The 576,716-nt window shown below is 39.3% G+C and overlaps 2 protein-coding genes across 6 annotated transcripts; both read left to right on the top strand.

Moving 5' to 3' along the window:
- The first annotated feature begins 109,102 nt into the window (after positions 1–109,102).
- Positions 109,103–471,242, top strand: LOC149228174 (autophagy protein 5-like). Of its 5 annotated transcripts, none has more exons than XM_089378081.1 (8): positions 109,103–109,406; positions 169,380–169,504; positions 170,134–170,200; positions 220,854–220,943; positions 297,214–297,301; positions 403,337–403,420; positions 470,207–470,338; positions 470,765–471,242. In XM_089378081.1, the coding sequence occupies exons 1-8, from the start codon at positions 109,281–109,283 to the stop codon at positions 471,202–471,204; spliced, it is 1,152 nt and encodes a 383-aa protein (XP_089234207.1). In that variant the 5' UTR covers positions 109,103–109,280; the 3' UTR covers positions 471,205–471,242. The 5 variants fall into 5 exon arrangements, with proteins under 5 accessions (XP_089234207.1, XP_089234205.1, XP_089234206.1 ...); XM_089378079.1 differs by having other exon boundaries at positions 403,337–403,483; XM_089378080.1 differs by having other exon boundaries at positions 403,334–403,420.
- LOC149228175 (uncharacterized) lies at positions 436,682–438,504 on the top strand. The gene has a single exon (XM_089378076.1). The coding sequence runs from the start codon at positions 436,780–436,782 to the stop codon at positions 438,370–438,372; it is 1,593 nt and encodes a 530-aa protein (XP_089234202.1). The 5' UTR covers positions 436,682–436,779; the 3' UTR covers positions 438,373–438,504.
- Positions 471,243–576,716: the final 105,474 nt, after the last annotated feature.

The raw sequence follows: 576,716 nt of genomic DNA, 5'->3' as shown, positions 1-576,716 counted from the left end.
TTCCTAAACATTGGATATGATAGTGAGCCTTATAGTTATTAAGCTTTTAATAAAGTGGTTACGGGATCAAGAAGTCACAACATCACCACTTTGGAGATTTGTGATATTTTATTCGAACACACAATTTGCAATGATATTATCAATCTTCAAGGGAAAATCAAACTCAATGATGGAACTTACATGGTAAGACATTGAACTTGTATGTTTGATTAATGTTAAAAAAATATTTATGTACAAGTTAATTAAATTTTTACTATTTCATGATATAGACAAAAATAAAATCTTATTGGTTGCAGAGATCAACCAATTATCAGTAATTGTGATTTCAGTGATGTTGAATCTTGAACAAAAGATGATAACTATAAGCCTTTTCTTCTTAAGATAGTAGATGGAAAGAGTCATAGCCAAGTACTAGTTCATGATGTTGTTGTAAGAAAACTAACATATGAGGATAAATATGCAAAAGGAGAGATAGTTAACATTTATAAAAAATCACACGCATTGATTAATTATCATATAAATTTATGTTCAAATAAAGGAGATTGGGTTTTGGATTAGTTCTCAACTTTAGGTAAGTTTTATTATATAAAGTTGAATTACAATATTTTCTTTTTTAAATTTTATGTGTTTATATTAATTTACTTAATTATTTCTTTTGTACTTGATGATTACGTGCAACACTGGCATATTGCCTATAAAAAGGAAGAAATTGCATAGCCATTGAAAAAGACTCACTACAATGTAGTTTTATTCAGTAAAGAATTAATGCTATTCAATTTCTTCCAGATACAATGCAAGAAGTTGGGTTGGGGAAAGGACATTTTAATGAATAATGTGTGGCAAAAAAGACAAAAGAACCTCAACCATCGTTAGATGAAATAATTGGAAAGGGATACTTTGGGAGATTTGCAGACATCAAAGATCCATCAGAAGAGAAAATTGGCCAATCTGAAGCACATAATACTATGGAAGAACACAATAATGAAGTTCTAAAAGATGATAAGCGTGGATTATAAGATATTGTTGATTAAATTTAAGTTATACTTGCAAATCAAGCTCAATTTTGAAAACTATTCATTAGTTGTACTTGTAATGTTTTGATTTTGATATTTTATAAAAAGAATAAGTATTCAATTATTGTTTTTATATGTTTAATATTTGCATTATGTAATTTTCACTTTAATTTTTATGTAAACCGTTGTTTTTTGAGAAAATTTATGAATACTATTTTTTTTGGACATAAAATTCATAAAAAAATATTTTTTTTTAACTTTTTTTGTTAAACTTTTACCATAAAAAAAAAATAAAAATAAAAATAAAATAAAATAAAATAAATAAATAAAATTAAAAATAAAAATAAAAATAAAAATAAAATAAAAAATTATTTAACATCTCATTTTTAGCAAAAAAAAAAAAAAAATCTCAAAATGTGTATTTTTTGTATTACATCTATAATCAAACTATGTATTTTTTTGTCAAATGTTTAAAATTATTACCTTTTTAGTGACAATTATTTGATGTACATTAAAATATTAATTAACGATACATAAATATATAGAAAATCCTAACTTTAAAATATCGGCTTTTTTTCACTATGGCAAAAAGAACAAAGATTTCATTACACAAAAATTTGAAAAGAAAAAGAAAAAAACACAAACCTGAAAACCACTTTAAAAAAAAAATCTCAAGGAAGAAGAAGAAGAAGAAAACGACTACTTCAAAAATATTTAAATTTAAAAAGTAAATATCCATACTTAATACATTAGAAAATTTAAACTGTCAACAATAAGCCCCTCAAAAAAAGGCGTTGATATTGCATCAATGCTTTTCGAAATTCTCTTGAAAAGAACTAACATTTAAAAAAAATGTTCATTAAGAAAATTTAAAGTGTCAAAAATATGCTCCAAAAAAAAGGTGTATTCTGAACCAACACTTTTCAAAATCGGATGTTTTTTTGCTACCTACACCATATTGGTGTATGATACCCCCTTGTTTGTGGGACAAGGGACCCACCTCCGTGCAGCGATTTGACTGCTAAGCCTATGAAGGCATACATACTCTACCCCTTACAAACAAACAAACAAAAAATCCTGACCACCAATCTTTCATTTCTAAATGTATTAAATGGTTAAATGTTTGCAAGGAATTTGATAGTGATGTTAAATATAGTCATCAATGGACCAGTAGTAAGTGTTCATCAAAGTTTTAGAAGATAATAAATATTTAGTTAATTTTATAAATAGAGAGAAAAATAAGTTATTGATTTATTTTGCTTTATTTTGTTATTAAACTTACCATCTATTTTATCAAATTTATATATTTTAATGTGAGCAAAAACATTTGTAAGAGTTAATACATTAATTTATACAGTTTTATTATAAATAAAATACAAATTTATAGCAAAAAGACATATATATTAAATAGATATATACATGATAGTTAAATATTACATGTGATATTTAGTTATGGTTATTGTTAATGGTCATGGTTGTTATAGGTCTCTATCAACTAAGGTGTTATGGCTAGGAAGGCAGGGGAGGTTAACCGGTCAACTCCTTGGACACAAATGCATCAATAAAGCGTTGATTGTGAAGTGAGGAGTCATAATATAGAATCTTTACAAAACATTTGATGTCAAGTATTGTCAATTCATAGAAGAACTATTGAACAAGTGGAAATTTTGTTAAAGGACTTGAGGGGTCGACGTTAACCCCTTATTTGAAGGAAAATTCTCTTTGCAGAAGGTAGTGAACTCTCGATATGTAGGGGCTTGATCTAGAAACAAAATAAATGAAAGACTTGTTCTTTCCTTAGAGAAATGAAAATATGAAGGAAAGACTTACCTTGAGTCCAACACAAGTTTCTCCTCTTTGCCCTGCTTGTGAACTTTGGCTCCATCTCCAGATGCTATAAATGGAACCTACAAAACAATTATAACAAGCATGAGAACTACAAGATACAAATATCATAAATTAAAATCTCTAATCAATGGGTCAAGAAGGAATTGAAATACATATGCATCGAATAGACATAAGTATAGGAAAACAAATCTTCTTGTATTAATGAAATGTAAGAGAAGATTACAACCCTTTTACAATTCTTGACCATGTAGATATCTCCCACCTAACTTGTCCTTCCTTAGCCACAAACAAAGCCTTCAATCACATCTCAAGGATGGTAATGGATCCTTGGGTAAAAAGCAACAACATCAAGGCATAGCTAAGAGTCTCCAAAAGTGAACCCAGACTCTATGGGAGGTAGTGAATTTATAGGGAAAATAGGGTGGTTTAGGATTTACCAATCTAGGACCTGGATCCACAAATGAAGGAGGATAAGCTCTAGGGATAAGAGATAAGACCTAAAGATAATGAGTTTGAGATCTCAATCAATAGTAAATGGTTAAAACCACCTTAGAAGCTTCTGAAAAGAGAAGATTTGAAATTATTTTAATTTTTACTGAAATTCAAGAGCCATCGCACCCTCAGGGAAGCAAACATGCACTGGTTAGTGAAGTTGCTCAATTATGCAACAAGCAACAATGTATGTTGCTAGAAGGGAAAGTGTGATGGGTCCAAAAACTAGGGTTTTGAGTTGATTAACTAAGAAAACTTAGACCTTTTGGAGAGATAATACTTAATGCTTTGCAAAGGGATGATTGCAAGGTGTCAAGGATTTTGATTGATCCAGTTTCTAGGCCATTTGAGCAAATGTGACAAAATGACATGTAATAGATTGCCCCTAAAGTATAGAGTTAGAAGCAGTGACTAAGGACTGAAGTGCTTTACTTTGTAACGAGTCTGGATCAAGAAAAGGTTGGTTGAGATATTCATATATTATAATACATAATCATCATGATATCATTGTTGAGGTATACATACCCATACCCAACCTATAATCCAATTTACATGTACAATAATTAGTCACGTCCATTGATGACAAATGGTGGACCCATGCTTGGATGACTTTTTGAACGATCATAGCCATCATACTCTGTGATCTGGTATGAATCTTAAAAGCACAACCTAGATGGATGGAACTAGATATGGGGTCTTCTACCTTTTCACTCGACAGTAGAGTCTAACCATGTGAATAAATGAGTTGGAGTTGAACATGGTAGACATCATCTGATTACCTCCCAATGATGTAAGACGTTAGCAGACCTGAGAGGAATGATCAGTAATGATAATGGTCCTCAAGGTACTATATTACAATCCATGAGGTGTGAATGAAGAAACTGAAGTCAAACATTACACAAAATCTCTCGGTCGAAGGCCAATGATGTCGCTAAAATAGAGGAAAATTTCCATTGAGGTATGTAAGCTCCAAGCCACTAAAGGGAATTTATAAGTCAAACTTTCTAGACAATGGGTTGATGTCGACAGGAAGCGACATGTTGCAAGAGGTCCTTGATGTATACCACGTCAACAACATGAAACAGGTATCAAGATTTGAGAGAGAATGATGATGATACAAAGTTGGTTCAGGAGAGGCAGAAATGAAGTAAGGTTTAAGGTATTATATCATATGTCAATTGAGGGACTTCTATTGAACATATTGACAACACTTAATGGATTTGGAAGCATTTACTCAAAACTGATTATGGAGGCTTTTAATAAGGTGTAATTAACCAAAGAGGCAAGCAAATTTCCCAACCCAATACAGTCACGGTGATGAAGTGAAAGAGTGTCATGTTCAAGAGCGACTCGATACCATTAATAGGTATGATTCCCTATGTTCCCAATTTCCCAACCATTTTTGGCCAGTACATTTTTATTTTTGACAAGCTTGAGAAGGATAACAAATGCTTGATCTATAAGTTCATCCTTTGGATGAAACCTTCTGAGTATTTTTAATGAACCCTGAGAAAGAGTGGTTCAGTCTCATCATGTTGGACGAGTCTAATGTTATTAAACATTTTTATGAGTCCAGCAAAGGTGTAACTTGACTTATTTTTCATGTTTAGAGAGTTTGAAAAATAGTCGAAAAATAAACTCCAAGATGTTCCTTTTCGTAAATTTAGTCTCTTGGGCCCAAAAAGGCTAAAACAATGCCCAGGAGAACCTTTTAGTCATGTTCAACTAAAGTATTCATTTTTCGTAAATAGTCCATCCCAGTCCAGAAAAGGGTTAAACTTATACTAGGCAGAATTCTTTTCATTTACTTTAACGAGTTCGTCAAAGACAAGTGCTCGGCAATCTTTTCATGTTTTGGGAGTCGGAAAATAGCTCAAAGAAAAATCATTCTAGAGGAATGAGTGGTATAAAGGATAGAAACTAGTTTCGGTCATGATGGAACTGCTCAAAATACATAAAGGTCAAGAGGTAGGCTAATAAAACCACTCATTGCAGTGGTTCCTCAGGAAAGGGTGAAAAAACAAGTGAGAGTTAATGATCGGCCAAGTATATGGTGACGATGGAATAAAAAACCAAGGCTCATCTAGAAAAAAAAATAGCTTGATAAATGAAAATCATAAGAATAGGTTTCATTTTTACACAAGCTTGAAATAAAGGAAAAATTATGCTTGAGAGTGGTTTCATTTTTACACAAGCTTGAAAGAGAGAAAAATTATGTTTGAGATAAGTATATTGCCCCCAAAATAATGGCAAAGGCATGCCCCTTCCCAGCTTTGTTTCATTCAACTAAGTAGACTATTGGTTACTAATACGTAGATAGAATGAAGGTTCATTTACAATATCAAGTGAAAGACTTGACTCAACATTTATGAGATCTAATCAAAGACTCAAATTGGAGGGAGATCTATTTCATTTTTTAATGAGCTTGACACAAGACAAGGAACTCTTCTTCGGGACCTTGTTTCTATTTTTAATGAGCTTGACACAAGAAAAGGAACTTTTCTCCAGTTTTGGTAGAAATATTGAGGGGTATGGTCTCCTCAATATTTACTAAATTCTTCTGGTAATTCACCTCATGAATAGAGATAGAACCCCAAAGTGTCTCAGTAAATTTGGTTGAATAAAAGAATTTCAGGCAAACATGATCGAGATGACTATCGTCCCATGGTGTTTCGATTGACATCCTGATCTCCATGATTCTTTCATCGATGGAAAATATATCTTCGAAAGGCTCAGAATTCGAACCTAAACCTTGGGAATGATCAACCTAATTTACTAAGGTATCAATATCATAATTTTTCAAATAGAACAAGTAAATAGCTTCATATTCTAGCTTGACATGGTTGAGCGACATATGGTTGCCAAATGAGTCAATGTCAGAGCTTCTAGGTACTATCTAGGGATCAGATGGAATAGTACAAGACAAAATCATACTGATAGAGGCAACTAAATTGGGAATGTCAGGAGGAGGGAGCATAAAATTTCCCAATAAGGATTAATCTTTAAGAAATCTTAACCCAACATGTTGATAAGGGTGTGGGGATTCACCCATAAGTGGAATACTCCCAGTAGTTTGAGAATCAGCTGAAAAAAGGTAAGTTGATCTATGGCCACAATTCCCCCCTGGTGAGGGTAAGCAATCATCCTAAAATAGGTTGATACCATGGCTGCCATGGCATAAATCCACATTTGGCCTAGTAAGAGGTTATAATATAAAGGTTAGTCAATGACTTTGACCTCTATCAAATCTTTTTTGCCAACTAATTCTACTTGTAATGAATTTAGGATATCGTAAGGTTTAAATCCTCTCCCATCAAAGGCTTTAAGGATTGTTGATGATTGATTAAGTTGTGGAGAACCAATGGCTTTCCAACATGAAAGTGACATGATGCAAGTTGAAGCACCTTCATCTAAGATTATGCAGTGGAGTAATGTTCTTATGATTAAATACAATGTGGTTTGAATCTGAAAGATCTACTCCTGTGTTTACTGCAAGTAAATATTTATTTTGGGCAAGATAACACTGCAACACCTTGAGAGCTAACATAGCTAAAGGAGTTTGAGTTAAATCCTCAACTATTTTGTAATTTTGTAAAACTCTCACATGAGTATTAAATGTTGACTTATGAATCATTCCTTTAGGAGGTTTGATAGTCAATTCAGTAATCAGTATTATTCCTTTCGGAATATCCAAAGTACATTGAGAAGAGATGGAAGGTTGATTATTAGCCTTTCCAGTCAAAGGATTTGGGTTTCCATCATCCTTATTCCTTATAGACAACAAGACATCATCCTTATTTCGGGTAGCATTTAACATCATTACCTCAGAAGAGGAGGATGGATTTTTTGCAACCAGATTTTTCTCCTGGTTTGGAAAAAAATTTGTCAAAACAATAGGTGCAATAGATGTAGCTTTCAAAATCTATTGATCTTTGCATTATATGGACGGTCCTTGGTAAAATTTTCGTCGTTACAAATAAGGCATGGGTAATGAGGCTTTCGCATATCATCAAGCGACAGATTCTTCTACTTTTCTTGTGGAGGGTTCTCTTGTTTATTCTTTCCTTCACCCTTCTTCATACCTCCAAGTTGTTGAGGTTTTCCTTTATTGGATTGAACAATGTTTATCTCAAAAGTACCCATAAGAGCAGGATTAGGAGGGTTTTGATTGGTCACAGTGGGAGAATATTTCTAGTTAATTTGATTAGAAGACTTGCTCACTAATTATTGACCGATGGAACAAACCACGCTATCAAAAACATGTTATATTCCTTAGAGGGAGCAGGTGGAATAGTATGTTGAGGTCGCGGAGCATTGAGTAACTTGTCATAGAGCATGCCAAACTGAGTGTAAATCAAATTTGAATATTGAGCATGAGCAATGACCTTCTCTTAAGTAACAAATCCACTTTGGAAAAATCCTCATTTATAGTAGACAGGAGGGATTTGACGAACCACTCTACCAACAATTGCTCACAAATATAAGTTTTGACCATATATTGTCTACACCTCCACTCATGTATATGATCGAATATATGAGTAGCGTCACATTGTTTTAAGGAGGTCAAAAGCTCAGTTCTAGTTTCATAACAAATAGGTAATTGGAAATGGGTCAACAACATGGTTTCCAAGTAATTAAAGTTGTTATATGAAGCTATAGATAATTCAACATACCACTTAGTTGTCGAACCAGTAAGAGTTTGTTGGAAAAGTCGTAAATGAATGGAGTCATCATTCAAGGAGTTTGATGAACACCACAAATAATAATTCATAACATGATTGGACGGATATTCTCTAGGGTTTCCATTAAATTTCAAAATTTCACTCGACAATTTTGCAGGAATAGTCAGCGACGAGGGAGAATGACAAATCGTATCATTCGTTAGTCACAATAAATCTGTTAACTCAAGTGCCACAATGAATGGAAATTATTTGTTAAGTTCCATCTAGGGAGGTTAACCATGTGGATAAAGGTTAACCGGTGGTGGAGGATATCTTGGATATGATGGAATGGGTTGAGCAACGGGTATTTGCATTCCAGGATAAGGAGGGTTTTGATAACCTGGATAACCAAAACTAGGTTGTCCAATTCCATTAATACCTTGGTAAGGTTGGAACGATTGATTTTGGATCTATTGGCCTTGATAAGGCTTTGTGGGATGGTTGGTTGGCCAGTAGGAATTTGTGGAATGCCTTGGAATGGTTGCCTAGATGGATTTTGCATCATCCAATATGGGGTTGACTAGTTGGTAAATGCAACATGGTATGCACAGGTTGGTTAAATCACATCTGTGGAATAGATTGAACAAGTGGTGGAGTTTGCAACACACCCTGAAGAGGTTGGGTAAATGGGATTTGAGAAATACTATTGGAGTAGTTTGTATTTGGGATACAGTTTGGACGGGTTAACTCACTTGGGGTGGAACTTGGGCAGGTTGGGGTATGGATTGAACAAATTAGCAAGTAAGAACTTGGGGTGTAGCTAGGACAGGTTTAGAGGTTGGCATTTGATTTAAGACCAAACTAGGTTGAATGAGCAAGGTAGGATTCCAAGCATTAGCATCCATTCCTATAAATGGAGGACTAGTAACAGACATAGCACCAACCTGTAACATTTGATAAAGAGAAGAGAACATTCTAGAAATAGGTTGGCCCCCTGCTGAAGGGTAAGTGTATGGAGGAAACTGCCCACAAGCAGGAGGGTATCCTGGATAATATGGATGAGTTTGTTTTGGATGTCCCAATCCTCTAAGAAAAGCACAAAATTATTGCTCCAAAGGAGATTGAGGCGCAATATCTTAGCTAGGTTTGAGGTGCTCCTTAAGGAGGGAATAGATGGTATACTAGATGAGGATGATAAAGGAAAAGTCCATGAACTAATCGACGCACCAAGAAAGGTTCGAGCTAAATGACTGGTAGTCGATTAGCACTAATGGACCACCATACAAATGAGTTTCTGGTGAAGTTACAAACATAGAATTTGTTGCAAATTCAATCAATTCACTCATGATAGTAGACACAGGTTGAGAGACCATCGTTGACTTAGTCATGGTTAAAATTCTCGAAGGAGTTTACCAAGGAAAGTTCAAAGGTGAATTAAAACAAGGAGTTCTATGTAAAGGACCTTTTGTTTGAGTATTAGAGGTAAGGACTTGATATAAAGGAGGAAAATTTGGTCGTATGGTATGTTAATAGGAGTTTGAAGGTTGGAAGAATCATCTTCAATAATTTCCTATATGCTCAAAAAATATCCATACGGAATTTTTTCTCCATAAAGACCGAAATATACTGGTTGTGGTTGAGATGAAGGTAGAGGAAGAGAAGAAGTCCATGAAGTAACTAGTTCAGTTATTTGTGGTTCCTCAAGTTGTATAACCTTAGGTTGTAAAGTTTTTGAATATACAAATTCAGGTTCAATGACTTCATGTTCTAATGTTTCAATAGCTTCAGTTTCAACTACCTTAGACTCGTCGATTCGTAAGGATGTAATTTTGGGTTTGGCATTTAAGGGAAGGGACAATTCTGGTTCATTAACTTCAGAAGTGGTTCTAGAAGGGGGAGATTATGAAGCACCAAGTTCGGTGTTTTATGTTTTCTTATTCTTACGACAACCAGATGTTATCTCTGGAGGTAAAGGAGGAAATATTTGTATTCTACGCGAACAATGGGGGTGTTCAGGGTTTTCTTCCATGATGGATCAATTAATTTTAGAAAAAACAAAAACAAAAACAAAAGATATAACTAGTAAAAAGGGTTTATCAAGTCATTGTGAACTACAATATATCATTTACAGTTCATGCAGGCAACCTCCCTGAATTTTGTGTTCAGTGTATCACAGTAAACAAGGTGGTCGACTCGATTACCTATGGCAGGATAGAAACCTAATGAGGACTTCCAAAATATACCTGGAGGTACATGGAAGCGCAGTCCATAGTAGTGTTGTCTAATGTGTCTGGTACGATAGGAAGTATTCTGATATACTTTTCATATGTGGAGCACCATCTAATATACCTGAGGGTACATGGAGAATGATAGGATATACTTACGTACATGGAATATCGATTACCCCCATAATGTAACACATACAAGTAACAACATCTCCTATGTTTAATGACGTTGGGACACGTCTTCAGCCTAGAACACTATGTGTGCTTTTAATGTTCCAAATGTTTCTTAGGTTAATTGAATAATTTTTAAATTTGACCTTAAATTAAGTTTCAATTTCAAGGCTCACGGTACGAACTCACCTGAACTCCTATGATGCAACTAGCATGATGAAAAGAACTCTTTCGTTTCGATGAATATCTATCTATGGGAAGGAATAAATAAACAATGATGCATCAACCAAGATCTTCCGAATCAGATTTTTCAATGTACTATCCCAAATCAATTCAAAACACTATATGCAATGCAAGAAATGGAATTTTTATTCTCTTTTGTTTTCAAGTTTCAAATGCAATGAAAATGAAAATGAAGCTAGATCATTCACCAAGATAACTCACACAGACTGGAACTGTAATATGAAAATTATTTGTATCTGATCAACAATCAAGCCAAGTGTTCACAAACCCTAACTGACAAGAAGAAAGAAAAAATCAAACAAACTGTCATCAAAGGCAATCAAACTCAAATGTAAACAAACTGATGGATTTATAGAGACAATTACTAGTTCAGAGGCTCGGGAAAATCCATTGGACTAAATTAGAACTCAAATCAAGGTATAAAAAATCAAATTTCGTATCCTATAGGAATCATCACAATCTAGGGAAGAGAACCAGTGTTATGCATCACACAGACAGAGAGAGACAAGTGTGTTGGTTCACTCTATCTCAGATCAGAAAGTGCATTGGGGCTAATTTTGTTCAAACAATGAAACAAAAACCCTATCAATCTTTGGATTATGTTTTCCTAAGACTAATTATTGTCTAAACAAGTGAAATTGAGTCAGAATGAAAGGTATAAAATGACTAGTCAAAAAAAACCACTATAGGAACATCTCATTCCCTAGTGGAGTCGCCAAGTTGTTTGACAGAAAATTCTCTTCTGCGGACGAAAGTGAACTCCCTAGATCTAGTGGCTTGATCTAGAAACAACAGAAACAAAATATTGTGCTTTCCTTAGAGACATTAGAATATGGAGGAAAGATTTATCTTGAGTCCAACACAAGTTTCTCCTCTTTTCCCTACTTGTGAACTTTAGATCCAGCTCCAAATGCTATAAATGGAACCTGCAAAAAAATTATAACAATCATGATAACTACAAGATATAAATAGCATAGAATAATATCTCTAATCAATGGGTCAATAAGGCATTGAAATACATATGCATCGAATAAACATAAGTATAGGAAAACAAAGCTTTTTTAATTAATGAAATGTAGGAGAATATTACAACGCTTTTATAGATCTTGACCATGTAGATGTCTCCCACCTAACTTGTACTTCCTTAGCCACAAATCAAAACTTCAATCAAAACTCAAGGATGGTAATGGATACTTAGGTGAAAATAAACAACATCAGGGCATAGCTAAGACTCTCCAAAATCTTATCCAGACTCTATGAGAGGCAGTGAATTTATAGGGTAAATAGGGTGGTTTAGGATTTACCAATCTAGGACTTGGATCCACAAATGAAAGAGGATAAGCTATAGGGATAAGAGATAAGACCTCAAAATAAGAAGTTTGAGATCTCTATCAATAGTAAATGGTTAAAACCACCTTAGAAGCTTCTAGAAAGAGAATATTTGAAATTATTCTTAATTTTTACCAAAATTGAAGAGCCATCCCACCCTCAGTGAAGGCAACATGCGCTAGTCAATGTAGTTGCTCATTTTTTCAACATGCAATAGTGCAACTTACTATAAGGGAAAGTGAAATGGATCCAAAAACTAGGGTTTTGAGTTGATTAACCTAGAAAACTTGGACTTTTTGAGAGATAATGCTTAAGACTTTGCAAAGGATTGATTGCAAGGTGTCAATTGATCCGGTTTCTAGACCATTTGATTAAATGTGACAAAATGACATGTAACACCCCTTAACCCCCCCACCATTAACACACTAACCACGTAACTTCTAATTATTGATCCACTAACTCACAATCCCTTTAACCATTGATCAACGAACCAACTGATGTGCCTAATCACTAACCCATTAAATCCCTAACTATTATGGTTAACTATAATCTAACATGGTAAACTGTGGTCGAATATGGTTATCCATGATTGATGCTACTAACCCACTAACTTACAAATCTTTTAAACATTGTCCAACTAACCCCTTAAGAGGTAGGGTCTAAGCAACTTTGCTACATTGCAATTCATTGAATATGTTTTTATACTAAATTCCATTCTAAATTATAAGTATATCAAAACTAATGTACAAAGGTAAAGCTACTAAGAATACCATATCCAATGAGACTTATATTATACATGTTTAAATGAATAATAAACACAAGTGCAAGAAGACTAATCCAATACGACTTCCTTTCAACATAAAAATTACTCTAAGACTAATATTTATCAGTCAAATTTGAAGGGCTTGATACTTCTACTCTTAAAAAAATAGTATAAAGGAATTGCAACTACGAATATGATTAGTTTTGTTTTGGTGTTATATCTATGGACATCACATGTACTAATAAATATCATGCATATATCAACTTTTTATATATACTTATTGCTATAATATTTGCATTTTTTTTATATTATGTTTAAAGTTTGATGAGCGACAAAATGCATTTTGTATACTAACTCATTTTTTTTTTTACAATAACTGGAAAATATATATATTATAAAAAAGGTTGTGGCAAATGACAAAGTAGAGATCTAGAGAATGTCTTCTTCGTAAGTTCAAAGCATCGATGGATTAAAAAACAAAAAACAAGCCTTCCCCCATCAAAATGAAACAAACAAGGGATCCAACTTTCTACCTACCAAAATTTAATCAAACTACTTCTTGATTACAAGAGTAAATTCTAACAAATTATTTACATAAAATGATATAAAAACATAGCATAATGAAGCATTGACCAACACACACCCTCCACTAAAACCAAGGGAGTCTAAAGATTGATGGGAACTAAAGTTTCTTTCTTTCCGGTATTTTTTTCCTCTTGTTAGAGGAGGAGATGAATGCAATTTTTTCTTTAAAACATCTGAAAAAGAGGGAGAGGAGGGGGAATTGTTTCCATCCTTCTTTGTCCCCTTTTTGCATGTAAATATTCTTTTTCTAGAACTAAATCCTTATATTTTGAAGCTTCCAAATAATTTAGAATAGGGATCACATATGCTCTTGGTGAATTTTTGTTTTCTAATTGCACTTAGGATGATGACATCCTATCACCATTGGGATTCTCAATTTCTTGTACTTCCTCCTCAGATCGTTGATCTTCAAATCTATTATTGGAGTGATATTTTGGCTTAGAGGGAGGTTGAGTATTGATGGGAGACTGAAACAAAATGAGGACTGGGCCATAGCCCTATAAAGTTACCTATTAATCATCTCTCCTCTAATACATTGATGTTCCAAGGAGCCATCGAAGTTCCTAAGTCCAATTTGGGAATGGATTCTGCCCATTTGACACATTTGCATTTTTCAAAATCAATTTTATTCCCAAAATAAAAGGGAGCATCTGCATTAAATCTGAGACAAATGCCTATTATGAAGCTATCCAACCACATATGATCATAGATTCCCCCACAACGCATATGATGGGTTAATTTTCCATAGCATGCGATGAAAAGATCATGGCATCAAGCATGTCCTTCTAAAAAAACTCATTTAACAATCATAGCTACTTCGTTTACATGTTAAAACCAAATAAAGGAGCACACTTTGTGCGCTAACTCTTAGAAATGTTTTCATTCACATTAAAAATATATAAATTTGATAAGATAGATGGTAAATTTAAAAAATGTAAATCAAACTAAATCATTAACTTGTTTTTTCTCTTTATTTATAAGATTATTATTACATTAAAACATATTTCATGGATGCTTAGTAATACATTAAAACATAAAAGGCTTCGTAGAATTTTACAAGATCTTAGCACTATTTAGACAATAGAGTACTTTATCAATTGATTATTAGTAAAGAATAAATATGGGTAAGAATCTAGTCTTCCATTCCAAGTCCAAGCATAATGACACAAAGTATCACTTCATTGAAATGTTAATCAACAACAAATGTATCAAGTCAAACTTCAAAATATTTTCATCAAACTTCAAATATTTTCACCAAGCCACTACACAAAATAAAATTCACCAAGTTTAGAGATGAACTTTGCATTTGTAAAAGATAAACTTTAGGGTTAAAGGGGTGAATGTTAACCTAATAATTTTAAAATTTATTTGGATAGGTATCTTTCCTAGAATAATAAAATTATTATAGAAGTTATGTATTTCTTAGGAGGTAGGTTGTCCTTGTCACATCCTTGCCATAGTGATTATATTTGAGTTGTTAGTGAAGGACACATGCATATTGAGATAAGGTTATAGAGGTTACATATGTTATTTCTCTCACCTATTATGTAATATTTTTTCTTAATTAATATAATTGTGTCTTAGGACACCTAGTCAAATTAACAGACTGTGCATTAAAAATTTCAAGGCAAATGTAAGTTTTTGTGTGTTATATTTTAAAAGATATAAAATTTACATTTTCATTAACAAAAAAGAAATGGAAAAGGTGGCACTCAATCATGGGAACTTATTTCATTTTTTAATGAGCTTGATAGAAGACAAGGAACTCTTCTCTGGGACCTTGTTTCATTTTTTAACGAGCTTTACACAAGAAACAGAAGTTTTCTCCAATTTAGATAGAAATATTGAGGGGTATGGTCTCCTCAATATTCACTAAATTCTTCTGGTAATTCACCTCAAGAATAGAGATAGAACCCCAAAGTGTCTCAGTAACGTTGGGTGAATAAAAGTCTTAAAGATTCTTCTCAAGAATTTCAGGCAAACAGGATCGATGATGACTATCATCCCATGGTGTTTCCTTTGACATCATGATCTCCATGATGCTTTCATCGATGGAAAATATATCTTCGAAAGGCTCAGAATTCGAACCTAAACCTTGGGAATGATCAACCTAATTTACTAAGGTATCAATATCATAATTTGTTAAATAGACCGAGTAAATAACTTCATATTCTAGCTTGACAGGGTTGAGCGACATATGGTTGCAAAAAGAGTCAATGTTAGAGCTTCCAGGTACTATCTAGGGATCAGATGGAATAATCTAGGGATAAGATGGAATAGTACAAGACAAAATCATATTGATAGAGGCAACTAGATTGGGAATGTCAGGAGGAGGGAGCATAAAATTTGACATTAAGGATTAATCTTTAAGCAATCTTAACCCAACATGTTGATAAGGGTGTGGGGATTCATCCATAAGTGGAATACTCCCAGTAGTTTGAGAATCAGCGGAAAAAAGGTAAGTTGATCTATGGCCACAATCCCCCTTGGTGAGGGTAAGCAATCATCCTAAAATAGGTTGATACCATGGCTACCATGGCATAAATCCACGTTTGGCCTAGTAAGAGGTTATAATCTAAAGGTTAGTCAATGACTTTGACCTCTACCGAAACTTTTTTGCCAACTAATTCTACTTGTAATGAATTAAGGATCTCGTAAGGTTTAAATCCTCTCCCATTAAAGGCCTTAAGGATTCTCGATGACTGATTAAGTTGTGTAGAACCAATGACTTTCCAACATGAAAGTGACATGATGCAAGTTGAAGCACCTTCATCTACGATTGTGCAGTGGATATTTTTACTTCTAACGATAACTTGAATCATGAATTCCATTTGGGGCATAAGTTTAGGAGTATTGTTTTTATCATTAAATACAACAGGATTCGAATATGAAGGATCTACTCCTGCTATTGTTGCTAGTAAATATTTCTTTTAGGAAAGACAACATTGCAACTGCTTGAGAGTTAACATAGCTAAAGGAGTTTGAGTTAAATCCTCAACTATGTTGTAATTTTGTAAAACTCTCACATGAGGATTAAATGTTGACTTATGAATCATTCCTTTAGGAGGTTTGATAGTCAATTCAGTAATCAGTATTATTCCTTTCGATAAATCCAAAGTACATTGAGTAGAGATGGAAGGTTGATGATTAGCCTTTCCAGTTGAAGGATTCTGGTTTCCATAGTCCTTATTCCTTGTAGACACCAAGACATCATCCTTATTTTGGGTAGCATTTAACATCATTACCTGGGAAGAGGAGGATGGATTTTTTGCAACCACATTTGTCTCCTAGTTTGGAAAAGAATTGTCAAAACAGCAGGTGTAGTATATGTAGCTTTCAAAAATCTATTGATCTCTGCATTATATGGACAGTCTTAGGTAAAATTTTCATCGTTACAAATAAGGCATGGGTAATGAGGCTTTCGCATATCGTCAAGAGACTAATTCTTCTGTTTTTCTTGTGGAGGTTTCTCTTGTTTATTCTTTCCTTCACCCTTCTTCATACCTCCAGGTTGTTGAGGTTTTCCCTTATTGGATTGAACAATGTTTTTCTCAAAAGTACCCATAAGAGCAGGATTGGGAGGGTTTTGATTGGTCACAGTGGGAGCATATTTCAAATTAGTTTGATTAGAAGACTTGCTCACTAATTGTTGATCGATGGAACAAACCATGCTATCAAAAACATGTTTTTATTCCTTAGAGGGAGCAAGTGGAATAGTATGTTGAGGTTGCGAAGCATTGAGTATCTTGTCATAGAGCATGCCAAATTGAGTGTAAATCAAATTTGAATATTGAGCACGAGCAATGACTTTATCTTAAGTAACAACTCCACTTTGGAAACATCCTCAGTTATAGTAGACGGGAGGGATTTGACGAACCACTCTGCCAACAATTGATCACAAATATAAGTTTTGACCATATATTGTCTACGCCTCCACTCATGTATATGATCGAATATATGAGTAGCGTCACATTGTTTTAAGGAGGTCAAAAGCTCAGTTCTAGTTTCATAACAAATTGGTAATTGGAAATGGGTCAACAACATGGTTTCCAAGTAATTAAAGTTGTTATATGAAGCTATAGATAATTCAACATACCACTTAGTTGTCGAACCAGTAAGAGTTCGTTGGAAAAGTCGTAAATGAATGGAGTCTTCATTCAAGGAGTTTGATGAACACCACAAATGATAATTCATAACATGATTGGATGGATATTCTCCAGGATTTCCATTAAATTTCAAAATGTAACTTGACAATTTTACAAGAATAGTCAGCCACCAGGGAGAATGACAAATCGAATCATTCGTTAGTTGCAATAAATCTAGTAACTCAAGTGCCACACGGAATGGAAATTATTTGTTAAGTTCCATCTGGGGAGGTTGACCATGTGGATAAAGGTTAACTGGTGGTGGAGGATATCTTGGATATGATGGAATGGGTTGAGCAACTAGTATTTGCATTCCAGGATAAGAAGGGTTTTGATAACAAGGATAACCATAAACAGGTTGTCCAGTTCCATTAATACCTTGGTAAGGTTGGAAAGATTGAGTTTGGATCTATTGGCCTTGATAAGGATTTGTGGGATGCTTGGTTGGCCAACAGGAATTTGTGGAATGCCTTGGAATGGTTGCCCAGATGGATTTTGCATCATCCAAGATGGGGTTGACTAGTCGGTACATGCAGCATGGTATGCACAGGTTGGTTAAATTGCATCTGTGGAATAGATTGAACAAGTGGTGGAGTTTGTAACACACCCTGAAGAGGTTGGGTATATGGGATTTGAGAAATACTATTGTAGTTTGTATTTGGGATACAGTTTGGACGGGTTAACTCACTTGGGGTGGAACTTGGGTAGGTTGGGTTATGGATTGAAAAGATTAGGAAGTAAGAACTTGGGGTGTAGCTGGGACAGGTTGAGAGGTTGGAATTTGATTTAAGACCAAACCAAGTTGAATGAGCAAGGTAGGATTAGCATCCATTCCTAGAACTAGAGGACCAGTAGGAAGAGGACTAGTGACAGACAGAGCACCAACCTATAACATTTGGTCAAGAGAAGAGAACATTCTAGCAACAGGTTGGCCCCCTGCTGAAGGGTAAGTATATGGAGGCAACTGCCCCGAAGCAGGAGGGTATCCTGGATAATATGGATGAGCTTGTTTTGGACGTCTTGGTCCTCTAAGAAAAGCACAAAATTGTTGCTCCAAAGGAGATTGAGGCGCAATAGGTTAGGTAGGTTGTGAGGTGCTCATTAAGGAGGGACCAGATGGTATACCAATTGAGGATGATAAAGGAGAAGTCCATGAACTAATCGACACACCAAGAAAGGTTCCAGATAATGATTGGTAGTTGATTAGCATTGATGGACCACCATACAAATGAGTTTCTGGTGTTACAAACATAGAATTTGTTGCAAATTCAATCAATTCACTCATGATAGCAGACACATGTTGAGAGACCATCGTTGACTCAGTCATGGTTAAACTTCTCAAAGGAGTTTACCAAGGAAAGTTCAAAGGTGAATTAAAACAAGGAGTTCTATGTAAAGGACCTTTTGTTTAAGTATTAGAGGTAAGTACTTGATATAAAGGAGGGAAATTTGGTCGTATGTTATGTTAATAGGAGTTTGAAGGCTGGAAGAATCATCTTCAGTAATTTCCTCTATGCTCAAAAAAGATCCATACAGAAGTTGTTCTCCATAAAAAATGAAATATACAAGTTGTGGTTGAGATGAAGGCAGAGGAAGAGAAGAAGAAGTCCATGAAGTAACTAGTTCAGTTATTTGTGGTTCCTCAAGTTGTATAACCTTAGGTTGTAAAGTGTTTGAATATACAAATTCAGGTTCAATGACTTCAGGTTCTAATGTTTCAATAGCTTCAGTTTCAACTACCGTAGACTCGTCGATTGGTAAGGATGTAATTTTGGGTTTGGTATTTAATGGAAGGGACAATTCTGGTTGATTAACTTCAAATGTGGTTCCAGAAGGGGGAGCTTTTGAAGCACCAAGTTCGGTATTTTACGTTTTCTTATTCTTACGACGACCTGATGTTATCTCTAGAGGTAAAGGAGGAAATATTTGTATTTTACATGAATCATGGGGGTGTTCAAGGTTTTATTCCATGATGCATCAATTAATTTTAGAAAAAACAAAAAAACAAAAACAAAAAACAAAAACAAAACAAAAAAACAAAAAAAACAAAAACAAAAACAAAACAAAAAAACAAAAAAGCAAAAACAAAAACAAAAGATATAACTAGTCAAAAGGGTTTATCAAGTCATTGTGAACTACAATATATCATTTACAATACGTGCAGGCAACCTCCCTGAATGTTGTGTTTGGTGTATCATAGTAAACAAGGTGGTCGACTCGATTACCTATGGCAGGATAGAAACCTAATGGGGACTTCCAAAATATACCCAGAGGTATGTGGAAGCACAGTCCATAGTAGTGTTGTCTAATGTGTCTTGTACGATAGGAAGTATTCTGATATACTTTTCATATGTGGAGAACCATCTCACATACCAGAGGTTACATGGAGAACGATAGGATATACATACGTACGTGGAATATCGATTACCCCAATAATGTAACACATACAAGTAACGACATCTCCTACGTTTAACGACGTCAAGACACATCTTCGGCCTAGAACACTATGTGTGCTTTTAATGTTCCAAATGTTGCTTAGGTTAATTGAATAATTTTTAAAGTTGACCTTCAATTAAGTTTCAATTTCAAGGCTCACAGTACGAACTCACCTGAACTCCTATGATGCAACTAGCATGATGAAAAGAACTCTTTCATTTCGATGGGAAGGAAGAAACAAGCAATGATGCATCAAACAAGATCGCCCTAATCAGATCTTTCAATGTACTATCCCAAATCAATTCAAAACCCTATATGCAATGCAAGAAATGGAATTTTTATTTTCTTTTGTTTTCAAGTTTCAAATGCAATGAAAATGAAAATGAATCTAGATCATTCACCAAAATAACTCACACAGACTGGAACTGTAATATGAAAATTATTTGTATCCGATCAACAATCAAGCCAAGTGTTCACAAACCCTAACTGACAAGAAGAAAGAAAAAATCAAACAAACTCTCGTCAAAGGCAATCAAACTCAAATGTAAACACACTGATGGATTTATAGAGACAATTACTAGTTCAGAGGCTCAGGAAAATCCATTGGAATAAATTAGAACTCATATCAAGGTATAAAAATTCAATTTTTGAATCCTATAGGAATCATCATAATCTAGGGAAGAGAACCAATGTTGTGCATCACACAAACAGAGAGAGACAAGTGTGTTGGTTCGCTCTGTCTCAAATCAGAAAGTGCATTGGGGCTAATTTTTTTCAAACAATGAAACAAAAACCCTACCAATATTTGGATAATGTTTTCTTAAGACTAATTATTGTCTAAACAAGTGAAATTGAGTCAGAATGAAAGGTATAAAATGACTAGGAAAAAAAAATCACTATAGGAACATCTCATTCCCCAGTGGTGTCACCAAGTTGTTTGACAGAAAATTCTCTTCTGCAGATGAAAGTGAACTCCCTAGATCTTGTGGCTTTATCTAGAAACAACAGAAACAAAAGACTTGTGCTTTTCTTAGAGAAATTAGAATATGGAGGAAAGCTTTACCTTGAGTCCAACACAAGTTTCTCCTCTTCTCCCTGCTTGTGAACTTTAGCTCCAGCTCAAAATGCTATAAATGGAACCTGCAAAAAAATTATAACAATCACGAGAACTACAAGATATAAATAGCATAGAATAATATCTCTAATCAATGGGTCAAGAAGGCATTGAAATACATATGCATCGAATAAACATAAGTATAGGAAAACAAATCTTTTTGTATTAATGAAATGTAGGAGAATATTACAACCCTTTTACAAATCTTGACCATGTAGATGTCTCCCACCTAACTTGTCCTTCCTTAGCCACAAATCAAACCTTCAATCAAAACTCAAGGATGGTAATGGATCCTTAGGAAAAAAGTAACAACATCAGGGCATAGCTAAGACTCTCCAAAATCCAATCCAGACTCTATGAGAGGCAGTGAATTTATAGGGTAAATAGGGTGGTTTAGGATTTACCAATATAGGACTTGGATCCATAAATGAAAGAGGATAAGCTATAGGGATAAGAGATAAGACCTCAAGATAAGAAGTTTGAGATATCTATGAATAGTAAATGGTTAAAACCACCTTAGAAGCTTCTAGAAAGAGAATATTTGAAATTATTCATAATTTTTACTGAAATTCAAGAGCCATCCCACCCTTGGTGAAGGCAACATGCATTTTTTTTTTTTTTAACAAAGCCGGTTGCTGTATTAATAGCTGAAAAAAGGAGGGGTGTCAAGACTCCTGAAGTACATTGAGTGTTGAGGGCAGCCTGGATCAACGGAGTTACAAAACAGATATCTCTCCTTGATCCTACTCCTACTTGTTCTACCTTGAAGGACTACTAAACTACTGTAAACTCTTACATATTGGAGCAACAAATATTGACATTTGCAGAGCATTTCTAATCTATGTTTATATGACTAATGTTCCTTGCAGTAGATTCCTCTAGCTTTTCATCCCTTTCTACTTGCTTGGCGCTTGAGGAGCTTGGAGCTGCATTGTTGCGTTTGTCCATCGTGTATTTCAAGATCGTTATGGACATTTCCACATGGCTGCACCTGTTTGACAAATGATTGAACTATTCATGAAGTGAAGAGACCCTGTGCAAGAAGAGATCAATTTCTGCTCAGTATTTGTCATTAATGATGTGGTTCTGATCACTAATTATGGCTTCCAAAATCCTCTGCTGGTTCTCTAAAATATGCTGCTGGGCTCTGATTTCTTCCATCTCAACTTGCAGGTCCGCACAGTGCAAGCAATCCTCATTTTGGGCCATAACTGATGTTGTGGATGGGGAGATTAAAGGGCGGATGGGAATGAAGAGAGGCTGCCAGAAGATTCGATTAACAAGGCGGGAAGCAAAGACCTTCCAGGAAACAAAGGCGAAAGAGGAGAGTCGGCTTGCGACGCAGCACAAATAGGACTTCCTGAGGACCTGGTAGTTCCACTTGTTGTCGGAGGCGGGGATGAGAGGGTCGCAGAGGGGAGCAGTCGGGAGACAGAACCACCTGGAGACAGGGGAGAAAGAATCGCAGAGAGGGAACCACCTGGAAACAGAGACGGGGATGAGTGAATCGCAGATAGGAGAAATCAGGGGATGGAGCGCTGGAGTAAGGAGGAGGGAGTGAAGATATAGGGGGAGGCGAGAAAGGAGGGAGCCGATCACGGGAAAAGAGAGGGAATCCTGAGAGAGGCACGGGAAGATCAGAGAACTGTCCTGGATAGCCCGAGAGACTGGACTGAAAAGATAGAAACCGGCAGAGCTATTGAGATTGATAAGAGTTTTAAGAGGAGCGAATCTATGCCATATCCCTATGCGGATTGCGATCTTGCTGAAGGTCTGGTAGGGCTGATTCCAATCGTTGTTGTCAGTGTTGTCCGATCTGATGCAGATTAGCTTGTTTCGGATCATGGCAGGGGATGATGGACCTCCTTAGAGTTGCAATGCATGCTACCTATTGACCTTTCACACACTCTGTTGGTGTATCCGTCGGCCTGCTTGTTGAGATTTCGCAGGATATGGTGGTACTGCAGATCGTCCATTGTCTGATGCAACAGTTGATTGCGCCTGATCACTTGCTGGAGGAGGGTATTGGGCGATTCCTTCTGGTGAACCATGAGGCGGATGACAACAGAGGAATCCCCAAAGATCTTTGCCGATTTTATCCCCAGTTTACTTAACTGAGTTAGTCCCTGAAACAGAGCTAACGCTTCAGCTCTGTTATTCGAGACTTTTCCTAGACCCCATTCGTAATGAAGGATGCGCTCCCCATTAGCGTTGATGATCAATCCCCCTGCTCCGGCTGTACCTGGGTTCGATTTTGATGCCCCATCAAAAAATAGACAGAAGCAGTTGCAATTTTGAATCCAGTTGGCGAACTCCTCCTCTTTTAATCTGACTTTCCAGGAGTTGGTTTCCAGCCTGCGTTGTTCATTCGCCATGCTGCCTTTCTGTGCATTGTAATTTTTTTCCAGAATGTAACTTATAAAATCTCGCTCTTCCACACTATACGTTGCTGCATCTACCCTACCTGTGGTTTTGATTGAAATAGTTTCCAGGGCGAGATTTGTGGCCTTGTTATAGATTATTCTTGTAGCTGAGCTCTTGTTTTGGAATATCCTCTGATTTCTTGCCAGCCAGATTCGCCATAGCAAGGTATAAGGGAGAGTGTTCCATACTCTCTTCGCCAGGTTGCTTCTTTTTTCTTTCCAGGGGCAGCTTTTTCTCCAGATGTGAATTGCTTCAACTATAGAATGCTGAGGATTCCAGGGTAAGTTACCAGTGAAAGACAGTCTTTTCCAACATTCAACTGCAAAGGGGCATTCTACAAAGAGATGGTGCATCGTTTCTTCAGCGTTGCAGCAGTTGGGGCATCTTGATGGGTCGTTGATGCCTCTCTTTTTCAAGTTCTCTACTGTTAAAATCTTTCCTTTCAGCAGAATCCATATGAAAAATTTTATTTTTGGGAGCGCCTCGGACCTCCAAACTATTTTCCAATGGTTCCATACAGTCATGGGAAAGGTGTTGTTGCAGAGAAATTGGTGGCCTTCTTTGACTGTGTAATTTGTTCCAGTTGAATCCCAACGAAACCCATCCCTCTCATTCTTTTTGATGGGAGCTTTACTGTGGAGGAGAGTCTGAAGATAGCATAGGCTAGGCTTTAATTCACTGGGTATTTCCGGAAAGGACCACCCTGTCCAGATATGGGAGTGGGGATCCCAACTGGAGATTTGATCCAGATGGTGTATACCCCTGTTGTTGAAGAAATTAATGATGGGTATGGCTTCTTCCTGCATGTTTATAGGTTGTTGACCCAAGATTTTATCAGTTCCAATGTTGATGCTAGCTCCCCCCCCCGGAACTTTAGAAGTATTCTGAATCATGAGAGGGATGGCTTTTTGCAAAGTTGCCAGATTTTAGAGGAGTCTCTGTTGGGGATATTGGAGTCAAGGAGTTGCTGCCTGGGGAAGTTTAGGTATTTGATCTCCAGCACCCTTTTCCACCACGATGAGGGACCTGTTATGAGCCTCCAAACAATTTTCCCACCAAAGGCAAGATTTAAGAACTTAGGCGACCTTATACCGAGACCTCCTCTATCTTGGGTTTGGATGACATGTTTCCAGCTGACTAAGTTGAACTTGCTTTTATCGTTCTTCCCTCCTTGCCAAAGGAAGTGGCGTAGAACAACTTCCATTTTGTGGTGAAAAGTAGCAGGAGCTTGATGAAGAGAGAAACGATAAAGGGGGAGAGAGGTGATACCGGACTTGAGAAGAATAAGACGGCCTGCTGGGTTGAGCCACAGTGATCCCCATTGCAGCACCTTCCTCTTCACCTTGTCAATGATTCCATCCCAGGTTCCAGCCTTCAATGGGCCAAGGCTCACAGGCATGCCCAGATAAGAGAAATGAGTCCACTCCAGATTGCATGAGACACCAAATATATTTGCGATACTATGAATAACCTGATTTGAGGTGTTCCATCCGTATATACAGCTTTTATGCTGGTTGACCAAGCCTCCAGAGTACCCCATAAATTGGTCAAGGAGTTTCTTGAACCTCCTTGCTATTGTGGTGGAAGCTCCTCCAATTAACAGAGTATCATCAACAAATTGTGAATGATTGATGCTCTTGGCTCCATTCCCGAATTTGATTCCAATTATGAGACCCACTCTCCTGTTGTGATCTAGAGCTTGGCTGAAGGATTCTACCATGAGGATAAAGAGATAGGGGGAGAGGGGGCAGCCCTATCTAAGACCCCGGGAAGATTGGAATGCTTCACCTGGTCTGCCATTGATCAGGGGGGAAATCCAGGGCCCAGAGATGCAAGCAGCTATGAGGTTAATGAAGGGCAACTCGAATCCCATGTTTTTAAGGACAGCTATAAGGAACGAGTGCCTAACTCTGTCAAAGGCATTGGCCAGGTTGAGCTTGAGGATGAACCCTTTTTCCTTCCTGGAGAGGCTCAATTGTATGGCTTCTTGAACCAGAAGAATGGAGTCAGTGATTTGCCTATTAGGCAAGAAACCTCCTTGATTTTCAGAGATCAAAGAGGGGAGGAGGGGTTTAAGGCGAGAGGCTAGAATTTTGGACAGAATTTTATAGGAAGAGTTACAGAGGGAGATGGGTCGGAATCTGAAAAAGGAGGTACGTCGATTTTCTTTGGGGATGAGGACAAGAAAGGTGGCATTGGTGAACCCACCTATTTTACCCTTTCTTTGCATCCATCGGATCATCTTGATCAAGTCCTTTTTTATAAGACCCCAGAACACCCTATAGAAGCAAATGGGGAATCCATCAGGCCTAGGCGCCTTATCAGGTTGTAGATTCCAAATCGCTCTTATGACTTCCTCTTCTTCAATCTCCTTGTTTAGACTGTCGTTCATCTGCTTAGTGATTCCTTTAGGCAGGTATTGGAGCAAATCGGAATAGTCCTCTTCACCTATGGTTTCAATTAAGAGGTCTTTATAATGCTCGGAGGTGGCCTTTCTAATAGTTTCTTGAGTGTTGTGCAGATTTCCTTCATTATCCAAGATTGAGCTTACATTGTTCCTGAGCTTTCGAGCAGTGGCCTGTTTGTGAAAATAGGCTGTGTTTTTGTCTCCTCCTTGGAGCCATAGTTGTCTGGATTTTAAGCGCCATTTGGTTTCTTCCTCCCTATTTATGTGGCTCAGCTGTGTATAGAGTGCGCATTCTTGCTCCTTGTATTGCTGAGATAAACCTTGTTCTTCGATCCTTAATTGGATAGTCTCTAAATCACTCTTGATTTTCTTTTTAGCCTCCTCTGGCTCCTGGTAATTTTCTTTGGCCCATTCCTTTATCAGCTGTTTGGTTCTTTTTAATTTGGTTTCCCATATGAAGCCTGGCGAACCTTCTACATGCTGGCTCCAAGCCTTCTAGACAATTTCTCTGACTACTGGGATCCAATTCCAAAGAGGGCTGTATTTGAAAGGGATAGGTCCAAGGGAGCAATGGGTTCCTAGAGTGAGGGATATAGGGTAGTGATCGGAAGCTGAGGTATTGAGGACATTGGCGTATCCAACAGAAAAGGAAGACAGGAACGAGATATTGACCAAGAATCTGTCAAGCCTCTCCATTATGTTACCGTTGCTGATCCTACGATTACTCCAAGTGTACCTGTGATTTTTGGGAACAACATCAACTAATTCATGTTCCTGAGTGATAGCCTCCAGTCGATCTCTAAAGGGATCTGGGGTGAATCTTCCTCCCCTTTTTTCATTGGCATGCAAGACCAAGTTGAAGTCGCCTGCTACTATGATGTTTGAGTTTGGCTCCCCATCGATGCTTGTCTGCAGGTCATCCCAGCAGATTTCATTTTCTCTATAATGGTTGGGAACATAAACATTGTAAATAATTACTGTGTGGCTGCCTGTTCTGCTGTCCAAAGCGGTTCTGATCCAATTCTAGTGGAGGCTTGTTGAAGTGCAATTCCATTTACTGTTGTTCCAGAAGGTGGCAATTCCTCCGGAGGCTCCTCTTGAGTCACTGATGCATCCTATGTATTGTTTTTGCTGATCTATTATTCTTCTCATTTCATGCTGATCTTGTTTTGTCTCCTGTATTAACATCATATCTGGCTTTTCATTGTGAATTAGGTCTCTGAGGGCAGCAACTTTGGAGGGGTGCCCTAAACCCCTGCTATTCCAAGATGTGATTTTCATCATTGGGTGTTGGGCATGCGGAGAGGTGCTCACCTCTCTTGGTCTTTGTAGCTTGTCTCTTTCTCTTGATGCCCCAGAATGAAAGATTCTATAGGAGTTTGCGTTCCCATGGCTATGTCCTTCTGGGCATTCTCATCCCTGTGTTGCTTAGCTGATTTCCTGCCAGGTCCCGGTTTTTTGTAAATATCACTGGATGTTCCATGATCTTTCGAAGAGCTTCTGGTTATTCTCGATAGAGAGGGCTCAAGAGGGGCCTGTGTTGAGATGGTCTGGGAAGGGTGGGGATCAGAAGGCTCGGAGGGGGGATCTTCTAGGGGAGACTCAAGGGTGGAGAGGACAAGAAAGGGGTTGGAAGAGGGTGGGAGGGACAGATCAGGCGGGAAGGGGACAGATGGAGAAGGGGCAGAAGAAGAAGGGCGCAGAACAGAGGGTCCGGAGGTATCAGTCCCCGAGGAGGCTTGGGTGGAGGAGCAGTCTTCTTCTTTTTAACTGTTTCCCACTGACCTTCTTGCTCGTCGCTCTCTGCATTAACAAGTTTAGTACATCTATTAGCAAAGTGTCCGTATTCGTGACATACCTTACATTTAAATGGTATCTGCTCGTAGTCCAGTTGCTGGACATGACTCCATTCGTCCACTTTCAGCTTTATTGCTTCAGGCAGTCCTTTGCCTAGATCCACTTCGACACAGATCCTTGCACAAGCTTGCATGTTGTCCTTCGGCTCGCTGGGTCGATATATTTGCCTACAGCGTTCCCTATGGCCCGAACTGACTCATCTCCCCAACAATGGAGAGGGAGGTGAGGGAGACGGACCCAAACCGGAACAGCACTGGGAACATCCAGCTCAGGGTCAAAATCAGGGGTCCATTTGTTGAGGTAGAGGCCCCTAGAGTCCATGAAGTATGGCCCATTCCTGAAGATTAGGTCCTTATCCTCTTTGGATTCGAAATGGAATGTATAATACCCTTTTCCACAAAACCTAATTGATATTTTCCTTTGTATTTTGTCTGACCAGTTTCGTTCAACCCATCTTTGAACTGTTCTTGGGGAGGGCCAAAGGCCTGTAAATTGTCCTATGAGACCTTTTTCGGCAAGAGATAATGCTGCCATGTGAGGCAGGGTTGGAGGCAGTTGAACTTCTTGAAGAACATCTAATTTCTTGACAAATTTCGAAAGTGCAGGTCTGGAGTGTTGAGGAGGTAGGGATTTCACTAGATCTGAAAAAGCCTTTTGTGGATCGATTTCCTCCCGAGGTGATTACAGGAGGGCCATGGCTGGAGGCCAAGGCCCTGGCCGCCGCGATGCCGGATGAATGTTGTCAGGGCGCGCGCAGGCTGAGAGGGCGCACGCAGAGCTCCGTTCTCCTGTGAAGGCAACATGCATTGGTGAGTGTAGTTGCTCATTTTTTCAACATGCAACAGTGCAACTTACTATAAGGGAAAGTGCAATGGATCCAAAAACTATGGTTTTGAGCTGATTAACCCAGAAAACTCGGACTTTTTGAAGAGATAATGCTTAAGACTTTGCAAAGGGATGATCACAAGGTGTCAAGGATGTTGATTGATCCAGTTTCCAGGCCATTTGCGTAAATGTGACAAAATGACCTGTAACACCCCTTAACCCCCAACCATTAACACACTAACCACGTAACTTCTAATTATTGATCCACTAACTCACAATCCCTTTAACCATTGATCAACAAAACAACTAATGTGCCTAATATGGTTATCCATGATTGACGCTACTAACCCACTAACTTACAAATCTTTTAAACATTGTCCAACTAACCCCGTAAGAGGTAGGGTCTAAGCAACTTTGCTACATTGCAATTCATTGAATATGTTTTTATACTAAATTCCATTCTAAATTACAAGTATATCAAAACTAATGTACCAAGGTAAAGCTACTAAGAATACCATATCCAATGAGATTTATATTATACATGTTTAAATGAATAATAAGCACAAGTGCAAGAAGACTAATCCAATACAACTTCCTTTCAACATATAAATTACTTTAAGACTAATATTTATCAGTCAAATTTGAAGGGTTTGATACTTCTACTCTTAAAAAAATAGTATAAAGGAATTGCAACTACGAATATGATTAGTTTTTTTTTGGTGTTATTTCTATAGACATCACATGTACATATATTTATATCATGCATATATCAAATTTGTATATATACTTATTGCTATAATATTCGCATTTTTTTTATTATGTTTAAACTTTGATGAGCGACAAAATGCATTTTGTGTACTAACTCTTTTTTTTTTTTTTACAATAACTGGAAAATATATATATTATAAAAAAGGTTGTGGCAAATGACAAATTAGAGATCTAGAGAATGTCTTCTTCATAAGTTCAAAGCATCGATGGATTAAAAAACAAAAAACAAGCCTTCCCCCATCAAAATGAAACAAACAAGGGCAACTTTCTACCTACCAAAATTTAATCAAACTACTTCTTGATTACAAGAGTAAATTCTAACAAATTATTTACATAAAATGATACAAAAACATAGCATAACGAAGCATTGACCAACACACAGCCTCCACTAAAACCAAGGGATTCTAAAGATTGATGGGAACTAAAGTTTCTTTCTTTCCGGTATTTTTTTCCTCTTGTTAGAGGAGGAGATGAATATGATTTTTTCTTTAAAACATCTGAAAAAGAGGGAGAGGAGGGGGCATTGTTTCCATCCTTCTTTGTCCCCTTTTTGCTGGTAAATATTCTTTTTCTAGAACTACATCCTTATATTTTGAAGCTTCCAAATAATTTAAAATAGGGATCACATATGCTCTTGGTGAATTTTTGTTTTCTAATTGCACTTAGGATGATGACATCCTATCACCATTGGGATTCTCAATTTCTTGTACTTCCTCCTAAGATCACAGACCTTCAAATCTATTATTGGAGTGATATTTTGGCTTAGAGGGAGGTTTAGTATTGATGGGAGACTAAAACGGAATGAGGACTGAGCCATAGCCCTATAAAGTTACCTATTAATCATCTCTCCTTTAATACATTGATATTCCAAGGAGCCATCGAAGTTCCTAAGTCCAATTTGGGAATGGATTCTGCCCATTTGACACATTTGCATTTTTCAAAATCAATTTTATTCCCAAAATAAAAGGGAGCATCTGCATTAGATTTTAGACAAATGCCTATTATGAAGCTAGCCAGCCACATATGATCACAGATTCCCCCACAACACATATGAGGGTTTAATTTTCCATAAGATGAGATGAAAGATCATGGCATCAAGCATGTCCTTCTAAAAAAAACTCATTTAACAATTATAGATCTACTTCGTGTACATGTTAAAACCAAATAAAGGAGCACACTTTGTGCGCTAACTCTTAGAAATGTTTTCACTCACATTAAAAATATATAAATTTGATAAGATAGATGGTAAATTTAAAAAATTTAAATCAAACTAAATCATTAACTTGTTTTTTCTCTTTATTTATAAGATTATTATTACATTAAAACATGTTTCATGGATGCTTAGTAATACATTAAAACATAAAAGGCTTCATAGAATTTTACAAGATCCTAGCACTATTTAGACAACAGATTACTTTATCGATTGACTATTAGTAATGAATAAATATGGGTAAGAATCTAGTCTTCCATTCCAATTCCAAGCATAATGACACAAAGTATCACTTCATTGAAATGTTCATCAACAACAAATGTATCAAGTCAAACTTCAAAATATTTTCATCAAACTTCAAATATTTTCACCAGGCCACTACACAAAATAAAATTCACCAAGTTTAGAGATGAACTTGGCGTTTGTAAGAAATAAACTTTAGGGTTAAAGGGGTGAATGTTAACCTAATAAATTTAAAATTTATTTGGATATGTATCTTTCCTAGAATAGTAAAACTATTCTAGAAGTTATGTATTTCCTAGGAGATAGCTTGGCCTTGTCACATCCTTGCCATAGTGATTATATTTGAGTGGTTAGTGAAGGACACATGCATATTGAGATAAGGTTATAGAGGTTACATATGTTATTTCTCTCGCCTATTATGTAATATTTTTTCTTAATTAATATAATTGTGTCTTAGGACACCTAGTCAAATTAGCAGACTGTGCATTAAAAATTTCAAGACAAATGCAAGTATTTGTGTGTTATATTTTAAAAGCTATAAATTTTACATTTTCATTACCAAAAAAGAAACGGAAAAGGTGGCACATAATCATGGGAATACTAAAGTGGAAGACCTTATTCTCTAGGAGGCACAACCAAGTTGATCCTAGAACCTATGAAAACATTACTTATCTTGATTTTTATAATTGGAGGCTTAATGTTGAGGAAAATACTATCATACATGTGAGTTCTAGACCTATAATATCCTTAATGTGGGTATCGTTGGACTTTGAAACATATATTCAAGTTCTTATCTTTAGCCATGTGTACTTACACATGGGCAGAGATTCTTCCAATTATACCTGCCAAACTTCCTTTCTTGGATAGAAACTATTTTGGCGGATAAATGACCACAAGCTAAAAACATTTTCTCTACCTTACTACATGGGACTAAAGTTTTTTTTTAAGAAATAATGAAATGATGTGATATTTAACAAGTATGAGATTTCTTATTCTTTTTCATGTTACGATGGGGCATTCATTCTTGCTAGTCTGCACATGCAAATTATTGTAAAATTGCTTAGATGAAAATGGAGATGAGCAACTTGCATTAGTTGCTAGATTACTAAGGAGATTCTCATTCATGATTAGTCTAGGCTTGCCTCAACATAATAATGATAGAACAACTATTGTAAAATCTATAAATTAATTACAAAATGACGAAATCAAGTTTATAGTCTATTGACTCATACCTCATGAAATTGCCAATAAATCATTTTAATTTCTAACTTAAAATACTTTAATCAATATTCAAAACGTAATCACATTATTGTTATCTCAATTATTTCTAACAAAATCATTGTTGTAAAATCATCTTACCTTGAAAATGAATCCCAAAGTGGTGTTATCTAATTTAAAAAGGAATAGAAACCCTTTTATAAGTTACTATACTAAATCTTAAATATTTTATTTCAAAAGAATTGATTGTCACATAGGCTTTGAAAAAATCCAATGAACAATAGCAAACATATCATTGCATTGAGAGGTGCTCTACAACCTAGTGTGGGGGAGATATTAGTGGAGCATCATATAAATGAGGCATTAGGTCAAAAAATAATAATGAAAAAACATAATGTCTGCTCAATTAAAAAGGAGATGTAGTGGACTGTTAGATCAATGAGACTCTATATCATAAAATAGTAATGAAAAAACATAATGTTCATTCAATTAAAAAATTAATTAAAATAATAAGTCAGCTTAATTTTGTTGAAAATGCAACAAGAAAACCCTAATTTAATTTGTCCTTGAATTAAATTAGGAATTAAATTGTAATTCCATATCTTATGGCAACTTGTAATAGTTAACTAAGTTGATTTGACTTAGTTAACTCAGTTAAATTCGAGTTGGGGGTCTAACTAGAGTCATGTAGAGTGTCTCCTACACTTAGGAGCACTAGTTGATTTTATTTTGAGTTGTAATTATTTAATTCAGTCTAACTGAGTTAAATTCAGTTAAACTAGTTCCAACCGATGGAGGAATCAGTGGGAGATCAGAAACAGTGGGGTGTAACTAGTAGCAGTGGGGTGTAACCAGCATCAGTGGGGTGTAACTTACTATATTGGGGTGTGCCCTGCGGTAATGGGGTGTAACCAACACTGATCAATAAACTGAATATTCACTCATAATTAACTGATGCATGTCAGATCAAATAAAGACCCAATTGAGATTGGAGTTTAGGGACAGTGTATTATCAGTTGTATAATCATCTGAAATGTACATGTGGTGCATAAATCAGAGGAAGGCCTATGAGGATTGCGGAATTCATAATTGTGGAATTTCCCAATTAAATATGGGCTAATTCCCAAGGGAACAACGTAGGGAAATAAGATCTTGGAAGGTAGCGAAATCGGCTAAGTATTAGCTTGATCTTGTCTGGGAAGCAGTGAGATAGATAGAGATAGTGCAGAAAATGCTTAGGCTTTGGCAAAGTATTCTAATCTTCTCGTATTTTTTTATTAATGCAATATACAAATAGCAGGGGTTTTTAGTTGTGGCTTTCCCCAGAAAATCATCGTGTTATGTATGATTAAATTATTTCTCTTATATGCTTTGTGATTTCTTCGATCTTTTATTGTTTCCGCTGATGAGTAGAGTAGATTCAAGTCAATTATTTTAGCATATTACAATCTGCAGTTTGAATCTACAGGGAATTTCTACAAATTCAAATTCTTATATTGCAATTTTGTTTTTATTAGTAAAATTATGAACAGTTTTTTTGGAAAATAAATTCATAATATGCATATAACAATTAAAATAAATTTAAATAATGACAATACACACTCATAACCATGATACCTCAAAAAATCATGTTTAAATTTAGTTAATAATTATATAAAACTTAATACTTACAATAAACTTTTTTCTAGGCTTATATATAATATATGTTATGCATATCACATTAAAATTTATATTTAAAAATTTATAAAACATCTTAAAGAAAATTTCCATATGAATGTGTATGTAGTCATATGGATTTTTAGGGTTTTAATAGAATTAAAAATAAGAAATTTTTTGTATATAGATATGTGAAACGTATGAATTTTGTTTGCGAGTATGTTGGTCTCACATTGACCGAGGATGATGTGGAAGAGCAAGTAAATTTGGAGTCGGAAGGTGGTGGCAAGTGCATGGGAAATCATGAATGGGATTCGCATCTTTTCGTCTCATCTAGACATGTAACCACGAAAGAGGTTCGGGGACCTCTCTTTGGTTCGGAAACCCCTTTTCTAGTTATTTTCAAAGTTTTTTCCCATGTTTTGAACCCTTCAACTATGGATTAGGAGCAGATCTCTCATGGGATTTTTGGGGTTTGGCATTTTCTTCTCTCTCATCATTTTCATATATAATACATCATTTTTCTAGTTGTACATCGATGGGTTTGAGTGGTCAAGGTTTTCTAGTGTTTTCAAGGGGTTTTTCGACAATCAAAGGAGATACCAACGGTTTTATTTTACAAAATCGTGTATCCCTCCCGGTATTTGGAAGGTCTTGTTGTTGTGGACAGTCTTCAACTGACCATTAGCAGCTTCCTAAATGGGATTTTAGAAGTGAACAAAAACGATGGTCAATTTTCGGTTTCTGGTGGAGGCAAGGGTTTAGAGAGAGAGGCTTCAAGAGGAGAGGCTAGTGCATCTATTGTTCAAAGGAGACAGATTATGGAGCAAAAAGAAAGAAAAGAAAAAAGTTCTAAAAAACAAACAAATTTAGATAACGCTTAAGCTTGTTCTTGGGGAAGAAGTTTTGATGATGAAAGAAGTAGAGTTGGGGGGGAAACCCTTGTGGGTAGAGCAAGGGGAAGAAATTTCAACATCAAAATGGTAATATATTTGGTAGAGGAGAGCATCAACCACATGGTCGAAAACCCTCCTGGGGTCTCAATGTTGGCCTGTGGATGGATCCAAATCAACTTCTCAAATCATGACAAAGCGGAAAAGGTCTATAAAAAAGTATGGATGATAGATTCAATTCTAATCTTATTTAAATTTTGGTCTCCTCTCTTTGATGTTAATAGAGAGAGAATGGGTATTATCCTTATCTGGGTACATTTCCCAAGCCTACCTTCTAACCGGGTTTTCGAAGACTTGGGGAATTATTTAGGCACCTACTTGGATCATTATTCATCTTATAAAGAAACATGGGATATGTCCATAGGTCATGTTTTAGTCAATAGTCTCTCGGAAACAATTGATTTAGGAAAAAACAAGATTTGATTATAACTTTGGATTATGAAGTAGTCCCTTTCAGATATAAGAGATGCCACAAGTATGTTCATCTAGCAAAGGAGTGCAATCTGCCCCTTCTCAAGAAGCCTCAGATTGAAAGCACAATCAAGAGGAAAAAGCAAGCAATTTTGATCTCTTCTCCTATCGGGGAGACAATGCAAGTGGAAAAACAAGTAGAGAATAATTAACATGAGGACATTTTTAGGCCAACATTCTCTCATATTCTATACTCGAACCCTTAGCAAGGAGATTTTTTCAAGGCCAGATGTAGTGGATATAGTACAAGAGTTGAGAGAAGGATCCAATAGATGATTTGTTGCAATAACTCTTTTATTTCCCCTCCCAATTCTTTTATTGATATTTCATTATCTAAGATTGGAAAGGATCGAGTGAAGATATCTCTAGAACCATCCTCAAAATATTCTATGGTTTCATCTCTTTCCCCCACTATGGCTACATGTCTCTATTCCCAGGTGGTCAATGGTCATTCCTCTCTAATAGTTTTGGCAATAAGAGGACTTTCAATGGAGGTACAAGAAGGGGATATTTTGTACAATTTATGCTCTCTCTTGAATTTTCCTAATCCAAAAGTTTTGGTGGGGGTCTTGGGTAAGCTGTCTCTTTCCACCCAGGTAAGGAAATGGATAGGAAGAAAATCCAGTATGACAAAGGCTAAGGAAAAATCCCATGAGGAACTTGTTGCAGGCACTCAAAAATCCATTGAGGGGTAAATTAGATTAGTAAAAGCCCTAATCCTTCAATTTTCGAGGTTTACCAAGTCCCTCTAAAAAACTTTCTCTAAGAAGATTAGTAAAAGTAAACAATCTAAATGTAATTTTGCTTCTAGAGACTGTGGGGGATGAGGATGTCTCCTCAAAATTACTGGAATCTTTATTTGGTGGTTGGAATTTCATGGGTTTAGATGTGAGGGCTAGATAAGGAAGTCTGGAATTGGGATGGAATACCAATAATATATAATAAAAAAATCCACAATTCATGGAGTATTGAATCAGATTAGGGCATTGAACCTTTTTATGAAGATATGGGTTCCTCCATCACTATTATCAATGTTTATGGTCCATACATGGACAAACAAGATTTTTGGGATAGATTCCTTAAAAACACTTTGTTGAATTATAATTCTTTGATCATTGGAGGGGATTTGAATGTAAATTTGGAAGCATCAAAAGTTTGGTGGCCAGGAAGAGAATTGACCCCTTAGTAGATTATTTCTCCTGCAAATTGGAAAGTTGTAAGCTGGTGCATCTTGAGCCCAAAAAGTTAAAAGCAACATGGAGAAATTGTCGAGTAGGAGAAGAAAGGATTACAAAAATACTAGATAGGTTTATGGTTTCAAAATTTGTTATTGAGAGGAATTGTTTAATAAGGAAATGGGTTGGCAATGGACGAGAACCAAACCATTCCCTGATCTTATTGGAAATTAAAAGGAATGAGGCTATGCTTTCTAGTCGTTTTAAAATGAACTCCTCATGGTTAAAATAAGAGGAATTCTTCACATTAGTTAAAAGTAATTGGAAGGAATTTGATTCACATGTGGGTGTTTTTGCAGCAGGTCAGTTTGAGGAAAACTTAAAACTTGTCAAAAAGACTCTCTCTGGATTGTGCCTTCAAGAAAAGGAAGTTGGATGAACATGAATTGTCTTATATCATGACGAATCTTCAACAATATTCAAACAAGAGTGGTGAAGGTTTTACAAATGATGAATCCAGAGAATCCCTTTTTCAAATGGAAGCTAAAAGAAAATCTATCCTAGAGGCAAGGGAAGTGACCTCAAGGTTGAAGAGCAAGACCATCTAGTTGGAGTGTGATGATGAAAATACAAAGTTTTTTTAAGATTATGCCAAAGGACAGAAAATTTTCAACACCATATGGAAACTTTAGGACCCGAAAGGAAGAGAAGTATCAAGCTTTAAAGATCTTGCAGATCTAGGGAAGAATCACTTTCAAGTCCTTTTCAAGGAAGCAGAAGGAGCCACCATTGCAAAAGCCATCAGAGTTTCTCAATACTTCCCAATATTTGTAGAGGAAGAAAAAAATTGCACTCATGGGGGAAGTTTTAGAAGAAGAATTGAAAGCAGTGCTCACCAACTTCCAAATGAACCAAAGTCTAGGTCCTTGATGGATAGGCAGTGGAATTTTTATCGAGGCCTTTATGATCCAATAAGGACATATTTGCTAAAGATAGTAGAGGAATCCAAAAGGAGTGGCATAATCCTTCTTGCATATAATTCCACTTTAATTTCCCTTGTTCCAAAAGTGGATAATCTACAGTCTTTTAAATATTTTCATCTAATCTCCCTATGCAATTGTATCTATAAGGTGATATGAAAAGTCATTGCAAGGAGGCTCAAACCCATTCTCTCCAAGTCTATCTCAAAGGAACAATGTGGGTTTTTGGAAGGGAGACAGATTCATGAAGTAATAGAGGTGGCTCAAGAAGGGCTTCATAACATTAAGACTCAAAAACTAAAAGGGGCAATCCTTAAGATTGACTTATATAAAACATATGACTCGGTCAGATGGCACTACATCAAATTGCTTCTTATTGATGTGGGGTTTTTCCTAACGTTCATCATTTGCGTCATGAGTTATCTTCAATCTGTGTCTTCTATAGTTATCATCAATTTGAGCAATCCCCCTATTTTCATGCACAAAGGGGCCTGCATCATGATTGTCCACTATTGCCACTACTCTTTCTCCTAGTAGTCAAACTCCTAAGTTGAATTATCTAAGAGGCTAAAAGGAGAGGTGAGTTCCAAGGAGTGCTAATAACTCATGCCCTATCTATCACACATTTACTCTGTGTTGATGATATTTTCATTTTTTGTAATGGAACTCAAAGAGATGTAGATAAACTTCATGAAATTATATCTCTTTCTGTTAAAGTTATTGGTATGTTCATAAATGAAAGGAAATCCACTATCTCCTTTCAAAACCAAGAGGAAAGAGATACTCATCATTTAAGAACTATTTTCAATTTTGAATCAAATACCTTAGATGAGAGCCTAAAGTATTTGGGATTTCATCTCAAATCAAAATGCTACTCAAAGGAAGATTTGTTTTGGTTATTATCAAAGCTTGAGAAGGGACTAAAGGTCTGAAGTCTGTAATACCCCACCCCACATTCACCCACTTTTACAAGCTCTACAAGGTAAACATTAGCTAAGAGTTACTATGCATGACCCAAAAACCAAGTTCTAGTTACAGAAATGGGGTCTACCATACTAAAACTCACTGCAACTTCCCAGGGACACTAGATCACCCAGATGATAGACGAAATCCACTGATGATCTTACCCTGAGCTACAACTAACTTTTCACCTGACCTCACAACCCAGTCTCACGCAGGCCAAGTTGTGCATGCAGTCAAAAGGATCCAACTGCACGCACAGGGCTTCCTCCATGCAACTATAGTTGAGATTTCTCAGTTAAGAGAATATGGTTGCAAAATCAGTGCCACATTTTCAGGGCTAGCCTAAAATCCACCACCCATAACTCTCTATAATCAAGTCTAAGATAACCACAAGTATGCATAACCTATACTTAGGCTCAGATATTGTCTGAAAATGCCAGCCACATGAAACATTTTTACAAACATATGGTAAACATAGTAGCTACAGGTAATGAATTCATATTTGTACATTATTTCCTTAGTTTCATTAGAAATTCATCATGAAGGCTCATTGCCCTCTCAAGCTAGTGGAAACAACACTTGTTAGTCCATGCATTAATATAACCACTCAATAACTTATCAAATCCTGAACAAGATCCATAACAATGTCAAATAATTTAACTATGTCTATAACATGCATTCAACCATAATGAAACCATGACAAACCAATCATAAAATCAACACAATAACCAATACATGTGCTCATTGATCTCAATAAAAAATAACACATAATAACATATGCATAAATCCAACCAAGTCAAGGACTTCCACATACCACCCAACCTAGATTAGCTTAACCAAGTCTCTCTTTCAGCTAATCACCCCCATGCCATATTCCAAACATGAATGTGGGATCACATTGGATAAACCAAAACATAACCAACCAGGGCTTCCAAAGGCTAAACCACCTCAACCCTTAACCATAGTGATTTCACCTAAACCGGTCTAAAAATTACCAAATCCAACAAGCTTGGATGCCTTCGACTTTATTAACCATACCCACAGGAACTTTCTTGTCTCCACCCATCCGTCAAGAGTTCCACGAGAATGCCCATCTCCACTTTTGACCATTGGGAATTTTCCTGAGACCACCTCACTAGGATTCGAAATCTACCGGCCATCCAAATCTTAACTAATCCAAGTGGAAATTGGTGGCCACCCACCAATTCCATTTAGACCCCCACCATTGTTTCTTTCAGTTTTTCAGTTTCCTTAAATGTAGCATAGTTTACAATTTTTAGCAATTTTTCGAGTCCTGAACTTCCAGAGCCATTTTGAGGCCCTAAACAAATTTTTTTGGGAAAATTGGGAGCAACATGGGTCCATGGGCCGATGTTGCTCTTCCCAAAGTTGTAGTCCTCAGATATATATTTCTAACGAGGTATTGTGCGCGTCAAACGGAAATCGTATGCCAAAGTTACGACCCCGGGAAGTTGATGTACCAATTTACCCAAATGGGGCCCACAGTTTGGCGTTTCATTTCCTAGGGTTAGGTTTTTGGATGTTTAGGGTTTTCTATTGTTTCTCAACAATAAATAGGCCTTCAAGCCTCATTGTAACACAGTTCAGAGGCATGTAGCCGCCACATCTCTTCTCAGAGATAAGCTACCATCGCCCTAGCTAGTTTATTTCCATTTTTGTTTGTAAGCATATTTCAGTATTTTACAGTAATGAAATGAAGTATTATTTCTGCTGCATCTCTGTATGTATGGTTATATTTGTAATTTGTTGCGTTCTTGTTTAAATCCAGATCAGTGGTATCAGAGCAGTCTACTCTTTCTCTGTCTTTCTTTGCATGTCCCCAACGAGGTCGGGATATAAGGAGTTAGGGCTTGAACTGGTCGAACCTTTGCAAGACCAGCCTCGCAAATCCCAACGGCCTCCCATGGAGGATGAAAAGAAAGATGAGGGGGTAGGAGATCCTATCAAAATCTTGCTCGAATAGGCCCTCGAGCGACAAAGGAACGCGATGATGGACAACTTTCCCTAGATCCTTCAACGGCCATCGAGGGGCGACACATCTACTTCCAGCAGCTACTCTGGAAGAACCACACTCTTCAAGGTACAAGTTAACTTTGACATTCCCATATTTGAGGGTCAGATAGATGCAGACGCGGTAGATAAATGGTTAAATCTGCTAGAAGGGTATTTTTTTATTCATGATTTTTCTGGCCGGGAAAAGATTACTTTCGCTCTTCTCAAAGCTGCCTCCGGGAAACCTACTACGAGCAGAAGGATGAAAGTATGGCCTCACTATTTTCATCCGCACCCACTTGGAATTCATTTCGGGCTGTCATCAAGGAGCAGTACTACCCTGTCGGAAGCTATGAGGATCAATACATAAAGTGGACCATGTTGTGGCAGGGAAGGGACTAAGACGTGCCAGAGTTTACCAATATTTTCCATACCCTTCACACAAAGTTGGGTATCAAGGATCCGGAGCAGCATTTGGTACTCAGATATCGCGGCTGCCTGCACAGGTACATCCAGGATGAAATAGAATTCCTGAACATCTCCTCGCTCGGCACGGCATACCGATATGCCGTTAAGATTGAGAAAAAAGTTTAAACAGAAGAAGCGAGACTTTGGATCTGTGATTCCGAAGCAAGGGAAAGGTGACCCCAAACTACAGAACAAAGGACAAAGCCAAGGCAAAGTGGCCCAAGACAACCCGCCAAAGCTGCAAGCAAAGAATAGCGCCACGAAGCAGAAAAAGGACACGGGAAAGTGGTGTGCGTTCCATAAGAGCTCCACTCACAACACAAGTGAGTTTCGGGCCAAGCAGTCATTGGTGGCCGAGCTAAAGGTTTCAGAATTAGATGCATGTTCCGACTCTGAGTCAGAACCTGACAAGGGAAATGACAGAGGGAAGCAGATTATCGATGCGGAGCCCAACGCCACCTTTGCCCCCACGAAGATCCAGAAGGAGGAACCCGAAGATCCAGAAGAGGAGGAGCACCTCTTCCACTCCCAAATGTGGCTAAAGGGCTCCCTGCTACAGTTCATTGTCGACAGCGGGAGCCAAAAGAACCTCATTTCGGAAGAGGTCATGAAGTGGTTGGGCTTACCGACCACAGCACATCCACAACTGTACACCATCGAGTGGCTTCACCAAGGACAGGATCTTCAAGCGAGCCAGCAGTGTCGCCTTCCATACAACATCAAGCCCTTCACGGATGAGGTATTGTGTGACGTTTCTCCCCTTGATGTTTGTGATGTATTATTAGGCCAACCATACTTGTGGGAGCGACATGCTATGTATGAATTAAGGCCTCATGTTGTTATTGTTACTTTGGGAAATAAGTTGTATAGGATACCAGAGGTAGCACCCCCTACCGCCATCTCTTTGGTTGCTGCAAAACAATGCAGTAAGCTCATTTCCAAAATCGAAAAATTTGTTTTCCTGATGATACGCCCTCAAGGAAAGAAGAAGACGGTGGCCACGACCTCCAAACAGGGCCCCTCCGCACGACAACTACAAATGGAAAAGGTCATGGATAAGTACAAGGACATATTCACCTCCCCTGCAGGGGTTCCTCCGCATTGTCAGGTCAAGCACTCCATCGATCTGACCCCAGGTGCGCCGCTACCCAATGGACCAATCTATCAGGCTCCATTCTGGAGAATGATGAATCAAGAGGCAGATTCAAGAGCTGCTGTAGAAAGGTCACATCCGTCTAAGTTCATCGCCCTGTGGGAGCCCGATCGTGTTGGTACAGAAGAAGGATGGGACTTGGAGACTTTGTATTGACTATCGGGCGCTAAAGATGAACTTGCGTACAGATCTGCAAATATTGACTCAAAACTTTGCTGCAATTCCAAACTTCAGACAAACCTAGATCATGGTAGATAACAAATAGAACAGGCATAAAACATCAGATGTAGTCTCAACCAATATTGAATCATCTAAGAATAAGTCATTTCAAGTCTCATGATTCCTTATCCAATATTGAACTTAAGGTGCACATGAATATTTCAAATCCAATCCCAAACACAACCTTGCAACATAAAATATACTTCAGATGGAAGTATTCCTTAGAATCTTATTGCTTGCACACTTGGCCTAATGATCTTCTCCTCCTTATATACTCTTACGCCTTTCTCAATACCTTGGACCAAAACCACTTAGGACCAAATACCTTGGATCAAAAACTTGGTTTTCCAACATGTACGCGCTTTTCTTCCTGTGAAAGTGTGTGTATACATTATACGCTACTTTTTTTCTGTTAACCCGCATGTATATGCTTCTTGGACAAAGTGAACCAGCATATACTTCTCTTTCTTCATTCTTTGGAGTCTGATCTGTAATCCTTTTTTGTTGACCTGCTGCACTATGAACTGTCATCTGAGTGAGTTGTCATCAAGGACAAAAATTCTTATCTGTAATCCTTTGTTGTTGACCTACTGTACTGTGAACTGTCATCTGAGTGAGTTGCCATCAAGGACAACACCTGTATCATAATGCCAACAATCTCCCCCTTTGGACTTGATGGCAACAACAACACCAAGACACTCTCCCCCTTTGACATCAAGGGCAAAGGGCGGACCAAGATATTCTCTCCCTTTGACATGCATTATGTTTTCCATGCTCCCCCTGAGTACATGTTGAATTCTCTGATTGAGCTCCCCTTTGTATATGATGAGATGCACTAAAACCATCCATGCTCCCCCTGAGCACATGCAAAGTCTGTAAAAATATTCTCCAAAAGAATAGCATGACTCTATAACTCAACTATGTGAGTATGACATTCCTATCACCAATGACCCATACATACATCCATCTCCCAAACAAGTGGGGATATACCAAATTTGACTCATCCACCCAACCAAAGTGTGGATATACCAATTGTTTATACATGACAGAAATAATACATATTACATCATCCATCCCATGCAAAGTGGGGATACAAATTACATCATTTGTCCAAGAGGACTCATTCAAATGTATGAGAAGACATATCACACCCTAGACTTTTACATGACTTAAGCAACAAATGGTATAAATATCTAAAGCCATAGTTGGACTCAGCAACCATAATGCCAACAATGTTGAATGTACGTGAAGGCTAATTCTCCCCCTGAACTTGTGCTACCTGTGCATTGTTAACAAGTCAATGATCAAGGCATCTTTGTCAGTCAAATAAAAATTAATGAACAAAGCATATCGATAGACAGTAATCATCAACATCAGACACAAAACCCATATCAGAGCCTGCACCACTATTTTTCTTGTTGGAAAAAAAAACATATACACTCCTTGACCTAGAGAAACCCGCATGTGTACGCGACTATACTTCATGAAACACGTGTATAATAACCTTTCTCTGAAAAAGTTGGATTTAACAGCAAGATGATGCAGCAACTACTCCCAACTTTTGTTTGAGATATTCAAATGTTTCTCTGGGCAGTGGTTTAGTGAATATATCAGCAAATTGTTCTTTGGAGGGAACATACTCCAATTTGACCTTTTGTTCAAGCACTTGTTCACGTAGAAAATGGTACTTGATGGGTATGTGCTTGGTCTTGGGGTGCATGGCTAGATTCTTTGAAATAATGATGGAACTTGTATTATCACATAGAATGGAGATAGGTGGAGTACATGTGATCTGAATGTCTTGCAAAGTTTGCATCATCCAAAGTAGTTGTGTGCGGCAAGATGCAGCAGCCACATATTCTGCTTCAACTGTAGATTAAGCAATTGAACTTTGTTTCTTGCTAAACCAAGACACTAACCTGGAACCCATATATAATGCATCACCACTAGTGCTTTTTCTATCATCAACACTTCCTGCCCAATATGCATCTGTATATGCATGAAGAGTAAGATTTGTATCTCTAGGATACCATAAACCAAAGTCCTCAGTTCCTTGAAGATATTTGAAAAAAAAATTGACTGCCTGAAGGTGTGATTCCTTTGGATTTGCTTGGAATCTTCCAACTATTCCTATTGCATGCATGATGTCAGGTCGGGTACTTGTTAGATAAACATACTGCCAATCATGGATCTATAAGTTGGTTGATGTACTGTTGTTGATTCATCATTTGAGCTGAGACTACATCCTATTACCATTGGGGTACATACAGGTTTAGAATCTTCCATTCCATACCTTTTCAAGATCTATTTGATATATTTAGTTTGTGACAGGAAAATACCATCTTTAGTTTGTTGAACTTGTAGACCAAGAAAATAGGTAAGTTCACCAAGCAAGGACATTTCAAATTCTTGCTGCATTACTGAAGCTAAATTCTGACTGATGGATTCTTCATTGCTACCAAAAATGATATCATCAACATAAACAATAATAATTAGCAATTTATCAGTTTCAATCTTTGTATATAGATTGTTATCTGCATAACCTTTTGTAAAACCTTGTTGGTGTAGATAGTTGTCAAGGTGGTAATACCAGGCCCTTGGAGCCTGTTTCGAACCATAGAGAACCTTTTTGAGTCTGCATACAAGTTTTGCATAATTTCCAAGAATTAATCCTTCTGGTTGTTCAATATAAACTTCTTCTTCTAAATCTCCATTAAGGAAGGTTGATTTTACATCCATTTGGTATACTTTGAATTTCCGAAAGCTAGAAAGAGCAAGAAACATCCTTATGGCTTCAAGTCTGGCAACAAGTGCAAAGGTTTCTTCAAAATCTATCCCTTCTTGTTGAGCATACCCTTTACAAACAAGTCTGGTCGTGTTTCTAATGACTTCTCCATTTTCATTCAGCTTGTTTTTGAATATCCATTTAGTTCCTATAATATTTTTATCATGAGGTCTACGAACTAATTCCCAAGTATCATTCTTTTCAATTTGCTCAAGTTCTTCATCCGTGGCCTTGACCCAACATTCATCTTTGCATGCTTCATTTACATCTTGAGGTTCGGTGGAGGATAGTAATGCTAGATAGTTTGAGGTCCCTGTAATAGTTCTTCTTATCTGTACACCTCCCTCTTTTTCCCCTAAAATTTGAGTTTCTGGATGATTTTTTTGAACTTACCTGGACGGAGTCTTTTCTTCTACCATTATCTCTTCTTCTGGTGCTTCATTGGTTTCTTCTTCAATATCATTTTGATTTGATGTGGGAAAATAATCCCCATCTTCTTCATTGTCATAATATTCTATTGATTTTATCTGTTTTGGATTTTTGCATGCTTCATCAACTATAACATTAATGCTTTCAACAATTTTCCCAAGCCTTTTATTATAACATTTATATCCTTTACTTCTGGAAGAATAACCAAGAAGAATACCTTCATCTGCTTTGGGTTCAAACTTACTAAGTTTTTCATCAGTCCTTTTGATTAAACATTTGCTTCCAAAAACTTTAAAGTATTTTATAGTAGGAGTCTTGCCATACCAAAGTTCATGTGGAATTTGAGTGCTATTTACCCGAACATTTGCTGTGTTGAGAATAGTTACGGTAGCGAATGCAACTTCACCCCAGAAGGTTGCAGGAGTTCCAGATTCATCTAGCATAGCTCGAGCCAATTGTTGAACTATTCTATTCATTCTTTCTACCACACCATTTTGTTGAGGAGTCCTTGCAGTGGAGAATTGCCTTTTTATTCCATGTTGTTCACAAAAGTCAAAGAATTCATTCGATGTAAATTCCCCTCCTCAATTAGATCTTAGGAATTTTATTTTTTGATTTGATTAATTTTCAACCAAAGCTTTGAAGGCTTGGAATTTTTCAAATGCTTCATATTTATGCTTTAGAAGACCTATCCAACACATCCTGGAAAAATCATCAATGAACAAAATAAAGTATTCTTCTCCATGAGGTGAATTTTTCCTTGATGGTCCACATAAATCAGTATGGACAAGTTCAAGAGGCTTACTAACTGACCCTTCTTTTTCCATGAAGTGGACTCTAGTTTGCTTACCGATTTGACATGGTTTGCATATTGTATTTTATGGGATGTTGATATATGAAAGATCACAAACAGCCTTGAGTTTGCATGCTTTTCTTATTTGAGAAAAGCTTAGATGTCCCAATATTTTATGCCACGGCCAGTTTTCATCATTTTTGCTTAGATAGCATTGTTGTTGTCCTCCCTTGAGTATGTATAAGTTGTTTGGAGTTCATGTACCTTTGATCATGGTCTCTCCTGTATCAAGCTCACGAACAACACATCTGTTTGATCGAAACACCATTTCATTTCCTTGATCACACATTTGACTGGCACTCAATAGGTTATGCTTTAAATCGTCTACATACATAACATTTCCAGCTTTAACCTTTTCTTTCAAGAAAACAGAGCCTTTACCTTTTATGACAGCAGGAGTGTCATTTCCAAATGATACATTCTTTTCCTTTTCTAAGGCATTATACGAGTGAGTTTTTTCTTTGTCACCTGTCATGTGTTTTGAGCATCCACTGTCGATGTACCACTGATTTTCTTGTCCTTCTGCATACAAGGCTATACCACATCTTTTTGTTTGAGATTCTTTCCTTCTCCATATCTTGGGATTTAATGGTGTTTGCTTCTTTTGAGATGTTTGCCGAAATTTGCTCCTGCATTTAGATTCTTCATGACCAAAGTTGTTACATATTGAGCATTCTATTTCATTTTCAAGAGGAGAAAAGTTATTATAGGAACTTCTCTTGATCCCTATTACATTCCTTTGATTTCGTGCTTCTCTATTCATGATGGTTTTATAAGCAACGCATTGAGCAGCTTTGTGCCCAAAATTATGACATGAAAAACATTTCCCATTAAATAAGTTCCTGCGACTATCGAATCTATTAACCTGCTGATTGTAGTTTCTATTGATATTCTTCTTTGGAGAAAATTGAGTATGATTTGCCTGAGGTTGGTTGTGGCTTCTATTCATCCTTGGAGTAAATTGAGTATGATTTACCTGGTGATCTACTTTATACCTTTACTGACTATTGTCATATTGTTCACTAATTTTGTTGCATCATGATAGCTTTTGGTGGAGGTTGACGACTTCTGTGATTGAGATGCTTCTTCTGTATATCCAAGACCTTTCTTTATCAGAGGAGAACGCTAAACTTTGATAATTTCATTTAAAGTTTCTAATCCTTTAGCAAATCTAAGATTGAGAGATTTCGTTTTCTCAAGATCCTTTCTTAGACCCATAATTTCACATTCTAGTTTTTCATTGTGTTTTTCCTTTTCACAAGTTGGTATGTCAAGGTATCTATAATCATATTCTTTTCTTCCAAACAGATTTTGAGTTTAGATATTTCTTCATGAAGGTCTTCCTCTTCTAAAGCATCCCAAAAATTATTATCGTCATAAGCCATGAGAAGTCTATAATGATCACTATTAGATAAACCATCACTATCCTCTTCTAAACTATCCCAAAAATCATTGCTATCATAAGCCATGAGAAGTCTATAATCTTGTCCAGTTTCATCTTCATCATTATTAGATAAACCATTGGTATCTTCATGAGTATAGTAACTCCTTTTATTCACAACTTGATTTATATTCCCTTTTGCATATTCCTTTCCTTTTTTGATATTTATCTTTATGAGGACATCTAGCAGCATAATGACCGACTCTGCCACAAGCAAAGCATTTGCAAGGTAGCTTACCTCTAAACCTTCCAGAACCCCGTTGAAGCTTCTTGACAAATTTTACCTCATCTTCTTCTTCTGAAATATGTCCTGATTCATTGTACTCTTCCTTTCCTTTTGCTGAAGCTTTAAATGCGGCTTCTCTCATATCTGATGGTCCTCCTTGTCTCATCTCGAAGGCAGTTAAGATTTTGTGAAGCTGTGTCATAGTGATATTCTGCAGATCCTATTTTTCTTCTATGGAAAACACTTTGGATTCAAATTTAGCAGACAAGTATCTCGAAACTTTCTCAACTAAGGTAACTTCCTTTATTTCTTCACCCAGATTCTTCATACAATTAACAACCTCATCTATACGTAAGAAGTAACTAGCTATACTTGCATCACTATGCATCTTAATAGTTCCATACTAAATTCTGAGAGTTTGAAGCTTAACACGTTTTACCTGAGAGTCTCCTTCGTAGCTCAGAACGATTTTGTCCCATATTTCTTTAGTTGATTTGAGCTGCATGACTTTGACAAACTCTGATTGTGACAGACTTCTCAATAAAGTATTGACAGCTTTGGCATTGGTTTCATATTGCTTTTTACCTGTCGCATTTGTAGGAATTGTTGTTGGAAATGTATATCCTCCTTCCACAGTTTCCCAGACATCCTTAGCAAGCGATTGTAGATAGGTTGTGGTTCTTATTTTCTAATAAACAAAGTTACTCCCATCGAAGATTGGCAGTCTGATGGATCCCATGCTTTCTTGAGTATTCATGTTTGATGGATCTCCCTTCAAGCGATCAAGCTTCTTCTGAAGGACCTGTTGTGATACCAATTGTTGGAAATAATACTGAGAGGGGGGTGAATCAGTGTTATCAGATCAATACTTTTATTTCTCAAACGGATTTATATAAGCTACTTCAATGAATTGAACTAGCGTGTACACGTGATTGTGCTTAAAGAAACTAGCGTATATGCAGAGAACTTGTGATTTAGACAATTTATCATGTGTTGAGCTTAAACCAGTATATCAGAGATTTATTAGACAGTGCAGTAAAAGCAAAATAAAGCAACACACATGAACACCAAGATTTAAGGTGGAAACCCAATGTGGGTAAAAACTACCTGTTGTTGTCGTCTCTGTCTCATTTTAATAATAAGAAAATCTGTTTACAATCTTGTACTGGTGTAGATTCATACCAGTACGCATGCTTCTACCTGCAAAAGTTTACAACCTTCTCTCGTTCTCCAGCTTCTACTGGAAGGGAGCTACAACCCTTAGCTCTTGTACTAGCCAATATGTTTACTAGTACGTAGGTGCCAGCCTACTGAAAACTCCACTCTTCCACCACGGACCATGTTTCATGAATTTTCAGACTGGATACTCCTGGATCACAACACCACAATCTGAAGGCCACATTTCATCAAATTTTCACACTGGACCCATCAAAGCTTTTAAACTTAAACTGCATCAACCAGTATTCAGTTGATCTGAACAATCATATCACTAACACCAAAACACTGTGTTGAACCAGAACCCTACATTATCATTCAGAACCAGTTGTAACCTCAAAAATCATGCATTAGAGTGTATACGCTACTTAGCTAAACCCCACTTGCGTGTATACACTACTTATGTGAATTAAACCTGTGTATACCTTCAAAACTACTGCAAACATAAACTTTTGAATCAAATATGTACCAACCATCAATATACTGAATATCTATAGAGCTTTACACAGGTAGGGACAAAGATCACTTCTTCTCACTTATACAATCAATCAATCAAATGCTAGCCTCCTTATGCATTCAGTTTTACATTCATATCTAAGAAGACTTCATTGACAGACAGTAGTAAAACAATAGAATTTGATCAGATAGATCAGTCAGATCTAAAAAGAATCTTTTCTTTTGTATACGCTACTTAAAAGAACCAAACCTACATGTACATGCTCTTTGGTTGAGACAAACCTACGTACAGATCTACAAATATTGACTCAGAACTTTGCTGCAATTCCAGACTTCAGACAAACCTAGATCATGATAGATAACAAATAGAACAAGCATAAAACATTAGATCTAGTCTCAACCAATATCAGATCATTTAAGAATAAGTCATTTCAAGTCTCATGATTCCTGATCCAATATTGAACTCAATGTGCACATGAATATTTCAGATCCAGTCCCAAACACAACCCTGCAACATAAAATATACTTCAGATGGAAGTATTCCTTAGAATCTTATTGCTTGCACACTTGGCCTAATGATCTTCTCCTCCTTATATATTCTTAGGCCTTTCTCAATATCTTGGACCAAAACCACTTAGGACCAATACGTTGGACCAAATACCTAGGGTCAATACCTTGGACCAAATACCTCGGACCAAATACCTTGGATCAAAAACTTGGTTTTCCAACATGTACGTGCTTTTCTTCCTGTGAAAGTGCGTGTATACGTTATACGCTACTTTTCTTCTGTTAACCCGCGTGTATACGCTTCTTGGACAAAGTGAACCAGCATATACTTCTCTTTCTTCATTCTTTGGAGTCTGATCTATAATCCTTTGTTGTTGACCTGCTGCTCTGTGAACTGTCATCTAAGTGAGTTGTCATCAAGGATAATACCTCTGATCTGTAATCCTTTGTTGTTGACCTGTTGTACTGTGAACTGTCATCTGAGTGAGTTGCCATCAAGGACAACACCTCTATCATAATTCCAACACTCACTATCTCCCTGATGAAAAGCTGAGCCACCTCACTAGCTGAATTAGTAGACTTCAGTGCAATGAAGTGAGACAGCTTGCTCAGTCTGTTAACCAAAACCATGATGGAGTCATGTTGTCTTGATGTCCTAGGAAAACCTATAATGAAGTCCATGGAAATGACCTCTCATTTCCATTATGGAATCAAAATAGGTTGCAATAGACCAACTAGATGCTTTCATTCAACTTTCACCTATTGACACTCCAAGCACCTTGCAACAAACTCAGCCACCTCTTTCTTCAAATTTGGCCAATAACAAAACTTCTTGATAGGTGTTAAAGTCTTTTGGTATCCTAGGAGGCCTGAATATGGCTTGAAATTAAACTCTCTCAAAAGAAGATTCTTCAATTCACCACTGTCAAGAACATAGATCCTCCTCTTAAATCTAACCAAGCCATATGTCGTGAGGTGACACACCTCATCCCTGTAATCTTCACCTTGTTGCCGCAATCTCTACTTTAGCCCTTGGTACTTCTCATCATGTTTCCTTGCATGTAAGATCCGCTCCTGTAAATCTGTCCCATAAGAGCTCACAACTGAAATATAATTCACCTGTGCTCTCCTACTGAGAGTATTCGCAACCCAATTCTTCTTGGCTTTAATGTATCTAATCTCAAAATCAAACTTGCTGAAAAAGAGTATCCAACCATCTTTCTTGCCTTGCATTCAAATTGGGTTGGTTAAACAAGTACCTCAATCCACTATGATCACTCATCAAAATGAACCTTCTGCCAAGGAGATAATGTCTCTATATCTTCAATGCATGAATGATAGTTCCCAACTCAAAATCACAAGTCACATAATTCTAATTATTCTCAGTCATCTTTCATGATTCATAGCAAACCACCTACCCTTCCTGCATCATGACTCCACCAAGTCCTTCCTTACATGCATTTGTACAAACCACAAACTCCTTATTAGGATTTACAATATTCAAAACTAGGGCATTGGTAGTCAACTGCTTCAACTTATCAAAACTAGTTTCACACTCCTCAATCCATTCAGACTTCTTCCCTTTCATCTACAAAGATGTGATAGGATAGTTAATCTTAGAGAATTTCTTGATGAACCTCTTGTAATAACCTACTAGTCCCATGAATGATCTGACCTCATCCATATTCTTCGTTGTTGGCCACTCCATGATAGGCTTAATCTTATCTGGATCCATTGTTATCCCTTCCTTCGAAATAACATGTCCCAAGAAATGAATATGAGTCTTAAAGAAGCTACACTTGTTGATCTTGGCATACAATTGATGCTCTCTCAACAAACTCAACACTGCTACCAGGTGATCTGCATGATCCTCCTCATTCTTTGAATATACCAATATATCATCAACAAAGACTGTCACGAACTTATCTAGATAAGGGAACAACTTACTACTCGTCAAATACATGAAGGCGGATGGAGCATTGGTAAGACCATAAGGAACCACCATGAACTCATAGTTGCCATACCTTGTACAAAATCTAGTCTTGTAGATGTCTTCTTATTTTATGTGCACCTAATGATATCCTGATCTCAAATCAATCTTTGAAAATATTGCTACTCCCTTCAACTAATCAAATAAATCATCAATATGTGGCAATGGATACCTGTTCTTGATAGTCACCTTGTTCAACTACATGTAATTAATGCACAATTTGAGAGTATTGTTCTTCTTCCTTACAAACAACATTGGTGCACCCCAAGGAGACACACATGGATTTATGTATCCCTTATCAATCATCTCTTTAAGTTGCAACTTCAATTCCACCAACTTCGAGGTGTTCATTGTAGAAATTCCCACTGTAGATCAACAGATTATGCAATATACTAAAACATAATACAAGATCTACTTCTACAACACTTTGTGGAAGCTTAATCAAATTGAGCACAATCAATGAGAACACATATAACTGAGAATGAGAAGTAATCACACATAACACAGAAGATATAACCCGGGCAAAGCCTCAGCCTAAAACCCCAACTCTGTATTATCATACAAGTGGAAATATAGCCAGTATTACAAAAAGAATAAGCTCAAAATCTATCTTGCTCTCTCTGTAATACCTCTGCTTCTCATAGATAGTCAAAGGCCTCTATCTAACCTCTGGTCTACCCTCCAATCCTCCTATTTCTTTGTGCAATTCTGATTGGGGTCCAGTGCAACCACTTGTGTGAATTGGCCTCTTCACACACTCACCAACCTCTGATCCAACTGCGCAGTCCTGAAGGAGATAAATCCTTATCATGGATGAGCTTCCTTTATAGGAAAAATATTCATCCAACTGATAGTACACTGTCCCTTCTCTAATCTCAACTGGGTCTCTGTCTGAACTGACATGCATGAGTTATTCATGAGAGAATCTTCAGTTATCTGAAGTGCAACAGTTATATGCAAGCATGCATTAACTAACTGAACTCACATTAATTTAAACAAATTGTTTAAATCAATCTAACTGGACTTGACTCTGTTAACTGAGCCAACTAATTACAACTCAAATTAGAACTCATCTTTATCTCTTTAACTGATGGATAAATTCCTCAATTAATAGAGAAATTGTTGCATGTCCTCACATAGACTTCATGTTTGATTTTTCTTAACTAATTAACTCAAGATGAATTAATTAATTAATTTACAAACTACTGTTAATATCAAATTCGAATTTTACTTCCTATTTTTAGTCCAGGGACTGACTAAAATAGGAATCCATCCTGAAATGCTAAAAATAACAATGTTATTTTTAGCACTTCCATTTTTCATTCGTTGTTGCTCAATCCACCACTGGTACCCAAACTGCTATTTTTAGCAGTGCTATTTTTAGCACTTCTATTTTAGAATTTCTTGTTGCCATTTTTCAACATTCATCATGTACCGTGCCTTAGATGTTGGTTATACTCTTGGCATCAAGTCTATAGAGAAATCCACCTCTCTATGAGGAGTCAACTCTGGAATCTCTGCTGCAAACGCATCCTGAAATTGTCGTAAGACATGATACCTCCTCAGGACTTCATCATCCTCATCTTCCTTCCCTTTACGACTAGAAACATGAGCTATGAAAAATAAACATCCTTTCATGTGGTTGTGCTTAACTCGAATAGTCGTAACCATTCTCACTAATGTAGGATTCTTCTTTCCCTCCAAGACTCTTTTTTCTCCCTCATCACCCAAGCACTCAATAGCCTTGTCGTAGCAATCCACTTTGGCCATGTGAATGAATAATCAGTCCATGCCCAAAAGCATGTTATATGAACCCAAAGGAAGAACATCTATATGATTATATGTAGACATGCCATTCAGCTCAAATGCACAAGATCTCACCTGGTGATGAACTCTTCTCTTGGTCCCTATAGCCAACTATACCAGCGAAGATTTTGCATGCACTTCCTTATTTAACCGACATTGGTCCACCAAGTCATCACTATTATGGCTATAATTAGATCCAGGATCAATCAAAATAGAAACAACTTGATCACAAAGCTTACCCTCCATCTCTATAATGGATGCTTGATGGTTTGTCTTCCTATTATCCACTGCTGCATAAATCCAGTGAATGCTCTAACCTAAATCCCCAACTATGTGTGCCTCCTGAGCGCTATATATCTGAGGCCTTAAGCCCTGGTGCGATGGAAAATCCCTCCTGTGGTGGTCTCCACCACAGGTCCAACACCTCAAAGGTTTTCTTCCATTTCCTTTATTTTGTTGCTCCTCAGGCTGAGACCCATGTCCTCTCTTAGTTGCATTGAACTTCTTATGAGGTGCCACATTTTCCTTGTCACCTGCATCCTGAGATCTTCCTTGCTTCTTGAGCCATTTTCCTTTAGTATTATCATTACCTTTCCAATCACGCTTGAACTCAGACTTGCACTTTGACTGCTCATAGCAATGCTTCAGCGTTCTAATGGCTTCCTCCAGTGACTGAGGGCCATCAAACTCAATCTGATCTTTGAATGCTAATAGCAATCTGTTGATGAACCTTTGGATCTTTTCTTTCTCATCCTTGAGATAGGACACATATCTCAACAACTCTAGAAATATGGTTGTGTACTCTTCATTTGTCATGAAACCCATGTTGAGATCATCGAAGTTATTGGCCTTTTTATCATAATATCTCTGAGAAATGTACTTCTTCCTGAAGAGGCTTTCAAATTCATCCCAAACCAATGCCTCTTCTCTGATGCCTCTGACATGCTTAACATTTTCCCATCAAATATATGCTTTTCCCTTGAGATTAAAGGTATCTATCTTGGCTTTCATGTTCTATGAGTAATCATGCAACCTCAAGAATTTCTTCATCCAAAGCAGTCATTGTAACAGCCCCGGTTAAAAATTCATGTAAAAAAAATATAAGACCAAGGTCATGGGACATGTATTCCAAGTTGAATGGTGGGCAAAAAATTCCTAGTGGGTGTTCATTTGGTTTATTATGGCTAAGGAAATTGGCACAGGAAATGGCAAAGGCGAGAGGCATTATTTGTCATTTATTTATGAAAATAATGGAAATTAAGAGAAAAAGAAGGTGAAAGGTCACAGGTTGCAGTGAGGAGGAAAGTGAAGGAAAATAATGGAAATTGAAGAAAATAGAGGCCTAGATGATAAAAAGGCTTTTGAGGATTAGTTCATGGCTATTGTCAATGTTAGTTTTTGTCGGTTTAGTTTTGGAGTTCTCTTTTTCTACTCTCTCTCTCTCTCTCTCATACTCTTAGACACTTAGATTTTTCTTGGAGCACTCTTGGAGGAGTGTGACATACTTTGGCTTTGGAGCAAGAAGGAAAAATAAGAGCAGGAAATCACAAGAGGACATTGGGATCATCAGCTACAACAGGTTTTTCTTGCAGGTATCAAGTTGCATGTATGGTTTCCTTGCTAGTTTTGGCATGCATGGAACATGCATGTGGTTTCTTGGTTATGATTTTTCATTGGCATGGAGGATTGCCTCGATTGACAATGGTTTTTCCTAGCCTTTCCATTTCCTATATATTCATGGTGTTGTGGGTTTTATCTTTTAATTTCTGGTTGTTTCTCATGTTCCTTTGGTTGTGGGTTGAGTTACTAGTTCCTTGAGCCTTGGCTGGAAAAACGCTTTGGAAGCCCTGTAATAGCTTGGGTTGAGTTACTAGTCTTGGAAGCCTTGGTTGGATAAACACTCTGGAGCCCTTGGTGGGTTGAGTTACTATTCCTAGAAGCCATGGTTGGACAAACGCTCTAGATCCTGGAAGCCTTGGTTGGAACAAACGCTCTGTAGCCTTGGACAACTTGGGTAGAGACCGATCTGGTGATGGTTAGTGATGTCCAGCCGTGAGGTGGAACCATTGGTTGAGGGTTGAGGTGGTTTGGCCTCTAGAAGCCCTGGTTTGGTTTTGTTTGATCTTTTTCATGAGATCCCACAATCATGCTTGGAATATGGCGTGCGGGTAATTGGTTGAAAGATAGATTTGGTTCAACCCAATCTATGGTCAAGTGGTACGTGGAAGTCCCTGACTTGGAATTTTCATATGTTAATAAGAAGTACTTTCTATTGTAATCTATAAGTATATGTATTGGTTATGATGGTGATATTATGGGTGAGTTGCCATGGTTTATATGTTGGTTATTGTTGGTTTATATGTTGGTTATATGATGTATATTGTTTATGGCTTTTGACATGTTTGATGAATATGTGATTGGTTATCAAATGCATGACCTAATAGATGTTATTGTAGCTAATATGAGAGGGAATTAGACCTTCTTGATGATTTTCAGATAAGTATGAGACCCCTATGTTCATATGTGTATTTATGACCTATAGATTTCATGTTTATTATATGTTTGACAGAATGACTGTCATCGCTAGGCCCTGATAGGTCAAGTTCTTGTCTAAGATTTGTATGGAAGGCTTTGTACTTATGTCATTCATGGTTCTAGAAAGTTTCATTAAGTTCTGGTAGAGGTCTGGATCCTAGCCTGAAAAAGTGGCTTAAATCTCACAGTCGCAGGCACAAAACTGGGTGAAAAATACTGTAGTCGCTCCCTTGTAGGAATCATGCATGTGACTGGAGGGTTTCAGTCAAGATCAGACATTGTTGTGCCAACATTTGGGAGATCAGTGCACTAAAAAAAGAGGTTTAACTTAGGGTCTGGGCACCTAGAAGGGTGGTTTAGCCCTTGGGGGTCCTGTAGCACCTGATAGGGAAGTCATTAAGGTGTTTGGTTTGTTGATTCCACTTCCTTAAGGTGATCTAGGAGGTTGAATCATATCATAGTAACTCTTTGTCGCATGTTCACCCGATAGGCAAGTAACTTGGGTAAATGTGGAAGGAGGGTGTTACAAAGTGGCATTAGAGTGGGTTTCATTCTCTTTGGGTGATATCTAATACCACGGAGTGGTATCAGAGCATGGTTCGACACCTGGACTTGATGGGCAGAATTTGTTTGTCGTGAAAGCATGAAGAATGTATATGTGCTTTTTATGTATGCATGGTGATGGTCATTGTTACATATATGTTGTCATGTAGAAGTTGATGAGGTTGTTGATGGGATGTGTTTGTCATGAATGCATATCAGTTGTATATACATTTGTTATGCATGTCAATTTCTATATGTTATTATGCATGCATTTTTCATGGTCATGGTTATGCATGTATAGTAGGTAAGAGATGTATTATGATGGTCATTGTTGTGGTCTTGTGTCATCATCATGCTATTGACATGCTATGATGTTGATGTGTTCGTTGAGATAGAACAGGAGATGTCGATCACCAGAGAGAGATTGTGGCTAGACCTCGAGGTAAGAGTAGATCGTCGTACAGGTTAATGGCTGTTATACACATTAGGTTTATGTACATGCATGTCATTCTATTTTTCTTATGGTTACATGCATGATAGATGGTAGTTAATCAGTGTGGCTATATGCACATGCGTCGGTTAGTCATGAAGGATAGTAACTTGTTGTTGTATGCACTGTGGTCATATGGATGATGAGTATGCTCATTGAATTTGAGATCTTGATATTATATATATCGTGTTAATCTGGATTTGTATATGCAGATGATTGTGGTCATGATATTTTGGTATGGGTTGATATACTTGTGATATTGTGTCATGCTAATCTGGACTGATTATGTAGATGTGATAGACTCCCCTGAGATACCTTGAGGTATGAGTTTGATTATGTCATCTAATTGGTTACCTAACATGGTATGTTTATAGGTCATTTGAATATTTGAATAATTGCATGATATGAGTATGTGTCTATGAGATTGCATGAAGAAATAATATTGTTTTAAGATGATTGTACTAACACATTATGGGCCAAGATAGTTGATATATACTTGAGTGCAAGTGGATGATAGTTGTAATATTATGATTAATGATTATTTGTTGATTATGACATGGTTGTTAGTCTTGGTAAAGCTTGATTTCAGATTAATAGACATGATGTCTTGATTTTTGAAACATGTGACTCACATGTGTAAATAGTTGCAGGGAAACATGCTTGGCATTAGCATGACAAGGTAACAGTTGATTTGTCTATATAACTAACAACTGGACAATGTGATAGCATATAATAAGACTCAATTGCAGCAAGGTAAAAGGTAAAAGAAAGGAATTGGGTGAGAATTCCTTTGGCTATGTTTGGAAACCGCAGTTCCAAATGAATGAGTTCTTTTCATACATGAAGTCTTCTTAACCTTGATTTTGTCTGACATTATGTGGATATGTGCTATATTCATGAACATGTATTTTACAAGTATATTAGCTAGTTTATAATTGTAATTGCATTCATCAAAGGATTGGAGTTCCTTGAGAGATGGCATGGATGTGCTCAGTTACAAGGCAGTGTGCTTGTCATGACAAGGTAAGGTAACTGGTATATTGTATATTTATTTATGCACTAATAGTTATGTGTTTATGGCAGTATGATGCAGGGAATTTCATGGCAAAGAGACTTCCATGAAATCTTGAAGAAGGCTCAGGTTGAGCTTTCCCTTGGAAGCATTGGGAACCCATGGGTATTAAGTCATGGTATTGTTACTAGTTTTTGCTTCAGTCTTTGTGATTTGGTTGTGCTTGGTTTGAAGTTTTGTTTATGTCTGGTGCATGATCATGCCACTTTGTTTGTGGTGTCATATTGTTATTGGTTTTTCATGGTCTTCTTCTTGTCCTTTCCTTTTGTGTTTTGAGGGTCATAGGAATTAGTTGGGAAGGAGGAAGTTAATGGAGCTTAGGGAGATATGGATGAAACCCAACATGTAATGTAAGACCTGAATGAAGTCAGTGCATATATAACTGCAGTTGAAGGAAAGAGTATGATATTCAGTTGGATTGGTTAGGTCCATTAGGGTAAATTGACTATGGTAGGACAATCATGAGAAGGGTAACATAAAGGTGAAGTAAATGGATTTGAGGCGTCATATGCCTTGGCTATGTTGGGGACTGTTGTTCTTGGTCTTGTGCATGCGTTTCACAGATAAAGGGAGTTTTATTAACCTTGACCTTATGATATTTGGCAATTATGTTGTGATCATGATTATGTTGATGTCTCTATATGTATACATGTGTGTATGTATGTCGTTGCCTGGCAATGTAGTCATAGATCATGATTGTCTTATGCTAATGTTTATATGTATGTATGTATGTATGTATGTATGTCATTGTCTGACGGGGTCATCAGGGATCATGCTTGTGGAGGAATGATTGCTTATGCGGGTGAATGGCATGAAGAGGTTCCTGGTCTTATGTGGAATCAGGTGGAAACTGTAGCCCTCACAAAAATATGAGGTTAGTATCATGTGGATATGAATTGATATTATGTGATTATAATATGTATATGTTATGGAAGATAATGTTGAGGGATACATCAATGGAATGAAAGCAGTGTGATCTGCGACAGGCTGGGGAAAGAATGGATGGTGGAAAGACACTAGAAGCAATTAGGTTGCTTGGTAGAAACAGTGTGATCTCAGGATGTGCAGTATTGGTGTAGTGTACATGTAGCATATGTAGTATTGTGTACATATGATTTTGTTTTCCCGTTGTATATATGGTGTTGTGTGTATATTGCATATGCAGTGATGGGTATAGATGGTTTTATGTACATGTTAGATATGCGGTGTTGTGTACATATCGTACTGTCCACATGTTGGATATGCGGTGTTGTGTACATATCGTACTGTCCACATGTTGGATATGCGGTGTTGTGTGCATATGGTGTTGTTCCCGTGTTGAATATGTGGTGTTGTGTACATATGGTGTTGTTATGAAACCAGCTCACAAATAGATAGATCAATGACTTAAAAATTATCCTCTTCGAGGGGGAAACCTCTTTTACAATACATAAATGAAAAATTATTGGATGATACAAATGGCAATACCTCCTTTGTATATATAGGGGTCTAAGGGGTGTTTAGTCTTGAAAATGTCATTCATTTCCATTACACTTTCACTATTATGTCCATTATATCACCTCCATTTCACTACTATGTCACCACATTCATCCCACTTTCATTATCATTAGGCCACATTTATGTTTTTCCAAACTTTATTAATTCTAAGCCTTTTAAGTGAATTTGTGATTAAAAATTAGAAAATAATGTGCATATGCTTATACCTAACAAATGGGTTGAGATTGTTGACATGTGTAGGTTGAAAGGAGGCTTCTAGAAGACCCTTATGTGGCACTCTAAGGCCAAATTCGAATTTGAGTGGAAAGACTCATCATGAGGATATGTGTCACATCTCCTAATTATATTGTAACTCTAAGAAGAAATGTGTCTTATCTGTTCCTATTTTGATTAGGACTCTAGAGGTAGAGGGAGAGATTCATGGACTCCCATTAATGAGATGGCTTCTCATCTTTTTGTATGAATAGGAGATATCTCTCCTTCATTTGTTATTTCTTAAGTCTTAGTTTAGAGTTCTTTAGCTTGGAGTTTGTAGTTCTTCTTTGATGGCTTTTGAAAGCTTTGGAGAGCTTTGTTGTACTTTGTAATTTTTAAGAATTTGAATAAAGCTTTGATGTTCTCAACATGGAAGGAGATGTGAAGTAGATGTCATGGAGCATATAGTAGATTTCATTTTGTAATTTTGCTTTGATTTCATTATGTCATTTGAATGCTTTCAAGTTTGATAGATTAGATTTTCCATTCATGCAAGTGTGTTCAACCGGTTGATTGTAGATTAGTTTTTCTTTACATGTTTTTTTTTGCATCAAATAGTGACATGAGATTTGCCTCTCTGCTGACTTTGTTTTTTTAGCTTTTCAATTTCAGTTATGTTTTGATTTCAGTCTTATTCATTTGCTTTGTTAGTTAGTTTAGATATTAAATTGCTCATGTCATTTTCAGTTACCTCCGAAAGCCATAGCGAGACTAATGGCGAGGGATTGAAGTATGAGTGTGTAATTTGATATTAGTTTACCTTTCTGCAAATTAGATATTAAATTTCTCATGTCATTTTCAGTTACCTCCGAAAGCCATAGCGAGACTAATGGCGAGGGATTGAAGTATGAGTGTGTAATTTGATATTAGTTTACCTTTCTGCAAATTAGATATTAAATTGCTCATGTCATTTTCAGTTACCTCCGAAAGCCATAGCGAGACTAATGGCGAGGGATTGAAGTATGAGTGTGTAATTTGATATTAGTTTACCTTTCTGCAAATTAGATATCAGATTGCTCAAGTTGTTTATGATTACCTCCGAAAGCCATAGCGAGACTAATGGCGAGGGGTCAGAATATGAGTTGATGTAATTTGATTTTAGCTTTACTTTACTTGCAATTTTTGGATTTCTTTGAGTGCAGTAGCTTAATTCATTTCTCTTGTATTTAGACAGCAGCAGGGATAGTGATTTCATGATCAGTATTTCATCTTTTGCTTGATTAAAGTAGCTGCATACTTACACTTTTGTTTAAGTACTAATTCCATCAATAACATGTTTTAAGATCTTTCAAAGTGCTAAGTTTTGGAAGTTACCATTAGGGACATAGACCTTGTCTTGAAATCTACATCCATACTTGACCTTTAAAAGTATTCTTAAGACCTTAGAATAGGATTTCCATTTGCATTAGATACTTTAGGAGATCAACAAGAACAAAACCCCAAAACAAAACCAAAAAAAAAAAAACTATAAAACAACGAAGTAAGAAAAAGGTTAACTAAGCACATATGGTGCACCACACTTCATCAGTTTACGATACCCGGATTGATAATTTATGTAGAGAAATTTAAGACATTAAATTGACTAGACAAGGGGTCAGAATATAATCAGAGCCTACATAACAATAATAATGTAAGGGCACAACAATAGCAATAGTGGTCTTTTATGGGGTACAACAATAACAATATGGGGCTACATGGGCACAACAATAACAATAAGGGGCGTACACTAGTATTATAGCAACCTAACATGCCCCTCTCCTTCAAAAAAGTGTTTTCCTCAATGCTTGAGTATTTCTCGATGCTTTTGTATAAAATTCTCATCCTCCCATGTGGAATCTTGACTGAGTAAGTTCTTCCACTTAATGAGATACTTTGAAATTGATTGATTCCATAGTTTTCGGGTTCTTGTTTCCGTGATTGCTTCAGGCTCAAATATGATTTTTCGTTCTTCATCAAGTTCAGGCAACACTATTTGAACTAGAAGCTTGTCACCTATAACCTTCTTTAAGCATGAAACATGGAAAACTAGGTGTACTCAGGAAGATGTAGACAGCTCCAATTTGTATGCCATAGTACCAATATTTTGCAACACCTTGTAAGGACTGTAGTACTTGGGTGATAATTTATTATCCTTATTAGCTTGCTTGAGAGACATTTATGTGTATGGTTGTAGCCGTAAAAATACCAGTCACCTACATCAAAACTTCTTTCACTGTGATGTTGATATTCCTGTTGTTTCATTTAATTCTGTGCCAGAGTGAGGTTATCCTTTAAGAGTTGGAGAACTTGTTGTTGATGCTCGATGTGATCTTCCACTGCTTGAACCTTAGAATTTTCTCTTAAAGATGATGTGATGGATGGTGGATGATATCCATAAAGCGCCATAAATGGGGTCGTTTCTGCTGTCATATGGAAGGAAGTGTTATACCACCATTTAGCTAGACGTAACCACTTGACCCGTTGTGTTTGTTTGTCATATACAAATCAAAAAAGATATCCTTCCAAACATTTGTTCACTATCTTAGTTTGCCTATCAAATTGAGGATGATAAGATGAGTTATGAGCTAATTGAGTACCAAGACAAGAAAATAATTCCGTCCAAAAATTTCCAATGAAAATTGGATCTTTGTCACTTCCTATAATCTCTGGATTTCCATGAAGCTTTTGAATTGTTTCAATAAATGCAGTAGCAACTGTGTTGGCTTTAAAAGGAAAAGATAATGCACAAAAGTGTGCATACTTGGTAATTCTATCAATTACCACCATGATGACACTCTTTCCTTTAGACTTGGGTAAACCTATGATAAAATCCATTGATACCTCTTCCCAATGCTAACTTGGAATGGCTAAAGGTTGTAGCAAACCCAAGGAATTAATTGTCTCAAATTTATTTTTTTGGCAAACCAAACATTATGCCACAAATTTTTGAACATCAAATTTAAGTCCATCCCAAAAAAATTCCTTCTTGACCCTATGGTAAGTTTTTAAAAATCCTAAGTGCCCTCCTAAATGAGAGGTGTGCAATTCCAAAACAATCTTTTGTTTGAGTTGGGAATTCTTACAACGATATAAGCGATCTTTGTACCATAATGAATTATTTCCCCAACTAAATGTATTACATGTACTTGGATCTTGATGCAACTTTTGAATGAGTGACAACACCTCTTCATCATTCTTCCATTCATCCCTTGCTTTGGTTATCCACTCAACTTGGATAATAGAAATGGCACAAAGCAATGCTTCCACATCCTCATCCTTTCTTAAGAGTGCATCTGCAACAACATTGTGCTTCCCTTTTTTGTAGATTATTTCAAAGTCATAACCCAACATCTTTGTCACCCATTTTTGTTTCTCTTCTAAAGATAATATTTCTTCCAAAAAGTATTTAAGACTATCATGATCTGTGTTTACTTTGAAGTATCTTCCCATAAAGTAAGGTTGACATTGCTTTAATGCATGTAGTATTTCCAACATTTCCTTCTCATAAATAGGTTTGTTTAAATACTTTCATTTGATTGGACAACTTTCAAAAGAAATGGGTCTTCCTTCTTGCATTAAACAACACCAATTCCATTTCTTGAAGCATCACATTCCACAATAAAAGTTTCGATGAACTCTGGCTTACATAAGACCGATGCTTGGCACATTACTCTTTAATATGTTCAAAGGCCTTCATTTCTTGTGGAGTTCAGGAAAATGCATCTTTCTTCAGTAACGATGTTAGAGGTGCCACTATTCTCACATAATTCTTAACAAACTTGCGATAATACCTTGTCAACCTCAGAAATCCTCGAAGATGTTTTATGGTTGTGGGGATTTTCCATTCCTTAATGGTTGTAATTTTATTAGGGTCTACCTTAACACCCTCATGGGATTCAATATGACCCAAATATTCCACCTCTTGTACTCCAAAGAAACATTTGGAGGTTTTTGTGTTAGGCCCCTATAATACTAGTTATTACCCCATTACTATTGTAGTTATATCTCTTATTAATATTGTTGTGCCCCTATTGTCCCCATATTGTTATTACTGTGCCCCATAGAATCCCTCTATTGTTATTTTTGTGCCTTTATATTATTATTGTTAGGTCGGCTGGGTTATATTGTGACTCCTTAGACTTCTATATATAGAAAGGAGGTTTTGTCATTTGAATCATCAAAGAATCATTCATTTGTGTAATGTAAAGGAGGTCGCCACCTCGAAGAGGCTGAATTCTAAGGTGTTGATCTATATTTTCTGTCTTTTTGTGAGCTGGTTTCATAACATTTGGTATCAGAGCTTTGGATTCTAGGGTTTCGCTGCTCCAAATAGGTCATCGTGGCATTTTCGCTATAAAAATTTTTCTGCGACATTTCAGAAGTAAAAAAAAAACCCATTTGAGACGAACCTTGAGTCCGAATTTCAGAGATTTTCGCACTATATTTATGGAGATATGATCCAAGGAAGTTGGTCTTTTTGCAGACTCTTGAATTACATTCCAAACAGGAGACCTAGGGAAAATTGTCATAACTTTCTCTCTGAGCATCGGATTGAAGTTTCGTAAGAAAGTAAAGAAAGAGGACAGACTGTAGTTTCTTGTATATATTTTTTAGAGCCAAATGTCGAAACAGGGACACGTGGCATGTCGTACAAGTTCACTCTACTGAACTAGTCTATAATCAGGTCACTGTGGGAGAACTGGCATAACTCTTCCTTGGAGAATCCAATTTGGATCAGAATGGTGGCATTGGAAAGAGGACACAGAGGGCTACTGTATTTTGCAATTTTAGAACTGGATGATCCGAAATTACAGAGATACATCAAAGGCAATATCGAGCTCCTACAAAGTGAAAAAAGGTGTGTAGATTTTTTTTAAATTTTTGCTTAATCTTGGTTTGAAAAATTATTTTAAAGGAATTCAAAGGGCATAGTAGAGCATTATTATTGGTAAATGATGCCCCGAGGAAAGAAAATGCAAACACCTAGTAAGCAACCTAAAAGCTCTAGCATGACTCATGAAGAAGAGGAAGAAATGCTACATGATATATCAAAATTACAAGACCAAGTGCAACAAATGTCACTCTCACAAAAGCTAACAGAAGCTAAGATAAATGGCGTGGAATCTAAGATAAAGGGCATGGAAGATAAGATGAGTGGCGTGGAAGCTAAGATGGATGATTTGAAGATAGATTTGAAGACAAATTTGAAGAGAGACATGGCAGATTTGAAGATAGATTTGACAAATTTTCTACAAGAAATACTTACAAATGGTGAAAGGGTAGTAAAGGAAACTCATGATGCGAACAAAATAAATGTTAATCATGATTTCATAGACTCTAATGTTGGATCGAAGACCCACCATATTCCAAAAATCGATATGAGGAAGTTTGATGGCAAGGATCCCGCAACATGGATATTACAGATGGAGCAATTTTTTGATCTCAATAATGTGCAAAACACACAAAAGGTATGTATTGCAACTTTATATTTGGAACCAAATCAGTTTGTATGGTATCAATGGCTTTGCTCTCGTAAACAAATTATCACTTGGGCAATTTTTACGGAATAATTGACAACACATTATGAGGATACAAAAAGCAACACTTTTTTTAGCCGATTGATAAGTCTCAAACAAACGGGTTCAATAATGGAGCACATTGAAGAGTTCCAAAAATTGAACATAAGGTAAAAAATATTCCAGAGGAGCATAGGATTGATGTGTTCATAGAGACTTTAAAGGATAATATCCAAAATGATGTTCGCCTTTGGGAACTTGATTCATTAGAGAAGGCATTCAGGTTAGCAAGAAAAATGGAAAGCAAAATTATGGCAACCAAGAAGCATACCACTCACAACTATAAATATGGAAGTGTTGTTGCCCCTAGTCTTCCACAACCTATAAGGTTGACACCACAAAAACTGGAAGAAAAAAGAGCAAAAGGGCTTTGTTACAGTTGTGATAGCAAATACACTAAAGGTCGTAAGTGTGCTGAGAAGAAATTATTCTACATAGATTGTGAAGAGGAAGAAGAAAAGGAGCAAGAAAGGTTAAAAGAAGAGGATATACTCCAGGAACAAAGCCTAGATAAAGAAGAAATGAATCCGACCATATCTTGTAATGCATTGGCAAGAATTACCATTCCTCAAACCATCAAGATAGAAGGACAAATCAAGAAGAAAAAGGTAATAGTGTTGATTGATTTAGAAAGTACCCACAATTTTATTCATTGTAAGGTAGCAAAAGAATTGAATTGCTTCCTATATCCAGCACCAGAGTGTCAAGTGATGGTTGCAAATGGAGGAACAATAAATTTCTTTGGAAAGTGCCATAATATCAAGCTATCCATGGGAGAGTATGTATTGACTAGCCCAATGCTTTCCATTCCAATCAGAGGTGTTGATGTTGTACTAGGAGTCCAATGGCTACAATCCTTGTTTACGATAGCTTTTAATTTTCAAGAACTTTTCATGAAATTTTCTGCGGAAGGAAAGGAAGTTGAATTAAGGGGTATTGCAGGGAAACTGGGAAAGATAATCAGTTCTAACGGTATGACAAAGCTTCTAAAAAAGGAACAAAGAGGTGTAATTGCACAATTATGTTCACTAGATGTTTCCACATCAAAATCATCTATTTCTCCAAATCTCCAAAAAGTCTTGGACAATCATTCCAAGGTATTTGAGACTCCCAAAGGTCTCCCACCTATTCGTGATCATGATCATGATATTCATCTGATTCCCGGAAGTGTTCCTCCAAACATCAAGCCGTATAGATATCCCTATGCCCAAAAGAGTGAAATTGAACGTATGGTTGCAGAAATGTTAGAGGCTAGTATAATTCAACCTAGTCAAAGTTCTTTCTCTACTCCAGTAGTATTGGTGCACAGGAAGGATGGATCATGGCGCATGTGTCCAGATTATAGGGAGCTCAACAAGCTCACTATTAAAGATAAGTTTCCCATTCTTGTCATTGATGAATTACTGGATGAATTGCATGGATCAATTTACTTCACCAAGTTGGATCTTCGTTCAGGATATCATCAAATCAGAATGAAGACTGAAGACATTCCAAAAACAACATTTAGAACTCATGAGGGTCATTAAGAATTTTTGGTCATGCCTTTTGGCCTTACCAATGCACCTTCTACATTTCAAGGTTTGATGAATTCCATTTTCAAACCCTTCCTTAGAAAATTTGTGTTAGTATTTTTTGATGATATACTAATCTACAGCAAGCCTCGGAAGGATCATGTCGAACATGTTGACAGGGTGCTACAACTATTGGAGGAGAAACAATTATATGCAAAAAGATCCAAATGTTTCTTTGGAATACAAGAGGTGGAATATCTAGGTCATATTGTATCTCATGAAGGATTTAAGGTAGACCCTAGCAAAATTAAAGCCATTAAGGAATGGAAAATCCCCACATCCATAAAGCATCTGTGAGGATTTCTTGGGTTGACAGGGTATTATCGCAAGTTTGTTAAAAATTATGGGAGAATAGCAGCACCTCTAACAACATTATTGAAGAAAGATGCATTTTCATGGACTCCATAAGCAACAAAGGCCTTCGAACATCTTAAAGAGGCAATGTGCCAAGCACCGGTCTTAGCTACACTGGACTTCACAAAACCTTTATTGTGGAATGCGATGCTTCAGGAAATGGAATTAGTGTTGTTTTAATGCAAGATGAAAGACCCATTGCTTTTGAAAGTCGTCCAATCAAGGGAAAGTTTTTACACAAAGCTATTTATCAGAAGGAAATGTTGGCAATACTACATGCACTTAAGAAATGGCGACCCCACCTAATGGGAAGACACTTCAAGGTAAAAACTGATTATGATAGCCTTAAATACTTTTTAGAACAAAGATTATCCTCTGAACAGCAACAAAAGTGGGTCGCAAAGATGTTGGGTTATGAATTTGAAATCATCTACAAAAAAGGGAAGCAAAATGTGGTGGCAGATGCACTCTCAAGAAAGGATGAGGATGTGGAAGCATTGTTGTGCGCCATTTCTATTATCCAACCAGATTGGATAAATGAAGCAAGGGAGGAATGGAAGAATGATGAAGAAGTGTGGGCACTTATTCAAAAGTTACAACAATATTCCAATACATCTGATACATTTAGCTGACAAAATGATTCGTTATGGTACAAAGATCGCTTATACCTCTGTAAGAATTCCCAACTCAAACCAAAATATTCTTACGGAATTGCACACTTCTCCCTTAGGAGGGCACTCAGGATTTTTAAAAACTTACCATAGGGTTAAGGAATTTTTTTGGGATGGCCTTAAATCGGGTATTCAAAAGTTTGTGGCAGAATGTTTGGTTTGCCAACAAAATAAAGTTGAAACAATTAAGACCCAGGGTCTATTACAACCTTTATCCATTCCAAGCCAACGTTGGGAGGAGGTTTCAATGGATTTTATCACAGGTTTACCCAAGTCTAAGGGAAAGAGTGTCATCGTGGTGGTAGTTGACATACTTACACACTTTTGTGCATTATCACATCCATTTAAAGCCAGTACAGTTTCTACTGCATTTATGGAAACAATTCAAAAGCTACATGGAAACCCAAAGATTATTATAAGTGACAGAGATCCCATTTTCACTGGAAATTTTTGGACAAAATTATTTTCTTGTCTTGGTACTCAGTTAGCTCATAGCTCATCTTATCATCCTCAATCTGATGGGCAAACTGAGATAGTAAACAAATGTTTCGAATGATATCTTCGTTGTTTTGTATCTGATAAACAGACACAATGGGTCAAATGGTTACCTCTAGCTAAATGGTGGTATAACACTTCCTTCCATGCAGCAACAAAAATGACCCCATTTATGGCACTTTATGGATATTAGCCACCATCTATCACATCATATTTAAGAGAAAATTCTAAGGTTCAAGCAGTGGAACATCACATCGAGCATCAACAACAAGTCCTCCAACTCTTAAAGGATAACCTCGTGTTGGTGCAGAATAGAATGAAACAACAGGCAGATCAACATCACAGCGAAAGAAGTTTTGATGTAGGTGATTGGGTATTCCTACGGCTACAACCATATAAACAAATGTCCCTCAAGCAAGCTAAGAAGGATAATAAATTATCACCAAAGTATTACAGTTCGTACAAGGTGTTGCAAAAGATTAGTACTATGGCATACAAATTGGAGCTTCCTGCAGCTTCTCGAGTGCACCCAGTTTTCCATGTTTCGTGTTTAAAGAAGGTTATAGGCGACAAGCTCCCAGTTCAAACAATATTGCAGAACTTGACGAGGAAGGAAAAATTATATTGGAACCAGAAGCAGTCACATAAACAAGAACTCGACAGCTACGAAATCGATCAATTTCAGAGTATCTCATCAAGTGGAAGAACTTATCCATTGAATATTCCACATGGGAGGATGAAAATTTTATACAAAAACATCCAGAACTACTCAAGCGTTGAGGACAACACTTTTTTGAAGGAGAGGGGCATGTTATGTCCCTATAATACTAGTGATTACCCCATTACTATTGTCGTTATATCCCTTATTAATATTGTTGTGCCCCTATTGTCCCCATATTGTTATTACTGTGCCCCATAGAATCCCTCTATTGTTATTTTTGTGCCTTTATATTATTATTGTTAGGTCGGCTGGGTTATATTGTGACTCCTTAGACTCCTATATATAGAAATGAGGTTTTGTCATTTGAATCATCAAAGAATCATTCATTTGTGTAATGTAAAGGAGGTTGCCCCCTCGAAGAGGCTGAATTCTAAGGCGTTGATCTATCTTTTCTATCTTTTTGTGAGCTGGTTTCATAATATTTTGCATATAATTGTTTCTTCATCAATAGTTTGAACACCTTTTCAACATGTTGAACATGATCCTTCCAAGACTTGTTGTAGATTAGTATATCATCAAAAACTACTAACACAAATTTTCTAAGGAAGGGTCTAAAAATGAAATTCATCAAACCTTGAAATGTGGAAGATGCATTAGTAAGGCCAAAAGGCATGACCAAAAATTAATAATGACCCTCATGTGTTCTGAATGTTGTTTTCAGAATGTCTTTAGTATTAATTCTAATTTGATGATATCCTGAACGAAGATCCAGCTTGGTGAAGTAAATTGCTCCATGTAATTCATCCAACAATTCATTAATGACAGGAATGGGAAATTTATCTTTAATAGTGAGCTTGTTGAGCTCCCTATAATCTGGACACATATGCCATGATCCATCATTCTTGTGCACCAATACTACTGGAGCAGAGAAAGAACTTTGACTAGGTTGAATTATACCAACCTCTAGCATTTTTGCAACCATACATTCAATTTCACTCTTTTGGGCATAAGGATATCTGTAAGATCTGATGTTTGGAGGAACACTTCTTGGAATCAAGTGAATCACATGATCCTGATCACGAATAGGTGGGAGGCCTTTGGGAGTCTCAAACACCTTGGAATGATTATCCAATACTTTTTGGAGATCTGGAGAAATAGATGATTTCGATGTTTGAACCCCTAGTGAGAATAATTTTGCAATTACACCCCATTGTTCTTTCTTCAGAAGCTTTTTCATGCCATTAGAGTTGATTATATTTCCTAGTTTCCCTATGATACCCCTTAATTCAACTTCCTTTCCTTCCCAAAAAAATTTCAAGAAAAGTTCTTGAAAATTGGAAGCTATTGTCCCTAAAGATTTTAACCATTGGACTCCTAGTACAACATCAACACCACCCGAGAAGTCAGTTGTCTCTTATTAATTAAATTAATAAGAGACAGCCGACTTCTCATCAAAAATTGAGAGCCGACATTCATCTTTTCTCTCCTCGTTACTATTTAACCCTAAAATAAGCTCTTCTTCTATCAAGCATTCAAGTTGTCCTGGTGATGGATCCCGGTTGGGATTTGAAACGTTGGCATAAAATGGTTCTTACTGTGGATTCTCCGGTGACTAAGTCGAAAATAATAAACCACAGAGGTATTAAATCCAGAATCAACACCACCCATTGGAATGGAAAGCATTGGACTATTCAAGACATATTCCCCCATGGTTAGCTTGATATTATGGTACTTTCCAGATAAATTTATAGTTCCTCCATTTGCAACCATCACTTGACACTTTGGTGTTGGATATAGGAAGCAATTCAATTCCTTAGCTATCTTACAATGAATAAAATTATGGGTACTACCTGAATCAATAAGCACTATTACCTTTTTCTTCTTGATATATCCTTCTATCTTGAGATTTTGAGGAGTGGTAATTCCTTCCAATGCATTAAAAGATATGGTCAGATTCATTTCTTCTTTCTCTGGGGTTGGTTCCTGGTGTATATCCTCCTCTTTTAATGTTTCTTGTTCCTTTTATTCCTCCTCTTCACAATCTATGTAGAATAATTTCTTATCAGCACACTTATGAACTTTAGTGTATTTTCTATCACAACTATAAAAAATACCTTTTTCTCTTTTTTCCTCCAATTTTTGTGGTGTCAACCTTGTAGGTTGTGGAAGACTAGGAGCAGCAACACTTCCATCTTTATAGTTGTGAGTGGTAGACTTCCTTGTTGCCATAATTTTTCTTTCAACTTTTCTTGCCACCCTAAATGCCTTCTCCAATGAATCAAGTTCCCAAAGGTGAACCTCATTTTGGATGTTATCTTTTAAAGTCCCTATGAAGACATCAATCTTATGCTCCTCTGGAATATCAGTTACCCTAATATTCAATTTTTGGAAGTCTTCAATGTGCTTCGCCATTGAACCCTTTTGTTTGAGATTTATCAATTGGATAAATAAGGTATTTCTCTTTGTATCTTCATAATGTTCTATCATTTCCTCCATAAAGATTGATCAGGTGACAAGTGGTTTACGATAACAAAGCCATCTATACCATACAAACTGATTTGGTTCTAAATATAAAGATGCAATACGTACCTTTTGTGAGGGTTGCACATCATCTAGATCAAAATATTGTTCCATCTGTAGTATTCAAGTTACTGGATCCTTTCCATCAAACCCCACAATGGAGTCTCTAAAATCATAATTGATATTCATTTTGTCTTCATCATGATTTTCATGGATTGCCTTATCACCACTAGGATTCCTTTCTTCTAGTAACTTTTCCAAACCTTCCTTCAACCCCTCTATCTTGACATTCATCATTGCTTCCATGTCTGCTTTTAAACCATCATTAAAAAATGCCACATCCTTTTTTATACCATCTATATTAGCTTCCATTCCATTCTTCAAACCATCCATCTTAGCCTCTGTTACTTTTTGTGAGATCGAAATTTGTTGCACTTGGTCGAGTAATTTTGATATATCATGTTGCATTTCTTCCTCTTCTTCATGCGTCATAGTAGAGATTTCGGGTTTCTTACTAGCTGTTCCCATTTTATTTCTTCGGGGCACAAACTAATGATATTTATGCTTCACTATTCCCTTTGAATCACTTCAAACTAATTTTTCAAGCAAAACATATGCAAATATTTAAAAAATACACACCTTTTTCTTGCTTTGTAGGAGCTTTATATTGAATCTGTTGTATCTCTGTAATTTCAGATCTCCAAGGAATGAAATTTTGTCATGTGGTAGCCCTATGAGTCCTCTTTCCAACCCCACAATCCTGATCAAGACTGGATTCTTCAAGAAAGAGTTATGCCCAATCTCCCACAATGACCTGATTATAGATCAAACTTTTACAGATTGCCACGTGTCATTGTTTCGACCTTTGGACCTAAAAATGATACCCAAAAAACCGTAGTCCGTCCTCTTTCTGTCACTTTTTACAAAATTTAAATTTGATGCTTAGAGAGAAAGTTATGACAATTTTCCAAAGGTCACCTATTTGAGATGGAATTTTGGAGCCTTCAAAAACCCTAACTTCCTCGGATCATATTTCTGAAACTATAGTGAGACAAAATCTGAAATTCATACATGAGGTTCACCAAGATTTCGTCTCCATGTCGTTTCAATTTAAGCTTCTGAAGCTTCGTACAAAAAAAGTTATAGTGAAAATTCCACGATGACATGTTTGAAGCAATGAAACCCTATAATCCAAAGCTATGATACCAAATGTTATGCAACCAACTCACAAATAGATAGATCAACACTTAACATTTATCCTCTTTGAGGGGTAAGCCTCCTTTACAATACATAAATGAACAATTCTTGGATGATACAAATGACAAGATCCTTTGTATATATAGGGGTCTAAGGGGTCACAATATAATCAGAGCCTACATAATAATAATAATGTAAGGGCACAATAATAACAGTAGTGGGCTTCTATGGGGTACAACAATAACAATATGGGGGCTACATGGGCACAACAATAACAATAAGGGGGATACACTAATATTATAAGGACCTAACATGTGCTATGTGCATGTTGTAAAAGCAGTGTTATGTACATATGGTGTTGTGTGCATGTTGTACATGTGGTGCTATGTACATATGGTGTTGTGTGCATGTGGTGTTATGTACATGTTGTACATGTGGTGTCGTGTACATGTCGTGCATGTGGTGTTGTGTACACATTGTACAACTGGTGCGATGTACATGTGGCGTTGTGTAGGTGGTTTCGTGTACATGTGATGTTGTGTACATGTTGTGCAGGTGGTGCTATGTACAGGTGGTATTGTGTACATGTTGTACATGTGGTATCAGTGTACATGTCGTGCATGATGTGTTGTGTACATACGGTACTGTGTATGTGCATTATGTAGTCGTGGCATCATGACATGTGTATTCATCGTGTTGTACTATGTGTATTGTGTTGTACACCGGATGTAGGAGTATGTATTATGTTGTGTTGTGCATTGGGTGTAGGTGTACGTGTCATGATGTATATCAGGTGTACATGTATGTATTGTGTGGTGTCATACGTTGTGTGTGGATGTATGTGTTGTGATGTACATTGTGTATGTGTACGTGATTGAAGAAAATAAAAAGGCACTGGTGATTGTCGAGTGTGGCAACCAATCTGATGTGTGTACAAAAGGACAAAGGACAAAGATAGAAACAAAGGACCAATTAAATGATAAGTATCAGTATTTTATTTTAGTTTTATCATGCATGTGATCTATGATTCTGATTTATGATTGTTACATGTGATCTACAATTTTGGTTTATGATGATTGCATGCGATTAATGATTTTGATCTATGATGGCTGTGTTTTGAGCTCATCGGATGTGATACATTTATACATGATGATTTGGTCAAGAGCTAATTGTTACACAATATTTTGTCACACCTCCTGCACTTCCTTGTGACATACCTCAAAGTGCCCAAAACATGACCATTATGCAGTGTACTCATTCATATATGCAGCTCCTATCCTCCTTAAGACATTGATTGGAAAATGCCTTGAGCTTCCCCTAAAGGAAATAGCTCTTAAACCCTAATTTTAGAATCATCACTCTTATGAGACTAAAAACCACAATGGTGGCCTATTGTATTATACCCGACTTGGGATGGCATCACTTTGTTTACTTGTATACTCACGATGATCCCAAAAAAGCAATTTTCCCAAAAAGGATGAGAAGCTTTGTGATCTAGAAGCTTCCAGAGCGATGAGTTGGAGTTGTTCGGCGTAGATGAGGTCAAGTTCTCCCAACTTGGACTCTTGATCTTATCCCTATGAGCTACCTCCTTAAGATGAGGGCCTACTCCTATCTTTGGAGAGATCCTAACTCCCTTTCCCAGCCTATATATTCATCCTCTCCCATTCCCAAATGGTTGGTCTATGTCTATTTGCACCCTTATGCTAAGATTGTGCCTATATGCTACTCATTTGGCTTAGAGAAGGAGTTCTTAGAGAGCTTAGTTTGGACTTGGACATTCATTTAAGGAGAGCCCATCAACATCAAGGCTTGGTTGTATGCTTCCCCTTCTTTTCTATTAATATACAACTGCTGGTTCATTTTCCATTGATGTGTATGCTCATATATCATCTATCTTAACATTTCTTGATCAGTTAAGTAGGTTGCTTTTGAATATGATATTTCTATTTGCATGCCTTATTGTGTCTTGATCTCTTATGCAGGTGCATAAACACTGTGAGCAGCAGGAACGAGCCCGTGACGGAAGTGATTCAAGGTCTTCAACAAAGGAGATCGAGATAGCATAAGAACGAGGTAGGCCATCTTCTTCGTCACTCATTTCAATTATAACATAGGAAAGTGTCTAGTAGATTGTCATTTAGGTTGCTAGTCCCATTCATTGGGCTAGAGGGATCGTCTCTATTTGCAGAGAGGATTTACTTAAACAACACTAGTCTAACTTGTTGTGACAGGAAGTGAACAGAATTGCAAGTGTACCTTATTAACGAGCTACCGATGAGGTATGATGTGAATTTATTTCAATTTATTTTAAATCTAATGGTAGTTATGTGCTTGGTATAAAAAAGCATGAAAATTCCTGGTTGGGAGGTTGAAACTGACTTCAAGAATTAGTAGCGTCAATGAAAGAGATTGGAACATGAAACAGTATGCTGGAAGAGCACTTCAAGAGTAGGGCCATTGTGGGACACTGGTACCCAATAATGTCCATTGACTTCTGTGACCATGCTATGGTCGGTATGATGGTTTTGAGGCAGGGATATGCATTGGTTTTTGGACTTCTTATGCGAGGAAACCTTGCCGAGGGAGGGGTCACCCGAGGGACTGTGTAGCAGAGAAGGGGATGCCTGCAGAACTTGGAAGGTGTGTGACTGCATGGAAGGGGAAGAACAAATTGCCAAAGGGACTATGTAGTAGAGAAGGGAAGTTTGGGGATGGATTTTTTTTGGTCATTAGCATTGCCAAATGGAATCATATGCACATTGGGAGTGTGCCCTGGAACAATGAGTCAGTAACTGTTCACTGAGAGGACAAGTGGTGCGAGGATTGTAATGCTAGACATTGGATGCATATTTGACTTTGGAAGTGGATTTTGGACTTCCTGGGAAGGAGGTGAATCCTAGAATTACTTTGGGGGTGGAGGTGTGATCCTGTGGTTTCCCTCGTTGCTGATATGGGTATCATATCCTTTTATTTGTTGGTTGAGAAAATGTGCATGTGTGTATGTTATTGTAAATATTATATCGAGCTAGATTTATAAATCTCCATAGAGATTTTGATTTTTTTTGGTTGAAGCAAATGTGTATGAGTGTATATGTGGTTATTATTGTAAATATCGTAATGAGTTGTGTTAGGTGAATCCTGGAATTACTTTGAGGGTGGAGGTGTGATCCTACGGATTCCCTTGTTGCTGATATGGGTATCATATCCTTTTATTTGTTAGTTGAGCAAATGTGCATGTGTGTATGTTATTGTAAATATTGTATCGAGCTAGATTTATAAAGCTCCATAGAAATTGTGATTTTTTTTGGTTGAAGCAAATGTGTATGAGTGTATATGTGGTTATTATTGTAAATATAGTAATGAGTTGTGTTATAAATCTCCATAGGTAGTATGTTTTGTTTTCAGTAGTTGTTGGTTTATAGGTGTCATTGAGCATCGAGGACGGTGTTCCCCCAAGGGGGAGGGTTCTGTGACAGCCTCGGTTAAAAATTCATGTAAAAAAATATAAGACCAAGGTCATGGGACACGTATTCCAAGATGAATGGTGGGAAACACATCCTAGTGGATGTTCATTTGGTTTATTATGGCTAAGGAAATTGTCAAAGGCTTTGGAAAGGCGAGAGACATTATTTTGCATTTATATATGAAAATAATGGAAATTAGGAGAAAAGGAAGGTGAAAGATCATAGGTTGCATGTGAGGAGGAAAATGAAGGGAAAATAATGGAAATTGAAGAAAATATAGGCATCGATGATAAAAATGCTTTTGAGGATGAGTTCATGGCTTTCGTCAATGTTAGCTTTTGTCAATTCAGTTTTGGAGCTCTCATTTTCTACTCTCTCTCTCTCATACTCTTGGACACTTAGAGTTTTCTTGGAGCACTCTTGGAGGAGTGTGGCATACTTGGGATTTGGATCAAGAAGGAAAAATAAGAGTAGGAAAGTGTAAGAGGACATAAGGATCAATGACTACAATAGGTTTTTCTTGCAGGTACCAAGTTGCATGTATGGTTTCCTTGCTAGTTTTGGAATCCATGGCAGATGCATGTGGTTTCATGATTATGATTATTCAATGGCATGGAGGATTGCTTGGATTGGCAGTGGTTTTTCCTAGCCTTTCCATTTCCTGAATAGCCATGGCTTTGTGGGTTTTATCTTTTATTTTCTAGTTGTTGCTCATGTTCCTTTGGTTAATGGTTGAATTAATAGTTCCTGGAGCCTTGGTTAGACAAATGCTCTGGAAGCCTTGTAACAGCTTGGGTTGAGTTACTAGTCATGGAAGCCTTGGTTGGACAAACGCTCTAGAGCCCTTGGTGAGTTGAGTTACTAGTCCTAGAAGCCCTGGTTGGACAAATGCTCTGGAGCTCGATAACAGCTATGGGTTGAGTTACTAGTCCTAGAAGCCTTGGTTGGAACAAAAGCTCTACAGCCATAGACAACTTGGGTAGAGACTGATCTGGTGATGGTTAGTGACGTCCCAATGTGAGGTGGAACCACTATTGAGGGTTGAGGTGGTTTGGCTTCTGGAAGCCCTGGTTTGGTTTTGTTTGATTTGTTTCATGAGATCCTACATTCATGCTTGGAATATGGCGCGAAGGTGAATGGATGAAAGAGAGATTTGGTTCAGCGCAATCTATGGTCGAGTGGTACATGGAAGTCCCTAACTTAGTTGACATTTTCATATGTTAATAAAATGTACTTTCTATTGTGATATATGAGTATATGTATTGGTTATGATGGTGATATTATGGGTGGGTTTCCATTATTCATATGTTGGTTATTGTTGGTTTATATGTTGGTTATTAGCTGGTTATATGATGTATATTGTTTATGGATGTTGACATGTTTGATGAATATGTGATTAGTTATCGAATGCATGACCTAATAGATGTAGTTGCAACTAATATGAGAGGGCATTAGACCTTCTTGATAATTCTTAGATAAATATGAGACCCCTATGTTCATATGTGTATTTATGACCTGTAGATTTCATTTTCATTATATGTTTGACGGAATGATTTTCATGGATAGGCCTTGATAGGTCAAGTTCTTATATAAGATTTGTATGGAAGGCTTTGTCCTTGTGTCATTCATGGTTCTGGAAAGTTTTATAAAGTTTTAGGCAGAGGTCTTGATCTTAGATTTTAAAAATGGCTTAAATCTCATAGTCGTAGGCACAGAACTCAGTGAAAAATATTGCAGTTGCTCCCTTGTAGGTATCCTGCATGCAACTAGAGGGTTTCAGTCGAAATTAGGCAGTGTTGTGTCAATGTTTGGGAGACCAGGGCACTAAAAAAAGAGGTTTAACTCAGGGTTTGGGTAGCTGGAAGGGTGGTTTAGCCCTTGGAGGTCCTATAACACATCATAGGAAAGTCATTAAGGTGTTTGGTTTGTTGATTCCACTTCCTTAAGGTGATCTAGGAGGTTGAATCATATCATAGTAAATCTTCATCACATGTTTACCCCAGTAGGCCGGTAACTTGGGTAAATGTGGGAGGAGGGTGTTACATCCGTGCTTCTGCATCTTCTTATTTCTTCATTTCTCCATAAAAATTAGGAGGCTTAGATTTCTTAAACTCCTCTAGCAAGCACCCCCTCTCACTCTTGTTATAAGGATGTTGGCGGTGATGATGATGATGTCGCTTGAAACCAGAGCTACAATAAAATCCACGAGTGTTAACCCTCCTCTCAGGGGTATCCAAGGATTTTACACTCTTCACTAAATCATCCATGTCCATCCTGTACTCTTTCTAAGACCTACTTCCATCTACATCATTAGTATTTTGTTCCTATCTATCCTAAAGATTGATCCCGAATAGTCCCTTCCTCTGCAAATCTAAAAGGCTCTGGAGGATGACTGCATTAACCTCGGCTTGCTTTTCTTGAGCTTTGGCAAGCCTTTCCTATGCCTCAATCAATCGCTCATTGTTTGTCTTGTAACTCACAATTTATGCCTTCAAACTTCTCAATGTATCTTCCAAACTAGGATAATATCCCTCTCCCTACTGATAAAATTAATCTCTCCCATCATACCAATGTCTCTTTCGGTCTGTAAGGAGAGTCATATGAACTATACACAACTATTATACTCTTCATCTCTTAGCCTTCTATTTCCTGCAATATGCCATTGTTAGCTAAGTAAAAACATAATCAAAATCATACCTCAATGTATCTTAGGGGAGGCAATGGCATATACACAAGCCAATACAAATTAGCATGGTACAACTTCACAAGCATACCAACTCATACATGCATATCATAACCATATCAATAAATACCTAACATGCATGCATGACAAACATATAGACAACTGACATGCATGCATAACAATCTGCATTTAAATCGAGGTCCAATGTTGCAACCTCACTCTGATACCACGTTGTAACACCCCAACCCACATTTACCTGCTTTTAAAAGCTCTCTAGGGTAAACATGAGCTAAGATTTACTATGCATGACCCAACAACCAAGTTCCAGTTTTTGGAGTGGGGTCTATCATACTAAAACTCACTACAACTTCCCAGGGACACCAAAGCACCCAAATGTCAGACAACATCCAGTGATGATCTTACCCTGAGTTGGAACTAACTTTTCACCTGATCTCACATCTCAACTGCATGCATGCTAAGTTATGCATGCGGCTAAAAGGCTCCAACCACATGCACAAGTATTCCTCCGTGTATCTATAACCGAGGTTTCTCAGTTAAGAGACTTCAGCTGTGGAATTAATGCCACATTTTCAAGGCTATCTCACAGGCCACTACCCATAACTCTCTAGAATCAAGTCTAAGATAACCACAAGTATGTATAACCTATACTTAGTCTCATATATTGTTCGACCATGCTAATCACATCATAAACATTTAGACAAACATATGGTAAACATAGTAGCTACATGTCATGAATGCATATTTGGACATTATTTCCTTAATTTCATTAGAGATACATCAAGAAGGCTCACTTCCCTCTCAAGCTAGCTGCAACAACACTTGTTAGCCCATGCATTCATATAACCACTCAATAAGAAATAACACATAATAACATATGCATAAAGCCAACCAAGTCAGGGACTTCCACATACCACCCAACCATAGATTGGGTTGAACCAAGTTTCTCTCTCATCTAATCACCCCCGTGCCATATTCCAAACATGAATGTGGGATCACATTGGATAAACCAAAACATAACCAACTAGGGCTTCCAGAGGCTAAACCACCTCAGCTCTCAACCATAGTGATTTCACCTAAATCGGTCTAGAAATCACCAAAGCCAACAAGCTTGGATGCTTCCGACTTTATTCACCATACACAAAGGAATTTTCATGTCTCCACCCATTCGTCAAGAGTTCCAAGAGAATGCCCATCTCCACCTTTGACCCTTGTGAATTTTCCTGAGACCACCTCACCAGGATCTGAAATATACCGGCCATCCAAAGCTTAACCAAAACAAGGAACCCACTATATCATGGTTATCCAGGAAATGGAAAGGCAAGGATAAAACCGATGTCAATCCAAGAAAATACCATGCCAATGACAACAAAGTGACAAAATACCCAAATGCATGTATCATGCATTCAAATCTCAGCAAACAAATCACATATGCAACCTATTACCTACAATGTTCTCCTCTTATACGTTCTTTTCCAACCTTCTTCTTCATTGCCCCGATTTCATTTGCTTTCTTTTGTCCACGATCAATCCCTCTCCAAGTCCAAGTAAGAATTCCTTAATGTCCAAGTGAACGCTAGAATGCTCCAAGAGTAACCAAGAAGTGATCAAGAGTAAATAAGAGTTACTAAGAGAGGCATAGAATTTTCTCCCTCTCCTTTTGTTTCCTTTTCCTTTTTTTTCCCTTAAATTTCCTTCATTTTACCTTGCATGCATATTCTTGTCTCTTCATCTTCCTTTTCTCTTATTTTCCTTTATTTCTTTTATTAATTTCCATTTATTTCCTTTTTCCTTTGCCAATGCCAATGCCAATTTCCATAGCCAATAATAAACCACAAGTGATGCCCACTATAATGTTTTTCCCCTCCATTCAACTTGGAATATGTGTCTCATGACCTTGGTTTAATTTATTTACATAGAAAATCAACCTAGGGTTGTCGCAGAGTCATAGATGTCTATCTAAATCAAGTCATTTAGTTTTGGTAAAACCAATGCTGAAATCCATCCCTGCATATTGGGATGTCCTCAGCATGGATACCCAAAAGCATGTTGGAGAAAGTCCAAAGAATATATTTCAAAATTTTATGGGTAGGAACAAATGACTAGTTTGTGCTCTCATGGGTCAAATGGAAAAAAATTGCAGCTCCAAAACTGCCTGGTGGATGGGGGTTAAAAACATATTTATCTTCTCAAAATCTTTGGCAACCAAGTGCGGATGGAGGCTTCTTTCTATTACCAGTCTCTAAACTATGGTGGTGTATCAAAAATATGTAGCTCCAAGCTCGATAGAGGAGTGGATCAGAAGGAAGGAAAACTATATATGAAATATGTCCATCATATGGAAAGAAATTTTAAATTATTTTGATCTCATTGCAGTAGGGCTTGTTTGGCAGGTAGGAAACAAATTTAAGGTAAGAATCAATGTGGATCATTGGTCCATAAGTGGTATTAGACATATCCTCCCTTAGCCTCTAATATATTTTTTAAGGGATAGAGGAGTATCTTGACTCATTCATATAGACAATCCTGCTCAAACTAATATTTGGAGACAAGGATGGAAATCACTTGAAGACCTAGGGTTGGAGGTGGAATTTCATGAGGTTTAAAATAATTACCTGAAATAATTGAAGGAGGGACATATTAGGCTGATAGACTTGGAATATGAAATCATTTGTTCTTTCCCCCATTTTGGTTGATACACTCTAAGGTTAGGCTACATACACCTAAACATGCTTAGAATGAAGGAAGAGGCAGAGTGGTCATGGAGGGCGCTTTGGCAGTCCAAGTGTCCTACAAGGGTGAAAATTATCATGTGGCATTTAATAGAAAATCAAGCCACCATGTGGGATATCATGCAAAGGAGATATAGAATTGGGTTGGGTGGTGCTCACTCTATAAACAATCTAGGGAAACAATCACTCGTTTCTTCATAAATTACCTTTTTAGTATCGAATGTGTATCATTCTATCATGGGGTAGTCTTGTACCTGGGATGGGTTTGATGTGAAGGTTCTATGGAGGGGTTGTTATTCATCTCCTTCTACTCGCGTATTCAAGGCTCTCCCTTTAATTTTATGATGGGGAGTATGGCTTGCTAGGAACAAGGCCATCTTTCAGGACAAATCAACCTTCCCAGACTAGGTGTTTGCAAAAAGCTTGTCCTTACTATCTCAATTCTCATAGATAAAAGATTAAGCCACCTCGAGGTGTGTGATAGCATAAGATATTGATATTAATAAACCGTTGACTTTTTTTTACGATTCTTCTCAAGGGGAAGACAAGAGATGCAGAGGAGGGGAAATCCCATATATGAGAGAAACACAATTTTTTAAAACCAAAATGGGTTTGTGCAGGGTCACTAACAACCAAGATGAACTCTTAGCCTAAAAAAATCTTTCAGCCTTTGTAAAGGAAAAAGGATGTAACCATACTTAAGCTTTTTGGGACTCCTTGCTTGTTGTTAATTGGGTGAATGAAGTTCAAAAATGTAGAAATATTCTTTTGTAGCTTATTTTGGAGGAGATTCTTCGCCTAAAGTTTTCATTTGACAATTTTTTTTGTTCGCACATCTACAGGGAGTAGAATAACTTAGTTGAACAACTTTCTAAAGATGGTGTGCTTCTGAATCCAAGTACTGGAGAATCTTTGAGCATATGGATCACAAGTTTTTTTAGTACTACCATAGGGCCTTCCTAAATATATAAGGGCCTTCAGCAACACAATGATGATATACTTCTCTATTCTTTTTTTTTCTTATATTTGAACTCATATATACTAGATATACTCTACATGCTATTATGGTATATATGTTTAGTCTTTGTTGTATATTTATGACACAGGAGTATTCACCAATTTTGTCAAGGCATGCATATTGGTCCTCATCTATAGGACAATTTTGGACTTTTCTTTTTAACCACGGATGGGTTTGAGTAGATCCACCAGAATTCACACATTGACGCGTATATGAAGAATGAAATAAAATTATGGGTTTTTTTACAAAAAAAAAAAGATATGTGAACCATATAAAAAATGCAAAAGTAATTATAAATTAAAAAATAATTTTACCATATAAATTAGAATAATAATGATTTATATTTGTAATCACATTATTTTAAAATTTCATATTTATATTTAGTTTATAGACATATAAACTTTTTTTCTAAGACGTGTGTGTGTGAGAGAGAGAGAAATAAAGAGAGATTATAACTAAAAAAGGTTATTAAACATGTCCAAAAAATCCCATGCACATATGTTTTTATTTATATGTATTATGAGGGTTTTAATAGAATTAAATAAGAATATTTCTATATCTATATAACCAACATGGATCCATCTTGACTCTTAATCTATGAAGTTTCGAGAGGGATGAAACATTTTCAGGTACAAATCTTTCCTTAAGTTTTGAACTAATTGCATCTCGAGAGATTTGATCCCTCTCAATACTTAGTAGATCTAGAGTGTGTTTAGAGTTAAGATGGATCTATGTTGAATAAATGAAAATTGTTTATCATATCCATTCTAAATTTGTCAACTCACCCAACAAATTTAATTTAGTCAACTTAAGATATAATGAAAAATACTAATATAGCTATACAATATTATTATTATCTTAAATAAAGTTGTGTGACAACTTTGTCTCCCCTTTAATAAAATAAATAAACTCTACAAATAATTTGAAAAACAACTTATCCCTCCTCTAGTAGTAACAATAATATTGTCCAATATCTAGTATAGTATATTTAGAGCAATAACTTCAATTATCTATTATGGTGCTTAATGCAACATGTAGATAATATACATTTGTAAAAAAAAATAGTCATGAATTATGCATATAATAGTATAAAATAAATAAAACATAAATTTAAGTCTTATAGAGATTTTAATTGTAATTGTCGTGATAACATTAAAATTTAAATAAAATTACAAAGAATCCCTTGTGGACTAGTTGTTCACATATTGCAATTATAAGTTGTATAGTCTCAGATAGAAAGAACGAGTATACTAAAATGAAATAGGAAAACATTAACGACTTGGGAAGAAGACGTAAAATAAAAATAGAGATTTTAGAGAAATAAATAGACATCAACATTATGCTAGAAAACTGAATAAGTTTTTCCGCTGAGAGAGCTGCGCGAGCTGGCTGCTGCGCCTCGACCCCGCCTCTGCGAGATCCGCATCCGGCGGATCTTGGCCCCTGAGCTCGTGCCCGCCTCGGCTCCCCTCGGCTCCTTGCAGTCAGACCCGCTACTGCATCCCTCCGCCTCCTGCGAGCTGGATCGCAGTCTTTTTCTTCCTCAGGCTGCGGGATTTATTGACATTCGCTTGGTACCTGGCTGCAATCGGCTAGGTTTGGATCTGCTTCATCATGGAGGATCCGGACCCCCCTCATGGGCCTTCCTCCCCTCCCCCTCCATCTGCCGCTGAGGCCTTCAAAGCCTTGCTGGCTTCTCTGCCCAAGAAGAAAGCCGTGGAAGCCGCCAAGTTCGTGAAAAGACTGGAGGACATTCCCGAGATCGCTCTACCTCCTGAAGGGCCGATTCAAGTAGCCTTGTCGCTGGCAGATCGTGCACTGGTCGGGCAGTTTACAGGTCTCTGGCCCTCCCCAAAAACAACAGAGAGCTGGGTTGCTAGAAACTGGGCTCCCCTGATCAAGAATAAGGTAACGTCTTACTTCCTCGGAAGAGGATACTTCCTATTTGAGTTCTTAGATAAAGAAGATAAGGACCTAATCTTCAGAAACGGCCCGTACTTCATGGGACCTCAAGGGCTATACCTGAATAAATGGACACCGGATTTCGATCCGGCGGTAGACGTGCCTTCAACGGTCCCGGTTTGGGTAAGGCTCCCCAACCTCCCGGTCCATTGCTGGAACTGGGATTCTCTAAAGCACATCGGAAACACCCTTGGGAAGTTCATAGACAAGGCCAACAGCAAGGACCAGTACGACTGCACTAGAATCTGTGTGGAGGTTGATCTGGAGGTCAGACTACCAGAAGCCATCAAAATAAGGGTTGGTCCCTGGACGCATGTACAGAAATTGGACTACGAGCAGCTGCCGTTCAAATGTCGGAAGTGTCAAGTATATGGACACTTCGCTAGAGATTGCCCGTCCAAAGGGGTAGAGGAAAAAGGGAAAGAAGAAGGATGGAATCAGGCTAAAAGATCCAAAACGGCGTACAGGAAAACTGCAAATACTAACCCCAGAGTCACTCAACTGGGCCCTGCTCAGCGCACACCCTTAGAGAGCCAAGGAAATAAATTTGAGATACTGGGATCCGAAAACATGACCACCCAGGAGACCGAAGCTGAGAAAGAAGTCTCCCCGCCCAAATCTAAAAGTGAACCAGAGAGATCTAAAGGGAAGGCATCGGAAGATGAGGAGGAAACCCAAGAGTCCGAGGACTCAGAGGAAGAAGGGGAAATAGGAGAGTCCCAGTCCACCCCCAGAAGGTCTACAAGAGGTCGAATGTCATCCAAAGAAAAAAGGGAGCAAGAAACATACAAGGAAAAGCTCCAGGGCAGCCAGCCAACGCTAGAGAAACTCCTAGCTAAAACCCCGAAGACGAAGAAGAACCATACCCAGAGCTCCAAAGGAGCTCACCACAGCGAAAGTAAATGATGAAGATAGTCTCCTGGAATTGTAGGGGAATGGGCTCCAAAGCTAAAGAAGAAGCAATGAATAGCCTAATAAGGCTGGAAGCCTTGGACATTCTTCTCATCCAGGAGACAAAGCTGGAGGATACAGCCTTCCTCCAAGCAAGCAGAAAGTTTTGGAAAAAAGATGGAGCGCATGCAACCTCCGCCCGTGGAGCATCTGGAGGACTTGGATCGCTCTGGAATTCAAATAAGTTCTCCCTTATCTCTGAATCCCTGAATACTCATTGGATTCTTTTAAAGCTGCAGCATCTAGAAACTAAGGAAATTATTAGTCTGGTCAATGTATATGCCCCTAACAATGCAGGTGAAAAGCAAACATGTTGGGACTCCATCAAAGGCCTGGCAGAGCAGGAAAATTTGGAAAACGTTATCATAGCCGGGGACCTCAACCTTACCCTCCTTTCGTCAGAAAAAAGAGGAGGCAGTATAGTCAGAGATCCGGCAAGAGAAACAGTAGAAGACCTCATGCAAAACTGGGACCTGATAGATATCAAGCCAACAGTCGGCAAATACACATGGACAAACAAGAGGGTTGGGCCGGGGCATATAGCAGCAAGATTGGACAGATTCCTAGTGCAAAGCTCCTTTCTTCTCCTTGGTCTAGAAGCCAGATCGCGTATCCTCCACAGCAGCATATCAGACCATAAACCCATCAGCCTTGAACTAATGACTACTAAGGACTTGGGACCTATCCCCTTCAAATTCAGCTCCCTATGGATCAAAGAAAAAGACTTTATGGAAAAAATCAGAGAGTGCTGGAAGAAGCCGGTCAATGGATCGTCGTTTTTTGTATGGGAGGAAAAACTCAGGAGAGTTAAAATCATGCTAAAAGCTTGGGCCAAAACCCTGCCTAATCCGGCAGAGGAAAGGAAAAAAATCCAAAGTGAGCTAGAAATACAACATCTGCACTTTGAAACAGCAGAAATTACTAAGGCTGATCTGGAAAAGGAGGCCAAACTTCAGCAAAGTCTTCATAAGGCCTGTTTGGCAGAGGAAGAATTCTGGAGGCTCAAATCTAGGAGCCTCTGGCTCAAATCTGGAGATAGAAATTCCTCATTCTTCCATAAGCAAGCCCAAGCGAGGAAAGGCCGCAACTCCATCAGCGAGATAAAGGAAGCCAATCAAGTACTGAAGGATTTTATCAGCATAAAAAAGGCAGCAACAGCCCACTTTGAGCAGCTGTACAGAGAAGATGCTGGAGCCAATGTCAACGTTGCCTGGTTGGATGTTGTCCCCCCCATGATCTCCTCCAAAATGAACAAGTCTCTAGAAGAAAAAATCACTCTAAAGGAAGTTAAAGAAGCCCTGCTCTCAATGGACCCGGACAAAGCTCCAGGTCCTGATGGTTTCACGCCCAGGTTCCTCCAGGTTTGTTGGCAGATCGTTGAAAAAGATTTGTTTAAAATGATACAGAAATCTCAGGATTGTCAAAAGATAGGTGGCAGTACAAACTCAGCCTTTCTCGCTCTCATCCCCAAAGAGAAAGGAGCAAATACATTCAGCAGATTTCGCCCAATTTCTCTGTGTAACATTGGATATAAAGTCATAACTAAAGTGATAGCCAACAGGCTGAAAAAGATCCTCCCCAAAATCATCCCCGATAATCAAGGCGGGTTTATCCAAGGCAGGCAATTGGTGGACAACTTCGTGCTGGTCCAAGAGGCGATCCACTCCAGCCTCCACCGCAAGGAGAAAGGTATGGTTGTCAAACTCGATCTTGCAAATGCTTTTGACCGAGTTAGACACAGTTTTTTGTTTGATGTTATGCAAAAGATGGGGTTCGGTCCAAGCTTTATCAAATGGATTAGAGCCTGCATATCGGAGCCATGGATTGCCCCTCTGGTAAATGGAAGGGCAGCTGACTTCTTCAAAGCCTCTAGAGGGCTGAGGCAGGGGTGCCCCCTGTCCCCTCTCCTTTTTGTACTTCAAGCCTCTGTTCTCAGCTTCTATCTTCAACGCAAACAACAGGATCATGAATTAGCTGGCCTATGCATAGCTAGAGGGGCCAAAAACATCAACCATGCGCTTTTTGCGGATGACACCATTTTACTGGGGGCAGCAACAATGCATTCAGCGTCCAAGTTCAAAGAAGTCCTGGATGAATACTGTAAGATTTCAGGCAGTGCTCTAAACGACTCCAAATGTCACATATACAGCTGGAACATTCCCGCCTCTACTGCAAGATATATTGCTCGCTGCCTGGGATTTGCAATCTCTGTTTCATGGTCCTCTTTCAAGTACCTGGGCTTGCCCATCTTTCACTCAAGGGCATTGGGCAAGGACTGGCTGCCTCTGTTAGATAAATTTAAACAAAAATTACAGGCTTGGGGGTCCTCCTGGCTAAATTTAGCAGGGAAGACGGTTCTCATAAAATCCGTCCTCAGCAGTTTACCTCTTTTCAACTTTTCAGTCCTATTGGCACCCGCAGGAATTATAAATAAGATGGAGGACTTAATCAAAACATTTTTATGGAAGGGAGGGAAGCAAAACGAGAAAAGATTTTCGCTGATAAATTGGGAGACTGTCTCCAGATCATTCCAGGAGGGAGGTTTGAAATTAAAAGACCTCAATGCACAGAACATAGCCATGGGCGCCAAAGTAATTTGGAGGATCATAGCTCCAAATCCTGGCTGGGTTCAAATTGCACTATGGAGAAAATATTACAGAGGACCAAGAACGCGATGCTTAGACCAGCCCAAGAATAAATTTAACACTCCTTTCAGCAAATTCATATACAAAACCAGCTCTCTGATCCGTGATCACGCTTTCTGGGTTCCAGGCAACGGAAAGCGTATCCAAATATGGAACGATAGCATCCTTAACAATCCTCCGCTGGCTGAAGTTCTGCGCAAACCTGCGTTACAGCGTTGGATGGCAGAATCCAATTTAATAACACTGTGGGATCTTTCGGTTTGGGAGGAAAACGCGTGGGCTGGTTGGAAACAACCCGTTGTTCCTATCCAACTCCGCCCAGACCTCAACGCTCTATACACGCACCTGCATGGGCTTGCTCCCACTCTAAAAAACAAGCACGATGTGAGAGGCTGGGGAGTAAAGCGTTCAGGTTATTCTGTTTCTCAGGGCTATGCTAAATACCTAGAGAAGCCTCATGTGCCACCCAATCCGGCTCCCTGGAATGGTATCTGGAGAATTCCTTCAATCCCAAAGGTGGACCACTTCTGCTGGCTCCTTTGCCACCAGAAAATATTGACTGAAGACAGGCTGCAGATAAGGGGCTTTCATGGGCCGTCTAGATGCTCCTTATGTAAGGAAAATCCTGAAACTGCCCTTCATATCATGATTGATTGCAGATTCGTTTCCTCTGTCTGGCAGGAGCTCCTAGCCCCGTGGAAACATAAGTTCAACTTTCCCTCTTCAGTCCCTGAACTATTTGCAAATTGGATGAACAATTACCCCGGTCACCCTCCAAAAAATAAAACAGTCAGATTTGCATGGAGCGCTTTGCCAAAATTTGTCAGCTGGCAAGTATGGCTGGAGAGGAACCGAAGGATCTTTAGAAATAAAGAGCAGGATTTCAGATTAGTGGCCAATGCAGCAAAAGGACAGCTAGCAGAGTGGCTGGAAGACAAAGGGGATGATGCCAACTTAAGCCAACAAGACATAGAGCTTGGTTTGGTTCTTAACTTCAAATTCCCAAAAGTAAACAGTTCTCCCCCTCCCCCCAAGGATTGGCAAATTAGGAAAAATGAACAAGAATTCCAATCCTGGCTGTCCAACCAAATTCTACCATCGCTCTTCTTTGATGGGGCTGCTAAAGGGAACCCAGGTATTGCGGGAGCCGGAGGTATCATTATAAATCCAGAAGGAGCTGCTGTCCACCGATTTGCCTGGGGATTAGGCCACACTACAAGCATCCAAGCAGAAGCGATGGCCCTTTACCAAGGATCCAAATTCCTCAAAGAGCTGGGCTATAAGGAGGCTAATGTTTTCGGAGACTCCCAGGTAATTATCCAAGCACTGGTGAACAATTCCATCTCAACGGATCTACAACTTGCAAGAATAATCTCAAGGATCAAAGGCTTGACAAAAACTATGAATCTGAATTTTTTTCATGTCTTGAGAACAAACAATAGAGAAGCAGACAGCGAGGCAAATAAGGCAGCCCTACTGGACATTGGCTCCCTTCTCAGAGATAACACAGTCCTTTGGGACCCAATTCCCTAAAGTGAAATGTTTTTCCGTCTCCTTCTTCACCAGTTTGTATGTATCTTCCATCTGGGGAAATTAGCAGCAGAAGCACACTTTGCTAAGTGTAAAAAGAAGAAACTGATTAGAGTAGAGGGCAGGGTCTGCTGGCTGAAAAGCCAAGCAGAAAATACACCAGCCTATTGTAACAGATTTCATGGCTTCAGGCCGCCCAGTCAATGAAAGAACATATCCGTTTCTGTTAAAAAAAAAAACATTATGCTAGAAAATTGTAATTTGTTTCACTTATAAGACTTTCCATATATTGTGGGAGATCGTCTATTTAATGCATTAGAAGTACTACTTCATTTTACACATCAATAGAAATTAGAGAGGGCACAATAGAATACTTCGGGACATGTTTGCAAAAACAAGATAAAGAGGCAATTACATCTTACCAACTTGAGTTAGATAAATCTTTGTTGATGGAATTGCATAAAGTTAGCAACCCATAAGAGTATTTGAATGAGATTTCTAGATCAACATCAATTGATATAACACAAGGATTGAGGGCTATGGGGTGATATTTTTTGCATACATTAGGCATCAATTTAGCTAAAAATACCAATACAAGTTTGGTCAAAAAGTCGACTAAAGGGTTGCTTGCATTTTAACTCAAAATTGTGTGTAGACATGTATGGCATATTGTTCCGTGATGGGAATCTACTTGCTAGACATTTTGAACCATTGTCATGCGAAAGAACAGTTCATAATTCTTTTATTCTACAAAAAAATAAAGCTAATGACATTTAAATGTCTAGTGTAAGTATGGTGAGAGTTGTTTTCAAGCATTATGCCAATAACAAATACATTGTGTCTTATTTGTGACAAATTATATCACAAACTTTTTACAATTCATTTATGCAAAATGACTCCTTTATTATTAGATGCTTTAAAAAATATCTTAATAATAATGCAATAAATAAAGTACCAATTAATTGGCAAGGTTACCTGATATAATGAACATTTCCATATCAAGAACGTTACATTGAGGGTGGTTATTTGTCTGTAAATGGATAGGTAGGATATTAAACATAGATATCCACTTGTGATCTTGTGAAATAGGGAAGATTATAACTTCAATAACTTCTTCAATAAGAGAAAAAATGTTTTACATAATTGAAATTCAAAAAATTGAGACACATACAATTTAGTGTTATCTATTGAGACCATAATTTCACCCTGACGACAAATTTCCTGCCGGTATTGGATGAGAAAAGATTCAAAAAATATGACTACTGGAGTGCTTGAACCGCCTTTTTGATGATGGAAATGGATTCAACACCATCAAGAACCCCTGAGGCACCCAAAATCCTTAAGCTTGATAGCTATAACCCAGATTTCTAAAAAATTCAGCCGGATTTTGTCATAATCTTTACGGAATTTCCATTATTTTCTAAGAAAAATTATGGCCTCATTAGATTACTCTCATACAATATATGCGGCATTGAAAAACTTGCAAATTATTGAGAATATAAATTCCAAGCTATTTCCCATAACAAATAAAAGTCAAACAAATTTATCATTATGTAATTTGAAAAATCTACTTAGGAACAAATGCTTCCATCAATAATTGCACAACACACTTAATGAAGACATAAGTAGCATGAGCAATAGTTAGCATAAAGGAAAGGAAAAAAACAAAAAAAGAATTCCATTACTCCTGGACAATAATTGAAATATGTGGAGAAGAAGGTGAAAAACAATACCGAAGGAAAAATAAGATGCCTCCAACAATGAAGGCATAGAAAAAAGGAACCTTTTACAATTTCCAAAAAGGAATATTATAAACAAATCACAAACGTGTTAGTTTTTTATTGTAAAAGGTATGAGTAAACTTCGTTTCAAAAAGTCGATGTTATAGCAATCAAACAAGAGTACAAATAGGATAGAAAAGATAAGATACAACATGTCTCACCAAATGTTGTTAATGACAACTACATTTGTGAAGCTTGCAAAAAAGCATCAGAAAATGACATAGACCCTCATTTTGTTGTGCCAAAACAAATTAGATGAAACATAAGCATAAAAATATATAATAATAAAAAAGATTGGATGAACTAGAAGAAAGATTAATAACATTACGATTGCACTTCTTATAAATAAGAGAACTTCGAAAAATATATAAAGAACCACGGCTAGGACTGATTGGTGGAGTTATCAATTGTACAATTGACATTTTTAGATTCAACATGCATTGCCTCTCATGAAATGAATGAGATGATTGTGTCAAACGACACTTTACAATTTATAAAAAAGTAACAATAAGTGAAAAATGGAAGAAAGTATTCAAAGAAATAATGACAATTCTTCATGTTGTTAATAATTGGTGGTTATATCTCATTAGGTAGCAATTCTAGATCAAGAAGGACCATGATAACTTGAAGTATTTCTTGGAACACTAATTATCATTTCTGTAGTAGCACAATTGGTAATTGTAATATTGGCTTCAAAAGGATTTATAAGAATAGTTGTCTAATGACATAGTGGTTGAAGTCATTCTAACACTTCATGAGGACCACAAGCACCCTATGAGTTACACTTTGCCATATAAAAGGCATTTTTTTGGAACACAATTTTATTTCAAAAGAAGAGATGTTATAGGAGTTGTATTTGTAACATGCATGATCCCTTAATGGTTGACTAAGCTTATGGGGCATCCAGACTTGACCTCCAAGGTTAGATTATGGAGGCATCAAAATTCCTCTTTCATCAACCTCCTTAAAATTGATTTCTCATATCGCTATTGTCTTTTGCTTCTAGAGAGCTTTCCAATGATATAAATTTCATTGCATTTTGAACTTCAGGCACAAATTCATGCTCATTAGAAGGTTTTCCTTTCAATTCCACATCAAGATCCTACAATACCATGTCGTTGATACGTGGTAGACCTTGCCCATGTGTCACTTTGTATCTTGACATGTAATTTTCCATGTCGAGTATCCACGCTTGTTGGTTGTCATGTTAGCTACTTGGGCCCTTGGAAAACCCAACATTTCTTCACTTTGGTTCAAATGATACTTGACCCCTGACACACCAATAGTCCAATACACCCCCATCATCTGATGATAGTCAATTTTCTGATAGTGGATAGACTAGTTAGGCTATGTTGCTATCAAGGATACTTGTTGATAACCCTGTTGTGGATCTCTTTCCTGATGCCCCAATAGTCCGATACTTTGACATCTGTTCTCTTAGGTTAAGAACTTTTTATCTAAGCTTTCAGTCACAAACCCCTTGTTAGCCATATGACCAGGGGCTAGGACCAATGACCTAAATCCCCAATTTTTTCGAGCTTCATATTACGTTGATGAATCCTTCAACGTCATGTCAACAGGAAACATCAACTTGCCACATTGGTTTCCATGTCATCAAGACCCGTATTGAAGCCACGTCATCATATGACATCACCTTGTCACGTCAGTTACCACGTGGTCAATGTCTAACAACCCTCTTCTACATGAACGTGCCATATTAATACCATGTGAACCTGTCATGTCACCAATCCTACCATGTTTGCATAGTATGAGGTTTTGTCAATATTGAGAGGAAATCCTAATAGATAGGTCTTCTTCTCTCAAAATCCAACCTCTTAAATCTCGACACTCAATAGTTGATATCCATCATTTGATGTCTCAAACCTTCAGTCTCCATTAACCATAAAATTGTTGGGTTCCTTAATGTTAGGGAATTGGTGTTGACTGCTACCTATTGAACTTTTTACAGTTGATCACCCGATAGTTAATAGTTGATATTTCAAGGGCTAACCTTTCAATTAACGACCCTCCCTTGATAAAAACTCCTTCGTTAACTAATATACATTGCCAAATATGTTAGTATTAGGGCTACATGTTGCTAGTGTTAAATTATTTCCCGATACCAATTATCCAATACCCCAAGGTTTAAGCCTCCACTAACTAAGCTCTTGGTATTGACCCTTTTATTGACCATGTGACAAGGGGCTAGGGCTAAGGACCCCCAAACCCAAAATTTTCAAAAGCTCCCAACCAAAGGAATTCCATCCTCAAATTTATAAACGACCCGAAACCAAGGAAACTATGGCTTACAAACATTATTTTTTAACGTTGCAATTCATTAACATTATAAAGATAAGTTTTTCTTAAATATTCTTAAATATATAAATAAAAATTTGAAACAAATCAATTAATTTGTGATCTTTTCATTGTCAACAATACTTTATATACAAAAGAATGTAAAATATTTATTTCAGTTTTTTTAATATTTTTTTAATTAAATCTTAAGAGTAAACAATAAAGTTTTGATATTAAAAAAAGTTAAGTTGTTTATCTAATATTTATATTATACAGTGGAAAAAACCTATAATAACTTAGTTGTCAAACCAACAGTGGGGACTACCATCATTGGTTGTTATCCATGAATGCAGGCTGACTCGTGACCATTATTCAAGGAAAATCAAGCCACTTGGAATTACCCGATGGTGGTCTGTAAGGGGGCAAGCTTTCACTCTTGCCAAATACCTTTGGGTCTTGGGTTGTCCTATTTCCTTACGTCCAATGAAGACGAGTTATTAGCTAAGCATAAGCAATTTTAGGGCATAATCTAGGCCCATAGTTTTCTATCTTATCTTTATAAATAAAAGTAAAATTTAAAATTAATACAAATAAAAACGTCAAATTAAACGTCACTAACAAATGTAAAAATCAAACACTAAATCATGTTAAAACATACTATCAATATATAAAAGACAGTCACATATAATTGTAAATGATCTATACATAAAGACAAAAACAGTAATCTATAACCATATTATTTGTAGGAGAAAATTGACTAAATTAAAAAATATTTCTCAAATATATTATATGTTTTTTTTTGTAAGTTAATTATGTATTACCTTTGAATTTCAAGTTACATCACATATAATACCATAGTCCAAAATATTACTAGCCTCAATCCTCCTCAGGAGAAATCATATTTGTTGAATGATCATTTAAGAGAAAGAGTTTCAAAAAAATGTAACTGTATTTGAACACAATGGTACCTAGCCAAAAATGGGCTACACAATAAATAAAAAATAACTACATAAAAACATAATTAGTAATCAAGTGTCAAAAGAAGTCATAGGAGCAGGATCCTATGCACTTGTACTCGTTGGAGCAGAGGTCTTGAGCTCACATTGGAGATAGCTTTGCAGGTGAGCCAGGCAAGCATCTAATCTCTCCAAATAAGATCGTTGATAATGTTGCACCCTCTACATCTCGTGTAAGTCACCGCGTCCGACGAACTTTATTGATCAAGTTCAAAGTTCACCGAACTTCATCCCATGCCAAATTTGTTCCATTAAGTTTGGTGAAAAAAATTGTTTATATTCTGGCGTGGGAGATTCTAGAGTTTCATATGTAAAAAAAAAAAACAAAAAGCAAAAAAAAAAAAAAACAAACAAACAAACAAACAAACAAATAAACAAAAACAAAACAAAACAAAACAAAAACAAAAAAACAAAAAACAAAACAAAACAAAACAAAAAAACTACTCTAGCCGCTTGATCTAGCTCTGAAACCTCATGCACCACTGACCATATTTATTACAACTCACAGTCACAAGCTATGCCTCTACAACACAATGAGCAGCCACGAGTCGACCCTTGACGATGCAAACATAGTTGCATAAGTCATGCACCTCCGCCCTCATCCACTCTTTTGGTGGTTTCACATTGACAAGATACAAATCTCTCCCATTCATTAATCAAACACACAAGTTTGTAAATTATTCCCACTCATGAATAAATAAAGAACTACCACCCTTACACTTAGATTAATCTATCTCTCATTTCATTAGTCAAACACACATAACCCATAACATGTAGATTGTGATCATGCCAGAATAAATAAAGGAAGAGCTTGTAGAATTACTTCAATGCAATTTTAAAAGATAATGGACTGTGGTGGTTGTCAAAGTTTTTAGCAAGAATCCTTTTGAAAGGATGAATAACAAAATGATTCACATTCAAAAAGTTAAATTTTAAAATTGTAGTATTACTTCCATCCTCTAGGTTTTGATTCTCAATAAATACAATTGTGAAAGCGTTTCCAATAGCATTAGAGGAGGGTTCAACCTAGGACATCAAATTTTATTGACAATAAATATATGAGTGGACGAAAATATTAAATTATATATATATATATATTCAATTTTTTAGTATGTCGAATTTAATGTCAAATTATGAAAATGAACGTGGTGACTTAAGATCTCATTCAAGGAATAAATAATGTCGTTATGATCTTCATGCTTCTCTTTCATGAGTCTACCCAAAATAGTCTTCATCTACCAGTGGAAGGCAATGGAATGCATATATAGGTTCCATCTTCACCTAGTGTGACCAGGGTCAAGGACCCAATTAGATACCTCCTCTAGAATTTCTGAGTCTAAGTATGCTTATTGATTATTAATGGCATAAGTTTCCACTTGACAGATCTCTTCTCAAACACGATGACAAGTTATTGAATGAAATATAGTAGTTGCTTCCTGAGCTTGGGCACGCAATCGACATTGCTGATAGTGATTACCAACTTCCCTCCAACTGCACATTTGTTAATGTTCCATTGAGGTCCAATAAGGCATAAACCAAATGAGAAACTAGATCCCCAACCTACCGTAACCACCCCTCCCATATCTACCCAGTTTCACTAACATGCCCAAGTAAACAGAAGAGGAAGAGCTGCTATGACATGACCTGACCTCCTAGGTCCCATTAAAGAAGTGGGTTCGACAACTGACGACAAATTGACCTTTCACAACATCCTACAGATACTACAAGACCCTCAGAGGCTGAGTAACCACCCCAGGTGGCCAAAACCTGAGCTGGATGGACACCCTTTTTTCTAGCATGGGTCCCCAACCGCACCCACAACAAGCCCTCCATGCAGTTGGAAGCCTCCAATCACATGTACAAGCTTGCGTCCATGCGATTCCAACCAAATTTTTTTAGTTCAAAGGTAGCGATCCTAGATTTAAAGTCACCATTTAAGGCTAGCCTCCAAACCACTGCCCAAAGCTTAGTGAGACTTTCCATAATGATAAAAGACATTAGGACAAAGCTATTCATAAAAAAATTGCTTAAGGACTTGACCTAACCAAGCCTAACCACGACAGTCATTTTGTCAAACATGTGTTAAACATGTAATCTACATGTCATGAATGCATATTTAAACATAGGGGTCTAATACTTATTTGAAAATCATCAAGAAGGTCTAAGTCCCTCTCCTAATAGTTGTAATAGCCCTGGTTGATTTTCCATGTAAAAAAAAGTAAGACCAAGGTTATGGGACACGTATTCCAAGCTGAATGTTGGGCAAAACATCCTAGTGAGTGTTCATTTTGGTTATTATGGCTAAGGGGAAATTGACAAAGGCATTGGAAAAGGCAAAGAGGCATTAATTAACATTTTATTTATGAAAATAAAGGAAAATAGGAGAAATGGAAAATGAAAGGTCACAAAATTGCATGAGAGGAAGATTGAAGTACAAATAAGGAAATTAGAGAAAATAGAGGCATCAATGATAAAAAGGCTTATGAGGATGAGTTCACAGACCTTTGTCAGTTTTAGCTTTGAGCTATCTCTATATTCTCTCTCTCTCTCCCATACTCTTGCACACTTAGAGTATCCTTGGAGCACTATAGCATTGGAGAAAGGAAGGCAAAGGAAGGGCAAGAAAGCAAAGGAAAGCAAATATCAAGAAAGGAAGAGTTGGATCAAGCAGTTACAACAGGATTGCTTTGTATGTATCGAGTCACATGGATGATTTCCTTGCTAGCTTTGGTATGCATGATACATGCATGTGTGTATTTGGTTCTATTGTTGTCATTGGCATGGGTTTTGCTAGGCATAATAGTGGTTTTAGCCTTGCCTTGCCATTTTCGGATAGTCATGGTGTGATGGGGTTCTTTCATTTGGTTGAGCTTTGGATTGATAGATGGTTTTGGAATCAGGTGAGGTGGTCTCATGAAAATTCCCAAGGGCCCAGGAATCCCTTGACCGGTAATGGCAGGATTACGGTAAAGCCTAATGGTGGAGATAGGCAAATTCCTGAAGGTATGGCATCCAAGATTGTTTAGGTCCTAGTGATCCCTTTACCACTTTTGGTGGGATTGCAGTAAATCCTGGTAGTGTATGTTTTTTGTTTGGGCCTAGGAATCCCTTAACCAGTAATGACGAGATTACGGTAAAGCGTGGTTGTGTAGGTGCTTGTTTCGGGCCTAGGAATCCCTTTACTAGTTTTGGCGAGATTACGGTAAAGCCTGAGGAAGCTTGGTTGTTTTGTTATGAGTCCCACATTCATGCTTGGAGTATGGCACAGAGGTGATTGGTTGAAATAAATATTTGGTTTAGGCCAATCTATGGTCGGGTGGTGCGTGGAAGTCCCTAACTTGGTTGGTTTTTTCATATGTTAATAAGAGCTCTATCCTCTTGTATTTCACAATTATTCATACTTGCTAATATGTGGCTTTGATGATTGTTCTATCGTTGTTATTATTCTAGTTATATGCTACTTATAAGAATGGTTTTATTACCAATTCTAGTTATGTATCTTAACATGTTTTGTTTGGTAAATAATGAGTTAATGAATGCATGAGCTAATAGATGTTATTGCAACTATTGTGAGAGGGCATTAAACCTTCTCGATGATTTTCAGATAAGTATCAGATCCCTATGTTTAGATATGCATTCATGACCTGTAGATTACATGTTCAATATATGTTTGACGAAATTACTATCATGTTTAGGCCTGGTTAGGTAAATTCTTTGATCATGTTTTGGGTTAGAGGCTATGTCCTTGTGTAATTTATTATTTTGGAAAGTTTCATTAAGTTTTGAGGAGTGGTTTGGAGACAAGCCCTGAAAAGGTGGCACTGATTCTGGGGTCGCATGCTCAGAACTAGGAAATCTAGACTGCAGTCGCTCGGAGGTAGGGTTATCCATGCAACTGGAGGATTACATTCATTGGATTTCCTTGTTATGCAATCGACTCGGAGTACAAATCATGAAAAGGTAAGTTAACTCAGGGTTTGGGCACCTGGAGTGGTTGTTTAGCTCATATGGGTCATGTGGCTCTCGAGGAAGGCCAGTAAGTTTTCTTTTTGTCGACTCCATTTTCATAATGTGATCTAGGAGGTTAAGTCATGTCATAGTTGCCCTTAGATCATGTTTACCCTGCCAGGGTGGTGAAAGTGGGTAGATATGGGAGGGGTGGTTGCAGGGTGATATCAGATCATGGTTCAACACTTAGACTAGATGGGCAGAATGAGTTTTTCATGCATGCATGTTAGTTGTCTACATGTTTGTTGTGCATGCATCATGGTGGTCATTATGTAGTTTATGATGTTGTTGGTATGTTATGAGACTGATGTTTTTGTCGAGATAGAGTAGGAGATGCAGATCATTAGAGCTATGTTGCGACATTGGACCTCGGGTTAAGAGCATATCGTCATGCAGGTTTGTATGTTGGCCATGCATGTATGTTGGTTAATGGTTGTTATAAGTATTATGGTTATGTGCATGTTTTTCATTCTATTGTTGTTGTGGTTACATGCATGATAGATGCTAGTTGATCAATGTGGTCATATGCACATGTGTCAGATAGCCATGAACGATAGTAATTTGTTGTTATATGCATGGTGATTTTGGTCATTGCAGCTAAGATATTGATATTATATGTATCGTGTTAATCTGGATTGGCCTGTGCATATGGTTATGGTTATGATATTCAGGTATGAGTTGATATACTTGTGATATTGTGTCGTACTAATCTGGATTGACTTGTGCATATGTGATAGCCTCCCCTGAGATACATTGAGGTATGAGTTTGATTATGTTGTCTATTTGGTTTATATAACATGGTATGTTTACAGGTTGTTTGAATGTTTGATTAATTGCATGATATGAGTATGTGTCTATAAGATTGCATGAAGGAATGATCTTGTTTTAAGACGGTTGTACTAACATAATAAGTGTTGAGAGAGTTGATATGCACCTGAATGCTAGTTGTAGTATTATAATTAATGTATGTGAGTTGATTATGACATGACTGTTAGTCTTCGTAAAAGTTGATTTCATATTATTAGACACGATGTCTTGATCTTTGGAACATGTGATTGACACGTGTGAACAGTTGCAGGGAAACATGCCCGGTATTAGCATGATAGGGTAACAATTGATTTGTCTATAGAGCTAAAAGTTGGGTGATGTGATAGCAACTAAAAAGACTCAATTACAATAAGATAAAAGTTTAAAGAAAGGAATTGGGTGATAATTCCTTTGGCTATGTTTGGAAAGTATACCTCCAAACGAATGAGTGCTTTGCATGAATACAGAAAGTCTTCTTAACCTTGATTTTTTTTACATTATGTGGATATGTGCTAGATTCATGAACATGTATTTGACATGTATAATAGTTGGTTTCTAGTTATAGTTGGATCCATTAAGAGAATTAGAGTCCCTTAAGAGATGGCATGGTTGTGTTCAGTTACAAGGCAATGTGCTTGGCACATCAAGGTAAGATAATTGGTATATTGTTATATTTATTTATACATTGACAATTATGTGTTTATGGCAGTATGATGAAGGGATTGCATGGAAAAAAAAACTCCCATGAAATATTGAAGAAGTCTTGGGTTGAGCTTTCCCTTGGAAGCATTGGGAACCCATGGGGTTGATTCATGGTGTTTGTTGCTGCTTTCGTGCTTTCAATGCTTTGTGATTTATTTGTGTTTGATTTGTAGTTTGTTTATGTCTGGTGCATGGCCATGTCACTTTGTTTGTGGTGTCGTATTGTTATTGGTTTTTCATGGTTTTCTTCTTATTTGATTCTTGTTCTTGAATTTTAAGTTTGGAGGATCTTGGGAATTGGTTTGGGAAAGAGGAAAGTTAATGGAGCTCGAGGAGATTTGAATGAAACTCGACATGTAATGCAAGACCCGAATGAAGGCCAGTGCATGAGTAAAGGGAAACTGAAGGTAAGAATGTTACATCTAGTTGGATTGGTTGGGTCCATTGGGGTAAATGGATGGTGGCAAGATAATCATGAGAAAGGTAAAGTAAATGGGCTTAAGGTAACATATGCCTTGGCTAAATTGGGAATTGTTGTTCTCAATGTTGTGCATGTTGTGCACAGATAAAAGGAGTTCCCTTAAACTTGACCTTATGATATTTGTTAGTTATGTCGTAATCATGATTGTGCCGATATCTTTATATATATATATATATATATGCATGTATGTATGTACTTGTTTGATAGGGTCGTCAGGAATCATGACTATTTTATGCTAACGTTTATATGTATATATGCATGTATGTATGTTGTTCCCTGACAGGGTCATCAAGGATCATTCTTGTGGAGGAAAGATTTCTTATGCAGATGAATGGCATGAAGAGGTTACTGGTCTTATGAGGAATCAAGTGGGAAGAGTAGCCCTAATAAATCTACGAGGTTAGTATCATGTGGATGTGAATTGATATTATGTGCTTATACTATGCCTATGTTTATGCTATAATAGATAATGTTGAGGGATACATTAGCAGAATGAAAGTAATGTGATATGCGACATGCTGGAATAAGCATGGATAGTGGAAAGAAACTAGAAGTAAGGTTTCCTAGTAGAGACAGTGTGGTCTCTAGATGTGCAATACTAATGTTGTGTATATGTTGTGCATGTTGTACCTATGGTGTTGCGTACATGTGGTACGGTGTTGTGCACATATGGTGTTGTGTACATGTTGTACATGCAGTATTGTGTACATGTGGTGTTATGTACATGTTGTATATGTGGTGTTGTGTGCGTGAGGTGTTGTGTACATGTTGTACATGTGGTGTTGTGTACATGCTATGCAGGTGGTGTTGTGTACACATTATGTAGGTGGTACCGTGTACTTGTGATGTTGTGTAAACGTTGTGAAGGTAGTGCTATGTACATGTGGTGTTGTGTACACATTGTGCAAGTGGTGTCCTGTATATGTGGTGTTGTGTACACATTATGCAAGTGGTGATGTGTACATGTGGTATTGTGTACATGTCGTACATGTGGTAATGTTGTACATGTGATATTGTGTATGTGTATTATGTAGTCATGGTATTGTGACATGTGTATTTGTTGTGTTGTACTTTGTGTACGTATATGTATTATGTTGTACACTGAGTGTAGGTGTATGTGTTGTGTTGTACACTAAGTGTAGGTGTATGTATCATGATGTATATCGGGTGTAGGTGTATGTGTCATGATGTATATCGGGTGTAGGTGTATGTATTGTGCGGTGTTGTACTCCATGTGTGGATGTATGTGTTGTGATGTACATTGTGTATGCGTATGTGATTGAAGAGAAGAGAAGTATTGGGTGCTTCTCGGGTGTGGCAATCGATTTAGTGTGTGTGCGGAAAGGACAAAGAATAAAGGTAGGAGAAAAGAACCGATTGAAGGATAATTATCATTATTTTGTTTTAGTTTTAATTATACATGTGATCTAGGACTTTGATTTATGATGGTTATATGTGATCTATGATTATGATTTATGATGGTTGCATTTTGAGCTAATTGGATATGATATGTTTATACATTATGATTTGATCAAAGAGCTAGTTTGACCTGTTGTGACAGGAAGTAAACAGAGTTGCATGTGTGCCTTATTGACGGGCTACCAATGAGGTATGATTTGAATTTATTTGAATTTATTTTGACTCTAATGGGAATTATGTGATTGGTATAGGAAATCAAGGAAATGCTCGATTTGGATGGTTGAAACTGACTGCAAGAATTAGCATCAACAACAAAAAGGAATTGGAACAAGCAACAGTACGCTAGTAAAAAGCATTCAAGAGCAGGGCCATTGTGGGACAATGGTACCCAAAAGTGTCCATTGATTTCCATGTGCATGCTAAGACCAATATGATGGTTATGAGGCAGGGATATGCATGGTTTTTGGATCTTCCGATGCAAGGAAAAAATTCCAAGGGATGAATCTCCCAGGAAGGGGATAGCGGGGAACTTGGAAGGTAAGTGACTGCATGGAAGGGGATGACCAGATTTCTTGAGGGATTGTGTAGCAGAGAAGGGAAGGTCGAGGGATGGATTTGTATTGGTCATTAGCATTGCCATATGGAAGTGGGTGCACATTAAGAGTGTGCCTTGGAACAATGAGTCGGTAATTGTTCAAAGAGGGAACAAATAGCACAAGGATCGTAGCATTGGATATTGGATGCGGACATTGACTTTGGCAGTCGATTCCAGACTTCTTGGGAAGGGGGTGAATCTTGGTATTACTTTGAGGGTGGAGGTGTGAGCCTATGGATTCCCTTGTTGCTGATGTAGCCTATATATCCTTCATTGTTTGCTAGTTGAGGCAAAGGAGTTTTGATATATGTACATATTTATGTATGGTTGTTTTTGTAAATATCATAATGAGTTGTGTTATAAAGCTCCAGTAAATGGTATGATTGTCATGTTTTCAACAATGGTCATTGTAAATACTACAACTAGCTGTGTTATAAAGCTCCATAGGTAGCATGTTTTGTTTTCAGTGGTTTACTAGTCATATGTGTCATTGAACATCAAGGACGGTGTTCCCCCGAGGGGGAGGGGTTTGTAACATCCCTGGTTGATTTTACATGTAAAAAAAAGGGTTTCAAGGTCTTGGGACACATATTCCAAGCTGAATGTTGGGCAAAACATCCTAGTGGGTGTTCATTTTAGTTATTATGGCTAAGTGGAAATTGACAAAGGCAAAGAGGCATTACTTGGCATTTTATTTATGAAAATAAAGGAAAATAGGATAAAAGGAAGACAAAAGGTCATAGAATTGCATCAGAGGAAAATTAAAGGAAAAATAGAGGAAATTAGAGAAAGTTGAGGCCTCAACGATAGAAATGCTTATGAGGATTAGTTCGCAGATTTTTGTCAGTTTTAGTTTGGAGGTCTCTCTCTATTCTCTCCCTCCCATACTCTTGCACACTTAGAGTATTCGTGGAGCACTATAGCATTAGAGAAAGGAAGGAACATGAAGGACAAGAAAGCAAAGGAAAGCAAAGATCAGGCAAGGAAGAGTTGGATCAAGCGGCTACAATGGGATTGCTTTGCAGGTATCGAGTTGCATGGATGATTTCCTTGCTAGTTTTGGCATGCATGGTACATGCATGTGTGTATTTGGTTCTCTTGTTTTCATTGGCATGGGTTTTTCTAGGTGTGATAGTGGTTTCAACCTTGCTTGTCCATTTCCAAATAACCATGGTGTGATGGGGTTCTTTCATTTAGTTGAGCTTTGGATTGTCGAATGGTTTTGTAACGAAGTGAGGTGGTCTCAGGTAAATTCCCAAGGGCCTAGGAATCCCTTGACCGGTAATGGTGGGATTGCGGTAAATCCTAGGGGTGGAGACAAGAAAATTCCTCAAGGTATTGGTGAAGAAATCCAGAGGCATCCAAGCTTTTTTTGGAGGGATTGCGGTAAAGCTTAGTAGTGTATGTTTTCTGTTTGGGCCAAAGAATCCCTTGACCGATAATGGTGATATTGCGATCTAGCTCGATTGTGTAAGTCCTTGTTTCAGGCCTAGGAATCCCTTGATCGGTTTTGGTGGGACTGCGGTAAAGCCTAAGAAGCCTAGTTGCTTTGTTGTGAGTCCCACATTCATGCTTGGAATATGGCATGAGGGTGATTGGTTGAAAGAAAGATTTCGTTCATTCGAATCTATGGTCGGGTGGTACGTGGAAGTCCCTGACTTAGTTTCCTTTTGCATATGTTAATAAGAGATCTATCCCCTTGTATTTCATGAGTATTTATACTTTCTAACATGTGGTTTTGATGCTTGCTCTATCATTGCTATTATTTTGGTTATATGCTAGTTATAAGCATGGTTTTATGAAAAAATCTAGTTAGGGCTCTTAATATGTTTTATTTGGTAAATGATTGGTTAATGAATACATGAGCTAATAGATGTTATTGCAACTCTTATGAGAGGGCATTAAACCTTCTTGATGATTTTCAGATAAGTATTAGATCCCTATGTTCAGATATGCATTCATGACCTGTAGATTACATGTTCACTATATGTTTGGCGAAATGAATGTCATGGTTAGGCTTGGTTAGGTCAAGTCCTTAATCAAGTTTTGTGTTAGAGCCTTTGTCCTTGTGTCATTTATTGTTCTAGAAAGTATCATTAAGTTATGGGTAGTGGTTTGGAGATAAGCCCTGAAAAGGTGGCACTTATTCTGGGGTCGCATGCTCAGAACTGGGAAATCTAGACTACAGTCGGTGAGAGGCAGGGTTATCCATGCAACTGGAGGGTTACAGTCGCTGGATTGCCTTGTAATGTAAGTGACTGGGAGTCAAAATCACTGAAAAGGCAAGTTAACTCAGCATTTGGGCACCTGGAGTGGTTGCTTATCTCATGTGGATCTTGCAGCTCCTTAGGAAGGTCAATAAGGTTTATTTTTGCCGACTCCATTTCCTCAATGTGATCTAGGAGGTCGAGTCATGTCATAGTAGCCCTTAGCTCATGTTTACCTTGGAAGCTCAGTGAAAGTGGTTATATGTGGGAGGGGTGGTTACAATAGTTGCAATAATATCTATTAGCTCATGCATTCATTAATCATTCATCAACCAGCAAAACATATCAAGATCCATAGCTAGAACCTGTTATGAAACCATCATTATAACCAGGATATAACGTTAATAATAACCATGATAAAACAACCATCAAAGCCACATAATAACAAGTACAATTACTCATGAAAATACAAGAGGAAAAGAGCTCTTATTAACATATGCCAAAACCAACCAAGTCAAGGACTTCCACATACCACCCCAACATAGATTTGGTTGAGCCAAATATCACTTTCAACCAATCACTCCCGCGCCATATTCCAAGCAGTAATGTGGAATCTTATGGAATAAACCAAACTAGGGCTTCTAGAGGCCAAACCACCTCAACCATCAACTAGTGATTCCACCTCACTATCAGACATCACTAACAACAACCAAATCGAACTCTACCCAAGCTGTCCAGGGCTCCAAAACATTTGTTCGAACCACGGCTCCAAGAACTGATAACTCAACTCACAACCTTACAGGGCTCCGAAGTGTTTGTCCAACCCAGCTCCATGACTAGTAATTTAACCCACAAAGGGCTCCAAAGCGTTTGTCCAACCTCGGCTCCTGGACTAGTAACTCAACCCACATCCATAAGGAACCTGAGCGCCAATAAGAAACAACAAGTAGAAAAACCCACAACACCGTGGCTATCCAGGAAATGGAAAAGTTAGGTAAAGCCACTGTCAATCCAGGCAATCCTCCATGCCAATGACAAATCATAACCAGGTAATAACATGCATATACCATGCATCAATAATCAACAAGGAAAATCACACATGCAACCTGTTACCTGCGAATCAATCCAGTTGTAGCTGCTGATCCACTTGTTCCCTTGCACTTTCCTTCTTTCCTTTGCCTTATTTCTCCAAATCCAATGAAAACTAGAGTGCTTCAAGCATGCTCCAAGATTTCTTTAAGTGTGCCAGAGTATCAGAGAGAGAGAATAGAAGAGAGCTCTAAGCTAAACTGGCAAAATGTTAAATTGACAAAAGCTAACCAGCCAAAAGTTGTGAACTGATCCTCATAAGCCTTTTTATAATTGAGGCCTTTATTTTCTTCATTTTTCCTTAATTTTCATTCCATTTCCTCCTCTTGCAATTCTGTGACCTTTCACCTTCCTTTTCTCTTACTCTCCATTATTTTCATAAATAAATGTCAATTAATGCCACTTTGCTTTTGCCAATGCCTTTGCCAATTTCCATAACCATTTATTAATCACTAGTGATCCCCATCGCTATGTTTTGCCCAACATTCAACTTGGAATACATGTCTCATGACCTTGGTTATTATTTTTATTTACGTAGGAAATCAACGAGGGGTTGTTACACCTACCCACCCAAAGATAATTATATCAAACCAAGTCACAATTGCTAAATAGCAAGACACTACAAGTGAAACCCCCTAAGCCACCTCATGGACAAATACATCCCCAATTCAGATACCCACCACCATGCATGAACCCTGGAGAACCAGAAAACCACCAAATGTAGGGTGCATGAAATGTCTGAGCCAAAGACCAAGACGAAAACAAACTTCAGCCATACTAATGAAGAAAGAGAGGAAAATTACAGGAAGTATGGGAAACACGAGAACCACTAAGAAACAATAAGACTCGAGATACAAAAGATAGAGAATCTTTGAGTAATAATAGACTAAAAAGAATTGAACCCCACATATACACATAGAACAAGAGGGGAATCGATACCTTGAGATCATTGCCCCAATTTGTTGGAGACAATAGTGTCAAACACAAACAACTAAGAGATGACGCCGACAATCTCCTTTTTTAGTTTTTGCAGTGTCTAGGAAGTCCCAACATGAAAAAACACAAAAGTTGCATGTCTTGGCTTTGAACCACCTCCCAAAACCCCAAGTAGACAGATTGAGCACACATGTCCATAAGGCAAATTAGTTTTCAAGTAGTCGTGAGTCACTGCCACTACAACACCATAAGCACATGACCCCTGCAGGGTAACAGGGAAAAAAACACTCCATGCCTCTATCACCTTACCACTAGTTACAGACTCCATAATGTTAAGCAACTGAAAGGATAATCCCACCAACGATGAGGGAGGAAACTAAACCAGGCATAAATTCCAAAGAATTTCCAAAAACATAGCAATATAAAGGCCTTGCGTGAGATGAACAATCACAATAAATGAAAGATTACTTCTCATGCTTAATACATGGGGGGCTCTTAATTGTAGTGGGAGGTGGCAGGGTAGCGAACGCCCCTATCAACCTTCGCAGGCACATCTTTGTTCAGCTCGATGAAAGGTTAAATATATAATATGTTAAACAATGACTGCCTAATGATTTATGACAAATTAACTTATCAAAATGGTTTTCCAATAAGGACGTGAAAATATTTGACTAATGGACATTCACCATTCAAATGAGTTCACATCCATAGCAAAAAGTATAATTATTCAATATTTTATTTTTTATTCAATTCCTCTTTTTATAAAAAATAATACCCCTTTAGAATTTATTTAGACTTCTCTATAAATATTAAAATATCCTTATTAATTTAAAAAATTGGAATTTTTTGTCACACTATTATATTAAATTCTAATGTTATTTTAGTAATTCTCTTAATTAATATAAAAATTAAATTTTGACATAGTAACTTTAATGTGGTTTTCTATTATATTAATCCCACAGATTTAACAAAACATAACTAATATATAACCTAATAGCATATAGGTACTTAAAGCATTAGCCAACTAACACTTTAAATTTATAGGTACTTAAAAGCATTAGCCAACTAACCCTTTAAAAATAATTTTAAAATATAAAAAAAAAAAAAAAAAACCAATAACCTATAAATCCTTAAGACATTACCCAACTCGCCCCTTAAAAAATAGATAGATTTAAAGTATAAGAAAAAAACTAAATCCAATGAAATTTTTATTACACATTTTAAATAAAAACTTATTACTCTTTCTTTTCCCAAAAAAACTTAATTTTCACTAAATAAATTAAGAAAATTACATATGTTCAAAAAACTTAGTACTCTTATTCTCACCAATTTTATTATAAAAATAATGCAAATAATAAAATAAATCATAAATTTTTAAAAAATGAAATAAATTACATCATATTAATTAAAAAATATTATTTTTTAACACTTTTATTAGTATTTTTTATTATATAAAATATAAAGTAAGGTATAAGCAATTTTGCTTCTAATTTTATTTGTTTAGTTAAAAAAATAAAAAATAAAATTCATAACTAATCCATGGATAATACATTATTTTTTTGATATATAAATGTTTCCCTGATTTTCTTGAAACTATGGTTATGGCCATGTCTGAGAGCAACCTTACAAAAGTTCGTTATGCTACCGGGAAACCACAAAGAACCTCCACGTTGGTGTAAATTGAAGCGTGCGGAAAAATGCTCGCGGTAGTCATTGTCTGATTCTCGTCTTCACCATATTGACATTGGCATTTCAGATTATATATCACAAGAATCACAGGGACAGAATGGAGGAGGCAGTGCAAGATTTGGATTTGGATTCTCGCAAGTATGTGTGGATGGGCAACATTCCACTGCAAGTTCATTTGCACGATTCCGAAGTTACAACAGTTCCTGCCCCCCCACCGCTTCTGGTAAGAAACAACCCATCCTATTCCAAATCCAACCTCCGTTACAGAATAATTGCATTCTCCTAATCACTCCCATCTCATCAGGAATTAAAAGCAATTGGATACGGTCTGTCTTTTTTCCATTTAATTGTGTCACTATATCTCCCAGATCTTCCTTAAATAAATAAATCAATTATAGGTTGCAAACGAATTTCCAAAGTTTGACACTTCTTTATTGTTCATTGTATCAGTATACTGTATCTTCTTCAAACCACGAACCCAAAATTCCACCTTTTTTAATCGAATATTCTTTTGCTTCCATGGATGAGATGGCCGACAAGGAGAGTGTCACGAGCCCATTTAACCACGGGACCAAGATCCCGTTGACAAATTCAAAGAAATGTAACATCATAATCATAATTTATTTGATCCCTTATCTGTCTGTTCTAAAGTAAAATTTCCATTGCGAATTGTTTGGAGCTGAAGAAGGTTTGTATATTGGTAATTAGCATAGTGGACATCTAAAATTAGTTTATTACATCCTGCCGTTATAGCACGTGGGATTCCATTGATTTCCCTGCTTCCCCATTTGCCAGGAATTCGATAAATCCTACCAATCCCTGATGATGGGTGATGTCGTTCCCACTATAGATGTTGGAACAAATGAAACACAGATGCGGTTATAAAATCCCCAAACCAAGCCAATAATTTGAAAAGCTGAGAAAGATTTCACAATTCAAATCTATATTTGTCAAATTTCGCATTTGACTGCAGGTCTGCAATTATCAAGCAATCTTTTCTAGATTAAGGAGGTCTATAACTTATCACATAATTTATGGACCCACAACCAGGATCAGAAATAAACAAAATTAAGGTCAACTAGGTCAATGTTCAGATGAAAGTATAGAAGCACCAGTTCTCTGGACACGTAACACACACACATACTCACTTAACATTGACATAATTTCTAGGTTTTCTATCATGCTGAAATTTAAACTAAAGCTTCTAGGGTGATAGCTGAAACAAAGGATTTTGGATCGTAAGCCAGTACTGCATTTCGAGCTTGAATTTTCCCTCTAATATCACTAGTAGAGGTTACTGAGGAGCTGCTTTTGTCAAAGTTATGAACAAGTGTGTTTTGGAACAGCAGTGGGTTATACCAAAACGTTTGGGAAAGTTTCCAAAATTTGAAACCAACAACCTCCGCTTGGAGGGTCAACAAATGTCTGGACTTAAAGAAAGGGTTCTAGAGCACTGCTAAGTGTTGTGCTAATGACTGGAAACAAATGTCTGGTCTTAAAGAAAGGGTTCTAGAGCACTGCTAAGTGTTGTGCTAATGACTGGAAGAGCACGATACAGTGGCACGGTGAATGGAGATCTTTATGTATGATCTTTACAGCGATTCAGAGTTGTGTTAGAATTTGTAACGACAATTAATTAAAGAAATTGTAAAAGACTAAAATATACTTAAGGAAATAGTTGGTGGTCTGTTTAACGGTGTTGGTTTATGAAACCAGTGGTAGTTTGTATAATGAATGTAACGGACTTTGATATATCGATCTAGCCTGAGAGATTGAAGTGAGTTGTAAGCCTGCTTTTCTTCTTGATAAATAAAATACCTTACCTTGCCTCGTGGATGTTTCCTTGACACACTATCAGGGTTTTACCATGTACAATTATGTTGTGTGAGTTATTCATCATCTTGTGTCATTAACACAGGCTGCATGTAGCAAGAAGTGGTATTGGAGCAGGTTAAAGGAGGGCTTGAGAGGTTGTATGTCTACGTAGAAGGAGCCGCACGGAGACTGAGTTGTGCAGAGAGGAGATTGAGCTGACTATATAATAAAAGTTATAGTCAATCTGCGGGAGGAGGGTGAGAGAGTCAAAACCCTAGCTGCTAAAACCCCAACCATCAAAGAGAGGCTCGTGGAGGTGGAGCCAAGCGGCCCTAAAGCTGTTCGTTCAGCGATTGGAGGAGGTCCAATTGGAGTTTATTCCAGCTGCAAAACCATAAGGGTCAAGCCAGAGGATATTTGAGCTGCAGGTAGGGGTTAGTGAACTCTCTTCAATGAGGTTGCATAGAGATTAATCTTAACCACGATTGTACAAGCACAACTGTGCTTGCTGGTGAAGGTTGTAGAGGTCACTGAGTAGTCTAGAAAAGGGGCTTGTGAGGTAAAAACCACTGAAGCATTTCCATTGATAGACCACCCGTAGGCCACCCACTTTGTCTCGAGGAGAAGAAGCCTTGGAGCCTTGTGTCATGAAGAGGTAAACCCTAGCCAATAGAGCCATTTTTATCTAGAGATAACAATTAAAAAAAAGAAAAGAAATCGGTGGAGTTTTTTTTTTAAAGGTGGAGATAGATATCATTTATTTTGATTTGGTAGACATCTAATTTTTTTGGTGGAGTTTTTTTTTTAAAGGTGGAGATAGATATCATTTATTTTGATTCGGTAGACATCTAATTTTTCCTTAAGAAGTCCAGTCTGGTGAAGGCCACAAGATTTGCTTTTCTTGGTGAAAGTGTGTGTGTGTGTATGTATATATATATATATGTTTTATTTCTTGATAGATAAATAGCCATATATTCCATATGAGGAATATATATATTCTTGTCCATTACATGAAAGTGCATCATGTCACTTACAAGGATTGAACCTGGGTGGGGAGGATCCCAATCATTCCTCCTAACCACTCGAGATAAACCCAATTGACAAGTGGAAGTGTGTATATACGTATATTTTTTAAATTCCAAGATTTCCAAATTAACATTTTAAAAAATAATTTTGATCTAGAGAGAGAGTCCGTGTGTAGAGAATTAATGGTGAAGATGTTGAATGCCAAATTCGAGGCAAAAAAGTTTAATGGTAAAAATAACTTCAAATTATGGAAAACTCAAAATGCGAGATTTGTTAGTATAGCAAGGATTGCGTAAGGCATTAAATGACAAGAGGAAGAAACCTGCAAATATGATCGATAAAGAACAGGAAGGCCTCGATACCAGAGATCTCAATACCATTTGGTTTTTTCACAACAAGAGGCTTATGGAGCAGGATATCAAGTCTACTTGAAGAGGCAACTATATAGTCTAAAAATGAAAGATGGTACAAAAATTGCATATCATTTGAATGCTCTTAATACTATCATATACCAGTCAACAAATATGGGTGTTAAAATTTATGACGAAGATAGGGCAGTTACATTGTTGTGTTCATTACCTAAATCAAGGAATCGTTTAGTCACTTCCATTAGCTTTAGTAAAATTGATATTGTTGACTATGATTGTGTTGTTGGAGCATTGTTGTCTGAGGAGGTGTGGAGGAAATCTAGTATTTAAACCTCCACACCAGAAGCAATGGTGTCTAGAAGTCAGTCCAGAGAAAAAGGAGAGAATCGAGAGGTACATCCAGATTGAAGTTAAAAGGCAAGAAGAGTAAACTTAAGCGTTGGTATTGCAACAAGCTAGGGCATCTCAATAAGCATTGTTGGAAGAGGCAGGAATCCAAGGAAGACTCCAAAAAGGAGTCAAATTTGGTTGATTTAGGTCCATGTATGATTTATGAAGTTTTGTATATTTGTAATGTCCCTTAATACTAAGAAAAGGGGCTTGCACATTTGTGCTCCTCGGTGAAGGTAGTAGAGGTCACCAAGTGTTGAGAAATCTAGGGCATCAAGGTTAAGTGATTTTTCTTGTGAAATCAAGAAGTGCGAAGATCTTTTAGTAACTGTTTGTGAATTCATTTTACTTCTTAGATTATGATCTTCCTTTACTTATATTATTAGTGTTATTCTTCATCAAACAACTGCTAATGCATAAACCATAAAGAGACAAGAGAGACAGAATATAGGCTATTAGGGCCAAAACCTCTCCCACTTGAGAGGAAAACTTGAACAAATTCTTCTTCTTATAGAGACTTCAATTGAAAATTCCAAGACCAAGACCCTTGACCTATTTGCCACTCCAAGACCAAGACACAAAGCTTCCTCTTCTTCCTTGAGTCAAGGATAGTCAAACCCTTTGCTTCTTCTTCTTTCTTAGCTATCCTTCAAAATTTTGGCCCCTTGATTTAGGTCTGCAACTTGTGGTTCTAAATCAGAAAGCCTAGCTCATATAGTTGACCAACTTTGACCCTTAACTATCTTCACTTTAGAAGGAGACTTCTTCTTGATAACTCAACTTCCCTTTGACTTGTCCTTCTCCCAATTCGGTTACCTTGGATGATTGTAACCTTCTCGGCCTTCTTGCAGTAGATGATCCTCTTCTTCTTCGCACGTGTGACAGAAGAACAACCCTAAAACAGACCCAAAACAAATCCTAAAATGATGCTAAGGACTTCGATCTTCTTCCTCTTCTCTTCACTGACAATTAGGCTCTTTCCTAAGTGATCTTCGCACTTCTTGATTTCAGACTTGCTTACCGAAAATTCTCTACTCCCAAGTGAAATTTGAACTGCCCTATTTATAGTTGTTTCCTCATTAATTAGGCAGACTTGTTGGAGGGTGAGCCGACATGTCATTTGGTGAAGATCTTTTATTCCATCTTGTAGCCGACTTGAAGGAGGTGCCTTTGCTTGGTCTTGGAGGGCCTTCTTATATATTTAATGACTCATACAAAAATGTAACATGCCCAAGAAGGGTCCTTCATACATGACATTGACTCAAATTGACTTTTATGACTAGATGACAAAACCTAAAGGTTCACAATGAGAACGTTGACTAAAATAAAATTCCTTGATCATGAAACCCATGATTCAAGTACTTACAAAAATAATTTTATTTTCTTCTTTTCATCAATTACATAAAATCACAATTTACACATGTCATTATGAAGACCGAACCTAGTTACACTTTTCAACACTCCCTCTTAACTAGGGAGGTATTCATAATGGTACTTGGTCATTCTCAATCTGAAGAATTTCTCATAAGAAGAGTCGGATTGGTAACCCATCTGTTTAGCATCATATCAACCAACATTGTCACATAGCAAGGCCTTGACTAACAGCTCTATCTCTCCACGAGATCTGAGCACAATGCTGGCGAGACCAATGATGTATAAACACCCTCATCATTGTCTCTCTTGGAACATACCCCACCCGAGTTCTTAGGGTGTGTTCCACTATGACTATTCTTATCTTGGATTCACAATCCTCAAAGAATATCGGTCCTCAATGACTACTCTTATCTTGGATGCTTTAACTCATCCTCAAAGAGTATTAGATGCTAGATGTTTACCCAATCCTCCATTCTGTCTTCCTAAGTGAAGACAAGAATGATGTGTCTATCTCTCCCTCTTAATTAGGGAGGGCATATCTATTCCAATAAAGGAATGTACTCATTCCTACGAAAGGAATGTACCTAAGCTCCCTCTTGGCTTAGGAATTTTGCTTCCAAGTTTCTACCAAGTAAGAAACTTGTTTCCGGGCTCCATCTTAATTAGGGACCTACGACAGCTCCTCAGGTGGAGATGATGGGACAATCTACTGCTTGAAGAACTCCTCCTCACAATGTCATGAACTTCTTTTCGTTATTTAGGAGTCTTCATGTTTGGGACTTCTTCATAGGGCACATACCATCTATCACTTTCATCCATGAGTCAGTCATGTCATCATCAAGACGTGATCCATTAGTCCATAGCTGGCCGTCCTTCATGTCACGCTGTCTTCTTTCATCCCATGTTTCCTTAAGGGTCTTTCATCCTACTGCATGGGTATCAGTGGTGGAAGATATCTATAGATCTTCCCTCGGCAGCCCTGCATAAGCCCATCCAAATATTTGTTCAAAAATAAGAAATGAACACTCATATCAAAATAACCTTTGTGATGGTCTTTCATCATGACATCTAGTTTGCATCAACGTTTTGCATACATATCGACACATCTCCCAAAGATACATATTGTCAAGGGTCTCTTTCTTTTTCAGACTTTATTAGAGTCTACATGTCTTTCTTGGAGATATCCTAGTTAGATATTTTGGCTTCTCGGATGTTGATTGCCTTTTCCATGGTTGCATATTCCACGATCTCTTCCTTCCTTTTTTACACATTCCATTCCCAGAAACTTCCAATCAGAGTTCTTCCAATTAATGTCAACCACTTCATATTACATATGAGGCCATATTATGTTGATTTCATCTATTGAATGTGTGACCTATGCATTCCTACATCCCTTCGAAGGAGGAGATCCTTTATTTTGATTATGCTCTTATGACAGAGGATTGATGCATGTTACCTGCACTCATATGACATGAATTTACAATATTTAATACAAGCATACATACCTTATTTTTCTTTGTGTCATCCAGACTTCCTTTAGTAGCTTCCTTGATTCAAAAGAGCTTCAATCCCTTGATCTGGTTCACCTCTGATGTCATCATACCATCATCCCATGAATTCCACAACTTTGGAATTCTTGATGAAACACTTGCTTCCCCTCTTGATCGATGAATATTTCGATGAAGATTCCTTCAAAGAATCTTGAGGATTTAGAGTATCCCCATCCAACAAATGTTTACTTTTGACTGATGTATGATGAGCTTTGTCATGGATGATTTTTTCCTTTCCATAAGTGCCACTTATGTTTCCAATGAGGTTCTCAAGAGATATATCCTTCATAGTTGACTTTCATAGATTTCAATTTCAACCATCTTTCATGCTTCTCTATGATGATGTCACGAGCTCTTGCTTTCAATGCTTCTATGATGCCATGATGCATCGTCATATTACTTAGTGAATCATGATAGCCATATCTTACCATAGAAGACTTAAGAATAGGAACTTTGAAAAGAACTTAGGTGAGGAAGACTATCTCAGTTACAGTAGAGATCTCTTACTTCCTCTTTCTTGGACTTCTTCTTTTCAACTTCCTCCACTTCTTCGTGATATGGGCTTCTTCTCTTCCTCTTTTGATATTGTCCTTCTTGATCTTAGGACAATCTCTCTTGTAATGCCCATATTCTTGACATCCATAACATTGAATCTTAGCCATGTTTTCTTGAGAACTATGCTTCTTGAACTTCCCTTTCCTTTTAGTAAATGTTTGACCTCTTTCACTTGGTCCTTCATCACTTTTTGCCTTCAACCTGTCTTCTTCTATCTTGCATAGAAACCACAAGTTGTTGAATGGGATAACATTCTTCTCCTTACAGGCATTTGATACAAGGTTACCTTGTTCATCAGTTAATGCATTTAGAACAATGGAGACCATTTCTTTATCAAATATCATCTCTCCTAGATCTTGCAGTTGAGTTCTTATTTGAGATGCTTTTGAGAGATATGTAGATATCCCTTCATCCTTTGACACCTTCAATTTGAATAGATTAGATCTAAGTGATATGACCTTTCTTATCGCACCTTTAGAGAATAGTTCTACTAGCTTATCATATATCTCTTTTGATGTCTCTAGCTCTGCTATATAGGGAATGAGGGGATCTTTGACAAACTCCATAAGAATCCCTTGAGCCCTTAGATCCTTTTCCATGTATTCAGATCAGTGTTGAAAATATCGGTATCGGCAAAATATCGGCGAGGTCCAAAAAACATCTTATCGTCAATATCGGCGAAAATATCGGCAAAATATTGGCAAATATCGGCAAGCATAAAAAATGCATAATATATTCATTTTTTTTTAGATTTCTAAACATATAAAGCAATAACAACATGAACTAAACACATTGACACATAAATATGAAGAAAGCATTGATATATATGATGTCAAATAGAAATGATACATCAAACTTCAAAGGCGATACCAAATCCTGCTGATCCCTGATAATTGTCCAATGAAGGACTCAAACAAAATAACATCACATATCCTGCTGATCCCTGATAATTGTCCAATCAAGGACTCAAACAAAATAACATCACATATATAAAACTTAAAAAGTATTTCATCATCATGAGTTATAAACTTATATGTAGCAAAAGTTGCAAAACAAATAAAACTAGCAGCTATCTATTTGAGACCATTGGCCTCTCCCTAGTAGCTTTCTTTCTGCCTTGTTCAACAATTGCTTCAAGAGCTTTTTGTATAACCTCTGCACTAGAAACCATACAAGGCATTACATCTGCATCATGTGCAGAGAGTCTAGCCAGATGGTATTTCAATCGTGTAACCCCTCCTGACATCTTGGTCCCACACAATTTGCATGATATATATGCCCGATTTGCCCCACCAACAGCCTCCCCATACTCCCAAAATGGGTCCAAGGCTTTTGGCATATTTGACATTTGTAGTGAACTAATTCAAACCTAGGGCACAAAAAAAAAAAATTGGCATTAAACTCCCCAACACAAAAAATAATAAGTAATAACCACCTCATTTAAAAAAATTACTACATTATTTGCATTTTGCAATGTGAATGAAAAATGGCAATAAGAGGGTGCATAAGAAAGTTGAAAAAAAAATGAAGCTTGCTGTCCAAATATGGAGAAAACCCTTGCATTGGCTCATGGGCATGAAAATCATAGCAAATGGAAGAAAACAAGGAAACAAAATGTTGGTAGGCAAAGAGGCAAGCAAGAATAACCCTAAATCTATGAAAAAATCATTAACATAAGGGTTTTTAAGAACATACCTGTTAATGGCAGAAATGAAGCTTGTCTCACTATTCTTCAATCTTTGATCCACAAAAAAATCTTAGTTGGTGGTGATGATCGTTGTTTGATTCTCAAACCCTCCTTGACAACCACCATGAAACTCTTCCCCTTCATTCTCCAACACTCAGAAACAAAAATGAAGAAAAAAAACGATTTTCCCTTTTTCTAGCCACGGCAAAACACACCCGGTGATATTTTATGCCGTCTCGCGATATTTTGCCGAGATATTAGCGATACCTCTGATATATCGCGATATTTTCTCGGCGATATTTCGGCTCGCCGAAAATATCGCGATATTTTCAATATTCGGCGATATATTGCCGATATTATCATCACTGATTCAGATAGTGCTTGCCCTTCAGATGGTTTGGAGACCTTTCCATTGACATTATCATTAACTTCATTTTCTTTGAGGACTATGTCTATCCTCCTTTTCCATGCAAGGAACTTCAATGACCCAACAAACTTATAGATTTCCTTGCAAAACGAAGTCATTTCACTATGTTAGATTATAAAAGAAAAGATACTTACTTGTCAACTGAAGATGAAATCTTCAACTTGATCCCTTTGATGATGATGATTTATGAAGATGTATTGATGCCTTTTGAATGATCTTCTTCCAAATGAAATCCTTCCTTTGATAAAAAGGAGATTTCCCTTTTGATGATGACAACACCTTTGATCTAGCTTCCTTTGGATGAATAGTCTTCAAGATACTTCAACTTCAAAATGATTGAGAGTGGATCCCAGGAATGCTTCTTTGATTGAGCTAGGGTTTTTACTTTCTTCAAGATGATGATTTGATCTTGATCTTGAAGTGCTTCTCTTGGATGAATAAACTTCAAGCTACCTTGATTCGTAGATCTCTTCAACTTGAGTAGATGTAGGGTCTTTGAGGTCTCTTGAGATGACTTGAGGATTCCAAGACTTCTTGTTGGTGTAGACTTTCTTTGATCTAGGGTTATGATGCTTCCTTTGTAGATCTTGACTTCAAGATGATCTTCGCTTTGATGCCTTCCTCAAGATTTGATGCTTGAGTGTCCCTTGATAAGATGCCCTTCCTTGACTTTGTCACCTTCCCATGTTGAGAAATTTAGGGCATCAAGGTTAAGTGATTTCTCTTCTTTTAATAACTGCTTGTGAATGCTTTTTACTTCTTAGATTAGGATCTCCTTTTACTTATATTATTATAATGTTATTCTTCATCAAACAACTACCAATGCATAAACCATAAAGAGACAAGAGACACAGAATATAGGCTATCAGCCAGGGCCAAAACCTCACCCATTTGAGAGGAAAACCCGAACAAATTCTTCTTCTTATAGAGACTTCAATTAACGAATACCAAGATCAAGACCTTTACCTATTTGCCACTCCAAGACCAAGACACAAAGCTTCCTCTTCTTCCTTGAGTCAACGATGGTCAAACCCTTTACTTCTTCTTCTTTCTTGGCTATCCTTCAAAATTTCGGCCCCTTGATTTAGGTCTGCAACTTTCGGTTCTAAATCAGAAACCTTAGCTCATATAGTTGACCAACTTTTACCCTTAACTATCTTCACTTTATAAGGAGACTTCTTCTTGATAACTCGACTTCCCTTTGAATTGTCCTCTTAATTCTACCTTGGATGATTGTAACCTTCTCGACCTTCCTGCAGTAGATGATCCTCTTCTTCTTCGCACGTGTGACAGAAGAACAACCCTAAAATAGACCCAAAACAAATCTGAAAATGATGCTAAGGACTTCACTCTTCTTCCTCTTCTCTTTGCTGATGATTAGGCTCTTTCCCAAGTGATCTTCGCACTTCTTGATTTCAGACTTGCTTGACCGAAAATTCTCTACTCCAAATGAAATCTGAACTGCCCTATTTATAGTTGTTTCCTCATCAATTAGGCCGACTTGTTGGAGGGTGAGCCGACATGTCATTTGGTGAAGATCTTTTATTCCATCTTGTAGGGTGTCTTTGCTTGGTCTTGGAGGGCCTTCTTATATATTTAATGACTCATACAAAAATGTAACATGCCCAAGAAGGGTCCTTCATACATGACATTGACTCAAATTGACTTTTATGACTAGATGACAAAACCTAAAGGTTCACAATGGGAACCTTGACTAAAACAAAATTCCTTGATCATGAAACCCATGATTCAAGTACTTACAAAAATAATTTTATTTTCTTCTTTTCATCAATTACATAAAATCACAATTTACACATGTCATTGTGAAGACTGAACCTAGTTACACTTTTCAACACCAAGCAGTCCAGAAAAGGGGAAAGGACCCTCTCCTTAGACCAATTAAGCAAATTAGAGGGTTGTTATAACTTAAGGTTTTACAAATTTTCAATAATAGGGAATGCAATGTCATATAGCAGCCAAAAGAAAGTCTCACAATGATAGATCAGTAAAGGATCAAGACTATCAATTATATATGCATACTATATGGTTTGCAATGTAGTTTTTGTGGTTGAAACATGCATATGCCATAAAACAATAATAAAATGATGAGGTCATCCCTAGAAACAGGGTTTGAACCTACAATAAATACTAGATTTTGTATTTAGACAATTATTCAATGCTATTCCTACTTTAAGGGTAACAACACATCAAATAAAATTACTTTTTTCAGGCAACAATGTTTCATATAAACCCTAACCCTAACCCTAGATATCTAGAATCAAAAAGAGAAAAGAGAGAAATTAAGAAAAGTAGAGAGTTTGATCACCACCACCTAGACTAGTGCCTTGATCTAAATGGACAATGGAGTCATCTCGACAAATGCAATGAGGATGACTTTGTTGAAGAGGGTGAGATGGCAAGGGCGTCTACTTAGAAACCCTAGTGGCTTCTTGTTTAGGTAGATTTCAAATTTAAGAGATGCACAGCTGGGAGTTATCTTATAGGATTCAAGGGAAATAATTTTGCGTACCATAGGGGAGCAATATTTCTAGATAAATTTAGCAATTTTAAACTTGGCACATGTAGAAATCCTACTTCAAACAATATAACATGCAAGATATAGAAAATATGTGGTAAACTTATAAAATTTTGACAAGAAGCTCTTTAGTCAATCCCAAGAAACCATCTTCAAGCAAAAGATCCACGTCCAATAGAAATTTACACCATAGAATTACATTTTGTATAAGTAGAAAGAGGTTAAAGCTAATGCACACTTCCAAAAGAGAGAGAAGTGTGATGATGAATGATCCAATAGAAATGAGACCCCCCTCTATTTATATGAGGGCAACCAAGTCTCATTTTCATAATTTTGCAAGCAAAACCCCTAAAAAATTCACTTTACTATTCAACAAGATCAAATGGTCACAAGTTGATCTTAAAATAGCTCTAAAACATCACAAAATGCCAAAAATAGCCCACATGTATGGTAAATAAATGTCTTCACCATGACATCATTCTCTAGAAATGATGAAGATCCATCAAGCAAGTGACGAATAGGTCCATGAGTGCTCCTCACTCCAAGGAATCCTCAAAATGGATGGCTACATTTCAGAAAAGCACCTCCTCAACCATGATGTCGTCCATAAACATGTCTTTGTCACCCTTCTAGGGTTTGTGGGAGTGTCGTCATCATGTAAGGCAAGCATTTGGGTCCAAGGAGAATGTGCAAGTGCTCCCATGTCATCTTAATGACAATCATCGTCATTTGGGCTTTGGAACAAACAACGTCCATCAAACAGGGTCAAGGCCAATTTGGATGCATCTTGGGTCCATCTGGGCACATCATCAAGTAGTCAAATGCCTGAGAACTATGGCTTAGTGTTTCAGCATCTGGAAGTACATGAGGGGATGTAGCACCATGTGAAATCATCTCAAAACCCAATGCTTATCTCTGGTGGGGCAACTTTGAAGCATCAAGGTCATATCTACTCTTAGAGTGGGGCAAAACATTCTTTGGAGTGGTGCTGAGTGTTGAATATTTGTAGCTATGTTCGATCTTCATAATTTATATTTTAGCCCTTGCATTATATAAAGAATTTGTAGGGCATGTTCTTTATGTCATTTTGATTATTTAGCCCTTAAAAGAATTTGTATAAGACATGTTCTTCATGTTGGATTTAAAAGAGAAACTTTTGAAATTTGAAATTTGAATCTTTGGCTCCAAGATAGTCAAGTCAGCCCTCCCTCAAGTCAAGTTGGCCCCAATGAAGAGACACATCCATTTGCGAAGGAAAAAATGTAATATCCCTGGTTTTGATTTTTCATTGGAGGAGATTAACGAAGTTTATTGGGGAGGTGCTAGGCATAGCACAATTTTGTAGTTTGAGTTTTGGAGATCATTTCAGCTTGAGGAGCTTGGGTGAAAAGGAAACATTGCAACACATTTGCAGGTGGGGGCCACAAGAGAGAGAAAAAGAAAGGGGGTGAAATAGTGGAAAGTGGGGGCCACCAAGGGGGAGAGAGGCCAACAATTATAAATAGAACAAGGAGGCTCTCATTTGAGACATCTTTGATCATTTGACAATTTAACATGAGTTCTCTTGAGTTGTTTAGCCAAGACAACTGTGCTGTTTAGCACAATGAATTTTCGAGTTGGAATTCCACCCTCATTTCGGAGAACTTCGAGTGTCTCCCTAGTGAGGCAATTTGGGGAGCTCAATTCAGAGTTCCCATTGGGCATATTTGCAAGATATTTCGTTTGGTACATTTTTCTTACAGGGTGCAGAAGTGGTTCGAATTGCTTGTAGGGAGATTAATTACGAAGGAGCAGGACATCGGTGGATTTGCTGGGGTTTTCCCCTAATTTAGCTAGAGATTTTGTGGTGATTAGCAGGGCTGAGTTGAGAGAATTCTTGGGTTGTAATTCTACATTTCTGGAAGTGCGTAGGGGTTGGAGGAATAGAGGTTGAGGAGAGATGAGGGTCGGAGATTGGAGGTATTCCTCAGGGGAGAATTTAACCAAAGTTGGGAGAGATTTCCAGTGGTGGATTTGGGCTTAATTCAACAGTATCAGTGATGTGGGCATTTTCTGGCCAAATTGGGTTATTTGCACTTGGTTGGGGGTCAGTGGATTTAACCCAAACCCTTTTTTGGGTTTTTGTGGGTTTGGTGAGAGGAGGCTAGGATTAATTTTACAGAATTTTCCAAGCACTTTTGAGGGAAGAATAACTAGTTCCATTCAGTGGTTAGTAGCATAAATTGTTGGAGGAGGGCGCAATTTACCCCAGGACCATTTCCATCACTTGGGTCTGTGAGAGATTTCTGGGTTTTGTTGGAGCTAGTGTGGAGAGCATACATTTAATTTTGCATAATTTTGGAGTAGATTTGAGGGCCAAAATCTCACTTCACCTACTATAGCAGTGGTAATAATTTCTTGGGCTTGTGCATAATCATGGTGGGGAGCTCATCTAACATTTGGGCAACTTGATCATCACCCGAGTTTGGATATGCTTGTTGTAGCAAGCCTAGGTTCCACTTTCATACTCATTTGTACTTTATTTGCTTGGAAATAAATAAAATGGCTCGGAATTTTGGTGCATTTCCTCTTGTGTTGTGATTTCTTGCGTATGTGTTGAATTTCCTAGTTATTGTCATAGTGCATGTTTCTGTTATTCACTTAATATTTCTGTCAAGAATATTACAATGGTATCAGAGCCATAATCTTGGCTCTGTGGGAAACCCTTCATTCTATGACAAAACTAGAATAAAAAGCTAAGAAATAATGGGATCCAAAGAAAGATTAAAATCAAACATGGTAGTAACCTTGAATGAGGTGATTAGGATGCAACAAATGATGGTTGATGTGGGGGAGCAACTGATTCATTCTGCAATTGGGAATCAAGACCATTTTCAATTATACAACAAATCCACTATGCCCAAAATTATGGATAATGCATCAAGATGGCAAGACATGATTGCAACTGATGTGGAGTTATTGGCAAAAAATTGGAGGGCATACCAATCTTTGGGACATGGTATTCAGGCGGCCCTCTCTTGAGTTCTGTGAACTAAGAGACATGCACAAATAAGTGGGAATTCAGTGGAATTATGTAGGGATGATGAGGAGGATTAAGGCAGAAGATGAAGGAGTAGTTGAAGGGGCCATGGTTGGCAAGGAGACAGTTGAGCATACACCCATTGATGAGATGCCATCCGTTGTTGAGGTATCCATTGATGAGGTATTCAGGGTTGTGACCTAGTACTCAAATGATAGCAACGCACCACAAGTTGATGAGGTGCCAAAAGACATCTCCACTGTTGATGAGGAGTCGATAGGTACAAAGGCATCTAGATCTATGCCATAGTTACTGGACGACAATCACCTGCAGTTGACTGGCGAGCTTGTCTTGCTTGTTGGGTTGTCTATGGAGGAGCAGTTAGAGGCTCGTGTTGAGTCCATGATGGAGGAGGATGTGCAACCATCCTTTGGGCTAGCCATTGATGAGGGGCAACATAGAGACCACATGTTGGGATTTCAACATAGTTCGCTTCAGAGGCACATTGATGGGATCTACAACGTTATTAGCCCACCCTTATGCATTGGATTGAGGGAGGCAAAGTTGTCTAGACATAATCAAGGGGATGGCTAGGTTAGCAAGACTGAGCAACATGAGTTGAGTATGACACCACATCAGCTTGGAGTGCTTGTTCCTTCCACAGGGGATTGTACATTCAATCCCTCCATTGGGATTGGATGGCGAGAGGTATTGAGCTGGTACTCGATGGAGTAGGCTAGGTGGTTGGATACATCCATGGCCACATTTCAGCAGAGACCATGGATTACCAGAGGGACTTGAGGGCCAGACTGTTGTTGGGATCCAGGTGGGATTTCCCATCACATCATAGAGCTAGTAGGTGATGGTAGTAGCTGCATGATGGATCCGACGTTTGGGCGCACACACATTTTCAGATCTCTATCAAGTCTCAATCAACACTAGTGACAGGATGGTTTGATAGGGGAGCAGACAAATTTCATGAGTTGTCTTGGCATATTGACTGTGCGTGGAGTCACAGGGTGATTAGCTTACTCTGGCAGGAGTTGGTAGGAGGAGGTGGCATCGGCAGGCCACCAGATGGGGCATTACATGGAGACGGTGCCCTCTCATTGGTATATTGGACACCAAAGCTACTGAGGATAGGCAAAGTAGTGTCATTCCTATTGACATGTGAGGGTTCAGGCTGCTCAGGTCTTTCAGGGCAGATGGGGAAATGTAGCCCACATCATGGAGGGTTTACTAGTAGAGTGGTGGATACTTTGGAACATGCAGGATACCGTATGTTACAGGGTGGTACGACAGTGAGCAGTGGTACACAGGACTGCACAGAGTTATCTCGTAGGGTCCAGTGTTATGTAGAGGGATGCAGACTGATGTGTACAAACCTAATTTTAGGCCATAACATCCAGTGGTGTGCAAGGCGATGCAGCGAGGAGCAGTGGCTTGCAGAGGAGCATGCAGATGCATGGTGGTGTGCTGTAGCATGTCGGTTTACACTGTGGAGTAGGGGGAGTAGCTCGCATCGCATTGAGTACCCGCGGGGAGTGTCAAGTACGGTGACACAGGCAGGACATGAGGTGATACAGGATGGGACAACAGTAGCAGGGGGTATCTAGCGGTGTATAGGGGTAGGCTGCGGTGTACAGTGGCATGTCGAGGAGTACATGGATGCTCGGTGGTATGCAGGGGCGTACGGTGCTGTGCAGCGGGGTCTTGGAGTGTTGCCTCTAGGGAGACTCCTAGATGGAGACACCGGGCATACCTTTGGGTGTAGTTCACCCAAGATCGACAGGGACACAGATGAGCGATACTTGATGGTATCCATGGGGACTCACACGCTTGACCCTCTTCTACATCACTTACGGGCACCGTCGATTTGGTTGTTGTCCTTTGACACTCTAGGCATGAGCAGTGGGGGACGGGGAGCTCACCCGAGATATTTGGATGACACGCAACGCACTAGGGGAGAGACTTCTCAATGGTGGCATTGGGTCGGTGCGCGAGTTGACAACCACAAGTTGGGGGATGAGGTGATCATCTGCAGGGGTGGCATATCATTCATCACTGAGCCTACGCATGGGGAGCTGGTCACGAGGGAGACATGTGTCACTCTTTCCACAGGGCATGTCAGGACCATGCATGGGCAAAGGATACCGTGTACGGCTGAGGCAGTTTTCTAGTATGTGTCCGGGCTCCAGACATTGTATTGGCACATTATCGAGAGGGTGGATGGCATACCTAGTGGTGATGGTTGGCAGGAGCAGGAGGGATCCGCATACACCGAGTCGATTGCGAGTATCAGATACCCATCTATTGGTTGCATTCAGGGGGTAGCTATTTGGCACATGTGGCTTCCAGCGGTCATCAGTACTACACAGTGGCAGGCACAAGGCAGTTTAGCATGCATCAAATTAGTTCATGATATATGGAGCCTATATATTGATTGCATGCAGGGACTAGAGATGAGGCATGGATGGATTCCAGCAGTTGTCAGAGCTATGCCACAACAGGTCCGACTATGGGATGCAGGGATTCAGTTGGTTGATAGATCACTCTGTCTCGTGATGAGCGGAGTCATGGCAGAGAGTGATCTTGTTCACTCTTGGGTTGGCACATTGGGGTTCTTAGAGGCCTTCAATGTATGACGAGGTAGACTTTCTTTATTGCTGCATAGGTTTGGAGTTAGATTTGGATGGGTAGGCCTTGGCGTCATGTAGATGCCTAGGAAATATGTATTTCACCTCTATAGATATTTTTCCATCAGGTCCTAGAAGAGGAGGGTACAACTTGTGCATGATGGGCAGACTGTCATGGTCGGAGTTGCGCAACGCCCACATGGTGGCACCCTTTTTAGACTAGCATGGGATCCGGGCATCACAACACTTTGTAGTACAACTACCCTTGGGGATGCGCTGATTTCTATAGGGGGAGATCATTCAGATTTTCCATTAGGCTTTAGTGTTTCATTGATGGTGTGGGGTACTCCATCAGCATGCCAGGTGCATCAGTAGGAAGATATTAGGGGAAGCCATCTGAGCGAGACTTTATCTTTGCAGGGATTGGGTGGTATCTTCAAGAGTTTACTCTTGGAGTGTATGAGATGGACCACTCGGTAGGGCAGCGTGATGAGGAATTGGTTAGAGTGCTACACTATCATGATCATGATGTCCTACTCATTGATGGTATGCAGAGGGCTTTTGGTACTTATACCTAGCAGGATAGTAAGTGGAACAAAGGGAGCTTGACGTTGGACATGATGGCTTGGGATCCTGGAATTGAGGGATTCCTTTATGATAAGAGAGTGTAGAGGTCAAGGACGATTCAATGGCGCATTTGGGACTCTGACATAGTTTGCATTAATAGTGGGGATCAACAACTAGAGAGGGTGCTTGTTCAGACATTGCTTGAGGACAAGCAAATTTTGGCTGGGAGGATTGTAATATCCCCAATTTTGATTTTTCATTTGAGGAGATTAACGAAGTTTATTGGGGAGGTGCTAGGCATAGCACAATTTTGTAGTTCGAGTTTTGGAGATCATTTTGGCTTGAGGAGTGTTGACCTCTACTGGTGAACTACCCATGCAGTGCACCCCGTTTTTCTTGACAGAAAGAAGCAGCACCTGATCAGCATGTCCGTGCCATCCTGCCATCATCAGCAGCTTGATCTTTTTGATTGTAAACCCAGTCTGCATGTATTAATTGTAAATAATCTTAGCAGACAGGAGTCATGTATGTAATTTGCCTAGGTGGACCTAACTTTCTGATGATAATCTACGTCCCGGAAGGTTTTTCGTCTCACCGATCCACGGATCGGCAGAGTTTTCCTTCAAACCTGACCCCAAAGCCGGGATTGATTTTGTCATTAGAACTTTAGGAGAATCCTAGTGTGTTGATCTGCTAGATTATCGTGGTGTCGCAGAGCTGGGTGATTTATGAGGGTCTGTATTAAGTGGGCTTGTCCCCTTGAGATGTAAATTGTAAAAGTCATGATGTAATGTGTCCTGAGGGTCGAGAAATGTTTTAAATCCCCTCATGAGTCCTAAGTCCTAGGTCCTAGGTGATGTTTCCGAAAGCTTAGTTCAGTGATCCATGTTAAATGAATTAAAAAATTAAAAAATGAATAAAAATAATAAAATAATAAAAAAATAAAAAAATGAAGCAAAAACCCTAACTAATAAAATAATAATATTTTAAGTTAATAAATCGACGGATGAGATCAAGAGATGTCTTGATCCTCATCAACGGTCGAGATCATTTCTACATGGATCACTCGAACTAGCCGTTAGGATCATTTCCTTTATATAGGGTCTTAGGGGGTCATTTCAAATCATTGGATCTGTGAGTCTAAGACTGAAGAAGCTCTCTTGTAATCTGATTTTCTGCAATAAAGAAGACTTTGGGGTTAAAAATCTTGCTGGTGTTACTCTTCTGAAAATGCTGTAAGATTGTTCTATTTGTTCTGCATAATTTTATTTTCAGCCATTAATGATAGCTTAATGAAGATTGATCTAGGCACAGGTATCTTGTCTGATCTTTGGGGTTTGAATGATAGTTTAGATTCTGAAATACATTGGCAGGTATCTCCATTTGATCAGGGTTTCACTATTGTTTTCTCCTTCTACGTTGATAGTTGATTGTAAGTTGTGCAGGAAATCCTTTTTCAGATTACTGGGCGTTAGGGGAAGTTCTCGGCTGAACCAGCCAACTCCCGAGTTGTGTTTTCTGAAAGAGCCCAGCCAGTTCTTGATCCCGGGCTTATCATTCGAAATTTTTTTTTTTTTTTAGTTTGCATGAGAGATCTTCTGATGTTCTTCACAGTGACAGTGTGAAAATTTCTGTTCTTTTGAATATCTTCCGTGCTTATTGCCAGATCTGGCTATTAAAGAGCCAAAATCTGTACATTGGTCAGCTGTTCTAGGGTTTTGATTTAGTTTACTGCATTTTTTTTTTGTAATTTTAGGTTTTACTTTAAAATTTTGTGCATCTGCCAGGTTTTGTTTTCCTTCTTGCAGGATGCAGATCTGAGATAAGATCTGGGAGAAAAATTTTGTAGGGTTTCTGAGAAATTTCAGGGGTTTCATCAAACTATTTTATTGTTCAAGATCTGTTCACATTTACGTGGCCCCTGTCTACTCAAAATTCCATCAGTCAAGGTGGCATAAGCATGAAACGTTTCAAGCGTCCTTGAAAAACCTGCAAGAAATTGTAAAAGGAAGTAAAGCATGTTAGCTTAACCCTCATCGAGCCTGCGAAAATCTGTGGAGGCATAAGGCCAAATGTCTCACAGGTTTTTGGCGTAAGGTAGTCTTCTGAGGATGCGTTGAGCATTTTTAAGCGTGGACATCATTCAGTGCTGGCCGAAGTTCCGTGGGCATGCATGGAAAACGTTCAGGTTGAACTCATCGTTTTCGTGTGACTGTCAAATCGATCTCCATTTGCCGCCGTCGACTGTAAAATTCTTTTTGTTCGAGGCTGAGTCAAACATTTCCTTCCTCCGGTGGCTAAGATATCATTCAACGCATTTCGATTTTTCATTTCTGCTGGGGACGTGATTGCATATGAGCGATAACGTTTTGATTTTCGAAGGAAAGTCGCATTTTTTGAAACGCTGGCTCCTGTTCCGCTCCAATCTCACCTGCAAACCCTGCAAAAAACCGAGTTTGAGTTCTCTGTGCCCACTGACAGGTAAAACCGATACGTTTTTTCTCTGCTCTCCTTCGTCAAGCTATGCTCTCGACTTCTTTTTCTGTGACGGGTCAGGATCTTCGTTTTAAACGCAGAAGGTAAGGCGGCATTCTCATTATCGTTCCGTTTTTCTTTGATGTATATGTACATACGACAGCGTTGGCATGAAGTGTTATTTAGATTTTAAATAAATTCTTAGTTTAGCTAGCGTAGATTTATTTTTATTAGATTTTAATTTATTTTTAGTTTAGTTAAAGTTTTGATTTATGATTTACAATGAATTTTAATATTTAGGTTTTAGATTTATGTTTGTATAGTTAATTGTTTAGATTTAGTTTTACTTTAGTTTATTTCTGTAGATTATAAATTTTGTTTTATATTTTAATTAATGTTTATGTATATACCTTTTATTTTAGATTTAGGCTTTCATATGAATGTTTTAGTTTAGAATTTTTTAGATTTAGATTTAGATATTAAAAAATAAAATAAAAAAGATTTTTGGGTTTATTTTAATTTTTTATAGTTTTGTTTTAGAATAGATTTTAGATTTTAAATTTTTTAGATTTTTTTTTATTTTCATTTTTCTAATATTTAAAAAAAAAAAAAAAAAAAAATAAATAAAAAAAATTGAAAAGATATTAAAATTTTGGAAATTTTTTTTTTGCCAGATTTCAGTTGCTTTCACGTTATATCTTTATTGCTGAGATCTAAAGTTTTCAAGCCGAGATGCGAAATTGATATCTGGTTGATGGTTTATGATTCTCGTGGTGATTTAAAAGCATTCATCTTTTTCAAATTTTTAGCTGTTGGATATCGTTTTAAGAGCATTGTGTTTTTAGCTGATGATAGATGATTGCTGTTCATGGTCCATGTTTCTATATCATTTAAAAAATAATCGTTTCTACATCAGTCTAACAAGGCACTGGTCTGCTAAATTAACCAAAATCCATCGAGCCCTTTTTATATCGTATCTCGTGTTTCCCAACCAACTGGTCGACAGTTGGCCTCATCATCTCACAGGGACTACCCCCCTTAGCCGCGGGAGACAGGCTTAAACGGAGGGATCGGGGATCAGAGTGACAGCCCCCGGTCTGAGCGTTGTCGTGTCAATCCGCGCGACTACATTTTTTGGCGCCGTTGCCGGGGATAGAGTTTTTCTGTCCTTGGTGTTTCAACGACTTTTCATCATTCATCGTTCATCTTCCTATCGTTCGTCTGGCCCGGCAACGCCAACATTTTTTGGCACCGTTGCCGGGGAAAGAGTTTTTCTATTCCTGGAGTTTCATCGACATTCATCTTCTCATCTTTCTCATCTCTCAGTTTGAGCTGGCATATTCAATATTTTGGCATCTTTTCATCACGTATCAGTAGCGTCTCTTCGGTTTGTTTCTTGTTTGGGTGGCAACTCCATTTTCTTATTTTTTCCCAGACAAGAGGCCTGCCGCATATCTTTTTGTTGATTGCTTTCTGGATCTTAGAATCAGACTTATTGTTCAAGTGGCGACTCCACTTCTTTCATCTTTTGATTTTCTTGAGCATAGATCTAGTTCTATCATCCATCTCATCCTTTATTATTCATCATGGATTATTCATGTAAACCATGTCGTTTTACTCACCGTCTCCATGATTTTCCGGAGGAGGCCCTTCCTGAATTACCTATTTTTTCAGATGGTGATCCAATCGCTGCTAAAAGGCATATTGACTTGTTTATTCGCATCATGATCATATATTGTAGATCCCCTCAGTTTAATCATGACGATATCAAAATGCGTCTATTTGTCCTTTCTTTAGAAGATGATGCTTTGAATTGGTTTAACAATTTTCCTAAGGATTCTTTCACTTCTTTGGTTGATATTATCAATGCTTTTGAAGATAGATATTGTTATCCGAACAGCTTGCCTTCTACCTCTAAAATTGTTGAACAGAAAGAAAGTAATTCCGCTGTTGAAGAAAGATTTCAAAGTCAGAATGTGTCATCAACCGAAAATACTGCAGATCAAGTTCATGATAATGAAAAATCAGGGGCAAATGACAATGAAAGGGAAGAGCAAAAGAAAATTTTATTAGATCTAATGATGCTGGTGAGAAATATGGAAAACAATCAAACTAATTATGTCAATGATGTGAAAACTTTATGCACTCATCTGGAAAAACGTATTAGGGAGATTGAGGTCACGCAAAGTCACCATGCTAAAGAAATTGAGGCCATAAAAACTAAATATGAAACAGAAATTGGAAACATGCATAGCAAGATGTCAGTCTTAGAGGAAAATATGGTGACCATGAAAGCTGATCATGATAGGGAAATTGACTCTATGCAAAATAAGTTATTCACTATGGATGAGGAAATGACTGTCATGACATTCAATCATAATAATCAGTTGGCTGAGATGCAAGCGAATCATGAAGAAGAAATAAATTTTATGCAGCATTGCTTGATGGACATAAAGGAAAAGAATGTTAAAGTAATAAAAGACATGCAAGAACACCATGCCAGACAAATCAGTGCTTCAAAGGTTGAACACTCTAGTCAGATGGATGCCATTAAAATACAAGTTCAAAGGTTTCAGCAACTGGCAGAGGATAAGAGAAACCAGCAAACATCAACAGATCAGGAGTCTTCTCATTTGCTGCAACAAGATTCATCTTATTATTGGGAGGTCGTTGATTCGATTGAAAGATGGTTGATTGAGGGTGATCCAGACAGACTTAAGAATGATAAAGATCAGATGCAAGATGAAGAAAGACATAGCACGCATATCTTACATACTTCATCTGATAGCTTTGAAACAGAAAGTACCAGGTCATCAGTAATTCAACCAGCCAGAAAGAAAAAGCGCAAGAGAAAGAAGATAAGACGAAGATTTGATACATCAGACGGCCGCGAGCAGCTTGATTTTCGGATAGGAAAGAGTCCTACCATATGCAAAATTGGGCATGGCACATCCGACAAGCAGCCGACAGATTTGCCTGAAAGCAGGCAAATGCTCAGTATGCACTATATTGAACACATCTGATGCCGTAGGGCATCCTTTGTATCGTATTTCTAACTCTACTCCTTGTTTTTTCCGCATTTTCGTTTCTGCTTTAGATAGTTAATAAATGAAGAGCTTTTATCTTTATTGTGCTTAACGTATATGCTGATTTTTGGATGGACGCTACTTATTTTTGGTGTTGTATGGATGCAGATTCTGGATTCTCACATTCCTGCAAGCAGCAACGTGTCCCCAAGTAGAGCCAGATGTTGACCTCTACTGGTGAACTACCCATGCAGTGCACCCCGTTTTTCTTGACAGAAAGAAGCAGCACCTGATCAGCATGTCCGTGCCATCCTGCCATCATCAGCAGCTTGATCTTTTTGATTGTAAACCCAGTCTGCATGTATTAATTGTAAATAATCTTAGCAGACAGGAGTCATGTATGTAATTTGCCTAGGTGGACCTAACTTTCTGATGATAATCTACGTCCCGGAAGGTTTTTCGTCTCACCGATCCACGGATCGGCAGAGTTTTCCTTCAAACCTGACCCCAAAGCCGGGATTGATTTTGTCATTAGAACTTTAGGAGAATCCTAGTGTGTTGATCTGCTAGATTATCGTGGTGTCGCAGAGCTGGGTGATTTATGAGGGTCTGTATTAAGTGGGCTTGTCCCCTTGAGATGTAAATTGTAAAAGTCATGATGTAATGTGTCCTGAGGGTCGAGAAATGTTTTAAATCCCCTCATGAGTCCTAAGTCCTAGGTCCTAGGTGATGTTTCCGAAAGCTTAGTTCAGTGATCCATGTTAAATGAATTAAAAAATTAAAAAATGAATAAAAATAATAAAATAATAAAAAAATAAAAAAATGAAGCAAAAACCCTAACTAATAAAATAATAATATTTTAAGTTAATAAATCGACGGATGAGATCAAGAGATGTCTTGATCCTCATCAACGGTCGAGATCATTTCTACATGGATCACTCGAACTAGCCGTTAGGATCATTTCCTTTATATAGGGTCTTAGGGGGTCATTTCAGATCATTGGATCTGTGAGTCTAAGACTGAAGAAGCTCTCTTGTAATCTGATTTTCTGTAATAAAGAAGACTTTGGGGTTAAAAATCTTGCTGGTGTTACTCTCCTGAAAATGCTGTAAGATTGTTCTATTTGTTCTGCATAATTTTATTTTCAGCCATTAATGATAGCTTAATGAAGATTGATCTAGGCACAGGTATCTTGTCTGATCTTTGGGGTTTGAATGATAGTTTAGATTCTGAAATACATTGGCAGGTATCTCCATTTGATCAGGGTTTCACTATTGTTTTCTCCTTCTACGTTGATAGTTGATTGTAAGTTGTGCAGGAAATCCTTTTTCAGATTACTGGGCGTTAGGGGAAGTTCTCGGCTGAACCAGCCAACTCCCGAGTTGTGTTTTCTGAAAGAGCCCAGCTAGTTCTTGATCCCGGGCTTATCATTCGAATTTTTTTTTTTTTTTTAGTTTGCATGAGAGATCTTCTGATGTTCTTCACAGTGACAGTGTGAAAATTTCTGTTCTTTTGAATATCTTCCGTGCTTATTGCCAGATCTGGCTATTAAAGAGCCAAAATCTGTACATTGGTCAGCTGTTCTAGGGTTTTGATTTAGTTTACTGCATTTTTTTTTTGTAATTTTAGGTTTTACTTTAAAATTTTGTGCATCTGCCAGGTTTTGTTTTCCTTCTTGCAGGATGCAGATCTGAGATAAGATCTGGGAGAAAAATTTTGTAGGGTTTCTGAGAAATTTCAGGGGTTTCATCAAACTATTTTATTGTTCAAGATCTGTTCACATTTACGTGGCCCCTGTCTACTCAAAATTCCATCAGTCAAGGTGGCATAAGCATGAAACGTTTCAAGCGTCCTTGAAAAACCTGCAAGAAATTGTAAAAGGAAGTAAAGCATGTTAGCTTAACCCTCATTGAGCCTGCGAAAATCTGTGGAGGCATAAGGCCAAATGTCTCACGGGTTTTTGGCGTAAGGTAGTCTTCTGAGGATGCGTTGAGCATTTTTAAGCGTGGACATCATTCAGTGCTGGCCGAAGTTCCGTGGGCATGCATGGAAAACGTTCAGGTTGAACTCATCGTTTTCGTGTGACTGTCAAATCGATCTCCATTTGCCGCCGTCGACTGTAAAATTCTTTTTGTTCGAGGCTGAGTCAAACATTTCCTTCCTCCGGTGGCTAAGATATCATTCAACGCATTTCGATTTTTCATTTCTGCTGGGGACGTGATTGCATATGAGCGATAACGTTTTGATTTTCGAAGGAAAGTCGCATTTTTTGAAACGCTGGCTCCTGTTCCGCTCCAATCTCACCTGCAAACCCTGCAAAAAACCGAGTTTGAGTTCTCTGTGCCCACCAACAGGTAAAACCGATACGTTTTTTCTCTGCTCTCCTTCGTCAAACTATGCTCTCGACTTCTTTTTCTGTGACGGGTCAGGATCTTCGTTTTAAACGCAGAAGGTAAGGCGGCATTCTCATTATCGTTCCGTTTTTCTTTGATGTATATGTACATACGACAGCGTTGGCATGAAGTGTTATTTAGATTTTAAATAAATTCTTAGTTTAGCTAGCGTAGATTTATTTTTAGTTTAGTTAAAGTTTTGATTTATGATTTACAATGAATTTTAATATTTAGGTTTTAGATTTATGTTTGTATAGTTAATTGTTTAGATTTAGTTTTACTTTAGTTTATTTCTGTAGATTATAAATTTTGTTTTATATTTTAATTAATGTTTATGTATATACCTTTTATTTTAGATTTAGGCTTTCATATGAATGTTTTAGTTTAGAATTTTTTAGATTTAGATTTAGATATTAAAAAATAAAATAAAAAAGATTTTTGGGTTTATTTTAATTTTTTATAGTTTTGTTTTAGAATAGATTTTAGATTTTAAATTTTTTAGATTTTTTTTAATTTTCATTTTTCTAATATTTAAAAAAAAAAAAATAAAAAAATAAAAAAAAAAAATTTGAAAAGATATTAAAATTTTGGAAAATTTTTTTTTGCCAGATTTCAGTTGCTTTCACGTTATATCTTTATTGCTGAGATCTAAAGTTTTCAAGCCGAGATGCGAAATTGATATCTGGTTGATGGTTTATGATTCTCGTGGTGATTTAAAAGCATTCATCTTTTTCAAATTTTTAGTTGTTGGATATCGTTTTAAGAGCATTGTGTTTTTAGCTGATGATAGATGATTGCTGTTCATGGTCCATGTTTCTATATCATTTAAAAAATAATCGTTTCTACATCAGTCTAACAAGGCACTGGTCTGCTAAATTAACCAAAATCCATCGAGCCCTTTTTATATCGTATCTCGTGTTTCCCAACCAACTGGTCGACAGTTGGCCTCATCATCTCACAAGGACTACCCCCCTTAGCCGCGGGAGACAGGCTTAAACGGAGGGATCGGGGATCAGAGTGACAGCCCCCGGTCTGAGCGTTGTCGTGTCAATCCGCGCGACTACAAGGAGCTTGGGTGAAAAGGAAAGATTGCAGCTCATTGGCAGGTGGGGGCCACAAGAGAGAGAAAAAGGGAATGCACACTTGTGGAGCAAGAGAGAGAAAAAGAAAGGGGGTGAACTAGTGGAAAGTGGGGGCCACCAAGGGAGAGAGAGGCCAACAATTATAAATAGAGCTAGGAAGCTCTCATTTGAGACATCTTTGATCATTTGACAATTTAACATTAGTTCTCTTGAGCTGCTTACCTAAGACAACTGTGCTATTTAGCACAAGGAATTTCTGAGCGGGAATTCCACCCTCATTTCGGAGAAATTCAAGTGTCTCCCTAGTGAGGCAATTTGGGGAGCTCAATTCAAAGTTCCCATTGGGCATATTTGCAAGTTATTTCAGCTGGTACATTTTTCTTACAGGGCGTAGAAGTGGTTCAAATTGCTTGTGGGGAGATCAGTTACGAAGGAGCAGACCACCGGTGGATTTGTAGGGGATTTTCCCCTAATTTAGGCGGAGATTTTATGGTGATTAGTAGGGATGAGTTGAGAGAATTCTTGGGGTAGAAATTCTACATTTTTGGAAGTGCACAGGGGCTGGAGGAATAGAGGTTGAGGAGAGATAAGGGTCAAAGATTGGAGGTATTCCTTCGGGGAGAATTTAGCCAGAGTTGGGAGAGATTTCCAGTGGTGGATTTGGGCTTAATTCAGCAGTATTAGTTTTGTGGGCGTTTTTTGGCCAACTTGGGTTATTTACACTTGGTTGGGGGTCACCAGGGGTCGGTGGATTCAACCCAAACCCTTTCTGGGTTTTTGACGGTTTGGTGAGAGGAGGCTAGGATTAATTTTACAGAATTTTTTGAGCACTTATGAGGGCAAAATTCCTAGTTCCATTTAGCAGTTAGCAACATAAATTGTTGGAGGAGGGTGCAATTTACCCCAGGACCATTTCCACCACTTGGGTCTGTGAGAGATTTCTGGGTTTTGTTGGAGCTGGTGTGGAGAGCCTACATTTAATTTTGCAAAATTTTGGAGTAGATTTGAGGGCCAAAATCTAAGTTCACCTACAACAATAGTGGCAATAATTTTCTGGGTTAGCACAAAATCATGATCGGGAGCTCATTTGACATTTGGGCAGCTTGATCATCACCTGGGTTTTGATTTGCTTGCTGTAGCAAGCCCAGGTTCCTCTTTAATACTCATTTGTACTCTATTTGCTCGAAATGAATAAAATGGCTCAGAGTTTTGGTGCATTTCCTCTTGTGTTGTGATTTCTTGCATGTGTTGAATTTCCTAGTTGTCATAGTGCATGTTTCTATTATTCACTTAATATTTCTGTTAGGAATATTACAAAAGCACTATATAAAGGCATTCAAACTCCTCCACAAAGGCACAATTTGGCCTAAATGAAGGACAAGAAGGATGAAAAGGACGAAGATCATCTTTCTCTCTTTGCATCTAACTCGCATCTCTCTCTCTAGCTCGCACGTGTGTTTTTGGGTAGGCCAAATTTCTAGGCAGACTGGGAGGTCGAATTTCTGGGTTTTTGGGAGGCCAAATTTTGGCCTAGGGTAGATCAGATCAGGCCGAGTTGTAGGGCAAGATTGGAGGCTTGACTTGAGGGCTGTGGACCAAGTTTGACCATAGCTTGTTAGATGTCATAGTTGACTAGCTGCATTAGATGTATCTCTTGTTGATTTGAAGGATTTCTCTAAGAAAAAGGTTGTGGGGTTTCCCCTAAGTGGGTTTTCCTAGGGTAAATCTTGTGTTCTCTTTGTGCATTTGATCTCTACTGTTCTTATTGTTTTATGGTTGAATTTTTGAAGTGTAATTGCTTAATGATAAACTGGAATTGTTAAAAGAAGACCTATATCATTTGAAATAATTATCAGTATTTCAAAAATATTGTGCTGGTATTAATTGCACTTAAAAACTCAACATTGAAGAGGAGCAAGCCCATCACTTAAGGGATATATGTTGCTATGATAACACCACCTAAAACAAACCTCTCAGGATTGATTGAGATTAACATCATTAGGGACAAAAACTATTAAAGCATCATAGTGGACCATATCTAATGCTAAGGGCACAAGAATACTTCACGCAAAACTCACTTTCAAATGCCTAACTAGATCAAGAATTATAAACAAGTAACCTCACTTATGTTAGCGATGACTATATCAATAACACTATTAGGTGTTTCTAGCCCCCAAGGAGAGTGACATGTCCCATGTCACCCCATCAATCAAGTAGGTGCCATCGCTGAGAGACTAGCTAATGGGGGTCCAACATCCTGAGTGTGTTGATGTAAAGATGGAGCAATCGTAGTGGCATGAGTTACCCATTTCCTCGGCTTGCTTTCTCCACCCCTTTGGTGCACCTTTTACTTTAATGATTTGTCTTTATTTGGTCCACCTTTTACTTTCATGATTTGTATTTATTTGGTGCATAGCTTAGGAGCCCAAGCTTGCTTTTATATTTTTCCAATACCCCTTTAGGATGTAGTAGTTTCTGCTCATTAGATTTAGGACATTCAAGAGTTCCTTTTTTTAGATGAAGCATTAAATGCTTAATGAACTTGGTGATGGCGAACAACGGGGGTAGAGCTCATGCTAGGTCTTTTCCCATGCGCTAAATATTGTTCTAGCCATCTTTTCATTTTACATTTTCTTTCATTGTGTCTCTATATACTTTTAACTTTCTTTTAGTTGCATCAACCTTCGAGGCCAAGTTTTTGGGCCTTGACTCAAGGATATGGTTCAAGGGCGCCAATCCTAATGACCAATGACTACCACCCCAAAGAATGGAGATGGATAATCAAGAGAGATGAGAAGTGGTAAGCATGGATTACCTTGGACACACTATCCATTGGTGCATCCTTTGTAGTGCCTTTAAGGCCTCAGAGGAGGTCCCACCAAACTAGAGTGAAAGACTAACCTCCCAAGTGAAGTGTGGGAACAAGAGTACAATCAAGATTGGTTAGTTATCCAATTTTCTCCATTATCCATATCAATATGCCCATAACATTAGATGAAGGCATGTGATTGCAAGAATGGTTAGAATACCTATTGCTAGATGACCTACCTTCCTTTAAGAATAAATTCCAGATGGGAGAGAGTTCTGATTGGAGCAATAGGTGGAGAATCCAAACATAGAGTTATGTGCTGACCCTCATGGGGCTGTTGGTTGGCTGGTTGTCAAATGAGGAGAAATTTTCTCCTAGGCGTTACCCACTTTTTGGTGGGCAACAGGTGGACTCAAACTTTAGCCACTATAGATACCATCAGGCTTTTAAGCTCTACCACCAACCCAGGGATCTAGGTGCATATCCAAGGTCGGAGCTCCATGATCAACACCACCCTCCCTACTTCGGGATCTAGACATCAACTCATAGGCCGACCAGATGTCCTCCAAAGCATCTTGCCATAAGATGCTTCATCTCCCCTAATCAATTAAATCAGATATATCCACCAATCCAAGCATGCTTCAAACATTCAATCTTTTATGGAGAGATCTTGCACAATCACAACCCTAATCAGTAATAAACTTTCAAATGTATATATACAAGTAAACACAAACCTTCAGGGTCCTCAATCATTCTGATGTTTCTTATATCATCTTCAATCTTATCGGAAGTTTTCCTTTTCCATTTCTTCAGCAACACCAAATATAGTCTCAGTACTTCTCAAGTCTTTTGTTTATAACTTCATGAATCACAAACATTCATTTGTAGTACAAAATTCATTCAATTTCATTCTTACTTGAAGGTATTCATTATGATTGTCATGATATGTCCTCCCTCTCATTTGGAGAGATATACCCTTTCTTCTATCTAGGCTCCCTCTCAACTTGGGGAGATCAACAACTTCATAACTTCAAAGAAACTTCATTCTTTCAAGACTTCATTTCTTTCTTATGGCATCAAGGTCATCTTGATCATCATCATTCTTATAGCTTCCTTCATCATGCTCATCATTATCATCTTCAACTTATGAATATCTTGAAGATTATGTACCTGCAAATCTTCAACAACAAGTACAACCAAATACAAATATACAAAAGCATGAAGACAACTATAATATGTTTATCATGTCATTACAATGGAAGCATAAAAACATTCAAACTTTAGACATCAAATACCTAAACCTAGTTAGGTTCATAATTAGCGAGAGATACATCTTTTTATATACTAGTCTTCAACTTCTTGCTAGGGTTTATTGTCATAAACCATAAACATCATCTTTGAGATTTAAAGCCTTAGTTATCAACAATTCAATAACAATCCAATCATAGTATAATATATTTAATGTTTCAACAATAAGCTTTTAGAATTACATGTCAAACTCTACTAGGGTTTGTTGCAAACCCTAGATTTTATCATCAAAACTAAATCAGATCGAAAACAATATCATCATCTCCTAGAATATCAATCTCTAGTAGGGTTTTGTTACAAACCCTAGATTTCACAAACTAAAATATTAAGTTAGCATACTCGCATATTTCACATCAATATCCATACCTACTAGGTAAATCCAAGACACAGTCATCAATTCATCAAAGTTAGATATACAACAATTTTGACTAGACTAGGGTTTCAGTCATGCGTATGAATATACACCTAGGATTTCTTTCCTAGGACCTTACTATATTTATTATACAGGTTTTGTTCATAAACCCTAATCCACCAAACCCTAAAGATCTAGGGTTTCATTTAGATATTAACAATAAACCCTAAAGGACTAGGGTTTTACCATAACAATACCAAAACCTTAAACTTCAAGAGAATAGGATATCTAGAATTTATCAACAAACCCTAAGAAGACTAGGGTTTGATAATCAACATTGGCATACCCTTAGCAACAAGAGGCTAGGGTTTTATATTGAACCCTAAAGGTTAGGGTTTCACAAGAATGATCAAAATGATAGTATAACGAGGGTAATTCAATCCAATGATTAATCACCTTAACAAGAATCTTTAAGATTCAAAATATTTGACATAACGATGTCAGTAATGAAAAACAAATTTCAAAAGGGAATGAACATATCTTTTTTATGAAGAGAACCTTGTAACAAAACTTGTAGTTTAAGACATACCTTGAATTGTACAAACCTTGTAGGACATCAATTCTTGAAGGGCTTCCTTTGCAACATAGCTTCTTCCTTCCTTCAAGTTTATCCTTCAAAGTCTCCTTCATAACCTCCTTGTTTTCTGCAAACATTCCTACCAAGGAAAACATAAAAGGTTATTAGCATACAATACAAACAAATCTTGATATGAGAGGGAAACCAAACATAAAAGAGGAGACAAGGAACATGATACTTATCTTTTGGTAAAATGGTGAAGGCTCTCTCTTAATCCAATCTTTTGAGGGATACCTACAACTTATCAAAATAATTCAAAAATGCTTTAACACGACATGTTATGTTGAAGAATCTAGGGCATGCATAATTATAGTGATTCTTCTTAAGCATGATAACAATTTGTGAAGTGTTTTTACATTTTATCTTAGCTTGATCTTCTTTGCATTATTAGTGTGTGTGTTTACTTCATCAAACTGCTATCAAAACAAAAGAGACAAGAACACAAATATTTGGCTTTCTGCTAGGGCCAAAACCTCTCCCTCTTGGAGAGGAAAACCCACGCAAAATTATTCTTATAGAGATTCCATTGACGAATACCAAGACCATGACCCTTGACACAATCTGCCCCTCCAAGACCAAGACATCAATCCTCTTCCTCTAACACTGTTGAGATCATCATGATTGGTGCACCATTGAACCCATCACTGCTGCATCACTGAGATCTTCAGTCACTGAGATCTCTTGACTTCATTGCGATCATCATCCTTACTGTTGTCATACCACTGTCATCCCACTATTGTTGCATCTTCATTTTCTGTTCCTTTCATATGGGATCATCATTGATGTAGTACCATCGAAACAATGAGGTCACAAAGATATCAATATCATGATTCCATGATCATGCTCGGAACAGAACTGTACATATTACAGAGATCCTTCCTTATTAATATGTTAAGGTTGTGATTCAACAATGTAGTGATCACCGAGTAGACTACTGTGATATATCCTACGTTTGACTGGAATGACAACAAGGAGAGTGATCTGATATCATTCACAACGAGAGGGATATACGCAACTGTGGGATCATCGTGATCCTCTTCATTGATCCCTGTAGAATTTCAATGTAACCCTTGTCACTACCTTTTATGATGTCGAGATTGAGACAACATCTTTAGGATCAAGCGATCTCTATGAAGTCAAGACAGTGATATAAGTGTATGCTGAGGATAGTCCATCCATAGTGACTACGTCCTCATCCGAAGTTTCTGTTGCTTCATCCATCCGAGATAGGTATGCCGAGAATGAGACAGAGACATCACTTCATCATTTAAATGCTCAAATCACATGCAACCTTTTTTTGCTCTATCCATCCGAGGACGTCACCTTCTGAACATAACTATGCCGAGAGTAGACTAGCTCGGGTTTTGTTGCTCCTTATACCCATCCAAGGAGGCAACTGAACCCTAGATCTATCTCACTGAAATGCGGATCTTCTGCCCTTTAATCAACCGAAAATTCAGAGACAAATTGCGAGATATATTCTGTGATTTGCGCTGACCCTTCGTGGGTATTTATAGTAGTGAGCCTACTATATTTGAGCCGACTTGAGTGGGTGAACAGATGTGACTATAGCCCAAGTCGACATGACTTCTAAGTATGCATTTTAATTCATATTGAAGCTGACATGAAGAATTCTCTCTTTTTCGCTTGCAGACTTCTAGGAGGATTATGCTTGGTCTTTGGAGGGCTTCTTCACGACTTTGTGGACTTGTTTACATTTACATAAACTCATGAAGAATTTATATTCACATGCCATGATTCTTTGACATAAATAAATCCTGAAGACATCAAGAAAAATTATTTCACCTAGTGACACTTCTTGCTCATGAAACCCATGTAGCCAGGCATACAAAAATAATTTATTTCTTTTTATTACATCGTTTACAAAGATCATGTCATTATGAAGACTGAACCTAGTTACACTTTCTTCAACACTCCCTCTTTACTAGGGAGGTATTCATAATGGTACTTGGTCATTCTCAATCTGAAGAATTTCTCATAAGAAGAATCGGACTTGCAATCCATCGTTATAGCATCATTTCAACCAACCTTGTTTCCATTTAGCAAGGCCTTGACTAACAACTCTATCTTACTTAGATCAGAGTACAATGTTGGCGAGACCAATGACTGAGAGACACATATCATCATTGTCTCTCTTAGGGTCATACCCACCTGGGTGTTCTCCGAGTATGCCCTACTAGGACTATTCTCATCTTGGGTTCCCAACGCTCAAGAATATCGGTCCTCTTGCTCACTCTTGTCTTGGATGCCCTACCACATCCTCACAGAGTGTCATATGCCAGATGATACCACAATCGTCCATTCTTTCTTCCATACTGAATACAAGAATGTTGTGTTTAACTCTCCCTCTTAACCAGGGACGAGCTCCAAGTTTCTCTTCACTTAGAGACTTGCTCGAGTTCCTTTACTCATAGGAACCTCCCAGAGCTCCCTCTTACCCAGGGACTCTATCATTAGTGCTTTATAGGGTCTTCTAGTTGACTGACGATCCAAGACTTCGATGTCATCAATTTCTTCACGTGTAGGGTTTAGCCATCCATCACTTTCCTCCGTCATGTCTTTCCTTCTTTCCCGGAAAGTATCCTCCTTGGCTTTACCTCTGGGGCTTCCTTCATAAGGCCATCTATCTTCACCTTTTCTTCAACGGTGATTCACAAGGTACATAGTTGTGACATGCTTCACTATTCTCCTTACCTTGGCCCTGCACACATACCCAGTCTTTTCCAAGAGGTCAAACACCAAAAACAAATCACATATTACCTTTTGGTGATGGCTTTTTTCCAGTGACATTTCTTGTGGGTGTCAACATCCTGTACATGTTGACTCATCTCCCAATGATATCTGTTGTCAAGGGTCTTCATCTTTTGAGACTCCTATCAGAGTCTTCACATCTTTCCGAGAGATTTCTTGGTCAAGTCTTCTTGATCTTTTGGATGTTGATTGCCTTCATCAAGGTTGCATACTTCACGATCTCTTCCATCCTCACATCTTTCATTCCCAGGAGCTCTCAGAGTTCTTCAATTGTAGTCAACTACCTCATACTTCATATGAGGACATATTATGTTGATTTCATCTAGTTAGACTTATGTCTTTCTGCATCCTTTCAGAGGAGGAGATCCTTTCCCTTTTGATCATGCTTGATTCATTTTACCTGCAACCATATATCATGACATTACAACATCAAATACAAATACAAGCATTCATACCTCATTTTCCCTTCAGGCTACTTTCAACAACTTTCTTGATTGAATGGATCTTCAATCCCTTGATTTGCTTCATCATGTCATCAGTCCTTCATCTCATGATCCTGATGAAACATTTGCTGCCTTCCCGGACTAGAAGATCCTCTGCTGAGATTTCTATCAGAGATCCTTCATGATCTAGTATGTCCCCATCTGGCAAATGTTTCCTTTGTCTTGGATGACTTCTTCAATGTACAATGAGATTCCCAAGAGCTATATCCTTTATGATTCATACGAGCTCTTGTTTTTCATGATGCCACGATGCATCTTTTTACTATGATCATATCTGCAAGGACTTCTGATAGGACCCTTTTTGAGAGGGATGCCATCTTACTCATACTAGAGATCTATTACTCCCTCTTCCCTTTAGCTTCCTCTATCCTTCAGATGATATGAACCTTTTTCCATAATCTTTTCATAGTTCTGTTCTGTCTTGTTAACCTTTCCTTTGCACATAGTTGAGTCCTTTCAACTTACCTTTCTCTATCTGGCATAGAGACCACAAACTGTTGATTGAGGTGGCCTTCTTGTTCATAGACAATTGTCACCTTGCTTATCAATGATGATTATCTATTCATCATTTTCCCAGATCTCTCAATTGAGATCTCATGAAGATATTTCTTCATTCTTTGGTACCTTCTGCACTGCATTTCAGAGAGTATATCCTTTAGCATTTCATGTATCCTTCTTATGTCTCCTTCCTTACTTTATAGAACCTTAGGAGTTCTCATGACTTCAAAGGAGACCTTAATGTACTGACTTCTCTAAGGATAATGACAATCCTTTTCATTCCATGCAAGACCCTTGATGACCCATCCAATATATAGGTCTTCTTGCAATCATGAAGTCATAAAACCAATCTTGATTATAAAATGAAAAAGTACTTACTTGATTGTGACATCTTCACCTTGATTAATTTGGCAGTCATATAGGTACTTCCTTCGTCTGAGATCTTTGATATGCAGATTGCCTCCTGTGCCAATTATGACTGAAGTGTAGTGAGGCCCATTTTGAACATTATGCTGCAGATGATCTGCTTCTTTGAGTAGGAATCTGAGTTGTCAAAACTGTTGAAAAGATCCAATCACTGTTATGCCATTGTGAGATGATTGGGATTACTGTGGATCAAAACTTTAGGAGTCACCCGAGCTGTTGCTATGCCTCTTGAGATCTGACTACTTCATCCTCTTGATTGTTGTCTTACAAATCCCTTGCTGTTGTAGACTTGTTGGTGTGGGCTGCTTCTTGAACTTCGATCCTCTGGTGTAGTCTTTGATATACAAGATCTTGCTGTTGTAGATTGTCTCCTTGATCGTACAGACAACCATCCTTGAGATTATATACTGTTGTTGTAGACTGATCCTTTGATCTAGGGTTTGATCAAGATATTCTTTAGCTTGCTATGCTTGAAACTTGAAGTTTGCATGTCTCTTTTCTGCCCTCTCTTTGACTTTTGAACCATCCCTCTGATACCATGTTGAAGAATCTAGGGCATGCATAATTTTAGTGATTCTTCTTAAGCATGATAACAATTTGTGAAGTGTTTTTACATTTTATCTTAGCTTGATCTTCTTTGCATTTTAAGTGTTTGTGTTTACTTCATCAAACTGCTATCAAAACAAAAGAGACAAGAACACAAATATTTGGCTTTTTGCCAGGGCCAAAGCCTCTCCCTCTTGGAGAGGAAAACCTACGCAAAATTCTTCTTATAGAGGTTCCATTGACGAATACCAAAACCATGACCCTTGACACAATCTGCCCCTCCAAGACCAAGACATCAATCCTCTTCCTCTAACACTGTTGAGATCATCATGATTGGTGCACCATTGAACCCATCACTGCTGCATCACTGAGATCTCTTGACTTCATTGCAATCATCATCCTTACTGCTGTCATACCACTGTCATCCCACTACTGTTGCATCTTCATTTTCTGTTCCTTTCGTATGGGATCATCATTGATGTAGTACCATCGAAACAATGAGGTCACAGAGATATCAATATCATGATTCCATGATTATCCATGCTTGGAACAGAACTATACATATTACAGAGATCCTTCCTTATTAATATGTTAAGGCTGTGATTCAACAATGTAGTGATCACCGAGTAGACTACTGTGATATATCCTATGTTTGACTGGAATGACAACAAGGAGAGTGATCTGATATCATTCACAATGAGAGGGATATATGCAACTGTGGGATCATCGTGATCCTCTTCATTGATCCCTGTAGAATTTCAATGTAACCCTTGTCACTACCTTTTATGATGCCAAGACTGTAATATGTATGCCAAGATTGAGACAACATCTTTAGGATCAAGCGTGATCTCCATGAAGCCAAGACAATAATATAAGTGTATGCCGAGGATAGTCCATCCATAGTGACTGCGTCCTCATCCGAAGTTTCTGTTGCTTCATCCATCCGAGATAGGTATGCCGAGAATGAGACAGAGACATCACTTCATCATTTAAATGCTCAGATCACACACAACCTTTTTCTGCTCTGTCCATCCGAGGACATCACCTTCAGATCATAGCTATGTCGAGAGTAGACTAGCCCGGGTTCTGCTGCTCCTTATACCCATCTGAGGAGGCAACTGAACCCTAGATCTATCTCACTGAAATGCGGATCTTCTGCCCCTTAATCAACCGAAAATTCAGAGACAAATTGCGAGATATCTTATGTGATTTGCGCTGACCCTTCGTGGGTATTTATAGTAGTGAGCCTACTATATTTGAGCCGACTTGAGTGGGTGAACGGATGTGACTATAGCCCAAGCCGACATGACTTTTAATTATGCATTTTAATTCATATTGAAGCCGACATGAAGAATTCTTTCTCTTTTTCGCTTGCAGACTTCTAGGAGGATTATGCTTGGTCTTTGGAGGGCTTCTTCACGACTTTGTGGACTTGTTTACATTTACATAAACACATGAAGAGTTTCTATACACTTGAAATATCTCTGACATATAAATAAATCCTAAAGACATCAAGAAGAAGTCTTTCATATAGTGACACTTCTTGCTCATGAAACCCATGTGGCAAGGCATACAAAAATAATTTTTTTCCTTTTATTACATTGTTTACAAAGATCATGTCATTATGAAGACTGAACCTAGTTACACTTTCTTCGACATGTTAGACCTATAAACTCTAGAAATAAAAACATAAAAAGAAAATAATGCAAAACTTAAGATAGAAGGATATGCAAGGGATAGTATTCCCTAAGAGTCTTTGGCGAATAGATCTTTGATTTTAAATTCTTCAGTCTTGTTTCTCTTAGGTGGAGCTTCATCAACAACATTGACATGTTCTCTTTCTCTCTTCTTTTTCCTTGGGTCTTCAGGACAATGACTTTTGTAGTGACCCATCTTATCACAGTTGTAGCATTCCACCTTGGATAGGTCAACTTTCTTCTTTGGTCCTTTGAACTTCTTGAAGGTTCCCTTCTTGTGATGAGCAGATAGGCATTAGAGGAGTATTCTTCTTCATCATCCTTCTTGTTGTTTACTAATGATATTTGGGCTTCTTCTTGACTGCATGCATTCCACATTTGTTCGAATGTTGAAGCATCCTTCCAATCGCTAATTCCTGATGCAAAAACATTCCAAGATTTTGGTAGACCTAGGAGAGCAACAATTACTAGTTCTTTTTATGTTAAATCCTCATCTATTGCTTGGAGTTCATCTCCTATTCTAGATATCCTTACAAAATATGATGGCACAGTATCTTCTCTCGTCATCCTTATTGTCCTTAGTTCATTCTTGAGGCTAGCTATATGACCAATGTTCTTGATGGTGAATAACTTGGAAAGAGCTTCATACATTTCTTGAGCAGAGTTTATGTTGGATATGTATGGGATGAGGTTATCCTATATTCCATCTACTATTAGATTCATGGCCAAGATATCGGTTTCTTTGAACTTCTCCTTTCCTTCATCATCTGTATGTTTCTTGAATTTTCCTTGAACAAGATCCAAAACTTTATGTTTAACAAGGATAAGATATATTCTCTTTTTCTTTCCATGCCCTGTAGTTGGAGGCTCCTTCTAGCTTATTTTCTCCCTTCATTGTCGTTGACATATTTCCTATATATAGTAGTCTCCTTGTATAGTCCTTTTTCCTAAATGACCTTTGTTTGATCCTTTTTCCTTGTATTGTGTTATTTATGTATGTGTGTTATTTCTTCCAGTGTTTATTTCTTCCGTAGTTTATTTGTGTAGGTTGTAGTGTGATTGATTCAATATTTGCTGTAGCACACATTAAATAAATTGTTAAAATTAATTTAATAATTAGGAGAATTATTTCTAGTTGCTGCAATAGGATTTCAATTGTGGAATTTTCACATGGTATCATAGCACAGATGATTAGCTGGAGAGCTCACTAGCGAAGAGGGGGTTTCACTGTTCAGAGAGGGGCAGCAGTTTGAAACCCCAGATGCAGCGCAATCACCTTGGCCAAGAGGTCGAATTCTTGAGGAGAATCGATTTTTCTGAGAGGGACAAAAAATTTCGATCTCCCCAGATCGAGGGTTTCCAGAGGAAGAGGGAGTAGCTAGTTATTTTTTGTAGAGCAGATCTCTAGCTGGACGCAATAATTTTGCAGTAGTTTGCTAGAGCAGAACTAGCGTCGGGAGGAAGTAGAGCACACACTGAGGGAAAGAACTTCTAGTCTCAAGAAGTTTGAATTCCCTTGTGGATCAATAGTCATTGTGAGCAGTTTTTTCTCACTCCAGAAGGGAGTGCGAATAACTGAACAACTAAGCGACAACCAAGCAGCAACAATGGTCGAGTAGCAGCAGTGGCTGAGTAACAACAACTGAGAGACGACTGAGTAGCAGCAGCAAAGTAGCAACAATAGTCGATTAACAATAATTGAGCGATGACAGTAGCAGCAGCTGAGCAGAAAGGGAAGAGGAGATTTTCGACATTATCTGAGATGGCCACTGTCGGACTGCGAGATTAGGACAGGTTGGACGATGGTTCCAACTATGTCATCTGGAAGGCAAGGGTGTCCTTCCTTCTCGATGAATATGGCCTGAAACCATATCTTGATGCAGTGGCAGTTATTCCCAAGGATGCAGATCAACTGAAGGAATACAAAAAAGGGATAGCGAGGGAAAAGAGGTTGATTCTTGACAGTGTTCGAGATCACATTGTTTCACACATAACGGGCCAGGGAACGACCAAGGAGATGTGGGATACACTTTCCACGCTGTACCAAGGTACTTCCGAGTAGCGGAAGATGTATTTGGAGGAGAAGTTGAGATGCACCGGGATGTAGAAAGGGGAATGCATAAAACCCTTCTTCTCCAGGATTAAGGAGATTCAGGATCGATTGTCAGCTGTAGGGGCAGCGCCTGAAGCCACAAAGCTAGTACGATTGACACTCAACAGTGTCTCCTAAGAGTGGCAGATATTTGTCCAAAGCATTTTGGGCAGAGAAACCTTGCCAAGGTGGGACGAGGTGTGGCCGATTTGCAGCAGAAGGAGTTGAGGCGAGACTTAGTGAAGAGCTCCATCAGTGGCAACAGTAGTGGATCAAAGCAGGTAAAGAAAGAGGAAAATGTGGCCCTCGCATCAAAGGGTCCTAGTCAGGGACAAGGGGAGCAACGAAAGAAGAAGGACCTGTCAAAGGTCAAGTGCTTCAGATGTGGTGAGCTTGGTCACTACAACACCTAGTGTCCTCTCAGAAAGAAGGACAAGGAGGAGAAGCAGGACCAACAGGCAGCATCAACAGAGATCTATAGGCTGTCCTCCAGGCTGGAGGAAGACTTTGCCATGTTTGTTAACATACCTCCAGGAGTGAGGTGGAGTGACTTGGTGTTGTAGCCCTAGAGTGCTACAAATGGGCAAAATTCTTGAGGAGGTCCACCTTTTGAATCAATACCTTGCTACGATAGCCCACAGCATTTTGTAGTAAGATGAATTAGTGGCAGTAGATGCAGTCAGATGCCAGAGTGACAAATGTAGAGTCTAGTTGCAGTCAGATACTGGGCAGCGTAGTTCAGAGTTGGCAGCAGTGCAGAGTTAACAACAATGCAGATGCCTTAGTGACAGCGCAGACACTAGCAGTAGTCAGAGACCCACATGATATATGCATCATAATCATCATAATTGGTTCAGTATTTAGGATGCTTTTCAGTTGCAGATGTTGCAGTAACAACAACAATAGATGAAGAGGGAGTTGTAGTGTAGATGCAGTGTTGACAACCATTGAGTAGGGTCAGTAGCAGCACAGATGCAACATATATCAGAGTTGTGCAGTAGTTGGTGGGCAGCTGTAGCGCCTAGACATTAGCAGCGTGACAGGACATGATACAGAGACAAGGTGTTGCTACAGGGTGCAATAACACTAGAACACATTCCTTGCTAAGAGGGAGTGTTAGTTTTTGTAGCATCGGATGTGTTCTAGCCATGAAATTTTGTGGAGAGGCTAGAATATAGGAGATCTCCAAACCCAAAAATCGTTTATGGAAATTCCACCTAGAAATGACTTAATTAGATTATGTCCAAATTTAGGGAATATGACTAATTAATAATCATAATTAATTAAGTAATGGTATGAATGTTCTAGAAACTCACACAGATTGACTTCAAGTTAATCCTAGCCATCGATTAAGATATAATTTTGGCTGTTGAAGTCTCAACAAAGGATTATAAGAAGAAGCCGACGGGGCTCGGAGAAAGCACTTGTGTAGTTCGATTTCATGAACAGATCGATCTCCTAAGTAGCAGTAGTCAGTTGCCACAGGGAGCTAGAGATCGAAGCAGTGAGAGAGGGGCAGGGACAATGAAGTTGGAGGAAGATTTCTAGATCTGGTGAGTGCATTTGCAGAGAGGCAGAGAAGCCACAGTGAGGCTGACACAGAGTAGTGCAGTAGCCTCTAGAGGCAAAGTTGAATTGCTAGGGAGAAGCAAAATTTCAGTGCCAGAAGCTAGGCAGAGGTTCCAGAGGCCAGGAGAGATGTTTTCCCATACATCAGTTGGTCAGACGGCTTGAGGAGAAGCTGTTCCAAGTTGAGAGCAGTAGCAACTACGCTAGGGTGACATAGTGATTGCGTAGAGGTAGTTTGGATGACTCTGTTTGAGCTGAGGTCAGTGATGTGATTTGCCTGTGGAGTGCGAAATTTCTCCTCACTAGATTTTCTTGCCAGTATTTCTCTGTAGGATTGTAGTTTCGACATCCAATTGTACTCAAATTATTTCACTGCTGCATAATAATAAAACCCTCAGCTGCTGCACCGGTTTTCTCGAGTTGGGTTGTTCCGAGGACAATTGTCCAAAAATAACTGTGTTATTTTATGTGTGTGTGCTAATATCTCTTCTAGTGTTTATTTCTTTCGTAGTTTATTTGTGTAGATTGCAGTGTGATTGATTCAGTATTTGTTGTAGCACATAGTAAATAAATTGTTAAAATTAATTTAACAATTAGGAGAATTATTTCCAGTTGCTGCAATAGGATTCCCATTGTGGAATTTTCACATTTTGACCCAACTATAATCCAGAAACTTTGCACATGTGAGAGATAGATTGCCCAAGAACTTGAATTTGGTCTTCTAGCTTCAATCCTTCTCGAACAACTTCATTATCATTTTTTGCCACCAACAACTACAAATTGAACTTGATGAGTGTGTGTACTCCAAATGAGTCAAATTGTTGCATTTATATAGCGTTTGTGTGAGGTCGAATTCACTTGATGAGGCCGACTTGTCCTTCTTGAGGCTGACTTGGTAGAGAAGACCTAAACTACATATTTTACATTAAAATAATTATTTTACTTTATAGATGAAGCCCAAGAAGGGTCTTTTACGTTATGTCATGGACAATGACACTTGACATAAACCTTAAAAGCCTACATTGGAGGCTTTGGCCTAAGAACCATTGACCCAAGCATGAAACCCATGCTTTAATAATTCAATTTCTTTTATAATAAATTTTCTTTTTATTTTTTTGACAAATACATTACATCATGACTCAAATATAATTATGAAGACCGACACTAGTTACATTCTTGAACAGTAGCCCATGGCCAATTTCTCCCCATCCACCATTCGTAGCACCTTAACAAGGGGCTTGATAATTTTCACAAGCTCTGCAGACCTTTTCCAAAACTAATTGTCAAAAACTTTCTTTTTGGTGTCTTTGCTATCTTGTCTACAAGCCCATCGAGATGAAGTCCAATCATTAGAAGAAAACATTTTCTGCAAGTTTTTACATTGCAATGTAAGGAAGTGAGTTGCAAATCTTGTAATTGCAGGCCTTACAAGCTCTTTTCCCCCAGTGTTTTTCCTCATTAGGCTCAATACCTAGGAGTGGTTGTAGATGTATTTTGTAATGCACTTGGCATGCTCTATAGTGTTTTTTACCCACTCCACTTTGCCTATGTCCTCAAGCATGAGGTTTATGACTTGTATAAATACAAGTGACCTCTCACCTCATTTGGCATCATCATCACTCACACATTCTTCTCTCTCCTCTCATTGGTTCGTACAACTATTGGGCATTCTCTTTCTCTCACGTGTGGCAAAGAGGACGAATTTCAGATTGAAGTACAGGGCTGAAAATTTCAAGAGTTCACTGAAGTTTGACCTGCGTTGACCGCAAAGTTGACTTTAGGTTGACCAAGTTTGATGCAGATTTTATCACTGTTTTGGGCTGACTTTGGCCACTGTTGAAGGCAGAGTTTGACTGCCTTTGACCGAGCTTCAAAGGGGAAGTTTCGCTAATGCGTTGACCATCTTTGACTTTCTAGTTAGGGTTGAATTTCACTGTAGTTGACTGCAGAGTTGACAGGGTTGTTTTGATTTTGATTTTGCAAAATCAACTTTGAATGTTTGTACTCTCTCTCTCTCTTGAACATTTGATATAATAATAAAAGGAATAGATGAAAGGGTTTTCCCCACATTGGTGTTTTTCCCTGGCCACTGCCAAATCTGGTGTTCCCTTGTCTTGGCTTGTTTTCTATATTTTATTTTATGTTCTATCTATAGTTACTATCAATGTGATTTATGGTTAATGTGATTGCTATTGGAAAAACTAAACTGGAAATTGTCATTGGGCTGCTAAAGGAACATTGAAGTAATTGTGCTAAGCATTAAACATACCATTGTTAACTAAAATTAACATGGTATCGAAGCTCAGGTGAAGAGAAAGCCCAAACATGAGAGAGAAGAGCAATCATTAAAGGAGATTTGTTAGACAAGATTATTGGACTAGCCTCAATGGCTACTACATCTGTTTTGCGCTGACTTTGGCCACTGTTGAAGGCTGAGTTTGACTGCCTTTGACCGAGCTTTAAAGGGGAAGTTTTGCTGATGCGTTGACCATCTTTGACTTTCTAGTTAGGGTTGAATTTCACTGTAGTTGACAGGGATGTTTTGACTTTGATTTTGCAAGTCAACTTTGACTTTTTGTACTCTCTCTCTGTGGAACATTTGATATAATAATAAAAAGAATTGATCAAAGGGTTTTTCCCCACATTGGGGTTTTTTTCTGGCATCCGCCAAATTTGGTGTCCTCTTGTGTTGGCTTGTTTTCTGTATTTTATTTTATGTTCTATCTATAGTTACTGTCAATGTGATTGCTATTGGAAAAACTAAATTGGAAATTGTCATTGGGCTGCTAAAGGAACATTGAAGTAATTGTGCTAAGCATTGAACATACCATTGTTAACTAAAATTAACATGGTATCAGAGCTCGGGTGAAGACAAAGTCCACGCACGAGAGAGAAGAGCAATCACTAAAGGAGATTTGTTAGACAAGATTATTGGACTAGCTTCAATGGCTACTACATCTTACTTCAAATCTGAGGATAAGCTCAAGGACAAATCTAACTATCATGCATGGAAGATGACTTTGGATTTGACTTTGGAAGAGCATGATGCCATGGACTATGTGCAGGGAAGAGTGGTGGAGCCTCTTTTAAATGCACCCGCTACTGCAAAGATGAAGTACAAGAAAGGTGAGGTCAAAGCTAAAAGAATTATGATAGACTCCATTCAAAAGCATTTGGTTGCCTACATTTTTGATTTGGGAACATCTAAGGAGATGTATGATAAGCTGGTTGGGATGTTCAAAGTAAACAATGCAAATCAAATCCTCTTTCTCAAGAACAAGTTGAAGGACATCAAGATGGATAAAGGGGAGTCTATCCAATCCTACTTTATGAGAATAACACAAATCAAGAATGACCTACTATTTATTGGAGAAGTTATTGCTGACAGGGAGCTCACTTTCATTGCACTTGGGGGTCTTTCAAGAGCATGGGATATGTTTAACACCATCATTCTCAACAATGACAAGATTCCTTGTTTTGATGAATTATTGGTTAGATGCACTCAAGAGGAGACAAGGATGATGGAGAGAGACAAGCCCTCAAATGGAAATGAACCTACTACTTTCTCCGCTCATGCAAAGAAGAAAAATAGTGCTGGTCCAAGGAGATAAGGTCAAGGGTTCAAGCAAGGATTTAAAGAAGGAAGGAAAGGAAGGTGCTACAATTGTAATAGGTTTGCCCACTATGCTAGAGTGTCCTCACAAGAAAAATTCTCCAAGAGATGACGACAACAACAACAATAATTACAAAGGCAATGGCAATCAAAGAAACAACAAGTTCAACAATAAAGGAAGGAGGATGCTCCCGTTGCTCGATATGGATATGGTCGACCTCCCAAAAGGACAAGAAATTAATGAGGAAAGTAATGTTGTAGAAAAACAAAAGGAGTTTTATCTTATTTCCGCTCTATCTACTGCCTCTCCTTCGGATACGTTGGATCATTGGTTGATTGATAGTGGAGCCTCAAGGCACTTCACTGGGTACAAAGAGGCTCTCTCAATTTGATTGAAAAGAACACTAATTTGGAAATCATACTTGGAGATAATGCCACCTACCCCGTGAAAGGGATAGGTACTGTCACTCTTCACTTAAATCAAGGGCAAACCATTCATCTACAAGAAGTATTGTATGTGCCTGATTTGAAGAAGAACCTGGTGTCTATTTTTGCGATGGAAGATAAAGGCTTCAAGGTAGCATTCTTTGATGGAAAGGTATGTATTTGGAAAAGAAACCCTAAAGATGCATTCACACTTGGATTTAGGGTTGATGGTCTCTATCAAGTTGGGGGAAGTCCTTTGGGAACCTTGAATTGCAATACTTCTCTTCAATCTGAATTATGGCACTAGAGATTTTCCCACCTTCATTACAAAGGTCACAAGTATGCTCGATTTCAACATAAACCATGAAGGAGTTTGTCAGGGTTGTGCAGTTGGGAAACTTACAAGGGGACCATTCCTTTCAAGTGAGCCAAACTATCGATATTCTTCAATTGGTCCATTCTAACCTATCTGGTATGTTGCCCGTAACATCATTGGGAGGATACTTGTCCTACGAAATTTTTGTGGATGACTTCTCTCGCAAAACATGGATCTATGGATGAAGTGTTCAAATGGTTCTGTTCGTTTAAAGCATTGGTGGAAAATTAAACAGGGAAGAAAATCAAGATATTGAGGACCGAAAATGGAACCGAATATGAATCAAATGAATTCAATGACTTTGGAAGAGAGACTGGCATTAAGAGGGAGACAAACGTTGCATACACCCTTGAGCAAAATGGAGTTGCTGAAAGGAAAAATTGAACAATCATGGAAGCCACCTGTGCCATGCTCCATGATCAAGGTCTACCGAAGTTCTTATGGGGAGAAGCTGCCAACAATGTCGTGTATGTTCAAAATAGGAGCTTGTATCAAGCATTGGATTTCAAGACACTCGAAGAAGTTTTCATTGGTAAGAAACTTGATGTTTCTCATTTTAGAATATTTGGTTGTCCTGTATATTTTCATGTGCCTAAAGAGAAAAGAAACAAGTTGGAAGCATCTGGGAAGAAAGGTACATTTGTGTGCTACAATGAAAATTCAAAGGCATATAGAGTCTATGTGCTTGGTCAAAGAGATGTGGAAGTAAGCCATGATCTCACCTTCGATGAAGACATTGCCCTTGGGAAAGCCAGATGTCTCTCTATCCCTAGGAAGGACAATGATGATGTTGTGGAAAAACAGGATGAACCTCCTATAGATGAGCCTATTCCCGATGTTGAAGCACTAATGGATCCCATTGATCCACCCCCTGGTGATCCCTCTACCTCAAGGAAAAGACCTTTGTGGCTCAAAGACACTCTCGAAGATGCTCAAAGACATATTGAGGGACATTTCGTGAAAGTAAGAAGCCAAATAGGTATCAAGGATACTTAGCTGCTATGAGTACTATTGTTCAAATTGAGCCATGTACGTTTGAAGAAGCCGTAAAGCACCAAGTCTGGAAGGATGCGATAAATGAGGAATATGAATCTCTCATGAAAAATGATGTCTGGGATGTTGTGCCTAGACCGAAGGTCCGTAGTCACCTCAAAATGGCTATACAGAATTAAACATGGAGCAGATGGGAGTGCTGAGAAATATAAGGTCAGGTTTGTTGCTCGAGGCTTCTCTCAAAAGGAAGGAGTGGACTATGATGAGATATTTGCATAGTTGCCCGGTAAACCACTATCCGATTTATTATTGCTCTTGTTGCTACTCAAGGATGGAGCCTACATCAAATGGACGCTAAGACTGCTTTCTTGGATGGCTCGCTTAAGGAGGAATTCTACTTGGAACAACCTCAGGGGTTCAAAGTACAAGATCAGAGGACACATGTATGCAGGTTGAAGAAAGCTCTCTATGGGTTGAAGCAAGCCCCTAGGGCTTGGTATGAGAGGATTGACAATTATCTTGTGAAGCTGGGATTTACAAGGAGTGATGCTGATCCTAACCTATAGTTCAAGGTTGAAAAGGACATGCCTCTCATTTGTTCCTTTATGTAGATGATCTCTTTCTCACAGGTGCAGACCCTCTCATTTATCAGTGCAAGAGGGAGTTGGGTTCCGAGATCAAGATGAAGGACCTAGGACTGATGCATTACTTCCTAGTCCTTGAGGTCTGGCAAAATCCAGGCAAGATTTTCCTTTCACAAGGAAAATACATTATGAAGTTGCTAGAGAGATGTGGGATGGTGGATTGCAAGTCTGTGCTTACTCCGATGGAACTCAACTTTAAGAAGCTATGTGGAAGTGCTACTGGGCCCGCATTGGCAAACCCTTCCGAGTATTGACAACTTGTGGGGGCCTTGATGTTCTTGGTAAACTCTCGTTCGAACATATGCTTTGTTGTGAATACGTTGAGTCAATTTATGGTCGAGCCTCATCACATACATTAGATTGCTGATAAGAATCTCTTGAGATATCTCTGTGGCACAATCAACTATGGACTGAGATATATTGCTGGGAATTTGAGGCTACATGGATATTCTGATGCTGACTGGGCTGGCAATGTGGTAGATAGAAAGAGCATGTCAGGATATTGCTTCTCATTGGGATCTACTTCGATTTCTTGAATGAGCAGGAAGCAAAAACTGATTGTTCTAAGCACCGTCGAGGCTGAATATATTGCTGCTAGTATGGCTTGTTGTGAAGTTATTTGATTGAGGAAGGTCTTTAATGAGCTATTTGAGCATGTGTTGGATACTATCGTGATCTTTTGCGACAACCAGAGTGGATTTTCCTTTTAGAGAATCTGTGTTCCATGACCGCTCCAAACACATTGATATCAGGTACCACTTTATCTGGGATATTGTACAACAGGGAGCAATAAGGCTCCAACACATCAAGACTGATGAGCAGGTTGTAGACATCGTCACGAATCCCTTAGGGAAGGTCAAATTCTTAGCCTTCTGAGAGAGACTTGGGGTCGTGGAGGGTCCTGTTTGAGTTGGACATTGTGCTCTGGGAGCTCCTGGGTGCTTGGGGTACTTCTTGGAGCTATTAGTGACCATAGGGTGAGTGGTTCACCTTCCCCTATTGGTGCGTTGTGTATAGGGTGAGTGGTTTACTTTCCCCTGTGATTGATGGTTGACATGTGTGTAGGGTGAGTGGTTCACCTTCCCTTACGATTGATGACACGTGTAGGCTGAGTGGTTCACCTTCCCCTACGATTGACATATGCATAGGATGAGTGGTTCACCTTCTCCTATGGCATATGAGCATGATGAGTGGTTCACCTTCTCCTGTTGATGCCCAACATACATCTTACCCATGTAGTCTGAGACTCATGGGAAGTACCTCTCATCTGGCCAATGAGTTGGGAAAAGTGGATAGGGACCATAACACTACCAATGGATGCATTGTGTACTATCGTACTCCCTATGTCTAGGATGCATGGTGTTCAACAACTTGATCTGGGATCAAGTCTGATTGAGGTTCTACCTCTGGACTGACTTTTGTCAGTGGAGAGTGGTAAGGTCTTGTGACTCACTCTCGATCGATTCTTCTTCATTATTCATATCAGTGTTCAACAGAGCAGAGATGAGATGAGATACAAAGATGGTACATGATGACAGGATGGCATGATGATCGATGATGATGGATGGATTGGCAGGTGGAATTCTCCCTAGTTGAGAGGGAGTGTTAAAATTGGCAACTAGGGCCAAATTCCACTTTAGACAACTCATTTGATGGAGATGATGATTGCATTAAATTCCTCTTTTTGAGAGGACCAAAATCATCCTAAAGATCATCAAATTTGGACAAGCAGAAATGTGTTTTTGAATTTATGCCCACACATGTGCAAATTGTTTAGGTCCGCCACATCATCATGTAAGCTCATGAAGTCCAAGAGACATGTCACTTCACCCTCAACAACTCGTATAAATACAAGTGACCTCTCACCTCATTTGGCATCATCATCACTCATTCTCTCTCCTTCTCTCATTGGTTCGTACAACTATTGGGCATTCTCTTTCTCTCATGTGTGACAAGGAGGACGAATTTTACACTGAAGTACAGGGCTGAAAATTTCAGGAGTTGACTGAAGTTTGACTTGGACCGCATGCTTATTTGACGTCAGGGTTGACTTTAGTTTGACCGCAGATTTTATCACTGTTTTGGGCTGACTTTGACCACCGCTGAAGGCCGAGTTTGACTACCTTTGACCGAGCTTCAAAGGGGAAGTTTTGTTGTTGTGTTGACCATCTTTGACTTTCTAGTTAGGGTTGAATTTGACTGTAGTTGATTGCAGATTTGACAAGGCTGTTTTGACTTTGATTTGGCAAAGTCAACTTTGAATTTCTATACTCTCTCTCTACTAAACATTTGATATAATAATAAGAAGAATTGGTCAAAGGGTTTTCCCCACATTGGGGTTTTTCCCTAACATCCGCCAAATCTGGTGTCCTTTTGTCTTGGCTTGTCTTCTGCATTTTATTTTATGTTTTATCTACAGTTACTGTCAATATGATTGCTATTGGAAAACTAAATTGGAAATTGTCATTGGGCTCCTAAAGGAAAATGAACATTGAAGTAATTGTGCTAAGCATAGAACATACCATTGTGTTGAAATTGGAAATTAGTGCCAAAATCCACCTTGGACAGCTCATATGATGGAGATGATATTTTTATTGGATTCCTCTTTCCGAGAGGTGCAGGATTGATCTAAAGATCATCATTGATCTAAAGATCATCTCATTCTGACAAGCAAAAGTGGAATTATGCATTTATTTCTTCTGTGGACAAATTGTTAAGGCTGGCTCTAGTCAAATGTAGGCTTATAAAGCCCAACTGTTGTGTCTCTTCACCCTCAACTTTGTGTATAAATAGAAGAGGCATTTTCGTCATTTGGACACATCTTAACACACGTCTTTCTCTCTCTTTTTTCTCATTGGTTCGTACAAAAAACAAGAGCATCTTCTTCTCTAGGCGTTGACTTGGGTTGACTGAAATTGTAGGCTGAAAATTTCAGATTCGTTTTTGGCAAATTGCAGTAGTGTTGACTAGCGTTGACTGAGGGTCAAACCTCCACCTTTGACTGTGTTTTTCAGGAAGAAAGTTTGATTTCTTTAGGCCGCATCTCCTAGGACAACAATCGAGGTATTTGCAGCTATTTGACTTGAGTTGAACATAGGCCCTTTGACCGCAGAGTTGACTATGCATTGATTAGGTTTGATCGGATTTTTTGGGACTTTTTTGGGCTGATTTGGACTATCTTTGGAGGCCGAGTTGAGTGGGTTTAACTGATCTAATTTGGAGGAGACTTTTTGCTGGTTTGACGAACGTTGACTTTTTGGTTAGGGCATCTTGTTGACTGCTGTTTGACTGGACTGTTTTACAGTGATTGGGCAAGAAAATTTTGTATGAAGTACTCTGTCTCTTTGAACTTTTGAAGAATAATAAGAAGATTTGATCAAAGGGTTTTCCCCACATTGGGGTTTTTCCTTGGCATCTGCCAAATATTGTGTCCTCTTGTCTTGGCTTGTCTTCTGCTTATTGTTTATGTTCTATCTGCATTTACTATCAATGTTAATGTGATTGCTAATCTGGAATTTGATATTGGGCTTATAAGAAAAAATGAAGTAAATTGCTCTAAAGCATAAAACATACCATTGTTATCTAAAATTAACATGGTATCAGAGCTAAGGTGAAGACAAAGCCCAAGCAAGAGTGAGAAAAGCAATCACTGAGATTTGTTGGACAAGGACAAGATTCAATGGCCTCCTCATCTTACTTCAAATTTGATGACAAGGTCAATGATAAGTCTGATTATCATGCATGGAAGATGTCTCTTAACTTGATTTTGGAAGAGCATGATGCTATGGACTATGTGTAGGGAAAGATTGCCAAACTTCCTTGAAATGAACTGGCTGCTGCTAAGACAAAGTACAAGAAAGGTGAAGTCAAAGCTAAGAAGATCATTGGGGATTCTATTCATAAGCATTTAGTTGCTTACATCTTTGATTTGGGCACACTTACAGAGATGTATGACAATGTTAGGTCTAAGACTTTTGTGATCCATAATGTAGATATAAGTCTTTCGGATTAATCACATCGTTAGGATTTGGTCGATGTTTCGAACCAACTAATGTGGTTCATCCGACAAGTTGGTTAGCGTGTTTAAAGCTAGCAATGCAAACCAAGTTCTCTTCCTTAAGAACAAGTTGAAGGACATAAAGAAGGGAAGAGGAGAAGATATCCAATCCTACTTCATGAGGATTATCAAAATAAAAAAATGATCTCCTTTCAATTAGAGAAGTTATTGCTGATAGGGAGCTCACTCTCATTGACCTTGGCAGTCTCCCTTATGAATGGGATGTGTTCAACACTACTATCCTCAACAATGATCGGATTCCAGGTTTTGATGAATTGTTGACTAGATGTACTCAAGAAGAAACAAGGATGATAGAAAGAGACATGCCTTCAAATAGGAATGATCCTACTGCATTCTCCGCTCATGCTAAAAAAAGAACAATGTAGGCTCAAAGAAGCAATGTCAAGACCAAGATTCAAAATGGAAGAAAGGGTAGATGCTTCATTTGTAACAGGGTTGGCCACTATGCTAGGGAGTGTCCTATTAGAAGGGATACAACTCAGGATGATGACAACAACAACTGCAACAATTTCAGGGGCAACAACAATCAAAGGAATGGCGGGTTCAATTACAAAGGAAAAAGGAATGCTCCCGCTACTCAATATGGAAATGGTCGACCTCCCAAAAGATCAAGAAACTCCAGGTATGATGAATCTAATGTTGTAGATAACAAGCAAAAAGAATTTTATCTTATATCAACCCTCTCTTCTGCCTCTCCTTCGGATACTTTGGGAAATTGGTTGATTGATAGTGGTGCCTCAAGGCATTTCACTGGGTATAAGGAAGCTCTTTCAAATTTGATAGAAAATGATACAAATTTGAAAATCATTCTTGGAGAAAATCCCAGCTATCCTGTGAAAGGAGTTGGGAATGTTACTCTCAATTGAATCAAGGCAACATCATTCATCTACAAGAAGTACTATATGTACCCAATCTAAAGAAGAACTTGGTGTCTATCTCGGTAATTGAGGACAAAGGATTCAAGGTGGCATTCATTGATGGAAAGGTATGTGTTTGGAAAAGAAACTTCAAAGAAGCATTTACTCTTGGATTCAGGGTTGATAGCCTATATCAAGTTGGAGGAAGTCCATTGGGAACTATGTCTTGTGACACATCTCTTCTATCTGAATTATGGCATCAAATATTTGCTCTTCTTCATTATAAAGCCCTACCCGATGCAAGGTAGATGGAGACAGGTATGCTCGAATTTAAAGTAGAACATGAAGGTGTCTGTCAGGGATGTGCCGCAGGAAAACATACAAGGGGACCATTCCCCTCAAGTGATAGCAAGACTACTGATATTTTGCAATTGGTTCATTTTGATCTATTTGATATGTTGCCCGTGACATCTTTGGGAGGATATTTATATTATGTTATCTTGTGGATGACTTCTCTCGCAAAACTCAGATTTATTTCTTGAAGAAGGATGAAGTGTTCACATGGTTCTGCTCTTTCAAAGCCTTGGTCGAAATTCAAACAGGGAAGAAGATCAAAATATTGAAGACCGATAATGGAACCGAATATGAATCAAATAAGTTCAATGACTATTGTAGAGAAGCCCTCATTAAGAGGGAGACTATTACCACATATACTCCTGAGCAAAATGGAGTTGCTGAAAATAGAATCATTCCATTATATAAGCCACTCGTGCCATGCTTCATGATCAAAGCCTTCCGAAGTTCCTATGGGGAGAAGTTGCCAACACTGTCGTGTATGTTCAAAATAGATGCCCTCATCAAGCATTGGACTCCAAAACTCTCGAAGAAGTTTTCACCGGTAAGAAACTTGATGTTTCTCACTTTAGAATTTTTGGTAGCCTTGTGTATTTTCATGTGCCGAAAGAAAAGAGAAGCAAATTGGATGCATCTGGGAAGAAAGGAACATTTGTGGGCTACAATGAAACTTCAAAGGCATATAGAATCTATGTGCCTGGTCAAAGAGAAGTGGAAATAAGTCATGATGTCACCTTCGATGAAGATGCTGCCCTTGGGAAGATTAGGAACCTTCCTATTCCAAGGAAGGACAAAGAAGAAGATACAAGAAAGCAGGGAGAACCACAGGATGAGCCGATGCCCGATGCTGAAGGACCGATGGATCCCATTGATCCACCTCCCCATGAGCCCTCCTAAAAAAGGAGACCCTCATGGCTTAGGGAAACTCTCAAAGATGCCGAGAGACATATTGCACCAAGGGGGACATTTCGTGAAAGTAAGAAGCCGAATAGGTACCAAGGGTACTTAGTTGCCATGAGCACCATTGTTCAAACTGAGCCTTGCACATTCGAAGAAGCTGTGAAGCACTAAGTTTGGAAGGATGCTATGAACGAAGAGTATGAGTCGATTATGAAGAATGATGTCTGGGATGTGGTTCCTAGACTGAAGGACAAATCTCTTGTCACCTTGAAATGGCTCTACAAGATCAAGCATGGAGTTTATGGAAGTGCTGAAAAGTTCAAGGCCAGGTTTGTTGCTCGAGGCTTCTTTCGAAAGGAATGTGTGGACTATGATGAGATATTTGAGCTAGTTTCTCGATATACCACCATTCATTCGATCATTGCCCTTGCTGCTTGTCAAGGATGGAATTTATATCAAATGGATGTCAAGACCACCTTCTTGCATGGTTCACTTAAGGAGCAAGTCTATGTGGAACAACCTGAGGGGTTCGAAGTTCAAGATTAAAAGACACATGTATGCAGGTTGAAGAAAGCCCTTTATGGGTTGAAGCAAGCTGATCGAGCTTGGTATGAGAGGATCGACAACTATCTGATGAAGCTAGGTTTTACAAGAAGTGAAGCTGATTTGAACCTTTACTTCAAGGTTGAAAATGATAGACCTCTCATCTTGGTACTTTATGTGGATGATCTCTTTCTGACAGGTGCAAACCCTCTTATTTATCAATGCAAGAGGGAGTTGGCTTCTAAATTCGAGATGAAGGACCTAGGATTGATGCACTACTTCCTAGGCTTGGAGGTCTGGCAAAAGCCAGGTGAGATTTTCCTTTCCCAAGGAAAATACATTGTGAAGCTACTTGAAAGATTTGGGATGGTGGATTGTAAGTCCGTGACTACTTCGATGGAACTCAACTTCAAGAAGTTATGCGGAAGTGTTGCTGGGCACGATTTGGGAAATCCTTCTGAGTATCGTCATCTCGTGAGGGTCCTGATGTTCTTAGTGAACTCGTCTAGACATATGCTTTTTAGTGAATACATTGAGTCAATTTATGGTCAAGCCTCATCACATACATTGGATTGCTGCCAAGAATCTTTTGAGATATCTCTAGGGCATAATCACCTATGGACCAAGATACACTGCCGGGAATTTGAGGCTCCATGGTTATTCAGATGCTGACTGGGTTAGCAGTGTGTTGGATCGTAAGAGCACATCAGGATGTTGCTTCTTATTAGGTTTTGCTTCGATATCCTGAATGAGCAGGAAGCAAAAATCGGTAGCTTTGAGCACTGCTGAGGCCAAATATATTTCTGCTAGTATGGCCTCCTGTGAAGCTGTTTGGTTGAGGAAGCTCTTTAGTGAGTTGTTTGGGCATGTGTTGGATACCATAGTGATCTACTGCGACAACCAAAGTGGGATTCGTCTTTTTGAGAATCCCGTGTTTTATGAACGCTCCAAGCATATTGATATCAAGTACCACTTTATCTGGGATATGGTGCAACAGGGAGCAATTAGGCTCCATCACATTGGGACTGATGAACAGGTCATAGATATTCTTACGAAACCCCTTAGGAAGGTCAAATTCTTAACCTTTCGTGAACGACTTGGAGTCGTGGAGAGACCCTCTTATGAGGGCCCCGTTTGAGTTGGAGATTAAACTTTGGGAGCTTTGGGGGGGCTTGGGGTACTTGGAGCTTTGAGCAACTGTAGGGTGAGTGGTTCACCTTCCCCTAGTGGTGCGCTGTGTATAGGGTAAGTGGTTCACCTTCCCCTGTGATACCCCATGATGGTTGATATATGCATAGGATGAGTGGTTCACCTTCTCCTGTGGCATATGAGCAGGATGAGTGGTTCACCTTCCCCTGTAGATACATCCTACCCATGCAGTCCGGGACTCATGAGAAGTACCTCTCATCTGGCCAATGAGTTGGGAAATGAGGATAGGGACCATAGTACTACTGATGGACGCATCGTGTACTACTGTACTGCCTATGCTAGGATGTTTGATATTGATCTAGGATCAATGGAGATTGACTTCAGGTTAGTGAAGAGTGGTGTGATACACTCTCGATCATTTCTTCTTCATTATTTCTTCATGGTTCAACAAAGCAGAGCAGAGTAGGGATGTCAAAGATGGTACAGATTGACAGATGGTTTGGCAAGTGGATTTCTCCCTAGTTGAGAGGGAGTGTTAAAATTGGCAACTAGGGCCAAAATCCACCTTGGACAACTCATATGATGGAGATGATATTTTTATTGGATTCCTCTTTCTGAGAGGTGCAGGATTGATCTAAAGATCATCTCATTTTGACAAGCAAAAATGGAATTATGAATTTATTTCTTCTATGGACAAATTGTTAAGGTCGGCTCCAATCAAATGTAGGTTCATAAAGCGCAACCATTGTGTCTCTTCACCCACAATGTTGTGGATAAATAGAAGAGGCATTTTCCTCATATGTACATACCTCAACACACATCTTTCTCTCTCTTCTTCTCATTGGTTCGTACAACAAACAAGATCATCTTCTTCTCTAGGCATTGACTTGGGTTGATTGAAATTGTAGGCCGAAAATTTCAGATTTGTTTTGGGAAAATTGTAGTAGCGTTGACCGAGGGTCAAACCTCCACCTTTGACTGTGTTTTTCAGGTAGAAAGTCTGATTTCTTTAGGCCACATCTCCTGGCACAAAAAGCAAGGTATTTGCAGCTGTTTGACTTGCATTGAATGCAGGCCCTTTTGACCACAGAGTTGACTGTGCATTGACCAGGTTTGACCAGATTTTTTAGGATTGTTTTGGGCTGATTTTGACTGTCTTTGGAGGCTGAGTTGACTAGGTTTGACTGAGCTAATTTGGAGGAGACTTTTTGCTGGTTTGACATTGACTTTCCGGTTAGGGCATCCTGTTAATCGCTGTTTGACTGGATGATTGGGCAGGAAAATTTTGTATGAAGTACTCTCTCTCTGCTGAACTTTTGAAGAATAATAAGAAGATTTGATCAAAGGGTTTTCCCCACATTGGGGGTTTTCCATGGCATCCGCCAAATATTGTGTCCTCTTGTCTTAGCTTGTCTTCTACTTATCGTTTATGTTCTATCTTCATTTACTATCAATGTTAATGTGATTGCTAATATGGAATTTGATATTGGGATTATAAGAAAAATTGAAGTAAATGGCTCTAAAGCATAGAACATACCATTGTTATATAAAATTAACACATTGTTAACTAATATTAACGACATGCAATCGAAAATATGGTCTTATATTTGGACTCTAGCATCTTTCTAGCAAGAACATAGTTTGAGGCATTATTTGTGATGAATTGCACTACATTCTGCTCCCCCACTTGCTGAATAATGTCATCCGAAAGCTCAAATAGAAGGTTTGCATCCTTCACCTTATCAGATGCATCAACTGATCTAAAAAACATGGTTCCTTGAGGGAAAGGAGCAAGGAAATTAATGATAGTGTGGTTCTTTCCATCGGTCCATCCATCTAACACGATGGAACAACTTGTTTTGAGTCATGACTCTCTATACTCAGCCAAATGCTCATCAATGGAAAAAATATCTTTTTGCGAAGAGCTCCCCTCAAGTCATGCATAGTAGGGCCTTTGAAGCCCTTTCCTGCAGCTGTAACGGAGTCCCACATAGCTTGGTAATAAGGTGAGCAGGCAACATTAAATGGGATATTTGCATCATGCGACCATCTAGAAATGTATTGAAAAGAAGATTCTTTTCATTGCTTTTTCCAATGGTCATCCAAAGTGGGTTGATGCTGAGTTAGACTTGATTGGGAGGATCTGAGGAAGTGGGATTAGCAGAGGCAGTGGCAAAGGATGAGAAATAACTCTGGATGTTTATCCTCTTTGTTCCTTTAGATTGTTGGCCTTGATGATAAGACCCAAGAGCAGGAGGAACATAGTGAAAGGGGTCATTGGTGGAAGGGATAGAAGAGGAGTCTTGAATCTCAAAATCATCATACCCACTCTCTTTCATGGCTTGTAAAATTTCCTTCTTCCTTGCAATTTCTTCTTGGATAACCTTCTCCCTAGCCTTATTCTCCTCAAACTTCTCAAACTTGGCAAGGTATTCTACCCTAACAGGACCGGTTGCTTCCTTTTGTGCATCACATGGCTTTACTTGGCCTCTTATCCCAGCCAAGTGTTGTTTCAACTTGAGGATACCTCCAGCTCCCATAGATTTATTGCAAAATTTGCATATCATTTTTCCATCAATCACGTCACAATGAGCTAATGCAGTGTCCTTGGCTTTTGGATGCATGATGGCTAGAAATATTTGAAATTTGCAAAGAAATCTGGCAATTAAAAAAAATTGCAGCTAAGAAAAATGGAAATCCTAAGATAAATTTGGGAAAAAAATGGGGCATATTTAGCCTACAAAATTTGATAGCATAGAACTAGAGCTTTGATAGCAACGTAGCATAGAACACATAAAAAAATTAAATACATAGACAACAGTGAAATGCAGATTTTTTCAAGTGAAACAACAGTGAAATATGGATTTTTTCAAGTGAAAAGCCTTACCTGGAAATGCAAACTAGCTTCTTTAGCCTCCTCTTGAAGATGCCAACTCTAGTAACAACTCCAAACTATCTCCAAAATAGCTTCAAGTCCAACTTCAAGCCTCCATGATGACTACTCCAGCAAAAACTCAACACTTTCCAAGCTCCTAATGAAACTCACAAAAACTCCAAATGAGATGTGTGAGGCAACCTCCTTTTATTGGCTTGGAGGGGCTATTTTTGGAGGCAAACAACCCTTAGTTTCCCTCCAAACCACCTCACAAGCCTCCAAGAAATCGTCTGGTGGGGCTGCGGCTGGTGTGGCAATGTACTGGCCGGTTTATGATGTAACTGGCCAGTTTATCAAAAAACCGGCTGGGTAGGCCCATTTAAAAAAAGATAGGGCGAAACAGGTGGTCTGACTGGGTTTCTTGGCCGGTTTGAATGGTTTAGCCAGTGAAACGGCCGGTTTGACTGGTTTCAGGTTCAGACCAGCTGGTTTTTAATACTACAATGACAAGTCGGCTCGGCCTTTGAGAGGCACCTATTCGGCCCCCAAAGAAGCTATATATAAGGTCACTTGATGTCCCTCATTTGGCAATTCGTGGATCATCATCAAGAGATATCTTTCTCCTCTTTCTTATGCGAAGAAGGACAAGAAAATGGAGGATGAAGCTGGAAGAAAAGAAGAAGAAATCACACATGTGAAGACTACTTTTTGTGCTGCTCACATCATACATGTATGTTCTGACAGGGCCAAAGTTTCTGTAATTGCTAATTGCTTCCTGAGGTCAGACCCAAATTTCTCTGTGGTGAAGTATGTGATTTCTGTTGGAGAGTCAGGCCGAAATTTGGCCCCTATTGCAGACCTTTGACTGAAGTTTGTGGATGGTTGACTTGGCTACTTGAAGGATTGCTGAGGTTGTCATCTTACTGGTGGGTTTGCCTATGATCTTGACTTTGATGTCTCTCTTTTTGAATTGATTCTATGATGAAAGGTTTGCTGGGTTTTCCCCTTGTGGGTTTTGCCCTGGCCTCTGGCCTAATTTCTGGTGTCTCTTGTTTCTTGTGCACGGTAATCTCTACTTTCTTCCATAATTAAATGTATAATCACTTGATGACATAATTGAATGAAGATAATGCTAAAAGTAAACATATAACAATCACAAGTAATTATCATGATTAGAAATTCAATCTTGCAATTGAATTTCGACATGCTTTATGTACCTGTGTTCTTATATTATCTTTTAATGTGTTTTTCAGGTCTTGGCTCCTCGTAATGGATACCTTCCTCTTCTTATTCCTGTCATAAAACCTCATTTTCAGAGTTCCTTGCCTCCTGGAACAGATACAGTATGGTTTGACTACAAAGGCTTACCTTTGAAATGGTACAGATAATTGCAAAGCTCTCTGTTTCCTTTGTTTGGTATTGTGTTTTATTGTACAGTTGTGCCGTAATCTTAAAAAATGAAGTGACCATTTATTTTTCTTTTAAACCATCTCTTATTCTAACATCAAACATTACTATCATATTTAGTGGGGTTGGATTGTGCATTTTTTCTTTGTTAACTTGGAAATGGGCGAGTCTATTTTTTGAGGACTTGGTCATTTTATTCTTCCGTCAAAAACTCCATAGTTTAAAACTTCATTTAGTTGATTTCCTAGTCGACAGTGTTACTTAAGCTGTCTTTGATCGTAATATTTTAGCTAATATATTCATATAACCGACATTTCATTTGTTGGCATAATAAGAAGAGTCTAGGAGGGAATATATGCAATGATGAACTTGTAAAATGAGTAAAAGGAATGATATGTGAACATTGGGACAAGATGAGGCTCTGTAACAAAATTTTAAATAAAGTGGGATAAATATCCTGATATAAACTTTTATGCACTGTATGGTTATTAATTATATCAATCCTGGACATCTTATGATTTGCGTATTGGTTATTATTTGTTTGTAGATTTGTGTCAAAGCTTTATAAACCTGAATGCCTACTTTGCTTGTTGTTTGTAGGTACATTCCGACTGGAGTCTTGTTTGATCTTCTTTGTGCAGAGCCGGAAAGGCCATGGAATATAGTAGTAAGAGGCTCATGGCATCTTGGAAATTATAATTGAATGCAAAATATGATTTTCTGGGAGTTGTAGCCTTTCTGTTCAAGTGTCAATTTGACTTGCTTTCCTAGGTTTTGTGATGTTTTCTTTATTCCAAATTTAAGCAGAAACTTTAGCAGCTATATTGAACCATCTTCTATATATTTGTCTCCAAATGTATCTTCAATAAACCTTAATGTTCAACAAAGTTATATGGGTCAGTGCTTGGCCTGAAGCACAATTATATGCATTGAGGGTCATTTCTCACAAGATATTAGACAACGCCCAATAAATCTACAGAGGGACCAGATGTTAGGTAATGTAGAAGCCTTGGATGAAGACCTGGTGTTAGCTTTATGTCAGTGTTTGGTATGGGTATCTCTTACAGTAACATGTTGCTGGCGAATGCATATAGAAGCAATTGTAGTTGAAGGCAATAGTGTCATATAAAGGACCTCAGGACTTTTCTAGGACATTACTTACTTATTTATGAATTGGAATATGGATCAAAAGTGTAATGAATTCCTCCCTTCCTTTCAGCGTTTTACTCATCCAGTCCTCAACAAATTTTGAAGTGGACATGGAATTTAGACCATCATCTAGCATGACAGTAATGGATGACAAAGAATTCCTTGGGGGTCTAACAATTAGAAATGTAACAACTGTCGACTCTTCTCTTGGAACATAACATCATTGCTGGAAAATAATCTTATGTTACTCTTTTATATTATTTAGAATGCCGGCCCTGGTTGGTCTACCCATTTCCACAAGCTCCTGATGCAGCATCAAAAGTCACAACTTGAACTCAACAATGAGTTGGCAAGCTAAAGTATAAGTGTCAACTTCCACTCTGCAAAATTTCACATACAGAAAGGAATTAGAGACAATACCATTCCATGAAGAATCCATCATCTAGACATCAACATAGGCATTTGCTTGTGTAGAAAGGCACCTTAAGAAAATGTGAAAGAGCTGAAAGAAAGGCTGAAAAATTGCAAAAAATGAACTAAGAAAAATCTTTTCGAGGGTTTATTTGAGGGGTGAAATTTAAGAAATGCCTGAGCTGTGATGAGTATTACCTAAACCTAATAAGTTGTTGACAGTTTTGACCAAGTCAGGCAACTTTGACACAGTGAGACAAGTCTACTCAACAATATTTGTCAGTTTTCTGTAATGTTCCTAAATAGGAAATTAAGTGATAAACAAAGCAAGCAGACAATCCAGCAATCAGAAATGTGAATTTAACATCATACACCCATGAAAACGCTGGAAATAGAGAACTGCTGAGCCATTTTATTAAATCATCAAAGGAAAATACATCAGTGAATGGAATGGTGCACCTGGGATTGTCTCCAAGGACATGTGTGACAAAACCCAAGTGAGAAAACACTGATATGAGGGCTGCCCAACTGCTGCTCTAGAACTGATCTGCGCTGCCCAAAAACTGCGCTGTTTGCTGGAACAAAAAGGCTGGAATCACTGCTTCCTGTTCTCAGAAAATTATAAAACTTCAAATACTGGATCCTTAGCAAAAACCCACCAAAACCTAGGAAGGGTTTGGCCTAGTTCACACTTTTGAAATTCGACCCCCAAGGAGCTTGTCCTCTGCTGAAACTGGCAAACTCGGCCTATTTGAATGAAGCTGGAAAAGCTCTCCAAAACTGCCCCAAATCATCGGAATGAGAACCCCTATGAATTTCTTTCCTTCCCAAGTGTGATTCTGGCGCTGTGGCTCTTCCCCTCAAGACCCATGTAATGCCCAGTCTGGCCCTTTGCGCTGTCCTCCAAGACTGGGTTTCGAACTGCCTATTTGCTGCACCCACCTGCTCCAAAACTTCTCCCAAGTGCTGACCTCCTAATGTCCTTCAACTCTCCAGGTTCCTTCGGCTAGTGCTCGCCCAATGAAGCTCTATCCACAACTGCGTGTTCCCTTCTCTGACTGGTCCAGAAATATGCACTGCTGGTTTGTGGCTGAATGTGCTGGCTATGAATCCTCCCTGGTGCTCTTCAAAGTGCTATGAAACTGCCTTCCTAGGGTGGCACTCGTAGTCCACTGAAGGTAAGGTTGAATCTCTTGCTTGAGAGATTCGTGGCTAAGCCAGTTGACTCGGCTAAGCAGCTCAAGCAAATAGTCAAGTGATTTTCAATATGCAAAAGTGAATGATCCCCCAAGTGAGGAGCTCTTCCTCCTTATCACTTTGTGGGCCTCCCTTTCCTCATGTGGGCCCCCTCCAACAGGCATGTGATTTCCCTCCAAGGCAATTTGAATTGCCCAATGCGTTTTCCCACGTGGGTGGCCCCACCTTCTAATAGAAAATTAATCTGGCCTCATTTCTCCTAAGTTCCTAAGTCAAAATTGCTTGGGTCCTTTTCCTTAGCAAAATTTGTACAAAATTGTGAAGAGACAAAACCTGTTACAAATTATTTTGGGAAGGGACATGACATTTTCTTTGAGTCATTTGACAATGGTAGCATTATGTTCAAAATAGAACTTATGTATAAAATTGAATAGGTGTACATTTTCACTATCAACTTATCTCGACTTAGGGTCCCTAGAGGTAGTGTAAGGAGAGTACTAGTCATGCTGCATGCTAGAAGTCAACTTATCCTTTATACAAACTTGCTGAATTCCTTCCTGAGATTTTTGTTCTTCCATCATGCTCTTCTGTCAATTTTAGGTATGTTCTATGCTTAGAGCAATTTCCTTCAATTTTTCCATTTAGCTCAATATCAATTCTAGATTAGCAATCACATTTAGCATGATAGTAAAATGTAGATAGAACATAAACATAAATCGCATAAAAACAAGCCAAGATGAGAGGACACAAGATGTGGCGCCAGCTAGGGACAAACCCTAATGTGGGAAACCCTTGATCAATTCTTCTTATGTTCTTCAATAGTTCAACAGAGAGAGAGAGAGAGAGTACATATACATCAGAAGTCAACACTTTGACTTGTCAAAATAAGAGCAGAGATCTTCTCTGAGAAGATGTCACATGAGGTAGCTGATCTGAACACAAGTGATTCCATCACCTTGCTGTACCTATCACTGTGCTGCACCATGCTGCACCATGCTACATCATCATACCATGTCCATCATCACTCTGCTGCACCATGCTGCACCATCACTACGTCCATCATCACTATGCTGCACCATCACCATGTCCATCATCACTGTGCTGCACCATCACCATGTCCATCATCACTGTGCTGCACCATGCTGCACCATCACTGAGTTGTACCTCATCATGCTGTACCCAACAGTCATCATGTTGCACTATGCATCATTGTGCTGCACCACTGTCACTATGCACTATGTTGCACCATTTATCATGCTGCTTCATGCACCTTACTGCACCATGCTGCCCATGCACCTTACTGCACCATGCTGCTCCATGCACCTTATTGCATCATGATGCTCCATGCACCTTACTGCATCATGATGCTCCATGCACCATACTGCACCATGCATCCCATGCACCTTACTGCACCATGCTGCTCCATGCACCTTACTGCACCATGCTGTCCATGCACCATACTGCACCATCACTGCACTGCAAACTAGCCTTAGTTGCTTGCTATGGCTTGCAGCCTAGCAAAGCAGCTAGGCTAGAGTTAGCACTCTTCATGATACTTAAGAACAAAATATAATGGCTGTATATATAAGTGTCCCTTCTTGCTGCCTTAAGTGTTGCGGCTAGGTGATAGCATTAGACTTCATGACAGTGTTTAAGATTAGACTTCATGGTAGCATTTATGATTAGACTTCATGACAACGTTTAGCATTAGACTTCATGACAACGTTAGTAGACTTCATGACAACGTTTAACATTAGACTTCATGACAGCGTTTAGGATTAGACTTCATGACAATGTTTAGTAGACTTCATGACAATGTTTAGCATTAGATTTCATGACAACGTTTAGGGCTTATTACAACTAGCATACAAGACTTGACTGTGTTATAGAAGCCCCTTTTGGACAGTGAAGGAGCCTCCCTAAGTCACCTTCATGACTGCGGTTAGGGTCTCCCTTTTGGACTATGGCTATGACCCAAACAAGACAGCGTATTGGACTTCTTCATAGGCTGTGATAAGGCTTCTCCATAGGGCAGTGTATCACCTAGGGCACTCTCTAGATTTCATCTTCATCAAACCCAAAACAGAATGAAGAGAGATCACAAGAGTGTGTGTGTCCAAATGACTAACAAGCCACCTATTTTTATACTAAAACGTTGAGCACAAGTGGGGGCAATTTGGTTGTTGGCCGACCTTGATGAATTGTCCCATAACACAAATAAATTCATATCTCCATGAATACATGTCGGAATCGAATGATCTTTAGATCAATCCTACACCTCTCAATGAGAGGAATCCAAGAAAAATATTAGCTGCCATGAATAAGTAGACCCACATGGAATTTGGCCCTAGTTGTCAATTTTAACACTCCCTCTCAACTAGGGAGAACTCCATTTGCTAATCCATCTGCCAGACTATACTATCTCTGCCATCAGTGCCCTGCACTGCTCTGTTTCGCTGAACTATGAAGAAGAAGAAGTGATCGAGAATGTATCATACCATCCTCTACTGACCCGAAATCAGTCCCATATAGAAGAGAGTGTCTCATACCACTCTTACTGATCCGAAATCAGTTCCAAATAAAGAGAGTGTATCATACCACTCTTACTGATCCAAAACCAATTCCAAAAGAGATTGAGTCATATCACTCTTATTGACCCGAAGTTAGAGTCAATTGATCCCAGATCAATGTCATCCTAGCATAGGGAGTACGGTAGTAACACGATGCATCCATCAGTACTACTATGGTCCCTATCCTCATTTCCCTACTCATTGGCCAGATGAGAGGTACTTCCCATGAGTCCCAGACTGCATGGGTAGGATGTCTCAGCAAGAGAAGGATGAACCACTCATCTTGCCTACATGTCGCCAGGGGTATCCCAGGGGAAGGCTGAACCACTCACCCTGTACACAACAAATCACTAGGGGAAGGCTGAACCACTCACCCTATGACTGTGTCTCGGCAGGAGAAGGATGAACCACTCATCTTGCCTACATAGTAGACCACTAGGGGAAGGTTGAACCACTCACCCTATGGTTGCTCATCGCTCCAAGTACCCCCAAGCCCCCGGAGCTCCCAGAGCTCAATGTCCATATCATACAGGACCGTTAGGAGAGAGTCTCTCCACGACTCCTAGTCGTTCCCGGAAAGTCAAGAATTAGACCTTTCCCAGGGGCTTCGACAGAATATCGGTGACCCGCACATCAGTCCCAATGCGATGGAGCCCTCTTGCTCCTCGATGTACCATATCCCAGATAAAGTGGTACCTGATGTCTATATGCTTGGAGCGATCATAGAACACGGGATTCCTCAACAATCGAATCCCCCTCTGGTTGTCACAGAAGATCACGATGGTATCCAACACGTGTCCAAACATCTCACTGAAGAGCTTCCACAACCAGATAGCTTCACATGAGGCCATACTCACAGCTATGTATCCAGCCTCATCGGTGCTCAAAGCAACTGACTTCTGCTTCCTTCTCATCTAGGATATCGAAGCAGAACCCAAAGAGAACCAACACCTAGAAGTGCTCTTGCGATCCTCCACACTGCTTGCCTAATCAACATCAGAACACATTTCCGGCAGTGTATCTCAATCCATGAGAGATTGTGCCTTGAAGATATCTCAAATGATTCTTGTCACCAATCTAGCGAGGCTCAACCATATATGAGCACAGCATGCTAACTGTAAAACATATATCCGGACGGGAGTTCACCAAGAACATTAATGCTAGTATGAGTTTATGAAACTCAGAGGCATTTCCCAAATCAGGTCTGTCATCACTACCACATAACCTTTTAAAGTTAGGCTTCATTGAGGTAGTCACGGGCTTGCAGTTCACCTTTCTAAATCTGGAATCCAACTCCCTCTTACTTTTGCAAATGAGAGGGTCTGCACTTGTCAAAAAGAGGTCGTCCTCATAAGGTTCCAGTATGAGAGGTCTATCACCCACCACCATTAAGCAATGGTTTGGATCGGCTTCACTCCTAGTGAGTCTCAGCTTCATCAGACAACTATCAATCCTCTCATATCCAGCCCAAGGTGTTTGCTTCAAGCCATAGAGGGCTTTCTTCCACTTGTATACATGAGATTCCCAGTCATGAATCTCAAACCCCTCGAGTTGTTCCAAATTTGAGGTCTTGCTACATGAGGGGAATGATCCCCTTGTAAGTTTTCCTTCAGTACATCTCGGACATGTACCTCCATGCTCTTCTTGAATTCAAGCATCCCTTTCACCATCTGACTCACATTGGGTAGGGCCTTATAATGAAGATGGGCAAACCTCTGGTGCCATTGAAGAGATGTGTCACACGACATGGTCCCCAATGGACTTCCTGCAACTTGATACAAATTGCCAGCCCTGAACCCATGAGTAAAAGCATCTTTGAAAATTCCATTTTCAAACACGTACCTTTCCATCGATGAATGCCACCTTGAAACCTTTGACTTCCATTGCCGAAATGGACACCAGGTTCTTCTTGAGATTAGGTACATAAAGAACTTCTTGTAAATGAATCGTGTTACCCTTATTCAATTGAGGGGTAACATTCCCTACACCCTTTCCGAGATAGGTGGCATTGACTCCAAGTATAATCCCCATGATTGTTTCCATCTCTACCAAATTAGAGAGAGCTTCCTTCTATCCGATGAAGTGCCTTGAAGCACTACTATCAATAAGCCAGATTCCCAAAGAGTCTGGAGGAGAAGTAGTGGAGAGGGCCAATATAAGATAATACTCCTTTAGCTTATCAAAAACAACATTTGATTCTTCATACTTAGAGTTCCTTGCTTTCTTTGAAGAGTCGGCCATTTCCTTGATGACCTGCATTCCCTTTTCCTTTGCCATTGTACTTGTCATTCCTCCGATCATTGAAGATGCCCCCGGAATGATTGTTATCATCAAGTAATGTGTCCCTTCTATTTGGACACTCTCTCGCATAATGGCCATACTTATTGCAAGCAAGGCATCTACCTTTCCTTCCACCCTTAGATCCAAACTTCCTATTGAAGTGACCTTTAGGTAGGTCATCAAATGCTTTCGCTGCGCCACTCGGATAATATTCTTTGCTTTGACTTCACCCTTGGTGAATTTGAAGTGGGATGTGGAACTTATTGAGTCTTTTGTCCTTTCCAACTATCTTCGGTGATTGCTCTTTCACTCTTGCTTGGGCTTTGTCTTCACTTGTACTTTGATACCATGTTAATTTTAGGTATGCTTTATGCTTAGAGCAATTTACTTCAATTTTTCCATTTAGCTCAATATCAATTCCAGATTAGCAATCACATTTAGCATGATAGTAAAATGCAGATAGAACATAAACATAAATCATAGAAAAACAAGCCAAGACAAGAGGACACAAGATGTGGCGCTAGCTAGGGACAAACCCCAATGTGGGGAAACCCTTGATCAATTCTTCTTATGTTCTTCAATAGTTCAGTAGAGAGAGAGAGATAGTACATATACATCAGAAGTCAACTCTTTGACTTGTCAAAATAAGAGCAGAGATCTTCTCTGAGAAGATGTCACATGATGTAGTTGATCTGAACACAGGTGATTCCATCACCTCTCTGTACCTATCACTGTGTTGCACCATCATACCACGTCCATCATCACTGTGCTGCACCATCACCATGTCCATCATCACTGTGCTACACCATGCTGCACCATCACCATGTCCATCATCACTGTGCTGCACCATGCTGTACCATCACTAAGTTGTACCTCATCATGCTGTACCCAACATGCTGCTCTTCATCATCATGCTGCACTATGCATCATTGTGCTGCACCATTGTCACTGTGCACTACGCTGCACCATTCATCATGTTGCTTCATGCACCTTACAACACCATGCTGCTCCATGCACCTTACTGCGCCATGCTGCTCCTTGCACCTTACTGCGCCATGATGCTCCATGCACCTTACTGCGCCATGATGCTCCATGCACCTTACTGTGCCATGCTGCTCCATGCACCATACTGCGCCATGCTGCTCCATGCACCATATTGCGCCATGCTGCTCCATGCACCATACTGTGCCATGTGTTAGAAAATTATATATTACGAAGCAATGGAACACATAAAATATTGCAGAAATATAAACACAGAAAATGCACAAAACAAGAGAGACACAGATATACGTGGTTCACCCAGTTTGGGCTACGTCCACCCCGAACAGCCAGTCCTTCCTTTCTATTATCTAGCAAAATGAAGAGATACAACCTACAACAAATCCGCTGTAATATCCTCTGTTTTCTCTCACAGTCTCAGCTCTCTGTTTCTCGCTCACAGAATACACATCTATCACACAGCCTCAAATACAATGCCTTCATACAAAGAGAGGGGTTGCCTTCTAGGGCAAAAAACCCTAAACTAAACATAAGTTCTACCGTCAGATCATCCGCCTAATGAACGGCCTAGATTGACTAGAAATTACTATACTTTTACAAGGCAATTTTACATTTATTTTTGGCTTCGGGGGCGCTGCCCCCGAGCCCCCGCCAGGGGACCGCTGGCCCCCGGACCCCCCAGCCAGGGGGATGGGCCCCCCCGGACCCCCGTGGGGGGGACAAGTCCCCCCTGCACCCCCCCGCGTGGAGGGGTGTACAAAACTTCCTGGGGTATACATCCGACTGAAACAAAGACCTCTGAACAATCATGCTCCACACACAACACCATGTTGCCCATGCACCATACTGCACCATGGTGCTCCATGCACCTTACTGCATGATGCTGCCCATGCACCATACTACACCATCACTGCACTGCAATATTGTATCTTACCAGCCTTAGCTGCTTGCTATGGCTTGCAGCCTAGCAGAGCAGCTAGGCTATAGTTAGCACTCTTCATGATACTTAAGGACAATGTATAATGGCTGTATATATAAGTGTCCCTTCTTGCTGCCTTAAGTGTTGCGGCTAGGTGATAGCATTAGACTTCATGACAACGTTTAAGATTAGACTTCATGACAGCGTTTAGGATTAGACTTCATGACAACGTTTAGCATTAGACTTCATGATAGCATTTAGGATTAGACTTCATGACAACGTTTAGCATTAGACTTCATGACAGTGTTTAAGGCTTACCCTTTTTGGATAACGAAGGAGCCTCCCTAAGTCTCCTTCATGACTGCGGTTAGGGTCTCCCTTTTGGACTGCGACTATGGCCCAAACAGGATAGTGTATTAGACTTCTTCATAGGCTGTGATAAGGCTTCTCCATAGGGAAGCGTATCACCTAGGGCACTCTCTAGATTTTATCTTCATCAAACCCAAAACAGAATGAAGAGAGATCACAAGAGTGTGTGTGTCCAAATGACTAACAAGCCACCTATTTTTATACTAAATCGTTGAGCACAAGTGGGGGCAATTTGGTTGCTGGCCGACCTTGACGAATTGTCCCATAACACAAATAAATTCATATCTCCATGAATACATGTCGGAATCAAATGATCTTTAGCTCAATCTTACACCTCTCGACGAGAGGAATCTAAAAAAAATTCAGTTGCCATGAAAAAGTAGACCCACATGGAGTTTGGCCGTAGTTGCCAATTTTAACATCTTCAAACTGAGAATCATTGCTATGTTCTTTTATAATGTCTTTGTTTGATGCCTATGACCACCTCCTTCATTTTTCTTGGCTCTGTTATGAATAAAATATATTACATATAAATAATGATTAGTTAATTAGTAATAAGTGTTGAAGGGGCATGTCTAAATGAGACATGACTTTCCATGAAGAGACACCTACCTAGTATATAAGCAACCCCTTAGTCTCATTTGTATCATCATTCTTATTCACATATTTTAATATATATTCTTATATCCTGAATGGAGATTTACATATTCCAAGTCTTTTGTTCGTTCCAGTTGGTATCATAGCAGTTCGATCCTTTGGTGTTCTTTGATCCAGGCCTTTGGCCATCAACATTTCGTCAACCTTGTTGCCATATAATTGAAGCGTTTCGCTCAGAATTTGGAGTTTCTCTTTTTCTCCATTTTGCTAGGTTGTTGGCCATTAAAATTACAAGAAAAAAGTAAAATCTCTCTCTCTCTCTCTCTCTCTCTATATATATATATATATATATAATTTAAATAAAAAAAATTGAAAAAAATATATGAAGTCATATAAAAGATTTTTTAGAAGAAAAAAAACATTAAAATAAAATAGTCAATATATACAATAGAAAAAATTCAAAAAATTAAAAAAAAAAAAACTATTAACTGGTCGTCGGAGGAACCATCGTACTACAGGAAGAACCATGGTCTGTGTTGTGCTGTCCGCAACACGGCTGCAAACCACCAGTCCAACGCAGTAACAACCGATGTTGTGAGTTGTCCGTAGCACAATTGTAGACCACCATCGCCTAGCCACCCGCACCTTTGCTACGTTGTTGCCAAACAATTCTGTGGCCACCACCGCTGTAGTTGGGCCACTCGACTGTAGCTACTGTCCATTGTCGGGCCAATGACTACACATAGTACCAACATAGTGAGCCGTCATGCTTACAGTGTAATTCCCTGCATTTTCTGCCTTCAAATATTGCCAACCATCGTGTTGCCGACCACCACCATCACCCATAGTTGGTCACGCAGCACCAAATAGACGACCCATTGTAGCTGTCTGCACGACCACTGGTCTTGCCAATCTAGCCTCGATTTTCAAATCAGTATAATAAGTAAGAAACCCTGAAAAGTTTTCGACAGATAAAAAATAGTGTCAACAACCGCCAACATCTGCTACGCTGCCATCTGTTGCCATGCCAAAACCATCTAATCACGCTGCATATATTAAAAGGCAACCATACCTTCGTGCTGAAACGCCATTCCTAAATCATGCCATGCAATAACTCATTCGCGCAGTGAAGTAAACGAAACGGGTTGTAATTCATGTTGCAATTCGTTAGTAAAACAATCACTAGCCATCAAAGCACTACTAAATCTGCTATGTATGAGGATAGTTATTGTTGAATGAATCGCTACCACCCATGAATGGTGACTTCTGAAATCTACCCTTTAAATTTTGTCTGACACAGATATATTTGTTTGAATCGAGATAATTGTAGCCATACAGTGGATAGAATTGTTTTAATTGATCACCACCAAACTATATAAAATACAAGCATTATAGGTATAAAGGGCAGTTGATTAAAAGATATATTAAACAAATAGATTGCATACGTTATTATATATAAGTGTCATTATTAAAGAATAGTCAAAGGAAGTTTATTTTATATTAAAAATGGCGGCCGAGGCACTACTAAATTTATTAGTTTAATTAGTGTTGGTTGAAGTAAATAGTTGCCCAAAAAAAGAGAGTAAAAGAGAATACCCTATATAATAAAGTATTAAAAGCAAAATATTATAGTATTTTTTATCGAAGGCAAAAATGTAGTCTAATTTGGAATTGAAGGAAGTAAAAATGGAGACCAACAAAGAAAGATTTCCTAAAACTTTTAGTATATGTGTTGGTGCGCTATTTAAAATCAAAGGATCACTTGCGGGAAATGATGTTATCATCTCTATTGATCCTACTCAAAATAATAATTATGTTAGTACTAAATGTGCTAACCAATTAGTGATTCTTGAATCAAATATAATTGAAACGAATTTTGTTGACACAGGTGACAAACAATACGACATAAACAATCTACAACTAAGTATTGGAGACTATACTTTTGTCTCGCAATTCACCGTTAAAACCTTATTTTGCGACAATAGTGACATTATTTTAGGTTCACCCTGGATGGCAACCCTAGGTTCCTTCATCCTGAATGCGAAGAAGAAGCTTTTGACATTTTCTTACAAAAAGAAAAAAATGATGCTACAAGATCTTACAGTGAAGTTGAATTCAGTGATACCAGAAGACATACTAGATATCTTAAAAGTAATTTTTCAAGAAGTTAAAAAAGTATTACAAAATATGCAAAGAGAAGTTGACAAGATCACTCTTGAAAAAAATGAAGAAGTTTTGCAACTTAAAGACCATAGTGAAAAACTACTAACGCAAATTAAGAAGCTTAAAAAGGACAAGAAGTCATTGGAAAACAAGGTGCAATAGTTTATCGAGAAGGATCGAATGTGGAAGTCCAAGTTGAAGAGAAAGGAATAAATACTGATCCAGTGAATATCACAACTCAAGTAGAAGACAAACCGGTTGAAGAAAAGACACACTTAGATGTTGCAGTTTAGACGATGAACACCCCAAGTGAACATTTTGTACCCAACTCAACAACATTGTGAAGGTTCTGTACCCAACTCAAGAAGAAGACAAACCAATTGAAGAAAAGACACACTTAGATGTTGCAGTTTAGACGATGAACACCCCAAGTGAAGGTTCCGTACCCAACTCAACAACATTGCCACATGAAGTAAATTAGAGTACTTCCACACACATGATAAGGGAAAGACAAATCAAAAGAAGCCCTTATCTACATTCGAATCACAAGGATAGACGTCTCAATAAATCTACGAATCAGTATCACTCTGAACATAAACAACAAACTTATGTTCCGAAGACTACTAATGTCAGTACAATTCACACGAAGTATCTAGTAACCACAATATTCCACAGAAAATTAATTTAGGGTGGCCAGATTCCAAAAGGGCATGGGAAACTTTTTTGCTAGGCGTCTCAATCAATCTACGAATCATATCGCTTTGAACATAAACAACAAACTTATGTTCTGAAGACTACTAATGTCAGTACAATTCATTATTGTGATAACAATTCACACGAAGTATCTAGTAACCACAATATTCCACAGAAAATTAATTTAGGGTGGCCAGATTCCAAAAGGGCATGGGGAAACTCTTCGCTAGGCGTCCCCCCCATCCTGAGCGTGTGGGAAACATGGGGAGCACACACGCCACCCTGGGGATGTGTTCCTTTGTAACACTAAACAAAACAATGATAAAGATGGCAAATCGAACTAGTTTTTCTACACTAAAATATCACAGATTTGCTTCCTGAAGCTATGAATTGATTCTACAATCTGGTTTAATGATGTTGCTGTAATTTTCAGATTGTCTAAAACAGAAAATTAAAATGAAAACTTTAAAGGGTTTTTGGTTGGTTGGGAGGGAAGATTAGTGCCTGAATCTTTTCCGGCTTATGGGGTGAAGTTAGCCTCTTGAGAGGGCTCTTCTTGATGAAGATTAGGGGCAACAAGCAGCTAAGTGACATGCACAACAACAGTCCTTATCTGGTCATTGTTACCATAAAATCTAGTAGCCTAGTGCAAATCCTTACAAGGCAATCTAGGTCTTAAGGAAACAATGAGATCAGCCACCACTGTCACCTTTGTGGCTTCTCCCCTGCTGTTTTGTGGTTGGATATTATTCACACAAGGGAGGCTTTGCAACAAGGCTTACAAGTTAGATGACATAGGGATCCTAAGCCAAATGGCTATCTAAGGAACTTGGAAACTACACACCCCAGAAAGGTCCTGAATGAAGAGAGGCTCGGGGTGGAAAACAAATGATGGTTTGGAGGAAAGCACTGGCAAAGCCTTAGAGGCTGCAATAGACTCTATATATGTCCAAGTAAGCTTTTCTTCTAGCCACCATCAACTTATAAAATGCTATTATAAGTCAGGGTTTCAAAGTAAGTAGATTTACAACATGAATTTTTTTATAACATCAATGGAAATAGCCTATTTATGGTATGCTTTCTAATGTGCTTAATGCTATTGATGGGGGTAAACAAGGGATAGGCCAACAATGTGTTTTTAATGGCTGAAAATGTCCATAAGAACAAACAAAACCTAGATGTCAGCCCTAAAATTTGGGGTAAAACATGTATAAAATGATAGATTGTGCTTTTTGAACATTAATAGATGTGATGCTTACTTAAAGGGCAATAACATATAGGTGCAATTATGCTATAAAATGCAGATTTAACCAAACCCTAACCTTAGTTTACCATGAAATAAAGAAAAATAGAAAAATTATAATGATCGACACACAATGACTAGTGCCATTTAGTCAAATGGGCAATGGAGTCAATAGTGCGAGTGAAAAAGGCAAAGGACCTTGGATAGAGAGCGTGGAGAAAGAGTTCACTTCACCTCCAAACCTTAGTGACTTTTTTCTTTAGGAGACTTAAGGTCAAAGGATGCAATCTAGTTCCTTTGGATTGTTGATGACAAATTTTGCATGATAAGAAACAAGAGTTCATTAACGATATTGCAATTTTTAATATGGAATAAGATAAACCCTAATTTCATCAATTCATGCAAAATGAATTAAAACACCATACAAGCAAGCATCACTTCATCATGTTGATTTGGGGTAGCATCGTATGTGCTCTAGCCATGAAATTTGGTGGAGAGGTTGGGGCACATGAGGTCTCCAATACCCATAAAGGGTTCTGGCAGATTTTAAATAGATCAGGAGATATTAAAATAAATCTAGGAGATTTGAAAATAAATGGGGAATTAAGACTATCATTCAAATCCATGCCATAATGACAAAAAGGTACTAAAAAATTAGGCAGCTCCATGGGTGCATGAAGCTCAAGAATAGTGAACAATTAGTGGAGTCAAGTATAATTAATATTTTTAATGGGGTCCCTAAGTCTAAACTTAGGGAAAATAAAATATTAATGTGTATTAATATGAATTTGTGTTAGAGTGGTCCAAAAGACATGGATCAAGCCAGATCTAATCTTAGCCATTGATTAGGGACTTAATCTCGCCCGTTGAGATGTCAACAAGAAAAGTATAAGAAGAGGCTTGAGGGTCACTTGGAGAGGCACACCAGATGGTCAATCATTAGTGAACAATTAGTGGAGTCAAGTATAATTAATGTTTTTAATGGAGTCCCTAAGTCTAAACTTAGGGAAAATAAAATATTAATGTGTATTAATATGAATTTGTGTTAGAGTGGTTCAAAAGACATGGATCAAGCCAGATCTAATCTTAGCCATTGATTAGGGACTTAATCTCGCCCGTTGAGATGTCAACAAGAAAAGTATAAGAAGAGGCTTGAGGGTCACTTGGAGAGGCACACTAGATGATCAGTCATTCTATTCTCTAGAGAGGGGTTTGCTAAGAGAGATAGAATCAGTGATCGGGAGAGTAGCTGAGGGGCATTGAGTACAGAGGAACAAAGAAGGCAGAGATTGTGCTGGGAGAGCAGCGCGGCAGCCAAGGAGGGTGACGCAGAGCCAGCAAGGTGATGGGGGCGAAGACGGGGGCGGGGACGGCATTTTTGGAAACAGGGTGCGTGGGTTCGTCGGGTAATATAATAATATTAAATTTTAATAATTATATTTTATAAATTATAAATTTATAATTAATAATATATATCAAATTTGAATTTGTATATTTTTTCAACTTTAAACAAGAAAACTTTAATGATAATCATTTAAACATGTTTAGTCTCTCCCATATAAAAACACAAATTTTTCATAGGAGATTCTTCTCAACCTGATAGTGGTCTAGACTTTTCTTGATGTCTAATCATCCACTTGCCCCATGCATGGTGTGCTCTGTGGTAAAGCAATCCCAAAAAGTTAAAACAGTGGCAGCCTTACCCTTCCACAAAACACGCTTATTCTTTTAGGCATATTTTCCTAGTTTTAATCTTAACATGATGTTATCAGAATGATGTGAGAAGTTGGCAGATTTTGATACTTAATTTAGCCATTTTCCAAAATAGCCCTTCGCCATTTAACAGCAGCAGCAGATTACAGCTTCTGGCTGGTCTCAATCCTACTTTCTATTTGACCGAAAATGTCTAAACCTGTATGTGTGAATTTACAGTTTATAATTTGATGGTTATTAACTTATTTGGCTCGGGAATGAATGTTTCATAAATTCATTCCAAATTGATTTACAAGAATCTGCAGGCTCAAATTACAGAGTAAGAGGTCTCTTTTCCAGTTCTGGTTTCGATGCCATATAATATTAAAGGCATTGAAGATCCACAAATAAAGGAGATTCATAATTTACATTGAGACTCTAACAAACATTGGGCATAAGTTTTGAAATTGTTTTTATAAATTTATAGCATAAGACTAATGGAGAGACTGATCATAAGAGTCTCCTGCGGTAGGAAGGGACTCATGAATGTGCAAACAGCTACCCTTTTTTTTCCAACTATGATCATCACCTTATTAAATATTTCCACAAAGCTACAACCAATATGATATGATATTCTGCTTGTGGGATTGTACACCCATAATGTTCCTTTTATAATATTGAGATATCATATTCATATATGATTTCAGAATACTGTGTCGCTCATAAGTTTTGAAAAACTTATCACTATTGATAAATTTTTACAATGATTCATTACCCTTGAGCAGCACGTCATGCCCACAGAGCAATGCTAAGGCATGTGAACAAAGACAGTCTTTGGAAACTGTAATCTTTGGAAATGATTGCAGAAAATTTCCTTGAGAAACATTCAGAAGACCTTACAACCATCTCTGAAGAACAATCCAGACCAATGACCATCAATGACTCCAAAAATGATATCATTCGTTTATGGCATATATTCTATATTCTATGGCATATCATTCGTTTATGGCATATCATTTTTAAAATTTCAATAAAAAAAAATTATTTGAAAATTAAATTTTTAATATAGTTTTTTTATGAAGAACCCAAAGAACCCGAAGAACCCGAAGAACCCAAGCACACGAAGAACCCGAAGAACCCAAGAACCCAAGCACACGAAGAACCTGAAGAACCCGAAGAACCCAAGAACCCAAGAACCCGTTAAAGGAAAAGAACCCAATTTTTTTTTTGAAGAACCCGGTTCTTCATGGAAGAACCCGGTTCTTCTGGGTTCGTCTGGGAAGAACCCGTACCCGAATCCGGTACTTGGGTGCGGGAACCCGGGACGGGTTCGAGAACCCCACCCCCGGGTGCGGGTAGCCATGCAACACAGAGCCAACCTAAAGATAGCTTTACATAATGATAAAACATAATAAATGATTCCCTGTTCTCCACACTTGTGGGAAATGAAGCTCTCCAACATGATGTCATCTTCATAAAGTGAGCACTTTATCAAGCAAGGTGACAAGAAGGGTCAAAGAGGGCTCCTCACTCCAAGACATCTCAATGTCTCGAAGCCACAACTCCTCATTCAAGATGTCATCATCAAGAAGCCACATGACATCATCCTAGGGTGTGCATGGGTGACATTGCAAACCTAAGGCATGACATCATCATTAGAAAGAGGTGTACCAACCCTCCCAAAGCATCTCAAGTTTGTTGAATTTGTAGCTTTGAAAGGTCTTTTGCATAAGCTGGTGTCTTGCATGCAGGAGGAAAAGTCCTCTTTAGATGATTGTTTGTGAGGAGCAACTAATATGATCTCCTTCCTAGGTTTTGACTTAGGAAAAAGTATGTTGATTAATTATTTAATTAATGTTGACTTTGGGCTAATGCTTTTCTAAGAATAAATAATTAATTATTTAAGTGACTTAGATCTAATCTCCATTGTTGATCAAAGATATTTAGGATTTAATCCTAGCCCTCAACCACTGGAGATTAGTGGTTTGGCCCATGTAGAAATTATAAAGAGAACCTATGTGAGAGGATGAAGACACATTATAGTGCTATTGTTGAGAGAGCCATTTTCCGAAGGAGTGAGAGACTCCAAGATTGAAGAGAAGGGAAAGGGATTGCAACAAGGGAATTTTGGGAGAATTTTTTAGTGATGTTGAGTCTAGGGGAGAGAGGCGAAATTATTGAAGAGGAGGCCTGAGTTTTGGAGGAGGGCCAAATTACCCAAAGAGGCCAATTTTTCCCTAGTGCATAGGGGCTGTGCAAAGGGAGAAAGAGGGACCGAATTAGTTGGTAGAGGAGGCCAATTTTCCAGGGCTGAAATCTTCAGAAGAGCTGAGTTCCCAAAGGGCCGAGTTCCTTGGGGCTGATTTCATAGGGGGCCAATTTGCAAGTTCCAAAAATTGTAATTATTCTATGTATTCTTTGTGGGTCTAGGTCCTAATTTCTTGAGTAATTTAAAGTGAAGGAAGATTGTGTTGGGAAGAATATTTGCTGTGGAGTGATTGATTTCCTTGTTTTATTTCTAGTGCATTTTTTTTAAACAGAATGGATAGAGGATTTTTTTGTATTAATTCAGTTGGTTTGAAGGCCAAAACCTCGTACATCTGCTTGAGATACATCATCCTTTATGCACATACAAGACCAAAAAAAGATGACACAATTGGCCCTCTGTCTACATACTACTGCACTGATTTGAATAGCTTATAATGCCGCCAAAAAACTCCTAATATAAAGACAAACTGACAAAGCATGGATTAAAACTAGATTAAGCTACCCTACAGTGTTCATCCCAATGGGGTTACCATCCTCAGATTCCGAGACTGAGAGGGAAGAAAAGTCGAGCCCATAGTATTTACAGGAGCTGCCCCTGCTTGAGTAACTGGAATTTGTGCTTGCAGTTCACGAACCTTAGCAACCATTTCCTTGCCCACCCCACTGTTTCTTCCTTCAAGCAGAGAAATCACTCTATCCTTCTTCAAACTCAGAGTATCGTGAGCCACTTGAAGTCTCTCAACCTTAGTCTGCAATAAGCCAATTTTTTGATGCAGGAGAATCGCCTGTGCATGGGAATCAACCTTTCTCACCTCTCCCTGCTCGGATAACAAAGTCATTATATACTCCACCATAGCTGTCAAATAACCCAGCTTCTGGTCTAATTCATCCTCCTCTATACTGTCCAAGCGCTCCATACTATATACAAATTTAAGAATTGACCTCAATGCTGAGATTTGGAGACAACAATCGCTATAATCTATTGGAACTAAAACACACAACCATCCTTTATATTCTTGCAGTGTTGCATTAAACAACCTGTAACCTCTCATCAGTAAATTGAAACATTCCTCTTTCTTACTCATTCTCCAACCCTATAGCACTGCTAAGAAGTTAATACCTCTGCAACTGATATCCTGCCTCATTAAACCTGGGATCCTCGAGCATGTTTTCTGAACTACGAAATTGGAAGTGCAATATTTTTGCCTCCACTAAGACATAATATCATAAGAATGAACCATCCACATGTCTGGTATTTCATCCGGTAATCGAAGCATAATCCATCTATACACCAAGCCCAACACTTGACTGTGGAATGGAGCCAAACAAAACCACTGGCAGAGAGAAAGAATGGGTGACAAGATTGCCTAAGTACTGGCATTAGGACGTTGAAGATCCCACTCGGTCCTTTCTTCTTGAATGTTGCTTAGCGCAATCAACACACAAATTAATGAATTTATAATTGATGGTTTCATGGAATAGGTTGGACTGACAGAAATGTTATCATCTTGAACCATTAATCCTTGGTCTAACTCCTTTGTTAGTAAGGGAGTCCGCTGTCACATTTAAATGCTGCTTGACATGGTAGAAGTTGATAAGCTCAAACTTTGATATTTGTAGGCTTATTCTATGCAATATGGGAGATAGATTTTGCACGTGGGTTTCTTCGATTTTGCACACTTGCTGGATAACTGTAATATCCCTAAGGAAAATTAACAGTGAATATGCAAAGCAAACATGGACAAAAATATCATGAAATAGTAACAAACAATCAGACCACAAATTGCCACCAAAACTGTGCTACTGTGCTCTTTTTATTGATGAAAATGGGTGTCGAATGAGGTGCTGGAATGAGTGCACCTGGACTTGCTCAAGGCAAGCTAGCGAAGCCCAAAATGACAAGTAAGACACCCTCCAATCTGCTGCTATGCTGTTCAAGTACTGCGCTGTAGATGCTCAGAATTATGTTGCTAGCTGAATGGAACAGCTGTTAGGGCCTCCTCGGGTGTTCAAAAAATTCCGGGAAATTAACACCGACCTCTCCCCCAATAACCCACAAAAACCCATGAAGGAATTGGCCAATGCTTGACTTCGGAAATTCGGCCCTATTTCTGCTAGCTCCTCTAAATGTTTGCCGAATTGGGACCCCTGTTTGACCCCTCAAATCTGCCCAAAAAATTCTACTAATTTGGGATTTTGATCCTTGCCCAAAACCCAGAATAACCTAGAAAGGGTTTCCCTTGGTTCCAACCTTCAAAAATTGACCCTTCACAACTTACCCTCCTCCAATTTCAAATTCTATTGCTGTGACCGACCCTGTCAATCTCTGCTCTCCCAACCCCAACAATCCTCCTCAAATGGTCCCCTAAATGATCTCCCAGCACCCCAGTTCCAAACTCACCTGGGATAGTGCTGTCCCAAAGAGTCTCACTCCAATGACTACGCAGTCATGGAGGAGATGACGCAGTCATGCGTGATGAAATGAGAGTTGCGTGTAGGATGATTCTATTGTCTATAGCTGTCTTCTATACTCTTGAAAATCGACCTTCCTGCTGGTAGTGCAAAAAGGCAAGGTGAAACTCCCTCCTTAGGCTAGCACTTGAAGTCCACCGAAGCAAGGGTTGAGATCTCCACTCGGAGACACTCATGTGCTAAACAACATTGCAAATTTGGCTTCAGCTCAAGCATGCTATGTCAAAGGCACAATTTTTGAATAGATGAATGAATGACCAAAAATGAGTGCTTCTTGCTCTATTTATCAAAGAGCCTCTAAGATGCCCATGTGGGCCCAACTCGACTTTCCCCCACCAACTTCGCTCCAATGAGAGCATACTCCACATGTGGGCCGTAATTCTCCATGGGGTGGCCCCCATGCTCCACTAGAGCCGCAATATTTCCCTTCCTTCCTAATGTTTGGGCCCCCACTTAATCCCAAAATTCATGTGGGACCTCTAAACCCACATCTCCTAAGTGCAAACATGAAATAAGACAAAATTGGGCAAGATTGATATTTCCCTTAGCAATATTGCTAAGCGGGAATATCACAGTCCTCCTCGCCAAAATGTTGCTTGTCCTCAAGCAACTACTGAACAAGCGCTCTCTCCATGCTGACCCAATTACCACTGTGAGCAATACCGGGGTCCCAATTATGCCACTGAGCCACTCCCGATCCCTGTGTTGACCTGTCATAAAGGAGTCCCAATGGCAGATCTGGGTGACCTCCCCCTGTGGGAACCCACTCTCCCCAATTCGTAACCCAACTGCTCAGCCCTGTAGCTCCCAGGTCCCAAACTAATCTCAAAGTGAGTCCATCAAGTGGATGTTGCCCCGGCCTGGTCATAACTGCGACCCACTCGTGCTCCTGCAAAGTCATCCACTCCGGTAAACCTCTGCTACACACCCAATAAGGGAAAACTCCATTGCGCGCAGGTCTATCCTGCCAGGGCACCCTGCCAAGGTTACCATCTACCGATGCACGCCCAGACTCTTGTCGAAATAATAGCGAGAATGGCCTTCCTCGCCCTGTAGTGATCATCCTGATGGTCTCTGACCTGTCATCTGGAGGAGGATGCAATCTTGTCTCTATCATCCCCATGATCCTCCCAAAACAAGGTAGTCCTCTAACCCAATGGATCCCTGGATCCCACAACCAGATTAGAGGCCCATCGCTCCCAATTCTTGGTGCCTGCCATTGAGTAGTGCCAATGACTGCCAAAACCCATATGTGCCCTCCTCCAATTTCGAATTCTGTTGGTGTGACCGATCCTCTCAATCTCAGCTCTCCCAACTCCAACAATCCTCCTCAAATGGTCCCCCAAATGATCTCCCAGCACCCTAGTTCCAAACTCCCCCGGGATAGTGCTGCCCCAAAGAGTCTCACTCCAATGATTGCGCAGTCATGGAGGAGATGACGCAGTCTTGTGTGTGATGAAATGAGAGTTGCTTGTAGGATGGCCCTCTCGTCTATAACTGTCCTCTATACTCTTGAAAATCGACCCTCCTGCTGGTAGTGCAAAAAGGCAAGGTGAAATTCCCTCCTTGGGCTGGCTCTCGAAGTCCACCGAAGCAAGGGTTGGGATCTCTGCTCGGAGACACTCGTGTGCTAAACAACACTAAAGACTTGGTTTCAGCTCAAGCGTGCTATGTCAAAGACACAATTTCTGAATAGATGAATGAATGAACAAAAATGAGTGCCTCTTGCTCTATTTATCAAAGAGCCTCCAACATGCCCATGTGGGCCTAGCTTGACTTTCCCCCACCAACTTCGCTCCAATGAGAGTGTACTCCACATGTGGGCCATAATTCTCCATGGGTGTAAGAGCCGTTAAACAGATGTACAGAAAACAGTAAGGAATTTACCTCCAGTTGAAGTACCTACCTGAACTGCTGTAGTTGAAGATGCCTCCGGCTACGCTGCTCCAGTTACCAAGAGACTGAATCCACCCAGCCAGACTGAGCAGAGCCTGGCTACTCAATCCAGTAAGCTTCTCAACAGAAGCGGACTGTCCCCCGTGCCCAGAACCTCAGAACGCTCAAGCTCTTCCAATGGCTGATTCCCTTGCCTTCCAAATTCTTCCTCCTCGTTTTTTCTCCCTTGCTCAACCCATGACCTGCGGTTTATATCCTCTGCTTTGGCGGTGGCCGCCCTCCCACCTGCAGCCACCGCTCACCCTGCTAATGCCACGCCTCCGCCTACGTAGCCCCTCCTGGTCTCGATTCAGGTCGTGAATAAAATACTCCTTTTTGAGACCATATGATATTTATTAATCTTTTAAGATGACCATTACATTGTATATTCACGTATCATTAAACATTATAACGTTTATATATATTTTTTATCATATTACATTGTTTGATTTATATTTATTTTAATATAAATTTTTATTTATATTTGTTTTAATATAAAGTTTTATTTATATTTATTTTAATATAAAGTTTTATAAACTTATACTTGGACCCTTTTTTAATTAATTATTTATATTAATAACTAACCTTTATTATATTAATTTGTTAATATAATTTCATCAATAATCTGGAACATATAATATGTATATAGTCCTCTTTGATCTAACCATACATTAGGCAATATTGATGAATGAGTAGAACTTCTTTTCCCAGAAGGGTCATGGTATTTAGCACTTATAATCAATTTAGTATAAAATACTAGTGTGGTGTATGCGACACATGCATATGTAGCTATCATATGCATGTACCGTATACCTGCTATTATGCTTGCGTTCTTTGTATTTATAGATGGGTCGTTACAATGGGGTGGCGCCCACGTCCACTAGAGCCGCAATATTTCCCTTCCTTCCTAACGTGTGGGCCCCCACTTACTCCCAAAATTCATGTGGGACGTCTAAACCCACATCTCCTAAGTGCAAACATGAAATAAGACAAAATTGGGCAAGATTGATATTTCCCTTAACAATATTGCTAAGCGGGAATATCACAGTAACTAGCATGGATTCTCCAAAATCCATTAACTTCCGGATGTTGTGAGAGATTGCCAAACCAAGCCCCTTGCCATAATGCTAGAAATTTGGCTTGATTGTTTGAAGAACGCCCCAAACCCCATGCAAATTTAGGCTCTATTTCTTTGTTGGGGTGATAAATAACCCCTCCCACTCCTGTCTATCTGTTGCTGCTTTTTAATTTTTGAAAGTCAAAATACCAATGATTTTATTTTCCAATAATTTTCAGATTTTATTGAGTAAATAATTTTTGGGTATAATAGGATTGATGAGGTATAAATAAATCAGATTTGGTATTAGAAAATTAACATGGTATTAGACCAATAGAAACTCTATGGGGGAGATCATACAACACAAGGGTTTTACAACAACAAATTACTTTATCAACAAAATATTCATCTTGCAACAAAGGTTTTGTCGCTGAAATTGATTTGGTGAGATGGCATCATCAAGTCTGAGATTTGAAGACAGGTTGGAGGGGGATGAAAAATTTAGTCCATGGATGGAGAGGATGGCAAATAGCTTGTGGGAACTCACAAAAAAAGAGTTCCAAGTTCCTTCCGATCCTACACAAGTAGCTGAACACAATTTGAACGATGTAAAGGCAATAGGGACTGTATTGGATGTTGTGAGGATCACATAATCCCTTGCATATGAGGGTAGAATACAATTTACCAAATGTGGTCAGCATTGATGAAACTGTATCAAAGTGACAACCAAACAGGAAGATGGTGTTGAGAGAGAAACTAAGAAACATAAGAACGAACAGATTTGACACTGTAACCTCATGCTTCAAAAGAACTAGTAGGTTCGTGATGAACTATCAGTGGTTGGTGAAGCTATGGACGAGGGGGAACTTGTCAAGATAGCCTTGAGTGGTTGTACCAAGCAATGGGCTACCTTTGTAATAGGTATCCTTGCTAAAGACAAGGTTCTTGATTGGACCAAGTTGTGTGATGACTTCACCTTTAAGGAGATTTGAGGGAGTTTTGTTAGAGTTTTGGGCACTAGACTTAGTGCACACAAAAATTAGATTTGGTAACAGTCCCAAATTAACTACACTCAACTATTTAACTGAAACACATTGATGTGCCTAACCAAAACAAATCTTGCACAATGGAACTTATAAAACTTGCAATCAAATCATGCATAGTAAACACAAATTTTGATGCAGTCAACAATTTTTCATAAAATTCTTCTCAGAACCTACTTGGGCTCGCTTACCGTGATAATGGCCCTTGAGGAAATTACATATACAACAATTGCTTTGGATCTGATCCAGCGTATGAAGCCCTAGATCCATCCTTGATCGGGCTAATTTGGGGTAATGGCCCTTGAGGAAATTACATATACAATAGTTATCTTGGATCTGATCCAACGTATCAAGCCCTAGATCCATCCTTGATTTGGATGATTTGGATATCTTTTCCTTCTCTGTGCAAATCTAAGATCCAACTACCCTTCAATTAAATTATTCTTAGAACCTACTTTGGCTCCCTTACTAGGATAATGGTCCTTGAGAAAATTACATTTACAACAATGACCTTGGATTTGCTGCAATGAATGAAGCCCTAGATCCATCCTTGATCTAATTAATTCAACTCTACTTTGCTACTCCCTCTCGGCCCTCCACAGGCCCTCTCACCTCTCTCAACCCTCTCTCTTGCCAACCACAAAACAAGAATGAGTTGCTCACCCTTGTACTTATACTTTTCCAAAGAGTGCAATACCATGTGTTATCAAAATACTATGGGTCTTGTTGGAGAAGCTATTAATTCATTTTCTCCTTAACCTTAATGATTGCTTATGAACTTTACTTTATCTTCTTATATTTCTTTATTAGATCTTCTCATCAAACAATTATCAAGAAGAAAAATGGTAAAGACAATGGACAAGAAAATTAGGCTCCAAGTCGAGGCAAAACCCCTCCAAGGGGAAAACCCAGAAAATTTATTCTCTTCTTATAGAATATGTTTCAAATGAGAAAACCAAGACTCAAAACCCTAGACCAAGTCCTCCTTCCAAGCACCAAGTCACCCTTCAAGAAGCCCTTTCAATTAGCTTAGAGATCAACCAAGACAACAAGAATCAATCCTGCTTCAACCAGCTTCCAACTTCAACTTCGGCCCCTAGCTTCGACCTGCAACCTCGACCCTACAGTTGTTGCGGAAACCCTAATTTTGGCACGTATCAATTCTTCAAGAAGTCTTCCTTCAAACAAGCTAAGGTCTCCAAAGTCAAACTATAGACCAAATCAGAGTATTCGACTCTCCTGCAACTTGGATTTGTAATTCGGCCTTTTGCAATTCAAACCTACATTTTCAGCCTTCTGTAGAAACCCTAGATTTCGCTTGTGTGAGAGAACAAGGCCCCAAAACAAACTTTTTTCTTTCTTCTTGAGTTCTTGCCTTCTAGACCTTCGCTCTAACTTCCTTGATGCTACTTGCTCTAGATCAAACTTCTTCATGAGAGAGATCGAATTGATGATAAAATGAGGCCGATGTTGCTTCTATTCATACAGTGTGGGGTTCAAATTCCTTCTTTTAGGCCAACTTCTCATTTCCTGGACTGACTTGTGCTTGGAGGTTTCTAGGACCTTCTAGTCTCAAGATCATTTTCTTTTACATGTTACAACTTGCCCAATAGGGTTTTATACAAATGAGAAAGACTCTTTTGACTCAAGAAAAATATGACAAACCCTAGATGAGCATCAAAATGGAGCATGAAACCCATGCTGAAAAATAATATTTTTCTTTCTTCTTTATCTTGTAAGATAAGATATACATAATGATTTGAGTACATTGACAATTATGAAAGCTGAAACTAGTTACATTTTCCACTACTCCCTCTTAACTAGGGAGGTATTCATAATTGTACTTCTGGTACAAGGTTATTCTCAAATTGAGTTCTCATAAGAAGAGTTGGATTGGAAAGCCATCTTAAAGCATTGACATCATGACCAACATTGTCAACATAGTAAGGCCATAACTTGACAAGTTCTTTCTTATACAAAAGCATAATGTTGGGACTCGCTATGTCGCACAAAACTTCTAGGAATCCGACGCTTCGAGACGTACCCATACCCGAAACTCCGAAACTTGGATGAAACTCGACCAAAACTCGACCATCATGTAATCATCTATGAGAGTTAAAATAGACTTGGTTTTCCTTCTAAATTGTCATATATGGGTCTTATTCCCTTTTCTCTTGCAAGATAATGTGATATTCACTTATTTATAAATTTATATATATATAAACATATATGATGTTTTGGATGACGCTTCGGGCGACGTTTCCATTTTTGGGAGGTGACACTTCTAAACGTACTTGTTTCAGAAACTCCGAAGCATTTCGGCGCTTCGTGCAACCTAGGCTGGGAGGCTTTACGTGAAATGCCACACTACCTCTACAAGGTACATACCCCATCCGAATGTTCACTAGGTATGTCCTTTAGGACTATTCTTATCTTGGATTCCCAATCCCCAAAGAATATCGGTCCTTTTCAACCACTCTTGTCTTAGATACCTGTCCAATTCTCAAAGAGTGTTAGTGCATTTCCTATCTTTGATTTTTCTATCTTCAAGAAAATACATATACTTATCCAATCCTCCATTCTCCATTCTCTCTCTATGACCTTCACTTAGACTTACGATTGTTAGTCCTGGTCAAGTGCATGGCACATGAAGGAGAGAATTTAAATGTGATATTTATTATCACTCCCTCTCAACCAGAGAGTAAATTCCTATTCCCACTTGATTAGGGAATATATCCTTGCTCCTTTTTAAGGAGACTCCTTTACACCTTCTCAAATACAGAGGAGATTCCTAACTTCCTTTCAATTGGGAAGTCATAGCCACAAGATTTATAACTTGTCTTCATAAGTGTATCGACTATCTGTTCTTTATGGAGATAGTTGAATGGCTCCCTCTTTCCTTTTGTATCTCATCATATTGAGCTTCTTCCTTCCTAGATATTATGTAGCCATCCTCTTCCTTCAATCTTGTGACAGGGTTCAAGCCATCAATCTTGCATATAACTTTCCTTTAGTCATCATCAATGGAATCATTATATTGAGCCTTATCAAACTTCAAGCTAGGCTTAGCTCCATCTAAACATGAAAGTGATCTTTGTTGATTAACATTAGGTTATCTTCTTACATTGCTACCTTTCAATCTTAAGATGATGATGTAAACATCTTGACTACATAATTGCCAAAACCGTATACTCAATTCATATGTTCTTTGAATTGAGTTCAACACCCACAGTTGTACTTGCCTCAACTGTCATCATGCATTCTTGCAATATCCTACGTATCATACTTACCTTGTCATAATGGCCCTCTCATTAAAGCATCAACTTACTTGAGTTCTTCGAGATCAACATCCTTTCGAATGATCCATCTCCACAAGAATCTTTATTCATGCATTCATTTTAATTAGAATGCGTATGGCTTGAACTTAATTACCAAGCTACAATATCTTCCTTGGAGTTGCCGTTGTTAACTCCCTTTCTTTCTTCTGGAGACCGTACTTGATGTTGACCATTATTACTATGTTTATGCTATCTTGTGGGAGAGTCTTAACCAAACTTCTTCTTCTAGGCATCAAGTAACCACATGGAAGACTTTGCTTCCATATAACCATCTAGTCATCCTTCGAACGAGCTTGCTTTTTATACCTGTTAGAGATAGGTTTTTTTTCCCAAGAGAGAATTTCATTATGTCTTTGACGATCTGCATTCCTTCATCCTTTAAGAGTATTGTTTCCATACTAGTCATAATGCTTCTTCCAAGAAACTTCAAGAGATGTTTCTTATAGGATCTTGATGATCCCTCTTTGCAAAATGACTACCTCTAACATGATGTTAGAAAATGCTTGGATGAACAATAATATGCAATATGGTCCCAATTTTCTCTTTCTTTAATAGCTAGATAACTTTCCAAAGCAACTTGATCATGTAGACTCTAATTCTACTATCACATTCTTCTTTCTATGATGCCATGCTTTACAATAATCAAGATTCTTCTAGAGAATGCAACAATGTATGCTACTCTACTTTCTACTTAATAAAAAGAAAGACAAACTTCATAAAGAACCTGATAGAGATGGAGCTTTCTTCAATAGTAAATATCCTTGGGATCTTCTCCTTTCGGCTTCTTCTCAGGTTCTCCCTTTTCTTCAACTATGTGAGCTTCACTTCTTTCCTTTCGTTTGTTATCTTTCTTGATTGGACAATCCCTACTAAAGTGTCCATATTCGTTGCATCAATAACATTGAATCTTGGACATATCTGGCTTCTTCTTGGACTTTCCAAACTTCCCTTTCTTCAACTTCTTGGTCCTTGCAACAAAAGCTTGAGATCTTTCATTAGATTCAGTGTCATCCTTTTCCTTGATCCTGGATTCTTCCAAGATGCATTGAGCCCACAATTCATCAAAAGGTGTAGTATCCTTCTTTGAGTAGATACTTGTTGCAAAACTGTTCCAATCAGGTGGCAAAGCATTTAACACACAAATGGTCATTTCAGAGTTATAAACAATTTCCCCAAGCCCTTACAATTGATCCCTTATTTGTGAGATCTTCATGAGATAGGTGGCCATGTCTTCATCCTTTGACTTCCTTATTTTATAACTTTGGTTCCTCAAGGATATCTTCTGGCCTTATGTGCTTATAGAGTATAGCTTTACCAACTTATCAGACATGGCCTTGGATGTCTTCAAACCAGCAACAAAGGGAACAAGATACTCTTTAATGGATTCAACAATGATCCTTTTTGCCCTTACTTCTCCCTTCTTGTACTTTGCTTAATCGAGTCTTCTCTTTATCTGGTATAACTACTTCTCCAAGGACATACTCCATGACTTCATTTTTTGTGAGTGCCAAGTCAATCTTCTTCTTCCATGCTAGGAAGTTTGTTGATCCAACAAGTTTGTTGCTTTCCTTGCAAAATGTAGCCATGCTAGTTGTAGATTGAGACAAAGAATACAATATACTACTTACTTTGGCAACTAAGAGTCTTCCTTCTTGATGATGTCTCCAACTATCTTGATGTTTTCAAGACCTACAAGGAGACTTCAAAGATGCCCTAGAATGATCACTGCTAGGATACCTTCAATAATGGTGTCTTTGAACAACTTGATGCTTCCTCTCCTTCAAAGATGACTTCCAATGAGCCTTCAAACTGATCAATGTTTAAGATAATGCAATCTTCCTTCAAGATGATGGAGTCAACTAGAGAGCCTTCAACGAGAGCTTGTAATCTTTTTCCTTAAGCCTTCCTTTGATGAGAGCTGAAAGCAATATCCTTCCTTCAATGATAACTTGATCCTTCTAAAGATGATGATATCTTCCTTTTGCCCACCCTTATGTCCTTAGCAAATTATTCCCCTTGACAAACAAATCCTTCAATACGATCTTCTAACAACCTTCTATTGTTCACCTTAGCTCTGAAACCATGTTGGAGAATGTAGTAGGGCAGCTCTCAATTCAATTTCTCCTTAACCTTAATAATTGCTTGTGAACTTTACTTTATCTTCTTATATTTATTTATTAGATCTTTTCATCAAACAATTATCAAGAACAAAAATAGTAAAGACAGTGGACACAAAAATTAGGCTCCAAGTTAGGGCAAAACCCCTGGGCGAACCCAAAAAAATATATTCTCTTCTTATAAAATCCATTTCATATGAGAAAACCAAGACCCAAAACCCCAGATCAAGTCCTCCAAACACCAAGTCAACCCTTCAAGAAGCCCTTTCAATTAGGTCAAAGTTTAAACAAGACAACAAGAGTCAATCTTGCTTCAACCAACTTCCAACTTCAACTTTGGTCCCCAACTTCGACTTACAACTTCGACCTTGTAGTTTCTACATAAACCCTAATTTTGGCACGTGTCAATTCTTCAAGAAGCCTTCCTTCAAACAAGCTAAGGTCTCCAAAGTTAAACTAGACCAAATCAGAGTATTCAGTGCTCCTGCAACTTGGATTTGCAATTTGGCCTCCTGTAATTCAGACCTGCAAATTTCGGTCTTCTTTGAAGCTGCAAAAACCTTATATTTTGCACATGTGAGAGAACAAGGGCCAAAAACAAACTTTCTTCTTTCTTCTTCCGTTCTTCTTGCCTTTTAGACCTTCACTCTTCCTTCCTTGATGTTACTTGCTTCAGATCGAACTTCTTGATGAAAGAGATCGAATTGGTGATCAAATGAGATCGATGTTGCGTCTATTTATACATGTGTGGGGTTCAAATTCCTTCTTTTAGGCCGACTTTGTTGAATTTTCTAAGTCTATCTGTTAGAAAATTAATTTGTATTCTGTTGGTTTATTTCTTCTACTTGTAAATTCTGAACAAGTTATTTAAAACATTTAAATACCGAATAACCACAATACAGTCACAACATCTACAGATCATCAGCTAAAAGAAAACAAACACACAAGTGACATCGTTATTTTTGGACAAATGTCCCCGGAAAAACCCAATGCAGGAAAACCGGCGCAACTATTCTGAGGATATATTATTATGCAGTATTTCCTTGAGTACAACTAGGTGCTTAACTGGCTCAACCGATAGAGAAAAATACACGGCAACAATACCTCTATATTCGGAAACATGGATTCAGAAAACATATCCCATGAAACCCTTCGGCGACTCTAAAGCTCAGCGTCGACCCTTCTGGCCTCAGCGTCAGCCCCAGGACTCTCCGTGTCAGCGCTCTGAGGCATTGCGCAGCCTTTGGGACCCTCTGCGTCACTCCAACAACCTCTACGTGGATGACGCATTCCCTCTGGCCTCTGCGCTGTCTCTGTTGGGCTCTACGTGGCTTGAACTGGCTGCTACTCTCGATCTTTCTGCTTCTGCACTGGTCTTTCAGTACTGACTCTGCCTCTCTATGCAGTACTCACTGCCCCTCGCTGCTGATCACTGATTCACTTTTTCTTAGCAACCTCGCTCTAGAAAAATGAATGATTGATCACTCTGGTGTGTTCTCCAACTGACCCTCAAGCCTCCACTTATACTTTTCTCGTTGGTCCATCAACGACCGAGATCAAATCTCTAATCAATGGTTAAGATTAGATTTGGCTTGATCCATGACTTTTGGAACCTTCTAACCCAGTTTTATATTAATACCCATTAATATTTTTTTTTTCCTAAGTTTAGACTTAGGAACTCCATTAAAAATATTAATTATTTTAATATCTCCCAAACTGGGTAGGATCTGTTCAAACCATTTCTAGGTTTTGGAGATCTCATGTGCTTTAGCCACTCCACCAATTTTCATGGCTAGTACACATCCGATGCTACCCCAAATCAACACTCCCTCTTAGCAAGGATTGTGCTCTAGTAATACTCCACACTGAGCATCACCCTGATTATCCGGCACTGGTACTTGTGCTGATGCTAGGCCTCCCCGCCCAACATCCTTTGCACTGCTGCCCATGGGCCTGCCACTGCCACTGCTGCATCCGTACGGCAGCTCCCTCTGCATTCGTGCTGCGGTTGTTCCACAATCCCAACACTACATCTGCACTGCATCCCCCTCTCATCATGCTGCATCATGCCACTGCACTGCAACTTAGTTACTAAGAAGTTAGTAACTGATCCACCAAACTTCTGACATCCCTGTCAAGCTAGAAACACTCCCGATGCTGAAGCTCTCTCTACTGCTAACAACCCTCTACTGACCTCTGCGTTTCTGTAACAACTCCCTGCATCTTGCACCGTTGCACACCTCTGGGTGCCATTCTACACTGGTGCAACACTCTCGTGCCTCTCTCACTGTTTCAACTTGCTAGCCTCGCGTTGCTTGGGGACTCCTGCACTATAGCACTCTCTGCCGCTTCATTCGCATCTGTCTTTACCGACATCTGCCAGTCCTGCTACTCCTCTTTGGGGCTCCCGTAGCAAGGTATAATCCAAGAGGTTGGGTACCTCAAGGATCCCGCCCCTCATCGCCTGAAGTCTTCCTGACTACAACGCGATGTCTCCCCACTTCTTCTCAAGTGGAATATGAGCACTCATGGCACAATCGTCATCCTCCTCGACTTCTTTCTCTGCCTTCGCTGGCACTGCCTTAGAGTCAAAAGCCTCTCCCTTACTCTTCTTCCTTAGACATTGGTTCACATAGTGACCCAATTCTCCACAATGGAAGCACTTGACCTTGGAGAGGTCCTTCTTCTTCCTTTTCTCCTGCTTCCTCGCAGATGCCAGAGCTGCATCCTCTTTCTCTTCCTTCTTGATCCGGACTCCTTTGCTACTACTTTCCATCTTGGTTAGCTGTCTGATCTCCTCTTGGCCAAGCGTCGCCCACAGTTCTTCCCACTCTGGAAGACTCGCCCTGCCCAGTATGCTCTGGACAAATGTCTCCCACTCCTCGGAGACTGTGTTAAGTGCGGTCCTTACCATCAACTCTTCATCCGGCGTGGCCCCTATGGAAGTCAGTTGGTCACCGATCTCGTTCAATCGACCGAGGAAGACATCTATCTGCTCTCCCTTCTGCATCTGGTATGACCTTATCTGATTCTCGAGGAGCATCTTCCTCTACACGGAAGTATGCTGGTACAATGTCTTCAAAGTGTCCCACATCTCCTTTGCTGTTTCCTTCTCGACAATATGTTGGACCACATGATCCTTGACCCCATCAAGGATGATGCACTTTGCCTTAGCCATTGCCTCCTCGTACCTTTCATTAGCTACTGGGTCAATTGGGATAGCCATCACTCTCAAGGCGAAGCCCTTGATACAATGTCTGTTTAGAATGGACAAGATCCTGGCCTTCTAGACCACAAAGTTGGACGCTCCGTCCAACCTGTCTTGATCTCTCAGCCCAATCACGACCATCTCTCTGCTCTTCTTTGTCGACTCCTCCGAGTCTCTCTACTTCCCGCCTGAAAGTTCTCGGTTCGACTCCTGCCGAGTCTCTCTACTTCCTGCTTGGAAGTTCTTGGTTCGACTCTTGCTGAGTCTCTTTACTTCTCGTTTGGAATTTCTCGGTTCGACTCCTACGAGTTTATCTACTTCCCGTCTGGAAGTTCTCTTCTGGACTCCCTCTGGTTCCCGATTTCCCTCTTGGAAATCCTTCTTCCAACCGTCAAGTTGCCCCTCTTCGGTCGTTTGTGCAATTGCAACACTAATCTGGATTCCTTGGTTAGAAATCCACTTCGGCAACAACTCCCTCTACCTTGATTTTGCCCTGTTAGGTACTTTTCTGACCACAGTACCCCACTAGCTTCACTCTCGCAAACTGCCCACAGCTACCTTTGCTCCAGCAACTGAAGGATTGAGCCTCTTGGCTCTGCACAATCTCGACACTGGCAAAACAATTTCCTCAACCAACTGCATCAACCCTCCTGGCCTCTGCGTGAGTCTATTTCTGCCCTCCTCAGCCTTTGCGTTGCCTCTCCCTGGCCTAGACTGATGACGCAGTCTCTCTACGTCAACCCTTCCTTTGTCGCTTTCTGTAAGGATAAGCTCTCTCACTTGGGACAACTAGTTCTGCTGCAAATGCTCTGCTTAGCTGATGCCTTCAGCTTTCCTGTGATCTGCAACCACGCTCTAATACCATGTTGAATTTTCTAAGTCTATCTGTTAGAAAATTAATCTGTATTTTGCTGGTTTATTTCTTCTACATGTAAATTTTGAACAAGTTATTTAAAACATTTAAATACCGAAATAACCACAATATAGTCACAACATCTATAGATCATCAGCTGAAAGAAAACAAACACATAAGTGACACCGTTATTTTTGGACAAATGTCCTCGGAAAAGCCCAATGCCGGAAAACCGGTGCAGCTATTCTGAGGGTATATTATTATGCAGTATTTCCTTGAGTACAACTGGGTGCCTAACCGGCGCGCCCGACAGAAAAAAATACACGGCAGCAATACCTCTATATTCGGAAAAAGGTATTAAGAAAACCTGTCCCATGAAACCCTCTCTGACGACTCTGAAGCTCAGCGCTGGCTCTTCTGGCCTCTGCGTCAGCTTCCTGTTGACCTGTGTCAGCTCCAGGACCCTCTGCGTCAGCCCTCTGAGGCACTGCGTAGTCTCTGGGACCCTCTGCGTGGATGACACAGTCCCTCTGGCCTCTGCATTGTCTCTGTTGGGTTCTGCATGGCCTGAACTAGCTGTTGCTCTCGCTCTCTCTGCTTCTGCGCTGGTCTCTTAGTACTGTCTCCGCATCTCTGCGCAGTACTCACTGCCCCTCGCTGTTGATCATTGATTCACTTTTGCTTGGCAACCCCGCTCTAGCAATATGAATGACTGATCACTCTGGTGTGTTCTCCAACTGACTCTCAAGCCTCCTCTTATACTTTTCTCATTGGTCCATCAACGACCGAGATTAAATCTCTAATCAACAGCTAAGATTAGATTTGGCTTGATCCATGACTTTTGGAACCTTGTAACCCAGTTTTATATTAATACCCATTAATATTTTATTTTTCCTTAGTTTAGACTTAGGAACTCCATTAAAAATATTAATTATTTTAATATCTCCCAAATCGGGTACAATCTGTCCAAACCATTTCTGGGTCTTGGAGATCTCATGTGCTTTAGCCTCTCCACCAATTTTCATGGCTAGAGCACATCCGATGCTACCCCAAATCAACAGACTTCGCATTTCTTGGGTCGACTTGTGCTTGGAGGTTTCTAGGACCTTCTAGACTCAAGATCATTTTCTTTTACATGTTACAATTTGCCCAATAGGGTCTTATACAAATGATAAATACTCTTTTAACTCAAGAAAAATATGACAAACCCTAGAAGCATGAAGAACATGCTTGACGTTATCTACTGCTATATCTCACTAGTGTTATGAGAACTAGACCGGAAGGGGTGGAACTCACTGTTTTAACCGTTTTTGGGCCCAAACCGGTTCAAAGTGGAATAGGTTGGTTCTGCACAGTTTGTACCTATGCAGACCAACGTAAAAATTTTGCCTTGTTTTTGATTTTTTGATTTTTTTAGTTGGTTGGTCCACTTCTAATTCTCTCCTAGGCTAGCCTAATATTCAAGCCTATGAACCTCAACCTAATAATCAAACATATGTCCCTAGTATTGCTATGCAATTCATGGCAATATTAAATTCTTGAAGTAAAAGTGACATTCTCTTTTATCTTTCATTTTCATCCCTTTAATTAAATTTTTAGCATTACCATGAAATGACTCAAGATGTTTGAGAGTGGTTCCAACATCATTGGTTTTCATATGGAGAAAGTAGAATTTTAGATTTCACTCAAAATCTAGCGGGCTTAACAATTTTTTAGGATTTAGGATTTGTCATGTACGAGGTTATGGAACTAGTATTTAATAAAGAGCACCAAGCCCTCTATGTACTTTGATGTTAGTGGCATTGGTTTTTTGTAGTGTACGAGGTTATGGAACTAGTATTTATTAAAGAGCACCAAGCCCTCTATGTACTTTGGTGTTAGTGGCATTGGTTGTTGAACTCCTCCATCATGACTCTACTAAAAATGTACCCATCACTCAAACAAAATCTTGACATGACATGCTATGTTTTTCTATCTTATTTTAATGCCTAAATGGTTACATTGATGACGAAGACCCCAATATAGGTAGTGATTTTGATGATATGTAGGCAATTGTTTTAGCATGATTAATGTATCCTTGTGGGGTACAATGAGACTTCAAAATCCTATTGTGTTTACATTCCTGCTCTCACGAAGATGGTAGTGTGCAGGGATGTGAAGTTTGAAAAAGAGAATGTTCTTTGAAAGTCTTGCAGCATGACTTCTTCTACAATTGAGATTCAGGAAGAGTAGGCACCAAAGGTTGAGTCAATGCAGATTCCCTTGACTATAGTTATTCAAGTTGGTGAGCAAAGCGAATAGGCCAAGGAGAGAGATTAGGATGAGGAACAGGGGATTCCTCACACCTAGCCTTAGACTCCAGGCACGAGAGGAAGTGGGCCAAGTGGGCAGAGCAAAATTTGAGAGAGGCCCAAGAGTATGTTGGTACTATGAGATATTCAGTCAGACAGAGTGAGGCTCCTCAATGCTATTCTGGGTATATGGCGTTGATGAGTGAATCGATTAAGGCTGGACCTACCAACTTTCAAGAGGCGTTCGAGCATTAGGTGTGAATGGATGCCATGGTGGAAGAGTATTCTTCCATTATGAAGAACAACATATGGGAGGTTGTGCCACGACCAGTGGGAAAGTCAATGGTTGGCTCCAGATGGTTGTATAAGATCAAGCATGTTGCAGATGGCAGCGTGGAGATGTTCAAAGCTTGTTTTGTGACCAAGGGCTTTTTGCAGAAGGAAGGGATCGATTATGACGATACTTTCACTCTGGTAGCCAGATACTCATCCATCACAACTATCATTTCTATAATAGCGCAAATGGTTGTAGAAGATCAAGCATGTTGCGGATGGCAGCATGGAGAAGTTCAAAGATCGTTTTCGTAGAAGGAACGGATCAATTATGACAAGATTTTTGCTCCGGTAGCTAGATACTCATCCATCACGACTATCATTTCTATAACAGTGTAGATAGGTTGGAGGATTCAACAGATGGATGTGAAGAGGGCCTTCCTCAACAATATTATTGAAGAAGAGATCTACATAGAGCAGTTGGAGGGTTTTGAGGTGCATGGAAAGGATTCCCATGTGTGTAAGTTGAAGGGAGAACTGTATGGTCTCAAGCAGGCTCCCAGGGCTCAGCATGCACGGATTGACAATTATTTGTAGAGCGTGGGCTTCACCAAGAGTGAGGCAGGACTGGTCCTGTACTACATTCAAGTGAAGGGTGAGCCTCTCATATCGAAGTTGTATGTTGATGAGATGTTTCTCACGAGGTCCAATTAGCTCATAGCGCATTGCAATTGGGATCTTGTAGAAAAGTTCGAGATGAAGGATTTGGGCCTAGTGCACTACTTTTTGGGGTTGGAGTTGTGGGAAAGAGAGGGAGAGATTTTCCTTGGACAAGGGAAATGCATAGTTGGGATCTTGAAAACGTTTCAGGATGGAGGACTAGAGACCCATGGCTATGCCATTTGTGACCAAATGGAACAAGATCGATACTTCTAGATTAGTGGTAGTGGACCCTACTTTGTAATACGTATAAACAGTTGATTGACTCTCTCATGTATCTGGTCAACACCAGGCCAGGCATTTGTTTTGCAGTGAACACACTCATTTAGTTTATGGTAGAGCTTAAGCGAGTGCACTGGGTAGCTACAAAGCATGTTCTGAGATATCTCTGAGGCACAGTTGAGTATGGGTTAAGGTACACTTAGCAAGATGGAGTGAAGTTGGAGGGGTACACCAATGCGGATTGGGAAGTCAGTATAACTGACAGGAAGAGCACTTTTGGGTGTACTTTCAATTTGGGATCAGGAGCAGTCTCTGTGTACAATAGGAAATAGAGGCCAGTCACACTAATTTCTACAGAGGTCGAGTAGATGGCTGACAGTATGGCGTCATGCGAGGCTATTTGGGTTCAAAAACTCCTTGTTGGGCTTTTTGATCAAGAGCTAGATTTGACTGTCAATTGTTGTGATAATCAAAGTTGTAGTAAACTCTCTGAGAATCCAATATTCCATGACAAGTCGAAGCATATTGAGATACCACTTCGTTAGAGGTTATGTGCAGAAGGGGACAATAAAGCTATAGTTCATTCCCACAAACGAGCAACTAGCAAACATCATGATGAAGGCCTTGGTAAAGGGAAAATTTGTATTCTTGTGAGATAATTTGGGTTTTGTGTGAAGCACCTTCCTCGCTAAGAGAGAGTGTTGAGATTGTAGCTTGGAAAGTGATTCTACATGGATCAGGTGCCATGACATGCGATGAGTCACCTTAATTATCACGTACAACAATTAATTAATGAATTTCATAAGGAAAGACTTCAGTTGGAAATTTAATTTAATTGTTGGTTACCTTTTTATTAAAAAGGCAAAGTCAACAACATATTAAGTTGTAGCTGTTGATCTCGGTGAGTTGAGATCCAATCTTCATTGTTGAGATTAGGGATTTCACTTGAGATTAGGGTTTGATCTTTTTAATAGAAGGTTTGAGCCGAAGGAGAGATACAATTGATTGACACATGTTGGGATTTAGTGGAGTGCAATATTTGGCAACAAGAGTGAGAAAAGGCTAGATCGAGCCAGCTAGAGTGAGATTGGGGCAAGTGAGATCAACATAGAGGTTGAGTTATCTTGGATCGAGTAGGCCGAGTTTTTTCTTGGGCCCTGAGGTTGAGCTTTTCTTATGTGCAAAAGTTCTTCTGTTGAGCCACATATGTGGGTCAAACAAGGACTGAGGGAGAGAGAAGGCTGGGATCTTTTGTTGGGTATTTGTTGGAGAAAATACTTGTAAGACCGATGTAAAAAAATTTCTCTTGAAGCTGAATAGGAAGCCTAATATTTGTTGGTTTTTCCCACTCTAGGGTTTACATGGTATATCTGTGTTATTATTTGTTGCATGTGATTGGTTTTAAGTATTTTTGCTTCTATTTGGTTAAAAACCTATAATATTATTGTTACAAATCAGATTAGAAAGCATTGTTTATTTTGGATATGTGATTAATTGTTGAGACAGTAAATTCGTAACTGGGTTTAAAGAAATTTGCAAATACTAAAACAGACATATGCTTTGCAATGAATACATTCAACCAATTTATGGTGGAGTCGAGGAGGGTTCATTGGGTGGCAACGAAGCATGTGTTGAGTATCTTCGCTCTATAATGGACTATGGATTGATATATGTAAGAGATGGAGTGCAGTTGTAGGGCTACACAAATTCAGATTGGGTTGGGAGTGCAATGGATAGGAACAATAGATTTGGATGTTGTTTTAACTTGGGGTTAGCAGTGATCTTGTGGTTTAGCATGAAGTAATACTCAATGGCACTTAGCTCAACAAAGGCTAAGTACATTGCAACAAGTTTGGCGAGTTGTGAGGCCATATGGCTTCGCAAAATGCTCTTAGGCTTGTTTGGTCTTGAGATGGGGCCTACCATGATTCACTGTGATAACCAAAGTTGTATCAAGATTTTAGAGAATAGAATCCAACGTTTCATGATAGGTAGAAGCATATAGAGATAAGGTACCACTTCATTAAAGACAAGGTCCAAAGTGGTGCTATGAGATTGCAGTGCATTTCCACAGGGGAGCAAGTAGCAGATATTCTCACCAAGCTTCTAGTGAAGGGAAAATTTGTGTTTTATAGGGACAAGATGGGGGTGGTGTGTTGAATTTTGAGTCACTTACCATACAAAAATTGTGCACCATTGCAACCCCTCTTTTCCTGAAAAATTAATATAATAAAATAAAGAAATTTTGAGTAGGTGGGGTCCCCATGAGAAATAAGATATCGTTGGCTCTCAGATTTATTTTATGTTTCATCATTATAGTTGTTAGCATATCCTTTATTGATGATGTTTATGACAGAAAATTGGCAAAGGAAAAGCTCAGGTTTGATATGTTAGCTTCATTGTTGGTTCAATGGTTAATTTTGTTTGTAGGAATGACTCCACTGAAGCATGGAAAACCATTAGCATGACCCTTCTATTTGGTCATGAATATACTCATGCTATATTTCAGTACCTCCAACATTTGATGGCATGACATAACTCTTTCTTTACTGGTTTTGAAGCATGATAACGTAGATGCTTTGTTTATCATACTATCCTCCTTTGAATTTCACAATGTTCATATATGTCTAAGGTTGATAGATTTATAAATATATTAAAAGAAAATGAATGGTCAATGCTTGACCTAGTTCATGTCATATACTACACATTTTGATGAGGCACAATGACTACATGCAAAAGTTTGGGGGCACAAAGAAAAAGTTGGGCACCATGGCTTATCTTTGGCATACCAGATGGCATATATCATAATGATTAGGTGGCGTATTATATAGTTTTATTGACATTATATCACAACGAATGAAAAAGGGTAATAGTTGTTACACATTTGGGTGGTGGATCAAATTGCTTACAATGAATAATACACATCCCGAGGCATGCCTTGGGGTGCTTCTCTCACGTACTGCGATTGGAAAGCCATCAAGGTGGGCCGTCATCCCACCATTTGCATTCACTCTCACCGCTTCGAGCTTCGCATTAGAATAGGCTACAAGATTGTTTGGCTGGCTGTGGCATGGTTGGTAATGATTCTTGGTCCTTTGGCCATCATGTCATATACTACACATTTTGATGAGGCACAACGACTACATGCAAAAGTTTGGGGGCACAAAGAAAAAGTTGGGCACCATGGCTTATCTTTGGCATACCAGATGGCATATGTCATAATGATTAGGTGGCATATTATATAGTTTTATTGACATTATATCACAATGAATGAAAAAGGGTAATAGTTGTTACATATTTGGGTGGTGGATCAAATTGCTTACAATGAATAATACACATCCCAAGGCATGCCTTGGGATGCTTCTCTCACGTACCACGGTTGGCAAGCCATCAAGGTGGGCCGTCAACCCACCATTTGCATTCACTCTCACCGCTTCAAGCTTCGCATTAGAATAGGCTGCAAGATTGTTTGGTTGGCTGTGGCATGGTTGGTAATGATTCTTGGTCCTTTGGCCATCGGTGTAAAGCTTCAGTAACTCAGGTATGCCATGTTTTTATCTTTGATGAAATGGAATTCCATTGTGTAGCTAGCTTATATAGTAGTTGCATGTATGGCTTTGCTTGTGTAATACGTTTTGGTTAATCCCCTCCTTTAGTTTGAGTTTTCCTTCGTTTCTTATCTTTTGTGCTTATTTCGTCTACGCTTCATTCATAATTGACCTGGATGAGTTCATTAAAAGGGAATAACACTCATTTCTCTCTAAAATTGCACACTTGTAGCGTGCATTTGAGAAAGAAGAGCATGCAACAACTCTATAATTGAACCTACCTTTCAGCTGTTATTATCTCACACCCATTGCAATTAATTCCTCAAGCCCATGGTCTAAATTCTAGCTACCATTACAAGCCTTCTTGCCACTATATGTAGTCATTGTTTGTTAAAAACGCTTATATGCCTTTATTTCCAGATGACTTGGGCTAAACCACGTCCACATGAACCCATAGTGGCTTTGGTATTTCACTTCAAAACTCACAGTACTCATGAGTCTCACTCTTCTCATCCTGCTTCAGCCATGCATGCATTAAAAGAATATGTATTGTATAATGGGTTTGTGTTTCCATTAGAAATATTCCACCACTGATTTACGCTGAGCATTTCCTCTACAAGTTGATATCCATTTCGTTCAAATTATTGTGTTATAATCCACTCATGGTCTTTACACTGTCAACTTAAGAGTTTATTTTGAAAAATGCTAGTTTTGTTGGTCATTTGGACTTGTTGGGGCCACAGGTTACTATGAGTTTTATCATAATGTCCTTGGTTCAACCCTTGTTATTATCATTTTGCAGGTTCTTTCATTACAAGCAATAAAGTTACTTGAACCCATGGGTCCTGCTGCGCTTAGTGCATTATTACACTCATGCTTAGTTTATGACCCTGTACCTGCATTAATGTATCACTGGTTTTATGAAATTTGTTACAAATTTTTCGATGTGGGCCTCATATCAAGCCCCCCCCCCCGTCCAGTCTTGTAATTCTTGATTCAGGTTATTTTTGATGTGGGCCTTGTTGACCTTGCTACCTACACCTACCTACAAGTTAGTGAGAAAAGCCTTCAACCCCACAAGGTGTGGTTGGTGGCAGGGAACTCACTAATCCCGACTCTCTCCGTTTGAGCTATCTCCTAGGTTAGCTAAGGGGGGAGGTCCCTAATGAAAAGTTAATTCAAAAAGGATGTGAGTTTCTAGGAGAATTATTAGAGTTAAATGGATTCTCTTTAAGATTTATAAACAAAAAATTGATATGAGCAATAACCATTATAAGATAAACACCAAATACATAAACAACCAGTGCCTTCCAAGTATTTGCTCTTTAAGAAATGAAATTGCATTTTGCTTAAAATGAAGTGAAATGCTTTCAAATGGAAAGCCAAAATAAACCTAAAAAGTGAAACACTAAATTGTTAGCACAAGATATTATAAATGCTTTCAAGATGAATAAGTCTACAAATCAACGCATGGAAACTATCTTGCTCAAAAGGATACAAAAATAACTCAAATGTTAGACCAAGATGACAACAAAGTGTGTTACAAAAATAATCTATGAGAGGCTAGGCCAAAGAGTATGAGCAAGCTCTCCTCTTTGACTAGCCAAGACTTAGCTCTTTGAAATACCCAGATATTGATAAATGAAGTACAATACGTAAAAAATAAATTTTTCCAAGTTTGATATTTTGATGCAAGAAATAAAAGCTTTAAGAATCCTTGCAAGACACAAATAAGATATAGATGAGACTTTGGAATTCAAAACATCTAGGTTCTTCGGGTTGATTCCTCTGAGAATTTCCCCTCATGCTTGAAAAGCTTGACCAAATAATGATTCATCTACAAAACTTCACCACAAATCATTATATCGACATGAAATTAAATAAGTGCAGCGGAAAGAATTCCTAGAGATACATCTATTATCCACTAGAAATTTTCTTTTTTCTAAAGAAAATAATTAATTCTTATGCTAATATGAGATAGCTGCATATTAACATAACTTGAAACAAGCATGAAGGAAATAATGACATGAGGAAATAAATAGAAGCATAACAACAAGTCAATAATTTACTACACATGCAAGGAGAAGAACACCATCACGCTTTACCTCAAACACTGTTGTATTATATTGTAAGTAGTGAATACAATCCCGCAGAGTCTCCTCAAGCACAATAACTCGTATTATCTGATCCAATATGAGAGCCCATGGCTCTATTATATAGAGAGTTGGGAGCAAATCCCAATGAAGAATGACAATGGCAAATGGCATTGGAGCCAATCCCAATGTAGAAGTGATTAAACAAGTGGCATGAGGTGACAATCTCAAAGATAAATTCGAATTTGTTGAATGGAGCTCCAATGCCAAGTGTAAGAATCGAATACTGGCAAGTGGACATCATTTTCTTCTTTCCTTATGTACCAAATTTGAATTTTATGATAGAATGATAAGTGTATATGGGTGATAACCCATGTGGGGACAATTTCCCACAAAAACCTCCACCAAATATTCTCCCAAATCCTCTCAAATGTGCATTAAATTCACAAATTCGAATTTCCAAGTAAGCAACTTTCTCATTTAATGCCAAAAATTCGATTTTATTTGAGCACATGTCCTTTCCTTGATTTTAGGAGTCCACATCACCTTGGGACTTCACTTTAACTCCCCCATTATTTTCCATCTCATTTCCACAACATTTAGCATGTGTGGATATTTATTTTTCTCCATTTATTTAATTTTTGGCTTAATTAATTGCCAAATTTCCCACTAAACTTAGGAAAAGTGGGTTTTGAGGGTCTAAAAGACATTATTAACCCTTCAAAGTGTGTCATAATAAAAATTTGAGGGTGAGAGGTGTAATTTTGATTACTCATACCCCATACAACTTCTTTAGACTACACTTATTACAATTTAAATACATTTTTATTTGCAATTTCCATAGTGCGGAAAATCTAAAAAATTAAAAAATAACTACCTAGACCTAACCAAATTCCATGAAATTTTTTGTGTGATCTAGTATGGTAATATACATCGACTCTAGACACTAAGATGTGTTAGGGGCTCAACCTTCAAACTATCACCCTGACTTTGGGGTAAAACGTGAGTGGAAAAACCCAGAAAATTATCCGTCTCTGAAAAGAAGGGATAATTAACCAGATTAAAAAAACACTCCAAGGTGTACTAATTTGCTGATTGAGTCCCAACGTCCTAGGCCTGTTACAGACTCAAAAACTCATAATTACTAGTATCGCTTATTACAATTCCTCACAGGGTGTGGAATCTGGGTACAAGAAAGATGATGAGAAGATAGAAGTAGAGTTAAAAAACTCCTGTTGAATGATGATATCTGATGGTACAAGTGTTCTCTGGATCATCCTTGGGCATGGAGTCTTCATATAATCATCAGGTGCCACTCCAGTGGTCAATAGGGCTCATATCGAGCCCCCCCTTGTCTAGTCTCGTAAATCCTGATTCAAGTTTACTAGCAGTGCACTAGTCCCCCTAATACACTGAGCATGCCATAACTGTCCTATTTCATACACCTGGGGAAAGCTTCTTCCTTCAAAATAATGCTGACAGCCTTCATGCCTGTATTGCTCAACCATATTTATTAAACAAAATCACTCTTCCACTCTTTCATTTTATACTATCTTCACCCACAGTCTTCATACCACACTCTGTCAAAATGAAAGAAAATCAAGGCCTTGCCTCATATGTGGTCATAGCTTGTGCTGCTGGGAAATATATGACATTTTTGTAGTCTGTTACAACACTATCTTATTGTCTGAGTTTCAATATGTAAATATGGTGGCTTGAATATTTCAGAACTCCTCCTGTTCATACACTATTCCACTTATTTCATTTTGTAGCTATGTCCTCTGTTTAAGTGGTAGCTAGTGAACCTATATGCCTTAACATGCATGAATAAAACATCTCTTATTATTTCACTTTCCTTTCCAGTCCCTTCATTAGCCATATGATTTTTTCGAGCATTGAGCAAAGCTATGCAAGTGGTTATTTGATTTGTTTAGTTATCATGTGATTAAGATGTATGATGTCATGAAGATATTCTATTTCAACATAGATGAGTTTCTTTAGCAGGGGTTCTCGAGAGAACTGCAAGTGACATGACCGAAGAGAAAATGTGACATGGCGTGAAAATAGAAACAAATGAATCGATTTTCTATCCATTTTGATGTTGATTCAGATGAGTTTAACCAGTTGATCCAAACTGGCCACCTATATCTAGGAGGACCTCCCCCTACCCTTGTACCTTATAATTCTCCTCAACAACACCCCTATATCATGGAGATACTTGAGCATCATCGTCCTCCATAACATCCCTAATATCACGATGGATGGATCCCATCAGACTAACCTTTGGGATTGCTAATTGGTCCTCTAGTTCTTGACATGACATTTTCCCACCTGTTCCTAACTAGCCCTTTGGTTCCATCTGCTATGTCTCATGCTGAGCATTTCCCTATATGAGAGCCTCAGATTCTCTTGTACATATAGATAAAGGAAAACAACCTATGATCCTTGTACTTGTTTTCTGTGCCACTCATGTCACTTCAGCCCATTCTCACACGATCACTCCCAAGGCTAATGATGAGGGGAGAAGAGAACTTTCTTTCCTAGATTTGAATCTTGAAGTAGATGAAGGGCATAGGAGTGATGGAAAGAGAAAAGTCTTTGGCTCACACAAGGATCCAAAGTTGTCATGATTGGGGTTCTAACTTGACTTTTATTTGCTTACTTTTCAGACATGGATATATACATACATTATGACAACAATATTAGTTTTTGATTATGGTGCTTTATGGACATGTGAGAGATGCAAGGATGATATCATGCATGCCATTTTTGATGAATTTTCATTATGCTTTTATACTCATAATGTATATATATATGATGTTTGATGATATAGTTGAATATGATTGGTGACATTGCATATATGCCATGCAAGCATTTGCATGATATATTTGAGGGAGTCACAAGGTGATGTCTAATGATATGCTATGGATATGAGCCTAGTGAGACCCCACCTACTAAAAAATAAATTTAAAATAAAAAATTTCCTTCAAATGAGAAAATAAATTAAAAATATAAAATTTCCTTCAAATGACCCTCTTCTCCCAAAATTAAAAGAGAAAGATTGATTAAATAAATTAAAAAAAATTGATGGTAGGAACTACTTGAAGGAGGTTACAAAAAGAACAAGAGACCTTTGAACGAGGAGTTGGAAAAATTGGAAGGGAAGTATTCTACTCTTTTGAGTTGTCATTATTCTGATCAACTGGTTTCTTTTTTGAGTTTAGAAGCCTAATTGTCTTGTTGAAAGTAGAAATATCTTGAGTGACAAAGAAGAAGTGATCTCATCAATTCTTGTTTGTTCCTTTAAGGATGTTTAATTTTCTTGTAACAAATTGTCCTTTTTAGAAGGTTTGATTATATTTTAGTGCTAATTAATGCATTTTTTGCAGACCTTTGACTGTGATAATCTTATTAGTGTTGGAAAATGCAAAGATGGCAGCTTATTTATATCAATTTTCCTCAACCTTAATATTTGCTGGTGAACTTAGTTAATCTTCTTCTGTTCTTTAGTTAGATCTTTTCATCAAACAAATATCAAGAACGAAATAGTAACAATAGAGGACATAGAAATTAGGCTCTCAGCTAGGGCAAAACCCCTCCAAGGGAAAACTCGAAAAACTCGTCTCTTGTTATAGAATCTGCTTTAGATGAGACAGTCCCATACCCTAGACCAAGTCCTTCTCCAAGTACCAAGTCAACCCTCCAACAAATCCTTTCTTGATTCCACATCAGCTAGCTTTAAACTGCAACTTCGACTTGCCATCAATACTGCAACCTCGTCTTGCAACTTTGACACTGTAATTTTGGCCTTGTAGCAACTACAAAAACCCTAATTCAACTTCCTCCTGAGACCTTCCTAGAGAAAGACAACTTCTCCCAAGGTCAACGAGGTCAAGGTAGGGTATTCTTCCTTCCAGCTATAAGATACTGCACTTCGTCCCCTTGCAACTCGGACTTGTAATTTCGGCCCCTTTAGGAAGCTAAAAAACCCTAGATTTCACACATGTGAGAGAGATAGAGACCAAAACAAAGATTTCACTTTCTTGGATTTTTCTTTCCATCTAGTATTAGAGCAATCAGATCTTGCAAGGAAAAATGATATTAGTCCACTTCCTCTTTTTGGGAAAACCCTCTTACCACAAAAATCGCTTGTACTTTTTGATGCTGCCATCTGTTGCATGAATCATCACCTTGGAAGCCTCGACAATGGACTTGTTCTTCCTTTCCCCATTCAGGAAGGCATGGAAAAGAAAGGAAAAACAAATCAAAACCAAGCAAAATACAAGGACAAGAGGTTGACTAAAAAATCAAAAGTAATAATAATAATCAAGAGAGAAAAAATATAAAGTGCTTATCTCTTTTTTCTGAGGATTGTAGGGAATTGTAACTCCCTCTCTAACTAATCTGTAAGAAAAGCTTGGAAACCTATCATATGCCTAGAGGCACCACTGTCCACAAACCAAAGATCACTACTATTAGTGATTGTTTCTAAAGGAAAAATTTCCATTGACTTCTTTTGAGGTGGATGCTCATCATCATCATCATCATCAATATCCGCTGTTGATGCATGCTGCTTTCCCTTCCTTTTCTTCTCAGGACACTGGGAGGCATAATGTCCAAAATCATGACAAATGAAGCACTTGACATCTTTCTTCTTCTGATCTTGAATAGGAGCGGGTCTTCTACCTGTATTCTTCTTATCTAACTTTCGAAAGTTCCTTCTTCCTTTTCCTTTCCTTGTGTGAGCTGCAAGAGCTTGAGTTTCTTCATCTTGCGATTTTGCAAGCTATTCTTGGACAACAATCTGGTCTCCTCTTAGACACAATCAATCCATAGCTTATCAAACTTGGACAATTTTTCTCGTGCACAAATTCCCTGAATAAATGGCTCCCATGAGGAGTGAAATCCTTTGAGAGATACTGTAACAAGCTCTGTATCATCAATGGTATCTCCTGTGGCTACAAACTCATCGCTGATCTGGGAGGCTTTCGCAAGATATGAGACAACACAATCTGTTCTAGTCATCATGACATAATGGAGACAATTTCTCAAGGTTAACTTCCTACTAGTGTCGCTGCTTTTAGACAATCCTACCAGAGCATCATGTACTTCTTTGGCAGTTTTCAGTGCAACAACATGAGGAATCAAGTGGTCCTTTATGGAATCGACCAAGATTCTCTTCGCCTTGGCTTCATACTTCTTATACTTGGCTTTCTCTTGAGCTCCCTCTAGTTCTAGAATGGCTTTCTCCACATGATATTGAAGCTCATTCTCTTCTAAGATAAGGAGTATTCTGGTTTTCCAAGATCTGAAGTTGATGGCACCATCTAACCTTTCTTCAACTCTGAGACTTGGTGCCATTTTGACAAGAGATTTCAAAACCAAGCTGCTGAACACTTGTCTCTTAGGCTAACTTCAATGGCTGCTCTTTCAACAAAACTCTGATACCCTGTTGAATTTTCTACAAGATGCATGGTAGAATACAATTTTCTGCGAGATATTACTTCTTAATGATTTTCACACAGTGTGCTATGCCACTGATATCATTGAGCAATTACACTTCAAAAATATCAACAGTAAATGTAGAGGAAGCAATAAAGATCATAGAAAGACAACCATGCACAATAGAGACAACAAATTTTATCCTGAGAAACCCAACCTTGGGACAAAACCCTGTAACTTTTCTTTAGGAGAAATTATCCTTCAATAAGATTTAGTAGAAAGTAAAATTTTAATTGTTGTTTAAAACATAAATGAAGGAAAATCCCTTGTAAGAGTAATTCTACTTTATGTAAAGAATCTATAGCATTAATACCCTAATTCGACTGTTTATTTTGACTTTGAGTCTAAACTCTTTAGTATTTAGTTTTACTATTTTGTTTAGTATTTACTGTATTTCATTTTGACATGGACATTGATGATGTTAACCTCTAAAAATAGAAATATAATGGTGGTTAGGTTTGTTTATTTCGTTCTTGTTATATGCCATTATTTCATTATACTAGTTTCATATTTGTGATTAGATTATTCATCATTAAAATCAGAACAACTTTGTTCCTGTTTTATAATTTTAATATTCATATTTTCAATGTATTTAGTATTTTGGACAGGGCCTCTTATGTTGGGACCCCGACATCCCTTATGGAAAATCCGTAAAATTTGGGGTAATATTTACACACTTCCTCTGAATCTGTTCCCTCATTCTCACATCTCCATGTCCTAGAAATGTGGTGGAATATTTATTCAGTCAATTTTAATTTTTAGTAGCAAACTGTCCCAACAACAGGACTAGTTAAGCCATTTTTCGTAGGCAAATGCAAATTGTCCAAACATTCTGGTACAAAATGTTGTACTGCTCAAAGCACTATTTTCATTCTCCTTGAATAAGTGATCTCAAGGAGCATATCTTTTTCACTAGTTATCCATTGCAATGCGTAGTTTTTCAGAAGCAGGATGGAAAATAGTGCCAATACTTAATGCTTGATCTGTGATATGGATAAGTAAACTATGGTGATGTGCCTTAAGGGATGACTATAGGTTGAAGCTTTGTACCTATACCAGATGTCAGTGTATAATAGAATTATTTGTTTCTTGCAAATTAGAGTGATAGAAAGCAAACAATGTAACCTTGACATGCGGGAAAGTTGCAAGCAAGAAATGATTTCTCTTTAAGAATGTTTTTTTTCCCATTCAGATCCAAAATTCTAGGAACTTTTCTCTCAATAGTTGTAACCAATCATATTTACATGAAAAATTAGGGAACACAAGTGCCTTTAGAAAAAAAGAAAACTTAATTTAGACAGTCTGCAAAGGCAAGAGGTTTGTTTTCTTGATGTACTGTTGCTGGAATATTTCTTTGGTAATTGTCAATGATTGATTCTATAAAAAACATACTGATTGAAGGCATGGTACTTAAGATCATCTATCCCATTTTACCATTTGTTCGACAATATTGGCCCTATTTTGTTTTAATTTTTTTTTGAGAGAAACTTAAGCAAACTCATTAATGCGGTCAGACAGTCTATCAAAATATAAGTTCTGTAATAATCTCTGGAGGTGCCCAAACTCCAGATATTTCATAAATATCACATGTAAAAACAGTGCAAAAACTTCCAGTAGTTACATTGTAAATAAATGTCTGTGATATGGGTATGATGGAAATTAAACAATGATGAATGTGAATCTGTCTTGTTACAGCCAGTCTGAAATCATACACAGAAAAATGTTTTGTGTCATGCATTGGTGGAATTCGGATCACAAACCTCAATAATTCTTGCTCCGTCAAAGTCTTATAAATTCCAGTTGTTGGTTTTTTGGAAAAGAAACATGCAGCGAGTACTGCAACACCAATTAATATCAGTTGCATTTCAAAGCTGATAACTACTCTAGAGAAGGGCTATCACTTTTAAAGTTTTGCAAAGGAGATAATTAGCCATATTTCCAGAGTGTTTCCCTTCTGCTTCGAGTTTCATAACAAATATTTCCTTGGATATGGATATGGAATTAGTTTGTTTGAAACTGTTATTAGCATTTACTTAATATGCATTCCCCTACTTACATGGTTCTTGATTGAGAGATTGTTGTTGTGAGTGTTGTGCAGGTTCACTTTAGAGGGTATCCAGCAGATATATTAAGCCCATGTGAGGGTGAAGACAGCGTGAAATGGAGTTTTATTAATTCACTAAAAGAGGTGCGTGTGAACTAGGCTTTTAGGCTTCAATTTTTGACTTTTTACAGCCTAAGCCAGAGCTCAGCCAAATATTGGAAAGCGAATTGTATGTTTGGTATGAGGAATGTGGCTTGATAGCTGTTGTCCAAGTCAAGTGTGATGATTTTGATGTGTCATTTTCAATAAGGGGTGTGGAGGCTTGACTTAATAGAGTCTATGAACAGAAAATGGAAATATGATATGTTACTAGGCAGGAAAACTACTGACATATTTTGGTACACTGATATCATTTTCCTCATGCAGTATTTCACCCATATGTTTACTTGCAATAGACATGCTTGTTGACCAATGCGGTGTTGCTTTGGTCATGTAACTTTGCACTTCTTAACCACTTTGTTTTGGTTATGTAAAACAGCAGAGTTAGTTTAGTTTTGAGTTGTTAATATAATCTCATGTTATGGAGATTTGCACTCCTTAAACACTTTGTTTTGGTTATGTAACACAGCAGAGTTGATTTAGTTTTGAGTTGTTCATATAATTTCATGTCATAGGTTTTTTTCAAATCTAAGGAAAGTCTGGTATAATGAACATAATTCTATCAAACTCATTAGGCAGTCAATATTCCAAAAGACGATATGAGCGGACAAAGTGAGGAATTTGGAAAAGTAAGTCTCTACTTTCTGTGTTCGCATTATATAAAAACATGTATAGCACAAAATAGCATGAAAATTTGAGAGCAAACACAAATAGATCTCAAGCTTTTTATGAATCCAGCTTAATAGAAACAAACTTATAAAAATTAACTTTTCTCTTGTGAGGAGCATTAAAATTAACTTCGTTCAAGAGTTATTGTTAGATATTTGGGTATCACCTTTGGGATTTGGTTGTTTCTAGTTGCTCCGTGGGATTGGTGCCTACAAAGGATGCATAGTGAGTTACATATTTGGCATTATAATGACATCCCCTTTGTAGGGAACTTGACTGTTGTTGGTCGCATCCTTTGGGACTTGCATGAGTATTACGTTTCTCAGTGCTGCCCAAGCAAGATCCAATTCCAATGGCTCAAGCATGTAATGTATGTAGGGAGGGTAATATGTGGTATCTAAAGAGGTACATGTTGCCACAAAATCTAGCAGGCCTTGGAGAGGGGTGCCCTACAAGGCTATCACAATACCAAGTGACAACAATGGGGTAATGGCCCACTATCACCACAGCCAAAACCCCCTGCTCTTTATGGACTTTCACCAATGGGAGGAGTTTCAGTATAAGGTCACCTATATGAGATATTCTAGGCATGAAAGTATTAGGATGACCTAGAGGTTTCTAAGGGAAAGGCTCAGCTTAAGTACAAGGCCCCAATCAATGAATGAAGGCAGTTTGCTTTCCTTGTAGATGCTTATCTTGTACAACATAAGACCTAGGGCTTGATTGGTAGGTTGAGTTGGGATAGCGAAAGGTCAAGGTATAGAGAAAGGGTTTTCCACAATGTATTTCAACAAGGATATGGCACATGAAACCCTCAATAAGCCCCCAAGTTGAAGCTAACACCAAACTAGGGTTTTACTTTAGGGCAAGAAAATTTATGGACAAAATTGGAATGAATGCCTACCAAAGTAAGTGATTTGGTGGCAACGACCCTATCCTTGATATTTAAACTTTCTAAGAGCCCAAATTTTTTTTCCTAGCCAATTTGCACTAGGCCCTAGGTGGCCGCTTGGCCTTTAGGGGGGAAAAATTAAGTAAGAGAGAGAAAAGAGAAAAGTTTATGGATAAATTTTGATTTGATCACTAACAAAGGAAGGCCAATTCCTAGGCCTAGGGTTGATGGAGTCTACGGGCTCTTAATTTTGGCTAAAACTTGCAAAGGAGTAAGGATATTTTGATGCTCTAACATCAAAACTCTAACTATTACCCTTGTCAGGGATTTCGAGACACTTGGGAGAGCTAATGTAAGATCACCAAGGGATTTCCATTCACACATCATACTATGAGTAATGCATGCAATAATATGACCTTGCTTTTGTAAAATTAATCTTCAACAAAATTAGGGCACAAAATTTTAACCTAGATTTTACAATTTATTCCATACATTAGACATGAAATCATAATTTTTCAATAAAAGAGCACTAATAAGATAATATGCATGAACATTCCAATCATCAATCCGAGATAACTTCTCCGAAGAGAAGAGAATAGCTCCAAGATAAATTTCGTTCCATAGATCACATCTCTCTGATAGGAAAAGAGGTTGAAATAATCAAGAGGAGAGGTCGAGTTGATGATGATGAGAGACATAATAGTCCTCTCCATTTATACGAGGAGGAATAGTTCCTAATTAGCCTAAAAGCCCCTAGGAAAACAAGTAAAATCATAATGATGCATTGGGTTACAAGCCAACCCACTAGCTTAGACAAAAATCAAATGATTTTCCCACAAGTGACCCGTAAGGCCTAGTAAGGCTGACGCCATCCACACGTTGAGCTCATTGTGGCATGCGTTGAGGCTATAAGGTGCCATGAGTGGTGTAGAAGCCTCTAAAAATCATTATGTGAGGGTTGGCCTTCAAATCTCTGTCAAAATCCCTCTGTGGACCCCAAAATTCCAGTTTGGGACAACAAAGGTGGTCCCTTGAGTCTCCCACTGCTCAATATGGCCATCTCTGCTCCAACGTTGAGGGCTTTTTAGGTGCTACTAGTCCTTCCATGTCTCACAAGGTGAGGCCATCCTCATTTGGGCTCTGGATTAGAGGCCATCTCTTAGAGAGTGCTAAGGCCAACTTGGGGGCATGTTGGTCTAGGTGCATCATTTTGAAGAATCATCAAATGTAGTGCAAAGTGGCAAAACGTCCTGGGTGTAGGTGTCCAGGGGTAGGTGTGATGTGTTGCTACTGCTTGGAGACCCAAGGCTCTCAACGCTTCACCTGTGGGTGCCAATATGTTTCTCAAATGCTTGGGTACTAGGGGTGAGGTGCCTAAAGCCTGGAATGCAGAACTACCCGAAAATTACAACATAAATTCTAGTAAAAGCAATCAGTCATTAGGTACAATAATCATTTTTGCATATAAGTGAACCAAGCTTGAATGTAAAAAGCTATTTAATACTTCACATAAGGCTTCCCTTCCAAAATTGGGACCTTGAACTCACAATGGTGTTTCCTCCCTAGGTAGGAGTGGCTAAAGGACAACCCTATTAGGTGTTTCCAACCCCCAAAGGGAAGTAACATTTTCTGTGTCCACCCTTCACTTGATAGGTGTTAGTGAATAATGATGGTACGGAGGGGAGAAGACTTCATGGCCAAGTGCCATGGTCAAAGGGACCAACATGATGGGGATCCACATCCTAAGTGTATAGATGTGAGGGGGGAACAATCGTGGATGCATGGGTTACCAACTTGGCCTTTGTTTTTCCACCCCTCTTGTGCACCTTTTACTTTTGCTTGATTTTTTTTTTGTACTACTGCTTGTAGCTCAAAGGGTTAAAGCTTGCTTTGTATGATGTATAACAATTGTATCACCCCTTAATGATGAGGCAACTCATTTCCCATTAGGTTTGGGACATGCAAGGGTTCCTTTATGATGTAATGAAGCAACATGTGCTTAGGAACAGGGTGATGGCCATAATGAGTGAGGTAGAGCTCATGCTAGGCTTTTTCCCATGTGCTAATGTGCATATCCCGACCATCTTTTGCATTTTGATATTCTTTTATTTTACTTTGTGGCCATAGTATGCTTTTTCCTTTTCTTTTAGTTGCATCGAACTCCCAGGGAAGAGCTCATGCTAGGTTTTTTTCCATGTGCTAATGTGCATGTCCCGACCATCTTTTTCATTTTGATATTCTTTTGTTTTATTTTGTGGCCATAGTATGCTTTTTCCTTTTCTTTTAGCTGCATCAACCTCCCAGGGAAAAGTTACGATCCCTAGTCAGGTATGTGGATGTATGGGTGCCAATTCCCAGAGAACCAATGGTCAGTTGAACCCTAAGAATGGAGGTGGAATATGGGCTTGTGATGTGGAAGAATTTGTTCACTGGTGTTCTCAAATCTTAGATACATTTAAACCTGTATGCAAGAATATGATTGTGTGTAGACTTGTATTTTTAGTAGTAGTAATTGTATTATAAAAATATGAATGGTGCTTACAAATCTTCGTGGTGGTGTGCCTATATAGGCATTAATTGGCCACGAAGATAGAATGACACAACTTTTGACCCATGTCTCTTCACAACTAATGAGACATTAACTAATTTAATTAATTTATTATTATTGATATTTGCTTATTTTAATATTTATTATTTAATTGATGTTTTATGAATATTTTTATTCATAACATTGCCACCCCCTTTAGAGATGCTTTGTCCTCAATGCACAACCAGAAGGGTTTTCTCTAGTTGAACATTGTTGCGATGGAATGTCATCCTTTTGTTCACTGGTGCATTCTTCATGAGTACTTTACCTTCCTTGGAGTTGGAAGTGTTAACACCATTTAATTTATAATGTCATCCTTGCTAGTTAATATTCATGAATTATTCTTCAAGGTTTGTAGTATATCTCCCTAGTTGTATTAACCATTCTACACCTAGAAATAAATCCATTTCTTTGAGTTGTAGGGCAAAGAGATTTGTTTGTAGCTTCAGTTCTTGTATTTGGATTGAAACTTTTTGACATTCTCCTATTTCCTTGATTTTCTTTCCAGTAGTGACATACATGGACAGGTCCTTGATTGGGCATATACAAAGACCAAGTTGTTTAGCAAGATCAATGTTTATACAATTGTGAGTACTACCATAACCTATAAGTATATTGACATTTATGTCTTTTATGAGTCCTTTGAGCCTTAGGGTTTTAGGACATAGACTCTTCGCCATGTTTGTTGATGGAGTAGTAAGTTTCATGTTCCTTTTTGGGAATTGGCTCTTCTTCTGAAGATGTGGTGGAACGCATTTTGTAGTTGCTTGTTGTTCTTGATCTCCAAAAGAGTTACTATTTTCATCAAGGTTTTTCCAGTCACATGAAATTGTAGCTAATGACGGTTCCTCAGAATCTGAATCTTCACTGTGTGTGACAATCTTAGTCACTAGGTTCGGTGAACTTGAACGCATAAATTCGAAATTTTCCGAACTTCAACCGAATTTGAATTTATTTGTTCAAGTTCTTCGAACAAAACGCCGAACTCGAACAAAATTACGAACATGAACAAAATGAAGAACAAAATGCCGAACTTTAATAAAAAAATGCCATTAAATTTGTTTGTATTCATTTAGGTTCGTCTTTTTCTCCATTTAAAAAAAAAATTATTTGTTTGTATTCGCTATTTAAAAATAAAAAAAAATTAGGTTTCATTATTTGCGGGTCTGTGGGTTTGGTTTTGTTCCAACTTGCGGCCTGCAGGTTTTGTGTTTTGTTTTATAAACAGAACTGTAACCACAGTGACCATAAACGTGAAAACAAAACTGACCAGTCCACAACATACACAGGTGACAACTCTCCACGGGTTTTCAAAGGGTTTTCGAGTCTCGACGCCGACATACACAACCTACAGGTGACCAGTGCAGCACGCTGGCATACACAGCTTGGCCAACCGCCACACAGCTCGGCCTCCTGCACAGTGGCACATTGCACGCGTACACAGTTCTGTTGAGGCCCGAGGGTTGTAGTTCTAACTTCTAATAGAGCAGTGAGCCGCCTTCAAGCAGCCTCAGCAAGCCTTCAAGCAACCTCCAGACTCCAGCCTCCAGGTAAGTCAAAAATTAAAATACACATTTTTTTTATCAGTTCAATACAATTTACTAGTTTTTATCAGTTAAATACAATTTATCAGTAAGTCACAAATTACAATTTACTAGTTTTTTTAATATAGTGTTTGGACTCTTAGGCTTCAGCTTGAGAGATCCAGACTCTTTAAATTTATTTTATAAATTATAGTTTCAAACTTTCATAATTTCATTCTGCAAAAAAAATATAAAACTAATTAAAATGTAAATTAAAAAAAAATTGCAGACATTTCAGGCTTCAAGCCTTCACCTCAGTCTTCAACAATCAGAAGTTCAGAACCTTCAAATTTCAATGGCACCCCCAAAATCAACTGCTGTAGCATGGAATTTTGTCAAAAAAGAGGGGAAAAATCTTTTGTGTCAGCTGTGTGGACATCAATTCATTGGCTCTTTAACTAGAGCAGTGGATCACCTTCTCAGTATTAGCAATGGAAGTGGAGGTGGTGTTGAAGGCTGCACTAAGATCTCTGATGAACAAAAAACCACAGTGGAGAAAGACTATTTCACTTCAAAGATGGAAAAGGAAAAAAGGGAAAATAAGAGGCAGCGAATTGAGATGTAGATTGCCATGTCTTCCTGCAACACCATTAATTCAATCTAAACCATTGGTGGATCGACTTGTATTCAAGTAAAAACAGGTGGAACTAAAAACATTAAATCAATTCTAGAAACCTGTTGAGAAACAAGAAGTTTATGATGTTGTTGCATAATTCTTTTATGCATGTGCAATTCCCTTTAATGTGGTGAGGAGTCCATATTTTAAAAATGTAATTAAAAAGGCCATTGGTTTTGGGAAGGGCTATGTTCCTCCCGGATTTGAAGCTTTAAGGACAACTTTGCTAAAGAAAACAAAAGACAGAGTGACAGGAAAGTTGGTTTAGATTAAAGAGTCCTGGAAGCTTACAGGATGCACAATTTTGAGTGATGGTTGGTCAGATTTGTGTCATCGCCCATTAATAATGTGATTGTTTATAGTCCTCAAGGGGTACTTTTCTTGAAGGCAGTAAATGCAATGGATCAAGTGAAGACATCAGAATTTATTTTTGGAATTTTGGATGAAGCGATTCAAGAGGTTGGGGAGGAAAATGTTGTCTATGTTATTACAGATAATATATCAAATTGTGTTGGTGCAGGGAAGTTGATTATGGAAAAGTATAATCACATTTATTGGACCCCTTGTGCAGCCCACTGCTTGGATTTAATGTTGCATGACTTAGCCAAATTTCCTTGGGTCAATGAGACAATCCGAAGAGCCAAAACAATTGCAAACTTCATTATCAACCATCGTCTCACTTTGAGCATATATAGGAAGAATGCATCAAAAGAGTTGTTGAGGCCTTGTGATACAAGGTTTGCCACTTTTTATATTACTCTGAAAAGAGTTGTCGAGGAAAAAGCGAGCCTAAGAGTTGTTTTTTGCAATACTGAGTGGGAGAGATCTACCCTTTCAAAATAAACTAAGGGGAAAAATGTTGAACAAATAGTGCTCAATAATGGCTTTTGGGAAAATGCAAACAAGGTTTTAAAAATATGTGGCCAAATTGTTAATGTGCTCCACATGGTTAATGGTGACAAACCTTGTATGGGTTTTGTTTATGAAAGCATTTATCATTGCAAAGAGACCATTGCAAGTGATTTTAATAATGTGGAAGCTGATTACCAGGAGATATGGGATTTAATTGATCAAAGATGGAAGATGATGCATAGTCCATTACATGCAGCAGCATGCTATTTGGACCCTAGATTGTTTGGGTTACCAAGACATAGGGATGAAGAAGTCATGAATGGACTTATCCAGGCTATTGAGAAGCTAAATCCAGATCTAGAAATTGCAGGTTTGGTCAGAAGTCAGTTGAGGGCATACAGGTTAGAAGAAGGGTTATTTGGAACACAATTAACAAAGTATGATAGGAGCAGAAGTGATCTAGCAATATGGTGGGAATTTTATGGTTCAGGGGCACCAACATTGCAAAATTTTGCCATTCGTATCTTAAGCCAGTGATCAAGTGCATCAGCATGTGAAAGGAATTGGAGTTCCTTTGACCACATTCATTCCAAGAAAAGGAATAGATTGTTATCTGGAAGATTAGAATATCTTGTTTATGTTCGTAGTAACTTGCAGTTGGCTTTGAAAAATGTGGCTAAAGAGTCATCCAATTCCTCTACTCCATGAATCGATCCTGTTCCAAATGCATCAATGGATGAAGCTGATTTGTACATTGATAGGGAATTGAGTGATGAATCTGATGCTGAAGCATCTAGTGGATTCACAGCTCCTACTGCTCTTGATGATATAGAACTTTTTGATATAACAAGTGGGCCACAGGAACATCAAGAATAAAACTTGTGTTCCTGTTTTAGATTTCTAGTTTACTTTTTGCATGAACAATTTTCTAAAACTGCCAAGCTACTTTAAACTTTCGAGTTTATATATTTTGAATACTTTTTTATCAGATTGTTTTTCAATATATGAAATCTGATATGGCCCATGGTTTTGTTGAATTTGATATGGGTGCGAATGTCTATGATGAATTTCTCACCTTGTTTACTATGTTACATGTATGGAAGTTGGTTCTTTATTGGCACTCGCTTTCATGGTTTATAAAATTATGTGGAAATGATTTAAATGTTTGAGCAATAATCTTATGTGTTTGCAATGTGCATTATGGACTTTGAATTTGACTTTAAATTGTTTTTTTTTTTATATATATACATTTTTTTTTCAAATTTCTATATGTCGAATTTTATGTTGAACTTTATCGGCAAAATTTTAGGTGCCGAACTTTATTCAAATTTCAAGGTCGCCGAACTCAAACACGAACACGAACCTGGTGACTTAGGTGACAATGATTCCTTCATCATGTTCTTGTACTTCAATTTGCTTCCCATCTACTATTTTATAGTGGCGGGTGACAATGATTCCTTCATTGTGTTCTTGTACTTCAATTTGCTTCCCATCTACTATTTTATAGTAGCGCAGGGATGCGCCTTCACATTTATGGCATGATGACCAATTTTCTCCACATTTGTGGTAACTTATTTTTTTTATTTTTTATTTTTTATTTTTATTTTTATTATTTATTCATTTTATTTTATTTTTATTTTTTATTATTTTTATTTTATTTATTATTTATTATTTTTTTATATTTTATTTTATATTTTATTTTTTATATTTTATATTTTATATTTATTTTATATTTTTATATTTTATTATTATTATTATTATTAATTTTTTTTTTGGATTGTTACTTGACTTGTTTGATTCCTTCTCGACTTCATAAGTATACAATTTCTTGTTAAAGCCTCTGTGCGCTGATGTCCATTTGTCTCCACAATACCTACATTTGTTAGTTTCTTTCCTTCCCGAGTGTTGTTGTTGGTCTTCGTCTTCTCTGAATGATGACATTCTGAGCTTATATTTTTTTCAATAATTATGGCTGTCTGGCATCTTCAATGGTTTGGGATTTATATAATTTTAATTCTTCCCAAATGTAATCCTTAAGGCCACAACGATACATTTTTAATAGCTCTTCGCCTGAGAATCCCCTTTGCCTTATCGCTAACACTTCCCATTCATGCGTGTATTCACTTACCGATCCCTTCTGTTTGAGGTGAATGAATCTTTCGTAAACATCATCCTTTTCTTCATCGTGAAATCGTTTTAACAAGGCATTTTAAAAAATTTGCCAATTGAATGAGCGAGCTGCACATTTGTTAGACCACGATAGGAACCAATCATATGCTTCTGCTTCCAGGTAGTTGGATGCAGTTATGACCTTCTCTTGTTCACCTATTGGTGGATTTGCTCTGAAAATGACGTCCATCTTATTTACCCATACAATGGCGCCTTTATGGTCCTTACCATCGTATTTTGGTAATTCTCTTTTAATTTTGAGGTAATCTTTGTCGGAGAACTTTGTATGGTACTGACTCCCTTCAAACTGTATATGTGGTATTCGCGGATTTTCGTGCATCGATGGAATTTCATGATTTGAAAAAATTTCGCCTTCCAGAGTTTTTGGACTTTGCGTCTCTGAGGGATTAAAAGGTGGGTTGGCTCGTCCCATAAATTGGCTCATCATGCTCTTTATTTCTACGATATCTTCTGCCATTTGGTCTTGACTCTTCCCGAAATCATCTTGCTTCCTCTTGATATCGTCAAGGCGCTTGCGCACTTTGTCGAGTTCTTGAAATTTCTTCGAATTATCATCATTATTATTGCTCCCCATTTTGTTTTTCTTTTTCCTAGTGCACTTACTTTTTTTAAAAATAATAACAATATAAATTATTATTATAATTTTTTTAATAATTAAATTATATGATTGGTAACTATATAGGATATATAGTTAATAATTTGATGGACTGTAATGACTCGTCGTCAAAGTCACAACGTTGACTAATCAGTTTTGACTTATTCGCCGTTTACGTTTATCTCCCACCATTCACACCATCACATCGTATCACCTTATTATCCACCATATGCTACGTCAGCCCCATATCACACCTCGGTGTACGTCACGACAACAGGAAGGACCGAGGGCAGCAGAACAGGTAGCGCAGTCAAACACAGCGGAGATTCCAAGCATGTCTGTTGTGGTATGATTGTCGAGCAGGAGGGCTGAAGGCAGTGGAACAAGCAGTGCAGTCAAACTCACAGCCGTGATTCCTAACTAAGGGCTGTCTGTTGGCTCTGATACCATTGGAACAAAGAATTTGTTCATTGGTGTTCTCAAATCTCAGATACATTTAAACTTGTATGCAAGAATATGATTGTGTGTAGACTTGTATTTGTAGTAGTAGTTATTGTATTATAAAAATATGAATGGTGCTTACAAATCTTCGTGGCGGTGTGCCTATATAGGCATTGACTAGCCACGAAGATAGAATGACACAACTTTTGACCCATGTCTCTTCACAACTAATGAGACATTAACTAATTTAATTAATTTATTATTATTGATATTTGCTTATTTTAATATTTATTATTTAATTGATATTTTATGAATATTTTTGTTCATAACATGATGTAAGATAGAAAGTGGTAAGTATGGAATAGGGATAGATGGAACATGTTATCTCAATCAAGGCTTCCTGAGTAGTGCCCCTCCTATACCCATTGGGCCATTAGGGGAGGTCCCATTGGACTAGGATTGAAGATTAACCCCCCATTTAAGGTGAGGGAACGAGATCATGGTCAAAAACCCTCCTTTCAGGTCACCCCATAATCCATATCAAAAGCCCAAATACAAACAAGCATAAGCACCCAATTGCAAAATGAATAAAGTACCTTTTGATTTGAAACCCACCTTTGTCCATGTGCTCTCACTGAATGGGTGAGAAAGTATATGACTGATGTAGGTTTCAAAGATGATGGCACATCATCATCGGCTAGTGGTGGTTGACAGGGGTTGTTGGGTCGCTGGCCAGGTGTGACTGGGAGAAATTTTTTCTCCTATGGGGTTACCCACTTTGGTGGGTAACAATACCCAAGGGGATAATGGATGTAATGTGACCATAATAATGGAATATGTCTTGCTGTGACTTAAACGCTCACCTAAAGGTAAAAGCGTTAATCTTAGTAGTGTTTTCAAAACCGTCTGGTCTGAACTGGTAACCTATTAAACTGGCGAATTGGACATGCTTGGGTAATGAACAAGCAGAGAAATTGGACTAGATGGCCAATTTGTATGGGTTAGGTACTGAATAGGCCAGTTTGGTACCTAACCAGTACAAACCAGCCTTAATTGGCTGATTTTGATGCTAACTGTCTAGATAGCTTCCTAGGACCTAGAGAGGTCCACAAATATCTTGAAGAATATATTTTTGTTGTTTTGAATAGTGATAAATCAGGACTTAGTTTAAGGATTTGTCATGGCTAAATAAGGTTGTGGTACGGGTAACATAGCTTAAGGATCTATTTTTATATCTAAATTTGGGAGTCAAGTCTCAAACACTTTAATAAAAGACCCTCAAATATTGTTGTCTGTTTGCTGGTGCATTAAATATATCTTTGAAATGCTTTAAGTGTCATTGGAAATCACTATCATTATCTGATCTGGGTTTATTAAAGGTTGAAGTTGATTCTAACGGCTATCTTTTGTTGAGAATTAGTGCATGATATGATCATTGTCAAATAATAATATTTAGTGTTTGAATGTTCACTATTGGATAATTGTAATAATCATTAAGTGATGTTCAAGCTCATTGACCATTAATCACTGTCATAATCTGATATGGGTTTATTAAAGGTTGAATTTGATTCTAATGGCTATATTTTGTTGTGAATTAGTGCATGATATGATCACTGTCAAAGAAAATTTCAAGGATGGAAATTTATCTTAAAATTTAGAAACTGGCGAATCTTATGAGTCCCTAATATGCGAACTGTAAAATGTTTGACAATATTTTTTAAAGTATTGAAATTTCTAATGATTTTATATTGTCTCAAATATTAGCGACTTTTAAGGTGAAATAATTTTTTACTTTAAAATTTGGGTAATCAGTTTTACTAAAAATGGAAATTAGCGAATCTTTTTTTGAAAAAGCATGGAAAATTAGCCTACTGGTGAATATTAGCCCCTAAATTTTTCCCTCATGATAATATTGAGTGTTTGAAATGTTCACTATTGGATAATTGTAATAATTGTTAAGGTGACATTTAAGCTCATTGATCGTCGAACCAACAGTAGTTCAATCTTCCTAGCATATAATCCTTCACATTTGATTTTTTTTTATAGTGATCACTGATAACGACAAAATAGATCTATAGTTTTCATGTGCAAATGTTGCTTGTCATCGTTTAATGCTCTTCATGGTGCAACTAAGTGTTGATGTACTTCACACATGATTTGTTAAGCAAGATATGTATTGCACTAGGTGCCATTTTGATATATGCACCCTTACATGGTATATAGATGAACAAACTTTGCATATTTTGTCTCTAATGGTTTGGAATCATGGTTTGAAATCTCAAAATATTTTTTTTCATTCAAAACTATTTATTTTACATATTGTTTTTCAAATCTGGTTCGATCCAGTTCCGGTTAGATAGATGACTTGTTCAAAACCTAGTTCTGGTTTTTAAAACCATGGTTCCTTGTGGGAGAGCCAAGGAGCAACTATCATGCAAGCCACCCATTGTCACCTTGGTGGCCTTGCCTCTCACTTTAAGGCTAAGGGAATTCCTAACCTAAGGTGGGTTTCCTTGTGAGCGAAAAGACGCTAGGTCATGTAGTGAAAAAATAAGGGAAAAGTTGACATCACATAGGGTTGTCAAACTTGTACAACCTAGTAATATCATCAACTATTCTAGTGGCAAGGGCATGCTTAGGATCTTTTAAATCCTAAATTACAACTTGGTGAGGTAAAAAACTCTACTATTTTACCTTCACCTTAATGAGTGATTTTCTATGCATATAGAAGGTTGCAAGATGATGGTTTTATTGCATTGGAAAGTCTTTTGCAAAGGCTAAATCCTAAATTACAAGTTGGTGAGGTAAAAAACTCTACCATTTTACCTTCACCTTAATGAGTGATTTTCTATATATATAGAAGGTTGCAAGATGATGGTTTTATTGCATTGGAAAGTCTTTTGCAAAGGCTAAGTGTCTAACATGCGGGAGAAAAGCCCTCTTTAGGTGCTTGTTCAAGAGGAGCAAGTAATATGATTTCTTACCTAAGTTTTAACTTTGGAAAAGCACATTTATTAATTAAGTTGATCAATGTTCCCCAATTGAGCAAATTTCTAAGGATAAATAATTTAATTATTTAAGTGACTTAGATCTAATATCAACCATTGATCTAAGTGGGTTAGGATTTAATCCTAGCCGTCTATCACTTTGAGGATTTAGCGTTAGGGATTTCGCTCAATTTGAAATTATAAAGAGAATTTAAGAGAGAGATGAAGACACAATTGCACTGTTGAGGAAGCAATTTTCTCATGAGTGAGAGGCTTGATTCTTGAATGACTGAGGAGAAAGAGGAAAAGCGTGCAGTAGATTTTTGGAAGGAGAATTTGAGAGGGATGAGATTTGGAGGAGAGAGGTTGAGTTTTTTTGGAGCAAGTCAAGACTGTGAGTAGAGGCTGAGATTTCCAACCAATGCCTCATGAGGGAGAGAGCTGAGATTTTCCTAGGGTTTAGCTGTACAGGTGGAGGCCGAATTTTTTGCAGCTAGAGGCTGATAAACTTTCAGGAACAAACTTCTTCCAAAGCAGCCATTTTCATGGGGGCCCGAATTCTTCCTTGGGTCTAAAATCGTAGGCCCTATTCCAGGTTCTAACATTGCTGTATTTTTTGTCTTAAATTTTCTAGATTTCAATATAAAGTCAAGGGACATTTATTGGGCTGAATTTATGTTGTCTTGTGGTGATTTCCTATTTGTTTTTGCGCTACATATTTTATTTCTAAAAGTTGAGAACATAGCATATTTATTTTCATAGTTTTAGATTTTAATTTGGGTAAAATTTATTTTTTGGGTATTAATAATTGTGAGAAAAATAAATGAGATATGGTGTTAAAATTTCAACATGATATTATAGCGCACTAGAAACTCTGAGAGAGAAGGAAGATCAATAGCATAAGGGTTTACAACTGATTTTATTTTGCAGCCGAAGGGTTTTGCACTGTTGTAGTTAAGAGTTTGATCTAGGAGAATGAATTCTACTGGGTTGATGCTTGAAGACTGCTGAAAGGGGCATCTAATTTTTGTTGATTTGGGGTAGCATCAGATGTGCTCTAGGCCTCAAATTTTGCAAGGAGCCTTGGGCACATGTATTCCAAAGAACCTAGAAAGTGTTTTGGGAAATTCCACCCAGAAACGATTTTATTAAAATAATTAATTTTTTTAATGGGACCCCTAGTCTAAACTTAGGAAATAAAAATATTAATGGGTATTAATCTAATTGTGGGTGTAACTTCTAGAAGAAGACGAGGATCAAACTAAACTGATCTTAACCATTGATTAGCTTTTAATCTAGGCTGTTGAATGTCAATGAGAAGATTATTTAAGGGAGCTTGAGGGTCATTTGGAAAAAACACAGAGATTTCTGAAGCAGAAATGCTGCCAGGAGATTTTCGATAGTGGGCTACTGTAGTGAGGGGCAGGGATAGTTGGGTTGGAGTATCTTCTCCAGGACTTAGGATACGTAGCAGAGAGGCAGAGAGACACTAGGAGGAGGCAACGCAGATGTAGGAGGGGTTGACGTTGGGCTAGAAGGGCCCATGCAGAGCTTGACGCTGAGCTAGGAGGGCTCATGCAGAAGCTGTGCAGTGTTTAGCACAAATGTCTGAGTTTGCTGAGGGGGCTAACATTTCTGAGCCGGGAGGGCTAGAAACTGCTCCAGAGGGAAAATATTTCCCAGTTGAGTTGGTGTAGAGCCTTTTAAGGCTGACGCAGGGCCTATGCAGAGATAGCCAAGGACAGTTGGTTCAGATGTTGGAACAGTGGGGATTTTCCGGGTAAAGTGAGGTAATCTCACTAAGTTTTTCTACTAGTTTATTTCTCTGTAATTGGATTGCCAAAAGGGCATCTAGAGTTGTAATTAGAAACTACTGCTTAATAATATAAAACCCTCAAAGCTGTTGCACCAGTTTTCCCACATTGGGTTTTTCCAGGGACATTTGTCCAAAAAATACTGTGTCACTTGTGTGGATTTTTTCTCTATTGTTCTATTCTTGTTTTGGGCAAATTAATTAATTAAGTGAAGGCTGCAGTTGTATTAGGTTCAAAATTTGTTGTAGGAAACAATAAATAATTTGTTTAAGTAGTTAACAGATAGGAGAAGTTTAATCAGTTGCTGCAATAATTGATCCAGTTGGGATTCTCGATATTTCACATGGTATCAGAGCTGCAGGTGAAGCAAGAAGCGCAGTGCCAGAGAACCCATCGCTGAGTAGCTGAGGGAAATTTCGAGGCAATCTCTCTCCAAGTGAGTCGATAGAGAGAAGGGGCAAAGGGAGCAGCATTAAAACCTCAACGTGAGGAGAATCTGGTGGGAAGCAAATTTTTTTGCAAGCAATTTGCTGGGTAGAAAATTGCCGGAAGAGAGAGGAGAAGCACGGTTGATGGAATTTCTTCCTTAGAAAATTCCTAGCCAAGAAATTCAAATTCTCTAGAGCTGAGTAGCAGCAAGGGGCAATAGTTTTACTAGCTCCAGCAGGAAGTGCGTATGTTGGTCCAACAACAACACAGAAGAGAGAGGAGATTTTCGACATTTGTGGTAGAAATTGTAACCAGTGGCTTCAGGAATCAGGACAGGGTGGACGCAACATCCAACTACGTCAACTGGAAGGCAAGAATGTCGTTCCTTCTAGATGAGCATGCCCTCAAGACATACGTCAACAATGTGGTGGTTGTCCCTGCCAGTGTTGATAATATCGCCGAGATATCGGCGATATTCGTAAATATCGCGCTATTTTCTACCAAACGAGATATCGCCACCCAAATATCGCGATATTTTCCTGTTTTTAAAATCTCGCGAGAAATCCGATATTTCGGCGATATATTCCAAAATATCGCGCGACGACCATAAATATCGCGGCTGACTGTTAAAACAATACGCGCGGGCTGTATAAAGCGATTTTTGGTCTTTGTGTTAAGTCATTTTGGTTTTTTCTGAGCGCTGGAAGGTTGCTGCGAAGGAGGCCCGAGGGTTTGAAGTTTGAAGTGACTGAACGTTGATTCTATATTCTCTGCTGTGGTGTGACTGTAATCCAGCTCAAGATTTTCCGTGGAAGAAGAAGACCGAAACTCTGCCTTCATTACAGACCTTGACCGAGCTGCTCAAAGAGGATTTTGTGGACAAGTGAAGGAGGGTGGACTTGTCATACAAGTACCTTAAACGTAACAGAGTTTTCAGGGCTTTACTTTAAGTTTATAGTTTATACACGTTACGTTTATTATCAACACTGCTGAAACGACATGTCTTAAGATATTGACCCCATTCAGGGCTTTACTATATCCGTCAAGTGACATTTCCCAAGAAATTGACCCTGTTCAGGGCCTCACGTTATCCCCAAAGCAATTTCCCAAGAGCTTGACCCCATTCCAGACGAAAAAAGGATTTGCTGGTAACCGTAAACCCATACAAAATGAACATGGAATCTGACATAAGCTAGTTGTGTTTAACACAAAATTATAACCCACTGAATAGATAATATTTGGCATTTGTCATGGTTTGAATGCTGAACTAGTTAGTGATAAGTTATAAGTTATAAGTCTTTGATAGCTGTAGGATAACAATGACAACAACGTAAGGAATGGCAGCGTTCTAATTTCTGCAATATGACAGTGCTCTATGTTCCAGCGACTCAGTAACTTTGATCATCAAAAGAACAATAATCATTTGTAAATTGTGATGACAGTGAGACGTGACCTGGTTGGAAATGTTCTTGTCATACTAGTAACTACAGTGATCAACAAGAATGTTCTTGTCATACTACAGTCACTGTTTGACACTGTTAAATTCAAAATTCTGTATACATGTAGTACAGTGATCAACAAGAAAGCAAGAAAGCAATCTATGTCACTGTCATCATGAGTCATAACAGTTATATATTTTTAATTTTTTACACTACACTTCAACAGTCAACTTGTATTACACTTCAACAGTCAACTTGTATTACACTTCTATTCAACAGTCAAGTTAAAACTGTTTTGTAATGATGTGGTTATTTGAATTTTGTAATTTGAAAATTTCGTATTACTTATTAAGTTACTAATTCCAATTTTTTTTTGGTGCTGTAGGTTTCCTTTTGAGTTAGCCCACTACAAAATACAAATATGCCAAAAGCCTTGGACCCATTTTGGGAGTATGGGACCCCTGATGGTGGGACAAATCGTGCATATCTTTCATGCAAATTGTGTGGGACCCAGATGACAGGTGGGGTTACACGACTGAAATACCATCTTGCTAGACTCACTGGACATGATGTTGGCATTTGTACAGTTTCTAGTTCGGAGCTTATACAAAAAGCTCTTGAGGCAATTGAAGAAAAGGACAGAAAGAAGGAAGAGGCGGAAAGAAACAAAGCTGAACGTGCATGTAGATCTTTCGGGATATGTTCTCCTGATTTTGGTGTTGAGAGTAGTGGGCCTACTGGCCCTAGTGGGAGGGGCTCCACAACTGGTACACCATCACATGCTACTGCTAGTGTGAATGCGAGGTCATCATTTTTTGTTCCACGAACAGGAGCTGGAGCACAACCTGGCATAAAATCGCTTGTTAAAAAAAAGGAGAAGCAAGAAGCAGATAGAGTCATCGGGAGGTGTATTTTTTGGAGCGACTTACCTCTCAGCATCACGAAAACCAATCCATATTGGCAGCCAATGTGTGATGCTATTGCTGTTGTGGGCCCAGGGTACAAAAGTGCCACATATGAGGAGTTGCGGGGGCCAATTCTTCAAGTAGAAAAACAGGACATCAACTCTAGATTGGCGGAGTTGAAAAAGACATGGGAAGTCACTGGATGCACAGTGATGTCTGATGGTTGGACAGATAGGAAGGGTAGGACCCTTCTAAATTTCTTGGTACATTGTCCTAAAGGTACCATGTTTATTAAATCGTTGGATGCATCAGAACATATCAAAGATGCAGCAATGATATGTGAGTTGTTAGATGGGTTCATTCGGGAGATTGGTGTGCAGAATGTGGTGCAAGTCATAACAGACAATGCAGCTAATTATGTGTCTGCCGGCAGAATGCTTATGGAGAGGCATCCCACATTGTTCTGGACTCCATGTGCAGTGCATTGTCTTGATTTGTTGCTTGAGGATATGGGGAAACTCTCCTTCATCAAGGAGGCAGTTGATATGGCTAGGAGCATCCCCAAGTTTATTTATAACCATGCTTTTGTTCTTAGCCTTATGAGGAGGTTCACTAGAAACAAGGAGTTGCGGCGTCCTGCCATCACACGTTTTGCCACAACCTTTATTACTCTTAAGTCTTTGCTTCGATGTCAGTTCGAGTTGAAGCAAATGTTTGTGTCTGATGATTGGCGTAATTGTAGATACAGCAGGAGACCTGATGGGAGAGCCATTGCAAAAATGGTGTACTCTGAGACATTTTGGCGTGGAGTACAAGAAGCATGTGCATTTAGCGAACCTATAGTAAAGGTTCTTAGATTGGTGGATGGAGAGAAGCCTGCAATGCCTTATTTGTATGAGGGCATGGATAGGGCCAAGGAGGCCATTCGTTCCTATTATGCAGACAAGGGTTCTGCTGGCCTTGATAGGCAGATGATGTTATGGGATGTGATCGATAGTCGGTGGACAGGGATGCTTCATCGACCCATTCATGCAGCAGCACTCTTCCTCAACCCTGCATTTTCATACAAATGCAACTTTGATTTTGATGGCGAGGTGATGGAAGGGCTCCATTCCTGTATTCAGAGGATGGTACCTGATTCTGAGCTTCGTAGCAAAATCAAGCGCGAGGTACAGTGTTATCAGGATTGTGTTGGCCTATTTGGCTTTGATGATGCCATTAGGGAAAGGGCCCTCTTCATGCCACGTAAGTGACAAGTCATCACTCATTAGAAATTAGAAATTTGAATTTAATTATGTTTTAACTTTTAACTTTTAAGTTTTAAGTTTTTGAATTTTTTATTTCATTATTTTGTTGTAGATATTTGGTGGTGAAGCTATGGTGCAAGGGCACCAAATTTGCAAAAATTGGCTATACGAATCTTGAGTCAAACATGTAGCTCTTCAGGGTGTGAGCGCAATTGGAGTGTATTTGAGAAAATACACGCCAAAAAGCGCAACAGGTATAACTTTGAACTCAAGCCTTCAGTTGAGCAATTACACTTATTGTAATTTTTAATTTTTAATTTATGACCTTCAAGTGTCAAGAGTCAAGAGTCAAGACTCATTACTTTTTTTGACACTCTTACAGGTTGGAGTTCGCACGCCTCAACGATTTGGTGTATGTGCATTACAACATCCGACTTCGAGTGAGGCAAATAGAATCACCAGTGGATCCAGATGCCATTTCCTTAGACAATATTGATGTATTGTCTCCGTGGAGGGTGGAGTCTGAGGAGCCCATATTGGAGGAGTCACCTTCATGGTTAGAGCCAGTGGCAGATGATCCATTAGAGCAGGGGCAGCAAGAGGAGGACTCGGAGTCAGAGGAGCAGCAGCACTTAGAGGAGGAGCAGGAGGAGCAGGAGGAGGAGGACACTGCGGGAGCATCAACATCAACACCATCTGCTATAGATATGGGAGAGCATAGCTCCATGCCTAGCACTCATTATTTGACATTAGGTGCAGAGGCAGTGTCAGGGCCTTCTACTACTAGGGGCAGGCCTAGCAAACAACCCATCATGTTTTCCCGTAAAAGGGGGAGAGGGTAGTAGATAGATAGCTGCTAGTTTTATTTGTTATGCTACATGTAACTCATGATGATGAGATACTTTTATTATTATATGTGATGTTATTTTGTATTGGTTCTCCACATTTGAGTCCTTGAATGGACAATTATCAGGGATTAGCACGATTTGGTATCGCCTTTGATATATCATTTCTATTTGACATCATATATATCAGTGTTTTCTTCATATTTATGTGCCAATGTATTTATTTCATGTTGTTATTGCTTTATATGTTTAAAAATCTGAAAAAAATGAATATATTATGCATTTTTTATGCTTGCCGATATTTGCCGATATTTTGCCGATATTTTCGCCGATATTGCCGCTAAGATATTTTTTGGACCCTCGCCAATATTTTCCCGATACCGATATTATCAACACTGGTCCCTGCAGAAATACTAGTTGAAATGGCAAAGGCCAAGAGGATGATCCTGGATGGAGTAAAGGATCACATGGTTTGTCACGTCGCTAGCAGAGGGACTGCTAAGGAGATTTAGGATGCCTTGGCAACGCTATATCAAGGATCTTCCAAGCAGCGGAAGATGTACATGGAGCAAAAGTTGAGATTTAGTCAGATGCAGAAGGCAGAGCGTGTGGATCCATTCCTCACAAAGCTGAAGGAAACCCGTGATGAGTTCTCTGCTACAGGGCATACACCTCCGGATTCAGAGTTGGTTAGATTGGTCCTTAATTCTGTCTCAGATGAGTGGCAGGTCTTTGTCTAGAGTATCCTAGGCAGAGCAACATTGTCAAATTGGGATGAGATGTGGGCAGCTTTAAAAGAAGAGGAGCTGAGGAGAGACTTAGCCAAGGTCAAACTTGACGGAAGAAGCAGCGGCAGTGGGTTGAAGCCCAAGGAGGAGGAGGATAATGCGGCCTTTGCATCGAAGTGACATCAGGAGTAGCGAAGGCATAAGAAAGACGTCTCAAAGATTAAGTGTTTCAAGTGTGGTGAGATGGGTCACTACGCTACACAGTGTCCTCTCAGGAAGGACACGGATGAGAAACACGATTTGGAGGCTACACCCACGAAGATCGAAGAGGAGGAGTTCGCCATGACATCCGAGATACCTCCAGGAGGGAGGTGGGCTGGGTTTGGAGCTGTAGTTCGAAAGAGTTACAGATGGACAGGATCCTTGAGGACTCCACCTCTAGGATCATTTCCTTGCTATGGGAGCCTAGATTAGAAGTAGCAGGATGAACTAGTGTCAGATGGTGCCAAGGAGTGTCGAAGAGACAGTTGCAATGGCTAGGAGGGCCAGGGACTGAACAATGCATAGTAGAGTTGGCAGCAGTGTAGATGGCACAAAGCAAAGGTCAACAACAACGCAGTAGATTTAGAGGGGCAACACAGAGACTAGCAGCAGTTGGGCTTCAACATTCACGTGGTGTCATACTGAACATATTTAGTTTAGTAATTTTGGATGTTTTTTCGTTGCTAGCAGCGACAGTTTGCAGTGCAGTGGCAGTGCTAACAGCAACATAGATGTAGCACTTGAGAGGGAGCTGTAGTACGAATGTAGTGTTGATAGTGGTAGTGTCAACAATAGTATAGTTGCAACAACAACACAATAGTTGGTGGACAACATGTTAGACATCAACAACACAGAGGACGATGCTTCAGAGTTAGAGCAGTATGCAACAATGTATATTGTTAGAGCACATTCCTCGCTAAGAGAGAGTGTTGATTTGGGGTAGCATCAGATGTGCTCTAGGCCTTAAATTTTGCAGGGAGGCTTGGGCACATGTATTCCAAAGAACCCATAAAGCGTTTTGGGAAATTCCACCCAGAAACAATTTTATTAAAATAATTAATATCTTTTAATGGCACCCTAAGTCTACACTTAGGAAATTAAAAGTATTAATGGGTATTAATTTAATTGTGGGTGTAACTTCTAGAAGAAGACGAGGATCAAGCTAAAATGATCTTAGCCATTGATTAGCTTTTAATTTGGGTTGTTGAATGTCAACAAGAAGATTATTTAAGGGAGCTTGAGGGTTATTTGGAAAATACGTAGAGAGTTCAAAGAATTGATTTTCTGAAGTAGAGCAGTTGCCAGGAGATTTCCAATAGTGGGCTATTGCAGTGAGGGGCAAGGATAGTTGGGTTGGAGTATGTTCTCCGGGACCCAGGATACGTAGCAGAGAGGCAGAGAGACACCAGGGGGAGGCATCACAAACCCAGGAGGGGTTGACACTGGGCTAGAAGGGCCCACGCGGAGCTTGACGTTGAGCCACGAGGGCTCACGTAGAAGCTGTGCAGTCTTCAGTGCAAAAGTTTGAGTCTGCTGAGGGAGTTGACATTTCTGAGCTGGGAGGGCTGGAAATTGCTCCAAGGGGCAAACATTTCGTAGTTGAGTTGACACATATCCTTTTGAGGCTGACGCAAGGCCTATGCAAGGGCAACGCAGAGATAGCCGGGGATAGTTGGTTCAGCTGCTAGAACAATTGGGATTTGTTGGGTAGAGTGAGGTAATCTCACTAAGTTTTTCTGCCGGTTTGTTGCTCTGTAACTGGATTTCCAGAAGGGCATCCAAAGTTGTATTCAAAACTACTGCTTAATATTATAAAAGCCTCAGAGCTGCTGCATTGGTTTTCTCGCATTGGGTTTTTCCGGGGACATTTATCCAAAAAATACTATCACTTGTGTGGAATTTTCTCTATTGTTTTGTTCTTGTTTTGGGCAAATTAATTAATTAAGTGGAGGCTGTAGTTGTATTAGCTTCGAAATTTGTTGTAGGAAATAGTAAATAATTTGTTTTAGTAATTAACAGATAGGAGAAGTTTAATCAGTTGTTGCAGTAGTTGATTTGGGTGGGATTCTCGAATTTTCACAATTTCATCCCATGGAAGGAAAGAATTTCATTGATTTTCATGGAAAACAACTTAAGAGAATTTGTTGATATTGACATATAACCTCCTTTGGTTGCTACAACACAGGCCACTCATAATTTGAAGGATGTGAAAGCTAAACACATAATCTTGGATGCTATGAAGGATTGTGTAATCACTCATATATTAGGAAATAATACTTCCTATGAGATGTAGACAACTTTGACAAAGCTATACTAGAGTGATAACCAAAACTGGAAGATGGTGACAGAGAAGTTGAGAAACACCAAGATGAATAGATAAAAAATGGTGATACCATACCTCACTAGGATTCTACAAGTTTGAGATGAGCTTTGAGCTGTTGGGGTAGTTGTGCCAGAGGATGAACTTGTTAAGATAGCCTTGAGTGATTTTCCAAAACAATGGGTTACCTTTGTGATAGGGATCCTAGCATGGATAAACTTTTTGACTGGAATAGGCTTATGAGACGATTTTACCCAAAAGGAAATTTGGGATGAGTCATTGTCTAGTTAATCTGGATTGGATCATATTGTTTATCATCATCTCAATGCTTTCAAAGTGGATAAAGTGGAGGAATCAACTCATAGGACCATTTTTACTAGAGAGACCCAGTTTGGCAAATTGGAGTCTGAAATCTTCTCGGAGCATTTTGAGGCATCAAACTATGTTTTTTGGGGGGTAAAACTTTGCCGCTTTAGCACCACACCTTTTCTCCCTATTCTACACACAAAGACCTTTCCAACGATGCAAGAATCACCTTAGTAGGAGTGTGTATGAAGAATTTATGCCACTCGGAAGTTGACCTTCCTTTTTTAACCACCATAATTTGAGAGGATTCATGTACAATCAAAAGGGAGTTCAAGAGATCGGGAAGAAATAGAGAAGGAATCGAAGAAAGAACTAGAAAAAATCAACCTAGTTCGAGTGTCGTGAACCATTCACAGTCCTTGTTCAAAATGGAAGTGAAGGTCGATATCAAGTTGTATCAAGGTGAGATTGACGCTTTAAAATTGAATCATTGGTTGTAGCAATTAGAAGTTTATTTCAGTGTTCATTATATAGAGGAAAAATAGAAGATTTCATTTGCGCGGCTGAAATTAGAGGGCCATGCCCTGACCTAGTGGGAAAGCCACATAGAGACCTTGAGGTTAGGGGGAGATCCTCTAGTGATAAAGTCACAATTTTACCCTATCGGTTATGTAGAGGACCAGTCGATTCGATGGAACTACTTCAAGTAGAAGTCGGACCAGAGTGTATAGGAGTACACCACATAATTTAGAAAGATGGCCATAATGTTGGGTATCTCCACAAAGAACCCAAATGTACTCAAGTATTTGGGGGTCTACATAGCCACTTGTGGAAGCAAGTGATGTTGTTCAAACGCAGATCAATGGACGAGGCTTGTGTATAGGCACAATACCTGGAGAACATAGGCCTGACGTAAGGGAAATCAAGTGGATTGAAGCAAAAGGAGCACTGAGATGCTTCTAAGGAGGGAAAGATGAAGTGGAAAGATAAAAAGATAACAACCACAACACACCAATGCAAATATCCCAAGAACCACTGCAACATTAATGGTCAGACTGAGGAGAAGTGTTGGATGTTGCATCTAGAGCTTGACTCGAAGAACAAAAAGAAAGATAATATGAAGAAGAATCTCATGGCCACTGATTCAAGCAACCAAGTTGAAAGCAACTTGGACGTGGATGAGAAGATTGTCTGTACATCAGTGGAAAAGGAGGTGAATTCGAGTAGCCTTTAGTAATAGGAAGAGAACGAAAAGACTTTTCTTATCTTGTTCTTTTGGAGTGGCTATATTAAATTATGCAGATAATGTGGTTTCAAAAGCTAAAATTAGTTGCCTAGATGGAAAGCTCTCAAAAAATACGCTACTTCAAATAAAAATGGCGTTGAGAATGGATTTTGGATGTGAAAGTTATGCCATTTAAAAAAAAAATGCATTAATGGTAACAAAGTGCCATGTGGTAGGTATAAGTTGTCCCACGTGGTTATGGATGTTGCCGAGATTTTTTTTTTTTCCCTCACTAACTTTGCTTAAGTGCTCTTTTACAAATAAATTACTTTATGAAGTGATCCACTTTTATAAAAAAAGTGAGAATCACTTTTACATTGAAGTTACTTTATAAATGAGAGTTACATGGAATAAATAACTGAGAAAGAATATTAAAGTTATTTTATAGTGATTCATTTTTATAATGCAAATGAAATAGAATTTACAATAAAGTTATGAAATAACTTAAGTTTGCATGAACTTTTTTGAGAAGTAACTTAAAGAAAGAGATTTGAACTCGAGACCTCTTACTAAATAAAGTAACTTTTAAGTTTTAACTAAGTGAGTTAGTGCAAACCACATAGCAATAGTTGTGAAGGAAAATAGGGGTGTTGTTGTTGGAGGTTCACCTTTGGCTTCACCCTTGTGAATGCCTCTTTGGGAGTCTTGTCCCTAAATATCTTGTAAGGACTCCTTTTTTTGTATATAAACTGCAGTGTTACATGCCTCTGCCCAAAGAAACTGTAATGCCCCTTCCTAAATTATTTTGGATTAGGATTAATTTCTGTATTTTGGGGCTGGTTTTGGAGGTGATGGGGCCCATTCGATTTTATAAGGAGGTTAGACTTAGTAGAAGTTATTTCAATGTGGTTAATTTGTACGCGGGGGCCACCCGCACTAGGAGAATACGCATCCCTTAGTTCGATTTGCATGAAGGGGAAATCGATGGTTAAGTGAGGGACCCACGATGGAGGGAAAAGTGCTCCACTAAATCTATGTAAGGAAAGCAAATCTCCTCATTTCAACATCTTATCTTTTGACATATTGAACTCAATCTTAGTTACTGGAGCTTCTTAGTCGGGTTACTGTGCTGTTTAGCACATGAGTGTCTCCGAGCAGAGATCTCAACCCTTGCTTCGGTGGACTTCGAGTGCCAACCCTAGGAGGGAGTTCTTCTTCGTCTTAGTTCTTAGCAGCAGCAGGGAGACGAGTTACAACAACTGTAAGTCGAGTACCAGCAGCAGGGAGATGAGTTACAACAACTATAAGTCAAGTACCAGCAGCAGGAGGATTTATAGCAGCGCGGGGATTGCTCAGTCACAGTGTGAGGCACTCCGGGAAGTTGGGGTGTCAGGAGCATCCTTTCATCATTTTTAGGAGTATAGAGGGCAACTACATACAAGAGGGCCATCTTACATGCAACTCTCATTTGATCACATGCAGGACTGTGTCATCTCCTCCATGACTGCACAGTCATTGGAGTGAGATTCTTTGGGGCAGCACCATGCGGGGGAGTTTGGAGCTAGGGTGTTGGGAGATCATTTGGAGGGCCATTTGAGGAGGATTGCTAGAGTTAGGAGAGCATAGATTGACAGGATTAGTCACAGGATCACACTCCTAATTTTATAGAATTTCCTGGGCAGATCTGAGAGGTCAAACAGGGGTACCAACTCAGCCAGCAGCTAGAGGATAATTTGGGCCAAAATTATGAGGTCAACATTTGGCCAATTCTTTCGTGGGTTATTATGGGCTTTTTGCGTAGAGTCTGGGATTAATTTCCTAGAATTTTCTGAGCAAGAGGGAAGGCTCTAATAGCAGACCATTTTAGGCAGCAACACCTTTCTGGGCAGTAACAACGCAACTCTTGGGTCGGATTACCAACAGATTTGAGGAGGGTGTTCCATTTTTCATTTTGGGCTTTTTCTAGCTTGCCTAGAGCAAGCCCAGGTGCACACATTCCATCACCTTGTTGTACACATCTTTCCATTTAATAAAATGGGTAGATAATGCATTTTGGTTGCCAATTTTGTGGTTTGATGGTCTGATTTAATTGTATGGCATTCTTTTTATTGTTCGCGTTGCATAGCACTATTTTCCCTAGTTTGGAACATTATCGTGGTATCAGAGCATGATCTTGGCCCCACTGTGGGAAACTAGCTAGAAGATCATGGAAGCTTTGGGTATGAGTGCAAAGTGATGGGTGAAACCGGAGACAAACCCATGGCTCAAGGGAAATCTAGTATCTGTACCGAGTTTATAGGCGATAGATACCCACGGCAGTTCCACCAATTTCAGGCCGACCTTCTGGCATTAAAAAGGAAGGTTGCATTAGTGCGTAAGGCTATTCTGTAGCAGAATGGGGAGATGGAGGGCATGAGAGTGGTTTGTGTCGAGTCGACGGCCAAATTGACTAACGTTAGGGAGTGGTTGGATTCCCTACTGGTGCAGCTAGAGTACACATTGGAGCATGAGAGGAGCCCTATTTGGGCATACATAGATGGGGTTGACAACACTCTTAGGTTACCTTGGCCCATTGGATAGAGAGAGACATAGCTACCTAGTCAGATTTTATGTATTGACGAGGATAGTGAGATGAGACGATGTGAGTTGCACAGGGTGCAACACCCGCATTCTGGGGTTGTTCTATGTGCGGGAGTTCGTGCATTCGATCCCTCTCTTGGGGTTGGATGGTGAGAGATTCTTAGTTGGTATCTAGTGGAGTGGACTATGGAGATGGTAGTGGACCCAAGTGGAGCTCAGTAGGAGTTTCCAGGCATTGGGGATGCTGGGAGCCTCGATTGATGTTGGGATTCGAGAGGGACCACCTATCATTTCCCAGGTATACCGGTTGACTACGAATTAGAGGGTATAGTTGACCTAGCAATCGAGCGTGCACCTCCGCTAGGAGAGTTTCGGTCTGCACTAATGGCCAACCAGTTTATGGACAAGCTTCGTGGGTTGACTTGGTATGACGTTTGTACATAGGATCACAGGGTGATCAACACATTTTGGCAGCAGTTTGTCGGAGGAGGTGGCATTGGCAGACCACCAGAGGGTGCCTTGTATGGAGTTGGGGATTCTTCACTTTTGTGTGGGGCATAGAGGACGCAGAGGAGTAACGCAGGGGTAACATCACTGTTGACACAGGGAGATTCACTTCTCGGATCCCTCAGGGGGGATTTGGAGTGAAGATACATTCACTGGAGGGTATGATGATGCCACGATGGAGGTGATGATACCAGTCGAGTGTGGGCCGACGCATAGGGACACAACTTTAGGCCATCTCATTCGGGGATGGGTAGGAGCATCTAGCGTGGAGCATTGGTTTGCAGATGGGCATGGAGATGCATGGGGGAGTGCCTCACATCACATTGAGTACATGTGGGGAGTGACCGGTGCAGTGACACAAGCGAGACACATGACGGTACAGGATGGCATAGCTGTAGCCAGGGGTATCCAGTGGTGTACAAGGACAGGTTGCGGCATACAGTGGCATGTCGAGGAATGTGGTGTTGCTTGGTGGTGTGTAGTGATGCATGGTGCGACACAACGGGCTCTTGGAGCATTGCCTCCAAGGAGGCATATGGATAGGGGCATTAGGTGTACCGTTGGATGTAGCTCACCTAGGATCGATGAGGACATTGTTGAGCATCTGGGGACACCATGCTTAGCAGAGACAAGGCTTCGAGGGAGTTATCTGCAGATCCGAGGTAGAGAGAGTGTCATCTGTAGGATCACTCTTGGGCATTCTGACAAAATTTTGATTATACCATTTGGGACATACCCGCCCATCATCCTCCAGTGTTGCTTACAGTCACAGAGTATTTGGTTGTTTCCCCTTGACACTCTTCATTCAAGCAGCAGGGTATGGGAGGCTGACCCTAGACAATTGGATGAGACACTGCATGCCATGAGCCGGGAGGAGACTCTTCAGTTGAGACCCTTGGTAGGTGCACGAGTTGTCGGATACAGGCTTAGGGATGGCGTGGTTGATAGCCGAGGTAGCATATATTCCACCCCTGAGCTCACACTTGAGGAACAGTGGATGGTAGACTTCGTCTACAGGAGGGTACCTAGACTCCGAGCAGTGTCGAGGTGTATCATTTGTTGAAGTTTCTAAGTTTACTTAGTTTAGAAACCCTATATGCACTTTTTCTGATTTGTTCCTACCTACTTTTTATTTTTCTTTAACAAGTTATTTACAAAGTAAATACTGAAAATAAACCACAGTGCATGCTCAACATATTTTTTTTTTTTAACCACATGGTGAATCGGTAACTGTCAGGCCTAATCTATGGGAGACCCAGGATCAAACCTCATAGCTGCCACTATAACACCAAGAGCATAACCAACCACCTGCAAGTCAGGTATACTAAGTTCCTATGATTTTAGCAAGAGCAGACTCACGGGAAAGGGGAATCCGCCCCTCTAGCCGCCACCATAGCAGGTCAACATATTACAGATCAACAACTAAAAGAAACAAGAACAAACACACCACATGACACCATTATTTTTGGACCAATGTCCTCGGAAAAACCCAATGCTGGAAAACGAGTGCAGCTGTCTGAGGGTTTTCTTATTAAGCAATATCAGAGTACAATCTGGGTGCCGAAACTGGCCTACCCAACAGAGAATTTCCTTAGCTGCTATACCTCACAGTTTGAGAGAAATCTCTTGGCTGAAACCCCGGAAAATCCTTCCGATAGCTTCTCAGCACAAAATTGCTCTACAACCCCAACGTCTGCCCAATCTGGACTGTGTCAGCGCCTCTCTGTCTCACTCTGGCCTTGCGTCAGCGTTTCTTGGCCTGCGTCAGCCCGAGGAGGCCCTACGTCAGCTTTCTAGGCCTTTGCGTCAGCCACACTGGCCTCTTTGGTGCTCTGCGCAGCACTTGGCTGCCTCTGCGTGGCCCTGCGTGAGCCCTTGCTGGTTCTGCGTCACTCTCCTTGGCTGCTGCGTTGCTCTCTTGGCACAATCTTTGCCTTCTCTGTTTCTCCGTACTCAATGCCCCTCAGTTGCTCTCCCAATCACTGATTCTATCTCTCTTAGCAAACCCCGCTCTAGAGAATAGAATGACTGATCACTCTGGTGTATTTTCCAAGTGACCCTCAAGCCTCTTATACTTTTCCTGTTAACATCTCAACGGCCAAGATTAAGTCCCTAATCAACGGCTAAGATTAGATCTGGCTTGATCCATGTCTTTTGGACCACTCTAACATAGATTCATATTAATATACATTAATATTTTATTTTTCCTAAGTTTAGACTTAGGGACTCCATTAAAAATATTAATTATTTTAATATCTCCTGATCTGTTTAGAATCTAGCCAAACCCTTTCTGGGTATTGGGGATCTCATGTGTCCCAACCTCTCCACCAAATTTCATGGCTAGAGCACATCCGATGCTACCCCAAATCAATATCATTAGGAGTTGGGATAACAGATTTCATTGTGTGGTCCGACAGGAGCAGGGTAGGTTCACAGGCATGAGACCTACTTCTTATACTTGGGGTCCACCCAGGGAATACAGATAGGGATCGGAGATGAGGGCTAGATGGGTTCTAGCTGGTAACGATGTTATGCAACAACATCATGTGAGGAGTGGGAGTTATGAGCTCCCCGTATGTTTGGGGAATCCGGTTGGCGGGCAGATCACTCCACTTTGTGATGAGTAGGGTCATGGCAGAGGATGATCTAGTTCACTTTGGGTTTGACACGTGGGGGATCGCTGAAACCTCCACTGCATGGCGAGGCAAACTTGTCTTGTGATGGCTCAAAGTTAAGATTGGCAGTGGAGGGGTAGATATTGGCATCATGGAAATGCCCGGGTAGGATGAGCTTGAATCTCACAGATTTTTTGCCACTCGGCCTCAGGAGGGGAGGATATTGCTTGTGCACGATGGGGAGTATGTCATAGTCAGTGTAGCACAGTGTCAGCATGGTGGCACCACTCTGGGACTAGCATGGAACTGGGGCATCACAACTCTTCACAACTCAATAACCTTTAGGGATGCGCTGGTTGCTACAGGGGGAGATCATATAGATCTTCCATAGGGGCTTTAGCCAGTCACTGATGGAGCAGGGGACTTTTGGTACTTGTACTGGGCAGGATAATGAGTGGAGCGAGGGAAGATTCATGTTGGACAGGATGGCTTGCGATGGCTTGGGATCTTGGTATTGAAGGATTCTTTCATATCAGGACAGTGCAAAGGTCAGGCACGATCCAGTGGCACATTTGGGACCTTGGCACATTTTGCAGTGACAATGGGGAGCAGCAGTTAGAGAGGATGCTTGCTCAGGCATTGCTTGAGGACAAGTGATTTTTGGTGCATTGGAGGAGCTTGTCGGATGAGGATGCTACTTGGGAGGGCGAACGCATACTTGAGCATCCAACACTGAAGTTGCTTGGGGACAAGCAACATTTGGTAGGGGAGGACTGTAATGTCCCTTCCTAAATTATTTTGGAAAATGATTAATTTCTACATTTTTGGGCCGATTTTGGAGGTGATGGGGCGATTTTATTAAGAGGTTAGACTTAGTAGAAGTTATTTCGATGTTGTTAATTTGTATGTGGGGGACACCCACACTAGGAGAATACACATTCCCTTGTTCGATTTGCGTGGAGGGGAAATCGATGGTTAAGTGAGGGACCCACGATGGAGGGAAAAGTGCTCCACGAAATCTATATAAGGAAGGCAACTCTCCTCATTTCAACATCTTATCTTTTGACATATTGAACTCAATCTTAGTTGCTTGAGCTGCTTAGCCGGGTTACTATGCTGTTTTAGCACACAAGCGTCTTCGAGAGGAGATCTCAACCCTTGCTTTGGTGGACTTCGAGTGCTAGCCCTAGGAGGGAGTTCTTCATCTTAGTTCGTAGCAGCAGTAGGGAGACGAGTTACAACAACTGTAAGTTGAGTACTAGCAGCAGGGGGATTTACAACAGCGCGGGGATTGCGCAGTCACAGTGTGAGGCACTCCGGGAAGTTGGGGAGACAGGAGCATCCTTTCATCATTTTCAAGAGTATAGAGGGCAGCTATAGACAAGAGGGCCATCCTACACGCAACTCTCATTTCATCACATGCAGGACTGTGTCATCTCCTCCATGACTGCGCAGTCATTGGAGTGAGACTCTTTGGGGCAACACCATCCGGGGGAGTTTGGAGCTGGGAGATCATTTGGAGGGCCATTTGAGGAGGATTTATAGAGTTGGGAGAGCATAGATTGACAGGATCAGCCACAACAATAAAATTTGAAATGGGAGGAGGGCCACGCTGTGAAGGGTCAATTTTTGAAGGTTGGAACCAAGGGAAACGCTTTTTGGGTTTTCCTGGGTTTTGGGCAAGGATCACACTCCTAATTTTATAGAATTTTCTGGGTAGATATGAGGGGTCAAACAGGGGTACCAACTCAGCCAGCAACTAGAGGAGGCTAGGAGCTAAGGGGAATTTGGGCCGAAATTCCAAGGTCAACATTTGGCCAATTCCTTCGTGGGTTATTTCGAGTTTCTTGAGTAGAGGCTAGGATTAATTTCCTAGAATTTTCTGGGCAACAGGGAAGACTCTAACAACAGATCATTTCAGGTAGCAACACCTTTTTGGGCAGTAACAACACAACTCTTGGGCCGGATTACCAATAGATTTGAGGAGGGTGTTCCATTGTTCATTTTGGGCTTTTGCTAGCTTGCCTAGAGCAAGCCCAGGTGCACACATTCCAACACCTTGTTGTACACCTCTTCCCATTTAATAAAATGAGTAGACAACGTAGTTTGGTTGCCAATTTTGTGGTTTGATGGTCTGATTTAATTTTATGGTGTTATTTTTATTGTCCGCTTTGCATAACACTATTTTCTCTAGTTTGGAACATTACAGAAACATAGACAACACTTGGTCATGTAGCATAGCCTTGGCAAAATCCGTGATGTTTAATTCTTTCTCTTTGCAACCCCATTCTCTTGAGGGTTGTATGAGACTATCATCTCCCTCTTGATCCCTTCCTTTTTGCAGAAATACTTGAAGTCATTGGAGGTGTACTCTCCTCCATTGTTTGACCCCTAGACTCTGATCTTCTTACCTATTTGGTTCTCCATCCAGGCCTTGAACTCTCGAAACCGAATAAAAACCCTCATGCTTGGTCTTCATGAATATCTTATTTTCATCGAATAGTCGTGAATAAATGTGACATAGTATTGTGCTCCCTTCATTGATGCCATTGACATTGGTCCACATACATCTGAGTGAATGATATCCAAGATCCCCTTTGACCTATTTTTCCTTCTTGAAAAAACAACATTTGTATTCTTGCCAAGCGCACACCCTCTACACATGCCTTGTTGCTCAACATTGAAATATAGGAGATCTGTGATAATCTCCCTTAAGATTGGTAATGCCCTGTAGTGCAAGTGTTCCATCCTTCTATTCCATAGCTCACACAGGTTGCCACTGTCATTTACCAATGCCTAAATAGGTTTTCCTTGTTGAAAGTAGTGTAACTAGGTTCGGTCTTCATTATTTTTGCATTAATGTATTTTTTTGTATTTTGGCTCTAATTAAAGAGCCCAAGATTAGTCATGTAAAAATAAAGACAATCGTGTATTATTTGTGTAAGTGTAATGAATGTAAGTCCTAGATCATCAAAGAAATACTAAAATGTGTATCGACAATTTTACTCGAGAAATCGCTCAAAGGAAGGCCATGAAACCACGTCGGCTCAGCTAATTGATCAAAGGTTATGTCGACCTAATCTAAGTTCACGTTGGCCCAATGGATGAGAGGGCAAACCTATATATAGGCTACGTGTGCCTCCTCCAAACGGTATTTGATTCCTGTATCTCGTGAAGAAGCAAAGTAACGCTGAGGTCGAAGATAGCGGCATCACATTCTTGTCTCTCATGACGAAGTGAAGTAACGCCGAAGTCGAAGATAGCCGCAGCACGTGAGGAAGTCTGTCCCCTCACGCAAGTTACCATTGAACCTGCTCTTTGCTTGGGCATCTGGATCGGGGTTAAGATATCACATTTCGTGATTGCATAAAGGGTTTGAAGAGCAGTGTTGATCTCAAGCGAAAGGAGAATGCGGTTGGATAGTGCGAGGCTATCGCAGGGCTAGAAGAGCCCTAACTCCATCTGCATACATGCATACGCTCTGAAATCTAAGGCTTCCCCTTTCGCTGTGGTGACAGTCAACCTTATTACCGTGCCGAAGCTTTGCATACCAGCTCTATTCATAACTGTGACAATGTATAAGACATCTACATGTGGAGCGAGGATAGATCTAGGCTAGGAGAGCCTATCCGAATTGTTTTGGTGCAGACTGTCACAATCATTCAATTGCAGAACTGAACTATGTGATTGGGTACACATTCTGAGGTATTGTCATTTGATGTTGAAGGCATTTCGGAGTCAAGTTTAGGTCATGTAACTTCTTAATAAAGATTTTATAAGAAAGAGTTCAAGGGTTTTTCCTCTCAAGTTTTGGAGAGGTTTTTGCCTTGGCATGGTGCCAATATCTTGTGTACTTGTGCATGGTTGATTTTCTTGTTTTGATAGCTGGTTGATGATAACACTTCATGGTAATAATAATATCAATCAAATCTGAAGAAAAATAATATCTCAAGCAATTATCAAAGTAAAGAGAAATAGATTAATTGTATTGCCCTTAATTTCTCAACATTCCTGTCATCTTGTATAAGTTTCTTTCTCTAACTCTAATAGAAATTGTTGTGTTTGGGCTAGACTCTAGATGAATGATCACCTGCCCATTCCTAAACATGACCTCATATCCTCTGTCCTCAATCAATGAGACTAAGAGCAAGTTCTTCAATCCTAGTACAAACATCACGTCCTTGGCTTCCAACGTCCCTCTTGTCTCTAGATGGAACTTAATGTTTCCAACACCCTTCATTGCATACTGTCATCATTACCAAGCTCCACATGTAAATATGAGTCTCTCTTCATTGTCAGGAGACTAAGAGCAAGTTCTTCAATCCTAGTACAAACATCACGTCCTTGGCTTCCAACGTCCCTCTTGTCTCTAGATGGAACTTTATGTTTCCAACACCCTTCATTGCATATTGTCATCATTACCAAGCTCCACATCTAAATACAAGTCTCTCTTCACTGTCAGGCTGCCAAATAACTTTGGCATCTTTGTCATATGATGTGATGCACCACTATCCAAGTACTAGGCACTCCTGGTGATGGTGCTGGTAGATGGACAAGAGAAATGTTCTCAATCTTCTTTTGTAAACTCATCAAGCTAAACCTCTACTGTTGTTGCTATTTGTTGCGCTACCCCTTCTCCTTCTCCAGACACCATGATGCATAGTGCCTATTCTTGCGGCAAATGAAGCACTTGAGCTTGCTCAAGCCTTTCTTCTTGCCTGATTGAGAGGTTGCCCCGTCTTTGTTACCCTTAAAACCCTCCCCTTTCCCCTACTTGGCCATAGTAACTAGGGCTAGGTTCTCTTCTCCATCTCCTTGCTTGTTGGCTTTAGACTCCTGAGTCTCTTTTTGGATACTGTCATCCCAAAGCTTTTTCTAATTGGGAAGGTGTTATTGAGCGCAAATCCCTTGACAAATGGTTCCCATGACTTGGGAAAACCTTTTGCTACAACCTTTACAAGCTTTACCTCCTCCACATTTCCCCAACGGCTGCACGTTGATCCTGTGTCTGGTTATCCTCATGAAAGAATAGGTAGTGTTATTATACCTTGACATCTGGATGGATCTAAGCTGTTTCTCAAGATTATCTTCCTGTTTTTTTATCACTATGGAATAGGTCCACTAGACCTTTAAACATCTCCCTAGTTGTTTTCTTTTTTGCTAAGTGCAAGATCAAATGGTCCTTTATGGAATCTATGATAATCCTATGGGCTCTAATGTTCCGCTTCACATGAGCCGCCTTATTTGCTGGATTTGTCGCTTCAAGAAAAACCTTTTCTTGCAAAATCCCAAAGGTCATGTTTCTTCAACAACAAGGTGATCGTTGCCTTTTAGGGGAGGGAGTTAGATGCTCCATCCAACCTATCCTCAAATCTCAAAATAGTTGCTGCCATCTCTAGATTTGATAATTTTATGTTTTGTGCTAAGTTGTTTTAGCACCCACAAGAAAAATAAATTCTACTAGTTTAGAAATCGGGTAAGATCTCCTATGGATTTGTGTTCCACAAAATTAATTTTCTGTCTTGTACAATCTCCCTCTTTCCCTTTGGAGAGTGACCTCTACCAATAATTATCAACACTATCCTTTGTACCCTTGGTTGCTACAATTGCTGCAATACTTCACTGCCACTGTGCCTTGCATGATGCAGTGGTCAACCACCTTTTACTTGGCTCTGGTAGCCGTGTACAACAAATGTAATGTTGTGCAACCCGTACGTTCTTGAATTGGCTGTATTTGAGTCCTTGAAACATCCCTGTGCATGATTCCTTTGCTGTGGCTTAGTACGACGACAACGACTAGTGACTGCATGTCTTTTCTTGACGTCCACACCCAAATTTTGTCCTTTGGTTGTGCCTCTCGCTACTTGTAACCCTGCGTGATTGCAATTTTTTTTTACAGTTGATGGCTCCTCTGTGCTTGACTCCAACACAATTGGCTACTACAGGTGGTTGCCAGCGCCTTTGTTCCTTGGTAGCTTGACTTTTTTAGTCTTGCAAAACTCCCTTTTCTTTTTGATTGATGGTTACAGCCTCAATGCGCTGCGACAACTCTTGACAACTGACAATCTTATCGACTGGCCCTTTACATCTAACCCCTTTTTAATTATTTATTTATTTGTTTCTTATAATACTTTCTAGCATTTTCTCCCCTTTTTCACCTGGCCTCCACACATCACTTTTCACTCGCCCCTCACGCGTTGTACTCTGTCGCATACGACTTTGCATTGTCATATGACAAGGTTTTTTTTTGTTGCTTGTACAATCTTCCCTGTCACCCATGTTTGTAGTACCTGCATCATATGATGGCTCCCGCACAACCTGCTACTTAGCCATTATTTTCTTGTACAATCGTCTCCACACATACATTGAAATTTGAATGCCTTTGCTCTTGCATGCATATTTGTGCTTTTTGTGTACCATACTAAGGGATCAATTACGTAGAGGTTGTGCACTGATACCATGTTAAATTTTCCCAACCCTTCCTAACAGAATTCTTGTAGTAAAATATTTATTATAGATCTACAAAATATAAAGCACAACAGGGATTTTAACACCTAAACAATTATGAGGTTGTGCTCTGATACCATGTTAAATTTTCCCAACCCTTCCTAGCAAAATTCTTGTAGTAAAATATTTATTATATATCTACTAAATATAAATCACAACTGGGATTTTAACACTTAAACAAATATAACAAGAAGTAAATTAATTATATCAATCTCATACACATGCACATATAATATTTCTGCCCTTCAAATTAGTTCTTCATTGAAAATAACTTCAGAATTTACAAGAACTCCCTTCCTGGGATAATGGCCCATTGAGGAAAATACAAATACAACAAGAAACTTGGAGTTATCCTTGCTGACCAAACCCCTTTGCAAATGTGTCCTTCGATCTTGCTGGCTGATCTGGATGCAGCTCCCTTGCTGCTCCTTGCACTCTTCCTAGATCTCACTTTCAAGTTTCACTGTGTCTTGTGCTCAAGATGTGTCTTTTCCCTTAGCTTAGGCTTCCTTTTATACTTTGAGTTATTGATAGAATCCACAACCCTAATCTCCAAAGTGATTGATAGTTGATATTAAATCTCATCATTGCTTGAGATTAGCAGTTGAGATTCATCTAATTCACAAATGCAAACAACCATTGCATTTCTTTAGATTAACTCACTTTTTTTTATGAAAGTCAATTACTTTAATAATTAATGTAATTGCGAAGGTTAAAGGGTAATTAAGTGACTTCCACTCATCTAGAGTCTTAGATATGTGCATAAGTACCTGCTTGATGCTACAAACATCAATAGATTGGATGGTGGCTGGAATAACAATGGACATATTGGAAGGAAAAGCGGCTAGGATAGGCAATTCCAACAACATTTATTTTTCCCATGTTTTGTTTTGCTGAGTAGTTTGAATATAATTTGGTGGATTTTCCAAGTTGTGTATGTATAGGAAAATCTCACAACACTTTAATTCAGTGGTTACTTTCCTCTTGTAGCAATGGAATAATATACTTGTCTCTTATGTTATTGTTATTGTTGATTTTTGGTAGCATCGGATGTGCTGTAGCAATGAAATTTGGTGGAGAGGCTAAGGCACATGAGATCTCCAAGAGCCAAAAATTGTTTGGAGAGATTCCTCCCGGATGAAGAGATATTCAAATAATTAATATTTTTAATGGGTTCCTAAGTCTAAACTTAGGAAAATAAAAATATTAGTGTGTATTAATATAAAATGGGTGAGAAAGTTCTAAGTGACGAGGATCAAGCCAGTTCTAATCTTAGCCATTGATTAGGGGCTTAATCTCGGCCGTTGAATCGTCAACAAGAAAAGTATAAGAGGAGGCTTGAGGGTCAGTTGGAGACACACCAAGAGAGATCAAGAATTCAGAGAAAATCGAGTTAGAGATCAGTTGCAGTGAGGGGCAGTTCAGTAAGGGATTTCGATCCAAGGCTGAAGAATACGTATCGGAGAGGCAACAAAGTACCAGAAGAGGCAGCGTAGAGCCTTGGAGGGCTGACGCAGAGGCTAAGGAGGCTAGCGTAGAGGACGCAAAAGTCATAGAGGCAGAAGTCGCAGAGGTTGACGCAGACAACGCTTATGGCTGTAGAGGCTAACGCTGGGCTGAAGAGGCTGCACTTAGAAGGTTTTGTGGGGTAGACTGAGAGCAGATCAACGGGAGAGGGTGACGCAGTTCCAGAGGAGTGCTTGGAGCATCTTTCACTGTCCAACACAAGGAACACTCAGAGTCACTGTGGTGTTGATCATCCGGTTGTTGATTTGCTGGAATATCTGTCTCCGGTGAGAGGTACTGCTGCTGAGGATATTCTCTGAAGGGTGAATCATTTCTGGCACCCTAGTTGTATTCAGAAATCTGCTTAATAATAAAACCATCTATATCTTGCATCGGTTTTCCCAAATTGGGTTTTTCCGGGGACGACTGTCCAAAAATAACGGTGTCCCTTATGTGATTGTCTCAGTTGTTGATCTGTATATTTGTGAAGGCTGAAATTGTGTTTACTTTGATGTTTATGTTATTAAATAACTTGTTAATGTAAAGAACAAGTAGGAGATAGTAAACCAGATATTGCAGTAGGGGTTTCTGATGAGTTAGATTGAAGAATTTTCACATGGTATCAGAGGGATTGGAGCTCAAAGAGAACTGAAGATACTAGCTGAAGAAATCTGAGAATTTGCAGCAGAGAAGCAGTTGTTCCGAGAGACAGTGCTGTTCCAGAGCTGAAGAGGCAAGAGGAGGAGTGACGCAATGCAAAGAGGGTGATGCAGAGGCTCACGCAGAGCCTGCGTCAACACTCTGAGTCAAGAGAAGGGAAAGCGCAGAGGTAGAAAGGGGTAGATCAGGCCTATGCAGTGCTCGGTCATCTTTCTCAGCCAGGAAGGATTGATGTTGTGGCCAGGTGGAGCTAATCCAACTTTCACTGTGATTGCGCAGAGCCAGAAGGGCTCAAATTCTTCAGTTGCCAGGGCTAAGGGAGTTGTGCAGATTGTGATTTGAGGAATGGGTGGCACGCTGTTTCGGTCAGTGCAAAACAGTGTCTAAAGAGACTGAACCAAGGTAGAGGGAAGCACTACCTCGATGGATTTCTAACCAAGAAATCCAGATCCAAGTTGCAGCAACATAGGAGGATTGGAGAGGATTGATTCGACAGTTGGCAAGAGGATTTCGAGGAGGGAAGTCGAGACTCAGGGGGAGTCTAGAAGAGGAGCAGAGATGGCAGTGAATGGATTGAGGGATCAGGATAGATTGGACCGGGCTTCCAATTTTGTCATCTGGAAGGCCAGGATCCTGGCAATCTTGGATAAACATCGCATCAAGGACTATGTCTTGAGAATCGTAGCTGTCCCAGTTGACCTTGATGCAAATGAGAAGTATGAGGAGGCCCAGGCGAAGGCAAAATGCATGATTCTACACAGGGTCAAGGATCATGTCATACCACATATTGCTGAGAAGAACACAACAAGGGAGATGTCGCAGGTGCTGACCACCTTATACAAGGGCTCTACCGTGCAACGGAAGATGTTACTAGAGAATCAGCGAGGTCATATCAGATGTAGAAAGGAGAGGAGATAGATCCCTTCTTTCTCAGGTTGCAAGGGATTCACGACCAACTTATTTTTGTGGGGTCTACACCGAATCCCAAGTTCATGGTCAGGATTGCCCTGAATGCAGTCTTCGAGGAGTGGGAAACATTTGTCCAAAGCATCTTGGGTAGAGCAACTCTCCCCAGTTGGGAGGAGATGTGGGCAGCTCTTTGATAGGAACAACTCAAGAGAATGACCAAGGCGAGGAGTAGCAGGAAAGGAGTTCGAATGTTCATATCCGGTAGTCTGGATACCTAAAGTTAGGCATTGCAGAATATTTGGATCATCTTTTATATCACTTGTGTTCGTTTCTATAACACAACAATTCTTGCTGTACTACATACTCCTGATAAAGATGAAGGTCGAGTCACCCTCAAACAATATGACTCCGCTTGTAACCTTGTAGCACCAGTGTATGTTTCTCGTAATGATTTATGTCCTCCTGATGATTGGGTAACAAATTGGGGAAAACCCACAAAGAAAACTGTTACCCCAATCAATCATCACTGAGATCGACGACAAAGTTACCACACGATTTCCCAGAGTCAACACAGTTCAGCGTGGTGGACCCTCTGTCTCTACAATTCCAACCACAATCAGCCAATTGCATCCTGTCCAAAATCCTGCACCTCCACAGTTTGCAATCGACCAAGCAGTGTATGATTCCATCAGAAGATTATTTTCACAGCCAGGCCCTTCTCAGCCATTCAGCTCAGTTTGTGACCACCCACACTGCTCTAAAACATTTTGTCAATTTTCTTCAGAACCACCTACACCACATGGTGAGTCATCAGACCGTCATAAAATCAATATGATCAGATTTACTCCATCTGATTCTTCTGAAGAAAGTTACAAAAGAGTTGTATTTCTTAATCCACAAGAATAACTTCTTGTACATACAGTCTCCGGTTCTTCTACTTGTGGTTTAGGTTATGTTAATTCTTCACCTATTCCTGAATATAGAAGGAATCCTATTGATAAGATTCCAAAGCACGTCGAAATTCCTTCTGATTCAGAGATAATTGCTTTTTTAAAAATTTCTAAAGGTATAAGTCCATATGATCCAGAAGATCAATGGAAAAAGAAAATGTTCAATTGGGACATGTTTACACATGAAAAGGGACATTTATACCTTGAAGAAGTCAGACTTCTGCCGAAAGATGATCGCCCTGCCTTCAATAGACAGAATGTCGAAAATTGGAAAGAATGGATGAAGGCAGAAAACCAATGGATATCATTCTATGAATGGTATTACCCTTCTGCAAATATAGTAGAACAATCTTTGATGAAACAATTCAGAAATCAAGCCAAGAAAAAAAGAATCAAGGATCCAGAGAAATTTGTGGAAGAAAAATTGAAAGAAAACCCTGTAGTAATTCCTCCACCTTTGAAAGCCCATGTTTTCCAACCAAAAATTCAGAGTATGATGAATAAGCCAAATATTCCTAGATCTCTGATGGCTGTTCAAATAGAAGGTGAGAAATTACTAAGAAAGATTTGTTCCCAGCTCCATGTAAATATGATACAGACTGGAACTCCAAATAAACACAAGTGGGAACTCCTTGATGGTAATCTCTTGGAAACAGATACAAAATTTCCCCCTTGGAAGAATTTTGTGATAAGAGGACAAGATGGAAAATTGTACAAATTACTTCCATCACATGCTGATGATCCTACTTTAGTAGCAAGAGATTCTATTGCTGCTACTAACTGGACAAATCTAGCTCTGTCTAGCCTTGAGAAATTTGTCAGTTCTAAATTTGAGAGTATTGAAACTGCTAATTCTGAAATGAAAAATATGCTTGAAAGTATTCTGCGGAAACAAGATTATAACACAGTTTGTTTGAATAGCAGTGTAACTACTCTAGCAGAAAATGATAAGGCTCTTGCTAAGAGTCTTGACAGATTATCTCTACAGACAGTACAGATAGAAAAGAAGACCCATGAGGCTGCCTCTGCTCATGGAAAAGAAATAGTAAAGATCAATACTTCTCTGGACATTGTCAAAAAACAAGTTTGGGAAGTATCTCAAGGAATAGAATCCCTGAGAAAGAAGCCTCGGGTGGAAGCCTACAAGTCTGCAACCTTATTTTCAGAACCCAAGACTTCTGTTCCATATTCTATCACTCCTTCTGTGGAAAGCCTCATAAGAACTCCCAGTTCCATAACCTTTCCACCTCCAACTTCCACTCATCCATATTCTTTGTTCGCTAATCCCAGTTTCTTTAGTCCACAACCTGTCATAAAACAATCCGAAGAAACTGAGGAATCAAGTAAGCCTGAATCTTCTAGTTTCATGTTTGGAGATTCATCCACTAAAGATGAAGAAGAAGGTTTTGATACTAGTCTTCATAAGATAGACGCAGAGCCACAAATTGAAGACCTTGAAGCCTATATCAATAATTTCTCCATGTTAGACCAAGAACAGTGTGATGATGATAAAGACCAAGTAAACGCTACATCTTCAAGATCCAGATGGAAGACTACCTGGAATCCTGCTCCTGATCGCAGAGACCTTATGAAATCAGAATATCATAAGGATTGGTCTGCAAATGCTACCTATTCATGGAATATTGACAATTGCACTGAAGTTGAAATCATGTCTGTTCTACATTCCATGCTTGTTTGCTATAGGACCTATCTTGCAGATGACATAGGTCCCATTAATGCCACAAGAAGGATAATTGGAGGATTTGAGGGTACATTGGATTCTTGGCTAAAAGCTGAAACACTGAAAGAGCCAAACCTCCTTCCTGATTGGGAACAAGCTGTGGTCCTAAATGAGGATGGTACCACTCACATAGACCCTGTTACTCACATGCCTGTCAGTAACATGATAGGAAAACTCCTCTATGGCATTACAGTCAATTTCATTGGTTTCCCCCAAATAACCAATGACATTACCACAATTACTCTACTTGCCATGAAACTGCATAACATGCAGCATTTTGATGAATACTTTAATGAATTCCTTCACAGATTACACACCCTGACTCCAGATCTCATCCTTGAGCCAAAATGGAAGGAAATTTTTGTAGCTTCTCTTCCCCAGTGGGTCTCTTCTGCTATTGTTAACAAATTACCAGGGAAGGTTGGTGATTACAAATTTGGCATAATCAGGCAAGCTGTTAAAGCTATCATTGTTGAATTATGCTCACAAATGAAGATTGCTAGAGTAGCGACTAATCCTAAAAAGCCCCATGGCTATCAGCAGCTCTGTAAGCAATGGCACCTTGGCAAAGCTGGCAATTCTGAGGGGCATAAACGCAGAAAGAAAAGGCATTTCAAAAAGAATTCCCAGATTTCCCAAGAAAAACCAAAAGGAAAACATCACAAAGCTAAACCTTACAAGCACACAAAAATGTTTTCCAAAGACAAAGAAATTATATGTTACAATTGTAACAAGAAAGGCCACACAACTCCAAATTGTCCAAACAAGAAGAAAGACACATGAAAGAAGAACTCCGGTATAGAAATAAGAAAGGAAAAATTAATTCCTTTGATCTTTCTAGCAGCTGTGATGAGCTTGTATCTTCTGATTCTGGATCAGAAAATGATTTAAACTTTGTTGATTCAGAAGAATCATCGGATGAAGAATTCTGTAGAGATCCGCATTGTACAGAATGTAAATATTGTGATTGTGATGACCCTGATGTTTGTACTTGTATTGCAGTCAGGATGATGAAGACTGATTACGATGAAATCAGCAAAAATATCTTTGCACAGATGATGGCTGCTACTGACCCACAAATGAAAAATATGTATAAATCTCTGCTAACAGAACATTTGAAGCAGACACCTTCTAGTTCGAAGAATTCCCCAAATAAAGGATATGTGCCTCCTGCTACTCTTTTCTCAGTAGAGGCCTTAACCAGGCAGTTTAGAAATGAAGATTTTGGTGAAGACCTGCCGCAAACATTGCCCGTAGTTCATCAGGCAATTAAGGAATTGAGAAAAGCAATAAAGGAGAATAGAAGATTGTGCGTAGAAAGACACAATGAGCTGAGCCTAAGAATAATGAATGCACGAGCAGCGTCTACTTGGACATCACAAGGCCCAGTTTTAGGAAAAACAGAGAACTGGACTTATCATTCAGAACATGTTCAGCAGCAAAGCAGTCCAGAAGGAGAAGAGGAGAAAGACAGAACAGATTTTGGATGCAATACTATGAGCAGAGATGTCATGTATTGTATCAAAATGAAAATAAAAATTGGGAACCAGTATGAATACTAGAAAGTTCTTATGGACACTGGTTCCAGGTTAAATATAGTAAGTGACACTGTGGTCAGCATGCACCACCGAAGGCCAACAGCATGTCCAAGAGTAATTACAGCAAGTGGTGACATCCCCACCAAGTATGAGGCAGAAATAGATGTTCTGCTAACAGAAAAAATTGGAGTACATTTGGTTTGTCCCGTTGTCCCAGGAATTGATTGTGCAATGTACCTTGGGACCCCATTCTTCCAAAATTTTGACAAACACGGAGCTAAGTTTGACACAAAAAGCCAAAGGTATGGATATTTTATCAGCATAGGGAATAAAGAAATCTTCTTTCCATTTATTAATTCTAATTCACCCACTAGAATTAAAAGGCTTGAGAGAATGGAAAATCTTTTGGCAAAAGATGGAGGTAAAGAAAGAAATGTTGAGGACAAAAGAAAATTTGGGCAATGGAAAATTTGCCTCTGAAATAGTAGACTTCACTGCTAAATTCAAAGAGTGTTGTTAGGATGACCCAAATGCCTTCTGGCATATCAAGAAGCAGGAAGTAGAGCTCCCCCTCAAGAAAGATTTCAGCGGAAAACTGAGGAGATCTAAAGCAGTGGCAATGAATGAAGACCAGATAAAAATGTGCAACGTAGAAATCAAAGATCTCCTGCAAAAAGGACTCATCAGAAAGAGTAAAAGTCCAATAGCATGTTTCGCATTCTATGTAAATAAACATGCTGAGATCGCCAGAGTAAGCCAAGGTTAGTGGTAAATTACAAACCTCTGAATAATATTTTGGATTATGATGCCTATCCTTTGCCTAAGCGTTCTTCCATACTTGCACAAATATCGAAATCAAAGATATTTTCCAAATTTGATTTAAAGTCTGGTTTTTGGCAAGTTGGGATTAAGGAAGAAGATAAGTGGAAAACAACATTCTCAGTGCCTGAAGGACATTATGAATGGAACATCATGCCATTCGGCCTAATCAATGCTCCTTCAGCCTTTCAAAGAATAATGGATGAGACTTTTGAAGGAATGGAGGAATTCCTGAAAAAGTACATTGATGATTTACTGATTCATTCTGATAATATTAATGACCATATCAAACATTTGAAAATCTTTCTGCGCAGAGTCAAAGAAATGGGCATAGTACTATCAGAATCCAAAATGAAGTTATTTCGGCCAATGATAGACTTCTTGGGTTACAATATACAGTATGGATCTTATACTGTAATCCAAAGAAGTTTGAATTTTGTTGATCACTTCCCTGATGAAATCAAAGATAAAACTCAATTGCAAAGGTTTTTGGGAAGCTTGAATTATATCTCTAAGTTTCTGAAGCATTGTGCACAAGAAAGAAAGTTGTTAAATAAACGGCTTCAGAAGGATCCAATTCCATGGAATGATGACTGCACTCAGGCAGTCAAGACAATAAAAGAAAAGGTCAGAAGCATCTAGCCACTTTCCCCTATCAGAGAAGAATGGGAAAAGATCATAATGACAGATGCTAGCCATGAAGGATGGGGAGTAGTTTTGTGCTAGAAGAACCCCAGCAGCAAGAATGAGACTGAAATCTGCCAGTACGCATCTGGACTATGGGCCAAGAATCAACTGAATTGGTCCAGTCTGAAGAAAGAGCTTAGAGCAGTTTGTTTGGGAATATCAAAGTTCAGAGATTTTTTCATCTACACCAAATTCACTGTTAGAACAGATTGCCAAGCATTAAAATTTGCTATCCATAAATGTGACTTTGAAGACGCTGCTATGGTTAGATGGATCATGCAGCTCAGCCAGTATAATTTTGACATTGAATTTGTTAAAGGAGATAAGAATAGTTTTGCAGATATGCTGAGTAGGGAATTCCTGTCTGAACATTCAATACTAAGTCTACATTGCAATTATCTAAGAAGAAGGGAAAGCATTGTTGAAATAGAAACTCCCAATGGATGGGTAAGCTATGAGCTTGAAATACCAGTGCTTATTCATGATGTAGACTGGTATCCAATCAAAGAAATCAGACATCGAGAAGATATTCCTTATTTATGGACTGAAACAATGCAAGATGAAATGAATCAAGAATCAATTGAGGCATTGGAATATCTGGAACACATCGGCAGCATACTCTATACTCTTGAAAGAGATGATGAGGATGATGACAGAATGACAAGTTGCCACATCACACTCCGGAGGTTTGATAACCATCTTCATCGGGATAATTATGATCCTGACAGACAAAAAGAATCTTTCTTCACAGCAATGAACCTCCAAAACTGTTCAGCCAACCTATTTTATTCGGTACAGTCCTCATTTCTATTCGAAGGAATGACAGCAGAAGCCTTAGAAAGAGAAGACCCCACTCCAGACTGGTTCATTGAATGGTGGCAAATATATGGACTTTCAGCCTTGGTCATAAAGCCGTATACACTACACATGCTAAAGATTCCTGGTTTCAGTGAACCAAGATCCCATATGAATGGTATAGCGTATAAGACTGTCGAAGATATTGTTGACATAAATGATTTTTCTTTTTTGCAAGGAATCTGACGCTGTGGCCATATCGGGTGGTTTGTCACAAACCACTACAAAGCAAGGATGATATCTCGTAGTACAAATTATGAAGACTTCCACAACCAAGTTGATATTTCATCAAATCCTTTCCAGAACATCAACTTTTTAGAACCTCCTGACAGAAACAGTTCGCAGACCTGGGAATCAGAAAAGGAAATAAGAGTGCAATACTTCAACAATTATCTTGTTGAACGATTTTGGTACTAGCACTATACACATCCACAGATAGAATATTATACAATGGATTAAGTGTTGTCTTTCCAACCGACGATGGCGTTGGACAAGCTTTCGTGGGTTCCCTTGTCCTGGAATATCCACTTTGTAATATTGTACCTTGAGATCTGCAGAATCTCAATTTTTAGTCTTTTCAGTCTTTCAAGGGTTCTCTTTTATGAATATCTTCTGTGTAATTACTGTTTGTACCAAGATTCGGTCCCCACTTGCCTTTGGCTCTCCGTAAAAGGAGAAGGGATGAGATAACATGGGACAGTCCTCCCATGCCCGAATCTTGCTTTCGACGATCTGTCTAGATCTGTCCAGAAGTTTTACTTTTGAGTCATTAGTCTGTACAGAGTCCGTTCACGAGTGTTTGTTCCCTTCCAGCCTTATAAATAAAAAGTAACTGTGAAGTAAGACTCATTCGTGTCTGGAGAGAACTGAGAGGTCCTGAGTCAAGTCTGAGTCGAATTTTTCTCCTGCTCTGCATCTACGGACTTATAGTCTGAACTACTTGCACCACGAGAAAAATTCAAGTATTAGGAGTATTGAGAAGCCTGCGCATTGGTGCTTGACACCAGTGTGAACCTAAAGTGGCCGGTCCATAGTTTGTCCAAGAAGTTCATAAGTCTGTTGTAATCTCGAGACTCAGTCTGCTTGTATGCCAGGTAGCCTGTAGATTTGTTACGCTTCGGCTAACTCATATCTACTAATGCTGCAGCAGTCCATCTGAGGAAGAGATTTTCCTTCTGTAATATTTGCATCCATAAATAATATAAATCTTGTTCACATTTCCGCAAACTTGCCTTGTTATCTATATCTGTAAAAGGTCCTGTAGTGAATGGTATCAGGACCTTTTACAGAGATAGATAACACGGCAAGTTTGCGGAAATGTGAACAAGATTTATATTATTTATGGATGCAAATATTACAGAAGGAAAATCTCTTCCTCAGATGGACTGCTGCAGCATTTAGTAGATATGAGTTAGCCGAAGCGTAACAAATCTACAGGCTACCTGGCATACAAGCAGACTGAGTCTCGAGATTACAACAGACTTATGAACTTCTTGGACAAACTATGAACCGGCCACTTTAGGTTCACACTGGTGTCAAGCACCAATGCGCAGGCTTCTCAATTCTCCTAATACTTGAGTTTTTCTCGTGGTGCAAGCAGTTCAGACTATAAGTCCGCAGATGCAGAGCAGGAGAAAAATTCGACTCAGACTTGACTCAGGATCTCAGTTCTCTCCAGACACGAATGAGTCTTACTTCACAGTTACTTTTTATTTATAAGGCTGGAAGGGAACAAACACTCGTGAATGGACTGTGTACAGACTGATGACTCAAAAGTAAAACTTATAGACAGATCTAGACAGATCGCCGAAAGCAAGATTCGGGCATGGGAGGACTGTCCCATGTTATCTCGTCCCTTCTCCTTTTACGGAGAGCCAAAGGCATGTGGGGACCGAATCTTGGTACAAATAGTAATTACACAGAGGAAATTCATCAAAAGAGAACCCTCGAAAGACTAAAAAGACCAAAAGTTGAGATTCTGCAGATCTCAAGGTACAATTATTACATAGTGGATATTCCAAGACAAGGGAACCCATGAAAGCTTGTCCAACGCCATCGTCGGTTGGAAAGACAACACTTAATCCATTGTATAATATTCTATTTGTGGATGTGTATAGTGCTGGTACCAGAATCGTTCAACAAGATAATTATTGAAGTACTGCACTCTTATCTCTTTCTCTGATTCCCAAGTCTGCGAACTGTTTCTGTCAGGCGGTTCTAAAAAGTTGATGTTCTGGAAAGGGTTTGATGAAATATCAACTTGGTTATGGAAGTCTTCATAATTTGTACTGGGAGATATCATCCTAGCCTTGTAGTGGTTTGTGACAAACCACCTGATATGGCCACAACGTCGAATTCCTTGCAAAAAAGAGAAATCATTTATGTCAGCAATATTTTCGACAGACTTATACACTATACCATTCATATGAGACCTTGGTTCACTGAAACCAAGAATCTTTAGCATGTGTAGTGTATACGGCTTTATTACCAAGGCTGAAAGTCCATATATTTGCCACCATTCAATGAAGCAGTTTGGAGTGGGGTCTTCTCTTTCTAAGGCCTTTGCTGTCATTCCTTCGAATAGGAATGAGGACTATACCGAATAGAATAAGTTGGCTGAACAGTTTTGGAGGTTCATAGCTGTGAAGAAAGATTCCTTTTGTCTGTCAGGATCATAATTATCCCTATGAAGACGGTTATCAAACCTCCAGAGTGTGATGTGGCAACTTGTCATTCTGTCATCATCTCTTTCAAGAGTATAGAGTATGCTGCCGATGTATTCCAGATATTCCAATGCCTCAATTGATTCTTGATTCATTTCATCTTGCATTGTTTCAGTTTAGAAATAAGGAATATCTTCACGATGTCTGATTTCTTTGATTGGATACCAGTCTACATCATGAATAAGCACTGGAATTTCAAGCTCATAGCTTACCCATTCATTTGGTGTTTCAATTTCAACAGTGCTTTCTCTTCTTCTTAGATAATTGCAATGTAGACTTAGTATTGAATGTTCAGACAGGAATTCCCTACTCAGCATATCTGCAAAACTATTCTTATCTCCTTTAACAAATTCAATGTCAAAATTATACTGGCTGAGCTGCATGATCCATCTAACCATAGCAGCATCTTCAAAGTCACATTTATGGATAGCGAATTTTAATGCCTGGCAATCTGTTCTAACAGTGAACTTGGTGTAGATGACAAAATCTCTGAACTTTGATATTCCCAAACAAACTGCTCTAAGCTCTTTCTTCAGACTAGACCAATTCAGTTGATTCTTGGCCCATAGTCTAGATGCGTACTGGCAGATTTCAGTCTCATTCTTGTTGTTGGGGTTCTTCTGGCACAAAACTGCTCCCCATCCTTCATGGCTAGCATCTGTCATTATGATCTTTTCCCTTTCTTCTCTGATAGGGGAAAGTGGCTGGATGCTTTTGACCTTTTCTTTTATTGTCTTGACTGCCTGAGTGCAGTCATCACTCCATGCAATTGGATCCTTCTGAAGCCGTTTATTTAACAACTTTCTTTCTTGTGCACAATGCTTCAGAAACTTAGAGATATAATTCAAGATTCCCAAAAACCTCTGCAATTGAGTTTTATCTTTGATTTCATCAGGGAAGTGATCAACAAAATTTAAACTTCTTTGGATTACAGTATAAGATCCATACTGTATATTGTAACCCAAGAAGTCTATCATTGGTCGAAATAACTTCATTTTGGATTCTGATAGTACTATGCCCATTTCTTTGACTCTGCGCAGAAAGATTTTCAAATGTTTGATATGGTCATTAATATTATCAGAATGAATTAGTAAATCATCAATGTACTTTTTCGGGAATTCCTCCATTCCTTCAAAAGTTTCATCCATTATTCTCTGAAAGGCTGAAGGAGCATTGATTAGGCTGAATGGCATGATGTTCCATTCATAATGTCCTTCAGGCACTGAGAATGCTGTTTTCCACTTATCTTCTTCCTTAATCCCAACTTGCCAAAAACCAGACTTTAAATCAAATTTGGAAAATATCTTTGATTTTGATATTTGTGCAAGTATGGAAGAAGGCTTAGGCAAAGGATAGGCGTCATAATCCAAAATATTATTCAGAGGTTTGTAATTTACCACTAACCTTGGCTTACCTCTGGCGATCTCAGCATGTTTATTTACATAGAATGCGAAACATGCTATTGGACTTTTACTCTTTTTGATGAGTCCTTTTTGCAGGAGATCTTTGATTTCTGCCTTGCACATTTTCATCTGGTCTTCATTCATTGCCACTACTTTAGATCTCCTCAGTTTTCCGTTGAAATCTTTCTTGAGGGGGAGCTGTACTTCCTGCTTCTTGATATGCCAGAAGGCATTTGGGTCATCCGAACAACACTCTTTGAATTTAGCAGTGAGGTCTGCTATTTCAGAGGCAAATTTTCCATTGTCCAAATTTTCTTCTGTCCTCAATATTTCTTTCTTTACCTCCATCTTTGCCAAAAGATTTTCCATTCTCTCAAGCCTTTTAATTCTAATGGGTGAACTAGAATTAATAAATGGAAAGAAGATTTATTTATTCCCTAGGCTGATAAAATATCCATACCTTTGGCTTTTTGTGTCAAACTTAGCTCTGTGTTTGTCAAAATTTTTGAAGAATGGGGTCCCAAGTTACATTGCACAATCAATTCTTGGGACAACGGGACAAACCAAATGTACTCCAATTTTCTCTGTTAGCAGAACATCTATTTTTGCCTCATACTTGGTGGGGATGTCACCACTTGCTGTAATTACTCTTGGACATGCTGTTGGCCTTCGGTGGTGCATGCTGACCACAGTGTCACTTACTATATTTAACCTGGAACCAGTGTCCATAAGAACTTTTCAGTATTCATACTGGTTCCCAATTTTTATTTTCATTTTGATACAATACATGACGTCTTTGCTCATAGTATTGCATCCAAAATCTGTTTTGTCTTTCTCCTCTTCTCCTTCTGGACTGCTTTGCTGCTAAACATGTTCTGAATGATAAGTCCAATTCTCTGTTTTTCCTGAAACTGGGCCTTGTGATGTCAAAGCAGAAGCTGCTCGTGCATTCATTATTCTTAGGCTCAGCTCATTGTGTCTTTCTACGCACAATCTTCTATTCTCCTTTATTGTTTTTCTCAATTCCTTAATTGCCTGATGAACTGCGGGCAATGTTTGCGGCAGGTCTTCACCAAAATCTTCATTTTTAAACTGCCTGGTTAAGGCCTCTACTGAGAAAAGAGTAGCAGGAGGCACATATCCTTTGTTTGGGGAATTCTTCGAACTAGAAGGTGTCTGCTTCAAATGTTCTGTTAGCAGAGATTTGTACATATTTTTCATTTGTGGGTCAGTAGCAGCCATCATCTGTGCAAAGATATTTTTGCTGATTTCATCGTAATCAGTCTTCATCATCCTGACTGCATTACAAGTACAAACATCAGGGTCATCACAATCACAATATTTACATTCTGTACAATGCGGATCTCTACAGAATTCTTCATCCGATGATTCTTCTGAATCAACAAAGTTTAAATCATTTTCTGATCCAGAATCAGAAGATACAAGCTCATCACAGCTGCTAGGAAGATCAAAGGAATTAATTTTTCCTTTCTTATTTCTATACTGGACTTTCTTCTTTGATGTGTCTTTCTTCTTGTTTGGACAATTTGGAGTTGTGTGGCCTTTCTTGTTACAATTGTAACATATAATTGCTTTGTCTTTGGAGAATTTTTTTGTGTGCTTGTAAGGTTTAGCTTTGTGATGTTTTCCTTTTGGTTTTTCTTGGGAAATCTGGGAATTCTTTTTGAAATGGCTTTTCTTTCTGCGTTTATGCCCCTCAGAATTGCCAGCTTTGCCAAGGTGCCATTGCTTACAGAGCTGCTGATAGCCATGGGGCTTTTTAGGATTAGTAGATGCTCTAGCAATCTTCATTTGTGAGCATAATTCAACAATGATAGCTTTAAGAGCTTGCCTGATTATGCCAAATTTGTAATCACCAACCTTCCTTGGTAATTTGTTAACAATAGCAGAAGAGACCCACTGGGGAAGAGATGCTACAAAAATTTCTTGCCATTTTGGCTCAAGGATGAGATCTGGAGTCAGGGTGTGTAATCTGTGAAGGAATTCATTAAAGTATTCATCAAAATGCTGCATGTTATGCAGTTTCATGGTGAGTAGAGTAATTGTGGTAATGTCATTGGTTATTTGGGGGAAACCAATGAAATTGACTGTAATGCCATAGAGGAGTTTTCCTATCATGTTACTGACAGGCATGTGAGTAACAGGGTCTATGTGAGTGGTACCATCCTCATTTAGGACCACAGCTTGTTCCCAATCAGGAAGGAGGGTTGGCTCTTTCAGTGTTTCAGCTTTTAGCCAAGAATTCAATGTACCCTCAAATCCTCCAATTATCCTTCTTGTGGCATTAATGGGACCTATGTCATCTGCAAGGTAAGCCCAATAGCAAACAAGCATGGAATGTAGAACATACATGATTTCAGCGTCAGTGCAATTGTCAATATTCCATGAATAGGTAGCATTTGCAGACCAATCCTTGTGATATTCTGATTTCATAAGGTCTCTGCGATCAGGAGCAGGATTCCAGGTAGTCTCCCATCTGGATCTTGAAGATGTAGCGTTTACTTGGTCTTTATCATCATCACACTGTTCTTGGTCTGACATGGAGAAATTATTGATACAGACTTCAAGGTCTTCAATTTGTGGCTCTGCGTCTATCTTATGAAGACTAGTATCAAAACCTTCTTCTTCATCTTTAGTGGATGAATCTCCGAACATGAAACTAGAAGATTCAGGCTTACTTGATTCCTCAGTTTCTTTGGATTGTTTTATGACAGGTTGTGGACTAAAGAAACTGGGATTAGCGAACAAAGAATATGGATGAGTGGAAGTTGGAGGTGGAAAGGTTATGGAACTGGGAGTTCTTATGAGGCTTTCCACAGAAGGAGTGATAGAATATGGAACAGAAGTCTTGGGTTCTGAAAATAAGGTTGCAGACTTGTAGGCTTCCACCTGAGGCTTCTTTCTCAGGGATTCTATTCCTTGAGATACTTCCCAAACTTGTTTTTTGACAATGTCCAGAGAAGTATTGATCTTTACTATTTCTTTTCCATGAGCAGAGGCAGCCTCATGGGTCTTCTTTTCTATCTATACTGTCTGTAGAGATAATCTGTCAAGACTCCTAGCAAGAGCCTTATCATTTTCTGCTAGAGTAGTTACACTGCTATTCAGACAAACTGTGTTATAATCTTGTTTCCGCAGAATACTTTCAAGCATATTTTTCATTTCAGAATTAGCAGTTTCAATACTCCCAAATTTAGAACTGACAAATTTCTCAAGGCTAGACAGAGTTAGATTTGTCCAGTTAGTAGCAACAATAGAATCTCTTGCTACTAAAGTAGGATCATCAGCATGTGACGAAAGTAATTTGTACAATTTTCCATCTTGTCCTCTTATCACAAAATTCTTCCAAGGGGGAAATTCTGTATCTGTTTCCAAGAGATTACCATCAAGGAGTTCCCACTTGTGTTTATTTGGAGTTCCAGTCCGTATCATATTTACATGGAGCTAGGAACAAATCTTTCTTAGTAATTTCTCACCTTCTATTTGAACAGCCATTAGAGATCTAGGAATATTTGGCCTATTCATCATACTCTGAATTTTTGTTTGGAAAACATGGGCTTTCAAAGGTGGAGGAATTACTACAGGGTTCTTTTTCAATTTTTCTTCCACAAATTTCTCTGGATCCTTGATTCTTTTTTGCTTGGCTTGATTTCTGAATTGTTTCATCAAAGATTGTTCTACTATATTTGCAGAAGGGTAATACTATTCATAGAATGATATCCATTGGTTTTCTGCCTTCATCCATTCTTTCCAATTTTCAACATTTTGTTTGTTGAAGGCAGGGCGATCATCTTTTGGCAGAAGTCTGACTTCTTCAAGGTATAAATGTTCCTTTTCATGTGTAAACATGTCCCAATTGAACATTTTCTTTTTCCATTGATCTTCTGGATCATATGGACTTATACCTTTAGAAATTTTAAAAAAAGCAATTATCTCTAAATCAGAAGGAATTTCTACATGCTTTGGAATCTTATCAATAGGATTCCTTCTGTATTCAGGAATAGGTGAAGAATTAACATAACCTAAACCACAAATAGAAGAACCAGACACTGTATGTACAAGAAGTTCTTCTTGTGGATTAGAAAATACAACTCTTTTGTAACTTTCTTCAGAAGAATCAGATGGAGGAGTAAATCTGATCATATTGATTTTATGACGGTCTGATGACTCACCATGTGGTGTAGGTGGTTCTGAAGAAAATTGACAAAATGTTTTAGAGCAGTGTGGGTGGTCACAGACTGAGCTGAATGGCTGAGAAGGGCCTGGCTGTGAAAATAATCTTCTGATGTAATCATACACTGCTTGGTCGATTGCAAACTGCGGAGGTGCAGGATTTTGGATAGGATGCAATTGGCTGATTGTGGTTGGAATTGTAGAGACAGAGGGTCCACCACGCTGAACTGTGTTGACTCTGGGAAATCGTGTGGTAACTTTGTCGTTGATCTCAGTGATGATTGATTGGGCTGCAGCAACAGTTTTCTTTGTGGGTTTTCCCCAATTTGTTACCCAATCGTCAGGAGGACATAAATCATTACGGGAAACATACACTGGTGCTACAGGGTTACAAGCGGAGTCATATTGTATGAGGGTGACTCGACCTTCATCTTTATCAGGATTATGTAGTACAGCAGGAATTGTTGTGTTATAGAAACGAACACAAGTGATATAAAAGATGGCCAAATTTTTTGATTTTGATTTGAAATTTTCATATCCGACAGTCTGGATACCTAAAGTTAGGCATTGCAGAATATTTGGATCATCTAATGCAACAGAAAAGTCAGGAAAAACATCATACTGTATAGGGCCTTAAGAGAGGCTAGTCTCAATACCACCTATCATGGCTTGTGTGAAAGTAGTCCATCGATTATCAAATAGGGCTGAGAAAACATAGGCTTTCTGGCCTTTTCTATGCAAAGCATTCAGTCCTATCCTCACCATCCCTAGATGGGCATACTGATAACCAGTTTTGAGAGCTGCTTTGCATAGAAAAGGCCAATAGGAGGAGGATGCAACTCTAGCGTCTGCAGGACAATAGGGGGTTCAGAAGAGGAAGAAGAAGGATATCTCCAAGGTCAAGTGCTTCAACTGTGGGGAGCTGGGACATTATTCATCTCAGTTCCCTAGGAAGAAAGGCAAGGGAGAAGCTTCTGACTCAAAGGCTGCTCCAGCAAAGGCGGAGAAGGACGTTGAGACTGATGATGATTGTGCCATGAGTGCTCATGCAACTCTAGAGAATGTAGAAATTTTTGTTTTCCCACCCCGGTTTTCAGTTTCACCTTATTTCTCCCATGTAGTTAAATGCCCTTTCCCATAACCATGCATTTAACAAGCTGAAAAAATAAATATTGCTGAAAACACAAATTCTAGAAATTTTACAAAATGCTGGAAATTGCAGAAATAAAAATCAGCAGTAATAAACAGCCATTAAAACACATTTAAACACTGAGATTTTTGGTCAACTTGACCCTGGAAAAACCCCCTACAACTCTTGGGGAAAACCAGTTCGAGAGCTCTTCTTTATTTTTGAAAATTGCCTTTTTACAATGCGAAATATTCAGCAAAAAATCAGCAAGCAAATTTACAACTTATCTCTTTTCCCGTGCCTCACGACAATCTGGAAATTACAGCAAACAGGACAACAATAAATGCTGTATGGCCTCGATTTTCGTGCCCACTTTCAGCATTAAATGCAGTTGTACGGACATCATTAAATGTGCTGTACGGCCTGCAATAAATGCGTTGTACGACCCTCGTTTTGCGTGCAGGAAAACCAGCAAACTGCTCGATTTTTGTGCAAACCACTCCTCGAAAATCATGCCAAAATTTGCCTTTCACTGTGTGCTGAATCAGCGGTGCAAATCTGCTCAACTACTGCCTTGGAATGTGTGCCAAGCTGCTGTCTCCTTCTCCTCCCTGCTCAGAAATCTCTCTTGCTCTCTTGCTCTCCTTCTCCCAATCTGCTCATGAAAGAATGAATGACCTTTTCCTCCTTTAATTTAACCCCAAGTGACTTTTGGGTGATCCCTAAATCCAATGGCTGAAATAGATTGAGATCTAAGGTTGAGATTAAATGCTCATTTAAATCTCACTTTTTATTTTTTAATTCACCCCACTTTAATAAAGACCCAATTAGTCATTTATTTCCAAAGTCACTTTTCCTTTCTAATTTTTCATTGACTTCATAAAAGTCACTTTAAAATTAGACTTAGTAACTTTATCACTTAAAGTCACTTTTAAATTAGATTTAACTTTATAAAAATTATAAAGTTACTTTAGGAGAAAAATTAAATTCTTTTGGACACTTTTCCCTAGGCCAAAGATCAAAGCCTAAGGGAACCACCTGTCCTCCAGTACCAAATTTCAACACTCCCTCTTACTGAGGAAGGTGTTCCTCACCACACCCATCTTGTCTCTGAAGTAGACATGCTTGCCCCGTGGTAAGGCTTTGGTAAGAATATCTGCAACCTGCTCATTAGTGGAAATATACTCAAGCTTCACAGCTCCCTTTTGAACATAGTCTCTGATGAAATGATATCTGATTCCGATATGCTTTGACCTGTCATGAAATACTGGATTCTCCGTGAGTTTAATGCAGCTTTGATTATCACAGTAAATCACTGAAGGTCTCAACGGCTGACCAAATAAGCCAAACAACATCTTGCGAAGCCAGATAGCCTCACAACTAGCTAGACTGGCTGCCATATACTCTGCTTCCGCTGAACTCAGTGCTACTGACTGCTGCTTCCGGCTGAACCATGACACTACTGCTGAACCCAACCCAAAACAGCACCCTGAAGTGCTCTTCCTATCAGAAGCACAACCTGCCCAATCAGAATCAGCGTATCCTGCCAATCTCACTCCATCTCCCTGCATGTAGTCCAGACCATAATCCACTGTCCCCTGCAAGTACCGCAAAATGTGTTTTGCAGCCACCCAGTGAACCTTCCTAGGCTCACACATAAACTGAATCATCGTGTTGACTGCAAAACAGATATCTGGTCTAGTGTTGACCAAATACGTCAAGGAACCAATCAGCTGCCTGTACAATGTGGGATCCACCAACTCGGAATCCGAAGCATGAAGCTTCTTCCAGTTGGTGATCATCGGTGTCGACATGGGTCTACAATCCTCCATGTGGAATCTACTAAGGATGTCCAAAATATACTTCCCCTGCCCCAGGAAGAAATGCCCCTCCTCCTGCCACACCTCCAAGCCCAAAAAGTAATGCATCAAGCCGATGTCCTTCATCTCAAACTCCGTCGCAAGATCTCTCTTGCAGTGCTCTATGAGTCTCTCTGCACCTGTAATGACCAAGTCATCCACATACAACACCAGAATGAGAGGCTCCTCACCAATCACAATAAATTAAAGGTTCGGATCTGCCTCACTCTGTGAAACCCATCCCCTGCAAGTATGTATCTATCCTGGAGTACCAAGCTTTGGGAGCTTGCTTCAGGCCATAAAGGGCCTTCTTCAGTCTGCACACATGGGACTCCTTCCCATGCACCTCAAAGCCCTATGGCTGCTCAATGTACACCTCCTCCTGTATGAAGCCATTGAGAAATGCGGTCTTCACATCCATCTGGTGAATCTTCCAACCCATCTCTGTTGCTATCGATACAATGGAGCGGATCAAAGTATATCGAGCCACGGGAGCGAAGGTCTCCTCATAATCAACTCCCTCTACCTGGGAGAACCCTCTAGCCACAAACCTTGCTTTGAATTTCTCAATGCTGCCATCTGCAGCATGCTTTACCTTGTAAAGCCATCTGGAAGTAACCACGGATTTGTCGGCACCACCTCCCAAACATCATTCTTCATGATAGAAGAATACTCCTCCTGCATGGCCTCTCTCCAGACCTGCTGGCTAGCTGCCTCCTCATAGCTAGAAGGCTCAGAGTCAAGGATGCTGGTAACCATCGCCATATAGCTACAAAACCTCTCAGGTGGTCTACTCTCTCTGACCAGCCTCTTCGGCTCAGCAACAGATGTGGCATCTCTCAAGGTGTCCTAAAGCCACTTGGGCTTCCTCTTCCCTGAGCGCACTTCTCCCACCGGAGAATGAAACTCCTCATCATCATCAGGAGCCTGAACTCCTGACTGTCTGTCTGCTGTCCTCATGCCTGCACCTGAACCTGTAGAAGCTGAGGTACCGTGTGAACTGTCCATCAGTGGATTCCCTAGTGAACTGCTTTGCATGCTGCCCGGAGCACCACCTCTTTGGCTCGGCGAGCCACTGCTTACTGATGGACCTGACATCCTCACAGATGTACCTCCGATCCTCCTGATCCCTGCCCACTGGATCACTGCGACTGACTCAACTGCTGCTGAGGGTCTGGTTGATCCAGATACTCTAACTCTCGTGACCTCCTAAAGGCCCTGTCCTCCTAGAACTTCACATCCTGTCTGACAACAACTCTCCTCTGTGCAGGAATGTAAATCCGAAAGGCCTTTGAGGTCTCACTGTAGCCCACAAAGATACCCTTCTCTGCGGTGGGCTCTAGTTTGGTCCTCTTCTCCTTGGGTATATAGGAGTATGTAATGCATCCAAAGATATGAAGATGACCAATATCAGGCTTCTTCCCAGAGAAAGCCTCGTCCGGAGTCATGTGCCCCAAGGCACGATGCGGACTCCTGTTCTGCAAGTAAACAACTGTGTTGCAGGCCTCTGCCCACAAGAACAATGGCAACCCCTGATCATGTAACATGGCTTTGGCAGCCCCTATGATGGATCTGTTCTTCCTCTCCGCAACCCCGTTCTGCTGGGGGTTGTAAGGAACAATGAACTCCCTCCTAATGACTGCCTCCGCACAATAATCAACAAACTCTCCAAGGGTGTACTCTCCTCCATTGTTCGACCTCAGGGACTTGATCTTCCGACCTGTCTGTGTCTTCACAAGAGCTCTGAACTCCTGAAACTGCTTGAAGACCTCACTCTTGGTCTTCAAGAAATAAATCCAGGTCCTCCTGGAGTGATCATCAATGAATAAAACATAGTACTCATATCCACTCAAGGAAACATGAGACATCCGACCGCTCACATCGGAATGAATCAAATCAAGTATCCCAGTCGCTCTGCTGTCACTGCTGGGAAAAGGGGATTTGGCAAACTTGCCCATCGCACAATCTCTGCAAGTATCAAAGTGATCAGTACTGAAATTTGGCACACCTGTAGTGATCTCCCGTAATGTCCTCAAGGCTCCATGATACATATGTCCCATCCTGCGGTGCCAAATCTCACACAGCTCAGAACTGCTAGCTCTGCTGTCGGTACTACTGCTCAATGCCAAAAGGGGTTGAAATGCAAACTTGTACACCTTTGCATGGCGTACACCTATCACTCTAGCTAAATCAGCTGGAGTGCCCCTAGGATACATCAACACCTGTCCTCCCCTGAACAGTACCTCATATCCTCTGTCCTCCAAAGCTGAGACAGATATGAGGTTCTTCCTCATCCCTGGCACATAAAGAACATCTGACACTTTCAAGGGAGGTTTGGACTCCCTCTGAAATGTCAGTGTCCCCACCCCGACTGCTCTAACAACTCTGTCATCACCAAGTACTACCTCTATATCAGTGCCACTCTCTGAAAGCTTTGAGAAGTACTCACGGACTCCTGTCATGTGACGTGAAGCCCCACTGTCCACATACCAGATACCTGAAGATGCTCCGCTAATCGAGGGAAAAGCATGCTCCCTCTAAACCTGTGTGTCAGGTTATCCTGCATTAGAGGACTCACACGTAGTGAATGCAAACTCCCGGTCAAAACGACCTGCAAAGTCCTCAATCTCTGCTGAAGCTGCCACGTCTTGGTTCTTCCCCTTCTTCTTCTTCTTCTCCGGACACACAACTGCATAGTGTCCCATCTTTTGACAATTCCAACACTTCACTTTGGAATAGTCCTTCTGTGTGTTCCCCTGTTTACCTTTACCTTTGCCTTTGCCCCAACCACTGCTTGTGGAAGCCTGCTTCTTCCCTTTGTCTTTCTTGCCTCCTGCCACCAATGCTACATCCTCATCCTGCTCAACTGACTTGGCTGCCCCAAGCTGACCTTTCCTGATCTCTGTCTGAATGCAATCATCCCAAAACCTCTCCCATGTGGGAAGGGTCTCACGTGCACAAACCCCATCAGCAAAGTTCAACCATGAACGGGGGAGGCCATTCACTGCAATCCGCACCAACTCAGTGGGTGGAATGGCCTCTCCAATTGCTGCCAACTCATCTCTCACATTAGTAATCTTTGTGAGATAACCAACCGCATTATCATTACCCATCTTAATGTTCTTCAGCTTCTCCTTCAGGACCATCTTCCGGTTCTCATTGGTACTCTGGTAGAGATTGGACAATGCTGTCCACATCTCATGGGCATTGCTCTTTCCTCTCACATGAGGAATGCAATGGTCTTTGATTCCGTCTAGAATCAACCTCTTACCCTTATTGTTCTTCTCACTTTTTATTTTTTAATTCACCCCACTTTAATAAAGACCCACTTAGTCATTTATTTCCAAAGTCACTTTTCCTTTCTAATTTTTCATTGACTTTATAAAAGTCACTTTAAAATTAGACTTAGTAACTTTATCACTTAAAGTCACTTTTAAATTAGATTTAACTTTATAAAAATTATAAAGTTACTTTAGGAGAAAAATTAAATTCTTTTGGACACTTTTCCCTAGGCCAAAGATCAAAGCCTAAGGGAACCACCTGTCCTCCAGTACCAAATTTCAACAGAGAAGAGGTGGGGAGACATCAAGTTGTAGTCAGGAGGACTACATGCAAGGGTAGGATCCTTGAGGTGCCCAAACTCTTGGATCACATTCGACTATGGGAGCCCTTAACGACAGTAGCATGATGACAGATGTCGGGTGGAGCAAGGTGTGATGGAGCAACAAAGGAGTGCTACAGTGCAGAAGTTTGTAGTAGTGCAACAGAGGTTGCAACAGTGCAAGAAGCACAAAGGTGTTTGCAGCAGAGGGAGCACATGATAGCAACAGAGGTGGCTTCAGCATCACGAGGCTTCCACACTGACCAAGATGTCAGTGATTGGGTGAAGTCAGTTACTTCTCGGTAACTAAGTTGTAGTGCAACTGTTAGCAGTGGCAATGCTATGGGCAGCATGATGCAACATGTTGAGAGGGAGTTGCAGTACAGATGTAGCAGTGGCAGTGGCAGTGTCATGAGAAGTGGTACAGGAAGCAACAGTGCAGTGGATGTGGGGCAGTGGGCCAAGCACCAGCACAGAGGACCGATGTGGAAGATCAATGTGATGCTTCAATGGTGAGGCATTACTAGAGCACATTCCTCGCTATGAGGGAGTGTTGATTTTTGGTAGCATCAGATGTGCTCTAGCTATGAAATTTGATGGAGAGGCTAAGGCACATGAGATCTCCAAGACCCAGAAATCATTTGGAGAGATTCCACTCGGATGAAGAGATATTAAAATAATTAATATCTTTAATGGGTTCCTAAGTCTAAACTTAGGAAAATAAAAATATTAATGCGTATTAATATAAAATGGGTGAGAAAGTTCTATGTGACGAGGATCAAGCCAGTTCTAATCTTAGCTATTGATTAGGAACTTAATCTCGGTCGTTGAATTGTCAACATGAAAAGTATAAGAGGAGGCTTGAGGGTCAATTGGAGACACACCAAGACAGATCAAGAATTTGATTTTCTAGGGCTGGGTTTGCTGAGGAAATCAAGTTAGAGATTAGTTGCAGTGAGGGGTAGTTTAGCAAGGGATTTCGATCCAAGGCTGAAGAATACGTATCAGAGAGGCAACAAAGTATTGGAAGAGGCAGCGCAGAGCTTAGGAGAGCTGATGCAGAGGCTAAGGAGGCCAGCGTAGAGGACAAAAAAGAAGTAGAGGCAGACGCAGAGGACGCAGAGGCTGATGCAGAAGCCGTAGAGGCTGATGTAGACAACACAAAGGGCTATAGAGGCTGACGCAGATAACACAAAGGGCTGTAGAGGCTGACGCTGGGCTGAAGAGGTTGCACTGCGAAGGTTTTGTGGGGTAGACTGAGAGTAGATCAACCGAGAGAGGGTGACCCAGTTCCAGAGAGGGTGATGCAATGCTAGACGAGTGCTTGGAGCAGCTTTCACTGTCCAACACAAGGAACAGTCAGAGTCATTGTGGGGTTGATCATCTGATTGCTGATTTGCCGGAATAACTGTCTCCGGAGAGGTACTACCGCCGAGAATATTCTCTAAAGGGTGAGCCATTTTTGGCACCCTAGTTGTATTCAAAAATTTGCTTAATAATAGAACCCTCTATATGATTCACCGATTTTCCCGAATTGGGCTTTTCCGGGGACAATTGTTAAAAAATAACAGTGTCCCTTGTGTGATTGTCTTAGTTTATTTCAGTTGTTGATATGTATATTTGTGAAGGTTTCTTTTGTGTTTACTTTGATGTTTATGTTATTAAATAACTTGTTAATGTAAAGAACAACTAGGAGATAGTAAACTAGATATTGCAGTAGGGATTTCTGATGTGTTAGATTAAGGAATTTTCACAATTATGCTTCTTGATAATACTCACTCTCTTTCTTTTTCTTAATACTACTATTTGATTTTTGGTTTGCTTTGAACATGTAGTGAACACACACACACACACACACACATATATATATTTGAACTATCAATGGCGAAGGGCCAATGGTGATCAAGGACTTGGTAATTCAAAGAAGTCTTGAAAAATTGAGTGTGTTGAAAAGCCAGATCATATAGGGTCTTATAAGGGTGTGGCCAAGGATCATATTAGACTCGGCTTTGGTACCATTGAAGTGAGGAAAATTCGTTTACTAAATAAAGATCCAACATAAGGAGGATAATTAACAAAAATCTATATTGGACAAAATATATAAAATAATGAATAAGAATAATGACTAATGAGTGAATGCTATGATCTACAATGATGAATGGACTTGGTTATAGGCCTCAATCTTCCTTAAATCTCCTTAAAGGGGTCCATCTCCCAGATTCTCCCTAAAGGGAGCTTCTTCACAACTTGTGTGTGAGGCTATAACCTTCTCAACCAAGGGCACTTGAATTTTTTTGTTTATCTTTAGTTGTTTGTATCTTTGCTTGTGTTTTTTGCTTTATATGTTTTGAGATAGTATTTCCTATTTTGCTTAAGTGATTTCACAAGTATGTATAGTATGTTTCTAATCAATGTTACATTTATGTTATCGACAATTTATTGCCAGGGGTACAAAATTTAAATTATTGGCAATATTGGCGAAACTATCAGGAATTATCGGGAAACTTAAAAAATACAAAAATAATATTTTTTTCTCCTTTTTTCAACTTCTGAAAGAATATCAATATCAAACAAACACATTGCTACTTAAAATATGAAAATAAAAATGATATGTAAGATGATACATTAGATATCGATACTAAAATATGATATTTGTTCTTAGTCGTAAGATATAATAGAATGATACAAAAAGACGAACATAGATGTATCTCATGAGATGAATCATGGCAATGAGATCAACGGATTTCCCCTTGTTTACTCAATGAAAAATGGTCACAACATCCTCAACAATGTTGAACTAGACCAAAAGATTGATTGACCAAAAATTACTTAAAATATTCAAATTTTGAAAAGAACATATAATTCATGTGTATCCTTATGAATCCAAATTATTATACACAAATATGCAAAATTTCTCATGTATATAGCAAGTGTGCATATAGCCAAATATTAATAGAGAGGCTCTAAATGGCCTCCGAAATCCAAAGAAAATCATGCTACAAGGAATAGCTACATAATATCAAAATCATTGCCTATATTGGGATCCTCCTCATCAAGATCACCCTCTAAGAATTAAAATAAGATATAAAAAGCTTAGCATCCAAATCAATTATTTTGCTAGAGTGAAGTGTCTATTTTAACTAGGGTCATGAAGGAGGAGCTCAATAGTCAATGCCACCAACATTGAGTTACATAGAGGGCATGGTGATCTAGGTTAAACGTAAGTTTGATACCCTCATACATCACAAAATCAAGTAGAAATGTTCCAATACCGTCAACCCTAAAATACTAAAAACTGTTGTGTTTGTTGTATTTTAAGTGGGATTTGTTGACCCTGCTGCCTACACCTACCTACAAGTCAGTGAGAAAAGCCTTCAAACTCCACAAGGTGTGGTTGGTGGCAGGAAACTAAGAGAAGGGGCTGTCAAACTAATTCCGACTCTCTCCGTTTGAGCTATCTCCTAGGTTAGCTAAGGGGGCGGTCCCTAATGAACAGTTAAGTTAAAAAGATGTGAGTTTCTAGGAGAATTGTCAGAGTTAAATAGATTATTTCTTTAAGATTTATAAGCAAAACTGATATGAGCAATAACCATAAATACATAAGATAAGCATGAAATACATAAACAACCAGTGCCTTTAAAGTATTGCTCTTTAAGAAATGAAATTGTATTTGCTTATAATGAAGTGAAATGCTTTCAAATGGAAAATCAAAAGAATCCTAAAAGGTGAAACAATAAATTGTTAGCACAAGATATTATAAATGCTTTCAAGATGAATAAGTCCACAAATCAAAGCATGGAAACTATCTTGCTCAAAAGGATACAAAAATAACTCAAATGTTAGACCAAGATGACAACATGCAATTAGGTTTGCAACCCAAAATAATAGTACTTGAAATGAAGTCAACCATTGATGACAACAATTAAACCACAACATGAGTCAATTTCCAAGTACAAGAAAAATTAAACTATTTGCAAAATTAAAAAGAATTACAATGCTGGCATCCAAAGTGCCTCTTGAAATAACATTTGCATGTGAGATTTTAAACCATCAAGATAGCAAGAAATTTAAGAACTTTGCAAACAAAGCAAATATGATGGAATGAGTTCTTGGTTTATTTTATTAATTAGTGCTAAGGCAAAGTTACAATTGAACTCTAGTTCTTAGACCTCATCCTCACCCAAATGTTTGGATCTCACAATGAGGAGTCAATAGAGGTAGAGGGTCCCTAAAAGTATATTCAACCAACTTAAGTTGGAGGTAAGTTTTAATGTGGCTTGGGGCCTTCCTATATTAAAATGCCTATGCCTAGATGAAGTGAAAATTGTGTTATTTCCCCAAATTAAACAAATGCTTCAGGCAAATGCTTCAAAGAGAAATAGTTTGCAAAACTTGAGAGCGTATGCATGTGGGAATTTAAATATAAGATTAGTAAAAATTTATGTATTGATTTTAAGCATGCACAATATGAAATTTAAAAGCTAGAAAGCTAAGAAAAAACTAAAAGCAAGATTAGGCCACCCACAAGAATCCCTCCTCTAAATGAGGAAGGGGGATGCCATGGGAAAAATCCCAAGCTCCCTCCAACAATTTTTTTAATCTTTTATTAGCGCTTAAACCGGGTAAAAATGCCTCTAAGAGGGCAGCCTACAATACGAGAGAGATCTTTACAAATATGAGACTCTAACAAAGCTAGACTCTCTCCCAAAAAAATATAACAACAAACTTAAGATGGAAAAAACTCTCCAAAAGAGATTCACAAGGCTCAAAAGGCTCACGACCTCGATGAGTTTGCGAATCTCTCTCAAGTGCTTATGGCCTCCCTAGAAATTAATCTTTGGATAGCATGAGGGGGTCCTGTATACACACGAGTGAATAGTTTTCCAAAGCTCTTTGCTGCCCAATGCTCAAGCCTATGGGCTGCAAAACACAAAAAAATACCAATTGTCAGTGTAAAATTAGGAAAAAGAAACCAAAACTAAACTTATAATTTAATTTACAAAGTACTAGCTCAAGTAATGGGAGTGAACCCCATACTTGCCTAGCTTTAGAAATGACTCTTGAATAGGAGATATAACTTTGAAAGAAATAGAATCAAAGAAGTATTTTGAATTTTAAATGGATGATCAAGTAGCTATAGATTAAGAAAACTCTCTTTTGCTCTTCGTTGGATTGAAAACTTGAAGCGAAAAAATGGTTGAGTCTTGGATCGCTGTGATTCTAGGAGTGAGTTGATCTAATTGAGATTTCTCCCACTTCCAGATGGATTCCTGCACACAATACAAAAGATCTTTCCCACACACTTGAACATGTATTAGTTTGCACAAGATTAGAGCAATATAATGAATAAGATAAACCAAGCATTCTTCCTAAAATAAATTGGCAAGCTTATCTCTAGAATACTACTCTAAATCAATGATATCTGCAAGATAACTTGCACACATCAATCCAAGCAAGATGGCAAGCATAAACTAATATTAATTCAACATGTGAAAGAAATTAAACACAATAGCAATAGTATGAAAGGACATCACTTCATAACACCAAGATAACACCAACCAGATATCCCCAAAGTCTTGATTGTATTAAGAAAGTATGCAAGTACAAAATGGTAGAGTTTCCTCAAGCCCAAAAGCTTATTACATGATACAATATGAGAGTCCATGACTATTGTATAAAGAGTTGGGAGCAAATCCCAATGAAGAATGACAATGACAAATGGCATTGGAGCCAATCCCAATGTAGAAGTGATTAAACAAGTGGCATGAGGTGACAATCCCAAAGAGAAATTCGAATTTGTTGAATGGAGCTCCAATGCCAAGTGTAAAAATCAAATTCTGGCAAGTGGACATCATTTTCTTCTTCCCTTATGTGCCAAATTTGAATTTTATGATAGAATGACAAATGTATATGGGTGGTAACCCATGTGGGGACAATTTCCCACAAAAATCTCCACCAAATATCCTCCCAAATGTGCATTAACTTCACAAATTCGAATTTCCAAGTAACTTTCTCCTTTAATGCCAGAAATTCGATTTTATTTGAGCACATGTCCTTTCCTTGATTCTAGGAGTCCACATCACCTCAGGACTTCACTTTAACTCCCCCATAATTTTCCACCTCATTTCCACAACATTTAGCATGTGTGGATATTTATTTTTCTCCATTTATTTAATTTCTGGCTTAATTAATTGTCAGATTTCCCACTAAACCTAGGAAAAGTGGGTTTTGAGGGTTCAAAGCACATTTTTAACCCATCAAAGTGTGTCGTAGTCGAAAGTTGAGGGTGAGAGGCGCAAATTTTATTACTCATACCCCATAAAACTTCTCTAGACATCATTTATTACATTACAATTACAATTTTATTAGCAATTTTTGTAGTGCGAAAAATCTAAAAAATTAAAAAATGACTACCTAGACCTAACCAAATTCCACGAAATTTTTTGTGTGATCTAGTATGGTAATATACATCGAATCTAGACACTAATATGTGTTAGGGGCTCAACCTTCAAACTGTCACCTTGGTTTTGAGGTAAAACGTGAGTGAAAAAACCCAGAAAATTATCCGTCTTTGAAAAGAAGGGATAATTAATCACATAAAAAAACACTCCAAGGTGTACTCGTTCACTGATCGAGTGCCAACGTCCTAGGTCTGTTACAGACTCAAAAATTCATCATTATTAGTATCACTTATTACAATTCCCCGCAGGGTGTGGTATCTAGGTACAAGAAAGATGATGAGAAGATAGAAGTAGAGTTAAAAAACTTCGTTGACTGATGATATCTAATGGTACAAGTGTCCTCTAGATCATAATTGGTTATGGAGTCTTCATATAATCATTAGGTGCCACTCCAGTGGTCAACAGGAACCACTCTCAAACATCTCGAGTCAAGTAATGACAATGTTAAAAATTTAAGTAAAAGTGACATTTTCCTTTATGCCACTTTTACTTTAAGAAATTAATATTACCATTAACTACTAGGGGATGTATCTCATGAGATGAATCATGAGAAATAAAAGCAATAGATTTCCACTTAATTGCTTCATAGAAATAGTTAGAGTATCCTCACAGCTCAATCCCCTAACTCGCTTTTAAAAGATTAGGGTTAAAAGAAAAAATGGTAATAAATTCACAGAGACGGGGTAATAATTATGAAATTCACAGAGACGGAATTAATTTCGAAATTCACAGAGAATAAACTACATGATTCTATTTATATCAGATCTTACACATGATAATCGATCGATAGTTAATTTTAGCATTTCTTTAATCTGAACCCAAATCAATCCTGACTTGAGCTGGCACTGAAAAAGGTCTTGTGGATATACAAGTAGGATATGAATTGATTTTAGCATTTATTTAATCTGAATCCAAATCAATCCTCACTTGAGCTGGCACTGAAAAAGGTCTTGTGGATATACAAGTAGGATATGAATTGAAAACACTCTTTCTCTCTATAAATATATTTAATTTTGCACCCAATGCCCTATTATGCACATGGTCATACAGACAGAGTTATCAATCACCTGCATATTCAGTCAGGCTTTAGAATGCACCCCACTTTTATATACATGTGTGCACACTGTCATTGCAAATACAAACAGAGTTATCAATCACCGACATATTCAGTGAGGCTTTAGAATGCACCCCACTTTGATATACATGTGTGCACACTGTAATTGCAAATCCCTTTTCCTTTATTCAATCTTTAGGCACCATAATAGGCTCCCCCAAAAAGAAAATAAGCTTTTAAAGACTAATTATTTGCATACTGGTATGGTAGGGTTCTGATTACTTATTTCCTTTTTCCAGCATTTCTATGATGCCATGATAATATAAGATGGATAATTTTCTCATTCTCCAATGAATGATCACAGATATTAAGTCAGTGGGACTAAAAGAGTACTGCCAATGTCATTCGTAGTGCAAATGCAAAGGCAACTGCTATAGCTACCCTGACAGCAACATGAAAAGATCTAATAATAAAACTACAAAAAGCTAAGATATTCCAAGAAAGAGAACGACAGAGACGAACAATGAATATATAGTGAAATCTCCATAAGAACATGTCAAGTGGTTATGGAACTAGAAGCTGAGGTTGGAAAAGAGGGGAGGGGAGAGGTCTCCTCATGTGAGCCCTCAATCACTATGAAGGATCTGATGCATTGTCTGAGAGGGTCATTAGGAGAGTGCCTGGGGTTGATGGAGCTTGATTGTGTAATCCCAGGATGGAGCCTAGGAGGAGCCTTAGATTGAGGAGACCCATCTTTGCTAACACAAGGCTAGGAGGAAGAAACTGCAAACAGAAGACTGGTTTCTTGGTAGAGCTTGGAGAGTGGTACTTTATGCTGAGGTAGTCTGTCTCTGGCATTGGGCCCTCTTAGAGTTGCTCTATTTGACGATCTAATGAAGTCTATCTTGAGCTCTAGGATGGGAGCTCCTCGAAAGTGTCTTGAAAGTAGAACAACCGAGTAGGTTGGGGGGGGAAGAAGAGATTAGAGGATTCTAGATAGAGAGAAGCACCGAGGATTTTGATCTATAGATTCTATACCTAAGAATCTCCCTTAGAAAAGAGCTAAAGATCTCTATTTTGGATAATGAAAAATTGTGAAGAGGGAGCCACTCAGATCCTAGTAAAGGCATTAAAACTTCGCTATGATTTTGTAGAAATGTGACAATTGAAGGCTAGGAGATCCTTCGACTTAGCCTCTTACAAGTGGGAAAGTTGATAGATCCTATCTGAGCGACGGGGGTCATGATTGGTCTTGCTCCAAAGCTGATGGGAGACCACACAAAACTAACCTAGGGGGAAGTTGAGGGCATGCATCTATTTTTCTGAATGCTTTGGACTTGTTGATGCTTTAGCAGATTAACTTGCTATTTAATAGTTCACAATCTTATTGATCTTTTAATTTCTTTCTGCAGGACTGATTGTCTATGGTTTTGACAAATTGTGTGCCAGGTAATCCCTGAAGGCTGAAAGAGACAATTTTTTAACTACATTAGTCGGTTTTGTATTATTCTAGGGATTGTCCATAGTCTAAATATTCTTGCACTATTGACTCTGATATAAGACCACCAAGGAAAAACTAGGAAGATGATTGCACATGGAATAATGCTTATTAAATCTTTGCAGCAAGCCAACAGGACATGAGACATTTGTCATCATAACAAATTTCGAGTGTATAAGAGCCGATAGATTGGAAGTATGTGATTGGTAGGGAAGATTTAATGAGCTCATGGATTGTGGAAATTTCTATGCTAATTTCGACTGCATATATTTCTGAAATTGATGGTGATGTTTCTTGTGACAGATTGATGTTTGGACTTGTGTGCATTTTATCACGATGAGCCGTGTTTGGATTAGTGTGCATTTTATTTTTTTCATCTATGCTCTTCTTCCGTATCCACTTCTGACTTATGAAGTTTCCTTTGCAACATTTGGTGCAAATGCTAGTTTAATTAATATTACCATTAACTACTAGGGGATGTATCTCATGAGATGAATCATGGAAATGAAAGAAATAGATTTCCCCTTGTTTACTTCATAGAAATAGTCAGAGTATCCTCACAGCTCAATCCCCTAACTCACTTTTAAAAGATTAGGGTTAAAAGAAAAAAAATGGTAATAAATTCACAGAGAGGGGGTGATAATTTCGAAATTGACAAAGATAGGGCAATAATTTCGAAATTCACAGAGAATTGATTGAAATTTACAGAGACAGGGCGATAATTTCGAAATTATCGTGATAATTACCAAAATTATCGCAATAATTTCAAAAGGCACTCCCGATATTATTGCCAAGGTTGGTTTTGGCGATATTATCATGATAATTCTGATATTATTGCGATAAGTGCAACACTGTCTAACCCTCCTTTTCTGCTTGTTGATTGATTTTTCCTCCAAGCTCAGGGAGCTTGCTGTAGTGTTAGTTTAGTTTAGCATTAAATTGGATTCAAAACCTAGTTAAGGGCTTTCACCCGTGTGGGAGGCTAATAAACCCTAGGCTGCCTTCCTGGTTGTTTGGTCATTAGAGGAACTGGGTAATCAATCTTAATGCTTGCTGTTTTCTGTTTGCATACAGGTTGAAAACAGGTGTTAGTTGGGCTGCAATGTTTCATTTTCAGCTCTTTCGTTTCATGTTAGTATTTAACTTGCTCACAAAGGAGAAAAAAAGTAAATCCTAGTTAGTCTTCTTACCTTTGATAGTTATTTCTGTTTTTTTTTATGCTCTAATAAACCTAATTGAACACTCACATAAACCCTAATAACACAACTAGGTTTTTAACAATTTAAGATATTTTATCTCCTAAATAACTTAATAGCCAACCTCTTGCTTGCCTAATTTAAGATAATTTATCTCCTAAATAACTTAGTGGCCAACCTCTTGCTTGCTTAATTCTCCAAACCGAGTTTTCCTAGTTTCTCTCAAAAATTGTGTGGAAACTCCAGTTCTCTTCCAAGCACTCAAACTTGGGTCTTCCTCCTTGTGGTAGTGTGATACCTCACACTAACTATAATGCTATTGTTGGAAACACTAAGAGGGGGGGTGAATCAATATTCCTTTACAATTATTACTTTTACCAGTTAGATCATTTATATTTAGAACACAAAATGAACAATAAGAATAAATGCTTTTATTAATTTCTTTTTCACAGTAAATCAAGTACAATGTATATATGGCTCCAACCCAGATGAAGACACCGATCTTCAATCTCCCAGGCTCCACCCTGTTGCCAAGCACCATCTTGGACTTTTGGGAGGCTTCTACCTCTAGGGCACCGACCCTATCTTCTCAAGGCCCCAACCTTGTGTTTAGAGGCTCCAACCCCTAGGGAACCAACCCTTCTCTGGTACAGGCTCGGACCTGGTTTCTTGAGGACACCGATCCTCTAGGGCTCCAACCCTATCCTCCAAGGCCTTGTCTTTTCAAGGCTCCAACCACTTGGGCTCCAAACCACTACAATACATCGTCAAGATATGTTTGGTAGTAACTCACGGCTCCCAAAATCGTCTTCACCGAGTCTTGTCAATCTTCAGCAATGCCTTCTCCAAATCACTTCATCAATGACAACCTTGTCTTCTTAGAAGGTGTCAACACTGCTTTTCATATTACCCAAAAAAAAATTCTTAAGTTACTACATCAATGCTTCAATCATGCTGCTCCTTCTTGATAGTCTCCATACCCAATTCTCAATTTCAAAAGAATCTTCAACTGATCTTCAATATGCTGTTGCAATTAGCCTTCCGCTGCTACACAAATTGATCCAAAGTTATTTGCTCTAGGATCCTGACTTCAAGATCTTTGTTACCAAAATAAGCACAACTTCACAATGACTTCAAGGGTTCTTCAATATTTCTTCAATGTCTGGTCCAAGTGAATAAGCCCAAAAATCTGCTCAAGGTAGCTTTAGAAGTTTTTCCTCAAATGATGCTTCAAGTGGTCTCTTAGCGCTTCCTTCAATTGTCTTTCAATATACAACCAATATTGTGCTCCAACCCTATCCTCCAAGGCACCAACCTTGACTTTTCGAGGCTCCAACCACTTGGGCTCCAACCCACTACAATACTTGATCAAGATATGTTTGGTAGTAACTCACGGCTCCCAAAATCGTCTTCACCGAGTCCTGTCAATCTTCAGCAATGCCTTCTCCAAATCACTTCATCAATGACAACCTTGTCTTCTTAGAAGGTGTCAACACTGCTCTTCATATTACCCAAACAAAACTTCTTAAGGTACTACATCAATGCTTCAATCATGCTGCTCCTTCTTGATAGTCTCCATACCCAATTCTCAATTTCAAAAGAAAATTCAACTGATCTTCAATATGCTGTTGCAATTAGCCTTCCACTGCTACACAAATTGATCCAAAGTTATCTGCTCTAGGATCCTGACTTCAAGATCTTTGTTGCCAAAACAAGCACAACTTCACAATGACTTCAAGGGTTCTTCAATATTTCTTCAATGTCTAGTCCAAGTGAATAAGCCCAAAAATCTGCTCAAGGTAGCTTTAGAAGTTTTTCCTCAAATGATGCTTCAAGTGGTCTCTTAGCGCTTCCTTCAATTGTCTTTCAATATACAACCAATATTGTGCCTCTAAGATCTGTAATATACTATCAGTACTTGTGCTTCCAAAGTCTGCAATAGATTGCCAATACTATTTCAAAGTTTTGAAGTGTAATCACTCCTCACAGGTCCAAAGGATATGCTACCAGAGATCTGCACAATAGGATATGTCACCACAAGTCCACAAGCCTTCAACAGAGATCTGAATGTGATTTCTTCACCACAGATCTTGAAAAATGATTTCCACTATTCTGATGACAACCACAAGCCTAAGAGATATTCTTCAAACTACCTTTGTGATAGATATGTTAGCCTTGATAGATCCACGGTCCAATCAAAGGTCACTATGATTTTCACTGCCCTCAAGGAATCCGAAGAGAAGAACTACTGTTACAACAAGTCTGCAATATTTCAATAGAAATGTTAAACAGGTTCGTAAGTCCAAAATGAAATTTCTGTCACAGTTCTGAAATGTCTCCACAGGTCCGAAGTGTATGTAGCATATATACAGATCTGAGGTAAATTCTTCAACAGATCCGAGCCTTTACTTCCTCAGGACTGTCATAAATCTGTCCCTTAGCAATGCTGTCCACACACAATACTCACAGGTGCAGATCCGAATTTATAGGAGATATCTTAAATGCCCAAACTGTGATTAAAAATCCTCCTCGGCCTTGGTTCACGAGATGTGAACTTTCCTTGCTGTTCTGTGTCTTGTTTCTGAAATAATCACTGAATTTTTTTATTATCTGAAATGAAATGTTTTGACTTATATTTATAGTGATTTCGTCTAGACATGAAGGGACACGTCTTCTGGGAGCAGGCCGACTTGAATTACTGGTTTTTTTTAGGTCAGCTAGGCTGCCAAATAAATTTTTCTAACTTAAAAATTCATTATCTCCTCAACCACCGGGAGTTTGAGGGCGAGTAAGGGCTCATTAGAAAGGTAAAAATATACTCTATAAGATGGTATAGGTCTCACTGTGGAAAGATGCCTCCAAGGTGTCAAAAAATAATTTTCTTTGTGACTGCTCTTTGAAATATTTAGTGCAGAGGGTGATTAGGACAGCAAGAGGTCATTAGGGCTTCTAAGTTCTTCACCATAGTGTATGTGAGTCATCCATGTCATCATGCATTCATCAAGTGATCTCCAATTCCTTCATTGTCCATGTCATCAAATGTAACGTCACCATATATGTCATCATGTGTGCAGCGATATGTCATTAACCATATGCAACATTCATCAATTTGTTAGAGCAAGGGCTAGATCATCACAAGGAGAGCTTCTTCATCAAGAGTCACTACGAGCATCAATGAGAAGGACTCCTTCATCAAGAGTAAGGACATCATCATGATTTCTAGGGCTTCTTCATCAAGAGTAAGGATACAAGAGGTTATGGTGTCTTCATGGTTAGTTCAAGGACATTATGAACAGTAGGCATATGGGACAAGACTTCTTCTTAGTGGCTTGACATCATAATGACATCATTAATAGCTTGCCATCTTCATTAATGGCATCTTTATCAAATAAGAGTTATGACATCATCATCTGCAACCAGGCATCTCAAGAATATTTACCATCTCGGCCAATGCCATATTGACATCAATGACAACCTTGATTAACAGCTATAGGGTTCAGTCAAGAAATCACGTGCCACAAGATTTTGTTTAACTTCTGTACTAATAGTTGTGAGTTTTTTTTCTGAAAATCACACATCTTGATGAGTTTGGCTGAGCCATTCCCAAAATGAGTCCTTTCATTGAAACTTGCCATCATTCCAAAACTCATGGGAACTCTAGCTAAAAATTATTTATCTTGGCAAAAACTTGGAAAATTTACCAAAAACTTGTCAAATTTTGCATATTGTATTTGATGACATGAATTCGTGGATAAACTGTTGTTTTATAGGATTTATGGATTGGAAATGTGGTTATTATTTTTTTATAATTTTCCTTTATTTTGAGTTTTTTTCTATTTGCTTAGTTTTGTCTTGAACTGAGTTTTGCTGCGTTTAGTTGAGTCGAATGCTGGCCAGATTTTTTGCTGAGTCCGAGTCTCACATCTTTGCTTGTTAGAATTTAATAACCTTGTGCAAATTAATAGCAGGGATCATTCCTTCCCATATGTTCTTAGACTATACTGATTTGCTGTTATTTGGTTTTCATTGTTGGTACAATTACAGAAATGAAAAACTTGATGATGTTGCTGAAAGTCTAATATTCTAAGAAATGACATATTCTTGGACCATTGAGCATGATTAGCTTTGAATTGTGGATACATGATAGAGTTTTTCAAATGCCGTGTCCAGAATAAATGTTTAAAACTAAATATAAAGGCTAGTACCATAGGTTTCTTTTAATCTGTAGCCTGCATGAAGATCACAGAATATTGGGGAAAACTGCATCCATTCTTGCAGGAAAACTTTTCATTGAAGACGTCAGTCTGCAACAATATTACATGTTGAAAATTGTGAGCAAAATGCAAGCCTATAGTTGTTTAGATTAGTGTGTTTTTGATCTTAATCCATCATTGTAGATTGCACGATCTGCTTACATTCTTTTGCATTGTGACACAACACTATCATTTGGTTTCACACAATATTGTTCATTTGAGTGCCATGCATTATGTTTAGAGCTGCAGCATTTACATGCTAATTTCAGCATTCTTCATCTTCCAACTGTGACTACAGGCATCCTTCATAATGAACGGAAGCACAAGGAATGTAATGAACATGTCAAAACCAGATCAAATAGAGCTATGGCGATGTGTTGCAAAAGGTTTTCTTTAACACCACTCATACACTTGCATTCTGCTATATATAATCCTGTAGTATGTGGACCTACATCTTATACTTTGAAATGCATGATCTCTCTGAAATTTATCGTCAGTGAACTTTTGCTATAGCTAACGGAAAAATTTGAGAGGAATATTATTTGGGCTTTCTCTAGTGATGTGGCATGGTAATATGATTAGGATGCTAAATGAGATATTAAAAAAGACACCATGTTACAGGAATGTAAACCTAGTATCTGCTATGTATCATCCAACAGGGATGAAAGTGAAAATTTACCTAAATATGGGCACAATCTATCCCAGGATTTAAAGTGTGATTCCATACATAACTGTTATACGGGTGGAAATGATTAATTTATGTAACTTGGAAATCATTACAATTCCAATGCCAAGACAACAGTGAAAACGTTGAAGGAAATACTTCTTTAAATTCTATAATATAATGCCCACAAATGTGGTCTAGTGGCAAGCAGTGAGGTGATTGGGCTTGTATTAATATGGAGACCTGGGTTCAAGACCCCTAAGTGGGTCTACATGAGACCAGGTGCAAGTCCTGGGTGACTTTGACAGCATAGATATATCCCTTGTAGCATGGCAGCTTAGCCAAAGAGATCATATAAGAGGCATTTCTAAAAAAAAATCTATATTGTGAAATATATGGTGGGATCGAATTACATTACAAATTTGTACAGACAGAAGACTACAAGCTGGAAAACTTATAATTATAGAAGTAATAGATGAAAAATCAATGAGCAAGATTCTAAAGTAATCCCATGTCTGAAACCATATCCATAATCAAGGCTGAAGGTGTAAGCTAGAATCCATTGTAAGACACGATAGTAAATATTATTTGAAGAACTTGCACAGCCAGGTTAGTTTATTCATACTAATTGAGATGCATTAAAATTGGATAAAAGAAATGAAAAGATGCTTACTGGGATAAGATTTGTTAATGAATGAGACCGAAGCTGGATCAACAGTCATGTTAATTTTGAGGAATGGATGCAGTGATTTGATCTACAAGAAGTTAAGAACTAAGTAGGATAAGGCACCAAAATTCATTCATCATGAACCATGAAAGAATTCATGGATTTCTAGTGGCCTACAAAACATGAAAGGATTTTTTTACAAAGATTAATATAAGGCCTCTGAGCTCCTTTTGTAGCATGGACATTTCACACAACTCTCTGATTGAAATTTGTCCCGTGGATCTGTTAGTGTTTGAATTTGTGATGCTGATTTTTAAAGCTTAAACTCTGAAAAAGAGTTAGTGTTGGGCATGGAATCCCCCCCAAGGCATGTTTTGGGGCTCAAAGCCCAAGTTTTGACCCAATCTTGTTGTAAAGCTCCACGAATTGCGAACACAGAGCGCGAAAGTATGATAGAGTCACAGGGTTGTCCACCCTAGTTTTGTAATGTAATGTCGGCTGAATAGACCTACCCATGGTCCGCGAACCATGGGATTGTATAAATAGAGCGAAGCTCTAAGTAGATAGAGCAAGAAGGTAGAGAGAGAAGATTCTAAGTAACTAAGTGAAGTGTGTCTTTAGGTCGTAGAGTAGGAGAAGGCTTTTCAGCTGAGTGCGCAGAGGCCTAGTAGTCCGCAGTTGAGTGCGCGGACCCCTGCAGTTGAGTGCGCAGGGCGGAGTCTAGTCTGTAACCGAGGAAGGAATTAATAAAGAGAAGTTTGTTATCATTTTGTGTATCTGTTCTCGAGTTAATGAATGATTCATATAATTTGCAAATATACTGTTTATTTACTGCGCGCATATGTATGAATGGTTTATGTTGTTAAGTATAATTCAAAGCATGCAAGTAGGCTAGAATAATCAACTAACATTGGAATACCAGTACGATCTTGGGTAATAGCGCAGAGCGCGATGCTCATCCCCTGAGTAGGGCTGCGCGAAGGCCGGGAAAGTGCGCGAAGCAACCTGCGTGCAAGGTCAAACCACGGACCACTTGAACTCATCAGACATCTCTAGGGTGCGGAAACCTGGTTCTAGCACCCTCCCATACTACTTCGGGTGAGACAACAGTCCGCGCTCTGCGGACTGTTGCCGAAAAGGTTAGTGGTACCGGGATTTGTTTGGCTAAATTAACTCTGAACCTGGGTTAGGCCCCAATAAGCTAACAAATGGTTCTATTTCCGACCAGGATTTGCATAGAGATGTCCGATGTCGTATCGCTGGAATTCGACAAAGAAAGGAATTGAACAGTGGTTGGACAAAAAGATTCACGAGTTTGTGGTGTAGGAAAACAAGAATCCACGATTATCAAAGGAAGAGTGGTTAGATTGCTACTTATATACGGAAATCCATGAAATTTTCTTTGCATCCTTCCCCTCTGAGTTGTACGAGTGGATCGCGAAGCTAGCAGACAGTCAAGGAAGGTGTAAGCTCGACAAACCTATTGTGTGGATTCTAGAGTTGGTGCGTAGACTGGAAGCATCGGAAGATAAGATTGCGCGCGCTGTGGCCCATTGGCTCGATCGAATTATAGGAGGGTTTATCATCAAGTTCGCGGTAGATACTTCAATCAGCTATAGCGAAGAGAAACGACACTTCCTCAAAGGATTGCGAGTTAAGTACGTTAAATCTTTGAACACTTGGATTAAAATGCTATTGTGTGAAAAGCGGGTTATGCGAATAAATTGATGTTTGGGGTTACGTGAAGTGGGAGGATCTACAGAAACGAAAGTAGTCCAAAACTGGAAACTAGCCCTTTGATTTCACCTCCGCGAGAAAGCGAGGAAGAGCTCGCGAAGGTCTCACCAAGAAGTGCGATCAGTTTGATAAAGCAGCGAATTCCGCGCATACCACCCCCACCTACACCACCACCAGTTTCACCATCTTCACCCCCGTCTTCGTCCATACCACCTCCGCCACCACCACAGTACAATATGGCAAGTGAGATAAAGTTGCCGGTGTTCAAAGGAGTAGGGAACGAAGATCCGGACCAGTTTTGGTTTGTGGTAAAGGTTGTATGGGAAGCGCAGGGAGTCCAGATGACAATATAAAGAAAGCAATGCTGGTCAGTGCTCTATAGGATCGCACACTGACGTGGTATATTAAGCACTCCAATGACAATTCGAACACAGGGATTGCAGATATCCAAGTTGCCCTAAATAGGGAATTTAGCAGGCCAAAATTAGAGACAGTCGATTATTGGATTTAAGGAAATCGCGATGCTTCCAGGCGAAACCCCCTGGGAGCTAGATCAGAGACTGAAGTGTATGATTCGTGAAGCCAACATGACCTTGATGGATGGGCAACACCATGCATGGTTTGTAGCATCGCTAACACCGCATCTAAGGAACGCGTTGTCACAGTAGAAGCTATCCACTCAGGTCGAGGCCTTGGAGATCGCAATGAGACTACACGAGACCCCGATACAAGATCCTAACCTGGGAGTTCAACAGATCCACGCGCAGTTGAAAAACTTGTGCCTTGAGATGTAGAGTTTGAAACAAGACAGGACAACTCACCCAGAAGCGCGTGAGGAGGTATGGTGCGTAAAGTGCAAAGGCTAGGGACATGACAAGGACCATTGTCCAGTATTCGCAAACTGCCTTGCGGGAGGAGGACCAATGCCATTGAGACCGGAGGCACAAGCAGGACCGAGCGCGATGCCTGCATTATGGTGCGCGATTTGTCAGATAGGAGGAAAGCATGCTACAGATAACTGCCATCTATTACAAAAGTATATGCAGACTTCCCAACAGTTATTCTGTAACTTCTGCAGGTCAGTAGGCCACTATGAGCACACTTGTAGAAGTTATGAATTGATGATGGTTCGGACTCCTACCTATAGAGTTCAGACCGAAACACGGGCCCTCGATCAAAATGCAGGGATGGCGCGCACTGGATTTCAGGGGTGCGGACAAGGTTGAGGTGGAATGGGACTAGGAAGAGGTCGTGGACAATTGATATGCTACAATTGTAGAGGATCGGGGCATTATGCCCACGATTGTACAAATCCGACGAGACCATCATGCTTATATTGTACCCAGTTTGATCATGAGATGGAGGACTGTCCCACGTTGATAGCGAGGTTGCGCAATAAAGGAGCACTCCAACCTCCCCCGACTCAAAACCTGCATATGATGAGGTTTGAGCTGTGCGAGGAAGACCCGAACGTAAATATTGTGCTCTGAAGTGGTATGACGATAGGAGATGACAAAGGCAAGCAACCCGAAGAGAGTGCTTGGGTTCGCAAGGCTCTAACAAAGGAACCAGAATTTGATTTGGAGCGCGCTAAGGAGACATTCATGGAAGCTAAGAAGAGCTTCGCTGAGGTCTCCACTTCAGGTAGTAAAGACAAATTGGAACCTGAAATGGACCCATCAATGCTCACTACCTTTCTGGAGACATGCATGAAGCTGCTGCATGACAACAAGGCTGTGAAGGGGCTGCAAGAACTCATCACTAGATGTGTTGGGACTACGCCAATAGAACTGCGTGTAGTCCGGAAGCTCGGGAAGCACACAACGCGAACAGGAAGAGAGATGAGATTGACCGCGCAGATCGGGGAATATGAAATGGATCAAGTGATTTTGGATCTAGGGTCGGACCCGAACGTCCTGCCAAATCAGACATGGGAATGCATGGGCAGGCCTACGCTACAATGGTCTCTTATTCAATTGCGAATGGTGAACCAGCAAAAGATCCTACCTATGGGAAGATTGTAGGGAATAACGGTAGATATTGAAAGTGCGAATGCGCTTGCAAATTTTGAAGTGATAGAGATTGTTGATGACAACAATCCCTATCCCGCGCTATTGGGAATAGATTGGGCCATTGACATGAATGGAGTGATAAATCTAAAGAAGCGCAAGATGATTTTTGAGAAAAAGTCACTGCACGTAGTGGTACCTTTAGACCCTGCGGAAGGATCGCGCTACACAGAGCCAGTGTGCGACTACGACAGCGATGACGATCTAGACTGTATCTACAAGATAACCGCGCGGGAGCAGGACTGGGTGAATCCAACAGCGGATGGCAGGATTTCGTGGGAGCGCGAAAGCTCCTGCACCTCAGATTCGGACGAGGAGATAGAATGATGGCAGAACCGGTTACATGAGGTAACCACGCTCAACTGCAACATGATGACAAGGTCGCTGTGCTGCGTGACAACAGAGGTAAGAGATCTGCCTATGTATGATGGATTGACCGAGGTGGATGATTTCCTAAACCAATTTGAAAGAGAAGTACTGGAACAACAACGTTTTGACGCTTTGAAGTGGGTACTGCGCGCTACGCTCGCAAGATGGTGGGGTACGCATCAAAAAAGTTTTGAGGACTGGCGCGAATGCAGAAGGATGATGCTCATACGGTTTGGAAAGCCTCAGATGCAGATGAAAGCTGGGTATGACGGACGAAATAGCTGCGCGCCCACCTTTTCAGATGGGTACAGGCGTATGGTGCGCAACCTACACGAACGCACACCGTCCTTGTGATAGGAAACACGACCGACAAATGGGAGCGGGCAAGATGATGGTGCGAACGACGACCAGGAAGTATGATAAGACCAAGAGTGCTAAAGATTATCCGTGTGGAAGCCTTTGACAAAGTATGCGAAGTACTGAATGCGGTCAACCATGTGAAACGCATTGACTGGGACCTGCGCGTACCTGCAGTACTATGGGCTTATCAAACAACGTGCAACAAACTAACGGGACAAACACCTTTCCGGTTAGTTTATGGCATGGAAGCTATCATGCCGATGGAGTATATTGTACCTAGTCTGCGCATAGCAGTGCTGACAGGTATGACGGACCGCGAAGCTCTGAAAGAAAGGCTCGCGCAATTGGAAGAACTTGAGGAGGAGCGGTTCCTCGTTGGGTTTCATCAGCAGGTACAAAAGCAGCGTGAAAAATTCTGGCACGATTGCCATATTAAGTTGTGTACCTTCAAGGTAAATGACTTAGTACTGCTGTATGATAGTAAGTTTGAAAAATTCCCGGGAAAGTTCAGAATGCATTGGCTGGGACCATACGTGGTTAAGGAGGTCACAGACGGAGGCGCAGTACAGCTAGTCAAACTAAATGGAGAGCCTTTCCTAGGTAAGGTGAATGGCAGCCGCTTGAAGCCCTACACGGGTGGCCCGACTATTTGACTAACCGGCGGAAGCATAATCTTCGCGCTCCAAGGATCTGGACAAAGGCACAGGACTATAAACATATGCAGCAGATACCAGTATAGATGTAGAAAAGCAGTTCAGACACAGAGGTCGCGGAACAACGCATGTAGCAGATTCAACAAGCAGCAGCTTAGTGCGTTGCTGACCTCCGTGCAGTTCGAGAACAGTTGGAGGGACTTTGCGCAAAGATCGCCGCGCCGACAAAGTGACTTGAGGGCGAGTCATGATGTTTGTGTTGGGGGCTTGTTGGGCATGGAATCCCCCCCCAAGGCATGTTTTGGGGCTCAAAGCCCAAGTTTTGACCCAATCTTGTTGTAAAGCTCCGCGAATTGCGGGAGCGGAGCGCGAAAGTATGATAGAGTCAGAGGGTTGTCCGCCCTAGTTTTGTAATGTAATGTCGGCTAGATAGACCTACCGGACCATGGGATTGTATAAATAGAGCGAGGCTCTAAGTAGATAGAGGAAGAAGGTAGAGAGAGAAGACTCTAAGTAATTAAGTGAAGTGTGTCTTTGGGTTGTAGCGTAGGAGAAGGCTTTGCAACTGAGTGCACAGAGCCCTAGTAGTCCGCAGCTGAGTGTGCGGACCTTTGCAGCTGAGTGCGCAGGGTGGAGTCGAGTTTGTAACCGAGGAATGAATTAATAAAGAGAAGTTTGTTATCATTTTGTGTATCTGTTCTCGAGTTAATGAATGATTGATATAATTTGCAAATATACTGTTTATTTACTACGCGCACTTGTATGAATGGTTTATGTTGTTAAGTATAATTCAAAGCATGCAAGTAGGCTAAAATAATCAACTAACATTGGAATACTAGTAAGATCTTGGGTAATAACGTAGAGCGTGATGCTCTGCCCCTGAGTAGGGCTGCGTGAAGGGTGTATATCGGGTGGCGAAGGATGGGAAAGTGCACGAAGCAACCTGCGTGCAGGGTCAAACCGCGGACCACTTGAACTCATCAGACATCTCTAGGGTGCGGAAACCTAGTTCTAGCACCCTCCCATACTACTTCGGGTGAGACCTTAGTCCGCGCTCCGCAAACTGTTGCCGAAAGGGCCAGTAGTACCGGGATTTGTTTGGCTAAATTAACTCTGAACTTGGGTCAAGCCCCAATAAGCCAACAAATCCCGGTACTTAGAGCCTTGCTCTATTTATACAATCCCATGGTCCGCGGACCATGGGTAGGTCTATCTAGCCGACATTACATTACAAAACTAGGGCGGACAACCCTGTGACTATCATACTTTCGTGCTCCGTGTCCGCAATTCGTGGAGCTTTACAACAAGATTGGGTCAAAACTCGGGCTTTGAGCCCCAAAACATGCCTTGGGGAGGATTCCATGCCCAACAGTTAGAATTGTAGGTAGCGAAAGGAATTAAAGGATTATATCAGTTGGAGGTTCTAAATACTTCCTTGGGTAAATTTACTTTTTAAATTTATGTTGACACTTGCACCAGTCAGTATGAGATTCAGATGCTGAGTACACCTTGAATTTTCGAACTTTCATATCAAGCTTGTTATCATCCAAAATTGTTCTTTCAATCTTGGCCACTAACTTCAGAAAGGAGTCATCCAAATGATCAGGAAGAGAAACTGTTTTTGTCACCAAGACAATCTCTCTCACTTCTGGAGTAGTGCATGCTAGTCTGATTGAGGTCTCCCTAATGATTTGAGGCTGCTCTTTTTCAAATATGGAAAAAATCTACTTCAGTTCTGTGCAAAAGGTTCGCTGATCTGCAATTAATTATTCAGGTCTGCATTTCTAACATCACAATCAAGAATGAAAAATTCATATTAGCGAGTATATATGTCAAATTTGCGCTAAAATAACTAAAAAACAGTGAATAAAGTCAGATTTATACACCCAAACCCTACAAATCTGTTTGCAGACCTGCAAATTTTACACTAGAAAACAACAGTTATTACTTAAGGGTGAATGAGTTACTCCTTCAAAACTTAATTTTTGTGATTGGTGCCAGAGTGGATGGGCATGGAGAATGAAAAGAAAGAGAATATCAACAAGGAAAACATATCTGAATTGGTGAACTATTGAGAGCAGTCATAAGAAGGATTTCCCACACAATGAAGATGCCCAAATTGGCTGCCAAAAGAGGATGAATATATCATATTTACAAGCAAATAACCTATTGGGGTTTAAGAATCATAAATTTGGAGCTTTTTTCCAAGCATCACTGCAAGAGACAATGACATGGAGCAATATACAGGAAGTACAACCAACATGGAGCTTGAATGCAACTCAAAGATTGATGACATGGAAGGAAGAATGAGAAAGATGGAGAAGAATGGAAGTAGAATAAAAGATTCAAAAATCACCAATGAGTTTCTCATTTTACTTGCTGTTATTCTTATACGTGAAACTCTGTTCCAAAGAAAGTCTTAGAGTAATTTGGAGCGCTTTTATAAAATCTAAGTATACACAATGGCAAGTGCTTTCCAAAACTAGCCACCTCCCCTTTTATTTATTTAAATTTAATTTGCAAAAATACAAGAGAATTTACAAAGTAACTGAAAAAGGAAAAAACAAAAAGGAAAATGGAACAACATAAACAATATAGAATCATATCTTTTTCATGAAGGCAATTATTGTCGCAATAAACTTAGAGTACGCTACAACATTGAACTCTTTGGCATCCTTAATTGATAGGGATTCATTGGCAAACAATTGCATACATACCTCTTGTTGATTTTTCAAGTGCAGTAGATACAGGCACTAATTTCTGAAAACTGATAATTACTTCCAATGATATAGATATTCTTTTAGCTCTTTCAGTTTATCATTAAGCAATTACACTTCAGAAGTTCAACCATAAAAAGAGTAGGGCAGCAGAGATCACTATGCACAAAGATAACACAAGATTTGCCCTGGGAAAACCCACTTGGGGGGAAAAACCCAGCAACCTTTTCCTTAGAGAATTCTTCAGTTCAACAAGAGATACACCTAATTCTTCTAGTCAAATATGATGGTCAAACTGACCAACAATACAATGGTCAAACCTGGTCAAACATGTTGATTTGTGGTAGCATCGGATGTGCTCTAGCCATGAAAATTGGTGGAGAGGCTAAGGCACATAAGATCTCCAAGACCCAAAATTGGTTTGGGGAAATTCCACCTGGTTGGAGAGATATTAAAATAGTTAATATTTTTAATGGGATTCCCAAGTCTAAACTTAGGAAAATTAAAATATTAATGGATATTAATATAAAACTGGATGAGAATGTTCGAAATGACATGGATCAAGCCAAATCTAATCTTAGTCGTTGATTAGAGACTTAATCTCGGCCGTTAAAGACTCAACGGGAAAAGTATAAGAGGAGGCTTGAGGTTCAGTTGGAGATGCACCAAATTGATTAGTTAGTTCGATGCACCAACAGTAATTTGAAGAATTTGCAGCAATAGCAGCTGTCCCGAGAGACAACGTTGTCCCAGAGCAGAAGCAGCAGAAAAGAAGTGATGCAGAGGGCCTGTGTCATCATTTTGAGCCAGGAGGAAGGTCAATGCAAAGGTAAAGAGGAGTAGATCAGACCTACGCAGTGCCCGGTCATCTTTCTCCGCCAGGAAGGATCGACGCTGTGGCCTAGAGGAGCAGATTTTGCCGTTGCCAGGATTGCGTAGAGCCTAAAAGGCTCAATTTCTTCAATTGTCGGGGCTTAGGGAGTTGTGGGTAGATTGTGATTGAGAAGCTGGTGGGGTGCTGTTTTTGTCGGTGCAAAACAATACCTAAGGAGATGGAACCAAGGTAGAGGGAGTCATTACCTTGACGGATTTCTAGCTAAGAAATCCAGAACCGAGTTGCAGTTGCAAGGAGGATTGGAGAGGAGTGGTTCGACAGTTGGCCAGAGGATTTCCAGGAGGGAAATCAGGACTTAGAGGGAGATTTCCAGGAGGGAAGTCGAAACTCAGAGGGAGTCCAGAAGAAGAGCTGAAATGGCAGTGAACAGACTGAGGGATCAAGAAAGGTTGGACGGGGCTTCCAACTTTGTCATCTGGAAGGCTAGGATCCTGGCAGTCTTGGATCAACATCGCATCAAGGACTTTGCCTTGAGAACCATGGCTATCCCAGTCGACTCAGCTGAGAATGAGAAGTATGAGGATGCAATGGCGAGGGCGAAGTGCATGATCTTAGATGAGGTCAAAGATCATGTCGTACCACATATTGCTGAAAAGAATACAACAAAGGAGATGTGGGATACTTTGAAGACCTTGTATCAGGGCACTTCTGTGCAGCAGAAGATGCTATTGGAGAATCAGCTGCAGTCGTATCAGATGCATAAAGGAGAGCAGATAGATCCATTCTTTCTCAAGGTGCAAGAGATTTGCGACCAACTTACTTCCGTGGGGTCTACACTGGATCTAGAATTTATGGTTAGGACTGCCCTAAATGCAGTCTTCGAGGAGTGGGAGACATTCGTCCAAAGTATTTTGGGCAGGGCTACTCTTCCAGGATGGGAGGAGATGTGGGCATCTCTTCGCCAAGAAGAGATCAGGAGGATGACCAATGCAGGGAGTAGCGGCAAGGGAGGTCGGTTCAAGAAAGAGGAGGAGGAGGATGCAACTCTAGCATCTGCGGGACAACAAGGGAAGAGGAAGAAGAAGGATATCTCCAAGGTGAAATGCTTCCATTGTGGGGAGCTAGGACATTATGCATCCCAGTGTCCTAGGAAGAAAAACAAGGGAGAGGCTTCCGATTCTAAGGCAGCTCCAACTAAGGTGGAGAAAGAGGTCGAGATTGATGTCGACTGTGCCATGAGTACTCATGCACCTCTAGAGAAGAGGTGGGGAGACATCAAGTTGTAGTCAGGAGGACTACAATCTAGGAGCAGGATCCTTGAGGTGCCCAAACTCTTGGATCATATTCGGCTATGGGAGCCCTTAACTATAGTAGCATGATGACAGATGTCGGGTGGAGCAAAGTGTAGTGGATCAGCAAGGTAGAGCTTGGGTGCAGAATTCTAAGGCAGCGTAGTGGAGGTTGTAGTAGTGCGAGAGGCACAAAGGTGTATGCAACAACAACAAAGGGAGCACACAACAACAGCAGGGGCAACTTCAGTTTCAGGAGGCTTCCAGACTGACTGGGATGTCAATATTTGGGAGAAGTCAGTTACCTACTTCTCGGTAATTGAGTTGCAGTGCAGCAGTTAGCAGTGGCAGTGCTAGGGGCAGCATGGGCAGCATATTGAGAGGGAGCTGTAGTACAGATGTAGCAGTGGCAGTGGCAGTGTCATGGGTAGTAGTACAAAAAGCAACAATGCAGATGATGTGAGGCAGTAGGCCAAGCATCAATACAAGTACAGGTGTGGAAAATCAGTGTGATGTTTCAGTGATGGAGCATTACTAGAGCACATTCCTCGCTAAGAGGGAGTGTTGATTTGTGGTAGCATCGGATGTGCTCTAGCCATGAAAATTGGTGGAGAGGCTAAGGCACATAAGATCTTTAAAGCCCAGAAATGGTTTGGGGAAGTTCCACCTGGTTGGAGAGATATTAAAATAATTAATATTTTTAGTGGGGTTCCTGTGTCTAAACTTAGGAAAATTAAAATATTAATGGGTATTAATATAAAAATGTGTGAGAATGTTCTAAATGACATGGATCAAGCCAAATCTTATCTTAGCCATTGATTAGGGACTTAGTCTCGGTCGTTGAAGACTCAATAGGGAAAGTATAAGAGGAGGCTTCAGGGTCTGTTGGAGATACACCAAATTGATCAGTCAGTTCGATTTTCTAGAGCGGGGTTTGATGAGAGAATCGAATCAATGATCTGTTGCAGCGAGGGGTAGTTCGGCACGAGGCCGAGAATACATAGCAAAGAGACATAGATAGTGCCAAAGAGACAGTGTAGAGCCTGGGGAGGTTGACGCAGAGGCAGTTGGGGCTTACACAGAGGCTGAGGAGGCTAGTGTGGGTGACGCAGAGAGCCAAGGGGTTGACACAGAGGCATCAATAACTGCGTAGAGGCTAGCAGAGTTGATGCAGGGCCAAGAGGCAGCACTGCGTGATTTTTGTGGGGCGGGCTGAGTGCTGGTGAGTTGAGAGGGCGACGCAGTCCCTAGTAGAGTGACGTAGAGCAGTGGAGAAGCTTGGAACAGCTTTCGCTGTCCAGCTAAGGAGCTATTGTAGTAGCTGTGGGATCGATCATTCGGTGTCTGATCAGCCGGAATATCCGTCTTCGAGGAGAGGTACTGCTACCGAGGGCATTCTTTGTTGGGTGAGCCATTTCTGGCACCCTAGTTGTATTAAGAAATTGCATAATAATAAAACCCTCATATCTGCTGCACTGATTTTCTTGCATTAGGTTTTTCCGGGGATGATTGTCCAAAAACAACGGCGTCCCTTGTGTGTTTGTCTCAGCTATTTCAGTTGTTGATCTGTATATGAGTTAAGGCTGCATTTGTGTTTATTTCAGTATTTATATTTATAAATAACTTGTTAATGGAATGAACAAGTAGGAGAAACTAAACCAGATAATGCAGTAGGGATTTCTAACGTGTCAGACTTAGAAATTTCAACAAAACAACCCTCTTGTAAAGTCTCCAATCTGCCCAACAAATTTGGTCTTATTTGATTTGCCTAGGCCTCCTAGAAACTGCCCAGAAATTTAGACTTGCTGCCTAGAATATGCTTGCCAGAAGTTCAGACCTGCTGCCCAGAAATTCGGACCTACTGCTCAAAATATGCCCTGAAATTCACTCGTGCGAAGCTGCAGGAGGAGAGAGAACCACACGTGCAAAGTCAGAGAGAGATAGTAAAGATGCTTGAGATGTCTTTGTCCTTCTTTTTCTTCTTCGCTTGGATGCCTAGAAGATGACTTGTTATGTGTGAGATCGAATTGTGATGGATGAAAGAGGTCAAGTGTCTTATATAGTGTTCTGGATGGCCTCAATGGGTGCCACTTCAGCCGGGGCTGACTTGACTTGAGGGAGGGCCGATTTGACAAATTTGGAGCCAAAAATTCAAAATTTTCTCTTTTCAAACCGACATGAAGAACATGTTTTACAATATTCATTATATATATTTCAAGGGCTAAAATGACATGAAGAACATGTCTTACATAAGGGGTAAAATATTAATTATGAAAACCAACAATAGCTACAAAATTCAACACCTCTTTTCACCAAGAGACAAAAGGAATTTGATAGAACTGACCTCATCAGAAAGAACATATTTGCATTGAAGCTTCTATATTGCGAGTAAAGCCAATATTCGAATACGTTGCCAAATTCCTAAAAGATGGGACAAAACTAGGGATCCTAGGCACCAAGAAAGAGTTGCATCCCATTGAAGTCGTCCATGAACCACAACTGAATGCATGTCCTACACCAACTACTAACATAGGAAAATCATAATCCCATAAAAGATGTTTTGAATTCTTTTAATGATGATAAAGGGGGCGTAAACAATTTGATAGCCTGCTTTTGGAAAGGTGATTTATGTAGCACAAAGTCTGACAAACAACCAGCCAAGCAAAGACCCAAAGATTGTAGCTCAATTGAAGAGGCCATACACAATCCTAGTAGATTTAACAATCTCTAAGTCATATGATTTCCATATAGCATTGAGAACTAGAGATGATGGGTATCTTTGATGAAGAAAAGAGTAAAGTTTCTTAGAGTTATGCCCCTAAAGGAGCTTCCTAAACTTCCAGCCCCAATTTCACCAATAGGGCTCCTCCATGTCAATATTCAACTTGTACAACTCTTAAGTAGGGAGTAACCAAGTTATGTCTTTGATAATCGACTTACTAGAGGAAAGGAGAGCCTTCTAATGGGCAAGCACTCTCCAATTCTTTTTGTTGCCCCCCTCAAGGGTAACTACTTCTAGATCACTCTCTGATAGGTACTATGATGCTACTTGGATGAGCTCTCTTTGCTCATATCACCAATTTAGGCTTGTTCTTCTATAAGATATATGATCATTCAATTTTATATTATCCATGATTTCTATAATTGACTCTACCATTGTTTATCAACTCCTATGCCTTACACCTCAAATGTTATGTGCACATGTAGATGGTACTTCATGAGTAATGTTAGCTTTGCTGTGCAAAAGAATCAAAAATGGATTCAAACACTCTCAAAGGCTGCAAATATACTTATAATCATGCCAAATGATCCATTGATGTTGTCGAAATCCTCAAATTATGGCTAAAGGCTTTCCATCGATTGAAAAAGTTGCAAGAGAAAAGCCCTTTGGAGGGTAGAATTACACTATTGGGAGGCACAATTGCTCTAAAATCATAAAAAAATTCAAAAAGCAGGCTTAGAGGTCCGAAATCATATCAGCCGTTGGATCTGGCCGATCAACGGTCTAGATCGCGTTGGCATATCGCAGATCGGGGCAGGTGCAATGGCGCTGGGCCGGACCCGACGGCCATACAACGCTACATTCTATATTATTTCGGGTCCGCAGCGATCGCTAATATCGCATCGGCGCTTTCAAAGGGGGCGGACCTTTCGCACATATATATGCCTCCGATCCGATGAGCCGGACCCGACGGGTATTCAACATTGTATTTTATGTTATTTCAGTTCCGCCAGTGGCCTTTTTCCCGTATTTTTAATGTTTTCCAGGCATAAGTCAAAATATATCGCTATCGGCATGTTGCTATCGGCGATAACAAAGGGGCGGGCTTTAACATATGTTATGTTGCGATGCGAGGGGCCGGACCCGATATATGTACAACGCTCCATTTTATAATATTTCAGGTCCGCGCCCTTCGCATTTTCAATGTTTTTGTGTATTTTCAATGTATAAGCAAAACCGCCCAAGAAAGCCGCCAACCTTATCGGACTGCTTTTGCTCAGCAACTGGTTTTCGTACAAGCGAGCCCGATGCAATAGAATAGTGCCACGCGTCCTCTGTACGGTTCCAAAACAACCTCTCTATCGGGATGTAAAGGACAGTCAGGAAAGGGCTCCCGATATGCACCTCAACCGTTCGATTTCTTGAGGGCAGATCAACGGTTGACGGACAGCAACTGGCCTGTAGCAAATAAATGTCATGTGGAGTAAAAGTTTGGTTGACCAGCGTTTCAGAGTGATGGGCGGGAATGAACAGAGTGGCAGCATTTCACTGTTTTAAAGACAAGCAGTCATGATTGAGCCGTTTTAATGATTCAGCAGTCGCCATTAATCAAAAGTATGGCCGAGGAGGAAGCGGGACATCGTTTATCTGATTAGTGCATTCAATGGTTATGGTTCCTTTGGTATTTCACGCCACCTGCTCAAAGGAGGACTGCAGAGCAACAGAGGGGTCAAATCCATTTACAGCACAGCCAGATTTGTATCAGCGGCCCATTCCTGAATGTAAATGTGGTTGGTGGCCATTTATGGGCTCCTCCATGCATAGCTAACAGAGAGATTGTGTAATGAGATACCCTATATACTGAAAAAACAGATGTAATGGATTGATGAGTGTTAGATGAAGAGAACCTTGTTGTAAGGTTCAACTTCTGGAGACTGTAACTACTTTGTAACCTGCAGCGTCTGGTCTTCATTTCCAGCTAATACAAGCTTCTTTTGCTGTTTATTGCTTGCTTTCCACTTCTCTTTCTTGTTCCAGGCTGTGCCTGTTTGCATTTGTTCTATTGCTGTGAATGTTTAGCATCAGAGGGGCTGTCATCCCACCTCTGTGTTAGGATTTAGCAAGTATCATAGAACATGTGTGCAGGTTTCTGTTGTTTAATGCATAGAGAGCTATCATCCTGTCTGTGCATTAGAAACTAGATTTACAGACCTCTTAACTGGTTGCAGCCGACCATCACAGGGTCCTGTGCATCTGCTGGTGTGGTCAGTCTTCTCCATTATCACCTTATCCTCAAACTGTGAGTAATAGGTGGTTAAAAGCCTTGTAGTCTGGGGGTGTTCACCCATGTCTGGGGTCAATCATAGTAGAAGTGGTTATCTGGCTTGAATATGTAGCATTTGTTCCATTCATCCACCATTCATCCAACTATATTTGGTTGAATTTGTAATGTTCCTGAGCATCACCGATATGCAACCTAGGTGAGTTTCTTGGGGTGATAACAAGTAATATTTTCAATTCATGTGCTATGATTTCATTTGTGGGTTTCTTGCTTAGACATTGTGTGATGGTTTCTTGACTAGTCATGAAAATAATAAACTTTGGGTATGATCTAATAACACATCATATCAATAAAGATTTTATTGTTTTGTTTTAGTGTACAGTGGGGGTGGTGGTGGGGGCATAATTGTCCTTAAATAAGTGTTGTCGTGGCTTGGGTCAAATTGTACTACTAGTGATCTGATTGAGTAGCGTATCGCATATCTTAGCCATACCTAACATTTTCCTTCCTTTCCCTTTCATTACCATTGTGTTTATCAAAAGATATTATCTCGGCAATGACACCAAAAATGTTCCCACTTAATCTCTCATTAGGTGAAGAAAGCCCTAACCACAAATCATGAGAGACTAGAGGCACTACAAGCAAGCCACCCACTGTCACCTCAATGGTCTTGCTCCACGTTCCAAACTAATGAAAGGAAATTATCCTAGTCTAGTGTGGAATACCTAAATTTGATTTAAGCTAAATGGTTGAGCATGGAGTGAAAGTATGAATTAGCTTAAATTGATCAAGATCATGAACCAAACAACCCAGTTTGTTTAAAGATGAGAAAAGTAGAATACAAAAAATGTTTTCTTGATTAGTAAGAGTGCAACAAAAGTTTGTTAAGTGAATCATTAATCATCCTACTTTTGTTATGCTAGAGAACAAATATGAAGGGGTTTATGACAAACAAGTTACCCAATTTTCTTAGCATTCACATTCATTACAACCAACATATGCTTTCATGAGTGACAAGGAGATCCAAATACTTGAATCAATGACAATGTGAAAATGCGAAAACATAGATCACATTATTGGTTGCTTCCACCATTTATTGGCATCTATCATATTTATCTTGCAAAATTTTGTGGATTATGACAATGTAACCATAAGGATTGGAAAGCTTGATGAAATATGAAGTCTATCATTCATTCACTATGTCCAACTAGTATTAAATTTCTTAGCATGTAGATTTTCACAGTTGAGATGATGATGAAGACTTCTGGATGTTGAGAAATCTAGGGAAACTAGATTAAGTGATTTCTCTTAAATTAATAACTTCTTGTGATATCTTTTTACTTATCTTGATTAGCTTCTTCTTCAACTTTATTATTATTGTTATCTTATCTGTAAACAACTACCAAAAAATAAAGAAGAATGAGACGAGGAAACAAGATATAGGCTATCATCCAGGGCCAAAACCTTTCCTGTTGAGAGGAAAACCCACAAGAATTCTTCTCTTCTTATAAAACTTCAATTGACGAATTCCAAGACCTATGACCCTTGACCAAGGCCCCTCCAAGACCAAGTCAACCTTCCTTCTTGATGAACTTTCTTACTCGAATTCCAGTATCAAACTTCAACCTTCCAGCACCTTCTTCAGCAACTTCGACGCACAACAACAATTTCTGCGATTTTGACCTAGTAGCTTCGCAACTTCGACCTAGCAGATTCACAACTTCGACCTAGATGCAGCTTCACGACTTTGACCTAGATGCAACTTGACAACTTCGATGCAGCTTCATAGCTTCGACCTAGATGTAGCTTCACAGTTTCGACCTAGATGCAACTTCACATCTTCGACCTAGCTGTAGCATCACAACTTTGACGCAGTTTCATAATTTCGTCCTATCCAACAACTTTAGAAACCCTAACACAAGAGAGAGAGAGGTCCAAAACTTGGATCTTGCTCTTCTTCTTTTTATCCTTGATTTTCATCCTTTTCCCAGCTTCTTTATTGAGGAGATCAAACTTGCTTGTGAACTTGTGTGTCCAAATGAGTTCGAGTTCCTTCTTATATATATGCTTTCTAAGGGTATGAATTGCCTCCATGAGGTCAGCGTGATCTTTCATGTAGGATGACTTCTTGTAGCTCGTTGACAATGTCTTGGAGGGTCTTTTTATGGCTTAAATAATTTTTTTTACAATATGTAACATGCCCAAAAGGGTCTTCCATACATGACAATGACTCTTATGTCTTGACACAAATACAAGCCCTAGAAGCACTCAATGGGTGCTAGACCTATAAATCAAATAACCTTGAGCATTAAACCCATGTCTCAAGAATGACAATAATAATTTTATTTTTTCTCTTTACATAAAATACATAAAATCATGATTACATATGTCATTATGAAGATCGAACCTAGTTACATATTTCAACGCTCCCTCTTAACTAGGGAGGTAATTCATAATCCATAAAAAGATCATCATACAAACCAACATTGTCACATAGTAAGGCCTTGACTAACAACTCTATCTCACCACAAGATCGGAGCACAATGCTGGTGAGACCAATGACTGATAGATCATAGTTTTAAAACTCAAACTTGGATTCGAAATCGGTCGAGGGTCGACTCGGACTCGTTATTGACTCGGCCTAGTTGATTTCAATGACTTGGGCGTAGTAAAAAATACATTAAATATTTATTCATTTATGAAAAAACATATTTTTAAATATTTTCATTCATGTTTCCAAACTCAAAGCATTAGAATATAGAGAGAAGACAACATATGATCAAAGTATGCTCATGAATATATCTATTATATCAAAATGAATGCACTGTCCAATACATGTAATATATAGAGATCAAAGCAAAAACACATAACCGAGGAGGCTCTAAATGGCCTCTACAACAAAACATCACTAGTCACTATTGCTAGACAAGGCAAGATCATCTGGCTCAGACTCTGAATCAGAGTCAAACAGGGAAACCAATGGATTGTTGATTTGGGGTAGCATCAGATGTGCTCTAGCCACAAAATTTGGTGGAGAGGTTGGGGCACATGAGATCTCTAATACCCAGAAAGGGTTTGGGCAGATTCTAAACAGATTAGGAGATATTAAAATAATTAATATTTTAATGGAGTTCCTAAGTCTAAACTTAGGGAAAATAAAATATTAATGTGTATTAATATGAATTTGTGTTAGAATGGTCCAAAAGACATGGATTAAGCCAAGTCTAATCTTAGCCGTTGATTAGGGACTTAATCTCGGCCGTTGAGATGTCAATAGGAAGAGTATAAGAGGAGGCTTGAGGGTCACTTGGAGAACACACCAGAGGATCAGTGATTCTATTCTCTAGAGCGGGGTTTGCTAAGAGAGATAGAATTAGTGATCGAGAGAGCAGCTAAGGGGCATTGAGTACAGAGAAACAGAGAAGGCAGAGAGTGTGCTGGGAGAGCAGTGCAGCAGCCAAAGAGGGTGATGCAGAGCCAGCAAGGGCTCACGCAGAGGCAGCCAAGTGCTGTGCAGAGCACTAGAGGGGCCAGCGTGGTTGATGCAGGGCCTCCTGGGGCTGACACAGGCCAAGAAAGGCTGACGTAAGGCCAGCGTTGGGCTAGGAGTGGCTGACGCAGTCTAGATTGGGCAGATGCTGGGGTTGCAGAGCAGTTTTGTGCTGAGGAATTGCCGAAAGGGTTTTCCGGGGTTTCAACTAGGAGATTTCTCTTGAACTGTGAGGTATAGCTGCTAAGGAAATTCTCTGTTGGGTAGGTCAGTTTCGGCACCCACATCGTACTCTAATATTGCTTAATAAGGAAACCCTTAGATAGTTGCATCGGTTTTCCCACATTGGGTTTTTTCGGGGACATTGGTCCAAAAATAATGGTGTCATGTGGTTTGTTTGTTCCTTTTTCTTTTAGTTGCTGATCTGTAATATGTTGAACATGCACTGGTGTTTAGTTTCAGTATTTACTTTGTAAATAACTTGTTAAAGAAAAATAACAAGTAGGTAGGAATAAATCAGAAAAAGTGCATGAAGGGTTTCTAAACTAAGTAAATTTAGAAACTTCAGCATGGTATCAAAGCGTGATTGTAGATCACAGGAGGACTAAGAGACATCAGCAGAGCGGAGCAATAGCAGCAGAAAATAATTGTCCCGAGGTGACAGAAGCTGTTTCTAGCAATGTAGAAGCCAAGGAAGTGTGACGCAGAGCCAACCATAGCCTCGCAGAAGAAGCCGAGAACTGCGCAGAGCCTCAAAGAGGCTAGCGTTGCTGATGCAGGGCATCCCAAGGCTGACGCAGGGCATCCTAGGGCTGACGCAGACCCATCTGGGGTGATGCAGAGCCAGCGTGAGGAAGAGAGGGGTTGATGCAGTCCATAGATAGGCAGTTGCAGGGGTTTAGAAGGCTGCAGGAATATTGCAGAGTGGAGCTGGTGAGGTATTGTAGTCAGAACATTACTTGATAGAGCAGGGCCAGAGGAGTTGTTAGCAAGGGTTTCTAGCCGAGGAACTTGGATCAACAGTGCAGTTGCACAAGACGATCAGAGTAGGGGGCATCTCGACAAGCGGCAAAAGGATTTCTAGAAGGAAAATCAAAACTCAGAGGGAGTCCAGAAGAGAACTTTCAGACGGGAAGTAGAGACTCAGAGGAGTCGAATAGAGAACTTCCAAGAGGGAAGTAGAGGAGCGTCACGGCACTACACGGGGTAAGAGACCAGGATAGACTGGATGGAGCATTGAACTTCGCAGTCTGGAAGGCCAGAATCTTATCAGTGCTTAACAGGAATCGTGTGCAGAACTTCGCCTTGAAGGTTATAGCTATCCCAGTCGACCCCAATGATAACGACAAGTACGAAGAGGTGATGGCGAGGGCCAAGTGCATTATCCTTGACGGGATTAAGGATCATGTGGTACCACATATAACCGAGAAGGAAACGACAGTTGAGATGTGGGAGGCTCTCAAGAACCTATACTAGCATACTTCGGTGCAAAAAAGAGTGTTGCTCGAGAACCAGATGAGGTCGTATCAGATGAAGAAGGGTCAATCGATTGACACCTTCCTCGGAGGACTGAATGGGATCCGAGACCAGTTGACTGCTATAGGAGCAACACCGAATCAGGAGTTTATGGTGAGGACAACCTTGAATGCTATCTTAGAAGATTGGGAAGTGTTTGTCTAGAGTATCCTAGGTAGAGGAAATCTCCTACCTTGGGATGAGATGTGGGTAGCCCTTCGCCAAGAAGAGATCAAACGGCAGTCGAAGATAGGTAGCAGCAACAAAGGGATCAAAGTTCAGCAGGAGGAGGATACGGCCCTAGCATCCGAGGGAAAGAAGGAGAAGCGGAAGAAGAAAGATCACTCCAAGATCAAGTGCTTCCACTGTGGGGAGATGGGTCATTATGCGACCCAGTGCCCAAGGAAGAAGAGTAAGGGAGAGTCTTCCGAGACTGAGGCAGCGCCAACACGGGCAGAGAAGGAAGTTTTAACAGGTGATGACTGTGCCATGAGTGCACACGCACCACTTGAGCGGAAGTGGGGAGACATTGAGCTGTAGTAAGATGGATTACAGGTGTTGAGGGGCAGGATCCTTGACGTACCCTGCCTCTGGGATTATACCTTGCTACGGGAGCCCCAACGAGTAGCAGGATTGGCTGAGTGGGTAGAGACAATGCAGATGGAGCGATAGAGAGAGCTACAATGCGGAGTCCTAAGACAACGCAGAGCTAGCAGGCTGCAGTAGTGTGAGAGGCACAAGAGTGTTGCACTAGTGCAGGAAGGCACAACGAGGTGTGCAACGGTGTGGGATGCAGGGAGTTGTTGCAACAGCGCAGAGTTCAGAGAGAGGGAGCACTTGTCAGTGATAGAGGGAGCTTCAGCGTCAGTGGGTGTTTCTAGCCCATCAGGGAGGTCAGTTGGGAGATCAGTTACTTACTTCTTAGTAACTAAGTTGCAGTGCAGCAGTGGGCATCACGATGCAGCATGATGAGAGGAGGTGCAGTGCGGATGCAGTGTTGGGAGAAAGGACTAGCAGCAGCACAGATCCAGAGGGAGCTGTTGTACAGATGCAGCAGTGGTAGTGGCAGAACCATGGGCAACAGTACAAGTGGCGGCAGTGCAGAGGATGTTGGGCAGGAAGGCCTAGCATTAGCACAGGTACCGATGCCGGATGATCAGAGTAATACTTAGTGAGGTGTATTGTTAGAGCACAGTCCTCGCTAAGAGGAAGTGTTGATTTGGGGTAGCATTGGATGTGCTCTAGCCACGAAATTTGGTGGAGAGGTTGGGGCACATGAGATCTCCAATACCCAGAAAGGGTTTGGACAGATTCTAAACAGATTAGGAGATATTAAAATAATTAATATTTTTAATGGAATTCCTAAGTCTAAACTTAGGGAAAATAAAATATTAATGTGTATTAATATGAATCTATGTTAGAATGGTCCAAAAGACATGGATCAATCCAGATCTAATCTTAGCCGTTGATTAGGGACTTAATCTCGGCCGTTGAGATGTCAACAGGAAAAGAATAAGAGGAGGCTTGAGGGTCACTTGGAGAACACACCAGAGGATCAGTCATTCTATTCTCTAGAGCAGGGTTTGCTAAGAGAGATAGAATCAGTGATCGGGAGAGCAGCTGAGGGGCATTGAGTACAGAGAAACAGAGAAAGCAGAGAGTGTGCCGGGAGAGCAGTGCAACAGCCAAAGAGGGTGATGCAGAGCCAGCAAGGGCTCATGTAGAGGCAACCAAGTGCTACGCAGAGCACCAGAGGGGCCAGCGTGGCTGACGCAAAGGCGCCCAGAGTTGACGCAGGGCCTCCTGGGGCTGATGCAGGGCCTCCTGGGGCTGATGCAGGCCAATAAAGGCTGACGCAGGGCCTCTTGGGCTAGGAGTGGTTGACGTAGTCCAGATTGGGCAGACGCTGGGGTTGCAAAGCAGTTTTGTGCTAAGGAACTGCCGAAAGGGTTTTCCAAGGTTTCAGCCAGGAGATTTGTCTCGAATTATGAGGTATAGCTGCTAAGGAAATTCTCTGCTGGGTAGGCCAATTTCGGCACCCAGATTGTACTATGATATTGCTTAATAAGAAAACCCTCAGATAGTTGCACTGGTTTTCCCACATTGGGTTTTTCCGGGGACATTGGTCCAAAAATAATGGTGTCATGTGGTGTGTTTGTTCTTGTTTCTTTTAGTTGCTGATCTGTAATATGTTGAGCATGCACTGGTGTTTATTTTTAGTGTTTACTTTGTAAATAACTTGTTAAAGAAAAATAACAAGTAGGTAGGAATAAATCAGAAAAAGTGCATGAAGGGTTTTTAAACTAAGTAAATTTAGAAACTTCAACATGGATCCTCCCCTTCATCAAGATCTCCAACTGTAATTGTAGAGGTAGTAGCACTAGTAGTAGCTACATGTTGAGATAAATGGGCTATGAGTTTGCGTCGTGCCTGTTGATTTTTGTAGCATCGGATGTGTTCTAGCCACGACATATTGTGGAGAGGCTAGAATAGATGCATTCCCCAAATCCCATAAATCGTTTCTAGAAATTCCACCTAGAGACAACTGAATTAAAATATATTCTTTAATGGTTCCTAAGTCTAAACTTAGGAAATCCGGTTAATTAAAGGGTATTAATTAAGTCATTGTGAAAATCTTCTAGAAGAAGACATGGATCGATTTCTGGTTAATCTTAGCCATTGATTATGTTTTAATCTTGGCCGTTGGTAATCCAACGAAAGATTATAAGAAGTCGATGGGTTGATGGAGAACACACCAGGGAAGATACTTAGTTGCTCAAGCAGATCGATTTTCTCAGTGGCTAAGGTTCGGTAAGAGAAAATAGAGTCAAAGAGTGAGTTGCAATTGGGGGAGAGAGGGCATCAACATAGTCTGAGAGTGTAGGACAAATCTGGAAGGGGCAACACAGAGGAGGGATGCAGTTCATTAGCGCAGAGGAGTGATGCAGGCACTACACAGTCACTGCGCAGGGGGTGACGCAAAAAGGCTAGCAAAAGGGCAGGAAGTCCTCTTTGGGGTCAGAAAAAACGCCGTGGAGTGTGAGAAATTCATTAGTAAATTTCTTTTAATAATTCTTCCTCTGTTTTGGCTATTCGTATCTTGTACAAAAATTGTTGTTGAAGATTAATAAAAGAAACCCTCTTCTGCTGCATCGATTTTTCGACATTGGGCTTTCCTGGGACAATTGTCCAAAAATAATTGTGTCATTGTGGTTATATATGTGCTAGTATTTTCCTTGTATTTACTTTCTGTAGAACTTTATTTGTGAAGGCTGCAGTGTATGTATTTCGATATTTACCGAAATTGCAAATAATTTGTTTAAGTAATTTAACAAATAGGAGAAATATTATCAGTTGTTGCAGTAGGATTCAGGATCACCGAATTATCACATGGTATCATAGCATTAGTAAAGCAGGAAGAGCTTGGTTGCAGATGGAAGAAGGATTTTGAAAGCACTGCATAGGCAATAGTTTGAAACCCCAGAGAGGCTGCGTAGTCCATTGGCTAGGTGGGCAAATTTTCGTGGAAAATTAATTCTCTGAGTGAGTCGATAGAGAATAAAATTTTCCGGATCGAGATTTGTCAGAGGTAGAGGGAGCAACACAGTAGTTTCCATGCAGAGAAGGACGTGTATTTTTGTAGCTGCGAATTTAGTGTTGGGAAGGAAAAATAGCACAGGAAATTATGGATAGTCAAGAAGCCTCAAAATTATCTTCCAGATTGGAAGATGAGTTTGTGTGTCTGTCAGGATCGACATCAGTTGGTGTCTGGTATATTGATAGCGGAGCTTCAACTCACATGACTGGAGTAAGGGAATATTTCTCGAGCTATCAAGAGGAGCAAATGGACTTCCAGATCACTATGGGCAACATAACTAAGTGTACTCTAGTAGGGAGAGGCACCATATATTTTCAGACGGAAGCAAGAACCAGCATTAGCGCCATGAATGTATTGCATGTGCCAGGATTGGGTATGAACCTAATTTCAGTGTCCCAGTTGCAAGACAAGGGGTACGATGTATACTTTGTGGGAAGGAAAGTATATGTCAAGCATCCCACCTGGAAGAAGGTGAGACAGATTGGAGCTCGAAGCGACAGGCTATATAGATTGCAAATCGATTCTCCAACAACACTGATAGGCAGTGATAACAACAATACGAAGGAGCTGAACGAACTATGGCACATGAGGATGGGAAACTTGCATGTAATATCCCTTATCAAAGATATCCCTCAAACACAAGAAAACTCCAACCAGAGAAATAACAGTAGTGCAACATACAATAATGTATACATGGAATATAAGCAGATACTCAAGAAATGTAGAGAGAAATGCTAAGCCATTTTATTACACTGAGTAATGGAAAGAGTACAAGAGGTGATAAGAAAGATAGCACCTCGACTTGCACAAGGCAAGTGAAGAAATACACTCAGAATGGTAAGGAAATGTCCTCTCTATGAACTGCGTCCAAATTGCCGGAGAACTGTTGTGCTGCTGCTACTGCTGGAATCAAAAGAGGATTTGGCGCTGTTCCCCTCCTCAGAAAACGCTGAAACTCTGCAATCAGACTCTGCTCAATAAACCCAGAAAAGCCCAGAAAGCTTTCCTAAAATAGCTGACCCCCGAAAATCACCCCCTTGGGGATCTACGCAATCCCTCAAGGCTCTGCGCTGCCCCTGAAGAGAATCCTCCAAAACTCTACCTGAAACTCTGCCAAAATCCTCCAATATGCAAGGGTTGATCCCTTGCTCAATCTCCCAGCTCAAATCCTCCACATAAACCCAATCCGGAGCTCCTACCAAAAGAGATTGTGTCCTCCCCTCTCAAGACTACGCAGTCATCAAAATGCTCAGTTCCTCCTTAACTCCAGAAATTGCTCCTGCCCGAGCAGGCACTCAAAGTCCCCCGGGGCTAAGGGCGAGATCTTCGAACGGAGACACTCGATGCACTAAACAGTGTTGTAGACAGGCTAAATAGCCAGCGTGCTCTAAGTCGAAGTGACTAGCTCAAATGCAACATAATCAAATGATCAAAATGAGGAGGCTCCTCTCTCCTTTATAGCGTTGGCCTCTCTCAAAACCCTAAGGCCCACCTCCTCCAACGTAGCCTCTCTCTTGCCATGTGTTCCTTCTCCATCTGCGCAGTCCCTCCAAGTGTCTACGTGGGCCCCTTCTCTACGTGGTCCTTGGGCCCCCTTGGCTCCCCTTTTAAGTTACAACGTTGTGCTACTAGGGAGTGACTTTATTCATAAAGTGAGTTATGTCCCCCTTTCCTCACTTTTTTATTTATAAATAATTATAGAAGGCAAAATTGAATATTTCATTTAGCCATGGCTAATTAGGAATATTACAGTCTCCCTCGGCAAAATGTTGCTTGTCCTCAAGCAACTGAAGTGATGGATGCTGCAAAATTTTCTCACTCTCCCAAGTGGCATCCTCATCCGGTAAATTCTTCCACCTCACCAAGAATTCCCGGACCGTCCTGCTCCGTAGCTGCTTCTCCCTAGTATCGATAATAGCCTCTAGCTGCAACACCAAATGCCCCTCATCATCCGTGGGTGGTAGCTCATCTGTCACTGTCACCTGCTGCCCCAATGCCTTCTTCAGGCATGATACATGAAAAATGTTATGAATCTTGCTGCCTTGGGGTAGCTCCAATTCATACGCAACCTGTCCAATCCTGCGTATCACCCTGTATGGCCCATAAAAGCGGGGCTTGAGCTTATCAGCTCCCTTCTGCTTCAGTGACGACTGTCGGTATGGTTGTAATCGTAGGTAGACCAAGTCCCCTACCTCAAACTGTCTCTCCACCCGACCCCTGTCAGCATACAACTTCTGCTGGTTCTGTGCTTTAGCCATATTATCCTTGAGAGCTCTGAGGATATCCTGACTCTCTTGGATCCAAATCTTGGCTCTCGGAGCCTTGCTAGCACCGAACATTACGTCAGCAAAAGATAAAGGATGATATCCATACAAAGCATAGAATGGTGACATACCAATGGACATGTGATCTGTAGTGTTGTAGCAGTACTCCCCCAGATGCAGCCACTTCAACCATGCTCACTGCTACCCACTGACATAGTTACACAAGTAGCCCTCTAGCCACTTGTTAACTATCTCCGTCTGCCCGTCCGTCTGTGGGTGATAACTGGTACTCGGTGTCAACTTCGTCCCCACCAACCAGAAAAGCTCCTGCCAAAACCCGCCCATGAAACGACTGTCCCTGTCACTAATGATGGTCTTAGGAAGACCATGTAGCCTGAAGACCTCTCTGAAGAACAGCTCGGCCACCTGCGCTGCTGTGTAGTGTGCGGATATGGCGAAAAAATGTGTGTACTTTGTCAGTTGATCAACGACGACAAAGATACAATCCTTGCCCTGCACCATGGGCAACCCTGTGATAAAGTCCATCGAAATACTCTCCCATTTCCCCCTCCGGAATGGGAAGAGGCTGCAATAATCTTGCGGGATGGCTCATCTCCCCCTTGTTCCTCTGGCAAATATCGCACTCTCGAATGTGCTGGAGTACGTCCTCCTTGAGGCCCTTCCATGAGAACCTCTCTCTAGTGGCCCTGTAGGTTTTGGTAAACCCCTGATGGCTGGCCAATGGTGAATCATGTGATGCCTGAAGTATCTTCTTCTTGAGCTGAGATCCCTCAGTCAAGAAGATCCGGTCCCTATAGTAGATGATCTCATCGATTACCCTGTACCTGTCATTTGCCACCTGCCCATCTAGAACCTTACATGCAAATCTGTCCTTGGAGTACTCTACTAAGAGTCGAGCCCTCCAGTCTGTGTCCAAGCTCATAAGAGACAACGTGGTGGTCTACGTGAAAGGGCATCTGCTACCACGTTGTTCTTACCCTTGACATACTCAATGTGAAAGTCATACGCTTGGATCTTATTGATCCACTTCTGCTGCCTCTCCTGTAGCTGTTTTTGCTCCAAAAAGAATCTGAGGCTATTGTGATCAGTCCTCACCCTGAACCTGTTACCCACTAAATACTGCCGGAATTTGGCCAATACATGCATAATGGCTAGCATCTCCTTGTCGTATATAGAATACAACCTCTCATGCGAAAGGAGCTTCCGGCTCTCAAAGGCTATAGGGTGACCTCCCTGCATCAAGACTGTGCTGATCCTCTCTCCCGACGCATCACACTTCAAAATAAATGGCTGTGAAAAATCCGGCAATACAAGCACTGGGCAGCTGCTCCTAACCTCCTTGGCCTGTTAAAGGCTCGCTGCGTTGTATCTGACCAACTAAATGCCCCCTTCCTCGTCAGATCTATCAGGGGTGCAACAAGCTGTGAGAAACTCTTGACGAACTTTCGGTAGTAAGTACAGATGCTAATGAATCCCTGAAGTTCTGTCACGTTCCTCGGCTCCGGCCAATCTCTGATGGCCCTGATCTTCTCCTCGTGGACTCTCACTCCGTCCACTCCTATGATGTGTCCCAAGTACAACATCTCTGTCAACCCAAACTCACACTTGGAGAGCTTGGCATAGAACTGTTGCTCCTCCAAGATGCGCAACACTGTCTCAATGTGCTGGAGATGCTCCTCCCAAGTCCTGTTGTAAATGAGAATATCATCAAAGAACACCAACACAAACTTCCTCAAGTGACTGCAGAAGATGTGATTCATGCAGGTTTGGAATGTAGCTGGGGCATTGGTTAGCCCGAAGGGCATCACCAAAAACTCAAAGTGCCCATAGTGACACTTGAAGGTGGTCTAGGGAATATCCTGCTCCCTCACGCGAATCTGATGGTACCCAGATCTCAAATCAATCTTTGAGAAGAACCGTGTTCCTCTCAACTCATCCATCAACTCATCGATCCTGGGTATGGGGTATCTGTTCTTCAGGGTCTTCTTGTTCACGGCCCTGTAGTCAATGCACATCCTCAATGTGCCGTCCTTCTTCTTCACCAACACCACGGAAGAAGCAAAAGGACTCGTGCTCGGCCGAATGTGCCCAAGAGCCAGCAACTCCTGAATGGCCCGCTCAATCTCATCCCGATAGGCCTTGGGATGCCTATAGGGGGTAGTATTCATTGCCTGTATGCCCTGCTCAAGCTCAATGGTGTGCTCAAACCCCCCGTTTTGTGGCTGTCCCGGCGGAATCTCCCCAAACACTGTGGCATACTGGTTAAGGATGGGCTTTATCTCTGGGTGCACCGTCTGCCCTGTAGTTCTTGCCTCTGATGCACACAGCTCCACTACCCACTCTATGTCTCCCTTTCGGAAGACTGCCACCATCTAATGAGCCGAAACAATCTGAGGCGGATATGTGCGCTGTCCCCGTATCTTCTCATGCCTTCCTGTCTTCTCATCATCCCACTTCGTCTTTAGGGCCTTCCAATCTGTCGTGACCTTCCCTAGAGTGATAAGCCACTCAACACCCAGTATCATGTTGGTGTCCAGAATATCGACCACGAAAATGTGGTCAGTCAGTGTGTAGGTGCCCATCGTCACTGATAACTGTAGAACATAACGAGCACACACCATGGTTTGATCTCCTGGGACCAAAACTGAAAAGCCATCGAAGCTCTTTGTCTATATACCTCTCTACTCAACGATCTGTGCATCGATGAAGTTGTGGGTTGCCCCACTGTCAACCAAAACTGATACTCGCTAGCCACGTACTGTCCCCCGTATGTGCAGCGTCAAATACTTGGGAACTCCTCGCAATGCTGCAAGGGCCCCTCTAGTAGGTGCAAAAGCTGCACCACCTGCTGGTGGTGGTGGAGGTGGCAAAGGATCTTGCGCGGCATGACTATCTCCTACCTCCACATCATCCTCCTCATCCTCTTCCCCGCTGCTTTCGGAGAAGACCTCAATCAAATGTGCTTTGCCAACAACACATCTATGTCCGGGTGCCCACGGCTCCTGACAAGTAAAGCACAACCGCTTCTTCTTTAGCTCCCTCCTGGCATCATCATCAATCTGTGCTCGTCCTGGATTCCCCTTTGGAGGCGGAATCCTCACATCCTTCCCCTTAGGCTGGAAAGCCTGTCTCTGGGGTAAGGTGTCTGGGTCCTGGGTAAGGCATCTTATAAGTGCAGGGTCCTGCTAATAGCATCCAGGAGTGTGGCTAGTTTAGTGGATCTGACTAGACCCCGAAGTGGCTCTGCTAACCCCTCAACAAACATGTAGATCCTCTGTGCTGCGGATAGATCTGGCACCATCACTGAAACCTCAAGAAGTCTGCAATGTAGGTCTATGGGTTCCCCGTCTGTTTGAGCCTCGTCAACTCAATAAAGTGCTGTTCCAGATTCCCCTTGTCAAACCTCTCTATCAATCTCCTGGTGAACTCGACATATGTCGTCACTGTGGAGTGTCCGAGTGTAACCATCCCATGGAACCACCAGTCCTGGGCCTCACCATCCAAATATAATGTCGCCACGTTGATGGCCTTTGTCTCCGACATCTGGTTAAGCTGGAAATAGATGTCCAGCTTCTCCACCCAAGACTTTGCCGAACTATTTGATGAGCCATCAAACGTAGGTAAGTGGAATCTACTAGTTGTGCGGTGGGTGTCTCCATCACGATAATGCCGGTATCCTCTGTGATGGTCGCGGGGTCTACTATCCCGTTGGAGCTGAACAAAGTCTCTGAATGAGAGAGCATCCCTAAACTCCTGCCCATAGGCCTGGTACTTTGCAAAATAATCTCCCATATGACCGGGCTCTGTCTCCTACTAGGCTCCGGCCCCCGTGTCTGCTCCTAGGGAAGTGGGCATGGTAGAGCGTGTAGGGGCATGTGAGGCCATTTGCTGAGTGGAATCACGCTGAGTGGCACCCTGCTCTGGCAAATGGTGGGATGTACCCAATCCCTCACCAACCTGGAAAACCCGTGGGCTCTCACCCTGTCTAGCCTCCATTGCCATGAATCTCTGCCCCATCGCCTCGATCTGCCTCGACAGATCCTACATTGATTTGAGCAGCATGTCCGCAAATCTCTTCCCGTCCTCATCTACCATCGGATCCTCCTACTCTATGTCCACCACAGGCTCCTCCTGTTCTGTGTTCACCACAAGCTCCTCCTGTTCTGTGTCCACCCAAACATAGTCTCCCTCTCCGTAGTGTTAGGATATTCCGACACATAGGAAATAGTTAAGTCTAACTTGGTCTAGTATAGAGTTAGGTAAGTGTGTTTCTTTACTATGTACATTTTGTAACTTACAATCCGACGGTCACGATATGTAGTGATCCGACGGTTCATTCTCTCCTCGGTATTATCGACACTTGATCCGTGGCTTAACACCCGATTGGTCCATGATCGCTATTTAAAGAGCATGGAGGGTCATTTGTAGGTTAACCGTCCATGAGAGAAGCTTATGTAAATTTTCATTCTTCTATTAATAAATTGCCTGAAGTGGCCGAGTTGGCTCAGGCCGTGGACTGTTTCTCTCTTTGAGGGTTTTAATCACGTCAAAAGTACTGGTGTATTGATCTGTGATCTGTTTGTGAGCGGTGTCCTTTGGTGTTCTATCTGAGGAACTTACCCTGTAAATTCCTACATGGTATCAGAGCTATTTGAGGGCCGCGTCCGTTGGTGATCCAAATCTGAAGCCGGTAGAACTGCATCCGACTGCCGTTTCCTAGATCTACTGTTTCTGACTACTTTCGGGCCGAGAGGACTGCTCTATTGTGTTGGGAGCATCTGTTCCAGTGAGGAACCCCTTTCGTTTCATGCGAAAAGGTTTCCAGTGGCCCTAGCTACGTCATTTTTAAGATCTGGAGGTATACAGTGTTTATTTGCAGTTTATAGTTATTTTCTCTCTGTTTATTTCGGTTTCGATTTATTTAGCCTTTTTTATTACCGGATCTATACCTTTCATTTCTGCGTATGCTCTTTGACCCGTGACTCTGTGCGATCTGGGCAAATCAGAAACAGAAAGGAAGGATTTTTCTCATGCGTATGTTCTTTTCCGCTGCGCCTTAGTGTGATCTCGGAAAATGAGAAACATTGAGGAAAATATTTAGTTTCCGGCTAAAGCTAACTTCGAGCCGCAAGGTTCATTTTTTTTTGTATGTCCGTGTTGGGTTTTGTGTTTTTTGTTTTATAGGGAAAAAGAGCTTTCTCAAAGCAAGCACGCAACCTAAAGCTTCAACCCCCCACCTCTCTCTCTCAAACTTTTGGTATAGCTCACTTGGTCCAAAGCTAATTTATGAGAGTAGAGGTCTTGAGTTCAAGTCTCCTTTTTGTGGGGGCGGATTTTTCATTTCTGCACATTCCCGCACTTCGCCGGCATCTTCATCAAATTTTCTTCAAAAAGCCATAACTTCTTCATCCGGAAGTCGTTTTCAGAACCGTTTTTTTTGAAACAGCCTAATTTTTCGAGATCTTTCCATTGGAACACTTAGTTTCAGCATCTATAGCTTCAATTTCTGTTAAAATGGAAAGTCCATGCCAAGTTATTCTTGACAGCACCAACTACTTCCATTGGTGGTCCTACATTGTGGATTTACTAAGAAGTAAAGGTCTCTACAGAATAGCCTCAGGCCAAGAAACCAAACCAAAAGATGAAGATAAGGCAGCTAAATGGGAAAATGGGCAAGATCAAGCACGTGGGTTGATAGGGATGTCTATTTCTCCAGATCTTAGATTCCATATTGCAGAACTTGATACTCCTGATGAAGCATTGAAACAGATAACTAAAGTTTTTGGAATCAAAAATGAACTTAGAGCCCATCAACTTGAAAATGAGTTGCTTACATTGGACCCCAATAATTTTTCTTGCATTGAAGATTTTTTGTCCAAGTTCAAGACCCTTAGACTTCTCTTGGAAGGTGTTAAGGTTAAGAAAGAAGATAGTAACCTTATCTATTCCATTCTTACTAAGTTGGGGCTAGCCTACTCTGTGTTTGTTTCCACCTTCCATTCTATAAGAGAAGCCTTCATTTCTCAAGGACAAGACTACAAGTCCCCTTCCTTTGATTCTTTTTGTGATTCTTTAATAAGAGAACAAGAAAAACTCTTACACCTTGGTCTTCTTAATCTTGGAAACTCTTCTAAGAAAGCGTTAGCCGCCCAACAACAACCAAATCCAAAGAATCTTAAGAAGTTGTATCCTAAAAGGAATGGTCCTAAACCAAACAAGGGTCCTAAGCAATTTCAACTTCAAAATGAAAAATCATTTCAACCAAATGATAAGACAAATAAAAACAAAGGGAAGAAGACTGATAGACATTGCAACTTTTGTAATCGAGATGGCCACTTAGAATCCAAATGCTTTAAGAAAATGGAAGCCTTGGAAGTAGCAATGAAGAAGCATAATATCCATTTGGAGCACTTTTCGACTTCAACTTCATCTTCAGGAATGGCACTTTCTGCATGTGGTTGTCAAGCATCTCGGTCTGGCTATGCACTAAATGTATCTTCTTCTTCTCATTCTCATGAGTGGCTCATTGATTCTGGAGCTTCTTATCACATGGCCAAAACCAAAGCCATGTTCTCTTCTTTAAATGATTGTAACACCAAAAATATATATGTTGGTGATGATAGATCTCTTAGTGTTGTAGGGACTGGAACTGTTCATATAGACAATGGTCAGTTTAATGATGTATTATGTGTTCCAACCTTACCCTGCAACCTTCTATCTGTATATCAGATAACTCATTCAGGTGAAGGTAAAATCGTTGAATTTTCACTTCACGATGTTGTAATTAAGGACCTAAGAGATCCTAGACAGATTTTAGCTACTGGCATTGCTGATGATTCTACAAGGTTGTATAAGTTTCACAACTTTGGGTCATCAAATCTTCCCTCGGTATTTGTTGCTCATAATGATGAAGTGAGCAAACTTTGGCATGAGCGATTTGGTCACTTAAACTATCGCTCTCTTCAGAATCTATGTAAAGAAAATATGGTGACAGGTCTTCCATTGGTATCTTGCAGAGATGGTGTTTGTTTCGGATGTGTACTCGGAAAACATCCTCGGGACAGTTTTGAAAAACGTGCCTCTTGGCACACCTCAGCCCCTTTACAGCTCGTGCATAGTGATTTATGTGGTCCACTTCCAGTTGTTTCATTCTCTGGCTACAAGTATTTCTTAACTTTCATTGATGATTTCTCCAGACGCACTTGGGTATACTTCTTAAAACTCAAGAGTGAAGTATTTAACATGTTCTTGGCCTTTAAGGCCTTTGTTGAAAAACAATCTGGACATCAAATTCTTAAGCTAAAATCTGATAATGGCGAAGAATATGTTAACAACAAATTCATCAACTTTTGCACTGAGAATGGAATTCAAATGCAACATACTGTTCCATATACTCCATAACAAAATGGTGTAGCTGAAAGGAAGAATCGCACCTTAAAGGAAATGGCTAATTGTATGCTTCAATCTAAAGGACTTAGTCTTAATTATTGGGCAGAAACAATTAACTGTGCAAATTACATAATAAATCGCACTCATACTAAGGTTTTAAAGAATATCACTCCAGAAGAAGCATGGAGCTCAATTAAACCAGATGTAAGTCACTTTCGTGTTTTTGGAAGTGAAGCATGGGCCCATATTCCAGATGAGAAACATAAAGCTTTAGAACCCAAGAGTGAAAAATGTATTTTTGTTGGATATTCTGAAGATGTCAAAGGATACAGACTTATTCCACTTAAGTCCGAAAATGTTATCATTAGAAGAGATGTAAAGTTTGCTGAAAATATATCGGCCTACGAGCCTAGTTCGGTGGATGTGCCACCTCTCCCTATCTCTTCTACTTTTGAAAATATTTTTTCTTCAGATGATGAAAGCGAGGATGAAAATCCTCCCCCACCTTCTCGGGATCCTCTTTCAGCTCCTCAGCTTCCAAAATGGGTCCGTGCTACTGGGGATGCAGCAGGTGATCTTGCCGGTGATCCTACAGATCAGCGATGTACACGTTCTCAGTTCAAGAGAGCCTCTTCTTTACTGGCTCAAGCTTCAGTGAATTATGATCCTGACACCTTTGCAGAAGCTTCAGGCCATCCAGATTGGGAAGCAGCTATGAGTGAAGAATATCATTCATTATTGACAAATGATACATGGGATCTTGTTCCTCTACCAAAGGGATGAAAACTTGTTAGATGCAAATGGGTTTATAGAACCAAGTATGGACCAGATGGGAAAGTTGATAAACATAAAGCTCGTCTTGTTGCTAAGGTTTTTTCACAAGTTGAAGGCATTGACTATACTGAAACCTTCTCCCCTGTTGCCAAAATGAACCCTATCCACCTTGTTCTTTTCCTTGTTGCCTCTTTCAAATGGGAAGTCCATCAGATAGATGTTAAATCCTCCTTGCATGGGGACTTGCATGAAGAAATCTATGTGGAACAACCTATTGGCTTTATGCAAACAGACTCCAGCCTTGTATGTCGGCTTAAGAAATCCCTTTATGGTCTCAAGCAAGCTCCTCGAGCTTGGTATGCCAAAATGGATAACTTTCTTTTAGAAAATGGCTTTTCTAGGTGTCATTCTGACAATACTGTCTACACCAAGAAAGTGGGCAAGTCTCTTATCATTCTTGTTCTTTATGTTGATGATCTTATCCTGACTGGTAGTGATCCCAACCTTATAAACCATGTGAAGTCTAGCCTTAAAAGGAAGTTTGAAATGACAGACTTAGGACACTTACATTATTTTCTCGGTCTTCAAGTCTTGCAATCCAAGGAAGGTATTTCCCTTTCCCAGTCCAAGTATGCCTGTGATATTCTACGCCATTTTCACATGGAAGACTGTAAGCCAGCCCCTTCTCCCTTTCAGTCTGGAGTCAAACTTTCAGTCACTTGTACTTCTCCTGAAGTTGATGCTACCTTATACCGTCAACTTGTAGGAAAACTTTTGTATCTAACCCATACTCGTCCTGACCTTTCCTTTGCTGTTGGCCTTGTTGCTCAGTTTATGCAAAACCCACGTGAAAGTCATTGGAAAGCAGCTAAAAGAATACTTCGTTATGTTCGAGGTTATGTGTTCACTCTTGGTTCAGGACCTATTACATGGGCTTGCAAGAAACAAGGTGCCATTTCTCTTTCTTCAGTAGAAGCAGAGTATCGTGGTCCCGTAGAAGCTAGTAAGGAAGCCTTGTGGCTTCGTCAGATCCTGTCAGAGTTTGGCTTTCAGCAGCAACATCCGACTACACTTTGGTGTGATAATTAGAGTGCCATTCAACTATGCAAAGATCCAGTCCAACATCAGCGCAGCAAACACATTGAACAACACATGCACTTCATCAGAAAGCTCATCCACGACCATGTTCTTGAAGTGCAATATTGTTCAACAGATGATCAAGTTGCAGACATCTTTACAAAGGTTCTCACAGAGGCGAAGTTCACTAAACTTCGATTTATGGTTGGATTTCAGGAAGTTGTCACTAAGGGGGGATAGGCTCTAGTGCCTCCTTCCTTCTCCTATTGTGTCATATTTGTAAATCCTTCAATCCTATCCCAAGTTGTTCTTAAGGGGGGATGTTAGGATATTCCGACACATAGGAAATAGTTAAGTCTAACTTGGTCTAGTATAGAGTTAGGTAAAGTGTGTTTCTTTACTATGTACATTTTATAACTTACAATCTGACGGTCACGATATGTAGTGATCCGACGATTCATTCTCTCCTCGGTATTATGGACACTTGATCCGTGGCTTAACACCTGATTGGTCCATGATCTCTATTTAAAGAGCATGGAGGGTCATTTGTAGGTTAACCGTCCATGAGAGAAGCTTATGTAAATTTTCATTCTTTTATTAATAAATTGCCTGAAGTGGCCGCGTTGGCTCAGGCCATGGACTGTTTCCCTCTTTGAGGGTTTTAACCACGTCAAAAGTACTGGTGTATTGATATGTGATCTGTTTGTGAGCGCTGTCCTTTGGTGTTCTATTTGAGGAACTTACCCTGTAAATTCCTACACGTAGGTGTTCTCCAACCTACGCTCAATATTTCTGTATTTCCTACCTCTGTAACAGATGTAGGGCTTCTCCCTCGGTGTCATAGACTGCTGACTCCACACGCTGAGCCAGATCTATGCTCTGATACCACTGTAATATCCCTCAAACACAAGCAAACTCCAACCAGAGAAATAACAGTAGTGCAACATACAACAATGTATACATGGAATATAAGCAGATACTAAAGAAATGCAGAGAGAAATGCTAAGCCATTTTATTATACTGAGTAATGGAAAGAGTACAAGAGGTGATCAGAAAGATAGCACCTCGACTTGCACAAGGCAAGTGAAGAAATACACTCAGAATGGTAAGGAAATAGCGTCTCTCTGAACTGCGTCCAAACTGTCGGAGAACTGCTGTGCTGCTACTACTGCTGGAATCAAATGAGGATTTGGGGCTGTTCCCTTACTCAGAAAATGCTGAAATGCTGCAATCAGCCTCCGCTCAATAAACCTAGAAAAGCCCAGAAAGCTTTCCTAAAATAGCTGACCCCCGAAAATCACCTGCTTGGGGATATACGCAATCCCTCAAGGCTCTACGCTGCCCCTGAAGAGAATCCTCCAAAAATCTACCTGAAACTCTGCCAAAATCCTCCAATATGCAAGGGCTGATCCCTTGTTCAATCTCCCAGCTCAAATCCTCCACGTAAACCCAATCCGAAGCTCCTACCAAAAGAGATTGTGTCCTCCCCTCTCAAGACTACGCAGTCATCAAAATGCTCTGTTCCTCCTCAACTCCAGAAATCGCTCCTCCTGCAAAATACTGTTGAAACTACCTTGCCTGAGCAGGCACTCGAAATCCCCCGGGGCTAAGGGTGAGATCTTCGAATGGAGACACTCGATGCACTAAACAGTGTTGCAGACAGGCTAAACGGCCAGCGTGCTCTAAGTCGAAGTGACTAGCTCAAATGCAACATAATTGAATGATCAAAATGAGGAGGCTCCCCTCTCCTTTATAGCATTGGCCTCTCTCAAAACCCTAAGGCTCACCTCCTCCAACGTAGCCTCTCTCTTGCCACGTGTTCCTTCTCCATCTGCGCAGTCCCTCCAAGTGTCTACGTGGGCCCCTTCTCTATGTGGTCCTTGGGCCCCCTTGGCTCCCCTTTTAAGTTACAACGTTGTGATACTAGGGAGTGACTTTATTCATAAAGTAAGTTATGTCCCCCTTTCCTCACCTTTTTATTTATAAATAACTATAGAAGGCAAAATTGAGCAAAATCGAATATTCCAATTAGCCATGGCTAATTAGGAATATTACATTGCACCATGGAGCACTTAGGATGCTCAAGCCTCAGAGAGACTGTAACAGGAGTTCCAACTCTCAGCACCGAGCACGTTGATCTATGTCGAGGATGTGTACTCGGGAAGTATGCAAAAGAAGCATTTCCTAGAAGTGACAACAGAGCCAATGGTGTGTTTGGATTGATACACTCAGATATTTGCGGCCCTATGTCCACCAGAGCTCTTAGTGGTGGCGAACATTTCGTCATCTTTATTGATGATCATTAGACCAAGGATGAGGTCTTTGATCAGTTTTGAGAGTTCAAGGCTCTCGTAGAAAACATGACAGGGAAAAAGATCAAGCTACTATGTTCAAATAATGGTCGAGAATACATGGACAAAGACTAGACAGATTTCTGTGCAAAGGTGTCAAAAGAGAGTGGACAACTCCCTACAATCCATAGTAGGATGGAGTAGTGGAACGAAAGAACGAAACTATAGTCAGGGCAACAAAGGCCATGTTGTATGATTAGGATTTGCCTAGATTTTTATGGGCATAAGCATGCAACATAACAATGTACATTCACAACTGGACACCTCACAGAGCTTTGGGGAAGAAAACGCCAGAGGGAGTCTTCACCAGGAAGAAACCTGAGGTAAGTCATTTGAGGATATTCGAGAGTGTGGCCTATTGTCACATTTCAGATGAGAAGCACAGTAAGTTGGATCAAACTGCAGAAAATGTGTATCTCGTAGGATATAGCGAGACCTCAAAGCCATACTTAATCTACATTCTTGGCAACAGGAAGATTGTAGTAAGGCGAGATGTAAAGTTCATGGAAGACATAACTTTCAGAAGATCTCTAGAGATGCCTGTAGGAGATCAGTTATCAGATGTTCCATTAGTCTAGCAACGCAGGGACCGCATGTAGAACAAGCAGGGGGACAGTAACAGGATTCGAGTACAGTGACTAGTAGTAGCATCTCCTTAGTAGCACGAGATCCAGAAAGTTCTCAGCAGACAAAGCAACAGGAACAGATGGAGGAACAGATTGAACCTCCCACCACTAGTGGCAGGATCAATAGGGAAGTGTGTTAGACGTTGAAGGACGCAGAAAAGTTTGTTGGAGCTCCTAGAACCAACAAGAGGCAGCGTACGAAGCCGAATAGATACTAGGCCTTGGTGGCTCAGGTTGTAGAACCCTCTAGTTTTCAGGAAGCCGAACAACATCAGGTGTGGGTGGATGCCATGGTAGAAGATTATAGTTCTATCATGACAAATGATGTTTGGGAGGTGGTGCTTAGACTAGAAGATAGATCAGTTGTGGGTTCCAGATGGATCTACAAGATCAAGTACGCTGCAGATGGTAGTGTAGAGAAGTATAAGGCTAGATTCGTGGCAAAGGGGTATGCACAAAAGAAGGAATAGACTATGAGGAGACCTTCGCCCCAGTTGCTAGATATACCTTTATCAGATTTGTCATATCCCTAGCAGTGTAGATGGTATGGGAAATTCACCAGATGGACATCAAGATAACATTCTTGAACGGGGTGATAGAAGAAGAGGTGTACATAGAGTAGCTTGAAGGCTTCGAAACTCATGAGAAGCGCACTCATGTATGCAGATTGAAGAAAGCCTTGTATGGGCTCAAGCAGGCACCCAGGGCATCGTACAGTCAGATTGACAGTTACTTGCAGCAGTTGGAATTCATCAAGAGTGATGCAGATCCCAATCTCTACTATCTGATGGTGGAGAATGAGCCTCTCATTATGGCTTTATATGTAGTGATATGTTTTTGACAGGATCATCGAGGCCCATAAAGGACTGTAAAAGGAACCTTGCAGCAGAATTCGACATTAAGGATATGGGGTTGATGCACTATTTTTTGGGGTTGGAAGTATGGCAGAAGAATGGGGAACTCTTCTTTGGGCAAGGAAGATATGTTATAGAAATTTTGAAGAGATTCAGAATGCAGGATTGCAAACCCATGGCAATGCCCATGATTACCAACTGAAAAAAGATAAATGCCTCAGGGGACAAGGAAGTCGACCCTTACTTGTACAGATAACTAATTGGGTCACTCATGTATCTGGTCAACACTAGGCCAAACATTTGTTTCGCTCTCAATACCCTTAGTCAGTTCATGGTGGAACCGAAATGGGTACATTGGGCAACAACTAGGCACATTCTCAGATATGTGCGTGGAATAGTCGGACCTGGTTTGAAATATACTCGAGGAGATGACGTTAGGTTGAGCAGATTCACAAATGCAGATTGGGTAGGTAGTTCAGTGGACAGGAAAAGTACCTCCGGGTATTGCTTCAGTGTTGGATCAGGGATGATCTCTTGGTGCAGCAGGAAGCAGAAGTTAGTAGCATTGAGCTCAGTAGAAGCAGAATATATGGCAGCCAACACGGCTACGTGCGAAGCCATATGGCTTAGGAAATTGCTGGTGAGTTTGTTCAGGAAGAAAATGGGAGCGACTAGTGTTTACTCTAATAATTTGAGTTGCATAAAACTCTTTAAGAATCCAGTATTTCATGATAGGTCGAAGCACATTGATATCAAATGTCATTTCATCAGAGATTGTGTTCAACGTGGGGCTGTCCAGCTGCAGTATGTCCCCATAGGCGATCAGGGAACAAACATACTCACAAAAGCTTTAGGGAGAGCTCAGTTCATCTAGTTCAGAGAACAGATGGGTATGGTGGAGAATCTATTTCAATAGATTCTCAGTAGCAACAATTGAGAGGGAGTTGCAGTGCAGATGCATTAGTTGACAACAATTCAGCAGGGTTGGCAGTAGCGCAAATGCAACACATATCAGAGTTACGCGGTAGTTGGTGGGTAGTAGTATCCAGACATCAACAACATGACAGGAGATGATGCACAGACAGGATGTTGCTTCAGTGTGTTGCAACAGTAGAACACATTTAGAACACATTCCTCGCTAAGAGGGAGAGTTGATTTTTGTAGCATCGAATGTGTTTTAGCCACAAAATTTTGTGGAGAGGCTAGAATACACGTATTCTCCAAAACCAAGAAATCATTTATGAAAATTCCACCTAGGGACGACTTAATTAAAATAATTAACTTTTTTTAATGGTTCTTAAGTCTAAACTTAGGAAATCTAGTTAATTAAAGGGTATTAATTAAGTCATGGTGAGAATCTTCTAGAAGAAGACATGAATCGATTTCTAGTTAATCTTAGCCATTGATTATGTTTTAATCTTGGCTATTGGTACTCCAACGGAAGATTATAAGAAGTCGATGGGTTGATGGAGAACACACTAGGGCAGATACTCAGTTGCTCAAGCAGATCGATTTTCTTAGTGGTTGAAGTTCGGCAAGAGAAAATCGAGTCAGAGAGTAAGTTGCAGGTGGGAGAGAGAGGGCATTAGCATAGTCTGAGAGTGCAGGACAAATTTGGAAGGGGCAGCACAGAGGAGGGATGTAGTTCATTAGCGTAGAGGAGTGACGTAGGCACTACGTAGGAGGTGACGCAGAAAGGCTAGCGAAAGGGCAAGAGGTCCTCTTCGGGGTCAAAAAACCGTTGTGGAGTGTGAGAAATTCATCAATAACTTTCTCTGTGATTCTTCCTCTATTTTGGCTATCCATATCTTGTACAAAAACTATTGTTGAAGATTAATAAAAGAACCCTCATCTGCTGCACCGGTTTTTCCACATTGGGTTTTTCAAGGGACAATTGTCCAAAAATAACTGTCATTATGATTATATATGTGCTAGTATTTTCCTTGTATTTACTTTCCGTAGAATTTTATTTGTGAAGGCTGCGATGTATGTATTTCAATATTTACCGTAGAAAACTGCAAATAATTTGTTTAAGTAATTTAACAAATAGGAGAAATATTATCAGTTGTAGTAGGATTCAGGATCACTGAATTTTCATAGTGGTTGAGTAGAGAAAATGCCTACAGATGGAGGAGTTGGGGCTGGTACTAGTGGATCTACTTTTAATTAAACAGTCTATAATGTGTCCCTCTCTAAATCAAAATCAACACCAACATCCTCATCAAGGTCAAACTCTGCAGGTTGAGTCTCCACTACCCAATTTGAGGATAGATCAACGTCTTCCAATATAATGGGATTTGTATTAGGTCTTTTGTTCAGTGATTGGTTGTGTCTTAGTCGGAGGTTGTATTAGACGTAGACTAGATCATTTAACCATTTTTGTTCTAAATGGTTTCTCTTCTTCGTGTGAATCCTCTCAAAGACGGACCAATTACCTAGAAGCATTGCAAGTTTGACTCAAAATACAGATTGCAAACTTCTGCAATTGATGACACTGGCTACCAATTGCCTCCCATCATTATGTTGCAAAAAACTTAGTTGTGTAATGAGTTAGTTCAACAAATTATATCCAACTTTCGAATTATAAACAATTTAACAAAATAAGAATTTGAAAATTGAAATTGTTTACTTGGCTCATTTGCTTCCTTTGCAATCTTTGCTAGGTTCTTGCCAAAGGTACCTATGGCTCTATCGAAAGAAGTGATCTGTCGGTGTATCTTCAGCTGCTCACTCTCATCAGGGACCATGTGCTCAAGGCACTCAATCAATCCATCTCTCACCTCCCCAGTCAAATCCTCTCCCTCCAGAGCTTTATAATGATACCTTGGGTTCAGAAAAGACCCAGTGGCATGTATAGGGGATGGAGTTGATTGTTCCATCTTTGACCAATGATTTCCTGAATGGGCCCATACTTAGCCACTCTATCCTTGTATGTTGCCTATGTTGCCTTTATTTGCTCCTTTGCTTAATCCGTAGCCTCATAAATGAAACCCATAACCAATCTTTCCCCATCCACCAACTGCAACACCTTAACTAGTGGCTCAACAACTTTCACAATCTCTATTGCCTTTTTCCAAAATATGTCTTCATTAACTTTCTTTCTTACATCTTTGCCATCCTGTTTGCAAGCCGATTGACATCCATTCCATTCATCGCTAGAAAACATCCTCCGCAAGTTTCTATGTTGTGAAAGCATAGACTGCAATGTGAAAAAATGAGTTGCAAATCTAGTGATGGCAAACCTAACAAGATCCTTGGCCCTTGTGTTTTTCCTCATCAGGCTCAAAATCCATGAGTGATTGTAGATATACTTTGTTATGCTTTTGGCATACTCTATAGTGTTCTTGATCCAATCTATTTTACCAATATCCTCAAGCATGAAGTCTATGCAATGTGCAACACATGGGGTTCAAAACAACATTAGCCACCCCCACCTCTTCAATGACCTCATTCAAAAGTTGAAACAACAAGTGTGCATCTTTCACCTTATCAGATGCATCAACTGATTTTAGAAACATGGTTCCCTGTGGGCAAAAGATAAGAAAATTTATAATGGTATGGTTCCTTTGATCAGTCCATCCATCTGACATGATGGTACATCTTGTTTTCACCCATGAGCTTTTGAAATCTTTCAAATATTCTTCATTGGACATAACCTCTTTTTGCAAAAGAGATCCCTGTAATTCATGCATAGTAGGGCCTTTGAAGCCCTTACCAGCGGCAAATATGGCATCAAACATAGGTTCATAATATAGTGAACGAGCAACATTGAAGGGGATATCAGCATCATACAACCATTTAGCTATGTAATCATAGACAATTTCTCTCAATTCTTTTTTCCAATGGTCATCTAAAGTAGGCTGGATTTGACCTCTATTAGTTTGAGGATTGTTACCCACTCTTTTGTGGGTGATATCCCCAGGAGAAGTTTTTTCTCCAAGATGGTCTTCAGTGGGCAGCTAGCAGCCCCTTAAAGCCACCAACTATCTTGTTGTGCCACTTCTCCACCACCTGAGCCAGCGATGTGGTCCTTCACCCATTTTCCATGATTGTATGTTTGAAGGTGGGTCTCCTGAACCTAGAGGTGTGCCTTGTCATTTGGTAATTGCGTTTTGTAGTTTTCTTATCATGGACACTTTTGGGCATGGATTAATGGGGGGATTCGATGGAAAGAATGGGCTAGGTCCGTGCTCTTGTCCCCTAGACCCCTTTTTCGATGTTAACCTTAGATTCTAGTCTCGTGGGATCCCTTTTACTGACCATTTGGCTTTAGGAATGGTATTTCATGGGGAACCCTGATTTTGTTTGCATGGTCTCGCTCCCTCATCCACATATATTGCCCCCTTTCCACTCATTACAACCCATTCATCATTTCTCCCCCCTGGGTCCACATAGGGCTAGCTTTCCCCTTCCCTTGCCCACACCTTGGGTTAGGCCTGGAATGATGCCCCAGAGGTTGATATAGCTGAAAAGAAAAGTAAAAGCATAATTGGCCATGTTCAACAAGAAAATGTACCACAAAATGCAAAAGATGGCCGGGAGAAAAACATTTAGCACGTGGGCAAAAGCCAACACATGTGCTCTATGCCATCATCATGGCCATTACCCTGATTCCTAGATGCCCTAGATGAGCCTCCTTTATCATTTAGGAACCCATGATTATTCCAACCCCTGGTGGGCAATGAAGCGCCCTACCTTAAAAGGGGTTTCCACTGCCATATCTCACACATCATGCTCTTACCCCTTCTGCCCCGAGCAGTTAATTAAAGAAAAATAATAAAAGGAAAAAAGCATATAAAGAAAGGTCAAAAAATCAAGGCCAGGGAACCTCATGTACCACGATTGCTCCCTCCTATACATTATATACCCAAGTGTGGGCTTCCCTTTTTCTAGCTACCCTTGTATTGAAGCATGTGGCCCAGCGCTGCCCCTTTTCATTCCCACCCCTGGTGGGCAATGAAGCGCCCTACCTTAAAAGGGGTTTCCACTGCCATATCTCACACATCATGCTCTTACCCCTTCTGCCCCGAGCAGTTAATTAAAGAAAAATAATAAAAGGAGAAAAGCATATAAAGAAAGGTAAAAAAATCAAGGCCAGGGAACCTCATGTACCACGATTGCTCCCTCCTATACATTATATACCCAAGTGTGGGCTTCCCTTTTTCTAGCTACCCTTGTATTGAAGCATGTGGCCCAGCGCTGCCCCTTTTCATTCCCTACTCCATTTATTTCTTTATCACATACCACCACCTTTTGTAGGATGTACCTTGGACATATTATCCCCTTTAGAAGTAGAAACCACTTAATAGGATACTTGGTTAACCCCATTTGGAGCTTGGAGACATTAGCACATGCCAAAGCCCATTATGGAAAAGCATGCCATTATGAAGTCGCCACATGTTTTCCATGGTTTGTAAGCTCTTTTACTCGATTTCCTTGATGACTTGTTGTACAGGAAGGCTAGGGGACGCATTGGATCTTATGCAGGATTGTAGGTGGTCTCCATCTTGGGTTTGGTCTCCCTATACGGGGTCCTAACCCTCCAGAGGGCTACATTGGCACATGTAGGGTGTGTGTTGAGAGCCATGGGCCTCCACAACCATAGACAACACTCCATGGATCCCCAGAAATGTCCAGAGATTGCTCGAGATTCACCTATTAGATGAGGAAGATGCACTTGGTTCACTTTTGCCCATCCAACCCCACAGTTGTACCATGCATTTGGCAGGTGACACAAGACTTGTATGCTAATGTGGCATCACTTACACCATCATCGGAGCCCTTATAGATGGTTTATAGGCATCTTCGACTTACTTGGAGACCCATGAGGTCACTTGTGTGCCCTCACAACCATGGAGAGCACCACAGGTTTATTATGTGGAGAACAAGGGGCCAACCCCTTGTCCATTACTTTTGGAAGTCCAATTCATCATTTTGGCACTTATGGACTTCATCAAGCCTCTTAGAGAGCCCAACAACATGCATTATTGATTATTCGACCCCTTGGGAGGCTTATTATTTTGTTTATGAACTAGTTTGGTGGGCTTGTCACCAATAGATAGTTATTTGCACATTATTTTAGTTGATGGACTAATGTAGGCTCAAATTAGGTAATTCGAACTCCTAATGAGTGTATAAATAGGAGAGACATGAATTCATTTTATATCATCACTTGGATTGGATTATTGGATGAATTTTGATGTTTGGATTGGATTTTCTTATCTTGGAGCTTCTTTACTGGCAAATGTATTGATGGTTGGATATATTCTCTTACATGTAAGTACGATATTGATGCTATTTTATTTTACATTGTCACATACATTGATCATGGGATTTTCGCTATTTTAGGGCTCATTGCTGCATGCATTTACTGCTTCATTGTGGAATTATGTTTCTATATAGCATATCTCTATGTATGGGCCATGTTTGTTGAACGAATTGTCCTAGAGATTGAAGTTATCTTGATAAGCCATCTTCATTTGCAAGCAAAGTATAAACGCTTTAAGGTCACTTTATTTTTTGCCCTAAAATTGGATGAAGTTTCCCTTGGAGCCTCCTTGAGCTAGAAATGAGATCCTTCTTCATAATTCTTCCTGACTCCATATCCCCAAAAGGAATTAGGCACTGATCCACCATAAGGTGATCACCTTAAAACCTTTTTCTTCACCTTTCCCCCCTTTTTTCTAGGTCTAGCCACGTTAGGCCACCTAGGGCATCACTTTCCTGACAATGTAGTCATAGAAAAGGTTCGATCTCCTAGCCCTTACTGCGTTGGTTTTTCCTTAAGGTCTCCGCCAAATTTGTAGAAATTCTAACAGTGGGAATGTGAGATACCCCAAGCACTAACTCTGAGATCAAACTTTGCACAGGAGTTCCTTAAGCTAGTACCTCATATGATCAATTTGACACCTCTAAGTGTAAACTCTTGTTTTGATCCTTTCCCCTTCCTTGTCTGGGTTAAATTCCCTTCCTTTAACCTAGGTTGGGTCCACTTGGTTCCATGTGCTCCCATACCTTTGAAAAATTAATTCTTTAGGAACCCCTTGGGAAACCAAGTTCAATAAGGATTTTAGTGATTGGGAAACTCCTTTACAAGGCACATTCTTTAAACCTAAACCTTGAATCCTCCCCTCCTCCTCCTAGAAAGCTTAGTACCTTTCTTGAAGAGCAAGCAAGCTCCATTCTTAACCTCCTTCTAGGAAAAGGATCATTAAGGTCACTTGACATCCATTTTTTGATTCATCCTTCACAAGTGACTTTCCATATACCAGGTCTCCTCACATCGGTGAAAGTTCATAAAGAGTAGGGAGTCTTAGCTGACATGATTTTAGTGATTGGGAAACTCCTTTACAAGCATATTCTTTAAACGTAACCCTTGAATCCTCACCTCCTTCTCCTAGAAAGCTTAGTACCTTGCTTGAAGAGCAAGCAAGCTCCATTCTTAACCTCCTTCTAGGAAAAGGATCATTAAGGTCACTTCACATCCATTTTTTGATTCATCTTTCACAAGTGACTTTCCATATACCAGGTCTCCTGCCATCGGTGAAAGTTCGTAAAGAGTAGGGAGTCTTAGTTGACATGACAGTGGGCTGAGTCTCCATTGTTGCCCTTGATTTAGCCTTTTTCCCTTTGGGAGTCCCTTTTAGGCCCCTTGCTAATTTGAGCGGTAACATTTTGGCACTGTTTCTGGGGAAATGAAACATGTGCTTTATTCCCCATGCGACATATTATTATTATTGGCGACTCCATTGGAAGGACGAAGCCTTGGTTGTTCATTTAACTTTAAAGTAAATGCTTGTAGGGTGAAACTAGCATCTATCAAGGCATCTACATTCACCTTGGCGACTCCATTCTCAATTCTAATGTGTAAAAATCCTAAGAAATGGACCATCTCGAGCAGCATGGTCTCCCTCCTTCTCCCTATGATGACCTTAGTATTGAAGAAGTTCTAGAGTGCCTTGAAATCAAGGCATGAATGAGAAGCGGGATGCCTAAATTCAAAGGAGGTCCTAATCAAGATTCCAATGTCCATCTTGACGATGTCTCTAGGGCTTTAGCCTCGACAGGGATTGAAAATGACTACACAATTATGGGACTGTTGGCCGTATCATTTGTAGGCCAAGCTAAAGATTGGTATGATAGTCTCCCTCATGAGATTGCCATTGAATATGGATATTTTGAAGATATATTTTTATAAAGATGGGGTGGCACCCCGCATGAAGAATGGATAACTCATAGATACCCCTCTGAGGGAAAGCTACGTGATGAAAGGAATAATCTTGAAAAGAGTCTTGGTAAAGGTGTGGAAGACGCCTTAGGTTCCCCTTTAATGTCAGAAGAGAGCCCTCCTTTCATTAATTGTGACAAAACCTTGGAAAGGGGAGTTGGTGATAGCTTTGGTAATCTAGGTGATGATTAGGCAGATGAGTCTTCGTCGAGTCCACATGACGAGCCGAATGACTATAAGAACATGTGTGTGGGGAAAAATGAGTCTATGGAAAGTAAAGTTGAGACTAACCTTACCTTTCTCAAGGATAGTACTCTCGATGATTCTCCTTTTGAGAACCTTGAGGAAGGTGATCCCATTAGCCCCTTAGAGGATGACATTGAAGATTATTTCCATATTGAAAAAGAGAAATGGGAAATTGTTGGTCCTCAATTTGACTATGCTCTCGTTTATGACATCGACAAGGAGGATGAGGTTGAGGATGATCCCGAGCATTATTTATGAGGACATATCCATTGATACCCTTAGGAAGGAGAATTATCATTTTCCCTTGCATGAAAAGGAGCAATTGGAGATGATTGATTCTCCTTTTTGGGAAGATTGAACAATGATAGGATTGATAAGGCCCTTGCTCATACCTGCCTTCCTTATGATTCTGGGAGTATATTCAAATCACTTGAGCCTCTAGAGTTGGATTTTCAGGAGAAGGTTCTTGTCGAGACTTCATCTTCCCCTTTGTCCCTTTCTATTGTTTATAATCTTGAGTCTTCATCAAGTGACTCCCTCACCCCTTGTCATATGATCTCAAGTGACTGTGAGCTCTTTTCCCATTCCGAGTATAGTGTCGAGGGAGAGCCCCTCCTTGATTATACTTTATATCCTTGGACACATCCTCAGGGTTTTGATCACTCCATGATCTCCCCTCTCCAATGTGGCTACTACCATGGGCAACCTATTTATTGCACTCCTCCTAGGGAGAGCCCCTCATTGATTATAGTTTATCTCCTTGGACACACCCTCAGGGTTTTGATCACTCCATGATCTCCCCTCTCCAATGTGGCAACCACCATGAGCAACCTATTTATTGCACTACTCCCTTCCCTCAACCTTCATTCCCCTCTCATTACGACCTTGTGGCATCTGTAAAGCATACTATTATAAACAATGATTGTGATATGGAATTCTTGATAGTGATCTTTCATTCCACCATTATGTACTTAGAGGGAAATCTCGACTCTTCTAGATTGGCTTATTTTCCTTCTCCTAGGGCTTCCTTTTACCTCAAATAGGGATCATATTTTTCCACCTCCCACGCGCTTCATCCTCCGTGTAATTGTATCCACATTCGCTTTAGGGTTGGCTGCATGAGTAATCATACTAGCAGGCATATGTATATTGATATGATGATATGTTGGTTGCATTGGCTTTATGCTTACACTTAGTATTAACACTATCATATGCATGGTAGATGCATTGCATGTTGATTTTACATTAGAACTAACATCATATGATATTTCTCACGGTAGATTAGATGCATTTAAATTAAAATTTGCATATTTTATTTTTCTATTGATTTTACAACCTAACACTAAGCATGGGTGATCATAAGACACCGTGAAAAACATGTTTCCCCGTGGGTTTAGTCGTTGATATGTGCAGGTAACAGGTCTACGATAACCAACGACTAAGAGATTTTTTTTTTCGGTAGGGCAGTATTGCAATGAAGATCTTGAGGAGATTCAGGATGGAGGATTGCAGGCCTATGTCTACACTTATGATCACTAACCTGAAGAAGCTGAGCGCTTTTGAAGGTGAACTACTGGATCCCACACTGCATAGGCAGTTGATAGGTTCCTTGATGTATCTGGTCAACACTAGATCAAATATATGTTTTGTTGTGAACACAATCAACTAGTTCATGGTGGAGCCAAGACAGGTTCATTAGGTGGAAGTGAAGCATGGGTTGAGATACCAGTGAGGCACTATAGACTTTGGATTGAGATATTTTAGCGCTGAAGGAGGGGAGCTGTAGGGGTACACATTTTTGATTGGATAGGGAGTGTGGTGGACAAAAGGTCCACATCAGGATGTTGTTTCAGCTTGGGATCAGGCATGATTTCATGGTTCAACAGGAAGTGGTAGTCAGTGGCACTAAGTTCAATAGAGGTAGAGTACATGGCAATGATTATGGCGAGTTTTGAGGCAGTGTGGCTTTGCAAGATGCTTGCAAAATTATTTGATCTACAAATTGGGCCAACGATGATACACTAATAATCAAAGTTGCATTAAGCTCTCTCTGAATCCTGTGTTCCATGAGTGGTCCAAGCATATCGAGATCATATATCACTTCGTTAGAGACAAGGTCCAGAGGGGTGCTGTAAGATTGCAGTGCATTTGTATAGAGGAGCAAGTGGCAAATGTTCTCATGGAACCTCTAGTGAAGGGAAAGTTTGTGAAGTATTGGGATAAGTTGGGGGTGGTGGAGAATCCCTTCCTTGCTAGGAGGGAGTGTTGATGCGAGTAGCATCGAAAGGTCTTCTACAATTTCCTGGTGTCTTAGCATGTGGAAGACATTATTTGCCTCTTTGAGTGATTAATGTCTTATTTCCAAAGTTTAAATTAGGAAAAATACAATAATTAAAGTCAATTAATTATTGTGGACTATTGGGTTATTTTCTAAGGATAAAGAATTTAATTATTTAAGTGACTTAGAAAGAATCTCAACTCTTGATCTTCAAGATGTTTCTAGAAGGGAGATTGGGGTTCGGGATTTGTTCTCAATGAAGATTATAAATGGAGGCTAGCAATGGAGGTGAAGACATAATGAAGAGCACAAGTGTGTGAGTGAGTCATCATGAAAGAGAACGATTTTTTCCAGCTGTGCGAGTGGCTCAGCGACTAGTGTGCAAACAAGGAAGAAGCGTGAGTGGGTTTGAGCGAATCCAGGAGGGTCGAGTTGAGGGTATTGTAGGGATGAGTTGCCAAAAGGAGATCATGTTTGTTTGGAGGGGGTCGAGTTATTGGAGTGTTGGGGTTTTTCTAGTGTGCATTAGTGGTAGGGTGCAGATCGAGTTCGTTGGAGGTTGCAATGTTGAAAAATGTGTAACTAGGTTCGGTCTTCATAAGTATGAAATGTATTCTTGTAAATATAAAATGGAAAAGAAATTAATATTATTATTGGTGCATGGGCTTCATGTTCAAGTTTTTTTATTTTATAGGTCAAGCACCCATTGAGTGCTTCTACGGTTTTTCCTAGGTAGAAGAGTCATGATCATATATGGAAGACCGTATGGGCACATTGTAAATTGTAAAGGAAAAAATATTTTGTCTTGAAAGTGTCAAAATACCTCCAAGATCGAGTTGGCCTAAGGAGTTGTCAAGTCGACCTACATGAAGAGTCATGTCCACCCTTGAGGAAGTCTATATATAAGAAGAATTCGTCCTCCGTTTGGATCACTCACTCACTCATCTCTTATGCGAAGCAGAAGAAGTCAAGAAGGAAGTGTGAAGAAGAGGAAGTTGAAGAAGTCAAAGTTTCTGGGCCTTATCTATTCTTCTAGGAAGGTCAAGTTAGGGTTTTTCTGCGCTGGATCTTTTGGGGTTCGATTTTGAAGGAGAAGAGAAGGAAAGGCAAGCGAAGGTCTCTTAGGGCATCCTACTAGCCCTAGGACTCAAGTCAAGGCAAGCGAAGTCAAGAGGAAGGCTATTAGAGGGAGATCGAAGTCTCCTAGAGGAGCAACAACAGTTTTAGTAGTTGCTGGGGAGCAGAGTTTTCGGATCTATTGGGAGGTTGAATATATTGCAGCTGGAGGTCGTGGTAGACTTGATCTTGGAGGGTATTTGTCTCAGTCTAGGTCATGGTATTTATCAATTGAAAGATCTGAAAGATAAGAAGAGATTTACGGGTTTTCCCCTCAAGAGGAGGGGTTTTGGCCTGGCTTGCAACCTATATACTGTGTCACTGTTCATATTGTTTTGGTCGCTGTTTGATGTATTGCACATTGGTATAATAACGAACAAAGCTAATAAGTAAAAGGTAACACAAACAATTATCAAGTTAAGAGAATTAACATATTCATTGCCCTACTGAATTCTCAACATGCAGATTTGATTGCTGGACTCTGATTTCTTCAAAGTGATTTCATTTGGAGGCAGATTTACCTGGGCCGAATACATTTTGAGGGAGCCAAGTTATAGGTAGATTGTATTTTTCCTTGTATCTCTATGGGTCGAAAAACCCATATTTTCCAGATAATGAAATGGCAGAGAATTGTTTGTGGGTTAATTAATTTTGCAATGTGTGGTTGATCTCTCTGGTTTATTTTCACTGCATATTTTTAATTCTAGAAGTTAAAGATACCAGTGATATTATTTTTTGGTGATTTAGTTATTGGGTAAATAAATAATAAATAGGGGATAAATTAAATTGCTGTGAGAAAATAATTATGTTGTGTATTAGAAATTTAACAATTTATTGGTCTAACTTTAGAGTGCTTGAACCTTAACATTGAAATCCTACGACATCTTTGGTCCTGCCAAGCTCTCTAACCATTTTTAGACCTTCAAAAACTTGTCATTTTAAGCCTTAGTATTAGAATACCCTTATAGGTGTTTTAAGGAAGCTTCTCTTGTGGTTTAAATCCCACCAAAGAGGAGGAAGGTCCTTGAGGTGACAATGGGAACTCTTCTTCATTATTGACATTAGGTTTGGAACCTTGTTTGGTGAGGCTTTGCACTGGGCTTGCTAGATTTTGTGGCAACAGGTCCATGGAAAGGTGGGGGTAAATTAATTTTACATGGCCAATCTTGATGGAGTGCATTTTTCATCACCCATGGATGGCAATCACCTCACCCTTCTCAATGGAACTTGATGCATTTAGTAGTAGGTAGTTAGAGTAGGATTGTGTGCCTTGCTAACATTTTATTATTATTATTCTCCTATATCACAAGGGTGATGATCAACATCTTGTTTTGAGTGTACTAGTATTAGGTCTACGAGTACTAGGGATTGTTGGGATTCTCGTGTTCTCTTTGTTTGAGCACATGGACCATGCGCTCTATGTTGAGCACATGTCCCCAAGTTGGAGCCAATGTTACCCACCAAAAGTGGGTACTAGGAGAAATGTTTTCTTCTCATTTGTTAGCCAACTAGCTGACAACCTTATGATGGCCCACATATAGCTTATGCTCATGTTAGTGCTCTCTCTCATCTGCCATGCTTTTTGAAGGAATGTGGGTCATTTATTAGAAGGTATATTAACCATTTTTGTAATCATGTGCTTTCATTTAATGTTTTGGGGCATACTAATATGGATCATAAGCCAAGCTAGATGATTGACTGCTCTTGATTGTACCCTTATTCCCATGCTTCACCTGCGCCAAGTCCACTGTGACCTCCCATGAGGTCCTTCCTTCAGGATGGGCACTAATAGGAGGCATTGATTGAAGTAGCGTGCCCAAGGTAATCCATACTTACCACATTCCATGTTTCCCTTATTATCTACATCCACTCTTCAGGTTGATTGTCATATTTCGTTAGGATTGACACTTCATATCCTCATCTCTGAGTTAGGGCCCATAAATTTTTCCTAAGAGATTGATGCAATTGAAAGAATGATAAAAGCATATGAAGCAACAATTAAAGAAAAGAAAATTGCAAAAGATGGCTAGCACTTAGCAAGCGCATGAGCAAAAGCCTAGCATGAGGACTACCCCCCTCATTAGCCATCACCTAGTTCCTGAACATTTCATGCTACATCTAAAGGGAACTCTTGAATGTCCCAACCTTGATTAAGGGATATTGGTAAAACATAAATCAAGCTTGTTCTCCTAAGCTATGTAAAAATGAAAAATAAATCGTTAAAGTAAAAGGCAAACTAGAGGGATGGAAAAAGTAGGTTGAGGAAAGGGGTGACTCATGCTTTCACAATTTCTCCCTCTTCTCATTATAGTACTCAGATGTTGACCCCTTTTAATTGGTACCATGGCTATGGTCGTCTTCCTTTCCCACCCCATCATCATCATTATCACATGCATCTATGGATTGATGGGTCTACTTATGAAATGTCCTCCCTAGGAGCTGGGAGCACCTAATAGGGATAAAGACATAACCATCCCTAACAAAAGTGTGGTAGCTAGCTTACAAATCCCGAGCTAGAAATACATTGGAGGGCAAGGATTGTTTGAACTATTTTTGTGCCCTTAATTTTGAATATGGTCCACTATGATACTTTAATGATGTTGATTTCACTTGATTGACCAGGCACATAAATTCTATATGCCTTCGAAGTTTCATTGTAGCCCACAAATGTTCCTTTCTTCCCAGATGCATCTAGCTTGTTTCTTTTCTCCTTCGGACACGAAAATATATGGGACAACCAAAAATTTTAAAATGAGAAACATCAGGTTTCTTACGGTGAAAACTTCTTCTGGTGTCTTAAAGTTCAATGCTTGATGCAGACATCTATTTTGAACATACACAACGATGTTGGCAGCTTTTTTCTATAAGAACTTCGTAGGCCTTGGTCATGAAGCATGTCACGGGTGGCTTCTATGGTAGTTCAATTCTTCCTTTCAGCGACTCCATTTTGCTCAGGCGTATATGTAGTAGTGGTCTCCCTCTTAATGCCAGCTTCTCTACAATAGTCATTGAATTTATTTGACTCATACTCGGTTCCATTATCGGTCCTCAATATTTTGATCTTCTTCCCTGTTTGATTCTCGACCAAGGCTCTGAAAGAGCGGAACCATTTGAACACTTCACCCTTCTTCTTTAAGAAATAGATCCATGTTTTGTGAGAGAAGTCATCCACAAAAATTGCATAGTACAAATATCCACCCAAAGATGTTATGGGCAACATCCTTGATGGATCAAAATGGATCAATTGAAGAATATCGATAGTTTGATTTTCACTTGAGGGGAATGGTCCCTTGTATGCTTTCCAATTGCACAACCTGACACACTCCATGATCTAAGTTGAATTCGGGCATACCTGTGACCATCTTCCTTACATCAGGTAAGGCTTTATATTGAAGGTGAGCAAATCTTCAGTGCCCTAATTCGGATTGAAGAGAAGTATCACAAGTCATAGCTCCCAACGGGATTCCTCCAACCTGATAGAGACCTTCAACCCTAAATCCAAGTGTAAATGCATCTTTCGGGTTCCTTTGCCAAACACGAACCTTCCCATCAACGAATGCCACCTTGAAACCTTTAGCTTCCATTGCAGAAATAGAGACCAAGTTCTTTTCAGATCAGGTACATACAACACTTCTTGTAAATGAAGGGTTTGACCTTGATTAAAGTGAAGAGTAATAGTCCCAATTCCTTTCACGGGATAAGTAGCATTATCCCCAAGTATAATCTCCTTTGTCTTCTTTTCAATTAAGTTTGAGAGGGCCTCCTTGTACCTAGTGAAGTACCTTGAGGCACCACTATCAATCAACCAATGACCCAATATATCCGGAGGAGAGGTAGTGGTGAGGGCAGAAAGAAGATAAAATTCTTTTTGCTTTTCTACAACATCAGCGTCGTCATACCTAGAGTTTCTTCACTTCTCGGGAGGGTGACCATTTCCATATTGAGCAACGAGAGCGTTCCTCTTTCCTTTGTTGTTGAACATGTTGTTCCTTTGATTGCCATTGCCTTTGTAGTTGTTATCATTGTCATCATCTCTTGGAGTATCCTTCTTGTGAGGACTCTCTCTAGCAAAGTCGCCAAACCTGTTGCAATTGAAGCATCTTCCTTTTCTTCCTTCTTTGAATCCTGACTTGAACCCTTGACCTTGTCTTCTTGGACCAACATTGTTCTTCCTTTTTGCATGAGCAGAGAAGGTGGTATGATTGTTTTCATTTGAGGGCTTGTCTCTTTCCATCATCCTAATTTCTTCTTTAGTGCATCTAGTCAATAATTCATCAAATCCCAGAATCCTGTCATTGTTGAGGATGGTAGTATTAAACACATCCAATTCTCTTGGAAGGCCTCCAAGTGCAATAAGAGTGAGCTCCCTGTCACCAATAAATTCTCCAATAGATAGATAGGAGATCATTCTTGATTTCAGTAATCCTCATGAAGTAGGATTGAGTGGATTTTACTCTATCCATCTTGATGTCTTTCAACTTGTTTTGAGAAAGAGAACTTGATATGCATTATTTACTTTGAACATCCCAACCAGCTTGTCATACATCTCCTTAGATGTTTCCAAATCAAAAATATAGGCAACCAATGGCTTGTGAATAGAATCAACAATAATTTTCTTAGCTTTAAACTCTCATTTATTGTACTTTGTTTTTGCAGCAGCGGGTGTACTTGAAGGAGGTTCCTCCACTCTTCCTTTGGCATAGTCCATAACATCATTTTCTTCCAAAGTCAAAACCAGAGACATCTTCCATGCATGATAGTCGGATTTGTCATTAAGCTTGTCCTTGGATTTGAAGTAAGATGTAGTCATCATTAATGTAGCGATCACATTAACTTAATCACGTTGATGGTAAATGCAGATAGAACATAAAAACATATGCATAAGACAAGCCAAGACAAGAGGACACCAAATTTGGTAGATGCCAGGGAAAAACCCCAATGTGGGGAAAACCCTTTGACCAAATCTTCTTATTATTATTCAATAGTTCAACAAAGAGAGAGTACAAAAATCAAATTCACTTGCCCAATACACAGTCAAAACAACCCTATCAACTGTAGTCAAACTTCAGCCCTAACCAAATAGTCAATGCTTGTTAAAACAACAACAAACTTCACCAATGCAACTCGGTCTTCCTTGGTCAAACTCAACCTAAACAAGAGGTCAAATGTAGCCCAAAACAGTTTTGTCGAACTCTCTCAAAGGAGAGAGAAAATCTGTTGTGATATTCTGCGTTCAAAACAGAAGTCAACCTGAAGTCAATGCTGGTCAATATGCTTAGAAAATCTCAGTTTTTGTGCCCAGAAATGTGGCCTAAGGAGATCGAACTTCTGCCCTCAAAAACACAGTCAAACTTGGTCAATATCCCTTCGGTGAACGCTGTCCTAAAACTTTGAAATTTTCGGCTTGCAAACTGTCCTAGAAATTCGTCCTTCATCCACACGTGTGTGTGTGAGAGAGAGAGATGATCACCAAGTTGTACGAACCAATCTGATTAGGAGAAAGAAGAATAGATGAGTGAGTGATGTCCAAATGAGGTGGAGGCCACTCCTATTTATACAATTCGATGAGGGTGAATTGACACATCTATTGGGCTTCTTGAGCTTACATTAAGCTGAGGTTGACCTTAACAATTTGTGCATGTGAGAGAATAAATTCAAAATTTCACTTTTGCTTGTCTGAATGAGATGATCTTTATATCAAACTTGGACCTCTCGAAAAGAGGAATCCAATGCAATAATCATCTCCATCATATGAGCTGTCCCAAGGTGGAATTTGGCCCTAGTTGCCAATTTTAACAATAGACTATGATGACATTTTTGCACATATTGCCCATTACACCACCATCTGATAGATTGTAGCTCTAGCTACTAGCCAAGGATGGTCTCTTCACCAAATGGATGTGAAGATTGCTTTTCTGCATGGCTTCCTTAAAGAAGTATTTGTGGAGCAACCACAAGGCTTTGAAGTAAATGATCAAAAAACTCATGTGTAGGCTGAAGAAAGCTCTCTATGGTTTGAAGCAAGCTCCAAGAGCTTGGTATGCTCACATAGATAGCTTCTTGATGAAGCTTGGTTATACCAGAAGCAATGTAGATCCAAAACTTTACTTTAAGACAGTCCAAGGTATGCCTTTGATTTTGGTATTGTATGTTGATGATTTATTTTTGACTAGTTGTGAACCTCTTATTCTCCAATGTAAAAGGGAGTTAGATTCTGAATTTGAAATGAAAGATCTTCGTTTGATGCACTACTTTCTGGGCCTGGAGGTATGGCATAAATCTGGTGATATTTTCCGTTCTCACGGAAAATATGTTGTCAAACTAATAGAAAGTTTTGGCATGATTGAATGTAAGTCCATGAATACTCCAATGGAAATGAATTTCAAGAAGCTTTGTGGAAAAGCTACAGGACCTGATTTGGCTAATCCTTCTGAGTAACTGATTAGGGAACTGATGTTCGTAGTTTACACTAGACCAGATATATGCTTTGTAGTTGTTGTCGCTTGGATTGTACAGGCACCGCAACAACTGCTCAAGGCGGGGGCTATCACTCTGATCCTTGCCCACTTCGTTTTAGCTGTCTCCCAACAACAAACTATGGGGGGTAGACCCTATGAAAATGAGAGGATGAAAGACAAGTTGGGAACCAACCTTTTCGTGAGACATAGTTGAGTGGCCTAGCTACTTGGTTAAATTTAGCAAGATCACTGATTATATTAGATTTAAGTATGAGACCAGTGCCTTATGGAGTCACAATTCTTGCTTATTGTAAATTAATGCCAAGTAACCAGATGGACAACTGCTGCTTAGATGAATAACTAACCTATATGAAGTGCAAGTCTTCAAATCCAAGTGTGATGCAAGGATCTTGGTTAGTTTTAGATTATATGCTTAGTCTAAATGGAACCTCTCCTTTAACTATTTTGAGAACAGTCTTCAGAGTAGGTTGTGGGATGGAAGCCAATGGGAAGCAAGCAAAGGATTGATTAACAATACGCCCCCCTGTGTTCCAACCACTCAGTGCCTCAGACACTGTAGAGATTGTCGCTTTGACAACTGCAAGGTTATTGTGTTAACCACTAAGAAGCGCTGAATCCCTCAAGCTAAATGAGAAAGGGTTGTCCAGGAGTCTTTCAAACAAGCTTATGCTTGGAGGTAAATTATTAATGCAACTCCTCTTAGGATGAAATGCAAGATGGATGAGTGAAGTTACTTGAGTTAAGATTGATTAAGTCTTTAAGTACTTAAATTGTGATTAGCCTTTAATGACAAGAGTACTTAACATTAATTTAAAAACAATTTTAAAACAAGACAAGTGCTTAAAGATACAAGTGCCAATGTTCAACACAAGATACCAATTATAATTACTCAAAATATGCCAATGCCACAATGCCAATTTGATTTTAAGAGTAACTCAATAAGATTTGAACTTAGATGTGTGAGTGATTTAGATGCCAAGTTAACAAATTCTAAAATTTTAACACAAAACAAGCAATTGTTAGAACTTAACATAAACCACCATGAATTAAGTAAACCATGAAAAGCTACTTATGATGAAGTTAGGACAACAACAATTAATTTATGACAACAGTGAGTAAATTTATGTTATATGCCAATTTCAAGGTGTGCATATGCTTGCCCAATGTGAGAAAGAGAAACCAACTACCAAATCAACTTTTCCAACTCAATATTTTAGATGTACTCAGCCTTCTTATGGTGAAATTACCACAGTTATATCAGATATGAAATGTTTATTGCAGCAGTAAGTAAAACAGAAAATTAGTGAACTATTGATGCAACAAGAAGTGCTAAATTAGGCCCAAAACAGAGAATTAGCTTGGCAAACTGAAAAATCAATTTTTAGTTCTCTTAAGATGCAAAGTTCAGAATTATATCAAATCTGATTCAGACATTATACAAAGAATTTCCAGCAAGCAAAAATGTAGATCTAGTCTAGATTCGCAAAGCCCAAGTGGCCAACATTCTAGGAAAATTTTATTTTTCAATTTTAAAGTATTTTGATCAATTAGATATGTTTTTAGGGCACTTATATCACTCTTATGAAGATGAATTTACATCTGTAGTAAAACAAAGATAAAATGAGGGTTGAGAGAGCAAACCCTAGGCCCAAGGCCTTATAGCTCACTTGCCCAGATTGCCAAAAATTTACTCCAATGATTTTGCACTTGAAAACACCAATTTTGAGCAACTTTCCCCTGCAAAACCTGCCAAACCTGACTCCCAAAAATTTAAAAAAGGGTAGATGACAAACTAGGGCTAGGAAGAGGGCAAAAGGCAAGGGAAAAGGCTCAAGAGGGACAATAGCTAGGGAAAAGAGGCTATAGGGGTCAATGCAAGGGCTAAAGAGGGGAGAGAAAGGCAGAGGAGGAAGAGGAAGCCCTAAAAAGCGCTGCAACTAGGGATTTAGGGTTGAAAAGCCCATGACTAGTCGTATAAGGTTGAGGAAGGACACTGAGGGCCCTAGAGGCCATGACTAGGCCTGCAAAGGCCTAAAACCCTCAGCGTAGGGCCAAGGAGGGAAGGCCAAGAGGCCTAAGGGCTGACGCAGGCCTCCGGGAGGCCCAAAAGGATGACGCATGAGGCTAAGTGGCTAAGATAGAGGGTTTAGAGGGTGACACTGGCCTTGGAGAGGCTAGATCTGGGCCCGAAAGGGCTGAAACATGAAACCCAACTTCAGAAAAATTAATTTCTTTTAGATATGCAATTTTGCGAAATTTCTTCAATGGTTGGCCTTGCAAAAATTTTTAGAGACTAGATCTTACCTTTAAGGGCCTAGATCTAACTCTATTCCAGCTTTCTCCGCTTGATCTCACCTACACAAATAGATTTACAAATACCCAAAACTCCAATATATACAAAAATGTTAAAACCCCAAAACCCCAATTAGAAAAAACAATTTACAAAGTTAATTTACAAATCTATTTACAAAATTTACAAATATACAAGGGTTTTGAAATAAATTTTGAGAAATATTTTTTTATAAAATTTTCTTTGATAAATGGCTAAAAATACTTTTGAAAATTAATGCACACTATAGCCTTAGCGAAGTTAAATCAACCATATAAATCTTCGAAGTCCAAACAAGGTCAGTTCATGCCTACAGTTTGTGAACTTGGGGACCAAGGACTAGGGAACCTGCAAACATTATATATTTTTTTCAAGAAAATTTGTTAGACATATGGCGTATCAAATCATCTAAGATAAACCCAGAATCTATGAATAGAATTATTTTATCCCCATCTAATGAATTTTTTTTTTTAGAATTAATAAGCACAATATAGAAAAACCTGTACCCAACACATATCACAAATCAATGAACACTGAACACCATGAACTTCACCCCAAAGTCTTTATTATGATTCAAATAAACGTTCTGAGCGGGACTGTAGTGTTACATCAATTCTTCTGCAGCGATTTCTTAGTCAAACATCAGATGGCTTGAGACTCAAATGACTCTCTAATTTATAGATAAATCCTCCAACTAGAAAAATAACGGTTGGTTGGCTTGATCCTCGTCAAAATAATTTTGGCTGTTGATAAATCCTTGATGATCTTTTAATCTTAGCTGTTGAAAATATTTATTTTGAGCAATTTTCGAATTTCTCATTAAATCCCTTTTTTATTAGCTCAAAATTAATTATTTTGAGCTAATTTCCTCAAAACATTGACTTTGACTTAACCACCAAGGTCTAAGGGTCCAATTTTTCTTGAAATTTTCAATATTCCCTTGGTGGGGGACCTCAAAAATTAATTCTTTTGAGACCCATGAATTTTTCCACCTGAGCATTTAATTTCTTTAGACATTTAATTTTGACTCTAATGAATTAAATTTTTGGCTTAGGAATTTTATTTATTTTTGGCTTAATAATTTTTCCACCCTTTAATATTTTAGCCATTATGTCTAAGTATGAGGGACCATGCATTAAAATATTTTTTACATGAGATAATTACATTTTCAACCCTCGAAAGGGTAATACCCATTTGATATAGACCCTCAAATTACACACCCAATTCTTCGACACAATATGATCTAGTAGACCAAGTGATTTGTAATAAAAATAATTTAGCCAATTAGCTTAGATTATTCCCAAATCACTTTTACATAAGACTCTATTAGAACACTAGGACTCACCTAAGACTTTGACGAAGAATTCCACCCTAGCGTTGGGGTGAGGTTGGAGGGAAAAACTCTGCTGATCATCTGTGTTTAGAAACACATGAGTTAGTGAGACGAAAAACCTTGTAGGATGAATTATTCCCAAATCACTTTTACCTAAGACTCGACTAGGACACTAAGGCACACCTCAGACTTTGATGAAGAATTCCACCCTAGCTTTGGGGAGAAGTTGGAGGGAAAAACTCTGCCGACCATCTGTGTTTAGAAACATAGATGAGTTAGTGAGACGAAAAACCTTCTAGGATGTAACTCTTGCCAAAATAATAGGTTTACCTAGGTTGTTACATACATATACGGTCTTACTAGCATCATTTACATTACAAATTTGCAGAATGGGTTTGTAATGACTCAAAAACTATTGGCTAATGATTCGTATCTCTAAAGAAAAATATGGTACCACTGCTTCCTTGGAACTTTGACAAAATGTGTGCAACAATAGTCAATACATGATTAAGCTTGCTCATGCACATTGGGTTTCTGCAAAGCATGTGTTGAGGTACTTGCATGGGACCATCAATCTTGGATTGAGATATATTGCCGAAGATGTAAGGCTACATGGATACTTTGATGTTGATTGGGCTAATAACTCTACTAACAGAAAGAGCACATCAGGGTGCTGCTTTAGCTTAGGATTTTTTATAATATCTTGGATGAGTAGAAAGAAAAAGTCTGTTTCCCTTAGCATGACTGAAGCAGAATACATTGCTACTAGCATGCCTAGCTGTGAGGTAGTATGGCTGAGGAAGCCCTTTGGAGAGCTGTTTGAGCAAGTATTGGATACTATAGTAATTTACTGTGACAATAAGAGTGGGATTCGACTGGTTGAAAATCTCATGTTCCATGACAAGTCCAGACACATTGAGATCAAATATCACTATATCAGGGATATGGTGCAAAGAGGAGCAGTATGACTTCATCCTATAGCGGTTGATGACCAAATTTTTGACATTCTTACCAATCCTTTGTCAAAAGGAAAGTTCTTGGTTTTTAGAGAGCAACTTGGACTAACAGATGTGACCCTTCCTAGAGAGGGTGGTCATGGATGATAAGCCTTGGATGTGCGAGATCCTTGTTATGTGTTGACAAGTGGATCCCCCAAGCAGTGATGAGCCTTGGATGAGTGAGATCCTTGTCATGTGTTGACAAGTGGATCCCCCCACGTAGTGATGAGCCTTAGGTGTGCGAGATCCTTATCATGTGTTGACCAGTAGATCCCCCCAAGTGTGTATAGGGTGATGGATTTATCTCCCCCATGATGATTCTTCTTCATTAGATTGTAACATCATTGTTCCAAAGTAGAGATAGCAGATATTTTTTGTATCAAAAAGAAATTCCTCCCTAGTTGAGAGGGAGTGTTGAAAATTTACAGCTATGAGATGAATTTCCTTGAATAGAATTTCATTTCTGACCTTTCTAAAGTGACTTTCTAAAAATAGAAAGTCATGTCTATCCTTGCAACCATGACTTTCCAAAAATAGTAAATCTCTTTCCATCAATTCGTAATCATATATACATGATGGAAATTCACTTAACTTGTCCTTAATCAATCTCAATTGTTTAATTTTTAACTTAATCATCATCATCATTATTATTATTATTACTATTATCCTCTTTATGATATTATTATATTATTATTAAAAATAAATTCAAGTCTTCCAATCGTGTCATATGTAACTCCCCTCAATTAATGCATATGTTACTCTCTCTCTCTCTCTTAATGGATTCATTCTTCTCTCTTTAATGCTCTTACACCTCTTACACACTTTAATGACTCATCATAAAAAAATTCCTCTTACACCTCTTTAATGCATAAGTTACATTTCTCTCCTAAATGCATAAGTTACACTCCTATGTAACCCCCCCTCAAGGCATAGGAGTTACTCCCTCATGAATTCGACCTCCTTGCTCTAACTATATATTTGTGCCTCTCATCCTCACTTGACACACTTGTGCTTGTGAAAGGAGAATTCGAGCTTGAGAAAGAGAGAGTTGGAGAGTCTAGAGGAAGATAGAGAGAGAGAAGGAGAGCCTTGAAGAGCAAGAGAAGATCTTGGAGAGCCAATGTAATTCAGTGTTTGCATCAACTACTGCTATGAGAGATCTTTTTCGGATTTGGGTGAACTTCTTCATTCTCTCATTGTACTTTGTATCTTTGCTGAAAAATTGATTTCTAATATAATAAGAATCTGGTTGGGTTTTCCTCTTGTGGGCTTTCCCTGGTCATTGACCTAACTTCTTTGTGTCTCATTGAGTTCTTGGCTGCCTTCCATTTTGCATATGGTTTATATGGTTTATGTTCTATCTACAATTACTTAACTTATTTTGTAGAATAAAGAAGCTTTGGATTTAAGTGATTATAACAACATAGAACATAAAAATTTCAACGCCAACTTGTATTTTTGGAGGTTCTAGGACTTTCTAGATTCAAAACTAATTCCTTTTACAATTACATTTTTTTCGGAAGGGTCTTATAAACATGATGTTGATTTTTTTGACTCATGACAATAAATCCTAAGACCTAACAAACCCTAGAAGCACGAAGAACATGCTTTTACCTAGAAGACCTTCAATAATGAGCATAAAACCCATGCTTTAATAATAATAAGTTTTTCTTTATTTTTTTGTTTGTCACATAGGATACAATTGAAATGAGTACAACAATTATGAAGACTGAAACTAGTAATATTTCTCAACACTGTTAGGATATTCCGACACATAGGAAATAGTTAAGTATAACTTGGTCTAGTGTAGAGTTAGGTAAAGTGTGTTTCTTTACTATGTACTTTGTTAACTTACAATCTGACAGTCACGATATGTAGTGATCCGACGGTTCATTCTCTCCTCGGTATTACCGACACTTGATCCGTGGCTTAACACCCAATTGGTCCATGATCTCTATTTAAAGAGCATGGAGGGTCATTTGTAGGGTAATCGTTCATGAGAGAAGCTTATGTAAATTTTCATTCTTTTATTAATAAATTCCCTGAAGTGGCTGCGTTGGCTCAGGCCGTGGACTGTTTCTCTCTTTGAGGGTTTTAACCATGTCAAGAATACTGGTGTATTGATCTGTTGTCTGTTTGTGAGCGGTGTCCTTTGGTGTTCTGTCTGAGGAACTTACCTTGTAAATTCCTACATGGTATCAGAGCTATTTCAGGGCCACATCTGTTGGTGATCCAAATTTGACGCCGGTAGAATTGCATTTGAGTGTCATTTCCTAGATCTACTGTTACTGACTGCTTTCGGGCTGAGAGGACTGCTCTATTGTGTTAGGAGATTCTGTTCCAGTGAGGAACCCCTTTCGTTTAACGCGAAAAGGTTTTCAGTAGCTCTAGCTACGTCATTTTTATGATCTGGAGGTATACAATGTTTATTTGCAGTTTTTAGTTATTTTCTCTCTGTTTATTTCGGTTTATTTAGCTCTCTATTTTTTATTACAGGATCTATACCTTTCATTTTTGTATGCTCTTTGCCTGCGACTCTGTGCGATTTGGGCAAAGCAGAAACAAAAAGGAAGGATTTTTCTCATGTGTATACTCTTTTCCGCCGTGCCTTAGTGTGATCTCAGAAAATCAGAAACATTGAGGAAAATTGTTAGTTTCCGGGTAAAGTTAACTTCAAACATAAGGTTTGTTTTTTTTGTATGTCCATTTTGGGTTTTGTGGTTTTTGTTTTGCAGGGAAAAAAGAGCTTTCTCAAGTAAGCATGCACCCAAAGCTTTGGTGACTTGAAAAAAAAAAACCCCTTCCTCTTTTCCAAAAATTACTAACCTTTTAAACTAGCTCACTTGGTCCAAAGCTACTTTACGAGAATACAGTTCTTGAGTTCAAGTCTTTCTTTTTGTTGAGCTAATTAGATTAAGTTTGGAAAGGGGGCGAATTTTTTTTTAAATATAACATTATCATTCATTTCCGCACATTCCTGCACTTCATCAGCATCTTCAACAACTTTTCTTCAAAAAACCATAACTTCTTTATCCGGAATCCGTTTTCAGAACCGTTTTTTTGAATCAGCCTAATTTTTCGAGATCTTTCCATTGGAACAATTAGTTTCAGCATCTATAGCTTCAATTTCTGTTAAAATGGAAAGTCCATGCCAATTATTCTTGACAGCACCAACTACTTCGAATGGTGGTCCTACATTGTGGATTTACTTAGAAGTAAAGGTCTTTACAGAATAGCCTCAGGCCAAGAAACCAAACCGAAAGATGAACATAAGACGGCCAAATGGGAAAATAGGCAAGATCAAACACGTGGGTTGATATGGATGTCTATTTTTCTAGACCTTAGATCCCATATCGCAGAACTTGATACTCCTAATGAAGCAATGAAACAGATCACTAAAGTTTTTGGAATTAAAAATAAACTTAGAGCCCATCAACTCGAAAATGAGTTGCTTACATTGGACCACAATAATTTTTCTTCCATTGAAGATTTTTTGTCCAAGTTCAAAATCCTTAGACTTCTCTTGGAAGGTGTTAAGGTTAAGAAAGAAGATGGTAACCTTATCTATTCCATTCTTACTAAATTGGGACTAGCCTACTCTGTGTTTGTTTCCACCTTCCATTCTATAAGAGAAGCCTTCATTTCTCAAGGACAAGACGACAAGTCCCCTTCCTTTGATGCTTTTTGTGATTCTTTAATAAGAGAACAAGAAAAACTCTTACACCTTGGTCTTCTTAATCTTGGAAACTCTTCTAAGAAAGCCTTCGCCGCCCAACAAAAACCAAATTCAAAGAATCCTAAGAAGATATATCCTAAAAAGAATGGTCCTAAACCAAACAAGGGTCCTAAGCAATTTCACTCTCAAAATGAAAAATCATTTCAACAAAATGATAAGGCAAATAAAAACAAAGGGAAGATGACTGATAGACATTGCCACTTTTGTAATCGAGATGGCCACTTAGAATCCAAATGCTTTAAGAAGATGGAAGCCTTGGAAGCGGCAATGAAGAAGCATAACATCCATTTGGAGCACTCTTTAACTTCAACTTCATCTTCAGGATTAACACTTTCTGCATGTGGTTGTCAAACATCTTAGTCTGGATATGCACTAAATGTATCTTCTTTTTCTAATTCTCATGAGTGGCTTATTGATTCTGGAGCTTCTTATCACATGGCCAAAAACAAAGCCATGTTTTCTTCTTTAAATGATTGTAACACCAAAAATATATATGTTGGTGATGATATATCTCTTAGTGTTGTAGGGACTAGAACTGTTCATATAGACAATGGTAAATTTAATGATGTATTATGTGTTCCAACCTTATCTTGCAACCTTCTATCTGTATATTAGATAACTCATTCAGGTGAAGGTAAAATCGTTGAATTTTCACTTCACAATGTTGTAATTAAGGACCTAAGAGATCCTAGACAGATTTTAGCTACTGGCATTGCTGATGATTCTACAAGGTTGTATAAGTTTAACAACTTTGGGAAATCAAATCTTCCCTCGGTATTTGTTACTCATAATGATGAAGTGAGCAAACTTTGGCATGAGTGATTTGGTCACTTAAACTATCACTCCCTTCAGAATCTATGTAAAGAAAATATGGTGACAGGTCTTCCAATGGTATCTTGCAGAGATGGTGTTTGTTCCAGATGTGTACTCGGAAAACATCATCGGGATAGTTTTGAAAAATGTGCCTCTTGGCACGCTTCAACCCCTTTACAGCTTGTGCATAGTGATTTATGTGGTCCACTTCTAGTTGTTTCATTCTCTGGCTACAAGTATTTCTTAACTTTCATTGATGATTTCTCCAAACGCACTTGGGTATACTTCTTAAAACTCAAGAGTGAAGTATTTAACATGTTCTTGGCATTTAAGGCCTTTGTTGAAAAACAATATGGACATCAAATTCTTAAGCTAAGATCTAATAATGGCCGAGAATATGTTAACAACAAATTCATCAACTTTTGCAATGAGAATGGAATTCAAATGCAACATACTGTTCCATATACTCCACAACAGAATGGTGTAGCTGAAAGGAAGAATCGCACCTTAAAGGAAATGGCTAATTGTATGCTTCAATCTAAAGGACTTAGTCTTAATTTTTGGGCAAAAGCAATTAACTGTGCAAATTACATAATAAATCACACTTCTACTAAGGTTTTAAAGAATATCACTCCAAAAGAAGCATGGAGCTCAATTAAGCCGGATGTAAGTCACGTTCGTGTTTTTGGAAGTGAAGCATGGGTCCATATTCCAGATGAGAAACATAAAGCTTTAGAACCTAAGAGTGAAAAATGTTTATTTGTTGGATATTCTAAAGATGTCAAAGGATATAGACGTATTCCACTTATGTCCAAAAATGTTATCATTAGAAGAGATGTAAAGTTTGCAGAAAATATATCGGCCTACGAGCCTAGTTCGGCGGATGTGCCACCTCTCTCTATCTCTTCTACTTTTGAAAATATTTCTTCTTCAGATGATGAAAGCGAGGATGAAAATCCCCCCCCACCTTCTTAGGATCCTCCTTCAGCTCCTCAGCTTCCAAAATGGGTCCGTGCTACTCGAGATGCAACAGGCGCTCTTGCTGGTGATCCTATAGATCAACGACGTACACGTTCTCAGTTCGATAGAGTCTCTTCTTTACTGGCTCAAGCTTCAGCGAATTATGATCCTGACACCTTTGCAGAAGCTTCAGGCCATCCAGATTGGGACGCAACTATGAATGAAGAATATCGTTCATTATTGACAAATGATACATGGGATCTTTTTCCTCTACCAAAGGGACGAAAACTTGTTAGATGCAAATGGGTTTACAGAACCAAGTATGGACTAGATGGAAAAGTTGATAAACATAAAGCTCGTCTTGTTGCTAAGGGTTTTTCACAAGTTGAAGGCATTGACTATACTGAAACCTTCTCCCCTGTTGCCAAAATGAACTCTATCCGCCTTGTTCTTTCCCTTGCTGCCTCTTTCAAATGGGAAGTCCATCAGATGGATGTTAAATCTGCCTTCTTGCATGGGGACTTACATGAAGAAATCTATATGGAACAACCTACTGGCTTTATACAAACAAACTCCAGCCTTGTATGTCGGCTTAAGAAATCCCTTTATGGTCTCAAGCAAGCTCCTAGGGCTTGGTATGCCAAAATGGATAGCTTTCTTTTAGAAACTGGCTTTTCTAGGTGTCATTTTGACAATACTGTCTACACCAAGAAAGTGGGCAAGTCACTTATCATTCTTGTTCTTTATGTTGATGATCTTATCCTTACTGGTAGTGATCCCAACCTTATAACCCATGTGAAGTCCAGCCTTAAAAAGAAGTTTGAAATGATAGACTTAGGACACTTGCATTATTTTCTTGGTCTTCAAGTCTTGCAATCCAAGGAAGGTATTTCCCTTTCCCAGTCCAAGGAAGGTATTTCCTTCTACACCATTTTCACATGGAAGACTGTAAGCCAACCCCTTCTCCCTTTTAGTCTGGAGCCAAACTTTCAGTCACTTGTACTTCCCCTGAAGTTGATGCTACCTTATACCGTCAACTTGTAGGAAAACTTTTGTATCTGACCCATACTCGTCCTGACCTTTCCTTTGCTATTAGCCTTATTGCTCGGTTTATGCAAAACCCAAATGAAAGTCATTTGAAAGCAGCTAAAAGAATACTTCGTTATGTTCGAGGTACAGTTCAGTTTGGGATTCATTACAGTGCAGAAGCATCTCCTCTATTGGTTGGTTTCACTGATTTTGATTGGGTTGGTGACCTTGATGATCGGAAGTCTACTGCAGGTTATGTGTTCACTCTTGGTTCAAGACCTATTACATGGGCTTGCAAGAAACAAAGTGCCATTTCTCTTTCTTCAACAGAAGCAGAGTATCGTGGTGCCGTAGAAGCTAGTAAGGAAGCCCTGTGGCTTCGTCAAATCCTATCAGAGTTTGGCTTTCAACAGCAACATCCGACTACACTTTGGTGTGATAATCAAAGTGCCATTCAACTATGCAAAGATCCAGTCCAACATCAACGCAACAAACACATTGAACTGCACATGCACTTCATCAGAAAGCTCATTCACGACCATTTTCTTGAAGTGCAATATTGTTCAACAGATGATCAAGTTGCAGACATCTTTACAAAGGTTCTCACAGAGGCGAAGTTTACTAAACTTCGATTTATGGTTGGTGTTCAGAAAGTTGTCACTAAGGGGGGATACGCTCTAATTGTGTTAGATTTGTACATCCTTCATCTTAACTAGGGAGGTATTCATAACAACATCATATCTCAAATTGAATAGTTCTCAGGAAGAGTCGAATTGATAAGCCATATTGTAGGCATCACCATCATGACTAGCACTGTTGCTGAGGCCTAACTGGACAAGGTCTACTTTAATCAAGAGCATTATGCTGGGAGGCTTTACTTGTGATATCGCACTACCTCTACAAGGTACATACCTCATCTGGATGTCTCTACTTTAATCAAGAGCATTATGATGGGAGGCTTTACTTGTGATATTGCACTACCTCTACAAGGTACATACCTCATCCAGATGTCTCTACTTTAATCAAGAACATTATGATGGGAGGCTTTACTTGTGATATCGCACTACCTCTACAAGGTACATACCTCATCTGGATGTCTACCTGGTATGTCCCTTTAGTACTATTCTTAGCTTGGATCTCCAATCTTGAGTCCTCAAAGAATATGGTCCTCTTCGACCACTCTTCTCTTGGATACTTGTGACATCCTCAAAGATTGTCAGTCGCTTTCATTTCTTGGATGCTATATCCTCAAGGAAACCACAGATGCTTATTTAATCCTCCACCATTCTCTCTTCATCACCTGAAGAGGAGAATGCACATGTGATGTCCAACATCACTCCCTCTCAATCAGAGAGGACATCCCTATTCTCCTTTAATCTTGAGAATAGAACCTTGCTCCTATACAAGGAGACTCCTTTACTCCTCAAAATCAGAGGAGATCTAGACTTCCTTTCTATTTGGGAAGTCACCATCACAAGCCTTACAACGTGTCTTCATAAGAGTATTAGCTACCAGTTCTTCATAGTTGCCCAACTCCCTCTTTCCTTTGCATCATCAAGCTTTCTTTCTTTCAAGGTATCATGGAGCCACCTTCTCTTTTCAATGTTGTGATAGTTTCCAGGCCAATCTTCTTGCTCATCACTTTCTTCTTCGATATGAAGGCATTACATTGATCTTTCCCAAACTTTGAGCTGATCATAGCTTCACTTCTTTCATTTCTCTTGTTGTTCTTGTTGTTCGGACAATCCCTCTTGAAGTGTCCAAATTCATGGCATCCAAAACATTGCACTTTGGACATGTCTTTCTTTTTGGACTTACCAAAATTTCCCTTCTTCAGCTTCTTCACTCGGTCTAGAAAGACTTGAGATTGCTCATCAAATCCAATATCTGTTGATTTCTGGTAGCATCGGATGTGCCCTAAGTCTCAAATTTTGTAGGGAGGTCCATGCACATGTATTCCAAAAACCTAGAAAGCGTTTTCGGAAATTTCACTTGGAGACAGTTTTATTAAAATAATTAATTATTTTTAATGGGTCCCTAAGTCTAAACTTAGGAAATTAAAATAATTAATGAGTATTAATCTAACTGTGGGTATAACTTCTAGAAGAAGATGAGGATCAAGCATAAATGATCTTAGCCATTGATTAGCTTCTAATCTGGGCCATTGAATGTTAACGAGGAGATTATTTAAGGAAGCTTGAGGGTCATTTGGAAGAAACACAGAGAGTTGATCAGTCAGATCGAATCGCTGAAGCTAGAGGCAGCGCAATGATTTGTAGTGATCACGCAGAGAGGGGCTGAGGGAGTTTTTGGCTAGAGGATATTCTCCAGAGCAAAGAATACTCAACATAGAGGCAGAGAGACACACATAGGAGGCAGCATAGAGGCGAGAGAGGATTACGCAGAGCTAGGAAGGGTTCACGTAGGGCCCACGTAGAACAGGGCAGAGCCTTTGTTGATTTGGGGTAGCATCGGATGTGCTCTAGCTATGAAAATTGGTGGAGAGGCTAAAGCACATGAGATCTCCAGGACCCAGAAATGGGTTGGGTAGATTCTAATCAGTTTGGGAGATATTAAAATAATTAATATTTTTAATGGAATTCCTAAGTCTAAACTTAAGAAAAATAAAAAATTAATGGGTATTAATATAAAATTGGGTTAGAAGGTTCCAAAAGTCATGGATCAAGTCAAATCTAATCTTAGTCGTTGATTAGAGATGTAATCTCGGCCATTGAAGGACCAACAGGAAAAGTATAAGAGGAGGCTTGAGGGTCAGTTGGAAGACACACTAGAGTGATCAGTCATTCGATTTACTAGAGTGGGGTTTGCTAAGTAAAGTCGAATCAGTGATCAGTAGCGAGGGGCAGTGAGTATTGGATAGAGAGGCAGGGATAGTGTCGAGAGACCAACGCAGAGGCAGAGAGGGAGATGCAGAAGCCAGAGTAGGCCATGCAGAGCCCAACAGAGACAACGCAAAGGATAGAGGGCCTACGCCATCCACGCAAAGGGCAGCAGGAGTGACCCAGACGCTGCGCAGTGCCTCATAGGGCTGAGGTAGAAGGTTCTGAGGCTGACGAAGAGCCCAAAAGCACTGACGCAGCGCTTCAGTGTTGCTGGAGAGGGTTTCGTGGGGCAAGTTTTCTGAATACCTGCTTCCGAAAAGAGAGGTATTATTGCCAATTTTTTTTCTCTGTTGGGTGAGCCAGTTTGGCACCCAGTTGTACTCAAGGATATACTACATAATAATAAACCCTCAAAATTGCTGCATTGGTTTTTTTCGGGGTCAAGTTGTCCAAAAATAACAGTGTCACTTGTGGGTTTGTTTTCTTTCAGTTGATCTGTAGATGGTTGAGACTATATTGTCTTTATTTCGTTATTTATATGTTTTAAATAACTTCATAATTAACAAGTAGAAGAAATAAACCAAAAGAATATAGAGTAAATTTTTAATGGATAGACTTAGAAATTTCAACATGGTATCAGAGTGAGGTTGCAGATCACACGAGAGCTGAAGGCATCAGCTAGAGCAGAGCATTTGCAGCAAAATCAGCTGTCCCGAGTGATAGAAGTTGATCCTTGCAGAAAGTGACAGAAGAAGGGTTGACGCAGAGGGATTGCGTCATCAGTTTGGGCCAGAGACAGGCCAGCGTAGAGGTTGAGGAGAGCAGAAAAAGGCTCATGCAGAGCCATGCAGAGACCAGGAGGGTTGATGCAATTGGCTGAGAGAGCATATTTGCCAGTGTCGGAATTGCGCAAAGCCTAGAAGCTCAATCCTTTAGTTGCTGGGGCATAGGAAGCTGTGGGCAGTTTGCAGGAGTGAAGCTGGTGGGGTACTGTGGGCAGAATAATACCTAACAGGGCAAAACCAAGGTAGAGGGAGTCGTTGCCTAGGCGGATTTCTAGCCAAGGAATCCGAATCAGTGTTGCAGGTGCACAGAAGATCGGAGAGGTGTGACTTGACGATTGGCAGGAGGATTTCCAGAAGGGAAATCGTGACTCACAGGGAGTCTAGCAGAGAACTTCCAAGCAGAAGTAGAGAGACTCAGCAGGAGTCGAAGAGAGAACTTCCGGAGGGAAGTAGAGAGACTCGGAGGAGCGACAAGAAGAGAAGAGAGATGGCCATGAATGGATTGAGGGATCAGGACAGGCTGGACGGGGCGTCTAACTTTGTGGTTTGGAAGGCCAAGATCTTGTCCATTCTAGATAGACATCGCATCAAGGCCTTCGCCTTGAGAAATGTGGCTATCCCAGTTGACTTGGCTGATAATGAGAAGTATGAGGAGGCAATGGCCAAGGCGAAATGCATCATGCTTGATGGGGTCAAGGATCATGTGGTCCAACATATTGCTGAGAAGGAGACGACAAAGGAAATGTGGGATGCCTTGAAGAAGTTGTACCAGCATACTTCCGTGCAGAGGAAGATGTTAGTTGAGAATCAACTGCGGTCATACCAGAGGCAGAAGGGGGAGGAGATAGATCACTTCCTCGGTCGGTTGAAGGAGATCCGGGACTAACTGACTTCCATAGGGGCCACGCTGGATGAGGAGATGTTGGTGAGGACTGCACTAAATGCAGTTTCCGAAGAGTGGGAGACATTTGTCCAGAGCATACTGGGCAGGGTGGATTTTCCAGATTGGGAAGAATTGTGGGCGACTCTTCGCCAAGAAGAGATCAGATGGCTGAGCAAGATGGGGAGTAGTAGCAAAGGAGTCCAGATCAAGGAGGAAGAGGAAGAGGGTGCAACTCTGGCATTTGTAGGGAAGCAGGAGAAGAGGAAGAAAAAGGACCTCTCTAAGGTCAAGTGCTTCAACTGTGGCAAACTGGGTCATTATGCAAGCCAGTGTCCGAGCAAGAAGAACAAGGAAGAGGCATCTGACTCTAAGGCAGCGCCAATGAAGGCAGAAAAGGAGGTAGAGGAGGATGACAATTGTGCCATGAGTGCTCTTGTACCTCTAGAGAAGAGGTGGGGAGACATCGAGCTGTAGTTAGGAAGATTATAGACGATGAGGGGCAGGATCCTTGAGGTACCCAACCTCTTGGATTATACCTTGCTACGGGAGCCCCGAAGAGGGAGTTGCAGGACTGGCGGATGTCGGTAGAGACAGATGCTGATGAAGCGACAAAGAGTGCTACAGTGCAGGAGTCCCTGGGAAGCGCGAGGCTAGTAGGCTGCAATAGTGCAAGAGGCGCGAAGAGTGTTGCAACAATGTAGGATGGCACAGAGAGGTTTGTGGCGGTGCGTGATGCAGGGAGTTGTTGCAGCAACATAGAGTTCAGTAGAGGGAGAACTTGATAGCAGTAGAGAGAGCTTCAACATCGGGAGTGTTTCTAGCCTGACAGGGATGTCAGAAGTTGGGTGGATCAGTTACTTACTTCTCAGTAACTGAGTTGCAGTGCAGTAGCAGTTGGCAGTAGCACGATGCAGCATGATGAGAGGGGGTTGTAGTGCAGATGCAGTGTTGGGAGAAAGGACCAACAGCAGCACGGATGCAGAGGGAGTTGCCGTACGGAAGCAACAATGGCAGTGGTAGAGCCATGGGCAGCGGTACAAGATGCAGCAGTGCAGAGGATGTTGGGCGGGGAGGCTTAACATCAACACAGGTACCGGTGCCGTATAATCAGAGTGATGCTCAATGTGGAGTATTACTAGTGCACAATCCTTGCTAAGAGGTCCTGTTGATTTGGGGTAGCATTAGATGTGCTCTAGCCATGAAAATTGGTGGAGAGGCTAAAGCACATGAGATCTCCAAGACCCAGAAATGGGTTGGGCAGATTCTAACCGGTTTGGGAGATATTAAAATAATTAATATTTTTAATGGAGTTCCTAAGTCTAAACTTAGGAAAAATAAAATATTAATGCATATTAAATTTTAATATAAAACTGGGTTAGAAGGTTCCAAAAGTCATGGATCAAGCCAAATCTAATCTTAGCTGTTGATTAGAGATGTAATCTCGGCTGTTGAAGGACCAATAGGAAAAGTATAAGAGTAGGCTTGAGGATCAGTTGGAAGACACACCAGAGTGATCAGTCATTCAATTTACTAGAGCGGCGTTTGCTAAGTAAAGTCGAATCAGTGATCAACAGCGAGGGGCATTGAGTACTGGACAGAGAGGCACAGATAGTGCTGAGAGACCAGCACAGAGGCAAAGAGGGAGATGGAAAAGCCAGAGCAGGCCACGCAAAGCCCAACAGAGACAGCACAGAGGCCAAAGGTCTTGCGTCATCCACGCAAAGGGCAGCAGGAGTGACGCAGAGCATCCTAGAGGTTGCGCAGTGCCTCAGAGGGCTGAGGCAGAAGGTTCCGAGGCGGACGCAGAGGTCAGGAGGGCTGAAGCAGTGTTTCAGTGTTGCTGGAGAGGGTTTCGTGGGGTAGGTTTTCTGAATACCTACTTCTGAATAGAGAGGCATTACTGCCGGTTGTTTTTCTTTGTCGGGTGAGCTAGTTTGGCACCCGGTTGTACTTAAGGATATACTGCATAATAATAAACCCTCAGAATTGCTACACCGGTTTTCTCGCATTGGGTTTTTCCGGGGATGAGTTGTCCAAAAATAACGGTGTCAGTTGTGTGTTTGTTTTCTTTCAGCTGTTGATCTATAGATGGTTGAGACTGTATTGTGTTTATTTCGTTATTTATATGTTTTAAATAACTTGTTTGTAATTAACAAGTAGAAGAAATAAACCAGAAGAATATAGATTAAATTTCTAACGGATAGACTTAGAAATTTCAACATCCTTCACGCAAAAGTCCAAGATTTGTTGGGAGGCTGATGTTCTGAGCTGGGAGGGCTGGAATCAACTCCAAAAGGAAAATCGATTCCCAACGGAGGTGACGTAGTGCCTTAGAGGCTGACGCAGGCCCATGCAGGGGTAGTGCAGATGTAGCCGGGGAACTCGCTGGTTCAACTACCGGATCAACCGGGACTTGCAATGTAGAGTGAGGTAATCTTACCAATTTTTTCTGTCAAGTGATATTCTCTATACTGGATTTCCAGCAAGGCATCCAGAGATTGTATTCAGAAATAACTTCAGCTTAATAATAAAAAACCTCAAATCTACTACGCTGGTTTTAACGCATTGGGTTTTTTTGGGGACGTTTGTCCAAAAACAACTGTCATTTGTGTTGTATTTTTCTCTATTATTCATTTTCTTATTTCAACATATTATTTAATTGGTGTAGGCTGCAGTGTGTGTATTTCTATATTTGCCCTAGGAAATTGCAAATAACTTGTTCATGTAAATTTAACAAGTAGGAGAAATATCATCAGGTGTTGCAATGGGGATTCTTGGGTTTAAGGAATTTTCACATGGTATCAGAGCAGTGTAGGTGAAGCAAGAAGAATAGTGCTAGAGAACCCAGTGCTGAGCAGAAAAGGAGATTGAAATAGCTACAAGGGGCAGTAGTTCGAATCCCCAGAGGGATTGCGTAGTCCAAGCCAGGAGGGCTGAATTTTCGAGGAAAGTCTCTCTTTGAGTGAGTCGACAAAGAGGAAGGGCTTCCAGATTGAAATTTTGCTGTAGCTGAGGGAGCAACTATGAGCCTCAACGTGAGGAAGAGCTGGTGGGACGTCGTTTTTTCTGCAGGCTGTTTTGTTGGGCAGAAAGACATCAGAAGAGAGAAGAGAAGCACAATGAGGGAATTTTTCCTCAATAGACTTCTCGCTAAGAAGTCTGTTTTCTTATTTTCTGAGCAACAACAATGAGAGCAGAGAGGAGCAGTTCGACATTTTTGTGGCAGGGATGGAAACTAGTGGGCTGAAAGATCAGGACAGGTTGGATGGAGCATCCAACTATGTTATCTGGAAGGCAAGAATGTCATTCCTTCTAGACGAACATTCTCTTAAGACCTATGTTGATAGCTTGGTGGTTGTGCATGCAGAATCTAGATCAAGATCCGCTGAAGAAGTACCAAGCAGAAATGGCGAAGGCCAAGAGGATGATCCTGGATGGAGTAAAGGTTCATGTAGTTTGTCACATCGCTAGTAGAGGATCTGCTAAGGAAATGTGGGATGCCTTGGCAACGCTATATCAAGGATCTTTCGAGTAGCGGAAGATGTACTTTGAGCAGAAACTAAGATCTACACAAATGCAGAAGGGGGAGCGCATAGATCCGTTCCTCACGAAGCTTCAGGAGACCTGGGATGAGTTAGCAGCTGTGGGGTATACATTTCAAGGGTCTGAGTTGGTAAGATTGGCCCTTAATTCAGTCTCAGATGAGTGGCAAGTCTTTGTCCAAAGTATCCTGGGCAGGGCGACTTTGCCAAATTGGGATGAGATGTGGGCAGCTCTTAAGCAAGAGGAGCTGAGGAGAGACTTGGTCAAGTGTAAATTTGACGAGAGTAGTAGCAGTGGGTCGAAGCCCAAGGAGGAGGAAGAAAATGCAACCCTTGCATCCAAGGGGCAACAAGAGCAGCGGAGGTGGAAGAAGGATGTCTCGAAGATCAATTCCATCAGGTGTGATGAAATGGGTGACTACGCAACACGGTGTCCTCTCAGGAAGAAGGAAAAATATGAGAAGCACGATTCGAAGGCTGCAGCCGCAAAGATAGAGGAGGTCGCCATGATAGCCAAGATACCTCCAGGAGGGAGGTGGGCTGATTTGGAGCTATAGTTCGAAAGAGCTACAAATGAGCAGGATCCTTGAGGAACCCACCTCTCCGATCAATTCCTAGCTACGAGAGCCCAGATCAATAGTAGTAGGATGGACTAAGTGTTAGATGGTGCAAAGGAGTGTTGGAGTGACAGATGCAGTGGCTAGAATGCCAACTCTGAGCAGCGTAGTGCAGAGTTGTAGTAGTGCAGGGAGGCACAATGCAGTAGTAGCAGCAACGCAGTGGCAGAGAGACACATAAAGGAGGCAGCGCAGAGGCCAGAGAGGGTGAAGCAAAGCCAAGAAGGGCTCACGCAGGGCCCATGCAGAGTAGCGCAGAGCCTTCACGCAAAAGTTTGAGATTTGCTGGGAGACTGATGTTATGAGCCGGGAGGGATGGAATCAGTTCCAGAAGGCAAATCAATTCCCAATAGAGGTGATGCAGTTCCTTAGAGGTTGACACGAGTGGACGCAAGGGCAGTGCAAAAGTAGCCAGGGAACTCGTTGGTTTAGCAGTCGAATCAGTCGGGACGTGTAGTGTAGAGTGAGGTAATCTCACCAATTTCTTTTGCCGAGTGATATTCTCTTTTATGGATTGCTAGCAAGGCATCCAAAGATTGTATTCAGAAATAACTTCAACTTAATAATAAAAACCCTTAGATCTGTTGCATCGGATTTCCCGCATTGGGTTTTTCCGGGTACATTTGTCCAAAAACAACTATCATTTGTGTTGTATCTTTCTCTATTGTTCAGTTTCTTGTTTCGACATATTATTTAATTGGTGTAGGATCGGATTTCCCGCATTGGGTTTTTCCGGGGACGTTTGTCCAAAAACCACTGTCATTTGTGTTGTATCTTTCTCTATTGTTCAGTTTCTTGTTTCGACATATTATTTAATTGGTGTAGGCTGCAGTGTATGTATTTCGATGTTTGCCGTAGGGAACTGCAAATATCTTTTTCATGTAAATCTAACAAGTAGGAGAAATATCATCAGTTGTTGCAGTAGGTATTCCCGGGTTTAAGGAATTTTCACAATATCATCCTTGACCTTGATCCTTGATTCTTCCAATATGTACTGCGCCCACAACTCATCAAATGGAGTTGAATCCTTCTTGGGGTAGATGCTTGTTGCAAAGTTACTCCATTCTGGTGGCAATGCATTAAGTACACAAATGGTTACTTTAGAATCAGTAATTGGTTCCCGAAGTCCTTGCAGATGGTCTCTTAGTTGAGAGACTCTCATGAGAAAGGATGCCACATCCTCATCTTTTGATTTCTTCATTCTGTACAACTTGTTCCACAACGACATCTTTTGTCTTGTTGTACTTACCGAATACAAATTCACTAGCTTGTCATACATGGCCTTGAAAGTCTTCAAATTTGCAATGAATGGAACAAGAGAATCCTTAATTGATTCAACTATGATCCTTTGAGCTCTTACTTCCCCTTTCTTCTACTTTGCTAGTTCTTGTGTATTATCTTTCTCAGGGTCAGTAATTTCCCCAGTAACATATTCTATTACTTCTTATTCTGTGAGTATCGAGTCAATTCTTTTCTTCCATGCTAGATAGTTTGATGCCTCAATGAGCTTGTTGCTCTCCTTGCAGAAAGAACCCATATGACTTGAGCATTCAGGGATGATGTAATAATATGTTACTTACATGAGATCAAGATTCTCCTTGATGATGTCTTCAACCTTCTTTGATTCCTTCAAGATACTTGAAGAGTCTTCAACAATGTCTTTGAAAGATATCTCCTGGAATTCTTCCAACAAGAACTTCCAAGATCCTTGATGCCTTCTTCAAAGATGCCTTCCAAATAGATCTTTTTCCAGAGAGAGATCAATCTTCTGGAAGTATTCCTTTAAAGTTTTCCTTAGATGTGAGCTTGATGTAGATTTGATTTCCTTGTAGAAAACCTCCTTCAAGTTTTCAATGAGTCTTCAAGCCTTCTCAAAATCTTCTTCTTTAGTCTTTTTTTGAGAGTTTTCTTTTCCATTACCTAGTGTCCTTCCAGCTTCCTTCCTTGTTCACTTTAGCTCTGAAACCATGTTGGAAAATTGATAGTGGCAACTATTAATCTTATTTTCCTTAACCTTGATATTTGCTTGTGAATCTTATTTATCTTCTTTGTGTTCTTTGGTTAGATATTTTCATCAAACAATATCAAGAACAATAACAACAACAATAGAGGACACATATATTAGGTTCTCAGCCAGGGAAAAACCCCTCCAAGGGGAAAACCCAAAAGCTCCTCTTCTTAGAATCTGTTTCAAATGAGATAAAAAGACCCAAACGCTAGATCGAGTCCTTCTCCTAGTACCACCCACCACCTGTGGGTAGTGTATATGGGAGAATTTTTTTCTCCTAGATGGTCCTCAGTTGGTAGCCAATAGCCCCTTGCAGCACCCATATAGCTTGATGTGCCCTTTTCTTCACTACCTGAGCCAGCCATGTGGTCCCTCACCCATTTGTTATGAATGTATGTTTGAAGGTGGAACTTCTGACCCTGAAGGTATGGCTTTTTGTTGGTATAGTTGAATAGTTTTTCTTGTCATGAATACTTTTGGGCATCAATTGGTGGGGAGATTCAGCAGAAAGAGTGGGTTAGGCTTGTATTCTTGTATCCATTGCCCGATTTCATAGTTATCCTTGTATCCTAGTCCTGTGGGATCTGCTTTACTGGCCATTAGCTTTAGGGATGGCACTACACAGGAAATCCCAATTTTGGTTGCGTGGTCCTGCTTCTCGATATTATCGACATTTCTTCCCTTCCACTCATTTTAGCCCCATTAATCTCTTTTCCCCTCTGGGTCCACATGTGTCCATTGGGTCCACACAGTGTTAGACTCCCCCTCGCCTTGTCCACACCTTGGGTTGGGCCTGGAACGATGTCCTGGTGGTTGATGCAGCGAGAAGGAAAATAAAAAGCATAATTTGGCCACTCTCAACAGGAAATTGATCCGAATTGGATCCATAGAAAGACTGTCAAGAACCATGACTGTATCAGGTCGAACAAATCTCTAAGGAAATCCGAAACAGTATCAAAAACACCCTAAACCAGTGGCCATGGCAGCCGATGTGGAACGATGAGGACCTCGGTCAAAGTGCGCTGACCGAGGCCCATGGAGACCGCATAGGAGGCCAAAGTAGCCCTTGGGAGCCCCAGAATGGGAAAAGGAAGAGGTTTTTGATGCGCGATTAGCGCTAATTGCGCATCGCTAGGCGAACAGGGCCTGAAGGGGGAAGCCCGAGCACTCAGTCACATCGGGAGCCAGGAAACCACGGGCGGAAAAAGCAAAAAACGCTAACGTACGAAGGCGGGACCCGCGCACTGGAAAACCGGTGGTATTGATCGAGGTGCCCTTAAACGGTAAGAGGTTTTGGACAGGAGCGGAGCGATTCCATACACCGATTGATGCGTGGCAGGCAGAGGTGAGAGAAAACCGCCGTTGATCATGCGTTATTGGTCGAGCAAGTCAACCGCGCGAAACGTGCGTATGGCGTCAGATCTGGAGGGCTCAGATCGGACGACTGAGATTGCACCCGATGGAAAGAAGCGGAATCGACAGGGAATTAAGCCGCGTTCTAAAGAGATTTGGAATCCGTTTGACCGCCACGGTGGAGGAAGAATGCATCCACGGTGTAACTGAAGAAACGAACCGACAAAGCATGATGGCGCCATTTAGAGGAGGACAAGTGGCCGCTCCTTGAGCGTTCATGATGACGCTGAACGTAGGGAACTCCAAGCGCAGCTGCAGAAGGTGAATTGGCACAGGTGGAAGAGGAACCGAACAGGCATAGGGATCGAATGGCTAAAGCCATGAACAGAGACAGTCGAATCAGTTAGAGTTGATTTGGAGTCAGAATTGAGAAGAGTCCAAGCGACCAAGAGAGACAGTGAACAGTGAACCCTGAGAGGAGGACTGAACACAGAGAACAGTAAAGCCAAGCAGAAGAGACAAAGGGCTGAGCTGACCACAGGCAGCGTCGAGCACCAGAGAGCTTGAAGATTCAAGCCTTCCCATAGAGGAATCTGTCCGGATTGAGCATCACATTTGGCTCTTTCCACTGTAGACCAAGGGTCACAGAGCTGGTAGGAAGAAGAAGAGTCTGTGTACTCCAAGTGGCTTGGGGAATCCAAGAACCACCTTGCCAAGCAAAATCTGCTTCAGGAGAACTCATATTGAGTCCCTGTATTGTAATTTCTCTGCTCAAAGACACAATAAAACAAGGCCACCATTGAAGCTGAACCGGAGACGTAGCCTTGGAGAATAGGGTGAACTCCTTATTAAAATTGCTTGTTTCTTTGTGTTGCTTACTTTATTTCTGTGCTGTCTTTACATTTTATTTGTCTGTGTATCGGCAATTTGATCGATCCATTGTTTCAATAACACACACCATCACATGAGTCTGTAATACCTTTAGTTTAATAAATCTTTAACTGATGGCACTCATAGGGTGAATATCAGATCAAGTGGTATTAGAGCTCAAGGTTGTAAGGTTAGACAAGCTTGTGTTGGTATAGCTGTGAAGGCTCACAAGATCAAAGCTCAAATTAGGAGGAGAGTTGATGGAAACTAATCTTGAAATTGGAAGAGTCTATCCTCGAAAGACCATGTCAGAAGAAGGTTCTATGGGGTCAGAGCCTCAATTCATAGAGAGTTTCCTAGCTATAAAGTTTATGGTTGAAGAAATATACAGAGACTTTAGAAAGCAAAAGGTGGAAGATGCATCAGGCTCTAAGCAAGAGAAAGAAGACGATGAGTCTCACTTCCATGACAACTCCAAAGGAAAGGGGAAAGAGGAAAACTTTCTCACACCTCCTAATAGCCCTGTACATAATAAGAAAGCATCTTTGATTAAGTTAGATGTTAAATTTGATTTGCCCATATATGATAGAGAGCTAAATGCTGAAAAATTGGACAATTGGATTAGACAAATTGATGTGTATTGCAGGGCACAGAACATAAACTCAGACAAGAGTAAGATTCAACTGGCAAGCCTACGCCTAGGAAGCACTGCCTTGGTTTGGTGGGAAGGTAGAACCCAAGCTGATATGAAAAGCCATGGTAAGACCATCTCTGTCTGGAGTGACTTCGTTTCTGCAATCAAAAAACAGTTCTATCCATTGGCCTACATGCAGTAGGCCATGATGAGTTGGCAAACTCTTTGGCAGTTGAAGGGGCAAAGTGTACAAGGGTATACTCAAGAGTTCAGAAAGAGAGCATTGACGTTGGGTATCTCACTAGACTCACCAGAGACTCTTTTGAAGTACATTGGTGGTCTACACAGCGACATGAGGCATACCATCCTCATGTTTAATCCCACTAATATAAATGAGGTATCTGTACAAGCTACTCATCTAGAGGTTAGAGGAAAGAATGGCAATCCAGAAGTTGGGGGACCATCCCAACCCACTGTAAGCAAGAGAAAGGAGAAAAGAAAACAGAAGTGTAAAGCAAGGAAGGCTAACACTGCACAGAAAGCCAAAGCTTCATGCACTCACTGTAAAAAGGAGGGGCATGATGATGATCATTGTTGGATTCTGCATCCAGAGCTGAGACCTAAGAAGTCCGAGGGCAAGAAGAAAAAGACAGCTGTGGCTATTCAGAGAGATTTGGGGTCAGACTTGGGAGATGAAACAACTATAGCAGCCACAAGTATAAGAGGTAAGAATTCTGAAGCATCTACTAGTAATTCTGCTCAATTTGTTATTGATGAAGAAAATGAGAGAAAAAGACATGAACTTCTCCATATTCGAGTTATTTCCAAAAATCAAAAGATTGATACTTTGTTTGATAGTGGCTCTCAAGTAAATTTGACTTCTGAAGCAACTGTAAAGAAATTGGGATTAGCAACTACACCTCACAAGAAACCATACCCATTAGGATGGTTGAATGATAAAGCACAACTACAAGTGACTAGATAGGGCAAACTCAAGTTTTCTTTTGGGTCAGCATTTGTAGGTGAGGTTGAGTTGGACATAATTCCTTTGAATATATGTGGAATTGTTTTAGGAAGTCCTTACTTGTATGATAGAAAGGCTATTTTCTATAGAGCTGAGAACAAGTATCTACTGGTTAAAGATGGAATCGAATACTTTGTAAGAGCTCATAAGCTCAAGAATAATTATACTCTCATAAACTCAGGACAGATGAAAAGAATGATTAATTCATGCAAACAATTCTTACTGATGGTTGTAAAGGAAAAGAAACCTGATAAAACCAATGTATTTGAGGGCTGTAATGCTAAATAGCGCGCTGATATAGAAAAGGTTGTTTCAGAGTATGATGTCTTGTTTCCAGAACCTAAAGGTCTGTCACCCAAAAAGGGAATAGTACATGATATTATTTTGCAGCAAGATGTTCCATTGCCTAACATTGGGATGTACAGGTTGTCTGCTTTAGAGAATGCTGAAATCAAGAAGCAGGTGCAGGAGTTGCTCGAGAAGGGCTTCATCAAGCCTAGCACATCACCATGTGGGTCACCAATTGTTTTGGTGAGAAAGAAAGATGGCTCGTGGAGAATGTGCATAGATTACCGAGTATTGAATAAGATAACGATAAAAAATCGTTATCCCCTTCCTCGCATTGATGATCTTTTAGATCAATTAAAAGAAGTTGTTTATTTCACCAAGCTGGATTTGCACAGTGGATACCATAAGGTCAGAGTTGCAGAGCAAGATGCATGGAAGACTGCTTTCAAAACAAAGCAGGGATTGTATGAATGGCTAGTTATGCCTTTTGGCTTAACTAATGCTCCTGCTACTTTCATGGGATTAATGAATGATGTGATCAGACCTTTTATTGATGACTTTGTTATTGTGTATCGGGATGACATTTTGATTTTTAGTAAAACATGGGAAGAACATTTAAAGCATGTTAAGCAAACATTAGATGTTTTGGAAAGAGAAAAACTTTATGTTAAACTCTCAAAATGTGAATTTGGCAAAACATCTCTAAACTACTTGGGTCATATAGTAGGGGGAGGTGAATTGAAAATAGATCCCTCTAAAGTGGCAGTCATTGTGAACTGGCTTAAACCCAGGTCTGCTACAGTGAGAAGCTTCCTAGGAGCAGCATAATATTGGAGGAAGTTCATCTCTAACTTCTCCTTGATTGTAGCTCCCTTACATGCTTTAACAGGATTGAATAAGGTGTTTCAGTGGGGAGGCAAACATTAGAAAGCCTTCGACACCTTGAAAGAGAAAATAAGTACAACACCTGTACTAGCACTGCCAGATTTACAAAGACCATTTGAGATCCAAACTGATGCCAGTGACTATGCCATTGGAGCAGTGTTGACACAGCACAGCAAACCCATATGTTATCATTCTGAGACTTTTAATCCTGCAGTAGTTAACTATCCTACATATGATAAAGAATTGTATGCATTAGTTCAGAGTGTGAAAAAGTGGAAACATTATTTAATGGGCAAAGAGACAGTGATACATACTGATCATCAGCCACTTCAATATCTACACTCCCAAACTAAGTTGCAACAATCAAGGCACTACAAATGGATGGGTTTCTACAACAGTTTCACTTAGTCATCAGATATAAAAAGGGCATACATAACAAGGTTGCAGACATGTTATCTAGACCCATTATAAATGCATCTACCATACTTAAGCATAATTTTGTGCTACATGAAAGTTACATAGAACAATATGCTCAGGATATGGATTTTAAAGATGTATATGCAACTTTGAGTCAAGGCAAAAGAGTAGAAGAATTGGACTATCATATAAAGGACCGACTCTTATACCGTTCTGGGAAACTCTGCATTCCACAAACTGAGAGGATAAAGATAATTAGGGAAGCACACATTTCTCTGATATCAGGTCACTTTGGGGTAAGTAAAACAGTTGCACAGCTGCAAAGATTCTGCTATTGGCCGAAAATGAATGAGACAGTTTCTAGATATGTAAGAGGGTGTGCCATTTTTGCTAAAAGCAAGCCCAACAATAGAAAACTAGGTTTGTACACTCCATTTTCAGTTCCTTCTCACCCTTGGGAAAGTGTTTCCATGGATTTTGTTGGAGGACTGCCTAAATTTAGGAAAGGTCATGATTATCTATATGTTGTTGTAGATAGGTTCAACAAAATGTGTATTTTGATACCTTGTAGTAAATAGATCACAGCTGAACAGACTGCAAAATTGTTCTTTGAACATGTATGGGTTCATTTTGGGATACCCAATTCCATTGTATCTGATCGAGACACCCGATTTGTGGGGAAGTTTTGGTCTAGTCTGTGGGAACTGATGGCCACCAAATTAAAGAAAGCACAACTTTTCATCCACAAACAGATGGCCAGACAGAAGTAGTAAACAGGACTGTGATCCAGTTACTGAGAGGATATTGTAGTAAACATCCTAAGCTCTGGGATGAACACTTGTGTTATGTGCAACATGCTTACAACAGAGCCAAACACTCTTCTACACAGAGATCTCCTTTTGAGACCTGCTTTGGTTTCACACTAAGGTCTCCTTTGGATTTTGTCTTTGGTAAAGACACCATGGTTGATGGACACAGTGATGTGGACAACGCAACCAGGTTCATTGAATAGATCCAGGAGATCCATCAGGCAGTACAGGAACAGCTGGAAAGGAGCCAGGCCAAGTACAAGGCTAGGCATGATAAGCATTGGATGGAGCATAGTTTTCAAGTTGGAGACCAAGTCTGGCTGTATATTAGCAAGGACAGGATGCAAGGTGAAGGTGAAAAGTTAAAGCCTATCAGGTATGGACCTTTTAGGATACTTGGGAAAATTGGTGAAAATGCGTTTTGCCTTGATCTACTAGCTTACATGCACATCTACTCAGTCGTAAATGCAAACTGCTTGAGATTGTTTGAACCTTCAATGATTGAGGACCCTGAGGAGCAAAGTCAATTGCCTTCTATTGATGACCTGCTAACTGAATACCTTAATGAGTTGCAAGAAGACACCGTGTTGGATAGGAAGGTGAGGACAACGTGCAGGGGAGAAGTTGAGTACCTCAGGATTGGGCTCAAAGGTTCAAAGCCAAGCAACACAAAGTGGATTGAGATTGGACAAGTGAAGAAACAGTGTCCTCACTTAGTTGATGCTTGAAAACCAACTTTTGGTGGTCCAAAAGCTTTTCAGTAGGGAGGCCGTGATCCGAATTGAATCCATAAAAAGACTGTCAAGAACCATGACTGTATTAGGTCAAACAAATCTCTAAGGAAATCCGAAACAGTATCAAAAACACCCTGAACCAGTGGGTATGCCAGCCGACGTGGAAAGACGAGGACCTCGGTCAAAGCGCGCTAACCGAGGCCCATGGAGACCTCGCAGGAGGCCAAAGTAGCCCCTGGGAGCCCCGGAATGGGAAAAGGAAGAGGTTTTTGTTAGCGCTTAGTGCTAATCGCGCATCACTAGGCGAACAGGGCCTTGAAGGGGGAAGCCCGAGCACTTGGTCACATTGGGAGCTAGGAAACCGCAGGCGGAAAAAGCGAAAAATGCTAGCGTACGAAGGCGAGACCCGCGCATTGGAAAATCGACGGTATTGATCAGGGTGCCCTTAAACGGTAAGAGGTTTTGGACAGGAGCGAAGCGATTCCATACACCGATCGACGCGTGGCAAGCGGAGGTGAGAGAAAACCGCCGTTGATCACGCGCTATCGATCGAGCAAGTCAACCGCGCGAAACGTGCGTATGGCGTCGGATCTGGAGGGCCCAGATCAGATAGCTGAGATTGCACCCAATGGAAAGAAGCAGAATCGACAAGGAATTAAGTCGCGTTCTAAAGAGATTTGGAATTCGTTTAACCGCCACGGTGGAAGAAGAACGCATCCACGGCGTAACTGAAGAAACGAACCGACGAAGTATGCTGGCGCCATTTAGAGGAGGACAAGTGGCTGCTCCCTAAGCGTTCATGATGACTCTGAACGCAGGGAAGTCCAAGCGCAGCTACAGAAGGTGAATCGACACAGGCGGAAGAGGAACCGAACAGGCATAGGGATCGAATGGCTAAAGCTATGAACAAAGACAGTCGGATCAGTTAGAGTTGATTTGGAGTTGTTGTCGCGCGGATTGACACGACAACGCTCGGACCGGGGGCTGTCACTCTGATCCCCAATCCCTCCGTTTAAGCTTGTCTCCCGCGGCTAAGGGGGGTAGACCCTGTGAGGGGATGGAGGCCAACTTCCAAACAGTTGGGCTGGGAGACGAGAAGCACTAAGATGAATTTATTAATTTGATAGATCAGTGCCTTGAGAGATTGGTGCTTAAATGATTACTAACTAGATGATATAAGAACATGAACTGCAGACAGCAATCATTTATCATCAAATAAGAGAACAATGCTTTAAATATCCAGTAAAACCACAAAGTTCCTCAAATAACGATATCCAACGACTAAAAAGAGATAAATGCTTTAATCAATCACACAGTCATTGACTAGATACCACATGTAGCTAACATTCATGTACGAGTAAATATTCATTCAACATCAGTAACTTTTGAATCTGACATGAAAATCTCTGCAAGCAAGAAAATTTTCCCACAGTTTCTTCTTCTTCTTTTTTTTTTTTTTTTTTTGGACCCCAAAGTCTTCTTTTATTAACCAGAAATCAGATTACAAGAGAGCTTTTTTCAGTACAGACTCACAGATCAGATGATAAAACCTTGAAATGACCCCCTAAGACCCTATATAAAGGAAATGATCCCAACGGCTAGTTTGAGTGATCCATGTTGAAGTGATCTCAACCGTCGATCAGGATTAAGACATCTCTTAATCTCATCCGTTGATTTTATTAAAAAAGATATTTTGCATGCATTCACAAAAATATTATTATTTTATTATTTAGGGTTTTTTTTTGTTTTATTTTATGAACTTTTTATTATTTTTTATTTATTTCATTTTTTTAATTTTTTAATGTTTTTAATTTTTTATTTATTTTATTATTTTAGTATTTCATTTATTTTCTTAAATGGATCGTTCGAACCAAGCCGTTGGAAACATCACCTAGGACCTAGGACTTAAGACTCATGAGGGGACTAAAACATTTTTCAACCCTCAAGACACATTACATCATGACTTTTACAATTTACATCTTAAGGGGACAAACCCACTTAATACAGACTCTGACAAAATACCCAGTTTCTGCGACACAACTATAATCTAGCAGATTAACACACTAGGATTCTCCTAAAGTTCTAATAACAAAATCCATCTCGGCTTTGGGGTCAGGTTGAAGGAAAACTCTGCCGATCGTAGATCGGTGAGACGAAAAACCTCCCGGGACGTAGATTATTATTAGAAAGTTAGGTCCACCTAGGCAATTTACATACATGACTCTGATCTGCTTAGATTATTTACAATTCATTCATGCAGACTGGGTTTACAATTAAAATAATCAAGCTGTTGATGACTGTAGGCTGGCATGGACACGTCGCACAGGTGCTGCCCCTTTTTGCAAAGAAAAGCGGGGTGTACTGCATGGGTAGTTGACCGGTAGGGGTCAACATCTGGCTCTACTTGGGGACACGTTGCTGCACCGTAGGAATGTAAGAATCCAGAATCTGCATCCATACAACACACAAAAAAAAAAGTAGTGTCCATTCCAAAATCATCATATACATTAAGCACAGGAAAGATAAAAGCTCTTCATTTATTGACTAACTAACAACATGAAAAGTAAATCTAATCCTAAAAACATAAATGAAATGCTGAAAAGACAAGGAGTAGGGATAGAGATACAATACAGAAGATGCCCCATGGCATCAGATATCATCTCTGAAGAACAGCTTGAGCATTTGGCCGTTCACTGGTAGATCAAGTGGTTCGCCATCCAATCTGCTCAAGTAGAATGAGTTTGGCCCGGCTATATCTTTAATGATGTATGGTCCCCGCCACAAACTATCAAACTTCTTATGTTTTCCCGGCTTTTCATTTTTGCGATCCCAAAGTAAAACCATATCTCCAACCTGCAAAGATCTAGATCGAGAGCATTTATCAAAGCTTTTCTTAATATTAGATTGATTTTTACATATAGCCTCAAAAGCTGTCCGACGAGCCTCATCTAATTCCACAATCTGATCTATCCTATTCTGAACAACATCTTTATTAGTGGAAAAATTTTGGAGAAGCTGATAGGCTGGCAATTTTAGGTGCACAGGTAAGGTAACATCCAAGCCATAAACTAATTCAAAGGGAGATTTACCAGTAGACTTCTTCTTAGTAATTCTGTCTGCCCACAAAGCATACTTGATTTTGCTGTCCCAAGACTTCTTGTTATCTCCTACTATCTTCTTGATAATGGTTATGAGATTTTTATTACTTGATTCAGCCAAACCATTACCCTGAGGATAGTAATTCGACGAATGAGATAAGACAATGCCATATTTGAAACAAAAAGATGTAAACTCTGAAGAACTAAAAGCCTTGGCATTGTCCGTAGTGATCTTAGCGGGGACACCAAATCTAGTAATGATGTTATTCTCAATGAAATCCATAATCACCTTTTCAGTGGCATTCTTAGCAGGAATGGCTTCGACCCATTTAGTGAAATAATCAGTAGCAGTCAAAATCCATGAGTAGCCATTGCTAGAATTTTCATGGAACTTCCCTATGAAGTCCAGACCCCAATGCTGAAAAGGTGCCTCTACAATAACAGGTTGTAGAGGAAGGGCAGCAAGCTTCTGCTTCCCAGTGAACAGTTGACAGGCTTGACACGTTCTAACATACTTGTGCACATCAGAAAAAATCGAAGGCCAATAATAGCCAGCTCTCAGGATTTTGTGGGCGGTAGTTCTAGCGGCATAATGACCACCACAAAATCCTGAATGAAATTCGGAGATTAATCTTTTGGACTCAACATCGTCAACACACCTAAGCACTATGCCCTCAGGATTTCTCCATCCAAGGCCATCCTTCATAAGGCAGTACTTAGTGGCTTTTAGTCTAAGAGCCCTTCTCTTATGAGCGACTAAGTGGTTAGGACATGCAAGATTTGTTAAGTAGTAAACTATGTCCTTATACCATTCATGCTCAGCTAACCTTCTTAATTCTGGTGAAGATAGATCGTCAAGGCAGAACAAACCAAGAGTCTTTTCATTACTTTCAGCTAACATTTGAGCTAAACCTTGGCCTTTGATCAGCTTAGTGGGTCTAATTTCTAAATCATACTCCTGTATCTTAGTAACCCACCTAGCACGAGTCCCTAAGCAATCAGTTTGAGTTAATATGTCCTTAACAGCAGAATGTGGGACGAAAGCAATGATCTTAGAATAACCCACATAAGTTTTAAAATGCCTAAGAGACTTGACCAGGGCATAAGCCTGCTTTTCCATGGTATTGTACTTCAATTCGGAGTTTTGAAGTGCTCTACTCATGAAAGCAATAGGCTGCTCATGACCATCTTTATTCTTTTGAAGCAAGACACCGGCAATGGTATCTTCAGAAGCGAAAGAAAAAATCATGAAATCCTTGGAGTAATCAGGACTAACTAGGACAGGAGCTTTCGCGATAGCAGACTTGATTTCTTGGAAAGCCTTTTTGCCCTCTTCTTGCCAGACAAATTTCGCATCTTTCTTCAGAAGACTTTGAATGGGCTTAGCTATTTTTGCATAATTTGGGATGAATCTTCTAATAAAATTTATCTTTCCAAGGAAAGACTGAAGGGACTTGAGGTTATGCGGGAGAGGAATCTTTTGAATTGCTTCAACTCGTTCGGGATCGACCTTGACTCCTTCCTTAGAAATGATATGACCCAGTAATTTCCCTTCTGTTACCCCAAAGACAGATTTAGCCGGATTCAAAGAAATTCCATATTCTCTGCATCTATCAAAAACTTTCCTAAGATGATCTATATGATTGATACCATCTTTAGAGAAAACAGTAAGATCGTCTTGGTAAATTTCGATAATTTTCCCGATTAACCCTTTGAAGGCATAATCCATGGCCCTCTGGAATGTAGCTCCAGCATTTGTTAACCCAAATGGCATTCTGATGTATTCAAAAGTGCCCCATGGTGTTGTGAATGTGGTCTTGTGTCGATCTTCCTTTTTAACCCAAACTTGATTATACCCAGAAAAACCGTCTAGCAATGACATCATTCCAGACCTAGTTACTCTTTGCAACAAAGTTTCCATTTTTGGCAAAGGGTAATTATCCTTTTTGCACGCTAGATTAAGGTTTCTAAAATCGACACAAAGTCTTATTGTACCATTCTTTTTCCTGACAATCACTAAATTCGAACACCATGTTGAGTGCCTAGTTTGAGCGATAATCCCTGCTGCAAGCATTTTCGCAAGCTCTTTCTGGACCAGGGGGGCTAACTTAGGATTAATCTGCCTAAGTTTCTGCCGGAAGGGTCTAGCATTTTCGTCCTTTAATGGAATAGTATGCTCCATAATATCCTCCCTATAGCCCTTCAATTCATCATAGGAAAAAGCTAAAACATCTCGATATTCGCGAAGTAAATCGGTTAACTTTTTCCTTTCCTCCAAACTAGTACCTTTACCGATTTTAACTATTTTCGGATTTTCAGAAGTACCAATGTTAACTTCAAGGTACTCACCTGGGTCCAACTTGTTTTCTTCTCTCAGCTTCGTGGCATCATGCTGATCGAAATGTTGCTCTAAGGCAACCACATTTCTGGGAGTGGGATTTATGATATGTCTATGATCTAAAGACCCATCCTCGCCAGAAACTAACCGGAAATCCTCAAACTCGTCTAAACTATTGAGAAAACAAACGACTTGTTTTTCATCATTAAAAACTTGCCAATGCTCTGAGTTGTCTGGAACAGATGGTCTGAATATTACCTCCATTTTAATTTTATCGTTAATTAACTCGTCAGACAACTGGAAAGTGGTAGCAGCTACGACAAGTTCATCTGCCGAACTATTTAGCTCTCTAGGAATTGCTTCAAGGTTAAGGGCATCGAAGTGCTCCATAGTATCCCACACAGCATTTCGATAGTTTCTTAATCTCTGATTTCTACATGTGAATTTGTTTTTAAGCTGCATGATAACCAGATCGGAATCCCCCTTGATGCTAAGCAATTTAATCTTCAAAGCTTTGGCCAATTCAAGGCCCAACAATATGGCTTCATACTCAGCGACATTGTTGGTTGCTTCAAATTCTAGACGATAGGCAAACTTGAATATGTGACCAAGGGGAGACTTAAGCACTATTCCAGCACCCCTACCATGACTAGAGCACGCACCATCGAAGTACATATACCAGACTTCATCTTTAAGATTTTTTACCTTATCATCGGGAGGAATTATGAAGTTAGACATGATAGAATAGTTCCCGATGTCAGATTGCTCTCTAATTATTTCGTTATGAGGCTTTTTAGGATCTTCAACATGAAATTTCCTCTCGGGCTCTCTATTTAGTCTAACGAAACCATCACCGCTAGGAGAAGGAATCATAGCATATGACCAATTCATCTGAATGCTTCCCCCTAGATCAGAGGCCCACTTTCTAGATAACAGCATACCCCAAGCATCAGGTACATCAACGACAACAATATCCATAACAACCATGATGTCTGGGTAAACCGAAAGATGAACTTGCAAATCCTTGATTAAACCATGTACTTCGATTTTCTTAGAATCCATGGCACATATATTATAGTAGGGTCTGGAAACTCTTAAGTTAAGCTGTTCCATAACCCTTTTAGTCATAACACAAGCAGATGCACCTGAATCCAACATGCAGTTATTCAATTTATACCCATTGACTAATAAGGTGATAAAGAAGGGTTGATGATCCTTGTTATCAGCATCTACGCTTTGCAGATAAATAGGAGCATCATGATAGTCAACCTCACGAATCTTCTGTTGAGAAGCGTTGACTTGAGGACCCTGAATTGCTTTTAGTAACTTGTCTCTTTGGGAAGGGATCTTAGCGATCTCAGATACGGGAACCCAGATTTTAGCATTATTAAACCAACTCCCCAAATCGACATCTATTCCAGAGTTTATACCAGGGTTTAAAGTTCGAGGAGGAATTTGATTCCCGCTCTGATCTTTATCCCTTCTCTGGTATGTTAAACCCTTGTCTCTAGCAATTTCCAGAATTTTCTCAGGAGAGGGTTTCTCACCATATAACCTGGCCAAAATGTCATCTTCGTTTTCAAGGTTATTTATACTAAAAGCAGATTGAGGATTCACAACATCATAGCTCCTTTCCTTAACGTCTATCCAATCATTCATAGGCAAAGGAAACTTGCTCCCTACTACGTTTATTTGCTCACCTGTCCCAAACAATCCATTATCTAGGAGTCTTCTGATGATGGGACAAGAGGACTCTTCGTGAAAAGAATCGCAAGCACGACAGTAAGGAGGAGCATTATCAACCAGATTAGTAAGCGGATTAGGAGGCCTCTGCTCACTGGATTGACCCTTTCTTTGCCAATTACTATTTCTGTTATTATTATTTCGAGGTTGAAAATTTTGCGATTGCGCTCTTTCCATTTGAATCAACCTATTCTGCAAAGTGTTTATCTCCTTGTTATGATTAATTTCCATGGTTTCAATTTTTTGAAGCAACTTGAGCACAAGTTCATTTTCAGGCTCTTGGGCTGCTTTTCCCTTAGGTTCCTTTAGTTTTGTAGCAGCCCTATCATAACCTGGGATTTCAGACTTCCCAGAAGCCGTCTTGTCCTTTTCAAGTTCTATAGCTAAGGCTTGGCAATCTCGATAATCACCAAGTTTAGCACGCCTTAACTCATAAGAAGGTTCAGGACCAAAGGCATCAATGTAAAAATCTTGTAGAGTTTTATCTGTAGGTTTATAGTCTTGAGGTAATTCTCTAATAATACCATTAAACCTTCTATTGAATTCTTCAACAGTTTCATCCTCTCTCTTTTTCATTAGAGTAAGAGCTCTTACAAGATGTCTTCCTTCTCTCTTATCTCCATATTTCTCTTTAAATGAATTAATGATTGATTGTAAAGAGTCAAATGAATTTGGAGGTTTTTCTGTAAACCAGTCATAAGCATCATCTCCTAGAGTCAAGATAAAAAGAGTCATCCTGACATCTTCATGATCAAAATCAGGAGATCTAGCATACTTAGCCAACCATATGTTGAAATCTCGCAAATGGGAATTAGCAGTAATAGCATTGTCTCCTTGAAAGTTAGGTAATTTGTCTATCCCAACAGATGGAATATCATTGGGGTACCCTGGGATGTTAGAAAAATCACAAGGGGCATACATACCCATGGTGCTACGCCTAACTCGACCCCTAAAGAGCAAATGAATGTCAGAAAGGGCTTCTTGTCCAAGATTTGTAAGGAGTGTACGAGAAGCGAGTTTGTGTGATCGCACCCTGTAAACCTTTTCAGGATCAGGAGTGGGGTTGCACAGACTGCCTGGATGTCTTCTAGTGTACACTCTTGCAGATAATATGGGAAGTGGAGGCGCCACTTGAACAAGAAGTTAAGCACAGACAAGCTTGAAATGAAAGAACCAAAGACAGAAAAACTCTATCCCCGACAACGGCGCCAAAAAATGTTGTCGCGCGGATTGACACGACAACGCTCGGACCGGGGGCTGTCACTTTGATCCCCGATCCCTCCGTTTAAGCCTGTCTCCCGCGGCTAAGGGGGGTAGACCCTGTGAGGGGATGGAGGCCAACTGCCAAACAGTTGGGCTGGGAGACGAGAAGCACTAAGATGAATTTATTAATTTGATAGATCAGTGCCTTGAGAGATTGGTGCTTAAATGATTACTAACTAGATGATATAAGAACATGAACCGCAGACAGCAATCATTTATCATCAAATAAGAGAACAATGCTTTAAATATCCAGTAAAACCACAAAGTTCCTCAAATAACGATATCCAATGACTAAAAAGAGATAAATGCTTTAATCAATCACACAGTCATTGACTACATACCACATGCAGCTAACATTCATGTACGAGTAAATATTCATTCAACATCAGTAACTTTTGAATCTGACATGAAAATCTCTGCAAGCAAGAAAATTTTCCCACAGTGTCTTCTTCTTCTTCTTTTTTTTTTTTTTTTGGACCCCAAAGTCTTCTTTTATTAACCAGAAATCAGATTACAAGAGAGCTTTTTTCAGTACAGACTCACAGATCAAATGATAAAACCTTGAAATGACCCCCTAAGACCCTATATAAAGGAAATGATCCCAACGGCTAGTTTGAGTGATCCATGTTGAAGTGATCTCAACCGTCGATGAGGATTAAGACATCTCTTAATCTCATCCGTTGATTCTATTAAAAAAGATATTTTGCATGCATTCACAAAAATATTATTATTTTATTATTTAGGGTTTTTTTTTGCTTTATTTTATGAACTTTTTATTATTTTTTATTTATTTCATTTTTTAATTTTTTTAATTTTTTATTTATTTTATTATTTTAGTATTTCATTTATTTTCTTAAATGGATCGTTCGAACCAAGCCGTTGGAAACATCACCTAGGACCTAGGACTTAAGACTCATGAGGGGACTAAAACATTTTTCAGCGCTCAAGACACATTACATCATGACTTTTACAATTTACATCTTAAGGGGACAAACCCACTTAATACAGACTCTGACAAAATACCCAGTTTCTGCGACACAACTATAATCTAGCAGATTAACACACTAGGATTCTCCTAAAGTTCTAATAACAAAATCCATCCCGGCTTTGGGTCAGGTTGAAGGAAAACTCTGCCGATCGTAGATCGGTGAGACGAAAAACCTCCCGGGACATAGATTATTATTAGAAAGTTAGGTCCACCTAGGCAATTTACATACATGACTCTGATCTGCTTAGATTATTTACAATTCATTCGTGCATACTGGGTTTACAATTAAAATAATCAAGCTGTTGATGACTGTAGGCTGGCATTGACACGTCGCACAGGTGCTGCCCCTTTTTGCAAAGAAAAGGGGGGTGTACTGCATGGGTAGTTGACCGGTAGGGGTCAACAGGAGTCAAAATTGAGAAGAGTCCAAGCGACCAAGAGAGACAGTGAATAGTGAACCCCGAGAGGAGGACTGAACACAGAGAACAGTAAAGCCAAGCAGAAGAGACAGAGGGTCGAGCTGACCACAGGCAACATCGAGCACCAGAGAGCTTGAAGATTCAAGCCTTCCCATAGAGGAATTTGTCCGGACTGAGCATCACATTTGGCTCTTTCCACTGTAGACCAAGGGTCACAGAGCTGGTAGGAAGAAGAAGAGTCTGTGTACTCCAAGTGGCTTGGGGAATCCAAGAACCACCCTGCCAAGCAAAATCTGCTTCAGGAGAACTCATATTGAGTCCCTGTATTGTAATTTCTCTGCTCAAAGACACAATAAAACAAGGCCACCACTGAAGCTGGACTGGAGACGTAGCCCTGGAGAATAGGGTGAACTCCTTATTAAAATTGCTTGTGTCTTTGTGTTGCTCACTGTATTTCTGTTTTGTCTTTCCATTTTATTTGTCTATGTATTGGTAATCTGATCCATCCGTTGTTTCAATAACACAGAACACACACCAACACATGATTCTTTAATACCTTTAGTTTAATAAATCTTTAACTGATGGCACTCATAGGGTGAATATCAGATCAGAAATATACCACAAAATGCAAAAGATGGCCGGGACATACAATTTTAGCACGTGGGCAAAAGCCAAACATGAACTCTACCCCTTATCTATGGCCATCACAATGGTTCCTATGGGCCCTTGATGAGCCCCCTCCATCATTAAGGAACACATGATTGCCCCGACCCCTGGTGGGAGATGAACTGCCTCACCTTAAGGGGGTATCCACTGCTACATATTACACATCATGCTCTCCATCCCTTCGAGCCCTGAGTAGTTATGAAGAAAAATCAATCAAAGGTGAAGACATATGAAGAAGGGTGGAAAAACAAAGGTCGGGGTAACTCCTGTACCACGATTTGCTCCCTCCTACACTCATATACCCAGGTGTGGGCTTCCCTTATTATAGCTACCCTTCCACCTTGACATGTGGTCTAAATGATCCCCACTCCATTCCATTATTATGTCATTTTCCACCTACCTCTTAAATGATGTACCATGGACATGCCACCCCCTTTAGAGGTTGAAACCACCTAATAGGGTCCTTGGTTAACCCCTTATTGAGCTTGGAGATACTTGTACATGCCAAAGCCCACTATAGAAGGGCATGCCACCATGAAGTGCCCCATTGATCCCATGACTTGTAAGCATTATTACTTGATTATTCTAATGATTTGTTGTATTGGAGGGAAAGGGGATGCATTGGATCTTATGCAGGATTGCAGGTGGGTCTTCATTTGGGTTTTAGTCTCCCTATACAGGATCCTAGCCCTCCAGAGGGTCACATTGGCACTTGTAGGGTGAGCATTGAGAGCCGTGGGCCTCAACCATAGAAAATCTTACTTCATGGATCCCCAACGACGTTCATTGATTGCTTGTGTTCCACCTTTTGGATGAGGATGATGCACCTGGTCCACTATGCCCAACTGGCTCTACAGTTGCACCATACACTTGGCAGATGTTCCAAGATGCCTCCCGTTGCAGAGGGAGGGCTTATGTCATTACTCTAGCTCTTATAGATGGTCTACAGGCATATTTGATCCATTTGGAGATCCATGAGGATGTCCTTGTGCCCCCACACCCACTTGGGAGCACCATAGGTTCTTGATTGGAAAATAAGGGGCCAACCCCTTGTCCACTATGTTTGGAGTCCATTTCTACATCATGGCACCCCTTGGACTTCATTAAGCATCCCCAAAGGCCCAACGACTCACTTTGTTGATCATTCGAATCTCTTGAAAAACTTATCTTTACATTATTGAGCTATTTGGTGGGCTTGTCACCAAAAGTTTTGTTATTATGCACATTATTTTATTTTAGGGGCTAAATTAGGCCTAATTAGCTAAATTGAATTCATTAGAGTGTATAAATAGAAGTGAGTTGATTCATTTTGATCATCATCGCTTGGATTGGATCTTTCTCTTTTGAGATTCTATCCTTCTTGGAAGACGAAGTTGGATGCATGGATGAATTTTGATGTCTGGATCTCTTCATTTTTTTGTCTTAGAGCTTTTGTTATGAATATAATTCATAACAATTAAATAAATAAAATAAAGATAAATATTAAATAATTAAATATTATTTAGGGTAAATAGTCATTAAATTAAGTGAAAAGGCATGTCTAAAAAACATGCCCATTCACGAAAGGTCACCTATTGAGGTATAAAAGCAGGGCCTCATTGTAACATTCAAATCATCTTATATCATCTTATACAATTTTATATATTAATAAATTATTATTATTAAATACCTGTGTGTATTTTTACAATTAAATCTACAAGCTATCAGTTTTTGTGCTTCAGTATTAGTTTTTACGCTACAGTGGTATCAGAGCCATGGCACATGATATAATCATGCGGGCCTTTGAACATAGTTCGACGCACAATGTGCCATTACATTCACATCTTGATTACGTTGAGCAGTTTAGTATTCAAGAAGCATTACAACGATTAGAAAAATCAATTGCAGAAGTTAATGAATGTCGAAAGGAAATTGATAATAAGGAAAATGATCAAGATAATGATCTAGATGAAAACAATGTCGAAGAAGATAAGTTGCATACTGAAGATCCGGATGTTGATAAATCTATCTCAGATGAGAATAGAAGGCCTCCAAACATGCTGAGAAAACTAACAACGGTAATTCTTCACTACCAACCTCTGTAGAAATCGTTCAGAAGGGTGGTAAATCCAGCAGAACGAGTTGGGAAACTCGACCCTTGATAGAGATTATTAATCTTGGATCTCCTATCAGTGAAGACGAGAAGCAAACATTTCCTTTCTACCAAGATCATAATATCAATGTGGTCAACTTAGTAGAAAGTGTAGAGTTGGGAAACCTTCATGACTATCCTTTACCTAAATGGACGGGAAAAATAGAGACAAAGCAAGCAGATGAAGGAGGAGTGAAAGCATGGCACCAGCCAGCAATGACCAAACAAACACTACAAGAAAACTATCAAGAAAACTATCATAGGCCTTATTACAATCGAGCGACAATTTATTTAGCAGGCCACTGCATTTTTCTTCTTTCTTCTCTGTGAGAATTTTCTCAACAATCACCCGAAAAAAATTGGAGATGCAGGCGAAGATGAAGACCAAGAAGACGCAGAAGTAGGCAGTGGCATTTGCACTAGCAACTGCTTTAGCGTTCATGGTTGCCAGGGTCCTTCTTTCATTGTTCAGAGGCTGGCATAAAGGATGTCCTGAAATCAAAATCCGCGTTAATCTTACCACATCAGAAATACTGAATCTGGTTGATTGTATTATTGCTAAATCAAAGAAGATACATGATTCTGTGGCAGCGGTGCCTCTTGACAAGGTTGCTTATTCAAATGTTATCAAGCCTCTTGCTGAATTAGAAGCTGAACAATCTTATTTAGTGCAGTCTTGCTTGCTTCCAAGAATGGTGGCCACGTCAAAGGATGTCCGGGAAGCCAATGTTGAAGCAGAAAAAATAATTGATGCTCACAATGTGAATTGCAGCATGCGAGAAGATGTTTATCTTGTCAAGGCATTTGCAGCAAGAGGTGAATGGCTAGATCCAGAAGCTCAACGCTATGTCAACCGCTTGGTTAGGAAATTTGAGAGGTAAGGAGTTCACCTCACTTCTGGAAAAAGATAAGAATTTGAGAGGGTTAAAACAAGAATAGGAGATCTCTTTCCTTGCTCTAGCTCGGGAACATTTCGCCTCCCTGTAAAAAGCGGAGAAACGTACCTTCTGCGGATTGTGAATGCTGCACTCAATAGCGAGCACTTTTTCAAGATAGCAGGCCACGAATTTACAGTTGTAGCTGTTGATGCTTGTTACACCAAGCCATACAAAACAGATGTACTAGTCATATCTGCCGGCCAGACGACAGATGTTCTTATCACGGCCAACCAGTTTGTGGGCAGATACTATATGGCCGCCCGAGCATATCAAAATCAATGTTGCATTAATCGTTATCAGGATAATATTGGCGCGAAGAAAAAATTGGAATTATCGGGAAATTATCGGAAATAATCGGGAAAAAATCGTTTGGTACAAAAATATTCTTTTTTTTCATTTTTTTTCAATTTTTTTAATATCTAAACCATCTACAACATAAAATAAATACATTGACACATAAATATGATAAAAGAACTAATATATAAGATGTTTAATATCATTTCTAGTGCTAAAATCACACATAACATTGAATCATGTCCTGAATAGTAAGCCCCGACTCCTGAGTCCCAACTCAGCCTCAAAATATCAACAAAAAATATAATAATGTATCTCATCATGTCATAATGTCATATACAATAAAATGAAGAAAATAACTAAAGTCTAATCCTATTGATTTCCTCTGCCCCTCTTGCGAGAAAATGCCACAGCTTTCCCTTTCCCTCTAGATGTAGATGCTGGTGTTGGTGGAGTTGGCAGTGGAGTCTGTTGTGCTCTAGAAGCTGAAGAACTAGAAGTAGGAGCTATAGGAGGTAGACCACGTCCTCTACCGGTGGCAAGGGTAGCTCGGGCAGGTGGTGTCACCTGGAAACATTACAATCTCCCAATCTTGAAATCCTGAAAAATTGATAAGTTTGCTGGATTTTGAATGAAATCTAAAATTCTACTTTCTCCATATGAAATCCAATGAGGTCGGAATCACTCTCAAACATCTTGAGTCATTTCATGGTAATGTTAAAAATTTAAGTAAAAGGATGAGGATGAAAATGAAATTTAAGGAGAATGTCACTTTTACTTTAAGAATTTAACATTACCATGAATAGAATATCAATACTAGGGCCTAGACTTGATCATTAAGCTGCCCCACTCACAAATTATTTGTTTCTTTAAAAAAAAATTGCATTTCGAACATTTAGCATCCCTTATAAAACCGCGCTGCTCCGGCCCTCGGCGATAAATTGGGAAAAGATCCTGATTTTTTTGAAAAAATCGCGATTTTTTTCGAAATTATCGGGTATAAAAAAAATCCGCGATTATTACTCGCGATAATATCGTTTTCGGGAAAAAATCGTGATAAAACGATAATATCACGATTTTCACAACACTGATCAAAATCAGGCAGCAGGGGATTTCACTAACACCACAACAACTGCCATTCTAGAGTACATTGGAAGTGGAAATTCTACGCGCCCAATTTTGCCTATCCTTCCAGCCTACAACGACACTCCCACTGTGATCGCCAGGATCGTCAGTGGTATCGTCGGAGGAGCTTCCGGTGGAGAGTCTTATCTCAGCTGCCAATTCACCACTCACCACGGGGACAGTCGAATTTCTTGTTGTGTACATCCTATCACCAACTGTGTCTCCTCCGTCCCCGTGAGCGACCACTCCAGCGCCCAGTCATCAAGCATACGTGGAGCAGGAGCCAGCGAGCGATGGGTTAACGTAGCAGGAGCCTTGGTATTAACACCGGAAGATATGGGGAATCACAGTATCGGTCAACCGTCATCCGTCACAACGTTAGCACCTGTAAAAATCAAATTAAACAATGTTAATTAAATGGAAGCCATATAATATATATTGTGGTTATACAAAAAAATCTAAAAAAACCTTTATGGAAAAAAAATATATATATATATATATATATATAATTAGAAAAAAAAGCTATATAAAAAAATTTATATTGAAAAAATAATTATTTAAAAAAAAAGAAGGAAGATTTTAGAATTTAAAAAAAAAAAGAGAGACAGGAACAAAAGAAGACAACCTTGGACTCAAAAATAGAGTTATTAGCGAATTATAGACGCTGAGCCACCAGAGACCTTCCGCCTCCCATATGCCGAGACGACAACCACCGCAAAGACAATTGCCAGCGATATAGCTTTGAGGACAAAGCTTCCGAAGGAAGAGGCTATGTTATGAATATAATTCATAACAATTAAAATATAAAATAAATATAAATACTAAATAATAAAATATTATTTAGGTTAAATAGTCATTAAATTAAGTGAAAAGGCATGTCTAAAAGACATGCCCATTCACAAAAGGTCACCTGTTGAGGTATAAAAGCAGGGCCTCATTGTAACATTCAAATCATCTTATATCATCTTATACAATTTTATATAAATAATAAATTATTATTATTAAATACCTGTGTGTATTTTTACAATTAAATCTACAAGCTATCAATTTTTTGTGCTTCAGTATTAGTTTTTATGCTACAGCTTCACTATTGGCATATAATGATGATTAGATATACTCTCTTACATGTAAGTATTCTTTTAATGCTATTTTTGTTACTTTCTTATGTCACATGCATGTTGCTGGGGATTTTTGCTATACTAGGCTGAAATTTACTGCTTTTCTTATGCAAAATTGTGGAAATTTGTCTTTTTATAGCGTTGCATCATGTCATGGGCCATGTATGAATGAGTGAATATTCCTAGAGATATTTTGTTGAAATTTTATCTTGATAAGTCATCATATATTGCAAATCGAAGTGTAAAGACCTTGAAGCAATTGTCTCATGCCCTAATGCCATGCGAAATTGTTCTAGAGGCCTCCTTGACTAAGTGAATCCATTCCAAGCATTGAAATATCCTTGACTCCATTTCTCCCAAAGGATTAGGCACTGATCCTCCACTGGTGATCACTCTAAAGCATATCTTTCTCACATTCTCCCTTCCTTTCTAGGCATGGCCCCAATAGGTGACACATGGCATCAAATTTCTCATGATTCACCCACTCAAAAAATTCGATCTCTTGCCCTCTATTGCGCTGTTTTGTCTCCTAGAAGGCTCCAAATTTGATGCAATTCTGATGGTGGGGTCTTGAGATATTCCAAGTCCTAGCTCCGAGATCGATTCTTGCCCTTGGTTTCCCTTGGCTAGTGACCTCACTGAGATTATTGCATGAAAATTAGTGAAAATTTCCCCTTTGATCCCCTTTCCCTCAATTAGGTAAAAAAAAACCCTTGATTGATCAATTCCATCCCCTTCACCTAATTCTGGGTCCACTTGGTCTGTTGTGGTCCTACAACTTACTGAAGATAATTTCACAAAGACCATTTGGAAACCAAGTTTTCACAAGGGTTTCTAGGACTAGGTCCCTCCTTTACAAGTCTTATTTGCAAACCCTAGCCCTTGAAATCCCCTTGGCCCTTCTTAGAGAGCCTTACACCTTGCTTCTCAAGCAAGTAAACCATGCAATTGAGTCTCTCTTGTGAATAGGCCTTAGGGATCACTCTTTATCTCTTCATTGATTCATCAATCTAGTGATTCCCTTCACACCGGGTCTCCTCCCACTGGTGAAAGTCTGTAAAGAGCAGGGAGCCTTAGCTGAGGAGACAATGGGCTATCGCTCCATTGTTGCCCTTGAACTAGTAGTTTCCCTTTTAGGATCCCCTCCTAGGATCCCTGCGACTTTGAGTGGTAACAGTACGAAGTCAACCCTTCCTCAAGTCCTTCCTTGATTTTACGCCAACCAACTTCAATATTGCAATTTCCACATGTCAAATTCAATATTGCAACTTGTCCTGCAATTTTGACTCTGCAATTTTTGGCCTTGTAGATTCTTTGGAAACCCTAATCGAGCCTCCTCTTGAGACCTTCCTAGAGCAAGACAACTCTCCCAAGGTCAACAAGGTCAATATAGGGTTTTCTCCCTTCCAGCTACAAGATTCTGCACTTCGTCCTACTGCAACTCAGACTTGCAATTTCGACCTCCTTCTGTAGCACTAGAAAGCCTAGAACTTTACATGTGTGAGAGAGATAGAGCCCAAAACCAAGATATTTCGTCCTTCTTTCTTCTCTTAGACTTTCGCTCTCCTTCTTCCAACTTCCCAGCTACAAATCGAACTCTTTCTTGACAGATCGAACTTGTTGAGTGAGTGAGTCCCAAATGAGGTCGAACTGCTCCTTTATATAGCCTTCTCAAGGGGTCGAATTCCCTTGTTTAGGCCGACTTGATTCTACCAGGGCTGACTCGTACTTTTGGAGTTTCCAAGACTTTCTAGGCTAAAAAATAATTCCTTTTACAATTATAGTTTGCCCGAAAGGGTCTTGTAAACATGATGTTGACTCATTTGACTCATGACAATAAATTCTAAGACCTAACAAATGCTAGAAGCAAGAACATGCTTTTACCTAGAAGACCATCAATAATGAACATGAAACCCATGCTTTAATATTAATAACTTTTCATTTTCTCTTCTTGTTGTTACATAGGATATATATTGAAATGAGTACAACAATTATGAAGACCAAAATTAATTACATTTCTCAACACCCGTCCATCTAGGCAAATTTCTCCATGTGGTTTCTCATTTCTTATTGTTGTTTATGTGATTTTGAGAGAGAATGTTCCTGAATGTTTTTGAGTGTGATTTGAGGGAGAACTTCTTCCTGCTTGTTTCGAAGTGACAGACTGGCATTTTTATTGTTCTCAACAAATTAAAAAAAATGAAAAAATTAATATATTTTCATTTTTAATGCTTTCTTTCTGAGTTTTCCTATTGAGTTGATGACCCCTGCCAATTTTTTTCCAAGTTTTGAAAGATTGGTGTAATCTACTTCAGATGTCTTTGGTTTATAATTTGTAAACGACTTAGAACTGGAAAATATCTGTACAGTGAGGAAGTTCAACGTAATAAAAAAAGATCTATCATTGCACTAAAGTGTGACAACTGACAACATTATAAACCATAACCAATGTCTCGACTCTCCATATGTATATTTCAATTTCATACATTGTAAAGTTTTCAAGATATATATGCATAGATTTTGGTGCCCAAATGGGGAAAATGCATTATTATATCCTACATAAGAGGTTTCACTTGGCTATAATTTGTTTTGTTGAAATGACAAATGTGTTCTTCTATCTTGCATAAGAAGTTGATTTTGGCTTTTTTTCAGTTGAAGCTAGCATTTTTTGTTCACCATTGGAACTTATGATAATGCAATATAATTGGTAATATCACTAAGGTGAAAAACATTCTTAAGCAGGTGACATGGATGGGTATAATCGAATTTCTGCACGACTTAGGCCAGGACCTGTTGTTGAGGATGGTGCTTCTGGAACAAATCTTGGTAAGGGGTTATCAAATCGGCGGAACCATGGTGAAAGTGACAGTCTTGAAACAAGTAGAACTGGTACCAAAATGAGATCATTTCTCCATTTGATGTTGATATTTTTATGTGTTTTGTCTTGTATTACTGGAATTTGAAATGGAGTTTTGTCTGGGTCATACACTTGAATATGCAATCCCAGCATATTCTAATCATGGATGATTAGTTTGTAGATGTGAGTAATCCATGGATGAATATTTTGTAGGTTGAAATCCTTTCCTAAAATCCACTAAACAACATGTCAGTAATTTTTGTGTTGTCATGTTATTTTGGTAAAATCCTTTAATTTTCTATAGTTGAGTGACTGCATTTGAAGCATTCTTGGCCTTTGAGTCCTTGGTTGTTATATTCTAAGAAGTATTCTTTCTCTATAATTTTAATAATGTGACTTATAATGCACACAATCAGCTATAGGTTTTTGTGACTAGCTCAACATATTTATATACTTAGCCTTTCTGTCAGTATATTTTAGAACCCTTCCTTTAATGTAATGTTGAAGAAATCTTGGTGCGATATTACATTTTTTTTTCTTATCCTAATTTGGAGATTTCTCTTGGAGTCTTGATTTCATTTCCGTAAATGTAAAGTTAAACTATTTTCCAATATCTAGCAAAGAATAGATGCGAAATTAGAAAACTTGCTGCATCTTTACTGTTATGCACATGAATTTGCAGATACATAAATGTGAAAAAAACCAATATAAAGTGAGAAGGATCCCCAACTGTTTGATAAAGAAATCCAGCAACCAGAAAAAGGAGACTGAGATCTACGAGGAGAAAACTCAACATTTGAGAGAAAGAAGCCCAAAGGTAATTGCCAAAAGCGATAATATATGAAAAGGATCGAATGGAAAAGAAGCCAATCTATATGCATTCCTTATGGGTAGCTAAAGGGTTTGCTAATTAGGTGTTTGATTACATCTACTGACTCGTTGTATCTTCAAAGTGTTGCTTTCAGGGTTACTTGGAAAGTGTTTACACTATGTTGGGGGGTGCATGTTGTATGGATGACCCTTGGTTGTATTCTGATGGACATACACATTGGAGTTGGGTTGCTCATTGATCACTATGCCTTGTCTTCATGTTTATGTGGTATTCTTCCTTGGAGCATTGTAGAATTATGGAGCTTGGTGACTTCTTCATGTAGTTGATGCATGGAGGGTAGATGCTTGCTTAGGAGCATGACTCATCTTGAGGAAGGGTGTTGAACCCTATATGGCATGGTTACACTTCATTGCTTTCATGGAGGCTTGTACTTGACTTGAGGATGTTTAGGTCGAGGAGTGATCATGTAGGTTGAGTGGACCTAGAGATACACATGGCTTAGGAGGTGCATTGGAGCTTTAGAGGCCTTTAGAAGAACATTGTGTTGAGAATTTAATAGGGCAATGATTATGATTAATTCTCTTTACTTGATCACTGCTTATGGTTCCATTTTACTTATTAACTTTGTTCCTTATTATTATGTGTGAAGCATCAAACAACTACCAAAACAAAAAGCACAATGACAGTATATAGGCTGCAAGCTAGGGAAAAACCTCTCCTCTCGAGAGGAAAACCCTTAAATCTCTTCTCTTCCTTATAGATTCTTCAATTCGTGAATTTCAAGACCTTAAGACTGAGACCACTACCCTCCAAGACCAAGACCAACCTCTTTGAGTGATGTGCCGACTTCGATCTCGTCAAACCCAGTCAAATCTATTCCAGTAGCACCTTCTCGATCTTATGCTGCAAGATTTTCGACCTCCTACTGCAGATCTGGAATTTCGCCCCCCAGTAACTACTTTTGCCATATGTGGGAACTTCAATCTTCTTCTAGAGCCCTCTGACCTTCGCTTGCCTTTCCCTGACTTCTGGAGATTGAGAGAGACCCTTGGTAGCCTTCGCTTGACCTCTTTGCCTCCTTTCCTCAAAGATTGAACTTGTAGAAGGATGCCCTAGGTCAGCACAAAAACCCTAGTCCTCTATAGCACGTGTGAGAGAGAAAGATAGTCCAAACACAAAACTTCTTCGTCCTTCTTCTCCTTTGCTGCCTTTGCTTCTTCCTTTGCTAGAATGAGAGATGAGTATCTTCAAGGAGGACAAGTCCTCTTCTATATATAGCCTTCTTCAAGGGTGGATGTGGCTCTTCCTTTACGCTGATTTGCGAGCTGCCAGGCCGACTTGGTCTTGGAGGGTATTCCGACACTTTTAAAGACAAATATTTTTCTTTACAAGTTATAGTGTGCCCAGTGTTAGGATATTCCGACACATAGGATATAGTTAAGTTCAACTTGGTCTAGTATAGAGTTAGGTTAGAGTTAGGTAAAGTGTGTTTCTTTACCGTTGTACATTTTGTAACTTACAATCCGACGGTTACGATATGTAGTGATCCGACGGTTCACTCTCACCTCGGTATTACCGACACTTGATCCGTGGCTTGACACCCGATTGGTCCATGAGTTCTATTTAAAGCGCATGGAGGGTCATTGTTTGGGTAATCCGTGCATGAGAGAAGCTTATGTAAATTTTCATTCTTTGATTAATAAATTGCCTGTAGTACCCACGTTGGGACAGGCCGTGGACTGTTTCCCTCCTTGCACTCTGAGGGTTTTAACCACGTCAAAAATACTGGTGTATTGATTTGAGATCTGGTTGTGAGCGGTGTCCTTTTGGTATTCTTTCTGTGGAACTTACCCTGTAAATTCCTACATGGTATCAGAGCTATTTGAGGGCCGCGTCCGTTGGTGATCCAAATCTGAAGCCGGTAGAACTGCATGCGGCTGTCGTTTCCTAGATCTGCTGTTTTTGACTGCTTTCGGGCCGAGAGGACTGCTCTGTTGCGTTCGGAGCATCTGTTCCAGTGAGGAACCCCCTTCGTTTCACGCGAAAAGGTTTCCGGTAGCCCTAGTTGCGTCATTTTTCAGATCGGGAGGTATACAATATTTTTTTTGCAGTTTACTGTTATTTTCTCTCTGCTTATTTCGGTCTCAGTTTATTTAGCCTTTTTTTTTAACCGGATCTATACCTTTCATTTCTGCGTATGCTCTTTGCCCTGCGACTCTGTGCGATCTGGGCAAATCAGAAACAGAAAGGAAGGATTTTTCTCATGCGTATGCTCTTTTCCCTGCACCTTAGTGTGATCTCGGAAAATCAGAAACATTGAGAAAAATATTTAGTTTTTCGGCTAAAGCTAACTTTGAGATTTTTTTTTAAATTTCTAGTTTTTTGGCTAAAGCTAACTTCGAGCCGCAAGGTTCGTTTTTCTTTGCATGTTCGTGTTGGGTTTTGTGTTTTGTGTTTTGTGTTTTGTAGGGAAAAAGAGCTTTCTCAAGGCAAGCACGCAAACCAAGGCCCCCACCCCCCCCCCTCTCTCTCTCTCTCTCTCTCAAATTTTTTGTATAGATCAATTGGTTCAAAGCTATTTTAAGAGAGTAGAGGTCTTGGGTTCAAGTCTCCATTTTGTGGGGGCGGATTTTTTCATTCCCGCACATTCGCGCACTTTGCCGACAACGTCAACAATTTTTTTTCAAAAAGCCATAATTTCTTCATCCGGAAGCCTTTTTCAGAGCCGTTTTTTTTAAAACCGCCTATTTTTTCGAGATCTATCCGTTGGAACACTTACTTTCAGCATCTTCAGCTTCAGTTTTTTTTTTTTAAAATGGAAAGTCCATGCCAAGTCATTCTTGACAGCACTAACTACTTCCAATGGGTAGACTACATGGAAGATTTACTTAGAAGTAAAGGTCTCTTCAGAATAGCCACAGACCAAGAGAAGAAACCAAAAGATGAAGACAAGGCGGCAAAATGGGAAAATAGACAAGATCAAGCACGAGGTTTGATAGGGATGTCTATTTCTCCTGATCTTAGATTCCACATTGCAGGACTTGAGACTCCTCATGAAGCATTAGAAAAACTTGCTAAAGTTTTTGGGATTAAAAATGTAATTAGAGCCCATCAACTTGAAAATGAGCTGCTTACTTTGGATCCTAATAAATTTTCTTGCATTGAAGATTTCTTGTCCAAATTCAAGACCCTTAGATATCTCTTGGAAGGTGTTAAAGTTAAGAAAGAAGATGGTAACCTTATTTATTCCATCCTTACTAAGTTGGGACCAGCCTACTCTGTATTTGTTTCCACTTTCCATTCTACAAGGGAAGCTTTCATTTGTCAAGGACAAGACTACAAGGCCCCTTCCTTTGACTCCTTTTGTGATTCCTTAATAAGAGAACAAGAAAAACTCTTACACCTTGGTCTTCTTAATCTTGGAAACTCTTCCACGAAAGCGTTAGCCGCCCAACAGGAACCAAATTCAAAGAATCCTAAGAAGTCATATCCTCAAAAGAATGGTCCTAAACCATCTCAGCCTCAAAATGAAAGATCATTTCAGCAAAATGATAAGACCAATAAAAACAAATGGAAGAAGACTGATAGACATTGTAACTTTTGTAATCGAGATGGCCACTTAGAATCTAAATGCTTTAAGAAGATGGAAGCCTTGGAAGCCGCAATGAAGAAACATAACATCCATGTGGAGCCTACTTCAACTTCAACTTCCGGAATGGCACTTTCTGCATGTCATTGTCAATCATCTCAGTCTGGTTATGCATTAAATGTATCTTCTTCTTCTTCTCATTCTCATGAGTGGCTCATTGATTTTGGAGCCTCTTGTCACATGGCCAAAAACCAAGCCATGTTTTCTTCTTTAAATGATTGTAACACCAAAAATATATATATTGGTGATGATAGATCTCTTAATGTTGTAGGGACTGGAACTGTTCATCTAGACAATGGTCAGTTTAATGATGTATTATGTGTTCCAACCTTATCCTGCAACCTTCTATCTGTCTATTAGATAACTCATTCAGGTGAAGGTAAAATTGTTGAATTTTCACCTCATGATGTTGTAATCAAGGATCTAAAAGATCCTAAACAGATTCTAGCTACTGGTCTTGCTGATGATTCCAAAAGGTTGTATAAGTTTCACAACTTTGGGTCATCCACTCTTCCCTCAGTATTTGTTGCTCATAATGATGAAGTGAGCAAACTTTGGCATGAGCGATTTGGTCACTTAAACTATCGCTCCCTTCAGCATCTATGTAAAGAAAATATGGTGACAGGTCTTCCTATGGTATCTTGCAGAGATGGTGTTTGTTCCGGATGTGTACTCGGAAAACATCATCGGAACAGTTTTGACAAACGTGCCTCTTGGCACGCCTCAGCCCCTTTACAGCTTGTGCACAGTGATTTATGTGGTCCTCTTCCTGTTGCTTCATTCTCTGGCTGCAAGTACTTCTTAACTTTCATTGATGATTTCTCCAGACGCACTTGGGTATACTTCTTAAAACTCAAGAGCGAAGTATTTAACACCTTTTTGGCCTTCAAAGCCTTTGTTGAAAAACAATCTGGACATCAAATTCTTAAGCTAAGAACTGATAATGGTGGAGAATATGTTAAAAACACATTCATCAACTTTTGCACCGAAAATGGAATTCAAATGCAACATACTGTTCCATACACTCCACAACAAAATGGTGTAGCTGAAAGGAAAAATCGCACCTTAAAGGAAATGGCTAATTGTATGCTGCAATCTAAAGGACTCAGTCTTAGTTTTTGGGCCGAAGCAATTAATTGTGCAAATTATATAATCAATCGCACTCCTACTAAGGTTCTAGAGAATATCACTCCAGAAGAAGCTTGGAGTTCCATTAAACCAGATGTAAGTCACTTTCGTGTGTTTGGAAGTGAAGCATGGGCCCATATTCCAGATGAAAAGCATAAAGCTTTAGAACCTAAGAGTGAGAAATGTACTTTTGTTGGATATTCTGAAGATGTAAAAGGTTATAGACTTATTCCATTTAAGTCCAAAAATGTTATCATTAGAAGAGATGTAAAATTTGATGAAAATAAATCGGCCTGCGAGCCTAGTCCGGCGGATGTGCCACCTCTTCCTATCTCTTCTATTTTTGAAAACATTCCTTCTTCAGATGATGAAAGCGAGGATGATAATCCTCCCCCACCTTCTCAGGATCCTCAACTTCCAAGATGGGTTCGTGCTACTCGGGATGCAGCAGGTGATCTTGCCGGTGATCCTACAGATCAGCGACGTACACGTTCTCAGTTTGAAAGAGCCTCTTCTTTACTGGCTCAAGCTCCAGTAAATCATGATCCTGACACTTTTGCAGAAGCTTCAGGCCATCCACATTGGGAAGCAGCTATGAATGAAGAATATCATTCATTGATGACAAATGATACATGGGATCTTGTTCCTCTACCAAAGGGACGCAAACTTGTTAGATGTAAATGGGTTTACAGAACCAAGTATGGACCAGATGGGAAAGTTGATAAACATAAAGCTCGTCTCATTGCTAAGGGCTTTTCACAGGTTGAAGGCATTGACTACACTGAAACCTTCTCCCCCGTTGCCAAAATGAACTCTATCCGCCTTGTTCTTTCCCTTGCTGCCTCTTTAAAATGGGAAGTCCATCAGATGGATGTTAAATCTGCCTTCTTGCATGGGGACTTGCAGGAAGAAATCTATATGGAACAACCCATTGGCTTCATACAAACAGACTCCAGCCTTGTTTGTCGACTTAAGAAATCCCTTTATGGCCTCAAGCAAGCTCCTCGGGCTTGGTATGCCAAAATGGATAGCTTTCTTTTAGAATCTGGCTTTTCTAGGTGTCATTCTGACAATACTGTCTACACCAAGAAAGTGGGCAACTCTCTTATCATCCTTGTTCTTTATGTTGATGATCTTATTCTTACTGGTAGTGATCCCAACCTTATAAACCATGTGAAGTCCAGCCTTAAAAGGAAATTTGAAATGACAGACTTAGGACACTTACACTATTTTCTCGGTCTTCAAGTCTTGCAATCCCAAGAGGGTATTTTCCTTTCCCAGTCCAAGTATGCTTGTGATATTCTTCGTCATTTTCACATGGAAGACTGTAAGCCAGCCCCTTCTCCCTTTCAGTCTGGAGTCAAACTTTCAGTCTCTTGTACTTCTCCTGAAGTTGATGCTACCTTATACCGTCAACTTGTCGGAAAACTCTTGTATTTAACCCATACTCGTCCTGATCTTTCCTTTGCTGTTGGCCTTGTTGCTCGTTTTATGCAAAACCCCCGTGAAAGTCATTGGAAAGCAGCTAAAAGAATACTTCGTTATGTTCGAGGTACAGTACAGTTTGGGATTCATTACAGTGCCAAAGCAGCTCCTCTGTTAGTTGGTTTCACTGATTCTGATTGGGCTGGTGACCCTGATGATCGGAAGTCTACTGCCGGTTATGTCTTCACTCTTGGTTCAGGACCTATTACATGGGCTTGTAAGAAACAGGCTGCCATTTCTCTTTCGTCAGCAGAAGCAGAGTATCGTGGTGCCGTGGAAGCTAGTAAGGAAGCCTTGTGGCTTCGTCAGATCCTATCAGAGTTTGGCTTTGAGCAGCAGCATCCAACCACACTTTGGTGTGATAATCAAAGTGCCATTCAGCTATGCAAAGATCCAGTCCAGCATCAGCGCAGCAAACACATTGAACTACACATGCACTTCATCAGAAAGCTCATTCATGACCATGTTCTTGAAGTGCAATATTGTCCAACAGATGATCAGGTTGCAGACATCTTCACAAAGGCTCTCACAGAGGCGAAGTTCACTAAACTTCGATATATGCTTGGAGTTCAGGAAGTTGTCACTAAGGGGGGATAGGCTCTAGTGCCTCCTTCCTTCTCCTATTGTGTCATATTTGTAAATCCTTCAATCCTATCCCAAGTTGTTCTTAAGGGGGGATGTTAGGATATTCCGACACAGGATATAGTTAAGTTCAACTTGGTCTAGTATAGAGTTAGGTTAGTGTTAGGTAAAGTGTGTTTCTTTACCGTTGTACATTTTGTAACTTACAATCCGACGATCACGATATGTAGTGATCCGACGGTTCACTCTCACCTCGGTATTACCGACACTTGATCCGTGGCTTGACACCCGATTGGTCCATGAGTTCTATTTAAAGCGCATGGAGGGTCATTGTTCGGGTAATCCGTGCATGAGAGAAGCTTATGTAAATTTTCATTCTTTGATTAATAAATTGCCTGTAGTACCCACGTTGGGACAGGCCATGGACTGTTTCCCTCCTTGCACTCTGAGGGTTTTAACCACGTCAAAAATACTGGTGTATTGATTTGAGATCTGGTTGTGAGCGGTGTCCTTTTGGTATTCTTTCTGTGGAACTTACCCTGTAAATTCCTACACCCAGTGGGGTTTTCAACTTATCACAATGACTCTTTTGACTTGAGCTAGGACAAACCCTAGAAGCATTCAATGGGTGCTTGAGTTATAAAATAAAAGTCCTTGAGCATGAAACCGATGCTCCAAAAACAATTACAAGAATCAAAAATACATTTCATACTTTTGAAGACCGAACCTAGTTACACATCTTTCAACACTCCCTCTTAACTAGGGAGGTATTCATAAGGGGTACATGTACATTCTCAATATGAAGAGATGTCATAAGAAGAGTCGGATTGGTAACCCATCTGTCTTGCATCATATCAACCGACATTGTCACATAACAAGGCCTTGACTAACAACTCTATGTCTCCACAAGATCAAAGCACAATACTGGCGAGACAAATGATTTATAGACACCATCATCATTGTCTCTCAAGGTACATACTCCACTCGAGTGTTCACCGAGTATGACCTTCTTTGGACTATTCTTGTCTTGGATATCTGATAGCTAGTCCCCAAAGAATATTGGTCCACGACTACTCTTATCTTGGATGCCCTACCACATCCTCAAAGAGTATCAAATGCTAGATGGTTACCCAATCCTCCATTTTGTCTTCCCAAGTGAAGACAAGAATGACGTGCATATCTCTCCCTCTCAACTAGGGAGGATATATCAACCAAGCCAAGTTTGTCTCTCAAGTACACAAGCTTCTTGTTAGGAAGAGATTTCGTCAATATGTCAGCCATCTACTCATCAGTGGAGATATATTGTAGCTGCAACACCATTTTGTACTAGCTCTCGAATATAGTGATGTTTTTTATATGCCTTGTCTTTCCATGAAATACTGTGTCCTTAGACAAATGTATACCATTGGTGTTATCACAATGTATCACTGTAGGCTCCATCGATCTTTCAAATAGGTCGGACAGCAACTTCCTCAACCAGACCGCTTCTCTGCTTACTTCATAAGCTACAACATACTCGGCTTCAGCACTACTCAAAGCAACCATGTCTTGCTTTCTACTCATCCATGAGATCATAAAGTATCCCAAACTGAAACATCCTCCCATAGTGCTTCTTCCATCTTGCTCACTGCCTCCCCAGTCGAAATCTTTATATCCAATCAAGTGGACATCATTCCTCCTATCATATTTTAGGCAGTAGTGAGATCATAAAGTATCCCAAACTAAAACATCCTCCCGTAGTGCTTCTTCCATCCTACTCACTACCTCCCTAGTCGAAATCTTTATATCCAATCAGGTGGACATCATTCCTCCTATCATATTTTAGGCAGTAGTGGATAGTTCCTTGTAGATATCTCAGTATATGTTTTGCTACTATCCAATGATCATGCTTTGGCTTCACTGGGAATTGACTGAGAATGTTTACTGCAAAACATATGTCAGGTCGAGTGTTCACCAAGTACATTAGTGAGCCAACCAGTTGTCTATACTTGGAAGGATCCACATGGCTTAGTTTAGAATTCCTTAGTCTTTTCAAGTTTGTGATCATGGGAGTGGTCATAGGTTTGCAATCCATCATGTCAAACCTCTTCAACATCTTGATCACGTACTTTCTTTGACCCAAATAAACTTCATCAGGTCCTCACCAGACATGTAGTCCCAAATAGTAATGCATCAACGCTATATACTTCATGTCAAATTCTGCTGCTAGTTGCTTCTTACATTCTTCAATTCAACCTTTTACACCTCTCAAGAGAATATCATCTACATACAGAAGAATGATTATAGGTTCTCCATCTACAACCTTGATATAAAGGTTCGGATCAACAAAATTTTTTGTGAAGCCTATTCTTTGAAGATATGCATCCATTCTAGCATACCATGCCCTTGGTGCTTGCTTGAGGCCATATAATGCTTTCTTCAATATGCAAACATATGCCTTTTTGTCTTTAACTTCAAATCCCAAGGGTTGCTCTATATAGACTTCCTCATCAATTGTGCCATTCAGAAATGCAGTCTTGACATCCATTTGATGGATGTTCCATCCCATCGCTGCTAGAGAGACCAATGAACGAATCGTCGTATACCTTGTTGTCGGAGCAAATGTCTCTTCATAGTCGATGCCTTCTTGTTGGGAGAAGCCCCTAGCCACAAATCTTGCCTTATACTTATCTATACTTCCATCTGCCGCATGTTTGATCTTATAGATCCACTTGGAAGTTACCACAAATTTGTCTTCGGGCCTAGGTACAATTTCCCAAACTCCATTCCTCATTATAGATTGATATTGTTCATTCATGTCATCCTTCCATTTCTAATGGTTGATAACTTCTTCAAAAGTGGATGATTTTTCTTCTATTAGCTTTATCATGTATGCAGCATACCCATAATATCTTTTGGGTTTCTTTCTTTCTCTAAATGAACCTTTCGCTGCCCCATGAACTTTTGCATCATGTAATGTAGACTTCAACCAATTTGGTCTCTTTCTTGATACGAGGAGGACCACAGGTTGAATGGGTTCATTGGGACCCTCATCTTCATGATGAGATTCTTCTTCTTCCCTGTTAACTTCTTCTTCAAATACTGGAAGTTCTTTGTCATCGGAGTCCATGGGGAGTTCCTTAGATTCCTTGAATGTGACACTTTCGTCAAATATGACATCTCGACTTACTTCTATATGGTGTCCTTCCTTTATATACATTCTATAATCCTTAGAGGAGTTGTAGCCAACAAATATTCCTCTCATGCTTGAAGGATCTAGCTTCTTTCTTTTATCCTTTGGTATATGAATATATACGGGACACCCAAAGATTCAGAGATGATCTACAGTAGGCTTCTTCCCAGTGAATACTTCTTCGGGAGTCCTGTTGTCCAGTGACTTGTGGGGACTTCGATTTTGAATATATACTGCAGTCTTCATGGCTTCTCCCCACATAAATTTTGGTAGATCTTGATCATGTAACATCGCCTTTACACTTTCTTCAATGGATTGGTTCTTTCATTCTGCAACTCCATTTTGTTCGGGATTATATGGGACTATCAACTCCCTCTTAATCCCTGATTCCTTACAGAATGCTATAATCTCCTTGGATGTATACTCTCCTCCATTATCGGATCTTAGTATCTTGATTCTCCTTTTTGTAAGGTTCTCCACTTCAGCTTTGAATTCTTGAAATTTTGTAAATACTTCGTCCTTGGTTTTCATTATGTAAACCCAAGTCTTTCTTGAATGATCATCTATTAATGTGACATAATATAGATGACCTCCATGAGATTTAGGAGTCATAGGGCCACATGCATCGGAGTGAATGAGATCCAAGATTTCTTTTGACCATGAAGCACTGCTTCCAAATAGTCTCTTGGTATTCTTACCTAGTGGACATCCCTTACATACTCCTTCATGGTCTTCTTTTAGTTCAAGTATTCCATCTACTATGGAACTTAGAGTTGGGAGGATATTGAAATGAAGATGATCAAATCTTCTATGCCATAGTTCACATGGGCTAACTTCAATGTGAACCAAGGCTTGAGCTAGAGGAGATATCAACCTGTAAAGTCTTCCTTCGCAAATACCAGTTACTCTAGCGTTTTCTATGCTTGAGTTTTTACTCCAAACAACAACTTTTCCATCAATGAAAGCTACTCTATCACCCTTGTCCTCTAGACTTGAAATGGAAAGTAAGTTCTTATGCAAACCTGGAACAAATAGGATGTTGTTGAGATGAATGCTGCTTCCATTCTCCAGCTCTATAGAGGTTGATCCAATTCATCTCACGGGATAGCTTTTGTTATCTCCAAGTTCCACTAAATAAGAGGATTTTCCCTTTGATAAGATCTTGAATTGTTTGTGATGACCTGTCATGTGCCTAGATGCACCACTATCAATTACCCAAATGCTCTCGTCTTGGAATGTGCTAGTGAGTACCGAGAAGATACCTTCATCCTTTTCTTCGATTACTTCCTTCTTTGTAGAGAATAAGAGGACTAAGCTGGAGCCCTCATCAGAGAAGGTGATTTTTGTTGGTTATAGTGAGGTCTCAAAGCCTACAAGGTTGACATTTTAGGAAAGGGGAGAGTCATCGTTAGTCGAGATGTTAGATTCGAGGAGGACAAGACCTTTAGGAGGTCTCATGATACAGAGCCAACAGGGGTAGAGGATCAGGAGCAAGAGGCCCCTAAGGTTGAGCAGGGACCACCAACACCAACAATAGGGACATCCTGTAGATCAGGAGGAGCGAGAGGCTCCTTCAAGCTGTACTAGGAGGAGGACGAGATGGGATGAACAAACCTTGAGAGATGTTGGGGAGCATGTGGAGGCACCTAACAACACTTTCAGGCAAAGTAGACCACCAACGAGATTTTCTAGTTATCTAGCCTTGTTGTTGAAGTTTCTAAGTTTACTTAATTTAGAAACCCTTCATGCACTTTTCCTAATTTATTCCTACCTACTTGTTAATTTTTCTTTAACAAGTTATTTACAAAGTAAATACTGAAAATAAACACCAGTGCATGCTCAACATATTACAGATCAACAACTAAAAGAAACAAGAACAAACACACCACATGACACCATTATTTTTGGACCAATGTCCTTGGAAAAACCCAATGCGGGAAAACCGGTGCAGCTATCTGAGGGTTTTCTTATTAAGCAATATTAGAGTACAATCTGGGTGCCGTAACTAGCCTACCCAATAGAGAATTTCCTTAGCAGCTATACCTCACAGTTTGAGAGAAATCTCCTGGCTGAAACCCTAGAAAACCCTTCTGGCATCTCCTCAGCACAAAACTGCTCCTGCAACCCTAGCGTCTGCCCAATCTGGACTGCGTCAGCTCCTCTCTCTCATGCTGGCCTTGCATTAGCCTTTCTTGGCCTGCGTCAGCCCCAGGAGGTCTTGCGTCAACTTTGGGAGCCTCTACGTCAGCTACGCTAGCCCCTCTAGTGCTTTGCACAGCACTTGGCTGCCTCTGCATGGCCCTGCGTGAGCCCTTGTAGGCTCTACGTCACCCTCGGCTACTGCGCTGCAATACCGACACAATTTCTGCCTTCTTTGTTCCCCTGTACTCAATGCCCCTCAGCTGCTCTCCCGATCACTGATTCTATCTCTCTTAGCAAACCCCACTCTATAGAATAGAATGATTGATCATCTGGTGTAATCTCCAAGTGACCCTCAAGCCTTCTCTTATACTTTTCTTGTTGACATCTCAACAACCGAGATTAAGTCCCTAATCAACGGCTAAGATTAGATTTCGCTTGATCCATGTCTTTTGGACCATTCTAACACAGATTCATATTAATGCACATTAATATTTTATTTTCCCTAAGTTTAGACTTAGGGACTCCATTAAAAATATTAATTATTTTAATATCTCTTGATTTGTTTAGAATCTGCCTAAACCCTTTCTGGGTATTTGATATCTCATGTGCCCCAACCTCTCCACCAAATTTCGTGGCTAGAGCACATTCGATGCTACCCCAAATCAACACTCCCTCTTAGCGAGGACTATGCTCTAGCAATACTCCTCACTGAGTATTACTCTGATCATTCGGCATCGGTACTTGTGCTGATGCTAGGCCTTCCTGCCTAACATCGTCTGCACTGCTACCTCTTGTACTGCTGCCCATGGTTCTGCCACTTGCACTGCTACATCTGTACGACAACTCCCTCTGCATCTGTGCTGCTGCTGGTCCTTCCTCCCAGCACTGCATCTACACTGCAACTCCCTCTGCATCTATGCTGTTGCTGGTCCTTTCTCCCAACACTGTGTCTTGCACTGCAACTTAGTTACTGAGAAGTAACTAATCTCCCAACTGACCTCCCTGTTGGGATAGAAACACCCACTGATGCTGAAGCTCCCTCTGCCGCTGACAAGTGCTCCTTATCTCTGACCTTTGTGCTGCTGCAACAACTCCCTGCATCTTGCACCACTGCACACCTCTTCGTGCCTTCCTGCACTGGTGCAACACTCCTGTGCCTCTCGCACTGTTGCAGCCTGCTAGCTCTGCGCTGTCTTGGGACTCCTGCACTATAACTCTTTCTTCCGCTCCATCCGCATCCGTCTCTACCCACTCAGCCAGTCCTGCTACTCCTCGACGGGGCTCCTGTATTAAGGTCTAATCCAAGAGGTTGGGTACTTCAAGGATCCTGCCCCTCATCGCCTGTAGTCCGCCTGACTACAACTTGATGTCTCCCCACTTCCGCTCAAGTGGTGTGTGTGCACTCATGGCACAGTCATCGTCTGTCAAAACTTCCTTCCCTGCCGTGCTGGCGCTGCCTTAGTCTCGGAAGACTCTCCCTTGTTCATCTTCCTTGGGCACTGGGTGGCATAATGACCCATCTCCCCACAGTGGAAGCACTTGATCTTGGAGGGATCTTTCTTCTTCTGCTTCTCCTGGTTTCCCTCAGATGCTAGGGCCACATCCTCCTCTTCCTGCTGAACCTTGATCCCTTTGCTGCTGCTACCTGTCTTTGACTGCTGTCTGATCTCTTCTTGGCGAAGAGTTGCCCACATCTCATCCCAAGGTAGGATAGTCCCTTTGCCCAGGATACTCTGGAAAAACACTCCCCGATCTTCTGAGACAACATTCAGGGTGGTCCTCACCATAAGCTCCTAATCAAGTGTCACTCTTATAGCAGTCAACTTCTCTCGGATCTCATTTAGTCCTCTGAGGAAGGTGTCAATCGATTGACCCTTCTTCATCTGATACGGCCTCATCTGGTTCTTGAGCAACATTCTTCTCTGCACAGAAGTATGTTGGTACAGGTTCTTGAGAGCCTCTCACATCTCAACTGTCGTTTCCTTCTCGGCTATATGTGATACCACATGATCCTTGACCCCATCAAGGATAATGCACTTGGCCATTGCCATCGCCTCTTCGTACTTGTCATTATCATTTGAGTCGACTGGGATAGTTATCGTCTTCAAGGCGAAGTTCTTGACACGATCCTTATTAAGCACTGATAAGATTCTGGCCTTCCAGACTGCGAAGTTCGATGCTTTGTCCAGTCTATCCTAGTCTCTTACCCTGTGTAGTGCCACGATGCTCCTCTACTTCCCTCCTGGAAGTTCTCTATTCGACTCCTCTGAGTCTTTACTTCCCGTCTAGAAGTTCTCTTATGGACTCCCTCTAAGTCTTGATTTCCTTCCTGGAAATCCTACTGCCGCTTGTCGAGATGCCCCCTACTCTGATCGTCTTGTGCAACTGCACTACTGATCCAGGTTCCTTCGGTAACAACTCCTCTGGCCCTGCTCTCTCAAGTACTGTTCTGACTACAATACCTCACCAGCTCCACTCTGCAATATTCTTGCAGCCTTCTAGTCCCCAACAACTACTTCTCTATGAATTGCGTTAGCACTTCTTTGCCTCACGCTGGCTCTGCACCACCCTGGATGGGTCTGCGTTAGCCCTGGGATGCCTTGCGTCAGCCCTCTGGCCCTTTACGTCAACAACGCTGGCCTCTTTGAGGCTCTGCACAGTTCCTGACTTCTTCTGCGTGGCTCTAGCTGGCTTTGCGTCACACTTCCTTGGCTTCTGCGCTGCTAGAAACAACTTTTGTCACCTCGGGACAATTGTTTTCTGCTGCTATTGCTCTGCTTGGCTGATGTCTCTTAGTCCTCTTGTGATCTGCAATTATGCTTTGATACCATGTTGAAGTTTCTAAGTTTACTTAATTTAGAAACCCTTCATGCACTTTTCTTGATTTATTTCTACCTACTTGTTAATTTTTCTTTAACAAGTTAATTACAAAGTAAATACTGAAAATAAACAGTAGTGCATGCTCAACATATTACAGATCAACAACTAAAAGAAACAAGAATGAACACACCACATGACACCATTATTTTTGGACCTATGTCCCCAGAAAAGCTCAATGTGGGAAAACCAGTGTAGCTATATGAGGGTTTTCTTATTAAGCAATATCAGAGTACAATCGGGGTGCCGTAATTGGCCTACCTAACAGAGAATTTCCTTAGTAGCTATACAGTTTGAGAGAAATCTCCTGGCTGAAACCTCGGAAAACCCTTCCGACATCTCCTTAGCACGAAATTGCTCCTATGACCCTAGTGTCTGCCCAATTTGGACTGCGTCAGCCCCTCTTTGTCTCACGCTAGCCCTACGTCAGCCTTTCTTGGCCTGCGTCAGCCCTAAGAGGTCCTGCGTCAGCTCTGGGAGCCTTTACGTCAGCTACACTAGCCCCTCTGGTGCTCTGCGCAACACTTTGCTGCCTCTGCGTGGCCCTGCGTGAGCCTTTGCAGGCTCTGTGTCACCCTCCTTGACTGTTGCGTTGCTCTCCCGGCACAATCTCTGCCTTCGCTATTCCTCTGTACTCAATGCCCCTTTGCTGCTCTCTCGATCATTGATACTATCTCTCTTAGCAAACCCTGCTCTAGAGAATAGAATGACTGATCATTTGGTGTAATCTCCAAGTGACCCTCAAGCCTCCTCTTATACTTTTCCTGTTGACATCTCAACAACTGAGATTAAGTCCCTAGTCAACGGCTAAGATTAGATCTAGCTTGATCCATGTCTTTTGAACCATTCTAACACAGATTCATATTAATACACGTTAATATTTTATTTTCTCTAAGTTTAGACTTAGAGACTCCATTAAAAATATTAATTATTTTAATATCTCCTGATCTGTTTAGAATCTGCCCAAACCCTTTTTGGGTATTGGAGATCTCATGTGCCCCAACCTCTCCACCAAAATTCGTGGCTAGAGCACATCCGATGCTAGCCCAAATCAACACTTGTTGCGCAACATTAGTGCGTCTAAGCCTTCCACTTTTGATGAGGCTACAGATGAATAGCTATAGAGGGATGCCATGGTGGAGTATAGCTCCATCATGAGGAATGATATGTGGAACATAGCGTCGAGGTTGGAGGGAAAGTTTGTGGTAACTTCTTGATGGATCTTCAAGATAAGCATGTCGCTGATGGTAAATCAAGAAGTACAAAGCGAGATTTGTGGCAAGAGGGTTCTCCTAAACGGAGGGAGTGGACGATGAAACATTTGCTCCCGTCATCAAATAAGTATCTATTAGGGTGGTCCTAAGCAACCAGATTCGTCCTCCCCCCTCGTGTCCCAAATCCCATGTGTCAGACATGATTCTCGAGGGACACATGTTTGATTTGTGGCTCGAATGTGTCGTGACATGTGGGATTCGCTAGAGACGTGAATTGGATTCGACGGGCTAGCGAATCTTGTTTTCGGCACACATGTCCCACTGAAAATTATGTCGTGCGACTTTAAGAGCTCGATTTGGGTTGATTTATGCCTCATTCTTGTGTCTCTTTCTTGTTGTGGGTGTGTGGGAGCGACTAGCAAAGTGTTTGGGAGCGTTTTGGAGGTCATTCAAGCAACAGGTAAGTGCATTTTGCTTACATTTTTTTCCATTTTTGCTACAACAATTTGCCTATCCATTTTGTTTACATGGTTGTGCATTTTTCTGTATTTTTTTACAACATTCATGGCTCAATCAAGGGTAGCAGGGAAGGGTAAAATGAAGGGGAAGAATGTTCCCATTGGTGATGCCCCTTCTGTTCCAATTTCATCAGGGTTTGCAAGTGTTCCCTTTGCTTGAAGTGGGGCTGCAACAATAACCTCAAATATTGAGGGAAAAATAAATTTAGAAAGACAACAAGCTCAAGAAAGTAAATATCCCTTGTGGAAATATGTCAGAAGAGATCAAGGGCTAGGCAACAAGTTGAAGGGAGGAGGAAATGTTTCTTGGATGTGCAGCTATTGCAACAATCATTTCATGAGCACTTATTTCCATGTGAAAGCTTATTTGTTGGGTTTACCATGTTGTGGAATTGGAGCATGTGCAAATGTGACTGTAGCTAAGAGGAAAGAAATGGAAAAAGAGGCCAATGTTGGTATGGTAAGGGTGGCTGCATCATTAAAAAAAAACAAGAATGAGGATCCCCTTCCATTCTTGAGGAAAAGCAACAACAAATTTTCATTTGAGAGTTTTGGTGGGGGTGTAGGTCAAGTAGCAAAAGGAAGGGCAATGGCACTTGGTCCAATGGACAAGATTTTTCAGAAAGAGACACAAGAAGAGCTTGATATCACTATTGCACCATTTTTCTATCTAAACTTCATATCCTTTAAATATCCTTTAATGTTGCATGCTCACCTTTATTTCTTGAGATGTTCCGAGCTCTAACTCAAGGGGTTCCATCAGGGTATGTGCCTCTTGGGTCAAAGAAGCTTAGAACCACATTGTTAACTAAGGCAAAGAAAGAGGTGGACACAATACTTGAGCTTATTAAATTAGCATGGCCAACATCTGGGGTTAGTATTGCTTCTAATGGATGGACAGATCCAGCACACCACACACTCATCAACTTCATGGTGTCTTCCTTGAATGGAACAATTTTCTTGAAATCAGTGGATGCACTTGAACAATACAAGGATACACAATATGTGGGTGAATTGTTCTTAAAGTTATGGAAGATGTAGTTGTTGATTCTTGTCAGCAAATCATTACAAACAATGCACGTGTTTGCAAGGTTGCTGGCATGATTGTGGAAGCTAAATATTCACAAGTATTTTGGACACCTTGCATTGTCCATTCCTTGAATTTAGCACTCAAAACTATTGCTTCTGATGTGCCTTAGATTGGAAGTGTTCTTGAGGATGCACGTCATATCTGCAACTTTGTACAAAATCATAATAATGCCCTCACAATCTACAAGGAATACACCCATCTATCATTGTTGAAGATTGCAGATACACAGTTTGCCTCTTCATTCATCATGTTGAAGAGGTTGAGGGAGGTCAAGACCGCTCTTGGGCCATGGTTATTTCAAAGTTTTGGTCTTTTTGGAGAAAGACATATCAACTAGCCTAAAAAAGAGTCAAGGACAGAGTGTTAGATGATGCTTGGTGGGAGAGGGTAGATCTCACTATTAAGATCATGGACCCTATTATCGCTTTGCTATGATTTGCAAATATAGACCAACCCATCGTAGGAGAGGTTTATGAGGGATGGGATTCCATGATTGAGTATGTAAGGACCATTATTTTGTAGAGTGAGTGCCTCGAGTATGAGACATCATCGGAGGCCTTCTTCACCACCACACAAGATACTCTTGTCAATGGGATGATGGGACAAGAATTGCACACCTTTGCATTGTTTGGCTCACTCATCGAACCCAAAATACTACAACCAAGAGTGGCTGGATGGTTGACCTTCCTGTAGATTCCCTCCTCACATGGATGGTGAAATTTCACATGGGAGGAAAGATGCATTGAGGCGGGTATCTTAGGATAGAGCATCCCTTGATGAGGTGGAGGATGCCTTTGTAGAGTTTTCCACTAGCACGCTGGGCGATTTGCAGGCTATGATGTGATTAAAGACAGGGGGGCTAAGAGGCCCTATTCTTGGTGGGCAACTCACGGGGCAAAACACCCTCCTCTACAATAGTTAGCCATGAAGCTCCTCTCTCAGGGTACTTCATTGTCTTGTTGCGAGAGGAATTGGAGTACATATGGGAATTTGTATAGTGTCAAGAAGAGCAGGCTTGAGCAGTCCAGGGAAGAAACAATGGTGTATGTGCACACCAACCTTCATCTTATTTATAGGAAGAGGGATGAGTGGTTGAAGGGAAAGACAAAGATGTGGGATGTCTTTCCTGGTGATATGGGTTTGGAAAATAGTGTTGAGTTGGCATTAGCCAACTTGGACCTTAATGAGCAAGTGCTAGAGCCTGTCACTTTTGATGATGGTATTACTCTTAAGGGGTCATCCTCCACACCAGCAGATGCGGAGATTAAATTGGATACAAAGGAGGAGGATGCAACAGAGGAGAGCAGTGGTGACCATGATAGTGATGCTGATTTTGATGATGATGATTGATGAGCTACCTACTACGTTGTAGTTGTTTTGTATTTTCTATTTCTATTTTCCATTGGCATTGTTACTCGGGAGTCCTCGAGACTCAGATGTAACACATTTTGATTTTGATGACTTAGTGAAAAAACTACAGTTTCTTGTCTTTCTCATCATTGATTAATCTGTCACAATTGTATTTGTATGCATAATGTTACATTGTACAATTTACAAATTTACAATGTAAAATCTAGATCTATGTCTGAATTTATATCATGAATGAGAATTTGTGTAATATGAAATCATTGAAATATCTATTTAGTATTAATTTTTAATATATACTTTTAATAAAATAGTATATAAGGTGTCCTACGTGTCCAGTTCCGGGGATCTACATGCCTCATGTTAGCCACTCGAATTTGCATGTCTTGCATGTCTCGTGTCCTTGTGTCAGGTGACTTAGGGTTGGTCATATCTATTGCTTCAGAGATGAAGTGGATGATATCTCAGATGGATGTGAACATTGCCTTCCTCAATGGGTTGATTGAGGAAGAGGTGTATATTGAGTAGTCTCAAGGCTTTGATGTGCATGGAAGAGCGTCTCATGGATGCAAGTTGAAGAAGGCCCTTTATGGGATGAAGCAAGTGTTGGGTGCATGGTATGCTAGGATTGATGGATATCTTCTTGATTTGGGCTTTAGGTTGAAGCAAGTGAGGGTGAGTTGTTCTTAAAGTTATTGAAGATGTAGTTGTTGATTCTTGTCAACAAATCATTACAGACAATGCACTTGTTTACAAGGTTGCTGGCATGATTGTGGAAGCTAAATATTCACAAGTATTTTGGACACATTTCATTGTCCATTCCTTGAATTTAGCACTTAAAACTATTTCTTCTGATGTGCCTTGGATTGGAAGTGTTCTTGAGAATGCATGACATATCCGCAACTTTGTACAAAATCATACTAATGCCCTCACAATCTACAAGTAATACACCCATCTATCATTGTTGAAGATTGCAGATACATGGTTTGCCTCTTTATTCATCATGTTGAAGAGGTTGAGGGAGGTCAAGACTGCTCTTGGGGCCATGGTTATTTCAAAGTTTTGGTCTTTTTGGAGAAAGATAGATCAACTAACCTAAAAAAGAGAAGGACACAATGTTAGATGATGCTTGGTGGGAGACGATAGATTTCACTATTAAGTTCGTGGACACTATTATTGTTTTGCTATCATTTGCAGATATAGACCAACCCATCCTAGGAGAGGTTTATGAGGGATGGGACTCCATGATTGAATTCGTAAGGACCATTATTTTATAGAGTGAGTGCCTTGAGTATGACACATCATCAGAGGCCTTCTTCACCACCATACGAGATATTCTTGTCAGCAGATGGGATGGTGGGACAAGCATTGCACACCTTTGCATTGTTTGGCTCACTCATTGAACCCAAAATACTACAACCATGAGTGGTTGAATGGTGGACCTTCTTGCAGATTCCCTCCTCTAATGGACGATGAAATTTCACAGGGGAGGAAGGATGGATTGAGGCGGCTATTTTAGGATAGAGCATCCCTTGATGAGGTGGAGGATGCCTTTGTAGAGTTTTCCACTGGCACACTGGGTGATTTGCAGGCTATGATGTGATTAAAGACAGGGGGGCTAAGAGGTCCTATTCTTGGTGGGCAACTCATGGGGCAACACACCCTCCTCTACAATAGTTAGCCATGAAGCTCCTCTCTCAAGTCACTTCATTCTTTTGTTATGTGAGGAATTGGAGTACATATGGGAATTTGTATAGTGTCAAGAAGGGCAGGCTTGAGCAGTCCAGGGAAGAAACAATGGTGTATGTGCACACCAACCTTCATCTTATTTATAGGTAGAGGAATGAGTGGTTGAAGGGAAAGACAAAGATGTGGGATGTCTTTTCCAGTGATATGCGTTTGGACAATAGTGTTGAGTTTGCATTAGCTAACTTGGACCTTAATGAGCAAGTGCTAGAGCCTATCACTTTTGATGATGATGATACTCTTAAGGGGTCATCCTCCATACCAGCAGATGCAGAGATTAAATTGGATACAAAGGAGGAGGATGCAACAAAGGAGAGCAATGGTGACCATGATAGTGATGCTGATTTTGATGATGATGATTGATGAGCTACCTACTACCTTGTAGTTGTTTTGTATTTTCTATTGCTATTTTTCATTGGCATTGTTACTCAGGAGTCCTCGGGACTCAGATGTAACACATTTTGATTTTGATGACTTAATGAAAAAACTGCAGTTTCTTGTCTTTCTCATCATTGATTTATCTGTCACAATTGTATTTGTATGCATAATGTTACATTGTACAATTTACAAATTTACAATGTAGAATCTGGATCTATATCTGAATTTGTATCATGAATAAGAATTTGTGTAATATGAAATATCTATTTAGTATTAATTTTTAATATATATATATATATATATATATATATATATATATATATATATTTTTCTTGTTTTTAATAAAATAGTATATACGGTGTCCTACGTGTCCAGTTTCGGGGGATCTACATGCCTCGTGTCAGACACTCGAATTTGCGTGTCCTACAAGTCTCGTGTCCCTGTGTCAGGTGACTTAGGGGTGGTCATATCTATTGCTTCGAAGATGAAGTGGAGGATATCTCAGATGGATGTGAACATTGCCTTCCTCAATGGGGTGATTGAGGAAGAGGTGTATATTGAGTAGTCTCAAGGCTTGGATGTGCATGGAAGAGCGTCTTATGTATGCAAGTTGAAGAAGGCCCTTTATGGGTTGAAGCAAGTGTTGCGTGCATGGTATGCCAGGATTGATGGATATCTTCTTGATTTGGGCGTTAGGTTGAAGCAAGTGTTGTGCGCATGGTATTCTAGGATTGATGGATATCTGCTTGATTTGGATTTACCAAGAGTGAAACGGGCTCTCGCTTGCAGTATGTACTTGTTGAGGGTGAATTCCTTATCTTGTTCCTCTATGTGGACAATCTCTTCTTGACAAGATTAGAGAAGCTCATAAGGATGTGCAAAGAGGACCTTGCTTCGAAATTTGAGATGAAGGACATTGGCTTGATGCATTACTTTTTGGGATTGGAGGTGTGGCAACAACCAGGAGAGATTTTCCTTAAGCAAGGCAAGTATGCAGTTGAGATCTTGAAGAGATTTTGGATAGAGGATTACAAGCCAATGTCTACTCCTATGACCACCAAATTGAAGAAGCTAAGTACTTTTGAGGGAGAATTGGTGGATCTTGTTGCCCACCAAAAGTGGGTACCCCTAGGAGAGCTTTTCTCCTACTCATCTTCTCCCAATCGACAACTAGTAACCCCTGATAGCCACCTTGTAGCCAAGGTGATGTTCCTCTTTATGTCCACCACCTGCATTAGTTGTAAGTTTCCTCGCCCATTTGTCAAGAGCACATGTTAGTGTTGAAGTTTCTAAGTTTACTTATTTAGAAACCCTCCATGCACTTTATCTGATTTATTCCTACCTACTTGTTATTTTCTTTAACAAGTTATTTACAATGTAAATATTGAAAATAAACACTAGTGCATGCTCAACGTATTACAGATCAACAACTAAAAAGAAACAAAAACAAACACACCATATGACACCATTATTTTTGGACTAATGTCCTCAGAAAAACCCAATGTGGGAAAGTCGGTGCAGCTATCTGAGGGTTTTCTTATTAAGCAATATTAGAGTACAATTTGGGTGTCGAAACTGGCCTACCCAACAAAGAATTTCCTTAGCAGTAATACCTCTCGGTTTCTGACAAATCTACTAGCTGAAACCTCGGATAATCCTTCCGGCAGCTACTCAACACCAATCTACCCCAGAAACCCTAGCGTCTGCCCAATCTAGACTGCATCAGCCTCTCCTAGCCCAGCGCTGGCCTTGCTTCAGCCTATCTTGGCCTCCGTAAGCCCCAGGAGGCCCCGCGTCAACTCTCTCAGCCTCTGCATTAGCTACGCTGACCTCTCTGGTGCTCTGCGCAACACTTAGCTGCCTCTGCGTGGCCCTGTGTGAGCACTGGCTACTCCTACGTCACTCTCTCTAGATGCTCTGCTACTTTCCCGGCACTATCTCTGCCTCTTTGTTTCTCTGTACTCAATGCCCCTCAGTTGCTCTCCGATCACTGATTCTATATCTCTTAGCAAACCCTGCTCTAGAGAGTAAAATGACTGATCACTATGGTGTATTCTCCAAGTGACCCTCAAGCCTCCTCTTATACTTTTCCTATTGACATCTCAATAGTCGAGATTAAATCCCTAATCAACGACTAAGATTAGATCTAGCTTGATCCATGTCTTTTGGACAATTCTAACACAGATTCATATTAATACACATTAATATTTTATTTTCCCTAAGTTTAGACTTAGGGACTCCATTAAAAATATTAATTATTTTAATATCTCTTGATCTGTTTAGAATCTGCCCAAACCCTTTCTAGGTATTGGAGATCTCATGTGCCCCAACCACTCCACCAAATTTCGTGGCTAGAGCACATCCGATGCTACCCCAAATCAACACTCCCTCTTAGCGAGGACTGTGCTCTAGCAATACTCCTCACTGAGTATTACTTTGATCATCCAGCATCGGTACCTGTGCTGATGTTAGGCCTTCCTGCCCAACATCCTCTGCACTGCTGCATCTTGTACTGCTGCCCATGGTTCTGCCACTGCCACTGCTGCATCTGTACGACAACTCCCTCTGCATCCGTGCTGCTGCTGGTCCTTTCTCCCAGCACTGCATCTGCATTGCACCTCCTCTCATCACGCTGCATCGTGCTGCCCACTGCTGCACTGCAACTCAGTTACTGAGAAGTAAGTAACTGATCTCTCAATTGACCTCCTTGTTGGGCTAGAAACACCCATTGATGTTGAAGCTCCCTCTGCCGCTAAGAAGTGCTCCCTCTCTGACCTCCGCGCTGCTGTAACAACTCCCTGCATCTCGCACTGTTGCACACCTCTTTGTGTCATCCTGCATTGGTGCAACACTCCTGTGCCTCTCACACTGCTGCAGCCTGCTAGCCTCGTGTTGTCTCGGGACTCCTGCACTATAGCTCTCTCTACCACTCCATCCACATCCGTCTCTACCCGACTCAACCAATCGTGCTACTCCTCGACAGGGCTCCCGTAGCAAGGTCTAATCCAAGAGGTTGGGTACCTCGAGGATCCTGCCCCTCATCACCTGTAGTCCACCTGACTACATCTCAATGTCTCCCCACTTCCGCTCAAGTGGCATGTGTGCACTCATGGCATAGTCATTGTTTGTCAAAACTTCCTTCTCTGTCCGTGCTGGCGCTACCTTATTCTCGGAAGACTCTCCCGTACTCTTCTTCCTTGGAGACTGGGTCGAATAATGACCCAACGTCCCACAGTGGAAGCACTTAATCTTGGAGAGATATGTCTTCTTCCGCTTTTCCTGCTTTCCCTCAGATGCTAGGGCCACATCTTCCTCCTCTTGCTTGAATTTGATCCCCTTGTTGCTGCTACCTATCTTCGACTGTCGTCTGATCTCTTCCTGGCGAAGAGCTTCCCGCATCTTGTCCCAAGGTGGAAGTGTCCCTCTGCCCAGTATACTCTGGACAAATACTTCCTAGTCTTCTGAGATAGCATTCGGGGCTGTCCTTACCATTAGCTCCTGATCCGGTGTCGCTCCTATAGCAGTAAACTAGTCTCGGATCTCATTCAGTCCTTCGAGGAATGTGTCAATCGATTGTCCCTTCTTTATCTAATACGACCTCATCTGATTCTCAAGCAGCATTCTTCTTTGCACAAAAGTATGTTGGTATATCTTCTTGAGAGCCTCCCACATCTCAAATGTCGTTTCCTTCTCGGCTATATGTGGTACCACATGATCCTTGACCCCGTCAAGGATAATGTACTTGGCCCTCGCCATCGCCTCCTCGTACCTGTCATTATCACTGGGGTCGACTAGGACAACTATTACCTTCAAGGCGAAGTTCTTGACATGATTCCTATCAAGCACGGATAAGATTCTGGCCTTCCAGACTACGAAGTTCGATGCTCCGTCCAGTCTATCCTGGTCTCTTACCCCATGATGCTCCTTTACTTCCCTCCTGGAAGTTCATTGATCGACTCCTCTGAGTCTCTACTTCCCGTCTGGAAGTTCTCTTCTAGACTCCCTCTGAGTTGTGATTTCCCTCCTGGAAATCCTTCTGCCGCTTGTCGATATGTCCCCTACTCTGATTGACTTATGTAGCTGCACTGTTGATCCAGGTTCCTCGACTAGAAACCCTCGGTAACAACGGCCTTGCTCTATCAGGTACTGTTCTGACTACAGTACCTCACCAAGTCCACTCTGCAATATTCCTACAGCCTTCTAGACCCCAGCAACTGCCTCTCTATGAACTGTGTTAGCCCCTCTTTGCTTCACGCTGGCCCTGTGTCACCCCAGATGGGTCTGTGTCAGCCCTTTGCCCCTCTGCGTTAGCAACGCTGGCCTCTCCGAGGCTTTGCACAACTTTCGGCTTCCTCTGCGTGGCCCTGGCAGGCTCTGCGTCACACTCCTTGGCTTTTGCGTTGCTAGAAATAGCTTTTGTCACCTCGGGACAGTTGTTTTCTGCTGCTATTGCTCCACTCGGCTGCTGTCTTTTAGTCCTCCTGTGATCTGCAATCACCCTCTGATACCATGTTGAAGTTTCGAAATTTACTTATTTAGAAACCCTCTATGCACTTTATCTGATTGATTCCTACCTACTTGTTATTTTCCTTAACAAGTTATTTACAATGTAAATACCGAAAATAAACACTAGTGCATGGTCAACATATTACAGATCAACAACTAAAAAGAAATAGAAACAAACACGCCATATGACACCATTATTTTTGGACTAATTTCCTTGGAAAAACCCAATGTGAGAAAACCAGTGCAGCTATCTGAGGGTTTTCTTATTGAGCAATATCAAAGTACAATTTGGGTGCCGAAACTGGCTTACACAACAGAGAATTTCCTTAGCAGTAATACCTCTCGGTTTCTAACAAATCTACTCGTTGAAACCCCAGATAATCCTTCCGGCAGCTACTCAACACCAATCTGCCCCAGAAACCCTAGCGTCTGCCCAATCTGGACTTAGTCAGCCTCTCCTAGCCCAGCGCTAGCCCTGCATCAGCCCCAGGAGGCCCTGCGTCAGCTACTTGAGCCTCTACGTCAGTTATGCTGGCCTCTCTGGTGCTCTACGCAGCACTTAGCTGCCTCTGCGTGGCCCTGTGTGAGCACTGGCTGCTCCTGCGTCACTCTCTCGTTGCTCTGCTACTTTCCCAGCACTATCTCTTCCTCTCTATCTCTCTGTACTCAATGCCCCTCAGCTGCTCTCCGATCACTGATTCTATCTCTCTTAGCAAACCCCGCTCTAGAGAATAGAATGACTGATCACTTTGGTGTATTCTCCAAGTGACCCTCAAGCCTCCTCTTATACTTTTCTTGTTGACATCTCAACGACCGAGATTAAGTCCCTAATCAATGGCTAAGATTAGATCTAGCTTGATCCATGTCTTTTGGACAATTCTAACACATATTCATATTAATACACATTAATATTTTATTTTCCCTATGTTTAGACTTAGGGACTCCATTAAAAATATTAATTATTTTAATATCTCTTGATCTGTTTAGAATTTGCCCAAACCCTTTCTGGGTATTGGAGATCTCATGTGCCCCAACCTCTCCACCAAATTTCGTGGCTAGAGCATATCCGATGCTACCCCAAATCAATAGTTAGAAGGTGGGAAAACTGACCCAAAAGGTATGTTATTCATTTTGTAATCAAGTGCTTATGCTTGCTTTTCATTTGCGCATTTCACATGGATTATTGGGTGACTTGGAAGGAGGGTTTTTTATCGTGGTTTTTTTCTCACCTTAAATGGGGGGTTAATCTTTCAATCCTAGTCCAATGGGACCTCCCCTAATGGCCCATGGTTTTAGGAAGGGAATAACTTGGGAAACCCTGATTGAGATAGCGTGGTCTCTCTTTCCCGTTCCATATTGATCAATTCCCTTCGCACATTATGAACCCTATACTCCATCTCCCTTCTCTAGGTCCATTGGGTTCTAGCACACCCCCTCCCCTTGTCCACATATTTGGTTCGAGCTTGGAAACATTACCTCGAAGGTTGATGCAACTAAAAGAAAGGTAGAAAATATATCATGGCCATAAGCAAGAAACAAGAAGAAAAAATAAAATTATAAAATGCACTAGATGAGGTTTGCCTCACCCATGAGACATGGGAGGGCTAACGCCATCCTTTGATCCCTGAACGTTGGAGCAGAACCAAGTTATTCTATTCTTTCTCCAACTTGGGAAACTTTTATTACTACTTTCAACAACAATGATAAGTTTCCCACATTTGATGAGCTCCTAGGAAAGTGCAGTCAATAAGAGGCTAGAATGATTTCTAGAGGAAGAATTCCCAAGCATGAAGAGGGAGAAACTACTGCCTTTTCTGTCCAAGGCAAGAAGTAGAAAGGAAAAAGAGGTCATCACTTTTCAAGAAAGCTCGCTTCTAGATCCAACGTTACCTATAAATGGAATAGGGGCTTATCAAAACTTCAATGCTACAACTGCCATAAGCATAGCCATTATGCTCGTGATTGTCCAAAAAATAGAAGAGCACCAAGATCCAACTACAACAATCGTATCAACAACTTTAGATCTGATTATAGAAGAAGAAGAGAAGCGCTTGTTATTTGTAAAGAAAGCTACCGTTCTTTCAAGACTTAAAGGAACCCAAGGTATGATAATAATGTAGCTGAAACACAATCACAATACTTTCTTGTTTTTGCTCTATCTAGTTCCTCTCCTGCAGATTCTTGTGACAATTGTTTGGTTGATAGTGGTGCTTCAAAACACTTTACTGGTTATAAAGAAGTTCTCTCAAATTTGGTTGAGAGGGAGATTGATCTGACAATTATACTTGGAGATAACTCTACATATCTTATAAAGGGATCTGGTTCTGTTTCTTTTCATTTGGATAAAGGTAAAACTATATCCCTTCAAGAAGTTTTGTATGTACCTAGTCTGAAAAAGAATCTTGTATCTATATCTGCCTTAGAAGACAAAAGAATGAAAGTTGCTTTCATATATGGAAAAGTTCTCACTTGGCCAATGAGATCTAGCATGAGAGATGCCTTCACTCCGAGATCAAGATTTCAAGGTCTTTATAAAGTCAATGGAAGACCAATCCATGTTAATTCATGACAACAATCATCAATGTGAACTTTGGCACCGCATGTTCGCTCATCTGCACTATAAAATATTGCCTCATGTGAGAAAGATGGTTTCTGGAATGCCAGAGATTAGAGTGGATCGTGATGGAGTTTGCCAAGGGTGTGCTAGTGAAAGGATGTAAAGGGACCATTCCTTTCAAGCAAAAGAAAAACTAGTAAGGTACTTAATCTTATACATTTTGATTTGTGGACCTATGCTTGCAACTTCTCTTGGCGACTACTTGTATTATATAATCTTTCTGGATGATTTTTCTCGCAAGACATGTATTTTCTTTTCGAAAAACAAAAGTCAAGTGTTTAACATGTTCAAAGACTTCAAAGCTCTGGTAGAAAAACAAACTGGAAAGCAGATCAAAATCTTCAGATATGACAATGGAGGAGAGTTCACTTCAAATGATTTCATTGACTTCTGCAAAGAAGCTAGAATCAGGAAAGAGACCACCGTACCATACAACCCAAAACAAAATGGTTTGGCTGAAATAAAAAATAGAACTATCATGGAAGCAATCAAAGCTATGTTGCATGATAAAAAACTAGCAAAGTTTCTATGGGGAGAAGCTGCTAACACTGTTGTCTATGTCCAAAATAGATCTCCTCACTAAGCTGTAAACAAGAAGATGACTCTTGAAGAAGTCTTCATCGGTGAAAAGCTTGAGGTTGGGCACTTGAGGATCTTTGGCTGCCTTGTCTACTTTCATGTGCCAAAGGAAAAGAGGACCAAGCTAGAAGCCTCAAGTAAGAAATACATGTTTGTTGGTTATTGTGAAAATTCTAAAGCTTACAAAATATACATGCCTGGTCAAAGAACTATAGAGTTTAGCAGGGATGTAACATTTGATGAAGATGCGACTCTTGGAATGGCAAGAGACACTCCTCCTCTTGCTAATGTTGAAAGATATGATTATACCTTGGATGCTCAAGAAGAACCTTGTAGATGAACCTGTGGATCACATGGACCCCTTAGATCCTCCTCCTTGTGATCCTCCTCTTAGAAAGAGACCATTATGGCTTCCTGACACTCTGCAGGATGCTGATATACATGCTGCTGCCAGAGGAACCTTTATAGAAAGAAAGAAACCATGCCAGTTCCAGGGATACATTGTAGCCATGGGCAACACTATACAGGCTGAACCATGCACTTTTGAAGAAGCAATGAAAGAGCAACTATGGAAAGATGTAATGGCTGAACAATATGAGTCCATCATACATAATGATGTATGGAAAGTAGTTCAAAGACCCAAAGGTAAGTCTGTTGTGACTTTTAAATGGTTGTACAAAATTAAACATGGTGCGGGTGGCAGTATTGAAAAATATAAAGCTAGATTTATGGCTAGAGGTTTCTCTCTGGAGAGGGAGTAGACTATGATGAGATTTTTGCACTTGTTGCTCGATATACTACTATTTGATCTATTGTGGCTCTAACTGCTAGCCAGGGATGGACTCTTCACCAAATGGATGTGAAAATTGCTTTTCTGCATGGCTTCCTCAATGAAGAAGTATTTGTGGAGCAACCACAAGGCTCTGAAGTACATGACCAAAAAACTCATGTGTGTAGACTAAAGAAAAATCTCTATGGATTGAAGTAAGCCCCATGAGCTTGGTATGCTTGCATTGATAGCTTCTTGATGAAGCAATGTTGATCCAAATCTCTACTTCAAAACGGTCCAACGTATGCCTTTGATTTTGGTATTATATGTTGATGGCTTATTCTCGATAGGTGGAGAACCTCTTATCTTCCAGTGTAAGAGGGAGTTAGCTTTGAATTTGAAATGAAATATTTGCATTTGATGCACTGCTTCCTGGGCCTAGAGGTATGGCAAAGACCTGGTGAGATTTTTCTTTTTGAAGGAAAATATGTTGTCAAGCTACTGGAAAGATTTGGTATGAAAGAATGTAAGTCCATGAATACATTGATGGAAATGAATCTCAGGAAGTTATGTGGTGAAGCTGTAGGTCTTGATTTGACAAATCCTTTTGAGTATCAAGTTTCAACAACTGATTGGGGCACTGGTGTTTTTAGTGAACACTAGACCAAACATATTTTTTGCGGTCAATACTCTGAGCCAATATATGATTAAGCCATCACATGCGCATTGGATTGCTACAAAGCATATGTTGATATACCTGCATGGGGCCATTAATCTTGCACTGAGATATATTGCTGAAGATGTGAGACTACATGGGTACTTTAATGTTGATTGGGCTAGTAACTCTGCTGACAGAAAGAGCACATATGGATGTTACTTTAGCTTGGGATTTGCCATGATATCTTGGATGAGTAGAAAACAAAAGTTTGTAGCCCTTAGCACGACTGAAGCCGAGTACATTGCTACTAGCATGGCTAGTTGTGAGGTAGTATGGCTGAGGAAGCTCTTTGGAGAGTTGCTTGAGCATATATTAGATACAACAATAATATACTATGACAATAAAAGTGGGATTCAACTTGCAAAAAATCTCGTGTTCCATGACAAGTCCAAGCACATTGAGATTAAATATCACTATATTTGGGATATGGTGCAAAGAGGAGCAATGAGGCTCCATCATCTTGCGACTAATGATCAGATAGTTGACATACTTACCAAGCTTTTGCCAAAAGGGAAGGTTTTGGTATTCAGAGAGCAACATGGACTAACAACTGTGACCCTTCCTAGTGGGGGCAGTCATGGATGATCAAGAACATTGAGCTATGCTCTCCCCTCTTGTTTGAGCTCACAAGTTGGGAGTGGAGCCAAAAGAGGTCCTGTGTAGTGACCCATCATTAATATAGAGAGCACGAGAATATTAGCATGCATACGATGCATCCATATGATAGCTACATATGCATGTATCGCATGCACTGCACTAGTAACTATATTCTAAATTACCTAAAATATTAAATATCCTGACACTCCTTCAAATAGAAAAGTCGCATTCACCCATCGGCACATATTACTTAATGCCTCATGATTAATGAGCGATTACCAATGATATTAAGTTTAAAAGTATAAAGTAAAAGGGTTATAAAGAAAATAAATGTAAAGAATTATGTGAATTCTAAAAAAAATCAAGTTATATAATTATCTATCTCAGAATTTTAATAAAGTATGTCAATAAATTATTAAAGGGATAAATTAAGTCAAAATAAAGTTCCTATGTATGAACTTAGGACATTTTAATTAAACAAATAAAATTTTAATTGAAGTAAAATCACACATGTCAATATATCCTTAAAAGAAAGATACGACTCAGGATGTTGAGGAGGTGTCGCTGAGAAAGGAAGCGGTGGGCTCGTAGGTGGAGAGAGCGACCACCGCTAATGAACAGTACATAAGGAGAGGCCGAAGCGGAAGAAGGGGGAGGAGGAAGGAGAGGAAGTTTATCCATACTGCGTATAATTCGGAATTATTGAGCCTTACTTGTTTTGAAGTCTCTGGGCACGGGGAAACGGTATGCATCGGTTGAGAAGCATACTGGATTGAGTATCTAGGTATACTCGGTTTGGCTGGGTGGTTTTTGGTCATTCGGTAACGAGAGCGCTGGAGAAGTTCTGAAGCATCCTCATCGCAACATCCGTAGCAGACCAGGTAAGTACTTCATCAAATCAATTAATACAGTTTCACAGTTTCAGTAATCTTTACAGTTTCACAGTTTCAGTAATCTTTACAGTTTCAGTAATGGCTCTTTAACTTAGTACGGTCACTACATATGGTATCAGAGCCCGTCGTTCAAACCCTGCGACCTCACAGGCCCTACGCTCGTGTAAATTTTGTGGTTAAATTCTGCTGGGTAACAGTAAGATTCACTTCACAGAAAACAAAACCCTCTCAAACTTTTAGACTAAAAATAGGAGAGGGAAAACGCGAGATTTTGTTACTACCCTTCCTTGGTTTTTATTACTTTCTGTTTCTCGGGACCGAATTCACATATGTATCAAGCGGGTGGAAGTTGCAGAGAGTAAAGGAGATATGTATGTATGGACGGACGGCTGGAGATGAAAGCGAATAACTAGAAATAGAGAAATACAGTTTGTGTGTTGTTGTTGGTTGGTTTGTTTTGGATATTATGCTATGCTGCATCACCAGAAGAAGTCTGAGTTACAGATTGGCAAGGAGAGCAGAGGAATTTCTTCAGATTATCGTAGGCCGCCTCCGCTACTCAATTTTTCCAGCATCGCCAACGCCAACGATCCAGCGGGGCCTTGGCACGATGAAACGCTGGTGCTCTCCACTACTTCGCACAAGAGGGTCAATCTTCACCAGGGAGCTGTGATGCATCCAGAGCACCGCCACGCCGAGGTAGCCATCAGGCCTGGAGGCTTTGCTCGGGCGCCTTCGTTGCTGTCGCGTTGCCCAACGATTAAGGGCAGGATCGACAGCTTCGCTTCACTGGGCGACGCCACGGCCACGGCCGCGGCGACCGCGATCTTGCACCACAGAGGACTTGGAGGTCGGAGGTTCAAGTCGCTGCAGGTCCTGTTGCCGCCCTTTGTGGTCGTGTCGGTGCCCTGTTTCTGGTGGTACCTGAAGGTGCTGCGGGCGGAGAAACGGCTCGTGGATTCGCAGTCCGATAGCGACACGATCGTGGTCGTGGGCCTCTGGTTCGATTTCTTCGCAGCGCTGGTGTTTGTTACAGCCGTGGTCATATCACTCAAGATCGCCTTCCCGCGCCTCGCGCTAGCGCTGCCGTGGTCCTTGCGGCAGAGCTGGGGTTCCTTCGCGGTCGCGTGGTCGAAACCCCTCGCGGCGCTCCTGTCAGACGATAAGGAAAAGAGGAGGAATAAATCTTTTTCCAGGGCTTTTTCCAGGCCCACGGTTACATGGACGATAGGGTCAAAGCCTAAGGTGGAGAGGAGCCTCAGCAAGGTGTCGACCGAAGGAGTCCAGGTCTACAAAAACGGGGATGTTTATGAGGGGGAATTTCATCAGGGCAAATGCTCCGGCAGCGGGGTGTATTATTATTATATGAGTGGGCGTTATGAGGGAGATTGGGTCGATGGGAAGTATGATGGTTATGGAGTCGAAACCTGGGCGAAAGGAAGCCGCTACAGGGGGCAGTATAGGCAAGGCATGAGACATGGTTATGGTGTTTACAGGTTTTACACTGGAGATGTCTATACAGGGGAGTGGTCGAATGGGCAGAGCCATGGCTACGGCGTCCACACTTGTGAAGATGGCAGTAGGTATGTTGGGGAGTTTAAGTGGGGCGTCAAGCATGGCCTCGGATACTACCACTTCCGAAATGGTGATACCTATGCCGGAGAGTATTTTTCAGATAACATGCATGGGTTTGGTGTTTACCATTTTACCAATGGTCACCGTTATGAGGGTGCATGGCATGAGGGAAGAAAGCAAGGTCTGGGAATGTATATATTTAGAAATGGTGAAAGACAGTCTGGCCACTGGCATCATGGTGTTTTAGAGACTCCTAGTACACAGAATTGTCAGCCAAGATCCCCCATAGCTGTGAACCATTCAAAAGTCTTGAATGCAGTACAGGAAGCAAGGCGAGCAGCAGAAAGGGCATTTGAAACTCCTCGAGTTGATGAAAGAGTAAATAAGGCTATTTCTGGTGCCAACAGAGCGGCTAATGCGGCAAGGATTGCTACAGTTAAAGCTGTTCAGAAGAGGATGCATGTCAATGTGCCAATTCCAGATGTCTAGGGGGCTGACCTTCTAGTACCTTATCTCACAACCTCAATTGCTGGTCGGAATTTCTACTGAGTTGTACCTTTTGTGGCTGCTAAAATCTCATAAGATCAATTGATACACCAAGTCATCATTATGATAGCCAGATATGGTTACAGTTACAAATAGCTTTTCCAGAAACGTAGGCCATGAGGATTGCGCTATACGTCTTCGGAGGCACCTGGAAATCTTTGGTCACCGAGCTGTTCTGCAGTCTACAGGAGCGTATGCAAAAATTCAGGAACTGAAGGATGGAAAGATGAACATAGAAGGCAGATCGATCTGGTGAGAGGGAGACAGAGTCTATTGGTGAGATTGATCTGGTGGATACAACGTATGATCTAATGCCTCTTGGAGAAATGATCGAACTACAAATTGAAGTCTGATTTTGCACTAGTATGATAGCTCCGAGTGCACAATGCTTGAAAGAGCAATACGTGCTAAACATATCTCAGAAGCTTATGCATGTTACTACATGCTCATGAAAAATCATGGATCTGATGGAAGGGCATTTATACTTGCTCACTTCAAGGGCTTTACAAATCAACAGAGTTTCTCAACAAGTGTTCATGGTGAAAAGCCGTCAGCTGAGTATGCGAAATCTAGAAGAGCATCACTTGAGAATGAGTTTGGACATGCAATTGGCAGTCATGGTTCAAAAGCACTTTCAGTCTATTGAGTCCCAGCTTGGTGCACCAGTCTCGAAGCTTTTTGCTAATATCAGTCCAGAGCCTATTGCTGCAGCATCGTTGGGACAGGTTTATAAAGCTCAGCTTCATTCTGGAGAGCTTGTTGCTGTGAAAGTACAGAGGCCTGGCATGCCATTGGCATTGGCCCTTGATGCACATCTTATTCATATCACTGGGGGTCAACTGAAGCGTTTTGCAACAGCTCGTGGTGATTTGTTGGCTGCAGTAAATGAAATGTGGGAGATGCACCCGGGTCTGTACCGTGGCAGGGTACTATTCAACCACTAGACATGCCTGACTTCAGAGATCAACAATGTTTTAAAATAGAGGACAACCTTTAAATCTCTGCTTAATAGAGGAAGAACCTAGGACAAGACCTAATTACCTAGTCTGAAACCTCTATTCTGAGCTTGATCAGACCTGTGGAAGATGAGATTTATTACTTGTCCAGTAGTCATTACTGTCAGTCCTCTGATGTGAAGACCGAGCATGGGTGAAGGACTAAGGCATACTCATCTGAGTTTATAATACGAAGTAAGTGAAGTTTTGATGATAACAAAGGAACTAAGGTCACTTTATTTCTGCATATCATCATATGAAGAAGAAGGCATACCATTTGAGGCTTGTATTTCTAGTGTTGGCTTTGCCTCCATATCTCTGTGACATTGATGAGAAGAAGGAAACTTGTTTCCATACAAGGAAACTGAGGATTGGAGCCGTTAGGAATGAGACTTATTATTTAAATTTCTCTGAAGTTCAAAAATTTCCTTCATATCTATGTTATGAAGTCAAGATATGAGCCATCTCTGAGCTATATTCTCATGATCGAGACTCAGTAAAGAACCTAATCATTCTTTGAGAACTTTGAGAGATATTATGTCATGGACTGATATATCCACTAAATCTTTTGGATGCACTGCAAGGAGCTGACCAAAGGAATGAGGAAGAGGCTTATGTTTCAAGCTGTAAAGATATTTGAAGAACTATGGATGGTCAATACTAAGATTGAACCAAATATGGGAACTGAATTCTCTCAAAAGTATATCCGATGTCAAGACTCTATTGTGGAGGAAGGATTGGTCCACAGATTTGATGAACATTGAGGTTCCACAGATTTGATAAAAATTGAGGTTGTATTAACCCTTGATAATCTTAGATCTTAATGAAAGACTTCTATATGTTATTGTAGACATAAATATGAATAATCCTCAAGGTTTGAGATGTAAGTAAATAATAAATGACCTATTCGGAAAGAAGAACATCACTGGCAAGAGTCTCGACTTCAATGAAGAGAAAGGCCAAGTCCCTGTGTTATTTCTATGGAAGGACAAAAGTTGCAAGATATTTAAGTCTGCCACAGTAAGCTAGCTACAAGTCTGAGACACATAATCTTAAAGTCTTTAAAAGACATTGAAAAATGGTCAAAGTTGGAAGTTTGGTATATATCTTAAAATGAGAAGCCTTCACATAGGTGTGTTAAGCTAAATGTTGAAACTATCATCTGTTTTCGTGGAATTTGATGAAGTCATGCCTTCTAACAACAACAAAAAAAAAAAGATCCCTATAACTGTTGGATGTAAGAAATCTAAAGGTTAAGAAGGAGCTCAAAAGATAAGTATCTTGTATTTTTGAATGATGTGGACAAGGTCGATAATGATATGGACTCCTTGATGCTGTGAATTCCTTGATGATATGGACTTCCTGCTGATGATAATATGGACGAGATTAACTCCTTGAAGAGTTGAACGAAAAGGAGTTGACGTATTCTCTAGAGATAAGTACTTTCTTGAATATTTTGATATTATTCTTTTAATTATTATTAGTCTCTTGTATTTGTAAATTTTGCTTGGATGGATTCGTTTTTATTATTATTTATGCTCCTATAACAAACAATTGGTAATGATGTTTATATTCTTACAATCTTCTAGATATTCATTTTAATGTTTAGTCATCCTCCTTTATAATTACTAGGGGACTCACTCCTCTGTACCTGTCAACAACGTAGATATTTCTCTTTGACTTCTCGACATAGGGTTTGTAAGTAAGGTCTTTAAAAAAAAAAAGAGAAATATATTTGAGTTTGTATAAGTTCTTCTATGAGACCTTTCTTCAAGTTTGTATGAAAACTTCTGTAGGTGTTTTCTTAATAGTTTTTACTTCAGAAAATATATATATATAGTGGACAAATAACATTCAAATGAGACCTCTAAAGAGTCACATATAATATCTTCCTTACTCAAAAATTACCCCAGCTGTTATACATAATTTAGCCATATTATTATCACAATACCACAGTAAAAGATGTAGGATTCCCTCCTGTATATTCTCTTAATTTCTAATAAATTTCTGAGTTTGTGTGAAGGTTACAGTGATCCCTTTTTGCACATCAGTTGTTATCTGTTAGCTGTAGGTGAACAGTTTTTCCACTATATTTCCAGTTAAATGATAACAGAACCAGACAATTGAGCTCAAGTGGTTATATATACCATTCACAATTATTCAACAAGGAATACACTACTATTAAACACCATGTGATGAGGAACTAACTCAGAATTGCATCAGCCATTAACTCATTCATATAGAGGCATATAAATAACTGGTATAATGCATAGAACTTAAGTTCGGACCCTGGAATGTGCGTTGGCAAAAGATCTAGAAACAGTAGTTCACTTGGCATGGATATCAACTCCTTGGTAGTGAAACAGTCAATAGGAACGGATGCATACGCAACATTCAGACCTAATTTAGCAATTCTTTTAAGTGATGAATACAACCTGAGCAAAGGTTCCATGAGCATAAATTCAACCTATAGGGCCAAGGTGTTGAAAGAGTACTACCATTTAAACATAGAGCAATGTTCGGTGTATTATTGTTAAAGGAAATGTTGAGTACAAAATGTGTTCCCCAAATGTGTTGCATACCATACTTTGAGCTAGGTATTTCAAACAATTTATATATAAAAGAACACAACAAATAACATTATTGTTAAAAAAGAAGGAATTGAGATTTGTCTTTGCTAATGACTATCCATATGATGCATTTTGTTACCAAGTAAGACAATAACCCAACTAGTTGTTACTGGAGCAAACACATACAGATCAACGAACGTTTGAAACATAACGATATGTGCTCGTAAGATCAAATATCAAGTGTCAGTTAGCAATCTAAAGTCATAAGTTTTATGCACAAACAATACACGAAAGAATGATTATATTTTAATATGAAAGCTAATGACATGAATAGATTATGGCAAAGTATGTTATACTTTAGATGACATGTATGAAATATACATAAGCTATGTGTTTTTGAAAATATTAATGCACATGTTATAAATGCATGGACAAGTGTTTATGATTGCAGATAAAATCCGTTACCAAAATGACCACGTGATGACAGAAACTTCAGAACAATTAAGGCTCAAAGAGATTCCATGATAGGGTATTAACCCTGATTCTACTGGGAGGGGTGGAGGTGTTGCCCACCGTTTATCCTTCGAACCCTGGAGCCATGGGAGGACTGTGCGAGTCACGCTCCCCTAGACGTGTGATGATGACTGCCAGATGCCTACTAGGGATCAGGTCGGTATAGCCAACGCTGTCACCCTTGGAGTTTATGAATGGTTAGGTCAGTATAACTGACGCCATGGCATACTCCAGTAGAGGACGGATAGGATGGGAGCGGAAGAGATTAGGAAGGATAGGATGATGTTGTGATAGCCTGGGGAGCCTGATGAAGTAAAACATGATCATTAAAGTTATAAACCTAAAAGTATTCAAAACACCAATTTTATAGTGTCCTCACATTAAGTAAGAATTTAACCTCAGTACACAATCCGAACAAGAATGTACTAATCACTATTATAAGTATTGATATACAAAAAAAAAAAAAAAAAAAAAACTCTAACTTCGGGACGAAGTTTTCTGAAGGAGGGGTGTATGTAGTGACCCATCATTAATATAGAGAGCACGAGAATATTAGCATGCATACGATGCATGCATATGATAGCTACATATGCATGTATCGCATGCACTGCACTAGTAACTATATTCTAAATTACCTAAAATATTAAATATCCTGACACTCCTTCAAATAGAAAAGTCGCATTCACCCATCGGCACATATTACTTAATGCCTCATGATTAATGAGCGATTACCAATGATATTAAGTTTAAAAGTATAAAGTAAAAGGGTTATAAAGAAAATAAATGTAAAGAATTATGTGAATTCTAAAAAAAATCAAGTTATATAATTATCTATCTCAGAATTTTAATAAAGTATGTCACTAAATTATTAAAGGGATAAATTAAGTCAAAATAAAGTTCCTATGTATGAACTTAGGACATTTTAATTAAACAAATAAAATTTTAATTAAAGTAAAATCACACATGTCAATATATCCTTAAAAGAAAGATACGACTCAGGAGGTTGAGGAGGTGTTGCTGAGAAAGGAAGCGGTGGGCTCGTAGGTGGAGAGAGCGACCATCGCTAATGAACAGTACATAAGGAGAGGCCGAAGCGGAAGAAGGGGGAGGAGGAAGGAGAGGAAGTTTATCCATACTGCTTATAATTCGGAACTATTGAGCCTTACTTGTTTTGAAGTCTCTGGGCACGGGGGAACGATATGCATAGGTTGAGAAGCATACTGGATTGAGTATCTAGGTATACTCGGTTTGGCTGGGTGGTTTTTGGTCATTCGGTAACGAGAGCACTGGAGAAGTTCTGAAGCATCCTCATCGCAACATCCGTAGCAGACCAGGTAAGTACTTCATCAAATCAATTAATACAATTTCACAGTTTTAGTAATCTTTACAGTTTCACAGTTTCAGTAATCTTTACAGTTTCAGTAATGGCTCTTTAACTTAGTACGGTCACTACATCCTGGGGTTGAGGGAACTCTTGACTATAGGTTGTGCGCGATCCTTGTCATGTGCTGACAAGTGGTAATCCCCCTACCATCAAGTCTAGGACTTGCCAAAAGTATACCCCAGTATGCATCCTACCCACAAGTTGGGCTTGTTGGGAAAGAAGAAATCCTTGTTGCAAAATTAAATTCCTCCCTAGCTAAGAGGGTGTGTTGAAAATTCACAGCTTGAGGATGAATTTCCTTAAATAAAATCTCATTTCTGACAATTGTGGAGTGACTTTTTGAAAAAAGAAAGTCATGTCTAGCATCTCAAGTATGACTTTCCAAAAATAGTAATTCACCTTGCATCAATTGGTAATCAAGCATAGTTGATGGAAAATCACTTAACTTATCATTAATCAATCTTAATAGTTCAATCCTGACTTAATCATCTCTTTTACAATATTATGATATTATTATTGAAAAGATTTACAAGTCACCTTACCTTAATCAATCTTAATAGTTCAATCCCAACTTAATCATCTCTTTTACAATATTATGATATTATTATTAAAAAGATTTACAAGTCACCTTACCTTCATCACCTCAATCACTTCGCACCTCTCTCCTTGATGTCTCACATAGCACTACGCAACTCTTGTTGAGAAATCTAGGGCATTAGTGTTAGTTGATTTCTCTTTCATTAGTGACTGCTTGTGAATGATTTTTACTTCTTTACATTAGTATTTTCTTCACGTTAGATTATTAGTGTTCTTTCTTCATCAAACAATAACTAATGCATGAACATAAATACACAAGATACACATCATGTAGGTTATAAGCAGGGCCACAACCTCTCACTCTTTGAGAGGAAAACCCGCTCAAATTCTTCTTATAGAGATTCCAATTGACGAATACCAAGACCAAGACCCTTGACCTATTAGCCACTCCAAGACCAAGACACTAGTCCTCTGTTCTTCTTCTTGATTCCTCCTTTTCTTCTTTGCTCTGAGATAATCTCTTCAATGAACTGTAGATATACTAGTCATGGCACCGAAACTTGTCAATGTATTGTCATCAAGATGTGACCTCTACAGTGTCATCAAAACACGGTGATTCATCACTAAACACTAGTTCCACAACGTCGTTGTTCCTTCATCACTTATTGTTGTCCATCCGAACTGTCCTTCCTTTTCATATGACAAACCTTCGCTATCCTTTAAACATCTCTCTTAAACTTATCCGAGTTGGCTTCCGTTTTGTGGTCCGAATCCAAGCTTAATTGACTGTAATATAACACCGAAATATCCCTTAATACAGAGATCCGAACACTGTACTCTTCACTGAATTTATCCGAACTTGATGACTACAATTCTCATTGAAATCTCAAAGATGTGAAGTACTATTCACTGTAATTACCCACTGTGATTACTCATTGAAATTGCAGACGTATTCGAGTTCTGTGAACTGTCCTTTTGCGAAGATCATAGCCACGTATTTATAGTAGTCTGTACATAAATAAGCTAACTTGTATACATGAAGAGATGTGTCTTTTATTTGAGATGTGACTTGTGTTATTTAATTCATCTTGCAAGCCGACTTCAAGAGGAGATCTGTGCTTGTCTTTTGGAGGGCTATTTTGAAAATCCTATAAACTAGAATACTTTTGACATATCTTCATACATGACATTGACTTTTTGACAAATCCTAAAGCTCTCAATGGGAGCCATCTAGTAATAAAAAATCTTGCTCATGAAACCCATGAAGCAAGGCATAAAAATAATTTTATTCTTTTTATATCATCATTTTCAAAGATCATAATTATATGTCATTATGAAGACCAAACCTAGTTACATTCTACAACACTCCCTCTTAACCAGGGAGATATTCATAATGATACTTGGTCATTCTCAATCTGAAGAATTTCTCATAAGAGGAATTCAGATATGTAACTCATTTGTATAGCATCATACCAAACAACACTGTTATATAACAAGGCATTGACTAACAACTCCATCTCCCCACAAGATATTGAGCCCAATGCTAGCGAGACCAGATGATTTATAGACACCCTCATCATCATTGTCCCTCTCATAACATACCCCACCCAGGTTCTCTCAGGATATGTATGCTCCATGAGGACTATTCTTATCTTGAACTCCCCAGTCCTCAAAGAATATCGGTCCTCCACGACCACTCTTTCATGGGATGCCCTATCTCATCTCACAAGAGCATCAGATGCCAAATGATTACACAATCCTCCATTTTGTCTTCTCAGGTGAAGCACAAAACAACATGTCTATCGCTCCTTCTTATACCAGGGGGCTTTATTACATTAATGTACTCATTCCTAACACAGAGGAATGTACCTAAGCTTTCGACTTAGGAATTTTTGAGTTTCTTCCAAGTAATAAACTTCTTCTCAGCCTCCCTTTTAACCAGGGACCTGTAGCAGCGCTTCATGTGGAGATCCTAAAAGAATCAGCTGCATGAAGAGCTGCTTTGTTCGATGTCATGAATTTATTTTAAGGAGTCTTCAACTTTTGGGAACTTCTATATATAGGGCACAGATCATCTATCACTTTTGTCCATGAGTTAGTCATGTCCCTAACTCATCAGAAATTGATCCATCAAATTTTCCATCTGGCTTTGCTTCATGTCATTCTACTTTCATGCCATATTTCTCGGAAGGACATTACATCCTCCTATATAGTCTGCTTGGAAGTCGTTCACAGATCTTCCCTTTGAAAGTCCTACATAAGCCCAACTAGATGTTAGGTAGAAAATAATCACTGAACACTTCAAATCATATTTACCTTTGTGATGATCTTTCACCATGACATCTTCTTGTAAGGATTAGCATCTTGCAAGCAGATTGACACATCTCCCACAAATGTTCAATGTCAAGGGTCTCTATCTTTTTCTAACTTCCTTCAAAGTCTTCACATCCTTTCGGGAGATCTTCTAGTCAAATCTTCTTGGACTTCTGATGTTGAATGGCTTCTACCTTCGTTGCATATTATCACGATCTTTTCCTATCTTTTCACACACTTCATTCCAAGGGGCTTCGGAGTTCTTCAATTGTAATCAACCACCTCATACTTCATATGACATTATGTTGATTTCATCTAGTGTAATTCATGCCTTCCGATATTATTTTATAGGAGGATATTCCTTTCCTTTGATCATGCTTCTCAAAATAGAAGTAGTGATCTTTGTTACCTGCAACCATACGACATGACTTTATAATATTAAATACAAGCATACATACCTCATTTTACCTTTAGGTCATCTAAGCTTCTTTCAGTAGCTTCCTTGATTGAAAAGATCTTCAACCCCTTGATCTGCTTTATCTCTCATGTCATCATACCATCATCCCATGAACTCCACGAGTTGGGGTTCCTGATGAAACACTTGCTTCCTTTCTCGATCGGTGAATCCTCCAATGAGAATTCCATCTCGCATATTCTTATTCAGTAGATGTTTCCCTTTTAAACTGATGTATGATGAGACTTGTCTTGGATGACTTCTTCCTTTGATCTTCCAATGAGGTCACCAAGAGCTATATCTTCCAAAGTTGACTACCATAGATTTTGTTCCAACGGTCCTTCATGTTTCCCTATGGTGATGCCACGATCTCTTGCTTCCAATGCTTCTACTTCCTTGTTCTTCCTTGTTTCAGCTTCCTCCATTTCTTCGGTGAAATGGACTTTTTCTCTATTCTTCTTGATATTGTCCTTCTTAAGCTAAGGACAATATTTCCTATAATGTTCATAGTCTTTGCATTCATAGCATTGAATCTCAGCTATGCTCTTCTTTCTTCTTTTCCTTCCAGCAAATGTTTGAGTCCTTAACCTTCAACACTTTTGCCTTCAATTTGTCATCTTCTATCTTACATAGAAATAACAAGTTGTTGAATGAGGTAACTTTCTTATCCCATGGATATTTTTACTTTGATTATCAGTTAGTGCATTATAGATCAGTGATGATTATCTTATTTCCTAGATCTTGAATATGAGATCTTATGAAGATATCCATCATCCTTGATATCTTTACTTTTGTGTAGATTAGACCTAATTCATGTGACCTTCTTTTTCGTACCTTCAGAGAATGAGTTTATCATATGCATCTCTTTGATGTCTCCAATATTGCTATATGAGGGGATCTTTCATAAGTATCCCTTTCCATGAATCAGAGCAGACCCTTTGATATGTTCAATGACTTCAACTTCTTAGAGGACTATGTCTGTCCTCCTTCTTCATGCAAGGAATTTCGATGACCCATCCAATTTATTGATCTCCTTGCAAACATGAAGTCATTTTACCAAATAGATTAAATAATGAAAGATACTTACTTGACAAGTGAAGATGAACTCTTCTACTTATCACTTTGATGATGGTTGAAGAAGATGTATTAGAGCTCCCTCTTGGATGATCTTCTTCTAGGACAAGGAGAGGATCCTTGCTTGCTTTATAACCTTGAAAAAATGGTGACAATGCCTTCTCGCCTTTAATATACTTCGACTTCTCTTGTAGTGTAGATCAGAAATGCTTCTAAGGTTTCATCTTTCTCGAAGATGATGTGATCTTCATCTTTAAAGTCCTTCGAGCTAGCTTGTCTTGTAGACAACTTGATGAGGCTCTTTGTGGCCTTTTTAATAATAACTATAGAAACAAAAGCTCTTGCTTGTGTAGACCGCTTCTTCGATCTAGGGTTTGATTCTCCAATGTAGATCTTGATCTTTTGATTTGATAACCTTCAACATGCTTTGATGCCTTCCTTGAAGCTTGATCCTTAGATGTCTCTTTGATGCCCTTCCTTTGTCTTCAGCACCTTAGCTCTGATACCATGTTGAGAAATCTAGGGCATTAGTGTTAGTTGATCTCTCTTTCATTAGTGACTGCTTGTGAATGCTTTTTACTTCTTTAGATTAGTATCTTCTTCACCTTAGATTATTAGTGTTATTTCTTCATCAAACAATAACTAATGCATGAACATAAATACACAAGAGACACATCATGTAGGCTATAAGCCAGGGCCAAAACCTCACTCTTTGAGAGGAAAACCCGTACAAATTCTTCTTATAGAGATTCCAATTGACGAATACCAAGACCAAGACCCTTGACCTATTAGCCACTCCAAGGCCAAGACACTAGTCCTCTGTGATTCTTCTTGATTCCTCCTTTTCTTCTTTGCTCTGAGATCATCTCTTCAACAAACTATAGATATACTAGTCATGACACCGAAACTTGTCAATGTATTGTCATCAAGTTGTGACCTTTGCAGTATCATCAAAACACAGTGATACATCACTGAACACTAGTTCCACAGCTTCGTTGTTCCTTCATCACTTTTTGTTGTCCATCTGAATTGTCCTTCCTTTTCATATGACAAACCTTCACTATCCTTTAAACATCTCTCTTAAACTTATTTGAGTTGCCTTCCTTTCTGTGGTCCGAATCCAAGCTTGATGACCATTAGATTCTTGTCATAAAGGAGAAGCAATATGCATGCCTTGAGGAAGAGTAACATATGTCATTTAGGGGAGCGTAACTCATGCCATTAAGGAGAGAAACACATGCCTTAGTAACTTATGCCATTAAGGAGAGGTATGTGTGCCTTAGTAACTTATGCCATTAAGAGAGGAACACATGTCTTAGTTAAGGAGAGTGTAACATATGCATTAAAGAGAGTGTATGAGGATTCTTTTATGACATGCCTTTAATGAGTGTAAGAGGAATATGCCATGTCTTTAATGAGAGCGTAAGAAAGAGTGTAATGTATCATTAAGAGAGAGAGAGTTATGTAGCGCCATGTGAGTCATCAAGGAGAAAGGTGCAAAGTGATTGAGGTGATGAAGGTAAGGTGACTTGTAATTCCTTTTAATAATAATATTTTAGTATCATAAAGGATAATAATAATAATATTAATAGTATTGATGATTAAGTTGAGATTGAACTATTAGGATTGATTAATGATAAGTGATTTTCCTTCAACTATACTTGATTACCAATTGATGCAAGGTGATTTACTATTTTTGGAAAACCATACTTGAGATGCTAGACATGACTTTCAATTTTTAGAAAGTCACTCCAGAATTGTCAGATATGAGATTTTATTTAAGGAAATTCATCCCTGAGTTGCCAATTTTCAACAGAACTTGCATTTGTTTCCTTCTTGGCTATTGGAGTATCTTGGATGCATTTCAATGTTTGGAAGCTATTTTGGATTGTCTTTGGAGCTATTTCTTTGGTGAATGGATGGATATACTACATGTTATCTTGTAAGTGCCTATTGTTGAAGATTTTCTTTTTGAATCTTTTAACTATATGGAATTGTTGCTTCTAGATTATGCTAATTATGCCCTAATTTGTTGAAAATTAATTTTGAAAGCTATCTAGTTGAGAATTGCACATGTTACTGAATGTACAACATGTAATGAATGTTCCTAGTGGAGGAATTATTAATAACTCTCCATCAAATTCCATTTTCCTTTGAAGTGGGTAATTTCTAGGAATTGATACCTAGGGCATCAGTTTTCATCCTCCTTAGAGACAGTTTAGCTCATCTAGCACATCCTTGACTCAATATTGCTAAAGGACAAAGCACTAGTCCAAGTCCTTGGTGAGCATTCTCATTTTTCATCCATAAATTTTCCTCTTAAAATTTTGGTCCTCTAAAGGCTAAGACGTCTAATTGGGGCTTAGAGCGAAATTCTTAGGGAGAGGTTTTGTGAGAACTTGAGAGCCTAAACATTAAGTGAAGGGTCTTGGCTACTTAACCTCCAAATTTGGTGGGCATCCACTTAAGTTTCCTCCATAAAATCTCTTACCCTATGTGTTGCCCTAGTAGGGAAACTCTATTTTTTCTTTCTCAACTTGGGGACTTTCTTGAAGGTTGTATGAACCTAGTACTTGTTGAAGTATATCATAAGAAGCCTTTTCTCTCCATTTCCTTAACCTTGGGAATACCTAAACTCAAGCAAAATCAACAAATGCTAAGTCCTGTACATTTTATTCCTAGGCCTCTTATAGAAAGCATATTGCTCCTTTGTGAAGTTTTATACTTGAAATTTGAATCTTTCTTGAGAGATCCTAGCCTATAAATTTACACCTCAACCTTAGAATACCTTTCATAGGTGATCCTATCTTACCGGGACTCCTCCCATCGGTGAAAATCCATAAAGAGCAAGGGGCCTTGGTTGTGGTGACAATTGGCCATTATCCCATCGTTAGCACTTAGTCTAACTTTTCATCTAGGAGGGTTTCCCTCTCCAAGACCTTCTAGATTTTGCAGTAATAGATGCCACATTGTATAGGCAGATCAGGTCCTTAATGTATTTGGTCAACCCCAGTTCATGGTGGAGCAAAGATAGGTTCATTGGGTAGCAACAAAGCATATGCTAAGATATTTGTGAGGTACAATGGACTTTGGACTGGGATATGTTGGAGTTGGTGGAGTAGAGTTGCAGGGGTATATAGATTCTGATTGGGATGGGAGTGTCGTGGACAGAGAATCCACATCTCGATGTTGTTTCAACTTGGGATCAACCATGATCTCGTGGTGTAGTAGGAAGAAACAACCAATGGCACTTAGCTCAACATAGGCAGAGTACATGATAGTGAGTCTAGTGAGGTATGAGGCCATATGGCTTTGCAAGGTGCTCATAGGATTATTTGGTCTTGAGTTGGATCCCACGACAATTCATTGTGATAATCAGACTTGCATTAAGCTCTCTGAAAATCTTGTGTTTCATGACAGATCCAAACATATAGAGATTAGCTATCACTTCATCAAAGATAGGGTCTAGAGAGGTGCTAGATTGTAGTACATTTCCACAAAGGAGCAAGTGGTTGATATTCTCACCAAGCCTCTAGTGAAAGGGAAGTTTGTGTTTTACAGGGATAAGCTAGGGGTGATGAAATATCCCTTCCCTGCTAGGAGGGAGCGTTGAAGTTCTTGGTAGCTTTGGAAGGTATTCTACATGAGATTTGTGTCTTAACATGTAGAAGATCATTGATTGTCTCTTTAAGTACTTGCTTGGTGGAGTAAGTGATTTACGACTTCTTTCCTAACTCTAACTTAGGAAAAATACAATAATTAAAGCTAATTAATTATGGTGGACTATTAAGCCTAAGTACCAAGGATAAATAATTTAATTAAATAAGTGACTTAGATATGATCTCAGCCATTGATCTCAAGTGAGATGAGATCTAACCTCAATCATCAATCACTTAAGAGACTAGGGTTAGGGATTTGGTTTAATGAAATTATAAAATAAGCCTAAGGGAGAGGTGAAGCCATACAAGTGGAGGAAGCAATTTTCTTTAGAGAAAGAAGCTTAACTAGATTGAATAGAAGGGAGGAAGAGTGCAAGGAAATGTTGGGAGTATTTCCAAAGGAGGCTGAGTTTAGGAAATCAAGAGGCCGAGTCGCTGAAACGCAAAGGAGGCCAAGTTGTGGGGAGGCTGATTTATCTAGTTGGCAGATTTTCTTGAGTACATAAGGTCGTACAAGGAGGGAACTAATTTGCTAGTGGTGGAGGCTGAGTTTCTCTAGGGTTGAATTCTTCATGAGGCCAATTTTCTGGTGGGTCAAATTCCTTGGGCCAAGTTTCCCTGTGGGGGCCAAGTTATAGGTTCCAACAATGCATTTTTTCCATATATTTTTTCTCTGTGGGTCTAGGCCTAGATTTTCCGAAGGATTTTAATGAAGGGAAATTTTTATGGGTGTATACTTACTATTGTGATGTGATTGATGTCTCTGATTTTATTTTTTGCTCCAATTAGTTTATTTCAAAAGTAAAATACTAGTGATTTTATTTTCATAGCAATTCAGAATTTTATTTAATAATTTTTTGAGAATAAAAATTGTTGAGGTATATACAAATCTGCATTGGTATTGGAAATTTAACATTTAATCAAGAGCACCAAGCCCTTTATGTACCCCAATGTTGAACTCCTTTGTCACGACCTTAGCAAAAATGTACCCTTCAGTCAAACCAAAATCATTAATAGGCATGTTATGCTTTTTCTACAGTATTTTAAGGCTTGGATTAGGTAGTTTGATCAAAATTGGATGGTGTTGACTTATTTCCCTATAAAATTGAGGTAGATACAAAGGCTAGACAAGAGCAAAACAAAGAAGGATGATACTAATGATGAGGATCCCAATATAAACAATGGTACAGCATTGTTTGTCAAGTGGTGGAAGTTGGAACATGCATGACAGTGCTACGCCACAGCTACAACATTTTGTTTTCAATGTTGGTCCTTTCACAATTGGTGAACACTTCTTCCATAAAGAGGTGTTTAACAACTAGCTTAGTTTATTTTTTTGGACATTTTCAGGGTGTGGATGGCCTATTTTGTAAGCATAACTATTTGGTCATGTTATTGTTGACAATTGCTAGATAACCAACTTCATTCCATAAATTAATGTTACTTTTTACTATATGACTTAGAAATCTATATGTTTTTTTGTAATTGATAGAATCTAGAATCCAGATGGTTGATGCTCGATTAGTTAATCATTAATGTACTATGGATGTTATTTCTATCTTTATTTATGTACAAATATGCATGTTTTCATATATTTTGCAACTAATTTGGTATTTTGGTTGTTTTTATCATATATATATATATATATATATATATATATATATATATTTTGAACATTTCCAATTACACTTGAGCAAGGTTGCATGAAGCGAGTGCGTCATATTCAAAAAATCCTTAGAAATGAAGTGTCCTGGAAGCATCTCTCTCTCTCTCTCTCTCTATATATATATATATATAGAAAGAGAGAGAGAGAGTCAAGTGTAATTGGAAATGTTCTAGAAATACAGACTTGGGAATTGCTCTAGGATAGCTTGAGAGGTTATTTGTAATTTATTATTTCTATAATCTACTGAATTTGGCTTGAAATTTTTTTGACCATCTTATAACTTCTTCATGCTCGCTATGAATCAAAAATCTGGTTTTATGTGTCATAGAATGATGAGGCTCTTTGAGCCATAGAATTATCATTGACAAGCCCTCAATTCAAGCCATGAAACTAGCCTGCAAGGGCCTTTGAAGACCCTGTGCATGCACTTGTGTTATTGCTTTGCAAAGCAGTTCTTTGCATGTGTTAAAAGATATATGTATATATATATATATATACCTTGAGGTCTTTTAATATGGTGCATGTGTGAAAAGATATATAATATGTATATATATATATACCTTGAGGTCTTTTAATATGGTGCATGTGTGAAAAGATAGATATATATATATATATATATATATATATATAGATACACCTTGAGGTCTTTTAATATGGTGTGGGGTCACGGTGTATACTTTGAGGTCTTTTAATATGGTGTGGGGCCACGGTGCACTGGATGCATATCACTACCCACGTAAACCTTTACTTATGATGTGCATGTTCATGCCCTCCATAAAACCGTTCAACCAAGAATGGCCATTTGTATGGGCACCGATTAGTCTCCTCACTAGACAACATCGCCATGCCATTTTGAAAGCAAGGGCACATGTGGGTGATGGCGCTATTTTTACCTTGTTTTCGACTTGGATTGAGGTTGCCAGCTTGGAACGTAGTCCAGGGTTTATCTTATAGGCACACTAAAATCATTGCCCAAGATGTATGCACCGAAAACTAGAGTGCTTGACTCGCAAATTTGCTTGGGATCTCAATGAGGATTCAAGTTGGGGTGTGTGGCCCTCGTAGATGTCAATTGGATGCTAATTCGAATAAGGTGAACGATGGATTGATGAGGAAACATAGAGGGAAATTGTTCGGGAGCCAATGGTTGGTATTAGATCAATGATTGAGTTGTTTTGGCTGATCCAAATTAAACTCAATGCCAAGGGAGATGCCACGTACCCAACGAGTGATAGGGGATGAAACCCCTGTATTGGAGCCTTTAGGTGAATTAAGTCCTCCCCACTTAAAAGTTCTAATATGCCTTATCGATCATTGATTTCAATTGTGTGGGATCATGTCACATGCTAGTTTAGATTGGTATGACATTGGGGTATGTGCCTTTGAATGGTCAAAGGTCTTGGACATGGGGATTAGCCATGGTTATGTACACATTACGTACTAATGATATGTATGATATAGTAATATTAAGGTTTAAATAGGGTCCCCATCTAATAAATATAAAATTAATTTAATTGGTGGCAGTGGATGACATGGTAGGCCAATCCTGTGTTGGATTTGTCTTTCATTAAAACAGGGAAGTTGTTGTTTAGGTGACAGTGGCAACACTTCTAATGTTCCCACTAGTTTTAGCACCTTGTGAGGTATTTGCACCAAAGTGCTAGATTTTGTAATAACACGCCCAACTGACATGTTTAGGATGAAGCCTATTCATGGAGGTCCAACTAAAAATCAACACCATTTTCACTGATATGAGCTTTTCCCCAAGGAAAAATCGTAATTTCATTAATGAAAAAGAAATTACATGTTGCAGATGCACTTGGTGCATTCATAGAAAAACCCTAATGGGTCCCATCATAAAACATCAAATACAGTTATTGATTATAATAGTCTTCCATTTTCCCTTTCTTCCCCTTCTTTTTTACTTCCTTCCATTCCCCTAAGGCAGGTTGGATGATAGCTAAATCCGAACTCCCCGAAGCAAGGGTATTCTCCTTTTCTGCTTTAGAGGCCTCAGATACGTGAGATCTTTTAGTTCCTAGATTCCATTCATTCTTTGTTTATGTTGTTTTGAGTACTGCAGGAGTTGGTGTCACTACCATTTCTATGTTATGGTTGAGTTTTGTTGACTTTGAATGGTGATCTATCTGAGATGATGTTTCGTTCGTTTCCTCTTTTCCTTTAGTTGGTGGATTCCTTTGATGCACCACTTCTTCATCATTAGGAGGGGGCTAATAAGTGTGTCAATGCTTTGATTTGGTTTGTTGTCCCTTCTTCTTATTTGTTGATTTTTGGCCAAAGGATAGTTATCTTGTAGATTCCCGGTTTAATTGCAAACACGACATCTAAAGGCCATGTTTTCATAAAAAACTTTATGTCCATCGAAATTTTCCACTGCTCAGATGAATACGATCTGGCAGCCCCTTACTAAGATTGATCTCCACACAAATGCAGACATATGTGAAAAGCCCCTGTGTTATTCTCTCACCATCTATTTTGATGAAATCTCCCAAAGCTTTCCCAATGTCTTCAAGCACTGGATGGTGCCAAAAGGGAAGTGGGAGATTAGGCATTTGAACCCATACAAACATTTTTGTTACCTCCATTGTTGATGAATCATTTGGGCACCTAAGTGTGATGAATAAACCAACTCTTCCCCAGAACCAAGGTCCTTCCTCGAAGATTTTCTGGTAATCTTTTTTTCATAAAGGGTGTATGATAAAGAATCCCTTTGAGCATAACTTGATATCACATTCTATAGTCCAATTTGTGTAGATCCATTGGTCTAGATCCTCCAGTTTGGGCCAAATATCGTTAAAACGACAAATAACTTCCTCTTCATGAAAATATGAAAACATGTTATCTACTTGAGGATTTTGGATCTCGATCTTATCTACCTGAGGATTTTGGATCTCGATCTTTGGGTGTTCCTCCATCCTTTCCACAATGTATGGATTGGGCAGTGTCCTTGTGGAAGTTGTAACCTTTGCATCTGCACTCCTTTTGATAACTTCTTTGTAGGAGACAGAAGGCCCATGTCCTAATCCTCCAAGTAATCCATACATCAAAGATAGAAAAGACCCTCTACTGATGTTGTATTCTTTGAGAGACCTCTGATCCTTAAGGATCTGCCTTCTAAGATAATATTTTGGTCGGCTGTTGGGATTCCCTCCCGTTGTTGCATCTTGTGTTTAACATTTTCCACTAAGTCCTCGTCATAGACCTAGATTAGAATAGATCTACCTGCCAAGGTTTTTATGAAGATTTGGAATGTCCTCTCCTTTTCTGTGCATAATGTTACCACTTCGTAATTTCCCTAGGCTGAGGAGAGAAACCCAAAGGTAACCAAAAAATCACTTTTAAAGTTGGGATCTAGCCCTTCCAGCGTTAGAGAGGGATCTCTCTGTCTGATTTGGATTTATGTTTTTAAAATCTTAGGCTAGTTATTTAAGTTTGAGTTGGGTTTTTCAAAAGTTTGTTTGAAAGATGCTGGAAAATTCCATTGGGCATGGAGTCATAAAATTTTGAGTAATCAATTATAAAAATAACAGAGAAACTGTAACAAGGCAGGGTAGGAAAACTCCTGGATCTGATAGAGTGCTTGTGGTGTGAATAAGATGAATATGATATTTGAGCTCAATTAAAGATAGAACATACACAGATAAATTCTATACTTAATATCAGAAAGAAAACATTGATATTATTAACAAGCCAGAGCAGATTACACTTAAGAAAATTTGGCCCTTAATCTTCTTGCAACAATAAGGAGGGAAAAACATATGGAAACTGAAGAAAAGAAACAATTTTACATGAAAGAACACATCACCAATTGCTTGACACGGGAATCCTGGAACAAACTTTCTCTGTATTTCTGTAAATTGATCACTTTGAGTATAATCCACAATTTACATTAATGTAAAGCTCCTTTCTTCATACATAATCCAACCCATTCCAACCCTTTCTAAGTTTTATTACATAATATTTATAGACTGTCTTGAATAAATTCGAGCTTCAAATAAAACTCATTACAAAAATAATATCTTCTAAAAACATGTAGATATTTCTAAAACAGAACTAAATAATAGTAATTTTGGACAAATTTGGCTGAATATTTAAAGGAAATCTGTTGCTGACTGTGGCTATATATTTCTGGAAGAAATAACTAAAACAATACACTAAAAATAAAAACAATCATTGGAAAGTGCAAGAAATTTGGAACTGCTGGGAAAATCTTTATTCTTGAGAATTGGAAATTGGTTCCTTAATGCTAATCCTCTGCCTTTGAATCTGGAGTGGCTGGAGTTGTTTTCGTAAAAACTGTGAGCTGCCCTTTCAAACTACCAATCCCTCTTTTCCTACGATTCAATAGCTGCCGACCCATCCATCTATTAACACTTTTGTATGTTCTTATCGGAGAAGTTCCCGCTTTATTGTTTCATTGATACTCCTCAGCGCCTTGCGCTTGCTCCTTTGGCCTTTATTTTTGTTATATAAGCGGGCCAGTGATTATCGAGTCAATGCAAAAGAGCCCCTTTATAACGTAACTTAACGCGCAATTTTGATTTGTCCTGGCTCCTTTTGCTTTAGCCCCTTCCCGCATTTCTTCACCACAAGACCGAGGGCTGTAACGATTGGCTTAACCTTGAGGTGCTAAGGCTTATAATTGCTGTCATGGGCTATTTCCCTTTGTTAAAAGCTTTAGCGCCTTAGTTCTTTAAGTCTTAACGACCGCATGCCAGCGCCTTTATCGAAACTTTTCAATTAGAGCTTTTTAAAGTGGCAAGTGTTACAAAGCACCGATTTGCTCTGGACCTTCAATCGTCGATTATGATGTCATCACTGCCATGTGGCACCTCATGAGTGGTGACACATGTAACTCTAAATTGCCCCCTTAGGACCCCTCAAAATGCTAAAATTGCCTGCCACATCCTTTTGTACTGCCATGTCATGCTGACGTTAGGTGCCATGTAGCTTTATCGAAACCAATCATACGCTGCCACGCGTCCTACTAGAGGAGAGATAAAAGGGCCCGTCTTGCTTTGGTCAATTCACGCGGGACTCGTGTGACCTCCGATGCGTCGATCGCCGATCACTTTGGACCTCCGATCATTGATTGCAGATTGCCTTAGACCTCCGATTGCCGATTACCCCGGACCTCCAATATGAAAATATCGGAAATTCTCTGATGTCACACCGAGATGACACGTGGCAGAAGGAAAATACCCAAAACTTAGAATTTTTTACATGTTTTTCCTTTGTTTTCTGGTTTTGAGGAGCAAAACTTCAACTTGTTCTATCTTTTGATCCAGAAGTCGGTTTGAAGAACCGGATATACTATTGGAAAGCTGCTTCTGAGCACTTTCCAATGAAAACACTTGCAACATGATTTGAACCAGACTTTATATGCAAAAACCTCCCAAACTTTCATACTTGTCTTGACCATAGGACTTCAAGAACTAAATGGCTCCTTTGACAAGTAAACCTTTAGGCTATGACACCTTAGTGATACATAGGCTAAATTGACCATCAAATTCTCGAAATGAATAACAGGAAGGAGACACTTCAACCCTAAATTATATGACCCTAACACAAATCCCACTTCTTTCGGATCAGAGCTTCTCAAATCAATGGGTTAGAGAGTGGAGAAGAAAGTAGATCTATGCGAGCGAAACTAGATCCGCAACCAAGGGCTATCTGGGATTGATTCAGTTCTTCTGACCCCTCCTCCCATCCATGCACTAAGGGAAAAAGCCTTAGTTTGGACCAAGGAGCAAGAGCGACATTTTCAGAAGCTCTCGGTTTGGGAGCGATTTGGGGAGTGATTTTTTATATAATATATATTCTTTTATATTTTGATGCATATATGTCAACAAAATCATGGAGAATGATGAATTAGATATAAAAAGCATAAAAACATAAATTGAACCATATAGCATCAATCATCTAAAAGTTATAATCTTGATCAACCACGTCCACAAGTTAGTAATATACAACATATTGAGTCTCATCAATCTTAAAGTTTCAAGCTTTCAAAATTCAATATATAACATTTATCATAATTGATCACGGAAGTGTACTTGTAAGCTAAGTGTAACCATACAACAAAGAATATCTAACATGAAATGAAACAACTTTCAACTTTCACGAAGCATCATATTCATAATTCATTACCAATGAGTTATAATTGCCAACTTCAAACTTCAAACTTAAATTGTCATATATTGTTTACAAAAAATATCATAATAAATATGAAAGAGTTAATAGTGATAAAAACTACTAGAAACTAGAAAAGACAAGTAAATCTATTATCTATAACTTCCTCTTGCCGACACGAGAAATATCTAATTTTTGAGCAGTTGACCGTGGTATTGGCGGTCTTCTCGAAGTCTCCTCCCGCACAATCGCATGACCAGAACCAGAAGACACATGCCCTCCACGTGAGGATGTAGATAGAGGTGGCGTTAGCAAAGGAAAAGATGTTGGAACTCGAGCACTGGCACTGCTACTGGATGGTGGGGGTGGCATGGTTGTTGCTTCATCATCATCTCTCAAAAGTTCTTCTTTCAATTCTTCAAGATGTATAGTGCCATCCTCCAAATTATCGTCCTCTGGGTGGTTGTCCCAAATTTTATATGTTAGATCGTCATAGCCATTCACAATAATGACTCAACAACCTCAAGTTGTAGTGCACATAAATCAAGCTTTCTACTTGATTTTCATTGAGTCTGTTTCTTCTCACGTTATGTATGAATTAAACAAAGTCTTTCGGTGAAATCACATGAATTAAACAAAAATTATGTATGAAGTTGTAGGTGCTCCAACACCTCTCTGCAGAAGAAGTATTTACAACCCGCGGGAGAACTTTGTTTTGCCAATTTTGGCAAAAGTCCCATGCTGCCATATGCTTCCCACCATGTAAGAGCATCAAATCTGTCTCTATATTCCATTGCATGCAAAGAACCAAACAAACTAGTGCAACTGAAGTATCTACCTAATTCAAGACGCAGATTAGCACACTACTCATTGTCAAGTACCAACTTGTCTAATTCTTCCATATATCCTTTAGATACCTTTGGATTTGTATGGGGTTTGATCCTAACCCCACCCCTAGGTGCAGGTTGGCCCAACCAAGATGGAGAGTACTATTTTGGCATAAGGATATACGCCAAGGCATGTAGTGGAACATTAAGTTTATTCCACCATGTACACACACAATTGTGAATCAATGTATACAAGTTGGGATCATCTTTCTGAACAATATCTTTTATTTGCCCCAACATGGTATCCATCTGCTCATACACCTCCCCAATCACTGGTTTATCTGTATCTGCAAAATGAATCATGCTATAAATGGGCTTCGTGAATTGCAATACTTGCCTCACACATGCCCAAAATAGACCATCAAGAGCAGTCTCCTCCACCTGTTCAAAACCTTGCTTGTCAGCTGCATTTGTAGCCTTGTCCTTTAATACCTGTCAGTGTGGACTTGATACCATGCTAGCCAATGACTTTCTTACCTTCAAAAGGCGCCTGAAGGTGAGGTAATAGCTAGCAAATCTAGTCTTCGCAATCTTCAACAACTCCAATCTTGAGTGATTGCGGAAAATCCCATGGGAATTGCTATGATTTGTAATAAATTTTATCATTTGTTTGCCGCTCTTGTACAAATAACCAATCCATTTGTATTGTTGGTTTTTGTTCTTAATAATATCATGCATCAAAATGTTCATTATGTGAACCAAACACCCAGACCAAAATATGTTGGGGTATTTATCCTCAATAATTGCTCCCGCTGCCTTACAATTAGGAGCATTATCAGTGATGACTTGGATGACATTGTATGGCCCAATACGTTCAATTGTTTCAAGTAATGGTTCTGCAATGTTGATGTCGGTCTTGAACTTCTCTGAGTAATCATATGCTGAAAGGAAGATGGCACCACTAACAGACACAACAAGAACACTTATCAATGGCTTGCCTTTTACATTTGTCCATCCATCAGATACAATGGACACCCCATGCTCAGTCCAAGAATTTGTCATTTTACTCAAAGAATGTGATATTTTTGCTTTTTCATGATCAAGTCCAATGGTTCTAGCCTTGTCATACCCAGGGCTCTTGTATCCTTTGGGGGCATCATTTATGGCAGAACCCATTTCATGCCAATAAGGTGAGCGAAAAACATTGAATGGTATCCCACATGCATAGAGAAAGTGATAAAATTTTGAATCCACATCATTCCTACACCCTTCGTCAAGGAAATTTGATATGTTTCTACGCCTTAAAGAGATGTTTGTTCCTGTGCCTCCATATCCACTGCCATGGGAGAATGCTGAAGGAGTTCTTTGTGCATGTGATTGTGAGCTATGTTCAAAAAAACCCTTTGATTTTTAGATTTGTATTGGGTTTCCTCCTCTTCCCTTATGTATTTGGCTCTATCTGTTGCTGACACACTTACACAAGCTTTGATTCCTATTGGTTTATCTCCATCCCATGGCCCTTTCCCACAAAGGTGCCTTCTGGCACGGGTGTATGAACCTATGTAAGTTTTGTTGCAATGGGGGCATGTAAATTTAATGATTCCACCCCCTTTCCTTCCTTCAGGCCTAGAAACATATTTCCATAATGGGGTTTGGTCTTGTTTAGTTTTTGAAGCCTCATCATGTCCACTCTCTTCCTCCTCACCAAGGTACTCCTCTCCAGGGTTTTCATCAAATCCATTATAACCCACTTCTTCATCCTCTTCTTCATCATGATCAACCCTCCTACTCTCCAACACTATAATAACCAAAAAAGGAACCAACAAGAAGAAAATGCCAAGCCATATAGCCATGATGTTTGAAGTTTTGTGTTTCCGAAAAAATGGAGGAATGGGAATGGGAAATAGAGATTTTTTATTTTTATTTAGCAATGAACATAAAACACAAAAATGCTAGATTAGAGTGTAGATCCTACCTCTTTGGCCTTCAATTCCAAGCTCCGATCTCCCTTGCAAGCTCCTCAAGCTCCTCCAAGCTCCTCTCTCTTGCTCTCTCCAAGCTCCAAACTCTCTCTCGCTCTTTCCAACTCTCTCTTGCTCTATGGGAGGGGAGAGGGTCTTTTTATCCTTTTCCCCCTCCCCTTTCATCCCTTTCCTCTCCCTCTTTGTCGTCGCCTCCCTCTCTCTCGATTGCACGGCCTTTTCCGGTGTCAACGAGAGTGTTTTTTAAGAGGGGGAGTGGTCGGGAGCAATTGCTCCCCGACTGCTCCCCCTCTTAAAAAATCGCTCCCGGAGCGAAGGGGAGCGGTCAAGGAGCGATTTCTCCTAACAACTCCCCTAATCGCTCCCTCAAAACTAGGGAGCAATTTTTTTTAAAGGGAGTGCACTCTCGAAATTGCTCCCTCTTTCGGAGCAATTTCGGGAGCACACTCCCGAGTAGATCCTGAGCGGAGCACGAATTGGGAGTGTTTTCGCGCAGGGGACCGGGGGCGCTCCCCTGCAACCCTGGTTTGGACAGATTGATTCTGGTCTGGAGACCATGGAGCACTGATGCATAAGGATTAAGAAATTTTAGCAGTGAGGAACCTCTTGCATCGGAAAATGAAACAATAAAATTAAAAAACCGGAGTTTGGTTTTGATTGGCTCAATCCTCGTATCGATTTCCTCAACCACATAATGTCTCCCACGACGACCAGAATCAGTCATCTTAGTTTGATCATGGTTGCAGAGCCAAACAATTTCTATGTCGAATACTCACGTCTTGGTCATCTCTTGACCACAGGATGAAAGGTGATGGACAGTGGTTGCAGATCCAATCAATCACTGGCGAGATATCTCGCGCTCCCTTACCATTGCCTAGGATGGCGCTAAGATCATACCCCTGACCTGCGGCTACTGAGGAAACGAAAACCCTATATTGCAAAGTCATTCCCCAGTCTTTCCTAATAATACTTTGATTAGATAGACAACATAACAATCAGTCACTGATATGAATTGCTATGTAACCTGAAAGGAATTAGGAGAGTTAGTTGATGGTTATGCAAAAATGTGCATACACAACCATTTTGGAGGAGGTGTGTTACTTTGTGCGACCTTTTATCATGGACCAAGCTAGAGAATGAGATCATTCTTCTTTGTTCTACAAAGAAAAAAATTCCTATGGGTCCCTTTTTCATGGTGGATATAACAATACAATTCATCATTGAAATTATCCTTGGCCAATACTCTCACTTCAAACACTCAAGGAGTATGTAAAGATTTCTGGAGAGGGTTAAAGTGGATCACTCACATGTCATGGCAAGTGATGGCAGCTATCTCAACAAACCACAGTGTTGTTACAGGATGAACAACAAATATTTGCTGTCACAGCAAACTACAATGTTGTTACAGGCTCTCACAGCAAACTACAGTGCTGTTACAGGACTCTCACAACAAACTATAGTGTTGTTACAGACTCTCATAGCAAACTACAATGTTGTTACAGGACTCTCACAACAAACTACGGTGTTGTTACAGGACTCTCATAGCAAACTATAGTGCTGTTACAAGAGGAACACATTGTTTTTTTTCAATCATGTAGTCTATAAAAACACAGTTTAAAGATCCCTTCGTAACTCCCAAACGAAGGATCTTTTTGAGAAATCGCTCACTTGATACCAAATAGACCTTGCTCTGAACAAAACCTAGATGCCAGAATTTCAAAATTCGTCTTCCTTTGATTAGAAATCGACCTGCAAAATTGGTGACAATTTTCCTTTACAAATTTTCTTTCTTCTATTTGCTGGATACAGAGTGCTCTGTATTCTCGAATCTGAAATGTAAAATGACTCTTTCCAATACAAAATCTTGGATGCAAAAGTACTGGATTAAAATATTAACTGAAATATGATTCTCCAGGTTCTCATTTAAATGTAAATAACAGAGAAAACATAGTGCAAGAATTCCTCATTCAACACAGCAATTTAAAGACCAAATCAATTTTAATCGCCTGATATTAATATTATGGTTCATAAAACTCACAAACACATATGCAAATAGCCGTCTCACACACACTTACAGATTCAATTTGTTGCTACAAAAAACCACTAGCCTAAGAAATGTTGTTCAATTAACTTCAATCTCACACCAAAATTTACAACACCCAAAAATGTTCCTCCTCTCTCCTTCCAAACTAAAAAGCCACTGTCCAATAAATGAGTTCATGGATGTGAACCAATTTCACTTAGCCCTAACCACCTACTAACTATAAAATCATTTCTTTTAACTAGATATTCCTAACTAATCTTAACTGAATATCAGAAACTTTTTCAAAAATAAACTTTAAAATGTTCTAGCTTTGACATGTGATCAATCCATCACATTGCTAGGTTCTTGGTCTGACTTTAATTACTTATCATTTTTATGTGCTCGGCCTAATGCACCTACATCAGACTCCCCAAGAAAGAAAAATTTATGAGCTCGTGGTCATAAGATCTTCCATAGAGTGACCCGCTTTTTGTAGTGCTGCTTCATCTATCCAAGTAGAATCCTCCATCGGACAATCTTTCCACTTTACAAGATATTCCAAGTATTCTTGCCTTTTGGTCTTCTTGGCAACATGTGTATCCAAAATCTATTCAGCATCTAAACTCTTTTCGACAAGCATTTGCTTTAGCCACTGTTGTTCATTTCCTTCATTCTGGTCAAGATTCCCAGAAGTTTGATACGCATCACGAACTGTGTAGGGATACAAATCTGCTACATTAAAAATGGGTGAAATGCCAATTTCTGGAGGTAACTCCAGCTCATAAGCATTCGCTGAAAACTTGCAGAGGACCTTACAAGGTCCTATCTTTTTCATTTTCAATTTGTTATATTCTCCCTTTGGAACATCTCTCTTCTTAGGTGAGCTAAGACCATATCTCCCACTTCAAAGTTTCCCTCTTTCCTGTACATTTGCTCATTGCTTGTAGCTGTTGCTTGTATCTTGTAATCTTTGTTTTACTTTCTCGTGCAACTCACTCATGGCTATTGCAAAATCCTCTCCATCAGCACTTCTATGCTCAAGCTTTCCCAAGTCTCTTAGCTCACAAATTCCCCTCGGATGCATGTCGTACAAGATCTGAAATGGACTCTTTCCCGTGCTCCTATTTGGTGAGTCATTATATGCAAACTCAGCCTAGGCTAGCACATGATCCCACTGCTTTGGTCGGTCACCTACTAAACTCCTCAACAAATTACCCAAACTCCTGTTTACAACCTCTGTTTGCCCATCAGACTGTGGATGATAGGCTGAGCTAAAATTTAGCTTAGTGCCAAGTTTCTTCCACAAGGTTCTCCAAAAATGTCCAATGAATCTTGTGTCCCTGTCAGAGATTATACTTTTTGGAAAACCATGCAACCGAACAATCTCATCAAAAAACAAATTAGCCACATGGGTAGCATCACTAGTTTTGAAACACGGAATAAAATGAGCCATCTTAGTAAATCTATCCACAACTACAAGGATTGAATCATTACCTCGTTGAGTTCTCGGTAAACCCAGAACAAAGTCCATACTCACCGAGTCCCAAGGTCTGTTAGGAATGGGTAATGGCATGTATAGTCCAGCATTTTGACTTCTCCCTTTCGCATGTGGACATACCCTACACTTACTCACATACCTTTGTACATTTGCCTTCATCTTAGGCCAAAAATAGAAGTGGCTCAGCTACCCAAGTGTTTTCTCAACACCAAAGTGTCCAGCGAACCCGCCATTATGCTTTTCTTGGACCAAGTTTTCCCGCATTGAGCAATTGGGAATACATAGCTGATTGTTCTTGAACAATAGCCCATCTTGCAACATAAACTCTTTCCATGGACTGCTGTCCCTATTGACTGGATTTCACCGAATCCCAAGGTTTGTTAGGAATGGGTAATGGCATGTATAGTCCAGCATTCTGACTTCTCCCTTTTGCATGTTGACATACCCTGCACTTACTCATGTACCTTTGTACATCTGCCTTCATCTTAGGCCAAAAATAGAAGTGACTCAGCTGCCCAAGTGTTTTCTCAACACCAAAGTGTCCAGCCAACCTGCCATTATGCTTTTCTTGGACCAAGTTTTCCCTCATTGAGCAATTGGGAATACATAGCTGATTGTTCTTGAACAATAGCCCATCTTGCAACATAAACTCTTTCCATGGACTGCTGTCCCTATTGACTGAATTTTTACGCCCTGCAAAAGCTTCTTTAAAATCAGCATCAATGTCATATAAGTCCTTCAAATAATCAAAGCCTAAAATTTGTATTTGACTTTCCTGCATGATTAAGCATCTCCTACTCAAGGCATCGGCAACCTTATTTGCCTTCCCACTAATGTGCTTCAAAACAAAAGTGAAACTTTGAAGGAACTTCACCCACTTTGCATGTTTATGATTTAACTCAGTGTTGTTAAAATCGCGATAAAATCGCGATTTTATCGTAAAAGCGCGATTTTTTCATTTAGCCGATTCAAATCGCGATTTTTATACATAAAAATCGCCACTTTTTTTTATAACGATTTTTATCGAAAAAATCGCGATTTTTTGAAAAAATCGGAAAAAAGCGGGAAAAAATCGTTAAAATCGGGAAAAAATCGTTAAAATCGGGAAAAAATCGTTAAAATCGGGAAAAAATCGGAAAAAAGCGGGAAAAAATCGTTTGGCACAAAAATATTCATTTTTTTTCAATTTTTTTCAATTTTTTAAAAAAAATGAATATTTTTGTGCCAAACGATTTTTTCCCGCTTTTTTCCGATTTTTTCCCGATTTTAACGATTTTTTCCGCTTTTTTCCCGGCGCCGATTAAATCCCGATCGCGATGTGTGCAACACAACTTATGTTGCTGCATAATGTATTGTAAGGCAGAATTATCCGTGTATAGAACAAACTTGTTAGGCATCAAGAAATACCTCCAATGCTTCAAAGCTTAAACCACTGCATAAAATTCTTTGTCATAGGAAGAGTATTTCTATTTTGACTCATTTAACTTCTCGCTGAAATATGCAACGGGCTTATCTTCTTGGCTCAGTACAGCTCCAATGGCTGTTCCACTAGCATCACATCTCACTTGAAAGGGCTGATTGAAGTCTGGCAACTTCAACATCGGCTTCTCAGTGATCTTCTTCAATAGTTGAATTTTTTTTTTGCTGCTGTCCAATAAAATGGCTGCCTATTCTTCTTGATGGTGTCAATGATAGGTGCACAAATGCCACTAAAATTCCTGATAAATTTTCTGTAGAAGCTGGCTAAACCATGAAAACTTCTCACCTCAAAAATATTCTTAGGTGAGGGCCAATTTACAATTGCCTCTATCTTTTCTGGATCCATTTTCAAGCCATCCTTAGAAATGACAAAACCCAAGTATACAAGTTCACTCTTCATAAAAGAACACTTTTTCATGTTGATCAATAGCTTTTCTTGTTGCAATCTCTATAAAACATACTTCAAATGTCTTAAGTGCTCTTCTTTAGTTTGACCGAAAACTAAAATGTCATCCAAATAACCAATGACAAACTTACCAATGAACTCCTTCAAGACTTCATTCATCATCCGCATAAAGGTACTGGGTGCATTTGACAAGCCAAATGGCATGACCATCGACTCGTACAAGCCTTCATTGGTCTTGAAAGTTGTCTTCCACTCGTCTCCTTCTCTGATCCGAATTTGATGATAACGACTTTTCAGGTCAAGCTTTGAGAAGTAGGTTGCCCCACCCAAGCAATCCATCATATCATCCATCTGTGGCAATGGAAACTTGTAACGAATGGTGATCTTGTTGATTGCTCTAGAGTCAGTGCACATTCTCCATTCTCCACCCTTCTTTGGACTTAATACTGTAGGTACAACACATGGACTCAAACTTTCCCTTATTAGTCCTTTGTCCAACAATTCTTGGACTTGCTTCCTCGCTTCTTCATTCTCTTTGCCATCCACTTGTACAAGCCTTCATTGGTCTTGAAAGTTGTCTTCCACTCGTCTCCTTCTCTTATCCAAATTTGTTGATAACCACTTTTCAAGTCAAGCTTTGAGAAATAGGTTGCCCCACCCAAGCAATCCATCATATCATCCATCTGTGGCAATGGAAACCTGTAACGAATGGTGATCTTGTTGATTTCTCTAGAGTCAGTGCACATTCTCCATTCTCCACCCTTCTTTGGACTTAATATTGTAGGTACGGCACATGGACTCAAACTTTCTCTTATTAGTCCTTTGTCTAACAATTCTTGGACTTGCTTCCTCACTTCCTCATTCTCTTTGGGTGTCATCCAATATGCAGCCTTGTTCGGAAGACTTGCTCTCGGTATCAAGTCTATGTGATGACTGATGCTTCTTTTGGGTGGCAACTCACTTGGCAATTCATCAACTACAATATCATGAAACTCATGCAACAACTCTTGAACTTCAAGAGGTAAATCTACAATTTCGGTGTGCAGAAGTACTACCTTTGGCTTGCAAATCACTGCATAGCTTACCTCTTCTTCTTCCATCTATTGTAGAAATTCCTTTCGACTTCCTTTCGACTAAATAGCAGTGTTTTTGGGCTGCTTGTTTCAGCTGTACCTTCCTCTTTCAATGGTACAAGAATGTGCTTGATGCCATCCTTTTCGAACTTATAACAATTGCTCTCTCCATCATGTGTCACCTTCCTATCAAACTGCCATGGGAGACCCAAAAGAATGTGACAAGCATCCATTGGCATTACGTCACAGAGCACCTTGTCTTTATACTTGCCTATCTGAAACTCAACTTCACTTTGTTCATGCATCAACAATTGGTGTCCTTTTTGCAACCACGATACCTTATAAGGTGTGGGGTGCTTAATCTTTTTCAATCCCAATTTTCCCACCATTTGTTGGGAAACTAGATTGTGTGTACTTCCACTGTCAATCACGAATTTGCAGCATTTTCCTTTTGCCAATTAAAACGTCTTCAGTGTCAAATGAGAATAATGAAATTAAAGCAAGTCTATGAAAGTAGGAAAATGATTGACTGACCAAATATATGATAATTCTGTTATTCTTTTATGGCACTGGTAGAAGAGGAGCACAGACGAATAAAAGCACAGTGACCAGGCTTGTAGATGGTCAGTATCTGAAGTTTAGAGTGATCATTGGGCATGTGGCTGGTTATCAAGTTTGAATTAACTTAAGTTGTAGTAAGTAGAAGCTAGAAAGTTTTATATATTGCCAGAACTATTTTGGGGATGGAAATGTATACCATTATTATGGTGAAATTGTATACCATAAATGCTACTTCCACTATGTTAATTATAAATTTGTGTTCATTATTCTTGATGAAGTCGTTCTTTCTTCTTCTGTCCTTAATGCTTAGCATGTTTTCTTTATTTCACTGAGCACATCATTTTCCCCTGTTTGTATATTTATTTACTCAAGTTGGTTCTTGGTGACTCACTGAACTACAACATTTGACTCCATGTGTTTAGTCTTTGACTTAAGCACAGAATATATTCTCAAAATTCTTACAAGCATTGGGTTTTGGCCCTACAATTATTGCCTTTGGCCCTTTTGTAGAAGCCATGTGAGTAGTCTATGAAAATGCAGTGCAAATGCCTATGATGTATTATGGTATTATGGATTGATGTCTTCATTTCTATTCAAAATCTCTGGTCAGGAAAGATCCCACTTCGGTTGTATTTACGTCATCTAAAAGAAGTTCGAGATGATCTTGCTGATGCATTGCCAGTGGAATGTTGGGACGAGATAAATTATATCAACAAGGCTGTAGAAATTCCAAAAGATGAAGGTACTGTTTATGTTATCACATTGTATTGACATATTTTCCCCATTATTTTAGAGAATTTTTTTTGGTCTTGGTGCAATCCGCAATTTGTAATTCTAAAAAGGGAAGCCATCAACAGTCCTTGTGGCATAACATAGAATAAATTTTATCATCACTATCATTTTCCTGCTTTTAGGATAAATGCCATAGTATAGCAATAGCTTGAAAGAACAGATAGGTTGCAAAGTAAGAGATACACCCCTATATGCAGGAAATTGTCACTTTTAAGAACTAATTATATGTGCTTTCTCCTATAAAACATACATAAGTTAGATAATATAACATTGCATGCCAGAAATCCCTTGTTTATTTCCTCCAAATATGACGTTATTGCACTCCAATTTGAAACTCTGTATTGACATATTACTAATATCTGTTAATGTAATACAGGTTCAACTTTTACTCTGGGTGCTGCACTGGCAAGTGTGCTCCCTAAACTTTTTCCAAATCATTTTTCAGGCGAAGAGAGCAAGAGATCTGCTAATTCCAGTAGCAAGTGCACAAAATCTGTATTGGAGGATGATAAGAAACAAAGAGATTCTGCTGTCACTTCGCAAGTGGAAAGTGAAAATACATTGCTTTCTTCAAATCAGGTTGATTCAGAAATGGTACAACATGGCTTAAACAGTGCACACACTTCAACAGATCAGGACAACAATTTGAAACCATCAGAAGTACCAGAAGCTTCTTTGAGAGCAGGGATTGAGATTGTTAGAGTGCAGGGAATTGAGCCCAGCCTTGATTTGCCACTTTACTGGGCAGCTCAAAATTTAGTTGCACCTGAACATTTCATTCACATCTGCATATATACAAAGAATGTTGGAAGATGAAAATAAAAATCTGTTAATAAAATCATTATTGTATGAAATACTAGTATAGATTTGTAGGTTTCAATATCTTGTTTTCTTAATGATACATTGATTCTTCTATATTTGCCTTAGATGGCAGAGTAACATAGAACGTAGAGGGAAAAACGCAAATAATTGAATGAAGGACAAAGAAATTGCATGAATAAAAAGTAATCCTGGATTTTCCGTTTAGTTGGCATTCAGATTAGAGTCTGATTACTGCAATGTCAGATAATCCCAAATTTAGTTAATAGGAGTGTGGAACTACAAAATGGACAATTAGCTACGGTACTTTATGCATGTGGATATTTTATTTTATACATGCCAAGCACTCAAGTCCCATGTAATGGAATATAATATATAAAAATAATATAAATAATAATAATCATAAAATAATTAATTAAACAATCTTTTTAGTCATAATTAATTAAATAATAATTAGTCACTAAAGAGGGGTGTCTTAAAGATCATGAAGGCGCGGCAGGTATATAAGCGGACCATCTGTAACCATCTCATATCTCTTATACCATCAATATTCTCATATAAAAACTACGTCCACGTGTCTTATAATGGATCCTTTTATATTTCAGAGATTCTAAATACTCTGTTACATATATGAACTGTGTTCATTACATTGGTATTAGAGCTATTTGACCTTTTGGCTCGTCAACTGTTACATTAATATTGTGTTCATTACATTGATATTACATTGGTATTAGTTAGAGCTATTTGACCTTTTGGCTGGTCAACTGTTACATTGATATCACAATTGCGTGGCCTGATCTAGCCTTTGGCCGTCAATTCTTAGTCAGCTTCGTTGCCATTGTGATCCAAACATTCCGGTACACAGTTTTTGAAGTTTTTTCATTTTGCTATGAGGGACGTAGTGCTATCGACACATGGTCAACCTTTTGCCCCCGCTCCTGTACCTGTCGTTTTTTCTGCCTTGCTGTCCAAAGTCCCTGCTTTTCCCTGCCTGGTCAAGTAGTAAAACCGTACAACCAAAAAAACAAGAACCGTTACTTTGAACGTTACACTTTTACAATTTTCACTACGGTCGTTCTTGTAAGTGCCACTATAGAACAATTACATCATCGTGTAGATTAATTGAAGCATAGCACAATTATTACTTCTGAAGTTATCACATTTGTTAAATTCGACCAACGATTCATTATACGGTAATCACTGTGCTGTCTCCAGTGATTGCCGCACACTCTGGGTTTTAAGCATATAAATCAGAGTCTGTACGAATATGTATGACTTGACCCACAACATACACGGCGGTGCTGGATCACTTTTTTTGGAATTGTCTACGGAGTTGCAAGAATTGCGCGAATGGTGGTTGGAATTTGGGTAAAAAAAATTCAAAATTTTTTGTAGAGATGGTGTTTGGATCATGTTTTTGATGGTGGAAATAGATTCAGCTCTGTCAAAAACTTTTGGGTCACTTAAACTTTCGAAATTTGCCAAACTTTTGGGGCACCTAAAATTTTGAAATTTGCTGACTGTAAAGGATTTACAAAAATCCCAACCAGATTTTATCAAAATATGATCAGAATTTCCATAATTTTCAAAACAAAAAAAAGGACAAAAAATTTAAAAAACAGTCTATTGCCAGAATGGTGGTTGGAATCTGGGTAAAAAAATTCAAAATTTCAAAAAAATTTGTAGAGACAGTGTTTGAATCATGTTTTTGACAAAAATCCCAACCAGAGTTTATCAAAATATGATCAGAATTTCCATAATTCTCAGAACAAAAAAAGACAAAAAACAGTGTATTTCCAAATGGTGGTTGGAATCTGGGTAAAAAAAATTCAAAATTTCAAAAAAATTTGTTGAGATGGTGTTTGAATCATGTTTGTGGTGGTGGAAATAAATTCAGCACCATCAAAAACTTTTGGGGCATCTAAAATTTTGAAATTTGCCAACAATAACTTAAATTTACAAAAATCCCAACCAAATTTTATCAAAAATACGATAATATTTCCATAATTAAAAAAAAAAAATCTCCCTTAAGCCATGGCCTTCTTAACCAAGATGCATTGAATTGCTTTAAAAACATAAACATAAAATAAAGTTAGTAAATCACAACCTGAATTTAACATTGCAATCTATTATTGTTGTGACTGCCATATCAAAATCCACCATACAAGCCATATTCGAGTTGCCTAATCCGTTAACAAGCATGGTTGAAGGTCATGACTATTTGGTTGTGACTATTGTAACCCTGTGGCCAATAATCACACCCTTTGGAGCCCAGCACAAAGGTGACGACGCCATCCCAAAAACATTTTATGAACCATATATATTAAACATATTATACAATTAAAATTAAATAGGAAAAAGGGTTATAATCTAAAAGTACAAGTATTAAAAATTTCAAAACCTATTATTTCAACACAAAAAGATTAAAGAGTTTATTATTAATTAAATAGGAAAAAGGGTTATAATCTAAAAGTACAAGTATTAAAAATTTCAAAACCTATTATTTCAACACAAAAAGATTAAAGAGTTTATTATTAATTAAATAAAGATAGAGGGTGATAAAGATTAAAGAGTTTATTATTAATTAAATAAAGATAGAGGGTGATAAAAAAAAAAGGTGAAGTATCACAAAGAAGTGAAGAAAGGACAAGGACCAGAGATGAGTTCTATAAGCAAGCAACTTTTCGGATTAAATGTTTATTTTGTAAAATGAAAATTATATTTTTATTGATGTGTAAAAAAAAATGAGGTATCAAAAAAGAAATATAAAGATCTCGTAGATAGGTTTTACAATGAGTCAAAAGAAAAAGACAAGAAATTTTGCATCTAAAGGACTATAGTAAAAAATTACTTGAGAAAGTCAAGAAGTCTAAGGCTAAGAAGCAAAAATTAAAGCAGTAAAAAATTACTTGAGAAAGTCAAGAAGTCTAAGGCTAAGAAGCAAAAATTAAAGCAAGAAAAAGAAAGTTCCAAGAAGAAACTCAACGAGAGTCTATTAGGGAAAAAAGAAAATTTGTAATCAAAGTTTATTAGGGCAAATCAAAGATTTAAAAAATGAAAAGCTTGAACGTCAAAACACAGAAAATAAGGTTGATGAATAAAAAATTGAAGAACCCTTATGTTTCAAAATCATAATCAAAATCTACTCACTCTAATTAAGAAACTTAAAAGTTAAAAATGATAAAAAAAATTATTGAGAAACAAATTAGAAGAAAGTTGAAGAAAAAAAACAAATATTAGATTTAACATTCCAAGTTGAAGAAAAAAGAAAATAAGGTTGATGAATAAAAAACTGAAGAACCCTTATGTCTCAAAAATCATAATCAAAATCTACTCACTCTAATTAAGAAACTTAAAAGTTAAAAATGATAAAAAAAATCATTGAGAAACAAATTAGAAGAAAGAAGTATCGAAGTCTTTAGACGTAACATTACAAGTTGAAGAAAAAAAAACAAATATTAGATGTAACATTGCAAGTTGAAGAAAAAAGAACAAATATCGATCCATTCAATATCACAACTTAAGAAGATGACAAACAAATATTGTAGTTCGAACGATGGAAATTCCAAGTGAAGATTTTGTAACCAACTCAACAATATCAAAACCTTAAGTAAATCAAGAAATTGCCACACACATTTTAAGGGAAAATCAAATCACAAGAACTCTTTATTGACATCTGAAGCACAAGAGGAGACATCTCAATTAGTCTATGTATCTGTATCACTTAGAACAAAGACACCAAACTTATGTTCCAAATAATAGTCTGCACAATCCAGTCTTATAACAATTTATCCTAGCTATCAGATAATTGCAAAGTTCCAAAGAAGATTGATTTGAGATGGTGAGACTCCTTCTCATTTTGACAATTTTATTTATCATGGATCTTATCATCTTGTATCAAGATGACAACTCAAAGAAATCTGAAAGATACGACTAGATTGCAAGACAAAGAAAAAATGACACACCTTGTTAGTAATAAGATTTCGGACAATGATTTTATGAAGAGGAAGACAATGATATGAGTATAATATATAAAAATAATAATATAATTAATTAAATAAGAATTAGTTACTGAAAAAATATGTTTTAAAGAACATGACCCTTAAGAAGAGGCACTTGCCTAGGTGTATAAGTGGACCCTCATTTGTAACCATCTCATCTCTTATACAATCAATATTTTTATATAAATACTTCTTTTTTTTTCGGATATTTTGAATATTTTGTTGCATATACAAACTTTGTTATTATAGTTTAGAATAGTACCAACTGTCAAAATCTAAAAGTTATATAAAAACATTCCTACTTCAGTATTTTGATCATATTTTATTATATATATCTTCCCTTAACTTGAGCAGTTGCAGGAAAGAGAAGTGTCAAAAATATTTTTCAAACGTCATTCCATCGACAATGGTTACGGGAATTATGGAACCCTTCCTTGTCACTATAATATAGATCTATCTAATCAACTCACTGAGTAGGTCATCTACGCTTGCTTACCATTTTCATTTGACAACTAACATGCAACCACTTTACTAATGTGAAACTGATCATGAAGATAATTATTTGATTAATGTTTGAAAGAAACATTTTTTGAGAATATAGATTTGCATATTGTAAGGTTATATTTTAGACTTTTAACACATTTTGGAACAATATTGCTTAATGTTGAAGCATTGAGTGACTGTAAAGTTGATTGTAGAAGGTTTCAGTTATGACCATGTTCAAAATTGGATTACAATTGCAAGATCAAGTTAACATTGGCGTTATCCTTTTTTGGGCATGGAATCCCCCCAAGGCAGGTTTTGGGGCTTAAAGCCCAAGTTCTGACCGAATCTTTTTGTAAAAGCTCCGCGAATTGCAGGCGCAGGGCGTGAAATTATAATAGAGTCACAAGGTTGTCCACCCTAGTTTTTGTAATGTAATGTCGGCTTAATAGACCTACCCATGGTCTGCAGACCATGGGATTGTATAAATAGAGAGAGGCTCTAAGTGTATAACACAACTAATAGAAAAGATAGAATAAAAGATGAAAGATCTAAGTGATTGAGAAGCAGTGTAAAGTGTGCCTTTGGGTCATAGAGTAGGGGAAGGCTCTGCAGCTGAGTGCGCAGAGGCCTAGTAGTCCACCGCTGAGTGCGCAGGGCAGGTCGAGTCTGTAACCGTTGGAAAAATCAATAAAGAGAAATTTTACCATATTTATGTGCATCTTTTTCTGGTTTAATATATGATTGGGTATAATTTGCAAGTATTACTGTTTATATGCTACGCAAACTTATTTGAATGTTTTGTATAACTAATTATAACATAAGACATCCAAGTATGCAAAGGTAATTAACTGGTATAAGAAGATAAGTAAGATCGCGGGTAATAGCACAGAGCATGGCTCTAGCAATGTGAAAGCTCCATAGTCCCTAGTTAGGGCTACATGAAGGCAGTGTATCAGGGCATAAGGGACAGGGAAGTGCACGGAGTGACTTGCGCGCAAGGACAAGCCGTGGGACCAGTCGAACCTCTTAGACATCTCAAGGGTGCAGAAACCTGGTTCTAGCACCCTCTCATACTACTTCGAGTGAGACCTCAGTTTGCGCTCCGCGGACTGTTGCCGAAAGGGTCAGTAGTACTAGGATTTGTTTGGCTAATTAACTCCAAACATGGGTCAGGCCCCAACAAGCCAACAAATGGTTTCGTTGCCGGAACCGAGATCTGCATAGAGTTGTCTGATGTCGTATCACTGGAATCCGACAAAGAAAGGAATTGAAGATTGGTTGGACAGGAAGATTCACGAGTTCGTGGCGCAGGAAAACAGTGATCCGTGACTATCAAAGGAAGAGTGGTTAGACTGTTGTTTATAGATAGAGATCCACTAAATGTTCTTTGCATCCTTCCCCACTGATTTGTATAAGTGGATCGCTAAGTTAGCAGATAGCCAAGGAAGGTGTAAACTCGACAAACCTATTGTGTGGACTCCAGAATTGGTGCGCAGCATAGAAGCATCGAAAGATAAGATCGTGCATGATGTTGATCACTGGCTCGATCGAATCATAGGAGGATTCATCACCAAATTCACGATAGATACTTCCGTCAGTTATAGCGAGGCAAAATGACGCTTCTTCAAAGGACCGCGAGGTAAGTACGTTAAATCTTTAAACACTTGGATTAAAACGCTACTATGTGAAAAATGGGTTATGTGAATAAATTGATGTTTGGGGCTACGCGAAGTGGGAGAATCTACAGAAACGAAGGTAGCACAAAACTAGAAACTAGCCCTTTGATTTCACCTCCGCCAGGGGGCGAGGAAGAGCTGGCGAAGGTCTCGCCAAGAAGTGCGATCAATCTGATAAGGTAGAGAATTCCGCGCATACCACCCCCACCCACACCACCGCTAGTTTCATCATCTTCACCCCTGTTGTCGCCCATACCACCTCCGCCACCACCACGAAGCAGTATGGCAAGCGCGATAAAGCTACCAGTGTTCAAGGGAGTAGGGAATGAAGATCCAGACTAGTTTTGGTTCGTGATAAAAGTTGTATGGGAAGCACAGGGAGTCATGGATGACAATATAAAGAAGGCAACGTTGGTCAATGCTCTCCAGGATCGCGTACTAACTTGGTACATTAAGCATTCCAATGACAATCCGAATGCGGGGATTGCGGATATCCAAGCTGCACTAAACAAAGAATATAGCAGGCAAAATTCAGAGGCACAGTCGATCATTGGATTCAAGGAAATCACCATGCTACTAGGCAAGACCCCGTGGGAGTTGGATCAAAGACTGAAGTGCACAATTCGCGAAGCGAACATGACATTAACAGATGGGCAACACCGCGAATGGTTTGTAGCATCGTTAACGCCGCATCTACGGAACGCACTTTCCCAACAAACGATAACCACTCAGGCCGAGGCCTTGGAGGTTGTGATGAGATTGCTCGAGACCCTAATACAGGATCCTAACCTGGGAGTTCACGCGCAGTTGAAAAATTTGTGCCTGGAGATGCAGAGTTTGAAACAAGACAGGGCAACCCACCCAGAGATGCGCGATGAGGTATGGTGCGTAAAATGCAAGGGCCAGGGGCACGACAAGGACCACTACCCAGTGTTCGCGAATTACCTTGTGGGAGGAGGACCAATGCCACTAAGACTGGAGGCACAAGCAGGACCAAGCACAACACCTGCACTATGGTGCGTGATTTGTCAGATAGGAGGAAAGCATGCTACAGATAACTACCATTTATTACAGAAGTATATGCAAAATTCACAGCATTTGTTCTATAATTTCTGTAGGTCAGTAGGACATGATGAGTGCACCTGTAGAAGTTATGAGCTGATGATGGATCGAAATCCTACCTACAGAGTTTAGGCCAAAACACGACCCTCGACCAAAACGCAGGAATGGCGTGCACGGATTTCAAGGGCACAGATGAGGCCGAGGTGGAGGGGGACCAGGAAGAGGTCGCGGACAGCTAATATGTTACAATTGCGGAGGGCCAAGGCATTATGCCCGTGATTGTACGAATCCAACGCGACCATCATGCTTGTATTGTACGTTGTTTGATCATGAGACGGAGGATTGTCCCACACTGATAGTGAGGTTGCGCGATAAAGGAGCACTCCAACCTCCCCCGACTCAGAACCTGCAAATGATGAGGTCTGAACCGCACGAGGAAGACCCTAATGTAAATATCGTGCTCTGGAGTGGGATTACGACAGGGAATGACAAAGGCAAGCAGCCTGAAGGAAGTACCTGGGTTCGCAAGGCTCCAACGAAGGAACCAAAATTTGATTTGGAGTGCGCTAAGGAGACTTTCATGGAAGCTAAGAGGAGCTTCGTTGATGCCTCCACTTCAGGAAATAAAGACAGACTGGAGTCGAAAATGGACCCATCGATGCTCACCACGTTCTTGGAGACATGCATGAAGTTGTTGCGTGACAGCAAGGCTGTAAAGGGGCTGCAAGAACTCATAAATAGATGTGTTGGGACCACGCCAGGAGAACTGCGCATAGTCTGAAAGCTCGAGAAGCACACGACGCAAACAAGAAGAGAGATGAGATTGACCGCACAAATTGGGGAATATGAGATGGACCAAGTGATTCTGGATCTAGGATCGGACACGAACGTCCTACCAAAACAAACATGGGAGCGCATGGGCAGGTCGGCGTTGCAATGGTCTCCTATCCAACTGTGAATGGCGAACCAACAAAAGATCCTACCTATGGGGAGATTCCAAGGAATCACAGTAGATATTGAAAGAGCAAGCGCGCTAGCAGATTTCAAAGTAAGAGATTGTTGATGGCAGCAATCTCTACCTCGCGCTGTTCGGAATAGATTGGGCCACTGACATGAATGGAGTGATAAATCTGAAGAAGCACAAGAGGATCTTTGAGAAAAAGTCACTGCGCATAGTGGTACCCTTAGGCCCTGTAGAAGGATCGTGATGCATGGAGCTAGTGCGCAACTACGACAACGATGACGATCTAGACTGCATCTACAAGATAACCGCGTGAGAGAAAAACTTGGTAAATCCAACCGTGGATGGTCGAATCTCATGGGAGCGCAAAATCTCGTGCACATCAGATTCTGACAAGGAGATAAAACGATGGCAGAACCGGTTACACGAGGTAACCACGCTCAACTGTAACATGATGACGAGATCACTGCACTGTGTAGCGACCGAGGTAAGAGATTTGCCTACGTATGACGAGTTAAGTGAGGTGGATGACTTCCTGAACAAATTTGAAAGAGAAGTACTAGAACATCAACGTTTTGACACTCTGAAATGGGTACTGCGAGCTACGCCCGCCAAATGGTGGGTATGCACCAAAGAAGTTTTGAGGACTGGCACGAATGCAGAAGGATGATGCACATGCAGTTTGGGAAGCCTCTGATGCGATTAACAGACAATATTGTCGGACGAATCAACCCACACACCCACCTATCCAGGTGGATACAAGCATATGGTGAGAAACCTACACAAATGCACACTGTCCTCACGGTAGGAAACACAATTAGTAAGCAGGTACGGGTAAGGCAATGGCGTGAAAAACCCCTCCGGTTGGGACCACGAAGTATGGAAAGACCAAGTGCGCAGAAGGATACCCACGCAGAAGCCTTTAACAAAGTACGCAAAGCGCTGAATAAGGTCCATAATGCGAAGCAGACTAACTGGGACCTGCGCATACTAGTGGTTCTATGGGCTTATAAGACAGCGTGCAAGAACCTGACTGCGCAAGCACCACCAAGGCTGGAGTGTAAAGCAAATGTTGTAAGCCCTATAGTACATGAGAAGCCTAGACCGCTCATGATAGCACCGATATATATGACGGTTCGCGGAACCTTGGAAATAGAAATCCAACAGGGAAATTCTAGGCTCCAAGAACTTGAAGAAGAAAGGGTACGATTAAGGAAGAAAAGCGCTCTGGTAGACGCGGAAGTCAGGAAGCTGGAGGACGAGATAAAGGAAGATTTTCTCGGTAAAAAGACCAGGGTGATAAGACAGGATGCGCACGATCATGATGATAGGATTGAGGCCTATCGCCGCGAACTAATCAATCTGATGCCATGGCTTGGATCGCACATTACTAAGCGAATTGACCAAGATAGCGCATTGCAGATGATGAAGTGCACAATACCACCCGTAACAATAAAAGGTGGGTATTTTCCAGGAAACATGATGGATGACAGGATGGAACTTTACACAGGTGGTGCGACCACCTGACTAGCCGAGGGAAGTACAGTCTTAGCGCTCCATGCAGTTGAAAGGAAGCGCAGGACTATAAACTATTCTGCCTGGGAGCTGTGCGATGTTGGAGCTGCGCGCAGAAGCAAAGAGTCACAAGGTCCGCGACCGCACATGGGGGGCTGCACTACCACGTGGGTTGGCCAAAAAGTGACCTATTCACGATAGGATGCTTGACTTGAGACCAAATGGAGCGGGCGACAAGCATTTAAGATGCAATTTATGGGCAAGATTTGGGAAAATCTACTGCCAAGGGAGCATTAATGAACCGAATTTAGGGGGAACGGTCGAATTCAAATTCAAAAAGCGCTATAAATTACAAGGGGCTACCCAGCAAACAACACTTGGTCATTTGCAAATTGAGCTATTGAGCAGAGCCCTATTTGTTTTGTGTCGAGCATTGATTGAGCCCCTGAGGTCGTGAGTGCTAGATTTCTGGACGGACACGATGGCAACAACTGAGGAAGTTATCGAGATAACAGAAATGACCACCGAAGAGGCCACGCAGGCCCTGACTGTGGGGGATGCTTCGGAAGGTGCCGGGATTGTGGTCTAAATCCCGAAGTCACCGCACACGCCAAGACCCAAGAAGGACAAACAAGCGATGGTTCCTGTACGTGTGTCCCCATGGAACCCATTGCGCACTAAGTTGTTAATGGAGGACAAGGGGAAAGTTGTCACCACAGAGACTGATGAAGACGAAGAAGTTCTAGAGGACCTAATTATTGAAGAGGACGAGGACGAAGGCATGGGGGAGGAAACTGAGCCTGCACACCCCCCAACAAAGCTGCTTGCCTATGTCCCCCCGTGGAGAGGGAAGGCTAAAGTGCCCAAGGACCTTAACGAGACCAAGAGCTCGCTCCAGACCTCGCTCCTCCCAGACAACATTATTTTTTAGGGCACACACCTAGGACGGGTGCTGAGCTTAAAATTCGAAGATTGGGACCTCGCTGACCACGAGAAGTTACTTCACCTTGAGACCTCGCACCTCATGAAGCCCAAGCAGAACAACGCAGCAGGGGTTACAGAATTAGAGCCGCGAAAGTGGCTGCGCGGAGTGGAAAAGTTCGGGCTACTTAACCTGCTCTGGGTGCCGCATTTCCACCGTGCCCCAATAACAATTTCCGTCATCAAGCAGTTGCTCTGCCTGGTGCATGATGGGTGTTTGTGGCTAGAGGAGCCCATCCCCATCACAGCAGACTTGATTCACCACATTTCTAGGCTTCCATGCAAAGGGGAGGACCCATAGAAATCTTGGAAGGGAAGAGAAGTGACTTGGCCATCGCAGAGGCCATGACGAAGAAGTACAAACTGGTGAAGAAGAAAAGGGGCTATGCCATATCCAGCATTAACGATAAAGCAGTGAGAATGGCCACCCAAATACTGGCCGGTAAGGTTATGCGCAAGTGCCGCGCGAACGAGGTACCCGCGCCAGTGGTAGCACTTGTTGAATAGTGCGCGGAGGGGGTCCAGTTTAACTGGTCCGAGTTCCTCTGCAAGGAATTTTTGGAAAATTGCTGCGAAGCTCAGGAACAAGGCAAAACGTTTCACTATGCATGGCTTTTGTTGTCCATAGTGCTCGTGGTAGGGGAATTGCTGGAAGATAGTCAATTCCCCACAATTGACAGGGATCTTCTGGAGGCCACGAAGTACGCTTCGCTTTGGGCCACAAAGGATGCCAATAGGATCCGCGACAGTAAAATATTCTGGGTGTTCATGGAGATGAACCTCATAATGGGGATCAACCGCAAGCTGTGGTTGTCGCCCACTGTCTACAACAGCCTGCAGAGTTTTGTAGAATTTAAAGCGGATATCCATAGCATATACATCAGAGCGCGCAAGGACTCGACCAAACAATGGAGAAAGCTACCCTTTGTAGCCACAGACGATGTCATCTTTAACATATTGGAGACATGTTCGCCGGAGTGGCACGCTCCAGACATCGCGGAGATAGAGAAGTCGGCGGCACAAAGAAAGAAAGAAGAGGCCAAACTACGCATCGCACAATTAGCAGAAAAGAGAAGGAAGGAGGTAGCGGCAGTAAAAGCGCGGGCAGCACGGGACGCTGCATAGATAGCAACTGAACAGGACAAGGCCGCAGCAGCAGCAATAGCGTAGGAGGCAGCTGTGAAGGTGCGCGAGGGCCAAACGTCGCCTTCGCATGGGTAGGAAGCAGAGGAAGAAGAGGGAGGCATGGACCCACAAACCGCATCAACACAGTTGAAGTGCCAGCACCCAACCGAGCGGACAAGGTTGTGCAAGAAGGTCAAGGCATCAAAGTTGTCTATTGACCCGATCACCCTAACCGAGGGTGATCTGCATGACATCGACGAGACAGTGCGTGATGTCACCTCCGAGGCCCTCCAAAATTTCATGCAAGAGAACCAGATTGTGTTGGGGGCCCTCAGAGTGCAGCTGTAGGAGTTGCAGGTGTGCCCTCCTCAGGATGGTACCCTTTCGACCAGCCTCACAGTCAGAACAACGACAGCAGAACATATGTTGTACGCTCGAGTGACGAATACCATAGTACTGCCAGAAGGGGCACTAGTGACAACAAATGAGGCCGACAGGCCTATGGTTAGCGCGCTGAAGGGTCTCGGTATTAATATGGCTGCACTACCATGGGAGACCTTATATGTTCTGCAGGATGGGATAACTACAGAGCTGCGAGCTAGGGAGAGTCATGCCCTGCAAGTCCTCAGCAAGCAGAAAATCAATATGGAATAGTTGAGCTTGCAGCGCGACGAAGTGGTGTCATAGAATCGACAACTAGTACAAGTAATAGATGAAGCTTTTCAAAGCGTCCTGGAGTTAGCCATCCGAGCAGACACTCCAATAGAGACGTGCGTCCACAGGTTAGCAGCAAGGGTGCATGAGGCGCAAGAGGAAATGACAAAGGTTCAGCTGGAGCTAAACCTCCAGATCGCTGAGCTGCGGTTGGAAGCGCAGTCGTCCACCCCTCCCGAAGTCAGAGAACAGCGCGTTAGTACTATTACATCGGGATTGGATGAGATTAGTTGTGCAGTGCGAGACTGCACCAGCATGTTGGAAGAATCATTTGAGGTCCTCACTAATATGCAAGAGGATCCCAACATCCAACGCTTAGAAACAGAGGTGCGAGAACTCCAACAGCAGTATGACAGCATGAAAGGAACTGCGCAAATGGTGGCCCTCACTCAGAGGCTCACGTGGATACAACAGGCCAAAGCGCTGAAGGAATAGGTGGATGCGGCATGACACAAGGAAGCAGTCTTGAAGGCGCGCGTTCAGCCTTGGATTGATGAGGCCTTCACCATCACAGTAGAAATTGAAGGCAATCTTGCACACACGCAGGGGATACACGCACAAATGCAAAGAAGCACTTTCAACACAGCGGTCTCAGAACAACGCATGCAACAGATCCAACAGGTAGCAACTCAGTGCGCTGCCAACCTTGCCGCAGTTCGAGCAGAGTTGGAAGGACTCTGCGCAAAGATCTTTGCGCCGATAGAGTGACTCGAGGGCAAGTCACAATGTTTGTGTTGGGGGCCTGTTGGGCATGGAATCCCCCCAAGGCAGGTTTTGGGGCTTAAAGCCCAAGTTTTGACTGAATCTTTTTATAAAAGCTTTGCAAATTGCGAGCGCGGGGCGTGAAACTAATAGAGTCACAGGGTTGTCCACCCTAGTTTTTGTAATGTAATGTCGGCTTAATAGACCTACCGGACCATGGGATTGTATAAATAGAGCGAGGCTCTAAGTGTATAAGACAACTAATAGAGAAGATAGAATAGAAGAAGATGAGAGATCTAAGTGATTGAGAAGCAGTGTAAAGTGTGTCTTTGGGTCATAGAGTAGGGGAAGGCTCTGCAGCTGAGTGCGCAGAGGCCTAGTAGTCTGCAGCTGAGTGCGCGGACCCCTATAGCTGAGTGCGCAAGGCAGGTCAAATCTGTAACCATTGGAAGAATCAATAAAGAGAAAGTTTACCATATTTCTGTGCATCTTTTTCTAGTTTAATATATGATTAGGTATAATTTGCAAGTATTACTACTTATATGTTGCGCGAACTTATTTGAATGATTTGTATAACCAATTATAACATAAGACATCCAAGTACATGAAGGTAATTAGCTGGTATAAGAAGATAAGTAAGATCTGCAGCTGAGTGCGCAGAGGCCTAGTAGTCTGCAGCTGAGTGCGCAAGGCAGGTCAAATCTGTAACCATTGGAAGAATCAATAAAGAGAAAGTTTACCATATTTCTGTGCATCTTTTTCTAGTTTAATATATGATTGGGTATAATTTGCAAGTATTACTACTTATATGTTGCGCGAACTTATTTGAATGATTTGTATAACCAATTATAACATAAGACATCCAAGTACACGAAGGTAATTAGCTGGTATAAGAAGATAAGTAAGATCGTCAGTAATAGCATAGAGCGCGGCTCTAGCAGTGCGGAAGCTCCACAGTCCCTGGTTAGGGCTGCGCGAAGGCAGTGTATCAGGGCATAAGGGACAGGGAAGTGCGCGGAGTGAGCTGCGCACAGGGACAAGTCATGGGACCAGTTGAACCTCTCAAACATCTCAAGGGTGCGGAAACCTGGTTCTAGCACCCTCCCATACTACTTCGGGTGAGACCTCAGTCCGCGCTCTGCGGACTGTTGCCGAAAGGGCTAGTAGTACCGGGATTTGTTTGGCTAATTAACTCCGAACCTGGGTCAGACCCCAACAAGCCAACATCCTTCAAGCTTATCATTTAGTATTGAATGCTTCAACTGGACATAGCAGCAACTCTTTAAACCCAAAATGGAGAGTCTACTTGGAATCCCAACAAAATGTAGGAATAAACTTAGAGAATGCTTGGAAATTAAAAGGTGCATAAAGTGTTCAAAATTTCACAAAAGATGCATAAAATGTTGATAATTTCACAACATAAAATTAGGTATTATTCATTTTATAACAAAACCTCTACAACAGAGACATAAACTCACGTATGTACTAAATAGTCAAATCTTAATGTTAAATCTAGATGCAAAATAGAAATGAATAATAAACGCCATTTTGATTTGTGTAGTTTGGGAGGTACTCCCACACTTTAGGGACTGGGTTTGGGAGAAGCTGACTTACAAGGGTTTTGTTGGCGAAATACCTGTAATGACCTATCTTTAATATAGGGAGCATAAGAATATTAGCATGCATACGAGGCATGCATATGACAGTTACATATGCATGTATTGTAGGTACTACACTTATATACATATTAACTAATTATGAAATGTCCATGTATAGGGTAATGAATTAATTATTGAAGTATTGAGTAAATATCTAACTCACAAGAATACAATGAATATATCGAGAGGTACTTGTTAAATATACCACCATCATAATATAACTAGTATATTAACTAAAAAGAAATATGATATATATTATATCAACTTAAAAGGGGAGCTAAAGAAGTATGTGTAATAATTAAAAAAACAAATGCCTCAATAATTAATTGTTAAAAAAAAGATATATAAAATAAATTTACAAGATATAAAGTAACATACTTTAATGAGAATACAAGTCAATAAAATAGAATTAAATTGTTTTTTTTTTCAATAAATAAAATAAAATAAAATAAAATACTTTATACTTTGTTGCCTCGTAAATAAAGTAAACATACAACTATCCCATATGACATTATTAAAAGGTGACTGCCTCTCCAAACTCTTCGAGATGGCAGGTAATCGACTATAGATGAGGAAAACCATATTTTAATTTGGGAGGGCGATGAAATTTTGGGATATAATGAGGAGGAAGAGATCATAGAAGTGGGGGGAGGGGGGTAGGGGTTAGAAGCATTGTGGGGATTACTTCAGAGAGAAGCAAAGACGGAGGGAGGAATATAGAGAGAACCAAAATTCACAATTTGGAGACTTGAGCTATTGTACTTGGAGTTTTGGGCACGAGGGCCATAAGACCTCTATTTATAAGTCTTTTGGGTCTAGGAACCAGATAGGTTGATCCCAGACAGGCTGGGAGGAAACAGTTGGTTTGGCAGCAAACTGGGAACAACAATAGCTGGATTCAACCCAACGAGTTTACATAAGTATTTGTTTTTAAATTTCTCTTGTATTAGTTCAATTTCCAATTAAATGTAAAAATAAGAAATTTTATTTGGCAAAATCATGTTGAAAACCATTATCTGGTTAAATTCAAAAAATTAGGGAATTAAAATATTAATTGTCAAATTTTGAGTTTCTCAGGTTAAATTTAAAAAAAAATAGGGCTTTAAAATACCCAAGAAATGGGTTTGCACCCAAAGTTGTTGGCACGAAACTAAGTGGGTGTTTTGATGGTTTGCTCATTGAAGGCATGTGGGGCACCCTTAAATGGCTAAGAGGCACCTGAGGATGAATGAAAGGAAATTTCGTCTTAACTTTTATTAGTTTTTAAACAATTTGTTTAGGTTGACTTTGGTGAACTGGTGTGACCCTAGGTGCCTAGTGAAACCCACCTAGAGAATTATAAAAAGAAGGCAAGTGTTAAGCTCATTCATCCACCCATCAAGTGCATTCAATTAAGAGAAGAAATGCAAGTCTTAGGTGTTGCAGTCATAGAGGAGCTAAGCTGAAAAGTGAAGGAGGACGAAGGTGGAGTCTCTCTTCTGAGTTCTAGTTAGGCCAAGTTAGGAGATCTACTAGCTAAGTTTATTTCTAAGGTTCTGGGAATGTGTATGATGCTTCATCTCTGTGACAGGATGTAGATAAGTTCTGAAGCATAAGACATGCTAAAACCCTCAATTTTATACACAAGACAGAGTGTATGGTGTTGGAATGAGGGTCAAATCCCTCTAGTATGTTGGTAGAACTTTGGACAACCATATGATGAGTTGAACGTGGGTTTTGGGAGAATTTGAGGTTGAGTTTAGGGCACCTTTGAGGCAGCTGCAGGAGCCCTAATGAGGTTCGAAAATCTCAGGTCCTTTGCCACAAAACTGTGAACTTAAAATGATGAAGGTAGTATCGATTTAAGGTATATTGACTTGTCTCTTTGCTATGATTGGATGCTAAGTGATGGAGGGTCTATAATAAGCGTTTAGGACAAAGGTTTCATGCCCTAGATTAGGGCTCTTCAGTGTAGGTACAATCACCCATGATTCTTCCCTAGAAGTTTGTCCAAGGAGCTGTGAATCTGCCTAGATTTATGGGCTATTTGGAGAGGGTCGAGTCCCTAAGTAAAGTGGAAAAAGGTTCTATTTTGGCACTATAATATGGGCCACATATCTTTGTGATCAAACAACAGGTAGAAGAGGGTCAGACAAAGAGGTGTGTAGGGCTAATGTGAAGGGATTGTCCTGAAGTGAAGAAGTTTGGAGCTGATTTGGAGGGTCTGTTCTAGGTGTGAACAGAAGTTAATGGCAACCTATGTACATTGTCTTTGTGGATTATTAGTGGTTGGTCAAGGGAACCTAGTTCAATCAGTTGTTGGAATGATAAGAGGGCAGATTGTCAAGCCCCAATTCAGTGTTTTGGGGTTTGCAAATCAATGAAAAGAGGGTTGTGGAGTGAAGCCCTAGTTCAAAGATTTCCTGTATGGAAAATTGATGATAAGAGGGTTGTGTCAAGAGCCCTATGTTCAATGTTCTGGAGCATTTAAAAGGTTGATAAGTAGGTAGATATGAAGAGCATAAGAGCATTGATTTTGGAGGATCCATATCAGTGCTAGAGGGCAACCTTGGTGAAGTCCCAATGAGCAGACATCTTGGTGAGAGGGCTACTAGAGTGCAGTTTGATGAGCCTATGTTCAGTGATATTGGAGCCAATTGAGAGAGATTGATAGTGACAGTTTGTTGGCTAGAGATGCAAGCATTCTAAAGGGGCGAAAGTTGCAGTGATCAATAGAAAGGGAGGAAAAGTACTCACCAATTGTGTTAAAGGTACATGGACTGAAAGTCTTGTGGAGTGCTACATTAGCAAGTAAGTCAAGTGTAATTTGTTTAGGGACAGATTGATAATCATAGTTGTTTAGATGAAGTGCTAGTTGTATTCTTGTATCAGGGCTGATGGTAAGGGCCATGATCCCTAGTATGGGAGCCCTAATATTGTTGTATTAAAATTTGTAATATAACAAGTTGTGGGTTAAAAATTGTCATATGCAAGAGATTGATTCACTACTATATGTTTTATTTTGTGCAAAGTGCTTGTGTTGATTTCATTTGAGTGTGTTTGTGATCATGATCTTAGACTCAAACCTGATTCTTAAGTGCCATGGAAAAATCAACACATAAAATAGTTTAAAAGTTCCAAGTTTTGTGTGCCAAAGAATGTATTAATATCATAGATGATGGATAATGCCATAAATTATTGAACATTGTCAAAGAAAATGTTAAAGAAACTCCTAATATAATGACTAAGTATACAAAATCCCTATCATTGCCTCCAATGTTACAACGCAGACTATGTCTAGGCTTCTCTCTAACCAATCAAGGTCCTCATATCTGATAGTTGCTCCCATTGTCTCAATTATCTGATCCATTTTTGGGTGAATTGCATCCAACTTGATGCCTTTATCACCCCCAATTGCATCCAATGGGCTGTTAGGGAATCAAGGATAGTACACAAACACGATTCAAAGATTATAGTACTCCAAACACTAACTCTTTCATCCTTTGGGCAACCTGCCATGCATCTTGGAAAGTATGTGCTTGAATGCAACCCATCTATTCTCACATGTTGAGGCATAGGAAAGCTTGGGTCAACAATCGGTAATATTGGCCATTTTATACTTTTAAAAGTTAAAATTAAGAAGAAATTTTAAATGAATGGGGAATTTTGAAAATAAAACAGACATTGGACAGTATAACATTACAAATAAAAAAAAAAAAGGTAACTTAATAGGATTATCTTCCTTGAATGGATCTTCATGTCACATTAGGGGGATTTTGAGGTCTAAAATGGACCTCCTAAGGAAATTATAAAATAATATTAGATTACATCATTAAATTTTAGAGGGAAAAAAAGAAAAACCTATTTTTTCAACTTGTATTTTCAACTTATCTCCCTATGGGTTTACTCAAATTTCGAGCGGGAACACTTGTTCGATGCAAATTTTGATTCATCATCTAAGGAGTACCCATGTTGCATACCTTCGATGGACCCTGCTTCACAAAAAATGAGAAATAAATTAAAAATATTATTGCAATCATGTTTTTTCATGTATCTCTCATTTTTCGTGTAGCAGGTTCCACCGAAAGTATGAAACATGGGTACTCCCACTCGAAACTGGAGCAAATACTTAGGGAGATAAGTTGAAAAAGTAGTTTTATTATTTTACTATTTTTAATCTTTTTGATTTTTTACCTCAAAAATGGTGAATTATCCCCCATGGTTGACAATCATCTTGAATCCTATCGCTTCTTGTAAAGTTTATTTTGGTTGTACATTTTTCTTAGGAGGCCCATTTTAGACCTCAATAGTTCTCTAATGTATCCAAATAACCCAACATTCTTATACCTTTGTTGTTGACAATTGGATAAACATAGTTGCTTGATTGTAGAACATCTTCTCAACTCCAAAGAATAAACTGCGGAAATTTATGTACTCTTGACTTTAATGAAAAACATAAATTACACCTTTGACTAGAGGTTTCTTGGATCATAAAACTGTAAATTTTCAGCCTTAGGGCTATTATAAAATAGAATATAAAATAGTGGTGAAATAAGTACAAGATTTTAGGTTCTAACAGTCCAAACTTTTAGGCAATCCAAGGAGAAAAGGTACCAAACAACATGTACAAGTTTCAGCCCTTTAGGGCCACTTATCCTGGCACATAAACCAGATTTGAAAATTTACTTTTACAAGAGTTATAACAATATAAAAACAACAAATATGGAAGCAGCAAAAGTACTCTTAGATTCTTCAATGATGATGTCAAATAACTTAAGAATTGTCCTTTTACTTATGTAAAATTATTAAGACATACATAGTTGTAAATAATAATGCATGAAGAACCTATATGGCTGAAAACAAAATATGGAAGATGTGAAAGTTTTGGAAAATTGAAAGATTCATTTATATGTTGAATATGTAGTACATGTATGTACCATAGCCTTCTTGTGAGTCTAGTAGAAATCTACTAGTTCTCCAAAACCTTAGCTAGGGCAAAGATGAAAACCCTATCTCAACCAAGGTGCTCTATTATTCAAGCATCACTTCAAAACATCCTCCAAGGAAAGATGTCCTCTTCTCTTTTTGTACTCCACCAAAGATACCCTAGGTTTTTATCACAATACCCTAATATCAAACCTCCAAGGGATAAACCTTAACCCTAGACTTTCAAGTTGCTCCAAGATACTCCAATGAGACCAAGAAACCCCATCGACTCCAACAGAGAGATATAGATAAAAAACAAGTGAAGAGCCAAAAGAGATAATTAAGAGTGATCATAACCAAAATTTCCTTCACAAGAGCAATCTCCAAATGAAGATGTTTCTTATAGACATCATAATTCCATGTAGGGTTCATGAGGAAATCTTAGCGACTTCCTCCAAGAAGCTAGGTACAAATTGAAGAGATGTGATGATGTGATGTGATGATTATGAGGATTATCAGGACTCTCTCATTCCTATATTTATATGAGAGATAAGGGATCCAAAATATACAATGTGGGACTTGTTACCACTCAAACCAACAAGGGACCTAAAATGGGTTCCTAAGAGGGCAACTGCTAGGTCAAGGTCAACGATGGAGGCTTAGCCCACTGTCACCACAACTTAGTCTCCTTGCTCTTTAGGGAATTTCATCGATGGGAGAAGTCCCGATAGTGTAGGAATCACTTTGTAAAGTAGATGTCATTGGATATGTGAGAAGTGGCCTTGAAAACCCTTTCCCAAGGATGGAGTGAAAAATGGAACTTGCTTGCTCTTTAAGCAAGGGACTTGGTCCACCATGGGTAAGGGGTGAGGATTGGAGGGTTGAGGAAGAAAGAATAAGCTTATAAAGGATTTTCTCAATCCCTATAATCCTTGGAAAATTGGATTCCCAAATGGTGTTTAACAAATAGTCTTTATTGAGAAGTGGGACCACATAGGGCCAAGTGGACGCAGCCCGGGTTCAAGGATGGAATATAGCGACCAGCGATGTTCCTATCTTGGATAGGGGAGGGGAAAGGACCAAAGAAGAATATTTACTTCAAAAGGTTGAATTGATCCTATTAGTGTCTAGCCTTGGGGATGCCTAGGGAAAATTTGGTCCTAGATCTAGGGCTTGAGATTCCTGGAGATTCCACCATCAGAATGACCTCAAATTTGGAGGAGAGGGAGGGGACCCAACGATGCTATAGCCTAGAGGAGATCAAAATTGTTCCTTGGGCCAATTGCTGGGAAATTGATGCCCTAGTAGTAGAAATCTACTAGTTCTCCAAAACCTTAGCTAGGGCAAAGATCAAAACCCTATCTCAACCAAGGTGCTCTGTTATTCAAGAATCACTTCAAAACATCCTCCAAGGAAAGATGTCTTCTTCTCTTTTTGTACTCCACCAAATATACCCTAGGTTTTTATCACAATACCCTAATATCAAACCTCCAAGGGATAAACCTTAACCCTAGATTTTCAAGTTGCTCCAAGATACTCCAATGAGACCAAGAAACCCCATGGACTCCAATAGAGAGATATAGATAAAAAACAAGTGAAGATCCAAAAGAGATAAATAAGAGTGATCATAACCAAAATTTCCTTCACAAGAGCAATCTCCAAATGAAGATGTTTCGTATAGACTTCATAATTCCATGTAGGGTTCATGAGGAAATCTTAGCGACTTCCTCCAAGAAGCTAGGTACAAATTGAAGAGATGCGATGATGTGATGTGATGATTATGAGGATTATCAGGACTCTCTCATTCCTCTATTTATATGAGAGATAAGGGATCCCAAATATACAATGTGGGACTTGTTACCACTCAAATCAGCAAGGGACCTAAAATGGGTTCCTAAGAGGGCAACTGCTAGGTCAAGGTCAACGATGGAGGCTTAGCCCATTGTCACCACAACTTAGTCTCCTTGCTCTTTAGGGAATTTCATCGATGGGAGAAGTCCCGATAGTGTAGGAATCACTTTGTAAAGTAGATGTCAATGGATATGTGAGAAGTGGCCTTGAAAACCCTTTCCCAAGGATGGAGTGAAAAATGGAACTTGCTTGCTCTTTAAGCAAGGGACTTGGTCCACCATGGGTAAGGGGTGAGGATTGGAGGGTTGAGGAAGAAAGAATAGGCTTATAAAGGAGTTTCTCAATCCCTATAATCCTTGGAAAATTGGATTCCCAAATGGTGTTTAACAAATAGTCTTTATTGAGAAGTGGGACCACAGAGGGCCAAGTGGACGCAGCCCGGGTTCAAGGATGGAATATAGCGACCAGTGATGTTCCTATCTTGGATAGGGGAGGGGAAAGGACCAAAGAAGAATATTTACTTCAAAAGGTTGAATTGATCCTATTAGTGTCTAGCCTTGGGGATGCCTAGGGAAAATTTGGTCCTAGATCTAGGGCTTGAGATTCCCGGAGATTCCACAGTCAGAATGACCTCAAATTTGGAGGAGAGGGAGGGGACCCACCAGTGCTATAGCCTAGAGGAGATCAAAATTTTTCCTCGGGCCAATTGCTGGGAAATTGATGCCCTAGTAGTAGAAATCTACTAGTTCTCCAAAACCTTAGCTAGGGCAAAGATCAAAACCCTATCTCAACCAAGGTGTTATGTTATTCAAGAATCACTTCAAAACATCCTCCAAGGAAAGATGTCCTCTTCTATTTTTGTACTCCACCAAAGATACCCTAGGTTTTTATCACAATACCCTAATATCAAACCTCCAAGGGATAAACCTTAACCCTAGACTTTCAAGTTGCTCCAAGATACTCCAATGAGACCAAGAAACCCCATGGACTCCAACAGAGAGATATAGATAAAAAACAAGTGAAGAGCCAAAAGAGATAAATAAGAGTGGTCATAACCAAAATTTCCTTCACAAGAGCAATCTCCAAATGAAGATGTTTCGTATAGACTTCATAATTCCATGTAGGGTTCATGGGGAAATCTTAGCGACTTCCTCCAAGAATCTAGGTACAAATTGAAGAGATGTGATGATGTAATGTGATGATTATGAGGATTATCAGGACTCTCTCATTCCTCTATTTATATGAGAGATAAGGGATCCCAAATATACAATGTGGGACTTGTTACCACTCAAACCAGCAAGGAACCTAAAATGGGTTCCTAAGAGGGCAACTGCTAGGTCAAGGTCAACGATGGAGGATTAGCCCACTGTCACCACAACTTAGTCTCCTTGCTCTTTAGGGAATTTCATCGATGGGAGAAGTCCCGATAGTGTAGGGATCACTTTGTAAAGTAGATGTCAATGGATATGTGAGAAGTGGCCTTGAAAACCCTTTCCCAAGGATGGAGTGATAAATGGAATTTGCTTGCTCTTTAAGCAAGGGACTTGGTCCACCATGGGTACGGGGTGAGGATTGGAGGGTTGAGGAAGAAATAATAGGCTTATAAAGGAGTTTCTCAATCCCTATAATCCTTGGAAAATTGGATTCCCAAATGGCGTTTGACAAATAGTCTTTATTGAGAAGTGGGACCACACAGGGCCAAGTGGATGCATCCCAGGTTCAAGGATGGAATATAGCAACCAATGATGTTCCTATCTTGGACAGGGGAGGGGAAAGGACCAAAGAATAATATTTACTTCAAAAGGTTGAATTGATCCTGTTAGTGTCTAGCCTTGGGGATGCCTAGGTAAAATTTGGTCCTAGATCTAGGGCTTGAGATTCCCGGAGATTCCACTGTCAGAATGACCTCAAATTTGGAGGAGAGGGAGGGTACCCACCAACGCTATAGCCTAGAGGAGATCAAAGTTTTTCCTTGGGCCAATTGCTGGGAAATTGATGCCCTAGGTGACCCACTAGGGTTAGACTGGGAAAAAGGGGGAAAATGGTGAAAATAAGGTTAATATGATCACCCTTTTTATGGAACCAGTGCCTAAGTCACTTGGGGATATGGAGTCAAGGATGGTAATGAGTAAGAACTTGGATTCTTGATCAAGGAGGCTCAGAAAGTCAACTTCATCCAATGTAGATAGTAAGAAAAGAAAAACGACTTTAAAACATTTATATTTTAAAGCAAATGATGCAATCTTCCTGAGATAAATAATCTCTCGGACATTTCATTCATATAACATTGGCCCATACATTTAATAACTAAAAAATTGCTCAATTCCACATTACAATAATGTAGCAACTAGCCCTAATTTTAGTAGTATATAACAACAATAATAACAATGATAAAAAGCACTTACAATGTTATAGAGTATATCCAACCAACAATTCATTTTCATAATAAAGCTCCAAGATAAGAGAAATATCCCAAATCCATACATCAAAATTCATCCATCTCAAAAATATCCTCCAAGGAAAAAGTGCGAAAATTCTCTATGAGTAGAGAGATCCCAAATCAAGTGATGATGCAAATGAATGTATCTAACATCAATATATAGCATCCTAAAGGAGTTTGAATTAGTCTATGGGCCCCTAAAGATAAAATAATATGCAAATAATGACTCCTAATGGTGACAAGCCCACCATACTAGCTCATAATGTAAAAGCAAGCCTCACAAGGGGCCAAATAATGATGTATGCATGTAGTAGGGCCCTCCAAATGCTCAGTAGCATCGTGAAGTGCCATATTGAGGAATACATTCCTCAGAATATGATGGAAAAGGGGGTGGCCCCTTCTTCTCCAAGTAGTAGACCTGTGGTGCTCTCAATGGGTCTAAGGGCACATCAATGACCCCATGGGTCTCCATATGAATCATAGATGTTTGTAGATCCTCTGCAATGGTCCAGGTGGTGGAATGAATGCTGCCATGACATCGTACAAGTACTAGGACACTTGCCAAGAATGTGGGGCTCCTGTGGGGGCCCAACTGGGCATAGTGTACCAATCATGTCACCATCGTCCCAAAAGTGGATCGCTAGTAGTCTCTAAACATCCATGAATATCTGTGGAGTGTTGTATGCTGTTGTGGAGGCCCATGGTTCTCTATGCACACCCTACATGTGCCAATGTGGACCTCTGGGGGTCAAGATCCCATATAGGGAAACCAAACCCAAATGGAAACCACCTGCAATCCTGCATAAGATCCAATGTGTCCCTTAGGCTTCCAATACAATCAATGATTAGAATAATTGGGTAAAGGAGCTTACAAACCATGGATAACAAAGTGGGTACTTCATAATGGCATGCCCTTCTGTAGTGGGCTTTGGCATGTGCTAGTGTCTCCAAACTCCAAAGGGGGTTAGCCAAGTACCTCATTAGATGGTTTCAGCCCTTAGAGGGGATAATATGTCCAAGGTACACCCTTTTAATGGGGGTGGCAAGTGACAAATAGGTGAGATGGAATATGGAATGAGGGGGCAGCCTTGGGCCACATAATAGGGCATAGGGGTAGCCAGATAAGGGGAATCATCCACCTGGGTATATAATGTATAGGAGGGAGTAATCGTGGTACATGAGGTGCCTTGACCTTGATTTTTCCACCCTTCTTTATATTCCTTTTTCCTTTTATCAATTTTCTTTAATTAACTACTCGGGGCTCAAAGGACAAGAGCATGATGTGTATAACATAGCAGTGATTACCCCTTTTGAGGTAGGGAAATTCATTTCCCTCCAGGGGTTCAGACAATCATGGGTTCCTGAATGATAGAGGAGGCTCATCAAGAGCCTATGTAACCAGGGTGATGGCCATGGATGGGGCAGAGCTCATGTGTCAGCTTTTGCCCATGTGTTAATTATTTTTGTCTCGGCCATCTTTTGCATTGCGTGCTACAATTTCTTGTTAAATGTGGCCATTTATGCTTTTCACTTTTTCTTTTAATTGCTTCAACCTTTGAGGCATCATTCTAGGCCTGACCTAAGGTGGGGGCAAGGGGATAGGGAGGCTAGCTCTCTGTGGACCCAGAATGGGAATGTGGACCCAGGTGGCAGAAAAGATGAATGAGGGTATAGTGAGTGGAAAAGGAGTGATGTGTAAATAAAGTAGTGGGACCACGCATCCAAAATCAAGGTTTCCTGAGTAGTACCACCCTAGAACGAATTGGTCAACAAAGGAGATCCCACAGGACTAACATCCAAGGGTAACAACCAAAAGAGATCAAGGGGACAATAGCACAAACTAAGCCCACTATTTCTGCCAAATCCCCCCATCAACCCATACACATGAGTATCCATGATAAGTAAACCCAATACTCAATTACCGAATGAAAAGACATACCTTTAGATCCGGGAGGTCCAACTTCAAACATACAATTAATACAGGTGGGTGAGGGACCACATGGTTGGCTCAGGTGGCAGAGAAATGGAACAATGAGCTAGTAGGGGGTATCAAGGGGCCGCTGGCTGCCGGCTAAGGCTCATCATGGAGCAAAAATTCTCCTTTGGATATCACCCACAAGGTGGTGGGTAACATCTAGCTCTAACAGGGATGTGATCTCTCATAGAAGTGGCCGAGGTTGCTCAAACGGGAGGTCACGAGAATTCCAACAATCTCTTGATCACTGTAGACCTATTATCTGCACATGTCAAAGGTAAAAGCCACAGTATAGCATGTTTTTCACGTTGTCTAATGATCACCCATGCTTGATGTTAGCCATAAACTAATAAAATATGCAAATCATATATTATGATTTTTTTTTTCATGATATGTAGTTAGTTCTAATGCAGAAATCATTATGCAATGCATCCTACTGTAACATGCATATAGTACAACATCAAGAATCAAGGAAAGGAGTGATACATATTATTTTGACTTGTTGAGACCAAAGTTCGTCGTTGATTTAGAAATGTAGTAGTAGTCATCCCCAACTTTCCCATGATTCCTAATAGGAATTAACTCTTTGTCCACCAAGACCAAGTCCCATACTTTGTATTCTTTCTTTGGTTTCCACTTTTTTCTTAGCTTGTGGTTTGGTCTTTTAAGGATATGAACCTCTTGTGAAGGGAGAATGGGGGAGGGCTTCGCGGTGTTATGTGCTTCATAGTAAGGACCAGGTTCAATCACATGTGATAGTTAGATAGGTTCTCTATGAAGGATGAAAGGGGTCCCATTAGACTGAGGGATGGTAGTGTATGATATATCCATTTGAACATGCCCCCCAACAGTCGCTACCTATTTCCTAGATAGCAACATCCCCCATACATCAGGAATATTGATGACAACAATGTCCATGAGAAGGGATATGTTGGAGTTTCTAGCTAGAGAAACCTTAAGATCTTTAATGGTACCCTCCACTTCCACATGTTTGGAGTTAAACCGACACACCTTCTTGTATGGTCGGGTAATGTTGAGACCCAATTGCTTCATAATAATTAAAGGCATGATGTTTGTAGAAGCCCCAGAGTCAAGCATACAATTATGGAGATAAAGGTCATTGATGGCCAAAGTGAGCATGAAAGGTTCATGCCCGGGGTTTCGATCGGGAATGTGAATGTTTTGCAAGTCTTCCGGTAATTCTTCCTCTTCAAAACCCAAGGACTTCTTAATTTGTTGTCCTTGCTCAGGAAGTTTAGCAATCTCTTTCAGAGGGACAAATATGGTCATCTTTCCAATAGCAGCATCCATATCAATGTTAAGCCCAACATTTTTTCCCTTCTCTTTCCTTTTGGTGTTGTCTTCCCTTTGAGGGCCCTTTTTTGGTTTAGCTTTTATTTTGGAATCCTTTTTTTAGGGTTCTTTGAAAGGGATTTCTCTTTGGGAGGCTCTTTTAAAACATTTTTGGGGAATTTTGGGATTCCTCTTTTTATCTCTTTTTGCTCTTTGTTCATTGTCTCTTTAATATTTCATTTGAATACCACTACCCCATATCTTTTAGGAAAAACCCTTTTTTAGGACAAACTCTTTTATATATTTGTCATAACTCACTGATGATTGTTAATAAATCCTTGAACCATTAATAATAAAAATGAATTTCATGAACACATTAATCTAAACAAATTTCAAAATCTTTTCATCTATTATTCCATTTTTTCATCATCTATAATCTTTGTCCCCAAATAAAAATTTTGGGTCCCCTATTTTGGACTTTCCAAGGTTTTGGGACACACTTTCTTTCTTGGAAATTCTTCACTTTCTTGGACCAAAATTGACAAAAATTTACTTCCTCCAAAGCGGTGATTTTTAAATAACAATTGATGATCTTGAATGGAATTCCTCACAATTTTTCCATATTCTTGAGAAAGGCCATATGGTTTCATTTCATGTTGATCCTCTTGGTTTCTCCTTCTTGGTCTCAGGTTTCATTAGGGATCTCTTCAACATTCATTTCAAGACCCATTTTTTTTCCTCAACTCCAATCATTTTCTCTCACTTAAATCACCAAATGTTAGGTGACCTCCTTAACATACCAAAAACCCAAAAACTATCAAATTAAATCGATGAAGGCTAATCGAAAACATCACTTCAATACACTTTACACCAAATCAATCACTTTTTGTGAATTCCTGAAGCTTTCCCTTCCCTTAGATATATTGAACTATTTTTGATAGAAGATTCCCCCCTTTCCCAAAAAACTTTTGCTGAACAATCCTTTCTTCAATCTAGAAATCAGAGATACAACTAGGAGGAAGGACTATAACTATACCTCTACCTGTCTCTCAATATAGTCTAGACAAGTAGCTAAATCTATCAATCATCCTCGAGAGGACAATTTCCAATAACAAAACTCTTCAACAAAGTCACAGACACTCATAGTGGAATCTCCCTTCAACCTGGGTAACCATTGGTCATACTTTTCAGGTAAGGGTTTGGGATCATTACCGAGCTTCAAAGGGGAAAATACACTAACCAAATGTCTTTGACTTTTGGTCATATTGTTGTTTCTAATGTCAATAATGTTTGTCATTTTCAGACTTGAGTCACTAAATTTTTCAAATTCAGGAAGGAAAGCGGTGCCAACAAGTGATTCTTCACGGTTCCTTCTTGCAGTAGCCCTAGTTAAAGGAGGAATGTTGTCACCTTCAAGCAAACTAGGGTCTTTGATAACGAGTGGAGTCACCAGAGGAATAATAAGAATGTCGTCAATGAATCAATTCCTCAATGATTCACTAGGCAGGCAAACTTGCTTCCTCCCTGACAATGGCACCAGAAATGTTACCGCTCAAACCAAGAGGGAACCTAAAAGGGGTTCCTAAGAGGGCAACTACTAGGCTATGGGAAACAATGGAGGCTTCGCCCACTATCACCACAACTAAATCTTCCCGCTCTTTATAGACTTTCACTGATGGGAGGAGTCCTGGTAATGTAGGAATCACTTTGTATAGTAGATGTCAATGGATAGGTGAGAAGTGACCCTGAAAACACTTTCCCAAGGATGGAGTGAAAAATGGAACTTGCTTGCTCTTTAAGCAAGGGACTTGGTCCACCAGGGGTAAGGGATGAGGATTAGAGGGTCGAGGGAGAAAGAATAGGCTTATAAAGGAGTTTCTCAATCCCTATAATCCTTGGAAACTTAGATTACCAAATGGTCTTTGACAAATAGTCTTTATTGAGAAGTGGGACCACACAGGGCCAAGTTGCCCAACCCAGGTTCGGGGATGGAATATTGCAACCAATGATACTCCTATCTTGGACAGGTGAGAGGAAAGGACCAAACAAGAATATTTACTTCGAAAGGTTGAATTGATCTTATTAATGTCTATCCTTGGGGATGCCTAGGAAAAATTTGGTCCTAGAGCTAGGGCTTGAGATTCCCAGAGATTCTACCACCATAATGGCCTCAAATTTGAAGGAGAGGGAGGGGACCCACCAACACAATAGCCTAGAGGAGATTGAAATTTTTCCTTGGGCCATTTTCCTGGAAATTGATGCCTTAGGTGACCAACTGGGGCTAACTTGGGAAAAAGGGGAAAAATGGTGAAAAGAAGGAAGGTTAATATGATCACCCTTTTTATGGAACCAGTGCCTAATTCACTTGAGGATATGGAATCAAGGATGGTAATGAGTAAGAACTTGGATTCTTGATCAAGGAGGCCCAAAAATTCAACTTCATCCAATCTAGATAGAAATAAAAGAAAATTGCCTTTAAAGCATTTATAACTTAAATAAAATGATGCAAGCTTCTCGAGATAAATAAGCTCTAGGCCATTTCATTCATATAAAATTGGCCCATACATTTAATAACTAAAACATTGCTCAATTCCACATTACAATAATGCAATGACTAGCCCTAATTTTAGCAGTATGCAACAACAAGAATAACAACGATAAAAAGCACTTACACTGTTATAGAGTATATCCAACCAACAATTCGTATGCATAACAAAGCTCCAAGGTAAGGGAAATAGCCCAAATCCATACATCAAAATTCATCCATCTCCAAACATATCCTCCAAGGAAAAAGTGTGAAAATTCTTTATGAGTAGAGAGATCCCAAGTCAAATGATGATACATATGAATGCATCTAACATCAATATATAGCTTCCTAAGGAGTTCGAATTAGTTTATGGGCCCCTAAATATAAAATAATGTGCAAATAATGACTCCTAATGGTGACAAACCCACCATGCTAACTCATAATGTAAAAACAAGCCTCACAAGGGGCCAAATAATGATCTATGCACGTCATAGGGCCCTCCAAAGGCTCACTAACATCCTGAAGTGCCATATTGAGGAATAAATTCCTCAGAATATGATGGACAAGGGGGTGGCCCCTTGTTCTCCAAATAGTAGACCTCTGGTGTTCTCAGTGGGTTTGAGGGCACATCAATGACCCCATCGGTCTCCATATGAATAAGAGATGTTTGTAGATCCTCTGCAATGGTCTAGATGGTGGAATGAATGTTTCCATGACATCGTATAAGTGTTGGGACACCTACCAAGAGTGTGGGGCTCCTGTGGGGAACTGTTGGGAATAGTGTACCAATCATGTCACCATCATCCCAAAAGTGGATTGTTAGTAGTCTTTGAACATCCATGAAGATACATGGAGTTCTACTATTGTGGAGGCCCATGGATCTCTAAGCACACCCTATATGTGCCAATGTGGACCTATGGGGATCAGGATCCCATATAGGGAAACCAAACCCAAGTGGAAACTAACTGCAATCTTGCATAAGATCCAATGCGTTCCCTAGGCTTCCAGTACAAACAATGATTAGAATAATCTGGTAAAGGAGCTTACAAACCATGGATAACAAAGTGGGAACTTCATAATGGCATGCCCTTCCGTAGTGGGCTTTGGCATGTGCTAGTGTTTCCAAACTCCAAAGGGGGTTAGGAGATAGGGCGGTTAGCCCTTAAAGGGGATAATATGTCCAAGGTATACCCTTCTAATGGGAGTGGCAAGTGACAAATAGGTGAGATGGAATAGGGAATGAGGGGGGCAGCCTTGGGCCACATAATAGGGCATATGGGTAGCTAGATAAGGGGAAGTGCCCACTTGGGTATGTAATGTATAGGAGGGTGTAGTCGTGGTACATGAGGTGCCCTGACCTTGATTTTTCCACCCTTCTTTATATGCCTTTTTCCTTTTATCAATTTTCTTTACTTAACTGCTCGGGGCTCAAAGGACAAGAGCATGATGTGTATAATATAGCAGTGATTATCGCTTTTGAGGTAGGGTGGTTCATTGCCCTCTAGGGGTTGGGACAATCATGGGTTCCTGAATGATAGAGGAGGCTCATCTAGGGCCTATGGAACCAGGGTGATGGCCATGGATGGGGTAGAGCTCATGTGTCAGCTTTTTCCCACGTGCTAATTATTTTTGTATCGACCATCTTTTTCATTTTGTGGTATAATTTCATGTTAAATGTGGTCATTTATGCTTTTCACTTTTTCTTTTAATTGCTTCAACCTCCGGGGATTCATCATGGGGGAAAGGAGATAGGGAGGTTAGCCCTATGTGGATGGAATGTGGACCTAGGTGGGAGAAAATATGAATGGGGGTATAGTGAGTGGAAAGGGAGTGATATGTGTGGATAAAGGAGTGGTACCACACACCCAAAATTGGGGTTTCCCAAGTAGTACTACCCTAGAACCAAATGGTCAATAAAAGAGATCCCACGGGACTAAGATCCAAGGGTACCAACCAAAAGAGATCAAGGTGGCAGGAGCACGAACTAAGCCCACTCTTTCTGCCAAATCCCCCCATCTATCCATACCCAGAAGTATCCATGATAAGTAAACTTAATACTCAATTACCAAATGACAAGACATACCTTTAGATTCAGGAGGCCCACCTTCAAACATATGATCAATACAGGTGGGTGAGAGACCACATGGCTGGCTCAAGTGGCAGATAAATGGCACAATGATCTAGTAGGAGGCATAAAGGGGTTGTTGGTTGACGATTAAGGCCCATCATGGAGAAAAATTTCTCCTAGGTATATCACCCACAAGGTGGTGGGTAATAGACCTAAGTGCTTGCAAGCATCCTACAATAAGCACTTGTAGAACACCAAAAGTAAAGTGCTCCACTCCAAAGTACACATAATGCTCCAAGATGATGTAGCTATAGAAGGTAAGTCCACATCCCTCCATCATAAGCCTCCATGTGGCATTGACCCCATCAATCCTCCTAAACAATGTAATCCACTAGGTCAATTGTCCCCCACAAGAGCATTATCACAACCCAAATGTCGCTAAGCCAATCCTAGGCCTCCTTGAACCAATGCCAAGCCTCCAAATAGGAATCCAAGAAACCCTATGTTATCTAGGGCCTAATTCCCTCCTCTGTTATGAATATAATTCATAATTCATAATAAAGGTAAATATAAGTATAAATATAATAAATGATAAATAATTAACTAATGATTAGTTAGTTAAAAATGAAAAGGCATGTCTTAGAGACATGCTTCTTCGTGAAATGGTACTTACCTGGCTATATATAGGACTCTCATTCTCAATTGTGATCATTCTAATTCACACATATAATATATAATATTTGTATCCTCATGGATATATTTATATTCCAATTCTTCTGGAGTAATTAATCTGTAGAAGGAAATTTGTTCTTTACATTGGTATCAGAGCAGTTCAATCCTCTGGCCGCTCCACCACTGCATAGAGCTACGCTCTCCGATCCAGGCCCTTGGCCATCCAGGTTTCGTCAACATTGTTGCCGTCGAGATTAAAGCGTTTCGCTACACTTTTGGGAATTTCTCCATCATTGATTCATCAGAGGCCTTTCGCCATTAAAAAAAATTGGTAAAAAAAAGAGAATTATTCAAAAAAAATAAAATAAAATAAAAAGTCAATAAAAAATAAGAGGAGATATATATATATAGTATACTCATTAATTAATTTTTTTTTTTTTTAAGACTTACCTTAATTACGGGCCACCAACCAGGACGCCACTTGCAAATCGAGCCACCCAACAGCACCCCGTGTCTGTCATCATCACCCGCTACTGTCAACTCACCTCCCATCGATGACATCCGCCCATGGACCATCCTTGACACCCGTCCCTATCATTCGCCGTGTCTAAATTCCCATCACCAATGTTGGTTGCTGCCATTACTGCAGGCAACCAATAAATCCCATGCTATAGGGCCTTTATTAGTCTTTAAGAGTACTTTTTTCTCTGCAGGGTCAGTGTGAAGTACACCTCTGCATCTGCGGATCATTATGCATGGGGACTCCCGTCTCTTCTGTTTGTCGGCAAAAAAATAACGCGACCAAATTATTTCCGGTGACTGCTCCATGACCATACAATACCGACGAGAACGCGGCTCATGGCCATAGCATACATGATACTGCCCATAAATACCAGGGTATACAATACAATATACGCATTAATGACAGGCTAATTTGAAATTTGATTTTGAATTTATTTACCCGCTCATTCGATGTTCGAATTTGAATTTATCTACCCGCTCAACCGATGTTCTTAGCAGCTACTGCAAGGAGAACATGTTGTTTATAATCTACACAAAAAGTTTCTTTGGCATTAGCACTCGGCACTCTGGTTTCTCATTTTTACGATAATAGCGGTCATGAATTCTAACGCTGTTCATGAGAAGGTGTTGAAGCTTCTGTGTGGACTCCAACGAATTCTAAGGCATCCACTCTTACGTTACGACAAGGCAACCCATCTTTCATCGGTAAGCGGTGCTATGCCTAAATATTTTTACGAGAGCCAGCTGTGGGATGGAGGGACGCTGGAAGAATTTAAACTTCTGCTAAATTTGGCCATGAGTGCTTTTGCAAAACATCACCTCTTCGACGATCGTTCAAGCCTGCTAGAACATAGAACTGGCTGACCAGTGCTTGTTCTCCTAAATTGCCCACAAGCTGAGTCTGTCTTTGCTACAGTGTTCAAGTTACAAACACTGAATCAAATGTGGAGGCTGTGGTTATTCTATAATATGTTCGAGTATATAGATAGATTAAATATCACATAAATTTATTTATGTATTTCTGCAGGGTTGTGGTTTATTGGTGTATATGCTTTACTATTGCTGCAGCCTTGTAAGTGAGCGCGCACTGGTGACATTTAGGAGTTTTTGTTGACTGATATATCTATATGTCGACTTCCATGATACTGGTTTTTGTTGACTGATATATCTAGCTTCCATGATAATGCCACTGAAGTTCAGTTGGGGATTCTGAAAACTCAACATGGTATCATTCAAGCTTAAACCACAAAAAGCCTCTAAGGAATTAAACATGATACTCGTTTCTAGTTTTCTGGTTTTGTATCAATTATGGTATCATTTTCATTTACATAAATATTTTCGACTGTGAATTTCTGGCTTTTACATAATGGTTTATGTACAAATCAAAGATCAAATGTATTATGTAGGTTTCGGAATTAAACAAAAACGTCAATGTATAATTGCTGGAATTAAACAAAAACGTGAATTTATAATTTGTGAATTCTCGTTAAAAGATTTTAGGTAGGTAAATAATTTGTTTTTCCACTGGAGTGATGGAAGTGTTTAGAGATAAAAAATTATAATTTTATAATAATAAAACATTAATAGTTTTATTTAATCTATTATTGATAATAATAAAAATTAGAAATTACCATTTTCTAATAGTGTATCCTCAATGCGAAGAGAGTGAATGCAAACCATGGAAGTAAGGTTTTGTAAAGTAGTTTATTTCTAAGTCAAATCCATATGTTGTGTATACATTCTAGAGAATTTTCTTTAGAATTGGCTGAACTTGGAGAAGACTTGTCCAATTACATATTCTAATTCTCAAACCACAGGCGTTAATTTTTTCTTTTATTAAAAATAAATATTTCATTAAACTTTCTTCTTGAGAAAAAATAAGTCCAAAAATCAACGTGTGATAGACAATCCAGATCAACATGTTAACCATAAAAGGAACCAGGGGACAATTTTTATAATTGAAATTACTCTTGGAGCTTCCTGCATGTCTCAAGAGTGTTAGCTATAGTAATAACAATAGTATTGACATTAGGTCTCTAAGTTTCCAAAGAACCCAAATGAGGATTCAAGGATAGCCCCAAAGACAACAAGCAATGCAAAACTTTATGAAGCATTACAATCAACAATAAGTAGAGGGGTCTACTCATAGTACCAGAAGAAGGTGGAAACCCGGGGAAAACAAGCATTGAAATTTTTTTTATGAAGCATTACATTCAACAATAAATATATGAGCATGCTTAGATAACAAGAATGTAGAAACCAAAACGATCTTTTGGGCGAATTCAATACTAAAAGCATGAAAATATGTGAGTAGAGGCACACATGATAATGATATCAAAAGGAATGAAAATGGTGCATCATTGAATCACCTGTCCCACAAACTCACAATAAACTAACTTTTCTCAAAGAAAAAATATAAATATTGTTCAGATCTTGGTACTTAGAGACTTAATGAAACTAAACAATATTGAAAAACATGAGGCTTAACAATTTAATTCAAATAATAGTTTATAAAAGAGAACTAAACCATATCAACATCTTAACCAGAAATATCACTTTGTTTAGTTGAAATTCCTAGGATGTCTGTGAGTGTGTCCAAAAGTGTCAATCTTTACAATTTTCAACATTTAAGGATTAAATTTAATTAAAACAACAGTAAGCCATTGCACCTTATAACTAGGTCCAAGTACACAGCTAAGGTTACTTTCATCAGTCAAATGAAAGAGAGAATTTGTCAACTTGGTGCTCCCTAGATTGCGATTGCAAGGTGTCATTTCACTATCCCTTGGTAACCTCTCATTATTACGCACTCTGGTCTTTCTCAGAATAATTTGACAGGAATAATTCCAACGAAGATTGGGAAGTTAAAGGCCCTAGGAGTTCTCGACCTCAGCTTTAATTTTCTCTATGGTTATATTCCAAAAGCGCTATGTAATTGTACAAAGTTGCAATTGATCCGATTCTCATTAAATAACTTGGTAGGGAGTATATCAACAGAAATTGGTCATGTAGTCCAATTGGAACAACTCCGCCTGAGCAACAATATTCTTAGTGGAAGTTTTCCAACTTCTCTGAGAAACTGCACTTCTCTCCAGGTGTTTTCCATTGGATACAATGATCTCACTGGTCCAATCCACTCTCTACCCTCAATCTGGCTTAGAATGGCATGATGGGTAGCATAGTTGAAGCTATTCGCAATTTGATTGGGCTCATCTATCTAAATATTTCTCAAAATAACTTTATTGATAGCATACCTGAAGCCATAAGAATATTGAGAGAACTGACCACCTTAAATTTAGGGTCAAACAATCTAACTTGCAAAGAATCCCACTAGGAACATAATTTGACACTTTCAGTTGACGCTACTTCATTTCAAAGAAACAAATGTTTATGTGGTTTACCTCTACAAATATGCAAGGAAAAAAGAAAAATGGTTTATAAAAATGAACTAAACCAGATCAACATCTCAACCAGAAATATCACTTTGTTTAATTGAAATTCCTAAGATGTTTGTGAGTGTCTCCAAAAGTCTCAGACTTTATAGTTTTCAACATTTAAGGTTTAAATTTAATTGAAACAATAGTAAGTTAATGCACTTTATAGATTGGTCCAAGAACATAGCTAAGGCTACCCTCAACAGCCAAACAACTTGCAAAATTACCATGTCTTCCCAATCCAAACCTAGGATGTTTGTGGTCACTATGAATAACAATAATGAAAAACATGAGTCTAAACAAATTAATTCAAACAATAGTAACTACTAGATCAACATCTTAACTAGAAAAGGAACCAAGTGACACTTTTTATAGTTGAAATTTCTCCTAGAGCTTCCTTCATGTCTGAAGAGTGTTAGCTATAGGAATAACACTAGTATTGACATTAGGTCTCTAAGTTGCCAAAGAACAAAAATGATAATTCAAGGATTGCCCCAAAGAAAACAAGCAATGCATAACTTTATGAAGCATTACAGTCAACCATAATCAGAGGGGTCTGCTCATAGTGTAGAAATTTTCACTGTAGATTAACCTGATTATGCAATATAACTAAAGAAAAATACTTAATCTACTTCTACAATCAAACTTGCGGAAGCTTAATCGATTTGAGCAAGATCAAACAGAACACATATAACAGAGAAGAAGAATCAATACACATGAAACACAGAAGAATACTATGGGGAAATCCTCAGCTACAAACCCTGCTATCTGTATTATCATACAAGTGGAAATATCTTAGGATTACACACAACTTTAGCTCTCACAGCTATCGAGCTCTCAATACAATCGCTGTCACTGCTCATAGACATAATAGACAACTCATATGCCTTCTCCTCTATCCTCCAAGCCTCCCATTTCCTTGCGCAGTTTCTCCTGGGTGATCCTCTTTCACCCAGTGGAACACTGCTCTCACACACTGCTCTAACACATTGTCATAACTACACAATCCTCAAGGGAACCTTGCCCTGACTGCATGAATGGGTTTCCTTTATAGGAAAATTCCTCCAACTAATAGTACACTGTCACTGTCTTTAATCTCAACTGGGTCTTTCTCAGAATAGACATGCATGAGTTTCTGATGAGTGAATCTCCAGTTAATTGAGTAGCACTAGTTGCATGCATGCATGCATCAACTGATTGATAACTCTCTATTAATTCCACAAATAGTTTGGAACTAATTTAAATGGACTTAACTCAGTAAACTGAGTTAACTAATTACAACTCAAATATAACTCAAACATATCTCCTTGTTTTAAGGAATAACTCAATACTATCTCCTTAATCAAAGGGATAACTCTTGCATGACTTCAGAAATACTTCTAACTTGAATTTCTCCAACTAACTAATCCATAATGAATTAATTAATTATTATTCAAACAACTGGTGAGACTAAATTTGAATTTGAATTCTCAATTTTAATTCAAGGACAGATTAAAATTGGAATATTCTTGTTGCACATTTCAACACTTCCTCTCAAGAAGAAATGGATTATCTGCCAACCCGATCCTACATCTATGGAACCAGAATTTACACTTTAACAATGCCTTAGTCAAAATGTTAGCATCTTGCTCCTCGGTTGAAATATACTGCAACAACATGATCCTCCTCCACACACAGTCTCTGAGATGATGATACCGAATGTCGATGTGCTTGGACCTTTCATGAAATATTCGATTCTCAAATAGTTTGATACAACTCTGATTATCACAATAGATCACAGTTGGATCCATCCTCTAATCAAACAAACCAACTAAAATTTTCCGCATCCAGATGGCCTCACATGCTTCTTAACTTGCAACCATGTATTCGGCCTCTGCCATTCTGAGTGCAACTGACCTTTGTTTCCTGTTGTACCAAGAAACTGTCATTGACCCAAGGTTGAAAATTCCACCTGATGTGCTCTTCTGATCTGATGGACTCCTTGCCCAATCTGCATTGGTGAAGCCCTGAAGCTTCACTCCCTCTGTCCATATGTACCATAATCCATACTGAGATGTGCCTTTGAGGTATCTCAATACATGCTTTTCTGCCTTCCAAAACATCTTGGTAGGCTGAACCATAGTTTGACTCAGCTGGTTTACAACAAAACACAAATTTGGTCTTGTGTTCACCAAGTACATCATTGAACCCACAAGCTGCCTATACACAGTAGCCTCTACTACTTCTCCTGAAGTAGCACCCTCCTTCCTCCAGTTACTTGCTAGAGGAGTCTGCATGGGCTGACACTTCTCCATGTGGAATCTCCTGAGTATCTCATTGGCATAGTTGCCTTGAGACACAAACAACTCCCCATCCTTCTACCACACTTCCATGCCAAGGAAGTAGTGCATGAGACCCATGTCTTTCATCTCGAATTCTCTTGCAAGGTCCTCCTTGCAAGACATGATCAACTGATCATCACCTGTTAATATGAGATCATCAACATAAAGAACAATGATCAACTGCTTACCTTTTACCATGATGTGGTATAGGTTCGCATCCGCTTCACTCTTTGTGAAGCCTAACCCAGTGAAGTAGTTGTTGATCCTAGTGTACCAAGCACGAGGTGTTTGCTTCAGCTCGTACAAAGCTCTCTTGAGTCGGCACACATGCGACTCATACTCAAAGGTCTCAAAACCTTCCAGTTGCTCTATGTACACCTCTTCCTCAATCTTGCCATTGAGGAATGCAGTCTTCACATCCATCTGATGGATCTTCCAACCCATCTGTGCTGATAGTGACAACATCAATCTAATAGACGATTACCTTGCTACAGGAGCAAAAGTTTCATCATAGTCGATCCCCTTGACTTGTGAGAAACCATGGGCAACAAACCTTGTCTTATATTTCTCCACACTACCCTCAGCGGCTTGCTTTACCTTGTAAAGCTAATGGGAACTCACAACTGACTTGTTCTCTAGTCTTGGAACCACATCCCAAACACTGTTCCAAACTATGGAGTCATACTCTTCCACCATAGCATCAACTCCTGGGATGTGGTTCCAAGATTAGAGAACAAGTCAGTTGTGAGTTCCCATTAGCTTTACAAGCTAAAGCAAGCCGCTGATGGTAGTGTGGAGAAATATAAGACAAGGTTTGTTGCCCGTGGTTTCTCACAAGTCAAGGGGATCGACTATGATGAAACTTTTGCTCCTGTAGCAAGGTACTCGTCTATTAGATTGATGTTGGCACTATTAGCACAGATGGGTTGGAAGATCCATCAGATGGATGTGAAGACTACATTCCTCAATGGCAAGATTGAGGAAGAGGTGTACATAGAGCAGCTGGAAGGTTTTGAGACCTTTGAGTATGAGTCGCATGTGTGCCGACTCAAGAGAGCTTTGTACGAGCTGAAGCAAACACCTCGTGCTTGGTACACTAGGATCAACAACTACTTCACTGGGTTAGGCTTCACAAAGAGTGAAGCGGATGCGAACCTATACCACATCATGGTAAAAGGTAAGCAGTTGATCATTGTTCTTTATGTTGATGATCTCATATTAACAGGTGATGATCAGTTGATCATGTCTTGCAAGGAGGACCTTGCAAGAGAATTCGAGATGAAAGACATGGGTCTCATGCACTACTTCCTTGGCATGGAAGTGTGGTAGAAGGATGGGGAGTTGTTTGTGTCTCAAGGCAACTATGCCAATGAGATACTCAGGAGATTCCACATGGAGAAGTGTTAGCCCATGCAGACTCCTCTAGCAAGTAACTGGAGGAAGGAGGGTGCTACTTCAGGAGAAGTAGTAAAGGCTACCGTGTATAGGTAGCTTGTGGGTTCAATGATGTACTTGGTGAAAACAAGACCAGATTTGTGTTTTGTTGTAAACCAACTGAGTCAAACTATGGTTCAGCCTACCAAGATGTTTTGGAAGGCAGAAAAGCATGTATTGAGATACCTCAGAGGCACATCTCAATATGGATTATGGTACATATGGACAGAGGGAGTGAAGCTTCAGGGCTTCACCAATGCAGATTGGGCAAGGAGTCCATCAGATCAGAAGAGCACATCAGGTGGAATTTTCAACCTTGGGTCAACGACAGTTTCTTAATACAACAGGAAACAAAGGTCAGTTGCACTTAGAATGGCAGAGGCCGAATACATGGTTGCAAGTTAAGGAGCATGTGAGGCCATTTGGATGCGGAAAATTTTAGTTGGTTTGTTTGATCAGAGGATGGATCCAACTGTGATCTATTGTGATAATCAAAGTTGTATCAAACTCTTTGAGAATCGAATATTTCATGAAAGGTCCAAGCACATCAACATTCAATATCATCATCTCAAAGACTGTGTGTGGAGGAGGATCATGTTGTTGCAGTATATTTCGACTGAGGAGCAAGATGCTGACATTTTGACTAAGGCATTGTTAAAGTGTAAATTCAAGTTCCATAGATGTAGGATCAGGTTGGCAGATAATCCATTTCTTGTTGAGAGGAAGTGCTGAAATGTGCAACAAGAATATTCCAATTTTAACAGTGTTTGGGATGTGGTTCCAAGACTAGAGAACAAGTCAGTTGTGAGTTCCCATTAGCTTTACAAGGTAAAGCAAGCTGCTGATGGTAGTGTGGAGAAATATAAGACAAGGTTTGTTGCCCGTGGTTTCTCACAAGTCAAGGGGATCGACTATGATGAAACTTTTGCTCCTGTAGCAAGGTACTCGTCTATTAGTTCGGAACAGTGTTTGGGATGTGGTTCCAAGACTAGAGAACAAGTCAGTTGTGAGTTCCCATTAGCTTTACAAGGTAAAGTAAGCCGCTGATGGTAGTGTGGAGAAATATAAGACAAGGTTTGTTTGATCAGAGGATGGATCCAACTGTGATCTATTGTGATAATCAGAGTTGTATCAAACTCTTTGAGAATCGAATATTTCATGAAAGGTCCAAGCACATCGACATTCGGTATCATCATCTCAGAGACTGTGTGTGGAGGAGGATCATGTTGTTGCAGTATATTTTGACCGAGGAGCAAGATGCTGACATTTTTACTAAGGAATTGTTAAAGTGTAAATTCAAGTTCCATAAATGTAGGATCGGGTTGGAAGATAATCCATTTCTTGTTGAGAGGAAGTGTTGAAATGTGCAACAAGAATATTCCAATTTTAATCTGTCCTTGAATTAAAATTCAAATTTAGTCTCACCAGTTGTTTGAATAATAATTAATTAATTCATTATGGATTACTTAGTTGGAGAAATTCAAGTTAGAAGTATTTCTGAAGTCATGCAAGAGTTATCCCTTTGATTAAGGAGATAGTATTGAGTTATTCCTTAAAACAAGGAGATATGTTTGAGTTATATTTGAGTTGTAATTAGTTAACTCAGTTTACTGAGTTAAGTCCATTTAAATTAGTTCCAAACTATTTGTGGAATTTATAGAGAGTTATCAATCAGTTGATGCATGCATACAACTAGTGCTACTTAATTAACTGGAGATTCACTCATCTGAAACTCATGCATGTCTATTCTGAGAAAGACCCAGTTGAGATTAAAGATAGGGACAATGTACTATCAGTTGGAGGAATTTTCCTAGAAAGGGAACTCATTCATGCAATCAGGGCAAGGTTCCCTTGAGGATTGTGTATTATGACAATGTGTTAGAGAAGTGTGTGAGAGCAGTGTTCCACTGGGTGAAGGAGGATCACCCAGGAGAAACTGTGCAAGGAAATAGGAGGCTTGGAGGATAGAGGAGAAGGCATATGAGTTGTCTATTATGTCTATGAGCAGTGACAGGGATTGTATTGAGAGCTCGATAGCTATGAGAGCTAAAGCTGTGTGTAATCCTAAGATATTTCCACTTGTATGATAATACAGATAGCAGGGTTTGTAGCCGAGGCTTTCCCCATAGTATTCTTCTGTGTTTCATGTGTATTGATTCTTGTTCTTTGTTATATGTGTTCTATTTGATCTTGCTCAAATCGATTAAGCTTCCACAAGTTTGATTGTAGAAGTAGATTAAGTATTTTTCTTTAGTTATATTGCATAATGAGGTTAATCTACAGTGAAAATTTCTACACTATGAGCAAACCCCTCTGCTTATGGTTGACTGTAATGATTCATAAAGTTATGCATTGCTTGTTTTCTTTCGGGCAATCCTTGAATTATCATTTTTGTTCTTTGGCAACTTAGAGACCTAATGTCAATACTAGTGTTATTCCTATAGCTAACACTCTTCAGACATGAAGGAAGCTCTAGGAGGAAGCTCTAGGAGAAATTTCAACTATAAAAAGTGTCACTTGGTTCCTTTTCTAGTTAAGATGTTGATCTAGTAGTTACTATTGTTTGAATTAATTTGTTTAGACTCATGTTTTTCATTATTGTTATTCATAGTGACCACAAACATCCTAGGTTTGGATTGGGAAGACATGGTAATTTTGCAAGTTGTTTGGCTGTTGAGGGTAGCCTTAGCTATGTTCTTGGACCAATCTATAAAGTGCATTACCTTACTGTTGTTTCAATTAAATTTAAACCTTAAATGTTGAAAACTATAAAGTCTGAGACTTTTGGAGACACTCACAAACATCTTAGGAATTTCAATTAAACAAAGTGATATTTCTGGTTGAGATGTTGATCTAGTTTAGTTCTTTTTTATAAACCATTTTTCTTTTTTCCTTGCATATTTGTAGAGGTAAACCACATAAACATTTGTTTCTTTGAAATGAAGTAGCGTCAACTGAAAGTGTCAAACTCTGTTCCCAGTGGGATTCTTTGCAAGTTAGATTGTTTGCCCCTAAATTTAAGGTGGTCAGTTCTCTCGATATTCTTATGGCTTCAGGTATGCTATGAATAAAGTTATTTTGAGAAAGATTTAGGTAGATGAGCCCAATCAAATTGCCAATAGCTTCAACTATGCTACCCATCATGCCATTCTAAGCTAGATTTTGGGTAGAGAGTGGATTGGACCAGTGAGATCATTGTATCCAATGGAAAACACCTGGAGAGAAGTGCAGTTTCTCAGAGACGTTGGAAAACTTCCACTAAGAATATTGTTGCTCAGGCGGAGTTGTTCCAATTGGACTACATGACCAATTTATGTTGATATACTCCCTACCAAGTTATTTAATGAGAATCAGATCAATTGCAACTTTGTACAATTACATAGCGCTTTTGGAATATAACCATAGAGAAAATTAAAGCTGAGGTCGAGAACTCCTAGGGCCTTTAACTTCCCAATCTTCGTTGGAATTATTCCTGTCAAATTATTTTGAGAAAGACCTGTAATAATGAGAGGTTACCAAGCGAAAGTGAAATGACACCTTGCAATCGCAATCTAGGGAGCACCAAGTTGACAAATTCTCTCTTTCATTTGACTGATGAGAGTAACCTTAGCTATGTACTTGGACCTAGTTATAAGGTGCAATGGCTTACTGTTGTTTTAATTAAATTTAATCCTTAAATGTTGAAAATTGTAAAGATTGACACTTTTGGACACATTCACAGACATCCTAGGAGTTTCAGCTAAACAAAGTGATATTTCTGCTTAAGATGTTGATATGGTTTAGTTCTCTTTTATAAACTATTATTTGAATTAAATTGTTAAGCCTCATGTTTTTCAATATTGTTTAGTTTCATTAAGTCTCTAAGTACCAAGATCTGAACAATATTTATATTTTTTCTTCGAGAAAAGTTAGTTTATTGTGAGTTTGTGGGACAGGTGATTCAATGATGCACCGTTTTCATTCCTTTTGATATCATTATCATGTCTGCCTCTACTCACATATTTTCATGCTTTTAGTATTGAATTCACCCAAAAGATCGTTTTGGTTTCTACATTCTTGTTATCTAAGCATGCTCATATATTTATTGTTGAATGTAATGCTTCATAAAAATTCTGCAATGCTTGTTTTCCCGGGGTTTCCACCTTCTTCTGGTACTATGAGTAGACCCCACTACTTATTGTTGACTGTAATGCTTCATAAAATTCTGCATTGCTTGTTGTCTTTGGGGCTATCCTTGAATTCTCATTTGGGTTCTTTGGAAACTTAGAGACCTAATGTCAATACTATTGTTATTACTATAGCTAACACTCTTGAGACATGCAGGAAGCTCCAAGAGTAATTTCAATTATAAAAATTGTCCCCTGGTTCCTTTTATGGTTAACATGTTGATCTGGATTGTCTATCACACATTGATTTTTGGACTTATTTTTTCTCAAGAAGAAAGTTTGATGAAATATTTATTTTTAATAAAAGAAAAAATTAACGCCTGTGGTTTGAGAATTATAATATGTAATTGGACAAGTCTTCTCCAAGTTCAGCCAATTATAAAGAAAATTCTCTAGAATGTATACACAACATATGGATTTGACTTATAAATAAACTACTTTACAAAACCTTACTTCCATGGTTTGCATTCACTCTCTTCGCATTGAGGATACACTATTAGAAAATGGTAATTTCTAATTTTTATTATTATCAATAATAGATTAAATAAAACTATTAATGTTTTATTATTATAAAATTATAATTTTTTATCTCTAAACACTTCCATCACTCCAGTGGAAAAACAAATTATTTACCTACCTAAAATCTTTTAACGAGAATTCACAAATTATAAATTCACGTTTTTGTTTAATTTCAGCAATTATGCATTGACGTTTTTGTTTAATTCTGAAACCTACATAATACATTTGATCTTTGATTTGTACATAAACCATTATGTGAAAGCCAGAAATTCACAGTCGAAAATATTTATGTAAATGAAAATGATACCATAATTGATACAAAACCAGAAAACTAGAAACGAGTATCATGTTTAATTCCTTAGAGGCTTCTTATGGTTTAAGCTTGAATGATACCATGTTGAGTTTTCAGAATCCCCAACTAAACTTCAGTGGCATTATCATGGAAGCTAGATATATCAGTCAACAAAAACCAGTATCATGGAAGTCGGCATATAGATATATCAGACAACAAAAACTCGTAAATGTCACCAGTGCGTGCTCACTTACAAGGCTGCAGCAATAGTAAAGCATATACACCAATAAACCACAACCCTGTAGAAATACATAAATAAATTTACGTGATATTTAATCTATCTATATACTCGAACATATTATAGAATAACCACAGCCTCCACATTTGATTCAGTGTTTGTAACTTGAACACTGTAGCAAAGACAGACTCAGCTTGTGGGCAATTTAGGAGAACAAGCACTGGTCAGCCAGTTCTACGTTCTAGCAGGCTTGAATGATCGTCGAAGAGGTGATGTTTTGCAAAAGAACTCATGGCCAAATTTAGCAGAAGTTTAAAGTCTTCCAGCGTCCCTCCATCCCACAGCTGGCTCTCGTAAAAATATTTAGGCATAGCACCGCTTACCGATGAAAGATGGGCTGCCTAGTCGTAACGTAAGAGTGGATGCCTTAGAATTCGTTGGAGTCCACACAGAAGCTTCAACACCTTCTCATGAACAGCGTTAGAATTCATAACCGCTATTATCGTAAAAATGAGAAACCAGAGTGCCGAGTGCTTTAAAAAGACACGCAGATGCCGAAGAAACTTTCTGTGTAGATTATAAACAACATGTTCTCCTTGCAGTAGCTGCTAAGAACATCGGTTGAGCGGGTAGATAAATTCAAATTCGAACATCGAATGAGCGGGTAAATAAATTCAAAATCAAATTTCAAATTAGCCTGTCATTAATGCGTATATTGTATTGTATACCCTGGTATTTATGGGCAGTATCATGTATGATATGGCCATGAGCCGCGTTCTCGTCGGTATTGTATGGTCATGGAGCAGTCACCGGAAATAATTCGGTCGCGTTATTTTTTTGCCGACAAACAGAAGAGACGGGAGTCCCATGCATAATGATCCGCAGATGCAGAGGTGTACTTCACACTGACTCTTCAGAGAAAAAAGTACTCTTAGAGACTAATAAAGGCCCTATAGCATGGGATTTATTTGTTGCCATTACTGCATAGGCCGTCCAACATCGTCGTTGTCCGAGCCTCACAGTGTTGCACGTACCCACAGACACTTGACCAAGGCCAAACTGAATCCCCTTCCGCCTTTGCTAGTCGTTGATGCCACTGTTTACATCCATACAATTAACATTTTAAAAATTAATAATTAAAAAAAAAAAAAAAATTGTTTGCTTCATTTGGCATTAAAATTGCACAAAAAAACGCCACCTCTGCTCGTGCTCCCACCTCACCGTCCAAGCTGCGGTGACTCATCCGTTGAAGTCCACCCCTGTCCAGTCATCCCATCTGCTCAGTCCCCCAACCGTCACATCGTTGTACGCTCAGTGTCCTCCCACAATAGCGTTGTCCTCCCACCAATTCGCGGTCTCGTTGACTATCGAAAAAGGCGTGGTAAATATGAAACACTATTAAATCATGAACACGTTTAATTCTGAATGATTCATGCCCATTCGATTATAGACTGTAGCCTTTTGAAACATTGTATTTAATTAAACATAATACAGTGTTATATATTAAATTCATATGTTATAAATATATACTCTACTATATAATTTAATATGGTTATATGTTATCAATAAATAAATAAATAAATAAATAAATATATATATATATACGAATTCATAAATAAAAAAAATAAATAAATTACATAAAAAGAATTAAAAAGATTATTAAAAAAACAAATAAAAATAAAAATCAGTTGATTGATTCAATTATATATTAATAAAATTCTATTCGATATTAATATATAGTTACATATTAATATATTTTAAATAATATTAATATAAACTATATTATATAATATTAACACAGTTATTAAAAAAAAAATTATAATAGGAAAGAAAAAATAATAATAATAATAAAGCGATTACATAATCCTAAGTTCATTTCAACAAAGCAAGGAAAGGAGTCAAAATGAGTTCTACACAAGAATCACTATTTTGGACTAAATGTCCATCTTGTTTAAACGTAATTGGATATACATATATTCAAAAAAATTGCAATTTAAATTGTCCAAGGTGTGGAAGACTATTTAATACAGAAGAACATCAAGAAAATGAGCAAATGCAAATAAAACTATTAAAGGAAGAGGTCACGAAACTTCAACAAAAGAGTGAAGCCTCAGAGAAGAGATGTAAAGATCTCACAGAGCGGTTTCATGCAAAATCAACAGAATGCAATGAAGAAATTTTGCATCTAAGAAACCACAATGAGAAACTTCTTGTACAAGTCAAAAAGTGTAAAACTAAGAAGCACAAGTTAGAACAAGAAAAAGAGGGTTTTGACAAAAAATTCAACGAAAGTCTATCAAAGAAAGAAGAGGAAAATTTACGTTTTAAAAGCCTTAATCAGAGATTATTAGAACAAATCAAAAGTTTAAAAGATGATGAAGCTACTAAGAATAAAGTCGGCAATTCAGAAAAGGATGAGCTTGTACGTTTAAGGAATCATAACCAAACCCTACTTACGCAAATAAAAAAACTTAGAAATGACAAAATATCGTTGAATGACAAGCTAGAACAACTTCAAGGTGAAGTACTGAAGTCATCAATCGTTTCAGTCCAAGTTGAAGATAAGGGAATAAATACTGATCCAGTCAATATCACAAGCAAGGAAGAAGATGAGTCTAGAGAAGTTAAAACATATGCAGAAGATGCAATCCAAACAATGGACATTCCAAATGATGATTCAGTCGCCAACTTAACAACAACAGTGCCTGAAGAAAATCAGGGATCCACTACTAATATGATAGAGGAAAGCCAAACCAAAGGAGATGTGTATCGACATCCAAATCACAAGAGTAAACCTTCCAATCAAGCTACGTACCAGTATCGCTCAGAAAATAAACAACAAAATTATGTTCCCAAGGATACTGAAGTTTGCAGAATACAGTCTTATGATAACTATTCATCAGACAATTTGATTCCACAGAAGATCAATTTAGGATGGTCTGATCCCTTCTCCATATGACAATTTTGTTTGTCACTAAGAGGATCATATCAACTAGTGTCAATGAAGATGATAATGTTGAGACGAGAAGACATGCGAAGAAGGAAAAGAGATCAAGTCTTTCATCAGTAAGCTTTGAGGACAAAGCTTTTTGAAGGGGAAGACTATGTTATGAATATAATTCATAATAAAATAATAAATGTAAATATAAATATAAATATAATAAACGATAAATAATTAACTTATGATTAGTTAGTTAACAATGAAAAGGCATGTCTTAGAGACATGCTTGTTCGTGAAAGGGTACTTACCTGGCTATATATAAAGGACCCTCATTCTCAATTGTAATCATTCTTATTCACACATTTAATATATAATATTTGTATCCTCATGGATATCTTTATATTGAAGTTTTATATTCCAAGTATGGCATTTTCTAAACACATGAGCTCGTCATGTGACCACAATGAAGGGCATCAACGAAACTATCTAGAGAAGTCCAACCTCTAAGGGAAGAATATCAAGCTAAAACCTAACTGAGGTGAAGCACTTATTAAGCATGTTGTCTCCACTGTGAAAATCCATCACGAACCATCTCCCATGCACCAATCCATCTCAAACCATCCAATGGTTGAACATATGCCATGTACCCCAAATATCGTGAGCCACCCCAAACATGTTGTAAACACTTTTTGAGTAACCTGAAAAAATAACAATCACACTATAGCAACAATTGACCAAAAATCCAACTCCATTTTCTCCAAAAAGGCCTTGGCATACTAGTATTCATGTTGAATAATTTGGGTTTTGAAATAAGGGCATGCTACATGATACTTCCTAGTTAGGAGTTATTCAGAAGAAGGAAACATGTGCTCTTGAGCAAGAGTTCTCAAACTTCTTTCAAGCACAAGCACTTGGATCCCATTGATCACATACGAAAAATATGCCTTTCTAGTTCAGTCTGCACACCTAAAAGCATTGGATTCTCTACAATGCACATCCCTTGCCCTCTTCAACTCCAAATTGACTAGCAAGCTACTTCTCACCCTTCCCAAATGCCCTCCCAATGCCACTAAGTCAAACCCGCTACAGTTCTACAAGTAGACTAAATGCTCATAAAAATGAGCTAGCACAAAACTTGAAAGAGGTGGGGAGTGGAAATAATGTCACACAGACCAAAAGACCCTAACTCTACCAAGATGTTGTGTTGACTTCACCCACTGCCAAAAAGAAAAACCTTCCAAGGTGTTGATCCCCCAAAGATCTTACCACCCACTTAGTTGTGAAGACACTTCCCTTAGAGGTAGCATCAATCAATCACAAAGTCCCTTTGACCTTGGGAATAGTGCAAACATCCCATGAAACTAGAGGTAAACCACACTCCCCACCATACTTTGACCATGTAATGTTCTTTTTTCTAGTGTACCTTATGGCATGGATAGGTTGGACTTTTAGAGTTGGGGGCAAACAAGTCATAGGTGCAGGGTGGCGTCTTCAGCGGGTCTAAGGGATTTTGGAGGGGTTTTGAGGAGTTTTTATGAGGTCCGATGGCATTTGCTTGGTATATTCCATCATCAACTTAGTTTGCCTTTTGTTCCATTGCATTCCGACAACTTTCAAAAAACAAAGTTATTAATGGGCTTGTCTCAATTAATTACGCTTAAAGTGCAATTTCGAGAGGAATACTCGGCAAATCACCTTAGTGTAATAGCTCGTTGGAACCAGAACAAGAAGATATACAGAATGAGATAGTTAGAAATGATTTTCAATAACATGAGGAGACATGGTGACCAATTTACCCCTTTCTCACATTAAAAATAATATTTTAATTGAAATAAAAGAGGGAAAAGTGCTCCATGATTAAAATAATAATAAAATAAGAGGTTCTAGAGGGGTCCATCAGCTTTATAAAAGAGGAGGAGGCCATTAGGGGACATCTTAGATTTGATATTTCTTCTTGTATGGGAGATTGAGAACCCAGTTCTCTATTTCAGCAGTAGCCCCAGGACCGAAACGCTTGTGTTCGCTAGTGGGTGTTGGCCAAAAATCCAACCCTCTTGAGGAGATTTCATTCAAAAATCTCACGGTGCTTCATTGGAGTTGAGAGAGGATTTTTGTTGTAGTGGGTTTGCAACAGTGTTCTCACTGGACCATCTACATCATTGCCAGAGTCATTCATCAGTTGAGTCAAATATCTTTTTTGGGTTTTTCTCAGCTTGCTTGGAAAGCCTAGGTTCCACTATCCCTCTATGTTGATGTACTCTTTTCGATGGATTAATAAAATGGCTCAGTGATTTTATTGACATCTATTTGCGTATCAATTTGGTGGATGTGTTTCCATTTATGATTACTTTGGTTTTCAAATTTATTTCTAGTATTTGCTGTCAACTTTTTTATTAGGAATACTACAGTGGTATCAGAGTTGGTTTTCCTGCAGCCTAAGGGATTGCAGATTAATTTTGAGATAAGATTGAGGGTTTCGAAAATTCTACACTGCAAATATTGTTGTTGCTGGTGATTTCCTGTATCAAAGAATATATTTTGCCAAAAGATATTTGATGCATGCGACATTTCCATAGGAGGTTGAGACTCTTGTTTTCCCTGTGATCTCTTGTTCTGTTGAATACGTGACCATATTTCATATTTTCCGAAGACAGTTTGCTTGGAGATATAGTGCGAATAGAACAAATATGTTGGAATGCATACATAATGGAATGTTAATATGAGGCGGCCAAAGAGCTAGAGTATCCAAAAAGGTTACATGGGTTTGACCGTTGTCAACCAAGGTGTTGTGCGTAGGTGTGGATTGTGTGCATGGTTTGGTGAGCGTGAATATATTATGACTAATCACAGTTGTTTGTGTCAGCTTTTTTCCTTCGGTTGGGTGGACGCGTTGACCGATTGCCACAGTGAGACTGAGCTGACTCTAGCTTGATGGGGAGAAATCATGATTTTTTGGTGAGCAGGGTGTATTCAGTCATGGTGAGATGGGATCGACGTTGGAGGAACGATTCAACTGTTGAAGGCATGTATTATGGATACGCAGGCATAAATTACAGTGAGCATGTCAGATTGGCATCATTAACGTGTCACTGGAACTGAATGAAATGCGTTGAATCTGCATGAGTGCTGGTGCGGTTGGATTTTGCATAAATTGGTTAATTTAACCATGCATTGTGTTTGGCCTGTGAGCACGTCTGTGCACAAAGAGTGTGTTGAGAGCCGCAGTCCCAGTGGAAGAGTGCGATTTCAAAAGGGAGTTGTTTATAATGCGATTTTTTGGAGATTTCGGTGACGGAATCCGGTGGAAGAAATTGAGGTTAAATCTTGATTTGTTGCAGTTAAAATGGTTTTTTAACTGCATATTTGGATTCAGCACCCTGAAAAACCACTGGGATGCTTTGATTGTGCAGAAACTAGCTATCAAACTTGCGATTCCAATAAATTGCTGCCGGATTTTGACTGGAAAAACCCACCAGAAAGGCTTCAAAAAGTCGCATTATAGACAACTGCTTTCAAAAGCATATGGAGTAACATCACATTTTGACTTTGTAAAGAAATTCAAAGAACACCTACACGTGGGGCCCCTAGATCGTTTGGGCAATGCCTGAGCGGACATGCACGTAATCAGGGAGTTTATGGCACCGCTTTGGAATTCTAATATGGAAATCAGAGTCACACCAGAAGGATTACTACCGTTGTTTAGCGCCACAGTTAGAGGTCGTTCTCATCGCTAAGTCGGTCAATGTATTTGTAACTACATGGGCAACACGACATTGTCCAAATGTTGAATTGAGCGATCCCTTCTTGCAAAATTTTGTGGAGTTGAATCAATCATCTCTGGGGGCTACAACAAATGAGTCTAGGACCTGAATTCTTCAGCAAACGGGAAAGCGCAGTGTTCCATAATTCTTCATGGTTGTGTCACCGAGTCAAACACTGAGAGCCAAAAGGTCGAGAATGTCAATTTCCAAAGCAACATGGACATTGCTCGAGGCTGAACTTTACTCGACAAATCGAGCCCACATAATTGCTCAGAAGGAAAGTGATCAGGACGTATGTTGGCCAAGAGACAAAACAATTGAAGCTGGATGGTTAAAATTGTGATTGTTGTTGTAGGAGATCAACGCTAAGACAGGATCAAGCTTGTGAATAATCGGAAGGCACAACGATTGATGCCACAATCGTATTACATGCAAGATCATTTGGATCAGCCACCAGAGCGAGTTCAAATTGATGTGTAGCCCGGAAAGGCCAATCCACATTACAAAGGCCTAGTCCACGTATAACGTGATAGCCGAGGCCGGAAATATAATCCAATCCACATTAACAACGACCACTGAGAAGTTTGTGGTTGACAGAGGCAACTGACATAAAGCTCGGGTGTGGTGCCCACGGTCAGCATTCTCAGATGGAGACGTGATTTTTTGGCCACGGGAGACATTTCTGACAGGCCTATCGGCTGAGTAGAGCAGCCAAATTCAATTTTGTTCGAATCGTGATTGCCAACGTAGTGAGACAACTGAGAGACAGTGGCATGTCTAGTAACTCGTGCAGATATTAGAGTTACGGAAGCCGAAACCTTTGTAACCTTTGTACTAGTTGAGACTGTGACTGTCATTGTATTTGTTGGGCATGTTCTGAAGGGGAAATTAGGTCATTACCTAGGCTGTAGCAGAGCATTTTGATAGTGTCTTGTAGCGGATCGTTGGTAGAACCAAAAATGTCTTGGGAAGATCGAGTGAATGTCATGCATTTGTTGTTGGTTATTGACGGAGCCGAGGTCTCGTGGAAGCGAGAATAAGTGTGTATGTGCAGACCTTCTGGCAGAATTGTGGTAGAAGAGTGACCTGGGCAAAAATTCGATAAGGTTTCGATTCATCACTAGGTCGCACTTTCCATTGCAAATATATCAATTCTAGAGACAACATACATCACATGCAGAAGCTCAGTTTGTGCATTTTCAGGACAAACTTGAGTACTGGACAATTCTAAGCAAATTCATCAAGTTCTTCATTTATCTCAATGTTTTGTAAGCATACTCATGGTTGCTTGTTTAGTTGTGAATGTATCAATTATTTACCATTAATTCAAGGTGTTGTAAAAATGAACGTATTTGTTGAGAGGGTCTAATGTAAAAAATTATTTGTCTCTGTTGAGGTATTAATGAACTTCCTGATACGTTGTGTGTTGAGTCAAATACTACTTGTTGTAATGAATATCCATGGAGGTCACTGTCATAGGCTGAGTTGTTAAGTTGCTGAGTGTGATTGAGGGCAAACAAAGGTTTAAGTAGGGTCTTGTCTATGAGATCAGATTTATGTTGTTGATGTAAGAAAGCCTATGCATTGAGTCAACGAGTGAAGTATTCTTATAGAGTCATGTATAAGTCAGCTTGATGTACCTATAACCATTGGACTAAACATGGATCAAACTGTTATAAAGTCCTTTGGTAAACCAACAACAACAAACAACAAACCTTTCTCAAAGGGGGTCCATGTCATTCTTTAGAGAGAACAACCAAAGGATGTGTAGAAGGGTCAGAAAGTAGGGCACAACATATTTGCACTTTGGACAAATTTGAAGCACATGAGGGTCTCATGGAAAGTACTTTTCAAATTAGATGAACTAGATGCCCTCATTTCTGAAGTGAACCAGTTAGAAGGGAAGAAACTGATTTGGGCTCTAAAACCAACTATGCTTGCTCTCATACACCACAAGTTTTTGGGGGAGCTTTGTGAAGGGGTTAGGGTTCCAGTTGCATCATGTCTTAGTAACATTATGATGTTGACATCACCTCTACCTCCTTAGAACGATGATGTTATGAGGGGAGTTTTCAGATTGATAGTAGAGACCTTTCAGAACTTGGATAACACTGTGGGTCTTACCTTTGGGAAAAAACTCCAGATTTTGGAAGATATGGCCAAACTCCGAACCTATGACATCATGTTTGATCTAGAGTGTGATGACCTGATTTTTCAAATGTTCCAATACTTCTTCAACATTTAAAAACATTATTCAGACACGGTCAAAGCACACATGCAGTCCATCTTGTCTTCAGTTATGGGAGATCGTTATGCCATCCGCAAGGAGTTATAGTCTGAGTTGTTGGCCATTTGGAGAGTGGAACAAATGGTCTTGTCCATTGCTTATGAGCTAGCTGAAAGGTTGGTTGAGAAAAATATTAGATTGTTCCGGAGATAGTTGACCAGGGAGGAGTTGCTCAGGATTGGTGGACCATGTAACAAGAATGAGTTAAGGAGGAAGGGTCTTTGCTACAGCTACAAAGAACCTTGGGGACCTGACCGCTCACGCTTGAGAGATGCAAAGGAGATGGAAGAGGTAGAGTAGGAAGATATTCTTTTTGTCTTTCAAGATGAGCACTCTTCTTTGGACAAGTCTGTAAGGTCATATGAGGATGCCTTTAGGGAGCATGAGAAGTCATGTGGAGTCATTGACAACATGCTATATTTATATTATAGTTTGTATGGTGAGCTTTCAGTGGACCCTATGGGAGACATTTAGGATGATGAGTCACCAATGATGATTCAACAGGAGCAACATATGGTGGAGCATGAGTCAGCTCAGGAGGATGATATGCACAGTATGCATGATGAGCCTTTTGGGGAGAGCCAGTTGGAGGTTCATGTTGAGCCCATGAGGGAGGAGGATGAGCATCCATCCTTGGGCCCAACCATTGATGAGGAGTAGGCAGATGTACAAACAACTAGCATGGTGGCAGTATTTGCAAACATATGTCCTCAAGAGGTGTGAGGGTTTGACGGGATAGTTTTGTAGGAGGTTGGTAGACTGGAGGAGCGTGGAGTTTTCAGCCAGATAAGGGTGGATATTTTTGAGATGGTGGTGCATCCATCTTTGGGCTGACCCACTGATGAGGTGCAGGTACTTGCACAGGCAGTTGACGGGGCTGCAATACTTTCAGGGAGCATCCCTCTCTAGGAATACGTAGACAGGACTTATAACACATATTGCCCAATTTTGCCTATTATAGAGTGGGGTAGGTTTCCTTAGACAGATCTTGTTGATTGACCAGATAGAGCATCCTGAGTTGAACAGGGACTCATATCAGCCTAGTCAACTTGGTTTCTACACAGGTGCCCATGCATTGGATTGAAGAGAGATCATGAGCTGATACCCTATTGATGGAGTATCATTTTTAGTTAGAAGCATTGCACTGCAGGAGCTGTCAGAGATACTACATGCTCCAGTTAGAGAGAGGATGTAGGCTGACCACTTATCATTATTTCAGTACAACATCAACATGGTGAGATTAACCTTGGTCTATGCCAAGGGTTGGATTGGAGAGAGGTAATGAGTTGGTACGCGGTGGATGGAGAAGCACTCATGGTTGGAGTTATAGCACAACATGAGCCATGGAGCATTGATACTTGTTCTTGGTGGCATTGGGATCTAGGAGGATTGGTTGATGTCAGGTTCAATCAGATATTGGTTTGGGATTCGGGCATTGAGGGGTCCATTCATGGTGGGTTGACACAAGGGCATACCATTGCCCAATGGTTTGTATGGGATCCAGTCATTAGGCCTTAGTTACATTGGGCCACCAGACTAGTTCGTAGGTTTGGATTGTTTGAGGGAAAGCAATCTGGGGGTGGGAGGATTTGTAATGTTTCTTTTTTTGGTTTACCTTATGGCATGAAGAGGATGGACTTTCAGAGATGGGGGCAGACAAGTCACAGGTGCAAGGTGGTGTCCTCGATAGGCCCTAGGGATTTTGGAGGGGTTTTGAGGAGTTTTTATGAGATCTAATGGCATTCACTTGATATATTCCATCATCAGCACAGCTTGACTTTTGTTTCATTGCAATCCGTCAAATTTCAAAAAACAAAGTTATTAATGGGCTTGACTCAATTAATTACACTTAAGGTGGCATTTCAGGAGGAATACTTGGCATAACTCCTTAGTGTAATAGCTCGTTGGAACTGGAACAAGAAGATCTACAGGACATGATGGTTATAAGTGATTTTCAATAACCTGAGGAGGCATGGTGGCCAATTTACCATTTTCCCACATAAAAAAATATTTTAATTGAAATAAAAGAGGGAAAAGTGCTCCATGATTAAAATAATAATAAAATAGGAGGTTCTAAAGGGGTCCATCAGATTTATAAAAGAGGGGGAGGAGGCCATTAGGGGACATCTTGGATTTGATATTTCTTCTTGTATGAGAGGTTGAGAACCCAGTTCTTTACTTCAGCGGTAACGGTAGCCCCAGGACAAAAACCCTTGGGTTCGCTAGTGGGTGTTGGATGAAAACCCAACCCTCTTGAGGAAATTTCATTCAGAAATCTCACGGTGCTTCATTGGAGTTGAGAGAGCAATTTTTCCGTAGCGGGTTTGCAATAGTCTTTTCACTGGGCCATCTATATCATTGCCGGAGTCATTCGTCAATTGAGTTTCTAGGTTTTACTCCGCTTGCTTGGCAATCTCAGATTCCACTATTCCTCCATGTTGATGTACTCTTTTCAGTGGATTAATAAAATGACTCATTGATTTTATTGGAATCTATTGGTGTATCAATTTGTTGGCTGTGTGTCCATTTAAGATTACTTTGTTGTTCAAGTTTATTTCTGGTATGTGATGTTAAACTTTCCATTAAGAATTTTGCAAACCACAAATATGTCCTCGAGAGTTGCTCAAACGGCTAGAACTCGATCTTTTTAGGGAAACAACAAAATTGTAATACACATGCAAGCCATGAAGGATACGACCAAGCACAGTGAACTTGCATACGAAGGCGATGACCTTATAATGACAAGTATGTAACTTACCATGCATCCTTTGTATACACCAATCCCAGATAGCAACTGGAGAAACCCCAATCCCTAAGGAGATACCCAAATATCTGACAATAACTCCTGAACAAAGTTATTTTTTATATGTTCATTTATATCCAGCTGGGTTCACAAAAAGCCGGATATATATTTGCACTTTGCCTCCAATTTTCATGTTATTTTATGTTATATGGTATAAACATATGTTTTTATATAATGTAAAGACGAAAAGTTCGGAGACTTATTTTTCCAAATTCCTCACTTCCTGTCTGCTCATATCAAATTTTCAGAGGATTGACTGCCTAATTAGTTTGATAGAATTATGTTCATTATATCAGAGTTTCGTTACAGTCTTCTAAAATCAATTATGAATTATATGAACAACTCAAAACTAAATTAAGTCTGCCGTATTACAGAACCAAACCAAAGTGTTTAAGGAGTGCAACCCTCCATGACATGAAATTATATGAACTCAAAACTAAACTAACGATGTTGCGTTACATAACCAAAACAAAATGTTTGGGTACATCACCAAAGCCACGCAACGTTGGTAAGCAAGGATGTCTATGGCAACTAAACATATGGGTGAAAAAACTGCACGAGGAAAATGATATCAGTGTACAAAAAAATGTTGGTAGACTTCCTGATTAGTAACAAATCATATTTTCTATCAAGTTCCATTTTCTGTTCTAGATTCTATTAAATCAAGCCTCAACACCTCTTACACTGAAAATGACACATCACGCTAATCTCACTTGACTTGGAAAACATCTATTAAGCCACATTCCAAATGTAAGACAGGCATTTCACTGAGTTCTGATTTGTGTTGTAAAAAGTAAAAAATTGAATTCTAAAGGTCTAGTTGACACACACCTCTTTTGGTGAATTGATAAAAATCCATTTCACGTTGTCTTCAGTATCACATGGGATTAATATATTTGTTGGATACCCTTTGAAGTGAACCTTCAAAACACTCACAACAACAATCTTCTTAATCAAGAACTATGTAAGTAGGAGGATGCATGTTAAGTGAATCAGTTGACACGAGAAATGCTAAGTTGCAATCAGACTATTCCATTATCCATTTCGATGGAAATACTTTGTATGAAAGACGAAGCAGAATGGAAGCACACCATAAGCTCTAGAAATATGGCTAATTTTATCTTATTGCAAAACTTCAAAAGCCATAGCCCTTCACTAGAATAGTTATCAACATTGAAATGCAACCGGTATCATTTGGTGTTGCACTTCTCATTTTGCATGTTTCTTTTCCAAACTTGCTTTCTAGGCACAAACCAACAACTTGAATTTATAAGATTGTGATGGAGCAAGCATTGTTGAAAGTTATGATCAACATTCCACCGATGCATGCATGAGCCAAAACATTTTGTTGTGTGAGATTTAAGGTTTGACTGTAAACTCGAAGCAAGGATTATTTGCATTCATCATTTTTAATTGCAATAACACCTAGTTCACCAAAACATTTTTTTACATTACAACTACTGGAATTTTTTGCACTATTTTTACATGTGATATTTATACAATGCCTCGTCTTTGCATACTTCAAGAGGTTAATAGCAAACTTGTATTTGGTATATTGGATGAGCACCCATGATGGGCCGGTTCTACTTGGCAAGGCAGGCACTTTGGGCGCACCTGCACTATCAAGGCTTCGAGTCGGGAGCGCCTAAGAGAGTCGGAAAATCGAACCCATAGTACAGGCGCACCTAGATGTGCGACAGGTGCCTGCATTCGGTTAAAGGCGACTAGGATGTGAGACGTTCAATTTTGTGTGACCCCACCGTTAGTTAAAGGCGACTCAGTCGGTTATGTGAGACAGGTCGGAGAGCACGTATAGTCAGCGTGCCGATGGGTGAGTGCCAGCCTGATGTGTGATGTGGATGAGCGACCGTGCGGAGGTGACCAAAGGACGAGTTGTGCGACGGGTGAGTTAAGTTACAGACGAGTTAGTCTGCTCGGTTATGAGAAGTATGGAGGTCATCTTAGAGTCGACTGCATGTTGGGACAACCCATGGGCAACCCAATAGACGCGTCTTTTGGGTGGAATGCACTCGATTGAGGAGTGTATATATTGGAGTTGAGTTGGTGGCATTTGACATCAAACAACTCGCTCCTCATACATAACAGAGAGAAATTAAACAAAGAGAACTAGACCGAAGGGTGAAGGCATTGGAGGCAGATCGTAGGTTGGGTAGGAATTTTGGGTTCCATAGGCAGCGCAGGTAGTGTACAGGTAGGGCGCAGGTAGGTAGTATCGTCGACACTGGCCTGGGCAATGTGCCCACTCTATGGGAAAGAGCCACACGACGAGTTGGGCAGAGGCAAAACTGATGAATTATTAAATAGGAGTTTGGCCAAACGGTAGCACGGGAAAGGATGAGTGACATTGTTGGGCAAGGCTGAATGACAGCGTTGGGAAAGGCTAAATGACAGTGTTCGGCAAGGATGAACAACAACACTGGGCAAGGCTTAACGACGAGGTGGGCAAGGTTGAACGGTGAAGCTGGGTAAGGCTGAACAACAAAGTGTTGCACGACGACTTTAGGCATCACGAAACTTGGGGTTTCTGGTAGAGGTAGTACAGACGAGTGGAAATGACAGCATGGTGGGTAGCGCTGGACGACCCAGGCATGACCGCCAGGAAAAATCAGCAAAGCTTGCAGGCTAACCCTAGGTGGTTGCACTTATGTAACTTGTAAAATATTGTACTTGTATAATATTTGAAGATTTTATATATTGTTGGGCAGACTTAACCGCGAGTTGCCCCTCCCAAGTATATGTGTGTATACTTGTGTATGATTTATGATTCCGTTGTATAATTGAAGATAATTGAAGAAGATAATATGAATGTTATTTCCTCTACATGATAAACACTTGGAGAAATTGGTTAAGTGTTGAAGTAGGTGTAGTTCAAGTACTTGAGTATTGGTGGAAAAAAAAATACAGCGGTGTCGCACCCACCTATGTGTGGTTGAAACATTACCACCAAGATAAGGGCGTGATAGGTTGTATCAGAGCTTGGTTCGAGGCGCACCGAGCTAATTTGGAGTTTTGAAGATTGGCATAAGCACACCATGGGGCCGAGTCAAGCTGAACAAAGTCCATTGGAAGAATTGGAAGATATTGGACGAAGATTGATGGAATTGAAGGGAGAATTTCATGCGACGAGAGAGAATTGAATTCTATCACAAAGAGAATTGAATTCTATCAACTTGCGGGGAAATTGGACCATATAGAAGCAGGAATGATGAAGTTGAAAGAAGAGCAAGGCGTGCTAATTAGGAAGGAAACCAAGCTTGAAGTGAAAAGGACTCTTGAGGAAGAGCAAGTCGTAGCTATTACCCATGTTGAGGAGGAAGCTGTGATACATAAATAAGAGAAGCTTGGTGGGATGGAGCCTACCATAGTTGAACCGAACTCGAAGGATGTTGCAGATGTTCTAGCGAAAGTGGAGGAACTTAGGGTGATTGAACTAGCCCAAGTTAGACCATATTCATGCATGTTACATACATTGGAGAAGGGAGGCACTCACATGGAGAGACCTCTTGAAGATGTAAGTATTGTTGTTACTTGTGCTTCATTGGAGCTTTTGGAGGATGGGCCATATGCAGGGATGTGAAAAGAAAGTTTTCCAATGCAATGGACAACCTTACCATGGATGATTATGATGAGACCTTGTGCATTGAGGCAATAAGGAACATTGGTTGTTGCAAGACTTGTTGGGGAAATTTGTGACCTTATGGTAGAAGGTGAAAATGCTCGTGACAAGGGAGGAACATGATGAGCTTTGTGATGGATGAGTCATGCTTAGCCAAGTGGAGAATTGGCTAAGTGCCCGACATGACTCATGGGCAGGTTGAAGGAAGGGCATGCGAGAGTTATGATACATGATAGTTGGGTGGACTTCTTCATGGTAATACCAAGAGGCATTCTTGGTGGACCTTTAGTGGGGGAGGCAATGATGATTGAAGGAACCCGTGATATGATGTTATATGAGGTTAAAATGATCGAAGGCACTAAACCTAAACGGGGATGTGATGACCAAAGTTGTGATTGGTCTACTAAAGTGGACAAGATGGGTAGTCAAAGTCATGGGCATCAAGTTGGATAGATGGGAGCATGGTAGACTTCGTGTAGGGACATTATGTAGGAGCACCTATAGAGATGTCACTTATGGGCATCCAAGAAGAAGTGCCAAGGCAGGAATGTTGTGTGGATGGACTTGTTGATGCGACATGAAGATATTTTGCAGATGGACTGATGGGGATGTTGTGCACATTTGGATAACAAGACCATGGTTGGAGACATGAGAATCCTATGAGAGTATTCATGCGACCGAGAAGGCAAGGGAAACTTGTGATGGCACTTGAGACCGAGATAGGTATGCTTGTCGAGGTGTTGGATGGAGAAGGGTCCTGGGAGCTCATGATGACTTGAGAGAGTTGCAGCTGATGGAGACTTCATATTATGGCAGTCTTAGAGTATCTGGTTCGTTAAGGAGCTAAGGTCAGATGGTGTACTTGACTTTGATGCAGTATGGGATGCATACCTTGGACACATTATGGGGTGTGTTTGTGAGGAGTGACTTGATGGATACGATAGAGATGAGACACTTTGGAGTTAGATGGAGTTGCACCTATGGAGATACCTTGGTGAGAGAACTTGGGCATGGGCCGAGTTGATACTTAGCCATTTTTTATTGACATGGTTGTTGATTAGTCTATGACCATCGGCAACACATGGGTGAGATGAGGAGGCAGATTTAGACTTGCTAGTTTGACATTATTGATGAATGACATATTGCAAATGAGATGGACGTTTCTTCATGGACCTGGATATGGCACATTGAGCATTGGATTGATAGGAGGAGTCCTTGATGGAGTTGAAGAGAATGGCCTCTCACACATGGATGATGATGCCTAGATGAATATAGCTGATTGGTACGTCACCATGCGAAGCACATGGACATTAGCATTGATGACAACATATTGCAAATTGGATGGAGACTACTTCATGGACTTGTATATGGCTTACTTTACATTTGGAAAGAGATGGGATGGATTCTTGATCGAGTTGATGACGTGACAGGATGTTGGAGAAACGACCAACAAAGGCATGAGGAGGTGCATTATCATGGGTTGAGCATGACAATTGGACTGATCACCTGACTAGTTCGAGTCATGAGGGACGTCAGTGTACTGAGATGTGTTTGAGTTGAGTTGGAGTATCATAGTAGCAGTTCACATGATGACAATACATGGTGCATTGACACGATATATGTTGGAGTGAGAGCATGTAGTCAACTTGGAGGGGCCAACCTTCCACGATGGGGCAGCATGAGGGGATTGTGATAAATGTGGTTGATGATCGTGGATTGAGGAGACTTTCCCGTTTATGGAGTCATGAGCCTTGGTGGAGGTTTTTGTAATGAAGAGCAGAGTTGGGCAGCATGGACATTGGATGTTGGGGCTAGCGAGACTCTGCAATATTTTGATGATGGTGTTGTCAAGGACGACAACCTTATTTAGAGTAGGGGAGGATGTCAGGCATTTGAGTTGGGAGCGCCTGAGAGAGTCGAAAAATCGAATCCATAGTATGGGCACACCTAGATGTGCGACAGGCGCCCGCGTTCGGTTAAAGGTGACTTGGGTGGAGCGTTCGGTTAAAGGCGACTAAGAGGAGAGACATTCAGTTATGTGTGACCCCACTGTCGATTAAAGGCGACTCAGTCGGTTATGTGTGACAGATGGGCGAGCACGTATAGCAGGCGCAATGAAGGACGGGCACTCGCCCGATGTGCGATGTGGACGAGGGACCGTGCAGAGACGACCGAAAGATGAGTGATGCGACAGGTGAGTCGGGTAGTGGACGAGTTGGTCGGCTCGGGTATATGAAGTATGGAGGTCATGTTAGAGTCAGTTACACGATGGATGAGCCGACTCGTGAGAGAGACACGACAGTTCATATGCGAAACGGTGCAACGTGGTGATGGGTAGGTTGATTACACATTGGACCGACCCATGGGCAGCCCAACCGACGCATCTTTTGGGTGGAATGCACTTGGTTGAAGAGTGTATATATTGGAGTTGAGTTGGTGGCATTTGGCATCAAGCAACTCGCTCCTCATACATAATAGCGTGAAATAAAACAAAGGGAAACAGACCGAAGGGCGAAGGAATTGGAGGCAGATCGCAGGTCAGGGAGGAAGTTTGGGTTCTGCAGGCAGCTCAGGTAGCGTATAGGTAGGGCGCGGGTAGGTAGCGCCACCGACACTAAACTGGATGATGTGCCCGCCTGACAGGCAAGTGTCACACGACGAGTTGGGTAGATGCAAAACTGATGAATTATTGAACGAGAGTTTGGCTGAACAGTAGCATGGGCCAAGCTGAATGACAACGTTGGGTAAGGCTGAATGACAGTGCTGGGAAAGGCTGAATGACAACGTTGGGCAAGGCTAAACGACGAGCTGGACAAGGCTGAATTGTGAAGTTGGGTAAGGTTGAACATCGAAGTGTTGCACATCGACTTTGGGTAGCATGAAACTTGGGGTTTTCAGCAAAGGTAGTGTGGACAAGTGGTAGCGGTAGCACGGTGGGAAGCGTTGCACGACCCAGGAACGACCGTTGGGAAAAATCAACAAAGTGTGCAGGCCAACCCTAGGTGGCTGCACGGACTTGTGTAACTTGTAAAATATTGTACTTGTATAATATTTGAAGATTTTATTTTGTTGGGAAGACTTAACCGAGAGTTTCCCCTCCCAAGTATATGTGTGTATACTTGTGTATGATTTATGATCCTACTACATAATGGAAGATAATATGAATATTATTTCCGCTGCATGATAGACAATTGGAGAAATTGGTTAAGTGTTTAAGTAGGCATAGTCCGACTACTTGAGTATTGGTGAAAAAAAAATATGGTGGTGTCACACTTGCCTATGTGTGGTTGAAATATTACCACCAGGATAGGGGTATGACATGCACGGTGGTTGGGCGCCCAAGGGTGACATACACACGTGGCATGGAGATTTGGCAACGTGCGCACTTAAGTCACCCAAGCGGGCGAGACGGGTGAGTGCACGAGCACATTTGGACCACATATGCAAGTTGGATGCATTGAGCGAGTCAAACGAGTAGACGATCTAACCACATTAATAATTTTTCCAACCTTTCTTGAAATAAGATTTTGATTTTAAAAGAGCTACATATTAGTAATTTTTCCAACCTTTTTTGAAATAAGATTTTGAGTTTAAAAGAGCTACATAGTAGCTAGTACCAGCTTAATTTAAATATAGTTAAATTAAATTTAAAATATTGAATTGAAGTTAGTATCAAGGTTTAAAATCTACTCAATTTAAGTTGCACTGATTAGTAAATTGAGGTATATTTCTTTAAAAAATATAACTATTAAAAATGGATATATCTATGAAAGATATGTTGAATATATTTCTTAAAAAAATATAAATATTAAAAATGAAGTTTGAATGGATAACCATTTTAATATATTATTAATATTTTCTTTTGATTTGTTATTAATATTAAATAAAATTATATATTTTTTATTATAGTTTAATTTATTTGTTAAAAATCATTTCATTTTCATGTTTTTGACCAAATTTTATAATAAACCGTAAATATCTAGGTAATATAAATAAGTGGTTTTTATTTTTAAAATAATTATATAGTTAGTTAAAGAAATATATCTTAACTTTTTTAACTATTCCATAACTATATGTAATATATATGAAATAAAAATTTGTGATTTGAATCAATTTTCACTTAATTATTAATGAGTTTTTTTTTTTTTTTTTATTAACTTTGGTGGAGCTGTTGTCTATATTTCAAAATCAAAATTTACATCTATCCTCTATCCCATGTGGTTAACCTGCCCGGAAGAAACCAGGTAACCACCTGTTTGCATTAAAACCAGACCAAAATTTGAAAATGTTCATTTCTGTGTATCTAGCATGTCTGTTCTTACAAGCTCTTTAATAAGTTTATTGGGTTGTATTTGTTTATGAATAAAAAAAATTAATTAGACTAATAAAATTTTAAACCTGTTAATTAACAATGTTTATTAATTTGGAATTTGTTAATTAATAATATTTATTATAAAAGTAATTAAATATTATAAAATAATTAGGTTACATTTTAATTAATTAATGTTTAATAAGATTTCACAAAAATTGCAAATTGATGTATAAAGCTAAAAAATTAATTGCATTTGCACATTTACATTTTTATTCCTACTTATTAAGTCTGCGTATTTAAGACAACATTGTGTTGTGCAAAGGCTGCAATAAAAATCATTCAGAATAGAACCTGAACCAATCATATTATAGATCAATAATTTTAAATATTAATAAAAAATAATAAAATTCAATTTATTTTCTACTTATTAAGTCTGCGTATTTAAGAAAACATTGTGTTGTGTAAAGGCTGCAATAAAAATCATTTAGCATAAAACCTGAACCAATCATATTATATATCAATAATTTTAAATATTAATAAAAAATAATAAAATTCAATTTATAATATTAAACTGTAAAAAATTTTGATAAAAAATAAAGTAATGGAAAATAAAATGCATAATACCATGCCTACCACATATATAATAAAAATGATTTATTTTGGTCATATCCGTTATTGGTTTTGATAGCTGATTGTCAATATAATCCTGGATAGTTGATTGTCAATATAATCCTAACTTTCAAGGTTGATATGTGACTTCGCAACCTAGATACAAGGATTATTTGTTGAAGAAAAACATATATTTTACAGGTTCGAAAATAATCCTAACTTTCAAGGTTGATATGTGACTTCGCAACCTAGATACAAGGATTATTTGTTGAAGAAAAACATATATTTTACAGGTTCGAAAATAAAGATTATTGATTAAGAAAAAATAGAGTTTATATTTAGGAAAATGAAGATGTACAATAAAGTTTCAGGAACTTTAGTTAACATTGTTTAATAAAAAATAGAAATACAAGCATGCAAAACTGGTGTAAATTTTATTTCTTATAAATTTGGTGAATATACATTATCATGACAGTATGTGGACATATACATATCACGAGGCAACCTGTAAAATGTTATATTCCTTCCTATCCGGCCTGTTAAATGTTGTAATCTTTGAAATTTTTGTCTGATGGACAATGACAATTCAACAGGTCCCTCTTCTTGATTACGAAGACCCAACAATAATAACAAAGTTTCTGATGGTAATGGTGCAGGCTGGTGAGATCAGTACAATTTAGTATATAGATCACCTCTCTAAAACTTAAAAATAAGTTGGAATAACAACAATGTTTATATTATGAAGTAATTAATGAGACATCTCATAATTTAGTGGTTGCAAAAAGAAATAAAGGCCGTAGTGTAACCAGATTAACCAGACTATTTTTTGTCGAAGATTGTTTTTTTGCCCTGAAAATTATAAAAATTTTGACAATATTTTGATAAATTTTTCCAGGGATTTTTGTAAATCCAGATTAAAGTTGTTAAATTTCAAGGTTTTGGGTGCCTAGAAGTTTTTGATGATGTTGAAGCCATTTTCACTTTCAAAAACATGATTTAAACATTACTTATTTTGATAAATTCTTCTAGGGCTTTTGTAAATCGAGGTTAAAGTTATTAAATTTCAAAATTTTGGGTGCCCCATAAGTTTTTGATGATGTTGTATCCATTTTCACCTTCAAAAATGTGATTTAAACACTGCTTCTTCAAGATTTGTTGAAATTCCAGCCAAAACTGGTCATCTTGGCAATTCCTCCACCTCGGTGGACTTGTCCAAAATAAAATATATCGCAAATTGAAAGTACTGATTAGAAATGTCCATTAAAAATGGGAAACATACTAGTATTTAAACTAGCCCTCACAGACCGCAGAGTACAAAGAGGAGGTTGGGTGGTAAATTATTGCGTTATTAAATTAATGAAGTATATTAAAATACTCTCGGCCATGGTTACAAAATAAGATGTGAAAGATTTGAACCAATAGTATTCCAGATAAAAGAAAATAAATATTATATAAAAACAATAAATTTCGATTGATAATGTTAAATTTTTTATGAACTTCAATTTGTTTTTGGTCATGTGAAAGATTTGAACCAATAGTATTCCAGATAAAAGAAAATAAATATTATTTAAAGATAATAAATTTCAATTGATAATCTTAAATTTTTGATAAACTTCAAAAAGAAATTTGGTCAAATGGAAACCCAAAAGTAGTCGTCTGGGCAATTCCTCCACCTCGGTAGACTCGTCTGAAATAAAATGTCCCATTAAAATGGGAAACATAATAGTATTTAAACTAGCCCTCACAGACCGCGGAGTGCGGAGTACAAAGAGGAGGAGGCTGGGGAGGAGGCTCGGTGGTAAATTATTACGTTATTAAATTATGAAGTATATTAAAATACTCACCGCCATGGTTACAAAATAAGATGTGAAAGATTTGAACCAATAGTATTCTAGATAAAAGAAAATAAATATTATTTAAAAATAATAAATTTCAATTGATAATTTTAAATTTTTGATAAACTTCATTTTTTTTGGTCAAATGGAAAGAGTAATAAGTGGCCAATGCAAAACTCAATGCAATATATCATCCCTGCAACAGGTGGTAAATTATTGCGTTATTAAATTAATGAAGTATATTAAAATACTCCCCATTACAAATAAAATGTGAAAGATTTGAACCAATAGTATTCCAGATAAAAGAAAATAAATATTATTTAAAAATAATAAATTTCAATTGATAATCTTAAATTTTTGATAAACTTCAATTTTTTTGGTCAAATGGAAAGAGTAATAACTAACCAATGCAAAACTCAATGCAATATATCCTATTGAATGCATAGCAGTCCTAGTTTATCTAGTTGGATAAAACATTAACCTATAGGCAACACTTTAATAATTACCAATTTCTACAAGTCAACCCATCTAGTTGGATAAAACATTAACCTATAGGCAACACTTTAATAAGTACCAATTTCTACAAGTCAACCCAATTTCACCAGCCACCACAAAGGCAGTAGTCTCCCCACCACCTTGCTTAGCTTAGTTCTAGGATAGGCAGCATTCCAAGCATCCGAGTAAGAAGCAAAGCCAGCATCATCCTGCTCAGTTCCAAATCCCGTTGAAAATCCATCAGTTGACTGCTCAGTTCCAAATCCCGTTGGTTCGAAACGCGTCGACAAATGGTATTTCATGTGATTTTCGCCGAAAAATCTCTTGTAAACTTGATATGGATCACAGAACCCTTAATTCTACAAAAAAAAAATAAAAAAATTCCTCCAACAAAAAACAAACTCCCATATTTAAATAATGATATTATTTCATTAATTTATTAAAAATATTAATAGGTAATGACTTTTTGAAAAATAATATTTAAATTAATTTATTAAAACTAAATATTACTAGTTTTCGAAAAATAATATTTAAATTGTGATATTAGTTTATTACTTTATTAAAAACAAATATTAATAAGTAACTACTATATTAAACAGTGAGTTTCTGAGAAATAATATTTAAATTCATTTATGAGAATATGGTATTAGAGACTTACCGGACATCACTAAAGATATCATTCGTCAAGACTGTGCGGTTGTCCTTAGAAAGGCAAAGCCCCCCAAGAACAACATCAACAAACCTGAGTTTGATGCTCTCAAATCGTTAAACAATAATAAGAATATTGTTGTTCTCAAAGCCGACAAACATGGTGCTGTGGTTATTCTTGATAAAGATGATTACCGTCGGAAGATGTTGGACCACCTCCATAATAGAGGGAGCTACAGGAAACTCAACAAGGATACCTTGAAGAAGATTTCCAAAAGTGTGGCTCTTGCTATTAAGGCTAGTAGCTTGGTCAACTCGTTCAGTCATAAGCTTATTGAAAGTTGTCCTCTTACCCCCAAAATCTATGGTTTGCCAAGATTCATAAGGAAGGGGCTCCTCTGAGACCCATTGTCAACACGATAGGAGGGCCAACATATCTTCTTGCTAAATATTTAGCCTAGAAAATTAAGCCCCTTGTTGGCCATACAGAATCCTTCGTCAAGGACTTTGCATCTTTTCTTAATGAGTTAAAGAGTTTCAAGCTTGGTCCAGATGAGAAGCTTGTGAGCTTCGATGTGGTCTCCCTCTACACTAACATCCCTATCAATGAGGCCATCGAAGTCATCAAGCGCATCACAGATCCTAATATGGATTATTTAGTTGGCATTTGTCTTACTTCTACTTTCTTTTCATTTGATGGGGAATTCTATGAGCAAACTTGCGATGTCCCCATGGGTTCCCCCCTCTCCCTTGTGGTAGCTAACCTATTCATGGAGGTTTTTGAATCAAAGGCCTTATCTTCTTCTCGTCTTTTGCCTAAGATGTGGAAGATGTTTGTGGGTGACACTTGCGTAATCTGGTCCCATGGTAAAGAAAAGTTGGAATTGTTTTTCCTCCATCTTAGCAATCAATCTAGTTTTATAAAGTTCACCATGGAATTTGAATGTAATGGTAGTATGCCCTTCCTTGACGTCCTCCTCTCATGGAATGATGATGGCTCTTTCTCTCATCAGGTTTTTCGTAAGAAAACTCATACGGAACAAGATTTTCATGCTAATTCTCATCATTTCCCAACTCAAAAGCTTGGTGTTCTCAACACCTTAGCGACTAGAGCTTTAAGAGTTTTTAATGAAAACCATCTCAATGAAGAGAAAGAACATCTCCTAAGTGTTTTCTTTAATAATGGTTATAAAAGACACCAGTGTACTAAGCCTTTCCTCAGAGCTAAAAAAGGTCCTAGTGCTAAGAAAGATACCGAGGATCGTTTTTCTGGTGTTCATCTTCCTTTTATCCAAGGGACCACTGACAAGATTGCGAGGATCCTAAGGAAGAATAAGGTGGCTTCAACCTTTAGGCCTTTAAATACCATCCAAAGATCCTTTAGATCTGTAAAAGACCTAGTGGAACACAAGGATATGAAGGGTGTTTATGTTAACCCATGCTATTATGGGACTCCCTACATTGGCGAGACTAGTCACTCGATTAATCAAAGGATTTGTGAGCATGCTGCTGACATCAAGCATGGTAGGACTCGCTCCTATGCTTTGGCGAAGCATGTAGATAAATCTAAGCATCACATATGCATTGAGGAGGCCCAAGTTGTTGCTAGGGTTAGTCATTTCCTCATCGTAAATTGAGGGAGGCCTTAGAAATTTAAAAAAGACTCAATAATTTGAATAGAGATTATGGTTGGAATATTAGTAGAAGTTGGGTCCCTATCCTGTCCTCCTAGTTTTTTAGGCTTCTTTTTGGGATTTAATTTGTTTGTTTGTTTATCAATATAGGTATTGGCATCCTTTTTATAGTATTTGTTGTTGATTTATTCTTCATTAGAGCTAATTTTCTCGATCCTTCATGTTTTTTTATGTATTTTATCATCCTATTCGTTCTTAACTCCATTTAGTATTTTTTATTTGTTTAATGGGCCTGAACCCCATATTTTATTCTTGACCCCGTTTTATTTACTAATTACTTTATATATATATATATATATATGTTTCTATTTTTATTTTTATTTATTTATTTATATGTTTCTTTTGACTTGCGTATATTTTTGTTTTATTTTATTTATTTTTCCATTAATTATTTTTAATTTAATTTATTTTATTTCCATTAATTATTTATCAAATGATTTTGTGTCGATTAGGTTCTTGACTCGTTTTTATGATTTTTGACTCAACTTCTTTAAAGTGTTTTTTTTAAAATAAATTAATTTAAATATTATTTATCAAAAACTAGTTGTTTAATATAACAGTTACTTATTATATTTGTTTTTAATAAATTAATTTAAATATTATTTTTCAAAAACTAGCCATTTAATATAGTCGTTACATATTATATTTTTAATAAATTAATAAACTAATATCATTATTTAAATATTATGTTTCGAAAACTAGTAATATTTGGTTTTAATAAATTGATTTAAATATTATTAAAAACTAGTCGTTTAATATAGTTGTTACCTATTAATATTTTTAATAAATTAATGAAATAATATCATTATTTAAATATTTTTTTCAAAAACCAGCAGTTTAATATAGTCGTTGAATAATAGTTGTTTTTAATATATTAATAAATTAATACCATAATTTAAATATTATTGTTCAAATATAGCCGTTACTTGAAATTATGTCTCTACATTGCTCTCTATTTAAGCGTTTGCCATGGTTTGCCTCTTTATCTGGTCCCGATGATGAACCACACTTGTTGGTTTAAAACGCGTCGGGCAAAAATTTATCTTATCTGATTTCTACCAAAAGACTTTGCTTAATTCATTATGGATCACAGAAACTTGAATACAGAAAATATCGTAGTTAATGTTAAACATCGCACCTCAAATAGTATGTTTATTATGGAATCATTGACAATTACAAAATAAAAAATCCACCTAACAAACCTCCCGCCTTTACATATTTTTTGAATTAAATTTTGTTTTCCCTTGAACGACTTTTGTTAGGTTCCCTATTTTTCCATATATAGATATGATTGGTTAGAAATATTGAGAGAAAACTTTTAACAATTTTGGGTTTGAAAAAAAGCTTAACATTTAAAAAAAATTAGAAATCATTACTCGTAGCTCTGGGTTATCTTGTTTGCTTTCTATCACTACTTTGAAATCCAATATAGATACAAAGCTTGAACCTAAAGTCATCTCTTAAGGCACATCACCATAATTTTACTTATTCATATCACAGATCATACATTAAAGTATTGGCATTACTTTTCATCCTTCTTTTGAAGAACTACACATCATACATTAAAGTATTGGCATTACTTTTCATCCTTCTTTTGAAGAACTACACATTGCCAGGGATATCTAAAAACTTATGCTTTTTGAGATCACTTATTCAAGGAGAATGAAAATAGTAGTTGATGTAGTTTTTACAACATTTTGCCCTAGAAAGTTAAGACAATTACAATTTACACACTTATGAAAAATGATTCAACTAATCTTGTTGTTCGCACAATTTGCTATTCAAAAATGAAATATATGGAATTAATGTTTTACCATGTTTTGGGAACATAGATGTTGGAGAACAAGGGAATAGATTCAAGGGTCATGCACAGACACTTCACAAATTTTAGGGATTGCCATAAAGAATGTTGCCCTCCAAACCTCGCCCAAAATACGAAATACCTTAAAAATATAAATATTAAAATTATAAAAATAATAAAATTATTAATTTTATTAATGTATAATCTGTCACAATTATGAAACTTGTACAATTACTAACTTGTACAATTAAGTAATGGCAGATATAAATAATAAAATAAACCACCTTGATCACTATTTTATATCTCATTATAAAGGTTATAATTATCCATTTCCAAATCAAAATGAAAGATAGTGATGTTGATACATATAGTAAAAAAGTAAATACTAAATTAAATAGTAAAACTAAATACAAGAGTTAAAGACTCAAAAGTTTAAATATAAAGTAGAATTAGGGTGTTAAGGGTATAGATTCTTTATAGAGAGTAGAATTAGTGTTGGGAGGGCTTTTCTTTCATTTATTTTTTAAATAAAAATTTAAAAGTTTTATTTTAATCATTTTTATTTTGTTTTCTCAAATAGTGTCTTTTTTTTAAAGAAGCACTTAGGGGTATTTTTGGCTAGTTATCAAGGTATTCCTAGGAGTCCTGGTTATTTGGGAAGTCACCCTCAAGTATTAGGGTTTCCTTTTTTGAGTAGGAAACCTTCTTTTTTTAGTTGAAAATGTTCCTTTGTAAGAAGGGATTGTTACTACCAAGTCAAATGTTATTCCTAATTTACCAAGAATGGCAGGAGCATTCCAAATTAGGTGTAGAGCACATACCTAAGGGTTGTCAACACAATCACATAGCATATTACTCTGAATTGTTGTTTAGGATAAATATGTATTTCTTCATTCAATTCCTTTTTCATTAAATATATGATCAATATATGTGTGTTTAATTTGTGTTATTATGTTATTATTGATTATGGTTGATTGGGGAGTTGTGTGAATAATTGCTACCACAAAAATTCAGAACTATTAGTTGGATTTATCTAAAGATGCAATCAAAGATTAGTTCATTTATAGGAAAATTCCTAACATAAGAAGGATAACATAAAATAATCAATTCAAATAAATAAATATAATTGATGATGAATGAATGCTGATTTACAATAAACTTTGTGATAGTATATTTGCACATTAATCGGTTATGAGGTGAAAGGTTATGATCCTTCATTTATTGTTATTACTATTATTATTTATTATTATACGTACTTTACGCTTGTTGCATTGATTTCCCTTCAATGATGTTTTATCCTCAAAGCATAAAAAGGTTGTCTTTGTCACTTCCTACAATGCTTTAACATGACGCCTTGTTATTGAGCTAAAATAGTACAGGAAATAGGGTGTTAGCTTTTGGGGTTACTATAAAAGTTTTTTCACCTTGATAGGAAAGCACCATGTCTCCTAGCCTCTTGGCGATGCTTCAACACAAAAATGGCTTAGCTCAATTGGATGCTTCACCTTAGTTAGAGTATTGGTATAAATTCCTTGCCTAGGAGGTTGATACCCTAGTCTATTGAGAAATATAGGGGCAAAAAGTTGAGTGATTTCTCTTAATTTGATAACTGCTTATCATGTATTTTACTTAATTTAATTGGCTTCTTCTTTCACTTTATTATATTTAGTGTTATTTTCATCAAACAACTACCAAACCATAAAGAACAATAAGATAAGAGGACACAAGACATAGGCGATCAACTAGGGTCAAAAACCTCTCCACTTGAGAGGAAAACTCACAAGAATTATTCTTTTTTTTTTATTGAACTTCAATTGACAAATTCCAAGACCTATGACCTTGGACCAAGGCCCCTCTAAGACCAAGTCAAACATTTCCTCCATGACGAGTTTTCCTTCTTTGACCTCAACAACTTCTGCAATTTCAACCCCCAACAGATTCTTCTGCAACTTCGATCTCCAACAGTTTCTTCTGCAGAAACCCTAGGTGACACATGTGAGAGAATAATAGTGATTTTTTCCTTCCTTCTCCTTTGCTTGAGATGAATCCTATTCCTTATCAACTCGGCTTGCAAGGGAGACTTCCTTTGACCCAAAGCTCGACTCTCTTGGAGTGGCTGCAGTTTGGTACTTATTGTTGCAGAAGGATGCCCTAATACACTTGCACGTGTGAGAAATATGGCCCAAAATCAAATCCAAAAACTCGATTTCTTATGCTGAATTTCTTCTCTTCTTCCTCACTCCTTCTAGGTATCTTTGTTACCTTTATCAAACTTCCTTGTTGCTGGAGTGTGTATGCCCTTGAATGAGACCAAGTGCTCCTATATATAGGCTTCCTTGAGTCCTCAATAAGGCTGACTTGTCCTTCTAGATTGGTTGACTTCCTCTTTTGAAGGCCAACTTGTTGGTTGCGCCATGAAAAATTGTTGGAGGGTCTTTGACTCTAGTTTGACTCAATTAAAATTTTCTTTACAATATGTAACATTCCCAAATGGGTCTTCAATACATGACAATAACACAATTGACCTAGAAGAACTCAATGGGTGCTTGACCTAAAAATAATTTTCGCTTGAGCATGAAACCCATGTCTTGAGAACAACAATAATAAATTTATTTTTCTCTTTACATTAAATACATAAAATCATGATTACATATGTCATTATGAAGACCAAACCTAGTTACATATTTCAACACTCACTCTTAACTAAGGAGGTATTCATAATTCATACAAGGTACTTGGACATTCTCAATCTGAAGAATTCTCATAAGAAGGGTCGGATTAGTAAGCCATCTCATAAGTTACTTCCTTGGCTTATGCCAAAGCATATCATCATACTAACCAACATTTCCACATAGCAAGGCCTTGACTAATAGTTGTTTATTTTTTATTAGCTTCTCCAAGCCCTAGGGTTCGAAGTTTGGAGGTTGAAGCACCACAAGAGTCACTTGTGGGCTTGGAACCCAAGGTTGGGGTTTTTCACCCAAAAGAGTTGGGCCAAAACCATGAGACATATGGGCATGAGAAAATTTAAGGTGATAGAGGATGGCGAGGCGAGTCTAGTGTTTCGAAAATCACTCAAATTGGAGCTTTATTAATTTTTGTTTGTCACTGTCATGTTTTGTGCAATTCGGCTTAGCTTTAGAAGGACTTGTTGATAGTTGACAAGGATCCATTGAAGCCCTCATTGAGTGATATAAATATGAGGTGTGTGAGGCTCATTTAGAGCATCTAAGGTGCAAAATTTCATAGAGAGATAATATCTTGAGGTAGCCACCACACAAAAGAGAGAGGGCCAAGGAGCATAACGACAGTTTTGTGGTTTGTTTTCTGGGTTCGAAAAGGACAAGGTGCAGCAAATGCTAGACAAGTGAATTATGGGTAGTATGGTACACATTTTAGGGTGGTTACTCCCTTTTTTTGGAGGGTCGCAAGCTCTGTGGGACAACAAAGGCACCACAAGCCTGTAATAAGCTTGTTGAAGGGGGATGTAAGGCCTATTACTTAGTGTAAATGCAAGGAACAGGGAAACGTGTGAGGAAACAAGCAAAAGAAGGCAATCCATATAGGAAAAGGTGATTGTAGAGCATGTTAGAGAGGGGTGTCATAGACTGTAATGATGCCCTAACCAGATTGACACTCTACAATAGGTGTACCAGCTCATGAGAACATGTATGTGGATGATTTCGTGTTTAATTTGTTGCTAGTGGATCAGTCCTACTATGTGGATAGTTGCAGCCTACGGGAGCCAATTGGGAGGCTTGTCTTAGTGGTTGAAAGCCTCTTCTAGGAGCATATCCTACAATGATTGGATTGGGTGCCATTGGACTAATGGAGGGAAGCATGTTGGCAACCCAAAGTAGCCCTTGACAAGCTGTCCTAAAGGGAGTATGACAGTTGAAGGTTGTGTAAAGTTGATGAGCCTAATGTGCAATACATTGACGGAATAGTTGACTCATAGATTGGTAGATTTGGAGCTCAGGTCTTGGCGAGCCTAGAGGAGTAGATTGGATCAACCTGTGTTCATTGTAGCAGAAGTGACTTGCAGCAATGATAGGTGGCAACCCTCCTGGAGACTCTATGTGTTGTCTTTTGATGGACTAAGGGGCAATGAGAGATCAGAACGAAAGTGAAGGACCAACAGGATGAGATATGACATAGATGTTGAGCTTGTAGCGAGATTGTCATTATATCTTGTATTCTTGTACTTATGGATAATTGAGGGCTATTCTCCCTTGTATGGGAGCCCTAGAATGGTGTATTACTCAATTGGTTTAATATAACGAAGATTGGGTTGTTGTACATATTTGTATAGTATTTTGTACAAATTTGTCTATACTTGTGTATGTGTGATTCATTGCTATTTATATTTCGCTGTGCAAAGTAGCTTTGTTTATATTCTTGGTTTGGTAGCGTCAGAGATTTTAAGATTCTGTCCTAGATCCCAAGGTCATGGAAATTCAACATGGTATCAGAGAGTGTCTGAGCTACTTTGGAAGACAGTGAATCATCAAATTTCACAACGAAGTACAACTTAAGAGGGAGTTGGTCACATTTTAAGTGAAGGGTTCACTACAATGTCAAAGTTGCAGGCTAGTCTCCCGTATGAGGACATGTTGGAAGGGTTGTCCAACTATAGTCCATGGAAGGAAAGGATCAAGTTGGTCTTGCAGGTCAACAAGATCTGGGAGTTCACCGAGAAAGCCATCAAGAAGTCAACTGACCCAAAGGTGCTAGAAGTGTACGAGTATTTTGATACGAGGGTGAGATTGATCATCCTAGATGGTGTGAAGTATCACCTAATACCTCATTTGACCATGAAGAACATTGCACATGAGATTTGGATGGCTCTTCAAAATTTATTCCGAAATAAGAACAGGAACTAGGTACTAGTATTGGAGGATAAGTTGAACTCCACCAATATCATATACGGTGAAGGAGTGGCTTTGTATCTCAAGAGATTGTGTTAGGTCAAAGAAAAGCTTGCTACCATTGGTGAGACTATTTCAGAGAATGATATGGTGAGGATTGCCTTGAAAGGGTTCACCGAGGAATGGAAGCCCTTCATCAAAGGGATCATTGCCAGAGAAAAGTTTCCAGTCTGGAATAGGCTGTGGGACAACTTCATTCAAGATGACTTACGAGATGAGGATATTCATCCAAAGAAGAGGGCTTCAAATGATGACCTGACACTTGCCGCATGAATGAAGGGTAAGTAGAAGAAGGACTTGAGTAAATTCAAGTGTTTCAACTATGACGAGACAGATCATTTTTTCGTCGAGATGTCCGATGAAGAAGAATATGGGAGATGATGAGAAGAAGAAAGGGAAGTAGGTCACATATGCTGCCACCTCTGTTGAGAGAGATGATCTCACTAGGAGGTTGGAGGTGGAGGAATTTGCTATGATCTCTCATTTCTCGTGGGGTATCATCGATGAGGATGGATGGTATGTGGATAGTGGTTTTCAAGACTCTATTTGAATGGGACTTGAAGTTGCACATGGTGCTGGGCAACAAGATTTAGAAGAAGATCTGAGGCTCAAGAGTTGTGCAATTTAGGATGGAGACAGGACGAGTGATGCGGGTCCAAGATGTACTATTTGTACCAGGACTTTAATATAGCATGATATCTATCTCGATGATTGAGAAGAATGGGTTTGAGGTCTTGTTCCAAGATGGGAAGGCAAGATTCAGACCTAGAGGCTCTAGATCTACAGGTATTGTGCTTGGAGTTAGAGAGCATGGTTTATACAGGTTGACGGGAAAGTATATGGATCATGGGAAGAATAAGCAGGAGGACCAGGTGCAGGTTCCAGAGAAGCAGTTGTAGGTGCGGGCTTCAGAGGGGAGATTACAAGGTCCAGGCTCTGAAGACTCAGGGAGATTCGAGTTCTAGAGGGAGCTTGCAAATTCAGAGGGAGACTTTGTAGCCCAAGAAAAGCGCGTGGTTAGTGGGGAGAAAGGGTGCTCCTATATCTTCCAAGAAGAAATCATGGAGAGAGTGGAAGACATTCCAGGAGAAGAAGAAGAAACAGGATGCTTCTAGTGACAACGACACTTTCGAGAGAGGCGTAGTTCATACTATAGGGATTGTTGCAGTTGTGAGTGCTAAGAGTTGGGTGAGTGTTGCGAGATGATGATGAGTAGATTCCTAGTCTTGGAAGTACCTCTCTCACTAAGGAGTGTTGATTTTTGAGTAGCTTGGGAGATACTCCAAGCCCTAGGGATCAGGGTTTGGAGGTTGAAGCACCACAAGAGTCACTTGTGGGCTTGGAACACAAGGTTGGGGTTTTGTACCCAAAAGAGTTGGGCCAAAATCATGATACATATGGGCATGAGAAAACTTTAGGTGATAGAGGATGGCGAGGCGAATCCAATGCTTTAAAAATCACTCAAATTGGAGCTCTAGATCAAGAGATATTAATTTTTGTTTGTCACTATCATGTTTTGTGCAAGTCGGCTTGGATTTAGAAGCACTTGTTAATAGTTGACAAGGATTCATTGAATCCCTCATAAAGTGATATTAGTATGAGGTGTGTGAGGCTTATTTAGAGCATCCAAGGTGTAGCATTTAATAGAGAGATCATCTTCTGAGGTAGCCGTAACACACAAGAGAGAGGGACAAGGAGCAAATGGGCAGTTTTGTGGTATGTTTTATGTGTTAAAGAAGGCTGAGGTGCAACATAGGCTAGACAAGTGAATTCTAGGCAGTGTGGTACACATTTTAGGGTGGTTACTCCTTGTTTTTGGAGGACCATAGGCTCTATGGGACAACAAAGGAACCAAAGGCCTGTAATAAGCTTATTGAAGGGGGCTGTAAGGCCTACTACCTAGTCTAAAGGCAAGGAAAAGAGCAGCGTGTGAAGTAGCAAGCAAAAGAAGGAAAGTCACAGAGGAAAAGGTGATTGTAGGGCAGGTTAGAGAGGGTTGTCATACACTACAATGTTTCCTTAACCATATTGACATTCTACAACAAGTATACCAGCTCATGAGAATAGGTATGTGGATGATTTCATGTTGAATTTGTTGCTAGTGGATCAGTCCTACTATGTGGACAATTGCAGCCTGTGGGAACCAATTGGGAGGCTTGTCTTGATGATTGAAAGCCTCTTCTAGAGGAAAATCCTACAGTGATTGGATTGGGTGCCATTGGAATGATGGAGGGAAGAATGTTGTCAACCTAAAGTAGTGCTTGACAAGTTGTCCTAAAGAGAGTCTGATAGTTGAAGGTTGCGTGAATTTGATGAGCCTAATGTGTATTACATTGATGGACTAGTGGACTGCTAGATTGGAAGATTTGGAGATCAGGTGTTGTCCAGACTAGAGGAGTAGATTGGATCATCCCGTGTTCATTGTAGCAGAAGTGACTTCCAACAGTGATAGGTAGCAGCCCTCCTGGAGACTCTATGTGTTGTCTCTTGATGGAATAAGGGGCATCTAGAGAGCAGAACGAAAGCAAAGGACCGACAAGACGAGATATGACATAGATGATGATCTTGTAGTGAGATTGTCATTGTATTTTGTATTCTCATACTTGTGGGTAATTAAGGGACATTATCGCTTGTATGGGATCCTTAAACTGTTGTATTACTTAGTTGTTTTAATATAACGAAGATTGGGTTGTTGTACATATTTGTACAATATTTTGCAAAAAGTTGTCTATACTTGTGCATGTGTGATTTACTATTATTTATATTCCGTTGTGCAAAGTAGCTTTGTTGAGATCCTTGGTTTGGTAGCATTAGAGATTTTAAGATTCTATTTGAGATCCCAAGGTCATGGAAATTCAACAACAACTCTATCTCTCAACAAGATCAGAGCACAATGTTGGCGAGACCAATGTCTGACAGACACCAACATCATTGTCTCTCAAGGCACATACCCCACCCAGGTGTTCACAGGGTATGTCATTTTAGTACAATTCCTATCTCGGAATAAAACATCCTCAAGGAATTTCCTCTTTGACTACTCTTATCTTGGATACCCTACCTCATCCTCAAAGAGTATCAGAACCAGTCTCGTATGTTTATCCAATCCTACATTCTTTCTTCACAATAGAAGACAAGAATGATGTGACTATCTCTCCTTCTCAACTTGGGAAGATATACCCATTCCTATAAAAGGAATGTACCCAAGCTCCCTCTTATCTAGGGACTTGTCCAAGCTCCCTCTTAATCAAGGATTTGTTACCAACAAAAACTCTCAACTCTTTGGTAGAGATCATGGTACTATCAGCTACTTGTCGGGATCCTCCTTTCAATGTCATGAACTACATCTTCTTCATTATGGAGCCTTCATCTTTTATAGGGCATCAACCATCCATCACTTTCCTTCACGAACCATATTAGTCATGTCATCCTTCTCTTTATCGGAAAGTAATCTTCTAGTCCACATCTGGTTTTTATTCATCCATCTACCTTATCCAAGTTATGTTACTTTCAGGATCTTCCATCCATTATTGGTTTTAGGTTACATTTACAAACCTCTTGTGGTATTCTTGTTTCAACCCAACCAGATGTTGTTCAAAAATCAAAATTAACATCAAATCAAAGTTACCTTTTATGATGGCCTTTCATCATGACATTTTCTTGCTTGCAACATCAACATCCCGTACATTCATAAACACTTCTCCAAGACATTCAATGTCAAAGGTCTCCTTCCTTTATATAATTTATCAGAGTCTTCATGCCTTCTCCATGGATATGCTCTAGCCAATTCTCTTAGTCATTGGATGTTGATCACTTATCTTATCTTATGTGACCATAGTTGCATTTCTCATGAACTCCTCTTCCTTTCCTCGCATATTCTTCCCAGGAACTTCTATACATAGTTCCTTCATCTTTTGTCAACTACCTCATATTCCATATATTATGTTGATTTCATCTTGTAAATATGTGAACTAGTTTGAAACATATGCATTCATGCATCTTTCCAGAGGAAGAGATCCTTATTCTTCGATCATGCTTAGTGTTAGGGTCCAACCCTAACCCCCTTATTTATGTAATAGGATCGAGTCATAGTTATAGTTAAGTAAAGAGTCAATAAAGCCCATATTAATAATTGTAAGTGGTTAACCTGCATTTAATGAAGGGACCACAGTTAGTTGCAAATGGGCCATGGTATTAGATAGATGGTATTAATAAGAACCATGGTATTGCCCCATGGTATTGCATGTATGAATCCTATATAAAGGATAGAGACTCCCCTCGAGGAGCATCGTGTCTTATTTTGTAATTGAGCTCAGCTTTATTGGAGGTTGCCCCCTTGAAGAGGCAAGTGAACATTGTTCTCTGAATAATAAAATACTTGTTATTTCTCATTGTTCTATGTTCTGGGTATATTTCTTCGCATATTTGGTATTCTGGTATCGTCTTGTAGGTTAAGAGCATAACAAGTGGTATCAGAGCACTTTCCAGGGCCGGTGGGATCTCTAATTTTTAGCAATTTTTTTTTTTTGGCTAGAGACGTGTTCCGGCGTCTTTAAACCACAAGATCTGTCGTTGAGCGCATAAACCTGCAGATTTGGGGAGGCATGCACGCAGGAAATACAAGAGGTGGTCACGCTTGTTGGACTCCCTTGTAACCCCTATGGGTACCCCTTCGAGCAGTAGCGCATTAGATAGAACCGTGCACGGACTGTCTTCCAAGTACCCTCTGGGTATATCGGAAGCCCCCTGGCTCCCTTGAAACCTCGCCATAGATAAACCATCGACCATGTTGCTGCTACAGTACATCGAGAACAACACTTGGAGAGATTACTGATGCGTATGATAGGGTAGTCGGGTTGTACGGCTAAGGGTACGGTTGATCCTTCTTGGTTATTACCCTGAAAAATTGGGTCGAGTACTACTGTCAGACCCTTATGTATATTGCGATCTGTAGCACCTGACACTCCTGGAGACCATAGTTCCCTTCTCTATCTCTGTATCACATATAATCTTTGCCAGATCAAATCTCGCAAGTGGGGTTTTTTCGCAGCAGCAACAATCAGTTTCGTCGTCCAGATCTATCAGATCAACCATTCAGATCTCTCAGATCCATCAGATCCGCCATCCAGATCTAGTAGTTTGGGCTCTGTAGCCGTCGCAACAATCAGATCTGCCATTCAGATCTGACTAATTGTGTGGGTTCCTATACCTGGGCATGATTTTCGCAGGACTTTGGGCAGCATTGACATTTCTGGGATTCGGCTACTGTAGTATTCCTAAAAAAAAATGAGTCTGAGACCCCCGGGGCGCTTATTGGTGACTTAGCCCATAAGAATTAGGTTGACGAGCTGAGCAAGGTGGTACCATTCAACTGTTAGTGCCAAAAATTTCGGGCGGTCCCAAATTTCAAGTACATCGGATCAATGCATGGTACAAACTAGCTATGGCCAATGAGAGGATTGACAGCCTTGAAGCACAATTGAAAGATGTCGTGTTGCAGCTGAAGAACTTAAATGAAACACTCTCTAAGGGAAAGGTGGAGGAACGTGTGGAGGCATATATTAACAATGAAAATAGTGAGGGCGAGTCTAGCCAGTCTCTTCACCTCTTTGGCACCCACCAACAATCCCATCCACGACCACCCAAGCTAGACATGTATAAATTTGATGGCTCTCACCCGACCACATTGATAGCACAAATGGAGCAATATTTCACATTGAATTACATCCTGGATGATGTGACTCAGCTTAGTGTTGGTATCATGTACTTGGACAATGAAAGATGGCAATGGTGTCAATGGCATCAACGTTGCTATGGAAGGTCCTTGACTTGGAAGACATTCAAAGAAGCTCTTACGGATCGCTTTGACCATGAATTTGATTTTTTGGGTCGTCTCACTAAGCTCCAACAGATAGGAACAATGAACAAATATATTGTAGCCTTTGAAGCCTTAGCTTTCCGCACTGGAGGTTTACACAATGAGTTCTACGTGGAATGTTTTGTCAGTGGTCTCAAAGAAGCCATACAAGCCCACGTCTGACTGCACCACCCTAGCTCAAGGCTGCATGCTTGCAGGATAGCTCGTGAAGTAGAATGTGCATTAGCGGCCCAGTCCAATCGCCCAAATTTCATCGCCAAGGGTCACCCCACACAGGCTCAAAGCACTACCCAAATACTCAAGGTTCAAAAGGTGTCACCAGTAGAAATGGCGGAAATAAGAAAGCAAGGATTGTGTTACTACTGTGATGAGAAATACTCCCCCAGACATAAATGCAAGGAGCCAAAATTCTTTCAAATTGATGCTACTGATCACAGTTCATCGGAGGAAGCCCCACCACTTGAGGAACTAGAGGAGGAAGAAGAGGATAGCCAACAGGACAATGTACCTAAAGAACCAATTATCTCACTGCATGCTTTGGCAGGGATTTCTTCTCCCCAAACTCTCAAAATCAGAGGTTTTATTAAGCATCGCCCAGTAGTAGTCTTGATTGATAGTGGTAGTACACATAATTTTATCCATCAAAGAGTCGTGGAAGCAGTGCATTGTTTTGTCCGAGTAGTTTCTAACTTCTAGGTCCAAATTGCTGATGGGGGGACAATGAAATGTGAATGCCACTGTGAAAATGTCAAACTTCAAATGGGGGATTATCAGTTAAAGACCCACATGTTTGCCATACACATGGGAGGGTGCAACATTGTCCTAAGTGGTGAATGGCTTCGCACACTTGGCCTAATCACAATGGATTTCTTGGAGTTATATATGATCTTTAAGCAGAACAACCACACACAGACCCTCCGTAGACTCCAGGCGGAGCTCCCTCTATTATCAGCTCACATCGGATGGAAAAATTGTTAAAAAAGGGCCACCATGGAGTTATAGCCCAATTTAATGCCATCCAGGCCTTTGAACCCAATTATCTTCATATTCATCCTGAGATTCCACCCTTGAGAGGGGAACATGATCATAGCATTACTTTGGTCCCAGGGGCCCAACCACCAAATGTGCGCCCATATATATATCTGTTCACCCAAAAGAATGAAATTGAAAACATAATTAAATAACTCTTGGAAGCAGGCGTCATTCGTCCCAACATTAGTCCTTATTCATCGTCGGTGGTCATGGTGCTCAAGAAATATGGGGAATGACGTATGTGTCCAAACTTCAGTGCCCTCAATAAGTTGACGGTTAAAGATAAGTTTCCTATCCCAGTTGTCGATGATTTTCTTGATGAACTAAATGGGGCTCAATTCTTTACTAAGCTCGACCTTCGCTCAGGCTACCACCAAATTCGCATGAAAGAAGTAGACATTCCAAAGACTACTTTCCAAACTCATGAAGGCCATTATGAGTTCCTGGTCATGCCATTTGGTCTTTGTAATGCCCCATCCACTTTTCAGAGCCTTATGAACCACCTGCTCAAACCATATCTCAGAAAATTTGTCCTTGTTTTCTTTGATGACATCCTCATCTACAGTTGCACCTGGGCCACACATCTTCAGCATGTAGATCTGCTCTTGCAACTGCTCCGCAAGCATAAATTATTTGTCAAGATGTCCAAGTGCTCTTTTTGCATGGAAGAAGTTGAGTATTTGGGCCACGTTGTGGGGCGTGAAGGTGTCAGGATGGACCCAAAAAAGATTCAGGCAATGTAGGATTGGCCTCAACCAAAGACCTTGAAGAGATTGAGAGGTTTTTTGGGTCTCATAGGATACTATCACAAATTTGTCTGCAATTATGGTCGCATTGCTAGGCCCCTCACTCAACTCCTCAAGAAAAATTCATTCCTCTGGGATGATGAAGAACAATAGGCCTTTATAGCGCTCAAACATGCCATGTGTTCCACTCCAGTCTTAGCACTACCCGACTTCACCAAATCTTTTGTGATTGAATGTGATGCTTCTGGTACGGGTATTGGGGTAGTCTTAATCCAAGAAGGTCGACCCTTGGCCTTCATGAGCCAACAACTAAGTGGGAAGAATCTGGGACAATCTACCTATGAGAAGGAGATGATGGCCATCTTACATGCAGTAGATACCTGGTGACCATACTTATTGGGGCGACGTTTCCAAATCCGCACAAACCATCAAAGCCTTAAATATTTTTTGGAGCAATGCCTATCCTCACCACAACAAAATAAATGGCTCGCCAAAATGCTGGGATATGATTATGAGATAATTTACAAGAAAGGGTGCGAAAATATTGTAACAGATGCACTATCCCGCCAATTTGAGGAGGGAAATACCCTGCTCGCAATTTCCCTTCCCATTCCAGAATGGATTGAAGAGGCTCGCAAGGAATGGTTTTCACATCCCTGGCTCTCCCAACTCATTAATCAATTGCAGACAGATCCAAATTCCACAGCGGGCTACTTATGGCAAGATGAGATTCTTCACTACAAGGACAGAGTCGTAATATCACCAACATCCACCCTCAAAAGCCACATTTTGGCGGAGTTTCACTCATCTCCCACTGCAGGACATTCAGGCTTTTAGAAGATGTATGCTCACACTTGAAGATCATTTTTTTGGACAAGCATGAAAAAGGACATTCTTACTTTTTTAGCTGAATGCGATGTCTGTCAGCACCAGAAAGGAGAAACAGTCAAAACCCCAGGAACATTACAGCCATTGCCCATCTCGGCCTCAATCTGGACAGAGGTTTATGGGTCTTCCAAAGTCAGGAAACAAGTCAGTCATCATGGTGGTTGTGGACAGAATTTCTAAGTACGCTCATTTTTGCACCCTACCCCACCCTTTTACACCGACTTTGGTCGCTCAATCTTTCATGAATTAGATCTTCAAATTGCATGGCATGCCCACTTCCATTGTGTCTGATCGTGACCCGATCTTCACTAGTAACTTTTGGCAGGAACTCTTCTGGCTACAAGGTACCCAACTACAACTCAGTACTTCCTATCATAAACAAACTGATGGTCAAACTGAAGTAGTCAACAAATGTCTAGAGGCCTACCTTAGGTGTTTCACTTCAGAAAAGCAACATCTCTGGGTACAGTGGTTACCTTTAGCCGAATGGTGGTATAACACCAACTATCATGCCACCTCTAAAATGACTCCATATGAAGCAGTTTATGGTCAAATCCCTCCTTCCCCTACTTCTTATATAAATGGATGCTTGAAGGTAAAAGCAGTGGATCAACTCCTACAGAACCACACAACCATGCTGGCCCACCTTACAGATAATCTTCATCAAGCCCAAAATCGCATGAAGCAACAAGCAGATCAACATCACTCAGAACGCCAATTTCAAGAAGGGGATCAGGTATTTTTGAGGCTGCAACCATATAAGCAAACATCACTCAAAGACAAGGGTTGTCAAAAATTATCTCCAAAATTCTAGGAACCGTATCAAGTACTTCAACGCATTGGAGAAGTCGCCTACAAGCTAGCTTTACCACCCACTGCAAAAATCCATCCAGTATTCCATGTCTCATGCCTCAAGAAAGTGATTGGGAACCATTACAGAATTCAAACCAGTCTACCTAAAGTGGATGAAGAAGGGTCAATCTGGCTCCAACCTGAACAAGTTCTTGACGCACAAGAACGACACCTGCGTGGTCGCACAATCAAGGAAGTCCTTGTCAAATGGAAAGACACCTCTCCGAATGATGCAACCTGGGAATCAACCACTATCCTTCAGCAGTTTCCGCAGCTTCAACCTTGAGGACAAGGCTATTCTTATGGGGGAGGGCATGTTAGGGTCCAACCCTAACCCCCTTATTTATGTAATAGGATCAAGTCATAGTTATAATTAAGTAAAGAGTCAATAAAGCCCATATTAATAATTGTAAGTGGTTACCCTGCATTTAATGAAGGGACCACAGTTAGTTGCAAATGGGCCATGGTATTCGATAGATGATATTAATAAGAACCATGGTATTGCCCCATGGTATTGCATGTATGAATCCTATATAAAGGATAGAGACTCACCTCGAGGAGCATCGTGTCTTATTTTGTAATTGAGCTCAGCTTTATTGGAGGTTGCCCCCTCGAAGAGGCAAGTGAACATTGCTTTCTGAATAATAAAATACTTGCTATTATTTCTCATTGTTCTATGTTTTGGGTATATTTCTTCGCATATTTAGTATTCTGGTATCGTCTTGCAGGTTAAGAGCATAACACTTAGTGTAGAAATTTTGAATAATTTAACACATATTCAATGGAGATTATCCTGATCATACAATTATAAGCGGAACATGTATAATACATAATCTCCTCTACGTTGATCATCAATTTACAGAAGCAGAAACATTCGCAGGCGCACATAGAAGCATCAATCAAACTCATTAACACAGTATGTATCCCGGGGAAAGCATCTCACTAAAAACCCCACACTATCTGTATATTATATTGATTGAATCATGTAACATTACAAAGTACAATGCTTATCACAAGCAATCCAGTACCAGCTCCACCTGTTGCACACAATACAGCTAAGATCTGATCTCCAAATCTATTCCACTGCTTGCCTGCCTCCACTGCTCAATACCTGCTCAAGAACTGATGATAATAGCTTCCCAAACTTGTATTTCACCTCAAAATAATCACTCACACTTTGTTGGACGTGAGAAAAGGCTACAATACTGGGCAAATACGTGAGCAAACTCATTGGCATACTCAATCCCTTGATTGTGCAAGATCTGGTGCATAACTATAGTCACAACTGATAGAAATCTGATCCTCTAACACCTGTCCCTGCTGAACTGAACATGCACTGACATGCAACTGAGTTAACTGATGTATTCTATAGTTGCATTATGGGTTAATAACTTGTGAATTAATTAATAACTAATTCACCCAACTCATCTCTAGTCTATTGATCAGTTAGACTAAATACAACCAGTTTAACAAAGCTAAACTGAACACAACTCCATCAACTGCACCTCCAGTCCACTAAACTCAACTCACTTGAGTTCTAACTGAAGTCCTGCATGCAAATATTAGTCATCCCATAGGTAACCACGTATTTCCTTCTGGGATCTGCATGTACCACATCCGTAGCTCATCCTGAAGTGCTCCAAGAGAATAAGATCAAGTTTATAGTCCAAATATTATTATGAGACAATAATATTTGACTTTTCTATTTTTGACAGCCAGTCTAAAAATAGACTTTGATCACTCACACTTTCATCAAAAATAGAAGTCCATCTATTTTTCCCAACTTGACCAATCATCCATAAACAACAACCTGCAATCCATAGACATGATCCATATGTCTAAAAATAGACTTGCGCCAAAAATAGCCTGCGGGCCCACTTAGTGAAGGCGACTCTTTTCACTAAACTCCATCATCTTGTTGCACTCTCAACAAGCATTTCTTGTTGCACACTTTTCAACACTCCCTCTCAACAAGAAAGGCTTCCTCTCAAACCCGATCCTGTAACTCTGGAATGTTCTCCATGCAACACATCTGGCCGGTCCACTTGCTCTGTCGTCAAAGTCTTTGACTGCTATTGCCTCTATCGACTGAAACTCTGCATCTCTGTGCTCTTCAGTATCTAACTGCTCTAGCCTCTGTCACTTTGATCTCTGACCGCATCCGTGCTGCTGCTGGTTCTATCTCCCAGCATTGCATCCGCACTGCACCTCCCAACTGACCTCCCTGTTGGGATAGAAACACCCTCTGATGCTGAAGCTCTACCTGTTGCTGACAAGTGCTCCCTCTCTGACATTTGCGCTACTGCAACATCTCCATGCATCTCGCACCATTGCACACCTCTCTGTGCCACCTAGCACTGTGCAAAACACTTGTGCCTCTCGCATTGCTGCAGCCTGCTAGCTATGCGCTGTCCTGGGATTCCCTGCACTGTCGCTCTCTCTGCCGCTCCATCCGCATCTGTCTCTACCCAATCAGTCAGTTCCTGCTACTACACATCTGGGGCTCCTGTAGCAAGGTCTCATCCAAGAGGTTGGGTACCTCAAGGATCCTGCCCCTCCTCCTTGGGATGATCAATCCACATCACCCCACCTCCTACCTGGAGGTATGGCTGCATGTGATCCCTCAGCCCACCTGGCTCGAAGTTTCCCCCTACTGGAGGTCTCTGGATGAGTAGATGTCTCTACTCAATCTCCTCTCAGCTTCCCCTATTGTGGCTCCTACACAACCTCCTGAAGCTGCTGCACCAATCGTGGCTCCTCCACAATCGTCTGAGACTTCTTCTGGCTCTGCATGTTGAGAGGTAATATACGCTCCCTCTCAACCACCAAGTCTCCATCAGTTGCCTCGCTGCTCAAGGCTTTGCATGCATCTTGAACCTCAAGAGCATACAGGTTCTTGACTCGTGAACCAATCTGCTTCACCTGTCTAGTGATGATGTGTCTAAGGAAAACCTTTCCCTTACTAAATACCACATCATAGCCTCTGTCTTCCAACATCGCGATCGACACCAACTTTCTCTTCAGTCCTGGTACATACTTGACATCGGTCAAGGTAAGGCGAGCTCCATGCTCCCTCTGAAAAATAACTATGCCTACACCTGAGACACTATACTTCTCATTATTACCCATCCCTATGAGTATCTGGAGATCTTTCTCCTCCAAAGTACTGAACAAACTTTTGTCACTGGTCATGTGGAAAGAAGCTCCACTGTCAAGAAACCAACCACTTCCCACCATGGATGAAACCATGCATGCGAAGAGTGTGAAGTCCAACTCAAACTGTGAAGCAAGTGAGGCTGCCTCACCTTCAGATCCTTCCCCGGATCCCTTCTTGGACTTCTTCTTTGGGAAATTAGTAGCATAATGACCCAACTCATGACAACGAAAGCATCTCACCTTTGACTTTTCAACCTTCTTCCCATCATTGGAAGAAATGGATTCAGAAAGAGAAACCTTCCCCTTCCCCTTCTTCGCCTTACTCGCTAAGGCACAGTTCTCCTCATCCTGCATGGATGAAGAACCGTCTCTGGTGCTCCGTCTAATCTCCTCCTGCATTAAATCCAACCATAGTCGTTCCCAATTTGGCAGTTTCTCCCTTCCATTCACCGAGTCCTGGTAGCTATGCCAACTCTTAGGAAGGTCAAGGAGTGCTAGACTCACCATCCTCATCCAACAGTCACCCCCACACTTCCCAGCTCATCCCGGCATTGGGTGAACTTCGTGAGATACTGGGGCATACTGTCTCCATTCTCACACTGAATGTTTCTGAGTTTTATCTCTTGCTTTGGAATTAAATTCGAATTCCAATAGCTCAAAAACTCAACCACTTCCGATCTAGAATTTGTGAGAACAAAGTATTTCTTGTACAACGATTGACTGTCTGGGCATTCACCGGATATCTCAACTTCCAAAAGAAGGATGAATCCAGAGGCTACCTGGCCCGATTACAGACTCTTCCTGAAGAAATAGAATGTAAACACTTCCTGAATACTAGATCAGATGATCAATCCTCGCTTGATATCCTGTAAAAATCTCTTCTACAAATCAAGCTGCTCTGATACCATGTATAAATTTTGAATAATTTAACACATATTCAATGGAGATTATCCTGATCATACAATTATAAGCGGAACATGTATAATACATAATCTCCTCTACGTTGATCATCAATTTACAAAAGCAGAAACATTCACAGGCGCACATAGAAGCATCAATCAAACTCATTAACACAGTATGTATCCCGGGGAAAGCATCTCGCTAAAAACCCCACACTATCTGTATATTATATTGATTGAATCATGTAACATTACAAAGTACAATGCTTATCACAAGCAATCCAGTACCAGCTCCACCTGTTACACACAATCCAACTAAGATCTGATCTCCAAATCTATTCCACTGCTTGCCTGCCTCCACTGCTCAATACCTGCTCAAGAACTGATGAGAATAGCTTCCCAAACTCGTATTTCACCTCAAAATAATCACTCACACTTTGTTGGACGTGAGCAAAGGCTACAATACTGGGCAAATACATGAGCAAACTCATTGGCATACTCAATCCCTTGATTGTGCAAGATCTGGTGCACAACTATAGTCACAACTGATAGCAATCTGATCCTCTAACACCTGTCCCTGCTGAACTGAACATGCACTGACATGCAAATGAGTTAACTGATGTATTCTATAGTTGCATTATGAGTTAATAACTTGTGAATTAATTAATAACTAATTCACCCAACTCATCTCTAGTCTATTGATCAGTTAGACTAAATACAACCAGTTTAACAAAGCTAAACTGAACACAACTCCATCAACTGCACCTCCAGTCCACTAAACTCAACTCACTTGAGTTCTAACTGAAGTCCTGCATGCAAATATTAGTCATCCCATAGGTAACCACGTATTTCCTTCTGGGATCTGCATGTACCACATTCGTAGCTCATCCTGAAGTGCTCCAAGAGAATAAGATCAAGTTTATAGTCCAAATATTATTATGAGACAATAATATTTGACTTTTCTATTTTTGACAGCCAGTCTAAAAATAGACTTTGATCACTCACACTGTGATCACTCACACTTTCATCAAAAATAGAAGTCCATCTATTTTTCCCAACTTGACCAATCATCCATAAACAACAACCTGCAATCCATAGACATGATCCATATGTCTAAAAATAGACACAGTCTAAAAATAGACTTGTGCTAAAAATAGCCTGCGGGCCCACTTAGTGAAGGCGACTATTTTCACTAAGCTCCATCATCTTGTTGCACTCTCAACAAGCATTTCTTGTTGCACACTTTTCAACACTTAGAGCATTCACCCAGTCTATATGCAACTATTTGATGACATGACTTAATATATCAAATTTATACATACCTCTTTTCTCCTTTTGGCCATCTAGAATCCCTTTAGCAACTTACTTTCCTTGCTTGAAAGTACTTCAACCATCTTGACACGTTGCACTCCTTTGTCATCATACCATCCTCTTTCTAAACCATAGATCCCACACAAGGTGGAATCATTAGTGAGACACTTGCCTCTTCCAAGTAGAGGTGAGCCTTCCAATAAGGTCTCCAACAGAGGATCTTGATTATCTCAGTGAAGGAGATTATCTCAGTCATAGTAGACATCTTTCACTTCCTCCTTCTTTGATTTTCTCTTTTCAGATTCTTCCACTTCTTCAGTGATATGGGATTCAATCCTTTATTTTATTTTCTTATTGTCCTTCTTGAATTTAGGATAATATTTCTTGAAATTCCCATATTCCTGATAGTCGTAGCATTGGATTTTCGGCATATCAATCTTATTATTTTTTTGAGGACCAAACTTCCCAAAATTTCATTTTCTCTTAGCCATGGCAGCAAATGCTTGAACTTGCTCATTTGATCCTACATCGCTTTTTCCCTTCAACCTGGTTTCTTCAATCTTACATAATGATCAAATTTCACTGAATGTGATAGATTCCTTCTTTCCATAAATTCTTGATACAAAGTTGCCCCATTCCTTTGGTAGTGCATTGAGCACAATTGTGGTCATCTCTCTATTGGAAATTATTTACCTAACTCTTGCAGTTGATCTCGTATTTCTGATGCCCTTATAAGGTATGAGGTTATTCCTTCTTATTTGATACCTTCATATTATATAACTCAGTTCTCAAATATATTACTTCTCCTGTAGTGCTTACAGAGAATAATTCTACCATTTTGTCATGGATGTCTTTTGATTTTTCCAATTTTGCTACATAAGGGATGAAATAATCATTGATTGATTCCATAAGGATTCTTTGAGCCCTTATTTCCCCCTTCATATACTTTGCTAGACCTTGAGCTTCTTCCTTTGGTGGTTCGACAATTAAACCCTTAACATGACTAATGACTTCATTTTCTATGAGGATCAAATATGTCCTCTTCTTCCATGCAAGGAAATTCGATGACCTGACCAATTTGTTTCTTTCCTTGCAAAATGAAGTCATTTTGATATATTCAAGCATATATAAATATACTTACTCGTCAAGCGAATACGATTCTTTGATGATGATATCTTCAAATTGATTCCTTTCTTGATGATGTTGATGATAGAAAATGTCTTCTTGATGAAGATGTCTTCCTTCAAAGGTGATCCTTGACTCAAAGAGAGTGAGATCACCTTGATTCCTTGAAGACAATGATAACGCCTCTTATTGCTTCCTCGAATGATAGTGTAGAATATGGTGGCTTTCCCAAGGTGCTTCATGTAGGGTATTCCCTTGATTGAGTTGATGTTTGGTCCTTCAGATCTTATTTTCTTTGTGAAGAAGATTTTTCAATGTGTAAGCTTTCTAATAATCCTTCAATTATAGAACCCTTCTTTGAATGAGCTAGGGTTTTGAGGTCTTCTTTGAAGCTCCTTAATTAATTTCTTCAAGTTGATGAGATGGGTAGTCCTTCTTGATGATTCATGCTCTTGATGTTTCCCAAATGATATTCTTGTGCTTTGGCCCTTGAGTATCCTTCTTTAAGCCACCTTTCCTTGATGTAGTCACCTTAGCTCTAATACCATGATGTGAAATATAGCAACAACAAGTTTAGTGATTTCTCTTAATTTGATAGCTTCTTTTGATGTATTTTACTTTACTTAATTGTATTCTTCTTTCACTTTATTATATTTAGTGTTCTTTTCATAAAACATCTACCAAACCATACTGAACAATAAGAAAAGAGGACACAAGATATAGGTGATCAATCAGGGCCAAAAAATCTCCACTTTAGAGGAAAACCCACAAGAATTCTTCTCTTCTTATAGAACTTTAATTGATGAATTCGAAGACCTATGACCCTTGACCAAGACCCCTTCAAGACCAACCAAAACCTTTCCTCCTTGATGAGTTTTCCTTCCAATAACTTTGACCTCAACAACTTCTGCAATTTCGACCCCCCTAGAAGATTATTTTGCAACTTCAACCTCCAATAGTTTCTTTTGTAGAAGCCCTAGGTGACATGTGTGAGAGAATAGTAATGATTTTTCCCTTATTTCTCCTTCGCTTGATATGAATCCTACTCCTTATAAAATCGACTTGTAAGGGAGACTTCCTTTGACCCAAATCTTAGCTCTCTTAGAGTGGCTGTAATTTGGTACTTGTTGTTGCAGAAGGATGCCCTCATATATTTTTCACATGTGAGAAATATGGCCCAAAAATAACCCTAAAAACTTGATTTATTTTGTTGACTTTCTCCTCTTCCTCCTCACTCCTTCTAGGTCTCTTTCTTATCTTGATTGAACTTCTTTGTTGCTAGAGTATGTGTGTCCTTGAATGAGGTCGAATGCTCCTATATATAGGCTTCATTGAGTCCTCAATAAGGTATTCTTGTCCTTCTAGATAGGCCAAATTTATCTTTTGAAGGTTGAATTTTTGCTTGAACCATGACAAGGTCTTGGAGGGTCTTTGACTCTAGTTTGACTCAAATAAATTTTTCTTTACAATTATGTAACATGCCCAAATGGGTCTTCAATACATGAAAATGATTCAATTGACCAATGGGTGATTGACCTAAAAATAATTTTCCCTTTAGCATGAAACCCATGTCTCAAGAACAACAATAATAAATTTATTTATCTCTTTACATTAAATACATAAAATCATGATTACATATGCCATTATGAAGACCGAACCTAGTTACATATTTCAACATGGTAACCCTATTGAATAATCCATTATGTGCATATAACGACGGAGTTAGTTGCTTGAAAAGGAGAGTTACCTACCTAGGAGGAGTAGAATTGGGAAACTGGAGGATGGAACTTAACCCTTGGAGTTTGAGACATTTTATTACGAGGTAACATAGTGTATGGATGACACCTAGGTTGGTTTGTAGTGGACATGAACATGAAAAGGTGGATTTCTTGTTTATGACACTACAAACCTTGGCATAATATGTTTCTTAGAGGACACATTGCATAGAAGGAGTATTATATATTCTATAAGGGAGCATTGTGTTAAGCCCTAGACAAAGCCCCATGTAAAGCCCTAGATAATGAATCAAATTTTATTGTTATATTAGTGTGGTCAAATAGATCCTTTAATTGTAATTGTACCCTTTTTCTCATAAATGTGTGTGTGTGTGTGCGCGCACGCACTTACACACACACACACTAAAGAGGCCTAGTTTCAGAATCATCTCATTTTGTCTTGTGCATTGATTCATTGTAAAAGGAGGTTTCCCCCTCAAAATGGATTATTATTCATTGATTTTATCAACGTTATTGCTTCATAACATTTTTCATTAGAGCCTACAATTGTAGGTTTTTTCTCCAATCAAGACATTGTAGTATTTTTGCTGTAATAAATTTTCTGGGAAGCTTCATACAAGAAAATTTTGAGGCGATTGAGGCAAAATATCAAGGTACAAATTATCAAAAGTCTAACTTTTGGTTTGTTATACTTTTGGAAATATAGCTAAAATTAGTTTTAAACAAATCATATTGGAAATTTTTCTATAATTTTTTTTTAGGTGAAGTTTTGGACTGTGAAATTTTCATAATTCTAAGAACGCATAGTAAATTACATGTGAAAAAAATTTCAGATTTGACACACTATTTTATATCTTGAGGAATTTATGGTTTTTGACTAATCCTAAAATTACTCTTAAACAAGTTATTTAACATTTTCACTATAACTTTTTTCAATGAGGTTTGAGACTCTGAAATTTTAAGGAGTTCAAGGAGTCATATTATAGCACTACAAGTTAAAATTTAGAATTAGAAGGGATCAAATTTTAGAGATATATTAGTACAAAGGTCAACCATCTAGGTAGTCTCCAAATTAGGGTTTATAGGTATGTAACTTATGGGTGGCATAAATTTTTCTTGTAATATATATTTTTTACGATTAGAAATTAATGATAAAGAGGAGTATTATTATTTTCTTAGACAACAAAGGGTTCTACAAGAATTACTACTTGTACTCCTGATAAAAAATCAAACATGATGTCCAAATAAAGTGAAGACTTAGAACATAAGCTAATCCAATTAAAGAACCATGTCGATGAAATGAGTGATGATATGTTGAAAAAGGTGGATTTATCATGTTTATAAGGAATACTACCTTAAAAAGGAATGGAATATCAAATTGAAAAGAAGAATAATGGAATGGAAAAGAAAATCAATAAAAATAATGAAGAAATATAAAAATCCATGAATTTTATAAAAACCTTTATCTTACACAGGCTCCCTGAAAGGGATATCGAGATCCAAGGAAATCATGAAAATAAGGAGAAAAATTATGTTGAGACTCAATCACATGGGGAGTATTTTATTACATTTGGAGAGAATAAATCTTATAATCATGGCCATTCTTCACTTCAATATCCACATTATCAGGGCTTCAAGTGAACACCAAGAAACTACTTAATTTAAATATTGATATGAGGAAGCTTGATGTTAAATATCCTATAACATGGATACTCCAGATAGAGCAATTATTTGATTTACACCAAGTATCAATATTTCAAAAGGTAACTATTACATACTTGTATTTAGAAAATGATCAATTTGTATTGGTATCTATGGATTTGTGAACCAAAAAATGATTCCATTGTCTCTTGGTCCAATTTTATAGATGAATTGATAACACATTATGGAGATATTAAGAGAAATACATTCTTTCATCAATTGATAAATCTTTGGCAAAGAGGTCTAGTTGCAAATCATATTCAACAATTCTAAAAACTAAGTCTCACAGTAAAGGAAATTCCATAGGATAAATTATCAGATCTCCTTTGGGAACTTTAGAGGAAAGAATCTGACATGAAGTGCACCTCTTTAAACCTAAATCCCTAGAGCATACTTCCAGCCTAGCAAGAAAAGTTAAAAGTAAAAATATGTCTACTATAAAGGTGGTCACTAACAATTATAGAAAGCATCATGCTCCCTCTCTTAACCTCACTTAATTGACAAGGTTGACGCCCCAAAAAATGGATGAAATAAGAGAAAAGGGACTATGTTTCAATTGTGACATAAAGTATAGTAAGGGGTATAAATGTGTTGGAAAGAAATTATTCTACATAGATTATGAAGAGGAAGGAGATCAAGAATTAGAACCATTGCAAGATCTAGAGCTAGAATATATTATTCCTACAATATTTTTTCATGCGTTAGATGACATTGATATTCCACAAACCCTCGAGATAGAAGGATATATCAAAAATAAAATTACAATAGTGTTTATTGATTCTTATAGTACCCATAACTTTATCAATTACAAATTAGCAGAATTTCTCAATTACTTCATATTTCTAGCATTAGAGTTTCAAGTTATGATTGCAAATGGAGGTACCATAAATTTTTCAGTTAAGTGCCATAGTATTAAGAACAAATTGGGATTATTTAATGGATATTTCCATGACTACAATCCAAAAAAGGGGGGGTGTCGATGTTGTGTTAGAGGTCTAATGGTTGAAACAATTGGAAATAGTGGCCCTTAATTTTGAAGATCTTTTCATGAGATTTTCCTCAAAATGTAAAGAAATTGAGCTTAGGGGTATCCAAGGGAAACCCTCTAAAGTGATAAACTACAACAACATGAAAAAATTACTCAAAAAGGGACACCATGGTGTATTCGTACAATTGTGCTCACTAGATGTTAAAACATTTATATCTTCTGCTCTAATGGAATTCCAAAAAGTTATTAATAATCATTCCATGGTATTTGGAGAGATGTCTAAGGGTCTTCCACACACAGGAGATCATAATCATGCTATTCATTTGTAACGTGTAAGTGTACTTCTTAACATTAGGCATTTGAAAGCAACCAACTTAAAGAAAAGAAATTACTCAAGCCCACGTATAAAAAAAATGTTGGCCATACTACATGCAATTAAAAAATGGTCCCCTAGCTAATAGGAAAACACTTCAAAGTAAAATAATATCATGATAGTTTGAAGTAATCCTTGGAGCAATGATCTTCAGAAGAGAAACAAAAATGGTTTATAAAGATGCTAGATTATGAATTTAAAATTATATACAAGAAAGGAAAACATAATATGGTGCCAGATGCACTTTCAAGGAAAGAGGAAGAAACAAAGGATTTCCTATGTGCTATGTCTATTCCACAGCCTTATTGGGTGGAAGAAGTAAGGACAAAATGAAAGAAAGATTAGAAGGCATGCAAGAACATTCAACAAATACAAGAGGACCAAAGTGCATTAGATAACTTGTGGAAGAATGGTTTGTTGTGGCATCAAGATAACCTATAGTTATGCAAGAATTCCCAACTCAAACAAAAGGTACTTTGAAATTGCACACTTCTCCTATAGGAAGAGATCAAGGGTTCTTGAGAACTTATGATAATATCAAGAAGGATTTTTTCTGCCAGAAGATCATAAAACTGATGTTCAAAATTTTGTGGCTAAATGTGTGGTTTTACAACAAAATAAGTGAGAGATAATCAACACCCAAACCTCCTACAACCATTAGTTATACCAAGCCAAAATTGAAAATAAGTTTCAATGAATTTTATTACATGTTACACATATTTAAAGGAAAGAATGTCATCATGGTAGTAGTAGATCGAATGACAAAGTATGCCCATTTTTTCTCTCTTTCACACTTTTTTAAAGAAAATACAATAGCAATAGAATTCATGGAAATAGTTCAAAATCTACATGGAATATAACATATTATTGTAAGTGATAGAGATCTAATTTTCATTAGAAAATTTTGGATTGGATTATTTTCTCGTTTGGATAGTCAATTGCTTATAGTTGATCTTACCATCCTCAATTTGATGGGAAAACTGAGATTGTGAATAAGTGTTTAGAATGATATCTTCCTTTCTTTGCATATAATAAATAGACACAATAGGTCAAGTTGTTTTCCTTTGCAGAATGGTGGTATAACACATCCTTCCATACTTCATAAAAAATGTTCACATTTATGGTACTTTATGAATCTCATCCTCCATCCATCACATCACCCTTAAATGGATTGCAAAGGTTCAAGTACTGGAGGACCACATAGAGTACCAACAATAGGTTCTCAAACTACTAAATGAAAACTTGGATATAACGAAAAATAGGATGAAACAACAAGCAAATAAACATCACAATGAAAGGGAATTTGAAGTGGGAGATTAGGTATTGTTTACATAACAACCACATAAACCAATGCCCCTCAAGAAACAAAATAAGGATAATAAGTTAGCACTTAAGTATTGTGGCCCCTATAAGGTATTGAAGAGCATTGGAAGTATGTCTTACAAATTGGAGTTGTCGCTATCTCCACATATACCTCCAATCTTCCATGTTTCTTGCTTAAAGAAGGTAATTAGTGACAAGATCCAAATCCAAACTATTTTACCATAGATTAATGAAAAAGAAAAAATCATATAAGGACTAGAAACAATCGTTGAAATGAGGATTACATAGTTGCAAATTTGCGCAATTACTAAGCACCTCATCAAATGGAAGAACCTACAAATGAAAGAGGTGACAAGGGAAGATTATTTATTTATGTATAAACATCTATAGTTAGTCAAGCATTGAGAACACACATGTATGAAGGGGAGGAGCATGTTAAGCCCTAAAGAAAGCCCCGTGTTAAGCATAAATACCCATATAAAGCCCTAGATAGTAATTTATATTTTTCTATTTATGTTAGTGTGGTCAGATAAATCCTTTAATTGTAATTGCACCCTTTGTACACACACACAACACACTAAGGAGACATATTTTAAGAATAATATATCTTGTATTATGCATTGATTCATTGTAAAAGGACATTTCCCCCTCGAAGTGGCTTGTTATTTGTTGGATTTTTATTATTTTCAACGTGTTTTCTTCACAAAATTTTGTGTCCTACATGTTATTGAGTGGCATGGATGCTTGCATGCAGGGTTGGAATTGACTTGTGGATTGTGATCTTGATCATGTGGATTTAGTAGACCAAAGAAGCACATGGCTTAAGAGGAGCAATGGAGTCCATGCAAGATTGTGCTGAAAGGGTGAGGTCACATATATGTAATGACATCATCGTGGAGCCTTGATTGTTTATTACATCACCTTGGACCTTTACATGTGTACCTTTGTAGTGTAGCGCTTAACATGTGCGGGATTACATGTCTATAGTAGGATTCTTGTAAGGGTTTAGGACCACTTGCGTATTCTTGGGCTCCCTTATTAGTCATGTATATAAAAGAAAGACAGAATCCTTTTTCTCACTCACACTTGGTATCCTTTATCTTATGTTTAAATATGAATCATTAGGGGAGATGATAAATCTTGCTTAGAGCCATGGAATCTTGCTAGTGCGATAATAGTTTGTGAAGGGTCTTTGGTGGAGCTAGGGTTTTTGAGAGCTATAGGATTGTATTAAGCTTTGGGTGAGGTTTGGTATGTAAATGTACTCATCTATATACATATATATGAAATGTTCATCTATCCAAAATCATCGCAATTGCATCTTTGTTTTCAACATTCATTATTTTCTTGGTTTGGTAATTTCCAAAACTAATTTATCATGTTTATTTTCCATAGGAAAAGGTTGAAATTGTTAAGTGATCTTAAATTAATAAAGGAGATACTATAACATATTTATTTTTGTAAATCTACATTAATTGTAGTGATCATAGATTTGAATTTATGCTTGGAAAGTGTGCCCTACGGGATGAAACTTCTTTTTATATGTTTGGTATCCTTACCATTGAATGTCCTACTAGTTTTGGGTTGTGTTGGCCAAAGATATTCCTCCACCAATAAACAGGATATTTTCCCAATGGAAGACCCCAATTAGATCTCCTCTTATTTGGTGTGGAAACTTCCAACTGATATGTGGGCTTGGTTAGCCACCTAAGGAAATGAGATCATATCAATGTAGATAATTTGAATCTAATATTTCATCCTAGAATAATTAAAATATTCTTATATGTAGTATAATGAATGAAAGTTAATATTAATTATCCTATATATGAGTGTAAACTAAAGAGATTAGATAATAGATTAAATGATCAATGATTGAAAATGAAATATTTTGTTGATTCAAAAAATTCTTAAACACCTATGCATATATATTTTCAAATAAATAATCATTCAAAGAAAAAAATATACATTCTCGTACTTTATCAATGAACAATTGAAGAACTTAGACATGTCATTGAAAAGAATTTCACAAAGGTGTTGGAAATAATATTGAGAGAGGGGTGAATTAGTATTATCAGATCAATAATTTTATTTCCCAAACAGATTTGTATACGCGACTTCAACTAAGTGAACTAGCATGTACACGTTACTGTACTTAAAGCAACCAGCGTACACATCTGCAAATATTAAGTCATAATTCTGCAACTATTCCGGACTTCAATTATACCCAGATCATAATATTTACAGAATAACATATGTGTTAGTATTCAGATCTAGACTATACATGATCAAACCACATAATGATAATTCATTTCAAGGATTAAGATCTCGATTCATCATTATATCTTATCCTTCGTCAACCGCTAAGGTTCATCCTTGGTTCAGATCAAGTGCAACACCATAAGCCAATAACCTGCATACTAGATCTCACACTTCACTAGATATTTGATACTTGCACACCTGGCCTAATGATCTTCTCCTCCTTGTATAGTTTTACGCCTTTCTCAATACTATGGACCAAAACCACTTAGGACCAATACCTTATACCAAATACCTAGTGTCAATACCTCGGACCAAATACCTTGGACCAATACCTTGGATCAAAATACCTTGGACCAAATACCTCAGACCAAAAACTTAGTTTTCCAAGATATACACACTTTTCCTTCTGTGAAAGTGCATGTGTACGTATACGCGACTTGTGTTCAGTGAACCTGTGTGTATACGCAGCTTGGTCAAGGTGAACCTGCATATACCTCTCTTTCTTCATTCTTTGTAGTCTTATCTATAATACTTTGTTGTTGACACGATGTACTGTGATCTTTCATCTGAGTGAGTTTCCATCAAGGACAACACCTGTATCATAATGCCAACAATCTCCCCCTTTGAACTTGATGGCAACAACAACACGAAGTCACTCTCCCCCTTTGACATCAAAGGCAAAGGGTCATGCTCCCCCTGAGTACATGTTGAATTCTTTGATTGAGCTGCCATGCTGAGATGTACTGAAACTGTCCATGCTCCCCTGAGCACAAGAAAAGTTTGCAAAAAGATTTTCTAAGAGAATAACATGACTCTATAACTTAACTATGTGAGGATGACCTTCCTATCACCAATGACTCATACATACATCCATCTCCCAACCAAGTGGGGATATACAAATTGTTTATACATGACAAAAACAAGAAATATTATGTCATCCATCCCATGTAAAGTGGGGATATAAATTACATCATTTGTCCAAGAGGACTCATTCAAATGTATGAGAAGATGTATCACACGCTAGACTTTTACATGACATGAGCAACAAATGGTATAAATATTTGAAGCCATAGCTGGACTCAGTAATCATAATGCCAACAATGCTTAATATATGTGAAGGCCAATGCTCCCCCTGAACCGGTGCTACCTGTGCATTGTTAACAGGTCAAAGATCAAGGCATCTTTGTTAGTCAGATAAAATTAACAAACAGAGCAAATTAATCATCAATATCAGTCAGAGCACCCATATCATAGCATGTCCCACTGTTTTTCTTGTCTGAAAAACATATACGCTCCTTGACCCATAGAAACCCGCGTGTGTAAACGACTACACTTCGTGAAGCACGCCTATAATACCTTTCTCTGAAAATTTTGATTTAACAACAGGTTGATGCAGAAACTACTCCCAGCTTTTGTCTGAGATATTCAAATGTCTCTCTTGGCAATGGTTTAGTGAATATATCAACAATCTGTTCTTTGGAGGGAACATATTCCAATTTGACCTTTTGTTCAATCACTTGTTCACGTAGAAAATGGTATTTGATGGGTATGTGCTTAGTCTTGGAGCGCATGACTGGATTCTTTGAAATACTTATGGCACTTGTATTATCACATAGAATGGAGATGGGTGGAGTGCATGTGATCTGAATGTCTTGCAATGTTTGCATCATCCAAAGTAGTTGTGTGCAGCAAGATGCAACAGCCACATATTCTGCTTCAACTGTAGATAATGCAATTGAACTTTGTTTCTTGTTGAACCAAGACACTAACCTGGAACCCATATAGAATGCACCACCACTAGTGTTTTTTCTGTCATCAAAACTTCCTGCCCAATTTGCATCTGTATATGCATGAAGAGTAAGGTCTGTATCTCTAGGATATCGTAAACCAAAGTTTTGTGTTCCTTGAAGATATTTGAAAATCCTTTTGACTGCCTGAAGATGTGATTCCTTTGGATTTGCTTGGAATCTTCCAACTAATCCTACTACATGCATGATGTCAGGTCAGGTACCTGTTAGATAAAGCAGACTGCCAATCATAGATCTATAAGTTGGTTGATGTATTGTTGTTGATTCATCAGTTGAGATGAGACTGTATCCTATTACCATTGGGGTACATACAGGTTTAGAATCTTCCATGCCGTACCTTTTCAAGATCTGTTTGAGATATTTGGTTTGTGAAAGAAAAATACCATCTTTATTTTTTTGAACTTGTAGACCAAGAAAATAGGTAAGTTCACCAAGCAAGGACATTTCAAATTCTTGCTGCATTACTGAAGCAAAATTCTGACTCATGGATTCTTCATTGCTACCAAAAATGATATCATCAACATAAACAACAATTATTAGCAATTTATCAATGTCAATCTTTGTATATAGATTGCTATCTGCTGACCCTTTTGAAAAACCCTATTGGTGTAGATATTTGTCAAGGCGGTAATACCAAGCCCTTGGAGCCTGTTTTAGACCATAGAGAGCCTTTTTGAGTCTGCATACAAGTTTTTCATCATTTCCAAGAATGAATCCTTCGGGTTGTTCAATATAGACTTCTTCTAAATCTCCATTAAAGAAGGCAGATTTTACATCCATTTGGTATACTTTGAATTTCTGAAAGCTAGAAAGAGCAAGAAACATCCTTATGGCTTCAATTCTAGCAACAGGTGCAAAAGTTTCTTCAAAATCTATACCTTCTTGTTGAGCATACCCTTTACAAACAAGTATGGCCTTGTTTCTAATAACTTCGCCATTTTCATTCAGCTTGTTTTTGAATATCCATTTAGTTCCTATAGTATTTTTATCATGAGGTCTAGGAAATAATTCCCAAGTATTATTCTTTTCAATTTGCTCAAATTCTTCATTCATGGCCTTGACCCAACATTCATATTTACATGCTTCATTTACATTTTGAGGTTCAGTGGAGGATAGCAATGCTAGATAGCTTGAGGTTTCTGTAATAGTTCTTCTTGCTTGTACACTTGCCTCTTTTTCCCCTAAAATTTGAGTTTCTGGATGATTTTTCTAAACATACCTGGATGGAGTATTTTCTTCTATTGTTATCTCTTCTTCTGGTGCTTCATTGGTTTCTTCTTCAGAATCATTGTGATTTGATGTGGGAAAATAATCCCCATCTTCTTCATTGTCATAATCTTCAGTTTTATCTGTTTTGGATTTTTGCATGCTTCATCAACTACAACATCAATACTTTCAACAATTTTCCCAAGTCTTTTATTATAACATTTATATCCTTTACTTTGAGAAGAGTAACCAAGAAGAATACCTTCATCTGCTCTGGGCTCAAACTTACCAAGTTTTTCATCAGTCCTTTTGATATAACATTTGCTTCCAAAAAATTTAAAGTATTTTACAGTAGGAGTCTTACCATACCAAAGTTCATGTGGAGTTTGAGTGCTATGTACCCGAACATTTGATTGGTTGAGAATAGTTACGGTGGCGAATGCAGATTCACCCTAGAAGGTTGCAGGAGTTCTAGATTCATCTAGCATAGCTTGAGCCATTTATTGAACAGTTCTGTTCATTCTTTCTACCACTCCATTTTGCTGAGGAGTCCTTGCGGTGGAGAAATTCCTTTTTATTCCATGTTGTTCACAAAAGTCAAAGAATTCGTCTGAGGTAAATTCCCCTCCTTGATCAGATCTGAGGCATTTGATTTTGCGATCTGATTCATTTTCAACCAAAGCTTTTAAGGCTTTGAACTTTTCAAATGCTTCATCTTTATGATTTAGAAGACCTATCCAACACATTTTGGAAAAATCATCAATTAACAAAATAAAGTATTCTTATCCACGAGGTGACTTTTTCCTTGATGGTCCACATAAATCAGTATGGACAAGTTCAAGAGGCTTACTAGCTGACCCTTATTTTTCAATGAAGTGAGATCTGGTTTGATTACCAAATTCACATGGTTTGCATATTGTATTTTCAGGGATGCTGATATCT

The sequence above is a fragment of the Pinus tabuliformis genome, chromosome J (assembly GCF_031772625.1).
Source record: "Pinus tabuliformis cultivar Carrire ecotype Pingquan chromosome J, CPIR1, whole genome shotgun sequence".
Lineage (NCBI taxonomy): Eukaryota > Viridiplantae > Streptophyta > Pinopsida > Pinales > Pinaceae > Pinus > Pinus tabuliformis.
Note: the sequence above shows the minus strand (reverse complement) of the source record. Positions and strands in the feature narration are given on the sequence as shown.

What these genes read in the sequence shown, in the direction of transcription:
- LOC149228174 (XM_089378078.1), top strand. Translation starts at nt 109,281, where the DNA reads ATGGAGGAGGCAGTGCAAGATTTGGATTTGGATTCTCGCAAGTATGTG. An exon ending in CTGCCCCCCCACCGCTTCTG is followed by an intron (nt 109,407 to 169,379) that starts GTAAGAAACAAC and finishes TGTGTTTTTCAG; the next exon opens with GTCTTGGCTCCTCGTAATGG. An exon ending in AGAAATTCCAAAAGATGAAG is followed by an intron (nt 470,339 to 470,764) that starts GTACTGTTTATG and finishes AATGTAATACAG; the next exon opens with GTTCAACTTTTACTCTGGGT.
- LOC149228175 (XM_089378076.1), top strand. Translation starts at nt 436,780, where the DNA reads ATGCTGCATCACCAGAAGAAGTCTGAGTTACAGATTGGCAAGGAGAGC.